This window comes from Acromyrmex echinatior, chromosome 17 (genome assembly GCF_024713525.1).
Source record: "Acromyrmex echinatior isolate Ae372 chromosome 17, ASM2471352v2, whole genome shotgun sequence".
Lineage (NCBI taxonomy): Eukaryota > Metazoa > Arthropoda > Insecta > Hymenoptera > Formicidae > Acromyrmex > Acromyrmex echinatior.
The window spans coordinates 3235592-3675477 of NC_141868.1; the positions used below are offsets into that span (position 1 = coordinate 3235592).

At 33.4% G+C, this 439886-nt stretch overlaps 13 protein-coding genes and 3 long non-coding RNA genes across 41 annotated transcripts; 8 read left to right on the plus strand and 8 right to left on the minus strand.

Annotated features, from left to right (window-relative positions):
- Positions 1-1577: 1577 nt before the first annotated feature.
- On the minus strand, positions 1578-121621 carry dysc (whirlin protein dyschronic). Of its 10 annotated transcripts, none has more exons than XM_087414990.1 (15): positions 121048-121621; positions 93574-93958; positions 92384-92715; positions 83503-83633; positions 68401-68724; positions 67596-67828; positions 66431-66734; positions 65488-65547; positions 58924-59078; positions 48458-48539; positions 47134-47241; positions 21545-21772; positions 14489-14809; positions 12803-12881; positions 1578-10889 (listed from the first exon to the last, which is right to left on the minus strand). In XM_087414990.1, exons 2-15 carry the CDS (start codon positions 93921-93923, stop codon positions 10747-10749), a joined length of 2850 nt encoding a protein of 949 aa, XP_087271116.1. In that variant the 5' UTR covers positions 93924-93958; positions 121048-121621; the 3' UTR covers positions 1578-10746. The 10 variants fall into 10 exon arrangements, with proteins under 10 accessions (XP_087271116.1, XP_087271114.1, XP_011059815.1 ...); XM_087414988.1 differs by having other exon boundaries at positions 92324-92715; positions 121048-121616; XM_011061513.2 differs by having other exon boundaries at positions 14489-14794; positions 92324-92715; positions 121048-121613.
- LOC147906837 (uncharacterized) lies at positions 29937-38534 on the plus strand. The gene is made up of 2 exons (XM_087415001.1): positions 29937-30255; positions 34689-38534. The coding sequence occupies exon 2, from the start codon at positions 34700-34702 to the stop codon at positions 34889-34891; it is 192 nt and encodes a 63-aa protein (XP_087271127.1). The 5' UTR covers positions 29937-30255; positions 34689-34699; the 3' UTR covers positions 34892-38534.
- A 3067-nt stretch (positions 121622-124688) lies between the features above and the next one.
- Rgl (Ral guanine nucleotide dissociation stimulator-like) lies at positions 124689-176746 on the minus strand. 4 transcript variants are annotated; one of them, XM_087415000.1, is made up of 7 exons: positions 174576-176746; positions 172427-172751; positions 137485-137589; positions 135933-136353; positions 132412-133034; positions 131211-131522; positions 124689-130622 (listed from the first exon to the last, which is right to left on the minus strand). In XM_087415000.1, exons 2-7 carry the CDS (start codon positions 172454-172456, stop codon positions 129975-129977), a joined length of 2139 nt encoding a protein of 712 aa, XP_087271126.1. In that variant the 5' UTR covers positions 172457-172751; positions 174576-176746; the 3' UTR covers positions 124689-129974. The 4 variants fall into 4 exon arrangements, with proteins under 4 accessions (XP_087271126.1, XP_011059819.2, XP_087271124.1 ...); XM_011061517.2 differs by lacking the exon at positions 174576-176746 and adding an exon at positions 145563-146176 and having other exon boundaries at positions 172427-173580; XM_087414998.1 differs by lacking the exons at positions 172427-172751; positions 174576-176746 and adding exons at positions 145563-146176; positions 155875-156345.
- Positions 176747-176920: 174 nt separating this feature from the next.
- On the minus strand, positions 176921-226347 carry Axud1 (AXIN1 up-regulated 1). 4 transcript variants are annotated; one of them, XM_011061519.2, is made up of 5 exons: positions 225984-226347; positions 186744-188889; positions 184494-184744; positions 182683-183105; positions 176921-182097 (listed from the first exon to the last, which is right to left on the minus strand). In XM_011061519.2, exons 2-5 carry the CDS (start codon positions 188887-188889, stop codon positions 180907-180909), a joined length of 4011 nt encoding a protein of 1336 aa, XP_011059821.2. In that variant the 5' UTR covers positions 225984-226347; the 3' UTR covers positions 176921-180906. The 4 variants fall into 4 exon arrangements, with proteins under 4 accessions (XP_011059821.2, XP_087271112.1, XP_011059822.2 ...); XM_087414986.1 differs by lacking the exon at positions 225984-226347 and adding an exon at positions 225625-225977; XM_011061520.2 differs by lacking the exon at positions 225984-226347 and adding an exon at positions 189955-190719.
- Positions 190758-195762, plus strand: LOC105149240 (uncharacterized). Its single transcript, XR_015547906.1, has 2 exons — positions 190758-190928; positions 192366-195762. It is a non-coding gene; the product is annotated as an uncharacterized LOC105149240 (long non-coding RNA).
- A 1555-nt stretch (positions 226348-227902) lies between the features above and the next one.
- Oli (basic helix-loop-helix family member olig) lies at positions 227903-233557 on the minus strand. Its single transcript, XM_011061530.2, has 5 exons — positions 233056-233557; positions 232281-232483; positions 231041-231276; positions 230244-230467; positions 227903-230135 (listed from the first exon to the last, which is right to left on the minus strand). The coding sequence occupies exons 2-5, from the start codon at positions 232416-232418 to the stop codon at positions 229912-229914; spliced, it is 822 nt and encodes a 273-aa protein (XP_011059832.2). The 5' UTR covers positions 232419-232483; positions 233056-233557; the 3' UTR covers positions 227903-229911.
- A 43588-nt stretch (positions 233558-277145) lies between these two features.
- On the minus strand, positions 277146-318281 carry Dhc36C (Dynein heavy chain at 36C). The gene is made up of 38 exons (XM_011061531.2): positions 317992-318281; positions 317239-317539; positions 316059-316201; positions 315833-315986; positions 314983-315132; positions 313192-313380; positions 311956-312059; positions 311619-311888; positions 310476-310777; positions 308994-309348; positions 307688-308161; positions 306744-307124; positions 305920-306356; positions 305712-305827; positions 304049-304871; positions 303208-303770; positions 302638-302835; positions 302310-302441; positions 300621-301164; positions 297877-298388; positions 296319-296665; positions 295215-295601; positions 293341-293959; positions 291842-292030; positions 290380-290909; positions 288814-289362; positions 287777-287968; positions 287162-287388; positions 286303-286673; positions 284979-285159; positions 284367-284665; positions 283767-283931; positions 283442-283682; positions 282297-282589; positions 279714-279951; positions 279503-279654; positions 278384-278665; positions 277146-277506 (listed from the first exon to the last, which is right to left on the minus strand). The coding sequence occupies exons 1-38, from the start codon at positions 318222-318224 to the stop codon at positions 277300-277302; spliced, it is 11850 nt and encodes a 3949-aa protein (XP_011059833.2). The 5' UTR covers positions 318225-318281; the 3' UTR covers positions 277146-277299.
- A 1154-nt stretch (positions 318282-319435) lies between these two features.
- Positions 319436-322736, plus strand: mEFTs (elongation factor Ts, mitochondrial). Of its 3 annotated transcripts, none has more exons than XM_011061522.2 (4): positions 319436-319525; positions 321073-321228; positions 321312-321843; positions 322265-322736. In XM_011061522.2, exons 2-4 carry the CDS (start codon positions 321073-321075, stop codon positions 322486-322488), a joined length of 912 nt encoding a protein of 303 aa, XP_011059824.1. In that variant the 5' UTR covers positions 319436-319525; the 3' UTR covers positions 322489-322736. The 3 variants fall into 3 exon arrangements, with proteins under 3 accessions (XP_011059824.1, XP_011059825.1, XP_087271110.1); XM_011061523.2 differs by having other exon boundaries at positions 319513-319619; XM_087414984.1 differs by lacking the exon at positions 319436-319525 and adding an exon at positions 319680-320058.
- On the minus strand, positions 322597-324604 carry LOC147906838 (uncharacterized). The gene is made up of 4 exons (XM_087414985.1): positions 324553-324604; positions 324375-324478; positions 323744-323959; positions 322597-323385 (listed from the first exon to the last, which is right to left on the minus strand). Exons 1-4 carry the CDS (start codon positions 324587-324589, stop codon positions 323233-323235), a joined length of 510 nt encoding a protein of 169 aa, XP_087271111.1. The 5' UTR covers positions 324590-324604; the 3' UTR covers positions 322597-323232.
- Positions 324475-338156, plus strand: qua (villin like protein quail). 2 transcript variants are annotated; one of them, XM_011061527.2, is made up of 10 exons: positions 324475-326162; positions 329480-329572; positions 330382-330498; positions 331245-331585; positions 332356-332837; positions 334932-335215; positions 335726-335912; positions 336393-336641; positions 336836-337132; positions 337792-338156. In XM_011061527.2, the coding sequence occupies exons 1-10, from the start codon at positions 326145-326147 to the stop codon at positions 338139-338141; spliced, it is 2418 nt and encodes an 805-aa protein (XP_011059829.2). In that variant the 5' UTR covers positions 324475-326144; the 3' UTR covers positions 338142-338156. The 2 variants fall into 2 exon arrangements, with proteins under 2 accessions (XP_011059829.2, XP_011059828.2); XM_011061526.2 differs by lacking the exon at positions 324475-326162 and having other exon boundaries at positions 328957-329572.
- A 124-nt stretch (positions 338157-338280) lies between these two features.
- On the minus strand, positions 338281-340956 carry Prosbeta2 (Proteasome beta2 subunit). Of its 2 annotated transcripts, none has more exons than XM_011061525.2 (5): positions 340836-340956; positions 340561-340709; positions 339774-339953; positions 339375-339690; positions 338281-338614 (listed from the first exon to the last, which is right to left on the minus strand). In XM_011061525.2, exons 2-5 carry the CDS (start codon positions 340620-340622, stop codon positions 338339-338341), a joined length of 834 nt encoding a protein of 277 aa, XP_011059827.2. In that variant the 5' UTR covers positions 340623-340709; positions 340836-340956; the 3' UTR covers positions 338281-338338. The 2 variants fall into 2 exon arrangements, with proteins under 2 accessions (XP_011059827.2, XP_011059826.2); XM_011061524.2 differs by having other exon boundaries at positions 340808-340955.
- A 1975-nt stretch (positions 340957-342931) lies between these two features.
- LOC105149245 (replication factor C subunit 4) lies at positions 342932-346941 on the plus strand. Of its 2 annotated transcripts, none has more exons than XM_011061528.2 (6): positions 342932-343132; positions 344324-344599; positions 345324-345717; positions 345805-345918; positions 346064-346147; positions 346762-346941. In XM_011061528.2, exons 1-6 carry the CDS (start codon positions 343017-343019, stop codon positions 346846-346848), a joined length of 1071 nt encoding a protein of 356 aa, XP_011059830.1. In that variant the 5' UTR covers positions 342932-343016; the 3' UTR covers positions 346849-346941. The 2 variants fall into 2 exon arrangements, with proteins under 2 accessions (XP_011059830.1, XP_011059831.1); XM_011061529.2 differs by having other exon boundaries at positions 343012-343148.
- LOC147906839 (uncharacterized) lies at positions 343156-343956 on the plus strand. The gene is made up of 2 exons (XR_015548037.1): positions 343156-343396; positions 343472-343956. It is a non-coding gene; the product is annotated as an uncharacterized LOC147906839 (long non-coding RNA).
- Positions 346942-349505: 2564 nt separating the features above from the next.
- p120ctn (adherens junction protein p120) lies at positions 349506-425880 on the plus strand. Of its 6 annotated transcripts, none has more exons than XM_087415245.1 (14): positions 349506-349595; positions 388181-388258; positions 393495-393536; positions 393625-393754; positions 395000-395282; positions 396630-396755; positions 398700-399319; positions 399930-400317; positions 402835-402852; positions 403516-403829; positions 404476-404779; positions 404907-405045; positions 405578-405701; positions 409111-425880. In XM_087415245.1, exons 2-14 carry the CDS (start codon positions 388227-388229, stop codon positions 409408-409410), a joined length of 2820 nt encoding a protein of 939 aa, XP_087271371.1. In that variant the 5' UTR covers positions 349506-349595; positions 388181-388226; the 3' UTR covers positions 409411-425880. The 6 variants fall into 6 exon arrangements, with proteins under 6 accessions (XP_087271371.1, XP_087271372.1, XP_087271373.1 ...); XM_087415246.1 differs by having other exon boundaries at positions 409114-425880; XM_087415247.1 differs by having other exon boundaries at positions 405590-405701.
- Positions 351512-402826, minus strand: LOC147906840 (uncharacterized). The gene is made up of 2 exons (XR_015548038.1): positions 401749-402826; positions 351512-358321 (listed from the first exon to the last, which is right to left on the minus strand). It is a non-coding gene; the product is annotated as an uncharacterized LOC147906840 (long non-coding RNA).
- Positions 425881-429048: 3168 nt separating the features above from the next.
- LOC105151882 (JmjC domain-containing protein 4) lies at positions 429049-439158 on the plus strand. Its single transcript, XM_011065850.2, has 6 exons — positions 429049-430611; positions 431190-431314; positions 432330-432554; positions 437644-437779; positions 438203-438332; positions 438724-439158. Exons 1-6 carry the CDS (start codon positions 430348-430350, stop codon positions 438807-438809), a joined length of 966 nt encoding a protein of 321 aa, XP_011064152.1. The 5' UTR covers positions 429049-430347; the 3' UTR covers positions 438810-439158.
- Positions 439159-439886: the final 728 nt, after the last annotated feature.

Genomic DNA, 439886 nt, shown 5'->3' on the forward strand with positions numbered 1-439886 from the left:
ATATCTAAAAGAGAGTAAAGAAAAATATTTATAGAGAAATAGATATTAGAGCGAGAGATTCTGATATATCTTTTTGATAAACATTTTAACTGTAATTTTAATAACTTTATTGAAGTATAAATAACAAGAAAACGCAATTTAATATACAAAATAAAATAATATAGGAGAAAATGCATCTCAAAAGAGATATTAGGTTAATATTGCAGCTTAAGTCTATTTTATTCAATTTTTATTATAAATAAATTTATTATAAATAATAAAAACGAGAGTAATATTATTTTGAATTATTTGTCAGGATTACTTTAGAAGATTTATAATTTATATCAAAATTTTGGACAAATCTTTTATTTATAACTTTATATATACATATATCTGAATATATATTTTATTCAATTCATTATAAATAATAAATCCTATTTGTGAAGACCACGTTAGGCATTTCATAATTTAGAATGACAGAATTCTGTTTATAATTTTATATATGCAGACTGATTTATAATTTGATATTTTGATATATGATTGTATATGTATGTATATTTTAATATATTTTTTATACATATACATATTGTATTCCGACTCTTTAAATGTTTTCCATTTATACGCTACGTATAATTATAATTAAAATAGCATTCTGAATCTTGATATAAATTATCATCATCTAAAATTAAAAGGTCTTACTAATGTTATTCTATTTATCCGAATTAATTTGAGAAAAATAATCTGAAAGGAACGAAATATTCCGCATACATTGACTTTGTAATGCGCTAAATATTTACATAAAAGCAAGCGGCGAAGTAACAGGAAGAAAGAATGATGTAAATTATTATTTCATCGTAATTTGTTTGTTTAATACGAACGATAGTTTTTTAAATCTATTTTTGTATGCATGTTGTGTTGCTCTTGGAATATTTCAATGGATTTGGATTTATTCGTTTGCTATTTTTACGTTAAAAGCACAGAGTAATACACGTATCAAGTATCAGTCAGTTGTGATTTGATGGCGAATGCAAACGTCAATGTTGTTTTTTGACTACGTGCACGTTTTGCGAGACTTGCACGATCAAAATGCGTTCGTGATGTCAAATATCAGTTATGTATACATTTTTAGCCGGTTATATTAAATTAATATTCTTTTAATTTATCTTCACAATCATACCATATCACGCGACATTGGAATAAAATTGCCAACACTATACATGCTTTCAAAGTTGATTGGTAAGGAATATACAGGTTCGTCCACGTTGCTTGTGTACTTTTTACACTCAGCATCTTCCAAATTGTTTAAATCAAAACGTTAACTATATTAAGGAATACAATAATTTTAAGCAAATTTATATATCTTTATTAGTAAAAACATTTATGATTAATAAAGTAAATAGAAGTTTCGAAAGAAATCGTCTTTTTTTAGAAATATATAATATTCGAATATGCTATACTGAGAGTGGAATTAAATATCGAATATTCAACGATTATTTTAACGCGTATAAATATGTCGTCGAAAATTGGCTTCCATGAATGGTTAAGGAATTTTTTATTTCTCAAAAGAGAGGGGGAGGGAGAAAAAGAGACAAAGTCTGTTTCCCGTGGTGAACGTTTTATTCAATTATAGTAATAATAATCGTCATCATCGTAGTAATAATAATCACCATAATCATCATAATGATAAGAACAATAATAATAATGGCAGCGCGCGCTCGCACGTGCCATGCCGTGTCGTGAGCTACGCCTCCGCAATCGCCTTCTTACGTGGCTCTACGTGGTCATGTACGTGTGAGTTCGATTTACCTTATCCCTCCTTCTCGCAACAACGTTGTTTTCTCGAGGCGTACAATAAACCGACGAGTTATTCAATTAAACGCAATCTAGCGCGCTGATTTCGATTTTTAATCCATGCGCCTTGGTGACTGTCTGTGTGCTTATGTGTGACGTGTAGACGTTCCGCGTGTGTATGTGTGAGTGTGTTTGTATACATGTGTCAGAGATATACAAGTTTCGATTGCAAAAAGAGATGATCTACGAGACGCGCATGAACGAGCTCTTGCGTATGTACAAATAGTAAATTACAATTATAATTACATTGTTTTGAGTGTCGGTTTTAACGGTGGACACGCCTTTATCACGTCATATTGTGTTATTTAAATATTAACAAAAATGTAATGCATGTATCTTTCGATGTGTAGCTTTCCATTTATTTCTATTATTTTATTCGCCGATAAATTTTCAATTGGTTTGTAGTATTTTCGTTAATTTTATGTAAATTATTATAAGAGAATTATTTATCTAGCGATATTTTCGTGTGATATTTCATTGCGATTTACATGGAAAGAACGGATTTCTGAATATTTAATTAAGGAAATTTACGTTTCTGTTTTTGCAAGACACTATGCATACAGTGTTTGTATAAAGGTACAAGAATTATATTTTAAAAGGAATTTTTACAATCGAAAATTCTTTGTACAAAGTCATAGTGCAATAATTGAATCAAATAATTCTTTTTAATTTTTAATGTTGCATGTTACAATTAAACATTCTAAATATTTGAAAATTTAGTTAAATCTAAAAATAGTTACATAGAACGCTCAAACTGGTTGCTAGAACTTATTAAAACTATTTGCAACATTGTCATTAAAACTTAAGTGTTCTATATGTATATAACATAATTATTTTGATAATCCAATAGAATTATTTTTACATTTATCTAGCTACATTTTTAGATTCTTCAACAAAATTGATTTTTTGTTGAAGAATATATGATTTTAAAAAAAGAAAAGCATTAAAAAATAATGTAACTTTTTCAGAATACCATTTAAATTTCCATTATACGATTTAAATTGCAGATACATTAATGGAGAGAATGATTTTCGCTGAAAAAAGTTTTAAAATTTTATTGAATGCAGATCTGAAAATAATTTTAGAACATTAAAATAATTATGTTGGAAACTAAAAAATGACGTGAGCAATGCTGCAAAAAATTTTGATCCAGCGATCAGTTTAAATTTCCAACAAAATTAAATATTTTGATGACCTAACAAAATTATTTTCAGATCTGTTCAGTAAAATTATAAAATTATTCTTTTTGTATTATAATTACAGATACATTCGATCAGTTGACTCTTTCTTGTTAATTGTAAAAGACCAGTGCAATCAATATATATGTCTCTTTAGTAATAAAATATGATAAGAGAAAAGAAACCGAGTTTGCTTGACGTGATAATAGCGTATTCCTATCTTTATTTTTCTTTCGTTTATTTTTCCTCCCTCTTTTCCAATTGATAAGTAAACAGGAGTTAGGAATTACGCGGTAATTGTTCTTTGTTGTTGCTTAATTAAATTTCGATTTTTTTCACTCTTCAAACGATGCAACATCATCGTGCTACGTGAGATACCTTAAATTTTTATATTCTTTGTACGAGGGATATGAGATTATGTGTTAAAGCCGGGATCAGGATCTGTTCCGGATCAAAAAGGATTATTTCGTAAAAGAGATGGGAACTAATAAGATTATTAAAACTTCTAATATAACTAAATCTTCCTTTCTTTTTCGGGATTAATTCCACGATTTTTAATTTAAATGTAATTGTACTTTTTCATTTAAAATGAGGTCGTCGAGGAAAATTGCGGAAAATTAGATTATTCATTCTCATCGAAGAAAAGAAATCGGTTAAGAAAGATTTAGGACTTATTCAAGACTCGATTTGGAACACAGCTTGATCAGATGCGCCATCGAAATCGTACGTTGTCGTTGTCGAAAATAAATGACGTCAATCAAGTAGAGAGTTACACTGAAAAAAAATGCTGTTGATTCATATTGACATAAAGGCCTTGATTATTGAAATAATAATTTATGCCTTTATCAATAAAAATATACATGAATTAATCACTTATGTTAGTGACAGCCCGTAATATAGAATTTAATTGAATCAACAGCATTTTTTTCTCAGTGTACGGCGCTCATTGATTAATTAATCAAGACTCGATTCGATGCTAATACACTGAAAGAAAGTCTGATAGCTACGAAATGAATTCTGTTTAGTATATTACGGTGAAATATTTAATTAATATTTCTAAATATTATAATACACTATTAAATTTATAACGTCAAATTATATCTAAATTGAATTATTTTTTATTCCTTATTATTATATCCTTTCTAACTCTTTTTAGGTCATTATTGCTTCTATTCAATATATCGTTAATTGAACTAAAGGAATGGAGTTAAACAATTTCACTCAAGAAAGTGTATTAAATTTGATTTAAATATAATGTTATTATTTGAATGCATACCTTAATGCGATTTTTTATTTTGAAACTAACTACAGAAATAGATTGATTTTACATTTTAACATGGAAGTTAAAAATAACAAAATATTTTTAACTCAAGGGATTGTCCGGGTTTATAAATCGATTTGAAATCGATTGATTTTTAGAACCATTTGATTTGATACCTATTAGATTTTTTATTAATCTTCGAAAGAAACTCGACATTTTATCGATGCAGCGTTGATAAAACGTTGATCTTTTCGATGCAGTGTTGATAAAATATCGATCTTCTTCGAAGATCAATAGAAAATGTAGTCGATATCAAATCAAACGGTCCAAAAAATTGGTCGGTTCCGATTTGATTTTAACTTATGAACCAGGATGGGTTATCATTGCGCCTTTGATACTAACAGTGCAGTAATCATTACCATTTGGTAATAATTAGAAAAATAAAATAATATTTAGAAAAGTAAATTTCACGTTTAGTTGATTTCGATTATATTATAATATAATCGAATTAACCAAACATTAGATTGAAATTGGTTCATCAAAGCATTAGTAACTGTTATCTAGGCTTGATTATTATTATCAGACTTTTTTTCAGTGTATTTGAGAAATTCGATCTTTCCTTTTTTTTTTGTTGTGCTACATTAATTATCGATATCTTTTTCAGAGATAAATCTATTAACGTCATTGTGTTTTGCAATTTTCAAATAAAAAGAAAATAAATAAATTCGCATGATTATTAAGATGCGCTATTGCGATGCATTTTTAAGCGCTTAATCGAGTGTTTATCTCGATTTGTTTCTCTCGGAAGGCGGGAATGGATTGGGGTTGTGTGTCAGGTCAGGTGTCTCACGTTCCGAGTTCTTCATCCCTCTCGCATAACGTTCCTCGATAGTTTTCGATTTTTAAAAGCGATAAGGCATTGTCGGATATGTCAGCTGAGATCTTCGAAACGTTTCTGGGATTGCGGTAAACATCGAAAGCTTTACAAAAATATCTCATCTTATTTTTATCTGTCGAGTCCCCCTTGTAGTTATATTATCCCCGTCGCTTTTCAAAATTCTCGAGCCACCCCCTCATCCTTTCTCGTCTTTCGAGTCTGGCGCTCCAATTCTTCCGACGATTTGTCGACGCGAATTTTCTCTTTTCTTTTCCTCCATTCGAGGGGAAATGAGAAGCGCGAATTCGCCTTCTCTATTTTTTCCGTCAGAACTTATCTCACTCTTAGTTCCTTTCTTAATACTACCCCGTTTTTTCTCTCACTGTAATAATAAAGTGATTAAAGCGACTTGTCATGTTCCCGTGCGTGCTACAAAAGAATAACGAAGAAAAGATTCAAATGTGCTCCGGGAAATCCTTCTCAGTTTCTTGTTATCTCCCTACTTCTCGCTCCTCTTCTTCGCCGACGTGACGATGTCGATTGAAGCCGCCGTTGTCGTTGATGGTAATATGATTAAGCGCAAACTTTTTGGCACATTTGCTGAAATCGCAGGCAATTGAACCCTCACGATACGATAGTTATTTAAATAGGTTTTTCCTTAATAATATTTCCTTAATAATAATATAAAAGAAAAGGATTATTATTTTCTAGTGTAATTAGAAAATCTTTGTTTTTTAAAAGAATATCAAGCAAGTAACTTCATTTGAATTTAACCTAATCTAGAGCTGACGGTGAATCTATTAAACCCATTCCATTATAAATCTGTTTGAAAAATATCAAACAATTTAATTTTCTTTAATCTAAATGTGCACTGAAAAAAATTTACCGAATCTTAATTCCAATTTCTTTGACTAGTGCTAAATAAACATTTACTTACAGTATTTAATAAATATTTACTTAGAAAAAAATAATAGTTAAACACATAAATTAATGATTCTTATATCAAATAAATATATAGTTTACATTTAGTAAATATTTACTTGAATTATTCAAACAAATATTTATTAAAATTTTGTTTTTTTTCAATATGTAGATTATTCTTTTTTAAATATACTTCTTTTTCAAATATACTTAGTATTCATTCTTTTTTATACAAGTTATATTATTTTGATTGAAATTAATTAGTGTCTTTTAATTAACATAAATTAAATAGATTTTACAATGCCAGTAACTGATTTATGTTACAAATTTTAACATCTGTCAAGGAAGGTTAAATTCATTTCAATTAAATTTATTATAAGGATTTCTTGAATATTAAAAGTTGAAACGATTAGTTTCTACACAAGTCTATCAAAGTGAAAATTCAAAAACGCCAAAATGTCAGTTGTTAAAGTTTGACGAGATAAAGATGAAACATCTTATGCATTTATAAACAATATATATTTACATATCATATCGTTGAGGGATTAATCACCTGAGACAATGTGGTTAAGTGTCTTTCTTCACTCGCTTGTGGCTCGATTTGGCATTCATACAATTGCACAATAGCTCGCACGCGTATATTTTACAGTTCCAACAGTTTTTTTTTCCTTTTATTTTGTAATCGGCAAAATCGCGGACGATCGAGTCGTTTCTCCTCTCGGATGCGTGATTAGTGTATTAAAATACTCGCGGTATGTTTGTCATTACGCACTACTCAATTCCTGCTCTATTTATCGCTTACCTACATAAAGATAATACTTAATAATTTCTATATCTTCGGAATTTATTTAGCATGTTCGTGCGAGACGCATCTATTTATCGAAATCATGCATATACGCAAGAATGGAACGCGACTTATCGATTAGTGTCTTACTATAACTCGCAGAATGAATTTTCAGTAAATTTTCCTGACTCGAGGAAAAAGAAAGAACATATCATGATTTTTTTCTTTAGTTAGAAATGTATAAATAATTTGCGATGCTGCAAAAAAATTATCGTCAATCACTAATTTTTTTTACGGATACAATTAAATTTTTATAAGAAATTTATGAAAATATTAAGAAAATATAGCGAATATATAAAATAAAATGTGAATTCCAAGAAACTGTTTGTTTTTATTAATAAGAGATTGACTATCATTTCCATTGTTTAATACAGATTCCATTCTTGTTGGAGTAAAGTCATACATACTTGAATAGTGTAGCAACTGCTACAGTGCAGTGTTATATCATTTTCTAGTAGAACATCTTCCAATTGTTGGAGAAGAATATCTGTTTCTTACTCTGTTCTTCAAAATTCCAAATGGTTCAACGTTATTTAAATCAGGCGATTTTACTGGCTAGGAAATATATTAAAGTTTTGAACAGAAGTGGACAATCTTGGAAAACAGAGTGAAAATAGATTTTCTCTCCAACATCATTTATATAAGCAACTGAAAGTTGTTCTACCAAAAAAGTATTACAACATTCCATTGGTAACTATTTAAACATTGTGTAAAAAAACTCTATTCCAACAAAGATAGATCATATATTAATGCAAATATCGTGCCAATCTCTTATTAATAATAAAATAAATAGTGTATTTCCTTATAGATGTTCACATTATTTTATTTATCCTTTGAATATATATCTAATCACGCACAATGATTTGAATTAGAGAGAGAAAATAAAAAAGTTTATCTTGTTTGACATGGTCGCCTTTTTCCTCGAGTCAGAGATTTGTCGAAGATTCTTCTCGCACTGGAAAAAAAGGCTGGTTACATTAATTGGAATTCTGTAAAGTGAACAAATCAGAATTTTCTGATTGAATCCATTATAATTGTAGTTGAGATAACCAGAAATTTAATTGATACGATAAGAATCTTCTGGTTCGTTCATTTTCTTTCCGAAATTTTTCTCAGTGCAAGATCCCCGTTTGTGCAGGATCCTCCGCGATTTCCCGTCGCTCATACTCGATCAGGCCCTTACTATGCGTACGCACTCTAAGCTTATAGGTTCTCTTCGAAAATACCGCCCTTTTATTCTTTTTTTAAATATTTTCTTTTTTTTTTATCTTTAAATTATTTTCCCCTTTCGGCGAGACGCTTGACGCCTAATAGTTAGGTACGATTTGCAATTCCACTACGGTAGTTTTCATACAGTAGTTTTAATACTTATATGTACATGTATAAATATGTGTACCATAGTGTGTACGTGAGTAATATACTTCTTTAAGCCTCAACAACGATTTGCAACGTAACAAGTCGACGCCATCGGTCTCGATCTCGGTCAAGATCGTCGTTAATTCCGCCTCGATGACGATCATCGACGCACTTCGGCCATACTCGACAGTCAAAAAAATATTATCATTAATCTCACCTCGGGTCACGATATATATGTCGCGCGCACGAGGAGTTTCAAAAATTACATCTTTTTCTATTTGATATTTTGAATATTAAGTATTGATCCACTTTTACCTTTATTTGATATTTTAAATATTGATTCACTTTTGTTTAGATTCTAACTTAATTTTTTCATCACAGACATTATAGGATGAACGAAAGAAATATTAATAATTTATATTAGTAATTTCTAAATATTGATAAAAAAATCTATCATCTTTGGCAGATTAATCTGTCTGAAAAGAGATAACGGAATATTATTTTTTAGTTGATTTATCTTTTTTTTTTCTCATTGTGAAATTACATTTAGTTACGTTAAGATTAAATTGGAGTTGAGTATTTGTTTGCGAGTATATCGCGTACCCGAGGAGTTAAAATCTTCTAACACACAACTGACAACGCAATAAACGAACAACGCGTAATGTCGTCCTAGTGACGTCTGATCAACGTCTATTAACTACGTCAACGTTAATCTATACAGTATAACATTTAACAGACTATTAAGCGATATTAGGCGCGATTTCGAGGACCAGCCGAACGACACCTAATCACTCGAATTAACGAGAATCTTGATCAACAGGATTGTATTCGAGAAGTAGAAGGAAGTTATCTGGAATTATCTCAGTTACTCGTAATTGTCAGATACATATCTAGTAAAAATTCCCAAATTGAAGAAATACAACAAAAAGATTCATGTTAAGATAAAAAATTATTGAACTTTTATAATACGTTTTTTCAAAAAACAATCAACGAGTCGGAAACGAATTTAAAAATAGTTTTCTTAAATAAGATAAAATTTAACGTTGTTTTACAATATAATTTTTACATTTGCTTTAAATATAAACTTTGTATCCATTTAATCCACATTATTTGATCGAATTTAATTTCCCTTATATTTCTCCCCGTATTATTTTGTTTATCCATTAGTAAAAGTTGCACATTCGCAACTTTTTGAAACTCGCTCAGCTTCTCCCGATATAATGAGCTTTCGAGCTTACATCCTTCTACTTTTCGGATAGAAATCACCCGTAACTCTCATAATTAATCAACGGCGCGATTAATCCCGACTGATCGGGCGCGATTTCGCGCCGTCGTAACACGGATTTCGCGCGAATATAATATCTGTGTCGAAACGTGGGTGTAATGTTTGTGAATGTGTCTGTGAGGTAATCGTTCACGCAACTACACCGTGTGAGCATGTAGGTCCGCCCTTCTCTCGTTGCACTTTCTCGCGCATTCCGCCGAATTCGTCTCTCTCTTCTTCGATCTCTTATCAATTAAGTAAGCTTTATTATATACGAATTGCGTTAGTTAGTTTGGCACATTGCGCGATTCTTTCGTCCATTTTCCCTCAAATAGTCTCGAAGTAACCACCGACGCAACGATGTGATCATTGAAAAATAAAATATATATTCTTTTGCTTTTTTTCTCTGCGCTTTATCTTCACGGGATGATAGCTCTCGCGTTTCATCATCTCGAGCCGCGTCCAAGTGGTTAGATGGATCGATGATCGCGCAATTAATTGGTGAACAGTTCTGTGACTGGAGATTTGGGAAACGACGTTGCCAGAGACTGTCCGAATGTACTGTCCCGGTGCTCTCGAAGTATATCGGCTACTTGCTTCCTATCGAACTGCGTTTTGTTACAAGAGGTATGTACAGCGGTATGTATTTGTATATATACAGTAAAATGACTTTCTCGCGGCAGTCTCGTGCCGATTTGTGGATTTCGCGCGCTTGGAGAGGAAAGTTCGAGAGAACGGGTTGCGACTCCAGCTAGTTTAGCACGAGAGTCCAGGAACTTTCCAGGATCCTTTGTCCCATGGTACCTAACGCGGTTTTCGCGTTAGAGCGGCCTTCCGAAGGGCCCTCCTAATTCAGGATCTGGCAACGCCGACCCGGAATCTCTCCAGTGTCCTCGTTCTTCTTCTTTCGAAGTGTTGTCTTCGAGGTGTTGTTTTGTCAGCGGGGTGAAGTGAAGTTCCCACCACCAGGGCCAGGTTAATCATTTAGCAGCTGACCGACAGCTCGGCCGTCCGAATCGAGAAACTCGAAAGAGATCGTTAGTCCCTTCGAGAGGGCTGTCTTTCAAAATCGGATCTTTGGGAGATTTAATTGACGATCCGTCCGGTTAGTCTCGATTGGATTTAACGGCGGTGACGTTCAAGCTGAATCGCCGCCGGCCGAGCTTTGGTCAGGTTGGGCTATGGTGGTTCCGGCTCGGAGGTGGGAGATTCCTGCTACGCCTCCAGGAAAATGAGTGCCGTCGGCTTCGGTTCCAAGTTGCTCTTCTTCGCCTCCACCACCAGGAACTCGATCTCGTTTCGATCACGGCGCGCGAATGACTCCGCGATCAACCGCGCGACTTCTTGATGGTGAAGTCCTGCAAGTAAAAGTAGAATTAATTATTCAGAGAATTAAATTTAGCAGGTAATTAAATTTTGAACTTCTCGTTTCCTTACTTCAAAATGACATAACTCAAATAATTAAGTAATAAAATACGGAGCAACTATTTATGTGTTGTTTGAATCAGTGCATTGGTTGAGTGACTTATGTTACAGCAATGACGTATTTGGTTATTTTATATAATTAGACTGTTTTCTTCAACATTCAACCACGAATTTTTTTATGGCAACTGTATTATTTGGTTGATTTAGGTAGAATGTTCAGATGTAATATGGATAAATCGTTGTTACGCTTTGAATAATTATTCTAAATACAAATATAAATTTAATTGTATTGCTCTCACTGTTGGTTGGTTCAGAAAAATTACGTTGATATGATATAAAGACGTTGATATGATATAAATATTATTAGACTGGTTGCTAAAAAATTAATTTGAATTTAAAATTAATATTTTTTTATTTTTAATGCAATAATTATTTCATATAAGCAATAACATAAAATCTTTTTAAGAGATCATCACGATTGATGGAACTATAAATAGATAATTTATACATGTAAATGATCCCTTAACCAGTTTTAAATTTTAATTATCATAATCAGATCACGCATAATTACATTGACGTAGTTGACACATCAAAGTAAAAACGTCACATGAAGCATACATATACTTTTCAAAGATAATTAGAATGATGCTATATTGCTTACAACTAAATATTTATGGTATTGTGAATTATATCTTTTTTTCATGTAAAAAAGGAAAAACTGTTTTTTAACTTGAACTTATTGATTAAATATATTCTTCATATGATCAAATGTCATTTTTATCAATTTCATTTCATGATTTAAAAAAATCATTTGTTTTTATTTGCAACGATTATGATGTTTTTTTTTAAATAATAACGTTTTTAGATATTTATAATTTTATAATTTTTGATGAAAATAAATTAGTTCATGATAGGATAATATTTTCTTGATTCGTTCATGATAATAACTTAAAAATTACTTAAAAATTAAATTTTTTTAGTTATATTGTATTATTTTTGGAGTAATTTAGTTATATTATTTTCGAAGTAAGGAAACGATTATTATTATTCATTTAAATCAATTTTTTAAATTCTCTCGGCCATGTGAAATTTTATTTATCTTTCGTCAGCAATCTAGGTCATTGAGTTTCAATGCAGATTTTTATATTGTTTTAAACCATATAAAAATCTGAAATTCTTGCATATTTGTGGAAGCTTTAACAACGAGTTTTTACTATTACTATTATTTTTGCGCAGTTTTGTTAAAGTCCTTATAAAAATTTAATTAGATACACAAATTTATAAATAATTTTCGGACTATCAAAATAATTATATAGAACGCTCAAGTATTGATGACACTACTGCAAAAAATTTTAGCATTGTAGCAACCAATTTAAGCGTCCTATATAATTATTTTGATTGTCAAACAAAATTATTTTCAGATCTTTATCTAGCTAAATTTTTGGATAAATACCTCAGTAAAACTGTTTTTTCCGTGTAGAATTCGAATTTACTTATTTTTTATAGATTTATATAAATTTATCAGCATTCACAATCAAAATGCTTCAAAATGTCAAGTGCTTCAAAATCCAACTTGGCCAGTGGAGAGTTAAAGCGTTATTGTTATTGGATCGAATATATCATTATTGTTTAAATTGTTCCATTACAAAATTAAATTTGCTTAAGGTGAAATACCTTAGCACTATCAATCAAAAGAAAGTTGATCTTTTTTCTCTGAAATCGAAGCTCTGCGAATCTTTAAACCAATAACCATAATTTCAAATTACAATAATCAAATTACTATGATAAAATAAGTATATAAAATGTTTCGCATAGATCTATTACGTTTTGATCTTGCTGGCGTTACCTTCAACTTTTTGACCATCGACCTCGAGAATGAGCTGTCCGACTTCGAGGCCACCAGCTTCGTAAGCTGCTCCGTTGTCCTGCAACGAATTACCGTATGCGTTAGTCATATTTATAGCGTAATATTGTTTATGCCACCGTAAATGGCGTCGACGATAAATTCGCTCGCGACGCATATTAATCGCGCGTTTCACTCAAGTCAAGCTTCATTTAAGTTAAACGCTTGGCATCATAAGTAACATAAAACATATATTTTGTCATAATGTATTTCATTATTTAAGAAGCTTAAGAAAATGTTAATTAGCGTCATTAGCATACTCCATTTTTGTGCATAATTATTTATGTAGAGTAAGCTAGATAAAAGAAACAGATTTGCATATCTAATATCAAGAAAAAATATTCTTTTTAATTTTGAAGATCATGTCCGGATAATATTATTATATTACATTTCGAATTAATAAACGCTTGAAATGAATTAAGAAATAAGAACATATTCTTGTTTTTCAATTGCAAATCAATAATACGTGGAATATCTTATTATCAATCAAAAGAAGGTTTTTTTGTCTTAGAAACCTTAGTTTGAAACCTTTAGTCCTGAAATTTTTAAATGGGTAAATATAATTACAGTAATAGAATTCTTTACTGATCTTAATGAAGCATAGACAATTATGCCCTAAACATTATTAGCTTTATTACTCATTTGGCTCTAATTTTTTTCTTTCTAAAACTATTTTAATCTTTTCTCTAACAACTTTTCTTAGTCTCTTTCCTTTTAATGACTTTCCTTCTATCCAGCAATCTATAACTTTATCCTAAATCTCCGATATACCCTCTTTTATTCTTGTTTTAAATTAACGTTTTCTGATTTTGTTCTGGACTTCCCTTTAATCCAATTTTCTTATTCTACTTTTACTTTTAATTCAATATCCACAGCTTTGCTTCAATTTTCCCTTTGATCTAACATTTGCCAGCTTTGCCCTAATTTATCCTAACTTCTACGTCAGATAACCTGCCAGAGATAGCTTCAAAACTATCAACTAGCTCACACATAGAATCACTTTGTTTCACCTTACAACTTATGTTACGATTTATTGGTGGAACGAACATTACAAATTCCTATATTCCAAAAGTTCTCAAGATTTCTTTGCAAAACATCTATATTTCTATGTCTTTGATTATAACCGATTATATACATTTTTAAATAAGGGAAATTATTTATGTCCGATTTAAAGCGTGAATTAAAGTTAAGATGCAATTAAGGAAAAACACACACAAAAAAATATCATTTTATTCCCAAGAAAAATGATTACTCCATTTACTTTCTTTCTTTTAAGTAAGTACGGCTATCTTTGACAAGGAACATTTTCTTGATAATAATCTTAAAATTTACTTATTAATTTTAGAAAAATTCGTTAGTCTATACTTAAAACGAGAATTTATTTTCTCCTGAAGAATGTTATAAAATTAATCGAAAAAGCGACTTTATATCATATGCAAATTTAATCTGATAATCTTAATTGCAGTATTAAATTTACTAGGGAATTCAAGATTTTGAATAAATTGAATAGATGCTCGTGATAAGCTTATGATAGATTTGCGGATACATGAACTTTTTGAAATACTTGGAAATAATTATTATTCGCATATACATTACTTATTTTTCTATGTACACGACTATCGAACTCACATGTATATTGATGATCCGGGGCAGTGGGTGCTTGGTGTTGGCGCCGCCCTCGATGGCGATGCCTAGAATCGACTTGGTTTTTTTCACGGTGATCCGCAGATTGCCCTGATGATCGGGCACCACCAGGGCGCCATCCTCCTCCCGTCGCTCCGACATTTCGCTGCGGGTCAGCCGCTGCACGCTGTGATGCCGCCGTGGCGGGCCTCCCGCGGTCCCACCAACGGCGGACCCGCTGCCGGAGCCACCTTCCTCCAGCAGTTGCGCTTCCTGCATATCGAAGCTCCGCGAGAGCTTGTGTGCGAGCTCCTGGAACGGGCACAACTTGCATTCGAACGGCGGTAATCGAACATCAGGTCTCTTCTCCGGCCATTTCGCCGGATACGCGTCAGCAATTACCAAAAGCCGTTTAATTGTGCTTTGACCACTTCGTGAATCTTTGAAACATAATATTGCATTATCATATTTTAAAATAAAATTAATAAATGTATTAAGTAGATTTAAATTAATTATGTATTTGACTTAATTATGTATAAATTACGAAATTTTAATGTTCTCTCAATTTTCTTTTTAAATTGCACATTAAAATAAAAATAAAATTACGATTTTCATAAGTTACAATAAACTCCTAAGTTTTGTCTGAGTAATGAAATTCTAAATTTTTTAAATTGTTTTAAATAATAATAATAATAATAATAACTACAACATTTGAGAATTGTGTTTATTATTATTTTTTATCGTTTTTGTAATGAAATTACAAATTAATTTTACTTACAGAAAAGGGCGCAATGAGATTTTTTCATGAATTTCGTGAATTAAACGTAGTTGCTGTCGCGTATCCAAAATATCATCTCAATGCACACACACACACGCACGACGACACAGCACATAAGAGCTAAAAAGGCTTATGCTAGCATATTCGCGTGCACGCTGCAGTGGAAGAGCGTTCTGGTAATCTTCACGCAGCTTCCGAGATACAAAGTATCGTAAGATATCTGTGCAAATAATTCGTAATAATTCACGAGCTCTCGTATTGTTAAAACACATCTCTCCGCAAGAGATATTCCGAGCATTAATTCCGAAGTAAAATGCAAAAGTACTGATCGGAAGCTGATAGAAAAAGGTGTTCGAAACGGTTGCATACACACCACCGTTCATAAGTTCGAGATTGCAATTTTATCTCATGGAAAAATAGATTTAAAAAATCTTTTAAAAATTATGAAAAAGTTACGCGAATCGAGAAAATTATAATAAAAACTTTTTCTCTTCTCTCTTTTTCCATAAACTCTTTAACTTTAAAGTTAGAAGAAATTTTGTAAAAATGAGAAAATCTATTTTAAAATATTTTTTCATTAACTTTTTCCTAATGATGTTTCATCAAGCACTTCAAAGTAAAACAAAAATATTAAAAAAAATATTAATCTTTGATGTAATTTAGGAACAAGATACAAACAAAGCTAAAAAAATAAACTTGCATATCTTCTCTTTGAAATGCATTTTTAAAAACTTTTCTACGGCTTTTTTTCATCAAGATACTCAACTTTCCATGAAATGCGAGAAAATTGCAAGCGTTTCTGAACTTCAGAACAATAAGGTATATAAATATGTATCTTTTTTTTGAAATGCATTTTATCTATCCTCTCGATGCTTTCTCATTTCACATGCTTTATCTATCGTGCTAAAAATGAAATGGGAATAATAGCAAAGAAATGGAAAGATATACTTTAATTAAGTATCTATATTTATAGTCATTTAACTCGGATGACAAACCTTTCGTAAAAAGGTGGTATTCTAATGCAGGGAGACATGTTAACAGTAATTAGGCAATTTATACTTGTCTCACCTTTATTTTATCATTTATAAATAATTTCATTCAAATAGATTTAATCATAGAGAAATAAAGAGGCATTTCGGTGAATGAAATAATAAAACTCTTCGGGTTTCCCGTTTTCCTTGCATTCGATACGGTTCTATTGTTTCCATTCCGCTTTTCCTTGCGTGCAACATTACGTCACCTGTGTGCATGTATGTGAATTATATGTGCTGAGAGACGCGAGCATATAATGTACACATACGTGAAAATACACCACTATATATGTTGATATGTATTAATATATATATATACGTATAGATCACAAGAATATATATCAAAAAATTGAGTCAACATGCTTGCTGATGGCAGGCTGATAGCAGTCGAGTGTTGGTGCTCGGAGAGAAGAGAGAGAGAGAGAGAGAGAAAGAGAAAGAAAGAGAAAAAGAGAGTGGTAATTGTAGTTGTGTGGTGGTGGCGGTGGTGTTGTTATCACAACTAATTGCCGCTATATTTGTGGCCGTCAGCGCCGGTTTCGCTTACGATCGGCTTACCGTTGTTCGAGTGCGCAACAAAAAACGATACATCAATTATAGAGATGGTTCCAATCGCGACACTATCGTCGTATAGCGAATGGCCAGCTAACAAATTGTGCAGTTTATTTGTACGACTAATTATGACAATTCTAATGATGCTGCTAACAAAATAAGAGCAGTTATCGGGTCTTTTCTATCGATTTAAAAATGGTTCCGTTGAAAATAAGAGAGATCAAGCTGACTGGAGAAAAAAGTATGTATTAATAGAAAACACACACATATTGTCATCGAGATGTGAAGGATATAGAGCGTAAAATATGTAAAATAATCTGTACACTGAGAGAAAAGTGTTTCGTATTTATGACTATAATTGCATGGTAAAATAATTATGATTAGAGCTTCATTTTTATAATTATTACTTTATAATGTTAGTAATAATAATTATATTTATGGTTTTATATAAAAAAATATATATATTTGATACTGAAAATGATTATAAATGATATTTTTCGTGGTCAATTTTATTTTTTTATATTTATGTAAAAAAATTGAATAATGATAATTATATTTATTTTGTAACTATAAGTATAATTATTATTACTAAATTTTATATATATGAATATAAAATAAAATATAATTGTTTTCGAACTATATACATTTTTAGTATAAAACTGTAAATATTATTACATTTTAACATTTTATAGCAATAATAACTAGAAAAATAGAATTCTTAATCATTATTTTATCATGCAATTATGATCATAAATACCAAACACTTTTGTGCCTGTCAGTGTAGGTATTACTGGATTGATAGAAAAGTATTTACACCATGCTAGGTAATAGAAAAGACCCCAGTTTTTTTTTATCTATTCACGAGACTTGTTTGAACTAACACTTGACAATCATGCAGTTGAGAAGACAATGATCGAGATACTCGTTTCAAAAATTACTATGGAATAGACATAATCGTTATGAATTTTATTCGTATGAATTTTTCTAGTCTGTAATAAAATAAACTTTGAAATAACTTTTAGATGAGATTCTCAACAAATTACATGATAAGTACAATAGAGGATACACTATTCTTCTACCAAATTAAACTTGAATTAGCGCTATAGGAGATTCATATATTTATTGAACTGTAATTAATTAAATCAATTATGCTAAATTAAGCAGATTATACCATAATTTTATTGGGGATCAAAATTTAACTGGATTATGTACAAAATTGGATTGAAATATAGATTAATGCTAGCGACTATTCTAGCGAAAGTGATTAATTTTTAACATTTTTTATCGGTCGCTTAAATTGTCGAGTTCACGGCCGGAAGGCAAAAAGATCATGTTAATTAGATCAGCTTGTTTTCTCGAGTGAAACGTAAAGCGAGAATAGTGAAAGTGCGTCCATTCGATGGGCAGCGAGATACGCGAGATACACGCACGTGCCCACGCATGTACGCATGTCGGTACAATAAGTTTTGCTCTTCCCACATGGCGTCTTGCTCGATTTTTCTGCCCGAAAGGAAGTTTCTCTTTCTGCTTAATCCACTCACGATTTTCGTGAGTGCTTTTACAGGAAAACTTACGTTCCAGATCAAAAGTTTGAAAATATTAAAAAAAAATCGATATTTTTTAATACTTACTCAACTATTCACATAATAACATATTTTTTAACAATAATTCTTTAGATCCAATAATTATTATTTGATCTGAATTACTAAAAAAACATATTATTATGGATATTTGAGTAAGTATTCCTGAAAATGTCAACTTTTAAAAAGTAATTCTAAACTTTTGACCTAGATTTCTTTGTTTTTCTTATTTTACGTTGTCATCCAAGTTGGCAAGTTGGCGTAAAAATAGATTAGTCTTGAATTAGACAAGGTTTCTCCGGTTTTATTTGGATAAAAACGATCACTTTCTCTCGCGCTTTGATAATATTCTTTCTTTTCTCGAATTTAATCAATTTCTTTCACGGATATATTATATAAAAACGTGTTTATTAACAAATCGACTGGAGATTTAATATAGTTCAATTATTTAAATAATTATAATAATTATACTGAAACCATATCTCGTGAGGCTTCTGTTTTGCTAAGTCAATTCTGGTTCTTATGTGAGTAAAGTGATGGTGCATGCCAAGACATCTATGTGAATATGTTCAGCGCATATACAACCCCGTGCCCGTAAATACGTATATATATAGAATGTCTCACCCAATCAAGTTTCAATTAGAGATTATCTCGGCGACGAAGTTAAAGACAACTCGTTCAGCGAAGATTTTGCAATGGGAGGAGAATTATTCCGCATCGCAGCTATTTCTCGCAGTCGTTTCGCAATTAACTATTATGTTTCGCAAAACTTTTATTAGAAGGAAGCAGAAGTTATATATAGACAGAGACGTAAATCTACTTTACAGAAGAAAAATATTCTATTATTTTTCAATTTCTTGAAGTACAAATTCGCGATAACACACCTTGTTTCACAATTTATTTCTTTTTTTAAACATTATTTATTTCTATCACCTCCGGTTTAATTTTCCATGAAATTCTCACAAGCTATCCTCGGATCCCATCAAGCCTGCGTTTTAAAATCCGACACGAGAAAGAAGATGAGACGCTCTGTGTATATACGTATAATTGTAAAATAGTGATCGTGCTAGAATGTAAGGACAAATCGTAAAAAAGTAGCATGTGCAAGACATCTAAGATAAAAAACACGTACAACACCTAACGCTATGTCGACTAAACTCGCTAGCTCTAGGAGCACAAGGATACTTGATCGTATGGTTGTGTGAGAGAGAGAGAGAGAGAGAGAAAGAGAGAGAAATCTAATTAGGAAGAGAACTCATGCCGAAGGGAGCAGACGTTTCCGGTGGCTCTCGAATCGCACCGTCGCGCAATTTCCGCCGCGTCGTTTACCTGTGCTTGTTTACCATTTTTACTGTGCTGTTTATCGCAAGTCATTGTCGTCGTTTTAACATGACAGTTATTTTTAAGAAAAGTTAAACAAATTATTACGGTAATTAAATAAACTATCCCGGTAATCTTCTGATAATCTTATCGCACGCACAATTGGAACGACTTATCAGTCAATTGTACTTTTCCCGTTAAATTCTTGATAATTTGTCACGATTTTTTTTTACGATGCCATTTTTTAGCGTAAACGTGACCTGGATATTTCAAGCGCAATCGACGTAACCGCGAATCTCGCCGGAAGTTTACGATGTCTCGTTGTTTCAGGATAATACAATTTTTATTAGGAAGCTTTATTACAACAGTGCAGTCCTCTTCCCTCAGTTATTTTCTCTTTCGCCTTGCCAATTATATTTTGCTATAACTCAGAATTTGATTCGAGTACGACTATTCGTGCGGAAAGAGAAACTTGTAACTTTGTTGGGAACTGATAATTTAACGTGAAGTAAATTTCGTTCCTTTTATAACGTAAATAACGTAACAATAAGTAACGGTAAAATTTCGAATTTATTATAATTTATGGATTATTAAAAATAAATGTATGAACTAAAGATAAATTTTTTGAAATATTAGAGAAAATTCTATGAATTATTGTAAAAATCAATTCATAAATTAAAAATGAATTTTTAGAAATATTAAAGAGAATTTATAAATTATTGAGTAGATATAAAAATATAGCATAAATTTGCATAAATTTGCAGAAAACAGATTGTCTTTTATTTAACAAAATGTGAGTATGTCTTTTGTTTTACAAAGAAGCAAATTATTCAGAAATAATTAATGATGGTAATTATCACTATCCGTTGTGATGTCACACGATGTTGAATGTATTTAGCAACTTAGATTATAAACTCGATTACGATTTCGCGTTGCATTGTAATTTTTTCGCAAAGATGTTATCGAGATTTCCGGCGAGATCCGAATGGATTTCTCTATGTTTTCTCGCTCCGACATGAAAATTGCTGCTCGTCGCTGATTACCTACTCCCTTTCGATGGAGGCATAATCGATTATCAAATTCACGTCCTAATTTTCAAGGGCGCCCATAAAAGACGGATTGTATAAACTATTTCTCAAAAATTCTTTTAAGCAAAAAAAAAAAGGATTAAATATTAAAATATTGAGATTAACAATTAAAAAAAGCTGAACCCAGAAAGTGAAAGTGAAAGAAATCAGATTTAAGAATTGCAATATTAAAACGAAGAAAAAAAGGATCGAAACAAATAAAATCTTAATTCGGATTAAAAAGTGATGATAATTCTAAAAAAGATCCAAGAATCAAGCTAATAAATTCTTACTATATTTTAAGTATTGAATAAATAAAATTTGAAAAATTAAAGAAATTAAGCAATTGAACGATAACATCACATTATTGATAAAAATGAACAATTAATAATATTATATATTCTATTGTAATATATGATATTTATGTAAAATATATATTTATGAAATGTATAAACGAGTATCTGAAGTATCTTCTAAAAGTATCAAACTCAATTTTCGATAAAAACTTCTCAGATGTCCTTTCCGATCCATTTTACTCCCCTTTCACGGACGCCCTTGTCCTCTCACCCTTTCGCGAGTCAGTGCGAAGTGCCAAATGGTGACGGAGAGGAAAAGGAATCGAGAGGGATAAAATGAAGGAAGGAAAGGGAAAGTGAAGAGAAAAGGAGATAAAAAGAAACCGTGCGTATCAAGAGAAAGAGAGTAAGAAATTCTCGCTCGATGGGAAAACTTACGAGGGGCCTGGCGCCCCAGTACCAGGATTTGACACGTTGCGTTAGTCCACCAAGCAGGTGGGACCTCCAACCACCGAAACCTCCACCACCTCCTCCACTCTCCGAGCCCCTCTCCTCCCTGCTCTCGAGCTCGTCATCCTCCTCCAAATCGCGATTCCTGTCGCCGGCGCCCCGTCTCCCGTTACCGATCATCTCGGCGTCGCTACCCTCGCAACCCCCATCGCTCTCCTGCGTCGCGACGTCCGCGTATAACACAACCGGAAATGCCTCATGTTAGCGCCCGTTCCGCCCTTTATACTATTGGTTTACGCGGATATTGTGGACGGTGTGAATTCCAGTGATTGGTAATTGCGTCGAATTGCAGAGACAAGTGAATGTATGGGTCTGAGCACAAAAATTGTCGTAACACTTATTTAGACTTAAGTTGTAGACGTAAGTAATGCACAAGCTTTCACGTATGACGTACGACTTATTGCTGTGTCTCCAAGAGACGGCAATAAATCGTATGTCATATGCCAAAGCTTGTGCGTTACTTACGTCTACAACTTAAGTCTCTAAATAAGTGTTATGACAATTCTTGTGCTCAGACCCTAAGGCCGATATTTCAGGTGTCATACAAGACTTTCCCAGCCTGTTGATTGGTTGCAGGACAGAGAGGTTTTTGGTTCCTCTCTGTCATGGCCAATCAAAACGTTTAAAAAGTTTGTCGGTATGGTACATGAAGTATTAGGCTGAGTGTGTGAGAAAGATGTATGGTTCAGGAGGTCAATCATGTAACTTTTTTTGGGGCTAAATGTGAAAAGTGAAAATTTTTTTGTATGTATGTATATATATAAATATATATATATATATGTGTGTGTATAATACATACATACATAAAGATACATTTTTACTTTTTACATTTCCGCTCTAAACAAAAAGTTACATGATGGATACCCAGAGATCGAATCAACCACAGAAGAAAACTATATATAAAAGACAAAAAGTCTTTGCAGTGAGAGAAAAGTGTTTGGTATTTGTGACTATAACTGTATAATAAAATAATTATGGCTAATAGTAATTAAGAACTCCTTTTAGAATTTCTGCTATAATGTTTGTAATAATAATTATGTTTATAGTATATTAAAAAAATATATACTTGATTGCGAAAATGAATATAAATTATAGTCATTTTTGTAATTAACTATATTTTATTTTCTTGTATATAGATTTATAATTATTATTACGAATTGTAAGTTCAATATATAAAAAAATTAAGACCTTTAATTAGCCAGGAAAATGACTATAATTTATAATTTCGTTTTTGTGTCGAAACTGTATTTTATTTTTTATATAGAATTATAAATATAATTATTATTACTAACATTACCGTAGTAATAATCATAAACTTAGAGCTAACCATCATTATTTTATCATGCAATTACAGTCACAAATATCGAACACTTTTCTCTCAGTGTGTCATTACCATCAGCATAATTTTCTTTATAGATTTCTAAGATAATTAATAGTTATTATCATTAATTACATTTAATAAAATTTTATTTTTTCATCTCTTTTTTTCATCTCTTTTTTTCGAATGACAGAATGATGTTAACAGATATAGAATGATGTTAACCGATATTCATAGTCGGATCTTATATTTAAGACTATCTTAATTACAGTCTTAAGATGTCATGAACCAATCAAAGAGAGCCGTATTAGCATCTTAAGACATTACTTAAGACGGTCTTAAAATAATAAGGGATGAATACCTAATACTGACGTCTAATAGAAACTTGACATCACTGCTATTTTTTGACGTTATTCTACTAATTGGTCTTTTTTTATTTGCTACACTGAGGGAAAAAGATAATTGCAATTATTATAATTTAATTATAATTTATAGTTATTTTCAAACTACAGGTATATATTTTTTGTGGAATTATAAATTGTAGTAGTACTATAAAAATGGAGTTTCTAGTTATAATTATAATATTTTACTATGCAATCACAAAAAAACACTTCTCTCAGTGCAGCACAATTTGAAAATTGCATTGGATCGAAACAGATTGTAAGGTCTGTTTCTCTTTTGCATCATCTGTAAGGTACTTTTGCAGTTCTTTAATGAGATTAATCGTATCGTATTCTCCTCGCCCTCTGAAATTACGAATAACGAACTCAATCAAACTTATCAAGGAAGTACAAAGGAATTATACACTTTTGCCTCGTATACGTAATTAGTCTTACTCGCTTTACCTTTAGTTGCGCTACCTGACTGTTGAGCTAATTTCCTGTCCAAAAACCAATCTCTAGTTTTCTCATCTCGCTTCTTTTATCTTCCTCGGGCAGCCACAGTAATTCTTCGCAAATGTTCAATTTCTCATAACAATTCCTCACGACATTCTTTGATGTCTCTATTACATTTGTGCATTTTATTCTTCTTATTTGTATGTCATATAAAATGATATTTGGAGCAATGCACTTTTTTAACGAAGTTTACTTTGTTGCGTTAACTCAAAATTCAAAAGTATTTCTGACGCATTTTTCTGTTTTAAATCTTTATAACTCGAGTCCTAATAAAAACTTGTAGATTGTAATTGTTGGATTGGAATGGAATGTTCAGAAAAAAAGATGTAAGAGTTGAAAGTGGAGTTAAAAAGAATGATTCTTGTCTTTATATATACTGATAAATATTCAGCTAATAAATGATTGTATCTCTTTTTTAAAAGACATAAATTGATATTATTATTTAAATAATTTATATATTTAGTAAATAGGAGTCATTTAGTCTGTTTACCTCTTTTAATTTTTTTATACATCTCATGATATTGTTAGATTTTTAGAAAAAGCAATTCTTCAAATATTAATTGCAATATAAAATTTTTTATTAAAATTCAAGGCATGGATTTTTTTAAAAAAGAAAAGCACAGAGTCTCTTGCGATTTATACCTGTTTCCACTTTCAACGTAAATTAACTTTAACTTTACAAACATTTTTAATAATAATTTTAATTCTTCGAACTAGAAAAGAATGAAGAGTAAGTTGAACCGAGGTTAAAGTTAATCTATATTGGTTGAAACGTTATATGAATTAAATAAACAAGTTTCTGACGTCCAATATACCAGTCTCTCTATACAATCGCGATCATGCGAGAAAAACGATACTTAGAAAGTGTGTATAGTAACCGGACGGTCTCTTTGTAAAGTGATCGTGGAACCTACATGATCGACATGCTCGCATTTATGATCGTTTTGTGCGGGGACGCGTAACGGCGCGCAGGTGGGCCTGATTGTTGCCGTCTTAACTGGAGCACGTCCCCCTAGCTACGAAGGATCGCATGAAACCAGTTATATAAATTGTTTAAGGATCGTTTCATTGTGTCTCAGATTGTAATTTTCTTCAAAAAACCACATCTCTCTGTAGCGAAGAGATTAACAGAGAAAAAGAAAGAAACCTTTTAAGATCTGCTCAATCGTATCTTGACAAAATTTTATTTGTTGCAGTTTAAAAATTTTGTATCGTACAAAAATTATTTTTTATAATATTAATAACTATTATTTTAATAATTATTTTAATAATTTTGACACTGAAGATGAGCTGATAAGAGTCGAAACGTTTGTATATATTTAGAATATTGGTCTTGTACAATTAAAATCTAGTTTAATTTATTATTGTTATTGCTACTCTTTGATTTTTAATAATTTTATTTTTTGCAACAATAAAATAATTAAATGGGGGCAATGAAAGCAATAAATACAGCTATTATAATTAGTGCGCTTTAATAATACTATATTATATATAGTATTATTATTACATTATAAATGGTACAAATTATTTGGGTTTGTCATACGTTTCGGTTTATCTCAAACTATCTTCTGTGATGTTCAGTATAAATTTTCTTTTGGTGAGTACAATACATTTAGGTACAAATAATGAATAAAAATTTCATAATATATAAGATATGAACTTTATTCTTTCTAAAAATAAAAATAAATATTAAACTGTTTTTCAGTTTTTCAACCAAGTGATCATTGCATCCATAGATCACACGAGCAACCAACTTTCAACAATTCAAAACTAAAATATGACATAATATTTTAAATTTAATAAAAGAATTATATATTAGGTGTTGGAATTAATTCGTAGCGTTTTACAAGTGATGGGAAGTACTTTCATTAATGTATTTTTTAATGCTCATGTGAAATAAATAACATTCTTTCATTAAAAACGCTACGAATTAATTCCAACACCTAATATTGAAATTATACGCATATAAATTTTATATTATTCGATGGAAGTTAAGTGTAATAATTATTTCATTATTTGAATTTCGAGAGTTCTACAATCTAATGTTTTAATGTTTTAATTTTTGTATTGTATAAATAATATAAATATTCTCTTTCTCTCACAAGCAAAAAAATCCTATTAATCTTTTTACACACAAAAAACATATTAAAAAAGAAACAAAAATATCAGATATTTGATCAGTAAAAAATTAATATAATAATAAAATTAAGAGAGAAAAAGATATGGATAAAAAATTATAAAAACAATTTACTAATAGAGATAAGTCTATTAATAACTGCTTCTTGATTTCATGTCAGATTAATCATTTTTATTTTAGCTAAAAGCGGTAAAATATAAAATAAACGTAACGTGCAAAAATAATTTAGTATTTTGAGAGTTAATACTTCAATTGCCAACTTCAGTCGTTCTAAATTCAAATCACGTATTTTCGTGGTCACCCAGTAACCTTAGTCGGCAGCAGGAAATAATAATCATTGTAGATTATTAATGGGACCTCCATATATATATATCGTCGCCGGCGCGTCGCACCGTACCGGAGAAAGTTTTGAGACGACGTTCCGTTATGTACGCGGAACGAAGATCACGTAGAACAAACGCGGAGTCTCGGGTGGGCCTCAAACCGGAGCCCCAAGGAGGTAGACCGGTGTTTTACGATTTTGCGATGTAGGTCAATTGTCGTGGCGTTCAATGATTCCGCGGTGTCGATCGGAGTCGATCAGAAGTTTCGTTCTTGGAAAAGTCGGGAGTTGGCTGAACAACCGGTCGTTCCTGTTCTTTTCGTCCAGGAATTGATGGAACACGATATTCCTTTGTTAATCGTAACATTTATCGGACAAGCACGACACGATTGTTACAAAAAGCTTGTCGCCGCGTCTTAATTTACTAACAGTAATTAATAAAAAATATGTATTATAAAATGTTAATTAGATTGCATAAGGTAAAAAGTGAAGCTCAATAAATAATTAATTTTTTTTATTTCTGTTGATCTCTGACCGATCCGATGGAAGATATAAAATTTTCCAATATAAATAAAACATAGAGTTGTGAGAAAATAAAACAGGATCTTTTAAAGTAATACGTTATGAATTTAATGCAATTATCTCGAAAGCGAAGATTATTGCGTGAATAATGATAAATTTCCAAGAGAGATAAATTGCATTAGAAATAAATTTATTTATTTATTTTATTCAGTTTTTTGCTGATCTCGATTTAATAGATAAGACTTGAGATTTTCTGATATAAATAAAATATAAAATTGTAAGAAAATAAAACAAAATATAAAACCTTTTATAGTTACTCTTTATGCGTTTAATGTAATTATCTTGGAAGCGAAGATTTTTCTTTTTGGGAGTGGCAGTAATCTTTGCTTTCAAGATAATTGCATTAAAAATAAATAAATAAATTTCTTTTATTTAATTTTTTTAAATTGCTGCTGATCTCGATTTAACAGATAAGACTTGAGATTTTCTAATATAAATAAAGCATGGAATTACAAGAAAAAACAAAGCATAGAATCTTTTAAATAATAATACGTGCGCTTTTAATGTAATTATTTTTAAAGTAAAGATTTTCGAAAGAGTGCGACAATCTTCCTTTCCAAGATAATTGCATTAGAATTAAACTAATCCTTTTATTAGATTTTTTTAAATTTCTTAATTTGACGGATAATATTTTTCTAAATTTCGTGATTTGACGAAAAATAGCTGGAACTTTTTGATATAAATAAAACATAAAAATAGTTGAATGTCATCAGAATGTCCATTTAAAAATACAAATTATTATTTTCGAGTCACGCATTGGTTGCGCTTAACTCATCCGTCTGTGGATCGTTCCGACTGGAAGCGAGCTCATGGATCACGTCGATCTTCATGCGTAGGTGTCACTCACGAACTGGTTTGAAGAGTGGCGCAATACGTGTGCGGGTTCGATGAACCTAACGCTCGTATTATATTCTTGTGCGCGTAACAATTTTTCATATTAATTGCATCGCATTTGAATCCTGTCCTCATGTCACTAACACGTGACGTCCGCTCACATTGCTTCCAAATGCACATAGAAAGGATGATTTTGCCGAAGCATTTAAAAATTTAGATACATAGTACTGAGAAAAATATCTGATTGAAAATGGACAAATCAGAAGATTTTAATTATATCAGAATTCTGGTATTATAATTAGAATTCTAGTACATTTAACTAGAAAATTCTGATTCGTCTATTTTCAAGACTAGAATCCCAATTAATCCAACTAGATATTTTTGTCAGTGTTATTGATTTGAAAATTACTTTATTAAGCTAACAAAATAATTATGCAGGAAAGTCAAGCAAAGTTTTAACGTTCTAGCAACCAGCTTGAGTGTCCTACATAATTATTTTGATAGCTCAACAAAATTACTTATACAGACCCGCAAGGGACGTCCAGATGATATCCATATTCTAAGATGAACATTCTAAGAACGTTCCTAAAACATTTTTCCGATAAAATATGCTGTAAGGTATTTTTAGATCTATAGTTAGCTAAATTTTTAGATATTTCAATTTTTTTTCAAAACCGTTATTTTCATGCAGAACACACATAATCGGAAAATTTTTATATCTTTACAAAAGTTAAAATTCTGTACTGGGAAAAATGTATAATTGGATTGATTGGAATTCTGATGGAAATTGAACGAATCAGAATTTTTTGGTTGAATCAACTGGAATTCTAATTGAGATAACTGGAATTCTGATTGATATAATCAGAATTGGTCATTCATTTTTGATCGAATATTTTTCTCAATATGTACCAACACTACAAAAAGTTTGATATGCAGCCAACTCTTAAACATTCTACATAATTATTTCTACAATCCAACAAAATTACCAGCACATTTTATCACAAGAGATATCCTGGGAACATCTTTAAGACGTTCGGAGAACGTACAGATTTTCATGAAAGAAATTGTCCTAAAGACATCAATCACATTCTAAGGATGTTTCCAGGATATATTTTGAATAAAGTGTACTGAAAGAAAAGATTGGCTGCTGTAGCAAATTAGATGGTAAATATGATATAGTATTTTAACATCTAATTTGCTGCAGCAGCCAATCTTTTCTTCCAGTGTGTATGTATTCTCAACTTTGTAGCTAAATCTTAATCACTTCAGCAAAACCGTTCTTTCCATACAGGATACACATGATCAGAAAAATTTTACATTCTCCTGTAAAAAGTTGAAATCTCAACGTGTCATATCGCACTACGTCGCGTTTTAGCCTTGTAATATTAATAGGTAATACTTTCGCGCTGAATTGCAAAGATCGAAACGTATCACAGAATGCCGGAGAATGTAGTTCCTGCCGCGCTTATTCGTAATTATTGCTGTTCACATCCCGGCACACCCGGTGCATCCAGACATTAGGAAACATCGTGTCACGCGAGCCAACCTCGTTATATCATCAGCCCCAATGCTCATGCATGATGCATATTCTTCTCTGGTATCGCTGTATCTTCCTTTCTCGTTGCTTCACAATGGATCCCGGAATTTTTTTCCCCTTTTTGAATCACGCGTAATCGCGATCAAGCAACGATACGATCCGATAATGCTGCCCGGGTCGCTCGAATACGGCCCTGTTATCAGACTCTCGATAGCACGGCGGAGTTCCGGAGAGGAGCACGCTGCACCTGGGAGGACTGTATCATGTAACCCTGCATCCGCGATGTAGCTGCAGTTTGCTAATCTGGCAACGTTGTGTAGGAGCCGGTCTTACGGGCGTAGCTGCGATTTTTGGGCCCGAAAGCGAAGTCTCCCAGCGGAGGTAAAGCCCTTCCTTCAGGATCATCCTGTCCTCTGATCGTTGTATCTTCATAGGAAGAAAATATCGTGATGCTTGAGACATCTTCACGCGCAATAACTTTAACGGAATCGGGGCCTTCCGGGCCGGAAAGTGTTGCTTTCAGTCGCCGTGTCCTGTTGTCTACGTTCCTGATTTTCTCTCACCTGTTACTTGTCCTCTCCCCCTCCCCTCCTTCTCTCTCGCCCTCCATTTGATCCTCTTTTACCCGCTCGCTTCTACGTCGTAGTTTCTCCTGCTCTTTGGTTCCCTACCTTTATTTGTTGTTCTCATTCTCCCTCTCTCTGTCTCTCTGTCTTCCTCCATCGGTTCCCTCGGAACCACGTTCTCTCTCCCTCCTTCTTTCTCTTTCTTCGTGGGCTGACTCACTCTCTCGATCAGGTAAACGTAAACCTGCGCTGGCTGCCACTTCATGTCCGATTCCTGAATCAGTCGCACAGGCACCAGCGAGTCGAGCGCTCCTCGTGTTGTTCTCTCGATCGGGCCCCAAGATTGTCACGATCCGTCGTTGATCCTTCAATACGTAGTCCAGAAATTACGCGGACCACGATTGGATTTTAATAATCGTTCAGAGCGTTTCATCAGGCATTTAGCAGGTATTTATCAGAGTTGAACTTTGGAAAGTTTGCTCTTTCATCACGAAAATATTGCAATACCTAAACAACATCTAAATATCCTTAAATACTTTAAATATTCTAATGCCTTTCTAATCAAATATTTTTTTTTGTGCCCTTCAATGTTTCAAATTTTTTTCATTTACTAACTTTATAAATATTCGATCGACACTGTTCTATATCATTACTTATATAATTATTTATGTTTATCGATGGTATTTACGCTATTTACTGTAAATTTTGCTGCAAGTTTTGTAAAAATTTTGTATTTTTTATTTTACATTTTACAAATAATTTGATACGAGATTTTATCATACTACTCATTTGCTATAATGACACAGCTAAAACAACAAAGTTTTTTAGAAAATGAGTTTCAATGTTTTGAATTATAATAATTTTAGTATAATAACTGATTGTAGATAAAAGTCTATTTTTTCCTTAAGTATGTACTTTTTGTTTATCTTCATATTTATGTTCTATAAGTAACTAAAAAATAAAATTTTTCAGAAGATAAGTTTTCATGTGTTCAATCATTCAAATTTTGTAATAATTTTTTAATGGAATTTTAATATAATAGCTTATTATAAAAGATTAAAATATGTTTTTTTCTTAAGTTTTTTTATTCATTATACAGATTTGCGTTTTCTTTCTGTAAACAATTAACAAAATAACATTTTCTTAATTATATCATTTTAACAAATGAGCGATATAGTAAATATATTTATAACAAGATTGCAATATGCACGTAAAATGTGACACGTAAAATATTCCACGTATAGGGAAGTGTGTGGGCTAAATGTCGATTGACATTCCGCATTTGACGTTTGCATCATTCGCTATGATGTAAAACACAGTTCCGTCTTTGTCATTGACTTTACTTGGTCTTCGAAATCGCGAACGAATCGTTGTCATCGCGCAGCGATTTTTTTCGGAACGAAACGTGGCCACTTGCGGTAAAATGCAACGTGTTTGAGTAATTCTTTTCGAGAAGTGAGACGACGTTGCATAGTGATAATTGTCAAGCTGTAAAAATAAGTCTTTTTGGGCTAGTTGAGTAGATTGGTAGATTTACTACTTATTGTTAGTACTCAGTGAACACCGTTCCGCATTGACAGAAACAAGATATCTAGCACATCCATATACTCGTACAATAAGAGAAACGACGTGAATCTACCGAATGTTGAAAATAAAAGATAGATGACAAGATTGAAAATTTCTTGAAAACACATATGACCTCTGTAAAATTAATGTATTCCTGGTCCATCAAGAAAATTAAATTATTCCATAATTTCTCAGTATTTAATTAGTTAACGAAGTTAAAAAAGTTTATTGTCCAACGTGCAGTTATTATATTTAAAAATTTTATTAATTTCGAATTATTTAAATTTTAATATGTCCGATATTTTTATTCCCGATTATTATTATTTTCTGATTGACAAGTAAAATCACTTTTTTATCTTCAGAAATTCCAATAATGCGCTAACGCACTTAAAATCACGAAGTATTAGTATCTTTTAAAATTCTCACTTTTGTCGTTACTGATATTAATTTAGAACATTGGGACTTGCTCAGCTCTCGTTGTAGTCACACGGTAATTACGCGGAATTAGAAATTTCACGCAATACCGAATACGCTCGCGGTTCGTGTTTCGCGTGATTACGCCGCCTCGATTAGGAAACTGCGTCACGCTTGATGAAATCTAACTGTGGTGAGATCATTAACCAGCGAGAAGGCGTACTGATAATAATCCTGTACGCGAAACACCGCGACGCGGATGCGTACGAGTTCATATGATGATCGATAATAGAATCGCCGCATGAAACTTGTTGGATTCCGCACAGATCCCTTGTGAAAAATGTATCCCGCATGTATATATTCTGATCGTAATAGAATCGCCTAGAATAGAAATCCTGGAAATTCTAAAAAGGTTTCTGCGGCTCAAGAATAGATTCTGAAATGTCAAGACATCGTTCCCTTCAAAAGTGACACAACTCAAAAAATTAAGCTCTCCAGAAAAATGGAAGAACTACTTTTCAACGGGAAATTGTTGACTAATTAAATATAAAAAAATATACAGGGTGTTTCTGAATAAATGCAAAAAATTTTAGATGATTCTTTGTTGAAAAATGAAGAGGAGTCTCTCATGTAAAATTATACTTTTATATCCCTTTGAGAGATCAATTTTTCTGAAATAAAGAAAGGAATCCGATTTTCCTTCCTAAAATATCTTGTTAAAAACTTATTTTTGCCTATTCCTATCAATGTAGATGATCTTTAATTTTGATTGAATTTTCTGTTCATCTTTTTCTAATTTTTGGACTAGAAAAAGATGAAAAGTTGAACCGAGATTAAAATTAAACTACGTTAGAAACGGACATTAATAATAATATAATAAGGATGTTGTAGAGTAACTCTAAATTTTCATTCACACTTTTTGAATGTCTAGAACAAAAAACTTTGGACTATACAGAAAAAGTAAAATGATTACAGACAGAGAGTTAAGTTAATTTACTTTTAAAGATTGATAAGACAGTAATTATTTAGCTCATTTGTGGTAATAACTCTAAAATCATACTTCTTGAGTTGTGTCATTTTTAAAATAAAAAAGTGATATATGGATCTTTAAAATTACATTTTGCGAGCTTTATCTCATATGATACTGGAAACGTGAATTTTATTTGCCTGTTGGTGGAAAAGTACAATAATCGAGAATAAATATCGGAATATGATACATCTGAAAAACATTCGCTACAGACTTATTCGCTTCGTTCTCGATTTTCTCGCAGAACCACGACGTGTTTTTCTCACCCTCAGTTCATTCCCGATCCGACCGGGCGTAAACAAGATCGTAAAATCCCAGTAGATCGCGTTATTCTCCTTACTTTAAGACTCGCGCGTGCATTCTCACTCCCCGTAGACACACTATACACTTGATGTCGTAAAATTTTCGATTTCAAATGTCTATATGTACTGTTATTTATTTTCCACGAGATCATGACAGATTGACATGTAATTTTACAAGAAAGATCGTCAGAAAGAAAATGTATCTCCTCATTGTATCTTTTATCTTCCTTTGTGTTGGAATTTTAGGTATCTTTTATCTTTTTCGGTAGAACTTTCAAACGTTACGTAAATATTGGAACATACGATTTCTCTTTTTATTAGTATATTCTTCATATTTTTTTATTTAGAACTCTCATGAAAAATGTATATTTTTTGGAATTTACAAATGTCAAACTCCATTATAAAATCCATAGAGAATATCTTTATAAACCTTAAAATCCATAAATAAAAAAAATTCAGTATTCATAAATTCACTTTAAAATCTCCAAACCACAGATTCCAGAATTTTGCATCTATCGATTTTGAAATTTTTAGCTCTTTCCTTTTATTTTGCCTGTCAATTTTAATAAATTTACAGAATTGAAAAATTTGTGTTGAATTTAATCCATTTCACGTGTTCATCTAAATTTTATTAACTTTAATTTAACATAAAATGAATATATTAAGAATTGATAGATATTATGTAAAAGTTAGCACAAAAAAATGTAACACTGACATAATTTATAAGCAAACTGTGACAACATATTTCTTCAATAAAATTATCATTTATAATATGTTACTATATTTTATTTATTTCTAGAATTTACATTTTAAAACATATACGTTATTTTACTTCACTTATTCATAAATTGTATTATTTAACACTAAAATATGTTGAATATCAATTTAACATAAAATATTTGAATGGCATAATTATTATGTTAATGTAACATTTGGATACATTAAAAATTTAACACACAAATTTTAAAAAGAACCAATTTTAACAAATAAACATGTTTCTCTATAACTTCCGCTTATTCAGAACTCACTGGAGATGCTGATCATCACTACAAACGCACGTCATTTTTTTCTTTCAGAACGAAGAACTATCCTTTCCTTTCTCGCTTTACTTTTTTCAATTTAGCTGTAAGAAACTTGGGCTTTCTCTTCTAATCTGTTTCTAATTTGCTAAAGTGCGTGTACACGTGACATTAAATATAATTTCACAAATCTGTCACTGCTTTCTTCCTAGAAAGAATGAAGATGTCCTCTTTTCAGTTCTTTAGGTCAACCTCCAACAAACTCAGACTCTCTCATTTAATCGACCTGCGTCTAATGACGCTAATCAGTATAAACGCGCATGTCACCGCTTTCCTTACTGTCCGAGAAAAGAACCGTACGATCCCAAAATCCATTTTCAGAACTCACGAATCTTATATAATCTATCAACAGAGATCCCACGAAATTTCGCTCGTAAACTTCGCACGAGTCCTAAAATCCCGTAGCTCTCAACTCTTCCTCGCTTCGACGCTTTCAGTTCTAACAAAGTTCAGACTCTAATCGCCTATAAACGCGCGTCACTTTCTTCCCAGGGGAGGAAGCCATGGAGTCGTGGCTGAGCGACGTTCAACGTGTGCGGATCCCGCGGCCCAAGTTCGGCAGCGGCAATTCCGTGCGGCGGTCGAACTCGGCGGTGCAGCATTCGACGCGCTCAGAGATGCACTCCCATCGACAGGGTCAGGATGTGGCCAAAGCCACGGAGGAGCTGCGCCAGGCGCTCCAGGATAAGCTCTGACCGACCTCGCGGCCGTCGTAGGGTTCCGGCGAGGACGCGGGAACTTACTTCACGTACCTTCCTCGCCATCCTCGTACCTGCCTGCCATGAAGAGAGCCTGCTCGACGACGAGTGATCTCGAATCGTTGAATTTCCTGTCGCCGTATCGAGCGTTTTTAAAGTTTCCGAATTTTAAGATAATTTTTTAATGATTTTTAGATAATAACTATGCGCCTAAAAAATGTATGAGTGTTAAGTTGTTTAAAAGCAATTTTTAGATTATGTACTAAAAGTTATGACAGAAATGCGAGGATCTATAAGTTTGGAAATTTAGATTTCTTTAAAGAAAAATGTTTCATTCGAGCTAAATTTGAGGATCAAATCAATTGAAATGAAACTACATTAAATTTGGATTAAAATATTTTTACCTTATATAAAATTCTTTAGATCCTTTTAAAAGAATTTTTAATAATTTATATATTTAGATTCCTTTGAAGATAAATATTTGATTCGAGCTAAATTTCAGAATCAAATCAATTATAATGAAATAAAACGGTATTAAATATGGATTAAATTTCATTTACTTGTCTTTTATAAAATTCTTTAGTTCTCTTTAAAAATTTAGTAGTTTATAAATTTAGACTCCTTCAAAGCTAATTTTTGCTTTGATCAATTAAAATAGCGCTTGGATTAAAATACTTTTATTTATATTTTATGAAACTCTTTAATTCTTTAATAATTAGTTTAATAACATATTAATTTTACGTTTAATAGTTATAGAATACAATTGAAATTTTTTCATAGAAAGAAACAGTAAAAGTCCGATGTAAACGGAAGAAAAAATGTTCGGTGAAGCGACGGAAATCGATTTGGCGATTCGATCGTTGTTTCGTCGAGCAAGGATCTACAAAAGGATCTGCCACGAAGGTACTATCACTTGGCACATCTCCGGCGAATTGGTCGGTCATGCGGAAGAGTGAGTTCGAAACGGGCGGCAGTCGTCAACTGTAAAGATCGGAACGAGGATACAATGTCGGCAACATGCGGCTTGGAGAACCAGAACTGTTCTCTTCGTTTCTGCCTGCTTCCGATCGCAATTATCGAGTGCAATTAGTCGAGAGAGGCGATTTGGCACGGGTCCTCGCGGTGTGACTTATGACGAAGATCTATGAAGAAGCGTTCACGAATGGGATTCGCGAGAGACGAAAAAACAGAGCCCCAAAGAGCCCCATGGCGTTAAGGACGAAGCAATTATCGCGTGACTTTCGACTGCCCTCAAAAACACCGAGAAATCGCGTTATTCGCGAATCGCGGTTGGCATGCGCCACTGAAGAGCGAGGTCGATTTCGATCACTTTTAATTAGCTTGTGATTAATATAAGCAATCTTGTACGCAGTGATGCAAAGTATTCCTATTAAGAAAGCATAATCTTAAGTATGTTCTGTCATTAAATGTAAGTTAAGACGAAATTCTTGCTTAGGTACTTAGTTTTGTAATGTTTAACCGGGCAGCATGCCTTATTTATAGTAAATTATTGTATTCATTATTATCAGCATTTGTATCATCTCGATATCCGTCATTAGTCACATGTATCGTCTATAAGAAGTTATCATCTAATTCTTCTAGGAGCTTAAAATAAAGACGAGTCTCGAAAGAAAGCGATAATGCTTGTTATCAATGACCTTCATTAATACATAATCAAATTAAATGAGTATAATTAAGTATCCTTTTCTTTTTTTTTTTATAATGCCAATTACGTAATAATTACATTGTTTGATGAAAAGTCACTTTTTTACCGAAGTATAATGCATACCATGATATATATATGCAAAGATTTTTTTTCGTTGAACACGTTGCTGTTGGCAGAATTTGCAAATGCAATCAGGATTTTGAGGAAATTGAAGTAAAATGGGCTAAAAATAATTTCAACTAATTTTCAATGTTATTTTATAATAAAATAAAACGTGTTGTTTCGAAGTAAAGTTCACATTCATCTAAAAGTACAATTCAAGAACGAATTTTAGTTCATGATCATATTTTCATCGTATGGCTATTTTGAGTTTTAAACATTCTGTATAGTATTACATAGATTAACAAAAAATCATTTTTTTTTCTCTTCAAAATGCCAAAGTATCATATCTTAAAGATATTTTTCACATTGAACACAATGCTGTTGGCAGAATTTGCGTGGCACATCAGAATTCTTAGTAAATTGGGGTGTAATAGTAAATTGGAGTGGTTTTTGATCCATTTCATTCTGATTTACTAAAAATGCTGATGTGCTATGCAAATTCTGACGACGACATTGAATTCAGTGGAAAAATCTTTGGAATATGTACGACATTTTAAAGAAAATTTTGATGTTGAACAGTTATTATTATTGGGCCAGAACATAAGTTCTTTTGTAGCGCTACGAACCTCAAAATTCATGCAGCTATAATTTTGTTAAAAATAAACGAAACAAACTTAAATTTTAAAAGAGGATTTTAAAGCTTAAAATATCTGCTTTTGAAAGACTATGTCTTTTGTGTTTTTGTAGTAATTTTTACATATAGAAAACTGGACAAAATGAGAAATTTTCTTTTCACTTATGAGTCTGTTACGTAGGTATTAAAAAAATTTACGAAAGTTTTCCACTTTCTAATGTGAAAGCTTAAAGTTTTCCCTATAAAATTATCTTTGAAAAATATTCCTAAGATTTTTTATTACTGAGTCATGTTATTAAATAAAAGAAGCATTTTTATTTTGATTGTTCATAACTCCGTTAAAAGTTATTGCACTGAAATTTAAGAAACAAATTCTTCTAACTGAAACTTTGCTCTATCGAATGTTATAATTGTTAAACTTTTTTAAAAACATGTAGACATAGAAATGAAGTAACGCTACGAATTTTTGTTCCGATTCAATATAACGAAATTTCCGCGCTGCTAGGAAAAAAAGATGTAATCGATATATAAACCGTGTAATCGATATGTAAACTGCTTTTAGGCTTTAGGCTATCTTGAATGAGTGACTAATAGCGGAATCTCATTAACGGAAACGAGCGGCCTTAATTAGTCGATTCTAATGAGACGGCGTTTCTGCTCTCTCTCCCTTTCATCACACCTCTCGTTCCATTTCGAGAGAATAGCTGCTGTCTACGTAAATCACGTAATGCGTAGTTGCATTAGAATGAGGACTGAGCTTCCAAATAAAGTTTTTGGTAATGAAAATTGCGATGGTTGAGACATGCGTTTGATAGCACAACGAAAACTTTTCAAGAGATAATAATGGTGGATTTATTATCATCGAATTATTATGTAAATTGCATTACAGGTTAATTATAGGCTCCAAGTCAGACTTATTAATTTATTTAGTTCATATTAATTTATTTATTTAGTTTCATATTAATTTAATGTAAGAAGATAATTTAATGAAGGGATTTACAACACATACATGGGAATAAAATTTAATATAGTGAAAGCGAAATTACCCTCTGTATATTCTAATCATAGTTGAACAACTCCAGTGTTTACATTTCCGACCACGTATTTAGCATTAATATGATTATCATAACATCCGCATATTATAATAATCTAATAGAGACATTGCATAATTATAACTTAAAATATGGAGTAACCACATCGATAAATGTCACGAAAAATATATCTTTTTATGTCAAAAACGTCGCTTTCAATTTTATATATTTCTACCTTAAACACGCAATAATAATCTAATCGAGATATTGCATAATTAGAATTTAAAATATCGAGATGACGCTCAAAAGTTTAAATATATGAAAAGCTTTTCAAATAAACAGAAAAAAAATAGAAAAATTATTTTCGTATTTTATATTAAATATTTATGAAATCGAATTAATAGTTTCTGTACTTATTTTGAAGATATTTAAATTTTTCATATGAATTTAAATTATTCTAAAAGAATTTGCATCACAATAAACTAACATTATAACACATTAGAGTATTTATTATTTATAATTTGCTAACACAATATCACTTGTTTTTGTAGATTCTGATTGCTTCTCCCACTCTTCTTTACATAACGATGCTTTAAAATAGAATATGTTTTCTGTTTCACAATTTTTAACCTTGACTAAATATTTCACTAGTATGCTTTAAATTTTCTTATTTTTTTTGTTTTTTTTTTGCATAGAAACTAAATTAAAATACACAATATTTTTTTTTGTTTAAACATGAAAAAGTCCAGCACCTATAAATGCTTTTGACAATCCAGTTTACATGTTTTTTTTTCTTTTTTTACTAAAAACAATATTTATTGAAATTTTTTAGGTACTGTATATTCATGTAAAATTTGATGAAAAATGTTTTTTTTTTTATGAAACATAACATTGCTTTTTCAGTTTTAGGATATCTCTATCCTAAAATCACAATGATAATCTTATTGCGATATTGTACTTAAGATTTAAAATATCGAATAACTGTTTCAGCGTAAAATATCGTGAAAATAGGTTTTTTCGCAACAAAAGATTGCGTCAATTTTAATTTTGGATCAAACTATTTAAAAATCACAACAATAAATTAATTGAATTATTGCATAATCAACTTAGAATTGATAGGCGTATCAGTGAAATTCGGTCAAAAATGTACTGTTTCACAATAAAACGTCACGTCATTTTTAGAATTTTGGCTACCCCAACAATAAAATTATAATAACAATTTAGTGAAGATATTACATATCTAGAATTTAGATATTTAGAAAAGCTGTAATATCGAATAATTGTATCGGCGTAAAATATGATTAAAAAATGTTTATTTTTTTTTTTTTCGTTGTAAAGGTCACATCGCTTTCAGTTTTGAATATTTGTACCCTAAAATCACGATAATAATCTAATCGGGATATTGCAAACTTAGAATTGAAAATATCGGTAGAGTAGCCGTATCGGCGTAAAACGCGTATCGGTGAAAAATATGTTTTCCTCTGTGAAAGGTCACGTTGCTTTTAATTTTGAATATTTCTACTCTAAAATTACAATAATAATTCAATCGAGATATATTATATATTAATATATAATATTATATATTATACTTACAATTTTAAATATCGAGTATTGGCGTAAAACATGGGGAAAAAATGGTTTTCTCGGCAAAAAGTCATGCTTTTAGTGTTTGGATGTCCCTATTCTAGAATTAGAACTTTTTTCATTGACATGACAAAATTCTGGATTTGCCGCGCGAATGAAATTGCGCTCGTGCGCGAGCGGGCTCGTTTTAATCCTTCGTTATTACGGGAACAATTTGCGAGGGATTTTCAAGTAGAACGACTATCACGATTTCGATCGACGAGAGGGATGAACAGCGGAGGAAGACGAATGGCGAGACCGTGAAACGCGGCTCCTACGTTCCTTTTTACTGTTTGCTCCTCCGTTCGCTTATCGAGAATCCCTCATTGAGGCTCTTCTCTTTCTTCTCACAATAAGACGAGCACGGGTGCATTATGAAAAGAAAGACGGAAAGCGACAATCAAACTGCGTCGAGATCGGCTGTAGAATATATGGGATGTCCTGTCTTCATCTTTAGATTCTCAAATTTCGAACTGATATTTTTCTTTTAAATAGCAGTTTCTGGCAAATCATGAAAATTATTAACTTACGTAAATTATTCATAATAATTTACTTTATATTATATACATATAAAGAACTATATATAAAGAATATTATATATGCATATATAAATGTATATAATAAATTAGATTTATTAATGTACCATATAAATTTATTTTGTAATAATATATATGTATATATAAATGAATTATAAATAATACAAAAGAGGATTTAACTCGCAGTCTAATTTTTCGTTCAATTTTTTCTGATAAATTAAAAATTGAAAACTTGAAGATTTTTTTCACTGGAGAATATCTAACGTTGAAAATTTTAAAAATTTCTTTTTTCTTATCATTTGTGCTAAGGAACGATTTGTTCTAATTTCATTCTTGTGATCTAATAATTTACGGATTAGTTATGGTTTGCTGTGATAAGAACACCTTATATACAAACTCCACCGTAATTAACTTCATAATACGATTTTTCGATAACGATTATATATAATAATTTCCCTCCCGGCACGTTGATTAACCCTTTGAGGTCGTTTTTGCTCGTTCCATCTTGAGACCTTTAAGTTCTCGAAAGCTGCATTTCATCGAATACTGTTTCAGTATGATGGCTTCTAACGAAACTTCCCAGTCATGTATGAAATTGTGCACATGTATATAAATGCAAATATAATAGGTTTTTAAAACTTTTATTGATTAGTGGATTCGCGGTTAATTGCAAAAACATTTCGAACAAGCCATTAATATCGATTTATTGGGGGTTTTAATGGGGCTATTATACAATTTACTAAAATTATATGTTGCGGCAGTTTTTGGATCGCGCTCAGATAAATATAGATATCGACAGACATGAATTCTCGCGAGGAGATGGCGTCTCCGCGTGCAATTGGAATAACGATCTCGTGTGAGGCAAAGGCTCGTCGTTATTATCTTAATTATATCGGACCGACCTTGGCATTGGCTCCCGATTCTTTTCGAACGCGATCACGATCCCATACTGCAACGTATTCTCCCGATTATCTCAATTGCACATCGCTTCTGCTCTCGCGTGTGGGTCGATTGCATTTTTTCTCCCTATAAGACGGCATAAAGCTGAGAATCGCGAAGGCTAATAAGGAGATAAATTTCTGAAGGTGTATTTTTCTTTATATGCATGAAATTGAGATAAATTGCGCGAATCAGTCTTCTAAAGAAATATTCAATTATCACTTGTTGCTTGATGTGTTTAAAATAAAAGTAAAGTTTGTTTATACATGTTATTAATATAATAAAATAATTTGATGGTTGTAGGATGAAATAAAAATTATACATATATATTAAAAATATTCTAACTAAATAGAATACATTATTAATATTGTTCGTATTATTTGATTATATACTGAAAAAAATTTACTAAATTTTGATAAATATTTGTTTGAATAGTACTAATTAAACATTTACTTACAACAAACATATATTTATTCAATAAAAATGATGGTTAAATCAAGTTAATGTTCTGGTATCAAATAAATATATGTTTACATTTAATTAGTACTATTCAAACACTAATTTATTAAAATTTAGTAAACTTTTTTTTATCATATTATTAGTAAAAGCATATCAGTCTAAATGGCCTTTGTTTACTTAATATTAAAAATATTCTTTATTTTATTTATACAGAAAAGAATAATTTTGTTGAAGTATTTAAAAATTTAGTCAGATTTAAAAATAATTTTGTTGGATCAACATAACTAGAACACCAAAGCATGAAACACGATAACATTAAACCAATTTAAACGTGTCCTAATAATTATTATGATAGTCTAGCAAAATTATTTTCAGCTCTGAAAGTAAAGCTTTAGTAAATTTTTCATACCTCAGCAAAATTGTTCTTTGCATGTGAAAAAGATGATAAGACGAAGTTGTTTTAACTTTCAAAATTAGTGATGCTAACAAATGAAAATCGGAATAAAATCATAATGAGATCGGATCAGTACATGAAAGTTTTTCGAGAACGACTTCGCTGAGGCATCTAAAAATTTAAGTAGACACAAATCTGAAAATAATTTTGTTGGATTATTAAAATAATATTTAAATAATTCTGTATAACGTTTAAGCGTTGATGATAAGGCTGCGAAGAGTTTTAATATTCTAGAAACTAGTTCTGCATAATTATTTTGATAGCTCAAACAGAATTATTTTTAAATCTTTTCAAATCTTAGCTAACTAAATTTTTAGATACTTCAACAAAACCATTCTTTCCGTGTACATTGTTTAAAACTAATGTTGATATTAAGAATCGTTAAATCTACAAGAGTTGCTAGACGTTGTTAGATCGTGAAGTTCCTCGACCTTCTCGAGAAGGGAATTCCGATAATTGGTATTTCCTTCCTATCGCTCCGTTCGAGTACTTCAAGCAGAGCAAATGTATAGTTACGATGTCGTCCATAAAATCGCGGTTTCTTCATTATCTCGTTCTACGCACCTGCCTGGCAGAAAGCAATCCGGACGTTTCTTTTTTTTCATCAGACGTTATAGTCGGTAGAAGTCGTTATTCTTGGGGAGAACGAACGATTATAGGGCACTTTTCAGAAACTACATCATGTCAGTGACATCGATAACACTGTGGCTGCCCGAGCTGCTACTTCATTGGCTCTTCTGTTCGTTTCGTATCGGCATCTATCTGTGTACCTCGATCATCTCGTGTTCGTTTATCTCTCGTCGATCTTATTAAACGTCTCTAATACATTGCGACTTTGCTACATTTATTTGATATATTCCTGCTTCTTCCCGATTGCGTGTCGTCGTTTATGCATAGAAATATAAAATATCGAGGTCAGGAATCTCGTGGCCTTTGCCAAACGCAGTAAGCTCTTTTATGACATCCCTCGCGTTTCTTGAGGAATATTTAAGCAGTGACTTTCTTAAGACTTCAAAGAGTTACTCAAGAATGCCAGGTAAAGAGGAAAAGCATGATTTTCTGGATCTCGAGATGTCTGATGTTTACTTTTAAAGTGTAACGTTTAAATGCTGAATCTTCTAAATTTTTGTCTTTTTTTTTATATGTGGAAAAAACGATTTTACTGAAGTACTTAAAAATTTAGCTAGATATAAATCTAAAACTAATTTTGTTAGACTATCAAAGTAATTATCCAGGTCGTTTAATCATGATGATAAAGCTGCAAAAAGTTTTGACATTCTAACAACTATAATTTGTGTGTCATAATTATTTTGGTGGTCCAACAAAGTTATTTTTAGATTTGTATTTACAGTGAATACAAGTATTCACATATGGAAGAAACTTTTTAAAAAAGTCTATTTGTAGAAAATAGAGGATTAATTAGCCATTTTTTTTTTAAAAAGAGTACATTCTGTTCTAGCATAAATAAAAGACCTTCGCGAAAATAACGAGTTCACGATCTTAAATCTCTCGATTTTAAATTTCTACGAATATTTTCTGTGCCTCTAAATAATAGTTTTTCATTTTTGCTTATTATTAAGATAATATATTTCAATTATTATAACTTTTTAGATAAAATAATTTTGAGAAATATACAATCTATTTTACTTTTTGTTAATATAAATTGCTAATTAATGTTTACTTCCTAAAACTAGGAAGATATCTTTTCTGTATAGATATTTTTTGCACTCACTGTAGCTAAACTTTTGGATGCTTCAGCAAAACCGTTCTTTCTGTATTGAATTTCCGAAAATTTATATGGTTTTATTTTAGCTGGTATTATTTTCTCAGTTTGATCTTTTATATAGAACATCCGGGACAAAGTGTCGACATCGCTGACGAATATCGGATGTTTTTCTGACATTTATTCCACGTTAAAAAACTATGATTGTCTATTTATTCCTGCCCCGTTGGGGATAGTCATTATCATATAGGATAAATACAATTAAGATCGCCAAAACAAGACGCGAGACGTTTCGCGCGACGAGCTTAATGTCACTCCTTTTTCGTATGGATTACTACAATCATCTATAACGACCATTAGACATTATTAGATGAACTGATGATTTACCACTTTGAATTCTACGTCTATAACATTATCGGGGTGCGATCATGCGACTGTCTATCAGGGAGGTTCATCATGGAAAGTTTACAGCTGCATCAGTTGATGCAAAACACGCGCGTGCACGAATTATATTGACCTTTATAATCTCCACCTAAATAGACCATTGGAATAAAAATAGGGCGTGAGAAATGTAAACAATGAAAAACTGCTCTATAAATAAGAATAAATTGATAGGAAGGAAATAAATATGTGAGAGCATTTATCATTATATCGATATCGGTTATTACTGTTATTTGATGCTGCGACTATAATAAATATTTAATTTTTATAACTCTGTCGAACAACAACGCGTTATAAACATCAGTAAATACCTCTCGAGTACGCGTCCTATATTTACCAGCGAATTACACACGAATTACTGTTGATAACCCGACATCATTGATCTCATTGTAAATTTGTTTTCGCGTCAATGACATACATTATCAGGTCGGTATCGTGATTACGATTATACGCGCGAATCACATAAAACGCGTTGGTGTAAACTGTAAAAACGGCGTAGAAAATAAGCTTATTACGCTCACGTTTACAATTCCGATCGATGATTGTACGTTGCAAGATAACGAAAGGCGCAATTGCGCACATATGAATGACGCATAGACGAGCCATATCGCGAGCCATATCATCTATCAATTTTTAATTAAAAACTGGAATATAAAGTATAATAAATGAGGAACGATATACACAATTATATCATGATTTATATTAATTAATACGAAAAAATTATATCATAATTTATGCAAAAAAAGTTGTTTATTTGACTAAATTAAAATTCGTCATTATTTCTTTTGATGAAAAATGTATGTATTTAAGTCAAACATATTATATTCGCCTTAAATACATATATTTTCCAACAAATGAATGATTTTTTTCTCAGTTAATTAATTTATAAATTGTATAATAAGACTAGTATTCGAAATGCGATATTCATATAGAAATATGAATCGAATGCGGTAATTAAAACGCAATAATAAATTAATAACAAGTTAGTTTAATAATAAAAGTATAATTAGAAAAGTATAATTAGTTCCGGTTCTCTAATTTATTAATAATCATCAATTTTTATGCATATACATTTTATACATATTAATTGAATATTCTTTTAATGCACAATTAATTAGAATATTTTATTTTCTTTAAATCTTTTTTTTTTCAAAAAAAAATTTGATTCGACGCAATCCTTTTTTTTATCTTTGTTCCATTTACTCATAAATTCGCTCTAAAGTGATGCTGCGTGTATGTATTGCACGTAAATAACTGTATGTGAATAACAAGCGTGCACAAATTAAACGGTGAAATTATCGCGCAACGTTGCTCGAGCGTTATATACGAATTTAAATGAGGCCGCCCAGCAAAAATTCGATTTCGCACGTACTTTCGTTTACAACTCTTAGCACTACTCGTTAGCAAAGATATTAGAGAGAAATTAAATAAGTTACATTTTTATTCATGTAAGAAAAATAATAAATACAGATCTGATATTAATATAAAACACACATAATATGATTTAATAATTAAAATAATATTATCTGATAATAATAAGGGGTTAATAAACTTAAAAATGCAAAAGGGAAGACTGATATATATATATATATATGTATATATAAATTATTAATAGATATCTTTTATACAAATTAATATTTTATTTATATTAAATAAATATTCTTTTAAAAATTATGTATGTATAATTAATTAAAATATTTTGTGTCTAGTGTTTAATAAAATTGTTTTTGTTATATACTTCCCACGATGTAACATTTTAAAGTGTAATTTGCATAAAGTAAGTAAGCGTTTGAGATTTACCTGTTGCCTGCAGCACGCGATACTTAAGTCTGTACTGTAAACAGCAATCTTTGTTTGTGTAATTATTCTTGTAACGGGATCACAACTCGCAACGTGTATTAAATACATCGGATGCAAACTATAGTGACGAAATTTGAATTTCTAAAACTTTTCTCCCTGAGAGACTGTCACACGATCGCTTGTCTACTTCTATAAAAGGATCGCCTATTCTAGAATTAGAAGATTATACGCTTTAAAGAGTGTCTAATTCGTTTGTCTTGTTATTCTACGGTAAAGCTATTACAATAAATCTATTTCGAAACGAAAATCCTTAGCCATTAAAAATAAACCGACCTTATAAGGCAAATAATAATCGAATATCTTCTAGTTTTTTCAATTAAAATATCAAACAATAAATATTTACATTTCAAGAATGAAGCAATTTGATTGTATTATTAAGAATATAATATAATTGAAAATATAATTACATGATGTAATATAGTATTAAAAAATGTAATTACAAAAGTTAATATACTTTGTTATAGTCCGACATATAAATTTTTAAATTCAAAAAAATCTTATGATATAAACTATAATAGATTGAGACTTAAATACTCTACTAAATTTATCACTCGAATTTAAATCGAAATCTCCTTCATTGAATTTGCGTCTCGAGTTTTACATTAAAATAAAAATCAATTAATTTAAATCAACATCAAAGGAATTGAGTTGCGCATCAGTAAATTCTCTCACTTTCGGACGTGATCGGAGTATTTCAATAGCATTGGAGAGAATATAGAGGGTGTCTCAAAGTGCCGTGTCCGATGATCGAATTTGTGCTGATCGACTCACCAAATTGTCCGGGTGCAAGTGATGGCCATAATCCCTGGGGTTACCCCGCGAGCCACCTGGGGAACTGTGTCTACGACCCCGTCCGTTCTCGATCTCGTCATCGTAATCCTGGAAAAAAGGACACGACCGTGTTTCATCCTGATTGATCGCGAGAAAGCTTTCAATATCTTTTTCTTTTTTTTTTTACGACGATACTGGTGACACAAATTTTCATCGGGGATAAAGAATCGCGATATCCGACTTTAGCGGCTTTCTAGGTGTATCCCTTCGAACTCTTTCACCCGTACGGTATTCCTATCATAATTTTTCACAGGCAAGAGAGCGCGGCAGCTCTTTGTTCTACGCTTCATAATTTGTATGAATAAAAGCAAAATTAAGATTAAACAAGATTAATGTTTTTGGAAATTAAAATTCCAGTTAAAAAATTGTGTAGGAATTTTATGATGTGTTTTAGTGTTACGCTAATTTCTAAAATTCACGCGACGGTACTTTAATCCTCCTAATTATCTGATTTACATGATTTCTCAACATCTATTTTCTTATGTTTTTAGCTGCTAAAATAAAAAATAAAAAAATTAATGAAGTTCCATAAATTTTCCAGAAAAAAACAAGGGCTTTGTTTTTCTTATAAATTCTTATAAATTATCGTAATTTGTTTATTAAATGTTGCCAATAATTTCATTATTTATGTATTTATATATATGTCACTTAAAATTGCATATAAACAATAAGAGCTTTATCACATTTATTTTCATATATTCTAAAACACATAAATTTTTGAAAATACTCTACATTTAAACAACTCACAACTTCTTTTACTTTATGAAATAAAATATAAAAAGAATCACTATTTAGATGTTGAGAAACAAAAAACAGATTTCTCTTATTAAATATTGCCAATAATTTTATTATTTACATACATCACTGAAAATGATACATAAATAATAAGAGGGACTTCGTCATATAAATGCCGTCATATTTACTTTCATATGTTGTAAAAAAGATTTAAATGTTTTACAGATAACATATGTATATATTATGAATTTGTGTTATTATATACAAAAAATTCAAAGCAAAATTTCTAAAAATTCAAGGGTAACGAAATTTTTGAAAAGCATATTCTTTATCAGAGTAAAAAGCCCTACAAGAAACACCTATTACTTGTTAAAAAACAAAATGTGATCAAAATTTATTCAACGTTATTTTTAAACATCCATTTTCAACTTTCATTTTATCCGACTTTGACTTTAATTGATTGTAAGACTCGCTGCGTGGCGAAGGATCACTGCGGCGCGACGGTTCGAAAAGGATACGCCCGCAGTACCTGATTGTCGCACTCGTCATCATTGGAGAGGGCGAGGTCGGAGGTCGTCACTTGGTGCTGTTGCGCCCTTCTGCAGCTCACTCTGCAATTGGCAAAATTTCCATTTCAGAACCACCCACCCCGTTCCGCGGCCGCTCTTATCAAATCGCGCGCCTCGTCTTATTAGCCCTATCGGCGTCGTCGGGACGATTCGTCGTCAGATGGAGATCAATCGTCCCGATCGGAAACAAAGGGGAGGTAATCGAGCGGAAGTAAACGAGATTCGCGAGATTTTGCGAATTTCGGAGCCGATTTAACAATTGCGAGCGTTGAAGATTAACAGCTAATTTCGAAAGGTGCTTTGCACCTTTTATTCGAGAAGATATCAAACGGTAATCCGAAGTGATTCCATCACATACCAACCTACCCTTCGTCTCAAATATAATCTCTAGTTTTCTAATGAAAGCAAATACTATGGCAGGCGATATCGCTTAAATTCAATAGGCGCAGCTCCGAGTATTACGTAGTTCTATTTTCGGAGTAGAATATTGGATATAAATTTAGTTCGCAACGAGCAGATTGATCACTCAAAGACTATAGGATTCCGTATATTTGAAACATTAGATATAATTTCGATCTAAGTAATTTTAATTAAATGAAAACTATAACAGGCTACAAGTTAAGCTACATTTTAATATTAAAATTTATGTAACAAATATTTTAAATATACAAAATAAATACTTTTGATCTTTCAAGTCATCTTTAAAGTTTATTATAAAATCAATATCAAATGTCAGTTAAAAACACAAATAGGTTCTATTAATATTAGAAGTCAATGTTGTAAATATTTCTTTAATATTAATCTACCAATTTGGATTGTATTTTTAACTGATATTTGAGAGACATTGTGTCTATAATTAGTACTGAGAATGGTCTGATGGAAACATTTGTTTTGTATATTTAGAACGTTTGTTACAAAAATGTTAACGTGAAAACCTGACTCGTAATGTATTCTTGTTTGATTTTTCATCCGATTTAGTCTTTGAATCCATGGATTTTTAATCCAATTTACTTTTTTGTCTTTTTAATTTTAATAAGATGTATCTTGTACCAAAATACAGGATGTTTCTTAAGTACTATCGAATATTTTAAGAGTTAATTTTTTTAAATTATTTTATAAAGGAAAATTTGTATGAGTATATCCCAAAAGTCAAATATTTAAAAAATTTTATATAAAATTATCATTTTATCTTAACAGCTCTCAAATGAAAAAAAAACTTACGAAAAAGCTTTAATAAACTACTTTAGAAAATTTTTAACATCAGAAACAATAAAAATTTAAAAAAATGATTAATTTTGACCATCAACTTTAAAATGCTTCCTTAAGAAAACACGATAATAAAAAACTCAAATTTATTTAAAGTATATTCTATAAATCCTAATAAGTTTAATGCTTCAATCAAAGTTAATAAATTACAATAATATAAATAAAATTTTATAATATTCTTTATGAAAATGAATTTATAAGTACATAATAACGAATTTTTCTAAAATTTGTTATAAATATGTTCTACAATATTTAAAATTATCATCAAGAAAATATATTTTATTAAATAGAATATAATACTTAAAAGATACTTAAAAGAAAAAAACTGAATAATCACTTTTTTCAGCAGCGAAATATTTTTCTGTGTATATCTTCGAAAAGCTTAAGACATGTGATATCATATGAATCTTCTTCATAAAATAACCTAAAAAATTTACTTCTAAAATTAAACAATTTAATAAATTAGTCTCTTGAAATTAAACAATAGTAAAAAGAAAAAAGTTTGGATTAATGAAGAGTTATGCGAATTAATATATTTAAAGTAAAACAAAAGTTACTGAAAAGCAAAATTTGTGTATGTTTTTGCTCATGTTTAGACTCATTTATAGTATGAAAATTCAATCGGAAGTCTCATAATTATAATATAGATTAAAATTGTCTCAATCTAGCATCCAGTTGCAAGTAACTGGATGCTAAAGCCCAAATTGACGACTTTATAACAGAGTCTGGCTATAAGATGACAAATTTTTGATTGATTAACTATCGTTTTTGTTAACTTCAGTACAGTAACATGAATAAGATAGTATTAATTAGAATAAAATAGATCTAAAAAAATACACTATTCATACTTTTTTTTTCTCAATCTTGTTTTGACAAAATTCTTGGTCAGACTCTATTAAAGGATCTCTAGCCTAAATATGAACCGAAACCTCCAAATTGCGTCTCAGTAATTTTTATATTATCTACACACTTCGAATATATTTGTACATTACATTATTTTAACATCTATGTTGATTCTTACTAGCCTATACTCTTTTCTTTTCATTGTATTTGTTCAATTCCTAAAATATTGGACAGTGTTTAAGAAATGTCCTGTACACATCTCTATACATATTTATTTAAATAAATTCGGACAAATGTCCAGATTCGTGCGATCGTACCCGGGAGTAGAACTACATGAACAGTCGGTTTTGAGAAGCGAGAGATCTTTCGACGGATGATTGGGATGATCTGCTGATGACGAGCATTTATTACACTTTCGAGGTGACTGAAGGCTGCATGAGATGAGAAACTGCACGGATTCTCACCCGGAAAAGTTGGAAAGCAATATGGAGCACATGAGATTACAAGACACCGATCACATGAGCGATTTCTACAGCTGCGATTAACATAGATCGCGTCATCATCGATATAGGAGTCCTCACTGCGGATATTTCAAGACGAGCAATTTCAGATCGCAGGTGGCATCGACAGGAAGAATTTCTCCCCGTTCGCAATCAATTTTCCCTTAATCACTATCATTATCTCCACAGACGCAGTCAATTTTCATTTTCACGCCATTAGAGTTTCCTGTTTTTACAGTGCGCAATTTTCTTTCTCCATGGAAAAAAAGCAAATTGACGCGTTCCGTTTATATTACAAATTAATCAACGTAATTTCAATGTAATTACGACTTTTTTTTGCAAAATTAATCGATCTTTGCGTCAATCATTCTAAAGCAAAAAGCGAATTACCGAAATTGCGCATTAACTAAATTCGCGAGCACATTTAATCACGAGATTAATCTAAATTCTCTAATTCCTGCGATGAGGGAAGACCGTAAAAACATAAAATAGGTCACTTATTTTTAGAGCCGAGATTAGCGACGAAATATGTCCGTGGATTTTTTATTTATTCTCGCGGATGGGACCGCGAAAGCACGTCGGTGCGGGACTCTCGCGAAAGCTCGCGTTTCGCGACGAACATTTCGTTACCGAAGCGATTACGGTACTGGCAACTGCCGAAGCTCGAATTTGTTTCATTCTGTTACCCGGGATACGACCTAAGAAAGTACGGCGGTGTGAAAATTTCAAGGGCTCTCCTCGTCGCTGCCCCCGACTCGTTTAAAACTGCGCCACGGAGATCGTTTCTACTCGGCACTAATTGTAAGAATTAACGCGCCGCTCAATAAATTTGAGGTTGAAAATAATATCAGCACAATTAAATAGTATGACTTAGATCAATGTTATTTAATTGTAATATTAAATAATGTTAATTACTAATATTAGCTCTCACGTAGTACAGCAGCACCTGCGAAGTGCTCAGAAAGCACGTATGTCTAAAATGAGATTAAGGCGTAAAACTTAAGCTTAAGCTTTAAGCCATAAGAAATTGACTACAGTCAAATGTAAGGAGAATCGATGATTGGTCAATTTCTTAAAGCTTAAGGCTTAAAGCTCAAGTTTTACGCTTTGAAATCTCATTGCAGACTTTACCTGCATAAACGCTTTCTGAGCTCTTTACAGGCGTTACTGTGCTATACATGGAGTGTGTATGCTGTACTTTAGTAAACAGTTTTTAAACTAAATACGGGAAAATTAATTTATTATTTTTATTTTTTGTTTTGAATTTATAAAACAAAGCTGTACGAGGGAAATATAAAGTTATATGATTTTATAATTAGAGAAAAAAATGAATTGTTTTCTATGTCGAATTAATTTCATGTTCTCGATTTATTAAAATCATTAATTTATTCTTGTAAAATGTAAAAATTAAAAAAATTTAATAAGTTAATTTGTACACCACGGTATGATGAGAATATTAACGTATAATTAATTCTGCAAACGTATATTTATATTAAAGATGTTTCCAACTTAAGATTTAAATTATTTAAAATAAACATCAATATTTTTACAAATGGGGTTTCTACAGCTTTGGCTATATAAGTCCAAAACATCCTTAATTTATTGTATTTTCGTGAAAAAAGATAGTCATGAAGGCAAAAGGAGGATTAATAAAATATTAAAATTATTATCGAAATAAATATTATTTTTTAACAAAATTGTTTTTTAATTCTAATACGAAATTGGAATAATTGGATTGATGAGGATAAATCTGATTAAGTAAAAAAATTCTACTTTTAGTTAAAGCGGATCATCGTGTTTTAATATTTCATATGTGTATATTGAGAGTATATAAATTTATACAAATTCTACAAATCGCACGTCAAAATCTTTTTTAATCTTGAAACGCAATCATGAATAAAACTAGAATAGTAATACACATTAAACTGTCAAACAATTTAATAATATCGATGCTAATAAGCGTTCTTATAAAAATATTAATAATTTGATATTAATAAGAATCTTAATTTATGCTTTCTAATTTATTTTTCATTAGATATCGAATGATTATGTCAATTTGTAGGCGTGTTTTAAACTTATTGCCAAGGCATTTATGAAATTTTTCACAGTTCTATAACTGAAGCGAAAAAGCTTTTAGAAATGAGATGATTTAAATAAACACAGTTAATCAAAAATAAATCATGTATTTATAAAAATTCTAGCTAATATGCCTAGGGATATTATATATTATTATATACAGATATTAAACTGAAGCTTTAAAAGTAATACAGATTTTATATATATATTGGACTTAATTAAAACTTTCATTGTTGCTTTGAAAAATTTCAATGCCTATAACTAAAAAATTCTATTAACAAAGAATTCCCATTTTCATGTAAAATATATGAGAGAAAATGCAAATCTCTTTTGATGTAACGCGGCGAAATGCAAAATCCTTTCTCTGTATCGGGGAACGGTTTTCCTAGGTCTAGGAAAGAAAGTTCGATGTCGGCTGGTCCCGTGCAACAAAAGATAGAGAATTCGAGGTGGAAATTAGATCGGCAGACAAAGGCGCAAAGGTATATTGAAATCACGGGTACTCGGAGAGGATTCAAAAGCGGAACGTTTTCGCTCGTCCATTCGTCCGTCCGTCCATCCGTTCTGTTCCCGCTGGGACGAGCGACGTGAAAGCTATCAAAGCAAAGCGCATCGAGTTCTTCCATATCTCGCTGACTGTTGTATTCGCACTCGCTATCGATCTCGCAAAATTTACTTTCATATTCGCGACTCAACGTGAATTCCGTGCATATACAGTATACATTCCTAGAGAAAGTCATCGTGAATTCAGCACAGTATAGCAGAAAATCGCAATTGAAAGGTCTGTTTTGTTTCTTGGGAGTTCTTTTCTCATTTGTTCGATAACGGTCGATAAGAAAATATACAATGTTTTTAAACCTGATTTTAGACTGAATAATAGTTTGTAATTACATGTTAATATTGAAGTGGAAAAGAGCTTTTTTAAAATTTTTAGAATGAATCTCATTCTTAAAGATTGAAAATTAAGCCGCTATTTTTCAAAATTGACTCACTTTTTATAGCGAGGTTCCACTCTAAAGAATTTAGAAAAGTAGCAGCTCTTCTATAAGAAAAAATTATTTTATATTTCTTGAAAATCCGAGAGATTCTTACGCACTTTTTATTAAATTTATTATTCAAATAATAATTTATCCAATACAAATAGTATTATTTTAAAATAGTTTTCTCTACTGATATCGATCTTCAAACAAAATATCTGTTATAAATTTTTTTAAATCCTCCATTTGTATCCTAATGATTATATTAATGAATACTTTTTTCCTATTATATTAGGTGTTGGAATTAATTCGTAGCGTTTTTAAATGAAAGAATGTTATTTATTTCACATGAGCATTAAAAAATACATTAATGAAAGTATTTCCCATCACTTGTAAAACGCTACGAATTAATTCCAACACCTAATATATTAATTTTGAGGAAGATTTTATTAAAATATTTTCTAACGATTATATTTTCACTTTTATTTTATGATTTACTTGCTGATGGACAGATGCATGGATAGAAATAGACAGATGAGCAGCGTTGCGCTAAATTTCAATTCATCTTATATTAATCGTGATTACGCTAATATTCAACTATTCTATAATAATAATGTCATCGGAATGAAGAACCGAGGTTTTATTATTATTAGTATGAAAGCTTGAATACTTTATTAACGGAATTGGGATCTTTTTTCACTCTTGCGAATTATTTTAATTTCGCTTACATTAATAATGATGCTAATAAATATTAACTTTTTTCTAATAATAATTATTGAACGTAAAAAATCTTCTAAAAAATTAATATTTCACAGAATTGCATTAATGTTTGACCTTGTATAATAATAATAATGTGATTAAATAAGAAAATCAAAATTTTATTGTATGTACATATATTATTAATATGGAAATTTAAAAATATTATTAGCGCAATTAAAGTTTTTTCACCTTTGCGAATAATTTTAATTCCATTTGCATTTTGATAATAATAATGTTGCTAATAAATAAGTAATCGATCTCTTGTAATAGTAATTGTTGAACATAAATAGTCTACAAAAAATTTCTTAATTAATATTTTACAAAATTGCGTTAATATTTGAAATAATAGTGTGATTAAATAAAAATCTCTTTTATTATTATTTAAAGAATATTAACAGAGAAGTTTAAATATTTTATTATCGTAATTAAAATTTTTTTCATCTTTGCGAATGATTTTAATTTCGCTTGTATTTTTTAAATAACAATATCGCTAAATATTAGCTCTCTTCTAATAATAATTGTTAAACATAAAAAAATCTACACAATTAAAGTTTCTTAATTAATATTTTACAGAACTGCATTAATAAATATTTTATCTTCCAAAATAATGTGATTAAATAAAAAACCAAGAAAATTTTATTATATATATATATATATATATATATATATATATATATTATCAACATAAAAGTTTAAATATTATTAATAATATTTTATTAGCGCAATTAAGATCTTTTCCATTCTCGCGTATCATTTTAATCCCGCTTATATTTTGATAATAATAATACTAAATATTAGCTCTCTTTTAGTAATAATGTTGAATGCAAAAAATCTGCAATAAAATTTTTTAATTAATATTAAAATAAAATTTTTTAATTAATATTTCACAGCTGCGTTTGTACTAAAAATGAACGGTAAAATAATAATAAAATTATCTTGCGTCATCTAACGATTAGTCGCGGAATGAAATATTTCCACGCACGTGGGCGCAACAATCATTTTATACCGTGAAATCGAAAGTGTTTGTCACTGATCGCGGGCGTGCCGAGCGTGTCGCGCGAATGGAAATGTAGAATAGTGAAAACTGTCGTGTACTCGCTCTGCCGAGTAAATCCACCTCGATTATCGATTTCCCTCCCACGCGTCGCCACGTGGAAAAGATCACCTTTTGCGGCGATTCGCCCTTCGCACTCGTCCCACAGATTTCAGCAAAGCTCGACAAAGCAAATTTCATTCTATTGCCGGCACGAGCCGTCACCTTCAAAATGCTGATTATATAGAGTTTCTCCCGAGCTCATAGAATATTTGTTACCTCTATAATGTCACACGAGCAATTAAAGGTCTGAAACTGAATTATATGCACTTTATAAATTTAATCGTGATAATTATATGAGTGAAACTAAATGAACTCAGGGGAAAAAAGACACAAAAGGACAAGTCCGTCTCATGACGTCAAACTTGTTAAACCCTTCGAGCCTAACGATGTTTAAAATATTACGATGAAAAAATGACATTAACGGCATTATAGCGACACCAGTATAATTTAAAATAATCTTGTTTATTTAATAACGGTATTAATAAAACAAATACGGTATACTTTTGTTTTAATAAAATGTTTTATTGAGAAAAAAATGTAACATTAGTTGAATATTTGTTAAGTGTAAATATATATGCGCTTATTTTGTATAAGAACTATTGATTTAATTTAATTATCATTTTCAATTAGGAAACGTTAATTTACCGTAAATAAATGTTAAGTTAATATTATTCAAACTATTAAAATTTAATGCATTTTTTTACTGTTATTGAAGTAGGAAGATTACTTTTAATTAGACTGCTTGATTAAAGCTGTTAATTCAATAATTACCTTCTTCATGTATTGATTAAAGTTTTAAAAAATATATGTATACTGAGATAAAATCATATAATTGAGTTCCGATAGAATGGAACTGTAGAATAGCTGATGTGATTAATCTTTAATGATAATGAATGAGAAACGTTTCAATGAATTTTACGGCATTGTTACGATAAGACATAGATCGAAACGGATTGATGAAACTACTCTACTTCAACAAAATTAGAGTTCACGCAGTTACGATTTTTCTCGATTCCCAAGAACGTAAAAATCAATCGATAGATGCGTAGCAACGTGTTATCGCTTCTGACTTTGTTAGAACGGCGAAGGTAAGAGCCATCTCGTCGGCCAGATTGCAGCGGTGAAGGTAGGTGCATTGAACTGTTGCAACCGAAGCGTCCTGTACACGTCTAACTCTGTCTGTTTACATACCTGGGTTCTCGATTACTAGTTTGAGGATACTGAAGAGAGGGATCTGAGTATCAAGGTTCTTAGAAGGAATGGGGGAAGGGGAGGGGGAGAGACAAACGTGGCAGTAAATGAAATATCGATGTACTGCGTGTATCCTACAGAGAAACACCATTACTTCTACTTAAGAGAAGCCATTCCCTCCCCCTCCCCCTCGCCCCAGAAAGGGAGGATTTTTTGGGCCCACCTGCGATCTTCGCGAATTCTATTCTTTTGCGCAGCGACAGGATATAATTAGTTACTAGTCAATTGTGTTCGAGTGTCACGCAGAAATGCCGCGTGACCTTCTCGTACCTCGAAAGTAAATTATCGCTCGCTATACAGCGTGTCCCATATAATGTAACTACGAGTTCCTATTAATTACGATATGAATTTATTGTTTAATTAACAATATAGTGAACGCGCCATTTATCCTCTTTCTATTAGTAATAAATTACAAAATAAAATTAATATGACAATTACACATTTTTTTAAATTACCTCAGATATTTTTAATATCAAAAGAAAATATTTTTGAAAGCTTGAAATTTTGAGTTTACGTGAGAAGATAATTTAACTCGATGCAACATTGAAGTTTCGGTTTTTGTTTTTTCTATAATAAATCTATTACAATTTGAAAGGCAACAATGCTGATAGACACCCTATAAGCAGTCGCGCTATACAAACTTGCTACTTAGATGAAAGCGATCGCCAGTAAGTCAGTATATTCCTCGCTAACTAGTTCTTCATGTGTCTACACAACAAACTCAAGCGGCTGAGGCAAAAGGGAGTTGAGGGGTGAACTTATCGCAATAATAGCTGTATCGATGGGAGAGTGGTAAAAGTCAACGCCAAAAGGATTACTGTCGCCATTTTGGACCAGCATTTCTCATCTTGTCATTTCTTCAGTATTGATCGAAGTCACTTTAACGATTCCTTTTACCAAGCATCTTTTCTTACTCAGCAAACATCAACTAAAAGTAACGTAACATTAATGGCTGCGTTTAATAGAAAAAACAGCTTTGTAGTAGAGTCTTAGAAAGCCAGAAATGTTATATTGAGTCAGTTAAGTTAGTCGCAGCTGTCATTTTGTTTCCAATATTATATATACTGATTGGCTATCTAAATCATATAATCATCATTTTTTCCTTGTTTATAATAGCCTGTCAACCTATATTTTTTAGCCTCTTTAGATAGCTGATCAGACTACATTGTTCTATAATGAATCTCTGGTTTTGTAGAACTCTATTTTGTTATAAACTCTTTTAATATGATTATAATCTTATCTTTCGTTCCTCTCACAGGAACGGAAAAAAAATGTTTAAACCAGCCATATTAAAAAATCTTAAACAGTTGCAAAACTACTTTGTCTGCTGAACACAATGTTATAATTTCTCACTAAGGGACCTATTCTGTAACTCTTAACGACTATAACTACAGCGTTACAGTGTCATTACGCAAGTTTTGTACACGATACTATAACACAGTTACAGAATAGATCCTTTAATAACATAAGTATTATGTAACACACGTGTTATGCTACATTTACATTGTTCAGTGTGGAATTGTAACATTGACGTTACTTTTAGTTGCTGTTTACTGGGTAACAATTGCGCGATTTTTCCTGACGCGTGATGTGCAAATTATGCCGTTCAAAATGGCGACTCGCGATCCTTTTGCACTGAAGAGATTCATGCGGTCGACCTGGTCCTGGGCATGTCGGCCCCGAGACCGCTGTCCTCGCTCGGCGACCTATACTCCTGGCTATCCCGCGGTAGAAGAGGGCCCGTCACTCCTAGGGGATCTCCCTCGACGTCCACCAGTCGTCCCGGACGGCAACAACCACCGGGCACACCCCTCTGCGGGAAATCAGATGTCCTATGTCATGCCGTGCGCCCTTTCCGTTACCGCGCGTGAAAAGAGAGTGCTCTCTCTCATTTCCTTTCCTCGAACGAGGGGCGATCGGCCGATCGATGATTTCATCGGCGATTTCACCGGTGAGATGATATAAGAAATATCCCTGCGGGCCGTTCCTTATCTCGCACGTGTTCGCAAATATTTATTATACCGACGTTGACGAATGACGTTGTTATTTTTATTCTCAGGTATAGATATCTTTTCGTAACTTCTACAGCGATTAATTATACGGAGAGAACGGTTTTGTTGAAGTATGTATATGAAAAGTTAGCTAGATAGATTTGATAAATTTCGTTTGGACTATTAAAATAGTTATGTAGGACGTTCTAACTAATTACTAGAATGTCAAAACTTTTTGCAATATTGCTTGAGATTCCTACGTAATGATCTTGATGATCTAATAGAATTATTTTCAGATCTGTATCCAGCTAAATTAAATATTTTAACAAAACCATTCTTTCCATATAGTAATTTCAAATAAGAAAAAAATTGGTCGAAACTAAATAAGTTTATTTAAAGTTTAAGAGATAAGAGATCGAGAGACATTTTTACTAGCTTAATTAAAGTAAATAAAGATATGTGAAAGTAAAATATAATATAATTAAATAAAATATAATTACAAAATGAAATTGTTAAAATAATAAGTGATGTATTTTTGTTGGTATTGGAATAATGATAAAATTTTCATTAATTTTACGCGTGATGAAAATTAAAAATTACTGACGATAATGAAAATAGTAAGAATGAAATGATACTAAAATTTACGTACCAATTACAAATAAAATAATTGGCATCCTAATTAAAAAATATAAAATAATACTTAATATATTTGCCACATTAATAGAAAAGTGACACGAGTGAAAAATGAGTATTATTGAGATAATGAAAGAAAATGACTTGAAGACTTTTTTTCTTAAAAAAAACGACACATCTTTTTTCGTAACTCTTCCAATTTACTAGATATACTATAGAGCAGAAGTGTCATTTGTCATTTCTTGTAATGATTGCTTATAAAAAAGACATTTTTTAGTTACCGTGAATGAATGTCGTCGGTGCTAAAATGATCATAAAATAAAAATATTGTCTTATTTGAAGTTATACTATTTTTTTTTTAATAATTGTATTTTAATTGGGTTTTTATTTATAGAAATAAATTTTACTTTAAGTTGTAACGTTATTCTGTATATTTAAAAAATAAAATGTTTTAATTAAAAATATTTTTAAATGTCAAAATTATAAATGCGACACTTCTCCAAATATTAGTACGTTTTTAAACATATAACATAGAAAAGTATCACAACTTTAATAAGGGATGGAATTTACTAGAGTTAACTAGAGTTACAGTGTTCGAATTTTGAAAACTTATGATGTAATTTTAAAATGCATTATAATTAGAAGTAAACATGGAAAGAAAATGAAGTCACGTATACTGACTATTCTAAAATGTTGTTCTAATTAGAATTTAAAAAATATATTTCAAAATTGCTAATTTTGAGATGTCACTTTTCTATCAATGTGGCGATATATTTAGTTGTCGAAATAATTACGTAAAATTCTAATTAAATAATATGTGATAAAAATGACTGATAATAATATATAATAAATTTCTTTTCGTTTCGATTCTTTTGTTTTCTCGAAAAAGTAAATGTCCTGAGAGAAAGAAAAATGTTTGCGTGACTATAATTACGTGATAAAATAATCACGATAGGAGCCGGTTTTATAGATTACTATAAAACGAGGCATTTTTATAATTATCACTACAATATAATAATAATTATATTTATAATTCTATACACAAAAAATATATAGATGATTTTAAAAACGACTACAATATTATATGTAATTTTTGGGGCCAAAAAACTATTTTTTTTGTATACAGAATTATAAATGTAATTATTATTACTAACATTATAGCAGTAATAACAAAAATAGAGCTCCTAATTATAATTATTTTATCATGCAATTGTTGTCACAAATATCAAACATTTTTCTCTCAATTAAATCGCGCATTTAATAGACGTATTTAGGTTTCACGCGGCTCGTTAACCTCGGTGAGTATCGATTAACTCGGACCCATCTGATCTGGCAGCAATTGGCAGCTCAAGCACCAGCGAAATTAGCAATTGTACAACAATTCATCATCGATCGACGTGTCGCACATCGTTCTGTCGGCAACATTTGTCTCCGCGCGTGCAGCTGACACTTGATTTACGACGCTCTACCGAGGCATCGCCTCTTCAAGATCAAGCCGAGAGGCCGGAATGATCTACAGCTCATTTACGCCTCTGCCGATCGACAGCGTCGTGAATCGAGCGTCGATTCATCGGTTCGATTTTTCCACTCGAACGGAATTCTCGCGGGCAAAAAATTCGCTTTGATTTCGTACTCGCGCGAGGCAGTCATGTTTTCTGCGATTTTCCCGCGGAAAACGGAATGCTTTGCAGTTCGCTCGATTTTCGTTCAGCTCGCGCGGAAACCGCGAAACGGAACGAGCGTCTCGGGTCTCATAATGTTGTTTTTTAGTGAGAAAGAAGGTGGGAGGAAGATGGTGTGTGGCGAGCACAGCAGCTTTCTACTTGTCTGTTAGCGGCAGGCATCTAACAAATTGTATTCAACTAACGATAAGAAGGGAGAAAATGTATGCGCAAGAGCGCAACATTTTCTCGCTATGTGAAAATTCTTAATTATATATCATTATTTTAATTGCGGTAAAGAGAGCGGCGTTCACAGAAATACAATAACGTTTTTTATAGCATAATTATAATTATATTAGAAATTGACAACACGTGTCAATGTGTGTCAATTTCAAATAAAACAAATACGGTCTAAATTAATGTGCGTTAAATAATCTAGAGACGTATTTCCCATCGACTGAACATTAAAGAAAGTTTATATGAATGTAAGTCTCTGGAAACGCTTAATTTTTGAGGTAGGAAGAATATTATTGATTAACAATATTAAATAGTTAATGGAACAAATAATAAACATTTAAACATTTTTAGATATTAAACATTAGAAACTAATTTAATTTTAAAATTATTAAAGGTTTTCCAACCTTTTTAATAATATTTGCATTTGTGTAAGGTTGAAAGTTATGATGGCAGATTATATTTGAAGAATTTGAAGATTTGATAAATTTCTGTTATAATAAATTTTTCATTACTCGTTCCATTAATTGTTTAATATTATTAAACATAATAAAGTTCTGTTTGTCTCTAAAACGTTTCTAGACGCATATTTATGAACTTTTTTAAATGTTTGATCGATGGAAATACGTCCTTAGAAAATTTGATACTTTTAAATTTACCTATAAATTACACGATATAGCATTATGTATATGTAGAATTTTACATTTACATAATTTATACGTCATATATATAATTAAATATATATATAATTTACGTGTCATAATATAAATTACATTCTGTCTAATTATAATTATGCAACGTAATTATAAAGTGACACCCGATACTTTGCCCTCAATTACTCGCCATCGATTCCTTCGAATCAAATATAATGAATTAAATATTTTTCCTTTTTTTTTTTATAATGTCTGTAGAAGAATAAATAGGAATGAAAATAGGCATGTCTCAAAAAAATTCAATACAAAAGAATCGATTCTCCGAATTGCCGGCAAGCACGGACTAATCACAGGGAGCAAAGTAGCGCTGCAGCATATATAAGCAAGATTATAAATAATAGTAATAGCAGTAGCGTGACTAAGAGTCAATATAAGAATAAGAAGAAGAAGAAGAAGAGGTGTGAAAAGTAGAAGAAGAGAATATTTATAGCGTAATTCTAGAGAAAGTAATAGAAAGAAAAAGACACGCCGAGGAAAAAGCTGCGCTTGGACGAACAAAATTCGTTCCAATAACCCTCGTGTCGGTTAAACAAACAGCGTAATTAATAATAATGAATTACTAATTAATTTGCTACGACTAATCCTATTGTATTGACGTAAGCAACTATGGCGCTAGAAATATGTAAATGGACACAAAGCGTTTGCTTCTAAAAAACCAAACAGAACGCTTGAATGAAAGAGAAAGACGAAAAGTCGACAGATGGATGTTCTTCAAAAGTCACATGATTTATCTCTTAATTTTTCATGATGTGTTAAATTTAGCGCCAGTTTTCGAAACTAGCGTAGGTACGTGCTTTTTTCATTTGATGGAACAAATTCAAAGGTGTGGCTTTCAAACCGTACAGGCTTCGTACATATTCGCGTATGACGTATAACGTTAGAAGAGACCATTAAACGTTATCTGCGCGGTAGAAATATGGCAGAAATTGTTCGCCGCGCTTGGGACACGTCATTTGCTCGACGGACCCCGATATTTCCTTGTACCAGAGAGCGAGTTTTGTTCATCATCAGGCAGCTGTTGTTCTCAGCGCGGAAGGAGAGAGAGGAGAGAGAGAGAGAGAGAGAGAGAGAGAGAGAGAGAAAGAGAGAGAGAGAGAGAGAGAGAGAGAGAGAGAGAGAGAGAGAGATGTGTAGAGAGAAAGAGACGAAGAGGCTGCAAGTCATTTTCCTAAAAGACGAGTCATGCTTTGTTCGAGGAGAAGATAACGATAGACCGGAACGATCAAACGAAACAGGATCGATCATAATGGCGATCGATCGATATTGCGCACCTCCCTTTCTTTCTCTCTCTCTTTCTCTCTCTCGAACGAGAGAGCGGCGCAAAGGATTCTTTCGCGAAACGGCCTCCGGGAGGATCGCGGATTCTCCGCTGAGGGATCCTTCGTTCTTCCTAAGAGCATCCTTCCTGTGTGCGTGGCGTTCTCCATTTCCTCGCACCTCTCCAATCAATATTTAATTGATATTCACGAATTTCCATCCTGTTTCGACCGTCGGTCGCATCTGTGCCGATCACCGATAACGAGCGACAATTCGATTTCCGAATGTCCGTTCCCATATTTATCGCTTGCATTGATTTACCTAGTGATTTCTACTTTCATGTTGAAAGTCTTTCTTGCTTTTGCACCCAAATTATTTTTGTTGCGTACAATATTTATATGTATATAATTTAGATGTAACACGATGATACTTAAATATTAAGCTATATTTATTTGTATTAATTTTATGAACTCTACGAACTTTAGTATTACATATTAATTTGGTATTACGATATAAATATTAAAGTATATTAATATTAATATTTAGTATTTATACTAATTTAGTATAGTATTTACTATAGCAATAATAATAAGAGGTATATTAAATTATATTTAATGTTCATATACTAAATATTAAATGTTTTTTGAAGTACAAAATATATTTAATTTACAAAAAATATTAAAATGTTGAGTTTGTTATATTATTATATTTAATATTTACTAAATATCAAATATACTTACTTAAATAACTTTAATTTGGTATCTAAATATCGTTATTGTTTAAGATTAATACAGTAAGATAGATTTATTTTCTTTCGCACATAGTAATTATTTTGAGATCATGTACAAAAGTATGAATCTATATCATTTGAACAGTTTATCAATTTTTAAGCTGATATTAAATATAATATCTAATTAAATATTAAATATACTCTAGTATTTCAGTATCATCAGTATTATACTTAATTTTATAAAAATAAAAATTTGTGTTATTATAATTACTTTGAGAGCTCTTACGAAAACATGAATCTATATTATTTCAACAATCATCAATTTTTATTGTTTATGATAATAACAAGTCTAGTTAACTATGAAACATTACTTTTGAAATTTTGATACAATAATTTACTATACAAGTTCTACTTTTTGTCGCAGTAATTATTTCGAGCTATTTTCGTTGATTATATAAATTATAGCGCTTTTGTTTGAATTATTAATCGCTGTAGGACATTTCTCCTGACATTGGTTCCTTTTGTCCGAATAATTTCGCTCGTTCTCGGGTAGACAATAATTTTCCAACGGCCGCAATTTGTCGATTAGGAACGCGCTCGTGCGACGAGGAACTTTCGGGGAATATTTCCCCGTTGCTTTCCCCGCGGAGTCCATCGACAAAGGGCGAGCACGCAAAAGCGATTTTGAGTGTCTCGGCAATTAGGGTGAGCAAGAGATCCACAGAACAGCAAGTGAGGAAAAAGAGAGAGAGAGGAGAAAAAGTACTCGGTTCCATACATCATCCTCGTAGAGACAAGAGTTGACAGAAAACGTGTACGTGTGCCTGTACGTGAGTAACAATGCGCACAACGCGCGGTGTAATCCGGGAATTTATGCGTGTGATGTATTATATATGTAATTATATATGTGTATACGTATATGTGTATGTATATGTTACGAGTTTGCGTTCTATGTAAGCTCGAGGGATATGAATAGAATATAGAAGAAGAGAGACTGACTCACCGGAAGATCGTGGAGCGAGGGAGTCACTATCAGGTCCGAGTGTGCGCGGTCGCCTTTTCTCTGGAAATGAAAATATGAAGCACTATTTTAAAAATTGTCACTTGCCACTTTCGGCTTTCTTTCAAGATCACCTCTTAATCGCGCGATTTACGTTCCGATGAAATGGTACAACAGTCGTAAACCGCCGTTCGGATTAAGAGGATACTGGAATGACCAAATTATCGACATTACAGTCGTATAAAAATCTCTGAATTGACTGAACGGAATTAATAAAAATCCTTTTACAGAATTAAAGTGGACGCAAAATTAGAAGTTGACTTTATACTAAAATCGGAAAAAAGTTAAAAACTGGTACAAAAGTCCTTAAAATAATTCTTAAAATAATCCTGTCCTCGAGATAATTAGATCAGAAAATAGCACATTACTTCTAAAGAAGTCACGAAATTATCGCAAAATCGAAATTTTCGGATGTCTTTCTATTACAGACAAAAATCAATTTATACTTTAATTAATATAAATTTAGACAAAAATCAATTTATATTTTAATAAATTTTGTATTACAAATTAATTTTTTACATTTTAAATGTAGTAGTAAATAATATTTAAATGAGAACTTGTCTATTTATTCTTTTCTCTAAAACTAAATTCGCAAGTTTCACCTCCAATTTAATTATACAATTCTTTTATCGCTCCTTAATAATTGAAACCTCATTGTATACATCCTAAATACATTTCTCATAAAGTTTTATATTTCATTATTATTAATTCAATTTTTTTTTGTACCAGTGTTAGAATTAGAAATATTTCGTTGAAAATTCTGGGCACGTGTTCTAACTTAACAATTCTTATTGAATATTTCATATGATTTGAGTTTCCGCATATAATCCATATTCTCTGAGTATTCTCTTAAGGATTAAAATCATTTTAGTTAAGGATCACTTACCCTGGCCATTGCTATTCGGGGTCGGTAAACGAGATCGTCGAAGGCCGCTCTGTCCTTGTTGTCAACCAACTCCCTAAGCTCCGTCAACAGCGTCAGTTTCTCGTGGGTATTCAACAGATCGCTCAGGCTGACGATCAATTCCTCTATCGTCAGCCTTCTCGTCCTGTAATCCGCCAAAAGCTGAGAGAGCGCGGCTCGTTCGCTTCTAGCGAGGACGACCCGCGCCTTCTCCTCCACCATGGCGGCGGTGGCTGCCGAAACGGTGTGAACGCCACTCCGGTGTCTCCATTCGTTCGTGCTGCTCCTTGATTTTCGAAAAATTGATCGACAATTAAATTGCACGGCGTTAAATAAAAATAATTGTTAAACGACCACGAGGTCGAGGGATGATTTACAAATAAACTCATAGCGGCATTTGGCTTAGAATATTCAACATTTTCATCTTACTTTAAAATGTATTTATGGTAAGCCAATTAATTTTTTAGTAGTTACTGAACATCGTTTATGGATTATATCGAAATTTAAATTGAAAATATGATTTACATGAATTTTGTCCGGAAAACACGTGGCGATGTATTGATTTTAATTAAGCTGGCTTCTTTCAATATTCACGATTTAATTAATTATGATCAGCAAATATTATTCTTATATTATTATACAAGTTTAATTATTGATTTCATTGACGTTATTTAATTCAGATTTTTACATAACGAATTAATATTGACATTTGAAACAGAATTTATGTGAGGATTTAAGATTTATCAAGAGACTCATGCCAAGTAAATTTTTCATAAATTTTTAATTCTATACGTTTTAATTTTTCTGTCCATATAAATATGATGTAAATTTTAAATATATAATTAATGAAAGATAATATCCAGACAATATATACCTAAAAATATATATATTATATATATATATTATATATATATATTATTAGGTGTTGGAATTAATTCGTAGCATTTTTAATGAAAGAATGTTATTTATTTCACATGAGCATTAAAAAATACATTAATGAAAGTACTTCCCATCACTTGTAAAACGCTACGAATTAATTCCAACACCTAATATATATATGTATATGACAGAGATTATATTTAAAATTTATTTTGATTTAAGCTTTATTATTTGAAATTTTTTTTTTATAAAAACGTTTTTGACTTACGCGGGACTGGGCGGACGATGATTCCCGGGACTTTCCAGAAGTAAAGGATCGTGCTCGGGATATCGGGCGGTCGGAATTACTATAGGCTGGCTGGTGGTACACGAATGGGGCACTTTGCCGACATCACGTATCAGCAGGTTCATCCTCTTGTTGGTCTTCAGTATCTGAACAGCCTCATCATGCGTCGCCTCCTCGAAATTCTGCCCATTCACTTCAATAATCTGATCGCCCACCTGTGATCATTCGGGATATTGCATCTCATATTAGAACTTGAGTCATAAATGAGAAAATTAAAAGGTATAAGTAAAATAGAGCAGTATCGAAAGTTAATATTAATTATAATGCTATAAATTAAATGAATAAAATAAATAGTATGCGCATTATAACAGATATTCATCAGTCAAATTATACTCAGTTTGAGTTATTTTTAATCATTTCTACAGGTTCTACTCAATATATTATTTTAATTTCACTAAAACAATGGAATTTAAATTCAAGAAATGTATTCATTAAAATTTAGTTTATTATTTATTAAACGCATACGTTAATATGGACATTGTTTACTTTGAAACTAAGCGATTCAATTACAGAAATTGATTACATTTTGACACCAATAAAAATAACAAAATATTTTATTAATTTAATTTAAAGGGTTGAGGCATTTCTTTGATATTTAACAGTGTAGTACATTCAATAAAATATACTTTTGTTAAAAATTGCACTTAAAAACGTTAAGTTAGTCGCGTGTATTTCTTGGGAAACTGTCGTAAAAACTTGAGATCTAACAGAAAAGCGTGATTCTCACGAGGAGCCCGGCGCGATCGGCGACGCTGTCCTTGTCGACGCCCGTCACGTAGATTCCGAGGCCATATTCGAGGCCGCCACGGATCATCAGGCCTAGAGATTGGCCGGGTTCGATGCACAGCTCGACTTTCCGCGTCCTCGGTCCGTAGCGGGAATCGCGGGGTGGATGAGGAGGCGGTGGAGACGCCGGACGACCTTGGCGGTCCATCCAACTGCAGGACTGTGGACGACCCGACGACGACCATACAGGGTGACCGCCCCGACAGCGGGGGTCCAAGGCGGGTCCTCGCACCGTCATGCTCAGAGTCCTGCAGGACTTCAGCATCTGTTGTGAACGCGAAGAACAATATCGCGTAACATGAAAGAGTCAGGGGATGAATTTTTATTAAGGGATGATTGAAGGGGCGGGAAGTCTGCACGAGAGTTTCTTTGAGCAGTCTTGAGATATAAATTCTCTGCGGCGGAAATTTATACTGAGAGAAATAAATGTTTAGTATTTATAACTATATATATATTTATAGTTCTATTAAAAAATATGTTGGTCGAAAATGATTATAATTTAAATTGATAACATGTTTATTGCAATCATTTTTTTATCAGTGTAATTAATCGATATCTTTTACCGTTATTTGCGTATAAACCTCTACGGTTGAGTACTTTGATAATTAAAATAAGAAATAGGTATTAATAATGTTCTTTAAATTACATTTTTTAAGAATAATAACTAGAAATTTTGAGGTTTTTAAAATTTTTCTACTGATAATATTAATTCGTAGTTCTATGTTTATTCATTGCGTTTTGCAATTATAATTTCATATTTAAATTTTTAGGAACGTGTCAAGAATATTAAAATTTTTAAAGACATATAATTTCTGCAAAAAACTCAATTTTTAATCTAAACTTTCCGTATGGAAATCTGTATTTTATTCTCTATTCAATTAAAAGCCATTATTATTATTGTTAAAAATGAATGTTATACATATATAATACATGAAACAGTTCAAGATAAAATCAATATTTATATTTAACAATATAATTTCGTAATTTAAATGAACATTTTTTTATTTTATCTTTTTTTTTATAAAAAAAAGCGTCTATTTTTTGAAGTAATTTTTGGTCCAGGTTCTAAATCGCCGCCAAACTTTTTGTATTGTTTTCAAATACAATATAAAAAAATTTAATTTTTCCATAATTATTCATTTTGTTAAAAAATACATCTATTACATTTTATAAAAGGCGCAGAGAGAAATTGAAATATCGTACTATTTGACAAATTCTCATATAATTTTACATTTTGAGTGGTATTTTCTACATTAATTAACAGCAAATAAAATATCACATGGCAAACATTCGTCAGCTATACAATTTTTTAAGAAAATTATTGGGAAAAATTTTGTGCAAATGAATTATAATTTCCTTATACAATTTATCTCTGTATATTTTTCATCTATCAAAGAATAAAAGTATGATGACATTTAAAAATATGTGTGCACAAATACAAATTAATTTTTATAAGAACAGAGTTATATTTTCAACAACACGAAGAAATTTGGAAATAATAAACAAAGGCTCAACGTTTTAAGATTAATTTCTTGCGCAGACACGCGGTAGGGGGTAGTTAATGAAGAACAGCAAAGCATCTAAAGTGACTGTTTATAGATAAAATAGAATGAAGTTAATGAAGAGAAACCAATGGAGACGTGTTTCGTGGCGATGTGACGCCACTCGGCAACCAGCAGGATATCGATCCTCTTGGCAGAGCCTGTGACGTCACATCCTACCCTATCCTTGACCCAGCCTGGATAGCGACGTCCCTAGGATCCCGCGGTTCTCTTATAAGATATGGATCCCTCCTGGGGTAGCCTCGTCCTGACGGCCTTCTCATAACGCGACCAGACGACGGTGTGCGAGCATACAGGAAACGATGATTCTCTCCCTTGCACTTGTAACGCCGGAAACGCCTTTAGAATGAGGAAACTCATTCTAAAGGCGTTTCCGGAGGAATAAAAATTCCGTCTCATCTCTACGACGATGGCGGAATCGCATTTGACAAATGCATTTCGCCGCGACTCGATCCCGGAGATGTGCCTTTCGGAACGTATCGTAAACCGCGTGTCTATCCATTTCCCTATCCAACTTTCCGTCCTCCAAATTCCGTCGCGTACAAATTGGACGTGCTGTTTTATGTGCAATAGACAACTCGCAAATGGAATTCCGAAAATTCCGCATGCACTCGAGCAATTGCGAACTTTATTAGCTTTTCTAAACTCTGTTCTCTTTCATCGTTTTATGAACTTAACAGCTTTTAGTGTATGAAAATATGCTGGCCTATTTGCTCTTTTTATTGATTTATCGATAAGAAAATATATACCTATAAAAAAGACTTTAGAAAGATAAAAAAAGATACGCCAGTAGTATATAAATGCATTCAAATGTATGCAACGAATATTTTTGAAAAACTTATATTTATTTAATAGTTCACTTCAAAAATGAGCATGAAATCAATACAATTAGCCAACTATATCTCATTACAAGAAAAGAGGTCTTGAAAACCCTATAAAAAATTATTAAAAAATTATTTGTGAATAGTATATTTAGTAATGATTTAATGTATTTAAAAGTATGTGCAGCTGAAGTTTAACGAATCTGTGAAGCTAGCACGACATTTTATTAATATCAAAAAAATAATGAGTTAGCATTTTTTCAGTAGCATTTTTCAAAGTTCTACAGTTTTTCTAAAAATAAACAAAAGAATTCCGCATTTTTTATATGAAAAAACCAAATATGAAAATATGGCGTGCTAACTTAGCGAATTTAACACAACTTTTCTATAAAATACAAAAAAACAAATGATAAATATTTGCATTTTTAGCAACAGTTCCTGATAATTCTACTAAAAATCTACTAATATATATGCATTTTGAAAACAAAATTGCAACAATTTTCAATTTTTATGCATTTAATATATAAAAAAAAACGTCATGCTGATTTTTTCATATAAAAATTCGGAACTTTTTTTATTTTTAGAACTGTAGAACTATGAAAAGTGCTACTGGAACTGTCATTATTTTTTTTACATTAATAGAATGTCGTGCTAGTTTCACAGATCCAAGTTTAACGCGTTTATTGTCGTTTTATGCAAATTTTAAGTCGCATGAAATAAATTTAAAATGATTAAAATGATTAAAGGGATCGTAGTGAAGCAGGAAATTTCCATCAGAAAGCAGTGCAGCAGTACAAGAGACTATTTGCAAGGGTTTGTTTCAAATCCAAGGAATTTTATGAACAGGGCATCTATCATCTGGTTTTATAATGGAAGAAGCGCCTTGCCAATCGTGATGATTATTAAACATATCAATAGTTTCAATATCTGAATTTTTTATTCACTACTTTCTAAAACTTTTAGAGTGAATTGTCACTCTGAAGAATGAAATTTCACTCTTAAAGATTGAAACATTCTTTTTCAAGACTGGCTTAATTTTCACTCTTTATGAGTGAGATTCCATTTTAAAAAATTTAGAGAATACCTTTCATTTGATTGTCTTAATAGATAATGAATAATAAATAATAATAAATAATCATTTCTAAAAATCAATGTCATTATTAATTATAATTTTTATTTTTCACCAATATTTGATTAATGCCAAATTTTCTACTTCCCAATCAGTTCTGTCACATAGGAATATATCACATTTTTCAAATTTCCATCTATGGCGACTTAATATTGTCGATCAATCTCAGTTATCTCTCATCTTGAAAGTTCCATATCCATCTAACTCACGACATGTTGTGTCATGTCGTGTCGCATACGAGGGAAATTAACATCAGATTAGCTGTCAAGAACAGATGAAAAGCTCCAAGATAGTTGGACGTCAGCCGATTCCGTGATCAGTGTCCATCTTCTCATTCGATTAAATAAATAATTCATACGATGAGACATTAAAACCGTTTGGCGAACTCGAACTGGCCAAGAAGAACCCTAAAACTATCGTTATCTCGTCTAAGATCCGCGTCATCTGCAAAAGGCTCGCGTGCCATCATATTTTCGGCCATCCGGAAGTCGTTAACTACGAGCGGTCCGAAAGTTACGACGCCATCCGGCGGATATCGTTCTGATCGCTTTCGCCAACAAAATCGTTTTCTGGGTCAGCCGGATCGACCCTGATCGCGTGTCTTCTCGCTATCGATGATAAAATTGTAAGACTTATAGCTTACGACATCTTAGAGAGTCAACTTGTGTAGACAGACATCGCGAAAGTTTGTTCTTCTCATGTATCTAACTAGGGAGATCAACTATATATATATTGCTAAATGGAAGTTATTATATTTTAAATTAAAAAAAAAAAGGATTCAGATTTCTGTGTTAATTTTAGACTTTTATATTAGTTCAGCAATGATGATTTGTTTGACAACGATAATATACTTTAACTTTAAAAAGATTTTCAATAAAATCTTATAATATATAAAAATGCGTAATGATATATATGAAGAATAGAATTATGATCAAATTTCCAAAATAAAAACTTATAATATTATTCATACATATGCAAATGTTTTAGATTTCGTATAGAAGAACTTTGACAAGGAAATTTTACGAATTTTTAAGGAAGATTTGCGATATAATTTTTCCAAGAATTTACAGAATTTCCTTGCCAAGATTCTTGTTACGAAATTTAAGATATTTAAGTTGTCGGAAATATATATTTTCAAGATTCGCTAAAAAGACATATTTGCATAATTTATTATGTATAAAGTACTGTTTAAAAGTTTCAATAAATGTTGCTTTTAGTAGGAAAACATGAATTAATTGTTTATTATATGCATTTATTTATTAAATGTTAGTCCTTTTTATGTATATTTATAAATGCATGTTTATAAATCGAAGAACTGTTGAAGTACTACATTTTTTTGTTTTAATTTTAACTAAATATTTACTCACTAATGTCTTTTGAATTTTCTTAATTCTTTCTTTACACAGAAATTGAATTTAGTGAGCAAATATTTAATCAAACTGAAAAATTGTGAGCGAGTAACATATTCTATTTTACAAAGATAATCATCGGTTGTGTAAGGAAGACTGAGAGAAACATTCATAGTCTACAACTAATAATGTTCTAACGATCAAATAAACACTCAGATTAATATGCTAGTTCATTGTGATGCAAATTCTGAAAGCTTCAAGATTATATTGTACTTTTTAAAATATACTGAAAATATTAATTTAAATTAATAAATGTTTAATATAAAACACGAAAACAATTTTCCTATCTTTTATTTCTATCTTTTGTCTATCTGTTTATTCTAAATGTTTTGCCATTTACTGAAGCACTCTATATTAGATTTGTACACGCGTTAATTAAAATTGAAGGATTTGTACAACAACGTAGCTGAATATATGATATTGATAAAAATGAATGAGTGATGTATTCCTTTATTTATAGAAATCTATCACTCATTTGTTTCTATTCCAATATCCCATGTTTAGCTATTTGTAAAGGTCGGGCTGTCTATTGTTTTTTATATCGCCGTTTTGTTTATGAAATGGTACGTATTTTTTCCATCACTCAGCAGTATAGAGATCTGATGTAGACTTTATTCTTCTCATACATAGTATTTCTTGAGAAGGTGCTGAAACTAATCAGTTGTCATTTTTTAACGAACCATAAGGAATATGAAAAATAAAATATTTTTTAATAAACATTTAGCAATTTTACTTGAAGTAAAGACAATCAAATATTTTATTATTTAATAAATGTTTGTAAAAATACTGCCAAATATTGCCAATCTTAATGATATATACTTTCAAAGTGCTAACTTCTCAATGACATATATTTCGATCAAATTAAAAAAAAATTTTATTTATTTTCTTTTGAATAAAAGAACCGTTAAATAAAGCTTTAAATTTTTGTAACAGTACCATTGAAATATTTAAATGGCAATATTTAATTTTTATAAACATTTATTAAATACTAATAATATGTCTGATTGTCTTTACTTTATATGTAAATAAAATTACCAAAATTGTTAAATATCTTATTAAAAAATATTTTTTGTATTTCCTATGTATGTTTAAAAATTTAAAACGACTGATTAATTTTAACAACTTTCCATAGAAAAATACTCTGTAATTTTTGTTATTTACGATTTATAACTTGTAATAAACTTTCCGGATATGTATGCTAAAATATGAGAGAGTTTTGTAGCAATATGCAAATAAATTTTTCTCTTCACTTCAACTTCAAAATTTATTTTCTCTATTTTTACAAAAATGTGAGTTAGCTCGTTGTTGCAGCGAGCTCTTCAATCAATCCAAATTTCAAGCGAAACTCTAATGTTAATATTAATGAAGTCGTAAACTTCTTTTTCATGAATTAATCAGTGACCAGAGGATATCACGAGTTATAATGTCGTATATAATGACGTTCTGCATAATTGAGGATTCTCCAAAGAGACTTTTTCACGGCGCGTGAATGGCATTCAGTTATATCGATCACCCTTTTCCCTTTCGAGGTAAGGCAGCTACATCCGCGGAAGCTTCGTGTATTATGTAAAGAAAATAAATGACAGGAGAGATTCGCCGGAGGGCGCCGGGACGCTTGGCGCCGCCACGTCGTTCTCACCCTTATCCTCGCCGACATCGTTGTCAGCGTCATCGTTCGAGAATAGTTGCAAGGGAAGGGGTGGAAATGAAGCTTGAATGTGTTGTTTGCGTAGCACGCGTTCTGGTGCTCACGCTTCTTGCAAGTATCTCGTTGACGAGCTGTTACGAGATAACGAGTCTCGCTGCCGTTATCTTATATGGCCCCTTACCAAGCAATTTAATCCTGTTTATGGTGATCGATGCTAGACGGAAACCAAGTCTCTCTTGCCAGCCGGAGTTCCCGAATTTCATACGTAAAATCGGAACTAAGCGTAAAGTAAAGCCTGCGGTACAGGATTGTTTTCCTGCTAGATTGCTTGCGTTTTGATAAATAGAAATTCTGCGGTACATTCTCTGTGGTACAATTTCATTAATTTACTAAAACGCAAACAACCCAGCAAGGAAACAAGCATAGTGTGCCGCAGGCTTTACAATAACATTACGTCAATATCACAATTTCCTCCTCAACAATGCAGGGTGACAAGAAAGTTTGGTCACAAAACTTTTGTACGTTTATTAGATTATTCAAGTAACAAACTGGTGTTATTCGTCGTTATTTTGACGCCAAAATGAAGTCTTTAATGTCGTTTACGTAGATAGAATCTATATAAAAAAGAAAAAAAAGAAAAAAAAGAATTCTGACGTATTAGTTACTATATATTTCTTATTAAATATCAAAAGGACTCGGCATGAAAAGATTTCATCGATTGAACTGAACACTGCTCCATTGCTGGGAAAATTTTTCTGTAAAAAGATACGCGGCCATTGTCAATGCGTTCTCCAAGCGTCTTACGCCGGTATTCATAGTCGAGTCTTATATTCAAGACTGTCTTATATAAGCTTTAAGACGTCATGAATCAATCAAAAGAGCCTTAGCGTTTTAAAACATTATTTAAAACGGTCTTAAAAAAAGAGACCGATAGAATACCGGCCTTAATGGTTATACCAAAGCTAAACATTATTAATAAAGCCATAATAAAATAATTAATAAAGCCATTTTTAACTATTATTTTTGCTTGTTAACTATTATTTTTAGTATTTAATAAAATATTATTAACACTCCAGAATTTATTTTTTATGAATATACGTTACTAATGATTTGATGAACAAAACTTTGTGGTTTAACTTTTTTGTCATTCTGTATAAATGTAATATAATATAATATAACGTTATTAAGTATTAATTGTTGAGTAGAAAATTATAACATTTGTGTGACGTTGCTGTTGTTTTTGTGTTTAGCAGGAAGGAATTTTAAAACAATAATCGTTTCAAGTTTTTTAATAGATATTTCATGTTCTGGCGGTACATAAGTATTTTTCATTAACCCAGGAATAGTCTGAAGTGCTTTTATGCTGCAGCGGCAAGAAAACATAAATTGTTATAAAATGGATATTATTTTTTAAATATATTTTCTTCCTTTTTTAATAAGTATTTTTCATGGTATACCCTTAAATGTGCAATTCCATTAAAACCCGCAGTAAAGAACGTTTTAGTAAACCTTTGAAGGAACTTTCTAACAAAGAAACTTAAAGAAATTCTTGTCTCTTATAAGGATTTTTGCTGGATTTGATTCAGATATCAGAATTTTTAAATTTAATATTAAGTAAAAATTGAACAATGAGATTAAATACATAGGAGTGAAAAATATCAGGTTTTTCGTGCCTAATAATATTATTATTTGCGTCTAAAATTTAAATTAAAAAAAAATAATAATCTAATTATATTGTAAAATTCGGTTTTAGAGAGGTTTTGGGTATCGCTTTGTTGAATGAAAAGGTCGAATTTCAAAAGATAGTAATCTCCTGTAAAGGAAGATCAAATGTCACAGTGCTCTGCATATTTGAAAATCAATACGAACTGTTTGTTAACACTGACGTGTTTCAAATAAAGCGAAACTGGAAACTTGATGTTACTTTGCGATTAAAAATTCCCTAAAATCCAGTTTTAGGATAATCAGGTTACTTTTTTGAAATTCTGTCGTATTAAATCCATTTTTAATTTTGTTAATTTTAAGAGATTTAGATTCGAATAAAATTTTTTTTAATAATTCCAGAGATTAAGTTTTATAAAAATTATGAATGAACAGATTATAAAAATAAAAAGAATCGCAAACGCCATAAAATTAATTAATATCTTTATATTTTTTTTATAAAAATATATTGTTATAATATACAAGCTATTTAACGCACTTATTTCGTTTGTTAAATATTTGTTTATTTTACTTGCTTTTTACAAAAAATTGTGAGTAAATTCATATATTCGTGACGTTCTCAAATATTAATAATTCGGGAAACAATCAAAAATATCAATATGTGATTAACAGTGATTTTCCATTGCAATATAAAAGCACCCCAGGTGATCGTTTACATAAAAAATCAGATGACTATATATTTTCGGGTTAATGTTTCCATTAAGTAAATTAGCCATTCGTATATTCCATGGAATATCAGAAAGTTATTATATGAAGCGTTTCGAATCAGTTTAGAAATTCCTGTTTATCTAAAACTATTGATATTAATATTTACTCGTATCTTTTAATTAAAATCGGACTTGACTGCGCGTCACGAATTGAAGCCATTCAATATCGCACGCGTCGCAAACACGGGACATCTTATGTCAATTTTCGCAAGGAATATAGATCATTTTTACATGCATCACATGGATATTAGTTATCTTATTCAGCTGCCGCGAGAGATTTCACTGAATAAAAGATGACACGACCGACGTCTTGGAAGATTCATCGAATTTCGCGAAACCGGTGTGATCAAAGTTGAGATATGATGCTGACAGAATGAAAGAAATATTCTATTAGATTATTATTCTTTTCAGTCGCATGATATTAATTCGAAACGCCAAACACGATTAAGGATCGTGAAATCTTCGCGACAGCTACTTGAGATTTACTTCAAGAATAATACATGCGAATAATAATTAATGAAACAGACAGCTCCTTTTCATGTAATATCGTGAAACAAATCTAGATTGAAATGGTTTATAAAATTTGCATTAATATTTCTTCAAAATTGACACGGTTTTATATTTATTGTATTATTATATTTATATTTATTATTGTAAATATTTATAGTTTTATTATTTTTATTTGTATTTATTATAATTAGATTATTAATTATTAATTACATTACATTATTAATAAGGACTGCAGAAATTCAGAGAAAGCGAGGAAACAATTTTAAAGTACAAATTAGTAGATTTACTACATATTTTTACTAAATAGTTTATATTGTATAAAATTTCCATCAAATGTTCAACATTTCTTTAAACTCGACATGGTTTTATAGTATTATTATATTTATATTTATTATAATATTAGGTGTTGGAATTAATTCGTAGCGTTTTTAATGAAAGAATGTTATTTATTTCACATGAGCATTAAAAAATACATTAATGAAAGTACTTCCCATCACTTGTAAAACGCTACGAATTAATTCCAACACCTAATATTATTGTCTGTATTTTTATTTTTATTATTTTTATTTGTGTTTATTGTAATATCGCATCATTATTACAATAAAAAGGACTGTGAAAGTTCAGAGAAATAGCACATACGTGATAAAAAGGCAGAAGAGGAGAATAGAGGGGAGAAACAATTTTGAAGTACTTAAATTAGCGAATTTATTTGCTAAATATATTTTTAAATCGCGTATAAAAGTTTACAACGCAATCGGGGGATACAGTCGATCGATAGGACTCAGAAGGCACGTATCGTAGGAGATGCGAAGAAGGGTAATCAGGATGGATATAGATTGCCACGACCCATTCGCTCACCCTCCCGTGACAGCAATTTTTCCGGAATATCGTCGGCCTAAGTCTCTAGAACTCGACCTATATCCTTGCTTTCATTCTACGATCGATTCGCGCAATTCCTTAGCGTTTCTTCACGTCGCGGCGTATGTGGAAATCGTGACGAGCTACGCGCAAACGGCAGTATAAATAAAAAAAAATATTCTTGAAAGAGCGCGAGCGTGCAATCTCCGCAGTTAAATAAAAATGCGAATGACAAAATATACATATAAATGAAATAAACAGAGTAGAGATATATTCTGCGCACCGAAAATTTTTCACGAAATTAGTGAAAAATTGACAATCAGACTTAGTAAATTCAGAATTTAGTAAATAAGGTTGATTAACGAATAATATAAATATGAAATAGAATCTTCTGAATTTACTTAAAAGTCCAGAGGACTACGATCTTTGATGATTTAAACTCTTGAGTCTAGTAAATACGAATGCACAGCAATCAAGTTAGCAAGTTGCATGAAAAATTTCGTTGTCTATGAATTTCTTGATAATTGACAATCGTAGCATAATTTAACAAATAAAATTGATAGATAAAAGATACAAATACGAAATGAAACTAAATGAGCTAAATGAAATTAAAAATCGAGAGGACGCAGATCTTTGATCAATAGTGAATACAAACGAGCAGCAATCAGATTGACAGATTGCACAAAGAATTTCGTTATTTTGTAAATTTTTGAAAATTAACAATCCTAACGTAATTGATTTAAATAAATAAAATTGATGAATAAAGAATATAAATATAAATGCATTAATTAAATGAGTTTAACTTAACGATCGAAAGAATGCAGATCTTTAACGATCAAGCGCAAATATGAACGCGCACTGCAATCAAATTGGCAGATTAAGAATCGGAGAGAACCGTTAAACGCGAGATGAGTCGTTCGAAGAATAGCGAGTAATCTCTCATGGTACAAATGATTCCAACTATCTTCCGCATATAGCTACATAATCCTAATACTCTTGTAGTGGGATTCTCTCCTAAAGGTTTGTTCGAAACAAAAGGTTGTCGAGAATGAGCACTGTCGAGTCAACTTAAAGATACTCGACAGTGAAGTGAAGCTTATTGAAGACGTCACGAGATCTCGAAGCGTTGAACTTGATGTTAAAAATTTTCAGACCACAAGGTTTCATCCTGTGAGCCAAAATAGATCTTCGCATTTCTGTCAACTTTCAATTTTGACCTTAAATTGATTTCTTCGATATTCTATATCGAAGCGGACAGTTTGAAATTTCACTTTGCAGTCTGTTCCTCTAGGAATTCTCGAAATTGACTTTCCCACGTTTTCGCGAATGTCGCTAATTTAAATCGTAAACGATTCCTCAATTCTATTTTAAAATTCAACGCTTCATTCCCTGTTTATAAATCGTTCAATTTTGAATTCTGACTTAAAACGATGCGGTATATTCGAGCTGTTTTAATCTTCTTGCTCCTCTGTGTCGTCTTACACATCACTTGGGAAATAGAAAGACGAGAATATGTATAGAGAGAGAAACGCTTAATTTTACATGCGTGAATATTATCCGCTTAGTGTTTGCTTACTCCGAACGAACGTCAAACATGCTAACCGAGCAATGATATTCCCTCTCTTGCATCCACCCTGTGGATCAAAGGGTGTCCCTCGGCGGTGCTTCAACATGACGGCATGCAATGTGCGCCACGCATGATACACTGAGAAAAAAAGTCAAAACATTTGCCAGCAAATGTTTCATGTGACGTTTTATCGATATTTATTGGTTATAACAAAAATTTAGTTGAGTATACATTTTTGTGAATTATATCTGATTGTAAAACAATAAAATAGATAATTTTTATTTTTTTGGAATAGAATTTCATTTCTCCGTATTTATTTTAATGGAAACATTATATCTCACGAAATAAATTAAATATTTATTATATAATTACTTTATTATATAATTACTTTTATTATATAAATACTTTTTTCTTAATAAATGTGGAAATATGCAGAACAGTCATAAATACTTCGCAAGAACTGCGGCACTTTTAAGTCTATTTTGGACAATCTACAATTTATATTAGAAAAGAGAGAGAGAGAGAAATCAAGATACATAGAATTACATATTTGTAATTTTATGCATCATGAATTTTATGCATCAAGAATATAAAAAATGTATACATATAGTACCATTCAAAGGTTTCAATAATTACTACTTTTTGCAAAAAAAAATATATTTATCTATTGGATGTTAGTTTTTTTATACATGGATAAAAAAAAACATTGACGTACCATATTTCAATTTAGTTTCTGTTTAAATAAACAAAAAAAAAATTTTTAAATCAAAACAGTCACTAGTGAGCAAATATTAGTTAAAGTTAAAAATTGGAAGCAAATAATATATTCTATTCCACAACTCTCAGTTGTGTAAGAAAGAGTAGAAAAGAAACAATCACAATTTATAAAAAAAAGTAAAGTGGTAAAATAAATACTATGATTAATCAGCGTCAGTTCATTGTAAGATTTCAAAACTTATATTTTACTTTCTAATAATACATGGAATATGCTAATTTAAATGATAAATATTTAATAATAAATAATTAAGTAAAACGTGAAAACAATTTTTCTATCTCTTTCATCTATTTATTCTAAAAATTTTATCTTAAAATTTTTATAAACATAAATCGTCTAAAGTGGATTTTTATAAAAATATTATATCATCTCAACAAAACTTATATCTCTTATAAAAATAATCCGTAAAATAGAAATTTTCGGAATATATATCTTATGTGTAACAAAACTATATATTAATGATAGATTATTAGTAAAACTGTACTATAAAATAACTCGGCACCTTCCTTCCCTAATTAACGATGATTGTAAGAGTTTATAAGGGATTATGGGAGTTATAAAAGTGAATAAATCTTGTCAAAATCTTGAACGATGGAAGATTTAAAAACGCTGGTAAATGGAAAATCGTTTAGTAACGAAAGGCATGAGAATAAGGGAGAGAACAGCTGATCTTGAAAGCGGTCCATTTTCTGGGTATTTGCACACAGATTTAGGGATGTTTCATGTTTTACCCTACTTTCTTTAATCCGATTGAGAGTTGGGACCAGCGTTCAGATTGAACCGGTTTCTAAAGTCAGTCGTAAATATCAGATGTATTCGCACGATTACTCGATGGGACTCGGATTTGGAGAAAATTCTTAATTGGAATAATTCTAATTGCTCGTTTTTGCTCTTGTTCTTGCTCTTTCCGGTAAAAAGTATCTAATTACCATGCATCAAGATAGGGTTGAGACGTTCATCAAGATAGTGTTGAAACGCGAATCTAAACGACGACCAAGAAATGAAGTTCCATAAGTTATTCTGTCCTTTGAGCTAATTTAAACTTGTGTTTGGAGTGGAATTATTAATTCGAAGATCAAACTGTGAATTATATATTTTGAGAGTTAAAACTTCGAACTTATGGGATGATATAATATTTAATATTATTGTTAATCGGAAATTATAAATCTAATTCTTAAGGTGTGTCAAACCTTAAATTATATTCCCAACTATAAATTCCATCATAAAATTTTGAGATCCATTTTTTCAACAGATGTTTTATAGCACATTGCATTTATCGTATGCCTTTAAGTTTCAACTCGAAGCAACCTTAATATTAATTAAATTTTATAATTTTATCTCTCTGATGGAATAAATTAATTGAATTAAGACTAGTGTTAATTGGAAAGTACAGGTTTATTCTTTCTTAAAGTTTAATTTTTCGAGACATTTTAACAAGAGATATACAACACAGACACATACATATATATGTCTATGTTGTATATCTCTTAAATAAAATTTATGCTGCAAATGGAAGTATGTATTAACTGAAAAATATAGCGGTAAAAAACTATAAAGGTAACAATTGTATAAATGAATTGTAGAAGTTTTATATAAAAGTTCTATATAAAGTTTTATATAGAATTAATATACATAGTTGAATAAATTAATGCAGTTACAAAATATCTATATTCTAAAAATAATTTATTCAACTATGTACATTAATTCTATGTACAAAACTTGTATAGTTGCCACTTTTATAGTCGCTACTGCTATATCTTTTTCTCTAAGTATATTACAAATTTTGAAATGAAATTGATAAAAAAGTAGATAATAGAAGCAATGAAATATTTAATATGTCGTAATCTCTCTCATCGTAAGAATTAATGGCGCTATTTCTCGCTCGTATTTTCTACTTGATGAGATCGAACTTTCAGAGACGGTAGGCGCTAATAATAACTATACAGATGACAATTTTGTACAAGTTTTATATGTAAAATTAATGTACATAATTAAACTAATGTAATTGCAACATTTATATTCTATAAAATATTTAATTTAACTATGTATATTAATTCTACAATAAAACTTGAATAGTTGCTATCAGTAATATCTTTTTCTCTAAGTATGCATGTATTACAAAGTCGATAAGAAAAGTAATAAACTATTTAATACGTCGTGATCTCTCACGTCTTAAGAATTAACGGCGCTATCTTTTCGCTCGTATCTTCGGGTTAACGACATCAAGCTTTTAGAGGCAGTAAGTGCTAATGAAACCGTCAGGATAGAAGATATCGCAGACGATATTAAGGAGGTCCAAGGAGGGCAGCAGTAAGTGAGAAAAGTTGCGACTTACTTTGAGGGCCTCCTCATGGGTGACCGCGCGAAAAGGCGTGCCGTTTACCTCCAGGATGGTGTCTCCTGGCCTGAGTCCAGCACGTTCGGCCACCGAGCCTTCCTCCACCCTCGAGATGTAGACGCCCACCCCTGAAAACAGTTCGCACAGACTTTCCATCAGACTGGTGAGTCTCTCCACCGCCAATTCACAATCGGTGCCAGCTAAGACCTTCCGCCCATGACGCGACAAGTTATCTGAACGAATTTTACGAAGCAATCTCCGTCACCTCCACGACACGATTCAGTTAACAATAAATTTTGTCTTTAATGAAAAAGGCATAGGTGTCTCAGTGTTCGCTCAAATAATATTTTAGTGATGGAGATTCTTTAATATCAAGAAATTATTTTGTTATTTATTACAAATAGTAAAGAATTTTGTTTTGTTTTGTGGAATGTGATATTTTAGCAATTATGAAATTAATATTTATATTGATATTATTGAATTATTATTTAAAAATAATGTAAAATATAAAATATTTTAGAACAGGTATAGGTGATATTTTAGCAACTACTAACAAACTAACGCGTTGTAAAATATTTAACGTGAGCGTAATTTAATATATAGAGAGATGAAGGACCTGTTGGCTGGCATGTGACAAACAAGTTGAAATTTTGGCAATCTTCCCCAGTATACTTGTTGAACGGGATGTAATAAACGCCATGGGCAGAAATATCGTGGAAATACGAGAGGAAAATGAAAAAACGAAGTATGCGGATGCATTTCAAAGTAAAATATCGGTAAAATGGTGAACGTGTGTCTCCATGTAACATAACACAATGCACGTACGTATAAGTGTATTTGTGACAGAGAAAGAAAGGCATGCACAAATTTTTTCGAATAATCGAGAGGAAGTGCGATCGCATCGCATGATGTGCTCGCGTATACAATTATGAGATATTGCACATTGTGGGCGTACGTGCGTATATGTATGCATTTGGCGTATATATGTACTCTGAAAAGTATTTTTTACCTCTCTGAAAAAACGATAATCGATAGCAGCCGGATGGAAACTTTAAACCAGGGACCACAGATTATTCATGAATTTTTGAACGGCATTCATGCACGGAGACAATGAATTTTATACGGTTAAATAAAAAAAAAAGAAAGAAAAGAACGTTTTTATAATGTGGAAAGCGAGATTTATCTGTCTGATTGATTTTGAGTTCAAGATGTTAATTCTTTGATACATATTTGTGAACAAATACGTCAATTGCGAGATTTATGCTTTCTTCATGAACTGAACAAAAATTGTATATGATAATATCTTCTTTTAGATATATTTATATAATAATCTTTTTTTTAATTTATAATATCTTTAAGAATCGATTATATTTTATTAGATAATTAATTATCATGAATAAAAAAATTATTTAGACATTTATAAAAATTAATTATACTTTAATAGGCAACGCTAAAAAAACGGTTAAAAAAATTCTATTTTTATAGATATTAAAATATCTATTAAGATATTTTTGTACTATTTTTTGCATTAATTTTAAATCAATCAAAATAATGAGAGCAGTGTTTTTCAGAAACATGCATTAAAAAATTCTTCTCTCTTTATTTTTTTTGCTTAAATATAAATAAATGATTCATAGGGAATATCTATTTAATTTAACATGATTTTTATCTATTATAAAAATTTTCAAGCAAAAATAAATTATTTTAGTTAAGAAAGAGATCCTATATAACTATTTGTTGTCAACAAAATGTAAAATTTTTAAAAAGAGATATGTTGAGAAATTGAAATCCATAGGATAAAATCGAATCTCATTTTCAGAATTAAAAAAAATACATAAGAATCAAGTTACCTATTTAAAAAAATCATTGTCGAGTATAACCAATATTATTAAAAGAAAGAAATTATTTAGACATAAACTATGATTAATATAAATGAATCACAAACTTGATTATAAATCTTAACATGAAAAAGTATAATTTATAAATATATAAGATACAAATTTTTATGTGCTAAAATTAAAAATAAGGTTGAATATTTTTATCTTTCGTGCAAACGTTCAAATTACTTTTCGGAGGCGTGTTTGTTGCTAAATTATATACTGAAACATCCAGTAGTGCCAAAGTGTATGTTTGTGTGTGTGTGTGTGTGTGTGTGTGTGTGTGTGTGTTTATAATTTGTGGCTAAGCAAGCGGAAACGTGATGATACATCAAATAACACGCTCAAACTGCATTTATGCAGCTCATGCGGCGTCATTTATTACGTGTTTGTGCTGGGACCAAGTTATCGTTGGATCCGAGGTTGACATAATTTTTTAGATGACACGAAAGAACAAATTTAACGTCAAGATAAAAATAACTGACTCATAATTATTTTTCTTGTTATCGAGGTGGCATCCGTGGAGAATCAGTTAAGAATTTTTCGATTATTTGCTATTAAACTCCAATATAAAACTCCAATGCTAACCGTTAATATACAAAAGTGTTTCATGTAATTGAACTCTCCGAGATTTGTCCGTGTATTCTTTTCTTACAATTATATTTTTCAATCAAATATTTAATTAAGTTTTAATTTTAACCTGAAGATAATTTAGTCAATACAAATTTAATTGAATAAAAGATAATAATGTTCAAACAGCAAACATCTCAATAATCGCAACGTGGAATTGATTGAGACTGAGTTGAAGAAGAGCTTACCTCAAGTTACCGAAAAAACGGGGAAGTTCAATTATCCATTTTTGCAATCATAATTAATCACGATCCAATTAACCGTTCACATTAATCCTTCATTTTTAGTCGAGAGTTTGTTTTCTTCGGAGCTTCGGAAATCACGGTAATTAAATCTCGATTTAAATTTTTCCTACGGAATAGAGCGTTGGGAAAGCACCTTGTGTATACAGGCGGTCACTTTTACGAGGAAATTGTATGATGGTCCGAATTGCAAAAAAATATCTGCAGTTAATTTAGCGACATTTAGTGAGATTTAAACGCTTTTCCATTGTTCTCCGAAACGTTCCGCTTTACGCGAAGCTTTATGACTGGTGTTGTAGTGTACGACTGAACTTTCCTCTACGCACTCATACGCTCTCTACTCGCATATGCAATTGTACACCCATGCAACGAGCTGTCGGCGTGCCAAGTCTAAAGAGGAAGTAGCTTTCTGACAGATACTCGTGGTGCGATGGCGTTATAAACCCTCCTTTCTCTCGTTGAGTTACCTGACTGCACTTCTGGTACAGCGAAACAGAAAATAAGAATGACACAACGCAAGTTGGCTTATTCTCGATCTCAACCGGTCGCGAACGATGGTGAAATCCCCAGGAAGCTTACGTCGAGTTCAACAAGCTTCCTTTTCAAGACGAGATAATGCAATATAACGGTAAGAAAATTTTATTAAAGACTCGAAATGGAGCCTGCACTATCTTGTGTACCACATTTCACGATAATAGTCACACAAGCCGACGTATCAATAAATTAATATAAATAAATTAATATATAAATTAATAAAAATAAAAACACATTGAGTGAAAAGTTTTTGATATTTGTGACTACAATTACCTACCTTATCGTTAGTAATAATAACTACATGTATAGTTTTATCGACAAATATATATTTGGTATCGAAAATGATTACAAATTATTATTAGTTATTGTTATAAAAATGGTTGCAATAACTTAACTATAATTTATAATTATTTTTTTAAACAGTTATATGAAATGTGGTAAATATTAACTATAATATTGTAATCATTTTCCACTATACATGCAGTTATATATGTAGGCAATTTCAAGTATACATAAAGGAGAACGTGGTATTATGGCCAGTAGATATAATGGCCCCTCTTATTTCCGCTATTAGGTGATGAATTCTAGTGATTACCTATAGAATATTATTTGTTCAGTAGCTCGCCGTTACATCATGATACTAACATGGCAATATACTTTAGCTGATTCTTATTATAATACACTTTCAAGCGTTTCGAAACATTTTTGAGATACATTTTAGTATTGAATTACACATATTACCTCATTCTTCTTAAATTTGAGCGTATTATTACACGAATATTTGAGTGTCTTGTTTATTATTTAACATTTTATTTGGTCGTACAAGTTTTAAATTTAAATATTAATTACTCTCCAAATCTGAATCAGTGGATAACCACTGATTCAGTGCCAAGTATACCATGGTAATCAATGAATGAAATGTGAGATCCCTAACTTCTAATCTTTATTATGTGATCTAACTAATCCTGATTTAGTGCATAAATTCAATGAATATGGTATTGAAAGATTGAAATTAACATGCAAATATCAATATTTTAATAATGCTTAAATATCCTTCCTTTTTTAGTTGAATTTTACTGATTATCCAGTGCCAAGTATGCCACTAATTAGTGACTATCCACTGATTCAGATTTAGAGAGTATAAGTTTTTGTGTAAAATATTTTGATTATAAATTTTTGTATAAAACATAAATGGTATACCACAATACTATCTTCTCCTCCACAATTTTATCTATATATTTTTTATTGTCTCAAAAATGACTATAAATTTTAGTCAATTATAATTAACTTACAATAATTGAAACCATTTTTATGATAATAATTATAATTTAGTCATTTTTGGTGTCAAATTTGATGGAACTATACATTTATTATTAACACTAATATGCAATATATTGTAGTAATAACTATCATTATAACATGTAATTATAGTCATAAATACCGAAAACTTTTCTCCGAGAGAGAGAGAGAGAGAGAGAGAGAGAGAGAGAGAGAGAGAGAGAGAGAGAGAAAGAGAATGTATATATTATAACACAATTACGTTCTAAATAAATTCTATCAGCTTTTACGACACGAAGAAGCTCTCAAAATTCCCACACATTTTGCGCGAGAAATATTTATTAGATATTTCGGAGCAGGATTGAAAAATATCGATGATGGAAACCTTTTGCACTCGAAGTATAAAAGGCCGATAGTGCGATACGAAAGGGAAATTGATGACACGAGCGAGCGCATTTTTCTCTGACTTTCCTGGGAGTTTCAGCATCGTATGAAAACGGATTTTCAGTGGCGCGATTCGCGCGACAAGGCGAGACGGGGGTCTCTCGAGAGAGCCGCCTTTTCAGATTTGGGGTTTCACGCTCGAATTCAGCGATGATAAAGCTCGTCAAGCGATGGTATTAGCGCGTGTGTGCAGCATCGCGTGCGTGATTAAGCGTGAGATTTAACGCCCGCAGTCTCGCCGGGAATATCATTATAACGGACGGAGTCGCCGAATCATTGCGTTTGATTTTGCTTTCTTCTGAACAAAGGTTCTGTACTTTTTCAATTACTAAACTCCTTTAAATCTCACAATGTGTGTTAATTGTATTCTAAATCTTATTACACATAACTTTACATAATAATTTTGAAAGAAAATTATGTGGAATGAATATAAATTATTCCTATGAGATAATCGAGAGGATTCCTTTTCAGCTTCGCATCAAAGGGAACTTATTATATGCGAGCCAATTTAATATTCTTAAATCAGTATCTATAAATATTACATTCTCGCAAGATAGTCTTGATCTATTTTTGAGACTGCGAGGATTAAGAGGCTGGAGACCGTGAAACCGGATCTTTTGTCGCTTTTGTCACTTTAAGGCGGCGCTCTCGTTGCATTTTTCGCCTCGTCACGCGGATCCGAGATTTTTCTCGTGTATCAGTCGCGGAATCTTTCTGGAAAACGCATAAACCGAGAACGTGTCTGAAAAATATTCAAATCTTGGAAAAAATGTCAGGAAAAAAGAACGTTGAACAGAAAAAGTATTATAATTATTTTTATCAAAAATTATGATTTTTAAGGACAATTAATTCTTTTCTGTATTCCGATTTTAATCATAAAAGTTTGAAACATTTTGCTGTTTGTGAAAATTAATTGTTATTTATTGCAACATAAAGAATCAAATCTAATACAATACTAGAAATAAATTATGCCAGATTAAAAAAGAAATGAATTTTGTATAAAGAAATCGACAATTAATTGACAAACTAAAGTAAGGTTTGTCAATTAACGCTTTGACTTTTTCGACAAACGAATTCTCTAGAAAGATTGAGCGAAACGACGAACCCCGTTCGTTGGATTTCCGGCGCAATCGCGTTTCGATGGATCGATAGTTCGTTATCGCATCGACCATCGAACGGCAAACCGACCGAAGTTTCACCCTCATGAAAGGGGAGAGGAGAAAAAAAAAGGGGTGAGAGGAAGGGGGAGAGTCTGTGCAAAACGCGCTCCTTCTCTACCGAATTCGCGTGCAAACAATCGTCACTGCAGCGGAAAACGATGCTTAACGATCGTGAAAATGTTTCCCCCCGCTTTCGAGTATCGTCCTCGCGATGAGAGAATTTCATTTTCCACTGTGGTCGTCAAAATCGATTAGAATCCGCACATATTATGAATACAAACGAGCACATTCGAGGTAATTTAACTGCAGAGCAAAGAGAAAGAGAAAAAAAAGAGAGAGCAATTATTTTAGGATCAAAACGTGTTCATTTTTTTAATTTAATCAATTTAATTAATTTATAAATTTAACCATCTTGCATAAAAATTTCAAATATTCTGTGATTTGGGGAAAACATACAGGGTGATTCTTAAGTATTCTAAAAGATTTCGAAGGGAGATTTCTCGTATAATAATTCAAGACAAACTTCATATAACCACATAAAGAAAAAAAATATCGTTTCTTTCAAAAGTTTCGAAAACCATTCGTGCCATTTTGATGTTCTTGAAACACACACAAAGTTTCATCAAAGTAATCCGAGTAGTTTCCAAAATTTTAGAAAAAAGCAAAAATTTTTCTTTACTATTCTATGAATTTTTTATCTTCAATTAATGTAAGAAATGACCCTTTAAAATCCTTTAAAATATTTAAAGACCTTGTATAATTAATTTATTACTATATTGATTAGAAAATCAACTAATTATTTGTTTCTATAATTTAATTAGATGAATTAACATTAAATAATTATAATGATACAATTTGTGCTTGTAAAAAGCAACAATACATTTGGCAATTTTTCAATGGAAATATCATATTAGGTTTCCGTCATATCGTTGGATATTTCATTAATAAGGAACATTTTTAATATCAATATGTTTCGTCGCGAGGACAAAACGGATGCGCAAGGACGATTTGCCGATTTATGCTGAAGCACGTATAAGCGTAAGGTGTCGAGACACGATATGGGTGCCAGCCGAGGTGACTTAGGCACGCAACACGAGAAAAAGACAGTAATCAAAGAAACGAGTTGGCAAACGATAAGTGACAAGCGAGTCATCTGGCAAACCGATCGCTTCATAGAAACATGAAATCGCAAATATAGAGGATCTAAAGATTAAATTACATGTTAGACTAATGATAGGTCGATGAACTATGTTGACTGTTGATTGAGTCTATTCTTAAATAATTGTACTGACGTGAATGGCACTCTTTTAATAGTACAGCTTATTGAAAACTTCTGCTTGTCTAGAATCTTTGTCTAAGGATTTCTATTTATCAAGATGATAGGCGTTTATACCGTCAGAAATGGTGCCATAAAGTTGAAAAGTGATTTATGACAGTAAGATGGTATCGAGCTAGTAATCAAAGTTTATTCAAGAATTTCTAAATCTAAAGTAGATCTGTGTTATCGCGAATGTGTTATCATAATTTACCTTTTTAATCCTTTAAGATCTAACTTTTTGGAGATGTGGGACATATAGATATGGTTTAGTTATTTTTAAAGATTTGGGAAATCGCTGAATATAAAAGTGAAGTCAAAATATAAAAATCCAAGAAATGAAATATTATCAAATTGTAATGAAATTGTTTATTATTTAGTTTTGAAAGAAAAACTGTTCAAAAGATAAATACGATCATATAATAAAAATAAGAAAAATTATAGTAATTAGTTCTATAATATATTGCTAAATAATAGAATTGTTTTATTAATAAAATTGAATATTTATTGATAGTATAAGACATGTTTAAAAGCTATGAAAGATTTAAAAGATTTTCTCGTATCTATAAATAAGTAAATGGCATCAATCAATATCATTTCTCCTTCAATAAATATTCCTATCGTATTTCTTATCGTTGAAATACGAAAAGCTTGAAAATTACTTTATATACATTATGTATAGTATAAATATCATTAAAAAAATTGATACTGATGGATCAGTTACTTATGTTTGAGTAATTATCATGTGAAAATAATACTGATACCATATTAATCCGAGAATTTTTCTATCTTACAACGTAAATAATTTTTCTATATTTTACGATTGTATTTATCGCAATATTTTTAAGTTAAAGTTTAAACATTGCCTTTAGTTGGACTGAATAGCTCAATATTTACCAAATGTATTTTCTTAAGATGACTTTAAAGGATTAAAGACAAAAGGCAACATAAATAAAAACACCGAATGCGACGTCACAAGTTTCAAAGTTAAAACTCCAATATGATAACAAGTTGGCACCGCCAACAAGTTGCGGTTTACCCGCACGATGCCAGGAAGATGTATCTTCGAGTTTATCGTAGCTTCTATTCTCGGGTGATTTCTCGGTAGAACGAATTTTTACCGAGCCGGAGAAAAATCCCCAGTGGCGGCCGAGTTCTTTACAGTTAGACGACCCGGAGAAGGTACTCGCGGCGCAACACGGCGGCCAGACGACTCGCGGAACATTCAGCGGCGTGCGGACGCCGGAACGTGAGGCTTGAAAAAATTTGACTTTGAGGAGTGCGGAAAACTAAGAGAACTTTGAAGTAGAGTTAAAACCGCTCCTGGGAAAAAAGTACCTCGTTCTCGAGGCACGAAGTACGGCGACGGGGGTAGCCTGAAGGTACTGCGGATCTCACCTGCGTCCTTGCCACCCTTCACGCAGATGCCAAAGCCATGGTGAGAGTCCGGCGGATCTCTCGTCATGGTGATTGTCCTTACGGTGAGCTCCTGAAGACTGAGCGGCTGCGAGATCGGCGACGTGGGCGGATTCCCGGTGTTCCCAGCCTGCTGCTGCTGCTGCTGTTGCTGCTGCTGCTGCTGCGACTGCTGCGATTGCTGCTGTTGCTGCTGTTGCTGCGAGCCGCCGGATGCGGTCGGCGTGCCGCGGACCGTCGTCACGCTCGCTGGACTCGATGCCGGCGATTTGCGATCGCCCTGCCGTCGTTCCGAGACACTGTTGCCGAACAGCCTGGAGAAGAGGAAACGTTGAATTGTTACTTGATCGTGTTTACGTCACTTACTTCAAAAGGGACAACTCAAAAAATTAAATAATAAGAATCGTATATGTCATATTGGACCGTAAAGTTTGAAACTTATCAAATAGATAATAGGAATCCTATAACGATCTAAGCTGGGATTTTTTTAATGCTTAATAATTCAAAAAATTAAGCTTTCTTGAAAAGGGGAATAGAAACCAAACAAATATTAAACGGAATATAAGCACTTAAATATATATATTATGATAGTGTTTCTAAAAAATAAAGATGTTACTTAATAGACGCATTTTATTGGATTTTTAACGGAATTACTTAAAGGTTCGTAAGAAATAATTGTTAAAAAAGAACGAAAATATGTTATACAATATCCATACAAAACTATGTTTTACAACAATTAACATTTTTTCGCCACTGGAGTGTAGAAACTCCTCAAATGAATATTCTCAGATTAATCATATTTTATGTACATATATTATTTTAATAATTATATTATAATATATTAATTATGTTACTTATATATTAATAATTGCTCTCGTATCAAAATTTTGCATTTGTCAAATTGTTGATACACAAATTTTAAATTAATCTAATAGAGAACCAAAAGTCAATATCAGGGTGTTTTCAGAGAAAAACTCGCAAGATGAAAAGTATATACGAAATAAGCCGCAATTACTAAAAATGAATTACGCCTCAATGGAAAAAGTGTGTCATGTCGGATACACACACAAATCTCCGAGAGCGATTTGCGTAATTCGATTTTGATACATATCGGTGATGCAATCATGGAAGAGCATCTTCCATCATTGGCCTTGCTGGAAGGGAAGTCATACCTGAGCACCTGTTCCGGGGAGATGGCACCGGTGCCGCTGGTGGTTCCGTGACCCCGGTGCGATCTGTAGGGGGTCGCATGCGAGGAGTGATGATGGGGTGCGCTGGGCGGCCTTTCGACAATGGTGTAGCTGGTGCCAGGCGGACTGTAGTAGCCGCGGTGCTGGCCGCCATGATGCCGACTCGTGGTGACGGGCTCGAGATCCTCGGCTTCGTAGCAGCCACCGGTGCCGCTACGCAGGTAGTGAGAACCGCCACCGGCACCACGCAGGAAGTGCGTGGTCCCGGTGGTACCGCCGCCCCACTGCAGCTCCTGCAGCTCGGAACCGTAGTCCTCCGTGCTGCTGGCCATGCCTCGGCTGGCGATCGGCTCCGCCTTGGTCACACCTGCCGGACAATAAACGAGCACGCAATTGCGGTCAACGCAGAATCGATCACCATTATGGAAGGACACGCGGACAGGTCGGCGGATAGCTTGAGTTGCAGGCGAACCGCAACGCGTTGCATTTCAATAATGGGGACATTTTAATTTGGAAAATTTTAATTAGGAGAGAGAGAGGGGGGGGGGAGGGAAAGGAGAAAGAAAGGACTGTAAACTATATTGTACTTGATCTAATTAAATTACTTGAACTGAGAAAATTTATATTTTTTTAATTTAATGGTTTTGCTTGAAGCAGAACATAACTTTATTTGAAAGTTTTGTGTAATATTTAGCATTAAACTTTAAGAATTTTCGTTTTTTTCCTTTGTATATTTTTTTACATTTTAATCAATTTGATATACTTTTGGAATTAAAATTCTAAAATTTTTCTTTTTTTCTCTTCTTTGTGTATATCTTTATACTTCAGTAATTAATAATAACATGAAAATATTATACAATAGTAAAATAAAAACTTTTTATGTGACCAGTTAATAAACAGCACAGGCAGGCTTAATCTTTTGAGAATTAGAGTTTTCTAACAAAGTAATTTATAGAATATCTTTTTTTTTAAACGTTTTTGATGGTTGAATTCGATTCTAGCAGCACATTTTAAAATTCAAATTTCAAAAAATAATCTGATTATTTTGAAACTAGATTTTAGAGGTTCTTATCGCTGAGTTTGAATGTAGCCCGAAAATGTCGAATTTTAAAAAAGTAGTAACCATGAAATGTTACAGGGCTCATATTCAGAATTTGAAAATCAATTTGGAAATCAGTTTTACTATTATCTGTTTGTGTAACGCTGATGAATTTTAAATAAAACAAAACTTGAAAAACTTTCTTTTTTGCTTCACAATTAAAAATTTACAATTAAAAAATCGAATTGTATATGTGTATGTGATCAGATTATTTTTAAAAATTTCATCCGCCATATTGAATCCAGTATTTCGAATTTTTTATTTTTGATCTCACAGATTTGAATGAAATTAAAAACTATCCCATAGGTCAAGTTTCATAAAAATGCATAAATAAAAATGCAATCGAGCAGTTTACAAAATAAATGGGATCACCGATCCGCAAAAGGTTAATAATAAAAGAAGTTCCAGAGAAAATTTACATGGAAATTAGTGGGACTTTCGGATATAAAAAATGTAAAACAGACAGCTTGTTCAAGAATATTTAGCAATTTTTCAATGTTACTCCAGGAGAAAAACCTGTACACGCTTTTACATTAATATATTATGAAGTTAAGTAACAGCAATCCTTGACTCGACATCCAAAGCGGCTTAAACATAAAAGCCACGGCCTGAATTTCAGGGATGTCAGCCAGATCGATCGCGATTCTCGTAAATAAGTCAGGTGACATCACGAGTTCCCGAGAGACATTTTCATGTTTACAAAGAAACTGCCTCGACATTCAAATGCCACATTAACACAATTGAAAATTTTATTAGGGAGGCCTTTCTCAGAAAGGCGTCCCCATCGGAAATGGAAACGCAAGAATTTCTACCGCGACAATCGCGTGACACGCGCAAGACTCCAATACGCGTCCTTTCTTTGCAAAACTTTTTAAATATTTTTAACTTTTAATATTATAATTACAATGATATTTATTCTATGATTATTATTGTTACAACGTTAGCAAAAAAAATTATATTTATAGTTCTATAAAAAAAATATATACATTAGTTGACACCGAAAAAAATTATTATAAATATAGTTATTACTACAAAGACTGTTGCAGTTACTATAATTTAACTATAATTTATAATCTTTTCTGGATCCATCAACCAAGTCATAATTTCAAAGCGCACTATCACTTTACAACTCCATTTCTTCCAACTTACTTTGCGGAGTCGATCGGTTTGTCTCTCTTCTGTGCTGGAACTATGGAACTAATGATGCAGACTGTTCCGCAAAAAATCCACCTGTATGATCTGTTTCATAGTTCTCGCAACAATCAACTTAAAATAACGATGCAGTGCTTCCACAAATTTATACGTATAATCAGAGTCTCCTATTCTTATCTTCGTTTCTTAGTTTCTTCTAGTTTTAATTTTGTTATTATTTTCATACAGCACAGAAGTTTGCAGTAACATTGCTGCAATGTTTGTAACATTAATTGCAATATTATTGAAACATTGAAATGCTGGAATGATCTGTATTGTGTTATTTTAACATTTTATCTTTTACAATTTTCATGTTTCTGTTATTCTTGTCTTTCTATTTTTCTTTAAATTACGGTCACGTTTTGCAGCAATCATCAGTTAAAAATAACAAATGCAGTATTTTCGATCTTGTATATAAAATCAAAACCTACCTTTCCTATTTTCTTATCTTTGATTTTTCCTAATCTTAATTTTTTATAATTTAATTTTATTACATTTCATCTCTTACGTATATTATTTTTTTTTAATTGTTACTATTGACAATGCGTTCATCACAGGATAAAAAATTCGAGGTACTGAAAACCTGGTATTGGTTACAACATTGCAATTTGAGAAACAAAATTGCGTTAATTATTTTTTTAATTTATATATAGTTTATTGTGAATTCTGATAATACATATTTGTAACATGTTTATATAAGCGAAAAAACGCAAAGCTTTGATTTAATTTAAAAGAAATGACAATTTTGTTAATTATACGAAAAAAATGTGAATTTTTATTGTGAATTCTGATCAAGATTGTTATATATTTGAGATATCGGTACAATTTAATATTATTTCTTATCAAAAAGTAAATTGAGTTTTTCTTTTAATCTCACAAATTTGCAAATGAAGCATGCAATTGATATGAACGCAACATATACTTAGCATGTCGATGTATTCGTAGACTTATTTCGATATGTTACGTAATTTATCGTTTGTTCATCAGATTAATGCGTTATCCGTTTAGATATGATACGCGAATTTGCATTTAAAGCGATATTCGAGTAAAATAGGCAGCAATAAATTCCTGCGCGATAAAAACAATCGTGAAATTCGCAGATCACAAGGACAGAGTTTTTGTCTTCAGTCGGTCTTAGATTTGAATGACGACTTTTACGAATGATTGATTGATTCATGCGATTTATATGTGTACTGTATGCACGATCTTATAACGAGTTTCTAAATGATTTGCAAAAGGTAATTCAATAATATCAAGCAATTATTTAGGTTAGAGTGTTAAATAAACACTGTTAAACTAACACTTTATGTCATATGTGGCACATTAAAATAATGAAATGTTTTGTTCACATCCTTTCCCTTTTTTTCTATAAAGTAACATTTGCTGATGTCTACAGATAGTGTCGGATAAAACGGAAGACAGCATTTTGCAAGAAGTATCAGAATACATCGAACGTATTGTAAAATCAAACAATCAACATAGAATATAAGATGATGAAGGAAATATCGAAGTAGCACAGAAAATAAGGCAGAATTGCAAAAGCAAATCGAGATTGGAGAAATTACTCCATTTGAAGCAGCACATTTAAATAAGCACATTTAAATAATCAGCTTTAGAGCAAAAAGAAGGGTATAATATAAAATATTTATTTTACTTGCAATTTAAGTTAAATTTTGAATGTAACAATTGACAAACCTCAGTGTTTAAATAATTCAAATTTTCGCAAATTAAATCTATTAAATTTAATAATTATTTTACATTATTTTTGGAGTGTCAATAAAAGTTTTTCAATTGTCTAATCTTGAGAAAGTATTTCAAACAATAAGCTGTTCTTGCTGAACAAAAGAGAAAATTAAAGACTGCATCTAAGATAAAAATATAGTATCAATAAAAAAAATAAAATTACTTGATGCTGATATAAATACATAATAAAATTAATTGGAAGTTATTTTTATAGACAGAAAGAGAGAGAGAGAGAGAGAGAGAGAGAGAGAGAGAGAGAGAGAGAGAGAGAGAGAGAGAGAGAGTCATTTTCAGTATTAATTATATATTCATTTTTAATAAAGTTATAATTATAATTATTACAAGTATATAAATATTACTAAAACAATTCTAATAGAAATAATCGTAATTATGGTACCATTCAATTATCACAAATACTAAAAATATTTTTCCTGGTGTACGTATAAAATTTTCTAGGAATATTTTTTACTGTACAGACATGGCGACTTGATCAAATCACGGCAACCGTTCTAATTCGAACTCATTAAAGTTGTAATAATTAATTAATTACCGTAATGATGGAATAACAGAACCGCGAAATCGCGACAATCAAACCTATGTACGTCGCTAGGCAATTAATCACGTGTCTGTTTGTGGGTATTGTATGTACGCGCATAGGTATGCGGAATTTACAGATTAATATCCAAACGTCGCCGAAGGTGCCTCCGAATAATTTAGATGCCTTTTTTCAGACGTGTCTTGGCCGTTTACTGCAGCGTCCTCCATGAACGCATCCACGAATATTCGCGATTTATTTTTACACCGCGATCGATTGCAGTTTTTTCCATTGTTATCATCGGGCTGTCGTGACGCGAACCGATTACGTTATCGATTCCCGCAGGACGGGAATAACGGGACAATTAAATCCGTCGCGAAGAGAAACTTCCTTGTCGTGACTGTCTAGTGATTTTAGATAGGATCTTTAACGTGAGACCCGCCGTCGCGCCGTGGCCACAGTAATGACATCATTTTCTGGGACAAACCCGCTGTAACTCCCTAATGGCCTCATGCAGGAAGTCTTCTGTTATCGTCGGAAGAAAGTTCGTCTTGAAGATAATCGCTGATATGTCGACAGCTATATACGAGAATGTTCAACCGAGCTGTTTTTTTCATGCGAATTCTTCGATCGATTTAGGAAAGATATTTAGCAGATAAATATGAAAAGTTGATGATAAATGTTGGATAGACAAACTGTATAATCCTGAATAGTGAAAAGATATAGTTAAATTTTTTTAAAGAAGCTAAATATATTTTTGTAATTTTAAGCTTAAACTAAGCAGTTACAAACATATCTTTTTAAATATTAAAGTAAAATTTTAATTCTTCTGCTTTTTTATCAAATTTACCGTACGATCGTTTGAATTAATATGATCAGAAGATATAAAAATAATATAAAAAATAAATGATTTTTTCATAATAAGTATCTTGCATTAATAACAAAGTTATTAAAGCTAGAGAGAAAATTTTTTTAAATAAAATTAATTCTGAGTTGTTTTTTAGGTCAAATAAAAACTCAACCAGGATTAAATAAAGTATTGAATTTATTTATTATTCTAGTGCACTTATTTTTATGAAAAAGTAAAATTATTTTCTCGTAAAATTATATGGCTTGCGTTTTGCTTAATCACGCAATTATAACACAAAGTATTTCAAAACATGCAACTTTGTGCTATATTTTACAATATATTAGTTTTATAATAAAATAGCAGAACAGCATTTTATATATAAATTATTGCAATTTCATTATAATACATTTAAAGCAAATATATTTAAATACATTTCTTTATAAATACTTCTACATTATTTTAATTTTTCCAACACATTTATCATACACATTTTACAATCAGAAGTGTTATATTTTTTTGCAAAATAGGAACGATAACGATCGTTATTCCCAGCATTCGCCTTGGAATTAAATTCCCGTCATTCCTTTCTTCGTCGCATTGTAATACAAGAGAGAGATTAAATCGTCCTCTACGAAGGCGTAAAGGTCGCGAAGTAGGCTTAGCATTTGATATCGCAACGATATTTTCTAATATCGTCGTCACTTCGCTGACAATCAAGACAGTTTCGTCTATTGCGAGGCAAGCCAACCTTGACACTGACAAAGACTTGTTTGCCGTCGAAGGGGGGCGGGAGGGGCGGGGGTTGAAATCGCTCCTGACGGACGTTCCTGCGGGGGTTACACTGGAGGAGTCGCGCGGTGAAGGGGTGGATTCCGCGGTGAGGGCTGTGTGTCGTCGTGTGTTCCGTCATGTACGAGGGTGGGCCGATCAATACTGCGACTGAACACCTGAAGCCGACTTCATTCAGTCGACACCTTCATTTCATCCCCCTTCATCGGGACCGTTGGAACTTTGCTACTACATTCAGCGATTATAGTGCACGTACGTGCCGCCCGCGATTAGAAACTGCAGCAGAGCAATGCGATAGCGGAGCTTATGCTGATTCGGCGGATTCACCTTTTTTTACCTTCCAAAGGGATTCCGAGATTTATATCCCGTGTAAGGTTCTGTACTGAGAGAGAAATATGGTTGCAATTACAGTAAATTAATACAGTTTATAATCATTTTCGGTAATATATTTTTTGATAGAAAATAATACGTAAAATCTAGGTGAAAATTAAAAATTTTTAACTAATTATTTAAAAATGCATTAAAATAAATATAATAAATTATTTCATATAGTAAATTTATGTCAAATTATTTAATAAATAATTAGATTTATTTAGATTTTTAAAGAATTATTAGCTATTAGAAAATAATTGAAAGAAAAGAATTCTTTATGAAATGAAGTAATTTAAATTTGTATAAATTAATAAAATATTTTAATATGATAAATAATAATAATGAAAATTAATTCTAATTATACAACTAAGTAATGGCTTCTACAATAAATAAATCTGATATTGAAAAAGCATATAAGCCAATGCTGGTTTTTATTGCGAATATCTAATATTGTTGTTTATTCATAACAAAAAATACTAGACGTTCCAGAAGTATCTTGAAGCTTAGAAGTATCAAAGCTAAAAGTGGCCATTTTGAATGTTAATTATATTTTTTGAAGAGTTTAATAAGAAATAATTAACACTTCAAAAAGTTTGCTTTTTTTTGTAAATATATGTCATTAATGATTCGATAAATACAGCCTTTGTAATCAAACTACTTTGTTACTTTGTATGGCAGCACTAACTGTAATAAAATGGAGCTTTTAACCATAATTATTTTACCATGTAATTACAGTTAAAACATCAAACACTTTTCTCTCAGTTTGTAACAGAACGATGGTGACATTAACTGACGTTTACATGTGTAATTTAATAAATCAGTATTAATGAAAAGGGAACTAGTTAATTAGAAAACTGGAAATTTATATCCACAAAATAAAATTCCGACGACAAATAATGATAAAATGGACAAAATAGAAGTTCAATTATTATTACTAATATTTATAAAAATGGATCTTTTTTAATCGTAATTATTTTGTCATGCGATTACAATCACAAATTCCAAGAACTTTTCTCTCAGCGTATGTAATAAGAATAATGTGGCACCAACAAGCGTATTTACATTAAAATTCAATATAAATCAATATTACAAAAGAATTAAACAAAGAACTGGAAATTTGTACAAAATTCTGATGACAAATAACGATGAGAAGGAAGATGAAAAGGTGGAAACAAGAAGAAAAGATAAAAATAAAAAGAAAACGGATCTCTACCCACGTAAAATTTAAAATAACAGCAACTTTTGGAATTGCATAATAAAATCTACGAGATAAGAGACACATGTCAATTTGCTATGACAAATATAAGCTAAAGCATATACGCGATGATCTCCCAAGATAAATTGGATCTCCTAAACCCAATTGTATGTTAAGATAAGTTTACAGTTAAGACCGTCGCTTAAAATTAGACCGTCACTTTCGGTACAGCATCATATTCGCGGTTCGTACATAACTTTAAGCATTAGCAAGACGCGCGTGTTTAGAATTCGGTCGGCGTATACGCGAAATGAATTCATCGAGAAACTGTTCCTCCCCCTCCCCCCCTCGGTGGATAATTTCGGTGACGGTGGTGGACGATAACTAAAAGTGTGTCCCTCGACAAAAGGTGAAAGGTGGCGCAATACATTTTGCGCTCGTCGTCGTCCCATTTTTATCTTTTAAAGTTGCGCGGCCATGCGCGCGCGTGAACGATACAAAAGGGCGATTTTTCAGTACATATCCTCATCCTCGCGACCAATATACGATATGGATCGTATGTATCGATTATACGAGGAGCCGCGACGCGAAAGACATTCGACGACGGTTGGCCGACGCGTCGATAAATCGTAAAAATTTACATTTTGTCGAGCGGGCCGACACCGAGTGACGGGAAACATTTATAACGTTCCGCAAAAGAGAGTTTCCGCGGCCGCATCGCGCTTTATGCAAAACTCGCTGTATCCGTCGGGCGTGCCCAAAGAAATGGAAATTTCCTCAAAATGAAGTAATACATATATCTAGAGCGGTAGAATAAAATTATCCCATCTGACACGAGAGAGTAACGTGCCATATCGTGCTGCATTCTGTCTCTCCCGTTCCTTTAAATTTTTTGTATTATAGTATATAAATTAATACTTTATTAGATATATTTTATAGAATATAAATTTTATTGCTCATATAAAATGCACCCGCTACTGGTCCATTCCATCTTATAAATTCGTTGAACGCTATGTATTTACATTATTATATATATTTATCGCAAATTAATTATTTAAAACAAACTTTTTGCATTTATCTTTGTCTAAATGTGTATGTGATGTGTAGAATATTATCAATCTTTATTTAATTGTAAATAATTGAAGGGAACAATAAAAGTGAGGTGTAATTCTGTTAACACAATTTACAGAAATGTTTCATGAATATTCTTCGAGAACTTTGAAATATTCTTAAAATAAGAAAATATTCCATGATGATTCGATGGAACATTTTGTGGATTTTTCTAGAATTACAAAAATAGTCTCAATTGAATATGCTATTAATATTCCTTATACGTATCTTCCGAAAACATTTCAAGTTCCCAGAAAATATTCGCAGAACATTTCTAGAATGTACACTACGCAAAAAGATTACCTAGTCCGTCCTTAAAAATAAATAAATATTCAAAAGAGTGTAACTTTGTCAAAAATGATCACAACGAAATTTTTAAGAAAGCATATTTTAAAGCTTAAAATATCTACTTTCAAGATCGGTAATTGATATTTCGATCAGATTGATTTTTTACGGAGTTATACGAACAGAAATGAGTATTCGTCAAATCTAAAAATTTTTACAAACTTTACAAAGATCTATTGCGTGAAATAAAAATCGCACACAAATGATGCGGTTTACAGCAGCCGAAAGAGGGAAACTTTATCTTCAATTTGCTTTTTTATTGAACGATTTCTTTTCAACGAGTTATTCAACATTGAAGCAAAAATGATCCCTTTTACTTCAATGTTGAATAACTCGGTGAAAAAAAATCGTACAGTGTTCAATAAAAAAGCAAATTGAAGGTAAAGATTCACTCTTTCGACTATTGTAAACCGCATTTGAGTGCGATTTTTAGTTCACGTCATACACCTTTGTAAAATTTGTACAAAATTTTCAGATTTGATACGAATATTCATTTCTGTTTATATATTGTAGCTCCGTAAAAATCAGTCATATCGAAATATCAATTACCGATTTCGAAAGTAGAGATTTCAAGCTTTAAAATGCTTCTTTAAAAATCTTGTAATGATCATTTTTTTATAAAGTTACAGCCTTTTGAATATTTACCTATTTTTGAGTACGGACTAGGTGATCCTTTAATTATTTTGCATAGCGTAATTGTGCTATTTGGGTAATGTAACGTTAATAAATTGTACAAACTTTTAAACATTATTTTATCAGAAGAATGAACTTCTTAAATATTTGGCGAACCGTCATAACGTTTCTCGATAGCAAAAATCTCACCGAAGGAACAGCGATTCCGTGTCTATTATCCGGCAGCCTCGCGTCCTAAATCCGCGCTGTTATTCCGGCGACTTGTTAAACGTTTCACGGTTCGAGGACTTATTTATCGCGACTGCATTGTTAACGGCGAAAAAGCCCGCGGTTGCAACAACGAACGGACGTGAATTGCGAGCGCGCTGCGTCGGATACTCCGCGTCGCCTCCGGAATCTCGAATTCGCGCTCGCTCCGTATAATTGCGTTACATTCCCGTCACGTCACCGCATCGCCCGGCGTTGTGATTGCAGCTAATCCTTTCACAGAGCTCGCTATTCTCGGCTTTTCAGAACCGTAGCGGAGGCGACCGGGCGAAATAAGGACGTTGATTCTCAGATAATATTCCGCAGGAGTGCGGAGTAGCAGATTTTCTTTCTCTCTCTCTCTCTTTCTTTTCCTGCTCCTTCTATCTCTCTTTCTTGATGAAGAAAGATTAAATAAAAAAGAATTGCGGTGACGATTTTATTATATATATCTATTAAATTCTTTCATTCAGGTCTTTGCTGTTTAACCATAAAATTCTGTGGCGCCTTTTTTACTCCTCTCTTTTACTTTCACCCTTATTTTTATCTCTTAAACATCAGAAAAATCATTAAATCTATATTACTTTCTTTCAATGAGAATATTGTAAATTCTTTCCCGATAATTTAAACTTTTTAAATATATATAACTTCTATTTATTGAGTTTTAATACTACAGTGATATTTGTTTGTAATACTTTTTATTATTAGTTAAATTGTTAGATGAAAAATTCGTTATTTATTATTGAAAATTCGAGCAACTGCAACTTTGTTAAAAATAAACTAAATTTCAATTTAGAAGAAGAATTTTAAAGCTTAAAATATCTACCTTTGAAAAGTCATTATGGCTTTTTGAATTTTTGTGAGTTTGGTAACTTTTATATACAAAAAACTACGAGCTGGACAAAATGAGAAATTTTTTTCTTACTTTGTAGGCCACATACCCCAAAAAAACTGTGAAAATTTTTAACTTTCTAACATGAAAGCTTAAAGTTTTTCTCTACAAAATCGTTTTATAAAAATATTTTTAAGATTTTTTGTTATCGAATTATTATTAGAATTAAATAAAAGGAACGTTTTTATTTTGAGATTGCTTATATTGTTTATAATTCTGTTAAAAATCATTGTATTGCAATTCAAGAAACTAATTTTTAAAGCTGAAGCTTTAACGAATAATATAATTGCTAATTTCAGTAAAATATTGTATCTTGAACTTATATAAATTTTTTGCATTGATAATGTATTTCACTTTTTTTTTATTTATAATAAAATAGATATGTTTTTTTAGAATCACTCGATCGAGGTTGAAACGTATGTTTTAGAATTATCATTGTTTATTAAAGACCTTGCTTGACTTGTAGCCATTTATCTCTTTTTAAATATAGAAACGTATTTAAAATTTAATGAAAGCGAGAAGGAAAATTCTAGTGCATCAACAAAAAACAAACCTATATAACTATTTCAAATAACAAGAAAAAAATCATATTATACATTATATATATTATATATTATATATGTTATTTAGTCTATATACTCAGAATTCAACATTTTTCATCTCTTATAATCCGAGTAATTCTGAATATAACTGGGGAATTTAATATTTTTCTTCCGGGAAAATCTGTTGCCATATGTCTGTCGAGCCTCGTAAGAACGATTAAGCTCGTTGAATTTCGCGCTGTAATTCGTAACTTGTTTGAGAGAGTTAATTAACAATTTTTTTATCCGCACTCCGCTACATCACGTCGAGCACGGCCGCCATAGGCTCTATTGACCGTATATACCGGTTGTTCTAAAAATAAATCCCGGTTCATAGTCTTACCGTCTCCGATAAAGAAGTCGATCGGATACAGTTAGGTGCACGCATTAAGGCGCACTTAATTGCAACGTGGAATACGGAATTAACGCGGCGCGCCTGGAAAATGATTAAGTTCGAAGGACTCGAATGAAATATTCGACACAACTATATTCTTTATTTAAAATACATAAAACGTAATAGGATATTGCAAAACTTAACGCGACACAACTCAACCTTTGAGAAACTCAAGAAGATTCTAAGACTGAGAAGAATTAATTAAAATTAAATGAATTTTGATGAATTTTCTCGAGATATTAAAAAGATAAATTTTACAGTGTATTAAACTTAATTAAATTTTTTTGAAGATCTAGTTTGTAAAAATATGTAACTGAGAAGAGCATTCTTCCCATAATTTTAGTTGAAAAACATCTCTGGCTATATGTTTTTATTTAAATAAATTTATGTAAATTTTATAAAATTTTATATAAATATAATTAAATGAGAGAAATCCTAGTTTTTGGTCGAAGCTTAGTGCTTAAATTACTATGTGAATGTATACATATCGAATTCTACAAACCGCCCACCGAAATCTTTTTCAGTTTTAAAATGCCATGAACAGAATCAGAGTAATAGATAATATCACATAATAAATTGAAAAATAATTTAATAATTTTTTTATGCTAATAAGCATCTTTATAAGAATATTAATAATCTGACGTTAATAAGAATCGTAAAACTGCGGAAAAATATTGTCTCAGCTATTTTTCCAGGAACAGGAGAAATAGGATTTTTCTTACTTAATTAGATTTATTCTCATCAGTGTTTATTTCAAATTATAATTATAAATATAAATAATTTTTAATTACTAATTTATAATAAAATAACGCAATTTCCATTTACGGACTGTTTACAACAAATAATTTTTCTACAAACAAAAATATTCTACAAAGAAAAAAATGATGTTATATTAGCAACATTAGTAGTCTAATAGCAATCTAATTGAAAATAATCTTGTTATTCAATAACAATATTAATCCTCGCTAATTTTTTTTAATTACGTAATTACTTGCGTGAGATGTTTCTAACACTTCATTATATATTAGGTGTTGGAATTAATTCGTAGCGTTTTACAAGTGATGGGAAGTACTTTCATTAATGTATTTTTTAATGCTCATGTGAAATAAATAACATTCTTTCATTAAAAAACGCTACGAATTAATTCCAACACCTAATATATATATATATATATATATATATATATATATATATATATATATATAAAACTCAATTTTCATTGTTTTCTTTAATGATTTACAATTAAATAAAGATTAACAACATTCTATACATCCCTTAGATGAAGATAAATGCAAAATTTCTTTTTAAATCATGAAACAATTTACGCTAAAAATAATAACGTGTATAAATAGCATTTATTTATTCAGCGAATTTATATAAGACGGGGGTGTCCTGGTCACCCCACGCAAGTAATAAGGGACGTGAAAAAACACAAAGTTTTTTTAAAACAAGAACATGATGACATGTTTGTTCCACTAATACTGTTATTGTAAATTAACGAGATTATTTTCAATTATATTATACTATTTCATTATATACAGCATCATTTTTTTTTCTCGTGTAAGCTTTAAAAGAGCGAAAGCAGAAGATCGTTAAACTGTATTTTGCTGAAGCCAAATTAAAAGGTGAATTCAATCGGGAGCGAGGATATGTGATCCAACTGTCGATTCGCCTTGGAACTGCAGTCGAACTGCGAGCGCATTCTTCCCGCAAGTGTTCGCCGGTATTAAACGTAACACTCCGATCGCGCACGTCGAGAAAGGGTAATTCCGAAAGCCATTCGACGGATATTGCATTCGATAGGGAGGCGGCGGGCGGCCTGCTTGTCCCGACATGCGGAACGACATGAATTTTCCGCTGAAATTTCCGCGGAAACCGGAATGGCGTGGCGCAGCGCAACGCGATCGCTCGTATGCACGCCTATTCGCTTGTACACCTGATCCTCGTCACACGTATGCACTCCTGCCGGTGCATAATACTGCGAGTGCACTGTCAGGTCGGAGGCGTTTTCCGTCCTTCCCTTCGGTACCACGCTGTGAATTATTGCGGCTGCAGACGCTGCAACAGACGCAGCGTCGCAACAGGAGACGACACTTTGACCGATATCCCTGTCAACTGTGCTTGTCGTCGTTTGTTTAATAATTATTATACAAACTGAGCTTGTAATAACATAATGATGTAGAATTTAAAATCTAAACGACGTTAAGCGAAAATTGATCGAGAAATATTTCACATCAATAAGTGAGGAAGGCTATATTTGGCCAGAGCGAATTTTGGTACTTAATGATATTGTATTTTTGTTCGCATTTTTATAATTTCCAGTTTAAGTAAATTGACATGCAATTTACTTGAATTGGAAATTATTTGCCGGTCTTGAAACATTCATAAATTGAAAATGAAATAAAACGAGGTTTTTTCATCCATTTCTCGTAATAATGTTTATGTTTATGAATAATATATATTGAATATTTAAAGATTTGTGTTCTTAAGAAGCGATCATTTTATAATGTAGTTTTAAGCATGTTACTGCAAAAGAGTTATTGTTTGCCATCGTAAACTTTTATATTGCCTTTAATTGAAATTGACGGAATAGTCTCATCCTATCCTATCACAAATTAAATTGACATGTAATTTAATGTTATTGATGCTAATAGTTATCTTTAAAATCCTGTAAATAATTTATTGATAAAAATATTATCTCAACCGGGAGGATTCAACAAATTAAATTGACAAACAATTTTCTACAATGTTTCAAAAATGTTAGCATCAGTAATATTAAATTTCTTATCAATTTAATTTGTAATATCGCTCGAATTTTTCAGTTTAGGACTGTGTTTCAAGATAGACAAATAATTAATTGATGTGCAGGTTGCTTGAACTGGAAATTGTAATTCACAGAAAAATATTACTAAACATCAAGAGCTGCTTTGATGAAATATGATTTTCTTCACTTAATTTGTGTTAAAATCTAAATGTATAAATTTATATACGTCAAATCTTAAAGGCTGTTTCTTTATCAAACACTTGATGGAAATTGGAATTGCATTTTCTACACATATATTTGGAACTCTCGACGTTAAATATTTCTAGGAAAAATGTCTTATTATTTATTATCATTAGCTTTGTCATTAGTTAATTAATTTATTAATGAATAGAAGTACTTTTTCATTATTAAAAATAGGAATGTTCTGATGCTTTGGATACTTCCGTTGCTTATGAATTTCGATCGATATATTATACAATTTTATTTGACACAAAATGTTTTGTAGACACAAATTGTTTTGAACAAATTGTTTTAAAATTATTCTGCGGACGTTTCAGCGCTGCAACAGTCGACATTTAACCGATATCCTTGTTAACTGACCTTACTATCGATCGTTTGTTTAATAATTATTACAAATCACATTCTGGAATGTTTACGTAATGATAGAGATCGATGTAGAATCTAAATTTTAAATGTATACGAATTTATATATGAGCATGTGTAATTTTAAAGACTTGTTTATTTATTAAACATTTATTAAAAATTAAAATTACGTTCTTTTTATAAATTTAAAACTCTCGATGTTAAATAAATATCTGTCTATTATTATTAATTTTATTAAGCGATTAATTTATTGGTTAATAAAAATATTAATTTGTTAATTAATAAAAATTAGTTAATTTCCGTTTATTTTTCCGTTAATTATTAAAAATAAAAATATTTTATGGTTACTTTAGCGTGAAATAATTCTTCGCAAAGATTCTCTTCACAAAGAAAAAGATTTGTTTGGATTCAAGAATTCTATTTACATTTGTTTTATTGAAACAAATTTAATTTTAAATGAAACATATTTTATTTAACCAAAACATTTTAATTTTAATGAAAATAATCACATTCTTAATTTAAACATTCATTTGGTTGGACTATTCTAATGCATAAATTTATTTGCCTTCTTTTTAGATTTCTCACGAAAAGAATGATAAAACTTCGAACCAAAACAATTTCATTTTAGACACAAATCATTTTAGGCAAAATATTAATAGCCCCGCGAGTAACAAATACTTTCACGATAAGCTTCTTCCAACTGAAGCCTCGTTTGTTTGTCACGTTAAGCAGTCGCGACACGCTAATTCAATCGATCAATATTATTGTAAAGCACAGCTCGCGATTAAGTCGGAATACACCGGAATTGAATGGCGCATCGGTGATGCAATCGGGACAAAATTCACGGACCACTCGATCGAAACATGATCAGCTTAATATGTGCAAATTGTGCGCGGCCGGTGGCCAGTACGTATACACGTCGCCTATAAATACACCAGGTCGTCCTATCGAACCCGGGTCGCCCTGGCATTGCGCGATTGTGCAATGTACACGAACCCGACGTGGCGCGGCAAACCAGCCTTCCGCGTTTCGTGCAATAGCCAGAGCGTGCATGTGCGTGCTAACACACAGTCACGAACGCGAACCAGCCAAGGGCACCACTCGAAGGGGATGATTTGCAGAATTCCTCGGCTTGCGCGGGTCTCTCTCGCAAGAGTACTTTACATTCCCCCATTTGAACCTCAATATTTTTTTTTTTGGCTCATTTTTGAAGGTTTCTTTTTAATTTAGAAGAAAGAGTCTGGTTGCATTAATTAGAATTCTGATTAAAAATGATTAAATAAGAATTTTTTGGTTATCCATTATAATTCTAGTCGAGAAAGAGAGAGAACCAGAATTCTTATTGACATAATCAGTCTTCTGATTCATTCAGTTTCAATCAGGAATTGTTCTCAGTATACGACACACGTTTGAAATGTAATGGCATGAAAATCTAGCTTCACTCATGTCTTCTATTATTTTTTAAAAAATTTATTGAGTTTCAAAATTATTTATTTTGATTATTTTTGTAACAGTTTTTTAACGTTTTGTAAAAAAGTTGTACATACAGTTCGAATAAAATTTCACGTGTGATTGATCACGTTTATGGAAACAACGTTTTCCCTGGTCTCGACTGGGGTTCTCCGCGCGATATTCGGCGGCGTCCGAGTAACGAGGTGTGAAAAGCGAATTGGTCACGAACCGAGATCGGTATCTGGCGCGGGCAAAAGGAACACCTGACCCGCGAAAATAAATGGCTGTCGCGTCGGCCAGCTTATGAATATGTTTCGATACGCTTCGTCGTTTTTCGCTATTCTGTTAATCGAATTTGCTACCACGTTGTCACTATCTCGACAGACGGATCTACGGAAGAAATATACCGAAATCTTGGTCCAGAGGAAATTAACGTAAAATGTAAACGGCGTGGAAGGCTGTTCATGAACCTGATACGAATTCAATAAAATTCTTTCCTTTACGCTCTGTTAATTATTCAATACGGCTCGTTATTGAGAGATAAAAGGAGCAAGTGTGATAAATGAATGGGATTGACGTTAACGAGATAATAAAATGTGTTAATAATTAAATTAATAACAAAACAAATACTGATACGTAAATAATAATAACTCATTCACAAAGTTCCTATTTCTCGACTCAATCTGAATGATTTTCGTGTATTTTTATACTGAGAAAAAAATATTCTGAACTTTAATAAAGATTTATTTGAATGACTAAACATTTACTTATAGTAAGTAGATATTTACTCGATAATAAGAAATAATAATAGTTAAATTAATGATTCTTGTACTAAATAAATATATTTTTTATTTAGTAAATATTTAATTGGTAATATTTAAACAAATGATTCGTAAAATTTAGTACATGTTTTCGGTGTAACTTCTAAAATAAGGATGTAACATATTAATTCCATCATCTACATAATTTGAAAAATTAAAGATTTTAGTTTTGAAAATACTTTACAAATTTAAACAGTTTACAATATTTTCTTTTATTTTACGAAGTAAGATACATAAGAATTACATATTCAAGTGTTGAGAAATATAATAGAAACTTTTTAAATCGTATACTTTTCTGATATTAAATTATGTTACTGATTTCTATTATTTTTATATATTACTTAAAATTGTACATCGAAATAAAAGATACATCATACCATCACATTATTTTTCATATATTGTAAAAGAATATTTAAATTTCTTACAGATATACATATGTACATTTCATACATTACAAATTTATATTACTACATAAGAAATTCAAAGCGGAGTTTCTAAAAATTGGGAAAAGTGATGGAATTTTTTGAAAAACGTACCTCTTTTGGAGTAAAAAGCTCTACAAAAATACTATTTATTAAAACACAAAATGTCGATCAAAATTTATTCTTCAGTGCAATTGAAGAATTAAAATAAATAAAGTACATGATTTTTTAAAACGAATGCACGCGCGCGATAAATATTTGTATCTCACTTTTAAATGGCTCTTATGCTTATATGAAACATTTCAAATCGATGGAGATTGGTTCGGCTGTTGGTGTACTGATCATTAATTTCGCTTATCTAAAATTGGGATCGTGGAAAAGAAATTTGAGCCCGCGAGGCTGCAAAATTGTTAGACAAGCAACACACACACGCCAATAACGTTTTAACTAAAAGCAATCTTCTTCATTAGCATGGCAATCGTTAACTTTTCCAATTCCGCGTCATGCCAGTCGTAAAAAGCGACGCTTACCGTACGTTACTCAGGAAAAATAGTCAACGTTTTTCCACGCGAGCCCTTACACCACCTCGTACTCCTTTTTCTCCCTCGGTTCTCGCGTTAGCGCACTAACGTCGTGAATTACTACTGCATTGCGTGGCGGCGCACGTCGCAATGTTGAATATTCACGAAACGTGTGCCCGCAACGCTAAGTAAATTCCCCCGCTCCCACCTTAAATCGCACTTAACCCGAAAGCATCTAGTAATTTATTTCGATCACGATATCGCAATCACGATCGCCAGCGCGTGTTTATTATGGAACTAGCTGTATTTAAATCTCTCGCGAATATGGAGGTCCGCACGTTCAGGGCCCAGTTTCACACTCACGGTTAATTCTTAATCTTTCGAAGCACACATTTTTCCTTACCTACGATTGACTCGAAAATTGATACTTCGGAGTTTTCGAAGACGAATCAAAGTCCACCATAAGTCCGCCATTTTGAATTTTGGAATCTGATCATGGATTCGTAATCAATCAGTGACTCCGAGAACCCCCAGATATACATTTTCATGAGATTTGCATTGTTTTTCGAATTTGAGTCCCTTATATTGGATCCGCCATTTTGACTTTAGATTCGTAATCAACAAATCCAAAAAATCTCTCGGACTTCATTTTTAGCTAATTAGCTATTGTTGATTAGTCACAATCACATTTATATATATATATATATTGTTAAAAAGGGATGGATTTTTCCAGTTTGTTTATTTATAAAATACATTTTGTCAAATAGAAATGTTTCTACGGTTTTTTTATAACAACTGATGTTCTACAAAACTGATAATATTCTTTTCATTGTAGTAATATGTTAGAAACTGTGTGGAAAAACATAAAAAACTGGGAAAAAGGTCACATATGTGTAATATTGTGCCGCAAAAGATTAAGGAAAACGAAGAATTACTATGCCGTTGCTTTTATCGTTACTTTTTATGATACAACAATTTCATAATGACATTGCAATTTTTTTATGACTGTAATAATGGCTATCCATATAGGGTTTTACAATCGAGCACTAGGCTAGTATTGATTGTCATAATTCAGATACTGGCTAAGTACTGGATGGTAATTTAGGCCCAATATTGGCAAACGCTATTGGCCCAATTATTTCAGCCAATCGTTTGCCAGTACTGGCTTTGGCTATCATTCGTCAGCCAATCATTTGCGAGCGATGGCCCAGTACTGATTGACAGAACCTTGGCTGTCAATTCACAGTCATAGCGTTGGTTCCGTTGTAATTTATTTATTTTATATACCAAAAAAATCCTAATCGTAATTGTTTTACCTTGCAAGTATAGTCACAAATATCAAACTTTTCTCTCATTGTTAATTGCGTGCGAGAATAAATTCGAATCTTTTGATTGAGTAAACTGACAGTGACCGATGGACGTACAGGATGGATGTACAGGATGGACGTACAAAAATCGCGCACTCACGGTAAATTCAGATGGAAATCACCCGAATCATTTGGCGTGGCCTGCACGAGTAATACATTCGATAATCACGAGTATAAACGGCTGGCGAATCCATCTATTAATAATACGGAGAGAGACATTTATAAGCAGCGTACGATCAATGATGGCGTCGTCCACAATGACTTATTTTTGCGTCACGCGCTGTCGACCCTTCGCTCTCGGATCCACGAAGGATGACTAAGGGATTCTTTCAGAAAACCGGATAAAAATGACGCGATAATGTTGGCGTTGACAAAAAAAAAGGAATAAATAAATAAAAATTTTGGCGATTCGTCAGCTTCAAAGAGAACGAATTTACAAGTATAAACTAATTTGATCTTTGAATAGTGAGAAAAAAAAGTTTATTTGATTAAATTAATTTAATTCGTCTATTTCTTTCAATGAAGAAAAATGTATGTATTTAAATCAAATATATTTGATTTAAATACGTACATTTACCAATGAAAAAATAAAGACGAACTAAATTAATTTAGTTAAATAAATAATTTTTTCGGTGTAAGATTACTTTTATTGCAGCTGAAATAGGACTAAAATAACACATTATTATTTAAAAATTTTTTTCAATATTTTAGTACCATCAAAGTGGGAAATTAGGTTTAACTATAATAATTTAAATCTATATAATTTATGATTGCTTATATAATATACATTTTGTAGAAATGACAATAATAAGGTTTTTCTGCCTTCAATGTAAAAATCTTAATTTTGAAAATTTTATGTTTAAAAGTAAAAATCTCTTTGTAAATTATAGATAATTTTGTATATTTGCTATTTGTATCAGCTGGCTTAAAAAAAAAACATAATATTTGCATATTTAATTTATGTTTATTCCATATATACGTTTCAGTTAATATATGTACAAAGTATGTAATATTTATTTATTTATTTATTCCTATTGGTAATGTTATAATTGGTAGTGCATAAATAATAATAAATACTTAACGTGTATTTGAAAGTACTTATTACTCACAAAAAATACTTACTATTCCTTTATAATTTTATATAAAATACACTATACAGAAATATATATAAATGTGCTCTGATACTCTTTTTGTCTATTATATAGGAATTCACAAGAGTGAATTTAAAATTATTGAGTTGAAAACCATTTCTAATATCTTCTTCAAAATTCGAGAGTGAACATTTTCTTAAATTCCATTCTTTTATTGTTAATTTTTCTGCTCTACAAACAATTTACTCTCGAGTAGCGAGATTATTTTTGTTTTAATTATTGGAAATATACGTGGAACGATCGAAGTCATTTCATTGCTGGGGCGAGGCTCGGGGATGACGCGGGGATTGAATCCAATTTCCCGTGACGGTTAGCGTGACTGTCACGCGTGTATTCAGAATTTACTGTGCGATCGAACGCTGACAGGGTTGGACTGTTCAAGTTACATTTATAGCGTTTACGCACGTGCCACGTGCGCCATATAGACATTCGGCTCGAATACTTATTCGTGTATCCTTTAATGCATTCCATGTGAGAGAGAAAAAGAGAGAGAGAGAGAGAGAGAGAGAGAGAGAGAGAGAGAGAAACCGAAAAAATTGATTGATTGAATTGGGAAAAAAACGAGGGCCGTTGAGTTTGTTGTACTTGTACATGGGTGAGATGTATGTAACGCAGGGAGCGTATGCCTCTTAAATTATTGATGCGAAGTATCTCTCACACTTCCAGGAGAGTTTTTGAAGCGATTTCCGAAGTTATATAATCTAGCATGCTGCTTATCTGCAGAATAACATTTTTAATTATGAACAATTTGTATATTTGAATATTTTATCGTGTACGTGGCGTGCAATAAAAAGAATTTTCTTAATTATTTTAAGTTCAAAGATACATGTATTATACACTTTTACTTCAAAAGTAACACAGCTCAAAAGATTAAGTTTCTTAGAAAGAGGAAAAATTGATTTTCAATTTGACAGAAAATTATGGATTAATCAAATAATATCGACAAAAAAATATATATTCTCTTGATATGATGTCATTTTTGACATTTTTGTTTCACAACCCTTAAAAATCCGCCTTTTTTGAATAACGATTCTGATGATTTTTTTGTAGACCACACTTTTTTAATTGGGCTGTTTTTTAAAACCTACTCTTTTTGAGCCATGACGATTTTTTTTTGACTATCTTTGTTGGATTTTTTTTAAACACCTTTTTTTAATTATGATTATTTTAAATTTCTTGAAAAAAAAACCACTCTTTTTTAATAGAAACGATTTTTGCGATTTTTTAGTTTAGTTTGAAGTTTATTTTTTAGTTTAGTTTAGGTTGAAGTTTAGTTGAATTATAAATAATGATTGATAATGTTTATTTAACTTATTCATGGTAATTCGAAAATCATATTTTTTAAATTACTTTTGAAGTAAGGGAGCAATATTGTGTATCTTTGAAATCAATAGTTTGAATAATTTATTAAGAAAGTAAACTAATAATAACAATTAATTCAAAAAAATTGCTTTAGAATCTTTTCTCTTAGTTGGTATCTCATTAATATAAATTTTTTTTATATTTGTTTACTTTTTACGTATCATGGCGCAGAAGAAAAAATCGCTGATCCTTGCTCTTAAAGTTCAGTCTCTTATTGAATACTTCAAGAGCGTTCCAGCGTGTCATCTGCATATAATCTTAATAATAATACGTCAAAGAAACAATCTATTTTGTGAGACCTTTTGTGCTTTCAAGACAGTTTCTGAGTAATATTAAAAAGTCACAGTCTAGTACGACGCTACCCACACAATTATATTTTTTTATAAAACAATGTATATAAATATTTTATCATGCACGTGGTATACAATAAAAAGATATCCAATAAAGAGAAAAAAAGCGAGCTATTAAATAATCATCTAATTGAGAAAAATTGTTTTTATGTTATGTTTACATAATTTTATATTTCCAACATAAAATTTTTTTGTTTACGTTTTTTACATATCCGAGAGTATAAAAAAATCATTGAATTTTGCTCTATGGCTGCGTTTAGCAGAAAAAACTAGTGAGTTAACACTTAGTGATTCTTTATATGATTGATAGTTCCTACAAGAACATGATTCCTACACTTAAATCCAGTGAAGAACCAATCATATTAAAGATTCACTAAGCGTTAATTGATTGATTATCTGCTGTTATTGGTTTCTGCTGAACTTAGCTATTCTCTTATCGAATATTTGAAGAGCACTTTGACGTGTCATCCGCGTAATATCTTAATCAAATGTCAAATAAATAATCTGTTTTGTAAATATGCGATTTACAAGTAGATTAAGCTATTTGCAGCATATTCGAATTTTCTTTCTACACAGTTAAATATTAAAAACTTGAATTTAAATCAATTCTTTCAATTAAATAATGTTTTGCTAATTTTATTGTTTTATGCGTGTCACAATTTATTATTTAAACACAATACATATGATTAAAAAAATAACCACATCTAATCATTCCGTTTTTGTGGTTGAATTGCGTATTTTAAAAATAAGCATTCATATGCACCTAGTAAATAATAAAGTAAATTTGAGTCAAATTTAATATAGTATTTTTTTTAATTATTTAACTTTTTTTATTATTTTAATCAAATTAACGATATATTGAATAGGAGCAATGGGGACCTATCTAAATAATTAAAAATTATTATTTTTAAACTGAATATAGTTCGACATCACGAATTTAACAGTGTCTGTGTAGGAATAATAAACTAAATTTGAGTCAAATTTAATATAATATTTTAGTTAAATTATTTAATTTTTTTATTATTTTAGTTAAATTAACAACGTATTGAATAGGAGCAATGAGGACCTATATAAATAATTAAAAATTATTTAAACTGAGAATATAGTTCGACATCACGAATTTAACAGTGTATGTAGGATGATCAGAAATGGACGAGTTGGATAGACGCACAGAACGATATTCCTTGTTGAAAACTATGCGAGGTTAGTCATCTTCAAAGCCGAGAATCAGATATCTTGGTAATTCAAGTTACTCGCTTCGAATGAAGATTCTACAAGAGGGAAGACCACTTGCTAATTAACTGTGGAATAAACTTTTCTCATCGATCCCCGAGGCGTACGACTAGCCGAGCAGAAGCTCTTTTTCTCTTAATCGTTCACATAGGTCAAGCACTACTTGAGCACCGCGACGTTTTCGTTAATGGAAAACTATTTTTGTCTTCAACGAGGAAGATCGCCTCCAACACGTGTGATATCAAACGCTTCCGTTACTTATTGTTCTTACTTATTTGTTCATTTAAAAAAATACTGGTATGAATTTAACGTCAATTTACCATGCGATATCTATATAATTCTCACTGTGTTAATAGTAACACTAACATGATGTGATTTAATGCCATAATTTTATGATGATAGAAACACCACAGGTTATAAATCCGCAGCATTCTGGTATTAATATTAACACAATGAGAATTATATAAACACATCATAGTACCCACATACAACATAGTTTTATAATGTGTTCATATTAATATCATCACGTAGTAGATAAAATCTATGGTATTAACTTACATAATGTCGATGTTAATATTAACACCGACACAGTGAGAGAATTATATAAACACCGCACATTAAATTCACATCGATACTTTATCGATTCTTTTACATGTGACGATCATTCTCTCTTTCTCTGTCCCTCCGTTTTTCTTTATCTCTCTGCGTTCCTCTTTCAGTGAAGCGCTCTAATATCTTACGTTGTTTTCTCGTTTACGTTCACGTGGCACGTGCTCATATACTCGTAGAGAACGAACGAACGAGCGAGCAAGCGTCGTGACGCCCCGGATAAGCAAAAGAAGGTGCCGTCGCGTGTCGGCCTCCGCATATACGCCGCGGCCGTCGTCGTTATTAGTTATTAACGCGACCGAGCGACCGCTTTTTTCCACGAGGGTGTGCTCACGCAGCACGTCACCACCAGGGATCGATCTTCGGCCACGAGGTCGAGGGCTGGAAAGTGTTACGAGAAAGAGAGAGAGAGAGAGAAGAGACAGGGGCGGTAAAGAGGGGAAGAGGGGTTGTGCACAGGCACTACCTTCTTCTTCTTGGTCGAGGCCGAGCCGAGGAACCGCCCTTAACCCTATCAAATTTTTAACGGACCGTCGACTCACGTCGACGGCTTTCCCGAAGATCGACCGAATGGTGGGATCGATAAGAAAGAAGAACGTTAAGGGGAACAATAGATACTTCGTAAATAAGCAAAAAATATGTCAGAAAAGTATCCGAAAAATTATTAAAAGTGTTCGATACATTTATACTGTCTTCAGGCATCACAATACATCCTTCAGACATTCTTGCGTGGATATGTTTGTGTGTGTGTGTGTGTTTGTTTTAACTAGTTTCAAAGCTTGGGTATTGCACGAGCTGGTATTATGTCTTCGGAGAGTAGAATAATCTTGCTCCCTGGAATAGGTTATTAGTGGCGTCAGAGCTGACGCAATGTTTTTCAAGGCAAGTACTGTCTGCTAACTTCGAATCTTGGCATTAAGATTGGTAAAAGTTTGGTGACAATAGATTACGTGACGTTACAATATTTTTATGTGTGAGTTAATCGTAATTTCTTAATAATTCTGTGTGTGAGGATGGTTTATTTTTTAAGTCGTAATAAGAATTTTTCTTCAAGGATTTTATTAAGCAACCCTTACAGAATTTTCCTATATAGAATAGACATCCAAGGGATGTCCTAAAGATCTCCAGAGGAGATCTTCTCATGTTATTTGAAGGTTTTAAGGACATTTTCAGAAACATCTCTTGAATTAGATATGTGTGCTATGTTATATGAGTTATACTGGAAGATATAATGATGAATTACTTATTTTGTGTATTAAAATCATGTTGCTTAGTGCTTTTAATACTTAAATTAGATGATTAATCACTACCTGTTAGCATTAAATTTAGTACAAACCGCTGAGGGATTTTCCTAAAGACCTACAGAGAATGTCCTCGTATCCTCTGAATATTCTAAGGATGTTCTTAGAATGTGCAGTTATATTAGAAGATATATATAATGATGAATTACTTATATTGAGTATTAAAAGCGCATTATTCGAATGTAATTTATCGCTTTCTATTAGTATAAAATTGGCCAGTATTAAATTAGATTTCTATAAGCAAATTCGATTTTGACGTAGACAAATGTTAGAATTTATTTTAGAACTGTACAAATCCGATGTCGAATCTATATTTATAAAACTGAACTTTGATAATAATTTTCTTTAGAAATTTCATGAAAGAAATATTAACAATTTTCGCTAGAAATATTATACAATACTACAAATACTATTAAGATAAAAATACTTAGCGCTTCTTTTACATTTTTAATGTCTTTTTTTTAGATATATATTTATAGAATTAAAATTTGAGAATCATGTCCTTTAAGAGCAATTTATCTTTCAAACAATTACAAAAATCCTTCGTTAAAGGATAACGTGACATTCATCCCTGCACATTTATTTCGATTAGCTCTACGTTTCTAGAGTCAGAGTGTCACAATCCCTTCTTGAGGCGATTATTGCCAATGACAATATTTTTCAAGGTAACACCTGATGCTAGCTGAAGCCAATTACTGCATAAGCCCGATTCCGGTATGTTTCTATTATCGGGCACCCCAACAATAAAGACTCGCTCTACACCAGAAAGAAACTTAATCTCAACAATTTTTCTAAAGATCTCTCAACTTTCCCATTAAAAAAATTGCTCCCTCAAGCCTCATTGACTTTCTGCTAGATTACTCTCGAAATATCTCGATGTTACGATTACTTCAACGTCGTGAACACTTCGCGACGTTCAGTTTCATATTTTTTCCAGGGTCAGAACTAATCTTATTCTAAGCTGGCAAGAGGAAGTGAAGTGGCTTATATTAGGGGGGAGAAGGCAATATTTTTCAAGGCAACAACTGCTGCTCGCGACCCCGTCCTCGGCAACGAGCGCGAAGCCAAATGCAAAGTGCGACAGCAATTCGCATTTTCGCCAAATTAAGATATCATAATCTCACGTTCTCCGGAAGAGAACGAGCGCCGCGACTAGCGCTCGATTTACCGAGCGTCAATGACGGAAAGAGGGTGAAAGCGGGGGAGGGAGAAAGAGAACCAAGCGAGACGGACTACGCGGGGGTGCCATTTCGACGTCTGATCGACATGACATCTCCGCAGTGCCACGAGCGCGTATCGCGAGTACGCAGTTCGCGAGCAGGCAGTTCGGGGAGGTTTCAAAGATGGCCAGTTCTTTGCGTGGTGTTCCTCTGCCGCGACACACACGGAAGCTCGAAGCGGATAGAGACACAGGCAGAGAAAGAGAGAGCGAGAGAGACGAAAAGAAAGAGAGAACGAATGAGAAAGAGAGAGAATGAGATAGAAAGAGGGTGAGAAAGAAGGTGGACCGATCGAAGGGACTCACGTCTCTCATCTCGCGGCCGCGGCGACGTGCTCACGTGCGAGCGTCGTCGTTCCAGCGAGTCCGGCGCCAACGACGACGGCGACGATGACGGATAATAGGCACGTTAGTGCGACGCGTAATTCACTATTATTTGCTGCTGCTGTTACTGTTGCTGCTGCAGTCGCGCACGACGGTCGATGCGCCAGGCGCATCGCCCCAGCAACCACGGCACGAAGCTCACGACTGGCTCGTTGCGAGCGAGCGAGCGCCAGCCGGGGGTTGGCTTGAAGTTCACCGGCTTGTCGAGGAGGTGAGGTGAGGTGAGGGGAGGGTGGAAGGTTGAGGGTGAATCGGGGGAGCGACGAATGCCGCGACGCCTGCCGGCGTTCGTGGGAAATCACCCCCGAGCAGGCGCGACAGGGCGATGCTTGATTGGTGGCCGTCTTATTAGCGACGGGGTTGCGAGGGGGTTATGTTGTTTCGGTACCGGTGCGGCATTGGTGACTTGATGGTTCGTCATGTTGGTCTTTTTTTTTTTAAGAGGGGAGTAGCGGTACCACGTAATCAACGTGTTTTTGAATTCTTTTTCAAACTCCGTTATGTATTCTGCTATCAACTTTTAATGTCTCTTTTTACTAAAGTACATTATCATTTATAATTCTGGAATTTTTTGAAAATGAGATTATTTGAGCTCTTCAACATTGTTTTTTAACTTCACTTTGTTTTTCAATTTTATTAAGAAAATTATATTGAATAATATAATATTAAAGAGTTTAAGGAGCAACTTTTTATTTTTAATAAAATATCATTTAATAAATAATCATTTCAATATATTATTTCAATTTTGGAATTCTATTAAAAATGAAGAGTTATTCTTTAAACTCTTTAACAAAATATTATTGTATCATTCAATATTGAATATAGTAATAGAAATATATTAAAATAATATTTCCGGGATTAAAATAATACATTTTAATTATTATATCAATATATTATTTTAATCCCAGAATTCTATAAAAAATAAGGAGTTATCCTTAAACTTTTTAACAAAATATATTGTATTATTTAATATTATTTCTTTAATAAAATTGATAAACATTAAAAATGAAATTTATGTCTATCTTTATGTTACATATATATATATTTACTTCTTTATTTCATTGTTGTGTTTTGTATTATTAATATTAATAATTATTCATGTCTTCCATGAATTGGAAGATACATAATTAAATTTCTTGCGTATCTTAAATATTAATTGATATCGTTGATCCGAATATGATGTAAGATATCTGATAAGGATATCTTCGAGAATAATGAGGTACGGTGGACCATACGGCGCTGATTTAATTGGAAACGTAATGGCACATTCGTTATAGCAAAGTAGCAAATATCTGGCACACGTGGCGAACAACAGGGTTAACGGGAATTCATTTTCGATATCAATTAAGCCCGCCAGAATGCATATATCCAAATTCCTCCGGTTCGCCACTTCTGACGTCGTCGACGCGGCCTTGAACTACTTCGCGCGAAACCAATCGCGAAACGCGGCATCGCGCGGAGCAATCTCGGTATCTGGGTGACTCTTTCCACAGTTAGGACAATACGTTGGGGCAGGCTTAGTTGAAGGACAGAAAAGAAGCGGCTTTAAATTATCCGCGGCTAAAGATAGGTCGTTTCACTTTATATTTCGAATCAAAGCCACCTGAATATTTAAGGCTTGTTCACTTGGAGAAAAACAGTTGCGGCAATTATGAAGGTAACCAAGTTTTATATGTAAAATTAATGTATACAAATAAGTCATTTTACAATTATTGCAATTATAATTAGTTATGCAATTCTGTAACTTGTAATTGTCATTTTTACAATTACTACTATTATGTTCTCTGAGCGTGATATATGAAGTGTTAGAAGTGTCGAAGACTACTAGGATTGCTGCCAAAACTCTTTCGACTTGTTGGAATTTTAATAAGAAATGTGCTACTGTTGAATATTTTCCGGGAAAACGAGAGAACAAAATTTTTCCTTATTTTTCTTCTTTTTTTCCTATTTTGTATAAAAATATTCAAATGAGATCAGCGAATATCTTTATAAGATCTCTGAAAAAATTCTCATGTTATATTTTTAAGAATTTTTCATATCTTAAATTTATAAAAATGTTTAAAAGATTATTTTGCACTTTTTAAAATTTTTTAATTTTTTTCAAAAATTATAGAATATTTAAAAATTCATAGATATAAATATTTCTAGAAAAGATGGGGATTTTCTTAACATTTCTGAAGTGTTTCCATTCGTGTGCAAAAATTTAAAAAGTTTTTGGAAAATTTATATAGGAATTATATGGAATTTATATAGGAATTCTAAAAAATTATATAAAAATTCTAAAAAACATTTTCATCGGGGATGTTTTACATTTTATCCGTTTATGATTATTATTAAAAAAATTCAAAATATCAAAGAAAATAATATTGATTCATTCTACATCGGGAAATATTATTGTAAGTTATAAAGTTTATCATGTAATTTTATATATTTAATTTTCACGTTATGAAGATTTTAAATCTAACTCTTATATGCCCTTTCATAATATCATTATCGTGTATTATTAACAAGAGTTCTTTATACTGATTGTTTTTTATCAAAGAAAAAAATTAACTTGAAGAGATTTATAGAATTCTTGCCCTAATAAATCGTGCAAATGTAATGTAGAAAATAGAAGTCTTTTAGACTCGAAAATAAATATAAATTTCATTTTGATAATTTATTTAATAATTCTACGTTTTCCCAACTCGATTTTCTCAGCAAATAAGAACACGATCATTATCCACTGGGATCTCTCGCTATTCTATTTTACTCGAGAAATATTGTTAGACTCCTGGAACGGCTGATGATTATACCTCGATAAATCTTTGTCGAGCTGGAACGACAGCAATCTAACTATGTGCCTTCCACTTCATTTCTCACTCAATCACGTCCTTGAATATCGCAGGAACTATTGGAATGACTTGGTACAAATACTTCCTGTCAAGACGAAACGGCGGTCTTCTTCGTCGATCGCAAACCGCTGGACGAAACCATTAGCTCTGTTTAGCTTTGGATAGAGTCTTACTTACCTGCAAACCGAGTATTCGAGTTCCTTGCGGAGAAGATCAACAGGTTCGCGTGCCGGATGTGCCGACACACGGCGGAAGTCCACTCGTCAGCCACGTGAAATTGTTCCTCGTGATACCGATCGGTTCGACCTTTCACCCAATGAAAGACCCGCGTAAGACTCACGGCGGATTTTCCATCCCTTTCTCTCTCTATTTCATTATCACAATTTAAGATAGCAGACGATTCACACGATTTAAGATAACAGACGATTCACGCGATAAGAGAATCTTTAAATTTCCTCTCTTCAGCTCTTTAAACGCATGACTATATTTATGATTCTTGGAACGCACCTTCTTTTCCACTGAACGTATCTCAATCTTTATCTCAAAAGTATCCATTATTTTACGAATGAAAATAGAGAGAGAAACTCTGGTTTTATTTGTGTGACCGTAAAAGTCATAAAAAGAGGAGTAGGAAAGGATAGAAATCGACGGGGCGTCGACAAATCACGGTGACTTTACGACCGTGAAGGATTGTCTGGGTAGAAGAAGATAAAAACGTTACACGACGCGTAAAAGTGTAGGCCATCTATTCTCACTTTTGTCAGATCGTACTACATACAATTCGCTTCTCGTCGGCGGTCTCACTATTTTTCCGAGGCCGTCTACACGTGAGGAGAATACACAGCTAGTTAGACAAATGAAATAGGGAGATGCACTCAGAGAAAAAGACATAGTGGTAGCAATATAAAAGTAACAGGTATACAAGTTTTATAAGTAGAATTATTGTACAGGAAATAAGATGGTTATGGAATAAGTAATGGAAATTGTGGAATACTACGATATCTTGTATAATTTACGCATAAAAAAATGTTTGATTTCATCAATTGGGATTCAAGTGGAAAGTAGATAAATCAGAACTTTCTGGTTAAATCTATTAGAATTCTAGTCAAGATAGTCAAGTAATAATTATCAAAATTCTGATTGATTACGATCAAAATATGCTGATTCGTTCATTTTCAACTAGAAATCTTCTTCAGTGTGATCACTGGTCATTAGTATTATATTTATTGTGTCGTAATTTTGAGAACATTGATATTGATTTTATAATTCAGTCTACAGCTTGAATGTGGCTTTCAATGATATAATTGAACTGGTAACGAAATGTATATACGCAACATATGATATAAATACTTAATACTATGTACTACTTGATGGTATTCCACATCTTCTCTTCTATTCCATAATCACAATCATAATTCCTTCTTCAGTTTTTTTATAAATTGCATTCATTCTGTATATCCGAAGAATGTCTATCTGTAGCATAATTAATATCACTCTATGGCTAACAAACTTGTATCAACTAACAAAAGTAGTTATGTCATATGAATATCTACTGACTTATTTCAATAAAATAAAATGGTATTTCATAAGTTCCATATATATGTATTTGAATAAACTACTTTATAGTTATTGCAACTGTAAGATAGTCTATTCAACTGTATGCATTAATTTATTCAACTATGTACATTCATTCTACATATAAAACTTGTATAGTCACCTTTTTAGCTGCTACCACTATTTTTCTCTGAGAATCTCTGGGAAAAGAGAAGAGAGGAGAGGGAAAAAAATCGACGGGGAAGTAAGTACAAAAATTGTATAAGGTCTAACATCTTTGTCGGGGGAAACCATATTCGAAACCTAAACATTAATTGTCGGGATGCTCGACCATAGGTTTGTTTTCCTTCTTTTCTTTCGGCCGCGCGGGAGTTTGTTGAATGTTGCGAAGCTTCGGTGAAAAAATGTATCAACGTGAAAAAATCGCGAGCGGCCGAACTTGCGGGGGGTTGAACTGGCTCTCGGTTAGTTGGTTAGCAACGCGGGTTTTGATTCTGACAACTTCGCTCACAAAAAACCGGACAAGCCCACTTTTTCTCGCGACGAATGAGTCGTCTATTATTTAGCGCTCGCTTCGCTAATGGAATATCGATTGACACCGAGAATCCCCTCCCAGGTACGCGACTGGGTGAAAAACTTGATCTACTTCTTTCGGATTTCCGGTATTTAGTCGCCGGAACCATTCGTCCTCAGAATAAATCGGATAATACATGATTTTAGCGTTTTCTGATTTAATTAAGATAACTATATTCAATATGGACTATTTAAGCATTGCGATTTTTGTTCAGTCTAACAGTAAAAACTGATGATAAGATTCAAAATAATCCGCATCAAATAGAAGTCATCATGACATCGAAATGGTTTTAAAATAATAACTCTATATAATAACTTTAATATAATATAAACTCTATAAATTACTTTTCAATCAGTTTCGATTCATTTTAACGTCTTTTTGACGTTGTTGTAATTTGTTCTGCTTGAGAAGAAACATTTTTAAACATTACTTGAAAATATTACATAGAAATATTATTACATAGGCATCAAACTCCAGCTTTGCGATCCGTAATTTGGCGCTTTTTATTTATTTGTGTTATTCACACTGCAGTCTAACTTATTATTGATTGATTGAAGACATAAGAGAAGCATTTTCAATATTTATATGGAAATAATGAGGACTTAATTTTATTCATTATTACCTGTAAACAACAAGTATTGGATAGAGTTACGTAATTCAATAATTGAATATTAATCATTCTATTAAAATAATTGTGGTACTTTTGTTAGACGTAAATATTTGCAAAGTTCAAACGTTCTCTCGAATGTTCAGTCGTTAATGCATTAAAAATACGTTCAATTAAATTAAATTTTTTTTTTCTTCAAGAACACCGAGCAGTCTCCACTTCAGATTTCATATATTACAATTATAGAAGAAATACTTTAATGTTTCTTCATTTACGCCAAATTCCAAAGTCAAAACATTGATAATTTAATTATTCCTCTACTGAAATAATATCAAAATATATTATATAATCTTGTGACATATTTCCAAGATTTCTCTATAAAGGAGAAAAATGGACTTGTCTGACTATCTACGTCTGACTATGGACGTGACTGAATCTACCAGTTCCGACTTTTTTATAACGATAGAAAAATATAGACTTATCTAATCATTAGCAGTCAAGCTGCTGACGTAATAAAACTAACTGACGGGATAAACAACAATTAACAATAATATAACATCAGTATTATAATTTCATATTTAAAAAATATAAATGTAATAATTCAATATAATTCATGTTGTACATAACAATTACATTAAGAGTAAAATTATAACACTGATGTTATGTTATTGTTAATCTGGAAACACTAGTCGGTCTCGATTAACATTTACTAGACGGATACATCTCCTAATGAACGAAAATTTTCCTCCAGCCTCTCATGAGATCAGAAAAAGTGGGCATGTCCGATTATTGCGAACCGAAATTCGTTCTCTGCTTTATAGCAGTTGAGAGAAGAAAAAAAATTGGAGAGATTCCTTTTTATCACAGAACTTTTTCCTTGCCTTCGCAACAATTCATTGGACAAATTCGCGAATATTTTGTTTTGTAGAATATCAAACGAGGCAGTTCTAAATCTCGGATCCCGCTTTCTGGAATATACGAGAGGGAACGGTGGTAGTAATTGACAGGTTTCTGATGGGGCACCCTGCCCTCTTTGCGCGAGGGGGCTCCTCCCCCCCTTCCCCCCTCGCTTGGTCGAGTTACCGCGCTATGCAATTACAAGTATTTACAAAATCACAATCGACTCTTACGGCTTGAGTCGCTTGTTCCGCCACTTCTCTATAATCTCGTAAATGTTTCGCGAAACACGTGTATAGTTTATTGTATATATACACGCACACGCGAGGATGCGTGCCGTCGTAGACGCACCCGTAATTTTACTGCCGCACATCTACCTCGCAACGAACAGAAAAATCTGTGCGTTTCACGATTTCGTAACATCAAACATGATCATTATCGACAAATGTCATCAGTCATGAGAGAGCACACTATAAATATACGACTCTCTCGTGACGAACAAGAAAAAGTAAAAATCTTAGTTTCTTTTGATTTTGAATATACTCTAAAAAATATAGGTGGATTTAACTCTAAAAAATATGGATGTGTTTATATAATTCTCACCGTATCAGTGTTGATATAAACATCAACATGGTGTGTATCTAACATTACAGTTTAAAATTCAGTGTTAAATCCACACGATAGTGTTTATATCAATACGGTAAAAATTACATCTAATACTCATGGTGTTAAATTCGCACCCATATTTTTAGAGTGTACAATTAATACAATTATTTCTTTACACGATATCATCGCACATTTACATCAGGTATCGCTCGACCGGTCGTATTAGCATTAAACTCTAAAAAGTCTGTATGTGGATTCGAACCCTGGGTGTTAAATATTGAATAAACTCTTACCGTTAGTGTTGATAAACACCACAGATCTAACACCATGAGTTTTAAACCATGGTATTTAATCCGCATTCATGGTGTTAAATCCACACCATGTTGGTGTTCAATCAACACGGTGAGAATTATAATTAACCCCTATAGTGCTAATTGAATCCACAACCATATTTTGTAGAGTATACAATTAGTACAATTATTTCCTATAATATTGCGTTCATATATCAAACAAATATCGCTCGACCGGCCGTATTTATCACTAAACGAAGGGAGTTCGTAAATTTCTAATTATCTTAATCGTATTAATGGTTTCTATCTCTTTTTACAGAACGAGTTAGGCAAATGGGAACAGTCGCACGCGTTTAACATTATAGATGCTCTAAACGGCAGAAATACGGGCCTGTTTACGTCACGGTGACGTCGATAAGAACCTCGCGTGTGTGACTCACGCTAAACGCGCGCCTAGAATAATGCTAGAAACTAGCTTGCTCGGTTGCGCAACTTTGCGAGCTCTCTGTCTTTTCAATACTGTACGAGTCGTGTTTATATATGTATATATATATATATGTGTGTGTGTGTGTGTGTGTGTGTGTGTGTGTGTGTGTGTGTGTGTGTGTGTGTGTGTGTGCGTGCGTGCGTGCGTATGTGCGTGCGTGCGTTCGTGCGTGCGTTTTTGTGCGATACGTGCGTGGGTCTACGCACTTCCGGTTGTACGAGTGACCGCGCTTAATTATACCTTGGCTTGCCGTTCGATCGTTTGCGTCGCGTTCAAAAAGGCGAAACGACCGGGTTGTCATGGTAAATCTTAATAAACAAATTAATTACGGCGATATTTGCCCTTTCAACTTCGATTTGCGACGGAGAACGAACGAGGATGCGCGATCGATTGCGGTAATTGTGTGATGCCTGACATTGTGATCGTCATTTCTTCATGTTGTACAACTATTAAATAAGTCATCGTTTTTAAATTACAATGGAATACCTTAATGGCGAACCGGATGTTAAGCTGTAATACTTTGATATGTATTGTTGCGATATTATTTAATTAGTACTGTTAACATTACTGTTAATAACGTTAATTAGTAATATTAACATTACCAATTATGTATTATTGATGGTGTCAATTAATCTATACAGCACAAATCGTCCCAACATTGCGGTAATCTTGCAAGCGTTGCGGCAACACTGCTACAGGCTCTGTACTGGAAAGATGCCATTGACATCAATATTGTAATACCAAATGTTAATTCATTTAGCGATATTACAGCTTAGTGTTTTGTTCGCTGACGTACGCTGACAACATCGCATTTGTCTTTTATCGCAATTATGTTGATCGACTTCAATTTGCTCTCCTTCACGAGAGCAATCCGAGAATCCATTAGCACTCTAACTTCGCGTCCAAAGTTCACGTAACAGTCCAAGAACTATTTCCCGCTTACGTCAGCGGGAAACTTCAGAGATCCTCTCGTTCTGGGCACTCAGCGACGGTTTTAAGACTACCTCTTGTGGTTGTGACCGCTGCCTTTGCTCCTGGGACTGTCCGAGGTCACGTCATTGGGCTCTCTCCTCTGTCTCAAGATGAAATTGAGATTGTGCGCGGTATTTACAGCGTAATAGACGTTAGCCGAGTTGGGCAGTACCATCTCCCGATCGGGTAGCACCTGGGCCAGGGTGTACTGATCGGGACTGCCTTCAAGGCCGAGCTTCAGCATGGCGTTCCGGATAACCTGCGGCGTCCGCTCGTTGTTCGATAACATTATCGACTTGTACAGCACCACGCCTTGCGTTTCCACGTTATCCGTTTCCATAGTGACTTTGATAATATAGAAATCAGGCGAGCTCTTGTGCGAGTGACTGGGACTAGACAGTCCGGCGAGATTCGGAGTGCTACCGTTGGCCGCCACAGCACCGGCTGGGGGTGCCAGACGAGTCTGATGACTGCCACCTCCACCGGAGCTTAGGGATACGTCCAGGGACGGTAGAGACGAGCTCGAGGACGAACTGGACATTTGGGACGGTGACGTTCGCCGGTCCAGCGAGTTGTGTGGCGAGCTTGGGAGGGAATCGAGATCGCAGTAAAATTGCGAACTGCTCGAACTGGACGTTGAGGCAATTGAATCATTCTTGCGGTGACCTTGATGACCCTGTAAGACAAGTCCCATGATTAAATTCTCGTTCGAATTCCTGTTGATAATCGAAGGTTGTTTTTTAATAGAAAGATATGTGACTTACTTCAAAAATACTCGAAATATATATGATTATCATTAATAATATCGTCTCATGTACTTGTTTTATGTGACTTTGGTGAAGAAATTTTGGTGCTCAGATTAGATAATTTTGAGAAATTTCTTGATATTCGTATATATTATTAGGTGTTGGAATTAATTCGTAGCGTTTTTAATGAAAGAATGTTATTTATTTCACATGAGCATTAAAAAATACATTAATGAAAGTACTTCCCATCACTTGTAAAACGCTACGAATTAATTCCAACACCTAATATATATATAAGAAGAAAATAGATTAGAATAGCCTTGGCCAAAAGTATAGAATATCTTCACAATTTATGTAAATATGTTTTACATTTAATGAAAAATAATATTTATTTTTTCATTTTAATGTTTTGTTAGTTTTTCTTTGGATCTTATTATTTTTCCAAGAAAATGCAATAAATTGAGGATGCCTCATACTTATGGCCAAGGCTGTATTATTAGAAATTAAAAAATGATCACCTGTTTCTTCTTGCCGCGATTGTTGAGAGTGTTCCCTGGTGGTGGCTCGATCTGACAGCTGAGTTTGTACGCTTCCCGATCATCCAATATCACCACCGAGTGGAACCAACGATCGAACACGGGATCCATGCTGAAGTTATATGCGTTTGCCGCGCCCTGCAGAAGTCTTATCCTGGCGAGCACCTCGAACTCCTTCCGTCTTTTATCAAAATTGATGAGACCATCGGCTATCGTATCCGGAATCGCCGTGTCGATCATAGTGAGGTCAGTTAGGAAGGTACCTAGGTACGGTATTGTGCCGTAACTAATGTTCTGAAATCAAATTTCAGAAAAATTCACCAATACTGCTAGTTTAAGAGAAAAGGAGAATAGCACAGAAAATACGATATATTCATCCATATTAATAAAATGGTTTCTGTGTAATCTAATCTGTATTTATAATTATTTTTGCGAATCGACTTAACACATCTTGAACTCGTTATTCAGCATAAATTTATATATAATTAGTTTTATAAATTTCTGATTCTAAAGAATTAGATATAAGTTTTATATATAAGTTATATATATATATATATATATATATATAAAATTATTATTATTATATATTAATCATATATTAATAATATGTTAATGTATAATTTATAATTAATATATACATATAATAATAAATTTATATAAAAAATAAAATTTATTTATGTATATACTTAATTTTATAATTAAAGTTCTAGTCTCATTAAATCATTAAAGCAATTTTCTAATTCAGAGATCACCGATGTGGCAAACTTTTACAATTTAAAAATTCTTAAAATCAAATATCAGATATATTAATATTTTATCATATAATCAAAAAAGATACGGACCTTTTTTTTTACATAAAAGAAATTGTTGCTGTCATGATTTTTTTTCTCTTACTGTTCTGTTCGCGTCTATTTGATTCAAAATGTAGTACATTTTTTACTCAATATTTAAGAATTTTTTTCTCTGGTATATAATGACTTTGTCTGTGAATATAAGATCCTTTTTCTGTAAAATCTTTTTTATTGTTTAGATTTTGTTGATATATTGGCCGTAATAATATGATTGTAAATTTAAACAGAACAACAGAGTTAAACGTCTATATGATCTTCTTAAAAAGCTGAGAAAAAATTTCGCCAGAGCTCACAAAAGAGAGCAACGTTACACAACGTGTTATTAAACTTACGCCCGCGTGAGTATTCTGTTTTTGAAAGAGCTTCTGCAGATGCCTATCGCTTCTGCCGGCAGTGTCAGCGAACTTGGCAGTGCCCTCTTTGATGAGCAACTCCCTCTGGGTCCAGGCGTTGTTCTCCTCCGAGAATATCCTCTCGAGCTCGCGGAAGAGTTCGTGCTTCTCCCGAGGCATGCACTGCCAACACTTCTCCAGTCGATACACCGGATTGCTTTGGAGACCGGAGACGATCGCTTTCAAACTACTAAAATTCTTGAGTATCCGCAATTCCTGTGCGACGTCGATCCACGTCTCGAGGATTCTGGCGCGCTCCTGAGATTTGAGCGTCGTGTCCGTCAGAATCGTCGAGATCACACGTAACGAGACGGCATTGAATTGGTTCACGGTTGCCACCACCGTGGCGGCTTCGTGACTCCTGGAACGATCCTTCCTGGACCATACGGCACCAAGACACTGATGGGCAACCAGTTTCTTAAACACTTCGGCATCCATCCGGGTTAGCTGCTCGGCGAAGTGACGGTGGGGCACCTCGGGGAAGATGTAGTTCCCCCAGTGATCCGCCATCGGATCCGGGGAACCGCGCATGGGTAGTCGGCCATTGTCGTATACTATACAGTCTAAAAGAAAAAGAAAATCGAATTGAAATCAATCTGGTTCGATCTCAAATTGATGAAAATCAATCTAGAATTATGTGGCGAAATATTATTTTTTCATTATTCTTTTTTAAAAATCATTTTTATTTTATGATTTTTAAAATATAAATTGTTGTAAAAATTTAAAAGCATAATTTAGATTAATTAAATTAATTTGTGTGGCTTTGGAATTTCAATGAGATTAAAAATTTGTATTAAATTTTAATATTTAATTCTGATATAAAAGAATTCCTTTAAAAATTCTTTTAAAAATATTATTAAAAGCCGAACTTAAATTAATCTAATCGAAAATTAATGAAAATTAATATAGAATTAAATGGTAAAATGTTAATTTTCATAATCGAAGTCCTTTTTATAAAATTCTTTCTTATTCCATACATTACAGTTTTTTAAATACATTATTGTAAAATTTAATTAATATATAAAAGAATAATTTAAATTAATTTTATAATTTTCATAATTTAATAAGATTAAAAATTTATATTAAATTTTAATAATTCTGAAATAAATAGATTTTTTATAATTTTTTATAATTTCATAAATATTACATTCTATCAATCTTTATTAAGAACAAGTCTCAATTATATTCGCGTCAAAAACTTTCTTTTGCAAGATTGTTTCAAAATATTCTCTCTCTCTCTCTCTCTCTCTCTCTCTCTCTCTCTCTCTCTCTTTCATTACTTTAAATAAAACCATCTCTATTTTGAAAATATTGCAACTGGATCGAGTTCTCCAGCAGGCAAGCCTTGAGTGAAAGGTGAGCCCTGCCCGGGTCGTGGCAGTATAATAGAGCCTGTAGACCCTCAATTTATATACGGGAAGCAGACGCCTTTGTGCGAGCTCGAGCAGCCTGATTGGTCTTTCACCGTCACTAACAATCAGACCATCTTTCTGTGTTCCAAACTGCCGATAGAACGATTCTTTCGCGCCAATGCTGTTCGCGTCAATAAAATATGCCGTTTGAACTTTTTTTGTATTCCAGAAACTCGCGAAATATACGTCGAAACGCATTGCGAGGATATATAAAGTCCGATCCTATGTTACTCCTATCTGTTATATTTTTCTTTTTTTGCATAAGTTTGAGGAGACAGTTTTGCAATTTGGGATTTCTGTAAATGTTAAAAGATTGTTTAAAGATTGTGCGCGATAATGTTTGACCTTTCTCAGACAATGCATTTGAAATATAATATTTTAGCGGATGTTTTGCTCGCTTATCGCGGTTCACGAATTCTCTGTAAATATAAAGTAGGTCGCCATGTGAGTCATTACTTGTTACATTCAAATTGTATGCATAAGCAAGAATGTATTATTATTAACAATTAAGAACAATTTGGATTCCTTATTTTTAATAATTCAAAATGGAAAAATTAAAGCTACTAAAAGTCGACATTTAGTGCGCTACGTATTAATACAAAAAATTATGTTTAACCGATGTTTAAAAATTCATATTTGACATTTAGTTATATAATTATATATATATATATATATATATTACTAAATTATTCGACAAAAATATGTTTTTTTAATATTGGAACAGGAATTAATTCATTTTTTATAATTTTTTGAATACCTACATATGAATGTGTTTTCTAAATTGCTCTATCCCGTTACAAAGTTATTAAGTAATTTACATTTAATTTTGCAAGAAAGGATTATTTTTTATTAATTTTGTAATATCATAATTGTGATATTGGAGAAATTGTATTACAATCAAAATTAAATATTAGGACTTTCAGCTCTCAAAAGGATTTTTTAATCAGCTATAATTAATAAAATAGTTAAATATAGGGTCCATTAGCTGTAAATTAAGTTATTGATGATTTAACAAACAGCTTTCAATTGTATTTATTTAAACTTTTACCATGAATTATTATCATTGAATCCGATGTCAAAATTGATAAATTCAAAATTATAGGTTTAATATAGCTGATGTTAAAACTTGAAAAATGTCTAGATTATTACAAAATTTATAGTCTTTCATAATTTTGAATTTATTAGTTTTGACATCAGTTTCATATTCATCAATATTTAATCATAATTATCTTATAAATCATATCTGACACTAAAAAACTTTTCAAAACTTGGAAATTCTAACAACATACTTAATTTTTATTACAATGAAACTTCTTCAACACATCATACAACATAGTTATAATATGACCATATAAATATGTAAAAATAATCTTTTTTTGTAACTATGAATGCAAATATCTCGAAATTGGGTTATATATGATAGAATAATTTGGAATTTTTAAATACTGGATTTATATTCAAAAAACTACGGAAAATAACTAGTCTTGTTCTAATATTCCTTTTTTGTTATTACTCGATTTTATTTTCACTCATCATTAACTTTTCGAAACTGGATACTTTTATTATAGATTTGAACTTTATTTAAATACAACCAACGGATTTAAAACTTTATTTTATATTTTAAAAACCTATCTGTATTTTTATACATTTATTTTAATACTGTATTACTGTATTATTTGAAACAGATTTTAAAACGTTAAATTTTTATTTATTGGAATCAGAATACATAATTTAGAATTATCTTATGATAGTTATAAATTTCTAAATTTAAAACACGATTTATAAATAATAATTTTATTAAATAATTTTTATTTAATGAAATTTTGAAATAAATACTGAATGCATCATTTTGATTACAACAAAGCATCCTAATGGTCGTTTCTTTCACAATTTAACCAAAACCGATGTGGTTCTTAGGAAATGTCGCGCCGCATTATCATTCTTCGTATTTGAGCTTCTCACGGTGCCTTATCAATTACACGGCTTTCTTTGTGTTTAAAGTTCACGGGTGGAACGACGTGACTCACCAAGCCGGTAAAATAACATTACCTATTTGATCCTCCCGCTGAAACCGGTGCAGTCGGTGCTTAGCTTTGAGTTCGAGCTCGGAGCCAATAAGACGTTGCTGCGTGAACTCGAGAAGCCTGGTGAGCAGGGGATGGCTCGGGGGTGACTTCCAGTCGCCTAGATAAGCGTCCAGCCAGACGTGCAGAGCTTGGACGAGGGTCTTGCGATGCTGCTCGCAGCCGGTGGTCCCGTCCAGAGCGTCGTATCGTGCGAGCAGCAGCTCGAGGACTTCACGTGGGCTGGTGAACGCCCGGTATGTCGCCAGGAAGATGTTTATGTAAGTGGACTCCAGCTCGCCGTCGTCGTTCGCCAGACTTTCGACCAGCCGCTGCACCGTGCCGGCCTTTAAGAAACGCACTCGCACCGTCTCCCATTCCAAGTGCGAAATCTCGTCGTCAGAATCCTGGAGAATCGCAACGAATGCATTAGTTGAATGTTGAAATTATTAATTGAAAACAAACATACGACAGAATAGTTTTAGCAACGTTGCTGCAACATTGCTAGAATGTGCTGTATGAATGCTTTTGTGCCTTTAAAGATTCCTTTAAATAAAAGCCTTTTACTCTAGAATGCTTGTCGATTGATGATACAGTATTACTATTGATATATAAATTTTATGAGAGTATAGATCATTGTTAATTAATGTAACACAAGATTTTTGTATACTTTACACTTTTAATGATAACATATTTATAATCTCTATAAAGAAAATAAGAAAACTAGAAAAAATATAAACCTCTATAAATAATTATCTAATTATTAAATTAAAAAGAGCAAGATTACTGTCAAATTCAATTTTGAAATGATATAGCGTATGTAATCCAACAAAACTATTTAAAAATTGATCATTTATTACGTGATTTCAATTTCTTTGTTATAATATTGACCACCAAAAGATCCAAACTGATATATAATGGACTGAATTTTTAAAAGCTTTGGTCCCCGCTTTGATGAATGGCACTAGAATGATACTCAATTAGGCTTCAGCTTTCAGCCTGGCAGATTTAAATCTCATGCTAACCATTGAAGACACAGCTTAGCGCTCAATGATCTCATTTACACACGATAATGAAATTTACATACGATAGTATTCTAGGATTAAATAAAAGTCTTTAAATAAACAGTAGCTAAAAATTTAGAAATTTCAGAGCAAGTAAAAAAAACTTGCTCTTTGAAATTTCTAAATCTTTAGTGAGGAGAATCTTTCTTGAATCAAAAAATTATGGAAGATACTGTGTGTGTGATTACAAGTAGATCTCCATTCAACCATAATAAGAAAAAGTTTAATTATATTGGTAAAAATCACTTAAAAGTCAACTACAATAAAAAAAAAAGATTAAATTAATTGAAATTATAATTAAACTCTCTAAAAATGATTAAATTAAATTAATAAAAATTATCAAGATCTAAAAAGAACAAATTAAACGAGTAAAAATTACTATCAAATGCTAAAAATCTAAAAGAAAAGGACAAGTTATTGGTAAAAATATTAAACGCTAAAAATCTGGACTAAAAATATTTCGATCATGCTTACCGATGCTGAAAGACTTCTCGTGGGCCGATGGTATCGGACCTTCTTTAGATATACTGTGTATATGACGCCGTCGCCTCTTTCCTCGCCCCATAAACGCCACGTGGGCTGCAAAGTAGAAAATCGAACATCGAACTTAATCATGAATGAATGTGAATGATTATCAATGAATATAAACGATATAAGGAACAAATAACGAAGGACCACACACCAGGGGATGATTTAAATTTCTAATTTCACAGCGGAGCGCTTGCTACTCCCTGTCGCGACCTAACAAAGCAACAAGTAAACAAAGCAATTGGAAATAAAAAAAATGATTCTATTTTTTTCATCCGTAGTTAATTTGTTTATTGTGACAAGTGAAATTGACACTTAGTGACTTTACATCACATTATTTCATATAAGTACAGTTAAAAAAAAAAAATAAATTTTTTGAATTTTAGGTGAATATAACCGCGTTGTCGCATTAATTAACATATTATTACTTTGTATCAATTATTAAAATTAATAATTAAATTTGCTATATAATTATCTTTACAGATTCTTTATTTTGTATTGACTACAAAATCATCCCCCAGGTTGCCTTTCCATTGCACTAAATATGAAAATTTGATACATGCTTCATTACATTTTTAATTTTTCTCATAAAACCTTTCGATTCATCCAAACACATAGCTAATAATATATTTAAATCTAAAATAATTACGTGTGCTAATGCAGAGATTTCTGAATGCTTTGGAATATTTCATTAATTCACAAAAATATGCGCATCAAATCATAAAAATATGTGTGATATGATAAAATCTTATTCTTTTCAAAATTTAATCAGATATTATAGATAATTACAGAGTTTCTTTGTTTTCTGAAACTTGATTTAAGCGTTGCAAAACATTGTGCGGAATTATTGCAAAAATACTGTAAAGATCACGATAGAATAATAGAAATGAGAAATATGATTCATACGCAATTGCTTGATGAGAACAAGTACGTGGTTGAATTTATGTATTTTATATAAATTACGTAGACAAGAATTCATCGACATGTACATATAATGTTGCGGTTTCATTATCAAATCAAAATAAATTTTTCTCAACTTTCAATGTGAATTCTTCTACATATAGATTTTAACAGATGTAATCCACGTAGAATTGCTGAACTAAAGTTGCTCATCCGCAAGCAACACACGGTGGAGTTCCACGTTCTCGCAACTTTATAACCTAGTAAACAACCACCAACTAAGAGTAACATAACATTAATTATAGTTCCACACTGAACAATATAAATATAACACATGTTGAATGTAACAGTTACATTGTGTTGAGTATGAAACTATAACATTGATGTTGTACTACTTTTAGTTACTTGTACTAATTTTACTGAAAAGATATTTCATCCATACTCTAATAAGGTAATTTCTTGAAGGCGGATCTCCAAAATTAGATCCAAAATCTCATTTTGATAGTACAATTTTATTTAGTTCTGCATAAAAATTAATTTAGAAACTTGATATTCTTGAAAATTACATATAAAATGTATTAAATTAACTGTTGAGTTCGGTTCTCAATTCATGTATCTACGTAGACATTACAAGGAAACTTATGAGACAAGATCGATTAGAAATATCGATTAGAATCTATACCCACTCGACTGTTCACGTGAAATCTATTTATCTATTTGAATAGAAAGACATCGAATCCACATACTTGTTCTTATTAAGCGATATTTATCTATCCAGATCTTATAAGATCTATATGTTTGTCAGACAAGATAATTATAAAAAACAAAAAAAAAGTAAATCTACTTACTAACTTCCTTGACTTTTCATTTAATGAATAAATCATGAAATCAGCTGACTCATGTCCATGCATAATAAACATATAGTCGTGTGCACGTGTACACATACAAATATACATGCAAACGTATTACTTATCAGTGACAGTCGGTCGAGCCACAGGCAGTCTGTATAATTAATTTCAACTTGATAAAGACGGGCTCACTCACGCGATGACGTAACATCTATGTGATAACGCTCGCCTTAAAGGTAGTTAGCCTTTAGAAAAGGTGTTTTGGCTTATCATCACGGAAAGAAACTATAATTAGCGATCTTTGTTGTGAAACGCTTGTCGTTTCGCAAATTAAGGAAATAAGTTTAGTTATTCCCTACGGCTTAATGTCAAATTGAAAAGTTTAGTACAAATTTTTAAATCCAGTTAACAAGGTAATTCTTAAGAAAGTTGATTTAATTATTTTGATAGAACATTAATTTGACATAGTTTGAAAAATTAATTTAAGTGAGCTTTTACAAAAAATAAATCTTTAACCAATCAAATATAATCAATTGTGCTATTAATAATAATTTGAAAATCATTATTTGAAAATCGTCAGTTTTATCTAAATATATTTTTTAGTAAGTGAATTTAAGAAAATAATTACATTTGTTATAATTGTGATTGCATTTATTGAATAAAAATGTTTATTTTATTTATATATCTTGATATTTCACTACATTAATATTTAAAATTATCATAATTTATAGTATAATTTTTTCATGTTTGAGAGATAATTTTTATTTACTAATATTATAACAGTAATGATCATAAAAATGGAATTTCCAACCATAATTATTTTACTATGCAATTATAGTTACAGATACCAAACATTTTTCTTTCAATATAATTATTTGTGTTGTATCTTTTGAACTTTGAAGTGAGGGAACGATATCGATCATTGATATTACTGTCATTTTTCTTCTATGAGGCTTAATGGTGATCGCCAAAGCTTGTCGTGTGATGTCCATTTATTTAACATTGAGATATGAGATTCTGTAAACAAAGCGAGTCTTAGAGGCCATAAAGGGGACTTAATGTCGTGAAATCCGGTACGATAGACGTACGTATTCACACTGGTACAAACGATTACAATCGAAGCCGTACTGAGGACGTAATATCGGCGAGGGACGAGAAACCGGAGAACGCGGAGAGAGAAGCGTGTCATTGCTACCTTTGATGTTTTCTTGCTTTCGAGAAAAGAGATCGTCTCGCGGAAAAACAACAGAAACTGGAATCTGTAGAAACCTCATTTTTCCTGTTGAACGCATTCTCAAGAGTGTCTCTCCCGCGGGGTATTAATTAAGAAAATAGTTCACAGAACTAACTGCTCAGAGAGAATTGCGTATTTTTATTATAGCTATTATATATATAAATATAATTATATAGATTAGATTTAATAAAAAGAAATTAATTTTGGTGCGAAGTATAAGTACAGTTAAATGGATTATAAAATAATAATTTCTTAAAATTGTGAGCAAAGTGGCGAAGGCTCATAAAGAGCTATAGAGCCATACAACAACAAGAAGAAAAAGAAAAATTTCTTGTAATTAGGACTAAAATATTTAAGAATATCTTTTTTATTTGTGAATGTCATTATTGACGTATTAGAATTAAATTCTTTCTACTTATTAATTAGTTGAAATTGTTTTATAATTTTTAATTAGATTCTCTTAATCTTATCAAAAATTATATCTGATTAATTTTGATCCAAGTTAGGTATCATAAGGAAAACTTCTTTTATTAATTAATAATGTAAATAAATAAATAATTTTTTAATATTTTTTTATTTACTTTGTGTTTTATGACATGAATTTCAAAAACCAATTTGAGTAAAATTTCTCGCAATTTAACGATTATTTAATATATTTGATTTCAAAAATTCCAATGGTGCGCGAAAAAAAAATATTTGGTTGAATTAACTGGAATTCTGGTGGAAGATAAATGATCCAGAATTCTGTTTGAAATAACCAGAATTCTAGTAAACTTAATTAGAATTCTGGATCGTTCATTTTCCACCGCAAATTCAGTTAATTCAACCAAATATTTTTCTCCATGCAGAGTTGTCGATTTCACCTCGATGCAGACGAGACCCAAGAAACGAGGATCCCAAGTCCACCCGCTCACGCCCCGGAACGACCAAGCAATTAGACGTTCGCAGAGGAAGAACCCGAGCGTGACTCGAGGTCCTCGTACCTGTATACTAGTCCTTGACAGCCGCTTCCCTCATGTCGATTCGCCATTGTTCAGCAGTAAACAGCACGAGCCGAGCCTCGATGCCTGTTCCTTAAGTATAAACCAAGTATAAACGCAACGGAGTATCTCCCGATCGAGGTTGAATTGTAATTAGGGACATTTCCGGTAGTAAAACCCATGATATCGTTCGTTGATCACATCACGCAGGATAATGTTTTCATCTTGAAACACGCGCTCTCCGCGCTTATCTTTAGTATTAAAGGCGTGTATAAATTATATATCATTCTTTTACTTCAAATGTGACACAATTATTTTTCGACTTGACAAAAAAAATTGACTAATTAAATAATATCGGCCAAAAAATATAAAAATATTCTTAATATGATCAAATGTCATTTTTGTCATTTTTCCTTCATCCTTAAAAATCACCCTTTTTGAATTGTAACGATTTTAATGACTTTTAATGAAGTTAAATTGATTCGCGCATAGAGATGTGAGTTTGTTATTAGAAAAAATGATTTGTTATGTGATGATTTGCTAGGAAAAGGGATCCATCAGTTACTATTGCGTATCATATTTCTCATTATTTGTCAAATTTAACAAATAATATACAGTTTACCATACAAATCACACTTGTCCTGTATATTGATTGTACAAAATATATTGCTAGTATAATTTACAATCACTAACAAAACGACTAGCATATAACGACTAGCATCAGTTTCCATGACAGAAGAATCATGGACAATAAATCAAAAGTTACAAATCATATTCGTTTTCGATATCGAGAACATTTGTTGCCATTATATCTACAAATCAAATTTTTTATTAGCGGCTTGTTAAATTAACAAAATCTTTTCAATCCGTGCATTTTTAATGATTAACAAAATAATATTCACTTAAGTTACTATATTTTTTGAGCTATGTATGTCACTTTTGAAGTGACATAAGGAAGCGATATATTTATTACTATATTATGGAAAAAAGATAATTGTTAACATTTTCTAAATAGAAATTAAATATTTGAATACTTATGACAGGAAATTTAACTACAAGCCAAAAACAAAAATCTTAGGAGAAGTTTCTGAATTAAACAGCACTCATTTATTTATAAGCGCTTTGAAAAAGTATATAAAAAGTGATTTTGGCTCAGGATACTTTCCAAAGCGGATTGAATGTGTGTTTCAATTAGAATAAACGCCCGGATTCATAAATACAGAAACGGTTTGGCGATGGCACACGATCGAACGACGGCAACGACTTCCTGGTGGTTTTCGAATTTCAATGTTAGTCGCGTGTGAATGGACTGAATATATCGAGTGGCTGTAGATAAGCGATTCGCACCGGTTCGGGGATCGATCGTCGCGAAACGAGTGCAAGATTCATGAGATCACGTCGATATAGTCGTACTAGTACGACCATATAGTACGACTATAAGTAAATTGACAATGGTCGTAGTATCGTAAACCATTGTAAGTAACATCGTTCACCGTTTCTGGAACGTCGAGATTACTGCTCGAGAAGTGTATCTACATTCGCGCGCGAATGGTGAACGAGATTGGCGCGGCCGCGGCGTCGCGGAATCCCGTAAATGTCCCGCCGGGGTCAACATCCGCCTGCGGGGTCCCGAAATACATCCCTATTATTTCCCGTTGGATTTCTCAAAGTCCATGTTGGAGACCGTGACGTGAAACCGTGACGAAAACAATCTTTGCATCATTGGATCAATTTCCCACTTCTCATTTTAGAATTGCTATAAACTATACTAGGAATCTTTGGAAGGAATGATGAATACATGTTTTTCTGCGAAAAATTCAGAGTCCACATCTCTTTAAATATTTAAATAATATCTTTGATAAACGATGTGCGTATGAATATTATATAATATACTTCAGGCTAAAAGTTTAGAAATATTTTTTTAAATTGACATTTTTGAGATTACTTGTTCAAATATTCAGAACAATATGTTTTTTTTTTATTGTTAAAGTAATCTTAAAAATATCAATTTTGAAAAAATATTTTGAAACTTTTAGCCTGAAGTATATATATATATATATATATATATATATATATATATATATATATATATATATATTATATAATATTTATACGCACAATGTTCATCACAGATATTATTTAAATATTTAAAGAGATGTCGATTCTGAATTTTTCGCAGAAAAGCGCCATGCATACGTCATTCCTTCCAATGAGACAAAGATTCCTAGCACATCGTTAATTCTTCAGATCCTACAATAACAATTGTTGGATTTAAAGAATTACATAAAAAAAAAACACATTGTTATGGATATTTCAATAAGTAATTTTAAAAATTCTATTTTTTTTAAGTGTTTCGAAACTTTTGGCTTGGAATGTAAATACAGTTATATGATGTATAATAGAGATATAGAATAATGTATAATACATACAACGATAATTAAAATAAATTAATGAATTAAATAAATATCTAATATACAAATTATATACACATCCGGTTAATAATAATAATGAAAAAATTAATCAATATTTATTCCGATTCAGTCGTAAAAGACGACGTTTTCTTTTGATAAAAAGTGGCTTTTGCGAGGAAAAAGTTCCTCAGCCGGTTGAGACTAATGTAATTTTTATTTTTACTGATCGAACTGCCAAGGGATCGCTTTTTTTCCACTCAGGAGATAATACAATTTCGATGACATTTTGACTCTGATTACTCAGTTAAACAACTGGCGTGTGTGCGACACACACACACGAGGATCAATGCGCTTAATCCGGGAATCATGTCACTCATTGCTCCCAAAGTTTGGTAGGTATGGGGATTGAGATAGTACAATGCATCTGTTGCACACTTACAAATCCTATTTGGCATGCACTAGTTTAAACATCGACGATGAAAGTAACGAAAAGATTTTCATTCATTTTTTTTCATGCATCTTAAGGTTTAATTAAAAATTTTCACTCATGACAAAAACGATATTTTTAGCAGGCCATGCAAACATATTGGGTGTATCGTAAAGATAAGTCCATTCTCTGATTGAACTCCGAATTTCTTATCGAAAAATATTTGACTAAATATTAAACTTTCTAAAAGATTTGCATCTTTATCGAACCAAACCTCGCAAAACAAACCTTGAATTAAAAATTTATTACTGGATGAATTTTAATAAAAACGTATAAATATACATTTTTTTCCCATGTAGATAAAATCAGTATGAATTGATTAATGAATAACTAATTCATTATACGTTACATTACATTGAGAATTAAGAATATAAAAATAAACATATTCTCTGATTGAACTCCAAATTTCTTATTAAGGAAAAGATTATCAAGTAAACATCAAACTTTCTGCAATTTGTATTTTGGTCATCAAACCTCACAGAAAAAGCATTAAACTAAAATTTTATTACTGGGTGAATTTTAATAAAAAAAATATATTTAGATAAAAATGTATATTTTGATAAAAATATATAAATTTATTTTATTATTTTAAATTACTACTTTCATAAAATGTTATTTGTCTTCCTATTAAACTAACAAGATTATTTTTAACTAAACTAGTACTGTAAATACAATATCTTTTTTCCCACGTAGATAAGACTGATGTAAAAAGAATCGATTGATGAATAATTTATCATACGTTACATTGAGAACTCCACTTTCGGTGTTGAGGAATTCGCGATTAAGCTAGCTTAACTCGATTGTTTATCAACATATTACCGGGAACATTACGATACACCTCTCATGCGAAATACATATGTATAACATATAAACATACATGTGACATACATCAAGCTTCGCTCAATGACAAAAGTGCTGGCAAATCAAATAGACACAAACCAAATAGGTGTAAAATCACGAATGGAAACGAGAGAATCAATCTTATCGCGCTCAATAATTAATCGTTATCATAATCCCATAATCTCTTCGCACATCTACTAATCTCCATAAGACTCTCCCGCTTCAAACAAACATACGAGTCGTCAACGAAAACGAAGCAGAACGAACGAACGAACGAAAGACCAAAACAGCAGGATGCCATCCGGTCATCCGATGTCTCTTTACCTGTTGCACGTACCACTGGGTGGAGCTCTGGCTCTTCCGGTGGCCACCGGGCTTGCAGGGGGCGCAGAGCAGCAGAGGGGTCAGTTTGTTCACCCCCTTAGCGGAGGAGACGGCGCCGGTCGCCGCCGGCGTGGGCGACGCTGTGGGGCTCAGCCCGTCATCCCCCCCCAACACCGGCCACAGCATCCACGTGTTTTAACCCCCGCTGACCCCGTCTACTTCGTCCTCGCTCCCTTTTTTCCTCGCTGCCACCCCCTCGGTGGTGCTCCCTGGTCGCTGCCACCCCCTTAGTCGCGGAATTGCACGTCTCCGTCTCTCGTCCTCTCCTTCGCACCCCTCCCGTCCACCTGCTTGTCTTCTCTTCGCACCCCTTGGTACCCTACCCTCTTCTTCTCGGGGGAGCAATCTCTTCTTCCGGCCGAACTTCCTCCCGCGTTACGGCGCGAGCTGTCGCGATGCCCGTTGCCGGCGAACTGAGATCGTCGGCCGACGTCGCGTCACCACGCCTCGATGTCGATGACGACGTTGACGTTCACGCGCGATAGCCCGCTCGGGATGCAGGAGCGTATCATGGTATCAGGTCGATACGGATTTCTGACGTTCGACAGCTGCGGCTGAAGTTTGAGATTTCGATCGATTGAGGGCAACTTATTGTTTGCTCAGCTGCCTGAGAAGTTCGCGGAGTCACTTTGTCGTTATTTCGCGACGCTCGTCGTTATTTATGAGCGCTGGAGATTAATAACGAGAGCTAGTATTCCGCGAGATTGTCGTGATCTTAAAACGCCACGATGTTAAAGTTTATTCATTATCAACTTTGTATATATTTATTCTAAGTGTACATAAATATCTAAATCTTCATTGTACATTTTCAGAAATCAATCTTATTTTATTTACATTCATCCATCCTTCATAATTTATATAAATTTATTCCATAATATTAATTTTTATTCAACTGCCGAAAGAGATAAATGAGATTTTAATTTTCAATTTTTTTTAATATTAATGATGATACTTTTTGAAAGATTATTTTACAGTATGCATTCGAATTATAATTTGACATTCCTTTCGAGTTAATTTTAGCATTGTTTATCTTCCTACAAGCATTACTCATTTTTTGATTTAAATTCAGAAAAATAGATTTGTTTTGAAATATTTCATTTAATCGATTGAAGAGTTGTTTTTATCTGGGATTATTTTAAAACTGAACACTTTTTTACGTAAATTGTTGCATATACGTGTGTTTTCAAAAATAAATCTGAATTTATTTAAGTCACTCATCCTTCATATTTATATAAATTTAAATTCAGCTCCGAATATTGACAATTTCTATTTATCCGGAAACAGAAACATTAATGAGATTTTCATGTAAATTTAGATTTTAATTACATTCTATTAAAGTTATATTAAAGAAATTTCAATTTTTTACTTTTTTTAAATATTACCGATAATATAATATATTTGGGGAGATTATATTTCAGAGTAGCATAAATTTGAATTCTAATTTGAACATCCCTTTCGCATTGATTCGCGCATCCATCATCGCAGCCCTGAGGCGAGTGCACAACAGTACGTTTACGCTTATCGAGAATCGATTGTTGTATCACACCTGTCTTACAACCTGACTAACTGCGAAGACAAACAAACAAACCCGATACACTCTATTTCGGGAAACTAACAAGAACGAGACGCCTCCGGACGCTTCAATAGCTTGACAAGTAATTAGCTCTAAAAGGTCGTAGGTCACGTGAGTGTATGTATCTACTTCCGGTACGCGTATCATGTTCATTGCGTGGGCTACGTAACCCCAGGGCACTATGTATTTTGAGTAAAGGATGGGGTTGCGTAACCCCTTTACCTCTTTCGCAGCTAAAGGGCAGCATATATGTAAAGTGCTAAAGGACACAGCGCGTTAAATGTTATTTTACCAAAACGAAGGCAGACGTTCTTCCGCAAAGCAAGAAGCTATTATATCTAGTTTACCGCGTTTAATTTCACGTTGTTCGATTTAATACTTAAAATGACAGCAAGATGAATAATAATGAAAGTGGTGATTCAATTATGCAACAGTTCAATTATGATTTAATAGAGAGAGAATTAATTAAATTGATATAGCAATTCTCTGTCTCAATTGTTTATACTTCAAATACAGCCTTCGCTATAAGTATAAAGCAATCTCAATTTATTGCATTTTCTTGGAAAAAGTGGTAATACGAGCTAAAGAAAAACTAACGAAATATTAAATAAATATAATTTTTTAATAAAACTTTTTAATTCATTTTTTATTAGGTTAGAAACTTCGTAGCGCTACTTCATTTGTATCATATCTATATATTTTTAAACAAATTTGGCAATTATATCATTCGATAAATTTTAGCTTTAAAAATCTTAAATTTTGCAGCACAATAAAACACTTAATTATAAACGATTTTAAAAAATTAAAATGCTCCTATTATTTAATCCGCAATCTCAGTACAACAAAAAATTTTAGAAACATTAAAAAAAATGATTTTATAGAGAAAACTAAGTTTTCACTAGAAAATTGCGGTAAGTTTTTTTGGGCATGTGACAGGCCCATAAAGTGAGAAGAAAATTTCTCATTTTGTTCAATAATTTTCCTACAATAGATATATAAAAATTATAAAATTCACAGAAACTCAAAAGACATCATGACTTTTCGAAAGTAAAGATTTTAAGCTCTTTTTAAGCTTCAAAACTCTTTTTTCAAAATTTAAATTTGTTCATTTTTAACAAAATTGGCTGTTTGAATTTTGAAATTCGTAGTGCTATGAACTTCTGTTCCAATTAAATAGAATAGAACGTTTATATCGATTTTGTGAAAATGTTTTGTATTTATAACTAAAGCATTGTATTTCTCTCGTCAGAAGGACTTTTGACAAATTTTTCTACATAATATCATCTTACAATTAGTATCAAAACATCAAATGCATTTAAAATTTTACCAAATGAAAATATAACGATGATATAACAAATTGGTAATCGACGCATCTTGTCGATTACCAATTTGTTATATCATCGTTATGTTCAATTTCATTAATAGGCAATAATCTTCATTTCGCGAATTAATCACTACGATCGCGCGCGGGAATAATATTTCCTAGGAAGGGAAGATTCCTGACGCGAGATTCTTGACTTAACATTGCAGAACCAACGGAGGATTGCTGGAATAGAACACGAGAGAGAAAATATTTTTACTCCCGATTTTTTTTCTCAGGAAAGAAATATTCTTGGGACGCGTTGTTTAGAATAATCCGTACGAGGAGGGAAAAGCACGTTATTATACATTAAGGAGTACGCAATCATTTCAGAAATATGCTTCTATGCAATCGTCTATCTTTAGAATATAATGTATCCAGAAATCTCTCTCTCTCTCTCTCTCTCTCGAAATATTCCTGGCATATTTTTGCTTTCTTCGGAGAAAAAGATTCCAGAATATCTCCTCTGCCTGCTAAAGAATTCAGAGTTTTTTCAGAATGCTCTCTCACGAGTGCGACGTCAAAATGTGCGAGAAATGTCCTCGCGGAATGTTATTCCCTTGCATTAAGAGAAAAGGGTTGGTATTTGTGGCTAATTACATGATGAAATAATTATGGTTGTTATGGTTAAGAGTTGTGTTAATCCATTTTTCTCGTTATTGTTACAATCTTGGCAAAAAGTATAAAGCACTCTCACAAATTCACATAAACGTTCGATATTTAACGAAAAATAAATTGAAAGTTTTATTGAAAAATAAAATTTATTTTTACAATAATTTTAATATCTTGTTAGTTTTCCTTTGAAGTTTATTATATCTTTTCCAAAAAAGTGCAACTAATTAAGAACAGATATCTACAGCCAAGGCTGCTGTATAATATTAGTAATAATAATACTGTTTAACAGAAAAAAACACTAGAACTAATCATTTCTCGTAGTTTTTTTTGACGTTGAATATGAACTCAGCTTCCAAATTATCACATCACAATTTTGAGAAATTTAAAGTTGTAAAAGAGAGCTATTTTTACGTATTTTATTATATTATAATTACGAAGTGACGTGCTAGAGAAGTTTCATTGCAATTAAAATTAAGCTTGTTGTTAAAATTTTCAAAATTATTTTTTTAGTGTTAACTACTTTACTTTATGAAATTTATTGTGAAAAAGTGACATAGGATGATTTATCAAATAACTTTTAATTATTTTTAATTAAACATAAAGGTTTTTTAGGTCGCTTTATACAAATCCGATGTCAAATTGATAAATTCAAAATCATGAAAAACATCTTCTACATTTTATAATGATCCGGACATTTTTCAAGTTTAACATCCGCCATGTTAAATTTACCATTTTGAATTTGTTAATTTTGAAATTGGATTTATATATTCAATGATCTAAAACCTTTTAAGTTTAAATATAGTTGAAAGCTATTTGTTAAATCATCGATGAGTTAATTCACTGTTTTTCTGATTTATTATTTAATCTCTTTATATTTATTATCTTTCATTTAACTATGAATATTTTAATAATTGTAGCCGACACTAAAAAATTTTGAAAGCTGAAAGTCGCTATATACTTAATTTTGATTGCAATAAAACTTCTCCAGTACGTTATAATATGACTAAATTTGTCCTTCCTTTCGCAAATTTGAATTGCAAATTTCTCAAAATTGTGACGTGATGCAATAATTTAATAAACACATTCATATTTAGCATCCAAAAAAATAACTTGTTTTAATGTTTGAAAAAGTCATTTTATCATACAGTATAATTACATTTGCAATTTTATAAAAAAAAAATATATAGTTGACACCAAAAAAAATGACTATAAAATATAGTTAAATAACTACAATTTTTACATTTACATTTTACATTTTTTCTCTCAATGTGCTAAATGAGACGGATTCCCTTGGTGATTCTCGTGATTGTCAGGAATATAAAGGAGAATCGGCGAAAAGAGGATACACACGTCATCGAGTGGCAATTGGGACGAGCTCGTTTCCCGCGAACAAGCTCGAGCGTTGAAATTCGATTATCGCTCGCGATTGGATTTCGTTAGTTGGGCGAATGTAACGAACGTCACGATACGATGGCCCTACGACGCATTCAGAGAATATACGCTGAATGATAAAAATGTCGATGCCCGTCGACGCCTCGCTCGAATGATAAAACGAACGCCCCGTCGCGGCATGACACGAGAGACTAACGGGCGTATGTATCGCAATCTTAACCCTTTTGGAAACGTGAATCGAGTACAGAGAGATTAATTCTCTCGTGTTTAATTAAAAGCAAACTCTTTCAAATTCGTAATTTTTCAAGATCGATATTACTTTTCAATATTACTTTTTTAAATATAATTTTCTTAACACGTTTTCTAAGCAAATTTTATCTCGTATTTAATTCTTAAATTAAGAATGAATTCTTTCCAATTATATATATATATTTTATCATTATTTGTTTATACGCAAAAAAAAAAGATTTTACTGAAATATCTAAAAATTTAATTAAGGTCTGCAAATAATTTTGCTGGATCATCAAAATAATTATGTAGGAAACGATAAACAATGCTACAAAAAGTTTTGACATTGCAATCAATTTTAATGTTCTAGATAATTATTTTTATGACTCAACAAAATTATTTTCAGATCCGTATCGAGATAAATTTTCATATGCTTCCAGCAAAAACCGTTCTTTATAAAAAAATAACTGCGCGATATTATTTTCTTGAACTATATGTTTTTATCACGTCTGCTTTTATATGAAATTTTATCTTTTATTTAATTCCTCAATTAAGAACTCAATTAAGAGCAAACTTTCCAAATTGCCTCGCGTCCTCTAATAATTGCTTCTGGATGAAAAATGAAAATCGAGTCTTTCTTTTTTGACACGTTGATTTCTTTAAATTAACTATTGTATGAAATTTTTTCAAGTTTCATTAAAATTTATTAGTAAAAAATGCGCTTAGAAGTTTCACTACACCACGTTGCAAATGAAATTATTTTCTACATTCAAATTATTCAAGACGGTGAAGCAAATAATTCTGAGGAAGTTTCTCAACTCTGTACGACTTTCCTTCTTCGTTAATTCACGTAATAGGCAAATGAAGATCTTTGAAGAATGAGCCATGAAATTAGCTCAGGAAAGTTGGCATTTTCAGTAAATCGATTGCTGAAATTTTTTTTACCAATGTGAAAAATATCGTATTTTTCTTTTCACAATGGACAGATCCTGACAGTGACGTACGTCGCGAGATCATGGAGCCAATCTATCTGGTATAATCTGGGATCTCCCGATGTGACACACTCCCGGGAGGAGATATAATCAGAATGCATTATGCAACACAGGTATTGTCCATAAAGGGAGGCAGCAGGCTCGTTCGGCGGGAGGCAGCAGGAAGTGCTTAACCCACGTTTAAGCACCTCTCGCATCTCTCGCTCCCGTGTCATTTAGCGGCTTTAATGGCACTCATGTAAAACCCTTCATCCGCAATGGAGGATCCTAATTGCTCCGGTTTCCATGCGCGCTTTCTGTGCCATAGACTCGCCATCTATAATAATTACGCCCGTCCCTTTGTGCGTGCATAGTGCATGGACCACAGAATTACTCTCCGGTGCTATGAGCTATCGATTTTCGGCGAAAGCGCTGTGGGAATATTTTGTGAACGTTAGTAAACATCTTTCTACCGTAAACTGCGCATATTTACTCTTACGAGGATTAATTCGATGAAATTAACGATAGTAGTAAAAGACACGTTTACTCGATATTATTATATGAAAAAATGGTAAATATGCGCTGAGAGAAAAAAATTATTGCAATTATGTATGGTCATTTATGGTCATTTTTGGGGAAACTATATATTTATATAAAATTTGAATAAACTATATGTAACTATATATTTATAATAGTTTTAACCATGCAAATATAATCAATTATGCTACAATAATATAACCATACACTATTTAGAAATCTTTAATTCTTCTTAACATATTTTTTATTTTTAAATAATAATTTTATTATTAAATAATAAGCAAAGTTAAGAAAATAATTATATTCACTATGTTTACAATCGCAGTTACTAAATAAAAATGTTTATTTTATTTTTTTTTTATCTTGATGTTTTATTATTTTAATATTAAAATTATCATAACTTATAATACAATTTTTTCGTGTTTGAGAGAACTATACATATATGATTATTATTATTAGCAATAATAATCATAATTTTGTATATGCAATTATAGTCGTGAAATATCAGACACTTTTCTCTCAGTAATTTCGTTTTAAATAATTATTAGACAGCTGTATAATTGATGCTATATAGAAAATACGATATTATATTAAAAGCGACAGCAGTCTAATTGAAAATAATCTTGCTAATGACAGTATTAATTAAACAAATACGTCATATGCTCTTATTTTAATAAAATGTTACTAAATTCGTATCTACTTATTTGTCATTTATTTCATTAATATTGTTATTAATTAAACAAGATTATTTTTATTAGACTGCTGTTGCTTAATGCTGTCTCTAAATTCTTTGGAGTAGAATCTTACTCTGAAAAAAGTAAAAATTGAGCCCTTTTGAAAAAGACCGGTTCAGTTTTCAATCTTTAAGAATAGAATTCCACTCTTCAGAGTGAGACTCACTCTAAAAGTTTTGGAGAGAATATCATTTTTTCGTGTACGACCTCTTTATTTGAATAAATATTATTTAAAAAATGTTGACTTTTCGTAAGATTCGAATAAGAAAATTAACGGTAATGCAAATCGCGTGTCTGTCTCGGTCAAAACTGAAGGGAATAATAGTGTCAGCGAATCATGGGAAATAAATACCTAACTAATAGATTACTCGGTTAGTCATACGTTACGTTGATACGTGAAATGCTTGCACGTGAACGTGTACGCATGTACACGCACGTATAATATGTATGTTCAACAATAACTGGTTAGAGTCTTTCAAGGTGCTTCTATATCCAGGCCAAATGGATAGAAATATTTCTGTCGTGTAATTTTCCACTTCGATGCCATGCAACTTTATTTAGCACTGAAGAATTCGTATAAAAATTATATGAAATCTTTAGAAAATAAAAATGTACAAAATACAACCACAAATATTTTATTTATCATTAATTAAAGTTTGGGCTTAAATAAATGAACTTATGGCATTTATTTTAAATAATCCTTTGTTTTAAGAATCCTTTAAACTGATGTATAACGCTGGTAACAATGTGAGTAAAAGAATTCCAGATGAAAGATGAAAATATAAGTGCCTAATATTTTTGTCCAATATATATATATATATATATATATATATATATATATATATATATATATATATATTAAAACTTTGATTATTAAAATTGTCAAATTATTGTAAAATTATTACAACTTCGAATAGGAAAAATACTCTTTGGAGATGCATCTTGAAATAGCTGTGAAATCAAAAGCGGAAATGATATTCGAATGATTACGTTGAACGTCGACCGAATGAGACAGCCATCGATGTTAAAAGAATAAAAAAATCAAGAGAGTAAGGAAATAATTTTGCACAGATATTCATACAATTCAACGAATAAAAATTTTAAAAATTTATAGCGGAACATACGTGCGAAGAGCTCACTAAAATTTGACATAAAGTAAAAATCAAATAGGCCGCTCTCGTAAAATTATTTTTATATTGAAGAAGCGACCTTCAAGGATAATGGCACTGTAAAAGTTTCTAAAGACTATTTTATTGTTCGCGACGTTGCAAAACGAAGATTATCTTTGTGATTTCGGAAAGTAACTCTTAACTCAAAGTTCTCATTTTTTAATCTTTCTGTGTTCAATACACATTGATTTACACTCATTGTTAATTATAGATGATAATTCATTTTTGTTATTAATTTTATCGACAGAAAATTCATCATTAGTCAACATTACATATTTCAATAATACACGAGAAATATAATTTTGTTGAAATATTGTTAATTAAACGTTGAAACATATTTAAAAATTAAAATAGATACACAGATGTAAGAAATAATTATGTGGAAAATTCAAGCATGATGACCAATGCTGCAAAAAGTTTTAACATTCTAGTTTGAGCGTTCTAAGTAATTATTTTGATAGTCCACAATTATTTTCAAATCTGTACCTACAGTGAGTGCAAAAAATATTCGTATAGAGAATATTTTTATAAAAAAGCTTTATCTGTAGAGAATAAATATTAATTAGAAATTTTATATAGTCGTTACATTTTATGTCTTAATATAAACAAAAGAGATTCGTGTTCATGTGATCTTAGAAATTAAATAATAAGACTTTTCATTTTCGCTTATCTTTAAGATAACATTTTATTTAATTATTATATTTCTTTTTAGGTAAAATAATTGTGAGTATACAATTAATTTTTTCTTTGTTACTAAAGTGCTAATTAATGTACACGAATATTTTTTGCGCTTGCTGTAGCTAAGTTTTCAGACACTTCAACAAACTCATTCTTTCCATGTACGTATTATTTTTGTCACTGATGAAACAGATATTACTCTTATAGAGCATAGCAATTTAAGTAAAAAATCGTGACTAAAAGCACAATGTGAAACCATTAAAGTATAACACGATGTGAAGCAGGGACAACAATGTTTCGTTGGCAATTAGAGTATCGATCGTTCCGCGAGAACGAAGTAATTTCCGTTTTCAGGGAAACACGTTGCGTATTATCATAAAGAAAACCGGAGTTAAATGTGGATCACAATTATTCTCACTTACTTCCCTGAATATTATGAATCATTATGCACCTGGATCGATTACGGACAAAGCGTACGTGCTCCACCGCGTGATTGGAATGAATTGCAAATGAAAAGTAAGATCTTTTCCAGGAAATCAAAGCACTTATATTACAAACTAACATATTATTCAATTATTATTCTATTATTTATATACGGTAGTTTACAATAATTGCTGTCTTCTTCTAAACGATTTTTCCTCGAAACCAATAGGCAAACAGATATTAAAATAATTTCGTTTAAGGTGTCAGACTTAGAGAAATTAATAAATCAAATCAGTAAAGAACTTTGAAGAAGTAAAGACTTCAAAGAAATTAATAAATCAAATCTAAGAAAGGCCAAATACAGTCTGGATTAAATCTTAATGCCTAATAATATTTATATGTCGATACATTTTCCAGTTGCATAAACGCGCCGTTCATCGTTGGATTTGGAATTTGAAATGCAATTATAAACTGAAGCTAATAACATCAGAAATTGAATTAACAAGCAATTTAATAACGTTAACAAACACCTTTAAAACACTGTAAAAAATTTATATTATGAGAAATGTCACCTCAGCCAGGATTCGAGAAATTAAATTCAATCTTCGCAAAGGTCAAAGTGGAGCCAAGTTTAAAAAACTGCGTAAATTAATCGTCGGCCAGAAAATTTTGGCACAGATCGGTCAATTAACGCAGAATCTCTCGGTGAGATCGTCCTTTATCCTCGCAGAACAGTCCGTCCTTCGCAACTGCAAACGCAAACACGCCCGATGATATCAACATCTCTTAATCACCACTGTTCTCTTAATCATCGACGATCGACTGTACGACGAAGTGACTCGCATGAAAAATCGCCGCGGCGGAGCAGCAGCTGCTCCGGATTTTGTTACCTGCGACAGGCAGGGCCAGGTGCACTTTTTGTCACCGCGCTCACGGATCACCTGACGATGCCGATAACGCGACGCGCGCGACCGGTTCTCTGGAGACAAGCGGAATGACCGCACTGCACGCCGTCCCGACGCCGACTGACGCGTCGCCTCGACCCGGCGAACTCGAGGATGCACTGACCATGCCGCCACGGCGTCGACCACGGCAGGAACGTATCATGCGGGCACCGAGGCCGAAAGGTAGCGAGAGGTGCGCTTAAACGATCGATTTCGAAGCCGGTCTATGTTAATCCTTCCTCGAAAAAAAAGGCTGGTAGCTGCTGCCAAATATTGAATGAAGTAATTTCAATTGAATGTTTTGATTAATATAAACAAAAATAATTTTGTTTTTCGAAATGTTTAGGAAGTATCACCGAACTTAATAGCATGACCAATTGTTTGGTGATAATTATTAAATAGTTAGAAAAATGATTCGATTGAAATTTCATTCAATATTTAGTAGAACGTAATAATATAACCAACTGTTCGGTAATAATTATATTTAGAAGAGTAAATAAATTGATATTGTTTTGTACAATATTTAGTAGCTATTACCAGATTCTTTTTTCAGTGTTCCATTGTGGAGTGTAAATGGTTTCAAAATTGGAGTCGCAATCATAAAACAAGAGAAGTTAATTTATATTAATAGATTAATTTATTTATTTAATTTTTCTGTTTTTTTTTAAACATGAAATGAGACAATTTGATATAAAATATAAAATAGTAAATTAAATATTAAAAAATATGAATGGAAAAAGGGAAGTTATCTAATTTATATAACAAATTATGTGGTTTCAATTGGTTATTTATTTAATATCGTGGCATTTAATGAAGATTTTCACTGCAAGATAATTTGCACCACCGCGTTTCTTTACAATAAATTCTAAAGAATCTGAGGGAAATTCAAATTTCCGTTGTAAATTAATTTATTTATCTAACATTTCTGTTTTCATTAAATAAAGTAAACCAATAAACCAAAATTAGTACATAAAATTTAATATAAAATGTTCAAAAAAGAAAGAAAGAAAGCTATCTAATTTATTTAGCAAACTATACTGTTTTGGTTTATTTACTACTATTTACTTATTTATTTATTTACTACTTTATCACTTATTAAAGATTTTCACTCACGAAATAATTTATACAATTGTGTCTCTTTATAAATAAATTCTGGAGAATTGAAGGAAAATCAAAGATTCCATTAGATGAATAAATTTAACATTGAAATTATTATTAATAACACTTGTGGAAGATTCTATATGGATGAAGGATATAAAATACCAGAACTAAAGTTTTTTTCAAATAGCATTTGCAAGATGTATCGCACATGACATGCGCACACATGCGTGACCTCCGCAGGCCTTCAACCATTCGAGGCACCTTCAACGCTTTCTACACATAATCCTAGAAATATCTTCCGCATAATCTTATGCGTAATCGTATAGCTTCATTTGAAGGATTTTACGAATTTTCGTTCGATTTGTCAATATGACTTTGAGTCAAGCGAAGAAATATAGTTGATAAAAAAATTGTATAAATATGACTGTAAAATAAAACTTTTACTACCATCTTTGTTGATAAATGAAATGGTTTAACCGAGGGTTTAACTAATGATCATAAATTGTTATGTTGTCGTTATTAACGACAAATTAAAATTAATGGTTTGATTGGATTGAGATTCTATTCTTATCTTCACGTTTTATCATTGAATAATATCTCTCTTTTTTGTCTTTGCTGGACTTTGATGTTTTTTTCATCATGACTATTTTTCATCAATTATTAAAAGCAAGTGGGGACTGCGTTACTTTCCTATATGAGAATGGCTGGCAGACTCCTTCATCCCCATAAAACGGTCTGAGTCATCAAAGCCTTCCCGTGTGTACTCGCAGAGACAGCAGGGTGTTGTAAGGGTGACGGAACAACCCCCAGACGGGTGATATGAAGTTAAACTGTAGGGAACATCGTCAGATGCGTCTACCAGCTGCTTTCTCCAGCATCTTTTAATAAAAGTTACAGGCGTATCCAGAAAAGGTAAATTGCCAGCTCAAATCGCTGTGCAAATTTCTACTGCGGTGAAATAATAATTCAATATTATCCTAACAATTTTATTCGATAATTAAAATTTTATTTTTACTTTAACGTATTTTTTAATTCCAAATAATTCTAAAACAATTTAAATAAAATAGCTAAAATAATAATTAAAAATGGAATAGTAATAAAATAATATTAAATAATTAAATAATTTGAAAATAATGTAAATAAATTATTTAATTATTTTTAATAATAAAATAAAATACACGGATTTTGTTTCTACAAAAATTTACATATTAAAAACTCTTTAATTTTTAATTCTCATTTCTGTTTTTAAATTTATATTATAACTTTATATTGGAATAATAATTTAATTTTAATTCACAAAGAAATAGAATTACGCTCTCTTTCCTTTTATTACATTCTCTATGAAATATTTAAATTATGTGTTTTGAATTGGACCCAGTTCTAGATTCAGCCCTGTTGAAGGACTAAGCACCGCGATCGCGTTTATTATCGACTCGCTCTTAAGGAAATAATTCGCTCGCGGTCTTTGATCACCGCCATATCTTGATCATACAAATGCATGGATATCTTCTTAGGCATGACCGTATATTTTCCAACGAAGCTCCCCATATTGAACTTGAACTGGCAGTAACGATCGCCAGTTAATTCCTTATTACGTCGTTTGTTATCTGATGACACGATTCATTCGTGACGCGCTCCTGGCGAAAGGGACGTCATGTGGGTGACGCAGTTCGCCCATCGTTAATTACGTCACGACGACGTCATCGTTATCGTGGGACGAGGCCAGCAAATCGATATGCGTTCAAAAAACTCCATTAATTTCGTAGTTAATGCCGGAACTGTTGATTCTAGGCGGTTATCGCAAAACGAGCATGAGTCACCTTACGTTACAAAACATATGGAAAAAAATTAGCTCTAATCATATTCATATTTTTATAACAATGTTAAAACATATTTTAGTAGTAATTGGAGAGTTCTATTAATTTTATAATCAATTTAAAAAAGTACGTACGCAATTTATCTTAATTTAACATTTTTAATAATTTTAAAATGACCATTAATATTAAATAATTTTAATATTAATGGATAATATTAAAATTATTTTTATACAGTTATTTTTAATAATTATATCAATAACTTTTTTCGACGATTTTTTAAATAACAAATTTCAACTTTAATTTAATAAGATTCCAACATTGTTTGCTTTTAAAACCGCAACTTTGCTTGTTTTTGAATTTAAGAAAGTTATGCTTGAGAAAAGAACGTTAGGATTAATCTCGCAGAACTGTAAAGTAATGGAAGGATGACTTTTTGCCAGATGTCATTTGAGCAGCTGGTCGATCAAGTCATTTACTTTCGTCGTATCTACTTACGAGTACACGTTCGAGAGGAGCCACGAGTCCGGCAAAAATTTTGCCTTCGGCGAAACGACGTTCGTTAACCTTCGTATTGGCGAGGCATTTATTTTTCTCTTCCTTCTAGAAAGCGTCTTTCGAGCGGGAACTATCATCAAGCCGAAGAAATTCTAAACTCACGAACGAGCCGATTGAGAATGGACAATTTACATATCCTTACAAATGGCCGCCGAAACCACTTCGCCGACCAGATCTTTTTCGACGTATTTCACACTCGCAAAATGTAAAAACCGCCATTGTTTTGGTGTACAAAAGTAAAGACAGTTAATGTGAGAGAGAGAGAGAGAAAATAAAAGAATTATTTTATAGTAATTAATTAATTATTTATATTAAAATTATAAATGAAAATCGGTTTAACGATTGTTTAAATAATGTCATTTTGATAACATTTATTTTAATTTCTTTTGTAGCTATTTAAAGTTAATTAAATTTTTTAGAAACTTTAAGAAAAAAAATGTTACTATAATTTTTGTACCATTGGAATCATTTAAAATTATCATAAATATTAAATTTAGAATATTAAATTTAGAATGCAATAACAATAATAATAAAAATATTTAATGTTAGGAGCAACGGAGCTAACAAAAGCATGATATACATATAAGATTTTGACCTAAAGAAGATGATAAAGTAATCATTTTGTAATGTGAAAAAATCATTCTTTACTTCAACATTTTTCAAAACGATGTCGAATCAATATAAATACGATGATTTCAACATCAATTTGATGTTGATTCGACGTTTAATTGACGATCATTTCTTGTTGGCTAATTAACAATTTATTCATAAAGAATAAAATAGGCTGCATGTTTCTTAAAATTATATATACCAAAAAGATGTATATTAATACAACATATATCATCTGAAAAATAAAATTAAACATTGTATTGTTTGAATACTCAAAAAATATTCATACAGGCGAAAAATTTAGCTTCTAAAATCAGAAATACATGCAAAGCTCGTTTGTTTGTGTTAGAATGTATTCATTGTATAAAATTACTAATTAATGTTTCCACAAATAAGGCTTTTTTTATGACAAATTTCCTTGTACTTTTTGCTCTCACTGTATGTATATTTTTGTTTGTGTCTATCAGTGAGTGTGTATCGTACAAATAGAGGTGAATTTTCTCTACTTTCGAACGCTTCGATCACGTGCTTCGCCAGTGGTAATCAACCTGCGCACTCTCAAATCTCGTTATCGAGCAATGCTAACTCGATTCTACTGCTGCACAATTTTAATTGATAAGCGAGCTCAACTTGAATGCCGAAGCTAGTTTAATTTAATATAGCAAGCATTAAACGAATATTAAAGATCGACAGTGTACTCGACGATCAATTGAAACTATACGTATACCATGAATGACAAACGGCACGTTCAAACATATCGATCGTATCCAGTGTTCCCAGTGTTTAAAGATTAATTCAAAATTACCTAGATAGAGATAAAATAAATTTACACTTAAACATAAGTCTTAGATAAAATAAAGATGATTTCATTTTAAATTTATTTAGATAAAAGATGAAATAACTTTGAAAATATGATTTTTGAAAAAAATTATTTTTTTTTAATATTATTGACGTAAATAAATAGATGTAATTTTATTATAAAACTTTTGTATATTAAACATTTTTTGATATCTCAAATAGTTTCTGAAATATTACGAAAAGAATCGCTTTACCAATGAGATGATTTCACCTCTTAAAACGTTTTTTCATATTAACTGATATTTTCTAAATTCATTTATATTTATATAATCTATATTCTTTATTAACTTAATAAAATAGAAAAAGTTCTATTAATATTCATTTATTCATTCGATGGCGCAACATCTCAAAGTGATAGGATCTAACTTCTTATGAGATTTTCGTAATAATGGATCTTTTTATGGGTTGTTAGCCTAATATCCAACCCCAACCTGAAGGATCCATATACATATATCTTCACTGATATATGGAACCTACAGTTTAACCGAACGGAGCGGTACTGGTGATCGAAGGTCTCTTTAATCACCAGCTGGGGAGCCATTTTCATAAAAAGTTTAATTAAAATCAGAATTGTACTTCTCGAGGTTCCCTTGTAAGATACATATAGCTTCTTTTATTTAAGATAAAGCAGCTAATATAAATTCTAATAATCTAGATTACTCTATAATACAAATTTCATAATAATAATATACCTAAATTCTATTAATCTAGATTCAACTCTAATTGAAAAAGACAACGCTTCTTTTATCTAAGACAAAAGATAACATAAATTTAATAATCTATGTGAAATGACGCGATATTTCTTTCTTTAGACAATTTTATATACACATAACGCAAACACTGTATCATGAATCTGTACCAGCTGTTACGCGGCGTTAAGATTACGCAAGTTAATAAATCCATCGCGCAAATTAAATCGTTGCACTCACGATGTCGTGCGATTAATTGTGTTCGCTCGCGTCGCGGCGTCCAATTTCTCGTCCCATTCAATTCAAGTCGGCAGGATAATCGCTTGATTAGCGAAAGCATAGAAACTCGCGGGAGAACGCGATTTTTTCTCAGCGTTTTACTTTCGTCCGCGCCGCGCACAATGCGAGACGAGCACGTATAACGTACACACACACAATAACGTACACGCACGTACGATCGCCGCGATAATTGCGAGCCGCAATTAAGATCCAGCCGCGCGGTCCAATCAGAGAACTCACAATGATCGCGAAATTTAAATAAGAAACCTACGTAGGCCACGTATTAGAAACGCGCGGGATCATCGGTGATCATTTTCGATGATCATTTTCAACGAGACCTTGAAGAGTTGCTGCATTTCGTGGGAGAGCGTGACTCAGGATCACGCATGTCCCACGCACATATTGACCTGAGATTATCTCCTCTTTTATAAAAAGAAAGTATGAGATATTATTAAAAACTTCGTTTATCTGCGTTAAGAAAGTACTTTTTTGACAAAATGAAGAAATTGCAGATTTTTCTATATTGTATTTAAAAATAAACAGTATAATAGGATATGTGTGATAACACAAACTATAGAAATCACTGCCTTAAACGGTCCAGCTGAATCTTAAATGCTGGTATGATTCTGTGTGAATTTATTTTGAAAGTAATGCAAAAAGTTTGGCGACGATTTAGAACTTGGATGAAATATTATTTCAACAATAAAGACATGTTTTTAAAAAATAATTAAGACGAAATGAGAAAATCATTTCATTTAACAAAATTGTTAGACGTAAATACTAACCTTATTAATTTTTTTTATATATAATATTTATTTTTATACGGAAATTATATATTAGATACATGTTTAAACTTATTCCATTTGTTATTATATGAATTTTAATGTTTAAAAAAATTCATTTTATATTTTTCTCAAAAGTTACGTAAATTATCTACGTAACTTTTATTATTTTAATATGTATACAATTATTTGTAATACAATTACAATTTATAATATAATATTACAAAGTAATTATTATAACATAACGATTCTCATATATTTTTGTAACCTAAATAATATAATTATATAAATATAATTACAATGCAATTATAGAATTTTTGTTTAATTTATGTGTATATTTTTGCCAACTGTAACTTATCGTGTTCTTTGCGTGCTTTCATTTTTTCGCAGAAGAAGAATTAAGTATGACCTGAGAATGAAATGAGAATAAAAGGTAAAAAGTCGAAATAGACGGCGAGAGATTAAAGGGGCATGTCGTGAGACAGAACGAAGCTATCGCGATTGCTAAGCTGTTTTTCTTCGAGAATCGCTGACGGAAGCGATATATTGAAGTCAAGGTTAAACTCGTCAAAACAGTTAGTAGTTTCAAGTCTGTCAAGCCTCGACACCGCCTCAGGAGCTAAAGTTTAATCCGGATAAAGCCAGATGCGCCGTTAATCTACAGAAATCATGGCAGAAAAATTGGCGCCGGTAAATTCTGTTTTATAACCGCTATGTACGTGATATATTGTATAACGCACTTGCAATACATGCAAATGATATAACGATCGATTACTGCAAGCTGTTTTGTTTATAAACTATACATTTTTAATTTTTTAATTTTTTTGTAAGTATTAACCTAAATACAATTTTATCTCTATTTTTATTCTTGAAATAATAAAGAATAAAATTAACAAAATTTTGCAAAAATTATTTAAACGTCTTCGATATATTGCTATTCTTTCGTGTAATTTGAAATTCTTGTTTTAAAAATTCCATTTAAAACAAAAATAAAATTTATCTTTTGATTTTTTTTTTATGTGACACAAAAAATTTAATTATTTTTCTCTCAAACAAAGGATGATTAATATCTTCAATTGCGAATGCTTTGTTACACCTCGAGAATACTTCGAAATGTGTCTCGTTTCCTTTTTGGATCGCAACCTCAAACAAAAGTGTGCCACAGGTGTTACAATAAAATAAACGATCAGACTTCGTGGAATGCTGGCGAGAACTGTTGGCGATCAAACATTTGTATAAACAATCAATTTATATGTGTTCAATAGTGATTCCAACTGACAGTCAACATTTTAAGATAGTTCTTTAATTAGTCACTTAAACGTTTAGTACTTCTAATTGAGCTGCCATGTATGATATTTTTCAAATGTGACATCTTTAAATAAAATATGATTTTGATTAATATAAACAAAACTCTACAAATAAATCAAACTAAAAGAGGAATATAATAGTCAACGCGAATATCATTATATAATGTTTAAATATTTTATTCTAAAATATCAAGTATCGCATATGTTTCGATCACAGTTTGTCTTCCTTAATATAAAAAGAATATAAGATATGAAAACTTGAAATATGTTTAATAAGAGAATAAAATTAATATTTTAAATTCATAACACATGTAGTGTACAAAGTTGTAGAGGAAAGGAGACGATTATGAAATAGATAAGAAATTATGGAATACCACGATATCTTGTATAATTTACGATGCATTCTGAGAGCTATTGTAAAAATTGCTTTAGTCTGCTTAGACGTTATGACGTGGCCATTGGTTGTTAATGTTCGCGTTATCGTAAAAGCTGCATTTCAGTTTTGCAGATAACAGACAGTTTTATAGATGTATACTCTTTACATAATTTTAAGAAGTATAGTGATATTAATTTTGTAACTCCTTGGAATCCTTGAATTTACTTTTCAAATTATGTAACTGAACTTTTGATTAAAAAATGTGTGTACGCATCCGATTATGTTAGTTACACTATATATTGCTAGTCTAATTTTATATCACTCCTCTTATTCTGTAACTGCAATCCCTCCCCCCTCCTCCTCTTTTAATCTCTTCCTTTCCTCCATTTTAAATATTTATATATATTAATATAATATATTATATATATATTAATATATTTAATATTTATATATATTAATATAATAAATATTAATTATACTTATTACAGTTATATGTTATAGATTATTACAGTATTATTATAGTTATAGTTATGTCAATTTTTGTCTCTATTCTAAACAATGGCATTTAAATTTAAAATACATTTTATTTTGTATTTTATACACACACACACACACACACACACACACACTTTAATGAAAATTTCTTTTAAATAAATATATTAATTTTTAATTATATATCACTTAAATGAAAATTAAACATTAATTTAAAAAAAAATATAAATATATCGAAATCGTAATAATATCGATTAAATAATGGGTTTGAAATGTATCGATCCAAACGGAGCAAAGCCTCCGATCCTTAAATTAAGTCAATCGCGCGATTTTCAACGAGGGGCTTGAGTCATCGGATAATTGTCACGATCATCGTATCTCCTGGCCTTCTTCGGACGTGAAAAACGTGCTAATCGCTTTAAGTGGACCTAATACTCGGATCGAGGCTAAATTTTCTATCGGAGCAGCTATAAAGGTCATTCCTCCTGATCCGTCATCCCACTCGATTTGATCTCACTGCGACAATTTCTAGTTATCAATTCTCTGCGAGAAATTGACTTGGGTTCGAAGTGTGGGTAGATCCATACACGGATAAAGACGATTGCTCCAATTGCAATTGAAGGATAGGATAGAGGTGCGCGGGAAGCTCTGTACGCGCACTAGTTTATAACTTGACGCTCGGGCCAATTTTCTCACGTCTCGCCGTGAGAAAGGCGGATGTTCATTCTGAATTCACGGTACGGAACGAGAGGAATCTCTTTTCCTTTCCGCGCAACTCGTGTTCCCCCCCCCCCCCTGCTCGCGATTTTCGCACGTCAGAATTGCGAAAGTACGCCGATATCGTGGCACGCGCGATCGTCGCGGTTTCTCTTTGAAACTGTAACACGCGACCAAGTTTCAGTCTGTCGTTTCCTGAATTCTTTTTACTATGCTATTTTACTATATGTGTGTACATATCAAAATTAAAAAAACATTCCCCCCCCCCCGTTATGACATTTTCGAAAAAATTACTTAGATGTCAATTTTACATAGATTATCATTTTCATAATAATTTATAGTGTATATAAATTAATAATAATTAAATTAATAAATAGTATCTAGGTCAATAATTAAACGAGCTATAATCAAATGTGACAAAGCAAAATTTATTATTTCACAATATAATTTTCCACCGATACGTTTCGACTATACTTAGTCCTCATCAGGCGCAGAAATATAATTATCCTATATAACAAAAATTAAATTAACATATTTAAAGAATCATCTCAACTTCGATTTTCAATAGACAGTATAAACGCAACCATATTATATTTAGTTAATTTATCGAACAATAAAACATAGTAATGAGTCATAATACAACCAATTCGGTTAACAGCGAGAAAGGGTAGTCATTGTGAGTAAAAAAAAGTTTCCAATAAAATTATAGATGTAGATTGATATCAAATTATATAAAATGGTTGTACGCGCGTCCTTAATACTATTAGTAGATAACTAAATAGAATAATAAATAATATGATCAAATTAAAGATAAAATCGCTGCAGATTGAAAATTAAATAAATCTTACCAATTAAAATTATATAGATGAAAATAATGAAATTTGTAAATTTTTGTATAAATATATATATATAATTTGTATCAAATTACCAATCAGAATATAAATGAACTTGCTTTTAGTTAAATATAAAGCCAATTAACAAATTAAAAAGAGTTATTCGTAATTATTATAATAGAATAGAGAGTAAATTTTTTTATATTATGCAACACTTACAATATTTATGAGGCAAATACACATAATATATCTTAATGAGTTAGTAGTCTGTCTATTACGATTGCAAAGTAAAAAACTTAGAGTCGGATCTTATTTACAAGATCTTGATTGCAATGGAGTTTATACGCGACTGATACACATTTATGTTACAATATCAAAAGAACAAAGAGCGCTGTCATTTTTGTTATTATTCGAGAGATTAAATTTAATAGATAAACATATCATCTAGAAATTCGATGTCTTTTTTCAAATTTATACCATTTAACTTTATACCATTTTACCATTTAACTTCTTTAATATGTAATGTTTCAGAAATGAGTCTTTTATCGTAATTTGATTCAATATCTATTATTCTGACATTCTTCCAATCAAAACTATGATTGTATTGTATATGTTCCGTTATCACCGAATGTCTAAATGAGTCAACCCTTATATTGTTAAAATGCTCATTTATTCTTGTATTGAGTTTTCTCTTTGTCTGCCCTACATAAGAAACATCACAATTGTTACATTGAATTTTATAAACTACTATTATTATTGTCAGAATAACCTTTTTTATCTTTATGAAATTTTATAAATTTGTTTAATTTGTTAATGCATCTATAACCTATATACACTGATTTGTTAATCATGCGTGTGGCGGATTGTGTGACTCTATGATAAATGGAAATACATAATACTTTCTCTTTTTAGAAATTTCTTCGTTAGTAACTGAAACGTTATTGTTATCGTTCTTACGTGGAATTTTGGTTTCAATCTACATCTGTAATATTATTGTAAATTTTCTTTTACTCACTGACTGCCCTTTCTCGCTGTTAACCGACGAATTGGTTGGCTTATGACTCATTATTACTATGTTTTATTGTTCGACAAATTGACTAAATATAATATAGTTGCGTTTATACTGACTATTGAAAATCGAAGTTGAGATGATCCTTTAAATATGTTATTTTAATTTTTGTTATAAGGGATAATTATATTTCTGCGATTAATAAGGACTAAGTATAGTCGAAAAATGTATCGGAAAAATATATTGTGAAATAATAAATTTTGCTTTGTCACATCTAATTATAGCTCGTTTAATTGTTGACCTGGATACTATTTATTAATTTGTTAGGAAGTTAAGAGCGTTAAAGAATTGTTTGTAATTTAATAATTAAATTATTATTAACAGATTAATAGTGTAATTAAATTATTACTATAATAAATTAATAATAATCAATTAAATGAGATATGTTTAGATTAGAATTTTATACATGTAATGTTTGCATTATAGGTACCAATTAGTTTTCGTGCAACATTATGAAAGAAAATCTACCGTTCAAGATGTAAGATTATATTTAATTTTCGCAACACTTGATGCTTAATTTGGAAACTGCATCATTATGTTATTAATTAAGTATAAGACGTGCGGTGTCCTTAATTGTATAATAAAAATAATCAAAAAAAAAAGTAATGATATCGTGTATCTTTCTGTAATTGTTTATTTCTTTGTTATTATCTGAAGATATCTGCCTCTTGACGGATTTTGAACAATAGAAGACAATTATCTTGGAGAACACATGTTAAGCTCTAATCTTTACTATATTTCGATCCGGCCTTAATTTTTCCCACACTGCACCATGTTTTCCTTCGCCTCCTGTCTACATTCCACGACGCGCCTCGTTAGACTTGACACGTATTACTTTGCATTCCCGTAAGCGTCTCAGGCCTCTCGCAATACTCGGCTCATCGGAGCGGATAGACCAGCTAGGAATAGATTCCCAATTTGGAACTAGTCGCGCTTTTCCAGTTCGCTGCCGGAACTTTTCCAGAGCGACGAAGCAACTTGTCTGTCCCATAGGAATGAGAACGATATGTCGATCGCTTTGATCACCAGGAAATGCGAAGGCTCGATAGAATCCGACAATAAGACCTCTTCGCTGGGATTGATTTTTTCAGAAATATCAGAATAAAAATTAGTCATCATCGAATTTCGGAACACAGTAATCAAATTTTAAACGTTTTTGAATTAAAAATATTCAATCTGTAAGAAATTTTTATATTGTAATGATTAGAAATAAAATGATAATGTGGACTCCCATTTTCTTTTTTATGTAATTTTTTATTTTTTAATTGTATTCTAATCTAACCTAATTAATGAAATTGCAAATTAAATTTATTAATCGAAATTTAATACAAAACGCACTTGAAATGATTAAGACAATTTACAAAATGGGAAAAGTTTGTTTAAATGAAAAAGGATGTTATGATGTGATTATCTGATTTTTTCAGGTTTATTTGGACTTTTTATAAAGTCCAAATACTCCCCTCTAAGGATATTTCTTAAAATCATCTTAAAATAATAATCAAAAATTTATAAAGGAAAACAACTTCCTGCAATATTTTTCGTTAAAAATCCTGGGACGCGTATTATTTACTTGTTAAGAAACTCAATATAGAAACGTTAACAAGATTTATATTTAAAATTATATCCCAGCGATAATATTGAACTCATCACAAATTTACTGTAGCGCCTTAAAAATTAATTTAGATTACAAATTCGTTACTTATAAACTCTCACGTTAAACTTGACATTAAAAATCATACCAAAGAATAATGACATATCTCATAATGGATAAACAATTGTCAACAGAAAGTGGCCGTGACAATTGTTTCGTAACTTTATTATTTAATTAAGAATAAATTAAAAACATTTTATAAAAGATGATATTAATTATCTATATCCAGAATTTTAAGTAAGGTTCACATTAACACCTTTTCTTCTATTAATTATCATATTAGTATTTCTATTTTTACACAAACTGAGAGTCTTATAAAAGACGTTCACGGAAACGTTCAAGAAACAAGACTACGTTTGAATGTTAAGGCTAGTTCAAGGAATGAAACTACTCTAGTTGCAAGATTAGATATGGAAAAGTTTTTTTTCAAATTCTTCGTTAAAAACTTCTTTATATCTAATCTTCAACTTTGTCACGTTTCCTTTGAAAGAGAAATACTTTCAATTGATAGAAGCTGCGGTGATAATCCTGAACGTTATTCGATTGATTCGAATGAGGACAAACGAAGATATTGATCCAGGAGAATCTATCGCGAACGACGAACGTTGATAAGGACGTTTCACGGGCGTGCCGAAGGACTCGCGATAATCGTCGATAACGTTCGTGGAAACGTGACGGCGTGTCAAGACTCAATGTCAGGCCAGCGAGGGACACCTGGGTGACGATTGCACAAACGTGATATATCGGTACCGTAATTTTCTGCCCATTAACGTCGACCGTCATCGCGGAAGCGTTGCATTGGGGAATCGCCCGACTGACACCTCGCACACGCGAGATCCTTGACATTTCCTTTACGATGCGCACGAAAGATAAGGGAGAGTCGAAGTTATGTGGAAACCGAGCGACGCGACTTGAAACTGCGATTTACGAGGAGAGTTATAGCACTGGGTGTATAATTTCAACAAATTGCATGAAAGTTGCGAAACGAGATGGAGAAGTTCGCGAGGAGTACCAAGGACGCCTTTTGTACTCTAAAAAGTAGGGATGTGTATTTAACATCATACCGATATTTATATATATAATTTTCAGGCCGGTATTCATAATCAGTTCTTAGATTCTAGACCGTTTTAAGTTCCAATCAGAGGACCGCATTAGCGTTTTAAAACATTACTTAAGACGGTCTTGAAAAATAAGAACTGACTGTAAATACCAGCCATAGTGTTGACGACATCAACACCAACATGGGTTTAATTTAATACCATGAGTTTAATACTCTCTACGTCCATATTTTTTAAAGTGTAGTGGAACAAACTGTTTTAAAGGGATTCTATAATCGTCTCTTAATAAATGTAGGGTTGACATCAACAGCAACATGATGTGGATTTAATCCTGGTTTAAATGACTTAACATCAACATGGCGTTCTATCGCTTTACATGACCGATATGCAGTAAAGATACAAGTTGGACAGCTTCGAGGCATGTCGCATTCAGCACGAGTAAACGTCGCTGAAAAGCGACGGCGGAAGTGAAGGTAGAAATCGATTAGCGAAGCTGATCGACTGTCAAGTTCTCGGTTCGGCTTGATTAGGGCCTAATTAGCTGCGAAGGAATGCCTGTAGATCAAATTTTCTGTACTCTCTTCATCTCACTTTTACAAGAATTATGCAAAGAATTTGAAACTTCTCCGTTTTACGTAAATTATTTTTTGTCTGTTTTATGTAAATTAATACAGAGATTCTTGAATTTTTCTGGGTTTGTAAGATTTATAAGATTGTCGATGCTCCGAAAATGTTTTGCAGCAGTTCTTGTGCTCCCAGAAATTTCGGGAAGTTCTTAATTCTTCTAGAATCCTTTGGGGCAACAAAAATTCCGGAATGTTTTCTTAAGTACAAAGTACGTCAGTTTTGAAAGATAAACATTATTTATTTAGGCATGAAAAATTTGAGCGATAAAACTTTGCCGATCTTTTCAGGATTTTCTGAGATACAAAGAAATAATATCTAAATAATTAATTTTCTACTTGTGATTTACTCAATTTGTAATTATTAAATGGTAATTATTAGATGGTTATTAAGACTTTCAGATGAGTTGCACCGAAATAAAGAAATAGTGGTAAAATAATTCGTCAGAAAATAGTCTTTATCGATCACGTCTTCAAGCGTCGTACCTCCGGAAACGAAAACGTACGATCCGTGACCGCGTTACGTCAGGAAACGGGCTTTCAAATCCAGCCACAATCCTTCCAGGCGATAGCGAGAGAGAGACGGAAGAGAGAAGGAAGAAAACAACGAGCAGTGTGAGCTTAGAATACATTATCGTATTTTCAAAGCCGTGAAAACTAGATACAGTGATATATATAAATTGATTACGTCAGAAAAATTCTGATGAAATAGAAATTAATAGTAAGTAAAGATCGCAGAATAAACTAATATTCGAATATATCAAAACACTCGATAGTTTCGTGTAATTATATTTTTCGTAAAGTATTTATGTCTTCTATAATTTAAATCATACACAGAAGTGTCAAAAAGATTTAGTTAAGTACAGATTTGAAAATAATTTTATTGGGTCATCGAAATAATTATGTGGGACGCTTAAGCTGGATGACAAGTTGCTATAGAAAGTTTTAACATTTCAATCAGCTTGAATCTAACATAATTATTTAGATGGTACACGCAAAATTATTGTCAAATCTATATCTGGATGAATTTTTAAATACTTTAACGAAACCATTTTTCCTGTACATAACGACACTCTTAATGTTTAAAAAAAAGCGGAATAATGTTTCCAAATTAATTAAAAAGAGGAAATAATGCAAAAAAAAATCGAAAACTGAAAGAGAGAAAGAAATCAGATGTCATCGTAGCCTTTATGTAAAACCTCAAACGACGCAATACAAAGTATAACTTAACACACAGCTCGCATAAACGTACGACGGATGGAAAAGTCGCTCAACGCGTTTACCCGAAGGATAGTGGAAAACAACAGTGGAAGGGATGCGGGGGCGATGAAAAAAAAAAAAAAAGAGAAAGGCACGATAATTACCAAGGATTCGTCCCCATTGTCAGTGCTCATAGCCCCCCACTGGCGCTAGAGGGACCCAAACTCGTCGCTCGTCGTCGTCGTCTTCGTCGCCGGGCTGTTCGTTGCTCCTCTTCGCGGCTTCGCTTCCGGCAGCAGCAGCAGCAGCAGCAGCAGCAACAGCACGAGCCGACGACGCTCGTCATTCTGCGCCGAGGCCTGCCCCCCAAACGGGATCGTTCCCGAGGGACTCTACCTGTGATAACCGCTCCGGATCTAATCTGTCATCCAGCATCGCGCCGTACGACGCCGAAATAATTTTTCCTCCTTTTAAGACTGTCCGCTTCTTCTGGGACAAAACACCACTTTTCAAGGAAAAATGAAGTGACGGAGCTGGGAATGGAAAGTGGGAAAGAAAGAGAGGAAGGATGATAGTAAGGATTGTTACGGATTTAGTCGTCTCGAAGTGGAAAGTGAAGTAGAAAAATAGAAAGGAAAAGAGAGGGAAAAATATATTGAAGAGGACCCTCTTATATACTTGTCACATTTTTGTGATGCGAGGATAAAAAATGAGGACAAAAAAAGGGACGAAATGTGAAAATATGAGTAGAATGAGAAGATATGTTTGAAAGAATAATATAAACACGTAACTAATAAAAATACTAACTTAGATGAAGAAATTTATCCGTGAACACTGATAGTAAATTTTTAATTGGCACAATGAAAGATTCAATAGTAGAAGTAGAGCATTAGAAATACTAACGATAATGCTAGACGCGACATTACGATTGTAGTTTTAGTGAAATAAGTGAAATAATCAGTTATATAAAATTTAAATTATATCATGAATAATAATAGTGGAAGGATAATAGTTGAGAAATTGCAGAAACAATAGTTAAATAGAAAGAGGCTGCAATAATGATATAATAATCAGCTTTGATAATAATCAGATAGAATCTGTATAGACCACACATTCACAAGAAAAAGAGGAACACTATAACAATAGTTGAATAGATAGCTAAAGAATTAAAGAAGTAAGTTGAATGGAAATTGCTATGATAATATTAGTAATCGGACAAAATACGTAAGTAAAAGAAAATAAATAATAATAGTTGAATAGTAATAGTTGAGGAATTATAGGAAGAACAGTTGAAACTGTAATAATATCAGTCTATAATAATTGGATATATAAAAAATAATATACAAAAAAGAGAAAAAATACTATCATAATAGTTAATGATACATAATAGTTAATGAACTCTCTCGTAAAATATTTTAGCATCATATTTGAACTATATGATAAATAATAATAGTTGAGGAAGTATAAAAATGAAACACTATGATAATAGTAGTTGAATGATAACTTTCTTTTCTAAGATTCTATAATATCATATTTGAATTATGTTTTTTAACATATTCATGCTAAAAAAAGTAAAATATATAGCGAATAATAATAGTTAAAGGATAATAGTTGAGAATTATAAAAGTAATAGTTAAATAGAGATTGCGATAATGATATCGGCTATAATACTCAGATAAGGCTATATAAATATATAGAGAAAGAATATATGTAAAAGAAAAAAAACAAGTTACTATAATAATAATAGTTGAGAGATAAGCCTCTCTCCGAAGATTTTACAGTATCATATTTGAATTATGTTTGTCAACATATTCACTAGACTCTCGGAAAAGAGAAGGACAGTTATGTGGATAGAGCGATAAAGACTATAGTGATCTCTAGGGACATAGGATTATAGTAGCCGGATAGGGATATCTTAGGTATCACGTCAAGAAAGAAAGAGACAACTGCAGGAATCTGAAGAGAAGTACTTTCGGGTTTCAGGAATAAAATATAAACTATGTCTCTGCGATATATATAGTCACTCTTGGAGTACCCTTGCGAAGTACTTCCACGCTCCCTTCGCACTCTCAGGAGAGCCAGAGCGAGCGCAAGCGAGAGAGAGAAAGAGAGAGAGAGAGAGAGAGAGAGAGAGAGAGAGAGAAATGGAGAGCAATGCGATAAGTGCAGGCGCGAGAGAGCCCGAGAGAGGACACTGACACACCAAACGTCAACGACACCTCCGAGCACGTCGTCGCTCCTCTCTCTCTCTCTCTCTCTCCCTCTTTCTTTCTCTCTCATTCGCTCTGAACCTCCCCTTGAAATTTCACTCACTTTACGATCCACACTGTGCGATCTTCGAACTCCGAAATTGCACTTCCGATACTTTCAGGTACGTCGAGACGAATCGCTCGCAAACGAACGCGAACGAACGGACGGACGGGCGGCGACTTCTCTCTCTCTCTCAAGCGAGCGAGCGAGTGCCGTTCCCCGCGAACGGAACGGAACGGCACGGTACGGTACGGTGCGGTACGGTACAGGGGGATCGGGGCACCACCACACAGGGTCCCCGCTCTTGAGATTGCGAAAGGAAAAATGTATAAAGGCGGGACCGTGGGGGACTCGAACCCAAGCCACGACGTGCCGGGAAAATTTCCAACCGTTTGGATTCCCGAGCTTCCCTAGCGAGTCAGACCTCGGTGTGCGACTGTGTGGCAAGTGTGGCAACCACCGTCCCGTCGAAGATGTGTACCGGTGTGTGACGGACTTTTTCCCACCATGACGAGATACGGGGTGGGGAGCAGGTACTTACGACGGTACCGCCATTTGTTGTAACGGAGGTGCTCCCCTCGGCTTTGTTGAGGAGAGGGTTTTCAGGGACGGATCGATGAGCCTCAAAGCCTGACGCTGAGAAATTAAAATGGCGCCTAGTTTTGGAGAAAAAATCTTAAAGCCGACGAGGATGAAAAATTTTATTTATAATTTTAGGAATATTTCAATTTGACTGACAGACTTTTAATCCAAATGTTGTCGAGATGTTTAATATTAATAATAGCAGACTTTAAGATAATCGAATTAAATTAAGTTTTTATTAAAATGGTGCCTAGTTTTGGAGAAAAAATTTTAAAAACGTGAGAACTTCAATTTGACAAAATTTTAAATATCGGGATATCTAATGTTAGGGTTTGCAAAATTAATTAGATTATTGTAATTGTAAAAATAATTAAAATCTTATGCAAGTATTTAGAAAAAAGAACTTAAAATTTGTGGGAAATTAAATGAAAAATAATAATTTTAAACGGACTTTTAAATAAATGAATTTAATTTAAGTTTTAATTGAAATCGTTAAAGATTAAAAATGAATAAATAGAATTAAAACTTTTTCCAAAAAAATTAAAATTTCTCAAATAAATAAATAAAAAATTATTTTTCTAATCTAAAATATACTTCAAAATTTTCATAACAATTTTTATAACCATTATTATAAATGGATCGCACACTTTTATTCTAAAAAAATTTCGCATATTTCCGCATTTTGCAGCATGGCAACAAAATCTTACCATTTTATTGGTCTAGTTGGAGATTCTCTCTGCTTTCCTTAAATTCCACGTTGTGCTCCACGTCTAACGTTCATGAGAGAGTTTTCACGCGCCATGTTTAGAATCGCTATACCACTTTGCCACTTTTGTTGCTGCTTTCTGAAGAAAATAGAACGACTGCTACAGCAGCTTCTCCATTTTTGGATCCACATATTTTTTGTGCACTGCAGAATTAAGGATTGCTACTTTATCTATGATATTTTTAATATTATACGACTTTTTCTAATTTTTCTTCTGTAAATATTATTCTTTGCACATATTTTTGTATTCGTGAATTTTATTCAGCCTATATTTTATTTTTTTTATAGGAATGTCTTTTATCATATTATAATATTAATTCCTCAAAAAGTGATGAAACTCTGACGATAATAATAAATGATATAAAAAATTCAATAATTCAAGTTATTTAAAAATCATTAAACTAGACGAAAACGAAGCATCAAAAAGAATTGAAAATGATGCGTGAAAGCGACCGATTTGTAATCAACGACTTTTGGGTTTGACTCTCAGGTACCCTCATCCTACATATTCTCGATTTTATTGAAGATGTGCCGGAGAAAACAATAGAAAACAATTCTATAGTTAAACCTAAAAAGCGAAAGGATCTAAGTTCTCCTAGTCTCAAGACAATTTCTTGGTGAGCAGATCATATAGCCACAAAAGAGCTTTCTCCAAAATGAGAGAACTAATTACCAAAATTACCTGCCAACTTCAGGATAATTTGTTATAATACAAGTATTGAAGAAGAAAAGTTTTCATGTTGGAATAAGAGGACAAGGATGGATAAGAACATCTTTCTTGAATGCAAACAAACAGATGTTCTGATAACACTCTCTTAGCGTTAAATATAACTATTTGGTTCCTGATTTGAATAACAATGTGTGTCTGATTAGAAAGATAATATTTCTTGTCTGTTAAATTCTCAAGCTCTCTTAAATAATCTGAGGAGAGAACAGTTCAGCCCTATTTAACGCTAAACGTGCATCAAGAACATAAAGACTGAGACGACAGACATTTAGACAACAGACAGACAGACAGACGAAAGACATTTTTCACAACATTTAATAAAACACTATCAACTATGTATGCCTCTTTTTTACTCAAATACTCTAAAAGTTACTTACATACGTGTATAATTTTTTTATATGTTTATTCCTTTTTCTTCCTTCAATACCACGCGCGCGGACGTGTCACGTCCCTCTCGCGTTTTAGATACACCCCTTTCCCGACGCATGTTTCTAAAACATTTCGTCACTTTTTGCACCTTTCTCTCTATCGATCTATTTGCTCCTTCTCTCTATCAATCAACGATTTCCATCCTCCGCTCGTTTTGTTAGGCACCGATCATCGACGATGAACACAATGAGGTACGCCAGCGCGATCAGGGAGCAAGAAAGGAAAAAAAGAAAATAAAAGAAAAAGAAAAAAGGGTGCCTCGCAAATCTCGGGAACTGACACGTCCGGCTTCAAGTGTATATGTATGTATGCGTACGTTTGTTTATGGGATGTTTGTGTATGGGGGGGTGTGTGTATAATTTGTGTGTATAATTGTTTACGCACGTGTAATCCGTATGTGTGTATAAATTTAATACTATCGTCGTATCGTTAACGCTTCGCTTATGTATAGTGCTTCGATTAATCGTGGACACAGCGATCAACGTCCCGGGATGCGCTAAATTTTAAGAGAGGTCCGTTTCTCTTGAAATGTCTTCTACGGAGGATACGATTGATTGGTTTCTTTTCGGTTTGGAAAATGAACGGGTGGTGCAAAAGGGTAGTCGGTAGCGTGATGGAGATGCGATGTGTGTCCCCTCGCAAGTTTCATCCCTCTCAGCCGTTCCTTTTCGTCGCCGGAGAGCCGAGCCTGTCGCCTCAAGCGCGAATTTCCCTCTTCCCTTCTTCTCTTTCGAGCTTCTTCTTCGTCCTCTTCAAATCTCTCTCTCTCTCTCTCTCTCTCTCTCTCTCTCTTTCTCTTTCGCCGTATTCGTGTCCGTCAAATTTCACCACCTCCGAAAGAGAATGTTCCCTCCCCTTCGGGGTGGAGAGAATAATCGCGCGGTTCTAAAGTCGTATATAATTACGTAGGCACCGTAATATCAGTTACAAATGTCTGTTTAACAATTTAAAATGGAGAACTTCAAATGTATCGAGCGCCAAATTATAAAAGTATGATTGCTCTAGGCAGTCGTATGTATGTTTATACGTATATATATATATATATAATTATAGAAATGTAATTTAGTAAAACTCATGTAGTATATTGATAACACACATAAAATTAACTTCCTATTCAAAATAACCAAATTAATTGCTTGACCATTTCCACGACTTGTGAAATAATACTATATTCTAAACATAAAATAAAAATTAACAATTGTATATACTCCTATATAAATACATTATATTTTTTTAAAATATGCTTATATAATTTTAAAATATATCATTTTACATGCAATTTTATATATATATATTTTTTTTTATACATTTATATTTTAAATATATAAGATCGCCCGCACTAGCAAAAGTGTATCTTTTTTTTTTTTTTTTGGTTTTTCGAAAAAATATTCTCCTGGCGCTCGACACGTTCGAGATCTTCACGCTTGATTCGCGAGAGAAGAAAATCGAAATCCGCGCTTCGTCGTCGATCACTGGAAACATTCGCAGCTTCTACATCGACCGGCGTAAAAAAAGTCCCATATAATTTATCTCTTAACCTACAAACTTGACGCTGAACCGTTCTTTCTCTTTCCTCTCTTCTTAATTTTTTTCTTTCTCCTCGTATGCACAAGTATCACAATCGCTCACGTTTCACGCTTGTCGTCTACGAATGTGTCATGTGTGCGCGTGTGCCTTTCTCGCTTTACATTTTGTTATTCTCGTTCGAGAACGGCGATCAACGAAACGCTGTTTTCCGCTTCGTTCGCTTCGCATCTCAAAGTTCCGCTCTAGAGCGCGATTCGGCAGCTCTATCGATTCGAGAGATCCAAAGATCCTCACTCTGGAATTTCGTCCTCACCGAGAGTTGCAACGCACTTTGCAGAATCTTTAGTTTTTTTTTCCTTTTACTTTTTTTTCCGCGCAACGTTCCTCAACGCTAAAAGCTCGGACGTGAGAAACTGAGAATTAATCAATCGCGTAAACGTCAATCTAATCGGAGCTCTATTTAATAAATTCCATTATAAAACATTAAATAAATGTACATATTTCTATTGAATATATATTACTTATATGAGAAAATTCATATAAATATTATACAAATCCCAATATAAAAATATTGAATACAGATTTGATATTTGTATATATATGTATATAAATTTCGATATACAGCATATCATACGCAAAATATTTCATATTGCGTACAATATATACATAAATGATATAAATCTTCAAAATTCAACTGTGTATACTTGTACAGCACAGATAATTCCAGCAATATTGCAGTAACATTCCAATAATATTACAGCAACGTTGCAACATTTCAGAAATAATGTGGCGTTGTAACGTTGCAGTGATGTTGCTGCAAGATTCTGTGCTGTATAGTTATGTGTTTGTGTATTTGTGTATACGTGTATTCCAGAACGATTCTCTCGAATTAGAGCGAGCGCAGATTCGCTCTAGATCGATACATTTTCCACGTACGCAGCCCCTCGAGGCTCGTCCAAAAGGACGCGCAACCCGCTCCCGGTCGGTCGTTCCTTAACGCTTAAAGTTAGATATTATAAACTGCAATCTATAAGCTGATCCCATGTGTTATTTCTTGGTCACAACCTCGTTGAAATCTTTTCCTAACATTGCTCACGGATCGCTCTTGAAGATTTCCGACGAGAATCCCAGGGCTTGGATGTCCCACCTAAAAATACTCAAAAGTCTGTTCTTTCAAGCTAAACTTCTTGCAACGTTCATCTTCCTTCCTTTTCTTTCTAACATGGAGAGGAAAAGATGAATGATACAAGAAGTACAGTTGAAAAGAACAGACTACATATAAGAGATTGGTCACTGTTTAGACTTTTGATTGGTCCACCAGATTTAGGACCACCAAATTTAGGACAGATAGATACACGGAACAGAACCCAGGTGACATAAAACATTTCAATGTTCCACGTTGAAACGTTGCTACAATCCTGAAATGTTCCATTCTACTCTGAAGATATATATGCATCTCATTCTATCTTAAGTACTATCCATTCTGAATATGGCGGACAATGACCAATCCCCTACTTGAGGATTTCTGGTCCCACCTGCCAAGGCCAGATCCTCATCGTTGTCTCGCATAACGTACATCGTCGGCAGTCTGCGCAGGACGAGTCACTCATCTTCACGATCTACTACTATTCTTCCGCACTTTCAAACGAGAATCTGTTCTCGATCGCAGTGGAAAAGAATTATAAGCTCGCAAAATTTTATATCGCGAAATCCCATACAGCACAGATTATTCCAGCAATTTACATCAACATTTGCAACGTTCTAGAAATATTACAATAACATTGCAACGTTGCTGCAAGCTTCTGTGCTGTATAGAGTAACTTTTCCGGCGCGTCGATCCTGATTAAGAACGACGCCGACGATGACGTCACGAGTCTCTCCATCCCGGGCGGACGCACACGTCGTAGCCGTAAAATTCTCTAACGATCTCGAACGAGATCTCAAAAATCCGAAGCCCCAGGAGACATTTCATCTCCCTCGGAGGGCACCATGTTCGCTCCTGTTCACGTATCGCACGGAAGGGCGAACCGTCAACAACCTCCGGAATCCCTTCTTCCATTTAAATTGTTCGAAGTTCTCGTTTTCGAGATTATTGGCAAAATTGGAAGAGATCCGAAGGATTTCGATTTTCCAGATTTTGAAGGAACCGAGCCACTAGCAACGTTCACGGAGTGTGACAAGTGTCCCTGTATTCAAACGGTCCTGGATAAAAGACTTGAAAAAAACGGACTATCGAGCATTAAGGGCCGAGTTCCTTGTTCTCATCGCGTGGACAAGAAAAGGCTTCAGCCTTTCGATTTTGAAGAAACCAGCGGCAACATTACGTCCTAGAAATTTCCGACGCGAGGTAGGCTTCCTTCATCCTAGGCAGACACAGTCTCCACCATAGACTTCTTGATGATCTCACCAAAATTCTCGTCGCAGTCCTCGGACGCGCCATCGGGCTGTTGTTCACCGGTGACCTGACTGGGCTCGATCATTTCCGCGACTTTGCCGGTCGTACCGTGAGTACCATAAGTACCGTGATGCTGCTGCGGTTCATGCATCTCACCGTAGTACGAGTATCTGCCGCTGAGCAGCTCCGAGAAGGGCTCGAGCTTACCCTGCATCTGCTGTACCACTGTTGCGTTCATCGGCTGCACCGAGTTGGTGAGGTTCGTGTACTGTGCGGTACTCGTAGCGTCATCCTGCGCGAACACCGTCGTATCGTAGGATGAATGCTGCTGCTGTTGCTGTTGCTGGCCCTGCGGTGGCGGTGGCTGTGGCATTTGGTGTACCTGGGCGGCACAACCGCCCTGAAGAGCGGCACCCGCGGCGTCCTGGGGCCCACCACCGTAGGGACCGTAATGCGCGAAGGCAGCCGGATTGGGCGGCGACTGGAACTGCGGCGGCGGCGGTTGAAATCGCGACGTAGATGGCAAACTCGCATACGGCGATCCGTAGTCCTGATACGAAGACTGCTGGAAGCTCATGCCGCCACCGCTACCGCCGCCACTACCGCCACCACCGCCGCCGCTGGCGGCATTACTTTGCACGCCTGGCGAGAAGCTCTGAAAGGCCTGGCCGAATTCTGGATGCAGCTTCCGCTGTACGACGACCGATTGGTTGCTGTCTACTGCATCCTCGCTTGCGTAACAATCATCCCTAATGGCGTACAAGTCCAGACTATCCTCCCGTGTGCCAGGTACCTCTGGTTGGCAGCCAGCCACACCAGCTCCGACACCTTCGTGATTTGTCTCATAGTGTAAAGTCGTGAATCCACCTCCCCCGGGTCCCGTACCCGGAATAGCGCACACGTCACCCACGGTAGCTTCCATCCCCAGAGAACTGATGTCCCTTAGAGGACGAGCTCCCCTGCCATTCTGCCCCTGATTGTCCATCACCTGATCGTGATCGCCGCCACCATCTTCGTCACGTTGCTTTTTCTCCAATTCTAATCGCATCAATGTGTGGATGAAATGCGTTCGCACCCGCACTGGGTTGAACTCGATTCTGCCTGTACTGTTCGCGCAACCATCTCGTGTGCAGCCGCAAGGAAAACCTGGTCGATCCACCTGAAAACCGAATTTAATGAAAAATTGTTTCGCACTTCCCGGAACGAAGTTCTCGATTTTTTAAAGCTAAAGAAAAATTGATTTCAAGTTTATCTCGTTAAATCCTTCAGTTTATCCAGCTTCAATCAGCTAAACTGATCTAAACGAGTAGAACGTGTTAACAAATGAAGATTAATTGCTGGAAGGATTTACTGCAACGGCGGTCTCTAAAAATTTCAGCAGATTAATCTCAAATTATATAACACATCGATCTCTCTCAAACTGGAGAAAATTAAGTTTACACGAATTTTCGTGAGTTCTAAAGAAGTAGGTCAGAACTTTTTAATTTTTCGCTTCGCGTTCAATCAAGATCAAAGTTCCTTACATTTTATATATAAGGATGTGCTCTTCTTTCTTTCTCTAAGACAAAGTGCCATTCGGAAGAGCTAAATTATCGCCTTAGATCGTTCAATTAATTTATGATAATAGATAGAACATTAATTCCATACATGTTTTCTCTCTCTTTCTCTGTTTGTTTATATCCATCTATTATCTCTCTCTCTCTCTCTCTCTCTCTCTCTCTCTCTCGCTCGCTCGCTCTCTCACCTGACACTTTACGTTGGCCCTGCTACAAGGGCAGCTCTCAGGATCACAGTATCCCTTGCAACCGCATCCACAATGCTCTCTGCTGGCGCGGATATCACGACATTCATCCTTCTCGACAGCATCTATCCTGCGTACACCGGCGGCTCTAAGAAGCGCTCGGCGTTGCCACGTGGGTACCGGCTGTAGGAAGTAATAACTGTCGATGTCGAGCTCCTCGTTGTCGCTCGGCTCCTCATCGGTGTCATCGCTCGGATCCTCCGAGCTAGACGCCGTCTCGGTCACGCAGTTGGTCGCGCAGTTGCGTTCCGAACGCAGCTGCGCAAGACGAGCTCGGTGGATCCGTCTCTGCTCGGCTGCGTGCTCCGATAACGAGAACCTCTCCGCGTGCGTGTGCGTCGCGCTCATGCCCAGGGTGCTGCCGCCCTGAAACCGGGAGAATCGATTTCTCGTATTTCTTGTGTAAATCCATGCTCGCGTATACTGTTATTTTTTATTCACTTATTCGATTGAAGACGACCTTTCGGAATAAACACTGTAAGAGAACGTTAATAGTATAATACTGATAATGAAAAAGACTGACATTTAATTATGCATATTTGTGTATATAAAACCTATGTAATATTTAAATATGTATATATATATATATATATATATATATATATAATATTTTATTTTTTTATCGCCATACTTTCATTATTTCGTACTTATATGAATCCATGAATCGACTATAATAACAAAATTAAAATTAATAATAAGAACAACGCATATAAACAAGAATAAGTCTCTTAAATATATATATATAATATGTAAATACAATATATATTATATAATTCTTGTTTATTTTTTATCATCCTATTTTCATGATTTCGAACTTGTATGAATTTATAAATCGACTAATGGTAGAAATTAATAAAAAATTAAAGTAAAAATTAATAATAAAACTGATACTAACGCAAATGAATAAGAATAAGCTTCATAATAAAATGAAATTACGAATGATATTACGAAAACGCTATTACAAAAGATCGTTGACAAAACTTGTTCATTTTTTCCCCTGTGGCGATTATGGAATCTTATGACTGAAACCTACGTTAATCAATAAGAAACATTATATATCACGCCATAGAGTTTTATTGTAAAGTAATGGCATACAAAAGAAAAGGGAATCGATAGCGTCTTACACAAATTCGATAGTGAATATTATTGTGATATTATAGAACGATATTATAAATGACGCCAGATAAAGGGAAAAATTGAAAGAAGAGTTGTTTTGCGTGAACGCGATTGAAAGAAAGAGGAATCAATCGTATCTTATATATAAATTCGATCTCTATTTCTCGGGGAGGGATTTTATAAATGATGTCACGATATCCCGTCATAAACAATTTTGGATGCTTGTTATTCGTTTTCTTAGTCCTGAACATCAAATGGAGTATCTTTTAACTTAATTACATTCATGCGCGTTTATATACAAAGAGAGGGGGAAGAAAAGTAATTAAACAATAATATAAATAACATGTGAAAAGATAATTGGAGCAATACAATTGGCAATGCACGAAGCGTATAGATTGTAAAGAGAACGATAGCGAAATAAACATGCGAATTTTCCATATTCACATACTCTTCAGGAAAAACGGAATGAAAATATATGAAAATTTAAATGGCGTTCAATGAGCCATGTACTTCTATAAGCGAAGCGATCAAGATACAGACGTAAAGGGAAGAAAGGGAAGACGTATCACGAAGGTAGCACAAAGATTGCGAGCTGAAAGGAAAGATGATGGAAGGGAGAAACCGATTTTCCCACTTACCTGGGAAGGTACGCAGGTGAAACCCTGCGCCCTGGGGAAGTAATAGACCGTCACTGCGTCGAACTGAATGTTGCGCTTCTTCTTCAAAGGTTCGTCGACATTGCCCCGCGATTCGTCACCTTCCATGCAGTCGGTCAGCCTACGCTTTAGGTTGCTCTTGGCCGGAAGTGTCCGAAAGCTCGTCAGAGGTAACTGTCCCGGCGTCCCGGGTGTCCCCGAGGACGCCGCGTAGCCATCCAACTGGTTCACCCCTGAAAGCCGCGAACTCCGTATCACGAAATAACAAATCCCTACGACAAATCCCTATCGTTCCCATTTATCACGAAACATTTCAGTAACATTGCAGCAATGTTGCTGCAAACTTCTTGTTGTATAGAACCCATGTAACACAGACAATTCCAGCAATATTGCAACAAAGTTTTCAGTGTTACTGCAATATTTTTGGACGTTATAATGTTGCTGTAATATTGTTAGAATGATCTATGTTATATGAGCTAAGAACGAAAAGATATGCGGCGCTTCGCCTCGAATGTTTCAGGAATCCCGAAAATTCTGAGACCTTATGATTTATTGAGAGAGAAAGCAATTTGCTAAAATCCTTCTTGCGAAATTTTGAATTGGACCTCAGCAAGAGAGATTCGAGGGATGGTAATGATTTTTTTATTGAAGGGGAAGAGACTCCTGCGAGTCAATCATGGCGATGGGGAAATTCTTGTATAGATAACGAAATTCCTTATGCGTCCTTCGGCTCAAAGTTTTATTACGACGGTATATTAATTAGTTAGACTCAGGTATCAAAGGAGAACTCGATTAGTTGACATTTTGCTAAGAAAAGTGCACCCTGATTTTTATCGAGAAAGCAACGTCGTGCTTTCCGCTTGTTCCAAGACACCCGGTGTATCGCACGTTGACAATCGATGCGAGACTTATCGAATTGTGCGCTCTCCTCGCTCTTTTGCTGGACAGCTTAGACCTGGTGCAAATGCTAGACTGAATTGGCAAGAAGAATCCTCGTGGAGTTTAAAAATTTCGCGTTTTTATAAGAATAAAAGTCTACAAAAATCTTCAAGCTGGCCGCACAATTTAAAATGATTATCCTTAGACTTTTACAGCTTAATAGCAATCTCTTTGTTAAAAGCTTGCACTATAGCTACTTTCAGCAAAATCTTTTGTAAAAGATGAATAACAAGGCAATCTTGTACAGATAATTTAAACATCGAATAATTTAAATGTTGAGTAATACATAGTTTAAAACTTGAATATAAAATAGGATAGATGTATACTGTATAGTGTTAACTGATGATAGAATTAGAAAAGTCATCGAAAAAAATCACATAAAATATAATATTATAAAATGAAAATGGAGTAATTTTTAAGCGATCGTTTACAAACAACAATGCATTTACAAAATCCATTAAAATCTGTTTAAAGCTTAAAACTAATAATATTCTCCTTATCTAACTTTTAAATGACGATTCACGAACAACGATTAATTCACATTCATTTTAAACTATTTTTTACATTGAGAGAAAACTTTTTAGTATTTATGATTATAATTACATATTACCATAGTTATGATTATTACTGCTATAACGTCAGTAATAATAAGATTATATGTATAGTTCTATAATATACAATGGCATCGAAAATTAACTGTAATTTATAGTTTTTTTTTTAACCATATTTTATATGTTTATTCCAAAAATGACTATAAATTATAATTAAATTGCAATAATTTTTATAGTAATAACTACAATTTGTAGTCATTTTCGGTGTTAATTAACACTATTATGTAACGTATATTACTTACACTGTAGCAGTAATAATCATAATTATCATCACATGTAATAATAGTAAAAAATATCAAAAATTTTTCTCAACGTATTTTCTTAACAGATATTAATTCCAAATTTCAACAAGCATATCAAAGTGATTTGCAATCAGAACTTCATGGCAATTTAATAATTCTAGACACTTCCATCGAAATCAATAAAAAATCAGTAGAGAAAGAATATTCAAATTGTGCACTGAGAGAAAAAATTGATATTCACGACTATAATTACATGCTCAAAGAATGACAATTAAAGCCTTTTTTATAGCTTACTGCCATAATATTCGTAATAATTATTACATTTATAAGTCTACCAGAAAGATATATGATTTGCATCAGAAATGATTATAAATTATAGTTAAACTATCATTTTTTTCTCTCAGTGTGATGAGAACCTTGAAAAAAGAAATACTTCTTACCTTTCTCCTTATCAGAGAGAATGTCATCCGGCAGTCTGTCGAGGAAAGAGGTTTCTGAATCACTTTCCGGTGCAGGAGCCGGTCCTGGGTCACCAGGGATCTCGTTCCCCAGACCAGAATCACTCCCGTCGGACCTGACTTCGTCCCTGGCACCAGTCGCCAAGGCCAGGCTCTCGGCGGAGTCCTCCGTGTACGCTTCCGGTCGGTCGGCCTCCAATCTCGTCATGATCGGCGCCATCGCCTCCACGCAGCACAAGGTGACCCCCTCGGAGCACGGTAGTTGATCGGGCGCCATATCGACGTCACGCAATTCATGACGGATACTGGTGATGGGCGACACCTCCGAACTGTCGGAGCCGGTCTCCGTTTCCGTCTCAGTGTCGACGCCCTCGGCAACATCCACCGATACTTCCGGCGTCTCTTCCGGCGAACTCGGCATCGTCTCCGATGAGTCCAGCTCGTTGGACACGCGGCTGTCCTCGGCCGTAGGCGACGAGCTCACTAGCACCACCTCTTCATCCTCCTCGAGTTTACCAATCACTGCGACAGGCGCGGATTCGTCGTCTTTCTCGATCTCCCTTGAAGCTCCACTCTCCTCGGCGTTTTCCAACTGTGATGGATGCCCCGTGTCCTGGTTCATTCGCTCCAGTACCACTTTACATTTCTTCAGGACCATTCCACTGTCTGGACTACGAACACTCTCTATCGATTCACATTTTTTCGATCTGGTCATTGGACTGGAATTATTAGAGGGGCTCTGCCATCGTTGCTTCTTCGGACTCTTCTCCGAAGTCTCCGAAGTCGCTTTGAACGAATCACGCTCCTCCTCGACGAAATTCCTTTTTCCATTGGAACAAGATGAGCTCTCCCCGACAACATAATTCCATATGTTCTCGTCGACGTTTGTATCTATTAGGGCACTTTTCTTTTTTAAATCATCATTTTCGATGCGATTCAATACGATACTTAAATTTCGACAGATGGGACTTGATGGTACTGTGGGACTCATTGCTTCTTCGCCGACATGTTTTTTAATCGGAGTGCAAGACTCGCTTCCAACGTTTATGGCCACGTTCGCATCTCTGATGTCGTCTTGACAGAATTCTGTCTTCGTTCCGTCCAAATTGTCGCTTTTCGAGAATATCGGAGAAGCCACGTCGACGCCGAACGTCGTAATTTCGCCCTCGCTGTACTCTAGCTTTCTGCTCACGCAGTTTAACGTCGCCTCGACGTCGCCGCTGCTCGTGCATTCTGAAGGATCCGAGTCAATTTTACCGATCGCTTCCTTCTCTTCCTCTTTCTCTTCACTCGCATCCTGTTTCTCGCGATTCTGATCGACGTCCTGATTTCTGGAATCATTCGCTATAAATGATCCCGCGGAGGACCTCGGCGTTATCCTGCCGTCCAACTCGTCTCCGAAGAGACAGGACTCCGAGGTTAGGGATACTTCACCCAGGGTCCTTTCTCGCAGGCTCACCAACACCGGCGACAGTCTCCTGACGTCGTTCCTTAGCTGGGTCGCCTGTTCCTCCGAGATCTCGATGCCGATCCTTTTAATCTCCGTGCCGATCGGCAGGAAATCACTCGCGGCCGGTCTCTTCCTGGAAACATCTGACGATACAACATCGGACTTTTCGATCCCATTCTCCCACAACTCCGAAGACTCGTCGATATCGCGATTTTCGGAATCAGGCATTCTCGATGATCCTTCAAGTTCCTGAAGAGTGTTCTCCGTCGATTTCGCACTAATTTCGTCTTTCTGGTTTTCCTCATCGGCTTTCTTGTCTACTGTTAAATCCATATTCGCTTCTTTTTCTTCTTTTTTTTCTTTTTCTTCTTCACCTTGACTCGCTTCCGGTTTATCACTCGATTGTCTCGCTTCGAATTCTTCGTCCTCTGGTTTCTCATCCAATCTCTCGCACACCATCACCAAATCTTCACACGAGTCCGGCACGACGGATGGACACGTCGCGTCGTAGTCATTGTCACCGGCATCCGTTGTTGTCGTCGTTATCATTGTTGATATCATCCCGCCTGGCGCCGGTGCGCCTTCTGCCTCGGCCTCCACTGAGGTGGAATCCTCTTGGGCCTCAACGAAACAGTCCTGACGGGCCGAAGGCGATTCCATCTCGGGTGTTTCTGCCATCTGTAAGCACAAAGTTTAGTTGGAAATTAAAAGACAATTCTACATTCCTGGTGAAGAAATAATCTATTAGCAGCGGTATTTAAAGTGCGTATTTTAAGTGACGTAGCATTATCGATGAGTTGTAATTTATATACGTGGAATAGAATAGAAATGTAAAATGGAAATACTAAAATCATGTAAATCAAGATGAAATAAAAAGTAGTTACTATTTTACATATATACATAATATATATATAAATATAATATATTATATATATAATATTATATGTATATTTTTTTATACAGTAGTGTATACATATCTCTATGTATATATAAATAAATATATTATCGCTACTAGGAAAGTATTATACAAATATTAAATAAACTGTAAATACTCAAGTCCTGCGAAATCAAAATAAAAACACTGAAACGAAGTTTTATATCAAACAAATCAGAGTGAAATGAAACAGCGGAGTAAAATGAAGAGACACCGAAATAACCAACGTAGAATACGGATTAATTGGGTTGTTATGTCTACTGCGGGAACGACTTCTTGCCGTCCCTCACTGGCGAGGCAAATGATTTCACCATTATTATAATCAACGATCATTGAGCTCTACCTTTTTCACGAAAATAACATAAGCAAACTGGAGAGGACGAGGAAATCAATAATCCGCGCACTGATATCGCGCGCACCGTTGCTAAACCCAGAAGAGAATAAAAGCGAGCGAGAGAGAGGAGAGAAAGAGAGAACAGGAAGAGGACATCGATGCGGGAAGGAAAATCAATTTCCTGAAACGTAGTGAGTCCCTACCCCGTTACCTCATAATCCGTTCGATACATTTTTTTCTTGTCGTTCTCGAATACAAGATACCGCGGGGGAGCCTACATATAATCTTGGCCGGAGATTATTGATTCAAAGCCGACCAGTACGGCAGCAAAAGGGGGGTTGAAAGGGGGGAGGATGACAGGGAACACCTCCGTTCACGTCGAGGACAAGCACTGCGTGCGAGAGTTACTCTCGAGGACCTCCCAAACCTGATGACAGGCCCCCCTTGGATCGTAAAGAGGGGAAAGCTCTTTTACCTTGGAGTCGCGCGATCCTTCCTCCAGTTTGGTCCAGCTTTGTACCCCCTTTGTACTGCGACGGGGGGGTTCGCGATTTGAACAGTTCCGTGATCCTCTGGGGAGGGGGGGGGGAGTGATCGTCTTAAGTTGTCTCGCGACTTCGGTTACCACCGTCGTCCCGTTCGCGAGGGCCCGCGGGATACCGATGGTACAGTCCCATCGTGGATGGACCAGACGTGTCCTCGTGCAAGAGGGACGACGAGTGGCTCGGGCACAACATTCGCGATAGGCGAAACGATCTAGAGGACACGTCCGACCGAAGAGAAGAGAAAGTCTACCGGCTTGCCGGCACTCTCATGGGGAAAATGCACGAGATTCACCCCTGGAGACTTTCACCCGATCGCGCAGCCAGGAGTTCCCCGAGAGACGTCCGGGGATCCCGAGAGAGATCGACAAATCGTCGAAAAGCCGATGAAGTCGAGCTCGAAGGAAAAACTTTGAAATGAACCAACGTGAAGGAGACGATCGGAGTTAGAGCTTGTCTAACCCAATCCCGAGAGACCCAATCTGCGGCGCGGAAGAAGAACGTACAAGTCAGGGAAGCAACTGACGTCCTTTCAGAGAATGACGAGTATCAATGATGAGAAGCGCGACGATGATGATGACGATGATGATGATGATGATGACGAGAATCGTGTCGGGAGAGGACGGTGGGGGACTGTGTTGGCGACGAGATGTGGAGAACGACGAGGTGATTGCGGCGCGTTCGACAGCTCGGAGCAGAGTGAGCGGAGGCGGCGTCGGCGTCGTCGCTCGGCGTCATCGACGACGCCGACGCCGATGCCGACGCCGCGCTCTCGGATCCTCTCGGCTCGGCTCGGACCCGGCTCGGATGGAAGACACGCCGAGGACGTGTGTTGGTGAATGCGTAATGGAGTGGTGCACATGGAACGCGCGCCGAGAAGTGCAGCGGTTCTCAAAGCGCACACCAGGTATAGCGGATTAGTCATCGACGGCACGAGCTGGTCTTCCGCCTCTCTTCGTGGTATTTTTAATTTCGCCGAATGACGAGTGCGGTGACGAGCGATTCTTTTTTTCCTATTTTGGCGAAACAAAACAAATCGCGCGGTCTCGTCCTAATAACGAGATTCTTGAAGCTCGAGAGTCTCGTTACGGAAAAGATTGCCGAGTTAGAGAATGAGACATAAGTGACGTAATCGAGACGACGAACGAGCGCTTAAACAAAGGTCACTCGAGAAAACACGAAATAAATTGAACGAAAAATTTGACGCTTTGTTTCAAACTAATTCTTAACTTCTCGTGTGATAATCTTCAACACTATTTTCTCTTCTCTATTCTTAATCGTATTGAATGCGTGGAGCTTTACTTCTTCGATAAAATATCGAATAAAATATCAAGTTTTCCCGTCTGCAGTCTATACAATGCAAATTGACAATTCTGCAACGATACATTCATTCGCTGTAGTCTAATTATGTCAGTGATGCACGCGGCGCATCGACGAGGAAAAGCGAAGTTTATTCGTGAAGAAATCGCTGCGGAATGTAATTCATGCATCACGTAAAATCCACTAATTGTGAAAGAAAATGACCCTACCTGAACCGCTGAGGGCAATAATAACAACAATAATAATAAGTTTTATTGACATGCAGGACATAAAATAATAAATATGCAAATTAGAGTCACACCTCAAAAAGTAAAACATTAGCAATACTGTTATTCGTAAGCCTAGATCTCATTACAATTAATTAAGTAATAAATAGAACGAAATATATAATTAAGAAGATTACAATTACGAATACGAATCTGTCTTATTAAGTTAAATAAAGTCATTCATCAAATAATTCAAAATAAAAAAGAAGATATAAATATCACGCGGTTATATCCAGAAATAAAATAATTCAAAAATAAATCGTGCATAAATTATGTAAATAATTGCAAATGTTTTATTGTGTAAGTAATATATCAAAAACAAATATATCAAAAACAAAAGATACCCAAAAACACAAGTCATTGTGATATTAAAATGGCGTCAAAATGACTCCAAAATGATTACTGAAAGATATTTTTCCATCACTGATGATTCATTTTAACATCACGTTGATATATCGTGACTTATTGTTCCGTTTGGGTATATTTCTTAGAAATTTCTGATTTCGTAATATTTACAGCATTTCTCTAAAATAAGATAAATATTTGTACTAAATTTAATTAAAATAAAATATATTTTTTGATTAAACATTCATGGAATACGAATAGGTAATCCCAAAACGAAAAATCTAAAGTGATATACAAACAATATATAAATGACAAATTAAAATATATAATTCCAGTCGGTTCACAAATATTTTACAAATATTTCGCAAATATTTTACTGAGTTTACTTCAAACTTCACTTTTTTAAATTCCAGATTTGAGGAAGCGAACGAGAGTGGATGTCGCATAGGCGAGCATGGGAAAACGAAGCACAAAGTGACATGCATACGGAATGCGCGCGATAATGATGCACAATAATAACAAAATCGACTGACGTAAGCAAGACAGACTGTTGTCGATGACGCAAGCGTACACAACGAGCGATGCCGTTTCTTGTCGATGTCCGCCGCGCGATCTCGCCAAAGGAGACTCGCCGAATCCCGGGATACTACCTCGATAAATGTTTCATCATCGAGGTCAACTCCAAAATCATCCATGGTCTTTTCCGCCCTGTCCTCCCTTCATCGAGAAACCTTATACAAAAAGACTATGATAGCCAGCTCGTTTCGTGATTGCTGATCGATTCCTAGATAACACGCACGTTTATAAAAAGACAAGAAACATTTTTATGTCTTTTAGATATCTTTTGGAAATGTGTCAAATACAACACAGAAGCCATACTACAGCACAAAAATTGCAGTAATATGCTACAACATCTTCAATGTTAATAATATTGCTGGAAACTTGAAATGTTACTGCAATATTGGAACGATCTGTGCTACATAAGTCTCATACAGCACAGATTCATGCAGTAATATTGCTGTAACATAATATTGCTGGAACATTGCAATGTTGCTGCAATATTGTTGGAATGATCTATATTGTATGGATCCCATACAGCATATAAGTTCGCAGCAACATGTTCAGTGCTACTACAATATTACTGGAACGTTGCAATAGTGTCGCAATATCGCTGGAACGATCTGTGCAATACGAGTATATATCTAAAAGATATCTTTATGACGTCTTTTTAACATTCATGTTGTTTGAATTGCTACCGCGCTCCTCGACTCAGCGACAGCCGGTTTCTCGAATGATACCAAAGGGAAGACGCAATAGACGCGATGTTTAGAGAACCGGAGGGTATTTTCCGTCGGACGTTCGCCAGAGATCGACTTGCACCTAAATGAGGGATAACGCTTCGTCCTGAATACAAGTCGATACGCTAGTTTTTCCCATACAGCATATTTTATCCGAGAGACATTCTAGGAACGTCCTTAAAATATTCTCTCAAGATATCTTTATAATGTCCTTTGGAGATCTATACTATATAAACTGGAGACTGCCATTTTACCATTCGTTACTTCGAAAATATGCAGGGTTGCGGATATGAAGTCCGGGGAGAGCATTTGTACCGGAATCGGCATGGTAGCATCCAGCGATTGTTGTTTATCTCTAGTTCTCATTTTCTGCCTTTCTCTCCCTTTTCCTCTCTCCCTCCCCCCCCCCCTCTCTCTCCTACTCTCTAATTTATATTTTTCCTTTCCATCCGACGCACAGCCGCACATACACGCGCACACGCTCACACACATTCGAACGATTCTCTCTCACGGACGGTTCAACGAACGAGAGAGCGCAGCGCTTGCGCGCGGCGGGCTCCGTAATTGTCGGCTACGCTCCGCGAAACTAGAAGGCGAGCGGAGTCTTCCTGTGGAATTTTAACGGCCGAAGAGCGACAGCTCTTCCTCCTCTAAGGAAGAGCGTAGCACGATTCGTAAGTCGGTGTCCCTTTTCTCGTCCGGAACGCCGAGATTTCCGGTGTAACGAGAGCCGCGCCGGTTTCGCAGGATTATTGATCGGCGTTCGCGCGAGTATTGATCCGCCTCCGGTTGGTGCAAAGTTACTCTGGATGCTAAATGCGCGTGACCGCCTAATGTTGGAATTTACTCCGATTTAACCCCGGCGAAACTCGAATTTGTCCGAGCGCAAATCTGCAAGAGAAACACTTTTTTTTTTCTGTTCCAAGCATGGGACGACGTGGACCGGACTCATCTCGAAGTCTCAGCAGCGGACGATGGGATCTTGAGACAGCCTTATAAAAATAATTGATCTTTCCTGTAACAACTAACAGGAAGTTTTTATACGACTATTGAAATCGTTTTACGGTACACGATAGAGCTAGGTACGTTATCCGAATCCGAATTCAATCGTCCGGTGCGAGCGATATTCAATTTAAGTGAAAATGGAATGATGGGGTTGCGGAATTAAAAGGCGAACCGAATCTTTCGCCTTCTTCAGACCTTTTAAGCTCGAGGATTATTCCGGTACTTTCGGAAGCGACAAATTTTACAATGTAATGAACGGCAGAGAATTTGTACGATTATCGATTGGCGTTCGCGTGAGTACATTTAGTACAGTTGTCCTCACTTCCCACTGTTTCTCTGAAAACACATATTCCATATATCCGATTTATCATGTGGAGTTTGGTCTTAAAAATTTTAATTTAAATCCCCAATATTTTGATATCTAGACAAGTAAATAACTTATAATCTGTAATTTCATTATTTTCATTGTAAACCGTAAGATAATATCGGAAAAAGTTTAAGCAAAAGTTTGTTTTTAAAAGACCTATTCAACGATACCCTAATTCGATCTATGTTCCTATTTAAACTTCAGACTTGACTTATGTTTGCTCTACTTCTGATAATTTCCAGAAAACCAAATTGCCATCTTTAAATTGTACTAATAGAGTTTAGTAATGAAAATTTTTTTTACCCGACTTCTGATTACTATTTGAGAGAAAAGGGCGATACGATATTCTGTATAATAACGAAGGTTGCGACAGCAGCAATAAAAGAATAAATAAACCATATCGTCTTCTTCTTGACTTTTCCTTTTCCGAGAAGCTTTCTCGAGAGCGAGCTAAACAACCCGGATGGGTACGAATTCCCGCGACAATAATGGGTTTTCTACAATAAGTTGTTAAAAACGTCTTTTGGGACTCTATCTAAAAGACATCGCAAAGAAGGCTTTTAGACAATGCGTGTTGTTTGAGATATCACTGATAAGTAATGTATCATAAGGTAATAATAAATCAGAATTATAAATCACGAATCTAAACTTAACTTGACTCTCTGGATTACATCCAGAATCGTATTAATTGTTCAATTTTTAAACTATATTACTCAGTTTTGGTTAATTCTGTCGATAGCAGACGTATATTGCTTTTCAATTAGTCATAGAGTCCTAAAAAACCAGAGATGCGTCTTTGAGTTGGTTATATTAGTCGCCGTCAATTTTATTTTCCAATATGTATACTGTCTAAAAATCACGTGATCACAGTTCCATTTTGTTTTTCTTATGATGATCGCTATTCTCACCAATTAATTAGATTGTACTATTCTATAACGAATCTTTAATTATCCTAGTCGGTCACAACGTAATCTAAGTTATAAATCATAAGAAATGGAATTTGATCATCTCCACGTCATCATCTCCATCATCTTACCTTATGATACATTACTGACTCGTTTACTCACTCCTGATTTCTGATCTATTATTAACGATTTATTATAAATTCAAAACGTGAAATACAAAACATGAAAGAATCATGAAAGAGCCATCCTATTGACGTTTTCGAGAGCTATCGAAAGATAAATACTTGAAAACGTGAGAACTAGTCGTCGATAATCCGATACTCTCTCCATCTAATTGAATTGACAGAATGGACAGAGTCACGATGGAAAACCTCTACCTCTGTTTGCCTATCTCGCCATCTTGGAGCGTCCTCTTGGCCGAGCTTTATTAATTGCTTTCTATTTAAAGACAATCAGACGCGCGAGATTGAATCGCGCGCGGTCTCGTCGCTTTGGGGCACGTCATCAATCTCGCACGGCCATTCGCAAAAATCTTCCTCTATTCCTCTTTCAATTTTTCTCGTCGTCCATCCGCTCGCTACAATAGAAATTGAGTCGGCTTTGAATCGCTTTAATAGCAATGACGCGATTGTCATGGAGAGTACAATGAGGATTCGCATAATGCAACGCGAATATTTTAATCTGTATTAGCCTATTGCCAAATAGCAATGTTATTAAATTAATATAATTATATCAAAATGTTTGTTAATTACTTAGCGCAGTAGTAAGGCAACACATTATATATTATTAATAATACATTAATCAATGTATATTAATTAATTAATGCATATTTATTAATCTATTATTAATAGTGAAACGCTACTAGAAGTTTCGTAAACATCAAATTTTTCGGCAACAAGAATTATTTTGTCATAATTTATTTAAAATGGTAAAATATATTTAGTATTAATTTAATTTAGTAAAATTGATATATATGTTATCAACTATTATATAATTTACTTTATTTAGATTTAATATAAACATTTATTGTTTAAGCTTTTAGTCGGTAGATGGCTGCGTCATCCCACGCATAGTTATCATAAATCTTTTAAGTTTTCCTCAAAGTTTTCTAATACTCGAAGCGTCCCTTTATTCCTGTAGCATGAAGTTTAGAGTTTAAACTGATATTGTTAAGATCAACAAGAGTTGTATACACCTCAATACAAGCTAATATTGAACTGTTTTTTTATACTCAATAAAAAAAATCTTAAAAACCTCGTTCTAGAAAAGAAAAATGAATGAAAAGTATTGCCCAAAAGTCTTAAAATTCATCATTTTTACATTCCTTTATCTCGTAAGGATAAATAAAGTAAATTTAAGTCAATATCATTACTATTAAAAAATATAACTGTAAAAATAAAATTATTTAGTGTGCTCTGAGCACCTATTCCTACTTAAAGATTAAAGTTCCACGAAATATTGAGGAAATATTCTTCGTCATATATTCGCTTAAGACACAATGTAAACCTTTCATTTTCGATAGAATTTGAAACTGGTATCTTCTTCCAAACTCGTCCAACTAACCACAGCCAAGTTTGACCATCATCTAATGATATACCAACGTGTTTACGTCGCTTGTGTTCCCAAAATCGTCCGCACGAGGAGGAAGGGGAAGAGAAGGAGGAGAAGTAGGTAAAGGAACGGGAAGGCAACAGTCCCGGACGAAGGGATGCTGGAGACGGGGAGGGTGGTGCATTCCGCAGCTTCCAGGGAGGCCACCGTGAGCGGAGGTGGCTTCGTATTATGCTCTCGTTCTCTCGCTCTTATTATTCCGGAGCGATCCACACCGTCTCGGTCTTGTCCATGTGTGCCATGCGTATGCGTGTTCATTGTGCGTCCGTGTGGCCTCCGTGTGTGCGTGCATTCGTTGGTGAGGTCCACATATCGCCGGCTGCTCGCTACTCTCCTTCGTCGAGCACACCGACTGGCTGGCATGCGGCGCACATGTCCTCGTCGAACCGTTTACTCGGTTCTACAGGGTGTCCCGGTAAAAATCTACCCGTTCCTGAGAACCCATGTGATCGGTCACAAAACAAAATCCCACGGCGAGATAATTCCGTCGCCGTATACTTGCGTCGTGCCAGTAGAAACTGCCGATAGTGATGAGAAATCACTATTGATTTGCTCTCGTTTATTTAATAATAGTAACAGAAGAAAAAATGGAGGAATGCAAACGTGGATTTATTAATTAAATAAGAAGAAATTGTGGTATTGTGCCTAAAAAAAGACTCCAACGTTCCCACATAGAGAAATACAAGATTTTATAAATCAATGTAATTAGAAACAGTAATAAAAAAAAGAACCTCTTCATGACAACGTGAAGAGGCAACTTCCGAAAAGGAAGCTAATTGAATATGTGAAATAGAAACAGATCTAATAAATGTACATGATGGTGAATCTTTTAGAATTTATAATTAATATTTATAGTTATAATTACAACTTTATCTCCATAGTTCTGTTTGCAAAACTTTTTTAGATCAGCCATAATATATATATCCACGGTGTTTCCTTTTTCCTAAGAAAAATTCGAGTCTGAGTAAATTACTTTTCGCGCACGTCAGCCAACTTATCACAAAGGAAACGTTCCTGAAAGAGGAACTGCTTTTTAGAGAATCTCAAAAGTTCAGACATGCAAATTTAAAAATTCACAGATTCCGGAAAAAAAGATCAGAGCGTACAAGCGTCACATATGAAAAGATAATATATTAAGGACGTGGGCGAAGAGGAGCGAAACATAATTAGAAGGGACGGGAAGGTAAGAGGAAGGAGGAAGCTCAGGAGCTTTCCCGATACGTAGAATCCTGTGGAGTAATATCGCATCGTCTGCCAGTGTCGTAAAACCGCTTTGATCTAGCTCTCTCTCTCTCTCTCTTTCCCTCCTTCCCTCCCTCCCCCTCCTCCTCTCTCTCTCTCTCTCTCTCGTTCTCACTCTCTGTCTCTCTCGCTCTCACCCACTTGGAACATTTTTATCTCCTTCCTCCGTGTACGAGCAAGCAGGGACCACCTCCTCCCACTTTCCTTCCCTCTGTTGCCGCTCTTTTTTTTTCAGCTTTGTAGAAACCGGCGAGACGGAGTCCGTAGCTGAACGCTTCTCTCTTTCCCACGAAAATCCGTATCAAGCTCCGATCAAACTCCGTCGCCTTCGTACAATCCCTCTCACCCTTGCCCACCGCGCTTCCTGAAAACCCAGCGAAAAGGGCGTTACGAAGCAGCCCTTAATATCGTCGTCGCACGTAGCTGGTGTTTTCTAAACAGTCGTCACGCCGATGAATGCGAAGTAATGTGCGAGAGCCGACGCTGGAGCTGCGTAATAGAGATTCACGCGTGCTAAATTTACGTAAATCTGTGAGTGCGGCTTTCTTCAGGTATCCACGATGTTCTCGTAATTTTAGGTTTATTCGGAGCCGAGCTTTCCATAAGAAAAAGATATTGTAGGCTTAACTTTGCTATTTTTTATTCAAATTTATTATATAATTATATCAAAAAGCTCTGGAAGATAAAATAATGGAAGATAAAAAATTAATTTCGCAGAAAAAAGATCTTATTAACGAAGTCATCAAATGTCAGAAGTTTGTATAAATGAAATAAGAAAATTGACTACATTTTAGTTCATTTTCAAATAGATCCAAACAGTACAGTAGAGTTAAATGAATTTTAAATTATCTATAACTAATTAGTACCTCCAAGGAACTAAAATCATGTCCTATCATCCTAAGAATGTTTTCAGAACGTCCTCAGGAAATGTATTGTGTGAAAGTCTAAGAAATTTTGCAAATAAGATCGTGAAATTAAACGAAATTTCTATAAAAAATTCTAACTCTTTAAATTTAAAAAATCTAATTCCTCTAAAAGTTTACTCCTTTACGAAAACAAAGATTTCTCAGAATCTTTTCTACGATTCGATTTTAAACATACTTTTATGGCCATCTCGCAGAGCAATTTTTCTTCGTTAAACTTCAAGTGAGGTTTCCTTGACTGAAATTTTAATTTGAGAGTAAGTTACAAGGAGATATCACGATAACGCTACGGAGCAATTAGAAATGGATCGCGGCTGCCGAAGAAAGTGTAGGAACTTTATCTTAATTATTGACGCGTATCGATTGGAAATTATTGAACTGAACTGACGGTCGGTTGCGACTATGTACTTCCGCATTGACGTACGCGGAATCGTGTAGGAAGAATTTTATATCTTATGTATCTTAGTGTATTCACCCTTCCTTATCGCTTGAATCGCGTAGATCCACCCCTAAGAGCGCTCCGCTGAATTGAAACGCTTGACATACCCCGTCGGAAAAGCACGTGGTCTCATTAAGTTTCCATGCTCAATTCATACTTTCTTCGACTTTATCTAATAATCCATTGTGAACGTATGACCCCATTTAGGGTCACCCTTTTTCATTTTGTAAGCTGCTCGTTCAATTTTTATGAAATAGCCTATAGGGTAAATCGATAATGCTTTATTCGGGCTGAGGGGAGAAATAAAAAATTCAAAACGGTAAATTCAATATGGAGCGGACAGAATTTTTTTTAAATAATCTGATCGTTTTAAAACTCTTTTAGAGAATTTTTAATGCGAAATAAAACATTAAATTTCCAGCTTTATTATATTTAAAGCTCATCACTGCTATACATAAATATAGCATTGATTTCCAAACTAATTTTCTTATGATTGTGACACTGGAATCTCTATTAAAAGTTACTGTTTTAAAATTAGACATTTCTGGACTGCATTCAAATTCAGTGATACCAAGAAACTGTTAAAACCGAATTTTAAAACCGATAATTGGATTATTTTTCTGAAATTTTAGAAAGTTAAAACCAAGATCAAATTCAACGATCTTACAAATCCTAACAAAACAAGATTTTCTCTAAATTCCTTTGTTAGGAAGCTCCTGTTCTCAACGGATTAATTAATTAATGAATCAATTTTATTTTATTCCATTTACTCATTTGATTTTCCTTAATACAAGAGTGTAATGATTTAATAATACGGAATGTAACGTCACAGGAATTGTCTCATCGATATTGAACATCGCGCACGTTTATTGCAAGCAGGAATCGACGTTCTCCACTCGGGCACGTATCGAGCGTTAAACAAATCTCCAGGAACAGCAAAAATTCAGATCGCGTAATAAGCACCTTCGACAGTCAGAAATTCTGCCGGTAGGTAGAGAGTAAATCAGAAATTCCATGGGTAAGGGTGACGAGAAATCTGCTTTTCTACCCCGCTAACAAGAAAGCAACACGACAAGCAGCGATGTTGAGGGTTGGAGGAGGGTAACACGGGGGAGGGTTGACGAGAGGAAAAAAGGAAAGGGGAAGAGAGAGAAAGAACGAGATTACGAGACTATTTGAGACAAACTGGGAATATTTCACGGGGGTAGGAAAGAGATGGACGAACGGATGGAGAACGCCGAGGGGGTGTATATTGAGGCTTGTAAATGGAGGTGGGTGGTCGGGAGAAGAGGGTGGGTTCCACCCACCTCCGGCCGAATCGATCCCACCGCAGTGTAGTGCTATAGCAGCCCACGTGCATACAGTGGGCTCTCTCTGCTTCTATAATGTTATAGCGTTTCAGTGCCGTAACAATCGCTGCGACGTAATGCCAGCTGAATACTATTTAAGAGGCCGTTTTAGCGTGTCGTTCGTGAGCGAACTTTCCTAGCAATCTTTTAAAAATCTTCAACCTGAATAAAGAATCCTTCACGTTTGGAATTTTTAGCTCAAAAGTCTCGGCTTTGGCATTGAAAACTTTAGTTTTTTGAAGACACTTTTAGAATCTTTGAGCTTTTAAATGTAAAATTTTTTTTAATTTGTCTAGCTTTTCAGTTTATGTTTTCGATGATTTGTGATCGTTCTGTGATCAAGAATTTTGAGAACTTGGACTGAATTTAAATTGAAATTATGATATTTTATTTTTTAATTAAAATTTTTAGGATTTAAAAATAAATTTAAAAAATTTGCTTAAAACCAGAAATAAATTCTAAAGATTTTAAATGTATAATTTTATAGTCTTATAATTTAAATTTTAATATCTTTTTATTGTCAAATCTATCGAGATTTTTAAATGAAAATTTCTTAGAAAATTCTAAGTTTTTGAAGAACTTTTAAAACTTTGAATTTTAATGTTACAGAGTTTGGAATCTTTTAATGTGCGATTCTGGCATCTCTCTTGGATGTATAGAATTCCGTAAACACATCTTAAGATAATACAGATTAAGATTCATCGTCTCAAAACTATAATCCTAAATTTGAAATGCCACAATTCGAGGTGCTTCGATATATTTGAAATCTTTTCGGAATTCTAGCTCGAACGCTTCTCGATTTTCAGATCACTCAGTTTCTGGATTTTCGAACAGTCGATCGACCGTTGTAGACCGTTTGTACTCGAACGACATGGTATCCTCGCGCACTGATTGCATGTCCAATACGAGGATCACCGACGCGCTCATTCAATTCGCGGTCCACGGCTGCCGGCGCGGAATGCATCGACGACATCGGTCACGCGCGACAGAGGGATGGCGGAGAGACATCGTAGTTAAGGGTAGGCAGGGAGGTGGTGCAGGAAGATAACGGGCGAGGAGGTATTATAACGTGTGTCACGGGATGCACAATCGACTCACACACTCGCCCGAGAGTACAACGTACCTCGCGAGTCCGCTCGTCCTCTCCCAGAGTTCTCGGGATTTCAAAATGTTTAAACTCGTGCGTCTGGACATTGTCCAATTCGGATGTTCCATCGCAGAAATCGAGATTTCGTGGTTTCTAAAGACTAAGATTCGAATCATTTTTATCTGTTTATTTACAAATGAGAATAAAAATTGTTTCGATACGTTAGATAATGTGTACTTAATTATAACGTTCATAGATCCTTGATTCTGTAAATTTTTTTAATAGAAAATTTATCAAGAATTTTAAAATCTCGAATTGTTCACATTTTAAATTGAATCTTACATTTCTTTTATTTAATATTTTTCTATTCCTTAATTCTATGATTTTTCTATTCGAATAGAAAGATATTAAGTAGAAGAAATATAACAATGAAATATTAGAAATTTTTGTTAGCTGTGATTTCTCAGAATTTTAGAATTTTAGAATGAACGGAACTTTAAAAGTCGTGAATTTTTCATTTTATTTTTTTATTCAAAAAATAATTTAAAAAAGAAACATTGAATAATAGAAATAAAAAAACATTAGAAATGTTTGTTTTCTGCAAATTCTTAAAAATTTTTAAGTATGGATGAAATTTTAGAGTTGTTTTTAAATTATTCGACTCGTCAGATTATTCGGCTCGTATTTCAGAATACTTTACGAGGAATTTCAAAATCCTTGAGTCAATTCTTAAACGTTAAATTTTAGAATTTTAGATGCAAGATTTTCAAATCTTCAAGTATGTAGTAGATAGAGTTTCAAGACTCCAAATTACTCATGTTAAAAAAATTCATTTTCTTAAAATTTATATTTAAAAAATCATATATCGATTAAGGAAAAAACAATTGGAATTTTTTATAGCTTTTAATTTTGTAATCTTTAGATTTTAGAATTTTTCCATTTTCCAGAATCTACACTGAAAAAAAATATAGTCAATTTTAATAAATATTTAATTGAACACTGCCAACCAAATATTTGTTTAATTTGTTTAAATATAAAGATATATTTATTTGATACAAGAAATGTTAATTTGATTTAATAATCAATTTTTTTTACTAAACAAATATTCATTTACTGTAAATAAATGTTTAGTTGAACTAAATATTTATTAAAATTGACTATATTTTTTTCTCAGTGTACTAGAAGAAAAGTGATTTGAATCTCTGAATCGTATGCAATTATGATGATTTTTCAAGTTTTGGTTTATAGTTATTTAGATTCCGAATAATTCTTGCGATCTGAGAGATAAAGGAGGAAAGGAATCTTCAGGAGTCTTAATTTTGATATTTAAAAATTCTTTAGACACTCTCTCTCTCTCTCTCTCTCTCTCTCTCTCTCTCTGCGATTCTCAAATTTCCGAATCCAAAGTAATTTGAACAATCACGGTCAGACATTAAAGAGAAAAGGAAAAATCGGGATCCTAGCGAGATAGATGCAGAGAACGAGACGAACTCCTGATTAACGGGACCATAATAGCGAGGTCAGACGAGCCTCTTCGGCCTCCTCGGTCACTGCCGTTCCTCGTCTTGTTCTCGTCCTCGCGGACCGTTGCTTAAGTTATCTATCTGGATAATCGCAATATAAAAAGATCTCTGGAAAACTGTATTGATAAATTCTTATTTAAGTTCTGCTCAAAATAATTACACTCAGAAAAAACATAGTATTGACAACTATAAAGGTTGGCAACTATACAAGTTTTATACGTAGAATTAATGTAGATGAATAGACCAGAGTTTTTCAACCAGGGTGTCACAAAAATTTTAGAGAATACGAAAAAATATAAAAAATTTTGAATGAGTAAAAAAGAGATTGAGGCACGAAGTAAAAAGCGTTTTAAAAAATTGGAAAGTTATCTAAATTATATTGTGTTTTCTCATTTTGATAAAGCAACATCATCATATCACAATAAAATCATTTTTAAAAATAACAAGTAATAATAATTAATAATTTTACTTTTGACGTCGTCTGAGTGTCGTGTTAGTGGTATCTAATAAAAGATTTATGCTGAGCACTGAAGCATGCGCACCTAATGGTGTATTTCGAAAATTTTGGCTCGCTATTTAATGTACCTCAAATTGAAAAAGATTTTTAAAAACGATAATAATAGACCAATATATATATATGAATGCAACAATAAAATAGTTTATTCAATTATATATATTATTTTATATATACATTAATTCTACATATAAAATTTGCAAAATGTTGTCTTTATAATAGTCACTATCATATTTTTTTCTCTGAATGTATGACGCTTTTATATCATTGATTAAGGTTAATTATTCGTTATTTTCGATGAAAAGAATAATGATCATATTTATAATCTATTATCTATTATATAATCTATTAATAATTTATTATAGTTCTAATAAATTATGTAATATAGTTTATATAGTAAAATTTAATAGACAATTTCTAATTTATATGTAAGACAACCGGTCGGTTTACCATCCTAAATCAATTAATTAATGTTCACTTACAATTAGAAAAACTTAAATTGTAAATTTTGTCGAAAAAAAGTTCGATCTTCAAGATATTCGACTTCGAATAATATTATTTTAGACTTTATAGTCTTAATATTGAAACACAGTAAAGACCTTAGGCCACTCGTTAGACATACGATATTTAAAGTCATGTAGGCGCACCTGACATTAATCTGGAATCTAAAAATTCTCGACTGAAAATAACGTCTCGTCATAACTGCCATGCAAATAATATGAACGTGACACAGTTGCATTACGCGAATGAATAGGCGTCACGCTTGCGTCGTTGTGACGTCGTGATGGGTGGTGAAGGGATGAAGGCAAACGCTTAATAGCCTGCCTAATAGTCCTAACGCTTTCATCCGTCATGAAAACACACTGATAGTAAGAGAAAGGTGTTTGACATTTGTGATTATTGCGTAGTAAAATAATTACAGTTAAAAATATTTTCATAGTTATTAACTGTTATATATACTGTTATAACGTTAATAATAATAACTTTATATTTCACAGTTCTGCCAACTATGATAAAATTAAACTATAAATTATGATTTTAACAATTTTAATTGTTAATGTAATAAAATATTAAAATATGAACGGTAAATCAAATAAACATTTTTGTGAAACAAATATAATCGCAATTGTAATAAATGTAATTATTTTTTCGCATTTATTTAATATTTATGATAATAATAACTACAAAATATAAAAAAAGAAATGAAGAAATAATTACTTTTACGATATAGTTGCGTAAATGCATATCATATATAGTACATTATAGTGTGACTATAATGTAATTAGTATGATTAAAACAATTATATATATGTATAGGTAGCACTAAAAATGACTTTTAATAAAATTGTATTAATGTATTAGGTGTTGGAATTAATTCGTAGCGTTTTACAAGTGATGGGAAGTACTTTCATTAATGTATTTTTTAATGCTCATGTGAAATAAATAACATTCTTTCATTAAAAACGCTACGAATTAATTCCAACATCTAATATAATAAATAATTCATTAATAAATTATTTTTTCTATCTTTTTTTTTCAATATAGGTAATCAACAAAACACTCATCTTTAAATCTAAAAAGATTTCTCCGTACGTTCTTTCATTTAAATTATTAATTTAAAGAAATTTAATAACAATTTCTCACAGAGAGAGAGAGAGAGAGAGAGAGAGAGAGATTTCTGTTATATACAATAATAAGTAAAAAAATTACAAATGGCTGTAAGCAAATTATATCAATCCTTAAATAAAAATAAATCGCTGTTCTTATTTCACTACACGATAATTATTAAAATATCCTATTCTTTTCATGAAGATACTTTTTGTAAAAAATCTATTTCTAACCCATTAGTTTTTAAATTATTATTTCATAAGTAATGTCTATTTTTTTAATCTGTACGCTTTGTCGCGAGTTTTGAACACTGTAGTTCGTGACATTTCCCTGATTGTTTCAAAATTATAGATCACCGAGCGATGCAAATGCGAGCGATTTGAAGAGCCCCGTAATGCAGATTTCTCTCGTTTCTCCCTTCACGATCCTCCTCTTTTTCATTGCGCCGTCGCTTCCGTCGATTTTTCTCATATTGCGTTTTACGTTCAAAAGTGCGGATCGCCGAGAGTGGCGCACGAAATGTCTATTTATTCATGACGTACGAGACTCCCAAGGAGAACGAGGGCTGACCCACATTTGCCGCCGACCGAGCGACCTCCGTAGGTGGAGGTATATAAAAGCGGACACGCCGGCCGCATTATCCTTCGGCCGTCTCTCTTGTGCAAGGATTTGAAATTCTGAATGAAAAATATCTCCCAAGATGTGTCGCGCGACATCGAACTCGGGAAGAATACCGATCTTGCTGTCGAACCGCAGCGAAATTGTTGAAATCCAAGGGTCAAAGTCGTCGGTCATTCGTCAACGTTTAGCTTTAAGTGCGCATCTAAGTATCATCAAGGAGTTTTAAATATAACTTTATAAAATTTAGACTGAGAGAAAAGTGTTTGGTATTTGTGATTATAATTATATCATAATTATAGTTATTATTCGTACATATATTATTTGTAATAATTATACGTACAATTCTGTCAACAAATATTTATACTTGGCATTTAAAATAATTATAATTGATAAAACATAAATTGATTATTACCATATAATTAATTGCTATGACAATGAAGTACTAGAATTTAATAATAATTTATAGTCGTTTTGGAACAACTCTCTTTATATATGATTGCAATTACTATAACTTAACTATAATTTATAATCATTTCTGGAACAACTACAAATTATACTAGTTGCACCACATAAAAGTGGTGCAATTAGTATAATTTATAGTTTCCAGTATCACGTACATAGACTTGTTGATAGAATATTCATACAGCAATAATAACTACAATTATAGTAACATGTAATATAGTCATCAAAAACCTTTCAGCGTATTTTGTCGACAGAAATACAATAAGACAATTCAGTTACCTCGATACCGTTCAGCAGAACCAGAATATATTCGATATATTTTCTTTCTACGTACATTTTTATTTATAGGTACATTCTCGTAATGTCAAGAAGAAAGATTCAGTCAAGGTTGCAATATGAAACTCATTTTATATTTATCATATACTCGGACGTGCGAGTCGATTCAGTTTTCTGCTAAAAGAAATTAGTAATTGCTTTAACGACGAGCAGACAGTCAGTCGCGAGGGGTGAGCTTTTTAAAGCGTCCATTGATCGGCTTTCCGATCGCGAGGTTAACTGTCGCAGCCGATGCTTTTTCTCAAATGTGAAAGTGTGCAGTTCAGGACGACCGGTAAGGTAGAATACAAGTAGAACGAACGGGTCTGTGCGATAGCACAATCATCCTGAGATCGCCAACTCGGCCCGGCTCGGCTCGGCTCGGCTCGGCCGCGCTGCGCTGCTGTGCACTGCTGTGCCATGTTGCGAAAGTTTCACAACACGGCCATTGTTAGATAGAACGATGTCGAAACCGCATCAATTTTAGAGGAAACGAGGCCAAAGCGCAGAAGGAGCATCGCAGTATGCCGATTTCTTCGAAAATACGCGGAATCGGAAACTGAGACTCGAAACTGAGACACTTCACGGTACCTGGATTCGCAACCCCCGAGAAATTCACAGGAGTCTCACGAGAGCGAGTCTTTTATTTTTCGCGAAAATATGTATATCCATCACGAGCGATCGAAAATATGCTGCTACATGCGCGACTGAACCGTCAATAAAATCTCGCGCTTTTGAATGTGATCTGTTGATTTGTACTACTTCTCAGCTTTATTTTATTTTAAAGCCCTACTACCATTCTCTCCGTTGATGGGTGAAATTATTTTTAAACATCACCGTCCAAGTATGGCTTGTCATGTAAAAATACATGGAAGGCTGTAACGGCTTTTTTTCTATAGATTAATATTTTCATATTTGACACCGATATTTTATCAATTCTATTGTAACTTGAAGTTTTTATTTACAGTTACTTGCTGTTAAAGAATATTATTGTTTCAAGTTTCAAAAGAGGAATTTAAGAATATCACGAAAGTATTTCGAAAGGCGAGATTAAATATAGGAAAACTTAGAATATAGAGAGATTCTTTGGTCTGGGAAGACTGACGTTACATTGTAAAAAAGTCTGTAAAATTATATAAATAATATACATGAAAAAAAATATACGTGATTTATGATGGAAATATATAAAAATGTGCGTTTTTACAATTAAATATATCTTTATATTAGATGGAAAATTACAATAACAACAGTATATTTTACATTTTCTATGTAAATTTTTTGTAATATCATATAATATAATGATAATATTACATATATTATATTTGCATTTTATGTTCGTACATATCGATAACACAGCTTAAAAAAATTATACATATTTTACCGGCGAATTGTTGATACGTATTATTATTAATACTTCTATCAACTTAATTGTAAATTTGCAAAGTATTTAATTACTGTGCACAGAGATAATTTTATTTGTGAGTTGTAGCTTTAATTACGTGTGTAAGTACACCTTTAACGTACTCAAAATTATTCACTATAATTGTCGTAATTTTATAAGAAATTTTTTTGCAGTGTCCGTAACTTCAAATTATGTAACGCTTATTATTATATTCTAGTCATCAAATCATATTATCAAATGATTATAATATTCAAGACATTAACGTTCTTATTAACATTAATATTTCTAATATAGCCATCTAATATTGCGTGTGTGTGTGTGTGTGTGTGTGTGTGTGTGTGTTAAATCGGAAACTATTTTTTAAAACAAAATCCCTATGAGAAAATTTCTGATTCTCCGGTAAAATTTCAAAAGGAAACTCTTTATTTTCACAGTCAGCTCTTGATTTTTTTTTTTTTTTTGATAATTCTGATAATAAATCGATAATACATGACGCATAGATGCGCTTTGAAGCGACGAGAACATCAAGGGGTAAGGGAGAACAGCAGGTGGGACAGAGGGTTGAACGGGGATGGGCCGAGCATTCACGAGACGTCCCGACGTTCTGCGTCAATAGCGTGTCCCAGAGGCGGACGTCATCACGCGTGAAACCATCGGGATAACGCGAGAAGGGGATGGACTCGATTTCCTGTGTAACTGACCATTCCTAATTTCAAGTTCTCGGGAGGACGTCGCGACGTACAGAAATAAAGCGTCGCGTGGCGCCGAAGGAAATCAGGGAGATCTACTTTTGTGTCAAAAGAAAAAAAGAGGAAGCGTGATAACTGTATGTATTATTTATTGATAATGGATGAGAAATAAATAATAAAACGGATTTTAGAGGAATATATTAATTATATACGAATGAAAATAAATGATCATTGAATTAATTTCTTTATGGATGAATTTCACAAATTTTATTAAGAAGATATTGAAAAATATGTAATGCAGAAATTTTGCGATGTTTTATGATATTATGGTATTAAATCTAACGTTGATTGCGATTATTATTACTGATATTATTATTGATTGAAATTTTTATATGGGATAAATCGAGGGAAAATTGCATTAAATGATAAATTATCTTTCGAGAAAGATAATTGAGTTGGAAATACAGTCAGGTTTGTTTTTTTTAATCGAGATTAAACATATTTCGATTAGCGAGAATTTTTATTTATCCTGATTTTCCTACAAATTTTTCCTTTTTATTAGTTCTTCAATTTACATAAATTTATACGTGTGTTATACGTTCAATTTATATGTATCATCCAAAATTACTTTATATAAGATATTAAATCTAAATCTTTTATTATTCAGTTTGTAACTGAATTTATTTTTAAAAAATCATGAACGTTGATGATGTTAAAACATATCCATAAATTTTAAGAGGTGGATCAATGAATTATTATCTGAAACTGCATCGTATAAAATCTGTAAAATCTAATGAAATAAATTATCTCCGTTGCTGCGCGGATATGTTTTTTAATATTAAATTCAGTTCCGCGAATGTAAGTTTTAAATTATTAAATTTAATTCTGCAAAATTCTAATAATTCGCGAATGTTTCGACTAAAATATCGGACGTCAACAATTTCATAACATCCTGATAAATTGTAAAGAAATAATCAATACTCCCTCTCCCCTTTCTCTTCCTCTCCTCATCTGGCTATTTCTCTCATTACTTTGAAAGCTGACGACCCGTCCGTAATCTGTCACAACCGCGGAAGGGTTGACCCGTGGCCGCGGGGTCAGCAGAGTTGGTCAACGACGTACGTACGTTCACACGCCCTCGCGGGACGTAGAAATAAACTCTGGTAAACAAACCCTCGCCCTTGCACGCTCATCGCGGTGACGATCCCGAAACAACATGCGCGACGTCCATTCAAGAGACGTTCGCGCGTAGATTTCTAAAGCGAATCGTACTGAGAAAGGGAAACTTGAAGTTACCTGTAGACCGCCGTGTCTATTTCACTGAAATAAATATTTATTTAAATATACGGCGAAACAAAATTCTATTTCTAACCAATAAACCATTTATTTCATTTTTTTTACAATAAATAAAGAGATGAGATATATTTGACAGAAATTTAGAGATATATTCCGCCGTAGTCAAATCTTTTTGTAATCGATAAATATTGAAGAGAACGTCACAAGTGACATTTGATTCTGCTTTCTATTTCGACTTTTTTTCTTATATCTATAATAGAAATCATTTTTTTTTGCTTTATAATCGAAATGGTTAAGAGGATCCTAAAATCATCTGTTTTAACGATTAAGTGTAATGTTGGAATTAAATTTAGACATCTAATTAAAACGATATCGCTGTACAAAAATTTGTGTCGATTTTTATTGATAAAACAGCGAATCAAAGTTTGGGCTTTACTTTCCTTAAGCCTCCCTTAAACCTTTGAGATGCGAAATTTTCTTCTTGTTCCTCTTGCTATTATTTCATGTATAAACAGACATTCGGATAAAAGTTAGAAATTGGTAAAATGAACAGAACTCAACAAAGCACATGATATTAAATTCGTATGAAAAAAGCGTACTGCAATGCAACTAATTGTAAGAATTATGCAAATTTTCTTTTTCGATTATAAATAAAGCCTTTTATCTTTAATAATGTGAATAATACGAGTTTTCTTTTGAGTAAAGATATGATTTTTCTCATTTTCAACTCACAATAAGGAAAGAAACGTGGCACGCAGATATTCTGTTGCATCGTAAGTGCAAGTGAGTACAGGTGAGTAATCGCTCTTCTCCTCAGCATCCCTTCCTTTCATTCCGGCGAACAAATTTCGGCTAATTCAGCGCGAGCATATCGGGCGGAGGGAAAAAGAAGTGCAGGGATGACAATGACGAGTAGGATTTTAAACGAAGGGGATGACGTATACTTCTCCGATATGCAATCTACGGAGAGCATCATTAGGTGTTTTTCGAGGGGACTTACAAGGTGTAGCTTGGTAACTTTCGAGGAAATGAGAAAGAAGAAAACGTCAAAGAAGAGAGAGAGAGAGAGGAGAGAGAGAGAGAGGAGACCATGGCAGACGCGGGGGCAGAGCAGGTATGCGTTTTGTGACCTCCGAGTTCGCCTCAAATATTTACGCTACGCCCGCAACAATGGGAACAATATCGGTTGCTTGGCAACCACTCTGTTCACGACCAGTTCTACCTTTAGCGAACCCCTCCCTCCTCTCGTCCTCCCTCCCTTCCTTCCCCCTCTCTCTGTCACAACTAACTCATTCTGCCCCTCCCCCGTCATCCCTACGCGCGCTTCTCTCTCTCTCTCTCTCTCTCTTTCTCTCTCCTCTCTCTATCCATCTCGCTTTATTCAATCTTTCGCCCTCGCGCCTCATTGGCCGAGGGACAGAAAAACGAGAAATGATTGACACCGTTCTCTGTGTGAAAGAGTGAGAAAAAGTAAGAAAAGAGGGAAACAGGAAGGTGTAAAACAGGGGGAGAGAGAGAGAGAGAGAGAGAGAGAGAGAAAACGAGACGAGATGAGGAATGGTGGAGAAAGGGAGATCCTCCCGGGAGGGAAAGAGAGAGAACGACTTCTAATTATTCTGCATTCGTATCTTTAGTAGACTTTATTCTAGCGAAATTATGAGCGAGTAATTATTGTATATACTGTACTTCCGTATAAAATTGAGAAGCTCGTGATATAATAACAAGTAAAATTGTAAAGAAGGAATTAAGGCTTTAGCGTTAATTTACGGCAACGTCGTTCCGTGATGATTAATATGAAAATAATAAGTATACATAGCGTGTAGTAGAAAGCGGTGCGTCATGATTACAACACGTCTCTGTCATATTTTGGGGGAAGCACTCACGTGCTGTAACGTGAATAAAGAGTCAATTACCCACTAATTTCTATTCCTTGATTGAGACTTCTCTTAATTAAATTATTCAGTTTTTCTATTCCAACTTCGCGTGCTCTTAACGTTTCCACTAATCTAATTATACTTGATACAAGATTCGCGGAAGAGATGGATATTTACAAAGCTTCCGAAAAATCGCAAGAAATATTCACCCACCAAACACTCGTAAAGAGATCCCCAGCGACTATCAAAGAGAGGGTAAAAAAAAAACGGAGACGCGAAGGTAGCGCATATAAAAAAAAATGCATAAATAAGGATGAGTGCAACGGAGGTATGCTCGGTGTACCGCTAATGCACGCCGAATCTGAATATTCAAGTTCAGAAAGCTCAAGAATAAGAAGAGAACTCCCCGGAATCGAGACGACAGAGGAAGAGATAAAGAGAGAAGTATGAGAGAGAGTCAAGGAGTCGCGTGGACGAGCGAGAGGAATGATCGGCATTCACGCGTATATACCGGGTGCGTGCGTAACCAGCTGCGCGCCAGTCTGTGTGCGCGTCTCCGAGTGCATTAGAGAATGAGAGGGAGGAGAGGGGTGGAGAACGGAGAGGGGGATGAGGCGGCGTGCGCGAGAGGGTGGGAGGGGTCGAGGGAGGACGGAGGCGCAGCAATAACGAGCGGGCGAGAAGGGGAGGACGGCGCGGCGCGGTAGAACAAGAGGGGAAGGATCAATGCCGGTTGCCAGGACAACCACGGCACCTGATCTTCCTTCCATCCATCCTGGGAATACTTCTCGCTCGGTCCGAGACCCCGCACACCCCGACGGCGCCGAAGGGGGACTCCTGAGCTGAGGGACCCCCGGGGTCCCTCGCGAAGGACCTGCGAGAGCGAAGGGGGCGATCCGCGCGTGAGGACTCGCGATTTTGGCCTGCCTCCTCTCTCTCTCTCTCTCTCCCTCGCGCGATCAGTAAGACCCCTAAGGTCAGTATGCTGTCGGACTTGACATGGATTCTACAGTCGCCGTTCCCTATGCGACTGTAGATTTTCCATTCTGATGAATTTCGATCGAACGAGAGAGTCCAATCTGTTCCTAACACGCTTTGTCCAAAGGACATTCGATGAACGTACTTAGAATTTCTGAAACATCCTGAGAATGTTCTCTGGATATCTTTAGGACGTCTCCTTGGAGATTTGTGCTGTGAGTTTCCCATTGTGTTGAATTTCGATCCAACGAGAGAGTCGAATCTGTTCCTAACACACTTTGTCCAAAGGACGTCCGGAAAACGTACTTAGTATGTTCTGGAACATCCTCAGAACATTCTCTGACTATCTTTGGGACGTCCACTTGGAGATTTGTGCTGTGGGTTTCCCATTGTAATGAATTTCGATCCAACGAGAGAGTCGAATCTGTACACATCCTAACACATTTTGTCCGAAGGACGTTTGAAAAACGTACTTAGAACGTTCTGAGACATCCTTAGAACGTTTTCTGGATATCTTTAGGATGTTCCTTAGAGATTTGTGCTATAGGGACTGAAATTTATCGGGGAATCGGTACAAAATGCGGAAGTTCGACGAAACTCATTGACGAAACTTGGCGAACGTTCAGCAAGATCCAATGGAGAATTGGCGGGAAGAGAAAAAGTTGGAATATATCGAGCTTCGTAGAGAATTCATGGAAATTGGTAAAACTTGCTAGGAAATTAACGAAGATTACTGAGGGATGCCAGAGAAAGGGGGGCTGCACGAAATGTCGTGCGTACATTGGCAAACTCTCGAGCGCCAAAATTAGATGGATTACGAGCTAAAATAAAATTTTGACGACAGGAAAATATTTGAGAGAGGGGAAGAGACGAGAGAGAGAGAGAGAGAGAGAGAGAGAGCTACTTCCGGGCCGACCGGAAATTCTCCCTCGGAAATTCGGCGCGATCGATTTTCGCTCGGGGAACGATCAATATGCCGGGGAGGCGGAGGACCGGCGGGGAGGAGGAGGGGGAGGGGTAAAGTGGGTGGTAAAAATATTCATTGTTTCGAGGAGACACGACGCGCGTGTGTTTCTGCGCATCGGCCGGCCAACGGCGCGAGTTTTGGCGGGTCGATGCGCCATTGTGTTGCCTTGGTTGCATTCGCTTTGTTTCCATCCTCCTCTCTCTCTCTTCCTCTCTTTCTCTCACTTATTCATCTCATTTCCCCTCATCCTCTCCTCTACACGTTGTGCGTTTTGCTCGTTTCGATGTGTTTCGTGTCCATGTTTTCGCACCCACGCACTCGCCGATCGGAAGTACGCTCGCGCTAAATGATTCGCGGGGGCCACGGCCGATTTGCGGTGCGTCATCCCGATGTAAACACCCGCGAAATTTCCGGTAAAGAAGTTACATAAATATAAGAATGTGGTATAATTCTTATATAGTTTCGATAGAGTCTGATACAATCTGATCTCGTAAGAAAATTAATCCTTCGCGACCAAGTTGAATTTTAAAAGCACAGTCGATATTTTAATTGTGAATTTTAGTAGATAAATTTAAATTGTCGCAATTAAATAAATACACACACACACAAATCGACTTTTATAATATTAAAAACTTATTGTTAAAGCTTGCACAAGTATGCAAGAATTTTGTCAGATTTTTATACAGTCCGAAATAATATAAAAGGCACTGAAACTCAAAGACTCAGGTTGCTGATGGAAGGTGCAAAATTTCTAGGAGAATTAAGACGGGAAAGGAGAGTACAACTTTCACTTTTTCATAACCGTTCGGTTATGAAAAGAATTATTGTTTTATTTTTTCATGTTCTTATACTTTTCTGGAAACCGAAAATTATCCTGATAATATCTGCTGATAATGCTGCACTCAAGAAAAAATTATTAAATTGGTACATTAAAATAAAAAAAAATCCTTATTCACGTTATGAAATCGCTGTTAGTTATTCAATTATTTAAAAACTAATTCAAAGTTGAATCAACAACTCTCTGAATTCGTAATGATGTGAATAACGATTTTATGAACTTTATTTCAATATTAGCAATTTTTTCTTGAATAGTGTCATTATGATCATTTTTAATTTTCGCAAAGTAAAAATGTAGAAATAAAACGATCGTCGAACGATCGCGAAATAAATTGTACTCTTCTTCCAATAAGAAAAACACAATTGTAATTTTTTATACTTGCAATGAATCAATTAAATCTAAAGTAGTGCAAAAAATTGAACAAAATAACAAATGTATTGTAACAACAAAATTTATTTTTCCTTTAATATAACATAATTCCATTAAATAAGAGAAGGGAAAGAAATTGATGAGTATGATTCGCAAAAGTCACAGCGAATTATTTACGACGTGCCATTTCAATGCAAATCATTGAAAATTAGAAAAAGCGAAAAATATGTGGTTTCCGTGAAACTCGCATCAACGGATTCTTTCTGTAAAAATTTAATTTTGTAGAGAAAATTTTATTAGAAAAGGGAAAGAGCAAGAGAAGGGAAAGGAAGAAAAAACTGGTTAAAAATAAAAAGAGAGAAAACGGAAACAATATGGGTTCTTAATTCGCACCAGAAAAGCGTATTTTTGTGACATTAAAGGAACATATATGTCTCTTTGGGACTCATTAAATCTTTTTATTATTCTTTTTTAGAGAAGAAGTTTTAAAATTGTCAACTATATCAGAAAAAAAATTGCAATACTTGAACTTAGCATAAATACAGTACGATAATTAGCATACATGAATAAAACAAATAATATGTAAATAAGATGTTAAAAATAAGAATTATTCTAAATCATTATACTATTTAAAAATTAGGAAAATGTTCCAGAGTTATGGGAATCCATATATTCCAGTTACGAGTTAAAAGACATTTTCGATGATCGAAAATTCAAATCTTGGCACAGAGATGAAAATGCAAAGCCAATAATGTTCGAATATGTGAATTACTGCTTTGTAATAAACCGGTTAATTTTAACGAAATTACCATGTTATTAGCACTGAAGAACGGATAAGAAATTATCTTGGTTCCCTCTTTTCCTCTCTATTACCTCTTCGGTCCTTCTCTCTCCTCTCTCTCTCTCTCTCTCTCTCTCTCTCTCTCTCTCTCTCTTTCTTGATCAGGAAAACGATCTACACATTAACGAGATAACCTAGTGGTCGACTAGTCATAGCAGCAGCAGCAGCTTCTTCAGCGAACCAGTTTCACCTCCCACACGAGCGGTCAATGCTGCTCCGACATCTATTTTTTTCTTCCATTCATTTTCTATTCCTGTATACTGCAACTCAAGCGAATGTTGTAAACGAACAATGATTCATCGTGGAGCCAGCGTCGACGTCGTGACGTATCCAAATGTATAATACATGACGTATCTCCCTTACAATCCCATCCCTTCGTCTCTACTGCGTTATTTCTTAATGTCACTCGGTCGGTCGATTTACAGACGATTTCGCCTTGAAGAAAATTGTTCATCCAGGAGTAAAGATAAACGGTGATATCAGACGTCACGTATTATTTAATTGATTTCAGGTGAATCTTATTTTCATTTAAATGTTTAATCCAAGATTTTTCATAATGACATTTATAATATTAAAAAGTAATCAGCTGATTGCGGAAAATTTGCCATTAGAGAAAAATACGAGTCGCCCGATGTAATAATAATTCTGTTCTAAAATTAATGAATTGTGTTTTGGAATTATCATTTACTAAACGTCATTTATTAAACGTATGATATGAAAAGTGACATTTTATCACTCAGCTTTTAAAATAAATTATGTGTGTTGTTTGTGTATGTGTTTGGAGATTATTTTTAAAGTCCATTTCTAAAGTAATATCTTACTACTACAGAATATTATACTCAATTAACATTTAAATACTGAAACGTATGATTACGTTAACAGTTTCTTCTCAAAACTTGTTATTAAAATAATATAAGCTATCAATGAATCTATATTGACAAAAATTATGTATTAATGGCATTCTAGTTAAAAATAATCTTGTTAATTCACAGTATTAATAAAATAAATCTGCCATGTTCTTGTTTTAAGAAAATATTATTTATTTTAAAAAAATATTACTTGTTTCATTAATTACGAATTGAACATTAATTCAATAACGTTAATACTGTTATTTTGAATTAACAAGGTTATTTTCAATTTATATAATGCTGTTAATACGTTTTTTTCATATACGTAACATTATTAATTTATTTTGTTAAAATGTCTAAAATAAAGATTTAATTTTTTTCTTTAAATCATTTCTTAAATCATGATTTTATTAACTATTTCTCTCTTTCTTTCCACGGAAACCTTTAAATTCATGTAATATTGTGTGTTTAAGTAGCAATGGCGTAAACCAAAATATCGATAACAAAACAAGTCCTTATTCAACCAATATCATTCCACTGATAAGACGGTGACGTATCGTGTCCTCTATGTGTAAACGATACATGTATGTATAACGCTACAAACTTCAAAATTCAAGCAGCTGTAACTTCGTTAAAAATAAACAAAATTTAAATTTAAAAAAAGGGATTTTTATCTTAAAATTTCTGCTTTCGAAAGATCACTACGCAATTTGAGTTTCTATATGTTTGATAATTTTTACTCGTAGAAATCTACAAGCTAGGTAAAATGAGAAATTTTCTTTTCATTTTGTGGGCCTATCATGTGTCCAAAAAAATTTATCGACTTTCTAACGTAAACATTTTTTAACTTTTTTCCCTATTTTTCTACAAAATAATTTTCCAAACGTTCGTAAGATTTTTTTTCTTACTAAGTATTGCGGATTAAATAAAAAGAGCATTTTGATTGCTCATAATTAAAATTTAAAAAACGGATTCTTAAAGCTGAAACGTTGTTCTGTCGAATAGTATAATTGCTAATTTAAAAAAGAAACATGTAGACATGAATAAAGTAGGGTTATGAACTTTTTTGTTCCAATCTAATAATACATTTGTGTGATCAAATTCGGAAACTTTGACGAAACTATCATTTTTTTTTCTTCCGTTCTTTGTCTTTTTTTCATTCGACACGACGGACAACGCGTTCTTTATTCACTCGGTCGTCGATAACTTCATCAGTCGGCGCACCTTGACCCGTTCCGTCAGTCATTTCGTTCGCTTATGCTCGCCGGGATAACCCTCGATTGCAAATTAACCGAAGGATTTGATTCTCACTGTAAAAAACACGCCGAGATTCTACGCTGCTTAAATTCTACAAGGCTTAAATTTATGTCTTAAGATCGTCAATTGAATCCAATTCGTCTATGCCTAATTGATGAGATTTAGCAACAATTGGACGCCATCCGTAAGAGATCGAAAGGGTAGGGTCGGGAAAATCTAATCAGTTGAGTTAAGAAACGAGAACGAAGCAAAAAATAGACCTTCGTAACTTCGCTAATACAACTTTTCGTCGTACAAAAATATAACGACGTATATCGATTTAATTCGTGTTCTTTTTATAATGATAATTTTTGAAACTATACATTGCGATCAAATTTCTGAGCTCAGTCAATAATGTCGGCGAAATTATATCCAGTTAGTTCTCATCGCGTCGCGAGATTGACATTTCTAATTTAATATTTCTATTTCCTTGATCTTTTCAGACTTTTCTTCCGATTCTATTCTCTCCTCTTTCTTTTCTTTCTTTAAAAATTCATTATAAGGAAAAAATAGGGAATCAATATACGTATATAATTCTTATCGGAAAATTTATATATACACTGAAAAAAAATTAGGTTGCACTAATTGAAATTTTCATTAAAAATGAGCAAGCCAAAATTTCTGGATGAGTATATTATAATTCTGATTATAAAAAATAACAGAATTCCAATTGATATGATTAGAATTTTCTGGTTCGTTTATTTTCGAACAGAGATTTTTCTCAAGGTGGTATTAAAAATTATATTTATACATTAAAATCATTTTGTACTTGTGTTAAAATTGATCCTTGTTAAATTTTTTGTGTAAAATTTTTAATATAATTAAGTGTTAATTTAATGTAATAAAAAGTTATTCGGAAATGTATGTTAAATTGATATTTAATATTTCTTAATGTTAAAATAATATGTTTTATAAGTAAAAAAACAAATAACATAAAAATAATGTAGTTTTAAAAATTAAAAAATTTTAAGGTAATGAATAAAAGATTAAATTAACACAGACACATGTATATGTGTTAATTTAACATATTATAAATATTAATTTTACTGAGGAAATATGTGCTCCCAATTGGTTTCAAAATTATGTCAAAGTATTACAATTTTTATGTTAATTTTTACATGTGTTATTAGATGTTTCTATATTTGTATTATTTTCTAACATTTTTGTTATGTATAAAATTAACATAAAAATTTAGATCCTTCAGAACACATGAAATATTATATTAAATTTAATATAAATTTTCCAACTATGTAAACTTTATTTACCCTCATTATATCAAGAATATTTCCTATTCATCTTATAATATAATATATATATTATAGTATAATATAATATTTCTCTTTTCGTGCTATGATTTTAATTTATTATGATTATAAATTATAGATAGCATTTACAAGCATTTAAATAATTTTCCAGATATGAGTATATTTTTTATTCGAATATAAATAGCAATTACGAACATCTAGATAATTTTCTGTGAGAAGTTGTGCTTTGCGCGTGATGAAAGATACGCTATCTCGTGTAGGCACATTTCAATCGCTGCGGGCCGATTTTGCGACATACATACGTCACAAACGTTACCTGTGAGATAAGCATGCCGGAAGTGCGTCAGAACCCGTTATACTTCTCACGTAAGGTCACACGCGACGTGTGACAAACCGGAAAATTTTCCTGATGCTTGTTCGATTTGAATAGTTCACGATTTTGAACTACTCAAATCATTTCGGGCGAAAAGAATATAAGATGATTATTCAATTTAGAATAGGGCTTTTTTTAAATTTGGATTTTTTTGCGACAGTCTTGATAAAAACTTTGATTGTAACTTTGATAGCGATAATTAATCGACTTCATGTATTCAACAGTACAATACGTTGACTGCTCTATTTAGATAATAATAGAATATACAGACACTTTCTCTCAGCAGAGATCCACACAATGGATTGCCAAGGTTGTGTTTTGAAGCTAAAAGCTTTTTTGTGGATGTGTGATGATGATGTAATAAAACATTATAAATCTCTACTAGTTCTTTTTAGAACTAAAATCATAAGCTCTTTTTAAGGATTTAATTATACATTTGTAATGTCGAAAGATCCAAAAATCTATATTGGAAATAAATAATTAAAAAAAAAAGATTGATTACTGCCAGAGTCACAAGAAAAATTTTTAAACTTATCACAAAAAAAAATTTCAAAATTCGAAAAAATCCTATTCTGAGTAATTACTAATCCATTACAATAATTAATCAAAAGTTCGAACCATAACTAATATTAATATTTCTCATAGATTTATAATTAATATAATTATTACCATAAATAATATTAACTTGATTATAATCATTTAATAATACTATATTTTATGAACAGTAATCGATTCAAAAACATATAGAGGCAAAATTTATAAAATTTACAAAAAATTTTAATCCTATGGAATTAATATTGAAATCTGCAACATAATTACTGATAGATCTGTAAGATTCATTTAATTTATGTTACTTAAAAGGCACTATTTAATTTTAAGAAAGCAAAATAACATAATCTGTACATAAAAAGAATAAATGCAAGTATATTTTAATATAATAAGAATAATTTAAATTTGCAAATGTAAAGAGAACTTTTGACAAGAATTTTTAACAAGGCGATTTACTGAATAAGATGAACAGATTTCTCGTCAGCTTTGAAAAGTTAAGCATTAGATCTCGTTCGAAAATATTAACATTTATTTATTCTACGTTATGCACATATCAGTCGCTGTTTGCTTGTTAAAATGTTCTTTTAAAATGTGAAGAAAAAATGTATTTATATGTATTATGTTTCATTGTCAGATTAAAGATATAAGATTAAAATAAATAAACCAATGTCAAGACTCTTAACATTACACTTTGTAAAATATTGAATTCTACATACATTTCGTTTTGTTAAGCATCGTAATATTGCTTGTGACTACGTACGATAAGGTCAACATGCTGGGAAGAAAGCAACTACAGGAGAATCGGTTTCTATTATAGATCGGGTTATATCGATCCTTTTGATATCGATACAATAATTTTACACAACAAAGCGACCAGGGTAAACCCTACTACCGCTATTACATTCATTATTTACACGATCGCGGTGCGTACACTACATACATGTGAATTACTATGCGCCTACATTTTCCACGGAGCAAGTGTTTACCTCGTATGTGACAAATATGCGACCGTCCACGTGCATCAACGTGATGGATGTGGTGGCCAAATGTGGGGCACAGTAAGGACAATGACTTGCGAAACCCGCAGGTTTTGCATTGCATTTACGTTGATTTTAAAATACTTCTTTTATTGCTCATTTATTGCTACTGGTATACGTCCCATAATTTATTTATAGAAAGTTGAAAACTGCGACAAACATTTGGACAAATCTATGGCTCACCGGATACTTTAACGTTCAAACGTGTTGCACATAATCGTGAAATATCTATATGAAGAACATGTTTTAATATAATAAGAAAAAAAAGTACAATTATTATAGTTTAACTATAATTTATAATCATTTTTGTTGACAATTGTATATTTTTTAGTAGAACTGTACAAATAAATACAATTATTATTATTGAATAATAATTATATTTATATGTACTGATGATAACGATTTGATAATAATGCGATATTTTGAATAATAATCAGTGCATACAAAGGCATAAAATATAAAATATAAAATTCACAAAAATTGTTATTGTTACACACAGAAAAATATCCTATTGTTAAGAAAAGTGATTACTCAATTTACTTTTTTTTCAAGTAACTACTATCTTTAACAAAAAATATTTTCTTGCTGATAATCTTAAAATATATTTGTCACAAATTTTAAAAAACAATGTAAAACAAAAATTTATTTTCTATTGAAGAATATTTTTTACAAAATTGATTGAGAGAGCGACTTTATGTAACAAGCAAGTCGAATTTGTTTTTTAATAATCTTGATTAAACTTATTAGTATTAATTTATTCAAAATATACACATTTTGAATAAATTTGATGCTTGTGATTAGTGCTAGATTTATGCTAGATTTACGGATAAATATTTTTAATACTTAAAACAAGTCATTAATTGCGTAGAGTATATATTTTTCTTTTCTGAGTGTAAGAATTCTACCGCAATCTGTTTATATTGTTGTGTTATTATTCTAAAGCAGACTGTGACTTAGCTAACAACAGGCTCAGCCAAATATTTCTGAATTTCTTGACACTTGCCAATTGGCTTGCGAGTTTCCTATCATTTTGTTTGCAATTAGACACTTCAGAGAGCACACAGTAAAATCATTTACATACATATATATTCATTATTAAGTAGCGAGTACATTTCAATACAGTCCACTAATATTATAATAAATACTACATATACCTACTTTATACTGTTTGAAATGGTTGGTTTATTTCACAAGAATTCCGATAATCCTATCAACCAAAAATCAACAATTATTAAGCAACAGATTCCATATCTGCGAGAACAATCTCATAGTTTTATACAAAACACGATATTTTGTCCGCAAAATATAAATTTATACTTATGAAAAAATATTTAAAAATATCGTTGCGTAGTTTGATTAATATCGTTTAGTGACGAAAATGAAAAAGATATCAATTTTATAAATTCCGACAATATTGATCGAGAATTATTTCGGGCGCTCGGAGCTATTTTGTAGAAACGAAACAGATGTATCGCAGGTTTGAAAGAGGAAAGAGGACTATTTGGAACCCGTACTGATGGGACCAAAGTATACAGGCGAAACAACCAGCAGCATCCTGATCGAGACTGCAAAATCAACTTTCTCGCTCCAGAAAATATCACTTTCAAAGTTTCTACTTACAATAGTAACGTCGACTCAAATAATTCACTTATTTCATAATTTAAAACCGTTCAATACACGAGAGATATACGAGAGAATCAATCGAGTAAGTATCGAAGCGCAATATTTTTTTTAATTAATTCTTCGATTTCAGTTTGTACTCAAAACATCGTGCATGACAATACAAAGAATAGTAAGATATTTTTTTTTATTCAAGAGTTTTTCCTATAAATTTATATATTTTCTGTTAATGAGTAAGTAAAGCGATAGAATTCGAGGATACGAAAGCCTTTAAGGAAGGATGATAACGCTTAACATATCGCATCATCATATCGCCTGTCGCTATCCTTTTCTCTTTCCTTTCGTTTTCTCCTGCTGCTTATAGTTTACTTTCTAATTGCAGGTAATAGTACGTGTTGCACTGTTTTGATTCTCTCATTCAGATATCCAACAAGGCACTTGACCCATTGTGCTCAATATTGCTAACAGAACGCAAATCTCCAGACATTTTTCATTTATTTATTCACATAGCTACGCAATAGATAGGCAAAATAAATCAACCACGCAAAAAAATGTCGAAAAATAGTCGAATAAGTCAGAGAAATTTTTTCAATTTAGACAGTCGAGTGACCGAGAATTTTTTTAACTTATTGATTTCAATAAAGAGAAAATTTCTCTTTGAGTGGCACAAGTTTTCGTGCTCTTCTTATAAAATTCGATAAATTCGTATGAATATCTTCAAGCAATTTAATTTTGCTTTTTCTTACGTGACGTTTAAAATATTGTAAACAGACGCATAAAAGCGGTTCGCACTATCGGTTAGTTGACGTATTTACTTATACATATGCATGCATGTATAGATACTAGCTTCACATGCCTGTTTATCTTAAGTACTAAAACACTTTCGCGCGAGTGTACTTCTCCGTATTATTTATCAATCTAATTTCAGCAGTATAAACTCAAAATAATACTTATGACAAATTCGAGGCGCCAAGCTGGCACCTCATGAATATTTCTCTATTTCAAAATCATCAATAAAAAAAGCTTGCTTGTTTCCGAGATACTTTTCTACTCCGAAATAATCAATAAGGACAGTTTTCTTGCGCCGTGATACTTTCCTACTTTGAAATCATCAATAAAACACGCTTTCTTGCTGTGCGAGATATTTTCCTATTCCAAATTTATCAATAACAAGAGATTTCTTGCACCGCGATATTTTCCCACTTCAAAATTAAACTTCAATAAAAAAAGCTTTCCTACTCCGAGATATTTTTCTACTCTAAAATCAACAATAAACAAAGTTTTCTTGTTTCAAGATATTTTTTAAAATTATCAATAAGGACAGTCTTCTTGCTTCAAAATACTTTTTTATTCTAAAATCATCAATAAAGAAAACTTTCTTGCTCTAAGAAATTTTTTTATTCCAAAATCAACAATAAACGGAGTTTTCTTATTTCGAAATATTTTTTAAAATTATCAATAAGAACAGTTTTCTCGCTTCAAAATACTTTTTTATTCCAAAATCATCAATAAAAAAAACTTTCTTACTCCGAGAAACTTTTTTACTCTAAAAGCAACAATAAACAGATTTTTTTGCTCGAGATATTTTCCAAAATCAATAAGGACAGACTTCTTGCTCTAAAATATATATATTTCCCTATTCCAAAATTATCAATAAAGTAAGTTTCTTGCTTTGAGATATTTTTCTCCAAAATCAACAATAAACAAAGTTTTCTTGCTCCAAGATGTTTTCCAAAATCATCAATAAGAGCAGCCTTCTTGCTCTAAAATATCTCCCTATTTCAAAATCATCGGTAAAGAAAGTTTCTTGCTCTGAAATATTTCCCTGCACCAAAATCATAAATAGAAAGAACCGTTTTGCTCCGAGATACTTTTCTACTCCAAAATTAACAATAAATAGAGCTTTCTTACTCCGAAATATTTTTCCACTTCAAAATCATCAATAGTTTTCTTACTCCAAGATATTTTTCGATTCTAAAAATCATTACGAGTCTTCTTTTCTGCTTCAAAAAGTGTTGCTCCAAGATCACTGATGAGGAAGTCTCTTTCACACACGCAACAGCGAGAAAGCAAGATAAGGCGTAATATATTTAACTATTCAGCGATTATTGCAAACTCTCTTATCCCTATAAACAGCCTTTTTTTCCTGTTACTTATCTTACCGAACAATCGAAGAACTGTTGCCAACCGAGTGTCTATTCGCGCTTGCACCTGCCTGGATCCTGAACGTTTTCGCAAAGCGGCACAGCAAGAAACGTCTTCAGCCACTTTATATTGCAAATAACAGTATCTAGACAGTTAACATCATATCTTTAACAACACTTCTTTTTCTCTCTCTTTCTCTCTCCCTCTTTCACCTCTCTCCTTCTCCCACCTCTCAAAATCGCTCCTCTCTCTCGCACTTTCTCGTCGAGGCAGCGGCTACGTCATCAAGAACGTTGGGTTCTGACTTCGAATGAGTCTTTCTGGTCTAAATCCCTCGGAAATAAAACGAAGAAGTCAAGAAAACGGAGGGACTCACCGGTTCGCCGACGAGCGTCACATCTCCACACCGCTTAGGATATCGCTGACTGGCACCTTCTTCCTCGTCGTCGTGATCGTGATGATTGTCGTCGTGCTGGCGGTTTTTTCCACCTCCCTCCAACACTCCAGAGTAATCCAACTCAGGCTGGGATTATGATCTTTCTCTGGAGTGATATCACTGCGCCGCGGCGGACAAAGCCATTTTGAAGAGGGCATGCACGCACAAACGGCACAGCCTGCCTCTGATCGCGACGGTCAGGTCCTCTTGCCAGGACAGGAGGCGGCTGAATGAGAACACAGAACGGTTGAAGCGTTTGCTGCGATGGCGCCACAAGTCGACTGCTACTTCCGCCATTGCTGCCGCCTTCGCCATTATCGTTCCAGGTTGTAGCCGCTATCGTTGCTTCACCGATGCTTCTATCGCATTTGTTATTGCCGATTGTCTCAGTATTGGCTATGATGATTATTAATGGTAGAGTGATAAGTCTGACGAATCTTTATAAACCTTCCTCGGAACACTAAAATACCGACGCTGGCAAAACACGCTTTCAGGATTCAAAAAATTTTGAAATAATGACGATGGGGATTGGACGGTCAAGTGATTTGGTGAGAAGCTTCCTATAATCGGCAAGCAGCGCTACTTCGAAGGCGGCAACTTTGAAATTGCAGATAGTTCAGATTCTCGACAATCTACTTTATAATTGATACGCTGAAGATGAAATAGAACGTAGATTTTATAGTCGTGCGGAGCTATTCTTATTTCTGTAGATTCTTGTTATTAGCATCTTAAGATGTGCACACAAAAAACATATATATAGTATTTAAATATTAATTATTTTGATTCGAGTATTTCAAAAGTTCATATATTTGCAAGTCATGAATTATCATAAGCATCGAATTTATTCAAAATATATTCTAAATCCTAATAAGTTTAATACTTCAAAAGCAAATTTAATTTGCTTATATAAAAAGCCTCTTCTACGAATCTATTTCTTCTATTAATTTTCTAAATAATATTCTTCAAAAGAAAAAAAAATTTTTGTATATATAATAAGTATAAATTTTGAGTATATAATAAATTTTTCTCTCTTTCTTTAAAATTTATGTGTAATAAGTACATTTTGAGATTATCAAGAAATTATTTCTTCATAAGATAAAATAATCATGAGAAGTCGAAGGGATATGACCTCTAAATCTTAAAATAGAACAAAAATAGTTACAAAAAACTACACATTTACAAACTGTGCTTATTGAATAGTTACAAGAAATTAATTTTGAAAAAGAAGAAAGAATTGAAAATTTATAGAAAGATTTTCTGAGAATTCAGACACAGCTAGTATTATAATTTTTAATTTTTATAATTCGAAGAACGAGTTTACAATTTTAAGAAAAAGTAAGGTAAATTTATAAATACATGTGATTTTGTGATTTACCTGCTAGTAATTAATTAAAAATAATATATAGTAATATTCGATTGCCCTCCCGAATTCAAAAATTTTAATTGGCTCCTCTTTCCTAAACAAAATAGCTACGCGAAGATAACAGTTATTTAAAAGAGAAAAGTAAACTGAGTAATCATGTTTCTTATCAATAAAATGATAGCTTTCAAATTTTGTTCGAAGAACAATCTTGAAATGGTCTGATATCTTCAAGAAAAAAAAACAGCAGAAAGATACAGAAAGAATATTCTCATTTAAAATGGAGTTGAAAAATAATAGAAAATATTATGGAAATTATAGAAGTCTGAATATAATAGAAACATAATAAAATGAACTGAAGCGAAACATGTAACGTAAAATATAATTAAATTAAAATAATTTGAAATTAAAGTAAATTAAAATTAAATTAAATTATAAATAAGATGTAAAATTCTCTATTTTAGTTGTATATAATTACATACCTCGTCGGACATCGGAATGCGATTTTCTTAAATAGATTTTATTCGAGAGCACTAAACAATTATTATCTACATTCTACAACAGGTATATCCTCCTTGTCTTCGTTGAGACGCTGCTTCATCCTTACTTTCCTCCTCGGCGAAAGAGGGTGGCATTTCAAGAAAAAAGAAAATCGCACGATATCTCTTATAAATAGCACAATAAATAATTTTCATTTTCCTTCCAATCCCATGTTTCTCTCTCGCTTCTCATCTCACATCGCACTCTCTCACTCGTTCGCTCATCAAAGCGAACAAATCCTTATTGGCACATTGTATAGTGTAGAGACTTTTAAGTATATAAATAAGTCGTAAGTCGATGCGTCGTTTAGATTATTAAATATATATATGTATATATATATATATATATATATACTGTATATGTGTATATGAATATTCAATATCTTTATGTTGTATATACGACTAGAACTCCTCGACATACGTATCACATACTAATATTGACTATCGTGTTTCAGGACGAGACTCGGAAGCGCTTCGCGTCCCGAGCCTTGGCGACGTTCTCGTCCTTCCGTTTGATTCGAAAATCAGAAATCCTTAAACATCGCAAAAAAATCCTTCCAATCTCCTCGAATCTTTTCATCTTCGCGATTCCTTTATCTTCGCAAATCCAGATAGACTTCTATTCTAAACTTTTAAGACTCTACTCTAAAGAAAAGACTTTTATTCTAAAGAAAAGAGAATTTTTCTTTAGAATAAAATCTACACTTTTTCATGAAGGAAGTACAAAGAACTATTAAGCGATTGGGATGCTGTCTCTTCGAGAATCGATTATCGGATGAACGAAAACGGCGCCATATCGTCTTATTGCTGCATCATTGACTGTAAGATTGTGACAGTATTAATCACTTAATCGCTAGTACTTTCGCAATACTTTTATCCAGACTTCATCTGGATTTCAAAGTGAGCTTACTTAATCCACTGGAGGGAATTGGTGCTACTTGAAAACACCGTACATTTTATTTTATTTTTTTTTTTCGCTGAGAAGTTGTTTTCTTAGAGTCTAAATATGTGTAATATGTATTGTATATATGCATATACAAGGTAATCCTTAAGTATTCTAAAAGATTTAAAGAATGATCCTTCACATTAATTCGAAATGAAACTTTATATATCCAAAACAGTTTAGTTTCAAAGATACAGGGTGTCAAAGTTAAAAGAAAATTTCATTTTTTCAAAAAATTTCAAAAATCACTCGGATCATTTTAATGAAATTTTACACAATTTTCTTAAATTAACCCGAATGGTTTTCGAATTTTTGTGGAAAAAATGAAATTTTTCCTTCAACTTTTACACTCTGTATCTTTAAAAATAAGCCTTTCAGACGCATAGTCATGAATTAATGTAAGAAATCACCCTTTAAAATCTTTCAATATACTTACAGACTACCCTGTATATATTATATAGTTCTTTTCAGCGTTTCTTTTTTAATGTCTCAATGTTAATTTTTTCTTTAAATGTGACATTTCTTTTGTCTACTACAGTTTATTTCAATCCTCTTGTTTGCACGAAAAAGATAAAATTGTACGATTCGTTTTTCCGCGTTTTGATTTTGTGGATAAATGATATACTTAATATTTAAAAGGCTAATCTATTCTTCTCCCTTTCTCTCTCTTTTTTCTCTCTCTCGAGGAATTAATTAGCACTTCAGTAATACTCTATTAATTAATACTTTCATATCCAAAGGCGTTTCCATTCTTGAAAGTACTTCTTATCTTCATCTTTAAAAATGCCTTCGTATTTCCATTATCTTCATCTCTAAAAATCCATCATTAATTATCTTACATTAATTACCGTCACTTTTTTGCTTCTACAAACTTTGAATCGTACATCTCGCTATTTGATTTTTTCGACGTTCTTATCGATTTAATTGCATAGTTCAAATTTTCGTGCGATCGATTCATGGAGAAAGTCTTTTACGGAAAAATAAAGAAGTGGAGCCGCAGAAAAAAGGGACAAAAAAATTGACTCCTTAATTCGATTCTCCGCTGGCGACCGTGCCGTCAGTCGGAGGGCCAGTCACGATCTGAGGTTCGCTCGTGGGTAATCCCTGCATCTCCTGCACCCCTTGGAACAACTTGCCGGGGAATCCCTGTAGGAGGTCGTAAGAGACCGGCGTGGGTGGCAAGGCGGTGGTGTGCGCGTGTGGCGATTGCAGGACGGCGATTACTCTTCGGAGCTCCTCCAAGGCGTTTCCTGGACGAGCAACACGTTTTTTATTTCGGTCAATTTAAATTCGATTTAATTCAAAATCCAACAACGAAAGAAGACGCAAGGTTTTCGCATCAAAGGACCTTTATTCACCTTGCATAAGAATGTAATTTTTTGCCAGCAGCAGGGTGGCTATCTTGGACAGCTTCCTCACCGAAGGGCTGTGAGCATAAGGGATGACAGAGCGAAGCTCGTCCAGTGCGTCATTCAAGTCGTGCATTCTCCTGCGTTCTCGCGCGTTAATGTTCAGCCTCACGCTCTTCCCCTGACGAGTCGTCTTTGACTTCGGAGGGCAGTTCAGTCGCGAAGCTGAAGGTCTAAAAAGGATCGTGGCACTGCTTATGTATGAATATTATTAATTACATTTAATTATAATAAAATTTTTTGTTCTTTAGAAACATATTTTATCAAATGTGTGTTATATTAATCGATATATACTTATTTTCACGGAAAAAATGATTTTGCTGAAGTATCTAACAAGTCAGATACTGAATATAATTTTGTTTGAATCATCAAAATAATTATGTATTATATGATGCTCAAGCTGATTGCTGGAATGTCAAAATCTTTTGTAACGTTGCCATACTTGAGTTTCTTATATATAATAATTATTTTAATGGTTCAAAAATTATTTTCAGATCTGAATCTATACCTAAATTTTTAGATACTTCAGAAAAATCGTTCTTTCAATATTTATATCTTTCTGAAGGAATTGATATCCTCTCTTTGATGGTTATTTATATCCTTTTATACATACAATTTCAAAGAATTCTGTTTTCTTCTTTCATACTTCCCTCTATTATCTTCTCATTCCAGTCTACTGGAAAGCGACTTTCCAAGTGGCTTTACTCTCGATTAAATTGAAACTGTAATTTAGATCAAAAACTTACCTCTCGTCCGGTCGATTTTCATCAGACAACGCGCTCGACGAGGCGTGGGGTTGCGGTTGCTGCTGAAAGTAAAAGCCACCGAGACCTACGGTACCCAGCGGAGTCCTCCGTCCTGGTGCACTTTGAGTATGCTCTGATGAATACGCTGCCGGTGGGCCTGACACACCCGGGTGCGAAGCCCCTGGTGTTGAATACACGGACTCGAGAGCTGCCGCGGATTGTGGAGGCAATGGATGCTAGAAAAAACAATTTTCCGTTAGAATTTTGAATGAGAAATGTATTAATAATTATGACATTATAATACATTTGTTATATCTCTAGGATGTACATAATAATATTAATTAATGTATTTAAAGGAGCAAGAGAGTTTAATAATTAATTTAATTTTATCATTTTTAGGACTTTCTTGAAAAATAATTTAGTATTTGTACTCAAATATTTGTTTTCAATTTTCTGAAATTAAACTTCTATTTTATTCTAAAATTTATTTTTTATTCCAATTTAATCTACTATACTTTATCTTGTTGCAGTTTACTTATTTTATTATATTGCTGGTAAAAATATCATAATTCTGTTTCTTTAATTGCTCATTTCAATTATTTTTTAAAGGACTCCAATCTAATTATGTGGATTTTGATGAAATAAGTTAGTTTTCACATATAATGTAGCTTACACTGAAAAAAAATATCTTAATTTCAAAGAAATATTTCTTTGCTCGTATTCAAAAAAATTATTTCTTTGAATCAATGAAAATTTCTTTGAAAATAAAATATTGTACTTTCAACGAAATAAATATTGTATTTTCAAAGCAATTTTCATTGATCTAAAGAAATAATTTTGTTTATTTGTTTGTTAATATGAGCAAAGAAATATTTCTTTGAAATTAAGATTTTTTTTTTCAGTGTACAATATGATGACTAAATGATGTCATTGACACAAAGCTCAATAAATTGACAGTTCAAACTATGATGTATACAACATGTAAAACTTATTTTCACAGAATATCTTTTATCATCATATCAAAAATTATTCATTATTGAGCTTTCTGTCTATAATATCCTTTTTCACCACTTTGTCAGTTATATCGTTTGTGAAAATTAATTCATTTTACGAGAATTCAATTTCCATATAAAATTAGTATTGGACCTTTGCAATTATCTATTATTAATCGATTAATAATGGAAGGTAATCAATGATATAAGTGTTTAACCAGGGACATGTTCTTCATGTTCTTACTTACGGCATTGCGATGCTCCCAGGCCCAGGTAGGATGTGACGCAGTGCGTTGCCAGGATCCTTGCTGTAGATGCGGCTCCGGCAGGCCCTCCCTGCGATCGTCGTCCTCCGTCGAGCTACTCTCGCCATCATAGGACCTCATCTCTTGCGAGGACACTTTCCCGATTTACTCGGCAAATCCCTCCTCACTCTTCTCGCCCTCAATCCCTACATTTGCAAATTTTAATTTTATACTTTTCCCTGTTATAAAAAAATCTTGTCCCAATTCATTTAATTAATAATAAATATGTATTTATATTTTAAAATTCTTCACATTTTCTTTAAACGACTTTTAATACAATTTATGTATATCTCAGTTTCTGGGTGCTTAGTAAAATAAAATAAAATAAAATTAAGTTTCAACCTATTTTTTATTTAATATTCCACATTTTGGAACATTTCGGCACTACTCTTTTCGCGAATAATTCATTTCATCTCGTTGAAACTCATTTTATTTAACGCAGTTCATTTAACTTTTAAGTATTTTACATCTTTTTAATAATTAATCAATAATAAATTCATTTTATTATTAGATTTCTTTCTCAAACTTTTTCGTTTCTTTAAAAAAGCTTCAAGATTGATTTTACTTCTCGATGAATTTTTCATTTTCTATCCTCAGGAAAGATCTCTATTTTTATTTCCACATTTTTCTGTTAACAAGCACCGTCGCCATTTATATAGAGAAGTAGCAGGCATCATCGTTCGTTCTAAACGCAATCAATAGCAAGCGGAACACTTACCGACGACGATTTTCTTTTTCCACCCCCCGCGCGTGCCCCGCGGGGTGCAGAATCCGGCGATCAGCAAAGTTTCTCGCGCACCAGCGCGTAACGTCGGATCATCCCTTCGTCCGAACGTTTCTGCGTTTTCTCAACGAACAGCTCAAACTTTTACGAATCCCGATCTTGGACGGACTGCCGTGGTCTCCTATTGTTCTACTGTTGTAATCATCCAACTCGGCCAATCACAGCCATTTTAATTTGCTGGGGGTTGTCTCGGTGGTCGATGAGAATGGAAAAAAAATTCCGTGAGTCCTTCGGGAAATTCTTTTTGTGGGAGATCTCTGTCTCGCGGAAGTGATGCTTGATAAATTCTTGAGTTTCTTGTCTCACGATGATGATTTCCGATAAAATCGTCCTTGACGAAATTATCGCCCCCGAACGTGACACGTCCCAGGCCTCAGGGGCACGCACGCGTCTCTCCCCGTTGTTTGGTGGATCCTGCGCAGAAGAGAGCAACCCCCAAATTAATTCGACGACTGTGTACCAGGGTGCGCCTGTTACGGCCGGGGGATGCTGCGCTGGACCATCGACTGGCGTACCCTGGCGGGTAGGACCAAAGATCATCCCCGAGAGCATGTTGTTACCATCGGAAAAGGGAAATTGTGCCCAAGAGAAGTCGCTAGTTGCCAGAAATATATTTCACGTAAGGTCGCATTTCATTTCTTTAAATCTTTAACAAGAGTTACTCACGAGAAATGTAAAAATTTCTTTCGCAAGTGATTTGAAATTAGAAATTAAAAAGTTGAAGAATGATAGTTTGAAAATTAAAATGGAAAATGGATTGCCCCAAATGAAATTTTTACCAAGGAAAAACTTTACTCCAAACTTGGCCCATAACTTTTTGGCAAAAGGGAGTTACTCTTAAAATCATTTCTCTATTAATTATTTCGGTAGTCTACCCACTTTTATTCGCGGAGCAGCAAATAACTAAATGAATATCTTACGGATAATAAAATATATATATTCTAGTAAATATATTTGATGTAATTTTGATAAACTCAGTAATATTTATTACATTATAAATACTGGCATATTTATTATTATTATTACATTTATTACATCATAAATACTGAGGTATTTATTATTATTATTACATTTTATACATCGACATTCTGCAGCATTACACATCATACTGCTATTTCATTTTTTCTTTCAATATTTTACACACATATTATATAATACAAAATTTGTTATAATTGATAAACAGTATTTATTACATAACAGTAATAAATATTTCAATATTTATTACATTATAAATACTGAACTATTTATTGTTGTTACATTTTATATATCAATATTCTGCAACATACTACTGTATTTCATCTTTCCTTTAAAAATTCTGTATATTTATTCTGTATATTTACTATTATATTTATTGTCACAATGAACACAATAGACTTTCTTCTAGACTCTCCGCTATCACAAAGAAATTCACGTCGTTCCCTCGATTTTACCGTAAATTTCTCTTCCTCGTCTTTCCCATTTCTTCGCCCGATCTACCGTGTGTCGAGTTTACAATTCGCCGACATACATCGTCGTTAAATACGATTAACGGACACGCGTTGGAACGCAGAAAAACACCGCGAGCATCATCGGGGATGCCGAGACAATTCGGCGACAGCCATCGCCCCCTCTGTGCGTGAATCACCCCTTTCCTACCCCCTTGAGAACGTCCATACCGTACGAACGTGAACGAACCGAGTAACCCCGGTTAGTTTTACTTTTGTGTTGGCTGTGTGCGTGCCGTGCATGTGGATACACGTGCGTGTGTTTGCGTGCATTTACCGTAAACACAACGCGACGTAATAATATTCCGAGCTGCCGGAGAACCGTAGCGCTGAGACGCCCGCAACTTCGACATCGCATAAATTAATCGAAGGGGTTAAACGGGGTTGTTTGCGCGCGTACTTTATTTCGCGGCCTGGAGAGGATAATTAATACCGGCGCGCGAGTATTTGGAAGTGACTAGCGGATGCTTTACGGGTGAAATATAAATTTCCGGAAATGAATTCCCACGTGCATTTAAGCTAAACCAGAGGCGTCTCTCGTTATGACGTATCGCAATTAGATTATTTCTATTGTTAGCCAATATTTTGTCATTTTAATTATGCAAATGTATTGAAGTGTATACGATGGATACGAAAAGTAATCATATTAAGGGAGATTTTTTGTAAAAAAAAGTATTATTTGTGGGAAATAAACATTAATTATTAATTCATTAATAATGAATAACGTTCTTTTTTAGTATATATAAAAGAACTTCAGGAAAATAATAGAGTTCATGATCTTAAAAGCTAAGTTTCTCGACTGTATGAATACTTTATTTAATTTTTGTGCGTCCAAATAATACAATTTTTGTTTATAAAGATAACGTAGCTTTATTACACATCTTTTTAGATAAAATAATTTTAAGAAATCTACAATCTATTTTATTCTTTGTTAAATTGCTAAAATGTTTACTTTCTAAAAATAAGATTTTCTAAAGAAAATCTCTCCTGTTCAAATTCTTTTTACACTCACTTTATTAAAATATATTAATAATATTAAGAATATTTCTAGACTTTAGATAGTAAATATCCGTGCAATAAATCTTTGATAAACTATTTCGGAAAGATATTTGAAATTAAATAAATTCTCGTGGTTATTATTTCTCGAAGAAATTATCTCTATGAATGTATTGTTATTCTAAAGGAAATATGTTTAAAAGTAACTCGATAATTGAGTCTTCCTCTTATATTTTTGGCTTGAATAAGTTTAATAAACGTTATAAATTAAAATGGACTTTTTTTGCAGGAATAAATAGAATAATGAAAAATATCGAAAAAGCACATACTCAAAGAAGCATATGGGCAATTGATTTAATAAGAATTTAAAAATAATGAAATATCTTTATAATATTTAGATTTCTATTCTTTCGTAAAAGACTTGCGGCTGAAAGAGCTGAATTATTGAGAATACATCGATGTGCTCCGCTCGCGAGATGCGCGCAAAATCTTTCTAGGTCGGGCGGCAACCATAGCGCCTGAAGATTTATCGTTTCCCTCGCACTGAGAAATATCCCGAGATCTCGAAAATAATTACGAGCGCGTCTGCTTTGCTGTACTGCGCAGAATTAATCATGCCTGCACATCCAGATCCATTAAGGAAGCATAAAGTAACTGCAATTAATTCAACAAACGTATTCTTATTTATTTTCATAATAAATTCTTTGCAGTATTTTAAGATACTTATTTACACCATTTTTTAAATTGACAATCCATGTTACGTCGTGATATTATTTCCAGCTTCAATTTATAATTGCGTTTTAAATTCAACGAATTGAATTAATATTGCAGATCTGTAACCTTTTCCATAATAATATTTCCTTTATAATGTATTATATACAATTTTATTTTACACACTCTCATGATTTTTAAACAACTCATAAATATCAATCGAATCATAGAAATCTCAAAAATTGTATAAACTCTATTTTATTATATTTAAGTACAGTATTCCGATTAAATTACAATTATCTCACTTTATTAATACATTAGAGTTGTAGATACCTATCTGTATAAATTTTTCAAGCAAAGCTCACCAAAATTATTATATGCTATTATTATCATTTCTCTGTCAAGAAGCAGAATCTATTAACATTATTTATTTATCAACTTTATATTTCCTTTACATAAATTCGAAGTAGCCTCAAAAATCTGATGCATATAAACGTGATCATTGTCATTTTTAATAATATTTATATCAGAAAGCAGGATCTGTCCTAGTTATCTTCCATTAATATTAAATCGCCTCGTACTTTGTTCATTCGTCCCATAAATCTCAAGCAGGTCGGAAAGACTTGCTCTAAAAGGATTAAACACGACCGTCGTCACCTCACCATAACGTTATCAGGAAGCAGACTCTGTCCCAATTATTTCCGAAAGGAAAGGAACGCGTCGATGAGCGACCGGAAGGAATATCGAAGAAGGTTCGAAGGGAGGAAAAAGGATCGCACATAAGCATCTATCAGACATATCTATCAAGCGAACAATACCGCTCGGTACGACGTACAGATCGCGAGACCGATGATAGACAAGGAAAGATAGACAGATAAATAGATAGATAAATAGATGGATAGATAAATAGATGATAGGCAGAGAGAAAGAGAGAGACAGAGGGAGGGAGAGAGACGGGGAGTGGTGGTTGGCGTTCGGGGGTGGTTTTCGGGCCGACGTGTGGCCGGACTCCTGAGGGATGAGGGACGACGAGGGTTGCCAAGGCAACCCTCCGTGCCAGCCAGCCTCGGCTTACTTTAGCCCGCTCGCTCTCGCGATCAATACAGCATCCCCCGGTGAGCTCCCGGACCAAACGCAACCTCCTCCCCCTCGCCGTCCCCGCCGCTCGTCGCGTCCCGCGCCGCACCCCCTCTGTACTCGCCCCGAACCCTTCCTCCGCGTCTCCTTCTCCTTATGTGCCTCTCCACGTGCGCATTACCGTCGACCGTCACAAACCAACCCCTCCCCCCTTCTCACCATCCCCCGCTTCGCCGCGCCCCCGTCATCTAGCGATTCCCTTCTACGTTTATCTTCGGGTGTGTTTTCCTCCGTTGCTCTCTCTACCTTTACCTTCCTTCCTCCCTCCCCCTCCCCCTCCCTCCCCCCTCCTCCATCCCGACGAATTTGTCTCGAAAATCTCGTTTTATGCAACGCCGTGCACTTGGAGACTCTTTTGCATTTGTTTATTTACGAATTATCGCTCGTTCGGCGTTTGACATAACGCTCGTGACGAGCCATTCGGCAATCCGGCTGTAAACAAAGGTATGGCTAACGAAGTTCAGCTAGTCGATATTGTGATTAAAAAAATATGATATTGGAAACGCAACGTTATTGAAAAACGCAACGTGAATACAATATAAACAAAATACGTTCTCGTTATATTCTCGTGTATCTAGAAACGAAATATAAAGAGTTACTAATGAAAAATAAATGAGATACTCTTTTCATTCGTGTTATCAATGCGTTCAGCAAAAAAAGCAGCTTTGCAGTTTTTAAATTCTTTAATACTACTCTCTTGCCTTTCCTCACTGAATCTAAATGCATGTGGAAAAGAAGATTTTACTGAAGCATTTAAAAAGCATTTTAGCTAGATACAGATCTGAAAATAATTTCATTGAACCATCCAAATAATTATATAAGACGCTTAAACTAAAATGTCAACATTTTTTTTTACATTGCTCGTTATATGTTTAAAACTATTACGGTATTATTTCTATTAATGATCCAACAAATTGTTTGGAGATCTTATCCAGTTAAGTGTTTAGATACTCCAACAGAATTGTTCTTTTCGTGAATATACACGGAAAAAAATACTAAATATTAATAAATATTTATTCGAATAGTTCCAAGTAAATATTTGTTGAATGTATAAATATATGTATATTTGTTTAATAGAAAAACCTTCAGCTATCATTTTTTTTTATCGAATAAATATTTATTTACTATACGTAAATGTTTACCTAATAATATTTAAAGAAATGTATATTAAGGTTTAATAAATTTTTTTGTCAGTGTATATATTTGTTAAAAATCAAAAATTGAGCTAAGTAAATACAAATCTGAAAATAATTTTGTTAGACCATCAAAATCATTATACGGGAATATAATAAATATTCACTCAAACTGATTGCTAGGATATCAAAATTTTTATCAACATCTCTTCATCATATTAAAAATTCTTACGCTATTATTTTGATGTCCGACAAAATAATTCTGGCTACATTTTCAGATACTTCAACAAAATTCTTCTTTCCGTGTACAAACCATATATTAAAGAATCTTACAACAGTTGCACTAAATTTCTCATCGACATGAAGAATTTGGTAAAATGATTAACAATACGCTGTGCAAAATCACGCATTGGAATTTTCAATGAGAAATCTGCGATCGCGCGATTCAACTCGCAACGCTTTCAACTCCCGTTGCAGATCCAACCCTCTCATCAAAATTAACCCTCTCAATAAACGATCGCTTATCAAATGAGAGAGAGAGAGAGAGAGAGAGAGAGAGAGAGAGAGAGAGAGAGAAGGGGAGGGAGAGGAGGAAAGATAAATAATTAATCTGACGATTCGATTAACGTAAGCCGTGCGATATTTTCGCGTGATCCCCACTGAAGGATCTAGGGCGCAATTAATTTTAATCAGACCGCGTCGCGACTTTTACTTAAGAGAAAGAAGAAGAGAGAGAAAGAGAGAGGCAGCGTGTATGTGTGTATGTGTGTGTGTGTATGTGTGTGTGGGGGGGTAAATAAAATTTCGACTTCTCTCTCACGCGGCGCTGCTCTCTTTCTCTCGCTCGTTGCTTTGCATTTTAATTGCATTTCGGTATGCGACCCGTTTTGCATGCTAAAGCCGACCGCGAGCCCACTTATTGCACGGGGTACGGGAACGTCGCACGGAGGGTGGTCAGGGGGCGACGGACGGCTCGTTACATGCTGTTGATGCACAGGGGCGTCGTCGTCATCGTCGTCGTCGTCGTCGTCGTCGTCGTCGTCGTTGTCGTCGTCGTCGTTGTCGTCGTTCCCGGCCGAATTTGGTCCACGGATCATCCCGCGAGCGAACGGCGTGGCGGCTGCTCGCGTCCGCTATCGACAGTTTTCCCAATCGTATCCGTTCCGGAGAATATTCCCCCCGTTCATCCCCCACTTCCACCCTCCTCTCCTCTTCATCCCTTCGCGCCGCCGCCTGCCACCCCTTGGCTGCTGCCGACGCTGCTGGGTGTCGCCGTGAACGCCGCGCGATGCAACGTGTGCGCTCCGCCGTTGCACGCGATGCAAAAATCATTACATCGCGATGGGATCCAGTCATCCCGGCGAGTGAGCATTGTTCTGGGAAATGGCTGCTTTCTGCTGAAAAAGCGGCTTCGTAACTGTCGTTAAAATTCTTTAATTCTCCAGAGGCGTGTGATATTTGCGGCGTTTATTTTAAATTAAGTTCGCACGGAAAAGAACGGTTTTGCTGAAAGATCAAAAATTTTGCTGGACATAAACATCTGAAAATATAATTTTGTTGGATCATCAAAGTAATTATGTTGGAAACTAATTAATGATGGGCAATGCTACACGAAATTTTGATGTTTTAGCAACCAGTTTGAGTTTCCAAACAAATTATTTTCATTTTACTGTAGACAATCAAAAACCATTTAAATCAAAATTGCGATGGACTACATCAGTTGGGACAAAATTTATATCGAAAATTTATATTTAATAATGTACTGAAGTTGACCTAAAAGGAGAGGTCAAACTTTATTTGCAACTATTGTTACGACTATTATTTGATTGATCACCACCACATTGATTATACTTAGATTTTTGTAAATTTATACACACATGTGACTCTTCCTTGGCATAAACATTTATATTATATTTCATTTAATCCATTTGAATCTTACTGTAGAATTAATTCAAATTTTCTTCAGATCTGACTTTAACAAAATTATTCTTTCCGTACAAGATAAATTTGGAGTAAATTTAGGATCTGTACAAAATTATTTGTACTTAAGAACTGATGATGGAAATATATATAACATTGAGCACTGAAATAGAATACTTTTACCCGCCAGAAAGACTACATGAAATATTGAAATATACTAATGATATAAATATATCGATAGATATATTCGTACAATTCACTTACAAGTTTATTTTTTAGCAAAAGCAATAAATGAAATTGTTTTTTTGAATAACAAATTGAATAATGCAATTCCTAAAAAGGTTAATATGATTGACCTTGCTCTTCCTCACTAGATCTAAATGAGAGAATCTTATAAAAGTTACAAAACTGCTTTTTCATCGGAACGCATCCAATATATTTCCTTTTTCTTACGCTCCACGTAATTGAAGCACGTAGATCAACTTGAATTAAATTAACCGCGATGGAACATGCTAATTAAAATAATCTCAATTAAATTAGCGACATCTCTCTCTTTCTCTCGCTCTCTTTCTCTGCATAAATAATTTGTGACAGTATAAAGGTGCAGGAAACAATAAAGGAGCCGAAGACAGATTGATCCCAAAGTGAATTATTCTCAAGAAACGATTCTTTCTTACCGGAGAAACGCAAAAATAACGCGCGATCGTCATAAACATAAATCAAGCAATAATGCCGCTCGTATACTTCAACGATATGATTTTTCCACCGCGAGAAAAAGGGGTGTCCGTCCGCCTCCCTCACCCCTCGTCATCCTTTTACCATCCTTTTACCGCGGATATATCGCGGAAGAATCCCGGTGAAAAATGAAAGGATCGCCGCGCCGCGCCGAGTCAGCGGTGCCGGTTCTCGTCCGGAAAACGGCCGGGTAACGTCAAATTAAAGTAACGCCGTGGTTGGAACTGCACGCGGTGGCTGGAAATCGGGCGAGGGTGAAGAACGAGGGAGGATCATTTCCAACGTCCGGGTTTAATTGATGACGGCTCCGCCGGAGTTTCCTCGCTGAAAGTCGCCGCGCATCCCGCCGATCGATTCGCAGGCTCACTTTCCCACATGCAACAACGCACGGATCGCATCGGTGATCTGCAGGACTGCGTAAAACGCGCGGCTTATACGTGTTAATTACGCAATCAATCGGCGCCGTGATCTACGAACTGCGTGAGAAATTCCCTCCTCGTTAACGTTCTCGCACGCGAGGCGTGGGATTTAAACTCCACGCGCATTTCCGCAAGAGAGAGAGAGAGAGAGAAAGCTAATGTTAAATGATAAATATGAAATGTCGCGCAGATTATAACGCGGAATAATACGCAGAATAATTATCGCCCAGTTACGTTGTATATCTATTATATTTATGAGCTGAGAAGCTGCGTGAATAAATATAAAATGATTATTAACATAAATATGAACAGAAAAAGTATTTTGAAATAAAAATAGGAAAATATTATAAAATGGTTATGTGGAATGTTTTTTATGTAAATACAAACTTGTATTAAAAAATAATGTTATATACAATAATGTAAATTTATGTTTATTTTTTTTTTCCTTTTTGTCTTTTCCTCTTTTTTTCTCTTTTTTAATTTTTTGATATTTTTTTCTGGGAAGCAAATCATTTCGGAAAATTAAATTTTCTGCGGAAGAAAAGAATAAAAAGAACATTCAGCTAAATGTTCTTTTTCTTGTGTCACTCTCTTTTACTACAAAAGTGACACAATTTAAAAGGATTAAGCTTCTCAGAAAAGAAAAAAATGATTTTTTGAAGACGGAAAATTATTAACTAATCAAATAATATCGTCGAAAAAGTGTATTCTTAACTGTGATGTAAGAAGTCAGGTATAATATTGTATAACTAAATAATTTGAGACAATTTATTATTCTGTTAAATTCAAATTAAATAATAATAAAATATACCCAATTTGAGTTGTTTTCAATCATTTTTGTAGGTCGCTACTTAATATATCATTAATTTGACTAAGACTGGAGTTAAACAACTTAACTCAAGAAAATGTATTAACTCAATGTTACTTTGAAACTAATTACGGAAATGGAATTTACAATTTTTGGCACACATAAAAGTTGAAAATAACAAAATGTGTTATTTAACTTAAGTCCTAACTCATTTATGGTAATATCTCGGAAATTCCATTTTTTAATTGTATCACTTTTAAAGTAAGCGACGATATGTTAATATATAGAACTTAAATAATTCTTTCGTGCTTCCCAGAAAAATTTTCAAACAATATTAAAGTGATTGCAGCGCTATTTTCGTAAAGAAAAAAGAGATGCACAGGCAAAGGAGAAACTTTCAGTGGACGACATTCTGCGAATCCTTTGAAAGTCCTTGTGCCGAGGAAACACAAGAGGACACCCGCTTCATCATTTTCCTCGTAAATTTAACAACGCGAGAGGGAGAAGAATCCACAAGGAGTAGAGGAAAAAAGCTTCTTGCTGTGGAAGATTAACGAAGAGAGGACGGGGATGGAAATAAAGAAAGAAGAGTTTCGTCTTCGTCGTTATTTCGTATCCCATCGAGTTTCGCCATCGAGGAATATAGAAACGCAAAATTGAAATCCTGAAGAACGCTAATAAGGTTCCTCAACATCTTGTATCAGACGATGCGCAAAAAAAATCTCTTTTTCCTTCCTTCTAACCTTTCCTTTTCTGGAAAGACGTTATTTTTGAATCTGAGAACGCAGGAAATTGATAAACATACTTAGATCAGAGGACGAGTTTACTTTTTTGTTCTTTCAAGAACACATGTAAAAGCGCGTCCTGCTTTTGGACAAGATATTAGCGTGAGGGCATTTTCGCCAAATAGATTGCTGAATGTATTATTGGACGACGTATATCGGAGGCCAGAGAAGACCATTGATCGTGTGGCATATTTCAGTTTTGTCAGATCCAGTTTAACATATAATTTTAGACAGAAAGATATAAAGTTCACATATTCGCAGATAAATGCATATCATCTTCCATTCTTTTGTTGCATATTTCCACAGAAGGAACGTTTTTGCTGAAACATCTGAAAATTTAGCTGCAGATCTGAAAATAATTTTGTTGGATATCAAAATATTATAAGCTGGTTTTGCTAGAATATCAAAATTTTTGTATTATAGCATTGCTTATCATGCTTGAGTTCTCTAATTATTTATAATTATTTTGTTTATAACTTATTATTCTATAAGTTATTATTCGACTCATAATTATTTTGATGATCCATTAAAATTATTCTCTGAATCTATTTAATTTTCAAACACTTCAGCAAAATCGTTCTATCTACGAACATATTAAATCCATTTATAAATCTGACTGACATTACTAATAATTTTAATAAATTAATATGTACGTAACTATATTTAGTTGCAAATAAATCAGATTCTAAGTATAATGAATATAGAAAATATTCATGCAAGGAAGATTTTTTATTAAAAGATCTTATTTCTAGAAAATAAGCATTAATTAGTATTTTTTATACAAGTAGATTTCTCTCAATATAAATAAAAGAGCTTCGTGAAAATAATCATCCTCTTGGTCTGATATTCATAGTCCATTCTTGTACATATTTAAGACTTTCTTAATCTCAAGACATCATAAATCAATCACAGAACCACATTATCATCTTAAGGCATTACTTAAAACGATCTTGAAATAAGAACGGATTATGAATAGCGACTTTAGCAGTTAAATTTCTCGACTGTGTGCGAATACTTTTTAATTTTTGAGCATCCAAATAATAGAATTTTTTATTTTCATTTATTATCAAGATAATATAGCTTAATTATTACACATCTTTTTAAATAAAACAATTTTAAGAAGTCTATTTTATTCTTTGTTAGTAAATTGTTAAATTAATGTTTTCTAAAAATAAGGTTTTTTTGAAAAGATATCTCTCCTAAACAATTAATTCTGTATTTTTAAAATTGCCCTTTATAGGTGTTTCATAAAGTAGAAAGATCGAAATCGAAAATGAATTTTTGAATAATCAAAAATCGAAAATTCGAATCGTTAATTACGTCCGTATAAACGTTAAAAAAAGTTTGACTGCATTAATTGGAATTCTGATTGAAAATAGACAAATCAGAATTTTCTGGTTGAATCTGTTATAATTTTAGTTTAGATAATCAAAATTCTGATTGATATAATCTTTATCCATTTTCAACCACAGAAATTTTGCTCATTATACGTGGCTTTATTCGAGAAAAGTAAAGCTTGCGATTATGTTTTCACAGCGTCACAAATAAATATGGAAATGAGGAAAATATTTTGGCGGGCAAAAACTCGCTCGACGCTCGTTAGACGATCTTCGATTTTCTGTGAGAAAGCAAACGCGGAGCCATAAAACACGAGAAGGGTGAAGGAGAAGGGATGGAAGCAACGACTGGCCCAAAGAAGCCAACAACCCCCGAGGGCATCCCCCTGTTTACTTCGCGCGGGATACCGCCCGAATTAAAATCGCGTATTCATGTGATTTTTTTCAATTCGTCATCCATCTTCGTCGCGCATCTCGTATGACGCGTGTCTCTTCTCCGTTGGGAAAACGCAACGTCCGTCGGAAAATTCTCGCAGCGAATTTTCACGGTGTATTTTCACCCGCCGCGTTTTTCTCTCTCGTCGCGAGAGCTTCCTGCATTGCATATTTTTTCGAAGTGAATTGTTCCGTGCAGTGTCGCGAATTTCTCGCGTTACGCAGAATATTCTCGGTGTCTCTCTCTTTCTCTTTTTTTAAGGGCGTAAGTGCTCCCTTTGTCGCACAAATTTTCTCGTCGCAAATTCTCTCTCATCATACATTTTTCCATCTTACTTAACTCTCGTTCCATTTTTTTCCCCCTCGGAATACCTTTTTTTTTTATCGTGGATTTTCTCGTTATTCCCCCGTTTATTTTCCATGTTTTCTCACGCGCGCTGGCTTCTTTACGCCCTTTTTTCATCATCTGCGATCCTCCATCATGGCTTTTCTCGCCGCCCTTTTTCTAGTCGCAAATTTCTCTTATTTCTGTGCCGCGTATCTTTTCTCTCTGAAGCTATTTCCGTCGCTAATCTCTTTCTCGGAATCCGTCCGTCGTGAATTTTTCCATTTACTTTTTCTTTGTTCATGCCCCCCCCCCCTCCCTCTCTCTCTCTCTCTCTTTCTCTTTGTCTCTCTCTTGTCTTGAAAGCACTTGAAAGGATCCTTATCCAATAATAGAGCGCTTAATAAATAGCGATATCTATCTATCTGTCTCTTTCTCTTTCTCTGTTTTGTGTATTCTTGTCATTTTATTCTTCTTTAGTGTTATTTCTACATTCTTAAAGAGCTTAGCCTAGAATAGTAATAAATCAGTAATTTTTAAGTAACTATTTTTTTCTACAAACGTAAACTTAAGAACGATTTTACTGAAGCATCTAAAAATTAAGCTGGATTTACAAATAATTTTGCTGAACTATCAAAGTAATTATGCATGAATTTCAAGCACAATGAGCGATGCTGGAAAAAGTTTGACATTTTAGCAACTAATTTGAATGTGCTACACAATTATTTTGATGGGTCAACAAAATTATTTTCAAATTTCTATCTAGCTAAATTTCTAACTAAATTTCTAACTAAATTTTTAGACACTCCAGCTAAATTTAGGCACATTTTTAGACACGTAACTAAATTTTTTTATTTTGCTAAAATGTCTAAAAATTTAGCTCGATAAGATCTGCAAATAGTATGTTGGATCGTCAAAATAATTCGTAGGTGCCTCAAGCATAATGAGCGAGTTGCAAAAAATTTTGATATTTCAGCAACCTACATAAGTTTAAGTACAGTCCAACAAAATCATTTTCATATCTGCATCAAGTTAGATTTTTAGATACTTCAGCAAAATCGTCCTTCCCGAGTTTATATACATTAACTCTACCTCCTTTATTTATTTCCCCATTAATTTTCTTCCCAACGCACTTCTCATTGATTCGTCAGACGCTTCCGCCTACTCGTTTCTTTGTCTCGAATTTTTCCCGTTGCTCATCGTTTTGTCGTATCTTCCCAAGTTCCTTATTTTCTACCAACGCAATTTCCATTACGATCTTTTTATCATACGTACATTTCTTCCCCGGTTTTTCCATTCCGCTTTGTCAGATGCCGCCTGCCTCCGCGGGGTCCAGGCGCAGGGAAAAGCGACGGGGAAAGAGAGGAGGTAGACGAGAGGGAAAGAGCGAGAGAGAAAGAGAACGGCGCAAATGAAATTTAATAAAATTTCAACCTCGCTGGTCCCTCGCACTCGGACATAGTAGTCATACGATATATACTATCGCGAAGAGGACGGCCGGGTCCGTTGGCGGTCACCATGGCGACGCAGCATCCCGCGCCCCGTGACGTCATCGCTCCATCGATCCAAAAGCACCCCTCTACGATTACTGCTGCTACCCCACCATCGGCTGTAGCCCGCAGCCACCATCGTCACCCCTTCTCGCCCCGCCGGTGTCCTACCATCCCTGTTTCTCTCCACGTTCCCTGTCTCTCTCCTTCTCTCTCTCACACCCCTCTCTTCTTCCCTCCCCCCCTCCTGTCCTTCTTCTCTTTCTCCATCTCCTTCTGGCCCGTTACTTTTAACTAATTATGGTTTCTTACGTATTTTATTTCTATCGCGCGTTTTATTCCGGGAAATCCCGGCCAGGATTAAAAGGACTTCCTCTATGAAAGAGAGGAGCGCTCCGTCTCGCTCTTCTTCCCTTCTCGTTGCGATTCAACCCTTAACGAACGTCTGACTTCAGTTAGTTTGACATGATTTCGATTTATTTTATACACACGTCTCTTGCACTGATTTATGCCTATTATCCTTTATTATCCTTTGATATTTTATTTATAGAAAATTATTATCGTTATATGTATTTGTAGCTTCTTTTTCACAGGATATTATATAATTATTTTTAGTTCCCCTCAAGTGCCGCGTATATGTTACGTTTATTTATTAAGTGCGTCTGCTCAAACAGATTTGCCCCTTTCCTTCACGTCATTAGTTATACCTTTATCTTGCCTTCCGTGCCACATTTACGCTACACTTTATCGTTTTCTCTCGATCTCGCCCTGCTTCCTTCTCTCTTCGCTGTATATTCAGTACATTACGTTTCTATCATCAGATCCTTCCATGCGTTTTTACCATAATAAGCATGCTGTCTACAAACTTAATCCATCATTAATATGTAGGGATGTTTTATCGCTCACCCCCCCTCCCATCCCTTTTCCCTTGCACGCCCTCCTACCCCTCTCGCTACGTATTCTATGTACATTTTGCATTCCCAGTTGCGTTCTCCGTATATTTACACGAACGTCGCGGCCATTTTTATCCCCCTTCTTCCTTCCCGCTGCAAATTAATCCCCCGGCCACGCGCGGGGCTCTTTGTGCATCTCGAAGCGAACGTACGCTCTCATGGCATCATCCACGATCTCGTAAATATAAATAAATGCATTTTCCTCCCTCCATCCCCGTATCTGCACCCTCCTCCTTTCCTCCCACTCTTCCTTCCTCCTTCCCTCTCTCTTTCTTTCTGTCTCTCTCTCTCTCTCTCTCTCTCTCTCCCTCTCTCTCGCTCTCCCTCTTTCTCTTTCGCTCGCGGCGATCCATTACTCTTCCCTCCCCGGCGCGGAGACGCGCGTGCACTCATGCGTGCGTTCACGCGCGCATGCTACTCACGCGAACGGCTAGTACGCACGCACGCACGCACGCACGCACGATGCACACGGGGAAAGTGAGTAACCTTGCTGATGGTCGACCGGCCGGCCGGCCAGCCGGTGGATGCTGGATACTGGCACCTCCGAGTCTATCTTCTCCCCGCAACGACGGCGGCGGGGACGGCTCCAGGTGAAGGATGGACCAGGGAGGGATCGATCGATACCGAAAGGTATGCGTAGCACACTCTCTTCCCGGAGATATCGATATTGCTCGATGCTCGAGGGTCGATGGTATCTTCGAAGTAGCGATACAGCAGGCGTGATTTCATACGCTCACGAGTGTGTTGTTGAGATTATTAATATTGCAATAGCATCGACTGGAGAATAACAAACAGTGAGGGAGCGAGAGAGAAAACGAGTTGTAAGTGAAATATTTGATATAAAAAATTCATGAATAAATTGATTAATTAATTAAAGGTAGATAAGTGTAATTTAATTTGAATGCGTGTATAATATCTGTTGTATGGATTTGCGAAATTAAAATTAAAAATATCAAGAAGCCTTGATTTAATATATTCAGTTAAATATATTTAATTATATATAAATTGAATGATAATGACAATATTATATTAGGTGTTGGAATTAATTCGTAGCGTTTTTTAATGAAAGAATGTTATTTATTTCATATGAGCATTAAAAAATACATTAATGAAAGTACTTCCCATCACTTGTAAAACGCTACGAATTAATTCCAACACCTAATACATAAAAGTTTGCACGAATTATATATGGTGCAAAATATTGTATAATTGTATTTTGTAACATAATAGAATATAAATACTCTTACGTATAGAAATACAATTTGAAACCGATTAATTTAGCGAATATCACTTATTGCGAAAATTAAAAGCTTCAGGCAACAATGTTTTTAATACTCAAAATAAATAAATTAATCACCTACCTTTCAATATTCAAAATTTCTATGAAGATATGACTTATTGTATAATAAATATAATTATAAATATGGTATAAACAGTAAAAGGACACAATCAACGTTTACGAAATCAATCTTCACGTAATCAATCGATCGACAGAATGGCCGATACCGCGGTATTCGATATTCAGTTCTCCGAGTTTCAAAGTTCGGTTACGTTTTCAGTTCGGCGACGGGGGCGGGGCAGGGGGGAGGGGGGATAAACGAGGGAGGACAAAGTTGGTACGCCGGACCAGAAACGGCAGCAGCCCTTATTTCTGCGACTCGTCCGGTGCACCCTTCGGGTAGCGGATCGCATTATCGATCGATGGATGGACGGAGTAGGGAAAGGGGAAAAGGGCTCGTCCAGCGTCCGTGCCTCCTCGCGTCCCCCTTTCTATCTTTCTCCCTCCTCGAATCCCTTCATCAATCCCTCTCGCTGTTCCCTTCCGATCCTGTCTCTCTTTCGGTCTCTCGTTGAAGCTTGCCTTCTCCCTCTCTCCCGCTTCCGTTACCTACCCCTTGGTTTTCGTTATTTAATTAAATCCTCTTACGATGAAAAGGACGAGGATCCTACCAGAAGAGCGGGAGGATCCGTCGTGACTCCTCCATTTCTTTTCACGAGCCACCGAAGCGGCTATGCTCGCGTGAGAAAAATTGGGGAATGATAATGAGAGGCAGGTGAAAGTCGCGATGGAAGGGGGGTGCGCTTCTCGAATTGTAGCTCTTATAGCCGCACGATTGCTGATGCATCCATGGATTATTTGTAAACTTCGAGGAATGTCAATTGGCACAATCAGAGAAGGTAGGAAATGATTAAGTAACAAAGTAACTTCGCACAAATATCAAAATGTCGACAGCTTCGACCAAAATATACAACACCCTCACAAATTGATGTAAACGTTCTATGCCTAAAAATAAATTAAAAAATAATTTTATTGAAAAATAATGTTTATTCTAATATAACAGTTTTAATATACTGTTTATCTTCTCTTCGATTTTATTACCATCTTTTCCAAGAAAACGCAATTAATTAAGGGTGCTTTATCTTTATGGCCAGGGCTGTATGTAAATTAATAAATAGAAAAAAATATATTCTGCACAAATTTGGCCGCGTGTTACGTAATCGCGTCTTTCATCAGTACGGAAGACCTCTGATAGAGCACCTCGAGATATATCCACCCTTTAAGAGAGGGGAGGAGAGGGGTGCACGGTTTACTCTACCACGGCAGCGTGACTGAACGTCGTCCCTCTCCCCCGAAGTGTTTCTTGTCCTTTTAGATAGAGACGATAGAGGCAACGACACCGGCATCTTTCTCAACCACCCCCGCACGGCCGTCCTTTAGGGACGCGCACGGGGTTGCCGGCCTCCGGCGAGTCCCAGCTGATCCCGAATTTTATCTCCCCCCTGGACCAATCGGGGGCGGTCACCGTCCCGATGGAGCTAGACGGTGTGACGCCGTGCAGTCTCGGGGCGGATTTTCACCCTCGTAACAACACAACCGGAGGTTGCACGCCGTCAACCCTCCATGCCGCCGAGCACTTCGACGATCGAACATCGATCGCGATGCAAACGAGACGGGTCCAGACCGGTCAAGTGATCTCAAAATGTGTGTATAAATGGAGAGCAAAAGAGAGAAAAAAGAGAAAGAGAAAAGAGAGCTTCGTATATATGAATTATAACATGCATATGTATTTTATTACTCTGTAAATTCTTTAGAATTGAATCGCATTCTAAAGAGTGAAAACTGAGCTAGTCTTGGAAAAGAATGGCCTAATTTTTTTCAACCTTTAAAAGTGAGATTTCACTCTCCAGAGTAATAATTTACTCTAAAGATTTTAGAAATTTATATTTTATTTTATATAAATATTAGTTATAAAATTGTATTGTTCCTATACAAAAATTATGTAATGTCCTAATAATTTATTCTAAAAACTTTATCATTTATATTTTTTATTGTATATATTTATCCTATTTATGTTATGTATTATTTATTTATATTATCGAGAATTAATATATCCTTGATTTTTAATTATTTCGTTGTTTTTGGAGTATCTGAAAGTTAACAATAAAATGCTAGAAAAATCCACACCGCGATCTCGATCATCCCTCGATCACGGCAGCTTCCTTCGCTCGTTTACGCGCAACGAGCCATTCACCCTCGCGCAGCTACCACCCTGTGTCATCCGCCATGCGAGAAGGTTAATCAGAAAAAAAAGCAGACCGATGGACTTTTTATCAATTCCGACCGAATGTCAGGCCCCGAAGTTCAGCCTTGACAGTCGGCATCGGGTCGATAGAGGGTGAAAGGAGGGGGAGGAATAGCGCGGATGAGTGGGACGAAGAGGGGGATGCATGGGAACCACCAAAATTGGAAAGGCAATAAGGGTGTACTGGAGGGTGCACCTCTATCGCTTCACGGGGGTTGCCTAGCGACCCCAGCATCCCGTTCCCTTCCTGCCCCTTCCCTTTTCGCTCCTTCCGCTCTTACCCCTTCGCAACCCTTCCTGCCTAACCACCGCCGCCGCTTACCCCGTCGCGCTCTCTGGTATCCACTTCACTTTTTCTCTCCTCTCTTCCCTCCCCCTGTCATTCGCGTATCCGTACAACGGAATACCGATGCTCTCTTTTTCTCCTGTCGTACCATCCCCCCGACCTCGCATCCTTGGCCCACCCTCTTACGTCGCCCTCATCCTGTTTTCTCTGTCACTCTCCTTTCCGTTCAGTCACGTACCTTCGAAGAAACCTCTGGATTTTATTCCCCTCCCGGAAACTACATTCCCCTATTCCTCGCCGCACCTGCAGCTCGTGTGGGTGTATCCTCTTCCTCAGCGAACGTCGCTCACTTTCCGCACCTTTTTGGTCCTTCCTTGCATCCGATATCTTCGCCCTCTTACCTCCTAGCCTCACAGAAGTCTCTCTCTCTCTCTCTCTCTCTATACCTCTACATCTATCTTCTACCGGGAGAGTAGGTAGAGCTACAGCTCCGGAGGCCGTGGCCCGAATTCTATCGACCCACGGCACGCTACACCACGCTACGCCACGCCACGCTACACGCCACTATCAACAGAGAGAAAGAGAGAGGGTGGAAGGGGTGAGATGCAAGTCCTCAGCTTCATTCAACCACCCCTTGAAAGACTCGAAAGATTACGCGGTTACGCGCGCACGTGTTGCGGGCCCCGAAACTCGGCCGAAACGTCATCGAGAGGGTTGCTTGGTGGAAAAATTAACGGGCGTCTCATTCGCGTATTTTCCTCTCTTGCTCTCTCGAGTTTGCTTCTCTTCGATCAATAAGCTGTTATGGTGAGAGATAAATTTTGATTTACGTGTTTAAACAGCACATTTAAATGAAAATGATATTAATATAATGACAACGAAAATAGCAGTTTTGCTTTTTGTGTGTAATAAAAGCAGAAACAAAAATAAAATAACGTAAATGGATGCCCATCCGTTTGCTGTTCATCCGTTTTTTACTCGCGTTGGAAAAACGTAGGAAATAATTTTTGTGTAACAATACACGTCGAATTAAATCGTTCTGAAAAGCTTTTATTATAAAGCGTCCATTGTTCATACGAATTTTGTATCCCTACGCGATTTGTAATCCCCGCAAGTTGACAAAATGATAAATTGAAAAGATGTTGCAAGATCGTCGCGAAATTAAACGTCGGAAATGGGTCAAACGGGTCCCAATGGAGCGGCTGGCTTAATAGGAAGTCGATGCTTTCCAAGCGGGAACCTGACAGTCGGGGATTCCGTCGAGATTCGATTAGACAGAAATATAAATAATCCCATGATAGGCCGCGAGCTATAAAAATCCGACTGTCGGCGCCGCGAAAACGAACGAAGGGACGATCAGGGAGGTTTGCGATTGGCCGAAAAGCCTGGACCAATTCCCTCTCTCGGGACGTGGATGATCGTCACACGTTCGGCGAGAGAGAAAGAGAGAGAGAGAGAGAGAGAGAGAGAGAGAGAGAGAGAGAAAGTCCGATAACAGCCTCGGGCAATTTAATCCAGACATAAAAAATAATCCCTTTGATTCTCCCGGCTCTCTCGACGCGCGCGAGCCCACGCTGGAAATCCGCCAACCGTCACGGAAACTTCCCTTTGTCGCTGCGACCACCGCCACTGCTTTTGTGCCATCGACAACAGTTTTGATTCAATCCGTGGACTGGCTATTACACGGCATGCCCCAGACCTATTTTTTCAGTCGCAAATTGGAAAACGCGATGGTCCCTTTCGCCATCGCGCGATATCTTGACTCGTAAATTGGATTTACATTTAACTGTGCGTTATCTGTACAGCATTCGTTACATCATTTTGACGTAATTTATCGAAATGTACACATAATGTTGAACGGACACGTTCAAAACTTCAAATTTACTTACAGAAATTGCTCATCAATAATTCAATTATTTGTAATAAAATTCTCTGTAATAAAAATACAGAAGAAAAATATCATTCTATTGATAAGGAAAATGATTACTCAATTTGCTTTCTTTCTTAATTTTAAGTAATAATTATTTAATTAATTATTAAATATTTAAAAATGTAATTATTATTTAAGTAATAATTTAATAATCTTGATTGAAATATAAAATTTATTAGAATTTAGAATATATTTTAAATAAATTCGATGCTTTTGATGAATTTATAATGGATGTGTGGATATGTGAACTTTTGAAATATTTGAAATAAATAATTATTTCTTTTTCAGTGTGTAAAAGTATAAGTTATATTTTTCAGAGTTTTTAGATGTTTAATATATTAAATGTTATTATAAAGAAATTTCAAATTTTAATGAGATAAGAATCTTGTAGATATATTCATGCAACTCGAAAACTCATATTGTAATGTTTAATGTGTGTTAAATAAAAATCTCCAAACAAAATCTTGATTGAAGAATAAAAAAATAAGTATGTAAGATATTTAAAGTCACGTGAATATAATCCAAGCAAAATAATATCTTATTTAAACTTGTATGAATTTAACAATTAATCTATTTTTTATATTTTTACCCGATACACTTCAATTTTTTTACATAGTATTTGTTTACGATTAAAAAATTTTAGTTAAAAAATTCAGCAATTTCTCACACGTTTTTCTTGAGAGTTTTCAATTTCCTCTTCTCGTTTTCTGATTCTTCGATTATCTTCCTTTTGTCCTTCCTTTCCAAGAAGCATCTCGTAGAATTTATCTTCTTGATCGATATACTGCTCATCGCGTACGGACGTTTCCACTTTCATTGAGCGAGCGTTGTTGCCTTCCTTCTCTCTCCTTCTTAAAACTCGCAAATCCCGTCGGTTCTCCATAGAAGCCGCAGGGATTCCGGCCGTCTAACAGCAGGTGGCTATTAGGACCGACCTCGTCCTCGTCGTCTGAGGACTTTTACCGACCCCGAGGTCGTTCTACTACCGGGATTCGATTTTTTTCGAGTCGTCCCGGGACGTCTCCTCACGACGACATCGAGATAATCCCGATGATCGTAGCTCATCTCATATCGACAAGATAAAGTGCGTCGCAGGACGATACATTTATTAGTCCGTGGCACTTATCGATGCTTGGAAATTTTAATGTTCATTTTATACTTCTATCGCTGACTAAAAGAAAATTAAAGTTATTGAAAGCGCTTTAGGAAAGTCTTTCTCGAAAATGTAGCTTTTAAATTGATATCCATGATGATACTGGTGGATACATGAAGCGTCTTTTTTTTTATAATATTTATAGCAAAATGTCATACATATATATATTTAATATTTTCGAAATGCTCTTAATTATAATTTTAATATTCCAAAAATTATTCTTTAACTCCTAAATATAAAAAACGTAAATTCTTATTAAAATTGTATTATTTTTCTTGTATTAATATAATTTTTAATAAAACTTTTATAAATTATACATTTAAATAATATTTTTCTAAGTAATTCCTGGTGAAAATTTTTCTTATGATTTTTATACGAATTGAAATATTTTTCAGAAATACTCAGAAATATTCGGAAAGTTTACATCTTCTCTCAAAATTTTTCATATAAGTAAATTCTGAAATATTTTGAGATTTCTCATTCATGAGAAATGATTTTTGAAAAATATTTTAAAATTTTTGTAACATTTCATCAGAAATTATTAGGTGTTGGAATTAATTCGTAGCGTTTTACAAGTGAGGGAAGTACTTTCATTAATGTATTTTTTAATGCTCATGTGAAATAAATAACATTCTTTCATTAAAAACGCTACGAATTAATTCCAACACCTAATATATTTACAAAAAATCTTAGAAATTTTACGTTATTTCATAATTAATATATATGGAAAATTCTGAGAAAAAATTTAGATTTTCTGAAAAGTGTTCCAATTCATGAAAAAAAATGTGAGAAAGTTATAAAGTTATACAGAAATTCTGAAAAATTATATGAAAAATTCTGAGAAAAATTTTCATCAAAGATACTCTAAATAATAATTTAATATCTTTTTATATTTGACCTTAAAAAAAATTTCGCTTGCAGTCAACCAATCAAACCCTCTTGGACAAATTTCTGAATCCACCAATGAAAATAATATCTCAAAATCGACTCTGCCAAGATATAAAAACATCCCTCTGTGGATCAGCTACAATTCCCTAAAAGTTCGATTTTTTATTGCAGTAGATGATAGTTGTAAAAATGCAAAAATACGAGATGGCTTTCCAAGTCTCGCCATTTTACTATTCTCGTGTTTTTCAGTAACCATTCCGGTGCGGGCGATAGCTCCGGTCATAGAGAATAAAAAGTACTTTGATTTTTTGATACTATGCGAGGCACGATCATGGACATTGTCAAAGGTTTTTTTTTTCGCATCGCGTCACTCACATACCATTGTGTCTTGGATGGTATCGACCGCACGCTGATGAAAAAAATCCTGAATTGTCGTCCAAATCCGACGTAATAAAAAAGTTTCGCTTATAAAGACCTTCCGGTTAGAAAGAATTTGCGAAACATCCATGTTTTATTGTTCTCTGAGAGGAGAATCAATTTCTAAAGTTGGGAAAGATCCTTTTTTACGATATCCTTAGCGATATCGCGTCTCGCCTTTCTCACTGGATTTGTTTCTCTTTTCTCACTGGATTTATATCTCTTTTTTCTTACTGGATACAAATTAACGTCAAGCCAAATATTAATGTCGCGTTGTATGCATGAATAATTTAAATATGTTATTCATTTTTTAGTTTTGATTTTTTTTTATTGAAATAGACGAAATCTGCAATTCATATTTTTTTGTTTTAATATAAAAATCTATGGATATTGATTGCGCGTTCATTTTTTCGTCTCTCTTTTTTTTTTTGGCGCGCCATGTGAAAATGCTGGCAGTTATTTATGAAGGAATTTACACAGGAAATAATCCGGTGGAAAAATCGCGAATATTTTGCGCCGCGACATGGCAGGTCTTATAATCTCGCCGGATGAAATTGCCAGGTGGAACTTTCCACTTTTCCCCAACAGGAAAGGAACTTTCAAACTCGAGGGACCTCGAGGAAATTGGGAAAGGTGAGTGGAGATGATTATCAGAGAGCGCTGAGATCGAAGTAGTTCCAAGTAATCAACGATATTGGTCAGACATGCTTCACAAAATTGAACTCAAAGTGCAGAGGTGTACCTGAATTAAAAGCATAATGATAAAAATATTAACATCGCTATAAAATTGTCAATATCATAAATAATAATGTCACAAATTGCTAGTACAGATCATTAAAAGAATAATGTTACTTTTGCAATTAAAGATACAAAGTTCTCTATTTTTATTGTTATAATTCTTTCAGCAAACGTGTTAATTTTAAAGCGATTTATTTTAATTCTGAATTATTTTATTGTAAAAATTATATTTTAAAAAATACATGGTTTATATTAAATTAATTCCATTTATATCTATATATTAAACATACATATAAATGAATTTATATGTATGTACACATATTGTATAATAATTCAGATATTAACTATTTTCCCGTTTCTTTTTTCATTTAATATTTTCGATTTTAATATTTGATTTCGACTTTATAATATTAACTTTAAACGAAATGAACTATTAATTGTACATCCAATAAACATTTTTATTACTGTTCTGTTCAACGACGTCATACGGTGTGCATTTACAACAATTTAGTTTGAACGTTTTAAATCAATTTTTGCTGCATCTCCTAGAAATCTCCGACGAAGTAACGACGCGCATTTAATTAGAAAATCACCTTAATATCGTCCATTCATCGCGAATGCCGTCATTCGAAATTCTGTTTCATCCCCATGCCGCTCGCTCCTCATCGTCTTCACGCGATTCTCCGGAAAGAGACCTCGTGACCGTAGGCGGCAGGCGTACTCACATACGAGCGTGCAGAATTTGAAGGATGGGCGAGGAGAAGAAAAACTGCTCGCAGGATCTCGTTTTCCGGGTTACGCGAGAGGGATGGCGGAAGTGAGGGAGGCGGGAGGGATGAAAGGAGGAAGGAATATGTCCTCGCGGGAAAGACAAAGCGAGATCGCGAGGCGTAGAGAAACACGTTACCCCACCGACGGCGATCCGGCGAAAGAGGGATGAGTGGCGGTGAATCGAAGAGGGACGAGGGGGGTAAGGGGGCGCGAAGAATTTAGGAAGGAAGGAAGGAGCCTGGATCCTCTCTTCTATTGAAGGTTGCTCGTGGAAGGGGGAGGTCGTACGCCCTTGAACGAAGACGGGGTAACCTGACCCTACGGCGTACGTTCCTCCCGCCGCCGCCTTTTGGTCCCCTCGCGCGCCCCCATCCCCTTTTCACCGACCAGGCAAAACCAGCAACCGGCGCTCTCGGCGAATACCTCGATGACGATGGGAACGACGACGACGACGACGACGACGACGATGCCTTGATTTTCTGGGTAACGCTTGCGCCTTGGAGAACCATATTCTCACCCTCCTATCATCCCCGGTTGCCCCTTCTTTCTCTCTGTTTCTAAAGTCGGCGGTCGACTCCGTCCATTCCATCGGAGGGTAGAAAATGCGCACCAGGGGTGGCAGGCACGTCGAGAGGAGCCCCGGCCGCGCTTTTTGGAGGTGGCTGTCGTGCCAAGAGACTCTCCACCTCTCTCTCGCCTTTCCCGCCGACGGTGGGGGTGCGCTCGTCATCCTCCGGTGGGACGACGGCGGCTCTAGAACCCCGGAGGGGGATGTACGTGCACACATATCGCGCGCGCAGGGGTGGAAACAGGGGCGGTCGAGTGGGGACAGGGTGGATGAAGACCAGGGGGCGGAAGGGCGCAGAGAGAGCCCGGGGATCCCCGGGACAACCTGGGGGCAGGGGGTGGCGGCGGCGGGCACCGGGGGTTGATACCGAGGGGCAGGGCTAGGCGGGCGAAGACGGAGAGGGCGCAGTGGTCCCGCGACCATCAAACCAACAACACCGTCCTGCCGCCGCCGTTCGTTCGGCGAAAACGACGGCCGACCGACCCCTACTTCCTCCTCTTCTTCTTCTTCTCTTCTCTTCTCTCGCCGCCGCCGACGCCGACGCTCTCACAGGCGACGGACGTCGTCGACCTCCTCCGTAACGCCGCGCTGCGTTCCCGCCGTCGTTATCCCGCGGAATAAGGATTCCTCTCGATCGCGGATGGATCCCTTGCGACCCCGGCCGACCGCTCGCTGGAGAACAGTCCTCTTCGAGGAGAGGAGCAACGCACGAGAGACAAGGAAGAGGAAGCGGAGCAAAAATCTCGCCAGGTAACCGCCAGTCGCGCGACCGATCCTGAAAGTCCTTTCCGTCGGCGAACACCTTCGCCGGTCGCAATCACGTTCGTCGTTCCCACGCTTCAACCCCCTCCGGCCGTCCAGTCTAATTAATTAACCCACTGTCGATCGTTTCGTCGAACATCTTAATTATCGATCATCGTCTCTTCCATCAGTTTATCGATATTTCTTATCGTTTGATTTAATCCGATTGATTTTTTATGCATTTAGATGAATATCTTCCTCTTTTTGTGATCCATCAGAAATTTTGAAAAGAACGGTTATTATTTTAATTCTAATTAAGATATATTAAAAATTTCAAAAATTTTTATTACATAAAATATATTATTTCTTAATATATTATTTCTTATTTTTATTGTATGTCTTCTTGACGAATAAATAAATATACTTGGCTCCTTTGATTGACGTAACTTTTTTTTCGTGAATGGCGAGTCTGTGAGTCTTTATCGTGTGAATGATCGTAATGGTAGGATACTTCCTTCCGCCTCTTGTCAAGATAGTTATATTTCATTCGAGAGTGATAGACATTAATCAGTGTCATGATCGATACCTAATTGAGATTTCATTTTTCCAACATATGGAATTTTATTTATACATTATTACATTCTTTTACACGTTTTTATGTTTATTATATTATAACCAGATTTTTTATATTTTGATACAAAGGCTTTTTTTAAATTTATAATTTTTTGACAATCTTGTCGACATTTTTTCAAAATGGAAAATTGTGAAATTTATTAATAATCGCTTATAGCGATTGCAACTAGGTATGTTTTTTATTCTTGTATTAGATTGCACTACCCTTAATCATAAATCTAGTACAGGCCAATATTGGAAGACAGCAATTAATTACTTATTATTTTAAATATTAAGAACGCTGTTTAATACTTCTTATGTTTCAAATAATTAACTATTTCAGTAATAAATTTGGCTAGTATTAAATTGGCCAGTATTATATTTTTGTAAAGATAAAACTCTCTTTTTCTTTCGCCAAATATTAACATATACTTATCTCACTTTATGTGTACATCAGTCAGCCACAGAAAAACAGATTTATTGTTTGGAGTCTTCTTTTGTTTGTTTCTTTACATAATTAGAAAAATTGTTTTATTTTTGTTCATTTGTCAGTTTTATTAGTTTCATTATTTGTTGACGGATGTTTCGATGATTAATAATGTACAGTCGCGCAATTTCGTAACTTGAGATTTCTATCAATCGAACGATCTTTCACTCATTCCAACCAGACTTTCGACCGCGATGTCTACCGGGTGGCTGGCCCGTTATCGTTCCTTATCACTATATGCCACATACACGCACGTGGACGTTATTTTCTTCATCGTTTCCCGATTACCTCCCTCGAGCTGTTTCTTAGAATAATTGCGAGATTCTTACCTCTTTAGAGAAACGGATTCCTCTCTCTGATCTAAATTATCTCCGAAGAGGCATCTAAGGATATCTCGATTCGTCAATTATTAATTAAGCAGATCGAAGAAGAGCCGACATATGGCTTATATACATCGGTAAAAGCGCACTGCGCGCATCAAATCGCCATATGTCGTCCGAAAATTGAAACTGTTACTATCCGTGAAATTAATTCATCCGGGAAGAGCAGCACTCTCACGTGATTAAACCGTTTGTTTCGACGAGAAGAACGTCCCTTGATATTATAAAAAAAGTCTAGATAATTAAATTGGAGACTCTCAAGGTGTATAACAATATTAACTGCCGCATCAAGAAATATTAATTTAAATAAAAGTTATTGTTAAAATACAAATTTTTATATCATTAAAATTTTTGAAGAAAAAAAAATTAGAATTTTTCTCTGTCGTTAAAAGTAACAATTTACGTTGATCTTTGAATGTCACTCGTTGTCTTCCTCGCAGAATCAGGGAAAGCCGCGGTTTCGGGACGGTTCTTCTCTCGCGACGTACCTCTGCGCGCGATTTTCGTGACACCCGGTACGCAAGGTGTTCCCCTATTCCGCGTAAGTACATTATGGTGTGTACTGTTGTTTTATCAGTAGTGCAGGATCGCCATGGCTACGAAGTATGAATAAGCCGTAGCCGGCACGTCGCCGCTGTTGCTGCCTTGTGCCTAATTACCATTTTCGTAATTTTCTGTCACGAAACTGACTCCGGCAAACCGATACCAGAAATCGATCCTCGATCGCGTTCAGATCGAGGATCGATCTGAATTCCTCGTCCTGAGCTCTCAAACTTTCGCTTTAATCCTCTTTGGAATTCGGTTTGTGTGTCTCTGCGATCTACAATCTATATACAGTTCTAATATAAAACAATATCAGATGCAAATCCCTCATCCGTTTTAAGAGAGTTATTGATCAATTATTTTGAGCAATGCACTCTAATTACGTAAGTTAGTGTTACAATTATTTTAAATGTTGCCTGAATATTTTAAATAATTTATATACTGAGTTATATGTAACGATTTTTATTAATTTTAGTTCTTCTCGAATATTGATTTATTAATATATTATTTTATTTGATTAAAAAGAACCTTTTCTAATTTTTTGATGACAAGAAAAATGTAATAGAATTTTTCAATATTTAATTAAATCTAAATTTTACATGTTGGATGTAAATAATAAATTAATTAATTAATTAATTATTAATCTACTAAAAATTTATAAATGTATTTATTTAATTTAATAAAAATAATTTAACTTTTCTTTTTTACTAACTTATATTTTTTTAAAAGTCAGTCTACACTTTTTTTATTAATTTTTCTTCAAATTTATGATGTAATTTTAAGTTAATTATTTGAATTAGCCATCTAAAATAATTAATGCACAAGATATATATATATATATATATATATATATATATAAATATAAAATATGAGAAGAGATATTAAATTGAAATTCAATATCTCAGAAGAAACTGTCAAAAGACTTTCGTCCAGGTCATCTACAGCTATCTCGGATAGCTCTTTTTATTTTCGTCGATGATACTATCGACGAGCACCTTAATCGATCCTCGGAATTCCGTTGTCCTCTCGGAGGCGCGACTAATTGCGCGAGGAGCAGTTTCGAGGGCTGAATGATGTTCCCGCGCGACAAACTTATCGAACTGTCAATATGTGATCAGCTGACGCGCTCGAGGTTGTCACAAGCAGTCTCCTATTTATAGCGTTTCGCACATCGCGAACGTCGTCGTGTCGCGAAAAATCGACGCGACATTCCCGCCCACCGTCGCTGTAACATTTCTCGAGTGCATCCAGAGAAGAGAATTTTTGTAAGGAGAAAAATCAATATAGAGAACGAAAACATAAATCTCCGTATCTCCCATCAAAATTATTCATGTCAATGATCTCAAGAAAACATTTTTTTTTTAATTAAAAATAATGTAAAAATTATGTAGAATATAATGGAAGAAGTAAACATTTAAATTTGTATTTTCAATAATTAACAATAGAATAAAAACTTTGGAAAATAGAACTAATCCAGATCAAAATCACGAAGAAAACAATAATGAATATGATTCCAATAAGAAACAATTTTTCACGATACCATACTTGAGCAAGGTTTCTGAAAAATTCAAAAAACTTGCATACATTCATGGTTTTGATATAGCTTATAAACCGATGAATAAATTGAATACAATTATAAAAACAGGAAAAGATCCCTTGCTTAAGGATGACCATTGTGGAGTGGTTTATAAAATTAATTGTTTAAATATATATTGCGAATCGTCGTATGTTGGCCAAACTAAGAGGAAATTAAAAACTCGTATAAAAGAACACAAGACGGATATAAAGAAATCTACTTCTGAGATATCAGTTGTTTCACGTCACCGTGTAAATGAGATGCATGAATTTGATTGGGATAACATAAACATTTTAGATACAGAACAATCATTAATGAAACGAAGAATTTCAGAAATGATATATATAAAAGACCAAATAAGTGGGATCAATAAACAAAGTGATACTGAAGATTGCCTGATGTTTATCTTGCTCTTCTAAAGAAAGATCTCTCTCGCATTTAATAAATAATTCTAGAATATTCTTTCCAAACTATTTGACTCATGGATATAAATAGCGGTAAAATACATGATAGGATTAATAACAACACATAATGTCATGACAAATTTCTTCTGTGCAATGATTATACTTGAGATTCATCGATATATTTTTGCTGTAAAACAGATAACGATTCTATTGTTTTATACTCCGTTTAAATGATATTAATGATAGAATAAATTATTTTAAATTAGAATCTGGAAATTCTCGTTTTACACTTTTCATGATATGACTTCTAACATTATTATACGAAGCAGCGTCGCATAGATGTAAACACGTTTTTTACAATTATAACACACGACGGTTGAATTTTATTCCAACTTGATGTAACTCGGCGTCTTAAGAATATTATTAATTTACTGAAGATGGCCAGATTATGGCCGAAACGTTTAATGTTTTTATTGTAATTAATCAATTTGTAATGCAAGAATAATTAAATATCACAAACTATAACTTGTGCTGTGGTTCTTTATGCTCTTTTTTTTCTTAATTTTAAACATTTAAAAATCTTTTTGATGGATTCGAGAAAATAAACTGGAAGTTATTTTTCAGAAAATATATATATAGGAACATTTATTAAAAAACGACTATATATATATATAAAGAGAGTTATTATTTTACTCGCTATTGTTTTTGCATTACGTTTTTGCATGACTGAAATAGAAATGTATATAACAAGAAATTTCACATCTGTAATCCGTTATTGTGATTGAAGGATTTCTATAACGAGAAAGATTCAATCGTTGTAGATAATCTCTTTTCTTTATCAAGAACTTTCACGTCGCCGACGTATTTCATCTTGCGATCAAGAAAATTGAATGTCACATTTTATTTTTTATTAGCATTGGAAGTTCAAAGAGGTCTTGTGATCAAGAAAATTGAATGTCATTCTGTATTTGTTGACACTGAGAGTTCAAAGAGATAAAAGTCATGGTATGAAAGTTTAATATTTGAAGTACCAACGATTTTTACCAAACGAATAAATTACTATGAGAATAAGAAATAAAGTGATGAGGAATTAAATATTTCATGAATGTAAAGAGCATAATTATTGAAAAGTCACAGAATTTCAAAATTTTATAGAAGAATCATAATATCAATCTAAAAAATTCTACTAAGTATTCTATTAATATTTTACGGCATACATTTTTCTATCATCCCCCCCTCCCCCCATTTGAATGAAATCTAATACTTAGAAGATTGTTGAAGAGATTAATTATCTTTACACCTTACAAGAAATTCAAGTATTACAGAAAAGAATAAAAAATGTAAAAAAGTATGTAAAAATTTCTAAAATCAAAAACCTGAATAGAGAAACATATGGATATGTCACTTTGCCGCAAAGGGTTGTTAAGGGGTGAGAGCTAGCAATCTGGTCGGGTCTATTGGGGTCGGCATTCAAAGTTGGGGGCTGAAAATCTGGACGCGAAAGTCTGGGGAGTGACGATCATTTGTGAGAAACGTGTTTGCGATGCTGACGTGGCGTTAAACGTACTCCCAGTCATTACGAAGGACATCGTCGCTGACCTAGGATCACAAAGCTGTCATGGACGACCGCTACCCTCCATTTCCCTGTATCCGCCGCAATCTTCTGGTCCCCGTTACCACGAGCGCGCCAAGAGCGTTGGTTTGTTCCAGATACCAGGTAGAGCCATGCGGTTCGCCGGCCTGGTACCGGAGCTTCTCCTCATGAATGGAAGAGGGTTTGCCAGGATCGATGGTGAGGGTGTGCTGCCTTCAGGGGAGGATTGGTATATAACCGTGACGTTTTCAACCCCACCTGAGGCAAGGTTGCCGCGACGTACACGTGCTTCGATTACGTCACGAGGACAAACGGTCGCAGGACTCGAGCCATTCAGGTGAAAAGAACTGGAGTAGATTCGTAGCTCGAAGAAGCAGTTCGTGATCTCGAAAACTGAAAAGAGGGATGGTAAGAGGAAACGAGAGAGAATGAGATGTGCGTAAGTCGAAGGTGACTTCACTTTGTAGCATGTAGAACGATAATAATCATAGTTCCGTGAAGATTGTTTATTTATCGATTAAGGAATTATCTAGATAACAAGAAATTCCATAAATTCTACCTCCCTAAATTTTGATCGATCAAACCGCGCTTTTGTAATACAGGAAATTTATAACACGCATTTAGTTCTTACAAAGAAAAAAGTGTACAGTCTTGGCCATAAGTATAAAGCACTTTCAATTTATTGCATTTTCTTGGAAAAGGGGGTAATAAAATCCAAAGGAAAACGAACGTTATTAAAATTGTTATAAAAATAATTATTTTTCAGTAAAACTGTTTTCTAATTTACATATTTATTTTTTGTTAGATTTTTTACGTTCAATTTATAGGGGTTTTATATTTTTAGGGTCCAAGACTGTATACATATGGATAGGAAGCTTAATTGTTTTAACGACAAAAAATGAAGGAACGAGGTGCAAATTTAAAGGAGTTTCAAGTGCCCTCGATTATGTATACAAAAACACGGGAAGTAATTCTTATATCTCTTAATTTTAAATATATCCTCTTATATTTATAAATGGCTATTGTTACATATATTTTTAATTAATCTTGATAAAATTATTGGAAAGTTATGTGAAAGTTAAAAAGAGAGAACACCTCGGGGGTAAGACAGGTCGATACATCTCGATCATGTCAACGTCACTCTCACCCCTGCGACTTTATAGTGTTTATAATTAGCTTCATACCGCCACGCCCGATTACACACCCTGCTGCCCTTTTCCGTCCCTTGTCTTCTGACTCTTCAGAAACTTCGGAGGCTATTACCTACCGATTTCGTCCACGATTAAGTCATCTTGGCCAAATTACATCGTTTTGACGTCTGTTGATAGTTAAATCTTATTATGGAAATTAATCCCTCATCAAATTAATCTTTATTTTAACTTACATAGAACGATAATAATATACACTAAATATCTTTAAATTATTGGTGTAATTACGTTATAAAATAATATAAGATATATTAATATTTTTATGTGTGTATGTAATTACTATTATTTAAATATACAATTATTTTAGTTATTTTGGAAAATGGCAGATAACCTGGCGCTTTGTTTTCATGCATGTTGTCGAGCTAGATAATTCTCGAACTAGATAATTCAATGCTTGTTATTAGATCACGTATTCTTGTCCATCATCCCTCTTTCGTTCGATTTATTTTTTCCATCGATAATAGGGCATCGCCCTACGTCGCACAGATGTCACGTGTGACTGGGGACATTTAAATATCTTCCTATTAAATTCCTGGCTTTCTCGCACGGGTGTCCCTTCTCCCCCTATTTCTGAGGGTTGCATTTAAACCCCCCTTCTGCCCCTCTCTCTCTCTCTCTCTCTCTCTCTCTCTCTCTCTCTCTTTCTCTCTCTCTCTCTCTTTCTCTCTCTCTCTTTCTCGTGAAGGTAACCCTGACCCACAGCTTCGGCCGACAAGGTTCCAGCCCTTTGAGGGAATGCCCCATTGTGTCGCGGAGACCAAGCACTCCCCTTTACTCCACTTCGTCCTACGATTCCTTCGCGATGGATATGAATTAGCCTTCGGGGTAGAAAGAAACGGGGTGGGAGGTAAAGTAACTACACAACTACAGACTCACTCTTCGCTGACACGCGTCTTTTAAAACGACCCAAACCCTCGAAAAACGACACGACTTTCTTTCCCCCTCATTTTTCCCCTTGTCATCGAAAAAAATCTGTTACGTTACATTTCTGAAAGATTGATGGGAATTTAAAATTTTTAGAAAGAGAATTCAAAAAGTATCTATTAAAAATTATCATCACGTAGAATTCTCTGTTTAATTTTTCTAAATCTTTGATGGATTTTCTACAATAGACACTTATCTAAGCTTTAAATTGTAAAAAATTAATCAATTATAGTAGATTCTTATTTTTCTCATATTCGACTGTGATGGCTTATTGTAGATGGACCATTAATCTACTTGTGTTTTGATGCTTTGTGATTAGTTGCAAGTTGTATCATCCTCGCTGATAATTAATTTAATTCAGTTTTTTATTTGTTTATTTAAATATTGCCTTCTTACAAATTAGAGCCTCTTATTATTTCGCGTTACATTTACTTAATATATGTTTAAAAATTCATTATCAATTTAAACAATAACAAGATCTCAGTAATCAATTTAATTAATTTTACATTTTAGTTATAAATTGAAGAAAATTGATGGCTCATTATTTGCAAAGCAATGTGAGAATTAAAGACGAGCAATTGAAAATGAATAAAAACAAGAATTAATACAAAATAATTTATTCTCTTTTGCACTTTAATTTCCTAAAGTGGTTTTCTCTCTCTCCCCCCTCTCTCTCTCTCTCTCTCTCTCTCTTTGGTTTCTCGTTCATAGGAGTTCTATGTAATAAGATAAATAAACCAAACGCGATTAAACGGAACGGTAAATAAATGATCTATGCTAATGTAAGCTGTGGAAAAACTAAAGAAACAGACGGGGTGTCGCGTCGAATCGGGTTCATTGACCGAGACGAGAAAAAGCACTATTAATGAAATAGAGTGCCGAGTGGAAAAGCTCGATCCTATGGAACTATCAATCAGGATCACCGTCAACGCTGGTTGCAGCATCCCATATGCTCGCCGGTGTGAAAGGCGCATAAGCGCGTTGGCCGGCAACGGCGAGAGGGAGGACGAGGGGGTGGAGGACGAAAGGGAGGGGGGCGGTTAGGAGGGTGGATTTCTCGATTATGCGAATATCTACGGGACACAATGGGACCCCAGCAGTGTCAGCTGCTCCCCATCATCCCCTTCGTCCGTCAAGCGACATGGAGTTTCGTGCACAACCCCCTCCCCCTTCTCCTCCCCGCGAAATAAGCAATAAGTTACGTTAGCACTGTGACGAACCACTCCTCCCCTCCATTCATCCCCCTCGCGCACGGCAACGATCCCCCCTTGACCGAGGGCACGCGCCGGGGTGAACGTCCCCCATAGTGCAGTTTCGGCGTTCATCATGCTCGCTTCGAGTCTGTGCGATGTATCCGGTGTCCCGGAATTAACGCGATCATTAACAACGGGATTGAGTGAGTCGTGTCTTCTCTTCTCTTCTATTCGTGTGCGAAAGATAATTTTTCGTTTGGTGAAGTTTAAGGGACAGTTGAAAAAGGGAGCTGGGAGCGAGATTTCATTTGAGATAATTTTTCTCTTAGTGAAGTTTAAGGGCGAATTAGAAAGGGGTGTTTACAGCGAGATTTCGATTCTCGAGTGTTGATTTTTTCTGTAACACAGCTGCGTAATTTTCGGAATTTAATATTTAGTGTATAGTATTTAATGTCAGCAATTTCTAGAATTGCACAAGAAGACACCGCCGATGGTTTTAGTTGACTAATTTGGTGTAAAACAGATTGCGATTGTTTCCAACGAAACATTCATCTCGGCATTGGTCACGTGACTCTATTCTCACGTTTGTGTGGATGTACTAATAAAAAGAATGTGTCATAATCCCACTCTCTGAATTCTTTGGAATGGAATCTCATTCTAAGAGTGAAAATTGAACGATGAAAAGGATGGCTCAATTTTCAATCTTTAAGAGTGAGATTTCACTCTTCAGATTGACAATTCACTCTAAAAGTTTTAGATGGCAGTTATATATTCAATAATTAAGCAAAGAAAGCTAAAATAATTAAAGGATCTTGGTGCCTAATACTTTCCTGTGAATTTTACACTTTCTGATTCAAGCAAACTGCCAGATATATTTTTGTATTATACATATATTAGATAAGTGTGTAATTAATTTTCAGTGAAAATGAGAAATAATCGTTTATTGTGATTAATAAATTTATTTTTGATCCGAAGATTTCTCTCAAAAGTGACTCGTTACATAAAATATTCGACCTAATTAATCAATATAATACAAAATATAATAATATATGAATTCCATTAAAAAGTTCATTGGAACGTGTGCGAAATATTTCCAGGAAGAATCGAAGATTAAAACTGGGAATCTCTCTCTCAGTCAATAATACAAGGCTCAAAAGATTAATAAAACAAATCAGTAAAATAAAGGCCTAAGAACCGAAGTAAGACTGTTCAATTTACAACTTGTTTTAGCTCGTAGCCCTTTATTTTACCAAAACTAATATCATCCAAAGGGAACATCATCAAAAAGTGACAAAGTGTGTTCTCCGAGATCACCGGATTGTAATCTCTGAAGGTTGTAACGAGTTTCAGTAAGGTGTCGAACGGTACCAGAAGAGCGGCAAGATCGAAGGACGAGAAAAGAAGTGTGAGTCTGTGCTCCTTGCGTTCACTGCGGGCTTCCATGTGCCAACTTTTCAAAATTCATAAGGCACGCGGTGAATGCCAAGAGCGGACCAAATTCAACGATCTGTAATTCATCGACTTGCAATCGATCGCCGGTGTGAATTCGTCGGAAACTTCTCAGGAGTAGCCAGTCTCCAGATCTCCTGACTGATCTTCGTTGGAAAAGGTCAGTACCCCCCCCCCCCCCTCGGACCCCAACGACATTCTCTCCGCTTTTACACTTGTCGATAAATTTAAGAAACTGACTATTGATTGTTGCGTCCACTTCTTTCTTAAGATAGTTACTTAAATGTATCCTTGACACGTTCCATTTATTCCCTATGTTCAAGAATGTTTTCTGGTTCATGATATTTATAATCACCAACATACTATAATATATGCATAAGTTCGTGTTGATTCACTGCATCCTTGGCTATAAGTATAAAGTATCCTCAAAAATTGACGTAAACGTTCAATAATTAATTAAAAGTAAATTAAGAAACAGTTTTATTAAAAAATAATATTTATTCCTATAACAATTTTAATATTTTATTAGTCGTTCTTTTATTACTGCCAGTAACTTTTTGAGGGAATAACTTGAGGGTGTTTTATATTTATAGTCAAGGCTGTATCATTAATTTATTAATCGCACATTAGTTGAATTGATTATATATAAGAATAGATGTATGACTTGAAAAAAAAGTAAAAAAAAACGGCCGTTCGATATCAATCTTAATCTACTTGAAATCTTACAAGAAATTATGTAAAATAATTATTGTTGTAAAGTTTACAAAACTTGGAATTATTTTCTCTTTGCTATGTTCAAAAGTATCTTTATATAATATTGTTGTGATACCTACTGATAAGTATTGTAAATTTATCGTAATTTTATGATGTTTAATTATTCGTGTAACGTTTAAAATCTTCAATGTAATATTTAGTAATTTCTTACTTTTAGAATAACTTTTTATTTAATTTGTATACAAGTATATACACACATTACACCAAATTCTGATAGCTTAATTGAGTCATGAAGTAAAAAATCGATTTGTCAAACATAAAAAATTAGATGTATGGATCGAATTCCTAATTTTCTCCATCAAGCACATCAAACGTCAAGATTGAAATAGAAAGGGAATAGAGTGGTTAACAGTAATGGTGGAAAACAAGCGTTCTCCGATGGACGGAGGTCATCGAGGTCGGGTTTAAAGCCGAAAAGCCCCTAAATGGAAATCGGGGAATTCCCAGGGCGTAGAGGACGAGAACGGCTGTCGGTTGTATCGACCGAGACGAAAGGGCGGCGAAGGGAGATGCCGGCGATGGTGGGGATGCTGCGCGGTTTAAGGGTGGACGCACGTTGCCTAGCAACCTTCCCCGCAGCATCCCTCCTGGACCACCGCCGCCACCGCCACCGCCCCTATCCGTCGCCGCCATCGACGACTTCCACGATCATTGTTGTCGTCGTTGTTGCGCGTCCGCCATTATTCAGGATCGATATCTCACCCCCAGACGTCTCGTTTTCTCGATTCGTCGTGATTTCTGCGTGCACGCGCATGTATGTAAAATATACATGTATTCATCTTTTCCCAGGAAAATCCTGGAACAGATGAATCTGACAGTTTGAATCAAAATTGAAAAATAGAATTTATTCAATCGAGAGAATCTAGAAGTAATATTTAAAAATTTTTTAATATAATGCAAAAAAGAAAAGTCGAGAGTTCGAAGTCTTTATAGCAATTGGTATTCCACTAAAAAATCTCGAGGCTCCATAAATTTTAGACGTATGAATATTTTTTAACTTCTATTTTATCAAAAGAGAAAAATTTAGACTTCGAAGACACTAAATAAATTAAAGACCATATTTTGACAATGTTCATTGAAAAGATATGTATAGTAAATATTTAAAAAAAAGAAAAAAATCGAGAATTCGGAATTCTAGTATTTGAAAGCATCTAAAAAATTCTACATCTTGAAGATACCCGAATTCTAAAAATTTAAGAGAATTTTAGATGTAATTTTTGATCTAAAAAAAACAGAAAATTATCAGTTTTGAAGTTAAAAAATTATCTATAAATCTATAAGTTTGTATCTTTCAGTATCAATAAATTTTAAACATACCAACTCCTATTTTATCAAGAGATACAAAATTTAGATATTAAATTAAAATATCTCAAGATTATTATTTCTTAATATAATAATGTTCATTGAAGAGATATATACGTATAAATATTTAATATGGCAAAAAATAGACAATATAAAGTACCCTAATCTTACGAATTATGTTATAAAATATTATGTAGAGCACTAATATGTGAAAAATAAAATGTGTATGCATGGAACAATTAATTTGTTGCATCCTTACTTACCTACTACAAATCCTACAGATAATTATCGATCACAAATGATTAAAGTAATCATAAAAATATATAATTATCTTTTTAAGATAATTACGTAGAAATGTAGCATTCAACAAAATAAATTCAGCATCATTTTTACATACTACAGTAATTAAATTGCAAAAGTATTTTTTAAAAATTACGCAATATACAGCATCAACCAATATCAAAAGTTTCAATCTCGTTTTTTACTAACTAATTTTTTAAATGATCTATATAATTAATTAGTAAAATATCGTACTAACTTTCATAATCAAGGTTGTTTCATCTTCCGATAATTTTCAGTTTACTCGCTCTCGCTCTCATCTTCTCTCTTTTTGTTCTTTCTTTGTCCATTAGATTAATTACTACATAGTTTATCAGGAAGTAGAACGGGCTCTAAAAATTTAAAGTAAAAAGCATATGTCCGCAAGCTCATCGCACGTAATCTAATTATAAAATGTATCATTCAACCCCCATTTGTTAATATACCCATTTATCTTAATAAAAAGTTGCCGCTCTGTCTATTCTGATATTCCTCGCTGCTGTTCTTTCTAACAAAAACCTAAGAAACTAGCTAAGTGGCAGAGAGATTGATCGTTATATGAAAGCTAATGTAGTGATCCTTTATATTTTCTTTCCCGTTATTCCTTTATAATTCCAATAAAATGACACAAACGTGCCAGAGATAAATCTCTCTCTTTCTGTATCTCCCACCATAAATCGTGTGAGCTTTCATTACTTTCGGAAAGTTTCGCAATTGTTTTCGCAGTAGAGAATATCAATTATACGTGAGACACTGCGAACTTCCCATGCAAGAAGAAGAAGCTGCGAATATCCAGCGAACTTTCGGTAATGATAATTATTTTGCCACCTGTTGCAAGCCCTATAATTCACGGTGATCCGAAATCAAACTGGGCCCCAACAATACCCGAAAATAATGAGAAACGACAAGGATAGAACAATAATAGTAAGTTAAACTAAACTGCTTCGTAAATAAATTAAATAAGTAGAGAAGGGTCAATACGGTCAAAGATAAATTTTAGTGCCTAATAATATTTATGTAAATTTTAAATTTATCTACCATTACATAAACTGCGCGCTCTGATTACCGTCGGACACGAAACGCAATCAAATTGTAGCCGAAATAATAATATCGAATATATGTAACATTAAATTCGCGATCAAATTAAATTGATCGTGAATTTAGTAATGATGCCAATACCCTGAAAAAAAATTGAATGAATTAATCTGAAATACGTATATACATTAATTAATCAGATTATTTGAAATATAAACGGTCCATAATTTTAGTTAAAATAATCAGAATAATTGATATCTAAATGTTCTAATTATGTATCAAAATGTTCGATTATAATAATGTATAGAAATTCAGGAAAGTCTGTTTATTTCCACGAAAATTTATTTAACTAAGCATATCTTGTTAATTGAACCATAATTATTTTTTCTGTGTAAGCCACTGTAAGTATCTTGAACTATCGCGAATAACTTAGGTAAGTAACTAATTAAATAACTTAAGTAAATAATTTAATGACATATTTCGATTATGATACATTTGGTTGCATAAATTCCGATGATAATAACGAAACTTTTGGTTGAAATGCCTAATTATTTAATTATGTTAATCAGAAATTCTGTTTGATTCTATCAAAATTTGTTTAGTCAAGCATATGTTGTTAATTCAATCATGATCATTTTTTCTGTATAAACAAGTTAAAACACTGCAAAGAGCTTAAATAACAAGAATAAAATATGAAGACGCAGCTGGTGTAAAGTGTTCCTCTAGAAACAAGCAGATCTAATTATTTGATCTAATTATAGCTTAATTTATTGAATCAGCTGTTGCGCAAACTTGGCAGCAAGCCTATCCCAGCAGCCGTGATTTACTAAAGTAGCCATTCCCGAGATTCCAATTTCTCGCTCGCGATCGTCGAAGGTAAAAGTAAGAACTGAAGTAGAACAACAAGTCACGATGACATTAAAATGTAACGTGAAAATGACATTAAAATGAATCGGAAATGATTGAAAAATGACTTTTAATGATCATTTTGGAGTCATTTTGACATCATTTTGATATCAGACTTGTAGTTCTGCTTGGGAAGGCCGCCATTTCTGGCATCATTCCTCTCGTATCCCGGAGTTTCCATCGCCATCTAAATTTCCTCGCCCCATCGACCCTGCGAAGCGTAGGCGCAACAAAGAAATTTCAGATGAAGGTCACTTTGCCAATGGGAAGATAGCCTGACGGTGAACAGCAGGTGAAAGGGAGGGCGCGAAGAGGATTCATGCACGCGAAACGGAGGGAGGGAGGAAGGCTCGTGAGTTTTCACCCTCCGCGACCCACCGTGGCTTGTATCGGGAGGCTGACTTCCATTCAAGCGATGTGTTCTTAGGCGACCGATCCCAATCGCGTTGGTCGGCTGTTGACGCGATTATTAACCTTCTGCGACCGTTCTCGCTCCAACCATCAAGAGAGCGGACTGGAATCTTCAAATGTTGCTTTTCAAAATTTTATACAAATTCATTTTTATATATATTTATAGATAAACAGACTTCACGCTCCTTTAGTTAAAAAATGACACATCTGAAGAAATTGAATTCATTTCCTAAAAAAAGAAAAAACTAATTTTTATCTTAACTACGAAGCAAATATTGATAAAAAGGATATATTCTTAACATGGTCATTTTTGCCATTTTCGCAATTCTTCAAGAAAGAATTAAACTATTCTTTTTTAAGATGTGAGGAACATGATAAATTTTTTAAAACCGTTCTTTTTGTGTAAGCTTTTCTAATTTTTTATGAAGCTAAGTTAATTTATTTTTGATAGATAATATTTGCCTAATTTATTATCCAAGTTTTTATTCATTCATAATTCGAAAACAATAATAGAAACTTCAAAGATATTGGAAGGTTTGTGGCCATACTGATACTGATACTGATACAGTATCAGTGCGCTTCTCGCCTTAATGAAGTAAACAGCAAGGTTCACGAAATATTAGTATTAGTAATGAATATTCATATAACCTGCAAACCTTCTGGCATCTTTGAAGAAAATACCCGTAAAAGTCTTAAAAGTATTATCAATAATAGTAACTCAAAAATCATGTTTATTGTATCATTTTTTAAGTAAAAGAGCGATTTGTTAAAATTACATTGAAAAATCATTTCTCGATGATACAAATGAGCATCTTAAAGATGTCCAGAGGACATTTCTGTTTCTCTGAGGATGTCCTCAGGATATCCTTCGGATAAAATGTTTAAGATTAGGTTTAATTTATCATTAATCTTCATAATTTCATAAGTTCTTTTTATGAGATAAAAAAAAATGCTAATGCGTTTCCAATTATATTGAATAACTTTTAATTTTGCAATATTTTCTATAGACCAATTAATTTCCTTCCATTATCTTCATAATTATTTTTTCGGATTTTTAACAAAATCATTTTTTAAAATTATTATTAATAAATGTATCGAGAAGAGAAATATTGGCAAAAACAGGCAGGCTAATTTGCACAAAACGCATTGCGATCTTCGAATTATATTTGACAATTATAGGTCGGTTAAAATATAAGAATCTAAAGATAATTGAAGCGTTATTGCGTGCTTCGAAAGAAACGGCTCGTATTCGCTCGCAGTTGACTTAATTGGACTTCGAATCTACGAGATATCGCGAAGCGAAAGAAATTCTACGCGGACGGAGGGCGAGAGTGAGAGGGATTGAGAGCGAGCGGAGTGCACTTTATGAAATTGCATCGGGTATAATCACATATTTTCTTCATGGCTCGAGTCGCGGCTTAATTCGGATGATGGTACTTCGCACGGAGAACGCGAGCAGGGGGGTGAGAAATTAAGGAAAGACACAGCGATAGAAAACAAACAAGACGAACGGGAAAAGGAAGAAGGAAATAAAGAACGGCAAACACAGGAAGGGACGAAATGGCTGCAGGTGGACGAAAGATAAATGAATCTGAGCAAATTGGAAAAGGAAATAATTGTAAACTGAATAAATTTACTAGATAAATTGATGCTCTCTCTCTCTCTCTCTCTCTCTCTTTCTCTCTCTCTCTCTCTCTCGACTATAAATTAAAGAACAATGCAGAATTAAATAACCGAGAACTGATAATCCACCTGTAAAAGCGCAGAACACCTGACCGAGAGAGCTCCGCGAAAGCTGACAGGAAAGACATAGAAGTTCCAGGTCGCGGCGAGGAGAAGAGGAACAGCCGGAGAGAAATAATTCTGCGCTACTTCGCGGGAAAACTTTCGGTCAGGTTCGCGGAACACGCGCGGAACATCCAGGAACATCGCGCGTGAGACGTAAAATTATACAATGAGAAATACGTTTCGCGTGATTATCACGACTGAAACGTAACCGGAGAGCGGGAGAGAAAGAGACGGAGATAGGGACAAAGAGAGATAGATAAATAGATAGAGAAAGGGAGAAAATGATAGAGAGAAAGCGAACGGGAAGGAGACAGAGATAGATAGACAAATAGAGAGGGAGAGAGCGAGCGAGAGAGAGAGAGAGAGAGAGAGGAGAGAAAGGGGGATGCTCGCATGGGACAGGGGAGTAGAGACGGGACACACGGGGATGAGATCAATACGGGGTCGCTAGGCAACGAGCCTCCGGCGATCTCGGTCCGGGTAGACAGGGTGCCGCCAAGCAAGCCGCTGTAGCCATCCTACCACCCCCGTAGTGGCTCAACTCCTCTCTCTTTCACCCCCTGACAGCCCCCTACTACCCCACCCCCGAAAGCGCCATATTCCACATAATAAATACCGGCAACTGTGCAACACGGCGCACGGGATAACACGAAGAGAAGCACCGGCGAAAATGGTGCTCACCACCGATGATGACGACGACGACGACGACGACGACGACGACGACGCGAAAGGAGATCAACGAGAATTCCTGACGAGTTTAATTAACGGATGGTCGAGTTCCATTTCGAATTTCCTATACTTTTACTGATATTTTTTTCCTTAAGACTGTTAAATAATAAATATAACTGTCGTTTATGTATAATAATTTTGCGTAATATGAATTTCCTTTTTGCAAAATTCTTGGATTTTGAAGATCTGTCTATATGTCTATATTAAATAATATTTATAGATATAAAAGATATTCTAAATTTATTCCCCATGCTGGCTATTGTCTATTTAAAAAATAATACTTGCAAAGTAAAATCTCCTTTTTCAAGTAAAATTTTTGTAGAAATATTTTTCTATTATAAAAAACTGTATTTTATAAATGTCTTATTTATTTCAAGTAAATACTTATTTATATCAAGTAAGAGTATAATTTTTAATAACTGGTGACAATTATTTATACTGTTTCTCTATATTCTATATGTAAAGGTAGAAATATGTATATTATGAGACGAAAATTCCCCATCATTCTACAACCCTAAAAATTTACAAAAGCCATGGATGAGCTTATACTTGCGCATTTTTTCTTAATAAAAAATTACACAGAAACTTAATATTAAAGAAAAATTAATCATCGCAATTGAATTCCTTCTTTTGAAATAAATTCAGACTTTTAAAGAAAAAAATTTATTATTCTCCGTTGAAACAGTTAAAGGAATTTAATTTGTTGAACAAACTTAAATAGACGATGTATATATTTTCAACGGCGAATTCATTAAAATGTTTCTCAAGGATCTTCCTATCTGTCAGAAAAGCTCTCACGTATTAGTCCGACAATTGGCATAGCATGGCGGTGCCACGCAGAATCCAATGTTCCGGCGGATGCGTCGTCGGTAACCAAATCGCGATGACGAAGTTGGTTGAATGGCCGGTGGTCGACAGCACACCCCTCCGCTCGCTGGTCTTGTACACAGGACACGTGTACGTGTCTTTATCCTGCACCTGGTCCTTCGTCACCGGCATCAGCCAGATCTGAAGCGTAATACATGCGATAAGTTGACACACGTTCTGCTCAAGGGAACATTGCTGTCAGAGGATCATCCCAGGAAACGGATAAAGGTAAAAAAAAATCAAAATGACTTTATTTTTTAACGTCAATAAACAGTCAAATTTTATAACTAAAGATCATCATTTTGACTTTGGTAACTTCAAAATAAAGTCACTTTAAATTTCTCTTGACTAGGTGTGTTTCTTGGAAAGCAGAACACAAGTCATGACGTCAAAATGACATAGAGATAATAATCTTTTTTAAAACAATATCATTAAAGGGCAGTGTGCCAGAAATTAGTGCTTTTTTTAAATCGAGTGTATTAAGTTTAAAAAAAAAAACACATATTTCATACCTAATTCATCTTTGTTAATTTTGTCTTAAAATTCAATTCTCTGAGCTGAACTTTGTGCACGGTTTATTTTTTCTATTTTTTCTCCAACGTGAAAAAAAAGGAAGAACAATGAACCATGCAAGAAGTTTAGCTAAAAAGAACAGGCGTAGCATTACACTGATGCTTTACATTTTTGAGATGCAGCTTTCTTTTACGTAATTTTACATTATACATGATGAATCTAAGTCGGTAACAAAATATTACTATAACAAATTACGATTGAAAAGCATATCATTTTGATAGTTACTTGTTATTGTAATTTATTATTCTGATGATATTTAAAGTTTCGTCGATCGATTAAAAATTTGAATGGCCAAGAAAAGCATATGTTGCATTTCTGGGAGAGTTCCAGAACGTCACTTAAGAAAGCTGCGCCCTTTCACGGAGAGATTTGAGATCGTTCGAGCATTGCTCGAGAAGCATCGAATTTAGCTGAAGGGATTGAGCTTTGCTTTGTGTTCACTTACATAAGGCACGGTATCGTAAAGGATCTTCGGGAAGGATTCGTCGAGCTTCATTGTAGCTATATTGAAGCGAGCACCGTCAAGAAATAAACCGTAAATATATACTCCGTCTACCGGAGGCTTTTCGAAAACGGTGTCCTTTAAGGGAAAGAAGTCATAAACCAAGAGATCGATGGGAATGGAATATTTTCTCGCGTAATTCTGACGAGCGCCGGTGAGAAATGCTTGCGTGAAGTAGAAACCGGAAATCCAGAAAGACGTGGGGGGACCTTCCATGTACCAAGTCTAAAAAAGACAATTATTACTCATCTTAATTGTTATGTAATTATTAAGACAATTTTGAAGTTCTTGTTCCATAAATAAGTCTGATTTATTATGAAATATAATGTCTACGTGAAAGTCTTCCGTGTGCCAAGTCCTAAAAATGTCAATTGCTCATTTTAATCGCTATGTAATCAATTAAGATAATTTTAAACAATTAAAGTTCTTGTTATATAAGTAAATCTGATTTATTACGAATTACACTATTAAATATCAAAGGAGCAATAAATACCTAAAAAATAACATGTGTCTCAAAATGTAAATTAATGCATTTTTATGATTGATTTCAGAGTAAATAACGTTCATATTAACGTATTACGCACTTAATAAATAATAAATTTAATTTAAATCATATTAATATATTTTCTTGAGTTATATTCTTTAACTCCATTGTTTTACTTAAATTAACATACATATTGAGTAATGGCGATTTATAGAAATGTTAAAAAACAATTAAAATAATTAAAAATAAGTTGAATATAATTTGACATCATAAATTTTAATAGTATATAATGTCTCCATCTATGGTTTTATTCAATAAAATAATAATTGTTGCATAAATAAATACGTGTATGTCATGTTATATAAATACAACGAAGTTAGTACAACTTATGATTTTTAAATCGAAAAGCTACAGTTCTAAAATTCTAATGTTGTACAAATTGCTTTCGCTTAATGTTATCATATGATTAAAAGAGTGACAGCAAAGAAATAATATAATCAAAGATGTTCAATTTTTACGACAAATAAAATAAAGTTCGAAATATAAAGTTCGAATAATCCATTTCTTCTTAATGTTACCTGAAGAAAATTCAGCCTCTTCAGAAAATCATATACGTAACTGCCGAGCGGTTTCAAAGAAGGATAAGAATTCATCATCCACATCTTGGATATTCTACCGATGATGATCGACGAGAAGACCTCTTCGAGATCGGGACTCATTATTACCAGGCCTAAACGAGTACAAGTAGAATTCGGAAGGATCACAAGAGAAGAAGCGTAAGAACTTTACCCTTGATAGCCTTCTGGATGTTCACGAGGCTGCTCCGGATGGTCTGCAGGAGTTTGTTGAATCTACCCATCTCCTGGACCAGCACGGTGTTCATGCTCTGCTCGTATAGCGTGGGATATCTGTCCAGAGCAGCAATCAAATCGTAGTCCTGCGGTAATTTCGACAGAATGTCGGCTGCGACGCCGTAAACAATCTCATCCGGCGATTTCTCGGTGTCCACTTCCGCACGACCGGTGTCCTGACGAAAATCAGAATATCTTAACGCGGTACGCTCGTAAACTTTTGACGAGGTCGCCGCAGTGTTTTAATTCTGTTAGAGAACTCAGATATCTAAATAGAGATTTTGTTCAACTTAGATTGAAAAATAAAGACTCGACAAAGTTTCCTAATAATTGTTAATTTTAATAGATATTGCGAATTCTAAGAACTAACTCTTTTACAGTATTATTTGCATATATTCGAGTCTAACTTTGTATTCTTTTTCTTTGCAGATAACAAAATAATGTCTTTTTCTAAAAAGTAAAGAATAAAATTAGTGTATAGAGTGGTTCATGTTGCAAAAATAAGGTTAAAAAGATCAAAGTAAATGAAAGTGGAAGTGTAAATATCAAGTTATTAAAACGTGTGTACATTTAACCTTTCAAAAAATGTTTATCATTCTTTCAAATATACTCTATCATTTACTCTATCAACTTACTGTATATAGCATATCCAACTCAACTTTGAGTGCTCATAACTTTCATAAAAATAAACATATTGTAATAAAAATTTAAAAGAATACAATTGAGATTTTCTATAATTAAAATCAGTAATAAAGAAAATTAAGGGTAATGAGAATCAACACTGTAAGTAGTGTGCTCATATTTTTTCAAAAAAATATATTTAATTTATTATTTCTAACAATATTTAACATTAAATCATTAAAAAAACAAGATATTAACAAATATTAAGGAATATAACGATAAAAAACCAACCTTATTAATAAAAAGATTATAATAAAAAAGAAAACAGGAATTTTAAAAAAGGATTCTTTTCAAAAATATATGTTTACTAGAAAAATTAAAGTAAAGAGTTTCTTTAATTAATTTTGAAAATATATAATTAGAAACTGTAAATTTTTGTAAAAGAAAAAATATGTTAGTTAAAAACTTTCAAAAAATTAAAATATTTAAAAAATTTAACAATTCTAATGGTAATTAGAAAATAGAACGAAATTGCTATTTAATTAACTTCATTGTTAGTATTATATTGAAGAAAACCTAAATCGAGAGTCGAAACTTATATAATTCTATTATACTTTCTACCCACGTTCATCTTACCGAGTTTATTTTATAGATTTTATTGGAATTTTTTATTTATTCTTTTTTTATAGCCAATATTTTTGGAATTAATTCTATTACATAAATATCTTAATAACACGTTCGAGAATTTTTGGATTACAATGAGAAATAAGAATATTACCATCTTTCCTGATTTTCCTCCTTGACGCTAATCGCGTGAAAATAGAACGACATTGTTATTTAGTTATTTACGTTATTAGAACTTTCTTACATAAATATTACTTACTTTGATCTCCTCAATATTCTGAGCAAAGATGAAAAAATAACAGGAATTCTCATTATTTCATCGTGCAATGCAGAAATCGAGAAATTAAATGAAGATAAAAGAAAAAGTCAATAAATTATACAAGAGCGGATATTGTTCACCTTATGACGCTCAAAACTTCATTCTTATGCAACACTATTCATCAAACGATTACGAAAATTTTATAAGAAAAATATTTCCGGAGTTAAGAGCACAAATGTAATAAATTTTAGATTAAATTGTATAAAAAACATACATTAAATATATTAAAATATATTAAAAAACATTTTATTTATTAGAATATATTATCGACGTATCTAACTTTTATAAAAAAAATAGAACATTTTATTTAAAACTCTTGAAACATTTTACTTCATTTTATTTAAAATTCTTTACATCACACTTACCAAGAGTGATTTTACTGAATTTCTAAAAATTTAACTAAATACAAATCTAAAAATAATTTTGTTATTTGTTATCAAAACAGTTATACGATAAGGTAATACAATTTCAAAATTAAAACAATTTTGAATAAAATAAAATTTGAATCCAATTTTTAAAGATCGAATTAGATACTCTCATTGTGCGATGGGTATTAAATAAACAAGAAAAAATTGAATTTAAACTTCGGAAATTGGATTCAAATCTTATTTCTTTCGTTCGGAATTGTATTATATTCGAAATTGTACCATAATAATTCATTTTACCATCATAAAACATTAAATCTAGTTGTTAAAAATATCAAAATCTTTTTGCAGCATTACTTATCATGCTTGAATTTCCTACGTAATCATTTTTGCAGTCCAATAGAATTATTTTCAGATTTGTATATTTAGTTAAATTCTTTACGCAAAATCGTGCATATGTTCCTCATATTACGCTTCATCGGCTTTTTATAATTTATTTCGGACCCGGACATGTGTAAGCGTGCGATAAATCTTCTTTATCCCGAGAACCGCGCAGAAATGTAACAATCAATCTCGATGCTCGATTTAATACCTGAGTGGTTAGAATAGAGAACAGCATCAAGTAACTCTCCTGCTGATCCTTAATGATGTCAGCGTTCTCGTGCATGCCGAATACACTAGGCGCGGTAGTCATCGGCAATTCTCTCACGTAGTCCAGGAACTCACTATACTCGCTGACTGACGGTATATAATAAAGGCCGCTGGGATCGAACAGATAATTCCGATCGGGCACGATCACGTCCACGTGATAGAATTGCGTCAGGATCGTGTTCAGGGTCCGTCGGTCCCACTCATCGGTCACACGACCGCCATAATTGCATTCGCCTTGAAAAAATAGAGGATTTAGAGGTCGCGCTGATGGACACTTGTTGTTTACTAGAGCCTATCAATGATTCGAATAATATTTCTTTCCGTAACATTTTATTTTTATAATTCTTCGTTTCTAAAACGTCAATTAATTCAATCCATTGAATTTAATGTAAATATATTTGTTTATGTTATATGTTAATATATTAGGTGTTGGAATTAATTCGTAGCGTTTTACAAGTGATGGGAAGTACTTTCATTAATGTATTTTTTAATGCTCATGTGAAATAAATAACATTCTTTCATTAAAAACGCTACGAATTAATTCCAACACTTAATAATATATTTATTTATTATATATTAATGTAATATAATTAATGCTCTATAAAACTTTTAGAATAAATCTCACTTTTAAAGACTGAAAATTGAGCCACTCTTTTTCAAAATTGGCCCAATTTTCACTCTTTAAAAGTGAGATTCTACTCAAAAGAATTTATAAATGTAATTTTTCATCTTTTTATATTTTTATACAAGGTTGAGCGTATTTAGTTTCCAATTCTATTAACAAAGTCCATTGTTATAGTCAACGTTCAGCTTAATTTGAAGTCTAATTAAAGAGATTATCTTTGAATTTCATTATTTACTTTTATTAACATTTATTTTTACGTCAATTATATTATGAACGTGAACTAAATTTTCAGCTTAATTCCGAATTCAATTAAAAATACGTGAACCTTCATTAACTACTTTTAATATATTTATTTTTATATCTATTCTTAATGTAAAAGTCTTGCTCGAGCACACGATTGCATAAAAGATATAATATAAAAATTCAGATATAGGAGAAATAACGGAATTTAATTCGGATACCGGTGAGGTACTTCAACGCGGTGAACTGAACGTCGTCGTACTGATCGAGTAAGATCTTGAGCTGTAACACGCTGATGCGCAAATCCGTCTCGTTGAACTCGTACTGATTGTTCCACCCGATCGGCCCGAACTTCCGTCGCTCCTGCACGATGGCGTGAAAGAAGCAGAGCGAGAAGAGCAGCCGTTTGAAAGTCTCCCGCTGCTTCGACGTGTCGAAGAAATCGGGATCGCATATCGGATCCTGCCGCGATATTTAAAAAAAACGAATCTCTCAGAATTAATCTCTTATCTCCTTGGGACGAGCGAAGTGCGAAATTGTCTTTACCTGGTGAAAAGACCGCAAGATATTCGCGCGCAGTCCTTTGGGAGGCTCGTTCGTCATCTTCACACCGTTCTGCAGGACGCTGACAGGAAAGTGCTCGACCGGATAACTCGTCAACCACAGACGGAAGTCAGGGTGTACCGTTTCCCTCGTGAAACTCTCGCATATCTTAAGTGTGATGAAATAAAAATAATAGGACAATGAATAATGCAACGAAAGGACTTGTTAAAAAATTATATGAAGCTACACGATGAAAATCTATTATTTTAAATACAGCTAAAAGTTTGAAGAGTTGGATATAACAAAAAATTTGTAGTAGTTATATATTTAAGTTCAAAATGTAATAAATACTAAATCAAATAATTCTAAGCTTAATAATAAATCTAATATCTCTAAACTTAAAAATTTATTAACACATTCATTTAAAGAATAATTGAATTAAAAATTTAATAAATTTTCATATTCTCCAAAAGTAAAATTTGTGCGACTTTAAATTAAAATTAGGTGAATCTTTAGGGATGCGTATAATGTTAAAGTTAACATAGATCTTTCAACTGTGTAATCTCCTATCGCAGAATAAATTTGATTTGTACGAAAAATTACTTTTTCCAGAGTAATCATAAAACTCTTGACGACGTGACAATTTTGCAGCACCACCCACGTGCCGTTTTTTACACCTTCATCAATGAGACCCTCGGCTATGACCCCTTGACCTTGGCCCAGGGACAAGGAGAACAGCCTACCGGCCCCGAAGCCCTGATCATCGGCGAATTTCAGCAGGATCGCCATGGGATCCGCGCCGGGTGTCAGGACGAATATCAGCGGGATGCAGGAGTGCGAGTCCGCGAAAGACGCCTCCAGATCGAAGGGCGGTGGCAGGACGTATTGTTGGCCTAATTGCTCTATCGGATGATCCAAAATTCAGGTAAAAGTGAAGTAGCGACGAATAGTTTTGGCTTCAACAATTCAGTCAAGAATTTCCCCGGCTATATTATGTATATAAGATTTCTTTCGTATTTTATGATGGAGGAAAATAAGGATATGAAGGGATTAACATTATATGCGGAGAGACCTTCTATTGTTGCAAAGAATTTAATTTCGCCCTTTTGCACGAAATGCACGACCTGCCCCAGATTCCCCCCGTACCGTATCCTTCATCTGGATCGATCTATTCTTAGATTTTGGTGACCTCTTTTCTTTTTTAACATAACTTACCTTCGACGAATAATTGCGTCGCCGGTACTATCTTGTCAGGACGAATGCAACGAAGTATCAGCATCTTCTCGAATTTATTCAATTCGTTCCAAGGAGCAGGAAAGGTTGCAATATGAGGTTCCTTATGATCGAATATCTTCTTCCACTCGTCGATATTTCTTGTGTATGAGTCTCTTATTCCCTGAACAAATTACAAAGCCAACCTTGATAAGTAACACTTTACGTTTCTAATAAATTTCTAATAAATCTATAACAGATGAAAGAACTTCCGTTAAATTTCTTGAAGATATTCGATCGATATTTGCAAAGAATTTTTACAAAAAAAAAGGCGAAGACATCTAATAAAAGTAAAATGTGACTGTCGGAGCGCAGTTAAACATTTATTATTGAAACATTTATTATTACATAAGAATCGCGAATGGTTATAATATAATAAGAATCATGTCGCAACGTTTTGTCCATTTGATATTTTTTTAGCAATGAAAAATACATACACAAGTATGACTCGTTCCTTTACTCATCTTCTTATATTTTTATGTGTTAGTTTTTTCTTTTTGTTCTTTCTCTTCAATTATTTATTATTTATTCTTACTCAATTTTTGTCTCTTAAATTCTAACTTATTTTTCTTCTTTTTTACTCGTTTTAAATTTTTAACAATTCACTGGATTTCTTCATTTTATCTTTGTACTTAACAGGCCTCTGACCGACGAATTTGTTATTAATAAACTTTTACAACACTAACCTTTGAAAATGCGCAAAATTATTGTTTGACATAATTGTAAATAATTGTCATTTTAAAATTTCATATATTCTTGTGTCTAGCATTTCATATAACATCTTATCTCCTTTATTTTTAATTTCGACACATTGCTCTCTATATTTTCGATTTATACTATTTATTCAATTTTGATAACTAATTAAAACCTTTTCAACTCTCTTTTCCATGCTTTGTTATTGTATTAGATTTTGATATTTTTTATCAAAACTAATGAAGATTAATTAGAATCAAAACGTTTTTATTATTTCTATATTTTTTGTTAGAAAATAAAATTAATTTATTAATCCTATTTCGTAACATTCATTATTGCTCTCTTTTGCTATCTTTTTAATTCAATATTTGCTGTCATTTTTATGGTATTGAAGAGGACCAAAATTATCGAAACGTTTGCGGTGCGATTATCGTTCGCAATTATGTAATATTTCAACAATAAATGTTGGACATCCGCATTTAGCTCTCATTAACTATTTTTATTGTTTTTTTTTTATAGATTTATTTTTTTAGAGTTTTTCATTTTTATTATTGATCATCTCCGGAAAGTTTACCGTGAATCCTGGCACGCTGTCCAATCGACAAAGCTCGTCCCAGGATCTCGCTGGCAGCCATTCGGTAGGATTGGCAAAGGGATTCTCGAGGCCGACGCCGCCGGTCAGCAGGAACATCCATTGGACTATCGAGAGCTGGCCTTGCTTGTTCAACAAGTTCACGGACAGCAGGAGCGAGAAGAGCAGCTTGTCCTTCTCAAAGAGCGAACGGCATATGTTGACGTAAAGCGAATAGGTGAAATACTTGGTGAGGTCCTTCAAACGCTGCATTATTTCCTCTACTTGCGGAGTGTTGTCAATCGTATTCTTGAAAAGATTGACGAACCAGGCGAGGGAGTATTGGTACATCGGATCGATATTCGCCAGCATGACTACAGAAAAGATTAACGGACGGTATATTATATCGACAAATGGTGCCTTCGTAAAAGTGTCTTATTTGCTTAATTATTTTCACATGATTTCTTGTAGAGAAACTTTGAACAGACTTTTACATATGTATTATTATATATATTTTAAATATATATAATTATTTTTAAATATATGTTATTGTTTTTTATTTATATTTAGGTATATTTTTACTTATTAAGTACATTTTAGATTTATTTTAAAAAATTTTAAATGAATTCAAAGAATGTATGAGTTTAAAAAGTAGGTTTTCACAGATATTATTTCTATATTATATTTTTTTATATTATTTTTATATTAGATAATTATACATATTTCATTCTTATATATTTTAATCAAATTTGATTGAAATTTGAATGAAATTTTGAAAACAATTGGTTTAAATTAAGTGATTTTCTAGATTTACTAATTTTTTCTCAAACTAAATAAATGTTACTCTTGCATTCTTGCTCACCAATCGTGAAGAAAAGAACGGTACTGTAGACTGCAATTGGCGTATACTGCAATCTCGCCGCGTCGATCGACTTCTCAGTAATTTCAGCGGCAGTCTGTTTAGTTTGAATCTCGTTAGCTAGATTTTTCGATGAACTCAATACAGCGATGGCGGTTTCATCTTCGAGGATATTCTTTTTGGACGCGGATAACACCTCCAAGATCTTATTCTCTATCTCCTTTAACATCCTGAAAAACGTTGCAAAATATTGCCCGTCGGAGCAACGGTAATCCTGAATTGCGAATTGGCAAAGCTCTTTAGAATTTAATATTTATTTACATATAAAATTTATTTCATTAATATTAACATCAACATATATTCACTTTGTCAATACGGAATTATCGACACTTAATTTTATCAATTAAGAATGAAATGGCTATGAAAATTATTGATGATAAATTTTGTTCGTTTCAGCGATATAAATATATTTTTAACACGCAATAATTTTTAAATGCAAAAAATTTAAATAATCGTTCAATCACATTACAATGATTTAATTATTACTGAACTTTTTTAAAGATAATCTGAAAATCAATTGAATGAAATATGTAAAATAAAAAAGTGTTTTATATATACTTTTTATTAGCCGCTCCTTGAATTATCAGCTGATTTTTTTCGTTTTCGAGCTCGGGTTTTTCCTTCGCAACGACTATTCCTAGAAGTTGATCGTCCAGACCCACCGGTGTGATCATGAAGTTCAATAGAGTCACTTTCACTACTACTTCTGGCAAATAATGTGGATTTCGCAATTTCGTAGTGATGTAAAATCTATGAAAATCACACACATACACAGTTCAAAATTTGTGCTAAATTTAATACATTTTACGTGTCTCAAACGATTCACCCAAATTTTACTGAAAAAATATGCTTCTAAAATTTGTTTCTAAATTGTATCAAAGTGTTCAATTTTTTGTTATTTTTTTCACATAATGTTTTACGTTTTAACATATTCATTTTGTATTAAATTAATTTAATTTAAGAAACATATGTTTTCAGTAAAATTAATCACAGTTAAAATATGTTAAATTATAACACATTAATTTTCATTTTTTGTATTCATTTATCTTAGAATTTATATTTTTAAACTACAATTTTTTAAATGTTATTTTTATGTTACTTATTTAAAATTTGCATTATTTTTATACTGAAAAACATTAAATATCAATTTAACATAAATATACGATAATAATATAATCATATTATTATGTTAAATTAATACTCGATTCAAAAATTCAATAACATTTTAACAAGTGTCAGTTTTAACATAAATATAATGTTTTTTTACTATACAGAAATTTTTATCATCCAAGCATATAAACGAATCTCATGTATAAAATTAATAACAAATATAACAAATTAATAAAAATAATTTACATCAAATATTAATTTATATCATTATTAAATTTATATCATTATTAACTACAAATTATTAAAAATATTATAAGTTTATATTAAATTTATTCCTATCATCAATTTTTTAATAATTTTAGGTACACCCTACCAGATATTATTAAAATTAAATAAAATGTAAATGATATAATTTATAATAAATTACGCTTATAATCAGCATGTCAAAAACGAAATAAAAAATTCAAGCACGTTGACAAACATACCGAAATTTATCGGAATACTCAATGATGCTGTCGCCGATCTTAATACACAACGCGCCGCCGGATCTGAAGGTTTGCTTCATCAATAACGGTTCCAGAGCCGCTTCCAGTTCTTCGCCGATGTTCTCCAGCAGTACCGGCTGTCCGAACTGCACAGCGTTCTCCAGAATCCTCATGTAATCCGGCTGCGTCAATCTGATGACGTTCAGATTCGACGTCTTCTCCATATTCTTCACCCACTTGTTTGCCTGACCCTGCGGGTCGATCATGAGCGGCCAGCGACGCGAGTTTGTGATGATTATGGCGTTGTCGATGGAGAATAGATCGCTCGGCAAGCCGAATATGTTCCAGGCGCGGATAAGTACTGGATCACCTAATATTTGCGTGAGTTGGAAGTCCTGAGTACATACCACCTTCAGATTGGTGCAGAACTCCACCCAGTTCTCCACCTGCCTCTGTCGGTATTGCGTCGTGAAGACGCCGAGATAGGCCACCACACCGGAACCGATTAGGATATCGCCCGTTAATTTGTGATAGATTTCCCCGAGCGATCTATCAGTAATCACAAAGTCAAATTATTTCAAATTATTTTGGATAAAATTTCTAAAGAATGTCTATAAATAGAAATACAAATGCCAATCAGAGCCAACACTGAGTGTTCTTGTGTTCTTGTAAATTCAAATTATTTATTGAATATTAAATATAAGATGTTTCGACTCTATGTTTATAGATCATCTTCAATAATAATTAACAGTATTATAGAATCGTCTTATATTCAATAAAGAATTTGAATTTACACATCTAGTGTAGGTTTAATTGATGTTTTTATTTTTACAATTTGAATATTAATTTAGATTGCAAACTAAACTATAAAGCAGATATAAAAATTAAAATTAAAAATTAAGATTAAAGACAAAATAATGGTCTTGTAAACTATGTGATATTAATTATAGCTTTTTAAAATTCAAAATCTTCAAAAAATGGTTTTTAGACAGAATATCACTAAACAATAAATTTTGATCAACATTTTGTTTTTTAATAAGTAATAAATATTTCTTGTAAAACTTTTAACTGAAAAAAAGAAAATGTTTTCATCATTTTAAAAATATTTTCATTAAAATTTCATAATTTTTTAATGTTTAGAAACTCAAATTCTTAATATATGTAATATAGAGGAAAGAAGGCGATTATGGAACAGGTGAGAATTGTGAAATAGAATCACAATGTTTTGTATAATTTGCGCTGTATTTTGGAGACAACCGCCAAAATTACTTAGCAGTTTGCTAAGATATAACATTGCTAATCTTAATGTCTGTATTTTTATAAAGGCTACATTTCAATTTGAAGGTAGCAAATAGTCTTGTCTATAAGGTCTACACTCTAACTTTGAAAAATATATTAATATTAATTTTGTAATTTCAATCTAGCTTGGAGGTCTTAAAAGTGACTTTCAAATGATCTACGTAATTAAACTAATATCTACATAATTAAACTAATTAAACTAAATTTGATAACGAGATACGTGCATGTATCCAACGTACAAAAAGTTGTATTTTATATTATTATTACTTAGCGGTCTCGGCCCATCTGGTGTACTCGCCACCGAGGCCTCCAATAAGCTCTTCGGCCCTCCTCAGCTTCATTTCGCACTCTTTCACCTCATCGGTCATCGCTTGGTATTCTAATCTTCGTCGCGCCAGCAGAGTCTCCAATCGGGCCAATTTGTCTCGCACTTCCTGCAGCTGGTTCCTCTTCAGCGTCAGCTTTTCCATCGCTGCAGAGTAATCAGCTTCGGCCTTCGCCAGAGCTTGCTTCTTCGGCGCCACTACTTTAGCGACCTTGTCGTATTCCGATAGGGCGAACACCCACCGACAGAGACCTTCGCAAGCGGTCGACACCTGCCTGATACGTTCCGGATCGAAGTTCGGATTCGTTAGGATCGTCGTGCGGATTTTGGTCATAATTCGCTCTGGGATGTTGTCCTTATCGTAGTTCAGCAGCGATTCTAGGAACCGAATGTCGCCCAGAATGCGAAGCGACGCCTTCCAGTAGTCGTCTATTAGACCCTCCGGGCTCGGAACCCTGTCCGGCTTCACGTCCTGTACAATTTTCAAACGGATTTTTAACCTTTCGATGCTGATGATGGGTTTATTAGACTCACTCAATTACATTCCTTCGGAATTGGATTCACTAGATCTACTCAGTTATAAAATCCTTTTATCAAAACATAAACAATTCAATTTTCATTATGTTCCATCCACAAATTTGGATTGTTCTTCATCAAAATATACTTAGCATTTGTTTTTTTTTTATACGAGAGTTATATCATTTTAGCAGATCCACGGGGGTCATGATCTTCCCTTAAATCTCATTTTAAAAAAAAATTAATAGTAAAATGTTATACATATTTTTAATATTTTGAATCTCAGTCTTTATATTCCAAAAATATTTTTTTATACTTTTAAATAATACTTTTTCAATATGATAATTTAAATAATAATTTAATATTTTATATTTGATCTTAAAAAAGAATTTTGTTTACGACAAGTCTATGACTTTTTGGATCAACCATACATTTTAATTTTTTAATTGTGCGTTTAAGTCAACATAAATTAAATTATAAATCTCACAGATCTAGCAGTCGGTAGTTGTATTGTAAATTGTGACATCAGCTCCGAAGGGAAGAAAAATCAGATTTGAAGCAACTTTGACAAACTTATGTATATGTATATCCATGATTATTTCATATTACATATTATAATATATCATAATATATATTTATATATAATAAATTTACATGTTATATTTTGTTATAATATCTGTTCGTCTGTATTTTATGACACATTAATGATACAATCAATTAGATGCTATATAAATATGTATTTTGTACACATATTAATATTTATGTGTTATTCCTCGTGCAAGTTGGAAACTAAATATAATTTAACGTCGATTAATTTTCTGTTTCTGTCAATAAGCAGAGTACACTTATTTATTTGTGTATCGTTTATTCCATGATTATTTAATATACCTTTAATATGCAAATCGCTTCCATGACCAATCGCACACCAGCCGGCGGACGTTTCATGGATTTGACAATCTGGATGTCCTGAGGAGTCAGGGTATTCAAAGCGGCATTCGCCGCGTCCAGTATTGGCATCACTTCCTGAAGATTCGCGTCGCATTCAGCGCGAATTTCATTGGCTTCTCCAGCGACGACCTAGCATGAGCAAATTATAATTGTTAGTCGTTATCCCTCACATTTATTTAAAATTATTTATAATTATTTATCACAAAATAAATTAATACAAATCCATTCAGAAATGATAATGGAATCGACGTCGATCAACGTCGAATCGATATCGATGTCGATTTCATTATCATTTCTGACTGGAATGTTTCAATATATCCAAAGAATTAAAGTAACTTGATTGGAAACAAACTTGGAAGATTAAGACCGGTATTAATAAGTCAGTTCTTATTTTAAGAAGTACCTTAATAATGTCTTAAGATGCTAATATAGCTCTTTGATTCATGATATCTTAAGTACAAGAATCGACTATGAATACCTTAAGATTAAAAATTCAGAAATTGATCGAACAAGCATTAGAGTCTTATAACCGTGCAATATTAAAAATTAAATTATTCAATAACACTGTTCAACATTCAATTTCTTTCTGAAGTGTCATAGTACATATTTCAGTAAGATTTTTTTCCACACTGAACATAATGCCGTTGACAAAATTTGCATAGCGTATCAGATTTCCGAAACTGAGATGAATGGAGAAGGTACTTTTTAATTATTTTTGACATTTTTCATGATAAAACAAAAACTTAGAATTCAAGATTTAAACTTTCTATAATAATTACACAGTTCAATAAAAGAAATCACTCTTTTCTTTTCAAAGCTATAGTACATATCCCAAAGATTTGTCTTGCACTGAACACGATGCAGAATTTGCATAACACATTTTAGTAATTGAGATGAAAATGAGCAGAAACCACCCCAATTTACTGTACACCGCAGTTTACCCAAAATTCTCGTATGCTACGCAAATTTTAGCTAGTTCAGTGCAAGAAAATCTTCGGGGTATATTATGGTATTTTGAAGAAAATGAATAAGTAATGTATTAAAAAATTAATACAAAACATTAAAACTAAATTTAAGACATACAGCCTTGGCCAAAAATATTATGCATCTTATTAATTATTACTTAAAATTTTAGCTGAAAGATTTGTGGCATTTACTGTAAATTATCTTTTGTTTCAAGAATCCTTTAAACTTACATATGTATAATATCGGTAACCAATAAATAACAAAGCAGATAAAAGAATTCTGGATGAATAAAAAAAAATATTAGTGTCTAATATTTTTAGCCAAGACTGTGGAGAGCAATTGAACAATTTTTCATACAATAAAATCTATGTGAGAAATTAATTATTAAATAATTCAAATAAAATAATTATAATATGTCAACAAAAGAGACAATAAAGATAATAAGATATTGCAGTTCTGAAATCTGTTCTCACCATAGCAGCCTCCTCATCTTTCTTAACGACCTGCTCCATCTCGCTGGCTTCCTCTCTCTGTCGCTGCACATCCAGGAACATGCCTTCCACTTCCTTCGCAGTCACCAGCAGCTTCGGCTGAAGAGCTACCAAGACTTGCTGCATCCTGGTGACCTCTTTGCGCGTAGTGTCCAGCCTGTCGAGGCCAGCTTCGTACCTCATCTTACCCTGCAGTACCTCTTGCCGTTTTCGATTCAGGAGATCTTTGAACGTATTGATGAGCTCCAGGTAGGACGTCGGCGTGACGTAATTATGACGAGATAACCGCTTCAGGAAATCCCTTGTCAGCGTCTGCGTGGACGTATGGAAATACTGACACATCGCAATGCAGGCGTGACGTTCATCGTTTGGCATGTCAATCTCGTCGAGGAACTGCGTGGCAACCGCGAGCAGGGCATCCTCGGGCCAGGGTTGCAGCCAGTCGATGGTGCAGCAGTTCACCAGTGCGGGAAACTTGCGAATTCGGGTGCGGAAACTGTCGCCGATCGGTGACATTGTCACCACTACGTGCAGGTGTTCACGCACTGTCTGTACAAAGAAGTTGAAGAGAGCCACTGGACTGCCGTCCGTCTGCACGGATCTAAACTCGAGTTAGAAAAGTTAAATATTAATCTCATTTTTATTTTTAATTATTATTTTAAGTATTTTAATTAAAATGTATCGCTTCAACCTTTTTATAGAGTATAATTTTGAATATTTCTCGGCTGATTGAAGTTCGAACGTTCTCGGAGTGATTTTTTAAAAACAGTTTGTTCCATTCCTACTTTTGTACAAAGTAACTTCTATATGTTACAGAATAGAAAAATTACTCTGATTGAATACATATGTCAGAAGGACATTCTTATGTTTGATAAATCATCCTTCAGGTTACTTAAAAAATTTCGGTTGCATCAAAAACAATTTGTCCCATTTTCAAGTGCACAGAATAACTTCTAAGTATCAAAAATAAAAAATATTCTGATTGAATGCAGAAAACATCCTTATGCTCGATAAATCCTTCAAATCGTAAAAAGTTCTTCCTACATGAATTAAGCGTTGATTTTTTTTCTATTTCTATTTTTGCACAGAGTAACTTTTAAATGTCCAGAAAATGTTTCGACATATTTCAAATTTTCTAATTCGATCAGAATATTTTGTGTTTCTGTTTGTGGCATTTATAATTACTTTGTAAAATAAACTAAAACAAATTGTTTTGAAAAAAATTGCTCGGGGAATGTTCCAAACTTCAATCAACTATATTTCTCATATATTGGCGTATTTTCTTTATTTTTTGTAATCCAATTCTTTGATTTTCAATTTCAAATGATTTTAAAGCTTAATTTATAAAATGATTAATTTCTGTTTTAAGCTTTAATCTGTATTCTTCAAGTTTATTAATCAATTTCATTAAACAATAGGAAATTAATTAATATTTTAAAACGTAAACATCTATTTTAAAATGTAAATTTGTATTTGCCTGATGAAGAAATCTCTCTCTAACTATAATCTTCCAATTAATGTTAACATTTATCGATAAGTGAAATCCATTAAATAAATATCATTTTTAAAAAAATCTTAAAAAAATCGTGGCAAAATCAACGTGAAAGATAATTACAAAAGCCAAAATTAAAAGATAACATTCTCTATATTTAATATTATTCAAAATTTTCCGTACTTTATTACGTTGCGAAGAATGGTAGCGTAATTATTAATTACTGAAACAATTTCGCTCTTATTATATAGATTTAATAAATACGATGTATGTCACGGAAGATGTAATAATATTATCGCTGATTAATCAAAAATTTAATTATCCGATTTCAGTGAAATATTAATTCTATTCATGGAAGACAAACTTGTCCCTCTGTCGATCGATGATTCGCATTTTCTCGCAGATCTCGGACTTCTCGTCCGCTGCAAAGAGATTGGGCACCTCGCCGGAGTTGAGCAAGTTGCTGATGTCTTCGAGGAAGGTTTCCTCCTTGATCTGTGTGTCCATGAAGAGGAAGACTGTATGCAGGTCGCTCGCTGCACTTTTCTGTAGGATATTCTTCAAATCTTCGTGCCACTCGTACATGCCATACTGCTGAGATATCTGCACCTGGAAAAGCTCATAATCGGCTATATGAGACGCCAACTTCGTCAGGGATTGCCGTCCGGAACCGCCCATGCCGACCAGAAGAGCATGATTGCGTGGCTGCATCATCACTCGGCAGATCTTCGAGAGATGCTCTATCGCGAATCTGATGGCAAATTAATTTGTCTAATTAATTGTGTGTCTAATCATTCGCTGTAAAATTTATCTCGAGATCTTCAGCAACTAAAGCCTTAACGACGATGCTTTTAATATTCAAAATAAGTAATTAAAAATAAGTAATTAAACATTAACCAAGTACTTATAGTATTAAATTTTTTTAAAGAAAAAAGTTATGAATTAATTTCTATTTTAGAATAATATATTAGAGATATTATACAATATCTAAGCTACTTTGCCAAGTATCGAAGATTTTTAATAAAAAATGTAGACTTGGGGAAAATTCTCTGAACTAAGTATAATTTTACTTCTTATAAATTTTCTCGACAGCGATTGAAGAAATCTTCACATTGATAATTTTTTTTAATTAGTATGAAAAAAATAAATTTTAATAAATATTTATTTGAATATTTCTAAATAAATATTCACCAAATGTAAACATATATTTATTTGAATCAAAAACCATTAATTTAATTTAACCATATTATTTTCTTATTAAATATAAATATTTATCTACTGTGTATGTGCTGTACTGTGTAAATTTATATTTACTTGATACTATTCAAAAAAGTATGTATTAAAATTTGATAAAAAAAAATTGTTTTCCAGATTAAAAAAATAGATCTCTCTTTTTGCTTTATATAACTGTTATAATGCTAATTTAATATGATTAAAGCGATTTTTTCAAAATTAATTGAAAACATACCTGAAAAGAACTAGATTCATTGGCGTCTTGGAGATATCGTTGTACTCTGTGAGATATTCCTCTACCGCTTCAGCGAGGGCATCCCAGTCTTGGATTTCTATGTACTGCTTCTCTTCGGCGAGTGGATCATGAAAATCACAGTAAATGAGATTTCGCAACTGTACTTCCGTTATTTCTGCACCAGGCTCATCCTGTAAATCCTGAAAAAGTCGATCCATGTTGTCGCCCATGTGTTCCTTTATAGTCCTTCGAATCTGCTTCACCAACCATTTACTATCGGCTTCGTCAACCAACCGATCCCCGTAAACTCGGAGCACTTCGTGGACCCATAGCCGCTTTATACTTATCTTAAAAATGTATTAAAAATCATTTAATTCTATACGATAAATATTTTTTACATATTAATATTTTTCGCAAAAAACTTTTTATAATCTTTTAAGATGCTTATTAGCATTATATCATTAAATTAAAAATCATTAAACAATACTTATCAATTTAATTTGAATGTTATTATTCCAGTTTCAGTTTAAGATTGCTAAGACCGAAAATTAAATCAATACGCAGTTTTCACAATTAGATATGTATAAATTTATACCGAAAAGTCCTTAATACACAGAATGAGTTATCTGCGCATTTTCTTTCCTTAAAATATTGGGAGTAATTAATTATAGGATTTATATACAATTTTTTTAAATACATAAACTTACAAATATTTTCCAAAGATGTTAATATATAAGAATTGCATAATCATTCTTGTACACTTGTAACAATAATGTCATAAAAATTAACTCAAAACGTAAACAACCCATCGTGTGTAGTAAAAATGATTGGAAAGTCATCATATGGATATTAAGGAGAACCAAGAAATATGCATGAATTTCGCTCAAATATGTTTTAGTACTTATTTCCTATTAATTCATTCAATTGACAAAACGTAATACTAAAAAATTCGCGAGAAATTTGCAACGAAAATTTTAGAATTTTTATTTAAATTGCGAATATTATTCGTATAATTGCAAACGTTATGATTGTAAAATAAGTTTTTTACATACGTTGCCTGATCATTCATTTAAATTTACATTCTGTAAAAAGTTACATAAAGAGGCGCACGAGAAACTTTCGATGCAAATTTGTCATAAATACTTGAATATTACATCGTGCCACTTGCTCATGAATTAATGAAGAGTACTAAAACATAAAGTTAGGCAAAGTCTGTTTACACTACCTTCCCTTGTAAGATCCAGCAAAAACCGAATAATGCATTTTTCTACTTAGTTGATGTATATTAACATATCTCTCTCTCTCTCTCTCTCTCTCTCTCTCTCTCAGTCTAATGTTATTTATTATTATCTATTAAATTATTCTTTAATTATTGAAGTGAAGATAATGTAATGAAGTTTGATATATTTTTTTTAAAGAATGATTTTAATTCTTCAAAAAAGAAGATATAGGAACAAAAATATCAATAATTTTACAATTATTCGCTTTTTTCTCAAAGTAAAAAACAAATTAAGAAAACAACTTTGTACAATTTCTATTTCAATAGTTGATATCATACCAAATCGATGATGGTTTCGGGAGTAGAAAGCAGCACGCCCTGAATGACCCGCGAGAAATCCCGCAGATTGAATAGATAATGTGACTTTGCGGGGGTTGGCAGCAGGTTCGTTCTCGTCTCCTTATACACGTCCAGAGTGGAGTAGACCAGTTGATTAATGCACGGATTAAAAAAGTCTGGGAAACCACGGGTAGTAAAGTGCCAGGCGGTAATCTTGCTAAATATAGTGATCAGGACGTCGTCATCGAACTCCGAGATTGCCAGGGTGACGAAATGCCGCTTAAACCGTGACGTGACGTCACGTCCGCCAATGGGCGGACCCATCGCGCATATCAGCTGAATGTCCACGAGCTTGATCGGTACCACCTCCTTCCGATCGTACCAAGTCCAGTGATCGAGCCATTGACGCAAAAGCTCAATGGGGGGCTGCGCGCCAAACTGTTCCTTCTGCGGCATCGACACGTCGTCTACGAAGATCACCCAGTGCTGGCCGGGCGGCGCACCAAACAGACCTTATCAGAAATAATTACTAAGTAATAATAGTGATGATCATGATAATAATAACAATGATCATAATAATGATAATGATAACTAAAGACAGGTAAATGGGCTTTTCGACAAATTTAAAAACAATTTTTTGAATAAAAAATGATGAAATTACAAATGTAACAATTGATATGTAACAATTAATATGTATAATTATTTTCAAAACAGACTTTTGCCTAAAGTTTTCTTCATCTTCATAACTGGACAAGTTTTTTTGTGGCAAAAATGACAAAATTACGAACGTATCTTAAACCAATATTTATGATAGGTCCTTATATTTAAGATCGTTTTATATAAATACAGTGTTAAGATGTCAAGCTAATCACAGACCGATGTACAGTTGGTTCTTATGTGTATATATGACCGTCTTAAGTACAGTCTGAAGATATTATAAGCTTAAGACTATCTTAAGTAATGTCTTGAAGCTGTATTAGCATCTTAAGACATTACTTAAGACAGTCTTAAAATAAAGACAGATAACGAATATCAGCCACAAAGCTGTAGGCTAAGACATTACTTAAGACGGTCTTAAGATAAGAACAGACTGTAAATACCAGCCTTATAATAATTGTAGAACTATTTTCAGAATAGCATTTTGCCTCCTCCGCTTCTAAAACCCATCAAGTGTTATATTTTTTGCGATACTTTAAACGACCGCAGTTCTATGTCGATCATGCAAACTCGACGAAAAAGTTTCAGCTTCAAGATCATATACGGAACTGAAAATAAATTTTTTTTTTTTAACTTCGCCCGAGATGTTCTAAAAGCTTAAAAAGTCTCTTCTTTAAAATGCTCTTGAGCAAAGTTAAAAACAACTCTCTTTTTTTTGCAAGAAAAAACTTAACGAGATTTTGATCTCGTACTTTAAAATAAGTTTAAAATGCTCTTTAGAAAAAGCTTTATAATTATCTTCCACAAAGAACTTTATGGTTTGAAATGTCCTTTTAATTTTATTAGAATAATCTTAATAATTTCCAGTGTTAGTAATTTATATATATATATATATATCTTGTTTATATTGATATACATATATAAAATAGAATATTTTAAATAAAATATTGTCATCCGTCAATAACAACTTCAAAAATAAGACCTATAAAATTTTAATTGAATAGCTCACATAATGACTTCTTCTTTACTTCACACATGATTTTATTATAGTAAAGTAATTTCAATAATCATACAATACAATAATACGTGAAAAAAAAACAAATATAAGAAATGCTGAAGTATAAAAAGTTTAGATACAGATCTGAAAATAATTGTATTAGACCATCAAAATAATGATGTAGGAAACAAAATAATTATGTAGGAAAGCATAATAAACAATGCTGCAAAAAGTTTTAATATTCTAGCATCATACTATATATTAATATTCTTAGCTTAAGCATCTTATACGTTCTCATTTTCCAAGGACAGTCCTCGAATTGAACTTTCTGTCCTCGGACAAAATTTGTCCCCAGAATGTCCTCGAATTATCATTCTTGGATTATTGGCACTACAGGAACGATGTTATTATAAAATATTTTAGTACAGTATATGTATATGCAACATGATATTTTTTTAGCGTCCAGTTTCATAATTCTGTGATTATCAATTCTATTCCATCGATAATAGTCTATCAATTTAGTTGCTGCAAATGCATTAATTGTTTAATTATCGCTGAAATAAACAATTGACGAATAACTACATTTTATTTGATCTACCCGTATTTCTTTCTTCTTGTTCTTTCTCATTTCGGTATAGAAAAATAAATATTGCAATGTTAGCACTGATAATAATGTGCTATTGATAGTAATTATAAAAATATAGTAATTGATGATAATTAAAAAAATATGGTAAATATGGTAAACATTGAAAACATTTTTATAACATTAATATTGTATATTAAATATTGTATATTTCCGGTTTACTTATACAATTTGTTAAACAATATAAAACAATATATAAAATAACAGTAATTTTATATATGGATTAACTTTTTTCATGTGCCAGCATATTTCGCAAAAAAGTTGAAACCTGTCCCCGGATTCAATTTAAAAAAATCTAGTAATCTAATAACGTTACGTAATTACAATATTTTGATAATCTAACAAAATTATTTTCAGAGATCTATCTTGTTAAACTTTTAGATACTTCAGCAAAACTGTTTTTCCGTGTAATTTTAATAAAATGAATATTTAAATCGAGAGACAAACCTTTCTTCCTTCGATCCAATTTGCTCATAATGATATCCTGTGTCTGATTGGCGGTAGTCTGCGCCGAAAATATCACAAAGAGTGGTTTGAAGATCTCAGGATTGTTCTTCTTCAGCAGGAACTCCATAATATAAACAGACTTTCCGGTGCCCGTCGGTCCGACCAAAAGGACTGGCTTGTGATGGCAAATGAGGTACCGGAAGAGATGGAAATATCGGACGGTCTCCACCGTGGAGACGATGATCTGGTTCACCGGTATGTCTTTGGGGATCGGTGGAACATCCTTCAGATCCTCCAGCCAGAGGCTCCACCTGCCCTTACCCTCTTTGATGTACTTGTAATCGAAGACTGATCCGGTGATCGGCAAAGAGACTATATAGGGTTCCCTCGGATTGCCGATTTCCGGCGATATGTCAAAGTGTTGGCGAACTTCCTGCGGAAATTCGCGTTCCATCAACGCCCTGAAGAGAATATTAAACCACTCGCGATAGTTGGCCATCAGTGTGACGCCCATCGCCCAGATGCACGAGAAAAAGAAGCAACCCTGTGAAAAGAATAAGACCGATATTCATAGATCGTTCTTATTTTAAAACAATAAGTACTGATGGATCCACGAAAAAGAACCTATAAAAGCTCTCCCTTTGAATTCTCCTTTTTCAAAAATATTTATAGTGAAATGTTATATAATATTTTTGAATTAATTACAATTTTGACGTTTCAAAAATGTTATTTAATTTAAGAAACTTCTAAATATAGAAAACATAGATTCTATTTATATTCTTCTTCTTTTGTCTTAACGTAATGTTAAATAAAAATGTTTTATAAATTGTACATTTAAATAATACTTTTCAATATACTTTTCAATATAATAATTTAAATAATAATTTAATGTTCTATTTTTTTATATTTGACTTTATAAAAAGGCTTTTATTTGTACCAGTGATCTCTTTTTGACTTTCTGAATCCACCAATGTAAGACTAATATTTTAAGATGTCAATGCTGCTTTTTTTAATTCATAATATCTTAAGACTGTACTTGAAACAATCTTAAATTAGATTCTCTTATAAGAATCAATTATAAATACCGGCAAATATCTTTCTAAACACTTCTTCTCTAAAATGACTTCATGCTTTATAAAATGATCGAAATGTCGATAGACTCAGTATATATTTAAACATAAAATTATTAATACTGGTTATTAGTTTAATTTAACGGTAATTGTAAAATTATAATTATATAATTATAATTTAATTAATGTCTAAATATCTCTCTTATTTATATAAATCGGTGTCAAATCAAGACTAATAATCAATAAATTAATATTAATTATATCCGTTTAATCTTTTTGTGTTTATTATTATTAAGAAAATTATTATTAAGCCATTATTATTAAGAAAATAAATAAAAAATAGCAAACTGCATTTTTTTAGAAATACTTTTTTATATATAATCAGAATTTTTTCTGTCAATGTAAAAATTAAACAAAATGGAAATAACTGTATAAATAAAAAATAACTACTTGTTATTTTTCCTGTTTAATTATTATTATTGGTAAGATGAATAAAAAATAGTAAACTGCGTTTCTTTGAGAATCGGAATTTTTCTGCCAATTTAAAAGTAAAATAACAGTATATATCTGAAAAGGTATCTGATGATTTCACAATTTATGTAGTATAATTTAAACTCACTTCTACTTGCGCTTTCATGTCCAAATCGGAAAGCGCGTTCACGTACTTCTGATCGCGAAAATCATCCAGGAAGCAGTCGTACAGATACATAACTGAGCGCGTTAGATTAGCATCCGGCATCGTTATCATTTCCTGCAGGCAGAGAGTAGACCGTGAGAACTTGTAATTTCCGACGGAAACGAGAAAAGTTTCGCGTAACACGAACAAAGTTTATTTGTTTATTCTTTTCCTAACAATTGATATTCTTCAAGCATGAATCCAGAATTGAGCGTTGGGATTAAGAATCTGAAGACTTTAAATTTCGTGAGGAAGAGCAGTTTTTTTAAACCTTTGCGCCACAACGACGTATCAGATGCAACAGAGGCGGACAAAAACGCAGGTACATGTCTTTCAAATGGTTCTTAATATCCTCGGTGAAACTGAGCGGTAATGTGTTCAACCACGAGATCAAAAGTGGAGTCCAACCCAGACTCACCGGCTCCATGTAGATCATACCACACCGTGACACCGTGGCAGGTGATGCAACCTGATAATAATAATAACAATAATCTTTAACTTTAAGTTTTGAATGTAAAATTTAAATTTTCTACTTATTTTCTAGAAGCAAATATTTTACGCTTAGAAGAAAAGGATTAAAAATCATGATATTATTTTTGGATAGAAGACATATGGAGAAATCAATTTTGGGTCAATCGTTTAATAAAATTACTTTAATGAACCTACATAAATTTAAAATAATAATGCATTTTTATATTACTTTTCAGTAATTGCAAATTTAAAAGAGATAAAATTTAGCTTTTTGTTTTAAGAAATTTTTCGGCATACACAATAATAAGATAATCATTTTCCACAAACGGACTTTGATAGAATGTTGAATCAAAAATAATTTATGAATTACCTCCAAATCCATAGGCTCGAAAATCAGATTTGTCGTAGGTGCGAGCAGAATGATCTCTCCGGATGTAAGACAGAGTTTCTTATTGTCATCCAATACCGTATTCATGTTCTCGATCCAAAGTGCATCTACTGGGCCGTCGAAGATCAGCCACTTCCTATTCAAGTTAATGGAAGCGGCAAAGGCTCGGTAGGATACCGCCAGAACTCCGTCACTCCATTCGTGCGACGCGGGATCGAATTGGCCATACAATTGGCCCATCGTGATGGCCTTGGGATTGATGACGGTGATCTCTACGCGATGTTCGTCCATCAATTTTCTGTCTTCTAAAAGGCCGAGACAATCTGCCAACATTCTGTAGGCTGAAGTTTTACCACCGAACGGCAGCCCAACGATCATGAAGCCGTGGCGCACGATCATCATTTCGTAGATCTGCTGGATCTTCTGCAGGAAGTAGTCCGTGCACTGCAAATTTGCCGTGGCGCACGCATCCCGTGTGCATGCGTTGATGTGGGTATAATCTGGCGTTGGTAGCACAACGCCGGGAAACAGGTCCGAAGCTATTCCTGGTGTTAAAGAAAATCCCTTAAAATCCTTTTTTTGCCAATAGTAGATTAACTTTAATCTCGGTTTAATACTCATTTTTTTATAATCGTATTTAATTAATATTTTTATGAATGAGCTGAATCATTTATGTAAAGAAATCACACGTATTTAAAAAATTATCCATTTTGCCTACATATATTTTTAACAAACAGAGTCAAACAAATTAGAAAAAAAAATTGGACGGATTATTGTTTCACTTCTAAATTAGAAAAAAAAAAGATGCAAGAAGAAAATCTACCTTCAAAGAGTGGTAGATCGTGGACTAGAAACTTTGGCAAATTAACATCCAAGATACTCCTCAGCATCAAGATATCCTCGGATTCATTGGGATAGCGAAGCTTCAGATTGCCGGCGGCGATCAGCACGGATTTAACTGCCCTCATGCCGTAATCATAATGATGCTGACTGCTGAGTTGTTCTGAACAGAGCTTGTAAGCGGTGACGATCTTCACGGCTAACGGTCTACCATTGTAGAAGCCGTAAGAATACAAGGTATTCTCTGCAATAAGAGCATAATCAGGCACCATCATTGCCACTGGCCGGAAGAGGGCCTTGAGATTGTCCGGCAGTTCGGTTCTGCCGGCGTAACCCGGATTCATAGTAATGAATACAGCGCAGGTATGATCGAGATAGATCTCCGTGCCCTCAAAGATCATCTTCTCGGCACCGGCATTGATCGCGCACTGAATCGTCAGGATCTGCTGCGCGACGACCGACAGGACCTCCAGGTCGATCCGGTTGAATTCATCGAAGCAAGACCAGGCACCGCACGAGGCGAGACCCTTGAAAAACTTGCCCAGCGCGATATAGTCGAGGCCCTCGGAACAGTTGAAGACCACGCACTGCTTGGCGACCGCCTTTGCCAAGTCCTTCGTGGTCTCCGTTTTGCCAGTACCGGCTGGTCCTTCGGGTGCGCCGCCCAGGTGAAGGCCCAAGGCGCCGAAAAGGGTGCGGTAGCATCGATCCGTCAGGGGAGTGATTACCAGGCGAGATGTATTGCCGAGGTATTCGCAGCCGTAACGTATGTATGAATTGATCATATACGCCCACATGTTGTCCTCCTACTCGAACAAGATGTAATTGTAATAAATAATGCAGAATCGGAAGTAAAATATTGAAAATACAATAGAGGCAACGAAGCAATTTGACAAATTACTAATACAACTGTAATTATAAACGCCATTTTGATTATATGTATTGATTTAATAAATTCAATTAATTTATTAAATTTATTAAATTATAAATTTAAAAGGTAAAAGTTAAACAGAAAAATCGTATTACTATACCTTTTTTAAATTTATAAAAAAAAGTGAAGTTTTTTTCTCTCTTTTGCAAAAATGCCAGAAAGCACATAAACATTCTATGAATGTTGTATAAATATTTAAATATCTGTATAGAAATACTATTCTATAGAAATATTTAAAAAAACTATCAAATATTAATCATATTTTTATAATACATTTGAATAACTTACTATTGAATATAGATATTTACTGAATGTACATAAAATATTTTATACAATATTCAATGGAATATTGAACGTATATTTTTATATATGTAGACCTAATCTTGTTTTAAAATAAGTACATTGTGCATATATAGTTCATTAACTTTATGAATATTCTGAGGAACATTTTGTAAATCGTTTTATTATAAATATATATAATAAATTTCTGAATAGAATGTTCTATGTATATTCGATTCAAATATTCGGTAATTAAGAACATTTAAACTTTATAAAATTATTCATAGAATATTTTACAAAATAATTCATAGAATATTATATAAAATTATTCATATTTTGTGCTATCTAGAAATAAGTTAAAAATACACTAAAGTAACTTGAAATTAAGTCTTGCAACGCAATAAATATAATTTGAATATTAATTAAACAGACGTACCAGCCAATAGTATCTAAGTTGGCACAACCATCTGAAGTCGGTACTTTTTACAACTTGCTCCTTGTAGAGGTCCGCGAGAACGTCCTTGCTATGAACACTCAAAGTAACCAGCGCCTCTAAAAAAAAAAACAACAAACACTTCCCATTAATATATAAAATTATTAAAAATACTCCAAAATATTTTAGAAGCATCAGTTTAATTACGTACCCAACGTGATGCGATTCTGCTTCGAAAGGATTCCCCTGATCAGCAGAATGATGTCGTTGAGCTCTTCCTGGCATTGCACCAAGTATCTCTTCAAACCAGCCACTCCCGTCAGCATGGCCTCCTCGACTTGTTGCGTCCAATACGTCTGATCTACGCAGAGAACAGTCTGACCGGGCCACTCGAGGACCCAAGTCGTTCTCGGCTTCATGTGGTACGCCAGGATCGCTTGGTACACCATGTGACGCACGCTCTTCCTCATTTCCGTCTCGAGCTCGATCAACCACTTCTCGACTTGTCCTCTAGCAATGGAAGTGGATATGATCTCTAAGATAATAACCTCCTCGCCTTCCGTGGATCGCATCGCTAGCACTTCAAGCTCTTCGTTGAACTTCAGTCGAGCTATACCCTCGAAACACTTCTTCAAATGCGGCTGCACGCTGAAGAACAATTTCACTCAATAAAAAATAGTCTTATCCTTCAAGTTCTTGAAATAAAAGATCACAAATAAATTACGTTACTATTTAAATAGATTATTTATAATTACATAAACAATTTATTTAAATTGTATTTGATTGTTCTCAGAAAAACAATCAAGTGGAAGAATAGTCTAATTTATCTCTCTTATCATTAGTAAAATAAAAATTAAAATATACATAGTAAGATATATCTAAAATAGAAATTTAAAAACATGAATAAGTATAAGATCAAATTTTACGAAATTAAAATTATACATTATTAATTTTATATGTAAAATTACTGCAAATTGTTATTATTACTATTATACATTTAGTATTTCTGAATTTGAGATTTTATAAATGACTTACCGTGTCGGATCTTTCGTCTCGGAGAGAATCTCCAGCAGCTCGTCGTTAGAGAGGAAGAAGAACCTGGGGAAGAAGAGTCTCTTCTTCTCCAAGTATTCATTCAGACCTTTTTGAATTAGTTCCAACAACCCAAAGCCCTTTTTCAGACGCTCCAGCATCTTCTCGATCTCGATGATAGCGAGAACGTGCGGCTCGCCATAGACATTCTTCATGATCTCCCGCCAAATCTTGTCGACCTGCGCAAACTTCCTTCCTTCTTCCGGCATCTGCTGTTGAATATCCGGCGAAGTGAAGATTGGCTCCAAGTACATCCACGTGCTCTGCACCTTCAACCACTGGTCCAGAATGTCCTCCAGCAGGTGCAATGTCTTCTCCCATTTGCTAAAATTAAAAAATTTCACTTCAAAATTAAAAAATTTCATTTCAATATTAAATAATTGTTATTATACACAAATCACAAATGTAAAACTAATAAAATGCCAACTAATAAAGTAAAATTAAATAAAGTAAATTAATAACGTAAATAAAACATATTATTTATCAAATAAAATAAATTTAATTAATTAAATAATAACATTAATTTTATGAGTTTGAAATTCATAATTTTATCAATTATAAATGTAATTTGTAATTTATAATATCAAAATAATAATTAATATTTATCAATATTGAAAATATAATATACTGAAACAATAAATAAATAAAATTGCAAATGAATTAGAATGCAATAATAAAAATTATAAGTAACAGTATTTGTAGAGATAAGATATGTGATACAGATTATTACTTTTAATATAAAGAAGATAATAATAAATTAATAAATGACAATAAATAAAAAAACAATAATTTAATTACTAAAAGATACATTAAAATAAATTGAGGTTCAAGCTTCTGGAAATGTTCATTATTTTCAGCGTTAAGCTCTTCGTACAATTAATTCTTACATTATTCTAGCCTCAAAAGGTTTGATGTAAGGCGAATTTTTAATGATCACCGCCTTTGTAATGTGATCATCCAGTAAGAGCTGTATCTCGTCGACGCTGGCGATGACGAAGGTGCCGGTGTCCTTATAAGGATTCACCGTAAAGGTCAGATCGACCCAGTCTCGATGCATCTTGTCCATGCCTCTTTCCAGAGTGTCCTCTTTCGTGGCACCTTCGGAGAGGCCCTCGAATTGCGGAATGAAAGCGTCCAGACCCATCATTAGGATCTTGCCCAGTGTTAAATCGGCATCGAATTTGATCGGAATGCCCACAATCGCCGAGATCTGATCCCAGTGCCGCGCTTTTATTCCGGGATTACCCAGAGTCATCACCACTGGCATCCGCTCCTTAAACTCTTCGATTCTCTCACGAACCGTGGCCGCTAGTTCACGCACGTCCGGCTCCTGGAACGTCTTCTCCAACTTGTAGATTATCCTACATTCGATTTTATCAAAAAATCAAAATCACAAATGCGGCATAATAATAATATAAATCACATCGTTGTTAAGCAATTTTTAATTTTTATGCCTAAATTAAATCAATTTGATGATTATAGCCAAATAATTATAGAAAAGATAGATATTATCGTAGTAAGTAGAGTTTTCTAATTAGGTAATAAATTTTGACTAACTTTTAGTTTCTCAACTAGTAACAAATGCATATATCTTATAAAGTCTTTTACACTAAAAAAAGATATGCTTTTCAAAAATTAAATTATTATATTTTTAATTTTTATAAACTCTGCTTTGAATTTCTTATATAGATAATAACGCAAATTTAATGTTATTAAATGTTTTTTACAGTATATAAATTTATAATATAAAAATAAATGTGATAATATGCTTTTTTCTTGTTTATGTATGATTTTAGTGATATATTAAAATAATAAAATTTATTGACAATATTTAACGCGTTAAAAAAATTACACTGATTTACAAGGTTCCTGTTTCTTAACACCTGAATGATGAATTTTTATGTCTTTTATTATATAAAATAAAAAAAAAGAAGTTACAAAGAGTTTAAATTTGTAGTTTTTATAATAAAATCCTTGATTTTTTAAAATCTGAATCTTTTACTTTATATTCTTTTTCAGCAACTATAAATACATAAGAATAACTATCCAGGTATTGAAAAACAAAAACCTTGTAACATACAATGTAATTTTTCTCATCCTTATCTTCTATTCTAAAAAGATAATTTTCTTTTTATTACAAAATTTTGTTCTTGGTTTTGTTATAACTTCGCTATAACTTTGAAGAATATCGACCTGTAATACGTTCCTACGTCATTGTCAATATCTTCGGGATTGTAAGAGCCGATTGTGCTGTTTATCCATTTGTCATATTTGGTCAAATACTCGCAGATGCTGTCGAAGAGCTTCTTGAACGATATCAAACGATCAGCAATCCGTTTTCGTAACGGATATTGCGTGATTTCCCAACCGAAGGCAACCTCCTCCTCGTTGAACTTGTCGATCTTGTCCATTGCCATGATCAACCGGTTCTCCAAATTTTGCGCCTTGCGCTGATACTGATACACCTCCTCGATGTCGCCCCAGTATTGCATCTCTTCCACTTGTTTCACGTACGAGTCTAGTTCCTCAACGAATTTCTGATATCTGACTGTAAAAAAAACCAATCGTGTCTTTCAAAATATATTTATACGTAACATTAACGTCAAAAATAAAATAATTTTAAAAAAGGCAAACACAAAATAAATTAATTTTGATAAACCCTAACACGAGGCATGTAAAATATAAAATATTTTTGACGAATTCAATTTTTTATTAAGTGTTATTTTAAAAAATCAAATATTCAATTTAAAAAATATGTGGTTTATACTTTTAGAAAGAAATAAATTTATTTCTATGTAACGAAATTCTACGAATCTCAGTTTAAATTATTAATAATACAGTCATGTCCAAAATTATTACTGAGAGAAAATGTACTAAATATTAATAATATTTGTTTGAATGATACTAGCTGAATATTTACACATTTGTAAACATACTTTTTTGGTATATTAATTTGATTCAGCAATAATTTTTTTATTTGATATAAATATTTACCGTATTTATTACGGTTTATTTACCGTAAATATAAATGTTAAATTAATACTATCTAAACAAATATTTATTAAAATTTAATACATTTTTTCTTGGTGTAGGTATTACTAATTAGTTTTTTTTTTAAATACAAATTACTGTTTCTTTTAATGATTTCTTGAAATTAATTAAGATCCATGCGTGCCTATTTTTCTGGAATTTATTGCATAATTGTGTTTAAATGCTCCATGTTAATATATAGTTATAGTTTAAAAAAATAAAATCATGTCGTAGATTGGTCTCCACAAAGTTCTGACTTCAATTCAATTAAACATTTAGGAGGTCACTTAAAGAAAAAACTTTGTAATCGAAAATTCATTTCGAAACAAGGTTTATAAATTAAAATTATTTTGAAAAATTGGGACGAATAATCCATTTACAGAAAACTAGCAGAGAGTTTATCAAAAAGAATTACAGAAGTTATAGAACAAAAAAGAAGTACATAATAAAATATTAAATATTAATAATTTATTAATAAACAAAAGCTATTAACTAACTTTATCATACCTATTTGAATTTATATGTACTAAAAATTATGAAATTTATAAAGATTTCTAATCTTGAACATAGCTGAATATAATTCAATTAATTAAATTAATCCAGATTATTGTCGAGATCAGAGTATCATCGAGGGAATGATATCACCTTTCAACGCATCTTGGTATTCCTGCATCTTGTTCTCCATGATCACTCGATTGTCCTCGAAGATCTGGGGCATTCTGTGATACCATTGGAAGACCACGTTGTTGTTACTTATCTCGCTCTCCGTTAGCAGCCAGTAATCCGACAGGAACGCGATGTGCTCGAGCACGTCCAGCAGTCTGAGCTCCAGGTTCTTTAGAGTGACGTCACTGGTTCGGACGAACTTGATGAGTTCCATCAGAGCCGCGGTATTGGGAGGTGGGGTGAGGATTCGCTCGGATATAGCTTCATATTCCGCTGTGGCACTGGATACAGATTAGTTTGAGAGAAATGAACGCTATATAACATTCGGGGATAGAGAATCATAGGGGAAACTCAAATTAACTGTACACAGAATAACATTTTGTGTCTTCCAAAGATCCACCCAAATTTTAACTACACAAAGTAAATTGTTAGAAAATAAAAATAAATTACAAAAGAAATTATAACATAAAAAATATAACGTTGACACGATTATGAAATATTTTTTCAGTAAAATTAACATTTATAATATATAAATTAATGCATTTGATTCATTTATCTTAAAATTGTTTTTAAATATATTATTTTTTATTATTTATCGTCTTACTTATAAATTGCATTATTTTAACACTAAAAAGTGTTGAATATCAATTTAATATAAAATATTTAAATAACAGAATCACACTATGTTAAATTAACAAGCAGATATATTAAAAATTCAACACAAAAACTTTAACATAGACTAATTTTAATACATATACGTCATACAGAATATTTTCTACTATACTCCAATAAAATATGTAGTCCTCTCAAAGTAATGATTATCTTTACAGAGAAAGCCACTATAGTGACGTTAAAATGTAATGAAATAATGCAATAAAATAATAACTTAATTAATTATAACTTAAATCTATAACTAAATCTTATTAAAAAAAAGATTTTAAAAATAGATCCCGTCTCTTAAATCAATCTTTAAATAATTTTGAAATCCACGCTATGCACAAATTTGCTAAAATATTAATTAAAAACTAATAAATTGCGAAAAGTTAAAGGCAAAAATTAACGAAGATTTTTAACACTTAATTTTAAAAGGTTTTAGATGTTTTATATATATTTAATATTCACTTCTTCACCGTATTCTGATATCGGTCGACAAGGCGCTGAATTAGTAGTCCTTTGAAGTACTCAACGTTCTCCACCACGACCGTAACGAAGGGTGCGTGAGAAACTTCGAAGAATCCCGCGAAAACTGTCCTCTCGATATCGATCGGTATTTTTCCGGCGAGATCGTGATAGAGTTTAATATTCTTCCCGTACTCCTGCAGCTTCATCCTCTCGTTTAGCAAGAAAGCCTCCGTCCGGTCGAGTTCCTCGTCGTTGTAGAGGTGAGCGAATCTACAAAAAAACGGACGTTATCGAGCAGTTTATCACAGCCACCTGCGGCAATAGGATCGATAAGTACTTTCTCAACTCTGCCATCTTCTGTTCCGGGATTATTCTTTCATGATCGATCAGCTGATTTATCTGTCTCTTGTACTGCTCCACGATGATCTGCGATATCTGCGGCTGCGAAGCGCACAGGAAACTGTTTGTAATAATAATTTAAGAGACAAGTATTTTAACAATTCATAATTTATTATGTAAACATAAATGTATGTAATTTCATTGTTTACACGTTAAAACGTGAATTTATAAAATTGTGGTTCTTTGAAATTATTACATTATTTTATATAAATAATCTTTATAACAATTATTACGTATAAATTTAAATTATTAATAATAATTTTTTTTATCATGTATATACAGGATTCGAGATAGACAAAATAATATGAACAAAATAATATGAAAAATATGCCATCAACTTATATTATTAATAAGAAGTTGACCTTATTACAATTTGTCTTAAATACAGATTATATCCTTGTTGGATCAGTATATGTCATACATGCTTGAAAAATATACTAACTGCAATTCCAGTAAATAGTAACTAGTAATAATATAACATCAATGTTACAATTTCACACTTAACTGTATAAACACATATAATATATACATACATATTTTACGTAACAATCATGTTGTTAAATGCGAAATTATAATATTGATATTACGTTATTATTAATTACTTTATGTTTATATATTATTCTTCTCTAACAGAACATCTTCTAATTATTTAAATTAGAGGAGGAAATTTGTTTCTTTGCTTTTCAAAACCATAATGATATTTAAATCAGAAAACTACATTGGTTAAGAGAAATGTAGACATTTTGGGGAATAAAGAGAAATTTTTGGAAAATAAAATAAGAAAAAAATTTCCTTCTCCAGTATCACTATATAAATAATTAAAAAATATTTTATTAAAAGAATAGTACATTCCATTAGTAACTATTAGACATTGAGTGACTGTTCCAACGAGAATAAAATATGTATTAAAAATAAATGATCCAATTTCTTATTAATAAAACAAGTAATAAAATAAATAGTGTTAGGTCTTATATTATTCTGTCTGTCCTTTCTATTTGTAAACAATTACTGAAATTGAAAATTAGTACATATATATTTTAGATAGTTACGTAATAATGAATTAAAAGATAGAGACAGGAGAAATGATTTTATTCCGATTCTTATTTTATGATCAAAGATTTCAGAACAAGAAGTCAGTTCTTCACTTGGATCTTCATATTTTATGATGTGGAACCTTGAGAAATTCTCGAGGTCCTGCCCAATCAATGTAGAGTTGTGTCTCTAATCTTTCAAAATTCCTCACAGCATCGCACATCGCCGTGAGAATGTCGCAAAGCAATTCCTTAAAGATGTCGAAAGATGGTTGGAAAACGAGTTCCTTGGAGATCACGACGACGTTCATGTTAAAGCGGCAAGTTACGGGCTGTGAATAAATACAAAAGAGATAGTATGAAACGGTATGGCTTCCTTTGCCTACAAATCATTTGCCTACAGTGCCAGTTGCTTGCATCACTTTTGCCGATAGTTCGTTTGCGCAAAAAAATTATTACCTACAGCTTAATTACCTACATGAATTTTTGCGTACAAATAAAAATTTTAGAAATGGAATTACATTGGCCTACATGTATTATCTATTATATACAAATATTATTGATAATATTATTATAATTTGATATTAGCTCCAATATTGGCCAGACATTGGCCAGACAATATATTGCCAAGATTGGCCATAAATTGAGGCTCCCAATATTAGAACGTCAATTTATAATCAATATTGACCAGAAATTGAGGCCCCAATATTGGCAAGAAGTAAAATTTTCAAAGAAATTCATTATCATAATTATATCTATTTATAAACTTATTTTTTTTTCGAGTATTATTTGCTCATAATTTACAAAAAAACAAAATAATGGAAATCAAGATAAAAGCAAAAATTAAAATTCTAGAAAATTAAAAAAAAATTGTTTTTCAATAATACCTACTTATCTACAAAAATATTGTGAAAACAAAGTCGAAGATTCAAAAAAAGGAAAATTTTTTTACTTTTCTAGATACTATCCATTCATAATTTGCAAGAAATGTAGAATAAATGTCAATTAAAATTGGGTGAAAATCGAGATAAAAGCAAAAATGAAAATTTTAAAAAATCCAGAAAGGTTATTTATCAATAATACCTACTTAGGTGCAAAAATGATATAAAAACAACATCGAAAGTTTAAAATTTAAAAAAGAGATGAATCGTTTATATTTTTCTGATTTTCATATTTTCTATCAGCTCATAAGTTGTAGGAATGTTGATTAAAAAAAATTTGATTAAATGTTAATTAAAATCGCTTTATTACTGCGTTTTGTTACTGTGTTTTTTTTCCTACGTTTTTTGAATATCTGAAAATGACACAAGATGTAATGTAATGTATTGTAATATTACCCAATATCTTATAGTAAGTAAGAATGTACAGATTTTAAACGGTTCATATTATATACATCAATTGTTTAAATTTTACTCATATATTCTTTTTTTTTATGTTATTATTATTAATCAAAAGTTTTGCATGACAATATATATATATATCAAAGTAAAGACAAAAGTGAGAATTCTAGGAAAAGTTACGTATCAATAATACTATTTGCAAAAATTAAATAAAAACGAAGTCTTAAAATTTGAAAAAGAGGAAAGTTATTATTGTTATTGTTTTAAATACTATCCGCTAATAACCTACGGAAGATGCAAAATAGACAACTTCTAAATTTCGCCATCAGCTGTCATCTTTTGTTTATTTTTAAATCTCCAATTGATTGTCATAACATCTGGGTTACGCGCGCGATAGGAACTCAAGGCGAACGAGCGGACAAGCCTTGAAAAGCCTTGATAAGCAGAAATTGATGGAAATTGTGTCTCGTATCGTTCAATAATGTTCGCGCGACAGCGGATAAGCGGAGGAAGGAAATGCCGAACGCGTGCGAGTTTCCTCGTCTGAAAATCATTTCGCGTCGATCGATCGCAAAGGCAGATATGTATATTCACCTTGCCGCTTACGATGTAATTAATGAAAGCCAGCAGAGAGTGTTTGCATATCCTTAAAAGCTGCGCCTCCATCACCTTGCTGGCACAATCGAAGAACCGTTTGAACTGCTTACGTCGCAGCGGGCTGGGCACCATATTCTTTCTATTATTCTGTTACAAATTTAAAAAATCAAAGGACGCTTCTAAGGATGTACTACATGTATTATTTAAAAAAAATTTTTAATTACAAAAAAGTTATATGTAACGATAAATAATACAAAAAGGCAAACTTGAATCAAACGCGAAAGGCGGTTGGTAAATAAAAAATTTACGTGGAAAGATTAAATCAAAGTCGATATTAAGTAGGTAAAAAAAAGCACGTTTTTAAAAAATGAGATTAAATAAGAAAATTTTCATTTACACTATAAAATTGTATTAGATATAAATTTAATTTTGAACTGTTTTTTACGAACATTTATTTTTATTCCAAAAATATGAATTTTTCAATTCCAGTCACTGTTTGCAAAGACTGTAGATCTAATACATCTTTAAATAGATTTATCATATAAATGATGGGCGAAAATAATAAACAAATAAACAGACAAAGAAAGTGAAGACTCGAAATCCAGAAATAGCTTTTAATTTATTCCAAAATTCAGCCGTCGGGCACAAAATTAATATTAATAAATACTATTTAATAAATACTATAAATATAAATATTGATAAATAAAAGAAATAAATAGAAAATCCATGAAAGCTTAACAGGAGACAGAGAGAATAAAAATCAAGCAAAATAAAGTTGATTTGCCTGATTCTACTTTTAATGTAATGTGACGATAATTAACATGTTATTTCTTTTCCAATGCTTTACCACGAGAAATATCTTTTGAATCCCGCTATACCAGAAATTCTTCAGAATTTTCCAATTGGCGACGATCTGACGAATAATTAGAGTGTGAAAATTCATCAGATCCCAGCTTTCCTTGTGCACGACGATGTGCTCCATATTGATCAGCCGGAATGTACTGAAAGAATTGACGTTATTCACTAGAACAAGTCACGACAGCGCAAATTAAGTGTGTTTATAATTCCGATACCGGTAATCGCGAGCCCAATGATCCATTGTCATTCGCATGCATGGATTTATCAAATACAGATCGGTATACAGAATTTCGCGGCAATGCTCTACCTGCTTCCGTAAGTCCAGCAGAATATACCGCTCCTTTCGAATCATGTCGAACTGCAATGCGATCAGTACAATTAAATCGCAAGAACTTCGATCTCTAGTCTGCATTTCGCAATTTTTTAAAATAAGCATCGACAATGAAATAAAATAAATCGATATTCACAATACACTTTTGTTACTATAATAGTTATCTACATATGGATAGGATTTCAGTAATTCCATAAGTAAAAAAAATCTATTTTTTGGAGGATTGATAAAAACGTTCTAATTTTAAAAACTGTAATGCTAAAAATAGTTGGAAATTGTAAAAATATGTAAAAATTGCCTTGTTATCTCACATATTAAATGAAACTTTTAAAATCTATTTCCCAAAAAAACTAAAAATGAAATATTAAAAATATTAAAATATTTACTTATGTCGTTTTTTTAAAAAATGAACATTTCTATACATATGAGAGTGTTTTTTTAATTAGAAAATTCTGTAAATATAATGATAGCCTTCTAAAAACGTTATAAAATAACAGATTGTATAAATGACATTATAATAAAATAAACGATATTTATTGTTAAAAAATATACAAAAAAAATACAAAAAAAGTAAACTCATAACATTAAATCCAATATAAATTACAATATTTCATTAATGAATATAATATATTTTTATGTCTATGTAAGGAGACTTAAATCACTATATTGTAGTAAACTTGATATTTAGGAAAGAAATACTCAATTAATATGGTCTTTGAAGAAAATCGTGTATCTACCTTTCCTGATTCTGAATCCCCTGATATTTCAATTTGGACAAAAAAATTAACTTACATAATTTCTGAAATAATCAATTCATTGTACGTTGAGATAGAAAATCTTGCACTGAATATTTGAAATTTAAAACTCTCAGTCCTATTTAAATCTATTTTTAATAAATGTAAGTCTTGATATTTCACATTGAAATATTATTCGATATTTTTCTTATACTTCAGAATCTTGTCGATAAAACATTAAGCTTATCTTCAGTTACCTCCGATCTGATTTTATTCTCAAATTGATATAGAAGTCTCATTTATAATTCGATCTTTCTTCCAATGGCCAACCTGTGATGGATATTCCTCGAAAGGATCCGCGAGCGCGAACTTGACGATAGCCTTCTTCATGTTCTTTGTGAAGTCCTCCTTAATCTCGAAGATCAGATCATCGGTAAAATTGAAAAATTTCTCCCGTAGACTGCCAGGAACCAGATCGAGTATCGCCTCGACGAAAACGTCCTCGATGCTCACTGCGTGAATTGTATCGACTCCATTGCAAATGTAATAATAATATTTATTGATGTCCTTATCGTCACTCAGATCCACATCCTTTTCCAGCTCTGGTTTCACTATCAAACCCACCATAAATCTAATCGCAAGGATCGGGATTCATTTAAAGAATTTCTTTGAACTTTTTCCAAGAGAATAATATAATAATTAATCAAGTATCATTATTTTCTTAATTGGCATTATTAGCAATATAAATCGTTTCACTTTATATTAAGTAATTGGTTAAGCATCTGTTGAGTAATTGATTTTTCATCCCTTAATATACTCATACATTTAACATTGTTTTATAATTCAATTCAAATTTCATTTTTAATTAATTAATAATTTTATAATTTTATTAAGTTAATATAATTATGTAGATTTATATAAATTAAATAATTCAAATTTAATTATATTTACGTTGACTGTGCCACATGTTTAGATCTGATATAATACTTGAAAACTTAATTTAATTACTGCTTTAACTTTGATTGTACCAAGTAAATATTCGAAGTTATTTGGACATACAAATTTCGGGTTTGCTTTTTGTACCTGCGAAACTTCTCCTCGCGAAGACGTTTCATTGTGTGAGGTATGCCACGCAATTTTTGTATCTTTCCTTTAATTAGAGCCTCTCGTTTCCTCTTACTTTTAGGACTAATCAAGTCCGATGGCAGAGAAAATAGCGGTTCCACCTTCGTTTCGAGGATCTTCGGTATTCGAATCGCATCCTCGGATTCGCACCTTCGTGCCTTTGTTTTCTCCAAACGAGATGAAACTTCCATAATCAATCACAATTATGACAATTAATGTCACAATGCGACATTTAACAGAATTCTAATTTATCTCTGGAAAATATACAATAATATCACTGTTCGCGAAACTCCAAGCAATTTAATTCATACACGATCTTTCTAGAATAAAATATTTTAATATTGCTACGAATATTAATTAAATTCCGAATGACAAAGGGCAAAATTACATTAAATTATAAACACGCGTCAGATATATACATTTGAAACAGAATATTTATAAAATGCAACTAGATAATTATTTCATATAATTTTTGGTTATTATTTACGTTAAAATATATATATATATATATATATATATATATATATATATATATATATATATATTATATATTGAAACATATTTTTACGGATTTGGTTTCAAATGAATTTATTTATCTCAAAAATTTATTCAGATAAATAAAATATTTTATTTAAAAATACTTAATACTATATAATTAATAAAACTATAATAATATTGTAAAAATAATATAAAGTGAGGGATATATGTATAATAAATATTATATATAATAGATAATATAATATGAAATAATAAAGATATAAAAAAGTGTAATCAAATATAATATAACGTAGATAGATATTTAAAAAAGAATACGTCATTTTAAATTATGTTATATTAAAAATATATTTCTAACAAAATATATAATAACATTAAATAAAAAATACACAATAATTATAATTACTACAATATTTATAATTATTAGTCTAAACACTTATACAAATAATTTATAATTACAATAATTATTATTTCAAAATATTTACATTGATATTTCTACAAAATTTAGACAGCATGTCTGGTGAAAATTTTTCTCAAAATGTTTATACAAATTAGAACACTTTTCAGAGATATTAGAAAAGTTTATATCTTTTTTTATGTATAAATTCTAAAATACTCTAAGATTTTTAAAATTTCTTATTCTATAAAATTTCTGAAAAAATATCTTAAACTTTTTCAAATTTTATAATATTACAGAGAAATTATAGGATGAGAACTTTTAGAAATAAAATATTTCAAGATTTATATACATGAAAAATTAAAAAAGAAATGTACTTTCTCGGCATTTCTGAAAAGTATTCCAATATTTGTATAAAAAAATCTCAGAAATTTTCTTAAAGATTAAAAAATTTTGAAAAATTCTAAAATTTATATAAAAATTCTGAAATATTATATGAAAAATTTTCACCAAGTACTAAAAGGGGACAGGGGCCTCGAAAACGCCCTCTTGATGGAGAAATGATTACGGATTTGTGGTGTATTCTAACCTTCAAACACGGTGAGTGTTTTGTACCGCTGAATCGCCGCGAAATAGTTCTAGATTTGCGAAATCAACTCGATCTGCCACGAATATTCGCAGACTAGCGTCTCACGTAATTAACAGCCAAATTGATCCGCATTTGTGCGAGCCACGCGTATCCTCGTGTCATTCATGCGCATCTGAAAATTCTCAAACTACATCCTCGATCGCAGTTTCTAGGCAACGTAGTCGATCGATTCGGCAGAGTTAACGAATCCCGCGAAATCGGCGAGCGAAGACAGTCCTCGCATTTGCATCTCTTTCCTGTCTCCCCTTCAATGAGAAGCAATTCCAATCCTGCAATTCCGATTCTCTCTTTTAGGTTATGTTTCAGGAACCACCTGCGTCTCGATTGTCGTGATAACCTGAGACCCAGAACGACGCGAAATGTCACGATGTGACCTCGCGATTTCCTCGAGAATTTACATGATCTGATTTTTCCTACGTGACACATTTTCTTTCCTATACTCAGCATTTGTATCAAACGGAATTGGTCGTATCAAAGGATCTCTGTGAGAATAAATTTTACATCTTTGATTGACATAACTCAAAAACTATCCATTATTGATAATATATCTATGATGATCTTTTGTTTATCATATTATAAGTTATATTTCCTGTTTAATCCTTCGGAGCTGATATCAAAATCTATAATACATTTACTATTAGATCTGTGATGCCCATTTAGTTTATATTAGTTAAAAGGTACTAATTAATTTCAAAAAGTTCAAACTCGTAACTTGTATAGAAAAGAAAATGAATACCAGGTGTATCTTAATAAGGATAATCCATAAAACTCCGCATGTATAATCATATGGATAATTAAATCTCTACGTTCAACAGAAAAACAGCTTTATAAGTTTTAAGATTCTGCAATATGATTGGTAATACGTTTGAATAAGGAACACTGAGAACAAGACCAATTATATTAAAGAAATTTTATAACAATACAAAGCTGCTTTTGTTACTGAACACAATACACTATATAATCACATAGCATAAATCTGCAAGGAACATCCTAAAGATGTCCCTATATCTTTTAAATATTCTGAGGACATTCAGAAAACATCTCTTGGTTAAAATGTGCTTATAATACTTGGATAAATGTGCTTATAAATGTAGGAATATAACTGCAATGTGATGAACAAAAAATGATCATAGATAGATATCAATAATGGATAATTTTTGAGCTATGATGTATTAAAGATATAAAATTTATCTTGATTAAGAGATCCTTTGATACATCATAGCTAAAAAGCTAATAAAACGAAAGATGTCAAACATAAATAATGATTCAATAATGGATAGCTAAAAAGCTATCCATTATTGATTCATTATTTATGTTTGACATCTTTTGTTCATCATATTATGAATTACAACATACATGGAAACTAATTTATTTTATCAGAATCCAATTTTCCATATAATTAGTGGATGTAACATTAAGAAAATTAAATTAACACATTTTATTGATAATAAATTATTTATTACCTCAGAAATTGGCATTAATTTAATATATTTTGTAGATGATTCCGGCTCAGATATTCCGCCTGATTCACACAAATGGCCTGCTCTGGCAGGCCACAAACAAATCTCTGCTAGCTAAACTGCGCAAGAAGACTGGTTACACATTTGCAAACTGCAAAAAAGCTCTGGAATTGCACGAGAATGATTTGAATAAGGTAAGGCTCTACGATTGCTTAAGCATGCGTTCTGCGACTCTAATTGACTTACGACGGAATCTCTTAGTTTTTCCTTACTCCAGGCTGAGAATTGGTTGAAAGAACAGGCGCAGCAGCACGGCTGGACCCAGGCAGCCAAGCTGAAAGACCGCAACACCAGTCAAGGACTGATCACGGTGACAGTAGATGGGAATCATGCCGCACTGACCGAGATTAACTGCGAGACTGACTTCGTCGCACGGAACAAAAAGTTCCACAGTCTCGCAGAGACAGTGATCTCCGCTGTATTGAACCATGCAAAATCCCAGGACGTTCAGAACGAAGTACAACGAATTATTTTCCATGCAGACAGTCTCAAAGACCTGCCAGCCGCAGATGGCAAGTCTCTGAGCGACCATTCCGCCTTAACTATCGGCAACGTAGGCGAGAATATCAGTCTGAGGCGCGCTCTCGCCATCAGCGTACGATCACCGGACGTGACACTGTTCGGCTGCACACATCCGGCACCGATGAATCCCATACCTATATCCTTCGGCAAATACGGCGCCCTTGTAGCCATTAAGTGCGAGGAAAACGATAATATGTTGGGCACACAGCTCTGCCAGCATATCATTGGTAGGTTTCATTTGTCACAGAGATATATCTTAATGCTAAATCAGACCTGTCCAATTTGAGCTCCAGAACCAAAATGCAAGGCCATCAAAGCAAAAAAATTCAATGTGGATAAAATTTCGGAGACTGTAAAGTATTGATACGCATCTGAGTGACGCTTATCAATACTTTAGTCTGAAATCTTTACTCTGAAATCTTATGAATTGAACCTTTTTGCGTTAATGGTTTTGGGTTTTGGCTCCGGAGCTCAAATTGGACAGGCCTACTATAAACGCTTTGAAACATTTTTTTATTGATCAGTTAGTAAAATTCTTTCTTCTGATTGGTCAATCAAACTTCGAAGTATTTGTAGCGTTAAATGGACTGCACTTTGAATAATTAGATTGGAAAAATAAAGGACGACATTCACATTGTTTCTTTGTAGGCATGGACCCGCAGAAAATCGGTAACCCGCGGGTGGATGAGCCGCACAATAATATGGACGAGGAGCAGTGCATGATCTATCAGGAATTTCTGCTCGATCCTAGTCTTTCTGTGCAGCAATTGTTAGCGGAAGCGCAAGCTGAAATCGTCGACTTCGCGCGTTTTGAGATCGGTGAAGAACTTGACGAGAAGTCGCCACTAAAGAGTGCTCAGACTTGCGGCTGATGTCAATTTCAATGTCCGTAAATATCTGATTTCTTATTGTCTATCATTAATATTAATTTTCACGATATTACTTTAATTATGAAATCGAAGAAGGACAGAGAATGTGAATACAAATTCTTAAATTGTTTATATACCTTTAAGAACAAACGTTTATAAAAAAAGTGATAGATTAATGTCACTCTCAACTTTGCCATTATGTGTAGTATATCGCATTACTGTAATAAAATCGATGATAGTCTAGCGTAAAATTTGAAACATTATTTCATTAAATCTTTTAACGTGCACAGAAAATTTCAAATTTGTATTAAATTTAACATATTTCGTGATTTACCTAAATATTTACTCACAAGAGATAGAGAGATATAAATATTATGTAAAAATTATCTCTTGAATAAAATTAACAGTAATATATTAAATTAACATTTGAATATGTTAAAAGTTTAACATAAAAATATTTTAACAAGCTTTTGATACAAGTACAAAAATGTTTTTTGCTGTATCAAATTTTAAGATTCATTACGATCATAAAGAATTAAATTATTATACCAAAATCAAAAATATGAATATTTTTTTCTTGTGTTTTTCTTATGTTTCCTTTAATGTTTATTTTTTATTATTTGATTGGTTCGATAAAAATGAAAGAACATCTCACACGAGATTGTTTGAATATTAAAATGAAATGAAATATAAAAAAATAAAATTACGATTCGAAAATTTGTATGTACAGTTAGATAAAAATATACGCTATGAAAGATCCTCGCGATACAAAGTGCTTGCAGGAGTAGCCTTTGCTTTGATACTTTTTAGCTTCCTCGCAAGCCGGACCGATTTCCACAGCCACATCCGAGAATCCTTCTTCCAATAGGGTGCGATATCCGCAGGGGAATGCCTAGTGCCCTGCAGGATAAATCCTTTTCTCAATCCTTTCCTATGAACCTTAATTTTTAATTCTTTTCTGTACAATACGCTTTTTAAATTAAATATATGTATAATAAATAAATAAATCTATATATAAAAAATTAAACATACAAAACTACTTTAAATTCTTGTTCTGTATATTTTTTTTATTATACATTATTATATATACTATACCTTTTTAATATTCTTGAGAATAACTTATTTAATTCTTTTTGAATATCTCTGACAATATATTTTTACATAAACATTGAGTTTTTTTGATTGATTTTGAAAAATCAATCTGTTTTCTGAAAGATCAAGATATGGATAAATTATGAATAAATAAAGGTATTCATACCTGGAAAATTAAGATTTCTGGTCCCTGGATTACCAATTCGAAGGTAGATTTTTCTCTCGTCTTGAAAACTGGAACAGTTTCCTCCTGCTCGGAATCATTGAAGTAATCCGTCTGCATGTAATTTGTTCTGAAGCCTGAATGATTCGTCGTCTCAAGTTCCAGACTCTCCAAAGCGGATGTGAAATTTCCAATATCCTTGCAAGTCCCAATTTCAACCTAAATAAAGTTTCATCAAGAAAACGCAATTATTTTCATATTAAAGTGTTTAATTTGGATAGATATAAAATTAAAAACAAAAACTGTACATTAGCTCGTAATTTCAAAAGAATTAATTAAAAATTATATTTACTAATTTATTAATTTTCCAGTACAGAATTTATAATATGTAATATTTATTATTTTTTAATTCTTAATTCATTATTATATATATTATATAAATTTTTTATATTTGTCAATTCATTGAAAATTTATCTGTACGGCCGTTTTAATTTAAAATTGAAGTAAAGTAAAAAATAAAATTGGTTTAATTAAAAAATCGAAACTAAATAACAATAATTAAATGAAATCGTTATAGATAGAATTAAATTGCTTTTAGAAATTTGATTTATGAATATGTTTAATTTCAATAAACCTGAACTCCTTCGGAGCAAACGTTATGATCCAGAACTGCAGCAGCGACAGCATCCTTCGTCCTCTCCGCGGGATGATCGTTCTCATCCCACTTCAAGTTCTCGACTGTCCGGAAAGAGAAAGTGCACGTTGTATGTTACAAGGAGGTTCACAACGAGCGTCTCTCTACCTCGATGTACCGCTCGATTGATCCGATTCCTCGTTTCGCCAATCCATCCTCGCGCCGTCGAAGGGTGGTAAGACGGAGGCAGCCCTCTGACATTTGTCGACGAGACTCGCATCCCTCGCTTGCCGCCTTCGAGCTGTCAGGGAAAAATGCGCAGCGAGCGCACTTTGTTTCAAGGACCGGATCGAACTGAATTTATATGGCTTCAGGAAACTCGATGCTGGATTAAAAGAGACTCTCTCCTGTGCTGAGATTAGACAGAATAGTACAAAGAATAATATGTATCTATATTTACGTCTTGTACGTATATAATGCGATATCAAATTTTAAAAAGTGAGTATTATTTTTTATATCTTCTTCTGTTAAAAAAAAATATACGTTAACTATTAACTATATACGTATATTGTTACGTTATTTATATTATATGATAATTGTAAAGCTTTTGTGCAACTTTAATCTTTCGTAACTTAAGTAACAACTTCAATTCTATAAAAAAAGTAACAAAAGAGTTCATTCCAATTTTACATATATTTATTCTTGAGACTGTATTTTTCAACACATCCACTAAAATTCTAAAAGATCCGTATTTTTTATATCAGTCCAATTTAAAATTTAGGGAATTAAACGACTCCTCTAAATTTATTGGGGTCTAATATTTCCAAAATATTAGATTTTTCAAAAACTTATAAATACACGGTTATAAAAAATCATTAAAAACCATAAAAGTACATATTTCGTTTAAATATGTACACCTTAATAACGCACCAAACATTTTATCAATTTTGATATCTGCGTGTAACATTCAACATGTAATAATTCTCATTATTTTGTTAACCCTATATTGAAGACGAACAAAGGAATCTAAACGTCTGTATTTAACTTTTACAAATACATATAACTTTTATAGAATTCCATCAAGTGGCTTTTATGAATCTTATTTAATGTAACGATTTCTTTTTGCTTGAAATCTTTGTCTCTACACATTTTTTGTTCAACTTCCTCTATCTCTGTCCAATCACGATTACAGTTTCTTATCCGATTCCCATTGATTCTGCCAAGATCTATCCCAGCTTCCTGCATTCTTACGAGAAGCGGGTTTAACGCACGTAGGAGCGGAACGGGCGCGAGGGGCCTATTACGTGTTCTAGGACGTGTAATAAACCGCCGTGATCTATCTATCCGTGGCGAGGTAACGTTGGAAAGGCAGCGGACCTCGGAACAGGTGTGCACGTGTGTGCGTTGTGCCTCACGGCAGCGGGATGCCAGGATCTCAACGGGGCCTGACACGCGCTCGCGCTCACGTATTATATATACGTATTCATGAGGCCGCGCACCTCGTCCCGGGCCGCCTGCCGTTGCCGGTCACGGCTGGCCGGCCGGAGTTCCGGGGCCCATTTCCGGACACTCGGCTGTACGGCATCGCACCGATACGGTCTCGTTTTCAGCTCGGGGAATATCAGTTGTTTCGCAGTGTACAGTTAGCCGCCGCGCATCATACGCGAACGGAGCTCGCGCGTCCTGCTTCTTCGCGCGTATCCCTTTCCGCAGTCCGCGTGGTAGAGGCGGTTTAAATGGGCCCCGGGTTCTTCGAGACGTCGCAGAACAATGGACTTCCCCAGGCGGGTGAGTGAGATCATTCCGTTCGCGAATCGCTCTCAGATCTCTACGATCGCACGGAGGTGTTTTTAGAATCTTTGGTTTTAGATTTTCGAACTCCTTACAGCCCTCAGAAATTTAATGCTAGTACTGGCCAATTAAGGATTTATTTTATTAAAGGTATTGTTAAGAGTACTTTTAGTATTGAAAATAAGTGATTAATTGGCCAATATTAAATTTTTATAAGGGAGAAATCTACTGGCCAATACTGAAAGTATGATAGTAATTAATTACTTATTTTGAGTATTAAAAGCACTATTGTTCGGTACTTTTAATATTCCAAATGAGTATTTAATTACTGTCTTTCAGTAATTAATTAACCAGTAGATTTCTGTGAGAGAGGACGAAACTGTGAGAGAGGATTAAACTCATAATATCAAATTATACCCAATTTTAGTTACTTTTAAGACAAAATCTGTTAATTTAAATTTTGTTATTTTAAATTTCTGAAAAAATTAATTGACAAAAATAGTGTTTCTACATAAAACAAACACAAAAAATGCAAGTGGGAAGCCATAAATATAATTTTGCCTATTTGGAGAAATAATGATAAATCGATTCACCGAAAAAAAAGGCAAAGAAAAGAAGCACGAAGTATGTTCTTCATCTGAATAATATATTTCTATATAAAATCTGTTAATATTTCTAACGTCAACTTTCTGAAAAAATTATTCGACAAAAATAAAGTTTCTACAAAATATACACAAAAGAAAATGCAAGGAAGAAAACCACAAATATAAAACTTTTGCCGGAAGGAATGATAGTGAATCAATTAACCGACCTTTGTATTTAATTCTTTAGTTAGTAGATAAATCGTCGAGTACCTTCGAATAGGTCGAATCTTTAATTAATCCTCCGGAGCTGACGCCAAAATTAACAGTTACTGATGTGACTAAAACCCTATACAGCACAGACATCCCTTAAATAAAGTAGAACAATTTACATTAATTAAAAGGCACTAATTAATTTAAATAAGAAATTTAAGGAATTCAAATGATAGTTCTTTATAACTCGTATAAAAAAGAATTAATACTGTAACAAATGTATATTTTAACAAAAATAATTCAACTTTGCGGATGCATAAAGAAAATAAAATTGTTTACCATTTCTATCTATTTCATCATAAAATCTTTGAATCTAATTCTAGAGAATGACAAAGAATGACAATTGAGTCAGTGTTAAAAAAGAGTGGCTCAATTATCAATTTTTGAAAGTGAAATATTAGATTTTCCACTTCAAAGATTTTAGAGAGATTGATTGAATGGAAAATAGACCCACGGTTGAGAATTAAAAAGGAAATAAAAAAAGGAAATGTCAATACCAAAATTCTATTTCTCAATTCCGCAGCCTTCACATCACCTGTTACACCGCCATTGAACGAACGAATGGCTAAGAGAAAAAAAACGAGTCATTCTCTCCTACGAGAGAGAGACTGTTCGCGGTCGAGCGACTGCGAATTCTCACCTTTTGCCGCGATTCCCGTGCAGAGAGATGTGGGCGACAGTTACGACTTCCTGCCCTGTCGCACCGCAGGCGATGATCGTCGCGGATGATGCTCGAGCCGCGCGTGTGCGTGCGTACGTGCGTGCGTGCGTGAGGCGAATGCGAGGTGCGCGGGCCTCGTGGATGAATGAATCGCGGTACACGCTCGTGCACGCACGCACGCACGCACGCACACACGCCGGCGGAACGAGACCAGCACAATGCGACGGCGGTCGGCAGCGACATAATGGGATCCCGTCTTACTGGGATTCGATGTGGTTACAGGTCAATCAACTTGGGTCGAAAGCCAGCGGCACAAAAGCCGCTCATTTTCCTGAGAATGAACAATGACAAATGCGGGTCGCGATGGGAAGTCTTTCGAAAAATCGTTCCTCTTGGAATCTGTCCGAAACGTCCGCTTTGATGGCACAAATGTCGTCTAAAATTGTCATAGAAGCGTCGGAAAGAACTGGAAAAATCAATTCAGACATTTAGTGTTTCATCAAGACAAGATTTCTTGTCTTAAAGAGCATTTCTTGTCTTGATTTTCAAGATAAATTTCGTTATGTTTATCTTTATGTTTATTTATGTTAACACTCGATGAATTTTTAAATATATGACATCCGACGTGTGGCTTTTTTGCTCTTTTATTTATATATTGTTAATTAACTCTTTGTAGATGAAAGGATATAACCCTTATAATAAGAATCTAAAAATCGAGTTATACGATAATCAGATTATTTTGTTAGAATTTTAATTAAAAAGTTCTGACAGCAGAATTGAATTCAGCGATCCCGAAAATCCTTAGAAAACAAGGTCTTCTTCAAGTTGCTTTGTTAGAAAGCTTCGATCATCAAAGGGTTAATTAATTATGAATAAATTAAAATAATCAACTAAATAAATAAACAGAAATGCATATTCTTCGTAATTTGTGCAAAATGATTATTTTGTTCACACAAACGTCTATAAAAGCGTTGTATAAGAATAAATTATCTGGCAGAGTTCCGAAGTTCCTTAGACATTCTTCTAATAATTCTAATAAATAGCAATTTTATCGAAGGATTCGCATTTCCACCCAAACAATTAATTAACTAGAATAATTAACAAAATAAATGGAATTGATAAACTTGTGTATAGCTTTCCGATTAATCGAACAATAATATAAATCAAATCGAACTATTATTATATATATTAACAAATATGGAAAGCTAAATTAAGATTATACATATATTAATAAATATGGAAAGCTAAATTAAGGCAACCTTCTTTAATGTGCTAAACGCTCTTCCGGCCAAGCCTGCGTGTGATGCGTCGAACACATACTCGAGTGTACCTGAGAGGCGAAGATTCTCTCGAGCTCTGGTATCCCAGTTTTCAGTTCACTCGCGAGCGCGTTCGTTGCAAAACTCCTCGGCTCGCGAATGTTACATCCGACGATGCTTTCGCGCACGCCGGAATTAATTACCATTAATTACCGCACGCGTGCGCCTATCGGACGGCCTTAGAATCCATTTTCGAGTTCCAGCAATTTTCCGCGGCGAGAACTCATTTGAGTGCTTTGACTCCTCATTCTCGACACGCGATCGCTGGATACCACTGTCTCGCGAGAGTCTCGTCTCAACACACGTCGACTTATTCGTCATTTTGCGGTGTAATATTATTTTTTTAACGTGAGAAATAAAGTGCAACTAGAAAAACTTCGAATCGTCGAGAGGAGGGGAATTTTTAAACAATCTTGTTATTTATTGTGGACGAATATGACGACTGTGCTGTACCCTGAAATTTTAAATACCGTCCCGCAGGACGACAGGAGCTGTCGCAGCGATGATTCCGGAGGCGAAGTCTTCAGGAACATTCCGAAGAACAGCAGCATCTTTCGAATCTGGAGAATCGAGGTAGTTATTAACAAAGATAATTACAATCTTAACTATAATGCGACGAATAACTATAATGCTAAGATATTGAACTAATTAATTATTATTTATAACTTATTTCCCGGGAAAAAATGTTTCACATACATAATTATGTATAATTATATAAAATTATATATAATTATATAAAATATATCTATATATATAACATTTTTTCCCGGGTTATTTCTTAGTACTTATTTACTCTAATTAGTCTTAGAGCGATATTCACAGCTCGTTCTTATTTCAAGACTACTTAATATAGTATATATTTTAAGGTGCTTAAGATACGGCCTTTTGATTAGTTCGTGACATATTGATCCGGGAAAAAATGTTTCATGTATCATTACATAAAATGATATACAATTATATAAAAAAAATTGACATATTTTATATATAATATATATAACATTTTTTTTCTCGCGAATACTATACTTAAGACATTGGCCTTAAATATAAGAACTGATGGCTTTATTCACAGACTGGTATTCATAGTCGATTTTTATATTCAAAACCAAAATTAATAACTGAAATAGACTCAGTGATTAAATCTAACAAGATAAGTAATGCCGATGTGAGCCAACACAGGATCTTACATATTTAAGTCTTAAATACATACAATTTTAAGATGTCTTGAACCAATCAAAAGGTTCTATAATATCTTAAGACATTTCTTAAGGCGATCTTAAAATAAAAACCGACTATGAATATCAGTCTTAGATATAATTATTGTTTCATATCGCATTTACGATTCGTTTCGCCTCATTTGGTATTACGTATTCACTTTTAAACAGGGTCTACGCGCTACGGTCGTAAGCAGCAACAACATGGGCCTCTTCCTCTCCGAGTCAGCGTACATTGTGTATGCCGTGTCCGCAAAGGACGGTGCACTTCCTTATCCGGGCATGCCGGTATATACTTTTACTTCAATTGTGTTACGTCATTATGAGAAAAATATGAAAGCGTGAGCACCGCTTTGCCTAACAAAATCCACGCCCTGGATCCCAGAGTATAATTTTTCTTCAATTTGTAACTCTTCAAGTTTGCCATTGAAACACTCCTCCGCAAAGAAAATGAAATTTCTCGCGCACGCGACTGTAATGTACAAGGAAAACTTCATTAGAAAATTATGGTACTTGCAAAAAAAGAGAAATCGCGTTTAAAAAACTCAGCATTAAAGGATAAATATCCAAGTCATTATATCATAATTGAGTTAAATAAATTATTCTTAATAATCAAAAATAAATTAATTTAACTTAAAAAGAATTGTTAAAATCTTCATAATTCAGAAAGAGTGTTTTTTAAGGATTGCGTAATAAAAATAACGAAATGATATTTGACCATGTTAAAAATATATATTCTTTTTGCCAATATTATTCAATTAGTCAATAACTATTTGTCAAATTGAAAAAATAGTTTCTCTCATTTTCTGGGTAACTTAATTTTTGGGTCACTTTTGAAAGAAATCTAATACTAATCAATTTAATACTAATTAAAGACAATAATTAATTGCTTTATTTTAAGTATTAGGAGTTGTTCAGTGTATTTAGAGTATATCCAAATAAATAATTAATTATCGCCTTTAAATATATAATAAATTAGCCAGTATTAAATTTCTCTAAGAGAAAATAAAGGAACGGTTCTATCCTTTTGATAGATCAAGGATCTGAAGGATATCTCAGTGATGCGCGCCATCCATTTCTGGATCGGCGTCAATTGCGACTCGACGGTGTCCGGCGCCGCGGCGCTCCGCGCCGCCGAGCTCGACTCGCAGACGTCGGCGATGATCCTGACGCGCGAGGCGCAGGGTCGCGAGAGCCCGCGGTTCCTCGCCTACTTCCGGCAGCGGCTGGTCGTCGAGAATCTGCATCACGAACCACCCGACTGCACCCTGCACCGTGTCTCTGGAGTGGCTGTGCCGATCCTGACCGAGCTGAAGAGAGTCCACTGGGAACACTTCAGCTGCCGGGACGTTATCCTGGTGGATGTCCGTTCAAAGTGCGTGACAGTTCAGGGCAATCGCGTACTACGTGACGCGAATAATTTTGCGTAATTGCCGGATGATGTCGTAATCCACTGGTGAAAGTTTCCGCCTGCAAAAAATATATATGCCTTCCGAGAACTGACAATGAATAATAATAGATCCGTTCCTTTTTAGCGTTTATATGAGGTATAATTTATATTATCTATAAACTTTATGATTTACTTGGAATGGATATTTTAGAAACAATTTCAATTTCCTGTCTGATCTTCCGCTATTTAGAAACTTAGAAAATTCTCGTGTAATCATCTCCTCTCTCTTTTTTTTTATTTTATAGTATAATTTAATTTTTTGCTTTTAATCTTAAAATATAATAATTTTTTTAATCTTTGGCAAATTTTATACTTAATAAAATAAAATAAATAATATTAAATATAAATAATACCTAAGTAATAATTAATACACTAAAAAAAATTATAGTAACAATATTATTTTAATTAAAACTAATTAATTTATTAATAAAACAAAAATCACAATTGATAATAACAATTCAATTTAGTGAAATTTAATTCTCAGCTATGCTTTTGCGCAACATAAATTCTTATCGGTGCTCCCAACATAATTTCTTCCCTATTTTCTATTTTCCTTAATTCAGCAATTATAATATCATTTTTTTTCTATTAGTTTCGCAAATGAAATAATAAAAATCCTGCAATTTCTTTAATATCTGTACTATATATACTTTGTACAAAAATACAATTAAAAAATACTCTTCTTTCGTTCGTAGGGGTGTTGTCTTCCTGTGGCTCGGATCTTTGTCAGATCCCTTGCACAAACGCCACGCTGCCAGTCTCTTGGAGTCCCGGAAGGAGAATAACAACGGCCGTGTGGTAGTAATCGAAGATGGTTACGAGCAGACCCTGCCGGCCAACGACAGGGAGCTCTTCAGCAGCGTGCTCGATCCCTCGGCAAGGATAGTGGCGCCCGATCGCCAGCACCGCGTCAATCCTCCGAATCCCATCAAGCTCTACAAGTGCAGCGAGCAGTCGGGCAAGTACAAGGTCGCCGAACTCAAATCCGGCCCGATTCTACGCGACGATCTGACTTCCGGTTCTGTGTACCTGGTGGACCGAGGCGAAGCTGGCGTCTGGGCCTGGGTCGGCCGTGATGTCAATGCGCGGGAAAGATTGGAGGCCGTGAGAAATGCACGGGGTTTCATCAAGAAGAAGGATTACAGTGACGGCGTACCGGTGGCCAGGACAACGGAAGGTAGAGTTGAATTTGTTTTATCGTGTGATAGATGAATCTCTTTCGGAGGTACACAGTATTGTTTACAAATTTCTTAACTCCTTGAGTGTGGGATCTCAAAATGCAAAAGTGAGTTTAAAATGTATAAATTATTTTCATATATTTATATAGATAAGAATTTATATATTAAGAATAAATAAATAAAAATAAATAAATAGAAATCACAATTATATATTAAAGTTTTCGAGGTTCTGAATTATACTCTTATTCTACCCTTATATTATTAAAGCCGCTGATTATACATAGTTACATTATACGACGGCTGAATTTAATGTCAGATATATGTAATTCTGCGTTTTACTAATATTTGTGATTTTACTGAAAATGGCCAGATTATGGCCGAAATGGTATCGTTTTGTCTATCATACATATACAATGCATGTCGGCAATTTATTCTTTTTTTCTTATGTGCTTGTCTTATAATATCAAAGATAATTTTTGCCTCTTTCTTTTAATTTTGACTTATTATTTACGACTTATTTGTACTTTTCTTTTTACTATTATAGACAAAACGATACCGAATCTTTACCCGATACTTATTCACAGATCATCCAGTCTCTTTCTCCCTCTTGATTGCTTTCCCTTCCCTATCCTTCTCTTCTCTCCCTACTTTCTCTCCCTTCCACTTTATTCTTTCCTTCTTATTATTTTTTTCTCCCTTCCCTTTCTAGTTTTCCATTTCAACCTTCTTGTCTTTATATGTCGTACTTTATATCTTAGCTTCTTAGAGAGACGATCAATTTCGATTCCAATCGCATTGCCTAATATATAATATATCATTTCGACACACACATAAGGTATTTATTATAAATTTATTTGTTCTAAACTCATCATACATATACAATGCATGTCGGCAATTTACTCTTTTCTTCTTATGTGCTTGTCTTATAATATCAAAGATAATTTTTGCCTCTTTCTTTTAATTTTGACTTATTATTTACGACTTATTTATACTTTTCTTTTTACTGTTTGCGACTCGATTTGTACTTTTCTTATTATTCTTATTATTTTTATTTACTTCTACCGTTAATTTATTATTACAATTTATACTTGCTAATAGAAACATGTTCGTCCTTATACACACATACGGTTCGGAGGAGCACATTTTTGTCAACTAATCGTTTGTTTGATTTCCTCTCAATTTCAAATGGAGCGAGCTTTATAGTTAATTTGCGTCTGAATGCGAATTTTACTTGATTTCTTATGTTTTTATCTACGTTATAACTCTATTGTTAATTACCGTTGTTAATTTATTTTGTCACACTAATTTATTTGTCACATTGAAAATGATCCAACTAGGATCGAAACGTTTGTTTTGTTCACCTTCTGATTGTCAAATTATATTTTACGTTTTCAATTTTATGACATAGTTTTATTTCAAAAAATTTTTTTAACTACTTATACAGTTTGTCAATTTATGTTTTAGGCTCGTAGCCCTTTTTCCTTTTTTACTTATTTTTTATTAATGTAATGAATAATTAAATTTCACAAACAACATCCAGTGCTATGGTTTCATGCTTCCTTTTTTTATATGTTTAAAATATATTTTAACACACACATTTCAAAAAATATTATACAATATAAAAGAAAGTGTATCATTTATTTTATATAAAATTTTTATTTCAGTTATTTAAAATAAGTTTTTAAAAATATAAATCCTACTATATTAATTTTTTTAAAAAATAAATTTTAAAAAATTTTTATTCGAAATTTGAAACCCTTGAAAAACTAAGAAATAATTTTCGCATAATTTTAATAATATTTATAAAAGGAAACTATTAATTCAATGACGTCTATAGACATCATACACTCAAAAGGTATGAATGACAAAAGGTCGAGAATAAATGTAAATAAATATAAAAAAACTCAGCAGCCAAAAAAACGATAGACGTATTTAAAAATAGAAATTAATTACGCGGATGATTGAAATAAAAATAAAATGATTGAAATAAACTGACAGAAACTGGGCTTAAGCCTTGAGAATTTTTAGGTTTTTTTAAATCGTAATAATAATATGTAACAAACAAGAAATAAAATGAATAAAACAAATCAAAGGTCACGAACCAGCGGAAATGAAGGCACTGTTGAGGGGCTGGGAACCTTCAAAGATGAGGCCATTGACTTTGCCGGTGAGTTTCGAGCCTGATTACATGAACGAGAGGCCCAGGATGGCGGCCGAGTGTCAGCTGGTGGACGACGGGTCTGGCGAACGAACTTTGTGGAGGGTCGAACTAAAAGAGGGCATGGTCCAGGTGGAGGATGATAAGGGCATCTATTACGCGGAAACCTGCTACGTGATGCTGTACAAGTACGGACAGGGACGAAGGTGTAGAAATATTGTACGTGGAGCTTTCTTCTGTATAGGCAAAAATAAAAATTTTTATGCGGAAATAAATCAAAAATATTGAAAAAATATTGAAAAGGATGAGACAGCTTTTTCTTTTAGTCTACACAATTTTACGCGAAATATTAAAGTCCTTAGGGAAACAAATTCAGCATACGTATCTCACATTTTTAAGAATTGTTCATGTTTAAAATTTATGAAGGTTTCTGAAAAAATATTTAAGAATTCTTCAGATTTTCTCTTTTCGAAATTACAAAACTTTAAGACTATTTAGAATTTATAAAAAATTTTATAAAAAATTTTAGGAAAAATACGAACTTATCTCAGTATTTTTGAAGTGTTTCAATTTGTATAGAAAAATCTGAAAAATTTTTTACAGAATTATGAAATTATACAAAAATTTTAAAATTTATATAGAAGTTCTAAAAATTTTTTTATCAACATGACATTCATTTCATGGCTAATTACTGTAAAAAATTTTAACGATTATATCGCTCTTCTTCAGGTTTACTGCTGGGAAGGCGTCCACTCGATTAAAATGGATCGAGATGCTGCTTTAACGGTGGCTTGCCGTCTATCTGAAGAGACGAACGCGCAGTTGGTGAAGGCGGTCCAAGGCAGAGAACCGCCTCATCTCTTGCAGATCTACGATGGGAAGCTTAAAATACTCGCCGGACGTCATCGTAATTCGCGTAAGGTGTCCCTATTATTCGATTAAATAAAAGTTTAAAGAAATAATTTTTAAAAAATATATATATGTATATATATATATATATATATATAAAATAATATCGATAATCAAAAATAATGAATAATATCAATAAAATATCAAAAATAATAACATACGAATATAAAATTTTTAACAAAAACTTTTAACTTTTAAGAATCTTTCATCTTTTTCTTTGACTGAAGAGAATTCTAATTTGAACCGAAATATGAATAAAGAATTAAAGCTCCGACTTGATAGATTGATTCAATTGCGTTTGGAATTGTTTGTTTGCATCCATTTATACATTATACCGCAATTAAAATATCAAAAAAGTTTGTATATTATGGAAAGAAAAAATAGAATACTTAAATTTACATGAAAAAAATTTGAAAAACATGCATCTTAAAGAGAACATAGGATTCGAATTTCTCTATTTTTTATAATAAAGATTCTCGGTTTGCAGCGCCAAAAAAATATCTGGTTAGAGTGTTCGGCTCGACGCCGTACACTTCAAAAGCTGTGGAACGCCCATTACGAGCAAGTAGCCTGGACTCCAGTGCGGTATTCATCCTTTTCTCCAGCGCTCCGATCGTCTGGTGCGGTGGCAAGAGCACTGGCGACGCGAGACAAACGTCGCGACGTCTCGCGCCTAGAAACGCGCCTCTCATCACTGAGGGTAAAGAAAGTGACGACTTCTGGGCCGAGCTTGGAGGTAAACCGAACGAAAAAATAGAACATCTCGAAATCCCAAACACAAAGTCTAAAATTGACATAAGACGTCTTTAAGTCGACTTTTAGACATAAAAAATGTCTTATGATCCGATTTTAGACATTTTTTGTTGTCTGAGATGTTTTTCTAAGATCACATTTATTATCACAGACGTTATGATGATTTATCCTCCTCAGGAGTAGGTGCCTACAGCACGGAGACTGAAGAAGTCGGGGAGGAGTTAGACAAACACCTGTTTCAATGCCGAACCGAGAATGGCCTCTTTGTGGGCGAGCAGATCCTTGGATTCCGACAGAACTCTCTAATACCGGAAGCTGTTTGGTTGCTGGATGCTGGCAGCGTGATCTGGATATGGATAGGCAAGTTCTCCAGCCCGAGGACGCTGCAAGAGTGCGTCGAGGATGCGACTGTGTATCTCTACACTCATCCCGCAAGTCGAAATCGCAACACGACCATTTCCGTGATCAAACAAGGTGAGTTCCAGACAACACACAATCAGTTCGAAAAGATCCCTTCACGATCGATGACGTATTTGTCGAGCCAACAATTTGTAAGTGATAAAAATTTAACAAGGAAATACAGGAAAGTATCTACCTCCGATTTTGAATTTTTAATACATTGTAGTCTAAACCAAAATAAGATACACATATTTTTTTACGTGCTTATATTTTTAGAAGGTAAAATACTCAAATTTCTTTTGAAGCGAATTCGTCGAAACTATAAAAGATGAAAAAAAAAATGTTTCAAATAAAATTGATTTAAATGAAACTATTTCAAATTATTTTAATAACGGTAAAAAAAAATGTTAATAAAAAATAAAAACAATTTTTAAAATTCTTATTATAAAGTACTCTTAGAAATATTCAATTTTTATTTTAAAAAATTGTTTTTGTCTTATAGTTTCAATATTCGCTTCGAAAAAAGAATAATTGAATTTATACGAAGGGCCTAGACAACATATTAAAAGTTTATTAAAAAATCAGAGGAAACATTTTTTTTAGTAATAGCTTAATTTGGCTAATATCTTTTATAGATTTATTATTTATCAGTCCTTTCTATCGCAAAAATTTTTTAATCTTTATGTATTTTTTTTTTACATTTTGTCTATATTTTTATTTTCATCGTTTCTTAGGTTTGGAGCCAGCTACATTTATCGGACTGTTTGACAATTGGAATCATAATCAGCTAAGGGATTACAAACCGTTCGAAATCTTCTGCACTCTGCTGGAGGATAGAGATCAATCGGCAAGGATACAGACGACCTCGAAGGCCACCACAGACTTCGACAATTACATCAAGTACCCGCCCTCAATGCTGAAAAGTGAACCGGATAATTTGCCGGCCGGTGTGGACGTTAGACGCAAAGAAATGCACCTGACTTATGACAATTTCATTGCAATCTTCAAAATGGAACCCGCGGAATTCGAAAAACTACCGACATGGAAGAGACAACGTCTCAAACAAACTGCTGGACTCTTCTAATGATGTTCTTCTTTTAACTTCGATTCCAATTCAAATATTGTCCCTCCTCTTTACGGAACCAGAATTTAGAAATCATACATTTATCCTTACACAATGTTTTTATCACAAGATCGAACTGATTTTCAACTGTTAAGTCTCATTGTTTGGAAAAATGTATTTATTAACACATATAGAACGCTAGATTAGTTAATAGAGTTTTATGCAGACGTGTCCATCACTTCAGATTCGATTGTGCGCACCGTCTCCTCCTCCACAATGATTGGCTGTATAGTCTTTGTGAGCACCGATGTAGTACCGGGCTTGTAACGATAGCTGATCTGCCGCACGCCCTTTACGCTGGCAGTATCATATGGCCGCAAATACTCGACATTGTTCTTGCGAATGATGCAGAGATCTACGTTGGATCCTGACGCAAGATCGTTGAAGACACCTGCACGAATGGCGTCCGCCACCAATTTCTTCGCTTCTTCTTCCTAAAAATTCAATTCGTTTTCTCAATTCAAGAACATGAAGATTTTAATATAAGAAATACTTTTAATATATATATATATATTTATATTATTTATATTATTTAATATAAAAATATATATACATATACATATTACATATACATATATATATATATATATATATATATACATATATATATATATATATATATATATATATATAAATTAATTGATACACATATAAATATAAATACATATATTAAGATCAATACACAAATCAATAAATTTTGTAATCAATAAAATTTTGTCACCGTTCACATAAAGTTATATCTAAAATAAATATTATTTTAGACTTTAGATTTGTCAAATTTTTTGGGATACTCAGTTTTCTTTGAATTCCAAATTTTATAAATGTATTGCAGGTATTAAAAAAAAAATTACAAAAATTAGATATCTTTTTATACTTAAAAGACAAAAAATTTAGCGATTATGTAGAGAGCCTGAATCAACAATTATTTTAATAAGTAGATATATTTTTGTACATATAATTAAGACATAACAAAAAATTTTTTATTTAAATCATAAATTATATTGTTAAATATAAATATTGACCTCACTGAACTATTTCACGTGTACATAACATTCATTTTTATATGGAGAATATCTTCTAATTTCAATCACTTTTTGTAGAAACTGTACATTCTCAATACATCTTGAAAACAGTAGTGATTATTTCAAATCTAATAAATCTAGGTACTCGACTGTACGATTAAAAACTCCATACCGACATATCAGACTTCCACGTGCTCTCGAGTACCGACATAGCAGCCAGCGAGCCAGATCCCATAGTGGTATATTTCAGCTTTTCGGTTGAACCGTGAGGATAAATGCAATACAGCTGAGGTCCATCCAGATCAAAACCTCCCAGGATAAGAGCAGCACCAATGTGGCCCTGGTAGCGGAATAGCATTTGTTTTATCAATGTGTTGGCAGTGCACACAGGCACAACACGGCCAGTATTCAGACGATGTAGTTCCAATTGGCTAGCTATCATTTCTGTAGTCATTTCAGTGTCGGCAGCTGTACCAGCTCCGCAACAGCTAAAAATAAATAATTTACATTTCTCTTAATGCATTTTTCGTAAAATTAATTTTGTATAAAGAAAGGATGCTATGTAACTTACTACATATTAGGAGCGAGATAATGGATCTTCAAGCTGTATTTATCAGCTACAATAGTATCCTCAGTTGCTCGTGTATCACCACCGAGAATAACGCCATCCTTATATACCACACCTGCGATTGTGGTACCTGTTTTCTTGACTTTTGGAGTGTCAAAGCCTTTTTTGACCAAGAAAGTATTCCTGTGCAAAATAAATAAAGATTAGTGGGATCAATATGCTTCAAATCAAATAACTATTAAATATATATATTAAATGTTAAATATATGAAATATATAAAATTTGTAATTTAAAATAATAAATATACTTCTTAGATGCATATTAATGTAATAAAAACAAAATCTTGACAATTGCTTTATAGAACTTTTTTAAACTAAGTAAGCATGGAAGTTGCCGATCAATTTAACTTATATTAATTAAAAATTATAATTAGCACATTATTTACAATATTAAAAAATTATAGAAAGTATGTGTGTCCTCTAGTAAACTTTTTCCTCAGAATTTTTATATAAATTAGAACACTTCAAAAATACCAAAAAAAATCTATATCTTGTCTTCTAATTTTTCGTAAATATAAATTTTGCAATATTCTAAAATTTCTCATTTTATAATTTTGAAAAAATCGTTTTTTTATTCACAAGAACGGTGATTACTAATATTATATGGTATATGATAAAAACTTTATTTTATCGTTTTATAAAATATTGCTGTATTATGACACAGCAGTATGCATTTTAGGTTAGAATAGCTATCAGAGTTATAAATTTGTGAAACAAGATAAAGTTTTTACCTTTGGCAGAGGTCGAAAGAAAAACCTGGCGGCGAGATTTCTGGTACAAGAAGTGAACTCATGATTCGTTTTGTGTATCAAATATCGACAGTCAAAATTACAAAACTATTAAAAAGCTATCATCTTCTTTTTTTTATTGACTCCGCCAACTAGACAGATTGGAACTGAGCATTAAGTATCCGCAGTACTTATATGAGTAACAAAAAACAATATGAGGAATGCGAAAGTCTAAAAAAGCAATACAAACTCAGTTGCACGTTTGAAGCTGATCTTACTTTCCAAAAACGATCACGTCGGTAGACGATGGTGAAATAACTGTCAAAAATGATACAGCTATAATCGAAATAATCTACTCCACTATACAGTACACAGTAGTCATCACTCGATACTGTTCGATACTTCGAGTTTCGATTACGATTAGTGCCATCAGCAATGGTAGAAGGAATTCATTTCTAACAGCCAATAAGAACGTGACAACATATGTCGGCATGTTACCGCGGTTATTTGAATCAGGCGTTATCAAAATAAAAAGTAATTTTCCACAAGCTTCTTCTAAAGTAACGTTATGTAACTTCCACGAAAAATATTTTTGATTGTAGGTCTGATTTACATACTTTATAAATTAAAAATTTTAATTGATATATGAATATATCAGATCAATTAATTTGCTACTTAAAAATTCTATATGATTAATTTTAGAAGAATACAAAATGCTTACATATGTTAAATATATCACAGATTAGAGGCATTGTCTAAATTAAAAATGTAAAAATAGCTATTTTCAGTTAAATTTAACATTATAAATGTGTCAATTTAACATAAAGTTTCTTTTTAAATTGTGTCAAAATATTACACTTCTTGTATTAATTTTTTACATAATATTTGTTATTTCCTAACATATTCATTTTATGTTAAATTGATATAAAAATTTAAGTGGACCGTTTGAAATATGTGAAATGTGTTAAATTTAACACACATTTTTTTACTGTGTATATATATATATATATATATAATTGTTAAATAATTAAATATTATATATATATATATAATATTTAATTATTTAATTTAATTTAATTTAATTTAATTTAATTTAATTTAATTTAATTTAATTATTTAACAATTGAAATATTATAAAATAGGGCAAAATATATACTTAGACTTGAGGTACGGTCAACGCGATGCTACAAATGCTTTAAAGCAATTTTTGATTGGTCACTTTGTAAAATTCTTTTTTCTAATTGATCAACCAAACGCTTTTATATTACTCGGGTTGTTTATTTTAAACGCAAGTAGTTATTATTCGCAATTCGTAATTATATAGAGTATAATTTTTGATGTTCCAACATTATTGTCCGTATTCATAATCAGACTTTGATTGACTATTAAGCATCTGAAGATAAATTTAAGGAAGCCTTAAATATATGGCTTGACTATGAATACAGACAAATATCTCAATTTGTTGTTCAAGATGTTGTTAAATGATCTTACGTTTCGAGTTCTATTTACTTTTTCTAATTATACTTCTAGTCCCATTAATAATTCATTTAACATTGTAATAGATTATATAATAGAAATTAATATAGAGAATTGAGAAATATATAGTATAATACGACATTTATTTAATATTATCTTTTAGTGAAATACATTTTTTATTTATATGTCAAGTCTTAGAATAAATTTTTTGGCAGAAAAAGCGATATCATAAAATGATTCCATCCCAGCCAACAAGAATGGATTAAAATGGATTGAAATTTTTTTCTATCTGAATGCGTATTTTTATATAATAGCGAATACTTTTTTTTTTGATTTAATTAGATTTAATTGGATTCAATTAGATTCAATTGGATGCAAATGGATTGAAAAACTGCATTTCCTATTCAAAATTTTGAATTGAACAGTATTCACAATGCACAGAAAAAAACTAATATTATTTTTAGATTGAAAGGCATAGAGATATGCAATTCCTATAAATAAATAAAAATACATTCAGGATTACAAGAGTATTATTAAGTTATAAATGCGTCTACTAAATTAATAAATCATAAAATTAGTACAATATAATCAGTTCCTAATCACTTTCAGTTTAAGGAGCTGCGCACAATAAAAGGAATAGGAAACAGGGAACAGAGAATAAGAATTTCAAGTATTCCACAATACATGATTACTGATAGTTGAGGTGATTGGTGATAGGACATTGATATTGATAGTAGAGGTTGAAATTCTTAAGGCTTAAACACAATAGGCAACAGAATAACGAGCCGTCTAATCAGAGCTTTAGGATATAATATCGAACTTACACATTAGAGCTCTGATTGGCTCGTTATTCTCTATAAGCCTTTATTCTTTGTTCTCTGTTCTCTGTTCCTTTCATTGTGCGCAGGTCTTAAAGCTAGATGGCGATGAATAGGCGGGAAAAAGCGTAGAAAGCCGGTGCGCAGTTGTACTTGGAATTAAAAATGCACGCTTTCCTGAAAACCGGAAAACTGGGTGCTCCGGCAGCGGAGGTGAAGAAACCATCGACCTCTCAAGCCAAGGACAACAAGAAGGACCTGACGCCATGGGTGGAAAAATAGTGAGTGCGCGCTAAGGCAAGATTAATATATTTATAACCTCTCGACCCTTTTACGCAGATAGAGACATTCCACACTGAGATTCTGTAAGGGTCAGAAAAACTTGAGCAGTAAGATAGAGCATAAACAGTAAAGAAAGCAACATGTTAGATTTTTCACTGTTTATATTATGGTTTCTACTAAGATTGATCATTTAGTTTACTGCTTACGTTTTACTGCTCGAAGTTTTTTTTACTGCCATGGTCCTAACTATTATTTTTGTGCAGGTTTTTAACCATATATAACATCTGTACAACGGTAATATTATATAATCATATCAACATTGATATTAAAAATTACAGAATACCAGTATTGCTATTAACCTTCCGGAACTGGTGATGTATCTGGATGCGTTCGTAGGCTTATTCAGATAAATTTTCACAATTGTATAAATATATACATAAAGAAAATTATCCAGTTGCATTTTACTAAGTCCATGAGAGAACTACGATTGAATCATTTTCTTTATATATGATTACACAATTATGCAAATTTGTCTAGATGGATCCCCTACAGCATAGATTTCCAAGGGACATCCTAAAGATATTCAGAGAATGTTCCTATGTCTTCTGAACGATTCCAGATGTCTATGGACTCAAATTATATTCCTTCGGAGTTAAGGATAAATCTTAGACTCACTCAATGATATTCTTTGTTACAAATTTAAATTGAAATATAAAATAACCTTAATATTCAAATAAATTCTTTTTATATGAATTATATAATTTCCTTGAACTTAATTAGTGCATTTTAGTTAATGTATATTAAGTACAGCTTTGTCCAAAAATATTAGGCACTTATATTTTTTCATTTATTTAAAATTCTTTATTTATTGTCAAGTATAGATTACTGGCAATATATACAAGTTTAAAACAAACAAAGGATAATTCAAAGCAATGTCAAATCAATTTTTGAGCTAAAATTTTAAATGATTTGTAAGTTACAATTAATAATGCCTAATATTTTTACCCAAGGCTGTTTCACAGATCCAGTATCAATAACTGTGTTATAGATTTTGACTTTAGTTCCAGAAGGTTATATTTCATTCTTTTCTTTTATCTAGATATTTTTATCTAGAAATTATGATTTTTCTTTTAAGAAAATGAAAAGAATTAGGGATAAATGTTTTCATTTTATTCATATTTTGTTCAAAGCCGACCGAAAAATGTCAACGATATTGTGGAACAAACAGAGGTGGTGAACGTGATACGGCAGGCAATGGAACATGGAGATTTTCCCAATATGCTGTTTTACGGACCACCAGGTACAGGCAAGACTAGCATCATCCATGCAGCCGCGAGGCAGATGTTTGGTAGCATGTACAAGGACAGGATATTAGAACTGAATGCTTCTGATGACAGAGGTATTCAGGTTGTAAGAGAAAAGATCAAATCCTTTGCGTTGCGCAGAGCTAATCCTAACGGACCAGAGTAAGTTTAAGCAAACTTTTCTTGATCTAAAGCCATAATGGCTTTTTGTAAATCTATCTTTGTAAAAACTCACAATAATGAATTGTGCATGAAGTAATAACATAAACAATTATTTGATTAAATGACTAATGCCAATGATGAACTAGTAAAAGGTCTGATGACTGCAGAACCATTCAGTGCAAAAGATTGTTCAGAAAAAGGCACTTTGTTGTGATCAAGGAGAATTAATGAAGTATTTTAATATCTTTTATTAGCAACAAGATAAAAAAAATGCTCATAATTGCAGAAAGAACTACAAGATTAGTGAACTTCTGAGACACATGAGCAAACAACTTCAATTTTCAAATATTCGCGGAAGTTGCGGAAAAAATAATTGGTGATTAATCAGCGCGTTTATTCAAACTATAATAGAAATTGTAAGATTAACAAAAAAAATATTATTGAGCATCAATATGCGTTTTGATGTGACCTTCCTTTTTTTAATTACATTGTAAATTTTTTATATTTTTTATTATTGACAAAATTATTTTATTATTGACGAATGTAAAATTAATTTGATGTGAATATTTGAGAGTTGATCATCTTATTTGAACATCTCGCGCTCTGTATTGCAGTTTATGATCAAAAGTGCAAATCTGAGGCATAATATAATTTTTATTCAATTAAAATTGATAAAAATAAAATAATAAAATATAAGAATAACACTAATTTTTTATATTTACAGCGGAAAGAAATGTCCACCATTCAAGATTATCATCCTAGACGAGGCAGATAGTATGACTGGTGCCGCGCAAACAGCCCTTCGTCGAATTATGGAGAAAGAGTCGCACAGTACGCGCTTTTGTTTAGTGTGCAATTACCTGTCGCGAATCATCAAGCCGATAGCGTCGCGCTGTACGAAATTTCGATTTAAACCGCTGAGCGATGAAAAGAGTATTGCCAGGCTCGAGTACATATGCAATGAAGAAAACCTAAAAGCCGATAAAAGCGTCTTAGAAAAAATCGTTGAAGCATCAGGTGGTGATTTAAGACAGGCTGTCATGTGTTTACAATCGATCACGCGATTGAAGGGAAAAGACTATGAGATCACCGCAGATGATGCACTCGACGTTATTGGAGTAAATATATATTCCTATAAAAATTAGAGAATAGAAGTTTTATATGACAAGACTGAGTAATTGCGAATTATGCATTTATTACTTTAGTTAATTCCCGATGAACAAATTAATATACTGTGGGAGGCTTGTAAAAAAGGGAATTACATTAATGTCCAGAAGTCACTTGAAAATTTGCTGCTGGAAGGATATCCAGGAGCAAAGGTATTGTCTTAATTATTTTCGCCATTTTAGATATAAAAAAATTAAAAAATGTTAAATAATGATAGCAGAAAAGTATAAATAAATAATTTTATCATGCATATTGCTTAAGTCAATTTTGTTTAATTTTATTTATGTTATATTTTAGGTAATTGAACAATTAAACGAGAGAATTATTTTCTCCGATGAATTAACTGACAAACAAAAGGCGATAATTGGCGACGTGCTTGGTGTAAGTGGCTTTTTATATAAATGTGTATACACATAAAAAAAAATAATACAAGGGTAATTCAATTTCTGTCTAGAATTTCAGTAATGGCGAAACAGTATATGTTTAATTCCAATTTAGATTTCTTTTTTCTGAGTATTCCATCTTCATATGCTCATATTTCTCTCAACGTTTTGGCTGTGACGCCTATCCTTATAGAATAAAAATCTTTGGACTGCCGAATTGTTCGGCAAAGATCACCGATCTCCTTTTAAATATATTCCTGACTTTTATACACCACTCATACAATAAAATTGAAAAGTGTGTTGTCAACAAATTGAGTTTGTAAACGTAGTAAAATTTCTAAAAGATTAATCACTTCTTTAGTCGAAACTTGACATAGCTCTACTTTAGCTTGCAGTAAATTAACTTTTTCCATGTTCGCCGCTATTCTATAACTAGTAATATAATACATCTCGGATCAGTCTCACTCTATAGCAGAAGGAACTCTACTGTTATGAGAGATTCAACAGTTGTAGGAAATTTGGCATCTTTTGGAGAATTTGAAAATTCTGGATAGAATAGTTGAGCCATTCATATAAACCGCAATGTAAATAAAGAAAAATTTTTTTTTTTAGGAATGTGATTTCAGGTTAACAGAAGGAAGCGATGAATATATACAACTGTTAAATGTGTTTTCTACTACCTTGATGGCTTGCAAATGATAAGAAAAATTAATTTTCCTTTATGTAATATATTTATATTCGTAGGTTTACGTTATGTAAGTACTATAAAAAATTTTATATATTTTCATAGAATTGTTCACGTTATTTTATGATTTATTGACCTTTTATAATCTTTAGGTATATCAATGTAAAGAATAATTAAGATTGTTAAAAATGTGCAAACAAAATTTTTTTAAATATTTTAGAATTGGAAGTTCTAAGGAAAATAACTGTAAGCTTTTAAGGATTGGCGGATCAACTCATCTACACCTTATTTGTAGTGCAGATACATATCTGCATTTTATCACATTTTTCTCTTAGAAATATTTTGTCATGAGACTTCTGCCTCATGTTTTACGAAGTAACGAAAGTTCGTACAGAGTACACAAATTTTGCAATTTAATTCTTAGATGTAATAAATAAAATCTACACCTCAACTGCACTTTAGTGCAAATATCAGAACGATTTTTTTTTTTTTTCAAATTGCTCTAGAAAAATCTTTGCTTACGAATATCACGATTACATTGCGAGTTTCTCAATATTTTAGTATAATTTCAGTATTAAAAAAAATCCGTTTCCGACAGAAGTCTCTTGATAAGCTTTAAAGTTCCTAGCTAGCTAAGGAATAAAAACACCAAGATATAAAATATAACTAGCACGTCTAGATATTTTTTATCTAGAGATATATATGTCTAAAAATAAACTAGACACAGTAGCGCCACATTTACTAGAAAATCTAGGAGCTTGATGCTGACCAATCTCACAAACGCGCATCTAAAGTATCCCTATACTTCGCTTCGAATTTAATTTTCCAGACTTCAAAAAAAAACAAAGCGTCATCACGAACGATCGAAGTGTCGAATACAAATAATAATAAACTCTAACAAAAATTCCGAACGTGTAGAAAAAGAAACGTCCTCAATTACACGAAGAAAACTCATTCCGGCGTCGGTGGGAACGGGGCTCTCAGCGTCTCGGCGCCGACGCCGTTCGTTGAGCACCACTGACGCTCGGCGTGTAGGGGCGTCGTTGCTACTGCGTGCAATGTGTATCGTGTAGGCGTTGGCGAGGAAGGAGGCGAGAGCCGCGAGACCGCCGCCGTCGCCGCTCGCTCTCTTCGGAGACGTGTCGTTCGTGAAGGGCTTAAAAAAAAAGACGGACAACGTGCGCATTTACGTGTTCGGAAAGCCGGTGGCAGCGTTCAGCCGCACGTGCGTCATTTTCGTGGGTACCGTCGCGTCGCGCGAGCAGTTCGGATTCCCTTTTCGCTCCGAAAGAAAACGGCTCTAACGCTCTCTCGCTCTTGCTCTCCGCCCTCTCCCCCCTCCCCCCCCCCCCTCCTCCGATCGTCGTACTCTGTGCCTCTAGAGCGGCTGTCTAGCCTCGTTCCACGACACGACGGAGCCACGTCTCCACGTTCCCGATAACGCGGGTGGATCATTGTTATTCCGCGAGTGGTGGAAGGTCGCCGCCGACACCGCCTCCCCCTCCCGTGCGAACGGCGTCCCCGTGGTCGGTGTCGCGTCGTGAAAGAAAGGGGAACGGGGGCGTGAACGACGACGACGACGACGACGCTGCAGCATCGTCCTTCACTTTGGAGTAACGTTTTGGAGTAACTACGTTTCGGAGGATTCACGTCGTTTCTCTCCTCAGCGATATCTCTCCCTCTCTTTCTCTCGCCCGCTGGCGTAGAGGTCGTGACTTCCGGAGAGAAAGGAGAGAAAGAGAGAGAGGCATAGAGGGAGAAAGAGAGAGAGAGAGAGAGTGAGAGAACTACTCGCGAGAAAGGCGTGCTGACCGCGTTCCTCGGCGAACAGGACCAGCAGCAGGAGGCCGATTTCTGTTGGATCCTCGTGACACTTCCTGACGTTCCACGACTCACCTCAAAACGACTCGGTCTCGTTGTGATCCACGAAGGTCCACATCGCTCTGGCTCTACGAGGTCTACCGTCCCTTTAACGGAGGTCCATTTTACTCCGGGGATCTCGCGGAGGTACATTAAGAAGAAATATTAAACGCGAGCGGTGGGACACTTGGAGGAGGATCGCAGATATGTTCCCGTCGCAAGGACGCTAAAACGAAGGAGGGCAGAAGAGGAAGACGTTCTGCGAGCCGCAGCTTCCCGCGAGAGATGTTCGGCGCCCTGAGGGGAGATCCGACCGGCGAAGCGGGCGGCTAGTTGCGGTGCATGCCTCGGCGCGGCGGTGCATCCTGTCGCATCCTGCGCGATCCTGACGGTCCTCCACCCGTCGTCCCGTCTCTGCGAAAAAAGGACAGGGGAGGTAGGCAGCGTTAATCGCTTGGTCTTCTCGATTCAGTGGAATTTCAATACATTCGAAGGATCGTCCGTTTCGAAGGATTACCCGGAGTAAGAGGACTCAAAACGGTACAGCCGGTGCGCCTCCATGTGCGCATCGAGGTCCTGAGGAAGCGCGTGGCCTGACAGGACCTCGTGCCGGTCGCTTCGTTAGATCGCGAGGATCGCGAAAGGAGATTTGACAAACTCGCGTGTCCCTTTCTTCGATCAAATCGTCCCGACTCGGCCGTCCCCGTCCCCAATATACGTGATAACGCGTTCCGGCTGTGGATAAAGGCGTGGATGGTACCGGCAGGCTTGCGGGATCACTCGACAACAACGACGGCAGTCACGAGGCGGATCGCATTACCTGCGGCAGTAACGGGTGTCACGGCTGATACGTGGAATGTGACGGGATACGTCGCGAGCGGAGTAGCGAGTCGTAGAAAAGGTAAGTCGGGAGAGACAATTTAGCTCGCGAGTATATCCCACGTATATTAATAGTATATACGTACATCGCAGTGTATTTTCTGCATATAGTACCGATATATATATATACTATGTATCTACTGGTAAGATATACTATATATATTATTAATATATATATATATATATAAATTGATTACAATACATGATGGAGTATTCTAATATACGCTTATTCGTTTCCCTATCAAAGTCTAATACATAGGTTGTATTATCATCATGCTTGTAACAATAATTTTTTGTTCTGTACTAGCATGCATCCTCAGGTAGGCTCAGAATAGCAGTCTCGCTGGCGCCTCACCGTTTATCGTGATGAAATAAATAAAAATAAAGCCAGATCTACGCAGAACGCAGGTTGCAGGTCGCAAATAAAACATATTTTACATTATAATAGGTCGCAGGCCGCGGAAATTGAAGTTTACCCACCTTCCTGCATCCTGCAACCTATTATAATTAAAATTTAGGTTAGTTTCTAGTCTTGCGACTCTTGCGACCTTCATTCTGCGTGCTACGTAGAGCGGACTTAAGATACCAATATACGTAAGATATACCGCGTATATACTACTAATATACGCAAGATATTAGTAGTATATACGTAGTATATCTTATGCATATTCGTAAGATACGCGTCGAGGAGTACCTAATAGTAGCTCCGAAAGCTCGCACGATTGGCCATACATTCGGATTCTAGGTCTCTCGAGAGACCCGCAGGATATATACCGAGTGTCCTGTTCGCGTATTCTCTTTGAACCTGCGGCCGCCGCGTGGTGCTCTTAGCGTGGCCGGCCGGTCTCTCCTCAATTTATCGAGCAACGCGGAACTCGCCGCTTTGCGTTTAATAATGAAGAGCCACCTTCAAGGATCAAACTTCGGGAATGCAAATGGGACTTTTATCCAGCCTTTAACTTTGCCTAGTTTTTAATTTGATCGGATTTTGATACACTTTGAAGAAACTTTTACAAGGGAGACTTAACAAGGGGGGGAAAAATATCATCGTATATATTTAATATGCAAATTTTAATCCTAGTATCTTTGGATCACTTAAATATCTTAAATTTTATCATTAAATTTTAATTAACAAATTAAATTGACAATTTAATATGTGGTATTATTATTTCTAGCTTTAATTTAGGACTGCATTTTCAAGGCTGGGTTTGGCACGAACGTTTGAAGAACTCTGGGGAATGTATTTAAATATCCATATAGAAACATTATTAGGCCTGTTACTAGACCAGTTATAACTCCAACCGTATTTGGAGTTTCTTTACTTATTTAATTTATTTAATTAACAAAATTTTATTAGAATTCGTTGTGAGAGAAAAATATAAAAATCCTTTCATCCCTATTAAAATTATAATTAAAATGATAATTGCAAAGATTTTTTATAGACTCATAAGATTGAAAATTCAATAAAATGAAAGAGGGATTAGATATTGCTTATTATATATAATAACAGGTTTAATTTCTTTTATTATAACACTGAAGATGATCGCAGTAAAAGTCGAAATGTTTGTTAACTTTGTGACTTTCAATCGTATATAATATCTATTAGAATTAAGAATTTACTCGGCTCATTAATCCTCTTTCGCTTTATTTAAATTTACAATATTTCTGAATCGTTGAATTTTCTTTAAGACACCCTTAAATCTTAAATGTTATACGGTAGAATCCTCTCGTTTCTTAAACTTGAATCCCTTCGAATTCTTACATATTTAAGATCTTACATCCGTTTCGTATCCTTTTTCTGTCTTCGATTTTGCAGATATTCAGGTCTCTAAACGCCTCGATCACTCCTGAGCTTTGGCTTTTGAGTTCTCCCAAGTTAAATAAGGATCTATCGTGCAACATTAAATCTGGAGTTCGTAGTACCTTTTTTTCCTCTCTCTCTCTCTCTCTCTCTCTCTCTCTCTCTCTCTCTCTCTCTTTCTCTCACACACATACACAGCATTTTACTTGCAATCGGTCGCCCCGAATCCCCTTTTCAGTTATAAAACGAAACTAGAACATACGAGTGTTTCGAAAATAGTCATACTCGTCGATTGATTATTCACGTGGATTTTCACGCTGTCGCGACCTCGGTATACCGCGTGTTACCCCGTGAATGATTATCGTGAGACTCGGACATAATTTGCATTATCCGTTTAAGCGGGTTCGACCAATCGTGGTGGGCAATCCGATTAATTATAATTATGTTGTACTAATGAAGCTATTCATCGTCCCTGATCGACTTGTGAGGCAAGGAGATAGGTCTTTGAACTCCTGACGTTATCATTCTCGAATTAGATCTACGATAGTGATATCGACATGTATGAATTATAATATAATCGACTGTTGTCTACGGAAGACCGAATGAGTTATATCTTTTATTAGAGACCTATAAGCACACAATATTTCTAAAATGTTATATGAATATTATATTTATCTTTTTAATATTCGTATAATATTCTAGAAATATTGTGTCTCTTGTAGGATATAACAGAGGCTGCGACCACGAGCACTTTTATCAAACCAAAAGTAAACAAGAAGGGTATAGAGAGTGTCTCAGACTTTGCGTGATACCCGTTAATAGATTCTTGAGATTTCAGGACAGAAAATCCTAATATCAAAATGTCGAGCGTATAGTTAAGAAGAGTTCAAAGTTAGCCAACAGAACTGTCCAAAATTGGCGCGCTCAAGCATGGCACATTGCACAATAGTGAAGATATTTTTAAGCATCAATTTTATTCTATAATATCCTTTCTTCTAATCATCTTTACACTGTACAACTGTATTGTTCTTTACTGTGCCATGCTTGAGCGCGCGAATTTCGAATAGTTTAATTGGTTAACTTTAATTGGCTAACTTTAAAAACTATTGTAAAAACTATTTCTATTTAAAAACTATTGTAGCGTCGACGTTTTGATATTAGCATTTTCATCTCGAAATGATCTCAGAAATCTGCTGTTAAGTGTCGCGTGAAATTTGAAACATCCCGTACATATTGTCTTTTTTATGTGTGCTGTCTTGTTCTAACTGATATTATTTTATTAATTTTAGCTTAGGTAAAATTGGTACTAAAATTGACAAAAACAGCCACTAATGAAAAGTTCATCTCGCAGCCAGATTTTGTCATAGAATTTCTACTTTTAACTAAAATTATAAGCTATATTTGTAATAATTATGACTGTAATAATTTCCCTCGCGGCATAATCCTGCATGAGAATGACATTCATGCACTGAAAAAAAATAGTCTGATTAAACGGGCAAAAGAGCCAAACAAGAATGACACTTTGTTGAAACCAAACAGAATTTCTGATTGTCATAACCAGAAATTCTGTTTGGTCTTGCCAAAATGTCATTCTTGTTGGATCCCTTTGTTGATTTAATCTGGATATTTTTCTCAGTGTAATTAACAAAAGACTTAACAGTTAATAAATATAACAAATATGTCTATACAATAGAGATGACCAAGTTCGAAATATTATGGGAATTAATTTTATTAATTTACATGAATAAAATGTTATCAATTTTTCTCCTGCGTTTGCTCGTTTAATTTGATTCTTCATTGTTATTCTTGTTGCAATATAGATTTAATTATGTTTTTATCCAAAATTAAAAAGGATCAATAAAAAATAAGACTTGTAAAATATAAATATACAAATGGAGTTATATATTTTAGTCGGATATTTTGAATAAATACATATTTTTAAATATTAATGTTTTCGAGATAAATTAAAAAGGCTAGTGATTTATTAATTTACCCTATTTTACGACTAAAATTATAAAATAAAATTAAATAATTAATAGCAGAATAAGAAAAGAAAAGGATAAATCCAAATTTAGCTCATTTTGTGATTCTCGAATTTCGAATCGGGGCCAAACGATGCTATATGATGGAATTTAATTTCAGTAAAAATTTAAGTTGAGCATAACATCTTTTGGCATACAATTCGATTCGAAATTCGAGAACCATAAAATATATAGGGTCTAAAGAACCATGTCCTCGAAGTCTCTCTTTATCGAAATGTTTTGTGTTCAGAAGACAAGTGTCTCAGGTATCAAGTCAGTTACATTTACTGATTAGATTGACTCTTAAGATACGAAGTTACAATACAGAACAATGATTTCTAAAATCGTGAGTAGTTCCTAAAAAATTTCGGATCGTATATCTTCGTGTTTTATATAGTCGACTTTAATCCCGGCCAGTTAAAATCGTCAAACGACAATCGATTTATACAAATCATTTATAGGGGATATGCAATAAAAGAATCGCGATTTGCGAGTTTATTAATTCCGTTTAATTCAATTATAAACATACGGTATCCTCTTGTACAATTTAATTCAATTGACGTCAGTGTAGCCTCGGTTCCTTCGGTCGCGCTCAGCGCTCGGTTTGCAAAAAGAGTCGCGGCAACGGAAACGACAATCGTAAGAATCCACGGAAAACGAAGTTCGTCTTCCGCGTTATCAGACCGGGCGTCGTCGGGCGGGGGATCGATAACGAAGCCAAGCGTATTTATCCCCGAGAGCAAGTCCAGACCAGGCGCGCCGCGATAAAGCTCGAAAGTTAGTATCTCTTATCTCGAGAAGAGAGCGGAGGCTCGCGCGCGTAAGGAATTCCCATTCCTCCCCTTTCCACCCCCTGTCTCACTCTATCTCTTTATCCCTCTAGACTGCTTTCCACTTTTCGTACTTCTAATTAAGCCGCGGTCGCGCTGAGAGCAGTACAAGCCGGAAATAGAAAATTAGAGCGAGCCACCGCCATCATCGCCGTCACCGACGTCGCCGGCGCCGTGCGGCCATGCGGGATTTCAGATCCTCTTTTCGGATTTGAAAATCCGCCGGCACACAGATCAAAAATTTCGCCGAAAGGTCATCCGCAGGAGACCCGAGAGAAATCCAACAAATAGATTTCTTGGAATATATGAAACATACTATATAAATCCTGTTTCAATCCTGTTTACTAAAATGTTAAAACTCAGATATAAGGGCCACGTGAAGTTTTTCCGATTTCCAGGACCAGCGAATCTTTCCTTTTCTCGCAACTTGACACTTCATTTATTTACACGAAAAGGAGAACGGTTTTGCTGAAGTATCTACAAATGTAGCTATAAGATACAGATTTGAAAATAATTTTGTTGGACCATAATAATTACGTAGGAATCTTAATCATTGTCAGAAATTGTTTTCAAATTTGTATCAAGTCAAATTTTTTGATATTTTAGTAAAACTATTCTTTCCATGTACACAGCACTGTCATTACACCAAAAAAAATGAAATACCTTTTGCCTGCTTTTTGACAGAAAAAGTAACTTTTCGAGTATTAAAATGATAACTAAAAGTAAGGTAAATATATCAGTAGACATGACCTATTTATTGGATGAAATGACATAAAGATTAAATATTAATCTTTTAATGATACGCAACTTTAAATAAACTCATTGTTTATAAAAAAAATAATAATAACGAATTTAGAGTCACATAATCATTAAAAGCTTAATATAAAACTTTTGTCATTTTGTCCAACAATTAGGTTATGTTCACTAACTGCTACGTTTAGCTTAATATTTTTTAGCAAATTTTCAGAGCAATTAAGGCCATTAGTGAACAACAGTGAGCAATTGTTACACGGGGCAGCTAAAATATGAAAACATTTGTTTTACAAATTTTATGTCAGCTCAGGAAGAAAAGGTCACTATAGTGACCATTTTGAACGATACTGACTTTCTAGTCAAAAAGAAAAAAGATAATAAAAAATAACTCAGGTGACGGTATAGTGGCGCTGCTTCTTAAACATTGTCGAATATTTTAGAAGTTGGTTCTGATGTCATTTTATAAAGAAAAGTTCTTCTGAACAAATGATCTCAAGACTTCGTTTCAAAGACAGGATATTACCTTCATTTTTTATTTTCCAAAGGATTTGATTCAATTGATCCATTGACGTACAAGTTTGGGACGGCACAGTATTACCTAAACCACGTTTTCATATCACTGATTTTTACAAAACGGTGACTACAAGTAAAAAATGAAGGCAATATCCTGCCTATTTGCTGCTCCGAGCTTTAAAAAAATGTTCTTCATTTAGAAGCTATTAAGAAAAAACGATAATGTAGAACTTTATAAAATGTTTAATATCCTGAAACAAAGTCTGTGTCAAATCATATATTCATATCAGCTTTTCTTCATGAAAAAAATGATTTTAAAAACCAACTCTTTTATTAATATACTAAATAAAAATTAAATATTAATATACTAAATAAAAAAACATTAAAACTTTTAATTAAAACTATAAAAAGGAATGTTCATAAGAGCAAGCATAAAAAACGCGATATTTAGTGTATAAGAATTTGTAGTGACAAATATATTTACTTTTTAATTACATATGTAAGAATCGATCGAATATTTCAAGTACAAAAATGATATGTCGATTATATAGTAAAATTTTATCGTTATAGTAGAATAACTAAATTATTAAGGATGGTTTAAAATTAAGTTGAAACGTTCGATCGCTTCTTAGATGTATAATGAAGAAGTGAATATATTTTTACTTCTTCATTGTTACTATAAATTACTACGTACCTACACTGTTAAATTCATAATTATATCCAATTTAAATTATTTTATTCATTTCTAAAAGTCGCCATTGTTTTTATTTAGTATAATTTAATTAGAATAATACAGTTAAATAAAATTTAATTCATTAATTTTAATTTATTTATTTACTGTTTTAATATTTTAAAAATTGATTTAAAAAAATTTATGAGGTTGTTTCTTTTGAAATTAAATAATTCAACCATAGTGGATTCATTTACATTTTGACATATCAATACATAGAAATAATTTGTACTTTTTTTAACTTAAAAAAATTGAGTTATCATTGCTTCTTTAATATCTAACAGTAAAATATCACACTTTTTAAATCCTACTTGTCCTCATTCCTTTTTATAACTAATTAAAATATTGCGCAGTATTTAAGAAACACCCAGTATGTGGAAATGTTTTCGCATGTAATATCTTCCAAAATAAGAAGTAAAATATAAAATGCAAATGGATAATATGCGTACGCTAGTAATCCAATATCTTGCTACACTTTCCATATTATTTTCTCTCCTAATTCTTAATTCATGTACCTATTACATTTCATGTTTCATTACTCTGTTAAAAAATAAATTCGATATAAAATTTTCAATATACTCTATTCAAAAATTAATTATACTTTCTTCAATTTACAATTCCACTCGCGTGTTTGATTGATGACACTAGAGGTCGAAAAGCTCGATAATGTTCAGACATCAGTAATTATATCGCCGATCTACTATCGCGTTGCTGCCAATCATCAAAGTGGAAACTCACCGCAGCTTCCCTTCGGCCCGGATCGCTTTCAATTTCCCCGACTTTTCCCCGACTCGCAACAACTCCACGACCGCCTACTGTTCATCATTCGCGAGACAATGTCAACCCCGCCTCTTCCTGTATGTGTGTGTGTGTGTGTGTGTGTGTGAGTACTCGATATCAGCTCAATATCGCGTCCGCGTAATTTTGGAGTGGACGACGACGCATCCCCTCGTCGTGACTTACTGCCCCGTCGAGAATACCGTGTACCAACGAAGAGGGACGAGGACACCACGTCGTCGTGCCGGAAAATAAAGCCTGTAAACGTCGGATGCGAGCGGCATCTCGGCCCTCCTCAGGTCGAATTACGTCTCTCTCGCGGGACGCAATTCGGAATTGCGGACCCACGTAAAAAGCCCTAGTAATCCGTGCGCATCCCTCTCGCCTAATTGCTAATTAACGTAATTAGTCGCTCCTGAGAATCACTCTTGGAGTATTATGTTACTCCCGGCGATCGAAGGTTCGTCCGAATTTCTTGTACCACGAGAGACAGTAATTCTTTTTTTTTCTTTTTACTTTTAAATTAACAGAACAACGTGACGTTTCTTTTTCGTTATTCCGGGCAAAAACTTCTTCCCCATTTTAACCATAAAATCTGTGATAGTCGCGTTCCATTAACGTAATTAATTTGTTCGCTTGATTCGCGTCGCAGTTCTGTCACGTTATGCAAGTAAATATAATATAACATAAATATAAATGATATCTTATAACATAAATGAAATTTATGTAATATAAATGAACTGTATGTTAATAATTATATTTACAATACTTGTGTGGCATGTGGAATAACTGTGAAATGTGAAACAATTGAAACAATTACATTGTATATGTTATACGAAAGTTACTTAATCATTAATTTAATAGTCTAATTAAGTAGTCTAATTTAACCGATTAACTAATTAATTTAAAATAATAATTCCTGTACAGAATATTTATATAAATTATTTATTAATTTACAATATGTATGCATAATTTAAAATAATAACGTGAACATTCCTGCTATAGAGTATTTATATAAATTTTAAATTATGTAATACTTATAAATTATATAGATACGATTTATAAATAAATATAAATAGATTCAAACAAACAACGTACCTATATAATTTGTAATACATAAAAACGCACACGAAATTATTTCTTGAAACGATAATGTACAGGAAATACGATTGTGACACATTTTTTGCGGTAAAACGTTTTCTATTGGCCCGCAATACAATTTCCTTTTCGTCCATAGCTTCTTCGGGATGTATAGTCTTCACAAGTCTGTCTAATGGCCGGAGTGACATCCAACGTTCCGCGCGTTCTCTCTCCTGCAACTGACTTTATTGAACCGACATATTTAACGTCATAATGACTAGGATGCCGACGATCGCGACGATTGTTAACCGCGGAAATAGCGCTGTCAGTGTCACACGCTACACTGGCGATTGTCGCTGCACCGGCTACACTAATCCCTCTGAATTATGCTGATTTTTATTCAAAACACGCTGCACTTTATCCGAAATGTCAACGCTTGAAATGAGAGGAATACTAATCGCGGTTACGTTAATTAATGCGCGTTAATCCTATCTAAACGGATAAAAGCAGGTAGCGCTCTCGAAAAGTCTCTTCTATTATAAAATTTTTTTGTTGGAAGTAGAAGAGAACGAATCGGGAAATCAATTTCGTATAATGTTATTGATGTGTTTATTGATGAATCTAAAAGAATTCTATTTATTACTCGTTCCTGCTTCGACATCCTCGCGTCGAAGAAATTTCTATTAAAAATATGTGCTCATAATTTATGTGCACAAAAAAAAAATATTAATACACGTAAATATTTTTCTGTTACTGAATAACTGTATTATTATTATTTAACGGTACTAATATTTAATAGTTCTTTTATTATTGTTTATTATTAAATAATTAGTAGTTTTCACGTATTTTTGAAAGCATTTTTTTCATTAAAGTTAAAAGAAAACGATCATTAAAATAAAAAAAATTAATGTAATAATGACTGTTATTGATATAATTACGTAATATAAAATAAGTTGTGTATTTTTTTTTTAAGATACACGAGGAGATATAATAGGAAAAGTGCAACAGTTTTAGCGAACTATTTTATCGTACACAACTCAATAAAAATACCGTCGCCGTGGGAGGGGCTGATAGTATCGGTTATCATTTATATCTCGCAGTGGGAATAGTTTTGCCGGCAAACGTTAGAGTGCATGGCGTACCAATTTCTCAGAAGAGACGACCGGTGACGTGACGTTCTCGCGTTTACGTTGCGAGAACTTATCTTCCATCCGTCTTGCGCATATCGCAAAAATTACACGCGCAATTCAGTAGATTAAGCAACAAGCGACGCGACATGCTGCCGTTCAGCTTCGTTAATCCGGCCTCCGCCGGATAATGGAACTTAACGTTATTGTTAACTTTATCAATTAACGCGTACGAGCGTCTCGGGATAGATGTGTGATGTTACGCTAATCTTACGTTGCGCCACGTCGGTTTGCTTCAAGCTTTTAGACAAACACGTCTTCAAGCTATCTGTTCTCGCGCTTGACATTTTCGATCCGATTGAATTTTTTTCTATAATACAAGAACGCGTATATCGTTTGTAAAATAAAAAAAAGTATGGGAATAAGTGATATATACCAATATTATTTATTACATATCAATATTTTCAATATGTACAACTTATTATATTATGTACAATTATGTACATGCATATTCAGATATTTTATGAATTTTATCTATCGTGAAATTAATTTTTTTATCTTATAATGATTCCTGCTCGTTTAATTTTAATGATAAAATGCTTCAAAATGAAAATTATTAATTATATATTAACAGAAAAATATCAATATTAATAGATATTTTTTTATTAATATAATAAATTCTTAATTTTTTAAAAGTGTATTTTTATTAAAGTTAAAAAATAAAAAGTTAGTAAAATAAAAAATTTAATAACAGATAAAATATTGACCTATCTGAATAATCGTACGCATAATAAGTTACATGCATTGAAAATATGTAATATATAAATATTAATATGTATTACTTGTTCCCAGACTTTTTAAAAATAAAATTATTACAATAAAAAATTAATTCTTACCTAATTGCTGATTAATAACGTAATTAGTCGTTCCTAAAAATCACTTCTAGAATACGTTACTCTTTATTACATTATTCTTATCTATCTATAGCACATTATCCATTTTTTATAATTTACTTTTCATTTTTCCATTAATATTACAAGTAATTCTCATTCATTTTTAAAGGTATTAAATAAAACATTAATATCTCCAGTAAAACCGCGTAATCAAAGATTTTCATAATAAAAATCAATATAGTAACCTGATTAAAACGGGAGCGATTGAAGGGCCAGTTTTAACAACTAAAATCATAACAACAGTTAAATTTGAAACAAGGCTTCGTTAATCTGGCGCGATAAACGGCAAGATTCTCGGAATTCTCCGAGTTCATTTCCGTTCCGCCGGCATTCCTGCGGTCCGATGGTGCGTTTAGGATTAATAATAAAGGAGAGACTACTTTGGCGTAAAGAGTCCGGAGTGCTCTCCTGCGAAAGAAGGCCTCGCATGCAGCTTCCATGCCGCTCCACGCGAGAGTATCTTCAATCATTCACGCGATTAGGTCTCGATCGCACGCTAAACGCAATCCCCAACGCGCTGCCGTTTCTCCGATGGCAATGACCGAATCTATAATTCAACCGGAATTCCACTGGAATAAATAAAGGGAGCGAGCTCGAGGTCGAGGAGAGGAAGGAGTCGGAAAGTCCGTGCGGGAAAATAGCGAGAGTGATGTGAATGCATGCAGTTTTACGAAGGAATGCGTTCGCGTATAATTAAATAAATCCCGCTCCGAATTATAATTATGTATGTAAAATAACATCGGGCGCGCAGGAATAATTACGGTATATGTAACTGCGCGCTCATCTATAAGTACGATAAAATCACGCGTAAATCTATCGAAGCCCCCCCCCCCCCGCGCAACAATTATACATGTGTGAATTACAAATAATTAATCTGAAATTTAAATGCGCATTTACGTGATCTAAATTATTAGTAAAATCGTGGGGGGGGGGGAGAGGGGAGGGGAAGAGGAGGGGGGGTTTGCGCAATACGGGGTGCGTTTTGCAGTGGCGTATTTTGATATATCGGTACCACCGACATCGCCCCAAATTGCATGTGCCTTCATAAGTTAATGGCGAACGATAACGCACAATGTTGTTCCAACCATGATGTAAGAATGAAGATATTTTATTTTGCGCATAATGGCGATCGAATATGATTTTCGGGCAAATTTCTAATAGCGAGAGATTGCCTCCATATTGGCTTATAAATTATTTTGGACTAATTTTCTGATTGGTCATCGGATACGATTGGTCTCGGGAACGAAAAACATTTTGTATTCTTACAATGTGGTTTTAACATTAAAGCCAGAAACACACAGAAAACATGAGACATTAAGATGTAAGTTATATAAGCGGATTGGCGGTTGGCAATAACCTTACATTCTCTATTGTGATTGGTCGATTCGCTTACTGCTTATTGGCTTAGGGTAGACCGGGGCTCGTTGGTACAAGAAACAAGTTGGCACCGCGTTTATATTTTTATGGCAAAAAAAACAACGAAAAAAGTTACCGTAAAAACCGTAGTTTTTGTATAACATAGATATTTTTCCCTATAAGTTTTATTTAAACAAGCATTATACAATGAAAAAAGAGAAAAATCTGATTCAAAAAGAAGCAAATAAATTATGAACGTTTCATAATTTCGTATTAATGTAATTCGGCTCAGTGATGTATTATTAATTAAAAGAAAAATGTTACTATGACGTGTTATTTTGAGTAATAACAGTAATTTGTTATAATAAAGTGATTAAATCAGACATGTAAGGATGGAGTACGCTGGCACATATTTAAGGAAAGGTTAGTTTCACTTGCTTTACCACGCGTGTGAACATTCAGTTGCAATTAACTTAATTTTGACAAAACGTTTTATATTTAACGTTTCTATTATATATCCAAAATTAAAATAATTTATATTTGTTTTCTGTAACAACATTTTGATTGCTGTTTGATTATTACAAAGTAATTTTAAAAGATACAGTCTTTACTGAGAAGTACATATCTACTATCTGTTTTTTTTAATTCTATTACGTTTTTTTTAATTTAAAGTTCATCACACACAGAGCCTATACATGATATGTATCAAATTAACTCACCTATATCGGAGCAAATTATCTACAGCATGTTCCCATTTCAATAAAAAGAATAATACAAAGAAACTATACAGTGTGCAGAACCACTCCTGGAATAAAAATGTAGAGAAAGATACTATTATATTAATACATTTTAATTGTATTTAATAATTAATTGTTTAAAAAGTCTAATGCCGAAATTCTGAAAACTGTGCTAATAAGTCCTGGTCTTCCCTACGTTTTTTTTGTATGTGTCATAGACTCTAAGTTTGTACGTTTTAGATCGAGTGTTTAAATATCATTAAATCGTTGACAAACGGGAGAAACTGGCCGCGATGCAGAAAAACGGGCACGACGAACAGGAAATCGACGCGCGGCCGATCAAGGCCGATTAGGGCAATCAAGCGGAATTCTCAAGTAGCGCGTAATCGGAAATACCTGAGCTGCGTTGCTGAAATTTAGCCCAAGATTGCAGGACCATCCTTCTCTTCCCTCCCCCCCCCCCACCATCCCCCCCTGCTCGCCCATTAGCGCTGATTCAACCGTATAGTCACGGAATGGTAGCAGGCTCGAGTCGACTCCCGACTGACCCGAATGAATTTATCAGGGGGACCTGGAGAGACAGGATGTCACTTTCTTCCTCCCCGATCTCCTCCCCTGCCTCTTGCCGTCTCGAATTCGTTCTGGTTAATTTTGAACCGTGTTAGAGGAGGATTTCGAACGTAGATACGTCTCGTCGATATCTATAAGGATCTTCGATCCGAGAATGAACGAGATAATTTCGAGCGAGAGGTCAATTTGCTGTTCATCGAACACGAAACGCGCGCGTCACTGAATACTTTTGGTAGAAAACTGAAATATCTTATTTTCGAGTTAATTTTAGAGTTGACTATCGAATTATTATTATTAGGTTGTTTGAATCGGAATGAATTATTTCAGGAACTCTTTAAATTAATTTTTGTCCAAATTGAGGTATTAGGGAATTCGGAATTAGGAAAAAATAGATACACAATTTCCTTCAAAAATTATATTAATCAAGCTTCCTCTGTCCTAGATATCAGATCTACAAAATTATTATTCGCATGAGAAAAAATGATTTATGATTATGTGATTTATATTTTCCTTACATTATCTTAATTAATAAATTACACTAGATTAATTAATAAATTACTTTAACATATTAGAATTTAACGTTTGACCCTTTTTTTTATAAATTATGTATATTTTTTAACGATAAAGTTAAATATCTTTGTAGGCTACATTGAAAGACACGTTTGGTATGAATAATCTTAACATATTTTGTTGATATATGTGACTAAATAAAAACCTTTTTTACTTTTTAATTAAAAAATTTTACTATTTCAATTAAAATTTAGTTATTCTAACCTAATTTTTAGATCTAATTGAAATTGTATTATAATTTGGTTAATTTTTAAATTCCAATTAAAATTCGAATAACTTTAAATTAAAATTATGTTCTAATTAAAATTTGGTTAATTTTTAAATTGAAAAATAAAGTTTTTTTTTGTTAATTACATAAAAAACAAAATAAATGGTTATTCATATTAAACATTTTTTTCAATGTACAACATATTATTTTGTATCTTTAAAAATCTGTTATTACATTTGCAAAATCTCTCAATTAAGAAATTCTCAAGGAATTCTATTGTAATATGTACGAAAATACTTATTTGCTTCAGAAATAACATAAGTCAATATTATCAAAATCGATATTTTTTATTAGATATACGTGTTAAAAATAATTTCTTCCACCCACGTAATGTATGAAATAATGAGACATTTTTTTCATATTTTTAATTATTTTTACTACATTTATAAAAACTGGACCGTCTTTTTTTAGTTCTTCAAAAGTTAGATTTTTGGAAACCACTTACTTTGGTTTCTGAAATGACCAATTCGTTTATCGTCGGAAATTTTCAACATTATCTCAGATAAATCAATATATTCTCGTCGTTAATATATATAATTGGGATTATATTAATTACCAATCCCGAAATGGAGCAAATGGCGAAACACTACGTATTCGGCGCTTCAATTTCGAGAATGAAGCAGGCTTGCGGCCAAGTCGCGATTTGGCAAATAACGGTGTGCCCTGGGGTGTCGTGAAAGGATCGCGATTGCAAAAAAAATCGCGATACGTGCGACACTTAATGACACGATCGTGCTGGGCCGCGGTGTCGAGTCGCATCGCTGATGTGCCGCGCTTTCACCGTCGCGAGCATATTTGATCAGGACAACTTCTTAACGTCCTACTTCGCCGAGCATTATTGTGCAATACATGCATTCCGCTGGAACTGCACCGTCGTGACGTTCCAACAGTCGAAACATCGCGGTTGCGAAAAAAGTGCATCAATATGATGCGCTGCACTCAGCGATAAACGGATTAATTTTCGGGAACAACCCCGAATTTTGCAGGTACCGGAAAATTTATTAGATAATTGAAAATTATACAAAGTGAGGTAATTACGAATTGGATATAATGATTTTTAGAATAATTATTACATTATTAAGATGATTATATTATTAGTTATATTATTAATTACATTATTAAGATGAAGAATACTACATTCGATTGTAATCTAAATTGTTATATTGAGAGATAGTTTTTGGCATTTGTGACTATAATTGTATAAAATATAAAATTATATTTTTTATTTATTTAACAAATATTTATTTTCCGTATAAATATTATATTAGTAGTATAATAATTCAGACAATTATTTATTAAAATTTAGTTCATTTTTCTTTCAGTGTATATACTACAAAATGTGGTTTACAATTACAGTAATGAAATTTCCGAGGAATGTCACAGAATTTTTTGTCAAATAATTTTAAATATAACAGCAACAACTAACAATATCTTTATAATGACTTCTAACCATTATCATACCATGCATAGTCACAAATACCAAGAATTTTTCTCTCAGTGTACATAAATCTAAAGAAGGAATGTAAAAAGATTACTACGAGATCGTATAATTTTGCATAATCATGAATTACGAATTCATAATTATCACGTTTACTGGGTGATGAAAGATAAGTAGAATAACTCGGATATTTTTACGTTTTTAAAGATTTAAAGGTAATTCGATAAAACGAGCGAATCTTAACGGTCGCGACGCACGAATGATAGTCGTACGATAATCGTTAATTAAGCACGACCGTTCGTCTCTCCCGTGCTCGTTCAGCACTTTTGTCCCGTCTAATATCTCACGGTCGAAACGTCCGTTTTTACCGGACGGTCGTCTCGTCCGGCACCTTCGAGCGGCGTCTTCGGGGCGCTCCTGCGAGAGAGAGAGAGAGAGAGAGAGAGAGAGAGAGAGAGAAAAAAGACGAAGGATTCTATACATATCACCGGAATTCTTCCTAGGGGCCAGGAAATGGCTCTCATCTTCGATGGCTTCCTGCCTGTGACAAAAAGAAAGCGCGAGCGCACGTCTTTCATCGTCCTCTGTTCCCTTTGCGTTCCTCTCGTCTACCCCCACGGCGCTTTTGTTCCCGGGGTGCGTCGCGACGCACTCGAGACGCCACCGCAGAATGCGGGAGTTTCGCCGTTTGTCTCGTCGTAACCGGAAACGGGGAACCAGGGACGAAAGAGCGTTGCGTTCCCCCCGTTCGCGATCAACGACGTTTAATCCTGCAGTAAACGCGACGTTCGAGCGGGCGATTTCCTGGAGCCCTTAATACAGACGGCGAGATAAGTGGTTCGACATTTTTCACGGCGACGATGAAAGATGAAGATTGATGGATGGATACGCGGGAGTGGGATTTATACGGGAGAGAGGAGGACTTTAGGGAGAATTAATTCAGCAATCTCGTAACCGTCGCGCACACGCGTTTCCAGAATTATTTGACTCGTGGATATTAATTACGGGAATGTAGTTCTATTGACGTAACGTAAACGAGTGCAAATTTATAACACGGATCGTTAATTATAATGCTCGTATTCAGAGATTGAGATTGAGATTGTGATTGAATTTAACTAATCAGAAGAAAGAAAACTAATATCAAGTTTCGTGAACTTTGCTTTGATTCTATAAATTCAATCTCAATTTCTCAATCTTAATTTCTAGTCTGAAACGATTTTCGACACGCTCTTTCTTTTTTTTTTTTTTTAAATAATAATACTGTTTTTTTATTAAGTAGTGCAGCGTAACGCTACTTCATTCAGAGAAAAAATAGTTGCCATAATTTAATATAATTTATTGTCATTTTTGGGATAACTATACAGTTGTTTTAACTACGCAGATACAGTTGTACTATTAATAATAATCATGTACACTACTTGAAAATCTTTAATTTTTTCTTATCATATTTTTAGTTCTTATTACTACATAAGTGAATTTTAAAAAATGATGGTTATATTCACTATTATTGCGATTGCATTTACCGAATAAATGTTTATTACCATTTATATCTTTATATTTTATTATACCAATATTTGAAATTATAATTTATGTACAATTTTTTCATGTTTGAGAGTTTTGTGTTTCATGTTGTTATTAACAGCAATAATAACCAAAAAATGGAGCATCTAATTTTACCATGCAATTATAGTCACAAATATCAAACATTTCTTTCGATGATTTATGATTTTAATATCCGATCGTCCAATTGTTTATAAGATTTCTCAGAAACGACGTAACTTTTTCAAATTTTGTTTCCAGCAATAGATACTCAAGGATCTTAGCTTCATCGAGGTAAAATATGAATTAAATCAATTGATCGTAAGAAGGTCAAAGTTAATTTTAACAAAGTTCTTCCAATAGTTACATGTTTTTTGCTACACTTAGTTACATCCGTTGCAAAGAGTTTATTATATATGTACAAAAGATGTAAATGCTTCGCAATCATGGGCTTTAATAATGGACATTATTTGTAATAAATTTTAACATGAAAAACAAACTTTGAACAGCAATTTCACGTACAAGTTTCCATGGAAAAGTACACAAAAAGAATGATGCTGAAGTATCTATAAAATTTAGTTAGATGCAGATCTGAAATTATTTTGTTAAATTATCAAAATAGTTATAATATTATATGTAGGACACTCAAGCTAGTTGCTAGAATGTCAAAACTTCTTACAGCATTGCCATCGTACCTGAATTTTCTACATAATTCCTTTGTCCAACAAAAGTTATTTCCAGGTCTGTTATTTCCTAGCTATCTAAATTTTTGGATATTTCAGCAAAATTGTTCCTTCCATTTATATATTATTTCTGCCAATTCCGATCAATTCGGCGAAATAAAAATTTTACTCCAGTAAGATATTCGTGAATTTGATCGTATTTGCCTAATCTCCTTTGGTTTTGCTAGATCCTAATTTACCTCTCCTACGGTTTTCTCTATTCTTCCATACTTCAATGTCATTTCGAGCTACGTGACACGCCATCAATGCGGGACCCTGCGATTTTCTTCCCTGCCCATTCGACCCTGATGTGCTGAGGCACCCTCGTGCGCCGGTATAGAAACGGCATACAGGGTGTCCCGAAATCAACGGGTATCCTCTTCTATAGTGGAGAACGTTAACTGTCCTTCCTGTTTTCTTCACAACGATAAATCACAACGAAAATAAGAAACTTCTAAAGAATACTTCCCTTTGGGAATTACCAAGAGAAAAGGAAAGAGGAAGAAGGAAAAAAACAAATAGCAAAATCATGATTCTCGGCTAATCTTCAAGCAGAACTTGCCTCAACGGAATTTCATCTCGACTTACGAAGGAATTTTATACGCAGAGCTGAAGATCCTCTCGATTTTTGTCTCGGTGTTTCCAACGAATGAAAATTCATCAAGAAAAAAAGGGAAAACGATAATAAAGTTCTATACGTTAAAGTAGCGCATAGGCTCTCCATTTTTGACTTACTAATCACATTCTGTACCAATAATACTAAGTGCTTATTGGATTGGGGTCACAAATGGCGATCGAAATCGCCAATAGGAAAATTGTCGGCATTTTGGACTCAGATCAAGGGAACGAGCTACTTTATATACAGCTTTAGTCCGTGATGGTTCTGGGACACCCGGTGTACCGTGCGTACGTGCGTACGTACGCCGTTTGGTCGGGGGCCACGCACATGCGTGCATTCCCGTGTCGCTACGTTCATTCATTCAACACACATCGACCTCGTTGTATGCCGTAGCGAGGACGTAGAAGGAGGGGACAGGTCCGTCGGAAGGAGAACGGGGAGAGGGCGGTGGGAGAACAGAAAGAGAGAGAGAGAGGGGGGGAGAGAGAGAAAGAGAGAGAGATTAGCCAGGGAGCAAAGAGACCGGGGAACGAGAGAGACAAAAAGGGAGGGGTGGACCCTCGCCATCCCCCGGGTGCACCCCATCATTTTTCTCGACCGGACCGTGGAACGTAACGTCACTTTTCCGCGAGCAGATTTTATACGGACGAGCGGTGCGCAGCTCGAATATTTGCGCAGTTATGTCATCAATCATTTAATGACCGATGACGGAATCCTCCGGCGGAGAACGTCGAAGAACATCCGCTATTGATACTTCCTGCGACGCTCCTTTGGTTAATACGTATATTAAATCGATTGACGTGACGTGGAAGAATTAATAAAGGGAAATTATGTCTCTAGTAATAATAGTATGCACTTGTGGGTTAGGATCAATGTTATTATCGATACGTTATTGCCCTCGATTCGTTCGGTCCATTCTTTCAACGATGTACTGTTACTGTCACCTTCATGTCTGATCATATTGCGTCCCTATTATTTAAATGTGTAAATGAAGAATCAATAATGAATTATATCGAAAGGTATTCAAAGGTACTTAAAGGTAACCGTGCAGCACAGAAGCTTGCAGGCGACATTGCCGCAACATTTTCAATGTTACTGCAATATTACTGGGATGATCTATGCAGTATGAGTGGCGCCATCTTCATTGCAGTTCAAAGAATGTGGGAAAAGTGGGGAGTGCTAGTTCATGTGTACATGATCGAAAGTCCATTCGTTCACCGCATAGATCTGGCACGTTCGAGTTTGCAGATGAAAACGTCGGTGTACTACGAAACACGATTTTTAAACAGCGAGCACGTCCAAACGTGCGCACATGTTTTCTTACGCGTAGTCGTGTGCAAGTGCAATATTGACAATGTCATAAAATTTAAACGCGTCACCCAGCGGTACCCACAGAGTTGTATTTTAATAACAGAGGACGGCTCGGACAGATTTCAAGTGGTACAGCGAAGCCAATATTCTATTTCTGAAATTGTCAGATACACCAATCGCGAAATCGCTTTTGCTATAGAATTTAAATTAAGTTTTTTATCTCTTACAAAATTTTGTGGGTTTTCTCTCTCATCTTCGTTTTCTTTTTTACATAAATCAAAAGTATATATTATGGATTTCATCTCCTGCCGTAAAATCTCCTACGTTAAACGTGACTAATTAAGAAGGATTGAAGCAATTTTCGTTTCAATTTTCCAATAGTACGTTCGTGTGAAATATGTTCTCTCACTCGATTGTAACATTAACATGACAGCCAAAAAGCGATATTCTTGAATTTCTCTTTTTGTTCCAATTTCTTCATTCTTTACTGTTACATTCCATTTTTTTGCGCTTATTTTTCGCTTTCATTTCTGTACTCATTTTCTCGAAAAAAGATACGAAAGACACTTCGCGTTCATAGATCCTGTTACAGTTAACCGAGATCGTCGCGTGAATTTTGTCGAGTCTGGCGTTCGCGTCACGATCGCGATTGTCTCGTTTTCCGACAGCGAAAAAGAACGAAAGACTTGGAAGATAGATGAAGATGTTTATTGTTGTTCTAAGGCCACCTCTCTAAGAACATAAAAATAGGAGAAAAATATAAGAACAGCAAAATACAATTTAACAAAAGTAATACAATAATCGGACTTTACATGTCCTTACTTAAGCTTTGCGATTTTTTTTTATTTTATGCTGAGTTCAAAATTGAAAATTAATGGTCAAGTTCAAAAGAGGAAACATTTCTAAATGTCAATAAAAATATGAGACATATATTTATGTAGGTATAATATATATATTTCCCTTCTTTTCGTAAAAAACTGTTAGAAAAATGTAAAATGAAATCCAATGTAATTTTATAAGATTATAAGTTTATTAACAAGTTGACGTGTATTTATCTTTAATATCAAAAATTTATTGAAATTTATAAGAATATATGGAGAACTATTTTTCAAACAATGGACTTATTTACAATGTTTAGCAGGTGAATTAGAATCCATCAGCTGGAATAACAAAAGTGTTAAAAAAAAAAAAACGTTACAATCGATGCTTGTACACTCAACAAAGAGTACAGAGAGTCCTCTCTATAAGATAGAACCAATATGGCCAATCTAAACACACTAAGTGTACACACATCGAGTGTGAGTTTTTTTGTACTTTTGTTATTCCAGATGATGAATTCTACTAATTCACCAGCTAACCATTTCCTCTCTTTGATACAAAATATTATGACAAAAATATAAATTAAAAGTATATAATGTTGTAAAATATGAATATAGAACTGCAACAACATGAACTACTGAAACAAATAACCATCTTTTAATATATATATTATAGTTACACTCTAAATTTCTTACAGTGAAATCTCACTCCAAAAGAGTGAAAATACAATCATATCCTTGAAAAAAAAATGAAAATACTTCATTTCTTGAAAAAGAGTGACAATTTTCACTCTTTTTAGATTGAATTTTCTTTTGGAGTGAGATTTCACTCCTTTGACGTAAAAATTCACTCTAAGAAGAACGAAAATTGTCACTCTTTTCCAAGAAGTGAAGGATGGTTGCATTTTCACTTTCTTGGAGTGAGATTTCACTGCAAGAAATTTACAGTGTATAGGAAATAATGATTTATCTACGAAATATTATGTCACGACCATGACATTCTGCTTTATTGACGATAACAGAATGAACAAATTGAGCAATAAACTGATGGACAACCTGTACTAACTACTACTGCTGTCTGTTGAATTAATCGTGCAATTATCTACAAACAGTGAATAGGTCGTTTCGAATACACACCCATAATGGATCAGGTTACTTTGCAACAAAAGTAAATCAAATACTTGTATCACTGATACAAGTAAAATACGAAAATAAACTATGAAGCCGGAAAAACGACATATGGAGGGAACGGTCGCCAATGAAGAATAAAAAAAAACCTCAACTATATCAATAATAATTAAAGTAAGAGAAGAGAGAGAGAGAGAAAAGAAGTTCAGAAAGGGCGAGAGCATCTTTTCAACAACACACCGTTGCCACAGAATGGAGAACGAGGTTGCGACGGAGTTCTCATTCCCTCGCGATATCGTCGTCTGCTTCCCACCCTCCTCTTGGGCTCTTCTTCTCTCTACAGTATTCTTCGTCACCCTTTAGCTTCGCCCCGCTCTGTTCTTCTCGCGCGAGCGGACGCGATGCACGCTCCTCGCGCTTGTACTTCCTGCGATGCACTCCGGTCCCTTTTTCTCGACTTTCCTCTACCTCCTCCCTCCCACCCTTATAAGAGAGTACCACCCGCTCGTTTTAGCAAGGGGTGAACGCGAAATAAAGCTACGCTATTGCGCGAAGATATTACGAGGAGATCTCGTTTCTGTGGGTTTAATATATGCTTTCCATTAGATAAATATACTTTTTAAAAGTGTAACATTGAAAACTTTTTTATTAAAGGTGTTCGATAGCGTTTTTATTCTCGTGAATCGAGTGGCAGAAGCGAATATGGGCCACGTTAATATAATCGATGTTCGACAAAAAAATGACTTTTTCGACACCGGAATAAGATTAATCATATTTTTTTTTATAGGTTTTTGAATACTGAATATAAATGTGTTTTTTCAAAATGTTTTATTACGTTACATTTTTTTTAAAATTTGCAATTCGATTTGCAAAAAAGGATTTTTTACGTACTTTATTACATTATAATTATAACGTATTGGAGAAATTTTATTGTAATTAATATTAAGTATGTTGTTAGGGATTTTCACGCCTCGAAATTCAGTCCTCATTTTTTAGTATTGGCTAAAATTAATAAAAAATTCATAGTTAAATACGGGATTTATTGCGGAAAAGCTGTGAATTAAGTTGATGATTTAATAAATAGCTTTCAAATTATATATTTATTTAAACTTAAGAGGTTTTTTTTAGACCGTTGAATTAAATCTTATATCAAAATTGACAAATTTAAAATATGGATTTAATACGACGGTTATTAAGAGATTAAATTTGAAAAATGTCCGGATTATTGCAAAATATATGGATGTCTTTTATGATTTTGAATTTGTCTTTTCCGCACTTTTCCTCAACAGACTCCATATATTTGATGAATATTTTATTAATCATAGCCGATACTAAAAAGTCTTTTTAAGAATTGAGAATCCTAACAACATTTTTAATTTTAACATTTTTAGTTATAATGTGATAAAATATAAAAGAATAGCTCTTTTTTGCAACTTTATACAGAAAAATATCATTCTACTCCATTTATTGTCTTCCTTTTAAATAACGGTTATCTCTAACAAAGAATATCTTTTTGATAATAATGTTAAATTATACTTATATAAATTTTAGACAAATTTATTATTATAAATATACTCAAAATAAGAATTTATTTCCTTTTGAAGAATATAAAATTGATCGAAGAGCCAATAACTTTATACACAAATCGAATTTGTCTTATAACTAATTTAATAATCTTGATTGAAGTTTAAACTGACTAGAATTCGAAACATATTTTGAATAAAGATGCTTATGATGGACTTATGATATGTTAGTAGATATACAAACTTTTTAAATACTTAAAATAATTGTTAATTACTGTTTGCACACAGTGTATATTTTTCTGTGTATTTAAATGTAAATTTCGCAAAACTATGACGTGACGGAATAATTTGGAAGTCGGATTTGCATTCAGCGTCCAAAAAATAACAGAAAATAACTAATCTTGTTCTGGTGTGTTTTTTTTTGTCGAACAGTATAATCGTCAGGTCGCAATAAATCCGAAGACTCGCGAATTAAGTCTACCCGGGGTGGTTGGGAGCAAGAAAATCTCGCTCTCAGTGTAATTTTAGTCCGACTTTAAGTCAACAGTTCTTAATTTGAAGACAAACGTTAGAAAGTTATCGGAAAGAGAGAGAGAGAGAGAGAAGGAAAAAAAAGGAAAAGCGGAGACTTGAAACGATCCGATGCTTACACAAAGCTCGGAGACGTTGTCAAAGGACGTCGTGGAATCGCCGAAGAATCCCTCGGAGGATTAAGGCGTCCGGGCGCTTCGAGCTACTTTAAATAAAAGAAAGGAAAAAAAGGAGGGTCTCGTCGACGACGGGTACGGGAGAAGCTCGATCCTCCTTCATTCTCCCGGATTTGCATCTCCAGAGTCGCTCGAGGGATCGAAGGATTTGCGAAAATTCGAACAAATGTTCGCAACCGCGTCGCGACGCGTCATCCGAACCAAGTGGGGTTCTCGTCGTAAACCGGCGTCGTCGATTCTGCATTACACAATGCAGCGAAGGGGGTGAGTCTGCCGAAACCGTACAACGCCCAAGGTAGATAGATAGGTAGGTAGGTAGGTAGATAGGTAGGCGTCAACCGACGTCGACGCCGCGACGCTGCTGTCGAAGAACGCGACGGAGTGAGAGAGAGAACCGGACTTCGAAGGGGGTGGGACGCCCCGCGGCATCGATCGCGAGATAGTTCCTAGAACGTGCGATTGATTGATGGTCTCCCCCATCCCCGTGCACGCCCCGTGCGAACTCAATCGCGCTGGGAGGAAGAAACTGTCTTTCTCTCTCTCTCTCTCTCTCTATCGGCGAAAAACCCTTTTTCTCCCCAGACTGGAGAGTGTCATCCCTTACCCCGTATGAGAGTCGACGTTCCATCGCGAGTTCCGTGGGGATAACTGTGGGCGGATCGACGGATACCGGGAGAGCGTCGAGAATCCGTCGAGTTGGACGGACCACCTGAGATAAGTACGTTGCCGACCTACATCCGCGATCCGAAGGATGAGGAACGGAAGAAGTACAGCTGCTTGGAATTAACGGCGCCATGGCACTAATAGCTGTACGCGGCAGGAACAAATGCGCGGTTATAAAAGTGAACAATGGCATAATTGAAAGCAAGAGTAATAAAGTAGAAGTTACACAGTCGCGATGTGTATCCGAGTGAATAAAAAGTGAATAAATTTCTCATGCGAAGTAACACCTGTGTATCTTTACCGATTGCCCCATCTCCGAATTCCGCACGGTGATTTATCGCCCGGAAAAAGATACATTAATTCTGAAAGTCAATTGAAAAACTTGCAAATTCTTTGGATTAACCGAATGAATTCGAAATGTTGTTTCTATAGAAAAAAATGTGTATGTATCTTAAATGTATTAATAATAATAATTAGTAATAGTTACACGCCCCGCGTTTTAATCAATCTGGTTAATTTTTTCCGAAATTGATGATAATGAATGTTTCGAATACAATAAAAATTCAGAAACAGTTTCGAGAAGGATACGTTTATATTTTGATATATAATTCCTCTAATTATTTTGCACATAAAAGTGTTAAAGTAAAGATATTGAAAAATTAATAAATTACGATATTTTATATTTTATTCTGGCAAATTTTGACATAAAATATAAAATATCTCGTAAACTATTCATTTTTTTACTTTAATATTTCTATGCACAGAATAATAAAACGAATAAATTGATTTAATGAAAACATAATGGCTTTTAAAAAAATTATGCGCAATTTGCGCATTTTTATATATAATAATAATGAAATAATAGTAAGAATAATCTTAAATGTATATTTAAGGTATGCTGAGGAAAAATGTATTAAACTAAAAAAAATATTTTTATCTAAACAATGCCAATTAAATATTTATTCAATAAAAAAAATAATAATTAAATCGAATTAATGGTTCTTATATCAAATAAATATATTTTTGTATTTAATAAATATTAGTTGGCATTTCAAACAAACGATAAAATTTAGTATATATATATACACAGATTTGAAAATAATTTTGTTGGACTCTCAAAATAATTATGTAGAACGCTAAGCGTTAATTTTGCAAAAATATTAATATTCTAGCAAGTTTGAATGTCCTGTATAATTATTTTGTAATGCAAACTAAATTATTTTCAGATCTGTACCTAATTAAATTTTTTAATACTTCATTCAACAAAATAGTTCTTCCTGTGCATTACTTATTATGATACTTACATATTACTTAAATTACTACATTTAAGATATGCAATTTAAAATTTACCACTCACTTATTCTTTGTCACATATAAACTGTATAAATTATTACATCTATATATACGCACTTGCAAGAGCGATTAGGCTCTAACCGGACTTTTTAATTAATTAATTCTTTAATTGCGCACGAGCCAATTAAATTATGCCAGCAAGATGCTAAATAATTTAATTACAGATACAATGACAGAAACTAAAGAGAAACATCAATCCCATTAATGCGCGACGAAATGCCGCGCGTTATGCCACGTCGAAAAAAACATTTACCAGAACACAAATTCGTCAACACGGATATTTTCACGTTTCGCGCATAATGATGAAGAATTGTGCAACGCGCCACATATCGCGCACGCAAAAAAAAAAACGATGATAATAATAATACACTCGCCGGCGGTCGTTTTCGGTGCGGTGATTTTTTGTGTCATAATTTCGACGACAATTTATGGGAAAGCGCGAATAATCACGACGCGAATCCGAGGCTGATCACGCGAGATTTACCGGAGCGCAAGGAGAGGGGGGGGGAGGATTTTCGAGCTGCACCCTCACTCATCCTCCACCCTTCACCCTCCGTGACGGATAGCTCGAAGCGGAACAGATTGCTCTTATCGAGCGGGCTCTCGCGCTGCATCGATCACCGATATAATGCTGCACGTCGGCACGTTTTTACGTTTCCCGATTCGACTCCTTTCTCTCTCTCTCTCTCTCTCTTTTTTTTCTCTGTCGGACCGAAGGACCGAGATTTTCCGTGTTTTTCCGTGCGATTTGCCCGGCAATCGCGGCGGAACACGCATCCGGAATCCTTTACGCTTTCTGCCCGATAACAATTAATTCGTGTGCTTTGGAAAAAAAATAATAAATGGATGAATGAAGAACAATAAATGACACTAAATAATGGCTGGCACTAAATAACCACTATATGGCTGGTATTCATAATTAATTCTTATATTCAAGAGCACTATTCATAATTCGTTCTTATTTTAAAACCGTCTTAACCCTCCAACACCACCCCGAAATTTTTGATCATATAGTTTACATTCCGGATCGTTGAGGAAAAAAGTATATATTTTTTATGAACTGTATAAAAATCTAAAAAATTCTTGTACACTTGTGAAACTTTTAACAATAAGTTTTTATTATAATATAGTAAAAACCGAACTCTATTTTATTTATTTTTGACATATTGATTTCTGAATAAGAATTTTGAGAAAAATTCGTGATATCAACTGTGACTTAAAAGGCACAAAATAGTGCTGGAGGATTAAGTAATATGTCTTAAGATGCTAATATAGCTCTCTTATTGGCTCCTTAAGACAATTTCAGATATAAATTCGACTATGAATACTATCTGAACGAAGACTATCTTGAGTACAGTCTTAAGATATTATAAACCAATCAGAGGCCGATATTCATAGTTGATTCTTATATTTGAGACTGTTTAAAATACAGTATTACAGTATATTAAATCTATAATGTGAAATTTAATCTAAATATATCGTTATTTTCCAAACGGTAATTAAATTTGATACTATATCGTGTTAATTTGACACTGTATAATGTCAAATATAACCATTGTTATAGTATAAAATAACGAGATAATTGAGTAAGAGCGGTGGCGACTTATATTAGATTAAATTTCACACTATAGATTCAACTATGTAAGATAAGCCAAGACACTTAAAATGATTTTGAAATAAGAATCGATTATGTAAATACTAGCTAGAGAGTCGTATTAGCATTTTAAGATATTACCTAAAACGGTCTTAAAGTAGGAATAGATTACGAACCGGTCTGTGATTATTACAAATATGTAGGATGCCTCATTCGATCTGAGCTGGAGCTTAAGCTTCGTTCTCGTCCAAAACGAAACATTGTAGCTTACTATCTACATTGTCGGAAACATGTGTCGCCAACAATGTAGATCAGACCTGTCCAAAACTTAGCTCATGAGCTAAACACTCTTCCCTCTCCATTGTCTCGTTGAAGACAGATATATGGAAAGAACGTTCAAGTACCTAAAAATTTAGCTATGGTATAGGTCTAAAAAATAGTTTTATTTGAATATTAAAATAATTATGTACGCCCGGCCAAATTAATTACTAGAGGAACTTTTGCAGCATTAACTTATTGCATCATGTTTGAAATTTCTACGTAATTATTTTGGTAGTCCAACAAAATTATTTTCAGACGCATGTCTAGCTAAATTTTTAAATATTGCAGAAAAGTTCTTTCCGTGTATACGGAAAAATTTCATTCTATTGCTAAGAAAAGTGATTGCTTTTTTTTTAAGTAATTTTCTTTTTGACAAAGAGACAAATTTTCTTGATAGTATTTTTTAAATATACTTGTTACAAATTTTAGAAAATTTATAATGTACTCGGATAAGAATTAATTTCCTTTTAAAGAATATTATAAAACTGAAGTCGCAGAAGCGACTTTTTATATAATAAGCCAATCGAATTTGTTTTAATTTAATAATCTTGATTTAAATATTAACTTACGATTCAGAATATATTTTGAATGATTTCAATGTTCATGATGAACTTATGATGAATTTGCGGATATATGAATTTTTGAAATATTTGAAACAAAATAACTATTATTTGCGTACAATATGTATTTTTCTGTGTATAGAAAACAAAACAGGGTAAATGCTAAAGTCAGTTACTAGACAGAGAGCTCTAGTTATCTATTCTTTCTTTATTTTCTCAATGAGACAATAGAGAGGAAAATGTTTAATGAATTTCCATGAATTAAGCTTTGGACAGGCCTGATTTGTAGATAAAATTCAATTTAAATGCAAGAAATTGTGAGATACACGTTACCGGTAACATTTTGTCAGATACACTGTTGCATCTATTTTGTCGATAAATATTGGAAGTAACTTAAAAATGGCATCGTATCTATAACAATGTTGTCTACGAGTTTATATTTTTAATATCAACGAGATAAAAATAAAAAAACTATACATTAGTTTCTAAACTTTAGAGTGAATCTCACTCTAAAAAGTGAAATCTCAATCACAAAGATTAAAAACTGAGCTAATCTTTTTCAAGATTAAATTTTCATGGTTAAATTGGTTAAATTTTCATTTTTCAGAATGAGATTTTACTCTAAAAAATGTATAGAAAACAGAAAAATTTAAAAAGTTTCGTTCTATGAACCAAAATATTACTGTAACAACACAAATTTGGTTGAAATGTACCGAACAAAACTGTAATTTTATACAAACTAAATTGGTATAAACAAATATTTTTGTTATCTATAAAGTAAAAAAATTTCGTAATATTTCGCAGAGGCAACTGAATTTTTTGTTCTATAAACAATATATTTCATTACTGATAAAAATACCTCAACTGTACAGTTTTGCTAAAAGTTATAAATTCTTTTTCCTAATGTAGTGTCGTCGACATGAAAACACATGGAAACTTCAGTGACATGGTTTGTGACATTGCTACATTACGGTTGATATTACAGTCCGTTTTTATTTCAAGACCGTCTTAACTTTTTGAAGCTCGAAGTTTTTTAACAAAGTTACTTAAGGAAAATCTTGTTTTCCAAGAGTTTTCGTGGTCGCTGAATTTGATTCTGGCCTTAAAAATTTTAAATTCGCTTTAAAAAAATAATCTGATTATCGTGAAACTCGATTTTAAAAAATTCTTTGTATCGCTGAGTTTGAAAATATCGAATTTCAAAAGTGCAGTAACCTCCATGAAGGAGGATTTAGTGTCAAAAGGCTCATAAGGACCAAAGTTTGGAAATCTCTCAGTATTAACTGTTTATATAACACTGATGAGCTTCGAATAAAGCGAAACTAGAAACTTAACGTTACAGCGTAATTAAAAACTCTCTAAAACCAAGTTTTATGATAATCAAATTATTTAAAAAAATTCTGTCCGTCATATATTAAACCTAAATCTCCCTATTACTAAATAAAGACTTAAGTTTAATTTAAAAGACATTCGATCCGGCGATTAAAATTTAAAATTAAAAAGAATAATTGGCTGATAACATATTTATTATATTTTTATAAACAAATAATCATTAATATATTTGTAATGAAAGTATTTCGCCAGTAAAAGTACACAAAATTTCATACAACAATTATTATATCTATATATTGAGTCATTTAAAAAGTATCCGCGGTTTTTTGTTCAATTTTTGAATGAAAAAACCGCGGATACTTTTTAAATGACCTAATATTTAAGAGAGAGAGAGAGAGAGAGAGAGAGAAATGTAAAATTTTACATTAAGGCGGCGATCGCCAGGATCGTTATCCATGGAAAAATATTTGCTTCTGACAGTTAATTCTAAATTTATTTCTTCCTCGGCGTCTCTCGCGCGGGGTTTCCGTGTCCCGCATAAAATGAGGATAAATAAACTTCCTGCGTGCTGCCAAGGTACGACGTTGTCACGAGAATTTAACGATTCCACGAAGGAGCGAGGGAAAAATCGCGCAAGAGGATAAACGCGGGGGATTGTGCGACACCCGGTCTTTTTTCTCTCATTTTCATTTCTCGCCGCAAGTCCGCGAACTCCACAGAGGCGCGAGTTCATACGGAACGCGAACAGATCGCGGACTATTTCGCAAATGAGAACCAAGAGGGGAAGCCGAGGGAGAGAAGAGGGTAAATTATACAGCAGGGTACCAGGTCTTTCGAGAATACCGGCCTTCCCCTTACGTGTAATTACGCGATCGTATTTACATACGTGCGTCAGTATTATCGCCCGGCGAGATCTTTATTTTGCATTCGAGCGAACCCGGCACGCACTGGAACTTATATACGAATCGGTGGCGTCTCGCGTCGACGGACAAAGACCGGAAAAGTACCAATTTCTTAATCGTAACGCGTGCGACTCGATTGTTGCCGACTGCCTGTGCAGTGAGAAAAAAACAATCTCGCGGATATAATAAAGGAGCGAAAGCGCCGCGTGAGAGAAAAACCAGGGAAAACGTAAAGTGACCCAGAATCTCACAGTCTCGCCTCTCGGTCGGTTTATCCTGCGGACATTGTTAAATTCATACAATATCGAATTATAGCCAATTTGAATTGTTTTAAATCGTTTTTATAGATTGCTGCTGCCTATTATTATGATATATTGTTAATTTAATTAAAATAATGAAGGTGAACAATTTAAAGAAAAGATATTATGAATTTTGATTAAATTTAATTTATTGTTTGTTAAATGCGGGGTTATCACAAATTCTTCATCCTATATTTCATAATTTTTCCCTGATTTCCAGACAAAATTTCGTAATTTTTTTCCTTGACTTTTTCGTAGTACTTATTTTGAGAGATGTTGAAAATAAATATAGGTTATCACTTGGAAGTTGCTGAAACTAATCAATTGTAATTTTTAAACGCATTTATATAGTGAATAGGAAAAATAAATTTTTTAATAAAAGGCATTTGACAGTTTTATTTACATATAAAGACGATTAGAAGTATTTATATCATTTAATTAAATGTTTCTAAAAATACCAAATATCGTCATATTAATGATATATACTTCCGAAATATACTTGTTGAATTCTTCATGAATAGAAGATTAAATAAAGTTTTTTAAATTTCCGTAATACGTATCATCAAGAATTTAGCATTTCAAAAATATATAAATCTTTAAGAGAGAGAGAGAATAACGATATTTAATATTTTTAGAAATATTTAAATTAAACACAAATATTTCTGATCATCTTTACTTTACATGTAAATAAAACTGCTAAATGTTCTCTATTAAAAAATACTTTATTTTTCCTATATTTGCATTTAAAAGTGACAGCTGATTAGTTTCAGCAACTTTCTAAAGGACACTCTAAATTCATTCGAGTGAAGTTTCATTGAAAAAAAGAAATGATTACCGAATCACTAATTTGAATTTTCATTCATGTAGAATGAATGTCATGTCGTGAATATTTTCATTCATAATTAAAGAGTGAATCTGATATACTTCACGTCATTGTAACAATTAAGAACGGTTGAAATGAATATCGACAACTTTTTTCAGAGATAAATGCAAACAAGACTGTACGTATGCTAAATTTAAATATTTTTTTATATAATTGGGAAAAATTTGTGTTAAATTTAACACAAAATGAATATGTTAGAAACTAAACGCAAATATTATATAAAAAATGAACAAAAAATGCAACACTGACACAATTTATAAGTAGACTGTGAAAACATTTTTTTTCTGTAAAATTTCCATTTATGATATGTTAAATGAGCACATATTTTATTCATTTATACATCTTAGAATTTATGTTTTATTCTCTTATTCATAAATTATATTATTTTAACACTAAGAAATGTTAAATATCAATTTAAAATCAAATATTCAAAAACAATCACATTATATTAAATTATCTCTCAGATTTATTAAAAATTCAACATATAACATTACCACATAACAAGAACTTGAATGGACTGTTTTTAACATAAATAAATACAAAAATTGTTTACTGTGTAATTGATCTTTCATTCGAAATCATCTTGATTGATGTCCAAACAAATAAAACATTCACAGTTGAAGATAAAAAGTCATATTTATCATTTTTATAAAGTGATATGTCACTCTCTGTTCCAAGTGTACTTAGTATTTTCATTATTAGTATTTTCATTATCAATTGGAATAAATTTTCACTCATTTTGAGTAAGATTTCACTCTAGACAATTCCGAGAGTAGATAAATATAATTCAGCATATAATTAAAGATAATTTAAAATTTTTTTCTATCACGGAATTAAGAATTTTAATCGCGAATATACATTAATTTTAATGAAAAACTTCTCGAGGTTCAGTTGGAGTTAATAGAAATTTAATACGGAGTTTGATATTTTCGCCGAGGCGGTCGGATGCGAATTTAATTAAAAATCCGCGACCCGGATTATCAACCGATCGTGAAATTTTCCAACGGAGAGAGACCCCTTCCGGAAGAGAGATCTTCATCGATCGCCGGCGGCGGGGCGACGATTTCTCATCCTCCTCCTCGAAATGGAGCCGCGAAAAGGCGCTCGTGAATCCGTCGTGTGACGTATGAAAAAAATCTAATATACCTGACACCATTACCGGGGATAAATCCGTCCCGTGGGCGACGTTGCCCCACATTTTCATTCGCGAGTCCACGCAGCGGGGAATTACCGATCCGACGCGGATCGTCAAACAAAAACGGGACAGGCCCAAATCGGGATCCGAGAACGGGAGACATGGCGGGCGAAATGAACATCAACCGCCGCAAAGTGGATTATTAAATCCGATTTAAAAATTTGTGCCGATCCGAGGCGCGTTGCCAAACACCGGCGGTCGGCCTGATGGCATTATATTACCTCCGAGCGGATTATCGAGATATGCACGGTAAAAAAATTTGTTATCAATCACTACGCGATTCAACAGACGGAACGAAAATCATGGCGGTCGGGGGAGAGTGAGAATCGACCGCGAAATCCCATTAAAAAAACCACCGATCCGCGGCGAATCGGCCAAATACAGCGGACATTATTAGCCCGAAGCAGATTATCGAGAGGAGATCAGTCGAAAGCAGATCAAACGCGGTCGGTAATCGATGTTTTTTCAACAAAATGGTGTTGCGTGTTTCTCTCACCGTCGTTTTTCGTATCGCGTTATTTCTACTTAAGTGTCACGAGAGACTTTCTAAATTCGAAAGATAATCCCGGTAAATTACATCCTTGGCTAATAATCATCTTTCTCTCTCGCCCGCATCTTTATAGCGGATGAAAAAATTGTTATTACACACCCAGATGAATTAACAAAGGATTATCCGTTTCCCTTGGAGACTTCCTGTCCCTCTCCCTCTCCTTTCGCCCCTCCACCATACGTTATTTCTCATTATCGTCCAAATGCGGCAGTAATTGGTTTTCTATCATTGCGCGCGGCGTTAATGGCAATTTTAAATTAACGCCGGTGGATATCCGACGTAATTAACGGTTCAACTGTTTCAATCCGAAGGGGAGGGCGAATTACTGTCGTCGCAGGATTGTTACCGAAACTGGGAACATCCCCCTCCTCGTGTTTTACGTCGCGACGCGTCGCGACGCCATTTGCCTGTGTAAGTGATATCGTGTAAAAAAATTATTTTTAGTTTTTGAGATGCTTAATATAGCGTCAGATAATTAACAGTTTTCCAAGGTACGTATTTGCATCAGTAATATTAAATTGCTTGTTAATTTAATTTGTCATATTCACTGAGAGGAAAAACGTCGAAGTATTGCGAAGCGAATGTTACACTTAATCCTCGATATTTATTAATTATGAAAAAATTTTATAACGAAATATACATTTCTGTGAAGTATATTTCATTAATTTCCCAAAAATAAAATGGATGGTTTGTTTGCTAAGAATAAAGTTTTATTTCAGTGAAATAAATATATTTCTCATCAATGAATTTTTAAGTATCTTTCTCAGTGTAAGTTAAATGTATCAGTTAGTAAACCCGTGTTTATTATACAAAATCACAAAAATTTTATTTACAGATATTAAGCTTTTAATGACATATATACGACTCTAAATAAATTCGTTCTTATTAAATGTATGAACGATAAATTTATTTAAAGTACATATATGTATGTCGTTAAAAGCTTAATATTTAAAATTTTTGTCGTACCATCCAATAATTGAGTTATGCTGTACTTTACGCCTTCAGGATTGTGTTTTAAAATAATAAATCGAGAAATAATCGACGCACAGTTTGCCAGAACTGGAAATCTTATAAATTCGCAAGAAATATTATTATAGGCGCGAAGAAAATCGAAAGAAAACCGCCTCCGACCGAATATAGCATTTTTCTCTTGTGTGTGTGTGTTTAATATCTCTTTCGGATGTGCACTAAATATCCGCATTACGGCATCGTTCAGCGCACTGAGAGAAAAATGTCGAAGTATTGCGAAACATTACTTAAGAAATTTGATTGTGACGACGAAATATATTTCATTTCTGTGAAATACATCTCATTAATTGCAAAAAAAAATAGATGGCTTATTTGCTAGGAATAAAATTTTATTTAAATAAATATTTATTTCCGTGAAATAAATATATTTCTCACACAAATATATTTTTAGGTCATCTTTTTTTCAGTGCGAGCCGCGACGACGATTTCGCGATTTTTCTCCTCCCGCGCGACGAGGCGGGGATAAACGCCCGGACACATCTCTCCTTCTCGTCCTCCTCTCTTTTCCGCTTCCGCTTCCGGCACGATGCGGTACGCGCCATCCGCGCATGATTGTTAATATACCGTTTTATTAATTCACGAGAATTGTCACCGCCTCTCCCTCCCCTTCGCGCGCTTTTAGGAGCGCCTTTACAAGCCTTTGTAAGGGTCTTTATGACTCTCCCCTTTGCAACGACGAGATGAATCTTTAAGAATGAATTTCACTTTACGCTTGCGGGAACATCGGCACGCGGAAATTGCGGTACCTCTCCGCAACGGCTTGTGAAATTGCTGGTAATAATAAATTACAAATCGCAATGTAATAAATATCAGGAAGTTTTTTTGTATTTGTGTTAAAACCGGTCCAGTCGTGTTCTTATGAAATTTTATATTTTACGCGTTTTCAACATATCTGAATGTTAATTTAACGTAATGTGATTATTTGAATATTTTTAATTGATATTAAATATTTCGTGTAAATTGCAATTAGAAAATAGCGTGCCGAAAAATAATCGCGTAGATAAAAAACAAATTTATTAGAGAATCCCTTTAAATTAGCACAAAAAAATTTGAGTGGACCGTGTTGCGACACATGTTAAATTTAACACAAATTTTCCAACTGTGTACGTAAATCACAATATTCGGGTGTATATAAACGAGAGGATGTGAAATACGAACGAGAACAAATAGTGTAAAAATATCACTTCCCATTAATAAAAATGCCGAACGTGAATGGCAAAGTGATTGATAATAAGATGCAGGAAATTATGGCTGAAATTATCCTGAATCGATATAAAATAAAACGGATCAATCTAATTGCTCGAAAATTTTGCTCTCTCACGTCCACATCTCGCGAGCGAACTTTATGCCGAGGCGTCGCGTAAATTAAACGCATTATGATCGCAAATTCATACAGTGTACTCCTCGGCCAAACAATAACCGGAATGGGTTCGTTATTTTTCCACTGCGGCGGGTAGTGTTCATTTCGCCACTGGCAATCAAGTGACTCTCATTAATAAAGCATTTGGGGCATAAATTAATTATCGCCCTGGTCTGTCGTCCTCCCACACCTCCCACCTGTCCGCAAACAGGGAGTTTTCCGTCTGTTTTCTCTTTGCGGAATACACCGTTGATCGCAATCCACTCGATTATTCCGATCTATTCGCAAAGTCGACAGTCTCTTTATCGCGAGAGAAACACGCCGGATTACTTTCGTCGGATTACCTTTTCTACACACAGACAAATATTTTTCTATTGCTAAGGAAAAATGATTATTTAATTTACTTTCTTCCTTTTTATCTTCTTCATCTGCTTTTATTGGGAGCATCTTAAAAAAATCGTTTTTAATTCAATTCATTTCGGATTTCAATTAGTAATTCGTACTAAACAATTAATACTTTTCAAAATGTTGATTATTTTTTAGTCAACATATACATTATTATATACAGCAAATCTCAAATGAGATGTTGATGGAATTAAATAGTTTTATTGGATAATGTCTTCGATTTAAAATGTAGAATCAGGGGTTAAATAATTATCTTTAACAAAGAATATTTGCATGATAATAATCCTTAAAGTATGCACTGAGAAATCCATTTAGTTGAATTAATTAATTTCTCGTTTGGACATTGGCAAACGAATCGTTGGTTAATGTAATAAAATAATTTAGCTGAAACATTTGGTTATTGTAACATTTTACTTGTTTCTGATAAACAAGTTTATCCGATGCCAATGTTTACCAGAAACAAGTAAAATGTTACAATAACCAAATGTTTTGCTTTAACTAAATTATTTTATTCGATTTTATTGCACCAAGAATTTGTTTGCCCATATCCAAACAACAAATTAATTCTTTCAATTAAATGGGTTTCTCAGTGTACTTATTACAAATTTTGGAAACATTCAAAATAAGAATTTATTTTCTTTTGAAGAATATATTATGAAATTAATCGAAGGAGCGACTTTGTATAACAAGCAAATCATTGTCTTAATTTAATAATCTTGATTAAAGTATCAAACTTATTAGGATTCAGAATATTTCGAATAAATTTGTGGCTATATGAACTTTTAAAATGCTTGAAACAAGTAATTATTACTTGTGTATCTTGACGATCGAATAACGCGAGCTATTTTGCACTGCGAGCGATACGATTCCCAAAGCCACCTCTCGTCCTCTCTCTCTCTCTCTCTCTCTCTCTCTCTCTCTCTCTCTCTTTCAATCTTTCTTTCTCAATGGATACTAATTTACGTCGAGGTTTTCGTAGCCGGTCTCGGAAAATCCGCGGTAAATCGAAAAGCGCGATAAAAGGGCTGCCCGGGCGAGAAATTAATCGTTGCCCGGAAGGTCTCGGACGTGTTAGGTGATGAATTAAAAGGATTTCTCTCTCCACCTATGGGTGAGATCGTTATACGGTGGGCCAACAACTAATTACGGATTACAGCACCTAAATCAATCGCCAGAGCGCTCCGCGAGGTGTAATACAAATGAAGAATTACGATAACCGGATGAAGAAAAGATAACAGCACCAATATTATGCTATCGGTTTAACTTCGTATTAAATGTAATTAAATTCGTGATTTATCAATTTTTAATTATTCTCTATCTATACAGAGAAATGCGAGTTTTATATTCTAGATTTAGATTTTATTTGAATACAAATGTTACTCATGTTAAGCTGTCAGCTGATAAAAAATCTCATATACACTGTTAATCGTCCGCTGATGGAATGTTGGATTTTAAAAGCACGATTTTTTATTGTAAATTTGATAAATTTAAATCCGTAAAAAATAAATAAAATATAATCCAACTTATACGACAGTAAAAACTTAAAGCTTTCCCAAATATGTAAGAATTTTTTCAGATTTTTATACAGAACAATAGAAAAATTTGTATTGAAATTTGAAAACCCAAGTTGCGAATAAAGGTTGAAAATTTCACATTGCCGGCGGAGGAATTGAATTCATATATAATATCAAATTACATCCAATTTGAGTTATTTTTAATCATTTCTGCAGGTTGCCATTGCTCCTATTCAATGTGTCGTTAATTTAACTGAAACAATGGAATTAAACAATTTAGCTCAGAAAAATGTATTAAATATGAGATTCAAATTTAATTTGTTATTTACTAACAAGTGCGCATACATGGAGGTTATAGATAACAAAATGTTATTTAACTCAAGGATTATCATTGTTCCTTTAATATCTAAAAGTATATAAATTAATAAAATAGAACGTTTTTAAACAATTTTTCATGGAACATATGCAAATATAGATATACTGAGAGAAAAAAATTATTGCAATTATTATAATTTGACTACAATTTATTTCATTTCGGTGCTAACTATATATTTTTTGTAAAATTATAAATATATGATTACTATAACATTATAGTAATAATAACTATATTAATGAAACTTCTAATCACAATTATATTACCATGCAATTATAATCACAAACATCAAACATTTTTCTCTCAGTATAAGATAAGATCGTTTTCTTGAATGACGTGTTCAAAGTTACAAAAAGAGATTTTCCTATTTCTTTGTTTTGCAGGGGACATCGTCTACTGCTCGGGAGCGAGAGACGCAAATCAGCTGGTATGTCAAATAATCAGCTGGTTGACTCCTGTCTGTAAGTGTCTTTCTCTATGTTAAAATAAACTGTCGATAAAGACTGCGGCAAAATTCTCATACGCTTCACCGATTATCGTGTAAAGGAACTAATAACATTTGTGTATCCCGTAATACTACTCGACCTCCAATTCATTCATTATCATTGATCGCGTTGATCTCCATAAACCATTGCACTTTTTACACACCTCGGGCAGCTCTCGTTCTTCGACAATTTTTTTTCCTCTTAAAAAATTTGCAGCCCCTTATTTCTCGCAGTAAGCTCTCGCAGTAATTCACGAGGCATTTTCTCGGGCTCTTGTAGTAAACTCAACTCCAGTCTTACTCCCTGACGACTTTGACGTTAACTTTCCTTTGCGATAATTCAGGCATAATTACAAAGTTACGTGACGTGAAGGATTAAAAAGGTTTCGGCGCTTTAAGCTTCGGGATAGTAAATAAACAACGAAGCCACGTTTTCTCCGTGGATTTTCAGCGAACTCTGCTTCAAGTTGCGTCGATTCGAACTTACCGGCTCCCTCCATATTTAAATATCGCGATCGTTTAAAAAGTCCCCGAGGCCGCACGATGGTGCGTCTCCGGCGAAAAAGACAGTTACAATGACACTAAAGTTCCTATTCTGTAATGACGCTGCATTGTCGTTGTAATGCATCGTACATTATAAAAAAAAAACTGCAACGACAATGTAACGATGTCGACTGTCATTTAGGTCCGATTTTTCATTTTCTGGTTAACTTGTGGTTTAGAATTAAACACACTTTGATGATAATGTAAAAATTGTATCTTTCTAGCTATGATTAATTACTAAACTGATGCTTTTGTAAAAATTATTCATTAACACAAACCATCAATTTATGATTTTTCTATAGTTAATCACTAAACCGATGGTTTTTCAGCGGTAACTTTATAAATTACTCACTGCAGAACCATCAGTTTAATGATTTTTCTAGTTGTATATTTAATCGTTAAGCTGATAGTTTCCTAGTGATGACTTTGAAAGTTACTCATTACAAAATAATCAGTTTAATGATTGATCATAGCTAGAAACATACAATTTTTACAATAAGGAAACAATGTAAGGCTCAACATTAAAAATCAAACTAAAATGTCACAAAGGCCACGAATCACAATTAGTTATTCGACGCTAGAATTAATACTCTTTAATAATAAATGACAAACGTTTCAACTTGCATTTGGTCATTCTCATGTTACATGATATAAAATTCAATAACGATTGTAAATTTAAAATTTTAAATCATGTGTGGTTCTCAAGCGCGATAAAATAAAAATCGATGGTAATAGTAATGTAAAATTAATGATAATGTTCGAACGCTCTTACGGAATGACATTGTTACCGTATTACGCTTGCGTACAATTTTTACATTATCAGATTGAGTCTACTTACAAGTTAAATGAAAAACCCGTCCTATAAGAATTATAGAATAGGAGCTTAGACCCCGAAAGTAAACAATTGAGTAAACAAGCGGACAATTTTGATAATTCTGCGAATAATCAACATTAGGCTGGTGAATCGCCGGATTGAGCAGAGACAGGAGCACAACATAACTCGCACTGAGATCACGCAGAGGTGACTAACATGCATTAATCATGCGATTACTCACGCCGAAACTCGAGAACGTACAGTCAATTTTATACCGCCGACTAATCGACGAGACGAATTCTTCCCGCGAATTTTCTCTGCTGTCGCTACAAAAACGGCGATGTACGTAATCTTATTAAGCCACAATTGGAATAATAAAGTCGTACAAAGGATGTCAATTTGCGGATCGCGAAACGGCTGTTATCACGAGGATCTCCACGGCCGTAAAGCGTTACGAACGCATTCTAAATTGCAGCGCGACCTTAATTAGCTCCTAATTGATCTGGCATCGTCGTGTAATTTCTAATTCGTTAAACCCGCTAAGACGTACGTTAACGCTTTCGGAGTGAGTAACACCGCCGCTTCATCGACGAGCATGTTTGCACAATCGTTTAGCATGACCGCAGTGAACGCGGCCGAGGAGAAGGATGCTCCGTTGCAAATTAGCAACATTCTCCTCGAGATCATCCGTCACGCCTATATAGCCGCCTGCATTCCCTCGTGTTGTTTTCGTTACTTGGTTTGCTTTTCATTACGCACGAAATGTTGCTCGTCGTCGTGCAGACGATTTTCGGAATTTACGATATAATTTGCGTACTCTTCGATCGATTCTTTTGCGGAAAGATGATTTGTAAATGACTGGTATCTATTCTTATCAGTAGCTGAGAGCAACATTTTCGAATTTATACATAATATTGGGTCATTTAAAAAGTATCCGCGGTTTTTTCATTCAAAAATTGAACAAAAAACCGCGGATACTTTTTAAATGACCTAATACTTGGAAAAAAGTTTTATTGATATATAACCAATCTCAACCTTTTGATTAGGACAACAAAGAATATGTGTGATTTTAGAGTTTTTATTGGAATATGTGAATATTGTTGTCCTAACAAAAAAATTTTGTTTTTGTAACCAAATTTGATTATTCTAATGAAATTTTTGGTTAGGACAACAAAAAAGTTGAGGTTGGTCTCATATCGAAATCTTTTTCTGAGTGTAATTATATATATTTACTAATATATATTGTAGCAGTAATAATCGTAATTACATGTAATTATAAGTAACATGTAATTATAGTTACAAATATCAAAAAATTTTTCTCTCAGTGTGTATGAACTTTTAATCTCGGTTTAATTTATTCTTTATCTTTTTCTAATTCTTACAAGGGAAGGGACAGAAGTGGAAGCATGCTTTTGACATTTTGTTGCAAATAGAGATGAGAGTGATCTAATCTCGTTCAGTCGGTAAATTACGGTAAATTATAACACTTTATTTAACTCATATTTTCATATATATTTTTTTTCTATACAATATTCTTATATTATATGTTATATATTATATTGATATATTTACTATATATGTATATATAGCATGCAGTTAATTAGGAAAGTACATAAAAATTAGAGGAATTTCAACAAATTTTGAACATACTATGTACAAAAATTTAAGAAGAATGATATTAAAAACCTTATTCTGTAACTTTTAATGACTGTAACGATATCGTTACATTATCTTTGTGTAGCTTTTTTAGTATAAAACTTGTGCAGTGATGATGTAATATCCTTATTCAGTCATTAAAAATTACAGAATAGAATATCCTTAGTTTCAATTATGTATTTTTCGAGTAGTTTATACTTATAGAAGAGTCTTCATTGAGAACAACAAACCAGCAAGACTTCAATGATACTAAAGCTTGTTTTCAAATGTAGTTCCATCAACTCATGAGAGTAGATTTGATGAGACGAATGTTGTTTGATCTTTTGCATTAGTGCGAAAATCATGTACGCAGTTATTTGTGCATATAAGATCTTAAAAAGCAAACAATTTTATCAAAATTATTAATATTACTGTAATTTGAATGTGAGTAATCGTCATATTGAATATCTGGCAGAATTTTACATCTGTAGTTGCAATAAATAGTCCTTCGTGCTTTTATTAAGAATGCCAAACTTTAATTTCGGACACCTGGGTTTTTTTTTTAAATAAATATAGTAACTTCGATGTTATCGGATCGATTAATCACTTAAGCAGGATAATAGCTTTCAGCTAAAAAAGGAAAAAACTTAAGTTACAGTTTCAGGACTAATAGACTTTCATTTAATGCACGTTATAAATACAGTTCAGATTAATGCGAACCCGAGTACAACTGTCTAACTGCATTGTCGAGATGATGATGAAAACGCATTAATCCGAACTGTATTTATATCATCTATGTATTGGAAAAAAGTCAATTGATTCTAGAACATTGCAACATTTATAACTTTTTTTCCTCTTTCGCTTGAGGTTTCCATTATCTTGTCAAGTAATTAATCAGATATACAATGACTTCAACATTTTTATATTTATTGATTATAAATTTTATAATACAATATATTATTAATTTTTGAAAAAACTAAGGGGTGTCTGAAGTTAGAGTATGGGATTATAATGTGAACACAATAGACTATTTTTTGCAACAAACCGCATTTCAAAAGCGCCTCGGTCGACAACTAAAAGTAACTTAATATCAATGTTATAATTTCACACTCAATAATGTAACTATTATGTAACATCACGTGTTATATTACTTTTAGTTTGTGTCGACTGGGGCGTTTCCACTTCTGGTCGTTCCCTTGACAGAGAGAGAGAGAGATAAAAAAGTAAATTAAGCCGAGATTAAAAAAAAAAGTTAATCTATTATACATTGTGAAAAAGATATTATTCTTGATTTAATACCAATTAAGCCCCCTAATTAATAGGAATCAATTAATCTATTTGAATGAAACTTAAAATGGATCGTAGTAAAACTTCGCCAAGGAGAGATCAATCCTGAATCGATTGAAGAATACGGCTGCAAGTTCGATAACCTGTTTCATGTCATTCTCTTGTATGTGTTGCGTGTGCTACATTCCGATCAGTTATAGATTATTATTTCAGACATGAATGAAATACCGCCGTAAAATTACCACTTCGACTGTCATGTCACATCTGAGTGATGTGTGAGTTTCCGCAAGAGCTCTGTCACCTGTTTGAAATGGTTTTACCCAGTTAAAATGATTTCACGAGGTATAAAAAATTATACGCAAATTATATTACATTAAAACATTAAAAAGACAATAAAATATTAAAATAACGTACTAGATATAAAAACAGAATGATTCATTTTTTCAATTTCTCTTATATTTATCTCTATTTTAATCAAAAGAAGATATATTACTTCGGTTTGTGAATAATAGTTTTTATTTATACCTTCTGAAATTATTAAATATATAATAATAAATGTAAATATATATATATATATATATATAGATTTCATATTTATTTTTTATTTATTACTTTTTTTATTTATTTTGCAATCCAACTCATATTTTATAAACTATCGCGCACTTTTCAACTTTGGACATTCCAGAGCTCAACGCCAATATCAGCTTGACAGTCAAAGTGTAACAATACTATATCCTTGTATCAGAAAATAAATAATACGTAGTAGAATTTAGTTTCATGTATTGTAAAATATCAGCTATCGTAAAGTATTTCCCTCTTTCTTTCTCACTTTCTTCCAACTTCCTTCTCTTAAACAATACAGTATACTTTATAGAGGATTTCTTCACATTCCGTAGGATGTATAACAAGTCTAAAGAGAAACATTCGTTTTCAGACGCGTCCTACAGGAGAAAGCCCCCGACATGCCGCAATACACGTAAGCTCACTATAGTAATTTACGATATCACGCAACGCCACGTACGCACTTCCGTCGATCTCACATTTCTCTGATTCACCTGCCGTAGCGGACAGGGCGACACGGATTACCATGGGAGTAACGGACAGGCGGACACCCACTCGTTGCACTCGTCTCATCTGTCCGTCCAGGAGGATCCGCTGCTTATCCGGACCCACAAGCAACAGACTTCTCAGCAAGTGAGACTGACTCCCGCCGATATTTTCCCGACCGATATTTCACGCGCGACTTGTCCTTTCGAAAGTTCACTCACCCTTCGTTGTCGTCAAGTTACAAGAGCGACTCTTCACGATCAGTAGAGCGACATTGAAGGACATTTCAAATTTCTTTGTTTATTATTTTATTATTTAGATATTTGTTATGTTTTTTATAATTTTTATACACAGGATTATCATAAATTCCCTATCCTACACTCAGGAAAAAGTTTTGTTGATATATGACCAACCTCAACCTTTTTGTTGTCCAAAAATTTGATTATTCTAATCTGGTTGGTCATATTAAAACTCCAGATATACCAAAGTTGCATATTCCTTTTATCTGAGCTAAAATGCCGATAACCTTTCTATTGGCTATTTCGATTGCCATTTCGATTTAGTTGTCTGTAGTCCAATAAGCGCTTAATAGATTATTATAGTATAGGATATGATTAATAAGTTCAAAATAGAGGACCTTTGCGCTACTTTGGTATATTTAGAACTTAGCTCACACATATCAACAAAATTTTTTTCTGAGTGTAAAATTCCATAACTTTTCCCTGACTTTCAATAATTTTGAAATTTCTTGTATTTTCGTCCTGATTTGAAAACCGTCAAATATTTTATTGGACCAATTTAACATAATAATATAAATTATTATTAATTTTACTGATATTACTTGTTTTTTTTTTAATTATTAAGTAGTATTTCAAAACAGTGTAGGTGCGATGTACCTAAGTTGAACTTCTTTAAAGTCAAGAATTTTTATTTTCCAGAAAATTTTATAAAATTCCCTAACTTTTCTGACCGTTTCCATTTCCCTGATTTTTCTGATTTCTAATTTTGTGACAATCCTGATATACGTTATATTTTACATAGCATTTTATTTATCGTACTCATGTTACAAACATATTTGCCGAGAGAGATTTTTTTGTTCGATCACACCGATATCTGTCTCACCTCTTTTATTCTTAAACGTACATCTATGATATAAAAAAAAAAAGTGAATTTGCTCGATTAATTTTATCTGAAATCAACGGGACTTTTGTCGCGCTCCATTTCGAAAATCTAATCCCGCCGTCGATGTCGATATAATCGCATTACGTACAACGCGCGAACGCGTAGTATTAGCGTACATGTTTCGCGCAGCGAAAATCCCGTTGAGTGAACACGCGCGAAAAAGAGAGGAACGAGATTTTGTGTGACTGACGGCGCGCTTCCTTCCTTCAGGTGACGACTGTGACGAAAGTCGTGCGTGAGGTTTCCCACATGGAGCCGGATCCGGGCGCGGTCAGTTACATGTCGGTGCCGTTAATGTCGCAAGACTATCAGCACGCGGACCCGCGCTACCCCGCGGACCCGTACATGGTCAGCTTCGACCATTACGACCCGTACCTGGGCTACCCGCCACAGCCAGGATACCCGGGACCCCATGGCATCTACATGCCACGCTCGCATTCTCCCCACAGCCCCCACAGCCCGTCGGAACACAGTCGTGCTTCGCCGCCACACGGTACGTAACTATCACTCATCTCTTCTCACTCTCCGATCTGATTACTTTCAGCTGTCGTAAACAGCGTAAACAGCACTGTCAGTGACAAATTTATCCATGAGAGAATTGAACGAATGTATTATTTATTGTAATGTAATGCCGCTTGTCAAGTTTAAATTTTTAGTTCATGATATATATCCAACAAATTTTTATACGTATAAATATATGGTAATATGTAAACTTGAATGAAATATTAAATTGAATTTAATATATTGTTTATTGTCATGTACAAGTTTATATTAGGTGTTGGAATTAATTCGTAGCGTTTTTAATGAAAGAATGTTATTTATTTCACATGAGCATTAAAAAATACATTAATGAAAGTACTTCCCATCACTTGTAAAACGCTACGAATTAATTCCAACACCTAATACATTTATATTATACATGTATAAAGGACGATCTAAAAATTTAAAATTTACAAGTGATATTATACTATAATATGTAACATTAATTATCAATTTGTGCTTTGTACTCTTAGCTAAGGCTATATTCAGAAAAAAATCTTACTGATGTTGTGACAACCTCATCTTTTTTATTGTTCTAAAACTTTGGCTAGAATAATTTTTGATTAGGACAACAAAAAAGTTGTGGTTGGTCATATATCAACAAAATTTTTTTATACTAAATTCAATTTAATATTCTGTTCAATAGGGGATATACATATATATTTGTTTTCAAAGTTTATTCATATATATATATATATATACATACAGGGGATGCATAAAATAATGTGAACACCTTGGAAGTACACATTACTTGCTTGTCTTCATTCGCCTTTAATACACTTTAAAATCATTCTATTTTTTTCAAGATTCGTCTGTTCTTTAAAATTTCAACATTTTTCTTAGTCAGCGCAATCGCCTGATTGAAACATCACCTAACATCATTGTGAGCTTTGGAGAGTAGAATAAGAAATAAATTTCTTCTTCCAACGTCTTTTAAACAATTGGAAAATGTTCTTAGAAGAATTACAATGAACTATTTGAGCATTATCTTCTAACAAAAATGAAGTTTGTATTAAAGAAAAATGATAGGTCGACCTATTAATGAAACAAATACTTTCCAGGTATTTTCACATTATTTTGTCTACCTCTTGTAAATAAGGTAATTTAAAAGTTTAAAATTAGCATTAGTATTACAAAAATAAAACGATAATTTCTAAGCAAAACTTTTTCTCCGTGCCGAGAGAGATTAAATGTAACCGTTTCGAAGACGTTATCTTATTTCTACGACGTCTCGTGGGAGAGATGGCGCACCAAGTGAATCTTCGATAACAACATAAACACGGTGATCTGTTTTCCGCAGAGTACATGCGCAAGGGTGCACCCTACGTGGAGGGTAGCTATAACGACATCGACCCCGGCTTAAACCCCGCTTTGCAGGACCATTATCGCATTACTCCAAGTCCAGGCGGTCCCGGGGATCAGTATGGTAGGTGGACCAGACTGCAACAAGTGCGATCCGAGGAGGTCTCGTGTTCGCCAGGGCGGCTGGCAAATTCGATTTTAGCGCGCCGTTCACCCAGGCGTTCACGTGACCGCGATCAGATCGTGTCACGTGGGAAAAAAACTCCCTCGTACTACGAGGATACCGCATAATTCACTTCGATTATCTCCCGAACGTTACTCCACGTTCGAGATCGAATCGGCAGCACGCGGAATATGGATGGCTCCGGCGAGCCCTCTCAACATCTTCTTCATGGTGGAGGTCACATCCACCATTTATCTAACTTGTGTCCCTCTGGTCTCCTTTTCCCCTTCCATCTGTTAAATGACTTCTTTAATATCAAAACGTGGATTAATATTCCCTCCTCTTGAACTTTCGTTTGTGACTTTATGTCACTTATTATACGTTCGGATTCCCGAATGCTCTCTACATTGTTAGATATTAAAAAAACAGTGATAACCCAATTCTCTTGAGTTAAATGACATTTTGTTATTTTTAACTTCTATATAAGTTAAAAGCAATTCATTTCTGTAGTCTGAAAGTAAATATTATTAACATATTGAGTAAATAATAAACTAAATTTGAGTCAAATTTAATATAATTTCTTCAATTAAATTGTTTAACATCGTTGTTTTATTAATTAAATTAATAACATATTGTGTAGGAGTAGTGGTGATCTATAGAAACAATTAAAAACAACTCAAATTGGTATAATTTGACATTATGAATTTAACAGTAGTTACCAAAGTGATACTACATTGTTATTTATAATATTAAATATCATTTTATTACTCCTTACTTAACATTACGGGAATAAAAGAAGGATAAAATGGTACTTGAATGTTTTGACTGTACATTATCAACTAAAAGTAGCTAAAAAAGCCAATATCAGTAAAAAGATTTTTTTTCATAAAGACTTTTCTCTTGAGACCAACTGCAAAAAACAAAACAAATTAATTATTTAGCTTTTAATGGGGCTCTTGCAGTGCAATTACCATACTTTGCTGCAGAGTTAGGTAAATAACTTTTAAACAAGTAAGTGGATTCAAATGAACTTTTGCAAGAATATTTATTAGTTTTATTAGTATACATGAAAAATTTGATTGAATTCCTAATGCTATTTCCTCATCAAATTTCCAAATAAGCACTGCACGTGATTTTACATAAGATCCAAGGCAAGTAAAAAAATTAAATAACTTTTAAACCAATAAGAGAATTGTTCTCAGATTTTATAATATAACTCATCAGATTTTATAACTCAGACATAATAATAGAATTTATAAAATTTGTATATTTTTAGTAATTCCGAATTATAATATATTCTTAAAGTTATCCATTTTCTATTAAATGCGATTGAAAAATGACGTTATCTTTTTTCCGTGATCATTACGTAAAGTCGGACAGACGTTGCACGTATAAGAGACTTAATTTAATCTGCCACGACAAAATTATATTTTAATTCTGACCCGCGATATAATTTTCTCTGAATTTAATTCGAAACCACATTGCTTCTTTTTTCAATGTCCGTTTCGTTTATGAAATTAAATGGAACATTAATATATTCGTGAAATAGAAAGTATATATTGCAATTAAAATTAATAATTGTCATAAATTGTCATAAATTGCAATTAAAATTAATAATTGTCACAAGCAACTAAAAGTTTTGGATATAAATGATTAACGATATTCATATTACGTCGTATTTCCAATAATTTATACGATATGTTGTTTTCCAAAGCAACATGTGTATCTCTTGAATGACATTAATATCTTCGAATCTTGAAGTGCAAAGATAAGCAGTTATCGCTGGAGATAAACGTAAGTGAATTATGCGCTTTCGAGAGTGAGACTTCCTTTGGGCGACAACTTCGATAAAAACGATATTAAATCGTAACCAAGATTAGTAATCGATGGCCTTTTCCGTTGCAGATGAGAGTAAAGTGGCCTATGGCTACGTGTCACCGTCGCCGTACGGTCCTGTGGGATACGTGCCCGCCGTGGGGGTGGGACCAGTGCCAAGCGATGTACCCGGCTACGAAGAAGGCCACCCGGGAGTGCCCCTCACGTCGGCTGTGCCACCCGGCATCTTCGAGGACGAGGTGCACCTCCAACGGCTGCAGTCGCGTCATCCGGTGGTGCCCGGTATGGCGAGCCCACTCGACGATGAGCAGAAGTCCATGCGCTGGCGGGATCCGAATCTCTCCGAGGTGATCGGCTTCCTGAGCAATCCCAATAATATAATCAAGGCAAACGCGGCTGCGTATCTGCAGCACCTTTGCTATATGGATGACCCAAATAAGCAGAAGACGCGTAGCCTTGGTGGCATACCGCCGCTGGTGCAGCTGCTGGACCACGACAATCCAGACGTGTACAGGAACGCGTGCGGCGCGCTACGGAATCTGTCGTATGGACGACAGAATGACGAGAACAAGCGCGCGATCAAGAATGCGGGCGGCGTGCCGTCTTTGATCAACCTGCTACGACGGACGTCCGATGCGGAAGTCAAGGAGCTTGTCACGGGAGTGCTGTGGAACTTGTCTTCGTGCGAAGTAAGCGGTCCCTCGAAGTGCGTCCTTTCATCGCGCGATTAGGAAAATTAGAAAAAAGAGAAACTTTTCGTGCTCCTCTATTTGTTTACATTGAGCGTTTCTTAGGTACTGTCTAATATTTTGGGAGTTGATTTTTGAACTCATTTTATGAAGAAAAGTTCATGTATCATTTCAAACTTCAAAGGCCCTGTTTCTGATACAGAATGTTGAAAGTTTAATAAATAAAATTATTGTTCTTTCATTGTCAAATTATACCTATAATTATATCTAATTTGAATTATTTTTAATCATTCTTATAGGTCGCCACTATTTCTATTCAATATGTTAATTTAATTAAAATAATAGAGTTAAACAATTTAATTCAAGAAATGTATTCAGTTTGACCTAAATATTTAGTTCATCATTTACTAATTATTACATTAACATGGACGTTGTTTACTTTGAACCTAAGCAATTTCATCATAGAAATGGATCGATTTACATTTTAACATATATTATGGAAGTTAAAAATAATAAAACATTGTTTATAATTCAAGAAATTGGGTTACCATTGCTCTTTTGAAATCTAATAGTTCTTCTGACTTCTGCTAACTTTTAACATGCATTTCAGGATCTGAAGAGGTCGATCATCGACGATGGCGTGACGATGGTGGTGAGCAACATAATAATACCTCACAGCGGTTGGGACCCGAGCTCGTCGAGCGGCGAGACTTGCTGGTCCACCGTGTTCAGAAACGCGTCCGGCGTGCTGAGGAACGTATCGAGCGCGGGCGAGTACGCGCGGAAGAACCTGCGCGAGTGCGAGGGCCTGGTGGACGCGCTGCTCTACGTCGTGCGTTCCGCGATCGAAAAGTCCAACATCGGCAACAAGATCGTCGAGAACTGTGTGTGCATCCTGAGGAACCTGAGCTACCGTTGTCAGGAGGTGGAAGACCCTAATTACGACAAGCACCCGATCCAGTCCACGGTGCAGAACAGAGTCACCGCACCCGCGAAAGGTGAGCCTAGGAAGTGCAGTAGGGGAACTTGTTTGAAGGAATCGATGCGCGACAGCAGTCTATATTTCTTTTCTTTCTCTACCTTCTTCAGGAAGGAAGAAAAGAAAAAAAAGTCGAGAGAATTAATCTAACTTTAATTCAAATTTAAGCTGCATTTTTAATCTGATCGAAAGATATAAAAGTAGAATTGTTACGTATACAAAAACAATTTTAATTTATCAGGTGTACCTTAATTTCAATTTATTTTCACTTCTCTTATTTATTTTTTATCACTAATTAACACATAAAAACATGGTAAAAAATCTCGCATTAGAAGTTTTAATTTTACTACAAAAATGGAAATTGGGAAAATGCGAGACGCGTTTTTATATCTTTCAGTCAGATTAAGCTTAATTAAATTAATAAAAAGTAATTTTCTCATTTCTTCAAGGATTGAACGCTAGATTTCTCGTATCGAGAGTGACGCGAAGACAAATGTGCAATCGGGAAATTATTTTATAATAAAAGTACAATAAATTTGCATAGATAACCGTGAACGTGCAGCGTAGTACTTAATGGTGTACTTTACGGGGAAAAATAAATTGCGAAGATAGAGGGATATCTCGAGCGTTGCTTTTGGACCGAGTATGTTTTCCCGCAACATGCAGGAGTCTCCCTCGGTATGCATGTAGCTGCAGTCAGAGCGTTTGTGTGTGTGTGTGTGTGTGTGTGTGTGTGTGTGTGTGCGCGCGCGTGTGTGCGTGTGTGTGCGTGTGTGTGTATGTGTGTATGTGTGTATAAAGATTGGGTGGGACAAGTGAGGAGAGGAGGTAAATGATTCACCCCTTAAACCAACCATGAAATTAGATCGGAGGGGACATGCAGCTTCCCTGTTGCAGACACTCTTCCATTGTGCAAAACTATCGCGACGTCGGCCTTTAAAAACAGTTAATTATCTCGCGTTAAATTCAGACAAAACTATTCGTCGAGATCTCTTATTTTAGCACACGTTTATATTTATTTTTTCACTGTCGAGTTTGATTCGATTTTTTAAATCACATTGTCGCGCGAACGTTCGGATTTTTTTTTTTTTCCATAAAAACCATCCGAAATATTTACGTGCGAGTTGTTGAAATATTTACGATTACATTTATTCGAAATAAGTAACATTGGCCCGAATGAAATTGTACCATTAATTCTCCCACTCGCGTTTCACGGACACGAAGCCCGCTGATATTTTACGGGCGCGTAGTCGGTAGTTTGTAGATAGTTAGTTTACGTAGCGTATTAAATTTGATTAAAACTTCCGGGCCAGTTTACCGAGATGAGGTAGCGCGAGGACGAAATTTGTATCGCTTCGTAAACCGTAAATAACGCACTTAGAAAAGTGACGATAGCAAAACGTTGCAATTAAGGGTAGATGATTTGCTGTAGATAGACAACTGTACTCACAATCTCCTTCCGCAATTAATTCATCCCAGACTGTCCTTGGTTTCGATTTAATTTGCCTTTTACTGGTTTCAAGACGGATGGATGTATACAGTGTGTCCAGAAATCCATTCCCATACTTCAAATGTGACACAACTAAAAAAAAAGAAATAATTTTAGAATTATTATATCAAGAATAAAGTAGATATCTAAATTCTTTAGAATGGAATCTCACTTTAAGAAGTGAAAAATGAGCTCGACTATAGAAAAACAGTTCAATTTTCAATCTTTAAAAAGTAAGATTTCACTCTTCAGAAGAGTGAGATTCACTCTGAAAGTTTTAAAGAGTAAAGATTACTCTATCAATCATCAAAGTAAACTAACTTAACTTCACAGTCCGCCAAATAACTTGTGCCGTTCTTCAGGTTTTTAAAGACATCATAATATTTCCTATAAGAGTGATACATTTGAGTTGTCATTTTTGTAAATAAAAAGAAAATTTCTACGGAGAATATTTGGAGTTAAGACAGTTTTGATAATCAAAGTTTGATAATCAAAGTTTAAAGAAGAAATTTCTTATTTTAAATTTCTTTTAACTGATAAATATAAACTGCTGGTGATATTTCGCGATAAATCACTTTTTACAAATTATTCTGGATCTGTTATAATTTTGTAAAACATAAAATGTTACAACTAAAAAAAGGTGATTTTTAAAGGTCGTAAAACGAAAATAATTTTTGAATATATTTTTCTTGAATATTATTTGATTAGTCGATAAGTTTCAAGTTAAAAATAGTTTTATCCCTTTTCTAAACTTAATGTTTTGAATTATGTCACTTTCGAAGGGGAACAAAATATATATACATATACAACGAATATATCTTTACATATCTCTGTATTGATTGAGTTGTTTGTCTCCTCCCCCCTTTCTCTCTCTCTCTATCTCTCTCTCTCTTTTAGACAACATTTAATTATCCCTAGTATGTCCTAGTTGAACACTTAAAGAGTTTTTCCTTCTTTCGGTTTATTTTGGGATTCCGTTGACGAATCACACAGATTTTTTATGAATCCTAGCTCAGCATGGATTAAACTGTGTTTCAATCTTTTTAGCATACAGTTTATGTCAAGGTAAGCCCCCTCTTGCAATTCCATTGGTAAATTAGTTTCCGTTCGAAGACATATAGTTATTGCATGCTTTGCCTTGCCAGATCGTAAGCCGACTACGTTGCATTATATATTGAGTTATGAATTTATATTTTCCCTATAAAAATAATTATTTCTTTTTTCTTTTTATTTAATGTTGTAACTGCTATGTTCTTAAGCGATGATTTATACTTCTGTATACACTGTCTATGTATTTGCAAAATTGACCAAAATTCCGAAACAAAATTGACCGACAATGAACAAATTCAGCGAGCTTGCTGCGAAGTTTGGCATATGGTTTACAATTTCGTTTCTAATTTCGTTTATTACGTAGATAAATGGCTCGTTTAATTTAGCAGGTTAGTTAGAAAATTTAGAAGTGTGTAACAGGCGCCTTAGGAACACGAATATGCGAATCGCACTTGTCTCGATATCGCTCAATGTTGCTCGATGTTTCACCGACTTGCTGTTGCAAATACCTATCGCGGAATAAGGAATCTTATAGAAAGTGATTCGATAATTGGACACAATTTAATCTAATTCCGAATATCAAAACTCAATGTGACATTTGCCTCTTTGGTTTCGTAATATTCCCAGTGTAATTCCCTGACGGCTTATTAATACGGATCCTCTGTAATTCTGCTCTAGGTGAGAATCTGGGTTGCTTCGGCGGGAGCAAGAAGAAGAAGGATGGCCAGCCGGTTCAAAAGGAGACCACCGCGTCACGTACGACGAGTCCGCGGACCGAACCAGTCAGGGGAATGGAATTGCTCTGGCAGCCGGAAGTGGTCCAATCGTATCTTAGTCTCCTGCAAACGTGTTCGAATCCGGAAACGTTGGAGGCTGCTGCAGGAGCTCTGCAAAATCTCGCGGCTTGCTACTGGCAGCCGAGCATCGAGATTCGCGCGGCCGTACGCAAGGAAAAAGGTCTCCCTATATTAGTGGAGCTCTTGAGAATGGAGGTAATTACATGGTGTCGAATATTTAATTTAGCGAACACGCAAAGAGAACCTACGCGATTATAAAATGCAGATGTTAAATTAAATTATAAATTAAATAAATGATTAAATTAATTAGATTATATTTGAACTGCCTCAATGGAATATTATCCAATATTAATTTAATTATTAGGTGTTGGAATTAATTCGTAGCGTTTTTAATGAAAGAATGTTATTTATTTCACATGAGCATTAAAAAATACATTAATGAAAGTACTTCCCATCACTTGTAAAACGCTACGAATTAATTCCAACACCTAATATTTTACTTGCTTTCTCCATTAATCGTATGAAGTGTTACTCACACTGACGCTTGTTCTAATTTCATATTTGTATAACAATTTCTGATATCTAATTTTATATATTATGCTTTACGGTCTACACTTCCAATGTTTGTAGAAAGTTATTAATGGATAGTATATGCATTGTTAATTTTACTGCAGTAAATAACAAGAAAATATCTTTTTTTAGTTTCTGATATCTATGTCTTAAGTTAGTTATATGTATATTTAATACGTATTGATAATATTTAATATTTATAACTCTGTGAAATGAGTAAAATTTAATATTGTGACCACAAACATTAGATTAACGTATTTTCTGTGACTAGGTGGACCGAGTAGTCTGCGCGGTCGCAACCGCGCTCAGAAACTTGGCGATAGACCAACGCAATAAGGAGCTAATAGGCAAATATGCAATGAGGGATCTCATCCAGAAGCTGCCGTCTGGAAATAATCAGCACGATCAGGGTACAAGCGATGACACGATTGCCGCGGTGCTCGCGACTCTAAACGAGGTCATCAAGAAGAACGCCGAGTTTTCGCGGTCATTGCTCGACGCCGGCGGTGTCGATAGACTGATGAACATCACCAGGCAACGCCAGAAATACACGCCGCGCGTTCTTAAATTTGCAGGTAATATTTCGAAACCGAATTTCAATAATTGTCCGATAATATGCATCGTTAAAACATCAATAGTCGATTTAATGAATCCGCCATTATATCAATAGATAGAAATTATTCCATTTGTGTGTATTTTTAGGGCAAGTACTATTCACTATGTGGCAACATCAAGAGTTGCGAGACGTGTACAAGAAGCACGGTTGGAAGGAGCAAGACTTCGTCACAAAAACTGTTGCCGCCAGGAATTCAGGGCCTAATTCACCCAACAACGCTAACAGGTAATTATCGCTCATAATGGATATAATAAATAAAATTAGGTATATATATATATATATATATATATATATATATATATATATATATATATATATATAGCTGCCGTAATAATAGATAATTGAAATGTCGAGATGACAACATAATTATTAAATTTAATTAGTATTTATAATTAAAACTTACATTAAGTTACAAATATAGACGGTAGGATAATAATTTAAATTAATTTTTCGTTATTATAAGTTGGCTATCTTTCTGTAATTGTAAATAACCTTTATTTCTCTAAGTTTTATTTACAATTCTTTATTACAAATATCGAAAATATTAGAATTAATATGTTATCGTCATTAAATTAAGTTTATTTATTTTTTTCTAAGTATGAATTTATTATTTTCTGGTAATTTGATTTCTGGGACTCCGCTTATTTTTTGTTTATGGTTTATTCGTTTTGTCGTGTGAATTCACTTAGTTCGCGATACTTACTGCGGAGTCCTCACTCTTTTCTTTCGGGCAACTCGATTCTACGTTAAAATACAGCTACGATTGCAGCACTCTGAATCGACCGATGGCAAGCCAGGGAAGCACAAGATACGAGGATCGAACGATCCAGCGAGCGAACATGAATTCGAATAATGTCGGTCGACCTACTATATATCAATCAGTAAGTAATAATAACTAACAGCATCATTAAAATAAATATACGCCGCGTAGATACACACCATAGGATGAGAAAAGCGTATTCGAAGCGTAGGAAAAGAAATCACACGTGCACATTATATATGCAATTTGAGTCGTCGGTCTTACGAAAAAATTCACTAATATTTAGTAAATAAAAAAAAAGCAACGATTTTTGAAAATAACTATAAAAAACTCTCACTTTTAAAATGTGAAATCGCATTTAATGATACCGCAGATTTATCAATTTTTCTACATTTTTATATTTATATTTCACTCCATGTGTACTTATTATTAAATTGATTCACCACAAATTATTTAATGTGATAAGAAAAGTAATTAAAAATTTACTAATTTGATCACTTCTTTCATAAGACCGACGAAGTATTTCGTCCTATTAATCTCGATTGCCATGATAATTTTCTAATATTCGCGTCGTTATACAGATTAGAATTTAAGAATAGTCTTTCGACATAACTTCCTTGAACACACCAGATGGATCGTACACCAATAAATAATTATATTTAACTTTGTAGTTAGTGTTTACTTAGACTCGCAAAGTGATACAAACGCGACAAATACACAATTATGTACCTAGGACGATCGACGCAACTTTTGGCGCAATCGATTGTGCCAAAAAGAACAAACATCACTCCGTAATTTTTAATCGAACATACACAGCCATTGTAATTTGCGTGCTAAAACGTACATGATCGAATTGCATGATTTATGATTGTCTTCCTACAGTTTGGGTGATCTTGTAAGATTTCCATTTTTATCGTGCTTTCCGTAAGGTAGATGCAACAGAAAATTGTATGCATTAGAACGTTTTCCAAATTCGAACGAACATTTCTAATAAATGTTACTATGTCGAGTTAAAGATTAAAATTAGTCGCCATATGTAATACCGTGTTCATTAATGCGAATCTGGTTGTACAAGAATCCACATAAATGTTCACGCAACATTCACGCGAATTAACGCACGAGACCGGACCAAACTCCCACCTTTTAATAACGCGTAGCTACTTTCTAAATCCTGAAACTTTTTGCACGGTTTTCATAACGATTTTCCAACTTGCTACTTAATTTAACTAACTGCGCGAGAGGATCTCTAACGCGTAATGTAATCTTAGGAACGCACCGAGCAGTGTTGCTACTAACGACTTTAGGTCTAAGCGAGAATACTCGAGGTATTCGCATCATGTTGTACACTTTTGTCTCCGGAACAACGCACAAATTTACACTAACAGGAGCTATGGCTGACGTGATCACTGCCTAAACGAACACCCTCACACCATCACTAACGATGGCAATTATTTTGACTTCTAGCGTACAATGAGAAAGTAGTTTCACATACATCAATTGATTATCGAGAAAAAGTATTTGTATTGAGCTAGGAAGCGATTTCGATTTCCTATGCATTTTTCCAGTGCCCTGCTAGTTATATTTTATTATAGCGAGGTATAACACGCATTTACAACTAAATTATTACGTAGCTTATATAGTCTGTACTGTATACCCGATTTTGTATATAAGCTTAGGAATGATTATATTAATCTTATATACGTAAGTTACAATACACAGAATATAATTATTATGGGTGTTCGCAACGCCATATACGCCGTACTAAATTATTATCCCTTCAGTACGCCGTTTCATGAAAATTTATTTTGATGATAATACTATCGAATATAAAGCCTAACGGAAAATCACGTCAAATTGTTTAGCTTGTTGATGTGTAAATTGGAAGACTTTTTATAAGGGAAGATTTCATTTTTGTAACGCTAGAACATTTACTATAAAAAATATGGGTGTAGATTTAACATGTGTTTAAATAATTCTCATCGTATTGGTGTTGTTATAAATGTGAAGATTTAATACTATGGATTCTAAGGATGTATTACATGTATTTTTTTAATAAAATAAAATTATGAAAAAATTTTCAAATTTTTTTTTACATTGTATTTGAAAGTATACAATAAGTTTGGCGGCGATTTAGCATTTGGTTAAAAAATTATTTGAATAAGTAGCGTTTTAAAAAAATAATTAAAATAAAACGATATAAATTTTATTTAAACTATAAAATTGTATTTTTAAATATAAATACTGTCCTTATTGAACTATTTCATATGTTTATAATATTCATTTTTATACAGGAAGTACAAATTTCCAATTCCAGTCATTTTTTTGCAGACCTCTACACCTGGCATATCCTTAAATCTACTGTTTTTATACGAACACCAACACGGTGAGAATTATATAAACCACATGATGTTAAATCCACTTATTTTTTTAGAGTGTTTGAATCCTATTTCGCATTCCGTGCATAAAAAAGCACAATAAATCTCTTCCTAGATTAAATATTATTATATATAATTTTGTAGCACACGTACACACGTATACACAACACACGCGATTTCATGTGCGACTTTATATCATCTGTGTATCTCAGCTACGAATTTACTCACGTCACCGTCGGAATATTTATATTCTGTATTTAGCCGATTACTAAACGCAATGTAACAAACAGGAGCAATTACTTGAAAATATGTATATTAGATAGCCTATATACCTGATTGCAAATAAAGGTCAAACATATCACATCTTCTTCGTGGTTTTGCCTACACATTACAGTGTATTCTCGATTATCCGGAATATAGGGAATAATTACAAAAAAGAAACACATAATACAAATCAACATACAATTTACAGCAACTCAAACAGAAATTACAATATAAATAATATTTTATTCGTTATATATTCTTTTTAATAATATATACAGCCTTAGCTATAAGTACAAAACGCTCTCAAATTATTAGATTTTTTTGAAAAAAGAGATAATATAATAAAATAAAAAGCTAATAAAAGACTAAAATTATTGATTATAAAAATAAATATTATTTAGTAATAAAACTATTTTTCAATTTATTTTTTTTTTGAATATAGAATGTTACACAATTTGTGCTTAATACTTTTAACCAAGGCTGTACATATCGCGTAAAAAAATTTTCAAAAATCTCTCTACATTTATCTCTACACTTTGAATATCAGAATAATGTTTTATTCAATACAAGCCGTGATCAGATTAGAAATTGAGATTGGATTTTAACCAACTAGAAGAAAGAAAACCAATCTCAAGTTTAGTGGCTTTTGCTTCGATTGGTTAAATTCCAATCCAATCTCAATCTCGGTTTTACTTCCATCGACAACTTGCGAATGTACGGACGATCGAGGGTACAGTGTGCATAAAATACCACCCCAAAGTGTCTGAGCTTCTTTCAGCGTCTGAAGGGTCGAGGCGCCGCGCGGTTCTCCCCCACCCTCGCCCACCCCCCCTCGCAAGAGAGACGCGCGACCACCAGTTGGCTAACCGTTGGCTTGTGTGTGTGTTGCAGCAGCCGAAACCCGGTGAGCCGCTCTACGCGCAAGTTAACTTGGAGAAGAAAAAGAAGCGGCAGTACGAGCTGGGGGTGGGCCAGGGTGGCCAGGTGGGTCAGGTCGGCGGCGGCGCCGCGATACCTGGAGGCGGCGGCGGCATAGCTGGACCAGGCGGCGGCGGGGGTGGCCAGTGGGTGCCGGATGGCGTCGGGATGGTACCAGACGGTACCGGTGCCACGTCGGTAGCGGCGACGGTGGCGAACCAGGTGCCACCGCCGAGCTCGACCGCCGCCGCCGCCGGTGACTCCTGGGTATAACGGGTCCTACAAGCGGGTCCTACGCGGGACCGCCGGGAGGACCTCGCCAGAAATCACGGCCTCGTCGCGTCCCTCCACGGCCGCGTCGAGCGACCGTCGCCTCCGTCTCCGAACTTGTCCATGTAGCGGAGGCGTATAGGAGGGATCGTGTCCCCTACTCCGGGGTGATGCCTCCGTAAAATCCCGGAGGATTGAAGATGTACGAGGGATTGGAGGAAGAGCTTAAAACCTGGGACTCTGCTCGATGTAAGGGACTGCAAGACGAACATCCGTTAATTTATTGGGCACACCCCTTCCGGATTCGCGAGAAATCAAGATTGCCGATTGATGACGTTATGGTCGAGTTGGCTGGGCATAGGCAAGTTGAGGGAAGCGTTTGTTGCAGGGTATTAAAGCGGAGATATCGAGAGTATAGCGATTATATGGAAAACAAGAGAAGTACAGAGATTTGGGGAACCTTAATGGCCTCCCCCCCGTAATAGAAAAACCTGAGTACGCGTTATGCTCGGAATATTGTCGAAAGAGTACGCGCGAAAGTATTATTAAAAATTTGAGAATTACGCGGTGCACTTCCGAAGGATGGCGGCGGAAGAGCGACGAGACATTACGCTTTATCATTGGAAACAGACGTCCATATTATGATTAGGAAGAATTTCGAGGGAATAACGCAGGAAGTTTAACTACGTCGAGTTATCGAACAAATGGCAGCTGAACTTAGGGTGATAAAGATAGGCAGCTTTCAAGTTGAAGAACGAGGTATATTGATCTATTTGAGATAGAACTACGTACGTGTATATAGAGCTGATTGAAGGACCGACGATTAGACGAACGAGCGGATTAACGGATCGACAAGAGGAATGGAGAAACGGTGCTCCTTTCCAGTGCTCGCAAGTCAGGATATGCTACCAATACGATTGAACGGAAGATGGGATTCAAACTGAAGCGGAAACCGAAGATCAAGAAACCGACCTCGATCACATTCGCCAGGATAATTCGCGCGAACGATCGTCCTGCCTTAGTTTTGACGATGCGAGAAAATCAACCCTTTCTTTATGGTTTCTCCCGCGTCGTATATACGAGCGGCGTTGTTATAACGGCACGAACTTTAAATAGCCGGGAAAGGAGAAAGGGGTCGAGATCAAAGGGACGTGCCTAAGATATAATCGAAACGTTTCTTTGGTACACTTCAATTAAGTATACATGAATTGCGAGAGGAACTCCTTGGCCGACCTTGAGGGAGCTGGCCTTGACGCATTTTTATCGGAGTCCGAGAACCCCTATCGTCGGAATAATAAAGATCGAGATCGGTAGCGAGGAGAGAAGAGCAGCGAACGAGTCCACCAAGTAGATCCGGCAAACGCGAGAACGCACTTGCAGATGCACGCACCTGCAGTCTTGATATATGATAATAGTTATCAGCGAGAGAGAGAGAGAGAGAGAGAGAGAAAGAGAGAATGAGAGAAAAAGAGAGAAAGAGAGAGAGAAAGCGACGTCCAACCACATCCGCAGCAGTAGTCGCACTAATGGCTCTAATACCTTCATTGCACAATTCTAAATTAATATATATACATACATATATGTCTGCGTATAAATATATTATAAACACGGCACACGTATACGCACGTACATATATACACGTATACACACATAAGCCCTAAGTGTATATTTTAAGATGGTATTAGCGGCAGCAAAATGCGCGAGCGTATACCGATCATCGCGAAGTACTGTGCTAAGAATAAGTTAGGTGTGTCTATGTAAGTATTATAAATAAGTAAAGGCGAAGAAGCGCCATGGCGACTTAAAGAGAGGATCATCCACGATTTTTACGCAACTCGACAATTTATGGAAATATATGTATACGTAAAAAATTAAATATAATATATATATCTAATATATAATTATAATATATAATTACAATATATAATTAATTAATTTTATACCTTAATTAATTATATTAACATTAATTTTATATAGAGAATTATATATTATAAATATATATATGTATTTATAATATAATTATTATATTTAATTCTATTATATTATATATATTTTCTCTTTTGGAATGTATCACAGATGACTCAATTAAATAACGCAGAACATTCTGCATTCTGTAATTATTGTAATTATTGAACAAGTTTTTTGATAATTGTTATTACTTATACTTGAATTTATTATTTGGTGGATTTAAGTTCGCTGAATGATACAGAGAAAATCCTTACGATCCTCGGAAAATTGAATTGCATTCAGTTTAAAGGAAAAGGAAGGATCTGTATATATACCTATTAGCAGAAAAATATCATAACAGCCAATTAATAATTAATCCCGTTACCACTATAAGAAATATATAAGAAAGAGAGTTGCACTTACTTCTTTGTAATACTTAGATACTCACCATCGTCGCGCACCATCGTGTATGCGGCCATTATAAATATTCGAAGAGATGAAGATATAAATAAATGAATATATTATATATAAATATATATTATATATACACATATATATACACTGGCGACACATTGGCGTAGAATTTAGCATATAATTGTATTAATGTAAACTTCTGAGGCTGTGGGTGTGGCACAAGGATGCTGATTTATTATACGAGCTGCTGCACTGTTGCAACCTGTGCGAATCTTAGGAAATTACACTTTTAACTTTTGAGGTACGCATGAATCCTGCCCGTGCGTGAAAGTGCGTGTCAAGGTGGAGACGCATCGTCGTCGTGTACACGCGAGCTCACGTCTCACCATGATAGTATTACACCGTCGAATGGATGCGGCTGGATTTTTATATATATCCAGACAATGTGCAAGAAGAAGAGAAAAAGTTATAATTGAAGCCATTCGACATTTCTAACGGGAAATTTTTAGAAGAATGTACTTTATTTTTTAAGTAGAAAATAATTAGAGAGGTACAATATTATATATTTTATTTTTTACATTTTATTCTTTTATACGCGTATTTGTTTTGTATATTTTATTTTAGAGGAGCGTAATATTTACATGGTGTAATAATTTATATAATTGATGAATAAAATATATATGGCTCGCGCGCTCGATAAAAATGCGAGCATATGAAATAAAATATTATAAGAACAAATAAAGCATGAGGGGAAACTCTGCGAAATAACACCAATGATTAAGAAATCAATGCTATTAACACCACTATTGATACCACTTTCAGCATTATTAATTATTTACGGTGCAATATGATAAGATGCGAGCTCACGTGACGTAATAACGGTGGACCTCCACCTTTAATCGACGTTTTGTCCTGGAACGCAATCCGCGGTCGATCAGCGGCGCCTTAGAGCCATTATTATTGCTATATGACATAATTACGTAGATACAATTAGCGAGCAGCGAGACCAATGTATGTCGAGCCCATGAACACGTGCGAGAACCACAATAGCGAACATGAGAGAGAGAGAGAGAGAGAGAGAGAGAGAGAGAGAGAGAGAGAGAGAGAGAGAGAGAGAGAGTGTGTGTGTGTGTGTTTGAACGTGTTAACGTTATTCGATGGTTACAAGGTGGCATATTAATTAATAGCCGATATACATATTAGATATAAAATATATATCCCTGTTCTCTATTTCTTAAAGTAATATTACGACAGTTGATCAGAGAGGAACACGCGATGGAACAATGACTGCTCTCCGTAAGAAGACGATCGTCCGTCCGAAACCTTTTAAACCTTTTAAATTATTTCATCGTTAAAATTTTGATTAATTTAAAGAATTGAATCATAAGAGTGGACAAAAATTTCGAGAAAGTAAATATTACAATAGAATCAAACCTGGATTTTAAACTGACTTTAAACTTAGCTCGATGTATTATCTATTTATGCGACCACGATGTATTATTGCTGTAAAAGCGATATGAAAAGGAAACAAAAAATTTATATACTCAATTTAGATACAGGGGTTATAAAATGTCTGGTCACAAAGTTTTGTGTTTATCAATCATTAGTATAACATATATTCACAAAAAAACTTCGGATTGTTAGTTATATCTTATTAAATACAAAAAGTAATAAACATTCAAAAGAAATCTATAACTTTAATATAAGGCGTTTTGAGAACACATAACAACGATAGCCATGTAATTTTCCATGAATAAATTCTCTCAGCCACACACAATAGAACAGTTTTCAAAATAGTTTCCAGTTCGTCAACCAATAAAAATCTTTCGCTGCAGGTTTTTGGTATTTAATAAAATTTAATTGACACTGTCCAGAGTTTGTTTTTTTTTTTTTTGTAAATGTACGCGTTCTTATTCAGATAGTAAACTTTTTAAGTAAAATTTATTATCATTTTGACGTAAAAATGACATCTTTATATTCTGACATCAAGAGTTCTTTTCATTATCGGAGAATTCTCTGAACACAGTAATAAATTGAAGTCATTATATTTGTTTCATTTCAACTTAGTGCACCAATTCAAAAAGTTCATCGATGAAAAACAGACTTAAAACGACGACAAATAACGTCAGTTTGTCACACTGAAAAAAATACTAAATTTCAATAAATATTTGAATAGTTTTAAGTAAACATTTACTAAATGTAAACATGTATTTATTTGATACAAAAACTATTAATTTAACTATCATTCTTTTATTGAATAAATATTTATTTACTGTAAGTAAATGTTTACTTGGTACTATTAAAAAAAATATGTATCAAGATTTGAAATATTTTATAGTGTATCTGAATAATGATTTGATAAAAACTAAAAACACAAAACTTTGTCACATAAACTTATTGTCATCCTCATAAAAACAATTTATTATCCAAATTGCAGTCTCAATATAAAAGTCGACGCGATAATATCGAATTTTGGCTTCCATGATTACCCATTAATTGTGTACGGCGAGTTGAATTGAGTTGAATTGATTTGATTAAGATAGACGATCGTCGAAACAGTGTTATTCTATCACGTACTACTCACTTTATTTCGCGGCGACGTTCTCGAGGGAAATTGTACGCAGAGAAACTTGGACCGGATCATCCGTGGCATCTAGAAATGGAAATGCTGGTGTGAGTCTGCGGAGAAGCGAACTTTATTTCACCTATTTAATTTTTTTGTACAGTATTTTTATGTTATCACACATTTTAATTCTACAAAGATTTTATCTCGCAGCATCTGTAACATGCAAGTTTTTATCTCGCGTTATGCAAATTTTTAGAGAGAGAGACGACGCAACGCATTATTTGTAAGTAATCCGACGATTATTTTAGTTATTCGGTATAACGTAAGTTACTTGCTTTTACATTGCTTTCTTTTCCTTCGGAACGCGCCATCTCTAGAAATTAACATCCTCCGCCTTTCTATAGAATTTAAGAAAACGGATAAAACTTTGCGAAATAGGACCGATTAATTTATTATTTCTATCTTATGTTCACCGCGTTTTCCTCGTTCGAGAATTTGTACATTTTTTTAGCTTCTAAGGTATTATCTGAAATATATCATCCTTATTTTTCGAAAAGTGTTTGAGAAATACACTGCAGACAAATCTCCAGACAACGGATAAACAATTTTTGTTTCTATTATTTTTTTCTTTTCATTATTTTATCATTTTTTTCTTTTCAGTTATTTGTTTATACGATCCTTTCACGAGTCTCGCTTTTTGTTTTTATCTTTTTGCTCGACGAGAATTTCGATCGCCGAGCAAAAATCCAATCCGAGGAGCAGTACACTGTAAATTTTTTGGAATGAAGTCCCACTCCAAGAGAGTGAGAATGCAACCACTTTTGAAAAAGAGTGAAAATTTACTCCAAGAAATTCAGAGGGTATTTAGTGGCGGTTTCATACGATCATTTCCATCTCGGTATGGATGTCATTGCATTATCGTTACATTATCACGCGAATTAGGAGAGACTGTGTGAAATTGCGCTCGAACGAGCTGACTGATGTGTCTCTCTCTCTCTCGCCGGACAAGGTGAGAGAGGAAAGGAAACTTTCGAGCTTATCGCTCGCTCGGACTGGCTAGCAGATCCGTTGCGCTCGTGATAAACACAGCGTGATTAGTGAACGCCATAGTATTATTAAACCGGTACACCGGCGTGATCCTTAGAAGATTTTGGACCATTTGGCAAAGTGACACGACGCGATCTCGATATCGATCGATCTCGTCGGGATTCGTCGTTCGTATCCGCACAGAGCGTTACATTCGAGATATGATCGAAAGCGCTCTTTTAGTTCCTACCTTTCTAAATTGTCAAGTTGAAGGTGCTTGGAAAATTTGAAATGTGCCTAAATTCGATATATTTCGAGGTTAAATCGCTGATTAAAACTGCGTGAAAGAGAGCAGAAATTTTCAGCTCCTACACTGCAAATCCAAAAAATGAATTTGATACGTGTACGTAATTTAAATAAAATCAAAGAAATTATAGGCTCTGAAATGAAATAAAACAATGAAATTGTAAATGTCTTTATTGATAAAAATATACGTTAAAAATATATCGATCCACGGTTTATGTAATCTATGTAATTTAATTGTTCGATACGTATTTTAAACCACGAATTGAACAAAGTGATTTTTTATTTTTACAGATTTTTTGTTGCTAAAAATGAATCCGTAAATGAAATTACTCTATCACGTTTTTGAGAAAATTGAATTTAAAAGTGCTGAAAATGGCATTTTTTGATACTTTTGAACTAAAATTGTTCAAAAACATGTGACATAATAGAGCAATTTCAAATATAGATATATTTTTAGCGACAAAGAATCTCTGTAAGAATCACTTTGTCCTATTCATTCTAGAGAAAAAATTTAAATTCATCGAATAATATTTTTTGATTAAACATAATTTATTATGTACTATACATGCAAAAATGAATTTACACATTTAAAGTGTAGTATAGTATTATTTTTACACAGAAAACTAAATCACACGCATGTATTAAAGTCATTTTAACTTGGATTTGCATTGGCAGTGTATTTACAAAGAAATCTCACAAAGTATCGAATTCTGATTTTAATGAAACTTTGTATACTTACTTATATAAATAATTTAGAAGATATCGACAAATAAACAAGATTAAGAGATGGAATTACTCCTCATAACAGTTTCCGGTTTTTTTTTCAAAATTATGGTTTAAAAATATTATTGACGTAGAGATAAAAAGAGATAATTTTATTATGAAATTTTGGTATTGGACATTTTTTTATATCTCAAATTCGTTCGACTATTCATTACATCTCGAATAGTTTTTAAGATATAATGAAAAAAGCTGAAAACTGCTTACACATTTTGATGGTTTCGTCCCTTAAAACTGTTTATTCGCCACTACTAATATTTTCTAAATTAAAGATTTTCATTAAAATCAGAATTTAACACTTCGCAAGATTCTTGTGCAACGTGTTATTTAGGATATTAATTCCTATTTGAAGAACAATCGGTAACTTTATTAAGATTTATACGCAATCTGAGTAAATTATAATTAGGAAACAATTAATTATAAGGTTGTCATTTTGTGACATTAAATTTTTATAAATTATTATAAATTGGAATAACACATATAATTCGGAAATTCTCATTCGAAACTTATCACTAATCAAACTATATGCACTTATGCACTTTTACGATCGAGGCAACGAACAATCCCGACGACTGGCAAGAAGTCTCGCATGCATTCGAGTGTCCGAAGATTCGGAGGACAGGATTGATAAATGAAATATGTCGCGATAACAAACGTAGAGCTGTCTCCCGCGTGTTTGTCTCCTCGGCGGCGCAATTTTTGGACCTCGTGTTTTTTGTAGAATTTTATATTGCATACCCACGGTAAAAGAGCATGCAACGAGTGACCTCATCGTTTCTATGAATTTTGATACTACATCGTGTTGTGCGAAATCCGCGAGTTAGTCGCATTTTAGACGTCTGAATCGACGGCCTGTCGTCGCCGACGAGGAGATTGATATTCGACGGATGGTCCTAAAACCGGCGTGATTATTTTATTCAACGCATTACGTATTAAACACGACGTTAATTTCTCATAGGCTGAATCATAAAATGACGACACAGGGTGTTTACTATAATTTTGTAAAAAAATTCCCTGAGAATTCTTGGATTTTCCAGATATTTAAAAGTAAAAATTAATTAATAATTAAGTTTCAGTCCAAATTCGAGGTAAAGTTTAGAAAATGTTTTTATTCAATTTTGAAATTAGAGTGTAAATAACACAAATTATATATTGTAAATTAGTAGAATATAGAAATTCCACGAGACTACATTTATAAAAAAAAAAAAATCAAAGAAACGATCAAAGAGAAACAGAATTTCAAAGTGAAATTTCAAAATTTTCCCTTATATTATAAAATTCCACAAAAATCCCTTATTTTTAAGGGTAACAAAATCCCTGAAAATTCCAGATTTTCCGGGTTTTTCTAGATAAACACCCTGGGACAAAAGTACTCGATTAATAGCTGCTGCAGGGCAAGTAAATGTATATCGAGTATTCTAATGTACATATTATTACATAAATATGTCGTGACACTCGAGACTCTTGGGGTTCCATTGTGGCTCCCCGAGGCCTTCATTTAAAATTTAATTTTCGGCTTCGACAGCACCGCGAGATTCTTCCACCTCGGGCATCGTACGGGTGCTGAGATTACGATGATCACGATTTAAAGATCGATCGATCGATCGACCGATCGACGACCAGACCGAGGTTTTGATATCCGCTTTTCATTCTTTGTGTGTACACTACTGTCCCACGTATAACTCCAGCGTTTATAATTTTCTACGAAGCACAGAGATACAGAGAAGATGAGGAGAAGGACGAAGGGAAAAGGAGGCGACAGCTTCGGAGGCGTATATAGAAAAAGACTGTTCCCGACGATTTTATAAGGATGTAAAAAAAAAAAAAAATACGTCGCGCATCAAGCGGAAGCGCTCGATGAGTATTAAAAAGTGAGGGAGGTAGACTCTCCGTATCCCAGGGTCGGCATAGCCGAGACATAAAGCGACGTGAAAATGTAGAATTTATACAAATGCGCGATGAACGATAGCTCATCACTTAACCCGACAGTGGCATTACAGAGTATATCCTCTGACACCTTTCGCGAAATTAAATTTTCTGAATTAAATTTATGCAATATATTGTACTTATGAATCACAGTTAGATTCTATAAATCGTAATCGGGCAATTCATATAAAAAAAATAATTATGTACTGTTAAACAAAAATGTTAATTTTAACTTAAAGACGTAATAGAATTTCTAACATATCCAAGTGTTAATTTAACGTATTATTTAATTACCTTATATTAAATTGATAGTCAACATTTCTCGTCAAAGTACCATAATTATTTAAAACATTATATTATGTTTTACCTGAACTATATATTATATGTGTGTAACGTTAGTATAATTAATTTTTATTATTAATTTCAATACCCTTTTATTTTTAATTACACAAAGAAAGAAAGAAGGTGTAGTCTAATTTTCTACGACGCAATACCACTGTCGGATTAATTGTAACAAACCGGGGCGACCCTTTCGATATGGAAAGGTAAGCCTCGAAAGAGGGTGGAGACAACACTAGGCGTATCTTGGCACCCCTCGCGTCACTGTATTATACGCATTTACTCGCGCAGACCTAACAATCGGATGTCTTTAAATTGATAGCTCGGCTATAGTTATTAACTGATTATACTTGATATTACGACGACGCTAGAGAAGACGTTGATATTATATATTAAATATAGTATATTGAGATCTTTAAGGAGCCAACGTGTTATCGAGAGAGCATATTACATATTTTAATATATAATATTGAGTTGTTGAGAGCCGCAACATACCGCAAAGCTGCCAGATATATTCGCCTAAGCCGCAGCGTTGCGCGATTTAATTGCGCGACAATACGATACAATTATATTATTATGTTACTGATAGGACGAAACTTTGTGTGCCCCTTAATGTCTGATAATTGCTTGCGAGACACAAGAATCAATTTTGGAAGGCGTACGAATTGAAAGGGCACACTAAGAGAAAAGTTTTTATTTGTGACTATAGTTATATGTTAATTATGGTTATTATTGCTAATGTTAGTAGTATTAATATATGTATGAATCTATAACAAATATATATAGTTGACACCGAAAATGACCATAAATTATAGTTATTATTATTATAATAAAAATGGTTGCAATTTACTATATAATTTAGGTATAATTTATAGTCATTTTTTGGAACAATCAGATAACCATATTAAATGGTTTTTGAGTAACATGTAACTATTATTATATAGTCACAAAAAAATCGAACTTTTCTTTCAGTGCGGAGTACACGATTACGAGCAGAATCAGTGGGTAGTAAGGGGTTGATAAAAAGCGACAGGGTGTTTAAAAAGTCACGCTGCAACCGGAAGGGTATCGATTTGTTGTCACGTCTACTTTCTGGCTGTACTGACCGATTATCCTACAACCGGCATATAAAAACGGGGAGAATTGGGACTCGATAATGAGATTTAATGACCGTTCACGGGGTGTTCAAAAATTCATCTTACAGCAGAAATAGCAACCGAATCACCATGTCGCATGTGTTTTCTGGTTATATCGATCGCCGTATTATTGAATACACGGAGAAAAATATGTAAAATAATATACGCTAGAATTCTAGTAAATAGAATTGGCAGATCCATATAGAAACAAGCTACTTTTGTAAAATTTACTTTACTTTTCTGATAAATAAGCGATCGTCGATAGCCATATGTAAGGTACTGCTTACATTTCGTAAAGTAAATCTGTAATTTACCATCTCAAATATCCGGTTGATTAATTAGAGTTTTTGTTAAAATAGACAAATCAGAATTTTCTGGTTCGTCCATTTTTAATCAAACATTCTTGTCAGTATACTTTATCCTAGTAAAAAATACTTTATACTAGTATTTTTTATCTGACAAAATTTACTTTATTGCGCGATGAAAAAATACAAGTATATACAGTCTTGAGAATATAGTATAGTTTACTTTACTACAAGATAACAATCACTTGAATGAATTTATCATAATTATAGCGTACTTTTTACTTTACACCTCCGGTATTTTTACTTTCGGACAAGTAAAGTTTGTCATAAATTCGACAAAAGTAGCCAGAATATTTTACTAGTCTCGTAAGGTAAAAATTATAACTCAATCATTTTTCTCCGTGCACCCCCGGCGACATGAGAGAGACGGCAGGGAAGACAGTCCATAGAATGGATTTTTAATAATTGTTCGTTTATCTCGCCGTTGCGTTTCGTCCGAGAAAGGATCCGATTGTTGGGCCTTGCGCGGCACAGCAGGTGCTCACTTATAGCACGTAAAATCATCATGTTTGTACAAACCGTTCGCAAGGACGACGCTCCTTTCATTCTCAATCCACAGTGCGATAATCGTTCGAGTTTTATGCGATATAAGAATCGTACGAGTCTCTCACTTTGCATTTCTCACGGCTTATACGGGGTAGACGACCCACCTTTGCTACAAATCCTTCGCGAAACTTGTAATATAAATTTCTAACGAAAACACACAAAAACACTAAAGAATTTTTACCTACCTTCTTAACAATCAACTATCTATTTTTAATGTCGTATACCTTCTTGGACACTTCGGACACCCCGTATAAAGTCCTCGACGGAACTTCATTTCGCGATCATCATTATCTTCGTATTTACGCGAAAAGCTACAATTGTTATTACAAGGATGCACAATTTATTCACGTATGTTGTACACATAATCGCTCTATCTTCGATAATCCTATCAACCGTAGATATTTATATCGCGACTCAACCTATGATTCCGATAGGGTAGAAAATAATCCACTTTTGTACGCTCCTCTCTCGATGTGGTTCAATTTTAATATCGATTTTTTTCTGGCCAAAAAGCAGAGTCGGTACACCCCATTCTTTCTCTCAACTTTTACATTAATAATATTAATGAATTTAATAATTAAATATTATAAATTAATATCATTAATTTAATTATAAATATATTAAATTAATATTATTAATTTAATAATAAAATTATTATCATTTTTTCTGTTTGTCACATTACTCGATATATATTTTCAATCAGGGTGTATTTTATATGATAATTAAATTTTATAAATTGCTAGTAAATTAAATCGAATCGCAGTGATGATTGTCAATCGACGATGTTCGCCGTCATCGAAATTATTTCAAAGCGTGTAGCGATTATGTAATTGACGATTCTACGTAATATCATTCGCGACAGCTCCAATTTGTTCCCAAGTTCGTCCATCGATTCGACCGATTCGGAATGCCGGTATTTATTCCCGGGTCTATTTCTCACGATCATACGGCCTTACGTATCGACTCGATCGACTGCTAATTCGTACGCTCTGCTATTTCTGCTAATTCTAACCGAGCGGGGAGGAGGAGGGGAGGGGTTGAAGTTGAGCACCGCGCTGATCCCGATTTCCGACATCTCGAAATAACGACCTAACTAATTAAGCCGAATGGCCGAAGACACGATTGTTCGTCGCGTCGAGTTCCGACACTCAGTGTTTTTTTTTTTATATATATATGAAATATATTCAGAAATTGAAGATCTCGCGGAGCTCCTCCCCGAAAAAAATCGTCGTGTCGGCCTAAAACCGGAAGGCCACTACTCGGTAAACTCGGCGGGGACCTTTCCTTTCCCTCAAGAAAAGATTCTCTAAAACAATCTAAAAAAAAAATGAGTGTGAATTTAATATCATCGATGTTAAATTTAATTCTTACTGTGTTGATATAAATGGTGAGGATTTTATCATGAATTTTAAACCATAGTTAAATCCACATTCATAATGTTAAATCCACCCCATGTTTGGTGTGTTTATATCAAAATCAATACGGCGAGAATTACATAAACATCGCACACAATATTAAATTTACATATTTTTTAGAGTGTATCGAACGATTTTTTTATCCGAACGCGCGATTTTTCACGATATATGCATCTAGCCGCATCATAGGCCGGAATTCATAGTCGTAAATAATTGTCAATCTTTGATTTGAGAGCGCAATTAATTGCAAATTCATATTTTGGATTAATAATTTACGATCTCTGTTTTACGATTCTGTGCTGAAAAAATCTGTTAATATTCATGGTTCATAGTTTCTATCTTCAATTATTATAAGTCAAATAATCATAGATTCATCAAGTAACGCTTTACTCATAATTAATAACGAAAGTTTTTCTGTTGATATTCTATTTAATCTCAAATAATTATTTTGAAAATATCTCCAAAATATATAACTATTTAATAATTTATTATGAATAACTATAACCGTATGATTAAAGATATATTAGAAGAAGAAGATGACAATATGTTAAATACTCGTAAAATGCTTTATGTACAGAGTTTATCATCTATATAAATAAATAACGCCTAAAATCCACATTCGTCGAAATATCGAGTATTTCACAAATCAACGTTTCATAAAAATTAAAGAATATTTGAAGACTATAAATCCTTATAAAAATTAAGATGCAGATTGACGAATAACCAGAGATTTATGAAATTGTGATTATTCGACAATCAATGATCGACTATGAACACCGGTCATCATTTCCAATCAATTCACCCCACACATTCACCAATCGCGATCGCTGTCACAATCACTGGCGGTTTGAAAAGACTGATAGCGTTAAAGAAGAAAAAAAGAAAGAAAGGATGAATCCCGTGCATTGATCATCGTTTCTCCCTAAAGTCTCGGAACAAGGACTCGGAGAATCACGATTGTCATAATTTCGGTGAGTTATCGCAACTTTCGGTGCTACAAACGACGGGAAAAATTACTGTCGTTTTCCGTAATCGTTTCACATAAACACGCAGATCTGTCTTCACAGCGTAGAAATTAATCTGATCTCGCGGAGATTATATCGATTTCGATCCCCGCTTGGCGAGTGAAAAAAAAACGGACAGGCAGGATGAAGGACCGAATATATCTCGTCTCGTACCCCGCAAGAATTCTTACGTGACACGTCAAAAGTCAAGAGTCTTAGATAAATCAGAGATCATAGAAGAATATGATTTTGATTGGCTGTCTAAAAAGCCTAAAGAGTATCATGATCTGATAGTCTGATTGACTATCGTAGGTAAAGAACTACAATGGTGCTGGGATCACGTGATCATTTAGACAGCCAATCAATATCCATATTAGGTCTGTTCACACTGCTTGAAATCTCCAAAACTTTTACACTTAAAATGAGATAAATATAAATATATTTGGGCGAGAAAAGAGAGAAAACGAAGATGCTGAGTATAAAAAGTGCAAGAAAAAACGCGAACAAAATGACGGCGGTGAATTAACCTAACCCAGAGCTTTATATTTATAAGAGTGTCGCTAAATTACCGCCATGTTTGATCTAATAACTGTAAAGAACTACTAAGTGCTTATTGAATGATAGATCAATTAGGTAAAAAAACAGAGAGCATTCAAATTAGCCGACAGGAAAACGCGGAGGGAAAGGAGTCAACAGGAAAATCTTATTATAATCGAGATAAAAGCAATGCGATACTTTTATAAATGTAGAGCTCGAAATCTAACCTCAGGCTGTGTTCCGATATACGTCTAGGTTTTCAGTACTGTATATCGGAACGGTCTTAATATCAAATCTCTGATTATCTAGAGGTCTGTTCTTTTCGAAGAGTTTTGAACTAGTTCTGAGTTGGTGCAATAAGTTAGAGTGAAACGAATTATCTGTTTCACTCTAACTCATAGCACGAGTGTACACCAGTTCAGAATTTGTAGTGGAAAAAGAACAGACCTCAGGAATCTACTTGAAAGCCAGAAAAGAATAAAGAAAAGCTTGCTGGCCTCGACTGGTGCATCATCATTGGTAAACTTTTACGAAACGTTCGCGATCGATGATCGACGACGATCCACGGCGCCGCCGCTGAAAAACTATATTGTACTTCCCTACTTGGAAACGTCGAATTATTATCCGGGGAGGGAGGGAGGGAGGGGGTGAAATCCCGCCGTCGTTTTAATTAAGAAGAGGAAAGGAAGTCGCGAGACGGGGATGACTTACAAGTGCCATGGATCGACGATCCACTCGACGAGGCCGTTTATAAACTCGAACAGGGAATGAGAAGAGGGAGAGGAGGAAGGGGGCGGAGATAAAGAAAGGAAAAAAAAAGTAAAAAAAAAAATCGTACTCACGCATACCATTACACACATGTAACACGCGCATTAACGAATAGGAAAATGATAGTCTACTGTGCTGCATACGTATTTAAATTAACGGAGCATTAAATAAGCATGGGTGTGCATCTTAGATGTATTAGAGGACCTTCACCACCACCACCACTATCACCACCATCACCACACCATCACGCGTTTAGTGTTAATTATGAAATGTTACAGGGCGATGATGGCAGGGGATGCGAAGGGAGAGGATCAATCGCGTGTTGCGACGATTAGGATCTTCCATAGCTGTAGATTTTGGGTTACGTACACCGCTGTTCAAAAAGAATCTGTTCAACGAGTTATTGTTATTTAATTAATTGTTAAAGAAACGAGGATTAAAACGTGGGGGGTCCGTAAATCCCTAAAGTCAAGAATGGCAACACGACTTAAGCAACTCGATCAAAGGATTAAAAAAATTTGTAGATTCATGAATATTCGGAAATTTTAGTATCTTGAAAATTTCTTAATTGACAAAATTAAACAATTTTTTAATTAAACGATTAAAAATTTCTTAATTATAACAAATTTTTTAATTTCTCAATTAGTTAAAAGTTTGCGAGTTTGGGAATATCTAGATTCGAAAAGTTAATGATTGCAAGTCGAGGGAACTCGAAGTCGAGGATTTCAAAAATCCTAAGCGAAAGAATCTAAAATCATCATTTTGTAAGAAACTAAATATTACGATTCTTTTTGGACGCGTGATATTTGTTGACGATAATTTCGAGCACTTTAATTAACGTAAGTGTACAGTCATGTGTTTCGTAGTTCTTGTATAATAGTGAATATATTTCTTAGGATCGTTAAGACGACGATGTCTTCTGATTGTCGATAAGTTTTCAGACGCCACAATCAGGATGCTCGATCGTCAAGAATCGCTCTATCGTTATCATTATTCGATTTCCAGCGCGAACTGCTGGCGCAACTTTACGCCTCTGATAACGAAGCAGGAAAGTCTTCACCGCAGAGAATAAAAAAAAAAAGATACAAGGACAAGCGAACCTCTCCCTCTCATCCCCCGGAAAAAACTCGTTGGGGATAAAAATCGTCGCTTTCATTTAACTCACATGTGTTTCACACACGATTCAATTGCGAGTGCGGTTCTCACTGACGGACTGTATGTATGTATAATTTTTAAGACGGTTACAAAGAAGGCGTATTGTCATTATTTCATCGTTGTATTATGTATTGTTTATATCTCTCGAAAGAGTACCACGTATATACGATAATAATTATAATAAAGATCGACTAGTGTATTTCGAATCCGACTGAAAACAATTAAAGAATTAAATTGCGCTGACACGTGCGTGTGTCTTTTTATCCTTCGAATCCTTTTCTCCAGTCTCCACATTGTTCATCATTAATCCTTCGTAGGCAGTCTGAGTCTTTTTTTATTTAGATGAAATTTTTTAATTTCTTGACACAAATTTCAATTTTTATTAAATAAAGGTTTTAACATTTGAATTAAATAATTATTTGTGTGTGGCAATGTAGCAGAGATGTCAAAAAGTGAATGTTTCTAAATTTTTTGAAAGCCTAGAATACAGTAAATAAAATTTGGGTTGGACAGAAAAGGCCCAGAGTGTCTACGAGTAAACAACAATACGTATGTTTATGAAATATTAAACGGAAAAGAAAGATATACAAGGTGATTTACTTAAATTAAAAACCTTGAATATGTCATTTATTTTTAATGATACGAAAAAGTATTTCAGATGAAAATGGAACGTTTTCGAGGAGGATGTATTTAAAAAATCATATAATTTCATTCAAAAAGGAAAGTGATTTTCATATCTTTTTGACGCTTCTACTTAAAAAAAATATGAGCAAAATACGTCTCCCTCAAACCGTTCCATTTTTATCTGAAACATTTCTTCGCATCATCAAAGATAAATGAAATATTCAAGAGCTTCAATTTAAATGAACCAACCAAGATTTATATACTTTATAAAAAAAAAACTCTGAAAGATTCTCGAAAATATAAAAAAAATGCGTAAAAACGAGGACTAATGAGAGTATAGGTAATTGAAGGTCTAATTGACTTGTGTAAAAATGGTCTTCATCCAAATGCCTAGTTAAACATTTCAGCTTCGCTTTGAGTCAATTTGATTTATAAATCACTGCTGAGAATGATTCAGAGAAGATTCCAAACGTTCAACCAATTGTAAGTATTTTGTATTAAGATCATTTTTACACAAATTAATTAGCTCTCATCACTTACTCTCGTTAGTCCTCATTTTCACTCTTCATTCTTTTTTTTAAATATATACAAAATTTATCAAATTTTATTTGGGATTTGTCTAAATACATTTAATATTTTATTCCTCATATTTTCTAAATATATATGTTCCGGTAATTAAAAAAAGATGCCGGTTTTAATTTTAATCGATGACGGATACGCGAAAGAATGGAAAACGTTTTCAGCTCTCAGATAAAGAAATAAAATGTAGCGTAAAATAATTAAAAAAAAATTGTCATAGACTTGTGTATTTAAATAATGAAGACTCGTTGTAGAAATATATATTTTTCGTTGAATCAGAAACCGAAGGGACGCGCAGTTCAAGGGATTAAAGCTCCTAACGGGCACGTAATCGCATTTTTTGACTTTTCGTCTCTTCGATTGCGATTTTATTGCGTGTCTGAAAGAGTACGCCTCGTCGCCGAGATAACGAGATTCGCGTGCGAGATTCGCCGGTCGCGCGCTTTTTGCACGAAAAAAGAGAGAGATGGGGGTGAAAAAAGAGAGGAAACGAAGGAACGTAAGGGCAGATGCGCGCGGTTTTATTCCATAAAAGGCGAACTCACACGGAACGAAACCCGGTTCGGCGCGAGGCTAATTGTTAATTAAGACGTGGATTGCCGTGCGGATTGACAATTTGCAATTGTAAAATCCGTTCCTCGCGCGTAATCTCGTTCGCGTATCGCCCGAGCGAATCTCGCTCGCACGTTTCCAATCGCATCGAAATTGTTTCGCAAGTGCCGCTTCCACGCGCGGAAAAACGAATTTCGAAGAAAAGTTTCAACGAAGTGTGTGTGTCCGGACTGACAGTCGGAGCTACGAGGTGTTTCGTAAAAAACTTCGAGGATGTCCTAACGTGAATTGAAAAAAAATTCACGATGAAATTCGTTTACTGGATTAAAAACCGCAATAAAAATATATATCACGCGCGCGAAAACAGAGTTTAATTTAATTTCGACTTTTGCTTAAATCGTCCTCTTTTAATTCTTCGAGTTCTTAAGATTGGAAAAAAAAAGAGTAAATGAAGGAGTTAATTAAGACACAAGATTATTATTAAAATTAATGTAATCAGAAATGTAATCTACAATTTTTGCCCTGCTTACTCACTGAAGAAACGAGAAAAATACATAAAGAAAATTATATTTAAAAATGAGTATTTTGTAATGAAACAACATTTGCAATTGATAAAATAATTTGTAAAATATATATTTACTAAAAAACTTCCCTCGTGTTCCGGTAATCAATAAATAACGCATATTTATGTAAAATTGAATTATACCTAACCAGAAAACAAAACAAGCTACATGACAACTGTCAAATTGAGACAAATATGATTTTATTCTATTCCGAAATAAAGGGAGAGTTTTTCGGTATATTTTACAAGTGTATTTTATGAAATGCAAATATTGTTTAATTGAAAAATATTTCTATTTTAATACTTTTCGCGATAATTTTCATTATGTGTTTTCTCGCTTCTGACGTCATCAATCTGAACTTCCATGCTGAGTAGTCAAGAATCTTAATAGTGATTCCAAACAGCCAATCAAAAAAAATTGTCATAGCAAAGATATTCTCGGTGGTTTGCCTTCTGAAAGATGATCAAATAAAATTATGTGATATTTAGCGTATTTTATGTCATCGCTATTTATATTCCGCCAAAGGCATTATAAACATCTTTAAATCGAAATTACAGATTTAAGCAAATTCTCCCTAAGTATATCAATGATTTGTTTTATTAAAAGCAATTTAAATGTTATTTTCTAATTCATTACAAGTACTTTTTAACAAAAAAAGTTTCAGATTTCTTCTATGTTATATTTGAAAGTAATAAAAAAAAGCTTGGCGGCGATTTAAAATTTGGATCAAAAATTATTTCAATAGTGCTTACCAATTTAGATTAACTTTAATCTTGGTTTAGCTTACTATTTATCTTTTTCTAGTTCTAAGAATTACAGAAAATTATAAAGAATAAATTAAACTAAAATTAAAGTTAATCTATGTTGTTAGAAATGGACATAGGAAGTAGATTAGTTTTTTTTAGAAATAATTAAGATTTAATGAGAAAATTTTTATTTAAATTATAAAATTATTTTGTTAACTGAAATTATTGATTTGCTGAACTATTTTATATTGTATATAAAACTTATATTTTTACATGGAAAGTATAAAATTCCAATTTATCACTTTTTGCAAAGACTGTACTCCTAAATATATCCTTATTTTCCTTTACTATATAAAAATATTCCTTTACTGCATAAATATATATTTTTTAAACAGACACATTTTTTTCTGATTAAATATTTTCCTAAAAAAAGTGGGACATAAACGTTTCCTCTCGCGTAATTTCTTCCCAAGAAGGGAAAATTCTGCGTCGTTCGGGTATAGGTTGCGAAGTATAAGAAATAATATGAAGTAGGTCAATCGTATTTTAAGTCGACGAAGTCTATACACTTCGATGAGCGGGGCCAGCTGCAACCCGAGATAAGAGGCGTCGCCCACATCACATTCCCCGTGAAACGGAAAAGTGGAAAATTTATCCCATAATTTCTAGAGACTTAAAATCTCTTTCTTTATTTTCTTACTTTTTATATAAATTTTGCGCGCTCATGCGGCACAATACCAATATTAATTAATCGGTTCCCTTCTTTACAAACTTGATCTCTCTCTCTCTCTCTCTCTCTCTCTCTCTCTCTCTTTCTCTCTCTCTCTCCCCTCCCTTCGATTACAATTTAAATTATTGTATCTTTGAACTATTGTTTTTAATCGTCTTTCTATTTTCTCCTAAATTGAATTTATATTTTTTTTATTTCGATATTATGCAGATGAAACGAAACAAGAGCGACAAGTATTTTTAACATTGAGAGATCATAGGTTTAAGAATCTCCAATAAAAATTATCCGGGAATTTCCATGGAAAAAGAGGAAATTGAATGAAAGAGAGCGACAGAGATAAAGAGAGAAGTTAAACATTTGGGAAATAATCCACTTTCTATTGCGTCAAACTGATTCGATCGAAACCAATCGGCAACTCGCATCGGTGGGCACTGATTTTCGTTTCACACCCCCGTGAACCCGTTGCCATTCCACCCCCATACGAGGCGAATGCGAGAGGGGAGCTTGGCTCGCTGGAGCAGCAGGTAAGGATAGCGTCCCAGTTTTACGCTGGCCATCAGGGACTACTAGTGCCATCGGAATACACAATAATAGTAATCGCTGCGATTGCGTTATTTATAAAAGAGAGAGATTTAATTTGCAACAAATTTAGCGTGATACCAACATTCAACATTCATATCGATTTCAACTCATTTCTGAAGCAACAAAGCAAACAATAACTTAGTTCGAAAATTAACAAATTAATTGGGTCATCATACTGCGAATAATTAATTACAAATTAGACAGATTTTATATTACAAAACTAATATCAATTAATCACACATTAATTCGTTAAGTCAATAAGAATTAAGATTTAAGAATCTACGAGAGAAGAAAGAAGGAAACAGATCGTTAATTCTTTCGAAATATTCACGTTATGACGAATGACAACGCGATCGCCGCGGATACTTCGAAAAAATCCATGGACTTCGCGCGGAAGGAGCTGAGCGCGATATTGGACAAAATAGAAGACTTGAGACTTCCAATTAAAGCCTGGCGGATGCTTCGTGCTCGTTCGCGACTGCGACCAACGAAATTGATAAAAGTCCGCACAAGGCACCTGTGGCTCTTGTTGCTGATCGCCACGTGGATTGTGGTGCAAGTCGCGTGGACGTACGTGCTAGCGTATCGACATAGTAAGGTGAGATGCAAATTTCACGTTGTCTAATAATTCATCTATTTCTATTTCTATTTCAATGCGATACATACAGCCTCGGTCATAAGTATAAAGTACCTTCAATTTATTCCCTCAAAAGAGTACTGGCCGTAATAAAAGCCAAATCAGAACTAAACATATTGATGTTATAAAAATATTATATAATGTGGTAAAAACAAATATTATTTTTCATTAAAACTACTTTTTGATTTACTTTCCATTAGACGACATTAAAACGTCTATGTCAGTTTTTCGAGGTGATTTATACTTATGGCCAAGGCTGTATCTCTCCTTCAATGCGAGTCTATATTAATCTCTCGATTAGACGTCATATGATATAACAGATCGCATGTCGTAGATTATTTTTACTTAGCTAGGTAAATTAATAATCATATTTAAGACGACAAAAAGACGAAAGAAGTTGAGTCGAACAAAATCGCGATTAAAAATAAAAAGCTCCAATCAAAATTTAAGGAGAATTAATGTTTGCTAGAAATATTAATTGCACTCTGTTACGAGTCATGTTTTCGAGTGAATCGAATAACTGTGAAACATTGTTCCAGTGTTGGATAACGACGCCCTCGTTTGTGCAAAAACTTTTCCGACCGCCCCAAGACTGTTCGATCTGCCAGGATATTCAACAGGTTGACAAACTCTCCGCTGTCGATCCAACGATCTTTGAACAACGGTATTAAACCGCGTATTGTTAACTCAGTAATTCATGCGCGGTATTCTTCCATTTCGAAACGTCGCTCAATAACAAAAATTCATTTATTCCCAATTAATTTATTTACAATGAAAATTATCCTTATTTTTCAAAAAAGATTAAAGTTATGTCTCAACTATTATTCGTAAAAATCTAATATATTATTAATCTCGTTATTTATTGTAATAATACTGAAATATAATTAAATCAATTCCCATCTTAAATATCATTTATAAAAAAATATTTGCTTATATATTACTAATAAATTTCTTCACTTAACACCGTTAATAATAAAATGTCTAAAGAATTAATTTATTTCTCTTACTATTTAAAAGAAAAGAACTTAATCTTTATACGCAGAAAGAATAATTTTGCTCAAGTATCTGGAAATTTAGTTACAGTAGAAAAAACTTTGATCAAAATTTTATGGTAACAAAAATTTTTAAAATGTACCAAACAAAATTAATTTTGTACGAATTAAATTGTTCAGTTAATTATTAAACAAATATTTTTATTTTTTATAAACTAGAAAAATATATTTTTCAGAAACAATTAAGTTCCTACTTATATAACATAATAACATTTAGTTGCTATTAAAAAATATAATTTAATTAAATAGTTTTGAAGGAATAATTTTTTTTCTACATATTGTGTGTATCCAAAAATAATTTTGTTTAGCTACTAAAATAATTATAGTAGGAAACTAACAATGATCAACATTGCTAAAAGTTTTAACATTCTAACAATCAGCTTGAGTGTCATATATAATTATTTTGAGTTTAACAAAATTATTTTTAAATTTATATCTATAGCTAAAATTTTTAAGTACTTCGGTAAAAAACTGTTCTTTTCGTGTAGAAATTAATTTATCACAATCATTATTTGTTAAACGACTTCCGTTTGTAATTAAATTATTTACTTACCCGCGGCGCGTTTAGCAATAATATATCCATACGAGCTTAATAATTCAATATCTCTCTATTTTACTTGTAATCAGCTACGCGTATTCAGGGAAGCCAGTAGTGATAAGCGACGCAATGACAAATTGGACAGCATCTACAGTGTTCTCCTTTTCGTTTTTCAAAACGCTCTATCACGGAGAGGAAGCGAATTGCCAGTTTTTCCCATACAAAACGGAATTTCGGAGTCTGCAGGATGTTTTCGACATGAGCGCCGATCGAGCCATGATGGAAAAGGGAACGACGCCTTGGTATGTCGGATGGTACGTAAGTAGGAATCATACTTGACTTTTGAATACATAAAAGGGGGCAAAGAGCATTGTTGTTGAGATTCTGCAGTCTCTTTTTCGCGGTACTACTCGATATTTTCGATCGCTGAATTTTTTTACTAAATAAAGTTATAGTATAACTGTTTACCAACTGCTAAAAAAAATGCATAAATTTTTACGAAGAATTCTAACAACTAATTTGAATTCTACATAATTATTTTGACAGTTCAAATAAGAATTATTTTCAAATCTATAAAAAAATGACGTTATCAACATCATTATTTTAATTACAAATTTTATTAAAACAAAGACAATGATATATTTATTAATAAGTGTTATTGAATGAATAAAGTTTTATTAAAACAAGAGTATAACATATTTGTCTCATTAATAGTGTTATTAAATTAATTATTTACAATTAAAATAATACTGGTGATATAATATAATTTTTTATAATTAAATTTTTTAGATACTTCATCAATCCCATTCCATATAGATAATCTTTAGACAGACCTCAATAATTGTCTTTCATTCTCAATTCATAATTATCGAAATCATTTATTACTATATATAAGACTTCGAAAATTATGAATCCAATAAACGCCCTCATTTAATTTTCATTTGCCTTCCATGCGAAGATAAAGTTTAATAGAATAAATATGACGATGTGATTTTCCAATGTAAAATCAGTATGTTAATAAAATTTTCTTAAAAGATATTTCTTAAAGAATAAAGAATAATAAAAGTGGGAACTATTAAACGAAATTTAAGTAACAATTTTTTCAAATTGATAGTGAATTAATAATTAATTTTTTATGAGCATGTTATGATCGATATAAACGAACGCTTGTCATTTTTAAGCAATTTCATAACAATTATTAATTTCATTATCGGAAAACCGTTCGCAACAACATTAAAATAATCGCGAACGAAATAAATCAGTCGCGCAAATGTAAAATATGGAATACACACACCGATCGACGCACTGCTGCCGCATTCCTCCGCAGAGCGCGTTCTGTGCAAGCATAATTATCGAAAATATAGAATATCAATTAAAAATTGCCGTGCGGACGACGAATAAATAACATTTTACTCGGACAATTCGTAATTGTCATTTTTCCGTTGTTCAGTTCACCGAGAGGCGAATGCGAGACGAATGCCAAAGCGAGTCGCCAATTATTATCGTGCGACGGCGCATCGAATCATCACGGGCAAATTAAACAAACAACTCATGTACGAGCCGGTAATAAATGAATCTGCTCGCCGATCGCGATTGCTATTTTTTTCGGACCAGCACGTATGTACTTAATTAACGTGACGACACTAGCGCTCGTTGCTTTTTGCAACAATCTCTAAACAATCGCTCGACACTCGCGGTAGTTTGACATTTCGACGAATTTAATTAACGAATAGGGTCTAATAAAATTACGGCTAATTAACGCGACATGATAATGCCCGTTTATTCTTTACGCTCCCGTAACAGTGAATTTTTAATTAGGTGTAGCGTAGGACCTCAATATTGCCGAAATCCGCCAACTGTATTACATACAATGTGATGATGATCGCCCGATACTTTTCTCGACATTGCTGATACTGTTCGTTTTATATGATATTTAACAATGGAAGCCCAAGTTTAGATAATCTTTAATCGCGTCGCAAAATTGTATTTATGACTTTATCTTGATTATTTTGAAATATATATTTAATACATATTTTAATAATAATAATAATAGCTTTTTGAGATACAATGCTATAACAATATTTATAGGAACATATAATACAAACGTAGTAAATTAAACCTCAAAAGAGGTTCTGCGGCATTAGCAATAATTGCTGCTTTTTGGACTAACTTTAGCAACTTTTCTATATTTAACGCCTAAATATAGAATAAAAATGAAAATAGATATGCATAAATATGTTTACATCAAGAATGCAAAAGTAGAGGAAAGAGGGACAGAGCTAGTACTTATAATAGACACGCACAGTACAAATTACGTTTAGAGTGCAACGAGAAACGAAATTAGACGTAAAGTACACATGTTAAGTAATACAAAAACTTAAAAAATGTAATGCGACATAGATAGAAGTAATTTGGAAGGAGGAAAGACAGGAAGAGGAATGGATACCATTAGGTAAAAGATTGAAGTACCTTTTACACCTGTGTGAAAAAAAAAGTGTCTTGATATTTAAATGTGCGATGAAGGAGAATAAGGAATGAAAACGAATTTTTTCGGAATAAGGAATGTGGTAGGAGCTGTATCGGAATGAAAATGAGAATCGAAATTCTCTTGGTTTAGATGCAGATTTGTTTCAAAGATACGATGAAAAACAATAATGAAGAACATTAAACATCGAACACAAGTGTAGAATGAAGCACAAGTGTAGAATGAAACACTGATAAATATTAAGATACCCAGAGGCTTGAAACAATGCCAATGGTGTCAGATGATCGAACTGATACCATATGTGAAACAAAAACATGAATTTATATGTATTTTATATATTTTAAATATTTTATATAAAAATTTAATTTATATATAAAATATATAAAATATATATAAAATATATTCAACACGTGTATTTTATAATAAACGTATTTTCTCATTTTTGAAATATTTGTTGCACTACAGAGCACGTAAAATTATAAATAAATAAATCTAAATTTTAGGATAAATAAAATGTTATTTCAAAATATGAAACAAATTATGTTATAAATCGTCTAAAGTAGATTTAATTTCGTAACTTAAATATGAGAGACAAGACAAAAATTTTTAATATCACATCATAATTAATTATAATATTAATTTCGCGGTTTTGCTCAATAAATCAACTACGCTCAATAATCGTAGCAAATGTAAAAATTGCAATCACTTACCGATTATTATCGAGGTTAACCTTAACCCGAAGATGATCGATTGTAGAAATTCAATTGTACGAATGATGCTACAGTCGCACGGAGTTCACTTGATAGAACTGTCAAGATATACTGCGATGATTGTCTAATATTTCTTGAATAAATCACGAATATATCGATGATCGAAATAATCCTTCACGACGATACTAAGCTCACTTTGCAATTCAGATTTCTGGCTACAGTTCCAATTATAATTTTATATATCATGTGTTTCGATGTTTATATTTTAATATACATTTCGCATGTGTAAAATATATATCAAAATATACAGCTCTGATAAAAAATAATAAGCATTTATATTTTTTTCAATCATCTAGAATTCTTTTATCTGTATTATTATTTATTAGTTACCGATATTATACATAAATTTAAAAAGTTCTTGAAACAAACATACAGTAATTGCCATAAACTAATTTTTTAGCTATTATAAAACTTAAAATAATGATTAATAAGATGCCTAATTGTTTAGCCCGAGAGTTTTCTAAAATAAATCTAACTATTGCAATCCTATGACAACTTCACACTGATGCTACGACGGGACGTAACTTCTCTTCAAGATCGTCACGAGGTCCTCGGAAAATTTTCACTGGACACTATCACTACGCGATCACTCAATGATCAATTATCGTTTCGATCGACCGGAAGGTTCGTTGAGAAATTTGTGCTCCAGTAAATGGATCAATCGGTCGGAAGGTCGGAATCCGGACGATTCCGAAACGGGCGGCAAGCTTCGGGGTTAAACGGCCATAAACACGTCGTTCGCGAATATATACGTACATATCTATTGACGGAACCATCGATCGCGACGATATATGGTAATTGACGCGCACACGCAATTAACTGGCCGGTTGCTAAATTCCCGATTCGTGTTCGACACGACTTTGGCGCAAGAAAGAGAGAGAAAGACGCGCGCACACCGCAATTGTGCCAACGCTCCGACTGCTCTGAAGTTAGGTGCGGAGAGGGGCATAAGCGCGACGAGGACGAGCGAATCAAAACAAAACACAGGCGCGCGGCTACGTTCAGGCAATCGGAATTTGCGTAAACTTGCAAAATATGCAGTAGCGCGCGGGACAATATTTTTGAGGGAAAACAATGTTTATCCGTGCAACATATATATTTTCCTCTGCGCTATTAATATTTAAATTTTGCTACGCTCTAAATAAAGCGTCGGTCTTTTATTCTCCCTTGATTGTTGTAATTGAAAAAAGTGAAAAGCGAATTATTTCACTAAAATGGCAATTCTATTAGTATTATTAACTTGTCTCCGTTTTATTCTATGTCGATTGATATTATTAAATTTATTTATATCTTTCTTTTTCCTTCCTAATTGTAATAAATAGGTAAAGAGAAAAGCATTTTGTTAATGATAATTTTCGCAATATTATTTCTTTATGTCTAATACACTGTTCGATTAATGGAATATTAGATGAAGGAGAAATTATTAGAAAATAATTAAAGATATATCTCGATTTTTATACCGATATTATTCCTTCTCTCGGTTATTATAAATGACAAAGACGGGAACTGTTTTATCAATGACAATTTCTTCGGTATCATTATCTTATGTCCGGAGTCTACCACGTCGATTAATATAATATTAGATTGAGAAGAAATAATATTAGAAAATAAATGGTATTTAAAAACCTGTACTTAACTGACGACGTTGCAATTAATAAGGAGTTCTTTATTCTTATTTTTCATTTAGAGAGCTTCTGAGGGTTTCCAGACGAAATAAAATTAATTACTTTTACCTGTTATCTGAAATACTTAAAAATGAAGAATAAAAGAGTTATTGTATTAAAATTTAAAATTATGTATATGTTTTTTTACAAACACGAGAAAAAAGACAAAACTGAAGAATTAAGTTTACGGACTTACGTATCTTGTGAGTTTACATATACTAATCTGCGAGTATTTTCACGGCTTCCGACAGTTCTTCGAATCATTAACGTTGATGTACGATTTCGCTAACAGGCTTACGAAAAAAAATTACATTTCCAATGTCATACCGATGTTGAGAAATTATCGATAGAGGATCTCGATGAGATCAATCGATGAGTTTCGTATTTTTGATAAAATTATCAAAGAAGAAAAAATAATATCTTAGTTTTTCCTCTTTCAGTTTGTTTTTCTTATAATGCTTTCTCACTCTTTTTTTCCTCTTAGGAGCAATTGCGACGAGAAAATTGGCGTAATATTGAGGGAGCATTATCAGAGACCGTATTTTCTTCCCGCCACTGCCGAAAGCAAGAAAACGGATTGGATTTTCATGGGAAGTAATGGCTATGGCGCACCGATGCACGTAGGTTTTATTCAAAATTATATGAGTTTTATACGAAATAATAATTGTATTACAATTGTATAACAACATTCTTTAAAAGACTGGCTCAAAATTATTTATTGACATTAAATACACAGTACATTACAATAAAGATTTATTATTAATCTTATGTTATATTTTTAAATAAATATATACATGTAAAATAATACATATTTGCGAAAATGTTGCATTTTATTTAATCAAAATTAGTTACATATTCAATCTCTTTAACTCTTTTCTCTTTCTTTCTTTAACTTTAAAATATATTTCCTAACCATATTTGTATTTATACATAAATATATTATTTATATGTAAATATATTCAATGTTGAAGTATACGCTTGTGTTTAAGTATATGGACGACTATCATTAATCGTATATTTTGAAAATATGAAATTTTTCCAAGGTGGACGATGTGGATTATCCTTCCTGGCAGGCGCAGATAAAGGGTGAAAAATTGTGGATTTTAGATCCGCCGAGAGAGTGTCACTACACATGCAAGAGGCTGGAAGTGATTGTACATACCGGAGAGATAAGTGAGAGCCACGCAATATATGCCAATAAACAATGATCGAATTAATTGCAAAATTAATTACTTTCCTTGTTTAGAGTTAAATGTGGTCTTTTGATCGATAGTTGCATTTAATGTTTCCGAATTGGGTATTGCTCGCTCACGTTTAACGCTGAAATGCAGGGCATGCGGATATCGTTTATATCCTCGAATTGGAGCAAAAGAATTATTTCATTTAACAGTGTTTAAAATAAAATCATTGATTGAAATTTTTCTCGAAAATGTGTAAAGAAACTTCAGGAGAAATATTTCAGAAATAATTGTGATAACTACAATAAAATTTACTTTTATTATATTTTATATTGTGTTTTCAATTTTTTTTGCATTGCTCTGATAATTGTAATTTTCAATTGCAGTTGTCTTGGATACGAATCGATGGTACCACCAAACGAAAATCATTTCTGATGATATGAGCATTACCATCGGAGCTGAATATGATTGAAGCGAGCAAAGTTCGAAAGCTGATTTAATTATATGACAGATTATGTAACGAAAACAATCGACAAAGAATTTGTTATAAAAAAGTCCCTGTGTGCAAATATATTATACAAATAAAATGTGATAAGAGTAAAACGCACTGTACATTTAATCATAATTCATAGAATATTTCACAGTTGAACGGAAGCGCAATAATTTTGCAACATTATATGGTTAACAATATTGGTTCTATCTCGATATTATATGTCATTCAATCTATCGAATATTTGGCAAATAAAAGGAATTAATCCTCGTATGAATGTACAGATAAAAATATAAACTAATAAAATAAAATATGAAAGGTATAGAAAGAAGGATGTTCAATATTTTATCATTATTAATACATAACAATTACTATTATAATGTTAAAACATTTTATAACTAAATGACTTAAAAATGAACGCGAAAATTTTACTTGTATTCTGTGATTAATTGTATTATTTCAATTTATTTTCTTTTCTTTAAATAAAAATTATTAACTTTTAGAACAAATCGAAAATTATTTATATAATAATTATTTATATAATAAACCAGTTCCATTTTAGTAAGTTACATAACTATATTTTTAGATGCTACTTATTGATAAAACCAATCTATTTCTAAAATTATGCTCTTAAAACTAAATGACTCATTGGAATCTTATTGCTTTTTAATTAAATGTTATTTATATTAAAAGAACGATTTCATCAAAGTATCCAAAAATTTAGTCACATCTAAAAATAATTTAGACTACTAAAATAATTATACAGAATAAATAATTATACGCTCAAGTTAGTTGCCAAAATATCAAAACTTTTTTTAGCATCGCTTATGTTTGAAGGTCTTACATTACTTTGATAATCCAGTATATATTTTATTTATTAAAAAAATTATATTAGGTGTTGGAATTAATTCGTAGCGTTTTACAAGTGATGGGAAGTACTTTCATTAATGTATTTTTTAATGCTCATGTGAAATAAATAACATTCTTTCATTAAAAAACGCTACGAATTAATTCCAACACCTAATATAACAAAATTATAAATCTTTATAACGTGAGAAA

Excerpts from the sequence above, each read along its gene's own strand:
- LOC147906837 (XM_087415001.1), top strand. The coding sequence starts at position 34,700 with ATGGAGTCGTGGCTGAGCGACGTTCAACGTGTGCGGATCCCGCGGCCC.
- dysc (XM_087414988.1), bottom strand. The coding sequence starts at position 93,923 with ATGGCCAGCAGCACGGAGGACTACGGTTCCGAGCTGCAGGAGCTGCAG. Across the intron at positions 68,725-83,502 it reads CCCATGAGGAGGCCCTCAAA|ATGCTGAAGTCCTGCAGGAC; the intron begins GTAAGTCGCAAC and ends CGTTCACAACAG. Across the intron at positions 67,829-68,400 it reads CCGATCGCGCCGGGCTCCTC|GTGGGCGATCAGATTATTGA; the intron begins GTGAGAATCACG and ends GAATGATCACAG.
- Rgl (XM_011061517.2), bottom strand. The coding sequence starts at position 145,748 with ATGCTGTGGCCGGTGTTGGGGGGGGATGACGGGCTGAGCCCCACAGCG. Across the intron at positions 137,590-145,562 it reads CCCAGTGGTACGTGCAACAG|CCCACGTGGCGTTTATGGGG; the intron begins GTAAAGAGACAT and ends TCTACTTTGCAG. Across the intron at positions 130,623-131,210 it reads ATCGCGGCAAGAAGAAACAG|GGTCATCAAGGTCACCGCAA; the intron begins GTGATCATTTTT and ends CTTGTCTTACAG.
- Axud1 (XM_011061519.2), bottom strand. The coding sequence starts at position 188,889 with ATGGCAGAAACACCCGAGATGGAATCGCCTTCGGCCCGTCAGGACTGT. Across the intron at positions 183,106-184,493 it reads TCACCTGCGTACCTTCCCAG|GGCGGCAGCACCCTGGGCAT; the intron begins GTAAGTGGGAAA and ends TCCCGGTTTCAG. Across the intron at positions 182,098-182,682 it reads GGGCCAACGTAAAGTGTCAG|GTGGATCGACCAGGTTTTCC; the intron begins GTGAGAGAGCGA and ends TTCGGTTTTCAG.
- Oli (XM_011061530.2), bottom strand. The coding sequence starts at position 232,418 with ATGAGGTCCTATGATGGCGAGAGTAGCTCGACGGAGGACGACGATCGC. Across the intron at positions 231,277-232,280 it reads CCTGGGAGCATCGCAATGCC|CATCCATTGCCTCCACAATC; the intron begins GTAAGTAAGAAC and ends TGTTTTTTCTAG. Across the intron at positions 230,136-230,243 it reads AAATTACATTCTTATGCAAG|GAAACGCCTTGGAGGAGCTC; the intron begins GTGAATAAAGGT and ends TTGCTCGTCCAG.
- Dhc36C (XM_011061531.2), bottom strand. The coding sequence starts at position 318,224 with ATGGAAGTTTCATCTCGTTTGGAGAAAACAAAGGCACGAAGGTGCGAA. Across the intron at positions 279,952-282,296 it reads TCTCTATTCTAACCACTCAG|GACACCGGTCGTGCGGAAGT; the intron begins GTATTAAATCGA and ends GATTTTCGTCAG. Across the intron at positions 277,507-278,383 it reads TTTACGATACCGTGCCTTAT|ATCTGGCTGATGCCGGTGAC; the intron begins GTAAGTGAACAC and ends ATTACGCTTCAG.
- mEFTs (XM_011061522.2), top strand. The coding sequence starts at position 321,073 with ATGATTCCGGCTCAGATATTCCGCCTGATTCACACAAATGGCCTGCTC. Across the intron at positions 321,229-321,311 it reads ACGAGAATGATTTGAATAAG|GCTGAGAATTGGTTGAAAGA; the intron begins GTAAGGCTCTAC and ends TCCTTACTCCAG. Across the intron at positions 321,844-322,264 it reads GCTCTGCCAGCATATCATTG|GCATGGACCCGCAGAAAATC; the intron begins GTAGGTTTCATT and ends GTTTCTTTGTAG.
- LOC147906838 (XM_087414985.1), bottom strand. The coding sequence starts at position 324,589 with ATGGATTGGCGAAACGAGGAATCGGATCAATCGAGCG. Across the intron at positions 324,479-324,552 it reads GGAATCGGATCAATCGAGCG|TCGAGAACTTGAAGTGGGAT; the intron begins GTACATCGAGGT and ends CTTTCCGGACAG. Across the intron at positions 323,386-323,743 it reads CAGAAATCTTAATTTTCCAG|GGCACTAGGCATTCCCCTGC; the intron begins GTATGAATACCT and ends TTTATCCTGCAG.
- qua (XM_011061526.2), top strand. The coding sequence starts at position 329,435 with ATGACGACTGTGCTGTACCCTGAAATTTTAAATACCGTCCCGCAGGAC. Across the intron at positions 329,573-330,381 it reads TTCGAATCTGGAGAATCGAG|GGTCTACGCGCTACGGTCGT; the intron begins GTAGTTATTAAC and ends ACTTTTAAACAG. Across the intron at positions 335,216-335,725 it reads GACGAAGGTGTAGAAATATT|GTTTACTGCTGGGAAGGCGT; the intron begins GTACGTGGAGCT and ends GCTCTTCTTCAG.
- Prosbeta2 (XM_011061525.2), bottom strand. The coding sequence starts at position 340,622 with ATGAGTTCACTTCTTGTACCAGAAATCTCGCCGCCAGGTTTTTCTTTC. Across the intron at positions 339,954-340,560 it reads TCTTTCGACCTCTGCCAAAG|GAATACTTTCTTGGTCAAAA; the intron begins GTAAAAACTTTA and ends TATTTTGCACAG. Across the intron at positions 338,615-339,374 it reads CGTGGAAGTCTGATATGTCG|GAAGAAGAAGCGAAGAAATT; the intron begins GTATGGAGTTTT and ends TTGAATTTTTAG.
- LOC105149245 (XM_011061528.2), top strand. The coding sequence starts at position 343,017 with ATGCACGCTTTCCTGAAAACCGGAAAACTGGGTGCTCCGGCAGCGGAG. Across the intron at positions 345,718-345,804 it reads ATGCACTCGACGTTATTGGA|TTAATTCCCGATGAACAAAT; the intron begins GTAAATATATAT and ends TTATTACTTTAG. Across the intron at positions 345,919-346,063 it reads AAGGATATCCAGGAGCAAAG|GTAATTGAACAATTAAACGA; the intron begins GTATTGTCTTAA and ends GTTATATTTTAG.
- p120ctn (XM_087415245.1), top strand. The coding sequence starts at position 388,227 with ATGTCAAATAATCAGCTGGTTGACTCCTGTCT. Across the intron at positions 393,755-394,999 it reads AGCAACAGACTTCTCAGCAA|GTGACGACTGTGACGAAAGT; the intron begins GTGAGACTGACT and ends TCCTTCCTTCAG. Across the intron at positions 399,320-399,929 it reads GGAACTTGTCTTCGTGCGAA|GATCTGAAGAGGTCGATCAT; the intron begins GTAAGCGGTCCC and ends CATGCATTTCAG.
- LOC105151882 (XM_011065850.2), top strand. The coding sequence starts at position 430,348 with ATGACGAATGACAACGCGATCGCCGCGGATACTTCGAAAAAATCCATG. Across the intron at positions 431,315-432,329 it reads CCAACGATCTTTGAACAACG|CTACGCGTATTCAGGGAAGC; the intron begins GTATTAAACCGC and ends ACTTGTAATCAG. Across the intron at positions 438,333-438,723 it reads TGTACATACCGGAGAGATAA|TTGTCTTGGATACGAATCGA; the intron begins GTGAGAGCCACG and ends TTTCAATTGCAG.